The sequence below is a fragment of the Pinus tabuliformis genome, chromosome 1_1, assembly GCF_031772625.1.
Source record: "Pinus tabuliformis cultivar Carrire ecotype Pingquan chromosome 1_1, CPIR1, whole genome shotgun sequence".
Lineage (NCBI taxonomy): Eukaryota > Viridiplantae > Streptophyta > Pinopsida > Pinales > Pinaceae > Pinus > Pinus tabuliformis.
Window position 1 is genome coordinate 579,966,098 of NC_142297.1, and position 576,716 is coordinate 580,542,813.

At 38.3% G+C, this 576,716-nt stretch overlaps 1 protein-coding gene across 3 annotated transcripts; it reads right to left on the bottom strand.

Annotated features, from left to right (window-relative positions):
* Positions 1 to 44,394: 44,394 nt before the first annotated feature.
* Positions 44,395 to 460,108, bottom strand: LOC149214577 (phytyl ester synthase 1, chloroplastic-like). 3 transcript variants are annotated; one of them, XM_089392330.1, is made up of 13 exons: positions 459,510 to 460,108; positions 432,128 to 432,179; positions 431,930 to 431,985; positions 403,030 to 403,188; positions 402,831 to 402,934; positions 321,510 to 321,631; positions 224,393 to 224,501; positions 224,149 to 224,279; positions 223,462 to 223,831; positions 218,341 to 218,454; positions 168,300 to 168,385; positions 74,758 to 74,867; positions 44,395 to 44,741 (listed from the first exon to the last, which is right to left on the bottom strand). In XM_089392330.1, the coding sequence occupies exons 1-13, from the start codon at positions 459,820 to 459,822 to the stop codon at positions 44,551 to 44,553; spliced, it is 1,917 nt and encodes a 638-aa protein (XP_089248456.1). In that variant the 5' UTR covers positions 459,823 to 460,108; the 3' UTR covers positions 44,395 to 44,550. The 3 variants fall into 3 exon arrangements, with proteins under 3 accessions (XP_089248456.1, XP_089248458.1, XP_089248457.1); XM_089392332.1 differs by having other exon boundaries at positions 44,396 to 44,741; positions 459,766 to 460,107; XM_089392331.1 differs by lacking the exon at positions 459,510 to 460,108 and adding an exon at positions 432,366 to 432,781 and having other exon boundaries at positions 44,396 to 44,741.
* Positions 460,109 to 576,716: the final 116,608 nt, after the last annotated feature.

Below are 576,716 nucleotides of genomic sequence, written 5' to 3' on the forward strand. Positions count from 1 at the left end.
CAATGAACTTAAAGAAAGAACCAGTTACTGTGAAGGTCTTGAAGCTAAGATTGTCTCTCTAAAAGAAGACCTTGAAAATTCAAAAAAGCAGAATGAAGAGCTACTTCAAGCATATGAAGAACAAGAAAATGAGATTCTCAAATTAAGAAAACAAGTGGAAGAAGGAAGAAAAGTTGAAGAAATCATGAAGACTAAGAATCTGGAAAAGGAAGAGCAATATCAGGTTGAGGTAAATATCCTAAAAGGTAAATTAGAAGAAAAGGATAAACTTTTACGATTTCAAGATAGTACTAAGATTTTGGATAATATTCTTAGTAGTCAAAGGTTTCCTAACATCAAATCTGGACTTGGTTTTCATGAAACTGTTAAAGGTGAACCTAGCTCACAAACTAAGGCAAGGAATTCAAATGCAAAATCTGAAATGCTCAACAAGGAGATAAGAATTCAACCTCATCAACAACCAAGGAAAGAAAGTATTCAAAGAAAATCATTTACTCCTAATTATGGAAGTGAGAACCAGTTATTTCATCTGATGAATAATGTTTAATGTCATATCTATCATAATTTTGGACATGTTGCAACCAAGTGCAGAAGTAGAATGTTTCAAGCTAATAACTGTCACACAAAAAGATCATCAGCTTCCAGGTACTTTAAGGGATATTTTTTTTTTGCAATGTTTTTTCTCACAAAGCCATTGATTGCTATAGAAGGAATATGAAACATATAAGATGTTATGCTTGTAACAAGCTTGGGCATGTATCAAAAGAATGCAGGAATAATTTTATGGATCACCATAGACAATATGGTAAGAAATCAAATAAAAAGATTTATATTAGAAAATCAGAAAAAGATGAATCCACCAAGAATCAAGAAAAGGAAGATCAGATAAGGTGTGATCTCTCTCCCTTCTCATTCAAAGATGAAGATGACAATGGACGTGCTCATCACATGACTAGGGAGAAGAGTGAAATGGAGTCTCTAATGAAGAATCATCAATGAAATGATGTTCTAGCTCAATATACAGACAAAACAAACTCAAGGGAACCTGAAAGTGTGAAACTTCAGTATTCCAATTCTCATACGCAGTTATTATGAAGACAGATCACGTATATACGTGATTTAGAAATTGCACAGTCACGTATATGTTGGTTTGATGAAGAAGAAATGGGGTAGACTTAGGAAAAGGGGTCTAATATGGTTCAATCAATTATCAATTATATTTTCTGTTCTAATTGATGATGATTGCAGTTTGTTGATAATTTGTTGATGACTTGATGAATAACCGGTTGATGATGATTCCTTGATGATTCTTACTGACATATGCAATGATCAAATCTGATAGTGAATAGTTGGCACAAGTTCAAGGGGAGCATATGTTATGCTTCTAATAATGCATTGTTGGCAGTATGTTTTGCTTTAGAAGACCTTTGTACATAATGATGCTTATGTTGATACTATGCTACAGACATAGGTGGTCTATGATGAAATCTCAGATGATACTTATATTGCTTTGATTCACATGGCTCTTTTGATGATGGACATATACAGGTTGTTATTCTTGATGTTGCTAACAGATGCTTATGGTGCAGATCATATATGTTGTATGATAGTTGTTGATAACTATCATGGTCTTGTCTAAGTTCTTGGTATTTGATGTCATGAATATAATTTGATGTAAAGGTCATGTAAAGACCTATGATGTAATTTGTAACCCCACTATGCATGGGAAGGATGATGTAATAATTGGAATTTTTTCAGTCATGTATGAACATTTGGTATATCGTCACTTGGTTGGGTGATTGATATATGTATGAGTCATTGGTGATAGGAAGGTCATACTCACATAGATGATTAATAGAGTCATGTTATTCTTTTTAAAAATATTTTTGCAGACTCAGCAAGGGGAGAATATTTTGGTCGGCCCTTTGCCCTTGATGTCAAAGGGGGAGAGTATCTTGGTGTTGCTTGATATATCTAACAGGTTCTACAGCTTAACATGATCAACACCAATATGGTTTCCATCAAGTCCAAAGGAGAAGATTGTTGGCATTATGGTACAGGTGTTGTCCTTGATGGCAACTCACATATATGATACCCAGAAATGATTCAATGATGTATGATGGTAGTTCAAAGTGCAACAGGTCAATTCAAAGGTAACAACAAAGGATTATAGATCAGACTCCAGAAATTGAAGAAAGAGAATGTTTTAAGAAGTATACATTGTTTATCCTATTCGAAGTAGCGTATACACGTGGGTACATAGAACAAAAGAAGCATATACATATGCATGCACTTTCACAAGAGGGAAAGCGTGTATGGGATGGAAAATTAAGGTTAAAGAATACAAAGGGTCCATACCATGGTATTAGCCCACAATATTGAGTGGAATAATGGTTACTTGATCCCATCTAAGAATACCACGAGTTCTAAGTGTTGTTTTGGTTTGAGGTATTGATGAAGATCAAAGTGTGAAGGTGTGCAAGTAATGAATATCTTATGAAGAGTTAGATCAAAAGTAAATATGCATGTTATGGGTTTTTTATGCTTTGCTTGACCTGAACTAAGTATGCACCCAAGCGTCTGATGATGGATGAGATCTCATGATGGATCAAGATCATAAGACCTGAAATGACTTATCATTATGGAATGAATAGTCTAGATCTAATTGCTAGCACATGTTTAATCCTTTATATGCTAAGATCTGGGTATATGTGAAGTCTGGAATAGCTGTGAATTTATAATTTATTATCTACAAATCTATACGCTGGTTTGCCTTGGTGAAGGCGTGTATACACACTGGTTCAGCACTTCTAAGTAGCGTATATATTATGATATATGATTTTTGAAGTTGTAGTTGGTTCTGGTCATTGATGCAGAGTTTTGGGTTCATCTCTGTGTTCTGGTGGTAGTGATCTGATGGTTTAGATTGATTGATTGTGATTTGCTTCAGAGTATATGGGTTTCAGTGATTGGTTGTATTGTAGTGGTGATTGATTTTGAGCTTCAATGTTGTTGATGGGTCCAATATGAAAATTTGATGAAATGTGGCCTACATATTGTATTGTTGTGTACCAGGAGTATTTAGCCTAAAAATTTATGAACGTGGTCCCTGGAGGAAGAGTGAAGGTAGTAGCCTTTTCTAGGTCAGTGCCTACGTACTAGTAAACATATCCGCCAATACAAGAGCTAGCGGGTTAGAGCTCCCTTCCAGTAGAAGCTAGAGAACGAGTGAAGGTGGTAGCCTTCTGTAGGCTGATGCCTACGTACTGGTAAACATATCAGCCAATACAAGAGCTAGGGGGTTATAGCTCCCTTCTAGTAGAAGCTGGAGAACGAGAGAAGGTTGTAGCCTTCTGCAGGTAGATGCTTACGTACTGGTATGAGTCTGTGCCAATACAAGATTGTAAGAAGATTTTCTTTATATTAAAATAAGACAGAGACGATAGCAGTAGGTTCTTTTTCTCTCGCATTGAGTTTCCACCTTAAATATTGGTGTTCATGTATATTTCTTATGTGTGATGGTTTATTCTGTTATTGTTTTACTTCGTTATTTTTTATCTAATGGTTAATAAAGTACTAATGCACTGGTTGAAGACAAACATATGATGGATTAAATAAAGTATAAGTTCAATGAATATACACTACTTATATTAAGAACAGTTGCGTGCACACGCAGGGCTGATTCAGTAAAGTCGCATATAGAAATCGAAATATGAAATGGAAAAATTATTGATGATTTGTAAATACTGATTCACCCCCCCCCCCCAGTATTTTTCCCAACACGTAAGGGAAATTAAGGGCTATGTGGGGCCTTTTTCAAACCTACTACCCCTCAGAGGCCCATCTTGCACAAAGCAAAAATACACACGATGTCCCTTAAATAACCAAAAAAAGGGGTCTCGATGGCATAATATGAGGGCAGTGTGGGGTAACAAGAAAGGGGTTGAAGATGAAAAGGGGAATGTAGAATGAGTGTGTAAACCATGCAAGCCACTGATAACACCTACAAATCAGCAACAATCCCCTTTTTATACTCAAAGTGGTGATCAAATTGCAGCAAAATAAACTAAGCAAGAAAGGATGAGTTGAATTTTATGAAATTCAAAAATAGAGGAATTCATTTCATTAAGGAACAATTCTCCTCACAATATGCATATAACCTACATGCATGTAAACTTGGAAAGGATGATTTTAACTCCAAGATTGCAGGAACAAAGTATGCAAGAAATAATGAACTAAATCCTAGAAAACTGTAAAGGGAAACAGTTGTGAGGTTCCTATACCAATAGGTGTCATTTTTCATGATTGACTGGGAAGTGCCAAATATGTTCATCCTTTCCATGCTGCAAAGGTTCCATATTTCAAACGAGACAGAGAAAATTAAAAAATTTAAAGAGGGTATGCCTTAAAAGAATGATCAAAAGGCAAGAAAATGAATTGGTCAGAAAAAATAATAGAAATGAACCCCAAAGAAAGACCAGGAAAGTGGCCAGTCAAAATGCCACTGCTACCTTATTTGCAGGTCCACAATGTGTAAGTATTGTTGTTTTCACACTTGATGGGTGGCCCAACAGTGCAATCTGGACCATGCCATGTTTAAATTGTTGTTGTAGAATAGAGAAAAAGTGCTTGTCCAAACAGCTTAAGCTTGGCAGATGAGTAGATAGGTAGAGAAATGAAGGAGCCCAACTTCTTAATCTAGGCCCTTGGAAGAGATAAGGGTACATTTATATAGGAGGGCAGTCAAAAGAAAATAAGATAATCAGGGTCTGCAAGTCTAAGTTCACCCATTCAAAAGGAAGAAAAAATGTTAGGTGTATTAGGCTGGGTAGGTAGTTTGAGGTTGCAGAAGCAAGGTTTCGATCAGTTTTGTCTTATCAAAGGAGATCTCATCTCATCAATGACAGAAGTGTCAAATCAGTTATTTTGTTGGCAAAACTTTGGAAGAATGTCTAATTCCCCTTCTATTCCCCCATAAATCACTCGTTAACATTCTCTTGAGGACCTTGGGATCTGCCCAACCAGTCCTGTTATCACTTCATTTTTGTAAAATACTAAGTCAAGCTTTGACTTTCTTCAATGAAACGAAGCCACATTTCTTGTGTAAAAATCTTTTCTCCATATTACATTCAGTACTATGCCTAAGTTTCATTTCATAAACTTAGCTTCATGCCCCTACACTTTCACTTCACAAGGTCATATTAACTCCTAACTCTATTATCTAGCTCCCTAGATCATTTCCTTATCCCCTATTATACAAAAAATTATGTAAAAACCCAAAAATAATACATATTCCCACCCCTTGGCACTATAGCCCTATAACTTAAGTTTGGGGAAATGCTAAGTTCATTTGGGGCTTGGAATCAGCCTCTCCACGTTCAAACCTGGAATTAATTTAACATTTGGTTAAATTAATAACCATTCCCTTCCCTTTCCTTACCCATAACCCTTAATGTTTTACCTTGCGTGCTCACATTTTCGGGTTTTGTTTAAATATTTTATTAAACAGTCAAACTCTACCCCCAGCGCACAAACCATACAAAACACATATACCTCGCTTCCCAAAGGTTTGAACCCCCGCCATATAAACAAATGATATAATATTCAGCGGGCCCCGTACATTATCGTACCCGCAACTCACAGTTCCGTCTACCATCGGATCGGGCCCTCCCCATCCGACGGCTCTCACCAATTTCAAAGCCGCCCCGACATCCGACAGTTAGCTTCCGATAGCCTAACAGTTTCTCCGTCGTACAAAAGACGTGTGTCTCCATGCGATTGTATCGAAGCCCCTCTAAAAAATACCGCCCTCGTACAGGAGGCGTCCGATAAAACTGCAAACCGCCTTCTGTCCTGTGCCACATCGTCTCACTAGCGTCATTGCCACATCACCCTGCCATACTGCCATGTCATCCGCCACCTGTCCTCTGCTGACATCACTGCCACATCACCCTACCGTACCCGGGGCCCACCAATGATGTCATCATAGAAAAGGCGCAAAGGGCGAGAATCGCGTCAAAGAATGCCTGAATCAAGAAACAGAGGCAGTTTTCAATGCTAAGAAAAATTACTCAAAAAGGAGAGTTGCCTATTGCTCGGCTACCTGCAAAACCCAAAAATTCGCAAGAGGCAACGCTGGAAACAGAGAACTAAAGAAAAGACAGTAGGCAGAGGGAGTCAAGATATGACTACGACAATTTTATAAAAAGGCCAAGTATGCATACCGAGAGCAGGATAACAAAGCAGTGACTCAGCAAAGCACCAGGGCAGCAGGCCCAAAAAACGCAATTAAAAGCACAGCCTCAGCCGACTCAGTTGATCCCAAAAGTCTAAATTCTCTGACAGAACGGATAGCTAATACCCTAAATATCTACTGCATCATTTACTCTTTCATCTACTATTCCTCAAGAGTTGGTAAAGAAGTTATGAGTTATTAACTCATCAACTAGATATTTTGTAACTCATTTTTTGTATATATACCACCCCACAGAACATATTTGGGGTTGATCGTTGGTGATTTTCTCTATAAGGCACTGCACTGTAAATTCTTAGACTTTATAATAAAATGGCCGATGAAGTTCATGGTCTCTGCACTCTCTGGGTCTGAAAGTAATCAACTGTGTTATGCTACAGAATTCCTGTGTCATTTAACGGAACAATAAGTTTTCCTAAAGCATGTTTTGTCTTTTCTTTGTTTACAAAATTCACATATATGTTTCATAATCTTAGAAACAGAGAAGAAGAATAGCTCAGGACTTGTTTATATACACCCTCTGCTCGACCCCTGTTTCTAATTATGTTTTCTTCTGAATTGGTCATAAATATGAATTCTTAATTGCTCATGTTTGCACTAATTCTCTCATTATGAATGTTGTTTAGGAATTCTTAATTGCTCCTAGATAATATTCTCACACTTTCCCTCTATCAGCATAGTGAAAGATCCTTGACTACCTTTCATTCCCTGATTTCATGCCATCATATCTCAGATTTCAAGGATTGTTCCATAGATGCCTGTCTGGCTCTGTAGCATTACACTTTTCCATGAAACACTTTCAGCAGTACACCACCATTGACTCCATTGCCCAATAGTTTAGACTGTTCTGAGACTGCATCCCAGATCTGTCTGAAATCATCATCCAACCAAATTTAGAACAAAACCCTACACTTCATATCTAGCCTAACATAACAAAAACAAAGTTAAATTGTAAAGAGAGATCCCTCTCTGGTTGCAGGTAGGCTAGGACCTGCAGCTAAAAGATTGGTTAGTGGTTACCTCGGCCGTATTCCCTTTGAGGAGCTTAGGGAACAACCTGAGTGATAACATCATTGGCGACTCTACTGGGGACTTTGAATAAATGTTTGTTACTACTGTCTATTTTCTAAAACTACAGATAGAGCCTGAAGTTAGCCAGATAGCCTTTGAAACTGTTTTTGCTTTGCATTTACAAGAGTAAATAAAATCTGCTTCAGTCAATCTCCAGCCTAGTTTTAGTATTTAAACCGCTGTCCCAAAAGGCTTAATCAGTCTCCTGTTCCAAACTCATCTGAAGGAAATTCAAGCTCCTATTTTTTATTAACTTCCTCTTTCTTCAAAATGTTTTACAAGTTTAGATCTGATCTCTGATGGTGGACAGGGATCAGACATACCAAGGTTAAAATCATCCACCTGGCGACTCCACATCACTTTCACAATCAAGACTCCACTGGGGAAATGGACCTGAAAGAAATCTATAGAAAGATCAGTCTTTTGGTTTGGATTGTTATCCAAGACATTGTGTTCTTTCTCATTGACAAAATTTTTCAATGTATATTGTATTATAAAAATGATTTTAGATCAAATTTTTATTATGTTCCTTCCAAAAATGTAGATAAAAACTCTCCTTATACATTCGAACAACGGTCTTCTAATCCTCAAGATCATTTTTCAAATAAGGAGAACCCAAAATTTCAGATAAATCATCCAATCCCTGTACATATTCCACTGCCTCATAAAGTTCCTGATAGATACAAACCCCTCATTTTGCCTCCTGCACTCAATACTCTACCTAGCAATCATCCCAAGTATCTCCCTAGATTTGATGGAGAGAGTGGTGTCACTGCCCAAAAGCATGTCCAAGTTTTTGAAGATTATCTTAACTTATTTGAAGTGGATGTTGAGGATGTTAGTATTAGGCTTTTCGCTCTTTCTTTGCAAGGCAAAGTCAGGAGTTGGTTCAAAACTTTGCCTCATGCAAGCATCTCAAATCTTGAGCAATTTCTCAAACTCTTCCTTGATAGATGGATAATCAAAGTCAATCTCCTCATGATCATAGAAGAATATAATCAGTTAAAAAGACATCCAGATGAGACAGTACAACAATTTTCAAACAGATTCAATCAAATCTATCATTCAATACCATTGAATATAAAACCTCCCCTTGATTTGGCTCTACTGCATTATCCAAGAGCATTTGATTCAGAGATAGAATTTCATCTGAGAGAGAGAAACCCCTCCACTATGCAACAGATGCAGAACATGGTAGTAGATGTAAAGGTTAATCTAAAAGTTAGGGAGAGGAAGATGAAAGCAGAAAAAGAGGAAGAACTTGATATCTTGATAAAGAAAGCAGAGGATTTAAAGCAGAAAGTCACAATGAAAGTTGAATGTTTGGATCACCATGACACTTTTGCTCCACAAGAAGAAAGGGTTGACATTTCTGAACAGATTTTTACCAATTCAACCAACCATAGATCAGAAAACAGATTCACAAAACAATCTGTGGAGGAGCAATCCCCTAATTTACTATGGGCATTCGATAAAATGGATTATTTTAATAATGTACCCAAATATGATCAATATGATGATAATTATGCTTTTCAGATCCAAATTAACCTTGCAGACGAATCAGAAGATAATTTGGGCAAAAACAAAGAGATTTAGGTTCAACAGCTTCAAAGTACTAATCAGCTTGTTCACTTCAGCAATAAGAATGAGGAGGAAAGTGCAGAAAATTTTGAAATAAGTGAAGGAACTTTACCATTTTGTTTTGAGTCTTTTCAGTTTATCAGAAATAACTATCATGCTACAAAAAATCAAATATCAACAAGCCTTGGTATTGACCATCTGGAAAGCAATCAAATCTTTGTTCAAAATTTGTCATATCTAAATTTGCAGTCCTAGAATCCCATTGAACATCAGATTGCAGAAAAAGGCTTGGAAGCAGCAACATATGATCAAAAAATCCAAGTTGGTTCCTTGCCCTTTTGTTTTGAATCATCTGAATTATTCAAAGAAAAAGAAGAACAACTGGTAGGAATCTGTCAAGTTCCATTTGAACCTGTATGTAATAAATTACAGCAGTCCTTCCAAACTCTCTATGATCCAATAGCTGACAGGTTGAATGAGGAAAGAAATTAGAATTCTCCTCCATTAATAGACCATGAAGGTCCTAATCAATATGATAATGGTTGCAGCAGACATTCCCTACAGTCAGTTAAAATATCATCGCAAACAACAGTTGAAAGCATGAAGGGTGGTGAAGACAAGGATGATATTTCAGTTTCATAGCATGAAAGCTATCTAGAACATTTGCACAGTTGTTTGATTCAGCTCAAGAGTAGTGTATATATTTTACAAGATCCTTTTGTACAGTTTCTAGATTCAGCAAAGGAGAATAGGATTTTCCTTATCTTCTCAAAGTTTAACAAAGCCAGATTTGATTGTAAGATCTCAGTTTTAAACACCATCAAATACAGGCAGCAAAGGTCACTGATGTATATAATGCTTAAGTGGTTGCACTGGCTGTTTCATTTTACCTAACCAGCAGTCAGAAAGCTGATGAGGAGAAGTAGGTAGGATTTCAGTTTAGTTTAGATAGTAACTTGCTGCAGTTGAAGCTCGAAGAGAAGGCCCTAGGCTCCATAAGTGTGCTGTCATATATGCAAATAAAGCAACCTGCAACAAGAAAGTTTTAGAGAAGAGCGAAAGTTATGTAGAAGGCCATCTGACCTGCTGTTCTTCACTTTCCACAAGGGAAAGCCATCCCCAAGTGGAGCCACTGTTAGGTTCCTATACCAATAGGTGTCATTTTTCATGATTGACTGGGAAGTGCCAAATATGTTCATCCTTTCCATGCCGCAAAGGTTCCATATTTCAAAAGAGACAGAGAAAATTAAAAAATGTAAAGATGGTATGCCTTAAAAGAATGATCAAGAGGCAAGAAAATGAATTGGTCAAAAAAAATAATAGAAATGAACCCCAAAGAAAGACCAGGAAAGTGGCCAGTCAAAATGCCACTGCTACCTTATTTGCAGGTCCACAATGTGCAATTATTGTTGTTTTCACACTTGATGGGTGGCCCAACAGTGCAATCTGGACCATGCCATGTTTAAATTACTCTTGTAGAATAGAGAAAAAGTGCCTGTCCAAACAGCTTAAGCTTGGCAGATGAGTAGCTAGGTAGAGAAATGAAGGAGCCCAACTGCTTAATCTGGGCCCTTGGAAGAGATAAGGGTACATTTAGATAGGAGGGCAGTCAAAAGAAAAGAAGATAATCAGGGTCTGCAAGTCTAAGTGCACCCATTCAAAAGGAAGAAAAAATGTTAGGTGTATTAGGCTGGGTAGGTAGTTTGAGGTTGCAGAAGCAAGGTTTTGATCAGTTTTGTCTTATCAAAGGAGAGCTCATCTCATCAATGACAGAAGTGTCAAAGCAGTTATTTTGATGGCAGAACTTTGGAAGAATGTCTAATTCCCCTTCTATTCCCCCATAAATCACTCACTAACATCCCCTTGAGGACCTTGGGATCTGCCCAACCAGTCCTGTTATCACTTCATTTTTGTAAAATACTAAGTCAAGCTTTGACTTTCTTCAATGAAACGAAGCCACATTTCTTGTGTAAAAATATTTTCTCCATATTCCATTCAGTACTATGCTTAAGTTTCATTTCATAAACTTAGCTTCATGCCCCTACACTTTCACTTCACAAGGTCATATTAACTCCTAACTCTATTATCTAGCTCCCTAGATCATTTCCTTATCCCCTATTATACAAAAAATTATGTAAAAACCCAAAAATAATACATATTCCCACCCCTTGGCACTATAGCCCTATAACATAAGTTTGGGGAAATGCTAAGTTCATTTGGGGCTTGGCATTAGCCTCTCCACGTTCAAACCTGGAATTAATTTAACATTTGGTTAAATTAATAACCATTCCCTTCCCTTTCCTTACCCATAACCCTTAATGTTTTACCCTGCGCACTCACATTTTCGGGTTTTGTTTAAATATTTGATTAAATAGTCAAACTCTACCCCCAACGCACAAACCATACAAAACACATATAACCCGCTTCCCAAAGGTTTGAACCCCTTCCATATAAACAAATGATATAATATTCAGTGGGCCCCGTACATTATCATACCCGCAGGTCACAGTTCCGTCCACCGTCGGATCGGGCCCTCCCCATCTGACGGCTCTCACCAATTTCGGAGCCGCCCCGACATCCGACGATTAACTTCTGATAGCCTAGCAGTTTCTTTGCCGTACAAAAGACGCATGTCTCCATGCGATTGTAGCGGAGCCCCTCTGACAAATACCACCCCCGTACAGGAGGCGGTCCGATAAAACTGCAAACCGCCTTTTGTCCTGTGTCACGTCATCTCACTGGCATCATTGCCACATCACCCTGCCGTACTGCCATGTTATCCGCCACCTGTCCTCCGTTGACGTCACTACCACGTCACCCTACCGTACCCGGGACCCACTGATGACGTCATGCTGATGTCATCACAAAAAAGGTGCAAAGGGCGAGAATCGCGTCAAAGAATGCCTGAATCAAGAAACAGAGGCAGTTTTCGATGCTAAGAAAAATTACTCAAAAAGGAGAGCTACCTATTGCTCGGCTACCTGTAAAATCCAAAAATTTGCAAGAGGCAACGCTGGAAACAGAGAACTAAAGAAAAGACAGCAGGCAGAGGGAGTCAAGGTATGACTACGACAATTTTATAAAAAGACCAAGTATGCATACCGAGAGCAGGATAACAAAGCAGTGACTCAGCAAAGCACCAGGGCAGCAGGCCCAAAAAACGCAATTAAAAGCACAACCTCAGCCGAATCAATTGATCCCAAAAGTCTAAATTCTCTGACAGAACGAATAGATGATACCCTAAATATCTACTGCATCATTTACTCTTTCATCTACTATTCCTCAAGAGTTGGTAAAGAAGTTATGAGTTATTAACTCATCAACTAGATATTTTGTAACTCATTTTTTGTATATATACCGCCCCACAGAACATATTTGGGGTTGATCGTTGGTGATTTTCTCTATAAGGCACTGCACTGTAAATTCTCAGACTTTATAATAAAATGGCCGGTGAAGTTCATGGTCTCTGCACTGTCTAGATGTGAAAGTAATCAATTGTGTTATGCTACAAAATTCCTGTGTCGTTTAACGGAACAATAAGTTTTCCTAAACCATGTTTTGTCTTTTCTTTGTTTACAAAATTCACATATATGTTTCATAATCTAGAAACAGAGAAGAAGAATAGCTCAAGACTTGTTTAAATACACCCTCTGCTCGATCCCTATTTCTAATTATGTTTTCTTCTGAATTGGTCATAAATATGAATTCTTAATTGCTCATATTTGCACTAATTCTCTCATTATGAATGTTGTTTAGGAATTCTTAATTGCTCCTAGATAATATTCTCACACTTTCCCTCTATCAGCATAGTGAAAGATACTTGACTGCCTTTCATTCCCTGATTTCATGCCATCATATCTCAGATTTTAAGGATTGTTCCATAGATGCCTATCTGGCTTTGTAGCATTACACTTTTCCATGAAACACTTTCAGCAGTACACCACCATTGACTCCATTTCCCAATAGTTTAGACTGTTTTGAGACTGCATCCCAGATCTGCCTGAAATCATCATCCAACCAAATTTAGAACAAAACCGTACACTTCATATCTAGCCTAACATAACAAAAACAAAGTTAAATCATAAAGAGAGAGACCTCTCTGGTTGTAGGTAGGCTAGGACCTGCAGCTAAAATATTTGTTAGTGGTTACCTCGGCCATATTCCCTTTGAGGAGCTTAGGGAACAACCTGAGTGATAACAACAGTCACATATTTTTGGCTTGTTTTTTTAGACTCCTCAATCACATTTCCCACAAAGAAGGTGGTAATGAGGCTTGCAACCACAATTTTCTAGCAAATAAACTTTTATTCAAACAAGGAAAGAAATGTTGCTACTAAAATAGTGCATAGACATGATACACAAAGAGGGACCATAGCCTCTGGGTTGGGCACTAACCTAAGGGGACTCGACCATCTACAACAAAATTAGATGTGAAGCAATAGTATACTTTTAATTAACATAGAATAGAGTCCAAATACATTATAAAATGACAAGCTCAAGCTCCTAGCTCTTGATAGTACTTCATTTCTCAAAAATTAGAATCCTAATGATCCCTTAGACCTATTTATTTATACAAAGAGGATTGAGGGGTAGCCTCCTTGAAAAGCGTACTGCCTCCCTCCAAAACTTCAAAAAAAGTGGATATAGATCCCTTATACTCTCGCATTCACTTGAGTTCATTGGCTACCAACAGACCTCGAGTTGTATATGACTGTAGATGAGTGATTCTAGGGATCACTTCGAGTAAAAGGAGAGTAAATGTATGGGACAAGCCTCCTACGCTTCCTCTAGCTTCCTCCAAGGTGCCTCAATATGACAAATATACTAAAAAATGCACTTTTTCCATCACATTAGGCCACGAAGCATGACAAATATCCTTTAACCTTCCTATTAAACACATTACGACCAAAAACATGTCAATTAATGTGAGAAAATGAGAAATTATGGGCTAGAGGGTGGCAAAATGGCCTTATAATATACCTTTCTATGGTAACCATCACTTATTATTTCATTGGGGTGGAATGATCCTAACTTGTTGAGAATAGAAGAGGTTGTTCCTTCAAAGAATGATATATATACCTCTGATATAGGTTTTCTCGTTATTGATTTTCCCCTTTTTCTACTCTACCTGATTGGATTAGCATGAAGAACACTAAGTAATTCAATACCAAGTTAAGGAATATGGATTCTAGAATATATGCAAGTGTCATAGTTCTACTCAAAGCTTTCCAGATGAATGTATCGTATTTTCCATCTAGACATTACTTGACTTAAGGAATTTTTCCAAACAAATAAGGAGAACTGACAGATAACCAAGCATTGTGGTTGTCACAATCCTCATTCATTTTGCCACATAGTCTCTTTGATCCATACATACATTTACATACGAGGGCTTATTTATGTACAATGACCAAAACAACAGAAAATGTACGACATGTGATGAAAACACACAACAAAGACGAGGAAATAAATTTGTACAAAGAAATAATGTAGCCCAGGGTTGCTACTGGAAGTAGTGCTTGAGGTCTCAACCATTGATGGGAAGAGGATAAGTCGTCCCATCTAATATTTCAACTTGTAAGAATTGTGGCCAAGTTATTCAATGATGGTGTATGGTCCAATCCATAGGGGTTGAAACTTGCTTTGTACCACCTCAATACTCAGTCACCCACACTGAAATTTTTATGCCCCCCAAAGTTCTCATCAAACCAATGCTTGATTCGGTTCTGACGGATAGAAAAATTTCTTTCACTTTGAGCCTTTCTTCCTTGAGCTTAAGAATAATGTTTATCCAGATTTGAACAAGGACACAAGGTTTTCCTTGAGATTCCTGCGAAAGCTACAAGGTGGGATGTTAAATGTTCAGCAGAAGGATAACCTCTTTTCCATATACAAGGAAGTATGGAGAGGTTTTTAGATAGGGTTTAGAAGTGACACGGTCAACCCATAATGCATTCACCAAAACATTGTGACAACTATTTTGCTTAAAGAAAATGCTTTTCTTGATATTGTAGATAAGGTTCTTATTTGTGGACTCATCCAAATCGTTTCCCTATGGGTAATAGTTATATGCATGCTTCAAAATTAAAACCATATTCTAATGCAAACTCATAAAGATTTAACGAAACAAAGTTTCATTTTTGAAGACAGACGATGTAGGAATGTTGAACGTGGTTATGATGTTCTTCTTAATAAATTGGATGACTTCCTGATCATTAACTTGCCTCAATGGAACTTCTTTAGTCCATCAAGTGAATTAATCAGTTTCAGTCAGAATGTATCAGTGTCTCTTTTAAGAATGAAGAAATATTTCACCTATAACATCCAATCCCCATTGTTTGAATGGTTCTTCTACTACTATGGGTGGCAATGGGGTAGCTAACATTTTATCATGACAAGCACACCTATGACATAATAGGCACTTTTGGGCATAGGGATGATCATCCTTGAATAATGTGGGCCAATAATAGTTGGCCCTCATAACCTTTTGTGTTGTGGTACCACCTACAAAGTGTCCACCTGTTAGTTCATCATGCATATATTTTAGCACCCTTTCTGAATTTTGCGGCTCTAAGCATCAAAGTAAGACACCATTATGATGCTTTCAGAAAATGACACCATTCAATGGTTGGTATGATATAAATTTAAGGCATATTTCTCTCTTTTGTTTATTAGACAAATTTGAAGACAAGGTCTCATGCTGTAAGTATTGTCATATATCCGAGTACGAAGACATGGTTGAACTTGTGGGAGGAACTTGCTCAATATTATAGATTTCCATTTTTTGTTCCCATCCAGAAGTATCTTCTTCCGGCGAATCCATTACTTCATCTTCTAGTCGACAAAGACTATGGCCTTTGATAGTATGAACTGGCTTGAACTCAAGATCATATTCTTATAGGCATGTCATCTAGTTTTCCCTCCTTTCACCCAACTCTTGTTGTACAAACAATGCTCTAATTGCTAGATGAGGCACATAAATAATCATATGAACATTTAGGAGGTAAGGCATAAAATGTTTAACCACCTTGTAAATTGTGTATGCTTGCTTATCAATAGCGGAATAATTCTGTTGTGACCCTTATAAGACAACACATGAAATATGTAGGTCATTCATTCCCTTAATTGTATTTTTGTGTTAATATGATCATGATAGATGAATCAGAAGTGAAAGTATATAACAATAAATCCTTTCCAAAATATGGATGGTATAAAGTTCGAGCCTCAGCTATGGCCTACTTAATTCAAGAAAAAACATATTTTTCCCTCTTATCCTATTTGTATGTGGTATCTTTCTTTGTCATCTCTTGTAGTGGTTTCACAACCTGTGCATAGTCAGACATGAACTTACACAAGAAATTAATATTTCCCATGAAAAATTGCATTGCTTTCTTATTCACAGGAAAAAAAATTTGGGTAATAGCCTTGACCCTTTCTGGGTCAATCTTGATTCCACTTTTAGCAATGATGTGTCCTAAGAGATTACCTTCTGACACACAAAATATTCTCTTTTTCGAATTCAATGATATCCCATATTTGCGACATTGCTCAAAAATATGCTTAATATGACATATGATTTGATATTTTCTTTGAATACATGGCCAAATCATCGAACTAGATGACTACACTTTGTTCAGTCAATCCACAAAATGCAATTTCCATGGCCCTTTGAAAAGTAGCACCAACGTTGACAAGTCAAAATGGCATGCGCTTAAATGCAAAAGTTCCCCACTTTGTCCTGAACACGGTCTTCAAGTGATCTGGTTATGCTACTGGAACTTGATTATATCTAGAAAAAACATCTAGCAATGAGAACATTTCCAACCCCGAAATTGTCCAGAGTATCTGCTCTATTGATGGCATATGGTAATTATCATTATCTGAAGCCTTATCTTGCCGAATTTTTTTCTAAATGGAACTAGGTTAGAAACCCTTAGAGTGTCAAACTTTAAACATGATTTGATCATCCAACAATTTCCTTGATTCCTTCTGAATGAGAGGCTCAAGCATTAGATGAACTTTTCTCAATTTCTATTGGAATGGCCTTGCCCCTTCCTTAATAGGAATGATATGTTGAATGATATGTGTATCATATCCCTTTTAATCATCATACGTGTTACGGGAATAAGTACCCTAGGGTTTTGGGTTGGAACCCCAACAGAACAAGAGCAATCTACAGTAAGAAACACACATAAAACTTAGGAAACGTGCTTATATAAACAAACTATGTGATAACGATCATACCCGGGTGTCCTTCGTTTGGGTAGTTCCAGTAGGGTTCAGACCCTCTGCAACTCCTGATGATCTTCGAATCTGCAAATCAACCAATTCGAACATACATAGCAGCATATAGATAAATCATTTTAATGAAATCAACTTTATATCATATAAGAAAACGATTAGTTATACATAAAAATAACATTCATACTTGAATTACAACAACATCTGATGCATAAACAAATTCAATCTCAAGAACAAGACAACATTTCTTTTTATTGTAGAAAGCTAACAAATACGGAAAGAGTTCACCTGAGTCTTCTTCTTTCGGCTCCAAGTGGAACCGTCCTCCAGATCCGTCTAGTACCAGTCTTCAACAACCTCCTTCCATAACCAATACCATGATATCTCAAGCAAGTGGGAGAATATGAACACTCAAGGAAACAAGGGTTTCCTAAAACATGGGGAAGTGCTTGAAGCACTAGGATACTTCAGACTTGGTCAAGGATAATCTCAGTATAGTAATCCTATCTCTTCTTCCTCCCTTTAGGCCTTCCCATAGAAGTCTATTTATACTTCTACCAATTAGTTTTTTAGTTGGGAAACAGTTGGGCCACAGGCACTAGGAGGTAAACAATAAGCAAAACCCGTGAGCTCTGCCTATAATTAAGGAAATTTAATTTTTTTAAGTGTTTTAACACATATACGCGGGTTGGGTATTGACTAACCCGCGTGTACACGCTTTTATCTCAGGGAAAAGTAGTGTACAAGGAATAAAACATTGTTTTTAAAATATTTGGACCAAGTCTGGAAGGAGGGGTTGCCCTAGGCCATAAACCAAGCATCACAAATGCCAAGGATGATATTTGGAGCTATAACAATACATCCATCCAAATACATCTTGATGTTGTTTGAAGAGGTGAATAAAATCCTGTCATTCTTGAGGAGAACAACATGTACTGAGATTTACATAATTCAGATCCTCTTTGGTTCCTAGATTGAATTTTTCATGTAATAATGTTGAGCTATGAGTGTTTGTATTCACTGGTCCTCTAAATCATTTTTGCAGGTCATAAAGTTTCTCAAGAGATACCAAACCTTCCAGCATAGTATTCCCTTTTCATGCTTGACTTGGTTCATTCAAATCCTTCTCCTGCTCATCTTATTCAATAGCCACATCATTTAACACATCTGCATTGGCCATGAAGTGAAATATCTATTGGTCATCATTAGACACACAAAAAATAGTTACTTTTTTGGGCACAGATGGCCTATAAATAATTTCAATAGAAAAACCATCTTTTTATGGTGACATTCTAGCAACTGCATTCGTTAGTATATCTATGGAAACATTTCAAATTCTATAAAAATAAACAATATTAAATTCTTTAAAACAAGAAATAAGTCATCATACCTCTTGTTGGTAGTTTTTCAAAGTAGGTGAAACATAGTGAATGGTATTTCATACTTGTCAGGTGACGATCTATGAAACACCAATTACCTTAAGTACCTCTACCTATGACTTTCTTTAAACCCAAAATGAGTGCTTCGTATTTAGTAGTATGAATTGTTCACTCGAACTCCAAGCGGCATGATAGAATGTACCTTTTATTCTGAGGGTCATTAAGAATACAACTAGCTTCGATACCGTCTTGAGTCTTAGAACCATCAAAGTATAAGTTCCACATATCAGTAGTTATTGGACTCATTCCTACACTAATAGTATGTACATCTACATTAAAAAGTTCATTTGCATTAGTTGGATTGTTGCGTCACTGATTTGTCATCATTTTCACTTTCCTTTGTCATTCATTAAGCCATTACTTCCAACCATCCACTGCACCATTTCACTCACTTGCCACCATTTTCACCATATTTATTCATGATGTGTCTATATATGTCTAAGTGGTTAATTAACATCATTGTCCCTTATTTTTAATAGATTAAGAAGAATTTTGCATGGTTTTAACTAATGACAGTTTAGCAAGTTCAAGTTTCTGCAATTTTGTCAAGTTTCCGTAGCTACCTCCATTTTTGAGGTAGTATCACCACTCTATAAGGAAATATGACACATGCACATTGTTTTTAAAGGTTCCAATATGTATTTCTATTGGTCAAATGTCACCCACCTCGCACGTGTGGACCTCCAACATCAAATCAAAGGAAAATCACAATAGTTTTTAATAGTCAACTTCAAACACGTTTGATGAGAAAATTAAGGTGATTCTCGTAAAACAATAACATGGGTTTTTTTAGAATAGGCCCAATTAAGTTCTCAACGAGAAGTTTTACCGAATTCGTTACCATTTGGGATATATTCCAGGTTCTTTGGAGCCCTATTTTATAAGTTACGTTAGCATACAGTGCACCCATGTGTCAATAAACGCCTAGTTAAGAAAATAGAAGTTGGAACAGACTATGCTTCATCAAATTCGTGGAAACTATGTTTCCATTCAATTATGAGCTATAGCCATATGAATCTCCATGAAGTTACATTGTAACCCCTATATAAACACTCCATTGAAGCAAAGGAGGGGAGGTTAATTTATGTATGAGATAGTAATGTTTTAAGACTCTATTTTTACTCTATTAATGAAGAAGTCCTTTGAAGTTTTGATACGTAACTGACTGTTCGATTATAGTTTTGTGACCACCTATTTGTTAAGGGCCCCTACAAAAAATGAAGGTTCAGCATCTTTCATATCTTTCTTTTATCATTTGTTGTAGTTATTTACATGCTATAGTATTAATTTCAATTAGATAGCGGTAACAAGATTTCACTAATTGTTCTTTTTGAATTGTTAAGTTGTAATGATAATAATTGTAGTGTAATCATTTCTCATAGATTTCTTTGCAGTTTCATTTCAGTGTATGACATATTTCTTTGTAGTTTCATTTCAAAGCATTCAATTTCAGAGCATGAGTGATTTCGTTGTAGTTTCATTTCAGAGTATGAGCGATTGATAATGATAGATGTATGGTTTTCATTTTAAGTAGTAGTCAATTTCATTTTGGTTTTTATGCAAAGGATTTCTAGAACATTAGATGAATAATTCTTATTTTAGAAATTAAATTCATGTTCTAATTGATTGGTTAAGTTTTCTTAATTTCATGAGGCGGCATGAGTTTGATTTAGTTTCATTTTTCAAGTGTGAAGAACAATTTTATTTCATTAGAAAGGATTGAGGAAATTTTAGGAATTTAATTATAATTGAATATGTTAATTTCGTTTTCTTTAAAGAGTAAGATAGAAATGTAAAACATCCTTAGAAGTAATTTTCAATAACTCAATCACGCACATTAATAATATGATTTAATAAAAAAGTGCTTCTAGAATATATAGTGCACTTGCACTTCACAAGTTTACCAACTCTAGTCGATAATTTATGTAGCAATTTAAGACAATTAAATAGACAAAATATTTTGGCTCCTTTGTCAGGGAAGTGTATATAGGAGTCCTTTCCTTTTCATTAAAAAAAAAAAAGAAACCTTCAATCACCTACCACCCCCACTATATCTTGTGGTGCAGTAAGAGCCACACATCCACATCAAGAATTCTTATTTTTACAGGTAGAAGAAGAGGTAAAAAAGAGGTTGAAGAAATGGGTGAGATGATGACAGTGAGGAAGATCCTTTTGGATTTACCATTCAAGAAACTGATATGAATGTTCGTATGAAGAACATCCCTCCATATGTACTTTCTAACTTCAAAGGTATGAGATCAGAAGACCCGAAAACCTTTCTTTTTGAATTTGAAATAATTTGTAGATCTTATGGTTACTCATTACAAATTCAAAAATTGATTTTGTTTCTGACAACATTGAATGATAGAGCTCTTAGATGGTTCATGACTTTAGGAAAAAATTCTATTAAGGACATGGGATGATATGAAAAGAGTAATTTTGGAAAAATATAAAAATTATTGCATACACCATGAACTTAGAAATCAATTCTTTTAGATGAACAAAGAAGAAGATGAAATCCTAGAAGATTTAGTGGAGATATTTACTTATAATACCAAAAGATTTAAATTGCATAATTTAGGATCAGACACATTAAAAACTCTCCTACTAAATACTATAAAGAATGAATGGATTGATCTTCTTAACCTGGTGGGAGAAGGAGATGTCTCTCAATTTTCATGTCAAGAGATTTGTGAACTTTTCAAGAACATACCAACAGGAAAAGAAAAGTATGGAATATCCCCTAAAGATCTAGTTATGCAAAGAGTAAGTAAGTCGACATTAGGATTGGTAAGTCAAACTGAAGTTAACAATTTGCTAGACATTCTTGGTAATTCAAATGAACAAAGTGATATGCTAAGAATGCAAAACAAACAAAATATTGATAATGTTGCTTCATTTATATTTTTCCCTAAATGTAGAAAGAAACATGCTTTTCATGAATGTCTACTTGATAACACTAAAATTTGTAAAATTTGTGCAGGATCACATACTACTAAATATTGCCCATCATTCTCAAGGTTGAAGGCAGTTTACCAGAAGGATAATGGAGTGAATCAAGCAAAATAGAAACTCTATTATGTAGCTCCAAGAGGGCTATGACAACCTCATCAACCCAATATGATGCAATATCATTATGCACAATTTCAAGGTTATGAACAACAGTCTCAAGGTAATTGGAATACACCCTTTCCTTGGAAACCTTGGCCATCCCAACCTCAACACCAATCTTGGCAAAAAAGTTGGCAAAATCCCTACGTGGAAATCCACCATATCTTGAATTTTTTCCTCACTATCCTCAATACCAACATCAATGTTATCCATACCATTCACCTCCCCCACAACATTAATATCACCCACACAAGCACCCCAAAAATTCGTTCCCACTCCACTACGTACATGACCATTTCATATCCCCAACAATAAAACACCTCAATCCACTTACAATGTTGAGGTATTGAAAAATGATTCACCAACTACCATTGAATAACAACAACTAGAATAAGAAGGTTCAGATAAGTCCCAAGAATCATGGATGTCTGTCAATAAAGAGCAGTTGTTGGAACCTGAGATTGAAAAGTTTCATGCATGCCTATCACCAGATTTTGTGAATGGGGATCACATCTCTAAAGACTTCCATGGCACGATAGCAGGAAGCCAAGGAAGACAAGATTATATTGAATCTTGGTTCAAGACAGTCATTGGATCACAATATTCCATTCTTCAGTATCTTCTGACATCATCTCAATCAAGACAATTGTTCTCTCATATACTGGTACATATCAAAGAGTATATTTCAAACTTGCATATGAGTTTATCTATCATCTTGTTACACACATGGTTCCATTGAAAGTATTCATATACTTGAACGAGATTTATTTTTCAAGTAGAGTAGGACATATAAAATATAAAAAAATATAAAAGTAAAGAGAAAAATAAGTTCTACTATGAAAACCAACTTGTTGGCGCAGTTGGATATGAGCTTTGCTTGAAAACTAGGCAACTAGAGAGCAAAGTTCACAATAAGTTATGCAATTTTATGATGGTTTCAATCTTTTATTATGGTTCTTCAAATCATTTTTGGTTCTATGCTTGAGTTGGCTGATGTGGGATTCCTTAAGGCTCACCTTTTGATAGATCTTGTGCCATCAAACTCAACACCTTATCTGGGATCAAGATCATAGATTATTTGGAGTGCCTTAGAACTTATATACATCAATTGTAAGTCTCCTTGTTGACAACAATGGGAATACAACAACGTCTCTTGATTGTCAGATCTTGCAGGTGACTTGACTTCAACACATTCATTCGTCCCTATCAAGATGCAATTAGGTACCTTGACACTCATTTACATTATCGGTGATTTGTCTTGCATTGGTTAATGCTTTTCATTAATGATCAGTAATCCAATGATTTCTTTCCATGCTCGAATTCGGCACATTCTTTCGCATGGTAAGAATTGTATCATGATTTTTGGTTTTCGATGAAGACTAATGATTTTATGGAATCAACAACAACTTGCAGCAGTATATTTTATTGGTTTCCTGTGGCAGCATGTTCATCTTTTTTTTCAACAACACTACGATGGCACCATTACAAAGCTTTTTCATTCATTTCATTTTCAAGCAAAACAATAAAATTTAGCCTATTTCAGTCAATATGCATTATGTTTCATGGTTTCTATTTCAACATGCAGTACACAATCCAAATCAGCAGTTCAAACTCGGAGAAAAAAACTCTCTGCAAAAATTGACATTTTCTGCAACAACTACGGAAAGTTGCAGTTTCTGCAGTTATTGCTGTAACAACCTGTTTTTGTTGTAGCAGTGTGTTCTAGACGTAGTTTTGGCACAAATAATGTAGGAGATTGGAGTAGAAATAAAAAAATTTGAGCTTCTGGGTTTTCTCAGAATATGGTAAATTGAGTAAGGCGTGAGAATAATAAAAAAAGTGCAATTTTCCAGGACTTTTCAATGGGTTTTCAAGGCGTATTTTCATTTTTCACCATTGTGGACAGATTAGGCCAGATTTTGGTATTTTTTCACAACAACATCTTTTCTTCATAAAAATGGGATTCTGAAGACATGATGGGGTAAAAAATGTAAAAATACACCATTTCCCTTTTGAAGCACTCAATTTGGCCTTAAAATGAGTTCGTGGCATATGTTTTAGTGCAACACTAGATGGCATGAAAAGTCATTTTCAAAAGCCCAAAATTTAAGAATCTATTTTCTAGTAGAATGGTTTTATTTACAACCCCTACTTCATAATTTCAAGTTCTTCAAAAGGTAAAACTTGAGGTAAAAAACTTGCATAAGGATTTTTAGTTTATTAAAAATTTAGGAAAATATGATGAATAACCACTTTTCCATTAACCATTACTAGCCACCATATCTTTCATTTTGCAGACCACTCATACCATCAACCATCCCTTTCACTTTTACTCATTTTGATTAAATTTTCCTCTGTTCAAAAAGAAATATTTATGACAGCAATATAAACTCAACATACAAGGCTACAGTAGATGAATTCAAAAGTTGGGACATGAAGACAATTTCAAGAAGAAGCTTGGCAAGTTTTTCTTGCTAAAAGTTGATTATGGAATCAATAAGGAAAGTAAAATCAAGAATATGAAACCATAATACAACCTATGCTTATGGTTTTTTAAGATGCATGGAAGAGGCTTGGAAATTATTCAAGTGAATACAATTTTTTGTTCATGAGGCATTAAGGCAGGTTGTCACATCAAAAGTTAGAAGAGATGTCGACATCAAGATGCTCTTTCTAGCAATTGAAGGCAATCAAGAAACAAGTCTTGAGGACCAAGCTTTGATTACTTTGAAGACTGGAGGTATGGCATAATTAGAAGTTGAATGGGTAGTTGAATGATGTGCTTCATTAATGAGGACTACTGGATCATTTCATGGGTATTATAATTTAGTTGTACTACATATTGCTTTTACCTTTGAGAATGAAGTATTGGAATGGTTTGAGGTTTCTGGAAAGAGATACATTTATACACTTGAACATTAAGTCCAACATCATATATCAAGTATAAAAAAGCTTCAACAACATGATGATCAACGACATCAAGGCCACTTACATCAAAGACCAATTTTGTAGAGATCTTGTCAAAAGAAAAAAAATGTAACATTTTATTTGTTTCTTTGAAGTAAACTACAAAACATAGAATATATGGAAATTGAAAATATATCTCACTTATGTTGTATGGCCTTTCTAAATCAACCATAACCCATTAAAACCTATTATATCTCATGATATCCCATTTTTCAAATGATGAGCAGGCTACAAGGGTGAAGAATTCATTTGTTTTTTTTCACCTTGCTGACTTGGTTTTGATCCTTTTTCTTAACTTCATAAAGCCACTCCATCCATCCATTCATATCAATCATATTGCCATTTGTGCATACAAGTGTTACACGAGCAACAACGTTACAAGAACCAGATTTCTAAGTTAGATTTTGATAATTCTATTGTTTTCATATGTTTCTTCATTGAACAAGTTAAAATGTGTTACATTGCACAATTTGACATTTCCTAGCAGTCTCCAAATTATGAAGTAAAATCACTGGTTGATGAACTTTGAGTAGTGGCCTAGAAAAACTAGAAGATGGAGAATGTAGCAGAAAGGTTGAGAAATGATATCTACCATTCAACGCAACAAAGAAGCACTCTTGTCACTCTAATAGGTCAGTCAATGCCTTGGTCAATGGAAGAATGCGCAACAAATTTAAGTGACAAAGCATACTAGAGAACTATTCAAGTTTGCTAAGAAATGGTGTAAGAAAGTTAAGTCATTCCCAAATATACATTCTAGAACAAATATGTTGATCAAGTTTTGTTATTTGCATGAGGACATGCAAAGATCTCATTGTGGGGGAGATGTTGGGTCACTGATTTGTCATCATTTTCACTTGTCTTTGTCATTCATTAAGCCATTACTTCCAACCATCCATTGCACCATTTCACTCACTTGCCACCATTTTCACCATAATTATTCATGATGTGTCTCTATATGTCTAAGTGGTTAATTAACATCATTTTCCTTTATTTTTAGTAGATTAAGAAGAATTTTGCATGGTTTTAACTAATGACAGTTTAGCAAGTTCAAGTTTCTGCAGTTTTGTCAAGTTTCCATAGCTACCTCCATGGTTGAGGTAGTATCACCACTCTAGAAGGAAATATGGCACATGGAAATTGTTTCTAAAGGTTCCAATATGGATTTCTATTGGTCAAATACCACCCATCTCGCACGTGTGGACCTCCAGCATCAAATCAAAGGAAAATCGTAACAGCTTTGACCAGTCAACTTCAAACGTGTTTTCTGAGCAAACAAAAGTGAATATCACAAAAACAAAACATGGGTTTTGTTCAGAACGGGCCCAATTAAGTTCTCTATGAGTCATTTCCCGAATTCGTTACCATTTTGGATATATTTCAGGTTCTTTGGATCCTTATTTTGCAGATTGCGTGAGAAAACAGTGCACCCATGTGTCAATAAACTCCCAGTCAAGAAAACAGAAGTTGGAATGGATTGCGCTTCATACAATTTGTGGCAGCTAGGTTTCCATTCAGTTATTATCTTTAGCCATATAGATCTCCATGAAGTTACATTGTAACCCCAATATAAACACTCCATTGAAGCAAAGGAGGGGAGGTTAATTTATGTGTGCGACGGTAATGTTTTAAGACTCTGTTTTTACTCTATTAATGAAAAAGTCCTTTGAAGTTTTGATGTGTAGCTAACTGTTCGATTAGAGTTATGAGACCACCTGTTTGTGGAGGGCCCCTGCAAACAATGAAGGTTCTGCATCTTTCATATCTTTCTTTTATCATTTGTTGTAGTTATTTACATGTTGTAGTATTAATTTCAATTAGATAGTGATAGCAAGATTTCACTAATCATTCTTTTTGAATTGTTAAGTTGTAATGATAATAATTGTAGTGTAATCATTTCTCATATATTTCTTTGTAGTTTCATTTCAAAACATTCAATTTCAGAGCATGAGTGATTTCGTTGTAGTTTCATTTCAGAACCTTTAATTTCAGAGTATGAGTGATTGATAATGATAGATGTGTGGTTTTCATTTTAACTAGTAGTAAATTTCATTTTGGTTTTTATGCAAAGGATTGCTAGAACATTAGATGAATAATTCTTCTTTTAGAAATTAAATTCATGTTGTAATATATTGGTTAAGTTTTCTTAATTTCATGAGACAGTGTGAGTTTGCTTTAGTTTCATTTTGCAAGTGTGAAGAGCATTTTTTATTTCATTAGAAAGGAGTGAGGAAATTTTAGGAATTTAATTAGGATTGAATATGTTAATTTCGTTTTCTTTAAAGAGTAAGATAGGAATGAAAAACATCCTTAGAAGTAATTTTCAATAACTCAACCATGCACATTAATAATTTGATTTAATAAAAAAAGGGCTTCTATCATGTATAGTACACTTTCACTTCACAAAGTTTACCAACTCCAGTCGATAATTAATCTAACAATTAAAATGAAAAACATGGACTGTAAGGAAGGAGATCCAACTGTGTATCTGATGGTATGTGTGATGGTTGCACTTGATAACACCTATGGTCAACCTCTAAGAAACAATTTCCAAAAATAATGATTGCAAATGTGACTAGCTCATTATGTACCTAAAGTGATGTCACAATATAGTTCATTTAAGGCTCACTTTCCACTCGAATTTTATTGTTTTTGCCCTTATAAGGAAGCCATAAATATGTCGAGTATGTTGAGAAATATCCTTATAATTTGTTGTACCGGTCTCTACTCAAATCAAACCATAGGCTTTGGGAATGTCCACAATAAACATATTAATACATTGCTGAACTTTATGGTCTTATGAACACCGAATAATAACATTATTAAGTTCACCAATCACCTGGACTAGTGATTTGTCAAGCTGTATGATTCATCCATCTGTCTTTTTCCATTTAGTATTAATTTTATTTGCAATGGATAAGGGCATTGCATCTGCGGATGCAATCGAATCAACAAGAAAATTGTGGACATTATAATTAAGGATTTCAAACATTAAGAGGAAAGGGGTGCAAAGAGTGTTAGTGTTTAAATTTATAACATTAACTACAGATTTGAGAATACCAAGAGACTTATTGGACACATATTGAGAAGAATAAACTTCATTACCTATCAGTGGTTGTGATGAGAGTGCTAGAATTATCAATTCAAGATGTCCTGTTATCTTTGCAATCTCAAAAATTGAAATATCGGCACGAACGCTTTTCATATCCTAAAAAATATTAAAATCAATACTTTCATTCTTGACAGACTGTGCTGAAGTATCAGGCGGTGTAGCTTTATTAGAAGCCTCCAGAGTGATGGAATTATTCTTGTTATTTGTTGAAGTGTTATTAGAATGGGGAGAACTTCCATACTTGTTTTGTACATCATGCTTAAGATTGGGAGGTGGTAAAATCCTTCTCAGTAATTGTTTTTAAACTCTTTCTCAATAATAGGTCATTTTCTCCTTAAATTATATTGGATAGTTGTTTTCTTAGGAGGAGCCTCACTCACTGGGGATTCATCAACACTTTGTTTATCAATGTTATATATGACATCAAATGTATTAACTTAATGTCCAACACTTAAACTTGCCTCGACCATGGTAGGTTCATTTGCTTCTTCACTCTGCTTAGGCTTCTCATCTACTAATAAAGTATCCACGAAGTTAGTCATCATAGAATTCATGTTATGGTTCCACTGGGGACATGTTTTCCATTAATTCTTCTCCTAATGGAAAGTACAATAGTTATCCATACCCCAACTTTCAACATTGAACACTGCATTGGAACTCTGAGTAGATCTAGCCGGTTGATTATTATTTTTCTTCTTAAAGAAAGGCAACTTGAAAGACTTGTTGTTGGTGGTTCCCTCACTTGACCTTCTCTTAAGTTTAGATACTTCATTAGTGAGTGACTTTAAAGACTTGACCAAGCTTTCCATATCGAAAGGAACTTTCTCTTTGGCTTTAGAGGCTTGAGTTTTCTTACCAATGTATTTGGAGTCTTTAGAATATTCACTATCATTGATGGATCCAATGGAATGCAAGTCCCTTTCAACAATGATCGCTTCTACAAAGTTCAAATATAATGTACCCTTTGCAGCTTTTTAACAAACACATAAATATTTGTAGGTGAGGAAGTTGTATAGTAATATTTGGTTAGTGAATCATGCGGTCGAACAAATGTGGGGAACTTATTCAATAAACGATTAAACCTTTGATTAAAATCCTTTAATTTTTCCTTGTCCCCTACGTTAATATTCCTGATTTCTTTTAACAACATGATGGGAGTTTTATCATCAAAAAATTTATCCAAAAACAATTTTATGAACTCCGTCCAACTGTGGATTGAATTAGACGGTAGAACATAACACAATATTGGCGCTCTTCCCTCTAGAGTATATGGAAAAAGTCAACAAGTAACATCATGAAATTGTACCTCAAGAATTCGTAAATGCATGTAGAATTCATCAATAAGGTCTTTAGCCTTCGTCTTCTTATCAGGATCAAATTTCGAAAGCAAATTTTTGAATTCTCTTGGCATTTTATGAATATTATCCGGAAGAGCAAGTGGCCCTTGAACCATCCAAGCCAACTGTTCATCATCTATGTCTTCTCTTCCTTCCTCGTCTCCTTCTGAATCTAAGGATCCTTCTCCTTCATCATTCAAGTCTTCATTATAATCAGGTTGTTCTTCATCAAAAAACTGAAAATATTCTCTGTCAATGTTCAAATCTTCCTTAATAGGCAGAAGATTCCCTTGTTGATTTGTTGGCATTATGATTCAAGTGTTGTCCTTGATGGCAACTCACTCAGTGGATGGTACAGGTGCTCAGAGGTTAGTACAGGTGATGGCAACTTAATCAGAAGACAGATCTCAGTACAGCATGCCAAGGAAGCTCATACACGCTGTTTCGTTAAGCCCAAGTCGCGTGTACACGCTAGTTCGATTCAGAAAAAGCGCGTGTATGTGGAAAGGTTCCTTTGGTTCATGGTAGTTAGTCCTTGGAAGTTGTGCCTATGATTTCGGACCATTATGTCTCGACGGGCGTGTCGATCCCTAGTTTTAAAGTTGATGGTATTGTGTTACTATGGTTTTGGCTCTTGGTATTGAGAAAGGCCTAAGGCTATATAAGGAGAAGAAGATCATTAGGCAAAATCATCTTTTGACAAGGCATGAATATCTAAGAGAGAAAGAGATCTGATATGCAGGTTCTGAGTTGCATGATCTAAGCCAAGGAGAGATCACATCGGTTAATGGAAGACTAGATCTAAGGATAGATCGGGATCTAATGGTTTGAAATGCACTATCATGATATGGTTGATTATGCGTATTTCTAGATCTGCATATTGTCGCAATGTTACGTTCTGAGTCTAACTAATGTCTGGTACAGCTGCAAATTGAGAAAGTTTATTTTTAGATCTGTACGCAGGTTGGCTTCGGTAAAAGAGCGTGTATACGCGGGTTCTGCTCATTAAAGTAGCGTATATCTTTTGAAGCTTGATTTGGGTTTACAGTGGGGTCTGACTGTTATTGCAGAGTTCTGTAGTCTGCTCTGTGTTCTGGTAACTGGTGATTGACAGGGTTCAGTGGTTCAGTGATTCAAAGTTTGGTTGTTTTATGCTTCAATGATCTGTTGTGGAAATTGAATGAATTGTGGTCTTCAGATTGTAATGTTGTGCTTCAGGAATATCCAAGTATGAAAATGTATGAAAAGTGATACCTGGAAGAAGGAAGATTGTAGGTCAGCACCTATGTACTAGTATCTTGGCTAGTACAAGAGCAAAGGGGGTTGGAGCTCCCTTCCAAGGAAGTTTGGAGAACGAGAGAAGGTTGAAGCCTTCTGCAGGTTGTAGCCTGCGTACTGGTATAAGGCTGCACCAGTACAAAAGATTGTAAACTGAAGTTTCATATTAAGAAAGATAGAGACAACTTGCAGCAGGTGGTTTTCACCCACATTGGGTTTCCACCTTATATCTTGGTGTTCATGTGTGTGGCTTTTTATCTGTTCTGTTATACTGCACATGTTTACTGTTAATATGATGAATAATGTCCTGATGCACTTAATTGAAGAATAAGCTAACTAAATTGTGAGTTTTCTGCTTATACGCTGTTTTACTTCGTCACAGTAGCGTGTACACGCTGGTTCACTTAACTGAAGTAGCGTATATGTTTCTGGGCATTTGAAAAGTTTGATTAATCTGATAATACTGATTCACCCCCCCTCTCAGTATTATTTCCAACAATTGGTATCAGAGCAGGTCCTTCAGAGAAGCTTGATCGCTTGAAGGAAGATCATTCATCATGAGCAACTACGAGAAAGAAGCATCAATCAGGCCACCGGTTTTTGATGGAACAAATTTCAATTATTGGAAGGTAAGAGTTACTGCATATCTTCAATCTCTTGGTACAGAAGTTTGGGACATTGTAGAAACAGGCTATGCTTTTCCTTCAGCTACTCCTACAGATCCAGCTGAGAAAAAGGCATATGAAACAAATGCAAAAGCAGTCAGTACTCTATTAGGAAGTATATCTCAAACAGAATTCATGAAGGTCATGCACTTCAAATCAGCAAAAGAGATATGGGACAAAATGATCACTAGCTATGAAGGAGATGAACAGGTAAAGCAAGCTAAACTTCAAACTCTCAGGATTCAATATGAGACCCTCAAGATGTATAATGATGAAAGTGTGGCTAATTATTTTCTTCGGGTAGATGAGATTGTTAATTGTATGAAAAATTTGGGTGAAGAAATAAAAGAGACTATAGTAGTTCAAAAGATTCTAAGATCATTATCCCCCAAGTTTGAATCTAAAGTATCTGCAATAGAAGAAAAGGAAAATCTCAAAGTTCTCACTATGTCTCAGCTACATGGAATTCTAACTGCTTATGAAATGAGAAAGGGAGGTCCATCAGACAGAAGGGAAGCTGCTTTTAAGGCATCAAGAAAAGAAGATTACTATGAAGCAAGCCATGTTCCAGAAGAAGAGGAAGAAGAATCAAATTTTGTCAGAAATCTTCAAAGGGGTGCTGGAAGGTTCAGAGGTAAGCTACCTTTCAAATGCTTTGCTTGTGGAAGAGTAGGTCATTATGCTGCAAAATGTCCTAATAAGGATAAAGGAAAAGAACCTGCTAGATGGAATAAGAAACAAAGTGCAAATAAGAAAAGCTACTACACCCATGAAGATAGTGATGGCTTATCAAACAGTGATGAAGATGAACAAGGTAATAAATATAAGCTATTAATGGCATTTGAAGATGATGATTATGAGGATGCTGTAGATGTGGATAATCTCTATAATGAAATTACTAGACTCAAGAGATGCATAGAAGAAAAGAGTGTGATCATTGATACTTTGCAATTTCAAATTGATGAAAAGGAAAAACATCTTGAAAAACTAGAAGGTGAAATTGTTGGTCTCAGAAAAGAAATTGAGAAAACAAAAACTATTAATCTTAAGTTTGTCAAAGGATCTGAAACTTTGGATGAGATTATCAATGTGCAGCGGTCTCCTCTAAACAAGACAGGTTTGGGCTATAATGGAGAAACCTCTCAAGCATCCACCTCAAAAAGTTATCTTGATGCAGCAAGAAGAAATGAGCAGAAGAACAATGAAGATAATCAGGTAAAGCAGGGACGAATTACAAACAGAAACTATCAGGGACAATCCTTCTTAAGGGTGAACAAAAGCTACAACCAACCACAGGTAAAATCTTCTCAGTTTGGCACAAGAATAGATGAAAATAGAAATTACAATCAGTTGGCTGGTAGATTCAATAACCGCAGAAGCTTCTTCAATGGACAATGCTTTTCTTGCCATAACTTTGGTCACAAAGCAGCTCAATGTGTTGCATATAAAACAATCATGACTAGGGAAGCTCAAAAACAAAGAAGTATGACAGGGATTACAAAGAGGACCTATAACAACTTTTCGGTTCTTGAAAATGAAGTTGAATGTTCTATTTGCAATAATTTTGGTCATAAAGAGTCTGAATGCAGGAGCAGGTTTCAGGAGAAAAAGGAACAAGCCACGAGCACCAAAAAATGGAGAATAAAAGAACCTCAGACAGAAAGATGTGGGATAGCGTTTTATGCAGAAGGACAGGAAAATCTATGGTACATTGACAGTGGATGTTCGAAACATATGACAGGTGATAAAGAAAAACTTGAATCTTATTCTACTTTAGAAAAGGGAAAGAAAGTTTCTTTTGGAAATGATACTCCTGCAACTATAAAAGGAAAAGGTATTGCTCCTTTGAAAGAAAAGGTCAAGGCTGGAAATGTTTTGTATGTTGATGGATTGAAGCATAATCTTCTAAGTGTCAGCCAGATGTGTGATCAAAAAACCGAGGTTATTTTCAGATCGAATGGATGTCTTGTTCGTGATCTTGATACAGGTAAAACAGTTCTCAAAGGCAAAAGAACTCCAAATAATCTGTACATATTTGAAGAAGGACAACAACAATGCTATCTTAGCAAGGATGAAGAGCACTGGTTATGGCATCGAAGGTTGGGACATCTAAGCTTCTCACAAATAAGGAAAGCATGCAAATATCAGGCAGTTCGCGATCTTCCAGATATCAAAATTCCAGACAACACCATATGCAAATCTTGTCAGTTTGGAAAGCAAACCAGAACTAACTTTCCAGAGAAGGAAGGATCAGCTAGCTTGCCTCTTGAGCTAGTCCATACAGATGTATGTGGTCCATTTAGGAAAAGGACACCTCGAGGAGAAGAATATCTGATATTATTCATTGATGATTTCTCAAGGTTTGTTTGGTTAGGGCTTATGAAGCACAAAGATGAAGCATTCGAAAAATTCAAATCCTTCAAAGCATTGGCTGAAAATGAATCAGGACACAAAATTAAGTGCCTCAGATCTGACAGAGGTGGGGAGTTCACATCAAATGAATTTTTCGATTTCTGCGATGAACATGGGATAAGAAGAGAATTCTCTACAGCTAGAACTCCTCAGCAAAATGGGGTTGTGGAAAGAATGAACAGAACTATCCAACAAATGGCTCGTGCTATGCTCGATGAATCAGGTACTCCTGCAACCTTCTGGGGTGAAGCTGCACATGCTGCTGTTATCATTCTTAACAAAACAAATGTCCGAGTAAACAGCACTCAAACACCTCATGAGCTTTGGAGTGGTAAAACTCCTTCCGTGAAGCATTTCAAAATCTTTGGGAGCAAATGTTATATTAAGAACACTGATGAGCAACTTGGCAAACTTGAACCTAGAGCAGATGAGGGCATTCTTCTTGGTTATTCTCCACATAGCAAAGCATACAAGTGCTACAATAAAAGACTTGGCAGAATTGTTGACAGTATTGATATAGTGGTTGATGAGAAGGGATATATTCCTAGGCAAGTTCATCATGAAGACATTGAAGAAGATGAAGGTTACTCTCAAAGGCGAAATGATGAAGAAGAAGAACCTCAAGAAGAAGAAGAATCTCAAGAAGAACCAGAGGAGCAGACAAGAATAGAAGAGAAGACTCCATCCAGATATGTCCAAAAGAATCATCCAGAAACTCAGATTGTGGGGCAGAAAGAAGCAGGAGTACAAACAAGAAGGACACTTGCAGAAGCTTCAAGCTACTTGGCTCTACTCTCCTCCATTGAACCACAAAATGTGAAAGAAGCATGCAAAGATGAATGTTGGGTCAAAGCAATGGATGAAGAACTTGAGCAAATCGAAAGGAACAACACTTGGGAATTAGTTCCTAGACCAAAAGATAAGAATGTAATAGGAACAAAATGGGTCTTCAAGAATAAGTTAAATGAAAATGGAGAAGTAATTAGAAACAAGGCCAGACTTGTTTGTAAAGGGTATGCACAGCAAGAAGGAATAGATTTTGAAGAGACCTTTGCTCCTGTGGCAAGACTAGAGGCCATCCGAATGTTCCTTGCTCTCTCAAGCTTTCAAAACTTCAAGGTATTTCAAATGGACGTGAAATCAGCCTTCCTGAATGGAGACTTAGAAGAAGAAGTATATATTGAGCAGCCAGATGGGTTCATTCTTGGGAATGATCCAAACCTTGTATGCAGATTGAAAAAGGCTCTCTATGGGCTCAAACAAGCTCCAAGGGCTTGGTACTATCGGTTGGACAAATATCTTCACCAACAAGGCTTTTCAAAAGGATCAGCAGATAGCAATCTCTATATAAAAGTTGAAAATAACAAATTGCTAATTCTTGTTGTTTATGTAGATGATATTATTTTTGGCAGCAATGAAGAGACTATGAGTCAAAACTTTGCCTTGGTTATGCAGAAAGAATTCGAAATGTCACTTCTTGGAGAATTGACATATTTTCTTGGATTGCAAATCCAACAAAATGAAGGAGGTATCTTCTTGTCTCAAACCAAATACCTCAAGCAGATCTTGAAGAAGTATGGCATGGAAGAGTCAAAACCAGTATGTACACCCATGGTTACAGGATGCAGCCTCAGTGCAAATGATGAATCAGCAGCAGTCCACCAACCCACTTATAGATCCATGATTGGGAGTTTGCTTTATTTGACAGGTACTCGACCAGATATTACACATGCAGTAGGAATGGTTGGAAGATTTCAAGCCAACCCAAAGGAAACTCATCTTCAGGCAGTCAAAAGAATCTTCAAATATCTTCAAGGGACCCAAAACTATGGCTTATGGTATCCTAGAAATACAGATCTCACTCTTCATGCTTACACAGATGCAGATTGGGCTGGAAGTGTGGATGATAGGAAAAGCACAAGTGGAGGTGCTTTCTTCATGGGTTCCAGATTAGTATCTTGGTTCAGCAAGAAACAAAGTTCGATTGCCTTATCTACAGCTGAAGCAGAATATGTGGCTGCAGCATCTTGTTGCACACAACTTCTTTGGATGATGCAGACCTTGCAGGACTTTCAAATCACTTGCACTCCACCTGTCTCTATCTTATGTGATAATACAAGTGCAATCAGCATTTCAAAGAATCCAGTCATGCACTCAAAGACCAAGCACATACCAATCAAGTACCATTTTCTTCGGGAACAAGTGCTTGAGCAGAAGGTCAAGTTGGAGTATGTTCCTTCTAAGGAGCAAGTTGCTGATATTCTCACAAAACCACTGCCCAGGGAAACTTTTGAATATCTCAGACAAAAGCTGGGAGTAGTTAATGCTTCATCCTGTTGTTGAAATTTGTTTGTTCTACAGAAAAGTTGGTATACGCAGGTTACGGAAGGAATATGAGCGTATACACGCGGATTCATGGTGGGTAAGTCGCGTGTATGCTGGACGCTTGTTGCAGAAAGAATATCCGCGTACATACGCTGTTTTATACAGGATAAAACGCGTATATGAAGTTCTGAACAGCAAGGGAAAACTCTGAAGTTCTGAACAGCAATAGGAATGTCAGAATTATTCAGGCACAGTTTCAGGGAGTGCAACAGGCACAGGTTCAGGGGGAGCAGCTCAAAAGTCTCATAAAGCATTGTTGGCATTCAGATGTTTTGGTTGTTGGTTTCAGGAGAAGGAGCTCAGAAAGAAATTCTAGTTGCTGATCTAACAAGATGTTTATCAGATGCTGCTGATGTCTTTCCTAAGTCTTGGTCTAGATCTGTTGTCTCTATGTCATGTATCTCTCTTGTCTCTTTTATGGTGTCAAGGTCATGTAACGGCCGTTGTTGGTTTCCCCACTATGCCTGGGATGAATGCTGTAATATAATTGGTTGTTTCTGATATGTTATGGTTGTATGTATTGAGTCCTTTGGTGATAGAAAGGTCCCATATGGTGTATAAGTCTTGGTTCTTGTTGAAGAACATCTTTTGCAGATCTGGCCTACTGTCAGGGGGAGCACGAGTCAGCACAGCCAAGCAGAAGTATCAGCATGTCCTCAGGGGGAGCATAGCCCTTTGCCCTTGATGTCAAAGGGGGAGAGTAACTTGGTGTGGTGTGGTGGTTGCCATCAAGTTCAAAGGGGGAGATTGTTGGCATTATGATTCAAGTGTTGTCCTTGATGGCAACTCACTCAGTGGATGGTACAGGTGCTCAGAGGTTAGTATAGGTGATGGCAACTTAATCAGAAGACAGATCTCAGTACAGCATGCCAAGGAAGCTCCTACACGCTGTTTCGTTAAGCCCAAGTCGCGTGTACACGCTAGTTCGATTCAGAAAAAGCGCGTGTATGTGGAAAGGTTCCTTTGGTTCATGGTGGTTAGTCCTTGGAAGTTGTGCCTATGATTTCGGACCATTATGTCTCGACGGGCGTGTCGATCCCTAGTTTTAAAGTTGATGGTATTGTGTTACTATGGTTTTGGCTCTTGGTATTGAGAAAGGCCTAAGGCTATATAAGGAGAAGAAGATCATTAGGCAAAATCATCTTTTGACAAGGCATGAATATCTAAGAGAGAAAGAGATCTGATATGCAGGTTCTGAGTTGCATGATCTAAGCCAAGGAGAGATCACATCGGTTAATGGAAGACTAGATCTAAGGATAGATCGGGATCTAATGGTTTGAAATGCACTATCATGATATGGTTGATTATGCGTATTTCTAGATCTGCATATTGTCGCAATGTTACGTTCTGAGTCTAACTAATGTCTGGTACAGCTGCAAATTGAGAAAGTTTATTTTTAGATCTGTACGCAGGTTGGCTTCGGTAAAAGAGCGTGTTTACGCGGGTTCTGCTCATTAAAGTAGCGTATATCTTTTGAAGCTTGATTTGGGTTTACAGTGGGGTCTGACTGTTATTGCAGAGTTCTGTAGTCTGCTCTGTGTTCTGGTAACTGGTGATTGACAGGGTTCAGTGGTTCAGTGATTCAAAGTTTGGTTGTTTTATGCTTCAATGATCTGTTGTGGAAATTGAATGAATTGTGGTCTTCAGATTGTAATGTTGTGCTTCAGGAATATCCAAGTATGAAAATGTATGAAAAGTGATACCTGGAAGAAGGAAGATTGTAGGTCAGCACCTATGTACTAGTATCTTGGCTAGTACAAGAGCAAAGGGGGTTGGAGCTCCCTTCCAAGGAAGTTTGGAGAACGAGAGAAGGTTGAAGCCTTCTGCAGGTTGTAGCCTGCGTACTGGTATAAGGCTGCACCAGTACAAAAGATTGTAAACTGAAGTTTCATATTAAGAAAGATAGAGACAACTTGCAGCAGGTGGTTTTCACCCACATTGGGTTTCCACCTTATATCTTGGTGTTCATGTGTGTGGCTTTTTATCTGTTCTGTTATACTGCACATGTTTACTGTTAATATGATGAATAATGTCCTGATGCACTTAATTGAAGAATAAGCTAACTAAATTGTGAGTTTTCTGCTTATACGCTGTTTTACTTCGTCACAGTAGCGTGTACACGCTGGTTCACTTAACTGAAGTAGCGTATATGTTTTTGGGCATTTGAAAAGTTTGATTAATCTGATAATACTGATTCACCCCCCCTCTCAGTATTATTTCCAACATGATTTTTTCTTTTCGCAAAATCAACTAACTCTTCAAGGGTTGCAATAACCAAATATTTCATCAAAGAAATCAATACACCACTGGGGGTTATCTCTTTCTTTGTTCGCTTATGAGGAAGAATAGTGGCACCAGGAAGTAAGCCAAGAGCTCTTGAAAATTGACGAGTAATGGGTAATATTGTTCAGAGTTGACCATAAGTGACTTCAAAATCTTTTTCCAAATGAAGATGAGAAGACTCTCCTCTCTCAAGAGTGTGAGTTGGAGTAGAACTTAGAGAATTACTACCTTGCAGGGAATATTGTTTTATTTGGATGAGGTGAACTATTGCCATATAAAGGTGACCGTCCTTCTAGCACCAAAATTTTGACAATCCTGGATCCCATCAACATACAGAGGGTCTCCCCGATGTGAATTCCCAATTAGACCTCACACTGTTTGGTATAGGAGCACTATCTAGAAATGTGGCCCAACAACCATATACTTAAATGTTTTCTTTAGTTACAGTAGTTAGCATACAAGAGAAATGCACGTGTACGTTTGAATGAGAAAGTAAGTATGCCTTGTGAAATGTCCAATTGTAATATGTGTCAAGGTTCTTTCACTGGAAGAGAAACGAAAGTGAGCCTTTAGAAGAAAAGTATTAGTAGTAATATAATAAATACACATGCACATAAGTATGAAATAATCATTAGTCATCAAGTGAATTAGTTCACATAGATGCAACAATCATTAAAACAAGTACAACACATATTTAATAATATAAGCACCAAAGCCACCAACATAATTCAATTTCATTAGTACAAATGAATGCCAACATATACCAAAAACATCCAAAGAATAGTCTTAAAACATTCACGATATACACATGAAAATTTGTTGGCTCAATGAGCTTAAAATATTAAGTGAGAGTTCCAAGATACATTGATACAATGAACACCACTAGCTCCAATAGTGGAGCGTTAAGCCACTACTCACTCTCCAAACAAACTGTCTTCCTATCTAATGCTTGGTTGGAGAAGCCAATGTTCAAAGTCCCCTCTTTGAGTAATTATGCTTCTTTTATAATAAGAGGAATGACCTTTCATATCCCTATGACTCTTATACTTTTAATATGACATTTGGAATTCTATGTGACTTTTGGACTTCTCCATATGGCTCTTTTGTCCATATGTTTGTTGGGATGGGGTCTTGTGGGTCATTTTTGGGGTTAAAATAACCCAAGTTTTGATACAGTCTTGTAATTAATGTAAATTCTCCGCGATTTGTGGAGACAGAGCATGTATACGAGTATGAGTCAAAGGGGTTTAACCCCTTGTTTTATGTAAAGTTTGAGTCGGTTTTGAGATCCACCCATGGTACGAAGACCATGGCATTGTATGAAAAAGGCTATAAATAGGTGTGTCTTAGAGAGTCTAAGGCATGTTTTTTGATGATGGATAAGCAGTGATAGTGAGAATAAGTGGGTCAGATAGGAGAAGAAAGGCTCTGCAACTGAATGCATGGACTCCTGCAACTGAGTGCGCAGGGTAGTTTTGAGTCTGTAATCCCGAATTGAAGATCAATAAAGACAGTTACCGAAGAATTCTTGTGTATTTCTGTTATTTTTGTTAATGCTATATGTTTTCAATGAATGATGTGTTTTATGAAATATTTATTGAATGATGCGCGATTCTCTTGAATAAGTGTTAATGATGTATGCAATGCATGTTTAAGTAATTTCGTGAAGACTCTGATGATTTCTCTGATGTTTACTAATAAATTAAGTAAATCTGCACGAACCCTAATTTAAGACTGCTTTCTGAAGCTCGTAAGTAGATAAATTGACTATTAAAGGTCCGCAAGGACGGATCGTCAACCTTCATGAAGGCCTGAAGGTTGTTTTAACGAAGTTGCAGCAATGGCCCTAAGAGTGTATCGATCTGCGCAAAGGTAGATCTGAGGCATTGGAAGACATCACACTAATCTCTGGATACAAAACCTTGGTACTTGTATCTCCCCATATTGCTTCGGTTGAGACTGCAGCCTGTGCTACGCAAGTTGTTTTTGAAAGGGCCAGTATTATAGGGATTTGTTGGTTGGCGCAACTAACTCTAAACCTGGGTCAGGACCCCCTAAGTCAATAAATGGTTGTTATATACCTAGGGGGATAATATGGGGTACCAAGGGAGGTACCCAAGGTAATAATGTAATAATGGGATGGGCCATAGTAATAAATAAGGTGGTTAACCCATATCATGTAAGGGACCACAAGTAGTTAATAATAATGTAATGGGCCCATGGTATTAGTTGATGGTATGAGGGAACCATAGTAATGACCCATGGTATTGTATGTATGAGGCCTATATAGAGGCTAGAGACTCCACATGGAGATATAGTGAAGGATTATTGTATGAACAGGCATATGGCTTGTGGAGTGTTCTCCATTTAAGGAGTGAATGTATGGTGTTGTCCTACCTTAAGGGTTTTGATATCAATAAAGAATCATTTCTATCTATTTCTCTCTTATTTTTTCTGGATATATTTGCATTATCTTATATTTTTGGATCATATCTATAACAAGTGGTATCAGAGCTACAACGAGTGGTATCAAAGCACTTTCTTGGGCAAAAAAATTGAGATTTTATTTTATTTTATTTTTGCAGGATTTCGGGGGCGGCGAGTTTGCAGATCAGATCTGTACATTTTGGTGCAAGATCTGTAAAATCTAATTACAGATCTGTATTCTTTGTGCAAAAATAGTCGAATTAAAAAAAAATCAGTTGAATCGGAGTCCGGATGAAGGAGATATCGCTGATCTAAAAATCAGTGGGGTTGCAGACATTTTTCAAGGCAGCGAGTTTGCGGCGCAGATCTGGACGTCCTGGTGCACGATCTGAAAAATATAATTGTAGATCTGGATTATTTGTGAAAAAATACCCAATTTTAAAAAAACAATCAGTCGAATCGGAGTCCGGATGAGGGAGATATCGCTGATTTAAAATCGACTCTTTTTTCAGAAATTTTGGGTGACGGCGGGAGAGTAGTAGTGCAGATCTAAAATTCTAGTGTCTGAATCAAGATTTCTATCACATGGGCAGATGCAGAATAGTTGTTCCATTTCCAAAAACATGTTATAATAGGGATTCTGAGCAATATTGACGAACTTGTGACCATTTCAAATTTTCGCCAATTTTTTTGTGATGGTAGGCCCAAATCGGAATTTGAGGGACTTGTATAAATTTGATGGCTCTCATCCAGCTAGATGGCTAGCACAAATGGAGCAGTATTTCAATCTGAATCGCATCTTAGATGATGAGACTCAGCTTATGGTGGGGAGCATGTACTTGGACAATGAAAGACGACAATGGTGGCAAGAGCATCAATGTTCCAATAGAAGGTTTTGGACTTGGGACATATTCACAAAAACTATTATGGACCACTTTGGCTGAAAAACTAATCTTGTTGATAAGCTCACACAGACAGACACATTGCCTAGCAAAGATTTTATTTTTACAGAAAAGAAGGAAACCATGGAACCTAAAGGGTTATTTTCTACTGATGTTTCCTTATTGCAGGTTCATGGATTGATTCAGAAAGAGAAGATCATTGTTTCTATAAATCCTAGTTGCAAGCATAATTTCATCAATGCTAATTTGGCAAAAACCTTGCAAGTTCCTGCAAAACACATTGAAAACACACAGGTGGATGATGAGGATGTTCAAGTGTATAAGGATTTGAAGATTTCTATGGATAAGTATGTGTTGCATGGTGATTTTTATACTTCAGAGATGGATAACATGGATGTTGTTTTGGGATATCCTTGGATGGAATCTGTGGGTACGGTCAATATTAATGTGCAAAAGAAATTCCTGAAGCTCTGGTATAAAAAGAAGAAAATTACATTACAGGATATTTCCATCAATAAACAGGTAGAGTCCACGGAGGTTGACGCAGAAGATGTTCCAGGGACTGACATATCAGATGATGAGCATATGATGGTCGACAATCAAACACAAACAGAGGCTGAAGCTGAAAAGGTAACAGGTGCTGACACATCTGATGAGGATTCAGTGGTTGAAGTCATATTGGAAACGAAGACACCACAACAAGCACCACAGCAGGGTGAATTAAAGAAAAAGGCACTGTGGGTTAAAACTTCAACATATCATCACCCACATCACCCCGCAAGAAAACAACCAACAAGATGACAACCAATTAGTCATAAGGACAACAAACCCCGTATAACGGATAGCGAGGAGCGACGATCCACCTACTACACATCAACACAGAAGAGCTGCCATGGTCAACTTCCATCTCAAGTGAGCAAGGCACCAGTGAGATCGAGGGTTCACCTTTCTCTTGGATGGCTAGATGCACGTGCATGGTACCAGTGGACTACTCTTTTGAGTAGATCTTATTATTTGTGTTCTTCCCATGTTTCGGGGACGAAACATGCTTAGGGGGGTGGAATGTTATATACCTAGGGGGGATAATATGGGGTACCAAGAGAGGTACCCAAGGTAATAATGTAATAATGGGATGGGCCATAGTAATAAATAAGGTGGTTAACCCATATCATGTAAGGGACCACAAGTAGTTAATAATAATGTAATGGGCCCATGGTATTAGTTGATGGTATGAGGGAACCATGGTAATGACCCATGGTATTGTATGTATGAGGCCTATATAAAGGCTAGAGACTCCACATGGAGATATAATGAAGGATTATTGTATAAACAGGCATATGGCTTGTGGAGTGTTCTCCTTCCTTAAGGAGTGAATGTATGGTGTTGCCCTACCTTAAGGGTTTTGATATCAATAAAGAATCATTTCTATCTATTTCTCTCTTATTGTTTCTGGGTATATTTGCATTATCTTATATTTTTGGATCAGATCTATAACAAGTGGTATCAGAGCTACAACAGATCTATGCGCTCTGATACCACTTGTTGTAGCTCTGATACCACTTGTTATAGATCTGGTCCAAAAATATAAGATAATGCAAATATAAGAAGATAATTTAGTTTGATGGAGATTATTCCAAGTTGAAGAAGATAATGAAATTTGAGGTAGATTGATTCTAAGTCAGAGAAGATAATGTAGTTGAAGGCATATTTCTTCTAGGTCAAATAAAATAACACTTTATTTTCTATAAATGGTCCATCACCAATTGTGGAGGAAACATGGTATTTGGGATTTGGATAACAAGTCAAGGGAGCAGAAGTGGACTCTTCTCAAAATTTTAAATGGAAAACATTAAGTGAGATAGGGTAAACATAAAAATAAGGCCCCTCCACAAACCAAATAAGCAGTGAAAAAAACCTAAAAGATGAGGCTTGATTGAAAAAGGAGAAATACTATATTCTTGTATAAAGACAACCACTAGCAACAAGAAAGAAAGAAAAATATCACACTAGGTTATAAACTATATTTAAGCTCACAACACAACCTACAAGGTTTTCCATCCCTTGTCATAGAAAAAGTGGACTTGCAAAGGAAAATGGAAGAGGAATGGGGCATGTGGAAAATGTCAAAAATTTTCCGACCCATCTACGTTCTTCCCTTCAAAGCCAAAGAACAAGAAAGATTTCCCTTTTATCTTTGGACACATGATGGTGAAAGACACAATCCTTGATATGACTATAGAAAATTCATACAACATCAAAGAAATTAGCAAACCATGTATTTATTCCATCTCATGTTCTATAAAATAAACTGATATAAAATAAAAATTAGGACTTAAAACTAGAGATGGTGTTCAACCTCAAAAGCTTCACGCAATAGGGGTCAAATTAGGTCCATCAAGAGGTCGAAAAATCAAAGGGAATATAGGTATAAATGTTGTATCTATTATATTTTATTAACTCCATTTCCAAATATTCAAGAGTAATGACATAATACATTTTAGCTAAGGCTAATCTGCATCAACATTTGGGTAATGGGAAGTGGGTCATGCAAGTAACAATAATGGCATGCCAACTCCATGGCCCATCAACATATCTTATGGATGATTATTTCTAACTTAAATTATCTATCTCAATTACTATCATATGGGGTACCATAGTGAAAAGTTGTAGTTTTCTTGAGTTCATTAGTGATCTTTTTGTCAGTGACTCATAATAATGTGCATTATTTGTTTATTTTTTTTCATAATTCTTGTTATCATTTATTTTTATAAGAAAAATAGAGTACAATTTGTTATTTCTTGTATAAAACATTTAAAACACACACATTAATTTTAGTAAATATATGTCGTATACAAAGTATTAAAGTTTTACAAATGAAAGTAAAGAATAATAGAATGAATACCACAACATGGTAAGGAAATTATTCAAAATTAAAGAACTATGGATCAATTTACTCTTTCTTAAATGTTTATTATAAATATGCTTGGATCATCATCAATTTTTTGGAAATCACATGTTTACATTTAATAATAAAATGCAAAAATCATTGTAATTGTACTTGAAAAGAACAATGTTGCCAAAGATAATCATGGATCAAAAGTTGGCATCTGATGAGTAAATCCCGACGATGCCTCATAGAGAAACCTTGGAAGGAAGTGTCTATAAGGATCTTTTTCTCTCTTTTGTAATAGATATTCCATTTTTGCTTCCACTTCTCCTTTAACTTGTAAATATAAATTATGAGCATTCAATTTGTCTTGGAGCTCATCTTTCCTACCTTCAAATCAAATCAGAAATATATTAGTTTCCAATTTTCAATTCGTCGATTGAAAAATTTAAAACGTGTTTAATTTTTGGAATAGAAAATGTTACTTCACTTGATTTTCATAAGAAAATTTAGAAATTTATATACATGACATGAGTAACTTCTAAATTATTTGATCATTTGTGACTCTTTTATTAAAGAAACGACTTTAGGTTTTCCAAAGAATGCATGATTAAAAATCCATAGTCTAAAGTTTTCAAAATTTGAAGAGACTATGCATACATGTTCTTTTGCGTGTTTAAAGAAAAATGAAAATTAATGACATATATGTAATAAATTTAAATGATATGTAATATTGTTTTTATTTTTGGGAAATAAAACTTATTTAATAAAATAAATAAATAAAAACCATCTATATTGATGTGCTATGAGGATATATTTGTGTTGTTAAAGTTAGCAAGGGCTTGCATCAGGCCTCATTTGCATCGACTTAGGGGACAGGTGAGGTGTGCATTTAAACTCTAGTTCCAGTTTTAATACAAGCCTAATCACCTCATTACGTGTTACTAGACCACAATTCCATACAAAATAATATATAATATAAAGTATATAATTATTACTAACAGTGCAATATTTACATTATTGATATATTATTGGTATTTAGGTTTGTCAACAATTCAATGATACTTAATTTTTATTAAGTCACAATAATTATTTCATATTATTAATATTTATCTTAGTTGTACATAACTGAATGAACCACGAAGGGAATTAGACTTTTGAGCATGGGAATTAGGGTTTAACCATAATAACACCACCACTACACAATAACTCCTTCATCATTGATCAAAACCATCCTTTTGTCATCTTTGATACCATTTAGGCTTTAGGCCCCTAATTGGCCCTCCTCTCTAGGCTTGTCTACCCTTTTCCTTATTTTCAGTTTTTGAAACTTTCCTTGCGAAGGATCTCAATATTAACTCCATTTCCATGAAATTCACCTATTCACCCTTGCTTCGTTCCTCATAGTTGACTAACAAATATGAACAATTGGCTCCCCTTGCAGTCGTGATGACTCAAGGAATTCATCCCTTGAATTGGCCTATCATGAGCGCCTTATGCTCACCTTTGGCTCAATTAGAGTTGTCCAAATCTTCACCATCCCACTCTTCACACCCTTCAACATTGGTATCCACTCCTCCTAGTTTTTCTTCCCTTTTCATAGTATTTTCTAGACATTATTTGAAAGATGTGGTCCACATTATAAATATAGAGGCGATACATTTGTAGCTACCTAGAGTTTATATGATCATTGAATCACTTACCCCACCATAGTAGTTACTGAATATGGTGTGGGGGAACCGTTCAAATAGAATGGAATTGTTTGTAGGTTTAATGGATTCTAGCCAAAGCTAATAGACTTAAATCAATGAATCAAGTTAAGCCCTATATGAGCTTGATGTAACCCTAAAACCCTTTATTAAGCTCTATTTATTGAATGATTACAATTTTATTGTTATATTGTTATGTAAGTTAGAACCTCTCATGGTCCCATTTTATTATAATTGTACCATTTGTATATTATATATATTAAGGAGACCTAGTCTTACGATCATCAAATCTTGTCTTGTATTTGTATTCATTGTAAAATGAGGTCTACCCCTTGAAGAGTCCTATAATTATTGGTTTCTTATTATTTTTAAGACGCAAAGTTCATAACATTTGTTATCAGAGCTTATTATCCTAGGATTTCGTTGCTTCAAATAGGTCATCTTGGCATTTTCACTATAACATTATTTTGGGATGTTTTAGATGGTGAAATTTGGAGATTCGAGAAGAAACATCAAGGACATTTTGGTTCAAATTTATGATCTTGGTCTGCTATAATTTCATAGATATGCTCTAAGGAAGTCAGGGTTCCTAAATGTTCTTGAAATCAATTTCAAAGAAGTCAGTTTGGCAATTTCACAATAACTTTTTTTGTGATATTTCAAACTGTGAAACTTGGAGAATGTTGAGGAGAGATCTGAGGGAACATCTGGTTCAAATTTTAGACCTTATTTTACTATAATTTTGGAGATATTATCTAAGGAATTTAGGGTTCCTAAATGCTCCTACAATCAATTTCAAGTAGGCTATTTTGACATTTTCGCTATAACTTTTTTTGGTGATGTGTTGAATGGTAAAACTGGGACCATATTTAAGTAATATATTGGGGAGCATCTAATTCAAATTTCAGAGTTTATTTCACTATAACTTCATAGATATACTTTGTGGAAATTAGGGTTTGTGAAGGATCCTGAAATCAATTTCAAACGAGTCAACTTGATGTTTTTTCTATAACTTTTTTTCTAGGAATTTTTAGGCTATGGAATTTTCATGGATATTACATATAGAAGTATCTTAAGAAATAATTTTAAAATTATATGTGAATCATTGGACACATGGTATTTTACATAAGTTTACCTGTAGGAAGAGACCAAAAATTAGAAAGTTTTGGGAAATTTAACATGGCTTTCACTTGGCACATAAAATTCGTGTCAAAAATATGGAATTGCATAGAAGACATATCAAAGCATTACAGACCAAAGTTTCAGATTTATAAGGGATCAAATATCATATATATATGAAGAAAAAGTTCAATCATTTATATATCCTCCAAATTAAGTTTTTAAAGGTACGTAACTTACAATTATGATAACTTTTGATTAGAAGATCCATTTTTTAAGGATGACTGGAAATCATGATAAAGGATATTACTATTATTATTTTCTCACATGGCTCCAAATAAATATCCAAAAGCTACTACACCAATTAAACCTCATAATGTCTCATCTAGGATTTATGAAGAAAGCGACATTTTAGAATTTAGGTTTTCCCAGTTAGTGAAAAAAGTTAATGAAATCGATGGTTCTATGTTGAAAAAGGTGGATTTATCAGGTTTCCTTGGAAAACCTTAAAAGATAAATGATGGTTGAAATGGAAAATAATAAGGAAGAAATGGAAAATAAGAATGAGAATAAGGAAGAAATAAAAAAGTCTGTATAAGGACTGTAGATCATTCTATTAAAGGATCTCTCTAAACAAGATACTGACATCCAAGGAAATCATGAACTTAAGGAGAAACATGGTGTTGAGACTCACTCATGTATGGGAAGTATTTTATAACAATTGGAGAGCATGAATATTGAACCAAGAAACCATAATCATGAATTTTCAATCCAAGATCCATATCATTAGTGCTTCAAGCCAATACCAAGGAACTATTGTGTTCTGAAGATCGATATGAGAAATTTTATGGTAATGATCCTATAACATAGATATTTCATATGGAGCAATAATTTTATCTACACCAAGTGACACCCTTACAAAAGGTAAATATTGCATCCATGTTTTTAGAACAACACCAACATGTATGGTATCAATGGCTTTGTGAAAGGAAAAAGGATTATGCTATTTCTTGGTCCATTTTTACAATGGAAATGACAACACATTATGGGGATATTAAGAGAAATAAATCCTTTAACCAATTAGTAAATATTCAACAAAAAGGTCTAATTACAAAGTACATTCAACAATTCCAAAAGTTGAGTCTCTGAGTAAAGAAAATTTCATAGAATAATTTGTTAGACCTATTTATGAGAACCTTAAAGGAAAGCACACAACATGAGGTGTATCTCTTTGAACTTGAATCTCTAGAGCATATAAAAATATTCCACTAGAAAAATGGTCACTAATAACTATAGAGAAAATCATGCTCCCTATCCTAAACCAATAAGGTTGAATCCTCAACAAATGGATGAAAGAAGAGAAAATGAACTATGTTTGAATATTATAGAAAGTACATTAAGGGGCATAAATACAGTGAGAAGAAATATTTTACATAGACTGTGAATATGAAGAAGATCAAGAAGTGGAATCGTCACAAGATCCAGAGCTAGAAGAGACTTCTCCAAAAATACCTTGTCATGCATTGGTCATAATCAATACTCCACAAACCCTAAAGATAGAAATATATATCAAAATAAAAAGGTAACACTATTGACTGACTTAGGTAGTACCCATAAATACATCAACTAAACATTGGGAAAATGTCTTAATTTCTTTGTATATCTAGCACCGCAATTCCAAGTAATGATTGCATATGAAGATGGCATAAATTGTTTAGAGATGTGCCATAGTATTAAGTTGAACATGGGGGAGTATTTGTTGGATAGTCCCATGATTTCAATCCAAATGGGTGGTGCTGATGTTGTATTCGGTTTCCAATGGTAACAATGATTAGGAATAGTGGCACTTAATTTTAATGATCTTTTCATAAGATTTTCCTTAGAAAGAGAGAAAATTGAGCTTAGAGGTATTCAAGGGAAACCTAGTAAATTGATAAGGTCTTATATCATGATGAAGTTTATAAAGAGGGGACACAAAGTTGTAATTGCATAACTGTGTTCATTAGATGTTCAAACATATATATCCTCTACTTCAATAGATCTCCAAAAAAATTATCAACAATCATTATAAGGTATTTGGAGAGATGCCTAAGGTTCTTCCACCTCCCTGATATCATGACTATGCTATTTATTTGCATCCTGGAAGTGTGCCAGTTAGAATTATGCCTTACAGGTATCAACATGCACAAAATATTGAGATTGAGCATATGGTTCAAGAAAATTTAGAGGATAGCATCATTCAAACTAACCATAATGCTTTCTCTTCACCAATGGTGATCATTATCAAAAAATATGGTTCATGGCACGTGTCCAAATCACAAATAGATCAACAAAATAACAATTAAAGATAAGTTTCTTATTCCTATGATTGATGAAATATTAGACAAATTGCATGGAGCAGTTTTCTTTACCAAGTTGGATCTCCATTCTAGATATCATCAAAACATAATGAGGCAAGAAGGCATTTCCAAAATAGCCTTCAAAACACATGAATATCATTATGATTTTTGGTTGTGCCATTTGGACTTACAAATGCACCAACAAAATTTCAAAGCCTGATGAGTTCAATTTTCAAACCTTTCCTTGGAAAATTTGTGTTAGTATTTTTGATAACATACTAATCTACGAAAAACCTTGGGAAGAGCATGTACAACATGTTGACAGGATCTTAACACTATTAGAAGAGAAAAAACTATATGAAAAGCCTTCCAAATGTGCCTTTGGGGTTCAAGAAGTGGAATATTTTGGTCATATTGTATGACATGAGGGCGTCGACGTGGATCCTAACAAAATCAAATCTATGAGGGAATGACCAATCCATTATACCTTGTATAAAATAAGAGCTTTCTTGGGATTTATAATATATTACCACAAGTTTCTAGGGTCAAATATAAACACTTCTAAAAAAATTATTGGAGAAGGAAGCATTGTAGAAAATACTTGAAACCTTGCAATTGCTAATGAGAGAAATCTAATCTGCAAAAGACACAAGATTTATCTACCAAAATTATGCAGAAAGAAAACAATGAATAGAAGCACAATCACAAATAGAACACAATAATTTATCTAGGAAACCCAACTGGGAAAAACCCCTGCTTGCTTGTATTAAATCAACTGAGAAATTTGATCTATTACATAGAATCTGCTTCAAGCGTGAAGTTCCCTAGAATATTGATCAACACTCTACAAGACTTTCCCAACACTTAGGAAAATAAGGCCTACTAGGAGCTCTTATTTCCTAGCGTAATTTTATCCCTAAAAAATAAGAATTTCTCCTACTTCTTTGCTCAATTCCCAAGAGAATTGCTCTGCTTGCTTCTCAAGACATGCACACAAAAAACTTGTGTACCAAAATGCAATTTTTTCCTTCATTCAATTTCAATAGCCAATTCAAATTGCATGACCTATTAGGGTTAATTTTAGTAGTTGCAACTAGTTAACTAAGAGTAAGTTGAGTTAACATAAAGTCAACTACTCAACTAAACTCAAATCTATCTTTATTCTAGAACTAGATATAAGTTAACTGACAAACACTAGAGTTAACTCCACTAAATTAGTAATTTTAGCCATCAACTAGTCCACAACTCACTGCATGCCATCTAACTTGAACTAACTGAGAATAACTCATTGATAGGCCACATCACACATGTTAACCTAAAACTAACTCAAGTATCTATGAGAATGAATTCGAATTAGCATCATTGACTAAGGCACAAGTCAAAAAAGTCATTCCTTGCTACAATTTCAACACTCCCTCTTAACAAGGAAGGGCTTCTTGGAAGAACCTCGTCCACCTAGATCTGTCATCACTTCTCCCAAGTACTTTGTTGTTGCAATTTTTCTCTCTGAACTAGAAATTTCCATGTATCCTTTGTATCCGGGTGTCTATTTCTTGATGTTGGGAGACTCAACTCTCTTTTGAGCTCCCTTAACCAAATCCTCTACCCACTTGGCTCAAACTCTCCTTATACTGGAAGCTTATGACTGCTCCTCGTCATCATCATGCTGGTCATCCCAAATACCAACTAGATTAGGTTGAAGTTGAGATATTGGTTGAGGGTCCATATTGAGAGTTGTATCATGATCTTGTTCAACCACCACATCTCTATTCTAAGAATTCTCTGCCTTGCTTCTCAAGGTTTCACATGCATCAACCTCCAATTTGTAGAGGCTCTCGATCCTGACACTAATTTTCTTGACCTAACCTAAAGCAAAATGCTGGAGGTAAACCTTCCCATTGCTGAATACTACATCATACCATTTGTCTTCAATCATCAATTTGTTCATTAAAGTGAGTTTTTTTGAATCATTGTTGCTTTCAAACATATTAGTAAGGGTCTTCCACATCTAGAATGGTGTATCCTTTCCATACAACTTTGGAACAATATGGTCTCTAACTCCTAAGATCATCCACCTAGCTTTGGTAGTATCCTTCCTCCATTCAGTTAGTTTTTGTGCATCCGATGTAGGAGTTTTAGGAATATTAGTCTTGATGTATTTCAAAACCCCATTATCATATAACACAACCACCATTCTATCCTTCCATGCATAGAAATTTGAAGTCCCTGCCAGTGCATGCTTTGTCTTCAAACCACAGGATGACATGATTCCTGCACATGTAGAATTCTTACACCAACTGATATTTTCTCCAATGCGCTTTGAAAATGATCAAGGAACTGAGTTTCTATCTTGTTTTCAGCTCTAGTACCATGTATAAAAACCTTGAAACTTTGCAACTGCTAATGAGATCAAACTGATATGCAAAAGAAACAAGATTTCTCTACCAAAATTCTACAGAACGAAAACAATGAATAGAAACACATAAAACACAATAATTTATCTAGGGAACCCAACTGGGAAAAACCCTTGCATGTTTGTATTAAATCAATTCAGCAATCTAATCTATTACATATAATATGCTTCAACCTTAACGTTCTCTGCAATACTGATAAAATCTCTACAAGACTTTCCCAACACTTAAGAAAATAAGGTATGTTAGGAGCTCCTATTTCCTAGTGTAATTTTTCCCCTAAAAAATAGGAATTTCTCCTATTTCCTTGTTCAATTCTCTCCCAAGAGAATTTCTCTACTTTCTCCTCAAGCTCTGCACACAAAAACCTATGTACCATAATAAATATAATGTGTGCCTTCATTCAAGTTCAATAGGAAATTCGAATTGCATGACCTACTAGGGCTAATTTTAGTAGTTGCAACTAGTTAACGGAGAGTAATTTGAGTTAACAAAAAGTCAACTACTCAACTAAACTCAAATCTATCTATATTCTATAAGTAGAGATTAGTTAACTGACATACACTAGATTTAACTCCACTAAATAGCTAATTTTATCCATCAACTAGTCCACAACTCATTGCATGCCATCTAACTCAAATTAACTGATAATAACACGGTGATAGGCCACATCACACATGTTAACTGAAAAATAACTCAAGTATCTGTGGGACTGAAATTGAATTAGCATCTTTGACTAAGGCACAAGTCAAATAAGCCATTCCTTGCTACAATTTCAACAAGCATTTTCTTGGACTAAAGAAGAAACCAAAGCTTTTGAAGAACTTAAAGTGGCCATGTGTACAATTCCCATCTTAGCAACACACAACTTCACAAACGCCATCATTGTGGAGTGTTATGCCTCAAGCCATGGCATAGTGCAGTTTTGATGCAACAAGGAAAGCCCATTGCCTTTGAAAGTATCAAAATTAAAGGAAAAAAATTACTCATATCCATCTATGAATAAATAAATGTCCATCATACTACATGTAGTTAAGAAATGGTATGATACCTAATAAGAAGACACTTGTAAAAATATATCATGATAGTGTGAAGTACTTCTTGGAGAAACTATCTTTTAAACAAAAAATGGGTCATAGAGACACTGGGATATGAATTTGAAATTATATAGAAAAAGGAAAAAAAATATGGTTGAATATTAACTCATGAAAATATGTTGGAATCTCTCCAAAAACAGTGGTATCTCCATCCTCTCCCTTAGGCTCCTTCTATAATTTCAAATTGAGAAAATTTCCTAACCCTCAATCTCTAAAGTGATATATGGCTAGGATTAAATCCAAACCCACTTAGATCAATGGTTGAGATTAGATCTAAGTCACTTAAATAACAAAATTATTTATCCTTACAAATTTTCTCAATTATCGAGCATTAATCAAATAAATTAATTAATGTACTTTTCCTAAGTTAAACCCTAGGAAATAAATCATATTACTTGTTATCCTTGAACAAACACCTAAAGAGGACTTCTCTCCTACATACTAGACAATTATCTTATACAGAAGACCTTCCAATGTTACAAACATCAACACTCTCTCCTAGTAAGGAAGAGATTCTCCACAACCCCTAGCTTGTCCCTATAGAAAAAAATATTGCCCTTCTCCAAAGGCTTGGTGAGAATATCTGCCACTTTCTCATCTGTGGATATGTACTATAATCCCATAACACCTCTCTAGATATTGTTTATGATTAAGTGGTACTTGATCTATATATGTTTGGACTTATCATGAAACAATGTATTTTACGAAAGCTTGATTCAACTTTGAGCATTGTAGTGAATCACAATGGGCCCCATCTCAGGACCAAATAAACTTGTGAGCATTTTGTGAAGACATGTGGCTTCATAACTCACCATACTCGCAAACATGTACTCAATATCTGTTGAGTTAAGTGTTATTGTGTGCTACATCCTATTCAACCATGAGATCATAGCTAACCCTAAGCTTGAACAACAACCTAAAGTACTCTTTATATCCATTGCACTATCAATCTAATCTAAATTTGTGTAGCCCTACAACTGCAATCCACCAACTCTGGTATACCTACGTCCATACTCCATTGAACCTCTCAAGTACCTGAGCACATGTTTTTCTACCACCCAATGTATCCTCCTAGACTCCACCATAAATTGGCTCAAGTTGTTCATAGCAAAACAAATATCATACTAGTGTTGACCAAATACATCAAGGACCCTATCAACTACCTATACAATGTGGGATCCACCAACTCACTCTCAAAAGCATTAAGCTTTCTCAATTTTGTAATCATGGGTATCGACATAGACCTACAATCTTTCATCCCAAAACCATTTAGGATATCAAACACATACTTTCCTTGCCCAAGGAATATCTCTCTTGGTTGATATCATACCTTCAATCCAAAAAACTTGTGCATCATCTTGATGTCCATCTCAAAGTCCAAAGAAAGGTCCTCCTAGCACATCTCTATGATTTGATCAAATCCCACCAAAAACAAACCATCCACATAGAGAACCAAGATGTACAAATCACCATCAACAAGTACATAGTAAAAGTTTGAATCTGCCTCACTCTTCATGAAGCCCAATCCAAGGAAATACCCATCAATACTTGAGTCTCTTACTTGAGGTTCCTTATTAAGTCCACACAATTCCTTCTTCAATATGCATACATGGGACTTCCTCCCATGCACCTAAAATCCTTGAGGCTAATCAATATACACCTCTTTTTCAATTACCCCATTCAGGAAGGTTATCTTCACATCCCTTTGATGTATCATCCACTCCATCTTTGAAGAAATGAATATAACCACCCTAATAGATGCATATCTAGCTACAAGATCAAAAGTATCCACTTAGTCTAATCCCTCCTTCTAGGAGAATCCTCTTGCCATGGACCTCGCCTTATATGTCTTGATACTTCCACCTCCAACATGTTTTATCTTATATATCCATCGAGAAGCAACCACTAATTTCCTTTTATGCATTGGTACAACCTCCCATACTACATTCTTCATGATGGAGTTGTATTCCTCCACTATGGCATCCATCCAAACCTATTGGTCTACTACCTCCTCAAAAGTAAAAGGATTGGACTTATTGATGACACTCATTAAGGGAATGTAACTATAAAATGTCCTTGATGCTCTACTCTACTTTAAAGTGCTTCTATGAGCATCTACATGCTCCTTAGAATCTCACAATTTTTGCTCGATCCATTTTAGCTTCCTCCTAACAAATATTGAAGGAATACCCTACTTATCCTCTTGATTAGAAGACTATATATCTACTAATGAATTTGCTAGTCCCTCCTCAGTCTTTGGAGCCTCTATCTCATGATCCTCTACCACTAATGGATCTGATCCATGTGAATCCCTAAAGGTTCAATCCTCCTCAAATCTAATATCCCTACTGACCCTTGTTTTCCTTTGGACTAGAATGTAGACCTTGTAGGCCTTTAAAGTCTCACTGCATCCAACAAAAAATCCCTTCTCTGTTGAGGGATCTAGTTTTGTACTCTTTTCTAAAGGTATGTGGAAATAAACTAGAATATTAAATATGCGAAGGTGGCTCACCCATATTTTCACTCCTATGAGAGTCTGAGGAGTCTTTTCCTTCAAAATAATACGATAGCACCTGTTATATAATAGATAATCATGTTGCATGTCTATGCCTACAAAAACACAGGTAGATCTTGATCATGGATCATAGCCTTGGTTTCTTCGATGCTAGCCCTTGTTTTCCACTTTACCACTCCATTCTGCTACAAATTATATTAAATTTTGAATCTCCTTTTAAATTCTTAATTCCTTGAAAAAATTCTCGAACTCATTGGAGGTACACTCACCCCCATTGTCTGATCTAATAACCTTAATATTCCTCCCTATTTGGTTCTCCACAAGAGCCTTAAACTTATGAAACTAATTGAATACCTCATCCTTGACCTTTAGGAAGTATATCCATTTCCTGTTGGAGAAATTGTCTATGAATATCACATAATAGAAATACCCCATCACAAACCCCAATGGCATAGACCATACACATTTGAATTTACCCAGCCCAACACACCCTTGGACCTACTCTTGTTTCTTGGAAATGTAGCCTTGGCATACTTGCAAAGTGCACAACCCTTGCATATGTCATCCTACTCTACATTGAACTCCGGAAGACTAGTGACCATCTCTTGTAATAGTGGTAAAGCTCTATAATGCAAGTGACCCATCCTCCTGTGTGATATGGATCTTTATAATTGATTGGTTTTTCAAAATTTTAAGTGTGAATGATTAAAATCAACAAAGCATTAAGGAACCAAAATTAAGCAGTAATATGAGAAAATGCATTAATAAGACAACAAGATAATGAAAGAAACAAGAGACATCGAGATGCTAATGAAGTTCGCCCATTCACTGGGCTACATCTCCGGTTATAGCTTCCAGTTGTGGGATTACTTCTATTAATCTCGAAAATCGATGTACAATAGTAAAACCAGCCTCTAGCCTACAACAAAGTCCTCCACTACAACAATGTGAAGTGGATTTCCAAAACCACTTTAAAAACCTCCAAAATCAACTCCAAAAACAAGTTAAAACCGCAATTAAACAATATTTACAGGGTTTTTACACAACATAAAATAATTAAAAATCAAATTCTATGTGCAAATGTTCTCTATGGTGCATTATCCATTCGGTGGTATGTAAAACATTTGGTGTATCGAGGTTATTGGTTCAAATCATAGTGGTCTCAAGATTTTTGGGACCAACATAATACTTGTATCAAAATAAATATTTGCTTCCATTCCATACAAAGAATGGTTCCACGTTATTATGGCTATTAGAGCTTGTTGAAGTCATTTATTACGAGGAGTTCGTGGGCTCAAGCCCACATACCTTCCTTTCTTGGCATATCGTTGTAACAATTTCTTACCAAGCAAACATTCGATTATAGTTTTCAATGTGAGTTCATGGGCGCAACGATTCAAACTTTTTTGGTGGTTGGTGGAAGGTTGGGGTCTAAATCCCGTCGACTCCAATTTTAGGTCAGAAAAACAAATAATAGTTAAATATAATATTTCACCATTTCTTATATCAGCACCACATGTGGCTCGACGATTTGTCTGCTAGTTTGTTTTTTCTAAAGTTGTAGGTTCAAACTTTGATCTAATCATTCCGGGCAAGATATGACCATTTTGGACCACCTAGACTTGCCACGTGATAGCTTGTGATGGGGCCACATGTCAACTATTGATTGGTCCACACATCACATAGTCATCAGCCATGTCAAGTGATACACTTGATGCCACATCACCCTGCCATGTCAGCACATCCCCACATGTTTTTCTTCTGAGCTTGACACGTGTTTGTATGATTTCCATGTTACTGTTGAGTCATTTACCCGCTTAAATGCCAACCATGTGCCACATCACCTTCCAAATAGGTCCACATCAAGTGCCATTTATATGCCTTGCCAACCTATGCCACATGTCCACTTCTACGTCTACCATGTATATTCAATGTAGCCTGCCACGTCAGCATTGTACTACCATGTGTAACTCTACCAACCTTTTGTTACTCCTAGGAAAATTCAAAACATGATATCTTTCTCATACGTAGTTCATTTGAGGTCATTCAAGTTGCATTAGAAATTTGTCACCAAGCTCTACGTCATCGAAAAATATGCATCGAATTTTAATAACTTCATATTTTGAAGTATTTTGGATCCTCCTAGATCAATCCTCCCCACTAGAATCTTTTGGACCACCAAAAGACTTTCATTTAGACATCAAGTGAGGGTACTGCCTCCCCACTTTAATGATATTTGTTCACCATGATCTGTACACCTCGCTCATCACAAAAAACTGCATAATAAAGATGATAATTGAAACCATATTTCTAATCATTCCCATTTTTCCACAACTATATGTATTCATCATTCCAACTACTATCCATGCAAAACAAATAAGCAGTAATAGAAAATGCACAGATCTTAATGAAAATGAGCTAACAACATCCTTCATATTATCTATATGCTCACACAAAAAATTCCCATGTTACAACTTTGATGATTCCTGAAACACATCATAGTTAGCTATACATGTAACTATTTCATTCCCTTTCTTTAGATCACATGCTTCATCCGCCTTTATAGACATGAGATTTATTTATTTTTCTTGCATTCACAAACCTCTTCAATTGTCCTGTAGTTACCAAGGAAAAATCATTTTCCATACGATGATATCTTTCGATGTATTCAATCCCATCCTTGAAAAGGTGGTACATGTTCTCATTTCTAAAGAAAATAGCCTTCCCGTCATACAAGGGGTTCCCAATACAATACCACAAATGTCTAACAAAACAACATCTAACTCAACTTCATAAAAAAACTTGGAATTTATAGCGAATCAAGTCTATATTATTTCATAAGTTGTAACTTAGCGTTATCACACACCCAACCAAGAGGATATGACTTACTATGAGGTTTCGTTTCAAGTTCCAGTTTATTAACAACTGGTTTAGATATCAAATTAACTTGGGAGCTACTATCAAACAAAGTATAAATATTTATGTGCTTCGATCAAACCCATACATGGAAAAGCTCATTTCATTTATTCTCAGAATTAGAAGAATATAAAGCAAAGAGATAAGATGTTATACCTTTCATCCCAATAACTATGATTTGGGATTCATATCCCGAGTTAGACCCTAGATCTTGTTGAACTGTCACAACCACCTTTTGTTTTCCCTTTCGATCTTGGAACCACTTAGGCCTCAACTTTGGGTGCAATTTCCAACAGTAATATTTGTCATGACCCTCTTCTTTGCAGTGGGAACAATATGGTCAGGGAAAATTTTAAGAACCCCCCCTAAATTTACATGTATAATAAATGGGTGAATCTCCATGGTATATAGGAAAAATGGAAGGCGATTTTATCAATAATATGATATGTATATATAATTTTTTGGCGAATCTCTCACCAGGCATGGTGAATATTTTACTCAATTATGAAATCTTGTGTTTATTGAATACACAAATGAAATCATTGCATTTATTTAAAATATCTTTTGAAATCAAAATTACCGAAATTACATATCGATAACCTAGTGGGTGTAGGATAAAATTCACCCGTGCCATTCACAGAAAGCATGAGAAAAAACCTAATACTATATATAAAACCAAGAAAAATTTAAATTCAAAAAACCTAATACTATATATAAAACCAAGAAAAATTCAAATTCATCACTTCTAGGGACCTCGTAACCACCCTGCCAATACACAAGTATGTTCCTGTTTGCAATTAGAAAAAATACCCAAATTACAATCTGTTTACTCCACTTCTAGGGACCTCGTAACCACCCTCCCAATACACAAGTATGTTCTCGTTTGCAATTAAGAAAATTACCCAATTTACAATCTATTTACTCCAGCATATGTTGGAAAGTTATAGAAGGATGACTAGTGCAATCAATCCATTCCTTTTAGCCCTGGATTTGTTTCAGTTTAAAACAGAAGTATATGAATATACTTGTCCAATGTCTATGCTTTAACCATTCACCTTAAGATGTTTTTACAATATAATTTCCTAACTCTATTTAATATCTTCATTATCATAAAAACCAACCTATATCTATCTTAACTCCACATCTACCACTCTTAGGGGGATGAAATCTATTTATCTCTCTGAGCACTTGGTAGACCCAGAATTAAGATGGATCTAAGATAGAATTTCCCCTTTAAATAGTCTATGCTCACATGAATACCATGGGTCAATACCATGGGTTATCATAAACCTGGAGCTTAAAAATTACTATTAGTAATTTATAAAAATTAATAAAATTAATAGTTGATTTTTATTTTATTTTTATTTTAACCAAGTTAAAATGTTTAACATACATTAAATTACAACATCCATTTTTACTCTTGATCGAATCAAATATTTTTTCACTCTATGCTAGTTTGCATATCACGATATTTGATACCTCTCGGGGGTTAGTAGATCCAGAGTAAATAAGGATCTATGCTGGTTTAATTCCCCCATTTAAATAGGCTACATTCCAAGTGAATACCATGGGTCAATACCATGTGCCATTTTGGTGAATACCATGGGTCAATACCATGTGCCATTTTTATTTTTATTAATACTAATATTAGGGTTAATAATGTTTTTTTGCATGGTATTAATAACAATCTAGTCCATGGTATTTGTCCCATAGTATAAATATAATGTGACTTATGGAGTAAATATAAAAAAATGCTTTATTTGTTTACCATACCTCTCATTTATTTATAATTTTATTAATTTACCATACCGTTCATAAATACAAGGTGACTTATGGAGTAAATATAAAAAAATGTTTTATTTGTTTACCATACCTCTCGCTTATTTATATTTTTATTAATTTACCATATCTCTTTTTCAAATATGGCATTTGGCCCATAGGATTCACTTAAATAAAACCTCTTTCTTGAGCCTTCATAAATAGAATGAGGGTTATGGACTAAATATAAAAAGAGGTTTTATTTATTTACCATGCGTCTAGTTTATTTATATTTTTATTTATTTACCATACCTTTTGAGTAAGTATAAAAAGACGTTTTATTTATTTACCATACCTCCACTTTACTTATATTTTTATTTGTTTACACCCTTGCATGTATATAAGGTGACTTATGGAGTAAATATAAAAAATGCTTTATTTATTTAACATACCTCTCATTTATTTATATTTTTATTAATTTACCATACCTCTTTTATAAATATGGTATTTGGGCCTTTGGCCCATAGGATTCACTTAAATAAAACCTATTCTTGAAAATGGGCGAATGGAAGGTTGTAACTCCTAATTTCAAGGGCTAAATTTACCTTTTTTACCCTCTCCCTTAAAATAAGGTGGGTGATGGGACGAGAATTTGGGGGTTGCCCAAAATCCCAATTCCGAGATAAAATTCGAACCTGGGCCTGTGGGTTATGGCCCACAAGCCTAAACGGAAGCGGTTTAAACTGAAAATCTTTTAACTCATCGACGTGGACCTTTATAAAATCGTGCCATCCATACATAATCATTGCAAACATTTCAAAATTAATCCAATCCTCCCAACATTGGAGGACCCCAAAAACCACGAAATTAATCCTCCAGCTCACGTTCAGTGGTCCGGGGATCCAAACTGCCAACATACACGCGAGACATGGCTTAAAAAAGAGTTTAAATCACTGAATATACGTTGTTCTTCAGACTAGTCCTTTGAAAATGCTCGCAGAACAACAGCTGAAAAAACCCTGAAACTGCATTAACAGAATTCCAAATACCCGCACAGATTAGATGGAACTGAATTTACTCAAATCATTCGTCGACGAGGAATATATATAGAGGGAAAGACGGGATCAAGAGCGATTTTAGAGCCTTTATTCACGCAATTTTTGCACGAGCTCCATCTGAGCACGGGATTTAATTTATTTATAAAATACACAGGCATACACAATCACATAAACAGATAAAAAAATATTTTAGATCGCCATTGATCCACGGGTGATCGATAGTCGATCAGCAAACTTACGACGCAGAATTAACTTAACACACACCGGCATACACAATAATAGAACGTATTTTCATACATTAGACAGAATAATTACATACTAAGGCCTCTCAGCCTTAGAAATGAGCTCACGCTCGGCTACATCTTGCCCACCAATAAATGCCTCACTAATCAGATATATCTATTACATGCCTATCGCATTACATTTATATAAGAAGTCTTGAGAAGGATTGATCCTATCCTCTCCTGCTTTTCCTCCAACAAAAGGTGCATGCATGCTTTAAATCTGCCTTAAGTCTATTTTATCCGCTTTAACTTTATCTTTTTTGCTTTAAGGCAGACTTTCCTTTGTTCTGCTTCTGTGGCCCATGTTTGCTCGCTTTGTTGTTGGGTGCTCCCGCATCATACTCCCGAGGCACAAAAAATTATGACCTCCTGGTCATATGCTTCTGGTCTTCGTAATAACTTCAACTTGTGAGCTGCAATCTGCCTCTGCAACAGCAAGTCCTCCTTGTTGCATCTTACCTCACCAATCCTTTCCTCCGGATCTGGTCTTTTGGTAATCACTCTAGGCTATTGCAATCTTCTCACCTTCCTCTACAATCTTCCTACCTTCCTCTGCTGCTACCTGCACAAAATATAAAGACCATACATACTTTATCAAGAACTGTACCTCTTTCCGCAGAATCTTTTTTTGGCTCTGATACCAAACTGATGGGACGAGAATTTTGGGGTTGCCCAAAATCCCAATTCCGAGATAAAATTCGAACCTGGGCCTGTGGGTTATGGCCCACAAGTCTAAACGGAAGCGGTTTAAACTGAAAATCTTTTAACTCATCGACGTGGACCTTTTTAAAATCATGCCATCCATACATAATCATTGCAAACATTTCAAAATTAATCCAATCCTCCCAACATTGGAGGACCCCAAAAACCACGAAATTAATCCTCCAGCTCCCATTCAATGGTCCAGAGATCCAAACTGCCAACATACACGCGAGACATGGCTTAAAAAAGAGTTTAAATCATTGAATATACGCTGTTCTTCATACTAGTCCTTTGAAAATGCTCGCAGAACAGCAGCTGAAAAAACCCTGAAACTGCATTAACAGAATTCCAAATACTCGCACAGATTAGATGGAACTGAATTTACTCAAATCATTCATCGACGAGGAATATATATAGAGGGAAAGACGGGATCAAGAGCGATTTTAGAGCCTTTATTCACGCAATTTTTGCACGAGCTCCATCTGAGCACGGGATTTAATTTATTTATAAAATACACAGGCATACACAATCACATAAACAGATAAAAAAATATTTTAGATCGCCATCAATTCACGGGTGATCGATAGTCGATCAACAAACTTATGACGCAGAATTAACTTAACGCACACTGGCATACACAACAATAGAACGTATTTTCATACATTAGACAGAACAATTACATACTAAGGCCTCTCAGCCTTAGAAATGAGCTCACACTCGGCTACATCTTGCCCACTAATAAATGCCTCACTAATCATATATATCTATTACATGCCTATCGCATTACATTTAGATAAGAAGTGTTGAGAAGGATTGATCCTATCCTCTCCTGCTTTTCCTCCAACAAAAGATGCATGCATGCTTTAAATCTGCCTTAAGTCTATTTTAGCCGCTTTAACTTTATCTTTTTTGCTTTAAGGCAGACTTTCCTTTGTTCTGCTTCCATGGCCCATGTTTGCTCGCTTTGTTGTTGGGTGCTCCCGCATCAGTGGGCTATTTGAGGTGATTTGTAAAAATGTACTATGATACAAAATATTCGCCCACTAAAAATTTAAAACCCCTTAATTTCGCCAAAGGGCAAACATTCGCCCCTAAAATCACCCCTAAATATGGTTTGACAAATTCCTTCTTTATGGAGGTTGTTTCTTTTATCTTCTCGTTTCCTTTGCCTTCTCTCATCTGAGTGGATTCCACAGAAACACCATCACCTCTTTTACATGCCTTAATGTAATTTGCTTGCACACACACTTCATCTAGGTTTTTTTATTTAAGTGAAATAATGGTGTGACTTATATAACTACGAAAGCCACCAATATATTTTAGTGTTTCTTGTCTATATAACAAAATATTCAAAACCAAAGCTTAATTTCTAAATTCTTTTGTAGAGCTTTGTGCACGTTGTCCTCTACCCTACCTCAGATTCTGCCACTCCCTGATTTCTTTCTAAGTATATCCTAAATGTTAGAATTGTTTGTTTAATGTTGTTTTTAATTTATACCAATAGGAAAGGATCTTACCATGCTTATGGATACCTTGCCAAAGTCTACTTTCCCATCAGATTAGTGCTGTGCCTTCTAGTCTAGGAGAGGCCAATTGAATTTTCACCTCATCTTCAATGATCTATTTAATTCTATAGTAGACCTCCATTTGTCAAATCTAGATGTCTAATGTTTCAACCTTAATCTTGCCATTGTACATGGGTAAGTCAAATTTGACATTTAATTTATGTAATGGCCCTTTAGAAGCAATATTTCCATGAGGACATGGAGGTTGAAAATGAGGAGGAGAATGAGAAGAATGAGGACTTAAAGGAGGAATAGAAGGAGGATTCTTTTGCGAATCAACACCATTTCCTGTATCTCTAACTTTCCTCGATGAACCACTTGCTTTGAGATTCTTCCATTCCTGATACATTTAAGTTTTACCATGGTCTTCATTGCCATTGAAGCTTCACAAAACTTTGTTTCATAACCAAAAGTATTTTTATGTAACCAACTCACAAAATAGAAGAAAATATAGATCAACGACTTCAAAATCAGCCTCTTCGAGGAGGCAACCTCCTTCACGTTACACAAATGAACAATTCTTGGATGATACAAAAGACAAAACCTCCTTTCTATATATAGGAGTCTAAGGGCTCACAATATAATCAAAGCCGACATAACAATAATAATATAAGGGCACAACAATAACAATAATGGGCTTCTATGGGGCACAATAATAACAAGATGGGAACAACAGGGGCACAATAATAACAATAAGGGCTACAATGAAAATAGTAATGTGGAAATAATTAGTATTATAGGGACCTAACATGCTCCTCTCCTTCAAAAAAGTGTTTTCCTCAACACTTGAGTAGTTATGGATGCTTCTATATAAAATTCACATCCTCCCATGTGGAATCTTCAGCGGGTAAGTTTTTCCACTTGATTAGATTCTCTGAAATTGATCAATTTCATAGTTGTCGAGTTCTTGTTTCTGTGACTGCTTTAGGTTCCAATATGATTTTTCCTTCCTCGTCAATTTATGACAATATTTGTTGAACTGGGAGCTTGTCACCTATAACCTTCTTTAAGCATGAAACATGAAAAATTGGGTGCACTCGGGAAGCTGCAGGAATCTCCAAATTGTTTTCCATAGTACCAATCTTTTGCAACACCTTGTATGGACCATAATATTTTGGTGATAATTTATTTTCCTTCTTATCTTGCCTGAGGGACATTTGTTTATATGGTTGTAGTTGTAGGAATACCCAGTCACCTACATCAAAACTTCTTTCGCTGTGATGTTGATTTGTCGGTTGTTTCATTCTATTCTGCGCCAAAATGAGGTTATCCTTTAAGAGTTGGAGAACGTGTTGTTGATGCTCGATGTTATCTTCCATTGCTTGAACCTTATAATTTTCTCTTAAATATGATGTGATGGACGGTGGATGATATCCATGAAGTTCCATAAATGGGGTCATTTTTGCTTAAGTATGGAAGGAAGTGTTATACCACCATTCAGACAGAGGCAACCATTTTACCCATTGTGTCTATTTATCAGATACAAAGCAACGAAGATATCCTTCCAAACATTTGTTTACTATCTTAGTTTGCCCATAAGATTGAGGATGATAAGATGAGCTATGAGCTATGAGCTAACTGAGTACCAAGACAAGAAAATAATTTTGTCCAAAAATTTCCAATGAAATGGGATCTCTGTCACTTACAATAATCTTTGGGTTTCCATGTAGCTTTTGAATTGTTTCCATAAATGCAGTAGAAATTGTACTCGCTTTAAATGGATGAGATAATGTACAAAAGTGTGCATACTTGGTAAGTCTGTCAACTACCACCATGATGACACTCTTTCCTTCAGACTTGGGTAAACCTGTGATAAAATCCATTGAAACCTCCTCCCAACGTTGGCTTGGAATGGATAAAGGTTGTAATATACCTGGGGTTTTAATTGTTTCAAATTTATTTTGTTGGCAAACCAAACATTCCGCCACAAAATTTTGAATATACGATTTAAGGCCATCCCAAAAAAAAATACTTTTTAACCATGTGGTAAGTTTTTAAAAATCCTAAGTGCTCTCCTAAGGGAGAGGTGTGCAATTCCATAAGAATATTTTGTTTGAGTTGGGAATTCTTACATAGGTATAAGCAATCTTTGTACCATAACGAATCATTTTTCCAGCTAAATGTATCAAATGTACTGGGATCTTCTTGTAACTTTTGAATGAGTTCCCACAATTCTTCATCATTCTTCTATTCATCCCTTGCTTTGTTTATCCAATCTGGTTGGATAATAGAAATGGCACAAAGCAATGCTTCCACATCCTCATCCTTTCTTGTGAGTGCATCTGCCACAACATTTTGCTTCCCCTTTTTGTAGATGATTTCAAAGTAATAACTCAACATCTTTGTGACCCATTTTTGTTGCTCTTCTGAAGATAATATTTGTTCTAAAAAGCATTTAAGACTATCATGATTCCTTTTAACCTTGAAGTGTCTTCCCATTAGGTAGGGTCACCATTTCTTAAGTGCATGTAGTATTGCCAACATTTCCTTCTCATAAATAGCTTTGTGTAAATACTTTCCTTTGATTGGACAACTTTCAAAGCAATGAGTCTTTCTTCTTGAATTAAAACGACACCAATTCCATTTCTTGAGGAATCACATTCCACAATAAAGGTTTTTGTGAAGTTCGGTGTAGCTAAGACCGGTGCTTGTCACATTGCCTCTTTAAGATGTTCAAAGGCCTTCGTTGCTTCTGGAGTCCTTGAAAATGCATGTTTCTTCAATAATGTTGTTAGAGGTGCTACTATTCTCCCATATTTCTTAACAAACTTGCAATAATACCTTTTCAACCCGAGAAATCCTCGCAGATGCTTTATGGATGTGGGGATTTTCCATTCCTTAATGGCTTTAATTTTTCTAGGGTCTACCTTAACACCTTCACGAAATACAATATGACCCAAATATTCTAGGTTTGAAAATGGAATTCATCAAACCTTGAAATGTAGAAGGTGCATTGGTAAGGCCAAAAGGCATGACCAAAAATTCATAATGACCCTCATGAGTTATAAATGTTGTTTTAGGGATTTCTTCAATCTTTGTTCTGATTTGATGATATCCAGAATGAATATCCAACTTGGTGAAGTAAATTTATCCATGAAATTGATCCAATAATTCATCAATGACAAGAATGGGAAATTTATATCTTTGATAGTGAGCTTGTTGAGTTCCCTATAATTCGGACACATGCACCATGATCCATCCTTCTTGTGCACCAATACTACTAGAGCAAAGAAATAACTTTGACTAGGTTGAATTATACCAGACTCTAGCATTTCTACAACCATACGTTCAATTTCACTCTTTTTGGCATAGCGATATCTGTAAGGCCTGATGGTTGGAGGAACACTTCCTGGAATCAAATGAATAGCATGATCATGATCATGAATAGGTGGGAGGATTTTGGGAGTCTCAAATACCTTGGAATGATTGTCCAAGACTTTTTGGAGATCTGGAGAAATAGATGATTTCGATGTTGGAACCTCTAGCGAACATAATTGTGCAATTACACCTCGTTGTCATCCGTTAGAGATGATTATCTTTCCTGGTTTCCCTGTGATACCCCTTAATTCAACTTCCTTTCCTGCCGAAAAAAATTTCATGAAAAGTTCTTGAAAATTAAAATATATTGTACCAAAGTATTGTAGCCGTTGGACTCATAATACAACATCAGCACCACCCATTGGAATGGAAAGCATTGGGCTATTCAATACATATTCTCTCATGGATAGCTTGATATTATGGCACTTTCCAGAGCAATTTATTGTTCCTCCACTTGCAACCATTACTTGACACTCTGGTGTTGGATATAGGAAGCAATTCAATTCCTTGTCTATCTTACAATGAATAAAATTATGGGTACTGCCTGAATCAATCAACACTATTACCTTTTTCTTTTTGATATGTCCTTCTATCTTGATAGTTTGAGGAGTGGTAATGATGGCCAATGAATTACAAGATATGGTAAGATTCATTTCTTCTTTCTTTAGGGTTTGTTCCTGGTGTATATCCTCCTCTTTCAACGTTTTTTGTTCCTTTTCTTCCTCCTCTTCACAATCTATGTAAAATAATTTCTTCTTAGCACACTTATGACCTTTAGTGTATTTGTTATCGCAACTGTAACAAAGCCTTTTTTCTCTTTTTCCTTCCAATCGTTGTGGTGTCAACCTTGTAGTTTGTGGAAGGCTAGGGGCAACAACACTTCCATCTTTATAGTTGTGAGTGATAGGATTCCTTGTTGCCATAATTTTTCTTTCCATTTTTCTTGCCAGCCTTAATGCCTTCTCCAGTGAATCAGGTTCCCAAAGGAGAACCTCATGTTGGATGTTATCCTTTAAATTCCCTATGAACACATCAATCATATGCTCCTCTGGAATATATTTTACCCTCATATTCAATTTTTGGAAGTCCTCAATGTGCTCCATCATTGGACCCTTTTGTTTGAGATTTATCAATTGGCTAAAAAATGTGTTTCTTTTTGTATCCTCATGATGTGATATCAATTCTTCCGTAAAAATTCCCAAGTGACAATTTTTTTAGGAGAGCAAAGCCATTGATACCATACAAACTGATTTGGTTCCAAATATAAACTTGCAATGTGTACCTTTTGTGTGTTTTGCACATTATGAAGATCGAAATATTGCTCCATTTGTAGTATCCATGTTACGAGATCCTTGCCATCAAACATCCTCATATCGATCTTTGGAACATGGTGGGTCTTCAATCCAGCGTTAGAGTCTATGAAATCATGATTAACATTTCTTTTGTTCTCATCATGAGTTTCCTTTACTACCCTTTCACCATTAGTAACCATTTCTTGTAGCAACTTTGTCAAAATTGTCTTCAAATATTCCATGTTGCCTTTAAGTTTTTCTTCTATACCATCCATCTTAGCTTCCACGCATTTCTTTAAATAATCCATCTTAGCTTCCATGTCCTTCTTTAAACCATCCATATTAGCTTCTATTACTTATTTTTAGAGTGAATTTTGTTGCACTTGGTCTCGTAATTTTGATATATCATGTTGCATTTCTTCCTCTTCTTCATGAGTCATGCTAGCGATTTCAGGTTGCTTACTAGGTGTTTCCATTTTCTTTCTTCGGGGAATCAATTAATGATAATTAGGCTTCACTATGCCCTTTGAATTCCTTCAAACTAATTTTCAAACCAAACTTATGCAAAATTTAAAAAATACTACACACCTTTTTTCACTTTGTAGGAGCTTGATATTGAATCTGTTGTATCTCTGTAATTTCAGATCTCCAAGGTCTGAAATTACGTCCTGCAGTATCCCTTTGAGTCCTCTTTCCAATCTTGCAAGTCTAATCAATATTGGATTCTCCAAGGAAGAGTTATGCCAAATCTCCCACGATGACCTAATTATAGACTGGTTCCGTAGAGTGAACTTGTACGAAGTGCCACGTGTCATTATTTCGACCTTAGCACTTGAAACTAATACACAGAAAACTGCAGGCTATCCTGTAACTTTTTACGACATTTCAATATGATGCTCAGAGAGAAATTTATGACGAGTTTCCCCAGGTGACTTGTTTGAGGTATATTTCGGGAGCTTTCAAAAACCCTAACTTCCTTGGATCATATCTCCAAAAATATAGCAAAAAAAGATCTGAAATTCGGACCCAAGATGCATCGAGATTTCAGCTCAAATGGGTTTTAATTTCAGCTTCTGAAACACTGTATAAAAATGTTATAAAGAAAATGCCATGATGACCTGTTTAGAGCAGCGAAACCCTAGAATCCAAATCTCTGATACCAAATGTTATGTAACCAGCTCACAAAATAGAAGAAAAGATAGATCAACGACTTCAAAATCAGCCTCTTCGAGGGGGAAACCTTTTTTACATTACACAAATGAACAATTCTTGGATGATACAAATGAAAAAACCTCCTTTCTATATATAGGAATCTAAGGGCTCACAATATAATCAAAGCCAACATAACAATAATAATATAAGGGCACAACAATAACAATAGTGGGCTTCTATGGGGCACAATAATAAAAATATGGGGACAATAGGGGCACAATAATAACAATAAGGGCTACAATGATAATAGTAATGGGGGGATCACTATTATTATAGGGACCTAACAAGTATCCTCTCCTTGGTGTGATGACATTTTTCCTCTTCGAGTGAAGCTCCTTGAATAAATATAGGAGAGAGAGAAGAGAGGAAAACAAGAACACCCAAGTGATAACGAATTTCACCCAATGTGGGCTACGTCTAAGGGGGTGGGCCATTTTATTAAGCTCCCAAAATTGGTACTATATGAAAATCAAGCCTCCAAAGACCTACAACAAAATTGAGATCCTCTATGACAACCAAAGTTGGATTGTGCAAAAACCACCAAGATCTCAAAAGCAACTCCAATATTAGGTCTAAAATCCCTCTTTTACAATATAGACATGGTTTTTTTTTTAAGAATTAAAATACAATTCTCTACACACAGGCTCTTGTGGCACACTAGTAATGCAATAGTTATATAAAACATTTGGTTTCCAACCGACCTAAGGTCAAACCTATCAGGGTGGAATTTGTTATGATTGTTTGGATATACACGTTGAGTTTGATATCAAAATAATTGTGTATCCATGCTATTCCCGTCGGAGTATCATGGCACAATTGCAAGTTTGTTGGAATTTGATGTGGGTTAATCAGAGGCTACCATGTGGCAACCCTAAAGGCTAAGGTTCTAAAAGTTCCATCCAATAAAGGTTGTAAGGGGATTCAAACCCCCAACATCTATGAGATAGGCACAACAGTTAGTTGTTGGGGTACACAATGGTTCTCAAAATATTATATCCAAATCTTTTATTAAAGGTTTCAAATCATTCGTTTGAACTAAAAATGGAAGAAGGTGGGGTAAAATTGTTGACATCCCACCTACCAAACAACACCACCACCAACGTGCCATAAACCATTGATTTGGAAGCATCGCCAATATTATCCACTTTGTTCTATGTTTACTACAACATACCATAAGTGGAGGCCCACAAGTTTGACCCTGGGACCTCCCACATAACATAGTCAATAACTAACCTTTTTGCTATGATACACCAATGGGAATAGCATGGATACACAATCCTTTAGATTTCAAACTTGACATGTATTACCAAACAAACATAACGAATGCTAGCCCCGCGGGTTCGACCTTGGGCCAGTTGGTAACCAAATTTTTTATATAACTACTATATATTTAGCACACCAGAGGAGCCAATGTGAGGAGAATTGTATTTCTATTATTTTAAGAAGTAAATAACCCTGTGTATATTGTAAAAAGGTGGTTTCAGGCCTGATTTTGGAGTTGTTTTGGAGACCTTGGTGGTTTTGCACAATCCACTTCTTGTTGTAGAAGAAGAGCTTAATTTTGTTATAGGTTTTTGGATACTTGATGTTTATGTAATATCAATTTGAAAGATTAATAAAAAAGGCCACTCCCTTGGAGGTAGGATCCAAAGACATAACCCACACTAAGTGAACTTCGTTTTCACTTGGGTGTTCTTCTTGTTTTCCTCTCTTCTCTATCTCCTATATTTCTTCTATTGCAACTTCATTAATGTCCTTTAATCGTGATTTAAGTTCAATTCATTCACACTTAAACATTTTTGCAACCCAATCATTTTAAAAGATCTGGATCAGTGTTCCAGAAATCACATAGGTCGAAATTTTCATGCACTAGGGATCATCCTAGTTTCCCTCTCAATAAGTACACATTACTCTCCCTACCTCCAATAAATTTCCTCATGCAAGGTCATATCCCCCCACCTTGACAAGTACCTCTACATTTTTTAAAGTTGACATCATAACCCTTGTCTTCCATAGCAAATATAGAGAATACGTTTTTCTCAAGCTAAGGTACATACATCACCTCATTCACCCGCATTGGACTCCTGGAATCCAACTGAAGTTATATGATTCCCTCACCCTCTATTTCTTATTTGGAATTTTCACTAAGTTCCATAAGTAATTCTTTATGCTCCTTTGCCACACTAGTGAAGAGATCTAGAGATATTTTCAGGTGATGAGATGATCCACTATCCATGAGCCACACCCCTCATGTAATGGTACTAGAAAGACAAGACACTAATGAGAATTCATTTTCAAATTTGGCGACCAACTCATCCATCTATGCAAATGAAACCATAGGTGCCTTTTCCTTCCCTTTTTCTTGTTTGTACATTGATCCACATAGTCTCTATATTTGTGACATGCAAAGCAGTATACTTTTCCCATGTCCTTTTTCTTATCAGCTTGTGAAGTAACTCCTCCACTTGGTTCTTTTTTGCCCTCTTCTTTCCCTTATTTTCTTGATTAGAAAGAGCAAGGTTCTCCTCATTCCCCCCCACCTTATGATATCCACCAAACAATGACTCCCAACAAAATTTCTTTTGAGTGAAGTCCTCCCATAGTCTATTCCAATTAGCAAGTTTGTCTCATGCTAGGATCCCTGTCACAAACATAAACCATTGTTTGGAAAAACCACTCAAGGTTATCTTAAAAAGTTCATCCTCTGGCACACCTATCCTAAATGCTACAATATCACCTCAAACTTGTTGAATCCTAGTGAGTTATGATGCCACTGATTCTAATCTATTTGTTTTTTTGTTTCTCAATTTCTCTACCAATGTCATCTTTTGGTTATAAATATTACTTGGATACAACATTTTCAAAGTTAACCACATCTCACAGGCAGTGTTATTTTTTAATATGTGAGGGATCACATGATCATTCAAAATTTCTAGGATGATGTGTCTAGCTTTCACGTCCTTCAAATGATGAATGATATGTGTTGTAGCTTTTGAAGGAGGTTGTATATCAGTATCAACAAATTCTCATAGGTTGTTTTCCATGAGAATTAATGAAATTACCACCTTTAATGGATATAAATTAGATGCCCCTTCTAGTCCGTCTTCAAGCCTCAACCTGGTAGCCTAGTCATTCTCCTAAATCAAACCCTTAAGTGCAAAACCATTTACCTAAAAAATAAAATATGTTGGTGTAAACCCTTGTGTTCCTAATCTTCCTTCACTTTCAAAGTTTCTAGTTCTTTGATACCATATTAATTTCTAAGTACCATGTTCATATTTTTGTTTCTTATGACTCTTTTATCTCCAAAAAATGTTTATACTCAACAATTTAATTTTCTAATGTAAAATAATTCTGAAAACCATCAAATAGAAACTCTAGTACTCAACTCATAACGTTTTGTAGAAAAATTATTTGGAAGATCAGTGACAAAACAACCACAAAAAGCACATAGAAATTCTTCCCAACAAAATTATTTTTTATTAAATTATTCTTATAAAAATTAAGGGCTCCCTTACTAGGGAAAATGACACTTAAATTCATAGAAAATACAACTAATGGAACCTAGCGAAATTAGACCCTAGAAAATTCTTCCTACACTTTGCTAGTTATCTCTCACAAGTTCGACCATCCTGAAGCTACTCGGTCCCTTAACTAGTGCAACCTCAATCCTCTCAACCTCCCAACACTCACTACACCACTCCATAAACTCGGCCTCTTGAAGCTCATGGCACACCTTAGCTCATGGCCCTCCTCTTATGCACTCCACCTACAAAAATTATGCTAAATCAAACTCTCAACTACACACTATTTTTATTTCTTCAACCTTTTCACAAACCTGCAATTAGCTCATGCAAATCTACTAGAATCTCTCCAAATATGTATCTTCGCCCTCTCCCTTATACTCCTTTTCTAATTTCAAATTTAGAAAAATTCATAACCCTCAATCTCCAAAGTGATAAATGGCTAGGACTAAATCCTAACCCACTTAAATTAATGGTTGATACTAGATCTAAGTCACTTAAATAATTATATTATTATCCTTAATTTTTTTCTCAATTAGCTAACATTAATTAATTTAATTAATTAATATGCTTTTCTAACTTAACAATTAGGAAAAAAAGCATATACTTTGTCCTCTTGAACAAGCACCTAAAGAGGACTTCTCTCCTGCATGCTGGATAGATCCTATTGCTGTGAACATCAATAGAGAAGCACCCTGTGCAATGGATAAATGATGTATGGCATATCACCACATATATTGTTGTTCTAACATTTAATGGATGAAGTCCAAAGAGTGACAATTGGGAGCCTCCTTGAGCATGGAGTCTATTATTTTTCCTTGATGTTGATGTTTATCTTTATTTATAAAATTCTACCACCACCTGTTTTTATTTTCATATTGTTTTTATCCATGAAATTGTCTAGCTAGTTCTATTTTGTTAATTCCCCAAGGTATGGATTATTACTACTTTTGGTGTGACCTTTATGGCGGATGTTGAATGAGAGGTATTTTACTTGTGGTGGCTCTTGTATGCAACCTAAATTTTTTTGGCATCAAATCTAATTACACATTGTTTATTAATAAAACTTAAAGGAAGCGATATATTTAGAGATTTAAATTATACCTACACTCAGAGTATAAGTCTCACCTTTTTGTACATGTTTCTATGGAAAGTCGAGGAACAAAAATGTGGATTTAAATATTGTATTAAGTGTGCTTGAGGGTTGGGGTTGGTGTTTGGAGGGTGTGGGTGTGGGGGGAGTTGTTTGGAGGGTGTGTGTGGGGAGGGGGGGAAGGGAAGGGTTAGAGTTCGTGTTTGGGAGGGTGTCTGTGTTGGAGGGGGGGAAGGGAAGGGAAGGGTTAGAGTTCGTGTTTGGAGGGTGTGCCTTGGGGGGGAGGGTTAAGTTTTGTGTTTGAGAGGGTGTGTGCCGGGGGTTAGCGTTGGTTTTTGGGAGGGTGTGTGGGGGAGGGGGAGAGAGATTCAATTTTTTCACAATAAAATTTCATTAGTATACAAGATGAAATATTTCTAATACATGAATCTTATGATTTTTGTTTCAAACATATATGTTTACTAACAAAGATAAAATTTAGAGAAAGAGCGTACCAATGGTTGGCATTGGCTTCCCAAATAAAAAATAAAGTCGTCCCGGAGGTTTTGGAGCCATAATTGGAAAGTACATTTGTTGATTAGCAACTTCACCAGATGCTTCCTTCCTACATAAGAAGAAAAGTGAGAAAAACAACATGAGAAAATATTGATTTCTAATTACAAGAAATTTATTATTGATATAATATTTTATATATATATAGATATAGTTAACATAAATAATAGTCCAGCCTACAATTATTATTAAAATAATACATAAATACAAAAACAATAAATACATAGCTTGATCACTTCCTATCCGTCCCATAATCTCGAGGTCCTTAAATACTTACCTTAATGAAATCATGTCAAGCATTTATTTTGAAATTTAATGGAAATACATAGTGCAAATACTAGCATGTTTGGAGAATGGTGAAATGGGAAACCACGTGATACCGTTTTCCCTTGAGCTAATGAAAAGTAAATCAATCAATGATTTTTCCACACACTAATATAGCATGAAAGTTATATGAAACCCATGCATATGATTTTATGAGGGTTTAAGTTCATAATAATGGTTGGAATTGTTCTATTGCACACGGATATTGTATATAAGACTGCCATACTAACCAAGAAGTTGGAAATGATGTGTTTAAAATTCATGTTTTACAAATGGAAGTGTAGTATTTAGTTGTATTTGCCAATATTAGGGTTGCAAATGAGCCTCATGAATGTATCTACTAAATGTATAGGTTGCTGATTAGCATTGTAGTCTTGAATAAAGGCTTCCCATGATGTTATTAGATGAAGTTCATGATAATTAAAGTTTGTTGATTGATATTAGCTATTAGGGATGAATGTCTCTTTTAAATTTGATTTGCAAGATTAATGAATGGATGTTTTCTTTAAATTGATTTGCAAATATTAGAATTTGTTTGTGATTTTCCAAGAAATATCTATATTGTGAATAGACTTGCAATTTTGTTGATTAAACTCACCATATAGTTGCCAATTTTGTTCTTTTTTACTTGGAAGACCCATGTTGCAATTGCTACATGTAGTTTGATCCTTTCTAGGTTTAGATTAACAAACATTGTATTTTTGCAATATCATGGTTCCCTATCATTGTTTTAGATATTTTGAAGACACTCAAGATTCCACCATTTCTCAACTCCTAACATAGTAAATGCAAACACAATGTTAAGAAAACCAACTCTTTGGTGAGCAACTTGTTTCATGGTACTAGGAAAAGTTTTGAGTTCCATGTTCTAGTAGTTGGTGATCACACACCACACAACAATCCACTATACAATGAAAGTTGCAACAATTAAAACATCCTTATAACAATTCAATATTGTTATAAGTATCTTCATTTTCTAGTCACACTCCAAGTTGAACACAAAGGTTTTTATCTACAAATTTGATGGAGCCCATACTCGGGACATGCTAAGATCTTTTGTTTGCATTATGGAGGTATCAAGGCATCAACACCCACCTACATTTTTTTAACTTGGGAGCTCACCTTTTTAAGTATGGAGAGATAATGAATTTATCTAAAGTCATATTTCAAGTGCATTTTAAATTATGGATTAACTCATGCATAATTCTTGATTGCTTATCTCAACTACTCATTCAAGCATTATCTTTGTTTTGTGCTATGTTCTTCTTGATTATTCATTTGAAAAATAAAAAATGTTTCTTTTTTTCAATCTTGTTGGTTAAGTTAAAATTGATTTCCCAAGTCTCTCCAACACATTATGGGTGAAATCGTAAATTTGGATGTTCCAAACTCTTATGATTCTCTCGAAATCCTTTCAACACTGATATTTTGACTTCTTCTTATGTGCAATTGGGCATTTTTAAAAATGATCTTACAATTCATTCCAATGATCCATAAGAGTTCTTTTGATAATCATATTTTATCCCTTTTGACGCTATTAAAGCCTTCTAAATTATAAAACTTTTTGAACTCTCTAATGGTGTATAGGGATCCTTCAATTTCCAATCTTTTGTTTTCTTTCAATATTTGTGATGGCCTGGTAGAGTGTGACAGCAAATCAATTTTTTGTTTTGGTTCAATACCATCTGATACATTGAGCAAAATCTGTTTTTGATTTCGCTCTACTGCAAGAATGTGCAATTATTGATTTTGTTATTTTCTCCTATAGCGCGATAGGTTTTAGGAACAATTTCTCAATTTCCTCCAACACTATCGAAAATCATTCCAAACCTAATATTTATTTTTTCTCTGATACCTATTAAGCAATTTGAACATCAATTTTTAATCCTTTACTAGAGTTTGCTCACATGGTAATCGTTGTTACCCTTCAAATGGCTTAATTGTTTTGAATGAGCGGGAAATCAATGCCATCTATCATTGCACCATCGATTGGTCCTTTCTTATTTGACATAGCCAATTATCACCGATTGTTGCGCAAGCCAAATATTGACATCTTGTTTGAATTTATTATAGTTTGGAAAATCATTATAGATTGATGAACAATTTCCACACTTTTGATTACTTTCCGTCATAGTTCAATTTGAAACTAAAATCTAGGTGGTGTTGTCACATACCTGTCTCACTTGGAGTTTTGGTTCTTTTCGTTGTTCTTGTACCACTTTCCTCATTGCACTTGCTAAGAAAGTTTTATTCGTATCTTGTTTCAAATTATGTGATTTCATGCAATGCTTTTAATTTTTTCTTTGAATTTGTTGGTTTTACGAGCTAAATAAAGACTATTGAGTCATCATTGTTGATCATTAGTTCTCCATTATTCTTCCAATTCTCAATTGCACAAATTATAGTTAAGCTCTTGATTTCCTAGTTGTTAAATCCCTTTTACTAAGTGTCTTTTTCTTGATATTGAAATGTTGCATCATGTTTCAAATGATTTTAAGATAAAGTGTTAGAATAATGGGACAACAATTTTTGGCTCATCTTGTTGCTTATTATTGATATGCATTTGAAATCATGTTTTCTTTGAATAATAGCTTTAGGATGGAAGGAGTTAGGGTGGACCCAGAGAGAGTTAGAGTCATTCAACAAATTAAACCATCAAGGAAAGTGAAATAACTTTAGTCATTCTTTGGCAAGGTCAACTTCATCAAGAGGTTTATCCCCAATGTCATTGAAATCACAAAACCCCTGAATGGGTTGTTAAAAAAAGATGCCACTTTCAAGCAAGATGAGGCAAGTAGGATAGCGTTCCAACAAGATGCTCCAATTTTGGTTAGCCTCAATTACACCAAAGAGTTTATCATTTTCTCATTCACTTTAGAGGACACCATCATTGGGGTATTTCTTCAAAAGAATGGAGAAGGTCACAAACAACCCATCATGTTCAATATCAAGATGCTCAAGGATGTAGAGCCTAGTTATTCCATCATGGAAAGGAAATCTTATGATTTGGTTAATTAATTAAAGCATTTTCGTACCTATGTGGCCTATTCTAAGATAGTTGCATTTGTTCCCTATTAAGTCGTTAACAAAATCTTATCGCAGCATGATAGATTGAGAATGAGAGGAAAGTGGGTGTCAAAAATACAAGTGTGTGATTGGAGATTAGACCCACTAAAGTGATTAAAGGTCAAGTACTTGTGAAAGTCATGGAAAAAGGAAAATGAGATATCCCTTGGAATATATGACAAAATGTGTGCCATGGTTAACACAAATGCTCAAGAGTTAGACAACACTGACTAGTATAGTTATATCATTTGATTATCTGTGACACTTGAGTAGTCTTAGGAACCTCCTAGAGCATAAATGTAGATAACTAAGGCTAAATGACTCTAATTATTGTTTTATTAATCAAGGGATGGGATGGAGAAGCCCAGATGTATCAAATTTGAGGAATTGCATGTGACAATTTCAAGTTTGAAATTCTATTGCAACAACTGAAAATTATTCTTCTAATTGTTAATTAATTTAACAATTTATTTGCTACGACAAATACTAAATATATTACATTGTAACCTCCACAAAATAAAAATGTGGAAAGTAATAGCGCTAGAAACTAAGAAATATACTAGCACTCACACAAAATTAACACAATTATTTTTGGACAAATGTCCTCGAAAAAACCCAATGTGGGAAAACTAGTGCAACCGCTGAGGGTTTTTGTTGTAAGTAGCAGTGAAATTATCTTAGTACAACCTAGATGTCGAAAATTGGTAATCCTGCAAAGAAATTACTGGAAAAAAATGTTTTGAGGAATTTTCCTCACCCCCACAAGCAATTCGTGCTCTAACTGCAGCTCTAAGTGAGTCATCCAAATAACCTTTGCGTAGGCTTGCATCACCCTTGTGTAGTCCCTTTCATGTTTTTCCTGAAAAAAATACTCCTCAAGTCATCATGTCTTTCACTAACTGAGAAATTGTCTCTCTGACCTTCTGGAACACTTTCTCGGCCTCTCGAACTGATACCCAACTTCTCTCTAGCAAAATCAAATTGCCTCTAGAGGCTTCTGCGCAGTCCTTGCATCAGTCTCACTGTGGCCTTTCTGCCTCTCTGTAATGTACTTCACCGGATCTGGAAAAACTCCTCTGGCTACACTTTCCCTACCCCTCTTTGTCTCTTCTTCCCTCCTAAAGCTCTAACTCTTCCAGCAATTGACTGCTGCTCTCTGGAAAATCGAACTCTCTAAGGAAATTGACCTTCCTCAATGTCTTCTCCATCTACCCATCGACTTCTTATAATATTTTGTTGGACCTCCAACATCCAAGATTAAAACTTAATCAAGGGCCAAAATCATATCGAAGTCGATCGTGTGCGTTTATAGATGATTCACACCTTATCTCAATTAATTATGATTAATTAATCCCTTTTCCTAAGTTTAGACTAGGGAAATATTTAAAAATAGGCTAATAATCTAATTGAGACACTTCTACGTGGAATTCCTAAAAACGATTTATGGGTTATTGAGAACTCCTGTGTTTTAGCCTCTCCAAAAAGTTTCAAGACTAAAACACCTCCAATGCTATAGAAACTAACACCCTCTTAGTGAGGAAGGTGTTTTCTCTAGTGTTGCACATTCTGCCACAACACCTTATCTTTGTACCACCCTATGTCATGCTGCTAGTGTATGGACACTATGACTGCCTACCACTTCCCAACAACCACTATGCAACTCTGAGGTTGCATTCTTGCTACTACTAATACTGTCGTACTACTACCAACTCTGCATTTGCACTGAAACTCCTTCTCATATGTTGTTGCTGCAACTGCAACAACTGCAATTGAGAAGCATCCTAAATATTGAATGAGTTGTGTTTGTTGCATCTATCTCATGAGTGTTGAATGCTACTAGTATCTACTAAAGAATCTACACTACTGCCAACTCTACACTGAGCCACTTGCTCTGTTGTCAACACTGCATTGCGCTCCTTAGAATCTGATTGCTACTAATCTGCAACTGTCACTCTGGATCTAACTACATCATTGACACTGATCCATCCTGCTACTCAATACTATGGGCTGTTGTAGCAAGGTGATGATACATGAGGAGGACACCTCAATGGACCACGCCTAATCTCTGTAGCTTTGTGACTATAGCTCCATGTCGCCCACCTCACTCCTGGAGTTATAGATGTGAACATGGCAAAATATTCCTCCAGCCTGGTGGACAATTCATCCATCTCTACAGATGTTATTGCCTAGTCCTACTTCTCCTGCTTGTCTTTCTTCTTAAGACGACATTGAGTACTGTAGTGGCCGATCTCACCACATCTGAAGCACTTGACCTTTGACAGGTCCTTCTTCTTCTTCCCCCTGTCCCTAACTGGGACCCTTCGATGCAAGGGCCACATTATCCTCTTCCTTCTCACCCTTCAAGGCCTTACTCCTACTACTGTTGATGGTGCTCTCTAATAGATCTTGCCTCAACTCCTCCTGTTGTAGATCGAACCACATCCTTTCCCATCCAAGAAATGTCTCTGCCCAAGATAATTTGTACAAACACCTATCAATCCTCTGAGACACTATTCAGTGCGAAACGTACAAGCTCTGTGGGTTGGGGTGCCTCCCCAATGGCTGCAAGTTGATCTTTGATCCCCTGAATCTTAGTGAGGAATGGATCTATGTCTTCACCCTTCTGCATCTTGACGCTTACCATCTTCTTCTAAACCTGAAGAAACATCTTTCGTTGCTCGGAAGAACTCTGATGTAGCTGGGAAAGAGCATCTCGCATCTCCTTGGAAGTATTCTTTCCATATATATGTGACACTATATGATCTCAGACTCCATCCAAGATCATCTGCTTCGCCATCTCTTTTATGTACTCCTTGAGTTGATCAACATCCTGGGGTACTGCCACCACATTATCTATATAGGCTTTTAGGCCATATTCATCCAGAAGGAAAGACATCCTAGCCTTCCATATGACACAGTTGGAGGCTCCCTCCAACCTATCCTGATCTCTAAGCCTAGTTGTGGCCATCTCTAAATCTGGTAGAAATGTCCCTCTTTCCCTCTGTTCGTTTGTTGGATCTTCTATTCGCACTCCCTAAAGGAGTGAGAAAAAATGCTCATGACTACTACCAATCTGCAACTGGAAAAATTAGATCTCTAAAACTCGAGATCCCCTGAGAGAAATCTTCCCTATGTGTGTTATTTCTCTTCCACCCAACGTTGATTTTGTTGCTCAAACTGCTACAAAACTCTATGCGTCGAACCAAAGAATCTTTTTAGCGAAAATATGATCTACGGGTGCTCCCTCTACCTACTGGAATCACTATTCTGGGCAAATCAAATTTCCTACCAGCCTGCAACTGAAAATCAAACCCTTGCCGAGCAATTTGTACTGCCTGGCTGTGCACCGCGCAGAACTAGAAAATTTTAGCCTACTAAACCCTTTGAACAACGAAATTCTATTTTTCCACCTCTAAGCTTCCCGACTAATATATCATACTCTGATACCATGTGAAAATTTCAAGTTTGAAATTCTATTGCAGCAACTGGAAATTATTCTTTTAATTTCTAATTAATTTAACGATTTATTTGTTGTGGCAAATACTGAATAAATCGCAATGAAACCTTCAGAAAGTAAAACTTTGTAAAATTATAGCATTGGACACTAAGAAATATTGTAGCACACAAAAAAAAATTAACACAGTTATTTTTGGCCAAATGTCGAAAAAACACAATGTGGGAAAACTGGTGTAGTAGCTGAGGGTTTTTGTCATTAAGCAACAATGAAATTATCTGAGTACAATTTGGGCTTTGACTGTAGCTCCATGTGAGTCATCCAAACAACCTCTACACAGGCCTATGTCACCCTTGCACAATTCCTTCCATGCTTTGCTTGAAAAAAACTACTCCTCAAGTTGTCTTGTCTGCCACTAACTAAGAAATTGTATCTCTAGCCTTTTGTAACACTTTCCCTGTCTGTGGAACTAATACCTAGTGGCTCTCAAGTAAAATTGAATTTTTGTTAGTTTTTGTAGCATCAGATGTGTTCTAGCCACAAAATTTGGTGGAGAGGCTAGAACACATGAAATATCCAAGACCCAAAAAGAGTTTTTGGAAATTCCACCTAGAAGTGAGTTAATTAGATTATTAACCTATTTTTTAATGTTTCCTAAGTGTAAAATTAGGAAAACGGGTTAATTAATCAGTATTAATTAATTCAAGGTGAGAATCATCTAGAGACTCACATGGATCAATTCCAAGATTATCCTAGCTATCGATTAAGTTTTAGTCTTGGTCGTTGGTGCTCCAACAATGGATTATAAGAAGAATTCAATGGGAACTTGGAAAACACACTTGGAACACCAGAAGTTCAATTTTCTTGGCAGATCAAATTGTAGAGTAGCAGTAGTTCGTTGTTGAAGAGCCAAAAATCGAAGCAGTGAGTGAGGGGCAAGGACAGTGATCCTGAGGAAGTTTTCCAGATCTGAAGAGATAACAGCTAGTGACAAAAGTGATCCATGCAAAAGCAATGCAAAGACTGCGCAAAGGATGATGTAGAGTAGTTCAATTTATCTCAGGTGGAGGTCGATTCAGTTTCCAAAGGTCAGGAAAGTCTTCCATAGGGTCAGAGAGTCACTTCCAGCAACAGAGACAAGTTAGATGGTTTACTTAAAGGAATTATCAAGCCATACGTGTGAAAGACAACACAGAAGGGCTCACACTAGGGGTTGGAGGCCCAGTTTTCTAAGAAGCCAGTGTCGGTATTGCTTGTGGGGTGAGATAATTTTCTCTCTAATTATTTATGTCAGATACTTGCTGATTGGATTGACATTTGGGCATCCATAGATTGTACTCATATTTTCACTGTTGCATAATAAAATAAAACCCTCATCCGTTGCATAGGTTTTCCCGCATTGGTTTTTTTGGGGATTTTTGTCAAAAAACAACAATGTTATTTTTATGTGTGTGCTAGTATTTTTTGAGTTCCAGCACTATTTATTTTCCACATTTTTATTTGTGAAGGTTGTTGTGTATTTAGTTCGATATTGTTGTAGCAATAAACTAAATAATTAATTTATTAGTTAGAAGAAATAATACCAGTTGCTGCAATAGGATTTTGGTATTGGAATTTTCACATGGTATTAGAGCATAAGCAATCAATTGGAAGCTCGGAACCGAATGAAAGAATTTCTTTGCTCAGAAGGAGCAGCAGGCCGAAATTCTTGAGGTAGCACAATTCATTTCCGAGTAGGCCGAGCTGCTTGGGGAAGTTTGATTTTTCAGTGTAGGAGGCAAAAAAAGTTTAAATCTCCAAGATCAGTGATTTCAGTAGATAGAGGGAGCTACAACAACACAAATTTTCGCTAGGAAGATTCTTGGTTGGATGCAGAGGGTTTTTTTGCAAGTTGCAGAAGCAAAATCTGCATTGGGTGGAAGAGAAAAGCACACACAATAGAGGGAAATTTTTCCTTAGGGAACTTCAAGTCTCAGAAGTTTGAATTTCTAGTTGCATATTCATAGTAGCAGCTAGCAGAGCCACACATTCCATGAGGGAGTGTGAATAGTAGAGACGCAGTCGAGCACAGGGAAAGAGGGAGTTTTTGACTTGATCAAAGATGGCCACAACTGCGCTGAGAGATCAAGATAGACTGGAGGTTTCCTCCAACTATGTCATTTGGAATGCGAGGATGTCCTTCCTGTTGGATGAATATGACCTGAAATCTACATGGATAGTGTTGTGGCGGTTCCCCAGGATGTAGATCAGCTAAAGGAATATAGGAAGGAAATGGAAAACGTGAAGAAGTTAATCCTGGATGGAGTCCAATACCATATAGTCTCTCACATAGCTCGCAAGGATATAGCCAAAGAGATGTGGGATGCTTTCGCCACGCTATACAAGGCACTTCTGAGTAGCGAAAGATGTTTCTATAGAAGAAGATAAAATGCATTAGGATGCATAAATGTGAAGGCATAGATCCCTTCCTCACCGGGATTTAGGAGGTATAGGACCATGTTAGAGTTGTTGGGGAAGCGGCTCAACCAACAGAGCTAATGAGATTGGTACTGAATAGTGTCTCTAAGGAGTAGGAAGTTTTTGTCCAAAGCATATTGGACAAAGATTGTTGAGAAATCTAGGGCATTATCATTAGGGGATTTCTCTTTCATTAGTGACTGCTTGTGAATTATTTTTAATTATTTAGATTAGTAATTTATTAACATTAGATTATTTGGTGTTCTTAATCATCAAACAGTAACCAATGCATGAACATAAATAGACAAGAGACACAACATGTAGGCGCGAGCCAGGGCCAAAACCTCTCACTCTTTGAGAGGAAAACCCACACAAATTATTCTTATAGAGATTCTAATCGACGAATACCAAGACCAAGACCCTTGAGCTATTAGCCACTCCAATACCAAGACACGATTCCTTTTCTACTTTTGTCTTCTAGACTCTTATTCCACTGCTGAGGCTTCATTACTAGAGCAATCCAAAATTCATCACTGTAATATCACTGTAAGCATGTCCGAATTGCATCATTATTGAGACTGTGTTTAGCATTGGATCCTTCTTCCTATGGCAGCACCAAGGTTCCTTTGTCCATCTGAAATTACACTGAACCATAGTCTTCTAACTGTAGACTCTTTTCAACATCGAAACATTGTCACTGCAATATAGAAGTATCTGAAATCATAAAGGGATCCAAATTGTACCCATCCGAAACTTTCCAAATTTTGTTCTGTCTTCTCCACTCAGTCATGCGAAGTTTGTTCTCTATTTCCACCATCGAATAACTCAGATCAGCGAGGTCTATTCACTGTGATTTTCCATCCGAATTTTGTCACTGTAATTACCCACCAAAAGTGCAGAGGTACCTGAGTTTCCTATTCGAACTGTCTTTGAGACTCTTATCTAAATTCAGAGTATGATCGAACTTCTATGTTACTGTAATGTGGATCCTTTCATGCCTATATATAGTGGTTTGTCATACATATAATCCGACATGAGAGAGTGAACCATTGTGTCTTCATTATATGAGCCGACATGAGTTATTTAATTCATCTTGCAAGTCAACATCAAGAGGATTGTGCTTGTCTTTTGGAGGGCTATTTTGATAGTCCTATAAACTAGAATACTCATGACATATCTTAATACATGAAATTGACACTTTGACAAATCCTAAAGCTCTCAATGGGAGCCATCTAAAAATAAAAACTCTTGCTCATGAAGCCGATGAAGCAAGGCATTACAAAAGTAATTCTACTCTTTTTATTTCATAATTTACAAAGATCATAATTACATGTCATTATGAAGTCTGAACCTAGTTACATTTTACAACATAGACAAGCTACTGGAATGGGACAGGATGTGGTTAAACTTGCAACAGGAGGAGTTGAGGCGAGCTCTGCTAAAGAGCTCCGTAAGTGGCAGTAGTAATAGCAGATTGAAAGTGGTGAAGGAGGAGGAAAATGTGGCACTCGCATCAAAGAATCCCAGTCAGGGGCAGGGGTAACAGAGAAGAAAGAAGAAGGACCTGTCAAAGGTCAAGTGATTCAGGTGTGTTAAGCTTGGTCACTACAACACGTAGTGTCTTCTCAGGAAGAAAGACAAGTCAGAGAAGCAGGACTAATAGGCAGCTTCTGCAGAGATTGACAAGTTGTCCTCCAGGTTGGAGGAAGACTTCGAGATGTTTGTAGATATACCTCCAAGAGTGAGCTGGGGAGTTTTCGTATTGTAGTCCTAGAGAACTACAGAGATTGGGCAGGGTCCTTAAGGAGTCTACCTCATGGATCATTACCTTGATACGAGGCCCACAATATTTAGTAGCAGTATGGATCAGTGTTAGTGACGCAGCCAATACGAGAGTGATAGTTGTAGACTAGTAGCAGTTGGATGCTGAGGAGCACAATGCAGTGTTGACAACAGAGTAGGTGGCTGAGTGCAGAGTTGGTAGCAACACATTTTCTTTAGTGACAGTGTAGATGATAGTAGCAGTCAGAGACTTGGGAAACATATGCATCATGTTGAACACAGTTGATTCAATATTTTGGATGCTTTTCAGTTGCAGATGTTGCAGTTGCAGCAACAACAAATGAGAGGGAGTTGTAGTGCATATGCAATGATTGGTAGTAGTATGGCAGTGTCAGCAGCGTAAAAAATGCAACATCAGAGTTTTGCAATAGTTGGTGGGCAACAATATCTAGACAACAACAACGTGACAAGAGATGATATAGAAATAGAGTGTTGTGGCAAGGTGTGCAACACTAGAACACATTCCTCGCTAAGAGGGAGTGCTAGTTTTGTAGCATGGGATGTGTTCTAGCCACGAAATTTGGTGGAAACGCTAGAATACAAGAGATCTCCAAGACCCAAAAATAGTTTCTAGAAATTCCACTTAGAAGTGACTTAATTAGATTATTAACCAATTTTTTAACATTTCCTAAGTCTAAACTTAGGAAAACTGGTTAATTGATCAGTATTAATTAAGTCAATGTGAGAATCATCTAGAGATTCAGACGGATCGATTCCAAGATGATCCTAGCCATTGATTAAGTTTTAATATTAGTCATTGGTGCTCCAACAGTGGATTGTAAGAGGAAGTCAATGGTCACTTGGAGAACACACTTGACAACACCAAAAGTTCATATTTCTTGGCAGATTGAATTCCAGAGTAGCTACAGTTAGCTACTAGAGAGCGAGAGATCGAAGCAGTGAGTGAGGGGCAGGGACAGTGATTCAGATGAATTTTTTTGGATCCAAAGAGGCAGCATCAAGTGACAGAAGTGATCCATGTAGAAGCAGTGCAGAGACTGTACAAACGTTGACGTGAAGTAGTTCAATTTAGCTCAGGAGGAGGTCGATTCAATTTCCAGAGGCCATGAAAGCCTTTCAAAGGGTCGAAGATTCACTTCTAGCAGCAGAGACAGGATAAACGAAGTTTTTAGAGGCAATATTGAGCCACACGTGTGAGAGACAACACAGAAGGGCTCACGCTAGGGTTTGGACAACCATTTTTCTATAGAAACCAGTGTCAAGATTGCTTGTGGGGTGAGAGATTTTTCTCTCTAATTATTTATGTCAGATACTTGCTGATTGGATTTCTAGTTGGGCATCCATAGATTGCACTCAGATTTTCACTGTTGTATAATAAAATAAAACCCTCATCTGCTGCACCAGTTTTCGCGCATTAGGTTTTTCCAAGGACTTTTGTCCAAAACAACGATATTATTTTTATGTGTGTGTGCTAGTATTTTCTTAGTTCTAGCACTATTTATTTTCCGCATTTTTATTTGTGAAGGTTGTAGTTTGTTTATTTCGATGTTTCTGTAGCAATAAACTGAATAATTAATTTTTTAGTTAGAAGAAATAATACCAGTTGCTGCAATAGGATTCTGGTATTGGAATTTTCACAATTACCTCTGGAGGCTTTTGCGCAATCCTTCTGTCAGCCTCATTGTGGCTCTTTTTGCCTCTCTGCAATGTGCTTCATCAGATCTAGAAAATTTCCTCAAGTTACATTGTCCCTGCCCCTCTCTGTCTTTACTTCCCTGCTGAAGCTCAAACTCTTCCAGCAATTGATTGCTACTCTCTGGAAAGTTGAACTCTCCAAGGAAATCGACCTTCCTCAATCTGTTCTCCATCTACCCATCGACTTCTTCTTATAATATTTTGTTGGATCTCCAACAGCCAAGATTAAAACTTAATCAAGGGCCAAGATCATATCAGAGTCGATCCGTGTGAGTTTCTAGATGATTTGCACCTTATCTCAATTAATTTTGATTAATTAACCCATTTTCCTAAGTTTAGACTTAGGAAATATTTTAAAATAGGCTAATAATCTAATTGAGACACTTATAAGTGGAATTCCTAAAAATGGTTTTTGGGTTATGGAGAACTCTTGTGTTTTAGCCTCTCCACAAAGTTTTGAGACTAGAACACCTTTGATGCTACAAAAATAACATCGCAAACCATGATTAAGCAGTTTCACCAAGGATTCTGTGGTGGCCATCAAGCTACAAAAGCTGCCACACATAAAATGCTTAGAGGTGGCTATCATTGACCATCCATGTTTTCAGACATCCACAAATTCATCAAATAAAGTATGCTTTATGGGAAGATAAAATAACAATGAAAAAATCTATTGCTAAAATACCATTTGAATTGGTATATGGGATGGAAACTACTTTGCCTATTCATTTAAAACTTCATGTATATCAGAGTTTGCAACATGTTTCTACTGAATTTGATGCCTTGTAGGAAAAAATTCACAACTAATTGAATTGGATGAAAACAGAAGAAGAACTTACGATCATTTCGTCAAGAGCCAAGAAATGACAAATAAAAAATTTGACAGAAGAACTCGAAGACGAGATTCCAAAATTGGTAATTTGAGACTCCTTTGGAACAAAAAGGGGTAAAATCCCAATAATCATGGAAAATTTGATAGTTTATGGTTGTGGCCTTACATCATTGTTAATATTGTAGGTGATAATTCATTTTGCAATGGCCATCTAGATGGTGAGACACTGCCATTTCCCATAAATGGGCAAGCTTTGAAGATGTACTACAAAGGTATAACTTAGCGCTATTAGGGGCACATTTCTGACTTTATTTTGGCTTTCAAATTTGATTGTGTGATTTTATTTCATTGATGTGGTGTTATATCTAGATTTAGTTAGTTACACATTTTTCCTTCTTGTATTTCCATTATGTTATATATTGTGCTAGTTAGATGTTATTTCATTTCCTAGGTTGCATATCTTCTTGTTTTGGTTTTATTGTTATGTTAAGAAGGGATAGGGATTTAGCCTGATTTTCTCTTAGGTATCGATGTTGTATTTTCAAGCTCTTAGGTGACAGGTGGAAGATTCTAAGGTTCTGACATCCTCTTAAGAAGAGCATGTGTCATGTTGTTGGAGCAAATTGTTCCCCGCTTATTAGTATGGGTACATATATTTTTTTTGTGCAACATTCATCACCATTGAAAGCCCAGGTCATAAGTAAAAGCCATATAAAAAATATGTGAGGCTTTATATTAGGCATCCTAAACCTATACATATGTAATAAATTCTGTATTCATTTGTTTGATCAAACCATGCCCCATACTTTGACGTTTCACTTAAAGTCTCTTTCATCCCTAACTGAATTGGAGGGCTTTAGGTGAAGTCTCTTGAGGACTCATGGTTTTAAGGGATTCTGCATTTGTGGGGGTGATAATTGGTGTATAAGCCACTCCAACACTTGTCAAGGTACACTTATGTCATTCCAGATGGTTAGAACCTATCAAATTTATATGGGAACCTAGCCTTGGTGCAGTATCCTCATGACAACTCTCAAAGCATAACAATCTCTTTTAACAACAATCACATCTCTTGAGGTAATTCACAGTTCCTAATGTAATGTGGTCCCAATGGTCAAAAGTTAACATGGTCTTATATTTTAGAGTATGATGAGAGGATTCCATGCCAGATGGAATTTTTCAAATCAAAGCATCTAGTGGCTAGTTATAGCTTGGTCAAACTTGGTCAACAAGTCAAAAAAGTTACAGATAATTTCAAGTAAAGTGTTGCGTAGAATCACACGTACAATATGTCAAAAGTGATCAACATGAAGGGATGAAAAATACCCAAGCTTCATATTTTGGAGAGCAGTTAAGGAATTATAGATGTCGCCTACAAGAATGATGATGTGGCATTTAGGGTGATAATATGTCAACACTCTAGACGAGGTGGAAAAACTGGAATACCTAGTAAAAATCAATATTTTCAGAGCAAAAAACAATTTCCAAAATTGTCAAATTAGTAAGAACATTGTGTTAGCCCCCAAATTTGCTCCTTTTTTACCATTTTTCCCTTCCTAAATCATGACTATTTACCGTTGTTTTACTTCTCTTACACACCCTCATCCTGCACTAGTCCAAGAATGATGACATATTTCGCATGAACTTTATATTTCATATTTTTAACTTAACTTAGCATTAATTGATTATTTATTACATGATTTCTTACTTATAATCACCCTTGCAAATTATCGATATCTCCAATTTTGTTTGATAGTCAAATGCTTACCATGACCATTGATCCTAGTGCAGGATCGGATCTCGCACCAGTGCCAATGCAACAAATCTTTGCAGCAGATCCGGACCTCCTTGATCACCGCCTTGTTTTATGCCGCTTCAGCCACGAAAACAGGTTAGATCTGAAGGTAGCCGAGCTCCAACGATGACAGCGAGGCAATCCAAAGGTATCTGAGATCGAATTCATGAAGAACGAACAATTGGACATTGGCTATAGCCAGTTTTGTTAAAACTGCCTAATTTTGAAGGCCGAAAACTAATTTCTGCATATTAGTTATGTAATCGGTTAAATGATCCTTTTGGCCTTCGGCCAAGGATTTATATAATGTGAAATGTAAATAGGACGAGACAGTTTTGAGAAGTTTGTATAGAACAGAGATATAACTAGGAAGGCGGTAACAGGCTTGTATTTTTGTTGTCGCCCAAAGCTGGGTTGGACTGTGTAATCACGCATGTATTTGCCTCTATGAATTCATAAGAAAGGAGCTCCGCCTTGTGTTTTCATGAATCGTATTTTTGTTTAACAGTTGATGAATTAATAAAGAGCTAAGCAGTGTTTCCATTTAAAAAGGGAAACGCGTTGGTTGGCTAAGGCCCAACCAACCCATCATGTTTACCCTATTTTTTGTTTTTGTAATTTAAGTTTTTTTACTGCTAAGTGTGATTTAATGTACAACACGTGAATTCCTGTTTGCATGAAAGCGGATCCGCAGTGTGAAGTAGTTAGAATTTATTTTCCTGCATTTGATTTTGATTTGGCTTTCCCCACCTGGTCCAAGTAGGAGAAATCACGTTGCACCAATGCACGTTCATGTGCTATTCATTTCCTGCAATTTTGATTGATTTGGTTTTCCCCGCCTGGTCCATGTAGGATAAATCACCCTGCACCAGTGCACGTTGGTGTGCTATTAATTTATTGCAGTTTTGATTAATTTGGTTTTCCCCACCTGGTCCAAGCAGGAGAAATCACCCTGCACCAGTGCACGTTGGTTACTATTCACTTTCTGCACTATTGTTTGATTTGGTTTTCCCGCCTAGTACAATCAGGGGAAATGAACCTGCACCAGTGCACGTTGGTGTGCTATTCATTTCAGCAAGCCTTTTAGTTTACTTCTAGTAGTTTCCTTGCTTTCATTCATACTTCATGACAGGATAAATTATAAGGATTGGTTCTTTATTTTCTGCACTCTATTAAAATTAGAAACATTAATTTTTTACTTGTGCAATTTGATTTCACAACACTTGCAGTAGCTAAGCTTTTATTTCAAGAATTAAATATTAAGTGTAAGAAGCTCTGATTTGGTGCAAGAACCAGTTTCTTGCCATGGGATCTGAGTGCTCTGAACTTGAGAAAGTTCAAGCCCTTGTACGAAGGAAAACACTTTTAGCACAGACACCATTTATACCCTCTGCATAAATTTCTGTTCTTGCACTAGTGCAAGCAGATTGCACCAGTGCAAGATAGATCAGTGCAAGAAGGAAATCTCTATATAAGCAGGTTTGAAGGGCCCATCTGTTGAGACTTCTAAAGTTTCTCTACTAAGGAAAAACACACACTCATTAGTTAATCAATAGTTATCTAGAGTGATTTCTCCCTTATTTCTAAATCTCTTTTGCAAATGCATTTTTCCTTGTTCCAGTGTTGGATTATTTTGATGGTTCAAGTTGCCTTTTTCTTTCTTTAGTTTGATTCTGCAATCTTTCCTTTAAAGCAAGTAGGGATTGACATTAGAAATATTCATACCATCTCTAGCATTGCATGTGCTTCGTCTCTAAGTTTATGAATCCCCCGGGTTGACAACTAAGTGTTGAGGAGTTTCTTAAGTGCAATTCCTGCACCCAACATTTTGGCGTCGTTGCCAGGGAGGCGATTTGATTTGGTAATAATTTTCTGATTATACTATAGAGGTAATTTTTTCCTTCATTTTTGCAGTATTTTTTGAAAAGCTTCTTTGAAGGAATTTTATTGGTGTTTATTTTTTTTTGACAACATTTTTTATTAGAAATTGCTTTGCTTATCTTTCTTTCTTTTTTGAAATGAATGCCTAGAAAAGGTAGGGGTTCAAAGCCCACTAAGGATCGAAAGAATTCAGAAAACCATTCTCATATTGGGTCTCCTTCTGTGAGTAGGAAGCCCAAACCAATTCAAACCCATCATGCAAGAACAGTCCACCTGGATTTTGGTGACAACAGCTCAAGTGTGGTCAGTTTGTTGGGAGCAAAAGGGAAACAATGGAAGATCATGGGGAAAGGACTGATGAAAACTAGGTAAGTGGGGAACAATCCACTTTTGTGTTTCCAATTGTGGACCCCGATACTGTGGCACAAATGAATAACATTCCACCATCAGCTCTCCCTCATTTCCATGGTAAAGTTCATGAAGATCCTGACTCTTTTCTATTCGAGTTTGATATTTTGTGTAGAAGTTATGATTATTTAACCGATGCTCAGAAACTAAGATTATTCTTGTTACTCTCAAAGACTCAGCTTTACGCTGGTTTATGGGGTTAGGAGGAAACACTATAACCTCTTGGGATCAGATGAAGAGAGTGTTTTTATCTAAATATCAAGAATATTGCAAAACTCAGGACATGCAGGATGAGATTTTTACAATCATACAGGATGATGATGAAACTCTTGAAGATTATCTAGAAAGATTTTTGTATATTTTACAAAGGTCGAAACTTAAGCTTGATTCCAGTACTATTAGAACCTTGTTCTTAATAGGACTTACTGATAATGCTAGAAATAATTTAAATCTGTTAGGACAAGGTGATATTTCTTAGCAAACTTTCGAACAAATTTATGAATTATGCAGGAAATTTTCAAGGAATCAGTATAGACCCAGTAGAGGAACTCGAAATAGAAATAGAAAAACCAAATCTACTAATGCAATGATTATTGGACTAGAAAATAAAATGGAAAACATGAAAATTGATATAATGAATACTGTTACCAAACAGTTGGACTCTTTAAAATTTCAACAAAAACTCATGAAGGAACAAGAGCCATTAAGTATTTTCTGTCCTAAATGTATAGACAAGCATCATCCTAAAGAATGTCCTCTTAATTTGAAAGAAGCTAATAAGTGTGCTATTTGTGCAGAAGACCATATCATAGAAAAATGTCCCTCTATACTAGGACTTAAAGCTGTATTTACAGGGGGACAGATTGAAGCTGAATACTTGTATGCTATGGGAGAAAAAAGGAATTGGCCTCAGGTAGGTGCAAGTATGGCTCCCGAATTTTCTCCACACTATTTTGGTTATAATTCACATGCATATTCTTATCCTAACACTAATTAGCAGTGGCAGTATGGAAACCAATATCAGCATGGGAAACCTTCTCAACCATGGCAACAAGGTTGGAGAGGGCCAACTCATTCTCCATATTCCTACCAGCCACCCATGCAGTCATATCCATCTACACATGCACCTTATCCAATGCCTCAACCTTCGAGTCAGTCTACTCCACCATTACCCTTACCTCCACCTTTTTGACCTCCTCAGTTGCCTACTCAACCTATGCCCAATCCTAACAATAATAAAGTAGTGCAAATGATCTATGTAACAAACCCACCTTTATTCGAGTACTAGTCTATTCCAGTTGGGGTTCATGATATTCAATTAAGATCGGGAAGGACTGTGACATCAGAAAATCAGAAGCAACCTAGAGTGATTGTTGAAGAGAAAGAAGAAGAGGAAACTCTTAATCATTCTCCAAAAGCCGTCACTAAGCAGCCCTTACCCTCTGAATCCTTGCCACCTTCTTCCAACCAGCCTCCCTTCCCAGAGAGGCTAGTAATGGAAAGAAGTGAGCCTATTTCTAAGACTAGTTTAGCATCAGAGCTTCATAATCTTTTCATTAAGATATCTTTTCTCCAAGCCATCAAAGAGATCCCTATTTGCACTAAGATTATTAAGGAACTCCGTCTCAAGAAACCCAGGAGGAAGAGATTGGAACCTCAAACCATTCAATTTGTTGGTAGGGCAGCAGAGTTGATGACAGGATGTGTGTCTATGGAAAAATATACTAATCCTGGAAACCCTGTTGTCTCAGTTCAGATTGGTAATGTCATTGTCTCTAGTGTTCTTATAGACCTGGGGGCAGCCATTAATGTCATGACTAAGCAAACCATGGATCAACTTCGGTTATCTCATCTTCGCCATACTCCCACTGTGCTTGAATTAGCAAATAGATCTAAAATTAAGCCATAAGGAGTATTGGACGATGTGATCATCTCATTACATTCTTGGGAATATCCTGTTGATTTCATTGTGCTTCAGCCAAAGAACCCAGTAGGAGGACATCCTTTGATCTTGGGTCGACTATGGCTTGCTACAGCCAATGCATATATTGGATGTCACTCCGGTGATATGTATATTTCACATGGGGAAGCTAGGAAGAAAGTCACCTTATACCCCCCTGCCAAATCCATTAAGGACCTTCGAGATACTTTATGGTTAGACCAGAGCAGTAATGAGGAGACTCAACCCATTTTCTTTATCCATCAGCATATTGGGTCTTCACAAGAAGATAAGATTCAAGATTTCTTGAATAATCTAGACACTATGCCTAATTTTGAGCTATTGAGCCAGATCTTCAGCCTAGATTTTCAAGATAGCCATGATTCTCATTCTTCTGTGCAGCTGCATTCGGTCAACCCCTTGAGTACTCCTGAGCCTAATACTACTCTTGTTGAGATTAGCCATGGTAGATCCTTGTATATTAGTTTATATTTGGACTCATCTCAGCGAGAACAACGTGTAAATTTGTTGCAAAACCATCTTAGTGCCTTTGCATGGGGCTATGAAGATATGAAGGGCATCCCCCCTGAAACTTGTACCCATCACATCTATATTTAGGAAAGAGCCCGACCTGTCCAACAACCCCAAAGGCGAATGAATCCAGCTCTAAGAGATATTGTGAAGGAAGAAGTACAAAAGCTTTTGGATGTTGGGTTTATCTATCCTATTTCCGACAGTCAGTGGGTCTCTCCATTAGTGCTAGTACCTAAGAAAGATGGAAGATGGCATATTTGTATTGGTTATCGAGAATTAAACAAAGCCACTCTCAAAGATTACTTCCCTCTCCCCTTCATTGACCAGGTGCTTGATACCCTTGCAGGAAAGAAATAATTTTCCTTTTTGGATGGCTTCAGTGATTATAACCAGATACAAATTGCACTTGAAGATCAGGATAAAACTACTTTTACATGTCCATGGGGTACATTTGCTTATAGAGTTCTCCCCTTTGGTTTATGTAATGCCTTGCCTACCTTTCAAAGGGCGGTCGTGGCCATTTTTGCTAATCTAGAATTTGTAGAAATTTGTATGGATGACTTTTTTGTGTTTCGTGATTCTTTTCAGGAAGCTCTCAAAAATTTGGAAAAAGTGCTTCTTCGCTGTCAGGAAGCCCATCTCGCCTTGAGTGACAAGAAATGTATATTAATGTGCAAAGCGGGAATAATACTTGGCCATTTGATTTTTGGTAAAGGTATCTAGGTTGATCCAGCAAAGATTGAAATCATTTTGCATATTCCTGCACCCGAAACTCAAAGTGAAGTAAGAGGTTTTTTAGGACATGTTGGTTATTATAGGAGATTCATTGAAAATTTTTCTAAGGTAGTTGCTCCTATTTTTCGACTTTTAGCTAAGGATAGTGAATTTTCCTGGACTACAACTTGCCAACAGTCTTTTGAAACATTGAAGGAAAAATTAGTGCATGCACCAGTTTTAAGAGGTCCTAACTGGTCTCTGCCTTTTCATATTTCCTCTGATGCTTTAGATTTGGCTATTGGCACAGCTTTAGGACAAGAGGAAAATAAACAATCCTATGCTATTTATTATATTAGTAAGAATTTGTCTTCCGCTGAATTAAATTATACAGTTACAGAGAAAGAGTTTTTAGCTGTAATTTTTGCAATTAATAAGTTCAGGCACTATATTACAAGATATGAAGTATTTGTACATACTGATCATTCCGCGATTAAATATTTGATGAATAAACCATTAACTAGCGGTAGAGTAACTAGGTGGCTACTATTGTTGCAAGAATTTTATATTACTATTATTGATAGACCAAGAAAATCTAATGTTGTAGCAGATTTTATTTCTAGATTAGATAATCCTGGTGAAGCAACTCCTGTTAATGATGATTTTTCAGATGAGCATCTTTTTGCTATGTCAACAGATTCCCCGTGGTTTGCTGACATTGCTAATTATTTGGTTACTGGAAAAACACCACCCCACTTGTCCACTCGTGAAAAGCGGAGTATTGTTCAGAAAAGTGTTGCATATTCCTGGATTCAAGGAGATCTCTTTTACACTAGTCCAGATTTGATTATCTGTAGGTGTGTAAGAGAGGAGGAAGTGTTTGACATCTTGAGATCTGCTCATGATGAACCTTGTGGAGGCCACTTCGATGATAAGTGGATTGCATATAAAGTATTGTGCACTAGTTACTATTGGTCGTCCTTGTTTAAGGATGCCAAACAATATGTCAAGCATTGTGATAGCTGTCAGCGAATGGGCCAACCTAATCAAACTAATGAAATGCCTTTATGCCCTCAAGTTATGATTGAGCCATTTGAAAAATGGGCTATTGATTTTATAGGGCCAATAAATCCAACATCATTAAGTAAAAAGCATATTTTGGTTTGTACAAATTTTGTTACAAAATGGGTAGAAGCTAAAGTTGTTTCTTTTGCTACAGAAAAGGTTGTTGTTGATTTTATTTTTATTGAAATCTTTACTAGATTTGGTGTGCCTAGAGAAATTGTTTCTGACAATGGTCTGCGGTTTATTTCTAATCTGGTAGAGGGTGTGATGGAGCAATATAAGATCCGACATAGGAAATCCACGCCGTATCACCTGCAAGCAAATGACCAGGTGGAATCCACGAACAAAGTGATCGAGTCCATTCTCACAAAGGCAGTCAATATGCATTGGAAGGACTGGGCTAAACGATTACCATAGGCTTTGTGGGCATACAGAACCACTTGGAGAAATAGCTCGAGACATACACCATATGAGCTGGTATATGGCAAACAGGTTCTGTTACCATTTGAATTCCAGATCAAAACTTTCAGAACTGCAGTTCAATTAGGACTAGATCTCTCTGAGGCACAACAACAACGTTTTCTCCAATTAAACGAACTAGATGAATTTCGTAGGGATGTTATTCAGCAAAACATATTAATTCAGCAGCAATGTAAAAGGTGGCATGAAAAGTCTATTCAGAAAAAGTAGTTCCAACTAGGTGATTGGGTGCTCCTTTATGATTCTAGATTTAAAATCTTTAAAGGGAAATCCCATACACGTTGGATGGGACCTTATGAAGTGATCTGAGTATTTGAGAATGGAGCAGTAGAAGTTAAAACTATTGATGGACAAGATTCAGTATTCCTAGTAAATGGACACAGGTAAAAAAAGTATTTTCAGTCGCCTACCAGGAAAGACTTTACACAACAAGTCCAACAAAAAATTGGGATGGTAGTGGTGAATGGTAATACCAACCTTTTGAAAGCATGAATTCTCTTTCTTCTTAAAAATAAAAATAAAATAATAAAAAAATTAGAAAAAAGTAAAGAAAAAATATTTTCCTATAATTATGAAAATCAGTTCGCTAACATGATTGCAGAAGGATCAACCTGAAAACCAGCTTGCTGGAAGGAAGATCAAAAATCTCTAATAAAAAGAAAATGTTGCTTGATCTTTAGATATGCTAGCTACCACCAGGTAAAAGCAGGTTCATCAGAACTAATCTTGATATAGTTGGGGTAATTAGCATGGATATTTTTACTCAAGCAACGCTTAATTTTCGCTGAAATTATTTTTTCTTGCACCAATGCAGGTAGACCTTCCAAAACATTTTCTGCCTTTCTTCATATTCCACTTTCGTAATATCCGCTCAGTTTTCTTCTTCAATCCTAGATGATTATCCTTCCCACATTCTTCTAAATTTACCCTGTCCGCTTCGAAGAAATCCCACTTTACCCTTGAATTTTTTTTTTCTATCCCACTTCTATTTATTCCCTCTTTTGGTACTATTCCTGGAATCCCTGTAACAGAATTTCTTCCCATTCTAAAAATTCCCCTTTCCCACTTCTTTATTCCCTCATGAATTTATTGTAGGATCTCGCACAAAGAGCAAAAGGATATGCTCTGAAACATCAAAAAAAGGGCGAAGCAAATTTTCAATATAAGTTGAGGAAGTCATGTGAAAATCCAGCCTATGTTTTATTTAAATTCTCTGCTTTAGATATTATGCTTGTACTAGTGCAAGCATGTTGTCCTATATGATAAAATAAGCAGAAGGGTACCAGCAGAATAGTATGCTTTAAGCAAGTGGAAGAAGATCAGTGCAAGCATGCACCTCGTCAGCAACATAGTACAAGTTATTTTTACAGCATAAGAAAGTGGTCATCATGAAATCTATATGAAGTCATTTCATTTAACCGACTAAGTACTTATGCTATCATACCAACTAGGAGAAGTTATTTAAAGTACAAGGTGGTTTTTTAAGTTAGAAATCATGATCTTTTTTAAATAAATGCTAAGTTCTTTTCTTGAATTATGAAGTAATGCAGGAATATTTTAACCGTTTCTTGGACATGATTACCCCTCTCTGCCATAATCCTAAACATCCTTCACTCATAATTATTACCTCACCTAGCTGTTAAACCGCTGTCGCAAGTACCAATCCGGCCTGACCTCAAAGATGATGTGCATCTAAGGTGAATGAACCGATGATCTGATGGAAAGGATGGGGGACATTTAGATTTCTATTTATAAGGACCGATTTCCTCGATATTGCATGTAAAATTTCAGGACGCGACTGTTAGCAATGTTGCCTGTTCGGAATGAATACCTGTTTCTCAACAAAATAGAGTAGACCGCCGAGTATCACAATAGTCTTGCACTATAGCGAGACTCAGGTTTTCTCCTGTTTCTACAGAAGTTTGACGGTTATGATAGGGAAGTAGCTCTACAGTTCGCAAGGAGTTTTAGGAACGGCCAAGTGAGAATTGGGCCTCTCAAATTGACAGTCACAGAGGAATTCATAGTAGCAGCGACGGGCTTAGAGAACACTGGAGAGCAATGGTTCAAGAACCAGAAGCTAGATTCGTCATTGATAAAAAGATAGAGGTAGAGTGGAAAGTAGGAGTTCTGCGCAGCGCCCTGCTGGGTCAGTGGAAAGACCTCCTCTTCATTTTACAAAAGTTTGTGAACTGCAAAGGAAGATATACCCGCACCTTGGTATATCACTTTAGGATGCTGCAACATTTTGAATCCGGCCGGCACGTCTGGTGGAGGATGAATTTCTCTTATTTTCTGCTTAAAAGCTTGGAGAGAATGGCTAAAAGCGTAAAGGACAGTATGGCAAACCAGGCCGACACAAGGTTATATCATCACGACCTCATAGAAATATTGGTCCTGAAATAGTTAGAAGCGAAAGGTATGACATGGGAAGCGTTGTTAAAACAGATGCACAAAGGGACAACCACTGAAAAGGGGATAGAAGACCCTGCCAGCACAAGCAAGAGCCCGAGCAAAAACGAAAAGGGAAGTCCTTCTTGCACCAGTGAAAAAAGGAAGCGATCTGAACAAGCAGAGAAGGCTTCACCTTCAATGGAGAAGATGGCTAGCGCACCAACTAAAGAGGCCACTTCAACCCCCAAAAAGGATAACCTGTCAGTCCTTGCAGACGCAGCCAAGATTGCAGAGGTCAAGGATGATGCTCTGTTTGCCGATTTTATCAAGAAGCCCCGTAAAAAGAGTAGAGTCTCTGATGAAAGCAAGGAACCATAGTCCCCACAGGGCGTGGAATCCCCTCTTGCACCAGTACAGGAAGAAGCACCAGTGCAAGAACCAGAGAAAGAAGTAGAAAACAAATAAGCAGAAGAAGAAGAGACAGAGGGAGAAGAACCAGACGACGAAGAACCCATAGAAGAAGAAGAAGAAGCAGAATTCGAAGAAGAAAAGGTGGAACCTGAAAAATAAGAGGCAGACCCTATAGAAGATGAAGCAGAGAAGGAAGAAGAAGAGACGGAATCTGAAGAAGAAGCAAGAGAAGGAGAGGCAGGAGAAGAAGAATCAGAGGAGGAAGAACCGGAAGAAGAAGAATCAGAGGAGGAAGAACCGAAAGAAAAGGGACCAGAGGGCGAAGAGTTGCCTGATGTAACCATGAAGAATATGGAGGTTCCTGAGAAAGACAACTCCTGCCGAAATAAAAAAAGAGAAGGAATTGGTGACTCCTGATGCTCGGGTAATTGAGTTAGAACTTCAAGTACAGAATTTAGAACAACTTGTAGCCAAAGCACAGGAGGACAAATAACAGAGTAGAGGAGAATTGACGACATAAATCCAGAAGAAGAAAAGGGAAGTTAAAATCTGGAAGTACCGAGTTGTGCAATGTTTCAGATGGCTTAAAAAGGTGACCAAGAAGTTAAAGAGCGCCAAAAAAAAAAGTCTAAAACATTGCAGGGTGATGACAGTGTGCCAGAGCAGGATTGAGCAAGGAGTGCTTAAAGTTTTGAATTTTTTTGCAGAGGTAAAGAGTTGTATGAGGACACACAATAGTTTAGGCATGGGAGGATGTTAGCCCTCAAATTTGCTCCTTTTTTACCATTTTCCCCTTCCTAACTCATGACTATTTACCGTTGTTTTACTTCTCTTACACACTCTCATCCTGCACTAGTCCAAGAACGATGACATATTTTGCATGAACTTTATATTTCATATTTTTAACTTAACTTAGCATTAATTAATTATTTATTATGTGATTTCTTGCTTATAATCACCCTTGCAACTTATCGATATCTCCAATGTTGTTTGATAGTCAAATGCTTACCATGACTGTTGATCCTAGTGCAGGATCGGATCTCGCACCAGTGCCAGTGCAACAAATCTTTGCAGCAGATCCAAACCTCCTTGATCACCGCCTTGTTTTGTGCCGCTTCAGCCACGATAGCAGGTTAGATCTGAAGGCAGCCGAGCTCCAGCTACGACAGCGAGGCAATCCAAAGGTAGTTGAGATTGGATTCGGGAAGAACGAATAGTTTGACATTGGCTACGGCTAGTTTTGTTAAAACTGCCTAATTTTGAAGGCCGAAAGCTAATTTCTGCATATTAGTTATGTAATCGGTTAAATGATCCTTTTGGTCTTCGGCCAAGGGTCTATATAATGTGAAATGTAAATAGGACGGACAATTCTAATAAGTTTGTATAGAATAGAGATATAAACAGGAAGGCAGTAATAGGCTTTGTATTTTTGTTATCGCCCAAATATGGGTTGGACTGTGTAATCATGCACGTATTTGCCTCTATGAATTAATAAGAAATGAGCTTCGCCTTATGTTTTCATGAATCGTATTTTTGTTCTTGTAATTTATGTTTTTTTACTGCTAAGTGTGATTTAATGTACAACATATGAATCCCTGTTTGCATGAAAGCAGATCGACAGTGTGAAGTAGTTAGAATTTATTTTCTTGCATCTGATTTTGATTTGGCTTTCCCCCCTATTCCAAGCAGGAGAAATCACCCTGCACCAGTGCACGTTGGTGTGCTATTCATTTCCTGCAGTTTTGATTGATTTGGTTTTCCCCGCCTAGTCCAAGCAGGAGAAATCACCATGCACCAATGCACGTTGGTGTGCTATTAATTTCTTGCAGTTTTGATTAATTTAGGTTTCCCTGCCTGGTCCAAGTAGGAGAAATCACCTTGCACCAGTGCACGTTGGTGTGCTATTCACTTTCTGCAGTACTGTTTGATTTGGTTTTCCCGCCTGGTACAAGCAAGAGAAATGAACCTGCACCAGTGCACGTTGGTGTGTTATTCATTTCAGCAAGCCTTTTAGTTTACTTCTAGCAGTTTCCTTTCTTTCATTCATACTTCATGACAGGATAAATTATAAGGATTGGTTCTTTACTTTCTGCACTCTATTAAAATCAGAAACATTCATTTTTACTTGTGCAATTTGATTTCACAACACTTGCAGTAGTTAAGCTTTTATTTCAAGAATTAAATATTAAGTGTAAGAAGCTCTGATTTGGTGCAAGAACTAGTTTCTTGCCATGGGATCTGAGTGCTCTGAAATTGAGAAAGTTCAAGCCCTTGCACGAAGAAAAACACTTTTAGCACAGACACCATTTATACCCTCTGCATAAATTTATGTTCTTGCACTAGTGCAAGTAGATTGCACCAGTGCAAGATAGATGAGTGCAAGAAGGATTTCTCTATATAAGCAGGTTTGAAGGGCCCATCTATTGACACTGCTAAAGTGTCTCTGCTAAAGAAAACACACACTCAGTAGTTAATCAATAGCCAGCTAGAGTGATTGCTCCCTTATTTCTAAATCTCTTTTGCAAATGTATTTTTCCTTGCTCCAGTCTTAGATTATTTTGATGGTTCAAGTTGCCTTTTTCTTTCTTTAGTTTGATTCTGCAATCTTTCCTTTGAAGCAAGTAGGGATTGACATTAGAAATATTCATACCATCTCTGGCATTGCCTGTGCTTAGTCTCTAAGTTTGCAAATCCCTCGGGTTGACAATTAAGTGTTGAGGAGTTGATTAAGTTCAATTCCTGCACCCAACACATTGGGGATCCAATGGCAAAGTGACCAAATCGAACTGCAAAAGGAAAATTCAAAGAAAATTCAAGTCACACTAGTTGTTGGGGATGACTTGGCTAGTCGTTAGAGTCAAGATGAATTGGGAAGTTAGATGATGGACCAAAGAAATAGCCATTATAACAATTTTTTCTCACAGTGACCAAGTCGAGTTACCAAGAGGAAGTCGTACCACTTCCTAGAGCAAGTTGAGTTGGGTAAAGGGCCAAGGAAGAGGAAAGTTGGAGGACCAAAGCTACTATTTTTTACCTCGGTCATGAAAAAATAACTTGCAAAGGAAATTTGTGGGCCTATTTATAGAATCCAAGTCAATTCAACCCCCTAAAATAATTCAAGTCAGAAATACTAAATTATTTTTGTAATATTTTGAGAATTAAAAATGCTAAGTCTCCAACTTGTGGATGACTAGCAATATTTTATTCAAGGAGAGTCCCATTAGCCATTAGAATTTTTTCTGTTAAGGCTAGACTCTCCTCACTTGTAAATATGTTGTTGTCAATTGAGACAAGTGCCATCATAACAAAGAGCTCATATTTTGAAAGTTCTTGTGTAATTTATTTTGTATATTGGTGTAGTGGCTTTTGTTTTTATTTTATTTTTTTGATATATGATTTGTTCATAATAATTCTAACTTATTCTAGTGATTAATAAAACTATTCCATGACTAACAATTTTTTCCATTGTGGAGCTACCTAGTCACCTGGAGAAAATCAATTATGGGGGAAATCCCACTTGAGTTTCTTGGTTTTGCAAGTAGGTCAATCCAAACAATTGAACCATCTCATTGAGGGAGCTCTGTTTCCTCTTCACGATTTCATATTCTACTGCACACAAAAAATTGAGATTGGAGACACCACTTCAAGGAGAGGTTGCTTGTAGTAAACTGAGAAAGTCACCAAGAAGTGTTGAGCAACAGTGAGGGAAACTTCCATTCCAAACCAAACTCACTCCCTTTTAAAACCCATCTATATCAACTTAGAAAAGTATTGACTTCACATTCCAACAAAACGTGAGTTTGAAAATGGCACGAGCATATCACAACAACCATCTATTTCCAAAAATCCAAAACTTCTTTTATTTTTATGTATTCAGAGTAGGATATCGGGTTGCTAGTTTTCTTTGTTGCCTTTTAGCAAGCTAAAATCTTGGTGATAAATGATTCAATTGATAGACTTTACCAAGATAAGGTACAAATTTCCATTACACACTAGTTTACACTTGTATCTAGCCATTGTCATGTGCAGTTCTGAAAATTAAGTTGTTGTACTAGAGCGATCTGCATAAATTATAGAAAGTTCTACTATTATCTAACCAACCTCACTCTAAATCCTTGCTATTTGCTCTAAACTGTATTTTAAAAATTGTTTTAATTATTTATAGTAATTTTCTTTAATTTCCAGCCATAAATAATTTCTCATTTTAAATCTAGAATTTCTGGATGCCAAAACACATAAATTTTCACCCATAAATCTAAATTTTAATTTCTAGCCTTCTGAAAATTGATTTTTTCAGTCAAATTTGGATAGAGGGGAGACCCTAAAAGCCTCTATGTAACTCTCTAACCTTTCCACCGCATAGATTAACCCTCTATGAATGTTTAGACACTTGTAGGATGGCTATAACAGTTAAATCAGATTTTTGTCCTTAAATTTTTCACAGACTTTACAGTTTATCACACAAGACAACAACATGTTATAAGTCATATCTCCTAAACCACTCACCCAAAATGAAAGATAGCATCGTTTTTGGTTAATATTTTCATTGTAGATCAAAACTGATAAGTTTCATGTGATATGTTTAGTGAACTTTAGCTAATGACATTTGTTGTTTAGATTTATGTTACTATAGTGACTTTTTTACAACTAGACAATGATTATAAATTAAACACCTCCACCTCAATTGACTCCATACAAGGAACTAGTCTTATGCCAGAGTTGTTGAGTGTAATTTAGGGACTCTTTCCTTGGGTTTTAAGAGATGTTGAGCTTAAATAGAGGGAGCTTGGGTTGAGGTGACAATGGGTCCTTCTCTTGTGTGTGCCCCGTTACCCACCATTTTGTGGGTGATATCCCGAGGAGAACATTTTCTTCAATATGGTTCTCAACCGACAGCTAGCAGCTCCCGCAGCCACCAACTAGCTTGTTGTGCCATTTCTCCACCACCTAAACCAGCCATGTGGTCTCTCACCCATTTGTCATGATCGTATGGTTGAAGGTGAGCCTCGGGAACCTAAAGGTATGCCTTGTCATTTGGTAATTGAGTATTGTAGTTTGCTTATCATGGAAACTTTTGGGCATGGATTAATGGGGACATTCAGTGAAAAGAGTGGGCTAGGTCTATGCTTCTATCCCCTAGACCTCTTTTGGATGTTACCCTTGGATTTTAGTCACATGGGATCTCTTTAACTGACCATTGGGTTTTGGGGTGGTACTACGTGGGAAACCCCGATTTTGGTTGCATGGTCCCACTCCCTCATCCATATACACTACTCCCTTTTGTTCATTACAACCCCATTCATCATTTATCCCACCTTGATCCACATCCCTCCACTGGTCCACATAGGGCGAGCCTGATGAGCCCCAAAAATGGATAATTATATGGGCTCATTTAGCCTCCTAATTCGACTTAATCCACCATTCTCATTAGTTTATTGCATGTTTTTTATTATATTTATGCTAATAGAGTGAATTGGGTTAGTTATTATGCCAACAAGTCTAATGGGTGCTTTGTGCAGTTTTTTGGTCAATTTTGAGACAAAATCACAGGTTTTAATGAGCACTTGGCAGCGAAATTCGTCGAGAGGATTTTTAGGAAGGTGTCCCCTTAATTTATGGGTCCTTACCTCGAATTCTCCACCATCAGCTCGGAGTTCAAGGGCCACCAAATTTGATTATCACAAGGGTAGCCGAGCAAGGGCTAGTAAAGGTGCTATTAACTACAAGTTTTGGCAGCCGAGTTCCTAAAGTTTAGGAGGGTTGTTGGGGTCCTCAATTTGTATAAATAAGAAGGCTTAGGGCCTCATTTCATCTAGTCACTTTGTAGGCAAAAGTTAGCTAGTTTGTAGTTCGATTTTAGTCATTTTTTAGGCAGTAGATTAGCTCTGCATTTCAGCACACTTTCAAGCTTTCCCTTGTGGATAGTTTTTGATGTAACTATTATTTCTTGCTCAATAAAGATGAATCCAGCTTTGCACCAGCTCTAATCTCTTTTAGGAGGTTGTAGCTCTTGGGGTTGGGCCCAACCCAAGTGCCCAGTACCTCCTTTGTTTACTTTTATGTGTTTTTGCTGCATTCTTAGAATAAAATCTGTTATTTAGATTAAAATATTTCTTTGTTACTTAGGTCGTTTTTGATGATTAAAGTAGCTTTTCATGTTCAGATTGATTTGATAGGTTAATAACAGAGAAGATCTTCAGAAAAAGGCTATCAAGCACCTCTGATCTCACCTCTCCCTCAGTGGGACCATGAGCTGGGACCAAGGTGTCCCTGTTGCCACCAAAAACACTGTCTTTGCTTCATCATGCAATTATTAGTGTTAGATTCTCATTTGCAGAAGTTGATACCAATTGTGGTTACATGCTCAGGTTCATGATTGCTTAGTTTGCATCAGTGTTTTACGACTCCGACCAGGACTCCGACTCGGCCGAGGATCAACTCCGACTCCGACTCCGAATCGGTAATGACTCGGCCTAGTCGATTTCAATGACTCGGTCGTTGTAAAAAATACATTAAATATTTATTTTTTTTATAAAAAAACATAATTTTAAATATTTTAAACATAATTTTAAAGATTTTCATTCATGTTTCCAAACACATAGCATTATAATATAGATGGAAGACAACATATGATCAAAGTAGGCTCATGGAGCTTCAATTTCCAAGAGGTGAAATACCTTCCATCTCTTCCACGGAAGGTCACAAACTTGGTATCTAGAGATTTACCATTGATCCTCTATGCAATGATTAAAGTCATTCAAAAATTCAAACCACAGCTGGCACTCAGACACAAATGACCTAAAAACCAGGTCAAGTCAAGACATATGTGGTCTGACCCACAGACCACTGTCAACTGGACACTCTCCAGTAGAATGCCAAAGTTGTCCATTTCAGCTCTTTTTCTGTTTTTGTGAAGGGATTTTTGATTGGTGAGACCAAACTCCAACAAGCAGCTAGGACGCAACTACAACATACCTCTACTATTTTTAGGGTAAACTAAATACTGCAGATTTTCAACAGCAATAGCATCTCAGGCACATTTTGCGATTTTTGTTGAACTAATTTGGGGAGCTAGGGCACAAATTTGCACTTCTCAGGCTGTTTTCACCAGCTAGCTGTTAAGGAAAAACTTTATGATCTGATTTTCAAAGAATCAAGCTTCATCTTGTCACTTCTATGGCAGCTAGAGCACACTTTCAGACCTGATTTTTCACTAGAAAGCACAGCTATAGAACACTTTAAGCATATTTTCAGCGTTGGTTTCTTCACAACCAAGTTTTTCATTGCTAGGGCAGCATTTTTGTTAAGTTTCCGAGATCATTTTGAGTTGAAATAACTCATTTTCAGATCGTAAGATTTATAATTATCATTTTCCCATTATTGCTTCATACCATGGTTCATGGCATACTTTATGCATTGTGTACTTCATAATAAAATTACAGACATCCAAACAGATTAATTTCACACCACAAATCCTAAAAAAAGTGAATAAAATTTATTTTTTACGTTGCCCAGCCGTTTTCCAATGACTAGGCCTGGTCAATACGGACTCGGCCTGGTTGACCGAGTCATTGATGACTAGGCCGAGTCATTGGATGACTCGGCCTGGTCATCAATGACTCGGTCAACCGAGCCGGTTTGCTGGCCTGGTCACACATTTTTCTACCGGCTCGGTTTGACTCGGCCGTTTCCGAGTTGAGCCGGCCTGGTTGTAAAACAATGGTTTGTATAGCTATTTCACATGATTTCGTTGCAAATAAACTGTTGTTCATTTTCTTTGCTGTTATTTAGGTCAGATTAGGTTAAAACAGCTAGATCTTTGGTTTTCTTAGTCTTTGTTGGTTAGTTTTGAAAAATCACGTGCACAGCGTCTGTGAAACCTCATCTCCTACCCTTAACCCATTCATGTAACCTGCTTCTTCCTCCAACTTAGATTCTCGCCTCTCATTTGCTACGTTTTCTCCCTTTGCCCTAATTTCTACATTCTTGTGCATCATTTCTCCCTCCATCCTTGAACCAAATCCAATCGCTCCTTAGCCTCATGCACCAGGTCCTAGACCCCTTAACATCCTTATCCAACCTCCATGTCCACTTTCCCACCGTTTTTCCTCCATCAACCCTCCAAAATCCTCTTTTCAGAACATCCTGTAGAACCCCTGCAGACTTCCTGTAGAAGCTCACGAAAGTTGTTTCTTGAGATTCGATCACTGTGAAACTCTCTGGAAGGGTGCTCGGGACTCCTAAGGCCCTCTTCTAACCTTCCCAACCTCCTGCAAGCATTTCCTTTCGCCAATCCACCTCTGCACAGTCAAAAACAGTTAAAGCACATGCACAATAATTCTGCCAACTTACTCAAAAATACAAAAAGATGTTTCTTTTCAGATTTCACTTCAGAAGTAGCTTAGTCACATGAATTTTACCTTTCTAAGAGTCAATGGCATTCCTTTCTGTAGCTTTGATCATTTTTCTCGCACCAGTAGGGTTAGTTGATAAAACTAGGGTTTGCTAAGGTTTGCATTTCCTTTCCGCTTTCAGTTTCTTTCTGCAAGTAGATTAGACTCCTTTGAGTTAGCTTTCATCCATCAGTTAAAAAGCTTCTTCTAAGAGCTCATAGAAGTTGGCTTAAGCTCCTAGCGGACTTGTGCCAGCTGATCAAGTGACAGCCATGGCAAGAGCTAGTACTTGTGCATACAGCACCGTTGCTTCCAAGTTTGTTACGAACTACCTAGTTGATAAAATTAAAGAAGGGAGTTCCAAGAGTTGCAACATTATTGCTGCAATACTGGGGCCCACCATCTTTTTGGCGTCGTTGCCAAGGAAGCGTCAGAGTATTGATGATTGTTGCTTTCCTTCTATTTTCTACTACAACCTTCTGCTAAGTAGTTTATTTCAGCAAGCATAGAGTAGATTGTTTCATTTCCATTCCGCAATTTCATTTCCGCAAAAGTATGTTAGACATTTCCCGCTTTCATAGATTAGCATTTCAATTCCGAAATTTCAATTCTGCAAGCGTAGATTAGCATTTCAATTCCACAATTTCAATTCTGCAAGCGTAGCCTAGCATTTCATTCCTACAATTTCATTTCAGCAAAATAGATTAGTCATTTCCTGCTTTCATTTCAATTCGGCATTTTAATTTCAGCAAGATAGATTTTAGTTAGTTGCAGTTCAATCTATTTCAGTTTTGCAGGTACAAGCAGAAAAAAAAATAATAATAAATAAATAAATAAAATAAAATAAAATAAAATAAATAAATAAATAAATAAAATAAAATAAAAAATAAAAAATAAAAAAATAAAATAAAAAAATAAAAAATAAAAGTAAAAATAAAAATAAAATCAACCAAAATAATTTCCTTTCATGCCTTGTAGGAGTAGAGATAATTCAGAAAAATGATTGCACAACGCCCCCACTGCTTCACACAGTCAACCTTCTCTCTTCTTTGATGGCTGTGATTAAAGAACCCTTAGGTGGACAGCAAGACATATTTGAAGAACCTCAAGGGAAGAAGAAGAAGAAAACATTCCTCTGGAGCAAATGGCCACAAGCAGAAATGTTGGGAGCAGTACCTTATCCAAAAACGAATTTGCAAATCAGATGGAAGATTTCAAGAGCGATATGAGGCAGTTTCTTGCCATGCAACTGGATACCTTATAGATCCAAAGGAAGCAAGAGGAGTCAAGAGGGCTTTGGCCATCTTTTGTCCTAGGTGCACTAGAAAGAATCCTAGGAACGAATGTCCATTGCACTCCATGGAAGTGTGTTTTGGTTGTGAAAGAGACCATCCTACGAACCAGTGCCCTTCCTTGCCCAGAATCAAAGCTGCATATCAGAGGGCTAAAGGAGCCACCGAACCACTCTATTATATGAACCAAAGGAGGCCACATGGACCCATACCTTACCAGCAAGGAATGCAAGGGACATCCCAGGACTATTACAACCCCTATCAAGCCACTTTCATGCCTTCTTGGGGTCCCCCTGCTCATCCTTCCTGGTCCACACCTCCTCCTTGGTCCTTCATATATCCATATTATGACCAATCAGCTACTCATCCATTTCACTCCTATGCTCAGCCACAACCTCAGTGGAATGCACCTCATCTGGGGTGGAGGCCCCAATACCAGTGTTGATAATATCGGTATCGGGAAAATATCAGCGAGGGTCCAGAAAATATCTTATCGGCAATATCGGCGAAAATATTGGCAAAATATCGACAAATATCGGCAAGCATAAAAAATGCATAATATATTCATTTTTTTTCAAATTTCTAAACATATAAAGCAATAACAACATGAACTAAACACATTGGCACATAAATATGAAGAAGGCATTGATATATATGATGTCAAATAGAAATGATACATCAAACTTCAAAGGCGATACCAAATCCTACTGATCCCTGATAATTGTCCAATCAAAGACTCAAACAAAATAACATCACATATCCTGCTGATCCCTGATAGTGATAAATTGATAATTGTCCAATCAAGGACTCAAACAAAATAACATCACATATCGTGCTGATCCCTGATAGTGATAATTGTCCAATCAAGGACTCAAACAAAACAACATCACATATATAAAACTTTAAAAGTATTTCATCATCATGAGTTATAAATTTATATGTAGCAAAAGTTGCAAAACAAATAAAACTAACAGCTATCTATCTGAGACCATTGGCCTCTCCCTAGCAGCTTTCTTTCTGTCTTGTTCAGCAATTGCTTCACGAGCTTTTTGTATAACCTCTGCACTAGAAACCATACAAGGCATCACATCTACATCATATGCAGAGAGTTTAGCCAGATGGTATTTCAATCGTGTAATCCCTCCTGACATCTTGGTCCCACACAAGTTGCATGATATATATGCCTGATTTGACCCACCAACAGCCTCCCCATACTCCCAAAATGGGTCCAAGGCTTTTGGCATATTTGACATTTGTAATATGTAGTGAACTAATTCAAACCTAGGGCACAAAAAAAACAAAAAATTGGCATTAAACCCCCCAACACAAAATGAAAAAATAATAAGTAATAACAACCTCATTCAAAAAAAATTACTACATTATTTGCATTTTGCAATGTGAATGAAAAATGGCAATAAGAGGGTGCATAAGAAAGTTGAAAAAAAAAACAGTTTTAACTTTTTTTGCTACATTATTTGCAAATTTGCAATTTTGCAATGGGCATGAAAAAAAGAGCAGACTTAAAAGTTAAGAGGGCAGTGAGCTTGTATCATGCAATAATTGCCACTTTAACCAAAGATGCCAAGCAATGAAAGAGCCTAACAATGCAAATGATATGCCAAGGAAATGAGGTGACTGTATATCACTGTTACGTAATTAATAATTATAGTTATACCACTGCTGTAGGTGCATTATTAGACCTCGGTATTCAACCTCCTAGCAGTGACCTCCTAGCAGTGACCTCTTTTGTATTTGTATTACCTTGACAGTGATATGAAGTTATTTTCTATAAAATATGTGTGGTATTGCTAAATGCTAATACACCATTTCTCTTGTGCAGTTCGGTGAAGTTGCACCAGATTTATTGAAAGATTATAACGTGCCACATTTGTTTCAAGAAGACCTGTTTGATGTTTTGGATAATTCCAAACGGCCCCCATTTAGATGGTTAGTTATTAACTTATTATGAACCTGATGATGACTTGACAATGATACAGGCCTGATATAGATGTGACACATCACAGTGAGCTTGACTCTCCTGAGTCCTGACAACAATGATCCTCTAAGTAACTCGATGATGATGTATGGCCATAATAGTGGCATGGAGAGTTTCTTAACAGTGGTAATAATTTGACACTAACAGTGATCTATGATGGCAGCAATGAAAACATAGTGACAAACCTTGATGACTTGTGCAATCTTTTGAAACAGATGTAGCAATTAATGTTTGGAATATATGTTTGTTCTGAGAATCACTATGTTTTGCAAAGAGTTTCAATGCATCTCTCTCCTACACACTATGATGATAAATTTAAAACCCTTGCATTTTGAAATGGAAAACAAAAACCAAGCAAAATGATTGTAGGGAAGAATGAGATTGTCTCACTGTTCTTGGCACTTGCAGCTTAGAGAAATCTTCGTTGTTGGTGGCAAATTGGCAATAATGGCTATGGAACGTTCAAACCCTCCTTGGCAGCAACCACATTCCTTCTCCAGCGCTCAGAAAAACAAAATGACATGAAAAAAACCAAAAATCGAATTTTATAGGCCGCGCGGAAAGATTTCAGTGTCACCGGGCGATATTTTCCGTCGTCGCGCGATATTTTCCGAAATATCGGCGATATATCGGAAATCGCATGATATTTTCAAAACCTTAAAATATCGCGATATTTGGTCGACGATATTTCGGCTCACCGAAAATATCGCGATATTTCCGAATATCACCGATATCTCGGCGATATTATCAACATTGCCCAATACAACACTCCCCCCGCTCCTTTTCCTCCACCACCTGCTCAACCGCAACCATTGCCTCCTGCTCCACCAAGGCAATCCCAAATGCCTACCCAACCACAACTCCATCCACATCCATCTCAAATATACACCCCCATTCAACTACCCATACCACCATTTCCAAACCCGCACATTGGAATAGCTCAACCCAATTGCAAAGCTAAGGCACAACATGTCCAAATGACTCCTCTTCAACTCAAAGATCTTCACCATAGCTCAGGAAGAGTATTGCAAAAAAGAGATTATCCTGAAAGCATTGAAGGACCACATCCAGCAAAAGAAGATTCAAAAGAGGAGATCAAAAAACCATGGGCTGCACTTGATGAAGAGAAGACATCAGAATCAGAGATCGAGAGAATTCTCTTATGGTTACCATCAAATCCTCCATGTAGTCAAGAGAAAAATCAGCAAAAAGAGGAAGATGTGAAGGTCATGATAGAAGAAGATGTGGAGAATGATCCAGATCAGCAAAAGGACCAAGGATATCAGAGCTATATTGAGATATGGTTCCAGACGGTCACTAAGTTGCAGCAGTACTCTCTTCCTCAGCTATGTTTGATCCCTTCAAAGTCAAATCATTTGGTCTCTGAAATCCAGATAGCTGCCAAAGCATGCCTTTCAATCCTCCACATTATTTTGTCTCTAATATCGATGTGTACATGGCTCCATTGGAAGTATTCTTATACTTGAAAATGATTTTGTTTTTCAAGTAGGGTAGGGTAGGAAAAAAACAATAGAAAAAATGAAAATAAGAAGAAAATAAAAATCTATGGTGAAAACCTCCTTGGAGGCGCCTCAGATTGGCTCATTGATTGAAAACCTCCATGAGGTGGTCAATGGGTTGGAAAGAAGAGAAAATAAAAAGAAAATAAGATCCCTGGGTGAAAACCTCCCTTGGAGGCGCCCAGGGCAGGCAATTAGGGTGAAAACCTCCATGAGGTGCCCTAGTTGTTTTCAAAAAGAAAAAAGAAAAAAAAAGAAGCCTAATCTCTGTGGAATAATTGCAGGTTGCAGGGAATACATTGCAGGTAAGGAGGGTCACGCAAAACGAGGATAGGGGTCCGTACCAGGCTACAGGACATCCCTACAGACATTCCTTCCATGGCCACTCGCCTTTCCTAAGATTTGATCACATTCAGGTCGAGATTCCACCTTCTACAGGAAGTTCTGGGCTTTCTATGGGAAGTTCTGGGCTTTCTACAAGAAATTCTGTATTTCTACAAGAAACATCCTGTAGAACCTTCGGGCAAGCCAAATTCGATTTTGGAAGGGAATCTGAAGCTTGGAATCTATTTTTTAGGCCTGCAGCCACCCCTCTATTCAACCCATCACCATATGGCACCCTGTTCCATCTCTTTACACCTTCACCCACCTGGTTATGTGTTCCTGCACAGTCATACAAGAAACCCTGTTTGCCTCAGATCGACAGCAAGAATTTTTTAGTGGCAAGTCAAATAACAAAGTCTCACACACCCTACCTGTCCAAGCTCCATCTAGACTCTACATCAACAAATTCCAAGTCTGCATTACAGCTCAAGCTCATTTTTTCTTACAATGCAAAAAACTGCAGAATGCATGGAAGCAAAAATACAGTGCTGAAATTTGTTTTTTCCCTAGCTTGAAAACCGTGCATCCATTTGCAAAACTGTTACAGGGGGAGTTGTATGGGGACGATGGAAACATGCCTGAGCAATTTCAGCCAATTCCGGTGCACGGTTTCCAAGAAATTAGCCCCTATCACCTTCAGCCATTTTTGCATTTTCTCTATATCCGTGCATCCGTTTCAAAACCTGTTTCGTGAGGAGATGCACATAGGTGATAGTAACCTACCCAAGCAGTTTCAGCCGATTCCGATGCATGGTTTTCGAGAAATTGATCTCTGTAATCTTCAGCCATTTTCCATTTTTCTCGAAATCTGTGCATCCATTGATCGTAATTTTGCCTTGGGAGGTGCATAATGATGATAGGAACATGCTCAGAAAGTTTTAGATCGATCCGGTCTATCGTTCAGGAGCAATGGAGAAAACAAGTTTTTGTCCTGTGAAAATTCAGCGTCAACAGCATGAGGGTGCAGATCTGAACGTTGAAGCCAGCTCCTGCAGCGTGGATCCGGCCAGAGGATACCTGCACAAGAAAAATAACCACACATCAGACAACAAAAAGCTTATAGCATAAAGGATCCAAGCATGCAGCAAGGGAATGTGAGCATGCAGCAGCAAAAAAGGACCCAGCAGCACGTCGACTTACAGGTATGTGTCTAAACCAGTTCCTCTATTTGCATCAATATGATTCGAAAGTGCATAAACGAATGAAGTGGTGGGATTAAGCCGACAGTGCCTTGTCCAGTTCTCTAGCGCTCAGCTAGAAATCATGCAGCATACGTGTATAGACAACTCACGTGAAATTAAAAAAACAGGTAGTGTTGGCCGTTTGAACTCCAGTGCAACTGATTAACAAGAAGAGAACATACAGTTCATCATAGCACTGCAGTCTGCATGTGGCCACGTACACCTGGCCACCTCACTCCCTCACCACAAATCACGCCGAAATTAAATGGTGCTCGGCTGAAACTCTCACCACTCTTTGTTCAACTGCGGTCACAACTGAAGCACGCGTCCACCACGTCCAGATCAGTTAACCAGTGGTCCTCTGCAAGATTCCTGCCTGATTTCTCGAGATTTCTGCCATTTTTTAAAATCTCCCGCCTATCGGGCTCTACAGGAAGCGTCGTTTCATTCTACAGGAAGGCTTCTACAGGAAACACAGGAAACAGCCATGCAGAAAGAAAACCTGGGATTTTCAGTGAAGTTCAAGCTCAAAACGAGGTAGGATCGGGGAAACTTCTTTGTGCATAATTTGTTGGTGCAAAATGGTGAATTGAACACGACATTAAATTGAAAAATGAGAGTAAAAAGTCTGCCTGTGCATTGAGAACAGTGGAAGGCTGCTTGCATGATTCACTGAGTATACCCATTTTTTTCCTTCTGCATCCGAAATCTCCTCATCAGTTTTAAAAAAGAAAATAAAAAAATTCCCTTGCAAAGAAGACATGCAGCAGTAGAGACCAACCTGTGTGTGTGGAAAAACCTGAATTTACATATCTATCAATGTGTTGAAAAAAACCAATGTCCTTATGCTCTGCTCTGAAAAAAACTTTATTTCATAAACAGACAGACCAATTCTACGTGACAGCAGTTTTAACACAAGGGAATTACTGCCATTTGATGTTGTAAGGAGCACATGAAGAATTCCTTATTTGGTCTTGTTGTCGCGCGGATTGACACGACAACGCTCAGACCGGGGGCTGTCACTCTGATCTCCGATCCCTCCGTTTAAGCCTGTCTCCCGCGGCTAAGGGGGGTAGACCCTGTGAGATAATGAAGACCAACTGCCTAACAGTTGGTTGGGAGACACGAGATACGATATAAAAGCACTTGAAAGATTTAATTAATTGAGCAGACCAGTGCCTTAAGAGACTGATGTAGAAACGATTACTTTTTAAATGATATAGAAACATGGACCATGAACAGCAACCATCTATCATCAGCTAAATCACTATGCTCTTAAAACGACCAAAACGATATCCAGCAACTGAAAATTTTAAAAGATAAATGCTTTAAGCCACCACGAAAATTCTAAACCATTAACCAGATATCAATTCGTATCTCGACTCAGAATATTCAGCATGAAAGATATAGCATGATAATAACTGAATCTCGCAAAATAATTTTCCACAAAAAATTTTATTTTTTCAAAGTTTTTTTATATATATATTTTTTTTATATTTTATATTTTTAAATTTTATTATAAAAATGAAAATCTAAAAATCTAAAAAAAATTAAAATTCTAAAATCTATTCTAAAAATCTAAAAATTAACTATACAAAAAGATGAACCTAACTTTAAAAAAAAAAACTAAACAAAATCTTTTTCATTTTTTATTATTAAAAAAAAAAAAAATAAATAAATAAAATCTAAAACATAAGATAAAAAAGAACTAAATATTAAAATCTAACTAAAACAATCTTAAACTAAACATAAATTAAAATCTACGTTTAAATCTAAAAATAACATAAAACTATACAAATTTTAAGCTAAAACTAAAGCTAACATTAAAATCTAAACAAAACTATATGGAAACTTAAACCTAAGTCTAAACAACGATATTGAATTTCCTTATCAACAAATTGATTTTTAAACTAAACCAAAAAAAAAAAAAAAAATCTAACCTAACGTAACCCAAAACTGAACTAACAAGTAAATTGAAAAAATAAAATACAATACGGCCCAGACCTATGCATGAAACGGAGCAAAATTACTGTGCCAGGCAAACCCAAACGTGACCAAACGAAAAAAACTTTCGCTGCGTAAAAAATGCGTTAAGATGCAGAACCTGACCCCGTGTTGAAACGCAGCATGCCACTGCTACCGCGCGTGCTTGAAGATTTTGGCACAATGCTTGAATCAACAGCTGAGCTGGAAGACGCGGGGGCGAACATCTCGTATTTTTTCTGCTGTTTGCAGCAAGGGGTCACGAAATATGCTTCTTGATTTTCTGTTGTGGAGTACTTCTGCTACAGCCTCATAAGCTACAGGAATCTTGCTGCGGTTGGGGTGCGCTACAGGACTAGTCTCATCCTTATTTCTGCTTTGAATCTTGGCCCGTAACAAAAATTTAGCGCAAACGTGTGGGCAGCTTGGTGGTGGATGAGAGCACGTCGTTGTCAAAAATAAGGAAAGACATCAACAGCTAAAGGACTGACAGCAAATCATCAATGTTGCAGAGCTAAATAGTCCCAGTAACAGTGGGTGCACAAGCGGTTGAAAAAAAGCTGAGGATGATGACAACAGTGAAGCGTAATAATGATTGAAATCTGGCAACCTGATCACAAAACTTTCTGTTTTTATCATTCAGAAAACCTCTGGAGAAAAACCCTATACCTGCAATGGACAAAATCACCAAAAATGATATAAGCCTGAAACCAAAACTGAAAGCCCTAATGAAAAAATTGTGAAAAGCAGAAGTTTGAAAACCCTAGAAAAAAAAAAAATGAAATCCTAAGACAGCTTAATAGTTTACAGATTTTGGCCCCTACACAGCCAGATTTAACAAATAGAGCAGAAATATTTTTCAGTATATCAGAAATTTTGAACTTCACTGTGAACAGAAAGAAAATCTCTCAATGTAAAACAGAAAAGAAACTCTTAATGATTAACCCAGGGAACAATCAGCTGGGCTCTGCATAGAAAGTGCTTGCGGGAGTTGGCTGGTTCAGCCGAGAACTTCCCCGAACGCCCACAAAATTTCCTTCAAAAAAAATGTTTTCCTGCACATCTCAAGCAACCATCAGCAAAGAGAGAGAGAAAGCTGCTAGATCTCAGGAAATAATGGAGATACCTGCCATTATTTCAGAAACCCTAGCAGCCCTCAAACCCTAGCAGGTGAACAAGATCCCTGTGCTCACACTACTCTAAAAACAAGCTATAATTAATGGCTGAAAACTGAAAAATGCAGAAAATTAAAGATCTCACAGCAATTCCAGAGAGCAACACCAACACGATTTGGACCCCAAAGTCTTTTTATTAACCAGAAAATCAGCTTACAAGAGAGCTTTTTTAGTACAGACTCACAGATCAGATGACTTGAAATGACCCCCTAAGACCCTATATAAAGGAAATGATCCTAACGGCTAGTTCGAGTGATCCATGTAGAAATGATCTTGACCGTTGATGAGGATCAAGACATCTCTTGATCTCATCCATCGATTTATTAACTTAAAATATTATTATTTTATTAGTTAGGGTTTTTGCTTCATTTTTTAATTTTTTATTATTTTTTATTATTTTATTATTTTTATTCGTTTTTTAATTTTTTTAATTCATTTAAAATGGATCACTGAACTAAGCTTTCGGAAACATCACCTAGGACCTAGGACTTAGGACTCATGAGGGGATTTAAAACATTTCTCGACCCTCAGGACACATTACATCATGACTTTTACAAAATTACATCTTAAGGGACAAACCCATTTAATACAGACCCTCACAAAACACCCAGCTCTGCGACACAACGATAATCTAGCAGATCAACACACTAGGATTCTCCTAAAGTTCTAATGACAAAATCAATCCCGGCTTTGGGGTCAGGTTTGAAGGAAAACTCTGCCGATCCGTGGATCGGTGAGACAAAAAACCTTCCGGGACGTAGATTATCATCAGAAAGTTAGGTCCACCTAGGCAAATTACATACATGACTCATGTTTGCTAAGATTATTTACAATTAATACATGCAGACTAGGTTTAAAATCAAGAAGATCAAGCTGATGATGATGGCAGGATGGCACGGACATGCTGATCAGGTGCTGCTTCTTTCTGTCAAGAAAAACGGGGTGCACTGCATGGGTAGTTGACCAGTAGGGGTCAACATCTGGCTCTACTTGGGGACACGTTGCTGCTTGCAGGAATGTGAGAATCCAGAATCTGCATCCATACAACACAAAAAATAAGTAGCGTCCATCCCAAAAATCAGCATATACATTAAGCACAGGAAAGATAAAAGCTCTTCATTTATTAACTATCTAATAACATGAAAAGTAAATCTAATCCTAAAACAGAAATGAAATGCTGAAAAGACGAGGAGTAGAGTTAGAAATACAATACAAAAATGCCTCACGGCATCAGATGTGTTCAATATAGTGCATACTGAGCATTTGCCTGCTTTCAGGCAAATCTGTCGGCTGCTTGTCGGATGTGCCATGTCCAATTTTGCATATGGTAGGACTCCTTCCTATCCGAAAATCAAGCTGCTCACGGCCGTCTGATGCATCAAATCTTCGTCTAATCTTCTTCCTCTTGCGCTTCTTCTTTCTGGCAGGATGAATTATTGATGATCTGGAACTTTCTGTTTCGAAACTATCAGATGAAGTGTGTAAGTTATGCATGCTAAGTCTTTTTGTGTCTTGCATCTGATTTTTATCGTTTTTAAGCTTATCTGGATCACCTTCAATTATCCACCTAATGACCTCCTCATAGTAAGATGGAACTTGTTGCGGCAAATGAGAAGGCTCCTGATCTATTGATGTTATCTGGTTTCTTTCATTTTCCAATTGCTGAAACTTTTGAACCTGTATTCTAATGGCATCCATCTGTCTAGAGTGTTCAACCTTTATAGCACTAATTTGTCTGGCATGATGTTCTTCCATGTCTTTTATTACTTTAACATTTTCTTCCTTTATGTTCATCAAGCAATGCTGCATGGAATTTATTTCTTCTTCATGATTCGCTTGCATGTTTCCAATTTCCGTTTCATGTTTAGTTTTCATGGCCTCAATTTCCTTAGCATGCTGATTTTGCGTGTCCTCAATCTCCTTATTACGTTTTTCTAGATGGGTGCGTAAAGTTTTAACATCATTGATAAGATTAATTTGGTTGCTTTCCAGATTTTTTACCAGCATCTTTAAATCTTGTATTATTTGCTTTTGCTCCTCCTTTTCATTGTCACTTATCACTGATTTTTCACTATCCTGAACTTGATCTGACATATTCTGATCTTGAACTCTTTCTTCAACAGCTTGACCTTTAATATGATTACTTTCTTCTTTTTGCACAATTTTAGAGGTAGAAGGCAAGCTGTGTGGACTATCATATCTATCTTTAAAAGCATTGAGAATGTCTTGTAAAGAAGTGAAAAAATCATTAGGAAAGTTATTAAACCAATTCAAGGCATCACCCTCTAAAGAACGGACAAATAGACGCATCTTGAAATCTTCATTATTATATTGAGGAAATCTACAGTATAAGATCATTACACAAGTAAACATGTTTAAATGCCTTTTAACAGTGACCGAATCATCACCCGAGAACTTAAGTAATTTACCAATGGCCTCTTTCGGAAGATCATGGAGATTATCAGTAAAATGACATGGTTTAAATGAATAATCCATGATGAACAATAAGGGATCAGATGGATGATAGAACTAGCTCTTTGCTCAAGAAAATCAAAAGATAAAAGAAGTGGAGTCGCCACTTGAACAATAAAACTGATTCTAAGATCCAAGAAGTAACCAACAAACAGATATGCGGGAGGCTTCTTGTCTGGGAAAAAATAAAAAATGGAGTCGCCACCCAAACAAGAAACACACCGAAGAGATGCTGTTGATATGTGATGAAAAGATGCCAAAATATTGAATCTGCCAGCTCAAATGAGAGATGAGAAGATGAGAAGATGAATGTCGATGAAACTCCAGGAACAGAAAAACTCTGTCCCCGGCAACGGCGCCAAAAAATGTTGTCGCGCGGATTGACACGACAACGCTCAGACCGGGGGCTGTCACTCTGATCCCCGATCCCTCCGTTTAAGCCTGTCTCCCGCGGCTAAGGGGGGTAGACCCTGTGAGATAATGAAGACCAACTGCCTAACAGTTGGTTGGGAGACACGAGATACGATATAAAAGCACTTGAAAGATTTAATTAATTGAGCAGACCAGTGCCTTAAGAGACTGATGTAGAAACGATTACTTTTTAAATGATATAGAAACATGGACCATGAACAGCAACCATCTATCATCAGCTAAATCACTATGCTCTTAAAACGACCAAAACGATATCCAGCAACTGAAAATTTTAAAAGATAAATGCTTTAAGCCACCACGAAAATTCTAAACCATTAACCAGATATCAATTCGTATCTCGACTCAGAATATTCAGCATGAAAGATATAGCATGATAATAACTGAATCTCGCAAAAATAATTTTCCACAAAAATTTTTATTTTTTCAAAGTTTTTTTATATATATATTTTTTTTATATTTTATATTTTATATTTTTAAATTTTATTATAAAAATGAAAATCTAAAAATCTAAAAAAAATTAAAATTCTAAAATCTATTCTAAAAATCTAAAAATTAACTATACAAAAAGATGAACCTAACTTTAAAAAAAAAAACTAAACAAAATCTTTTTTATTTTTTATTATTTAAAAAAAAAATAAATAAATAAATAAAATCTAAAACATAAGATAAAAAAGAACTAAATATTAAAATCTAACTAAAACAATCTTAAACTAAACATAAATTAAAATCTACGTTTAAATCTAAAAATAACATAAAACTATACAAATTTTAAGCTAAAACTAAAGCTAACATTAAAATCTAAACAAAACTATATGGAAACTTAAACCTAAGTCTAAACAACGATATTGAATTTCCTTATCAACAAATTGATTTTTAAACTAAACCAAAAAAAATAAAAAAAATCTAACCTAACGTAACCCAAAACTGAACTAACAAGTAAATTGAAAAAATAAAATACAATACGGCCCAGACCTATGCATGAAACGGAGCAAAATTACTGTGCCAGGCAAACCCAAACGTGACCAAACGAAAAAACCTTTCGCTGCGTAAAAAATGCGTTAAGATGCAGAACCTGACCCCGTGTTGAAACGCAGCATGCCACTGCTACCGCGCGTGCTTGAAGATTTTGGCACAATGCTTGAATCAACAGCTGAGCTGGAAGACGCAGGGTCGAACATCTCGTATTTTTTCTGCTGTTTGCAGCAAGGGATCACGAAATATGCTTCTCGATTTTCTGCTGTGGAGTACTTCTGCTACAGCCTCATAAGCTACAGGAATCTTGCTGCGGTTGGGGTGCGCTACAGGACTAGTCTCATCCTTATTTCTGCTTTGAATCTTGGCCCGTAACAAAAATTTAGCGCAAACGTGTGGGCAGCTTGGTGGTGGATGAGAGCACGTCGTTGTCAAAAATAAGGAAAGACATCAACAGCTAAAGGACTGACAGCAAATCATCAATGTTGCAGAGCTAAATAGTCCCAGTAACAGTGGGTGCACAAGCGGTTGAAAAAAAGCTGAGGATGATGACAACAGTGAAGCGTAATAATGATTGAAATCTGGCAACCTGATCACAAAACTTTCTGTTTTTATCATTCAGAAAACCTCTGGAGAAAAACCCTATACCTGCAATGGACAAAATCACCAAAAATGATATAAGCCTGAAACCAAAACTGAAAGCCCTAATGAAAAAATTGTGAAAAGCAGAAGTTTGAAAACCCTAGAAAAAAAAAAATGAAACCCTAAGACAGCTTAATAGTTTACAGATTTTGGCCCCTACACAGCCAGATTTAACAAATAGAGCAGAAATATTTTTCAGTATATCAGAAATTTTGAACTTCACTGTGAACAGAAAGAAAATCTCTCAATGTAAAACAGAAAAGAAACTCTTAATGATTAACCCAGGGAACAATCAGCTGGGCTCTGCACAGAAAGTGCTTGCGGGAGTTGGCTGGTTCAGCCGAGAACTTCCCCGAACGCCCACAAAATTTCCTTCAAAAAAAATGTTTTCCTGCACATCTCAAGCAACCATCAGCAAAGAGAGAGAGAAAGCTGCTAGATCTCAGGAAATAATGGAGATACCTGCCATTATTTCAGAAACCCTAGCAGCCGTCAAACCCTAGCAGGTGAACAAGATACCTGTGCTCACACTACTCTAAAAACAAGCTATGATTAATGGCTGAAAACTGAAAAATGCAGAAAATTAAAGATCTCACAGCAATTCCAGAGAGCAACACCAACACGATTTGGACCCCAAAGTCTTTTTATTAACCAGAAAATCAGCTTACAAGAGAGCTTTTTTAGTACAGACTCACAGATCAGATGACTTGAAATGACCCCCTAAGACCCTATATAAAGGAAATGATCCTAACGACTAGTTCGAGTGATCCATGTAGAAATGATCTCGACCGTTGATGAGGATCAAGACATCTCTTGATCTCATCCGTCGATTTATTAACTTAAAATATTATTATTTTATTAGTTAGGGTTTTTGCTTCATTTTTTAATTTTTTATTATTTTTTATTATTTTATTATTTTTATTCGTTTTTTAATTTTTTTAATTCATTTAAAATGGATCACTGAACTAAGCTTTCGGAAACATCACCTAGGACCTAGGACTTAGGACTCATGAGGGGATTTAAAACATTTCTCGACCCTCAGGACACATTACATCATGACTTTTACAAAATTACATCTTAAGGGACAAACCCATTTAATACAGACCCTCACAAAACACCCAGCTCTGCGACACAACGATAATCTAGCAGATCAACACACTAGGATTCTCCTAAAGTTCTAATGACAAAATCAATCCCAGCTTTGGGGTCAGGTTTGAAGGAAAACTCTGCCGATCCGTGGATCGGTGAGACAAAAAACCTTCCGGGACGTAGATTATCATCAGAAAGTTAGGTCCACCTAGGCAAATTACATACATGACTCATGTCTGCTAAGATTATTTACAATTAATACATGAAGACTAGGTTTAAAATCAAGAAGATCAAGCTGATGATGATGGCAGGATGGCACGGACATGCTGATCAGGGGCTGCTTCTTTCTGTCAAGAAAAACGGGGTGCACTGCATGGGTAGTTGACCAGTAGGGGTCAACAGGTCTCAGAAAAAGAAGAAAATTCAGCTATCCTCTGTTGCGGTGAAGTGACTGTTTCCTTGAACAATTTTCTTTTTTTTTGGTTAAAACACAAACTCAACACCATGCCAACTGAAGAAATTGAGAAGAACATTGATGATGGAGCACAAGACATTCAAGCAGAGGGAAAAACAGAGGAAGAACAGAAGGAAAAAGAGGAATTTGACATGACCGCTGAGCATGAGACAGAAAAGGAGACAACAACAAAAACAAAGAGGGCGAAAAAGGAAAAAGGTTGGGAAGAAAAAGGCCAAGAAAGCCCAAATGAAAGTTATCACAACCAAGGCAACCACACAAAAGTTAAAAGGAAAGACACATCCAACAAAGCAGACCGAAACAGTTGAAAACAGTTTCTACAGGAAGCATGAGAACAGTCGACACATGACTTTCTACAGGAAGTATAAAAACAGAGCAGCAAAAGGAGAAATCACCCGAGATATTGGCTAGGGAGGTAGCAGCTGTGCTTGCTGCCTTAAGCACATCTCCCAAGAAGAAAGGGAAGAGAAAGAGGCAAACCTCCATGTACTTTAAAGCAAGGAGGAGCACACAGATCAAAGTAGGCAGACCCCAGCCACAGTCAAAGGAGAAAATTGTCATTAAGGACACAACAACTAAACAAAAGGAGGAGTCTCATTCAAAGATAACCATCACCTATGAATGAGGAAGCCAAAAACCTTCACTTGGAGAGAGAGAATTCAGATGATGGACTCAAAGACAGCTCTACAGGAAACTGAGACAGTTCTACAGGATGCTGAGGCAATTCTACAGGAAGCTGAGAATTCTCTACAGAAAACTCGGGCTAAGCTAAGAGAGACTGAGCAATTGGAGGAAAAGGCGGCCAAACAATCACAGGAAGAAGGAAAGACAAGGATATATCTAATGAACAGCAAAGAGAGGACGAGCTGCAGGCTGAGGTTGAGGCGCTAACAAAACTGCTACAAGAAAAGGAGCACAGACAGTGGGAAGAAGTAGAGAGAAAAGCATGGTTTCATGACCGAGAAGAGGACATCATTTCAGAAGCTTGGCATGACAGGGAGGCCATCAGGGCCAGCAAAGATGGAGAGATAGATTAGTTTCTCAGAGGATGAGCAACACTTTCAGTAGGGGGTGATGATGAGCCCCAAAAATGGATAATTATATGGGCTCATTCAGCCTCCTAATTCGACTTAATCCACCATTCTCATTAGTTTATTGCATGTTTTTTATTGTATTTATGCTAATAGAGTGAATTGGGTTAGTCATTATGCCAACAAATCTAATGGGTGCTTTGTGCAGTTTTTTTGGTCAATTTTGAGACAAAATCACAGGTTTTAATGAGCACTTGGCAGCGAAATTCGTGGAGAGGATTTTTAGGAAGGTGTCCCCTTAATTTATGGGTCCTTACCTCCAATTCTCCACCATCAGCTCGGAGTTCAAGGGACACCAAATCGATTATCACAAGGGCAGCCGAGCAAACGCTAGTAAAGGTGTTGTTAACTACAAGTTTGGTAGCCGATTTCCTAAAGTTTAGGAGGGTTGTTGGGGTTGTCAATTTGTATAAATAAGAAGGTTTAGGGCCTCATTTCATTTAGTCACTTTGTAGGCAGAATTTAGCTAGTTTGTAGTTCGATTTTAGCCATTTTTTAGGCAGTAGATTAGCTCTGCATTTCAGTACACTTTCAAGCTTTCCCTTGTGGACAGTTTTTGATGTAACTATTATTTCTTGCTCAATAAAGATGAATCCAGCTTTGCACTAGATCTAATCTCTTTTAGGAGGCTGTAGCTCTTGGGGTTGGGCCCAACCTAAGTGCCCAGTACCTCCTTTGTTTATTTTTATGTGTTTTTGCTGCATTCTTAGAATAAAATCTGTTATTTAGATTAAAATATTGCTTTGTTACATAGGTCGTTTTTGATGATTAAAGTAGCTTTTCATGTTCAGATTGATTTGATAGGTTAATAACAGAGAAGATCTTCAAAAAAAGGCTATCAAGCACCTCTAATCTCACCTCTCCCTCAGTGGGACCATGAGCTGGGACCAAGGTGTCCTTTCTGCCACCAAAAACACTATCTTTGCTTCATCATGCAATTATTAGTGTTAGATTCTCATTTGCAGAAGTTGATACCAGTTGTGGTTACATGCTCAGGTTCATGATTGCTTAGTTTGCATAGCTATTTCACATGATTTCATTGCAAATAAATTGTTGTTCATTTTCTTTGTTGTTATTTAGGTCAAAATAGGTTAAAACAGCTAGATCTTTGGTTTTCTTAGTCTTTGTTGGTTAGTTTTGAAAAATCACATGCAGAGCCTGTGAAACCTCCTCTCCTACCCTTACCCCATCCATGCAACCTGCTTCGTCCTCCAACTTAGATTCTCACCTCTCATTTGCTACGTTTTCTCCCTTTGCCCTAATTTCTACATTCTTGTGCATCATTGCTCCCTCCATCCTTGAACCAAATCCAATCGCTCCTTAGCCTCATGCACCAGGTCTTAGACCCCTTAACATCCTTATCCAACCTCCATGTCCACTTTCCCACCGTTTTTCCTCCATCAACCCTCCAAAATCCTCTTTTCGGAACATCCTGTAGAAATTTCAGAATATCCTGTAGAACCCCTGCAGACTTCCTGTAGAAGCTCACGAAAGCGGTTTCTTGAGATCCGATCACTGTGAAACTCTCTGGAAGGGTGCTCGGGACCCCTTAGGCCCTTTTCTAACCTTCCCAACCTCCTGCAAACATTTCCTTTCACCAATCCACCTCTGCACAGTCAAAAACAGTTAAAGCACATGCACAATAATTCTGCCAACTTACGCAAAAATACAAAAAGATGTTTCTTTTCATATTTCACTTCAGAAGTAGCTTAGTCACATGCATTTTACCTTTTTAAGAGTCAATGGCATTCATTTCTGTAGCTTTCATCATTTTTCTCACACCAGTAGGGTTAGTCAGTAAAACTAGGGTTTGCTAGGGTTTGCATTTCCTTTCTGCTTTCAGTTTCTTTCTGCAAGTAGATTAGCCTCCTTTGAGTTAGCTTTCATCCATCAGTTAAAAAGCTTCCTCTAAGAGCTCATAGAAGTTGGCTTAAGCTCCTAGCGGACTTGTGCCAGCTGATTAAGTGACAGTCGCGGCAAGAGCTAGTACTTCTGCATACAGCACCGTCGCTTCCAAGTTTGTTACGAACTACCAGGTTGATAAAATTAAAGAAGGGAGTTCCAGGAGTTGCAGCATTATTGTTGCAATACTGGGGCCCACCAAAGCCTCCCCTTCCCCTTCCCCAAACCTTGGGTTAGGCCTAAAACAATGCCCTGGAGGTTAATGCAACTGAAAAGAAAAGTAAAATCATAATTCGCCACATTCAACAAGAAAATGTACCATTGAATGCAAAATATGGCTGGGACAAACACATTTAGCACGTTGGAAAAATCCAATGCATGAGCTCTACCCCATCCCCATGGCTATCACCCTAGTTCCTATAGGTTCTAGATGAGCCTCTTTTATCATTCAATAACCCATGATTGTCCCAACCCCTGGTGTGTAGAAATTTTGAATAATTTAACACATATTCACAGAGATTATCCTAATCATACAATTATAAGTGGAACATGTATAATACATATCTCCTCTACGTTGATCATCAATTTATAGAAGCAGAAACATTCACAGGCGCACATAGAAGCATCAATCAAACTCATTAACACAGTATGTATCCTGCGGAAAGCATCTTGCTAAAAACCCCACACTATCTGTATATTATATTGATTGAATCATGTAACATTACAAAGTACAATGCTTATCACAAGCAATCCAGTACCAGCTCCACCTGTTACACACAATACAACTAAGATCTGATCTCCAAATCTATTCCACTGCTTGCCTGCCTCCACTGCTCAAGAACTGATGAGAATGGCTTCCCAAACTCGTATTTCACCTCAAAATAATCACTCACACTTTGTTGGACGTGAGCAAAGGCTACAATACTGGGCAAATACGTGAGCAAACTCATTGGCATACTCAATCCCTTGATTGTGCAAGATCTGGTGCACAACTATAGTCACAACTGATAGCAATCTGATTCTCTACCACCTGTCCCTGTTGAACTGAACATGCACTGACATGCAACTGAGTTAACTGATGTATTCTATAGTTGTATTATGAGTTAATAACTTGTGAATTAATTAATAACTAATTCACCCAACTCATCTCTAGTCTATTGATCAATTAGACTAAATACAACCAGTTTAACAAAGCTAAACTGAACACAACTCCATCAACTGCACCTCCAGTCCACTAAACTCAACTCACTTGAGTTCTAACTGAAGTCCTGCATGAAAATATTAGTCATCCCATAGGTAACCATGTATTTCCCTCTAGGATCTGCATGTACCACATCCGTAGCTCATCCTGAAGTGCTCCAAGAGAATAAGATCAAGTTTATAGTCCAAATATTATTATGAGACAATAATATTTGACTTTTCTATTTTTGACAGCCAGTCTAAAAATAGACTTTGATCACTCACACTGTGATCACTCACACTTTGATCAAAAATAGAAGTTCATTTATTTTTCCCAACTTGACCAATCATCCATAAATAGCAACCTGCAATCCATAGACATGATCCATATGTCTAAAAATAGACATAGTCTAAAAATAGACTTGCGCCAAAAATAGCCTGCGAGCCCACTTAGTGAAGGCGACTCTTTTCACTAAACTCCATCATCTTGTTGCACTCTCAACAAGCATTTCTTGTTGCACACTTTTCAACATGGTGGGCAATGAACTGCCCTACCTTAGAAGGGGTATCCATTGCTATACCTTACACATCATGCTCTTATCCTTTGAGCCCTAAACAATTAATCAAAGAAAAATCATAAAAGGAAAAAGGCATATAAAGAAGGGTGGAAAAATCAAGGCTGGGGCACCTCATGCACCATGATTGCTTCCTCCTATACATTATATACCCAAATGTGGGCTTCCCTTTACTAGTTATCCTTGTACCCTAACATGTGGCCCAGGATTACCCCTTTCATTCTCTATTATATTCATCTCTTTATCACATGCCGCAACCATTTGAAGGATGTACCTTAGACATACCATCCCCTCTAAAGTAGGAACCACCTAATAGGGTACTTAGTTAACCCCCTTTGGAGCTTGGAGACATTAGCACATGCCAAAGCCCACTACCGAACGAAATTCCATTATGAATAGCGCACCTCTTGTCCATGATTTGCAAGCTATTTAACTCGATTTCCTTAAAAGAGTTGTTTTACTGGAAGGCTGGGGGACGCATTTGATCTTATGTAGGATTGCAGATGGTCTCCATTATGGGTTTGGTTTCCTTATATAGGGTCCTAACCCTTCAGAGGGCTACATTGGCACATGTAGAGTGTGTGTAGAGAGCCATGGGCCTCCATAGCAGTAGACAACACTCCATGAATCCCTAGGGATGTTCATAGATTGCTCGAAATTAACCTATTAGATGAGGAAGATGCACCCGGTTCACTATGCCCAACCGACCCCATAGTTGTGCCATGCACTTGGCAGATGATCCAAGACTTGTATATTGATATGACATCACTTACACCATCATCTGAGCCCTTACAAATGGTCTACAGCCATATTTGATCTACTTGGAGGCCCATGAGTTTATTTGTGTGCCCCCACACCCATTGGTACCATGACAGGTTTATTATTTGAAGAACATGGGGCCAACCCCTTGTCCAATACTTTTGGGAGTTCTATTCATCATTATGGCACTTATGGACTTCATCAGGCTTCTTAGAAGGCCCAAGGACATGTATTATTGATCATTCGACCTCTTAAGAGGCTTATTCTTTCGTTTATGAGCCTGTTTGGTGAGCTTGTCACCAAAAGTTAGTTATTTTGCACATTATTTTATTGTAGGGGTTAATGTAGCTCTAATTAGCTAAATAGAACTCATTAGAAGTGTATAAATAGAAGTGATGAGGATTCATTTTAGCATCATCACTTGGATTGGACTTTTATCTCTCTTGAGAATTTTGCTATCCTTCTTGGAGGACAAATTTTGGAGCATGGCATGAATTTTGATGTTTGGATTATTTTCTCGTCTTGGAGCTTCTTGATTGGAAAATTCTTGATGGTTGGATATACTCTTAATACATGTAAGTACAATTTAATGCTATTTTATTTTCTATTCTTGTGGCATACATTGTTGATGGGATTTCGCTATACTAAGGCTACTTTACTGCATCGATTAATGTGAAGTTGTGGAAATTTAGTTTCTAGATAGTGATGTTTCATGTATGGGCCATGTATTATGGATGAATGTTCTTAGGGTTGCTTCTTCATTGAAATTCATCTTGATAATACATCAATCTTGCAAAACGAAGTATAAAGTTCTTGAAGCTGCTTTTGTTGTTGCCCTAATGCTATGCAAAAATGTCCATTATCATAATTACTCTTGACTCCAAATCTCCCCAAAGGATTAGGCACTAGTCCACCATAAGGTGATCACCTTAAACCTATTTTCCTTCTGCCCTCCCCTCTTATCTAGGTTTAGTCATCTAGGTCACCTAGGCCATCAATTATCTCACAATCTTGCCATCCAAATACTTCGATATTTGGTCCACAACTGCGTTGGTGTGTCCTCAAGGCAACCCTTCAAATTTCATGAGATTTTGACGGTTGGATCTGGAGATATCGCAAGCCTAGATCGAAGACCAATTCTTGCCCTTCGTTTCCCTTATGCTAGAAACCTCATTGGGATCCTTGCATTGAATTTCAATGGAAATTCATTCCTTGATCCCTTTCCCCTCGCTAATTAGGTCAATCACATCATTGGTTCCTAAATCTTATCCCCTTGACCTAACCTCAAGTCTACTTGGTCCCGTGTGGTCCCATGCACTATCAAGATTAATTCTTCAAATATCACCTAGAACTCAAGTTTCCACAAGAATTCTAGGGCTTAGGGATCTCCTTTATAAGACATACTCAAAACCTAACCCTTGAAATGCTCCCAAAGTCTTTCCTTGAGAGCCTTCCATCTTGTCTTCCAAGACAAAAAGGCACACATTTGAGCCTCTCTTGTGAATAGGCTTCCAGGATCACCCCTTTCCTTATCATTGGTCGATCCATTTCGTGATCCTTATCATAACGGGTCTCCTCCCATCGGTGAAAGTCTGAAAATAGTAGGGAGCCTTAGCGGAGGTGACAATAGGTTATCACTCCATTCTTGCCCTTAGTCTAGTAGTAGCCCTTCAAGGATCTCCTTTTAAGGATCCATGCTAGTTTGAGCAATAACATTTCTGGCATCGTTGTCAGGGACACGAGACATGTGTTTTGTTCCCCATATGAAATTATTGATATATCATTTGGCACGTCCATTGGAAGAACACAACCATAGTTCTTCATTGAACTTTAAGGTCGATGCTTGTAGGGTGTGTTGACCACTACTGGTCAACTGCCCATAACAGTACACCCCCTTTTCTTCGCAAAAAGAGGTAGTGCTTGATCGACATGTCCGTGCCATTCTGCAGTCATCAACAGCTTGATCAATTTATGTTGTAAACCCAGTCTGCATGTATAAATTGTAAATAATCTTAGCAGATATGAGTAATGTATGTAAATTGCCTAGGTGGACCTAATTTTCTAAGTGATAATCTACGTCCCGGAAGGTTTTTCGTCTCACCGATCCATGATCGGCAGAGTTTTCCTTCAGCCTAACCCCAAAGCCGGGATGGATTTTGTCACTAGAATCTTAGAAGAATCCTAGTGTGTTAATCTACTAGATTATAGTTGTGTCGCAGAACTGGGTGGTTTATGAGCGTCTATGTCAAATGGGTTTTCCCTCTTAAGATGTAAAGTTGTAAAAGTCTTGATGTAAAGTGTCTTGAGAGTTAGAAAATGTTTTAATTCCCTCATAAGTCCTAAGTCCTAGGTCCTAGGTGATTTTTCCAAAGGCTAAGTTCGAGGATCCATTTAAAAATAAATTTAAAATTAAAAAAATTAAAAAATAAATAAATAAATAACTGAAAATTTAAAACAAATAATAAAATAATAAAATAAATAAAAAATAAAAAGAAAATAAAAATAATAATAATAAATTTATAAAATAAAGCAAAAAACCCTAAAAATAATAAAATAATAATATTTTGAGTAAATAAATGCAGAATTTTATTTTTTAATAAATTAACAAATTCGATGGATGAGATTAAGAGATATCTTGATCCTCATCGACGGTCGAGATCATTTCAACATGGATCACTCGAACTAGCCGTTGGGATTTTTTCCTTTAAATAGGGTCCTAGGGGGTCATTTGAGATCATTGGATCTGTGAGTCTTGTGCTGAAGAAGTTCTCTTGTAGTTCATTTTTTTGTGCAATAAAGAAGATTTTGGGGTTAAAAATCTTGCTGGTGTTACTCTTTTGAAAATGTTGTAAGATTGTTCTATTTGTTCAGCATAATTTTATTTTCAGCCATTAATGATAGCTTAATGAAGATTGATCTAGGCACAGGTATCTTGTCTGATCTTTGAGGTTTGAATGATAATTTAAAATCTGAAATATATTGGCAGGTATCTCCATTTGATTGGGGTTTCACTATTATTTTCTTCTTCTACGTTGATGGTTGATTTTAAGCTGTGCAGGAAATCTTTTTTTTAGATTACCGGGCGTTAGGGGAAGTTCTCGGCTGAACCAGCCAACTCCCGGGTTGTGTTTTCTGAAAGAGCCTAGCCAATTCTTGATCTCGGGTTTATCATTCGAAATATTTTTATGAATGCATGCAGGGTTTTCTGAAGCATTTTACATTAAAATTAAATTCTGATAATATTACTGTGATTATTGATAAATCTGGCTTCTGAAGAGCTTTTAGTTTGTAAATACTGTAAATTTTGTTGGGTTTAGGGTTTTCAGTTTTTATTTTATGCACATATCATTTTCGGGTGATTTTTCATTCCAGGTTGCAGGGTTTTGAGAAATTCTTCAGGGTTTCTGGAGCGGGAAAGATTGAGAATTTTGTGATCAAGCTACTGGATTTCAAACACTATTGCCCTCTTCTGCTGCCTTCTTCCATAGCTGCTTCGACCCCCTGTGCATCCACTGCTGATGGGATAGCTAATTTCTTCAATATTGTCAATTGCTACCCATCCCTAGCGTCAATCCTTGAACCGCCGTCCGCTTTCCCATTCTCGACAGCAGCTCCACGCAACCATTTCGTGCAACCCTTCAGCCATATTACCCAACGAAATTCAAATTTTTTTCTTTTTTTTGGGGTTGGCACGCAGCTCTCAGTCATATCTGCAGGTTTCAGACATTCCACGCGGGCCATCCGCTGTCACTCATTGCTGCAGCTCGAAGCCTTATTACCCAACGCATTTCTGGTCTTCATGCGCTCATTCTCACGCTACTCTTCGGTACTGTGTGAGCTCACTGTGATTGGCAGCTTCCAAAACCTGCATCCGCATCGCCCGCAGTCTTCCCTGTTGTTACAGTGCCTCATTTCCTTGACCTTGGCTCATACGCATTTTCCACTGCGTTCTCCCGTTGCCAGCAGCCTGCCATACCCACGCATTAAAAAATAAAAATAAAAAATGGACGGCAGTGAAACAACATAACAGGCGTGCGATGATCTCAGGTATCGATTTTCATTTTTCTGATATGTGCGTGGGCATGACTGCGTGTGATCAACAACTAAGCTCTATTGCTATTGTACGTGATTCTCCCTGCGATTTTGGGTCTCAGCGTGAAGCCGCCTGCGTTCTTGGGGTCTCATCGTAAGTCTTCTTGCATTGTTGGGTCATACCACATGAAATTAGACTTTGATTTTTTTATTTTCATTTATTTAAACTATAGTTTAGAGTTTTAACGTATTTTTCTTGGTCGTTTTATTTCATAGCATAGGTTTGTATCTTTTAGGTTTTATGAAAATAAAGAAAAAAAAATTAAAGTCGACTTTTCATTCTTTATTTTAGTTTAGGTTTTGTATAGTGTTTAGATTATTTAAATTTTAGATTTAAATTTAGTCTAGATTTTGTTTTATTTATTTATTTCGAATCTTTATAAAAAAAAAAAAAAAATAAATAAATAAATAAATTAGTTAGAGCTTTAGACTTTAATTTAGTTTTGATTTTTATAGTTTTAGTTTTAATTTAGATTTTAGTTTGAAGTTTTGTGTTAAAATTATAAAAAACAAATAATAATAATAATAATAATAAATAAATAAAAAATCATAAAAAAATATATATATAAAATAGAAAATTTGATAAAAGATTTCTTTTTTGGGTTTAATTCATTATTTTGGATTTAAGGTTTCATTTTCATTTAAAAGAATAAAAATTTAAAAAAAAAAAAATTGTGGAAAATTTTTGCCAGATTCAGTTTTGGTGTCAGGAACTTATCAAGTTCTATTTTCTCCTGCTGAGATTAAAATTTTTGATACTTATCATTTTATGCGAGCCTGCACATGAATGATTATCTTGAAGATTAGCTGCATGAATATGATATCTGGTTAATGATTCATAATTGCGTGATTGTTTAAAGCATTTATCTTTCGAAAAAAAATTTCGCTGGGATATCATTATTAAACTTTAATCGCTAAATCATTATAAGAGAATTGTGGTTTTACTGGATATCTTGCATTGTTCGATGTATTTGATGATAAATGATTGTTGTTCATGGTTTGTATTTCTACAACATCTAGCAAGTAATCATTTAAACATCAATCCCACAAGGCACTGGTCTTTTAACTTAACAAAATCAATTTAGTGCTTGCTCTTTCGTGTCTCCCAACCCAACTGGTTCACAGTTGGTTTTCATCATTTCATAGGGTCTACCCCCCTTAGCCGCGGGAGACAGGCTTAAACGGAGAGATCGGGGATTAGGGTGACAGCCCCCGGTCTGAGCGTTGTCGTGACAATCTGTGCGACAACATTTTTTGGCGCCGTTGCCGGGGATACTTTATTCTCGGTGTTTCAACGACTTTTCATTATTCATCGTTCATCTTTCTATCATTTGTTTGAGCCGGCAACGCCAACATTTTTTGGAGCCGTTGCCGGGGACATTTTATTCTCGTCGTTTCAACGACAATCATCCTTCTCATTTCTTATCTTTTCATCTGGCCCGGCAACGCCAACATTTTTTGGCGCCGTTGCCGGGGATAGAGTTTTTCTGTTCCTGGCGTTTTAATGATATTCGTCTTCTCATCTTTCTCATCTCTCATTTGAGCTGGCAAATTCAACATTTTTTTGGCATCATTTGGGATCTCTTTCATCACCTCATCTTTTGTCATATCAGCAACTTCTATTTGATTTGTTTCTTGTTTGGGTGGCGACTCCATTTTCTTATTTTTCCCAGACAAGAAGCCTCTCTCATCAGCTTGTTTGTTGCTTTTTGGATCCTAGAATTAGATTCATTGTTCAAGTGGCGACTCCATTTCTTTCATCTCTTAATTTTCTTGAGCAGAAATCTTGTTCTATCATCCATTTGATCCCTTATTATTCATCATGGATTATTCATTTAAACCATGTCATTTTACTAACCGTCTCCATGACTTTCCAGAGGAGGCCATTTCTAAATTACCTGTGTTCTCGGGTGGTGATTCAATTGTTGTTAAAAGGCATCTAGGCTTGTTTACTCGTATAATGATCATATATTGTAGACCCCCTCAGTTTAATCATGAAGATATCAAAATGCGTCTTTTTGTCTTTTCTTTAGAGAGTGATGCTTTGAATTGGTTTAACAATTTTCCTAAGGATTCTTTCACTTCTTTACAAGACATTGTCAATGCTTTTAAAGATAGATATGGTGATCCAAACAGCTCGCCTTGTGCCCCTAAAATTATGCAAAAGAAAGAAAGTAATCTTATAAAAGGTCCAGCTGTTGACGAAAGATTTCAAGATCAGAATGTGTCATCCACCTGTACTATTCCAAATCAAGTCCATGATAGTGGAAAAGTAGGGACAAATGACAATGAAAAGGAAGGTCATAAGAAAATTATACAAGATCTATTGCTACTGGTAAGAAACATGGAGATAAATCAAACTAATTACGCCAATGATGTGAGAACTTTATGCACTCACCTGGAAAAGCGTAATAGGGAGATGGAGATTATGCAAAATCAGCATGCTAAAGAAATTGAGGCCATGAAGACTAATCATGAAACAGAAATTAGATTTATGCAAAGCAAGTTATCAAGCTTAGAGGAAAATCTGACGACCATGAAAGCTGATCATGATAGGGAAATTAATTCTATGCAAAACAAGTTATTAACTATGGATGAAGAAATGACTATCATGGCATTTGATCATAATAATCAGTTGGCTACCATGCAAGCAAATCATAAAGAAGAAGTAAACTCCATGCAGTATTGCTTGATGAATATAAAGGAAAAGAACGATAAAGTAATAAAAGATATGGAAGAAGACCATGCCAGGCAAATCAGTGAACACTCTAGTCAGATGGATGCCATTAAAATACAGTTTCAAAAGTTTCAACAATGGTCAAAGGATGAGAGAAACCAGGGGACATCAACAGATCAAGAGCCTTCTCATTTGTTGCAACAAGTTCCATCTTATTATGAGGAGGTCATTGGTTCGATTAAAAGGTGGTTGATTGAAGGTGATCCAGATAGAATTAAAAATGATAAAGATCAGATGCAGGATAAAGAAAGACATGTCACGCATATCTTACATACTTCATCTGATAGCTTTAAAACAAAAAGTTCCATGTCATCAATAATACAACCTGCCACAAAGAAAAAGCGCAAGAGAAAGAAAATGAGAAGAAGATTTGATGCATAAGACGGCCGCGAGAAGCTTGATTTTCGGATAGCAAAAAGTCCTACCATATGCAGAATTGGACATGGCACATCCGACAAGCAGCCGACAGATTTGCCTGAAAGCATGCAAATGCTCAGTATACACTATATTGAACACATCTGATGCCAGGGGCATCCGCTGTATTTCTAACCCTACTTGTTTTTTTCAGCATTTTCATTTATGTTTTAGGATTAGATTTATTTTTCATGTTACTAGATAGTTAATAAATGAAGAGCTTTTATCTTTCCTGTGCTTAATGTATATGATGATTTTTGGATGGACGCTACTTATATTTTGTTGTGTGTTGCATGGGTGCAGATTCTGGATTCTCACATTCCTACAGTGCAGCAACGTGTCCCCAAGTAGAGCCAGATGTTGACCACTACCGGTCAACTGCCCATAGCAGTACACCCCCTTTTCTTCGCAAAAAGGGGTAGTGCTTGATCGACATGTCCGTGCCATTCTGCAGTCATCGACAGCTTGATCAATTTATGTTGTAAACCCAGTCTGCATGTATAAATTGTAAATAATCTTAGCAGATATGAGTAATGTATGTAAATTGCCTAGGTGGACCTAATTTTCTAAGTGATAATCTACGTCCCGGAAGGCTTTTCGTCTCACCGATCCATGATCGGCAGAGTTTTCCTTCACCCTAACCCCAAAGCCGGGATGGATTTTGTCACTAGAATCTTAGGAGAATCCTAGTGTGTTAATCTGCTAGATTATAGTTGTGTCGCAGAATTGGGTGGTTTATGAGGGTCTATGTCAAATGGGTTTTCCCTCTTAAGATGTAAAGTTGTAAAAGTCTTGATGTAAAGTGTCTTGAGGGTTAGAAAATGTTTTAATTCCCTCATAAGTCCTAAGTCCTAGGTCCTAGGTGATTTTTCTAAAGGCTAAGTTCGAGGATCCATTTAAAAATAAATTAAAAATTAAAAAAATTAAAAAAATTAAAAATAAAAAATAAATAAATAAATAAAATAATAAAATAAATAAAAAATAAAAAGAAAATAAAAATAATAATAAAAAATTTATAAAATAAAGCAAAAAACCCTAAAAATAATAAAATAATAATATTTTTTGAGTAAATAAATGCAGAATTTCATTTTTTAATAAATTAACTAATTCGACGGATGAGATTAAGAGATATCTTGATTCTCATCGACGGTCGAGATCATTTCAACATGGATCACTCGAACTAGCCGTTGGGATTTTTTCCTTTAAATAGGGTCCTAGGGGGTCATTTGAGATCATTGGATCTGTTAGTCTTGTGCTGAAGAAGCTCTCTTGTAGTTCATTTTTTTGTGCAATAAAGAAGACTTTGGGGTTAAAAATCTTGCTGGTGTTACTCTTCTGAAAATGCTGTAAGATTGTTCTATTTGTTCAGCGTAATTTTATTTTCAGCCATTAATGATAGCTTAATGAAGATTGATCTAGGCACAGGTATCTTGTATGATCTTTGAGGTTTGAATGATAGTTTAAAATCTGAAATATATTGGCATGTATCTCCATTTGATCGGGGTTTCACTATTGTTTTCTCCTTCTACGTTGATGGTTGATTTTAAGCTGTGCAGGAAACCTTTTTTTAAATTACCGGGCGTTAGGGGAGGTTCTCGGCTGAACCAGCCAACTCCCGGGTTGTGTTTTCTGAAAGAGCCCAGCCAATTCTTGATCCCGGGTTTATCATTCGAAATATTTTTATGAATGCATGCAGGGTTTTCTGAAGCATTTTACATTAAAATTAAATTCTGATAATATTACTGTGATTATTGATAATTCTGGCTTCTGAAGAGCTTTCAGTTTGTAAATACTGTAAATTTTGCTGGGTTTAGGGTTTTCAGTTTTTATTTTATGCACATATCATTTTCGGGTGATTTTTCATTCCAGGTTGCAGGGTTTTGAGAAATTCTTCAGGGTTCCTGGAGCGGGAAAGATTGAGAATTTTGTGATCAAGCTACTGGATTTGAAACACTATTGCCCTCTTCTGCTGCCTTCTTCCATAGCTGCTTCGACCCCCTGTGCATCCACTATTGCTGGGATAGCTAATTTCTGCAATATTGTCAATTGCTACCCATCCTCAACGTCAATCCTTGAGCCGCCATCCGCTTTCCCATTCTCGACAGCAGCGCCACGCAGCCTTTTCGTGCAACCCTTCAGCCATATTACCCAACGAAATTCAATTTTTTTCTTTTTTTTGGGGTTGGCACGCAGCTCTCAGTCATATGTGCAAGTTTCAGACATTCCACGCGGGCCAAGTTTTACCTTCCGCTGTCACTCATTGTTGCAGCTCGAAGCCTTATTACCCAACGCATTTCTGGTCTTCACGCGCTCATTCTCACGTTGCTCTTCGGTATTGTGTGAGCTCACTGTGATTGGCATCTTCCAAAACCTGCATCCGCATCGCCCGCAGTCTTCCCTGTTGTTACAATGCCTCATTTCCTCGACCTTGGCTCATACGCATTTCCCACTGCGTTCTCCCGTTGCCAGCAGCCTGCCATACCCACGCTTAAAAATAAATAAAAAATGGACGGCAGTGAAACAAGATAACAGGCGTGCGATGATCTCAGGTATCGATTTTCATTTTTCTGATATGTGTGTGGGCATGACTGCGTGTGATCAACAAGTAAGCTCTATTGCTATTGTACGTGATTCTCCCTGCGATTTTGGGTCTCAGCGTGAAGCTGCCTGCGTTCTTGGGGTCTCATCGTAAGTCTTCTTGCGTTGTTGGGTCATACCACATGAAATTAGACTTTGATTTTTTTATTTTCATTTATTTAAACTATAGTTTAGAGTTTTAGCGTATTTTTCTTGGTCGTTTTATTTCATAGCATAGGTTTGTATCTTTTAGGTTTTATAAAAATAAAGAAAAAAAATTTAAAGTCGATTTTTCATTCTTTATTTTAGTTTAGGTTTTGTATAGTGTTTAGATTACTTAAATTTTAGATTTAAATTTAGTCTAGATTTTGTTTTGTTTTTTTTTTTCGAATCTTTATAAAAAATAAAATAAAAAAAATTTAGGTTTTAGTTAGAGCTTTAGACTTTAATTTAGTTTTGATTTTTATAGTTTTAGTTTTAATTTAGATTTTAGTTTGAAGTTTTGTGTTAAAATTAAATAATAATAATAATAATAAAATATATATATATATATATATATATATAATAGAAAATTTGATAAAAGATTTCTTTTTTTGGGTTTAATTCATTATTTTGGATTTAAGGTTTCATTTTCATTTAAAAAAAAAAATTGTGGAAAATTTTTGCCAGATTCAATTTTTGGTCTCGGGAACTTATCACGTTCTATTTTCTCCTGCTGAGATTAAAATTTTTTATACTTATCATTTTATGCAAGCCTACACATGAATGATTATCTTGAAGATTAGCTGCACGAATATGATATCTGGTTAATGATTCATAATTGCGTGATTGTTTAAGGCATTTATCTTTCGAAAAAATAATTTGTTGGGATATCATTATTAAACTTTAATCGCTGAATCATTATAAGAGCATTGTGGTTTTACTGGATATCGTGCATTGTTCGATTTATTTGATGATAAATGATTGTTGTTCATGGTTTGTATTTCTACAACATCTAGCAAGTAATCATTTAAACATCAATCCCACAAGGCACTGGTCTTTTAACTTAACAAAATCAATTTAGTGCTTTCTCTTTCGTGTCTCCCAACCCAACTGGTTCACAGTTGGTTTTCATCATTTCATAGGGTCTACCCCCCTTAGCCGCGGGAGATAGGCTTAAACGGAGAGATCGGGGATCAGGGTGACAGCCCCCGATCTGAGCGTTGTCGTGACAATCTGTGCGACAACAGGGTGAAGCAAGCATTTTTCTAGGCATCTTTAAATTTCAACCTAGCGATTCCTACATATTTTTCATGTATATCTCAAATAGGTTGTCTTTCTTTGATAAATTTCCCGCTTTAGACATTGTTGGCATCCCTGGGCAAACTAATCATGTCACAGGAAGGATGGTATGTGGGGTACCCGTGTTTGATGGTGATCCACTCTCCACAATTGACCACGTAGAAAGATTTAATGCACCTGCTTCAAAAGAGGAGGTTTTTCACCAAGATGTCCTTATGTTTTTTTTCATGGGATCTCTCGGTGGTCATAACTCATGGCTGCATGATCATGAACCTAAGAGCCTCTCAACTATTGAGGAGTTCGTTGATGGCTTTCTTAGACATTTTCAAGTATGCCCACATTAAACATCCAAGAGAAAACCTTCACTAACCATCATCAAGGCATTGAGAATCTAAGTAATGAGCAGGAAGACGAGTCCTCCTTGGGTCCACATGACGAAAAGGATGATTTTTATAACACATGGGATGCGAAGGATGAATTTGAGACTAAAATTACCTTTCTCGAGGATATTACTCCTAATGACTCTCCTTTTGAGAACACTTAGGAAGAAGATGACATTGGAGATTACTTCCATGTTGAAATGGAGAAATGGGAAATCGTTGGTCCTCAATTTGATTGTGCTCTCATTTACAACACCAACAAGGAGGATGAGGCTTAAATTGGTCCTCCCTTTCTCTCAAATATTATTTATAATGACATATCCATTGATGCCCTTGGGAAGAAGAAATTTTATTTTCCCTTGCGAAAGGAGGGGCAGTTGGAAGTGATCAATTTTCCTGTTAGGAGAGGCCCAATTTGCGATACTAAGGAAATCGATAAGGCTCCTCCTTATGATCCTATATTCAAATCACTTGAGCATTTAGATTATGATTTTGGGGAAGAGAAGCCTATTGGATATAACACTCCACCGTCCCCTTTGCCTTCTTCACTTGTTCATCATTTTGAGAGTAATTCCCGTGCTTATTTTCATATGATCTAAAGTGACCCTGATCCCTTTCCCCTTTTTGAGTATAGTGTCAAGGAAGAACCCCTCATTGAATATTTTTTATCTCCTTGGGCTCGCCCTCAGGATCATGATATAACCTCCCCTTTCCAGTGTCATCATCATGGGAAACCTACTTCTGTTTCTCCATCTCACCAGTCTCTCGTTCCTACTAATCATAATCCTGTAGAGGCCATAAAATATGACATAAATGATATGGACCATCATATGCTCGAGGTTGCCATCCATCAAAATTTTATAGGCCTAATCATTGACATCTCTATATTTTGGTTAGAAGAGAGGATCTCAAGGACTAGATTACATCCTTTTCTTACCTCTTCTCACATGATTATCCATGTGTGGACATTCTATTTCCTAACTCCCACCGGCCTTATCATCTATGTGATTTTGTCCATGTTCTTTTTGGCATTTGCTGCATGAGTAATCATATAGGCTAGCATATTTATATTGATTTGTTGATATGTCAGTTGAACTAGCTTGATTACACTTAGTATTAGTTTTGTACCATATGCATGTTAGGGTAGGATGCATTGCATGCTGATTTTGGCATTAGAATTAATGTCATATGATATTTCTCATGGTAGATTAGTTGCATTTAGATTCAATTTTGTACATTATTTTATTGTAGGGGCTAATGTAGGCCTAATTAGCTAAATTGAACTCATTAGAAGTGTATAAACATAAGTGATGAGGATACATTTTAGCATCATCACTTGGATTGGAATTGTATCTCTCTTGATAATTTCGCTATCCTTCTTGGAGGACGAATTTTGGAGCATGGAATGAATTTTGATGTTTGGATTATTTTCTCTTATCTTGGAGCTTCTTGATTGGAAAATTCTTGATGGTTGGATATACTCTTAATACATGTAAGTACAATTTAATGCTATTTATTTTCTATTCTTGTCACATACATTGTTGCTGGGATTTCACTATAATAGGGCTAATTTATTGCATCCATTTATGTGAAGTTGTGGAAATTCAGTTTCTAGATAGTGATGCATCATGTATGGGCCATGTATTATGAATGAATGTTCCTAGAGATGCTTCTCCATTTAAATTTGTCTTGATAAGCCATCAAGTTTGTAATACTAAGTATAAAGTTCTTGAAGTTTCTTTTGTTTCTTCCCTAATGATATGGGAAGTTGTCCTTGAGGCCTCCTTGACATAGAAAATTCAATTTCCAGTCATAATTACTCTTGACTCCAAATCTCCCCAAAGGATTAAGCACTGGTCCACCATAAGCTGATGACCTGAAACCTATTTTTCTTCTTGCCTCCCCTCTTCTTTAGGTCTAGTCCTCTAGGTCACCTAGGGCATCAATTATCTCACAATCTATCCATCCAAATACCTTGATATTTGGTCCACAATTGCATTGGTGTGTCCTCAAGGCACCCTTCAAATTTCATGAGATTTCGACGGTGGGATCTTGAGATATCGCAAGCCCTAGATCGAAGACCAATTCTTGCCCTTCGTTTCCCTTAGGCTAGAAACCTCATTAGGATCATTGCATTTCCTTTCAATGAAAATTCATTCTTTGATCCCTTTCCCCTCCCTAATTAGGTCAAGCATATCATTGGTTGCTGAATCTTATCCCCTGACCTAACCTCGAGTCCACTTGGTCCCGTGTGGTCCCATGCACTATCAAGATTAATTCTTCAAAGATCACTGGAATCCAAGTCTCCATAAGAATTCTAGGGCTTAGGGATCTCCTTTATAATACATACTCAAAACCTTACCCTTGAAATTATCCCCAAGTCCTTCCTTGAGAGCCTTCCATCTTGTCTTCCAAGACAAACAAGACACATATTTGAGCCTCTCTTGTGAATAGTCTTCTAGGATCACCCCTTGCCCTATCATTGGTCCATCCATTTCGTGATCCTTATCATAATGGTTCTCCTCCCGTCGATGAAATTCCATAAAAAGTATGGAACCTTAGCGGAGGTGACAGTGGGTTATCACTCATTTGTTGCCCTTAGCCTAGTAGTAGCCCTTCAAGGATCCCTGCTAGTTTGAGGGGTAACATTTCTAGTGCAGTTGCCGGGGACACGAGACATGTGTTTTGTTCTATATACAACATTATTGATATATCATTTGGCACCTCCATTGGAAGAACGCAACCCTAGTTCTTCATTGAACTTTAGGGTCGATGCTTGTAGGGTGAAGCAAGCATTTTTCTACACATATTTAAATTTCAGCCTGTTGAATCCTACATATTTTTCATGTATATCGCAAATAGGTTGTCTTTCTTTGATAAATTTCTCGCTTTGAACATTGATAGCATGCCTGGGCACCTTAATCATGTAATGGGAAGGATGGTATGTGGGGTGCCCGCGTTTCATGGTGATCCACTCTCTACAATTGACCACGTAGAAATATTTAATGCACATGCTTCCAAAGAGGAGGTTGTTCACCCAAATTTCCTTATGTTGTTGTTCATGGGATCTCTCGAGTGATCGTAAATACTGGTTGCATGATCATGAATTGAAAAGCATCTCATCTATTGAGGAGTTCGTCGATGGCTTTCTTAGATATTTTCAAGTATGCCCCACATTAAGCATCCAAGAGGAAGCCTTCACTGACCATCATCAACATATTGAGAATCTAAGTAATATGCAGGAAGATGAGTCCTCCTCGGGTCCACATGACAAAAAGGATGATTTTGAGAACACATGTAATGTGAATGATGAATTTGAGACTAACCTTACCTTTCTCGAGCATATTACTCCCGATGACACTCCTTTTGAGAAAACTTAGGAAGGTGATCCCATTTTCCCCTTAGAAGATGACATTCGAGATTACTTCCATATCGAAATGGAGAAATGGGAAATTGTTGGTCCTCAATTTGATTGTGCTCCCATTTACGACACCGAAAAGGAGGATAAGGCTGAAATTGGTCCTCCCTTTTTCTCGAGTATTATTTATAATGATAGATACATCGATGCCCTTGGGAAGAAGAAATTTTATTTTCCCTTGCATAAGGAAGGGCAGTTGGAAGTGATCAATTTTCTTGTTAGGAGAGGTCCAATCTATGATACTAAGGAAATCGATAAGGCTCCTCCTTATGCTTCTATATTCAAATCACTTGAGTATTTAGATTACGATTTTGGGGAAGAGAAACCTACTGGATATAACACTCCACCCTCCCCTTTGCCTTCTTCTCTTGTTCATTATTTTGTGAGTGATTCCCGCACTCGATCTCATTTGATCTAAAGTGACCTTGATCCCTGTTGTCGCGCGGATTGACACGACAACGCTCAGACCGGGGGCTGTCACTCTGATCCCCGATCCCTCCGTTTAAGCCTGTCTCCCGCAGCTAAGGGGGGTAGTCCCTGTGAGATGATGAGACCAACTGTCGACTAGTTGGTTGGGAGACACGAGATACGCTACAAAAAGGACGCGATGGATTTGATTAATTGAGCAGACCAGTGCCTTAAGAGATTGATGGTTAAGATGATCACTTGTTGGATGATATAGAGAAATAAACCGTGAACGGCAATCATTTGTCATCAGCTAAATCACAATGCTCTTAAAATGACCAAAACGATATCCAACAATTGAAAATTTTCAAAAAAATGAATCATAACCATTAACCAGATATCAATTTCGCATCTCGACTTGAAAATTTAGATCTCAGAACTCGTCCAAAGCTTGGCAGTTTTGATGAGGAGCCTGCGATTTTAAGGAAACAAAACCCTATACCTGTAAACACAGAGAAAACAAAACCTTAATCTGAAATCTGTATACAAGCAAAATTTTGGAAACCCTAGATCAGCTAATTTAATGTACAGATTTGGCCCCTTAACAGCCAGATTCAGCAATAAGCACGGAAAACATTTTAAAGAACAGAAATTTCAGATCGTCACTGTGAAGAACTTCAGAAAATCTCTCATGCAAACTTAGAAAAATAAACCGAATGATAGACCCAGGATCAAGTCCAACTGGGCTCAGCAAAAAAAATGCTTGCGGGAGTTGGCTGGTTCAGCCGAGAACTTCCCCGAACGCCCACAAATTTCCTTCAGAAAATGTTTTCTGCACAGCTCAAAACAACCGTCAACAAAGAGGGCAAAAATGCTGCTAGATCTCAAACAGTAATGGAGATACCTGCCATTACTTCAGAAACCCTAACAGCACCCAAACCCCAACAAGTGAACAAGATACCTGTGCTCACAATACTCTACGAAAAGCTATTATTAATGGCTGAAAATAACATATGCAGAAAATGAAATGATCTCACAGCATTCCAAGAGAGTAACACCAGCAAGATATGGACCCCAAAGTCTTCCTTTATTAACCAGAAACAGATTTACAAGAGAGCTTCTTCAGTATCTGACTCACAGATCGAATGAATTTGAAATGACCACCTAAGACCCTATATAAAGGAAATGATCCCAACGGCTAGTTCGAATGATCCATGTAGAAATGATCTCGACCGTTGATGAAGATCAAGACATCTCTTGATCTCATCCGTCGATTTATTCAATTAATTTTTTATTATTATTTTTTAAATTTAAAATTTCTTATTATTTTTTAAATTTTTAAATTTTTTTTATTATTTTTTATTTATTTCATTTTTTTTAATTTTTTAAATTTTTTATTATTTATTATTTTATTATTATTTTTAAATTTTTAAATTTTTTTTTTTTATTTTTTATTTATTTCATTTTTTTAAATTTTTTTATTATTTATTATTTTATTATTATTTTTTAAATTTTTAAAATTTTTTTTATTTATTTCATTTTTTTTAAATTTTTTTATTATTTATTATTTTTTTATTATTTTTTTAAATTTTTAATTTTTTTAAATTTTTTTATTTATTTATTTCATTTTTTTAAATTTTTAAATTTTTTATTTATTTTATTATTTTATTTCATTTTTTAAATGGATCATCGAACTAAACCTTTGGAAACATCACCCAGGACCTAGGACTTAGGACTCACGAGGGGATTTAAAACATTTTTCGACCCTCAAGACACATTACATCATGACTTTTACAACTTACATCTCAAGGGGACAAGCCCACTTAACACAGACCCTCATAAATCACCCAGTTCTGCGACACAACCATAATCTAGCATATTAACACACTAGGATTCTCCTAAAGTTCTAATGACAAAATCCATCCCGGCTTTGGGGTCAGGTTTGAAGGAAAACTCTGTCGATCCATGGATCGGTGAGACGAAAAACCTTCCGGGACATAGATTATCATAGAAAGTTAGGTCCACCTAGGCAATTTTACATACATGACTCTGATCTGCTTAGATTATTTACAATTCATACATGCAGACTGGGCTTACAATTGAAATGATCAAGCTGCTGATGACTGTAGGCTGGCACGGACACGTCGTTCAGGTGCTACCCCTTTCTGCCAAGAAAAGAGGGTGTACTGCATGGGAAATTGACCAGTAGAGGTCAACATCTGGCTCTACTTGGGGACACGTTGCTGCTTGCAGGAATGTGAGAATCCAGAATCTGCATCCATACAACACAAAAATAAGTAGCGTCCATCCAAAATCATCATATACATTAAGCACAATAAAGATACAAGCTCTTCATTTATTAACTATCTAAAGCAGAAACGAAAATGCGGAAAAAACAAGGAGTAGGGTTAGAAATACGATACAAAGGATGCCCTACGGCATCAGATGTGTTCAATATAGTGCATACTGAGCATTTGCCTGCTTTCAGGCAAATCTGTCGGCTGCTTGTCGAATGTGCCATGTCCCATTTTGCATATGGTAGGACTCTTTCCTATCCGAAAATCAAGCTGCTTGCGGCCGTCTGATGCGTCAAATCTTCTTCTCATTTTCTTTCTCTTACGTTTTTTCTTTCTGGCAGGTTGAATTACTGATGACCTAGAACTTTCTGTTTCAAAACTATCAGATGAAGTATGCGTGATATGTCTTTCTTTATCCTGCATCTGATCTTTATCATTCTTAAGTCTGTCTGGATCACCCTCAATCAACCATCTTTCAATCGAATCAACAACCTCCCAATAATAAGATGAATCTTGTTGCAGCAAATGAGAAGACTCCTGATCTGTTGATGTTTGCTGGTTTCTCTTATCTTCCAATTGTTGAAACCTTTGAACCTGTATTCTAATGGCATTCATCTGTCTAGAGCATTCATCCCTTATAGCACTGATTTGTATGGCACGGTGCTCTTGCATGTGTTTTATTACTTTATCATTCTTTTCTTTTATGTCCATCAAGCAATGTTGCATGAAATTTATTTCTTCTTCATGATTCGCTTGCATGTCAGCCAACTGATTGTTATGATTGAACGTCATGATAATAATTTCCTCATCCATAGTTAATAACTTGTTTTGCATAGAGTCAATTTCCCTATCATGATCAACTTTCATGGTCACCATATTTTCCTCTAAGATTGACATCTGGCTTTGCATGTTTCCAATTTCTGTTTCATATTTAGTTTTCATGGCCTCAATTTCTTTAGCATGCTGATTTTGCGTGACCTCAATCTCCCTATTACATCTTTCCAGGTGGGTGCATAAAGTTTTCACATCATTGACATAATTAGTTTGATTGCTTTCCATATTTCTTACCATCATCATTAGATCTTGTAAAATTTGCTTTTGCTCTTCCCTTTCATTGTCATTTGTCCCTGATTTTTCACTATCATGAACTTGACCTGCAATATTTCCAGTGGATGACACATTCTGACATGATGAATCGTCTTGGGATCTTTCAGCTGGACCGCTTATCAAATTACTTTCATTCTGTTGCACAATTTTAGAGGTAGAAGGCAAGCTGTTTGGACTATCATATCTATCTTTAAAAGCATTGAGAATGTCTTGTAAAGAAGTGAAAAAATCATTAGGAAAATTATTAAACCAATTCAAGGCATCACCCTCTAATGAATGGACAAATAGACGCATCTTGAAATCTTCATGATTATATTGAGGAAATCTACAATATAAGATCATTACACAAGTAAACCTGTTTAAATGCTGTCCAACAGTGACCGAATCACCACCCGAGAACTTAAATAATTTACCAACGGCCTCTTTCGGAAGATCATGGAGACGTTCAGTAAAACGACATGGCTTAAATGAATAATCCATGATGAATGATAAGGGATTAGATGAATGATAGAACTAGATCTCTGCTCATGAAAATCAAGAGATGAAAGAAGTGGAGTCGCCACTTGAACAATGAATCTGATTCTAAGATCCAAAAAGGAATCACAAGCAGATATGAGGAAAGCTTCTTGTCTGGGAAAAATGAGAAAATGGAGTCGCCACCCAAACAAGAAACAAACCCAAGAGATGCTGCTGATATGGGATGAAAAGATGCCCAAAATATTGAATCTGCCAGCTCAACTGAGAGATGAGAGATGAGAGGATGATGGTCGATGAAACTCCAGGAACAGAAAAACTCTATCCCCGGCAACGGCGCCAAAAAATGTTGGCGTTGCCGGCTCAAATGAATGATAAAAAGATGAACGATGAATGATGAAAAGTCGTTGAAACACCAAGGACAGAAAAACTCTATCCCCGGCAACGGCGCCAAAAAATGTTGGCGTTGCCGGCTCAAATGAATGATAAAAAGATGAACGATGAATGATGAAAAGTCGTTGAAACACCAAGGACAGAAAAACTCTATCCCCGGCAACGGCGCCAAAAAATGTTGTCGCGCGGATTGACACGACAACGCTCAGACCGGGGGCTGTCATTCTGATCCCTGATCCCTCCGTTTAAGCCTGTCTCCCGCAGCTAAGGGGGGTAGTCCCTGTGAGATGATGAGACCAACTGTCGACCAGTTGGTTGGGAGACACGAGATACGCTATAAAAAGGACGCGATGGATTTGATTAATTGAGCAGACCAGTGCCTTAAGAGATTATGGTTAAGATGATCACTTGTTGGATGATATAGAGAAATAAACCGTGAACAGCAATCATTTGTCATCAGCTAAATCACAATGCTCTTAAAATGACCAAAACGATATCCAGCAATTGAGAATTTTCAAAAAAATGAATCATAACCATTAACCAGATATCAATTTCGCATCTCGACTTGAAAATTTAGATCTCAGAACTCGTCCAAAGCTTGGCAGTTTTGATGAGGAGCCTGCGATTTTAAGGAAACAAAACCCTATACCTGTAAACACAAAGAAAACAAAACCTTAATCTGAAATCTGTATATAAGCAAAATTTTGGAAACCCTAGATCAGCTAATTTAATGTACAGATTTGGCCCCTTAACAGCCAGATTTCAGCAGTAAGCACGGAAAACATTTTAAAGAACAGAAATTTCAGATCGTCACTGTGAAGAACTTCAGAAAATCTCTCATGCAAACTTAGAAAAATAAACCGAATGATAGACCCAGGATCAAGTCCAACTGGGCTCAGCAAAAAAAATGCTTGCGGGAGTTGGCTGGTTCAGCCGAGAACTTCCCCGAACGCCCACAAATTTCCTTCAGAAAATGTTTTCTGCACAGCTCAAAACAACCGTCAACAAAGAAGGAAAAAATGCTGCTAGATCTCAAACAGTAATGGAGATACCTGCCATTACTTCAGAAACCCTAACAGCACCCAAACCCCAGCAAGTGAACAAGATACCTGTGCTCACAATACTCTACGAAAAGCTATTATTAATGGCTGAAAATAACATATGCAGAAAATGAAATGATCTCACAGCATTCCAAGAGAGTAACACCAGCAAGATATGGACCCCAAAGTCTTCCTTTATTAACCAGAAACAGATTTACAAGAGAGCTTCTTCAGTATCTGACTCACAGATCGAATGAATTTGAAATGACCACCTAAGACCCTATATAAAGGAAATGATCCCAACGGCTAGTTCGAATGATCCATGTAGAAATGATCTCGACCGTTGATGAAGATCAAGACATCTCTTGATCTCATCCGTCGATTTATTCAATTAATTTTTTATTATTATTTTTTAAATTTAAAATTTCTTATTATTTATTATTTTATTATTATTTTTTAAATTTTTAAATTTTTTTTTATTATTTTTTATTTATTTCATTTTTTTTAATTTTTTTAATTTTTTATTATTTATTATTTTTTTAATTTTTTTTTATTATTTTTTTTTTAATTTTTTATTTATTTCATTTTTTTAAATTTTTTTATTATTTTATTATTTTATTTCATTTTTTAAATGGATCATCGAACTAAACCTTTGGAAACATCACCCAGGACCTAGGACTTAGGACTCACGAGGGGATTTAAAACATTTTTCGACCCTCAAGACACATTACATCATGACTTTTACAACTTACATCTCAAGGGGACAAGCCCACTTAACACAGACCCTCATAAATCACCCAGTTCTGCGACACAACCATAATCTAGCATATTAACACACTAGGATTCTCCTAAAGTTCTAATGACAAAATCCATCCCGGCTTTGGGGTCAGGTTTGAAGGAAAACTCTGCCGATCCATGGATCGGTGAGACGAAAAACCTTCCGGGACATAGATTATCATAGAAAGTTAGGTCCACCTAGGCAATTTTACATACATGACTCTGATCTGCTTAGATTATTTACAATTCATACATGCAGACTGGGCTTACAATTGAAATGATCAAGCTGCTGATGACTGTAGGCTGGCGCGGACACGTCGTTCAGGTGCTACCCCTTTCTGCCAAGAAAAGAGGGTGTACTGCATGGGAAATTGACCAGTAGAGGTCAACAATCCCTTTCCCCTTTCTGAGTATAGTGTCGAGGAAGAACCCCTCATTGAATATTCTTTATCTTCTTGGGCTCCCCCTCAAGATCCTGATTAGTTTATAACCTCCCCTTTGCAGTTTCATCATCATGGGAAACCTACTTATGTTTCTCCATCTCACTAGTGTCTTGTTCCTACTAATCATAATCCTATAGAGGCCATAAAATATGACATAAATGATATGGACCACCATCTGCCCGAGGTTGCAATCCATGAAAAGTTTGTGGATCTAATCATTGACATCTCTATATTTTGGTTAGAAGAGAGGATCTCAAGGACTAGATTACATCCTTTTCTTACCTCTTTTCACATGATCATCCATGTGTAGACTTTCTATTTTCCTAACTCCCACCGGGCTTATCATCCATGTGATTTTGTCCACATTCTCTTTGGCATTTTTTGCATGAGTAATCATATAGGCTGGCAAATTTATATTGATTTGATGATATGTCGGTTGAACTCGCTTTATGATTACACTTACTATTAGTTATGTACCATTTGCATGTTAGGGTAGGATGCATAGAATGCTTATTTTCACATTAGAATTAATGTCATATGATATTTATCATGGTATATTGGCTTCATTTAGATTAAAATTTGCATCTTTTACTCACTGGTAGATTAAATGCATTTAGGTGGTTTCCATATGGGTTTGGTCTCCCTATACGGGGTCCTAACCCCAAAGGGCTACATTGGCACAAGTAGGGTGTTTGTAGAGAGCCATGGGCCTCCACAACAACAAACAACACTATATGGACCCCCAAAACCATTCAGATATTCTTCGTGGTTCACTTATTGGACGAGGAAGATGCACCTGATCCATCATGCCCAACTATCCCAAGAGTTGCACCATACGCTTGGCATATGATCCAGGACTTGCACAATGATGTGGCATCACCTACACCATCATCCTAGCCCTTTCAGGTGATCTACAGGCATCTTTGATTTGTTTGGAGACCCACGAGGGCACTTGTATGCCCCCACATGTCATTTGGAGCACCACAGGTTATTACAAGGGGCCAACCCCTTGTCCACTGTTTTTGGGAGTTCAACTACACATTATGGCACATATGGATTCCATTAGGCCTCCTCCAAGGACCAACGACATGCACTATTCATTATTCAACCTCTTAAGAGGCTTATTCTTTTGTTTATGATCTAGTTTGGTGGACTTGTCACCAAAATTTAGTTATTTTGCACATTATTTTATTGTATGGGATAATGTAGGCCTAAATAGCTAAATCAAACTCATTAGAAGGGTATAAATACAAGTGACGTGAATTAATTTTAGCATCATCACTTGGATTGGACTTGTATCTCTCTTGATAATTTTTCTATCCTTCTTGGAGGATGAATTTTGGAGCATGGAATGAATTTTGATGTTTGGATTATTTTCTCTTGTCTTGGAGCTTCTTGATTGACAATTTTTTTATGGTTGGATATCCTCTAATACATGTAAGTGCAATTTTAATGTTATTCTTTTCTCTATTTCTGTCACATGCATTGTTGCGAGGATTTCACTATTCTAGGGTTAATTTGTTGCATCTATTATTGCGAAGTTGTGGAAATTTTGTTTCTAGATAGTGATGCTTCATGTATGGGCCATGTATGATGAGTGAATGTTCCTAGTGATATTTCATCGTTGAAATTTATCTTGATAAGCCATCTATTTTTCAAAACAAAGTATAAAGTCCTTGAAGCTACTCTCCTTTGCCCTAGTGCTAAGGGAAGTTGCCTTTAAAGCCTCCTTGACCAAGAAAATCAAATCCGAATTCATAATCATTCTTGACTCCAATCTCCCCAAAGGATTAGGCACTCGTCTGCCATATGTGATCACCCTAACACTTATTTTTCTTCACCTTCTCCTCGTCTTTCTAGGTCTAGCCCCATCGGTCACCTAGGGCATTGAATATCTCATAATCTAGCCATCCAAATACTTCGATTTTTGATCCACAACAATGATGGTGTGTCCTCAAGAAGCCCTCCAATTTTCATGAGATTACGACGAAGGGATCTTGAGATATCGCAATCCCTAGCTCAAAGACCAATTATTTCCGTTGGTTTTCCTTAAGCTAGTTACCTCATAGGGATCATTGTGCCACCTTTCGTTGAAAAAAAATTGTTTGATCCCCTTCTCTTCCCTAATTAGGTCAAGCTCATCATTGGTTGCTAAACCCTCCCCCCTTGACCTAACCTGGGGTCCATTTGTTCATGTGCAGTCCCATACCTTGTCAAACACTTGGGAAACCAAGTTCAACAAGGACTTTAGGGTTTTGGAATCTCCTTTACAATTCACACTCCTTAAACCTAACCCTTAAATACTCATCCCCTTCTCTTAGAAAGCCTTTTACCTTGCTTAAGAAGCAAGCAAGTCCCATTCTTGAGTCTCCCCTAGGAAAGGGTCTCCGAGATGACTTCACATCCATCTTAGTTGATCTATCCTTCATAAGTGATTCTCTATACATCAGGTCTCCTCCCATCGGTGAAAGTCCATAAAGAGTAGGAAGCTTTAGCTGTGGTGACAGTGGGCTTTAGCTTCATTGTTTCTCTTGAACTAGCAAGTGCCCCTCTAGTACCCTCTGCTAGTTTGAGCGGTAACATTTTGGTGTCATTGTCGGGGAAACGAAATGTGTGATTTGTTCCCCATACGACACATTGACATATCATTATTGGCGACTCCATTGGAAGAACAAAGCCCTAGTTCTTCATTAAACTTTAAGGTTGATGCTTGTAGGGTGAAGCAAGCATTTTTCTAGGCATCTTTAAAATCACCCTGGTGACTCCTACAAAATTTACATGTATACCCGAAGTAGGGTGTCTTTCTTTGATGATTTTCCCGCTTTGGACATCGCTAGCATCCCTGGGCACCCCAATCATGTCACAGGAAGGATGGTACGTGGGGTACCCGTGTTTGATGGTGACCCAAGCTCCGCAATTGACCATGTGGAAAGATTTAATGCACATACTTCAAAGGAGAAAGTGGTCCACCAGGATGTCCTTATGTTGTTATTCTTTAGTTCTCTCTATGGTCATAACTCATGGTTGAAAAATCACGAACCTAGGAGCATCTCATCTATTGAGGATTTCATTTATGGCTTTCTTAGGCATTTTCAAGTATGCCCTGCATTGAGCATTCAAGAGGAAGGCTTCATCAAGCATCATCAAGACCTTGAGAATCTAAGTGATGAATGGGAAGATGAGTCCTCCTTGGGTCCACATGTTGAAAAGAATGATTTTGAGAATGCGTGTGTTTGGAAGGATGAATTCATGGAAAGTTAAGTTGAGACTAACCTTACTTTTCTCAAGGATATTGCTCTCGATGAATCTCCTTTTGAGAACCTTGAAGAAGGTGACCCCATTATCCCCTTGGAAGATGACAATAAATACTACTTCCACATTGAAAAGGAGAAATGGGAAATTTTTGGTCCTCAATTTGATTGTGCTCCCATTTATGACACCAACAAGGAAGATGACGTTGAGAGTGGTCTCCCCTTTCTCCTAGGCATTATTTATGATGACATATCCATCGATACCCTGGAGAAGAAGGGTCATTATTATTTTCCCTTACATGAAAAGGATGATTTTTAGGAGGAGAACCTCGTTGAATATAATACTTCACCCTCCCCTTTGTCTTATCCTTTTGTTCATCACTTCAAGTCTTCCACAAGTGATTCCCTTGCCCCTTTTCAAATGATCTTGAGTGACCATGAGCCCTTTCCCCCTTGTGAGTATGGTGTCAAGGAAGAACCCCTTGTTGACTATACTTTATCTCCTTTGAAACACCCTCAAGATTGTGATCAATTTATAATCCCCCCTTTTCGATATGATCATCATGGGAAACCTACTTTTGTTTTTCCATCTCATCAATCTCCCTTGCCTACTAATCATAATCCTATAGAGGCCCTAAAATGACATAAATGATAAGGACCATAAAGGAAATAATATGCCCGAGGTTGCCATCTATCAAAAGTTTATGAGCCTAATCAATGAAATCTCTATATTTTGGCTAGAAAAGAGGATCTCATGAACTAGATTACATCCTTTTCTTTCCTCTTCTCACCTGATCATCCATGTGTGGGCATTCCATTTTCCTACCTGCCACCAACCTTATCATCCATTTGATTTTGTTCACAGTCACTTTGGCATTTGCTACATGAGTAATCATATAGGTTGGCATATTTATATTGATTTGACGATATGTTTGGTTGCACTGGCTTTATGATTACACTTAGTATTAGTTTTGTGCCATATGCATGTTAGGGTAAATGCACTGCATGCTGATTTTTGCATTATAACTAATTACATATGATATTTCTCATGGTAGATTAGCTACATTTAGATTAAAATTTCCATATTTTTATTTTTTTGTTGATTTTACGACCTAACACGAAGCAAAGGTAATCATAAGACACCGTAAAAACATGCTGCCCTGCGGATTTAGTCTTTGATATGTGCAGGTAATAGGTCTATGGTAACCAAGATATTGTTGGTGTTCTCATGACCTCTCGTTTGAGTAGCTTTACCCACTTTTCTAAGAGTTCATGTCTCGGTTGGAGCGAGATGTTAACCACCATTTTGTGGGTGAAATCCCTAGGAGAAAAAATTTCTCCATGATGGTACTTAGCCAACAGCCAACAACCCCTGGCAGCCACCAACTAGCTCGATGTTCCATTTATCCATCACCTAAGCCAGCCATATGGTCCCTCACCCATCTTTCATGATCTTATGTTTGAAGGTGGGCCTTCCAAACCTAAAGGTATGCCTTGTTATTTGGTAATTGAGTATTCTAGTTTATTTATCATGGAAGCTTTGGGCATGGATTAATGGGAGGATTCGGTGGAAAGAGTGGTCTAGGTATATGCTCGTGTCCCCTAGGTCTCTTTTGGGATGTTAACTTTGCACCCTAATCCCATGGGATCGCTTTTACTAACCTATTGGTTTTAGGGATGGCACTACATGGGAAATCCTAATTTTGGTTGTGTGGTCCCGCTCCCCGATTCGCATATATTACTCCCCTTCCACTCATTACATGCCCAATCATCTCTCCTCCCATCTAGGTCCACATTCCTCCACTGGGTCAACATAGGGCCAGCCACCCCCCCCTTGCCCCACATCTTGGGTTGGGCCTGGAATGATGCAGCTAAAAGAAAAAGAAAAAGCATAATTGTCCACATTCAATAGGAAATTGTACCACAAAATGAAAATGATGGTCGAGAAAAAAACATTTTGTACGTGGGCAAAAGCCATGACATGAGCTCTACCCCATTCCATGGCCATCACCCTGGTTCCTTCATGGCCTTTGATGAGCCTCCTTTATCATTCAAGAACCCATGATTGTCCAAACGCCCAATGAGCGATGGACTGCCCCACCTTATAAGGGGGTACCCACAACTATATTTCACGCATCATGCTCTCATTACTTAGAGCCTCGAGAAATTAACCAAATAAAATCATAAAGAGGCAAAGGGCATATGAAGAAGGGTGGAAAAATGCAGGTCAGGGTAACTCATGCACCATGATTGCTCCCTCCTACACATTATTTACCCAAGTGTGGGCTTCCCTTTTATTAGCTACCCTTGTACCATGGCATGTAATCCAGGTTGCGCCCTTTCATTCCCCACTCCATTCCATCATTATGCCACATGCCACCACCATTTGAAGGATGTACCACAGACATACCACCACCTTTAGAGGTAGAAATCACCTAATAGGATGCCTGGTTAACCCTATTTCGTGCTGGGAGACATTAGCACATGCCAAAGCCCACTATGGAAGGGCATCTCATTATGAAGCTCTCACTTGTTATCCAAGGTTTATAAACTCTTTTACTTGATTTCTTTAATGACTTGGTGTGTTGGAAGACACGGGGATGCATTGGATCGTACGAAGGATTGCAGGTGGTTTCCATTTGGGTTTGGTCTCCCTATACAGGGTCCTGACCCCAGAGGGCTACATTGGCACACGTAGGGTGTGTGTAGAGAGCCATGGGCCTCCACAGCAAAAAAAAAACACTCTGTGGATCCCCAAAACCATTCAAAGATTGCTCGTGGTTCACTTATTGGACGAGGAAAATGCACCTGATCCATCATGCCTAGCTGGCCCAAGAGTTGCACCATACACTTGGCATATGATCCAAAACTTGCAAAATGATGTGGCATCACCTACACCATCATCCTAACCCTTGCAGACGATCTACAAGCATATTTGATTTTTTTGAAGACCCACGAGGGCACCTGTGTGCCCCCACATGTCATTTGGAGCACCACTGGTTATTACAAGGGGCCAACTCCTTGTCCACTGCTTTTGGGAGTTCATCTACACATTATGGCACATATGGACTCCATTAAGCCTCCTCCAATGCCCAACGACATGCACTAGTCATTATTCGACCTCTTGAGAGGCTTATTCCTTTTTTATGAGCTAGTTTGGTGGGCTTGTCAACAAAAGTTAGTTATTTTGCACATTAGTTTATTGTAGAGGCTAATGTAGGCCTAATTATCTAAATCAAACTCATTAGAAGTGTATAAATACAAGTTACTCGTATTCATTTTAGCACCATCACTTGGATTAGACTTATATCTTTCTCCAGAATTTTGCTATCCTTCTTGGAGGACGAAATTTGGAGTATGGACATTTGAATTTTGATGTTTGGATTATTTTCTCTTGCCTTGGAGCTTCTTAATTAAAAAAATTTTGATGGTTGGATATACTCCAATAGATTTAAGTTCAATTTTAATTTTATTCTTTACTCTATTTCGGTCACATACATTGTTGCTAGGATTTTGCTATTCTAGGGCTAATTTGTTGCATCTATTATTGCAAAGTTGTGGAAATTTTGCTTCTAGATAGTGATGCTTCATGTATGAGCCATCTATGATGAGTGAATGTTCATAGGGATAATTCATGAGTGAAATTTATCTTTATAAGCCATATATTTTGCAAAACGAATTATAAAGTCTTTGAAGTTGCTCTCCTTTGCCCTCGTGTTAAGTGAAGGTGCCTTTAAAGCCTCCTTGACCACGAAAATCAAATCCAAATTCATAATCATTATTGACTCCAATATCCCCAAAGGATTATTCACTAGTATACAATAGGTGACCACCCTAAAAACTTATTTTTCTTCATCTTCTCCTCCTCTTTCTAGGTCTAGCCCCATAGGTCACCTAGGGCATCGAATATATCACAATCTAGCCATCCAAATACTTTGATTTTTGGTCCACAACAGTGTTAATGTGTCCTCAAGAAGCCCTCCAAATTTCATGAGATGCTGATAGTGGGATCTTGAGATATCACAAGCCCTAGCTCAAAGACAAATTCTTTCCGTTGGTTTTCCTTAAGCTAGTTACCTCATAGGGATCATTGTGCCACCTTTCATTGAAAAAAAATCTTTGATCCCCTTCTCTTCCCTAATTAGGTCAATCCCATCATTGGTTGCTAAACCCTCCCCCTTGACCTAAAATGGAATCCATTTGGTTCCATGTGGTCCCATACCTTGTCAAAGTCAACTCTTCAAAAACCACTTGGGACACCAAGTTCAGCAAGGATTTTAGGGTTTTGGAAGCTCCTTTACAATTCACACTCCCTAAACCTAGCCCTTAAATCCTCATCCCCTTCTCCTAGGAAGCCTTGTACGTTGCTTAAGAAGCAAGAAAGTCCCTTTCTTGAGCCTCCCCTAGGAAAGGGTCCTCAAGATCACTTCACATCCATCTTAGTTGATTTATCCTTCATAAGTGATTCTCTATATATCGGGTCTCTCCCATCGCTAAAATTCGTAAGGAGTAGGAAGCTTTAATTGTGGTGACAACGGACTTTAGCTTCATTTTTGCTCTTGACCTAGCAAGTGCCCCTCTAAGACCCCTTGCGAGTTTGAGTGGTAACAGGGTCCACATGATGAAAAGGATGATTTTGAGAACACATGTGTTGGGAAGTATGAAGTTGAGATTAACCTTACCTTTCTCGAGGATATTTATCTTGATGAATCTCCTTTTGAGAACCTTGATGAAGGTGATCCCATTTACCCCCTAAAAGATGGCCTTAGAGATTACTTCCATATTGAAAAGGAGAAATGGGAAATTGTTGGTCCTTAATTTGATTGTGCTCCCATTTATGACATCGACAAGGAGAATAAGGCTGAAATTGGTCCTCCCTTTCTCTTGAGTATTATTTATAATGACATATCCATTGATGCCCTTGGGAACGAGAAATTTTATTTTCCCTTCCATACGGAGAGGCAGTTGGAAGTGATCAATTTTCCTGTTAGGAGAGGCCCAATTTGTGATACTAAGGAAATCGATAAGGCTCCTCCTTATGATTCTATATTCAAATCCCCTGAGCCTTTAGATTATGATTTTGGGGAAGAGAAACCTATTGGATATAACACTCCACCCTCCCCTTTGCCTTCTTCTCTTGTTCATCATTTTGAGAGTAATTCCTACAATTTTTATCATATGATCTCAAGCGACCTTGATCCCTTTCCCCTTTCTGAGTAAAGTGTCAAGGAAGAACCCCTCATTGAATATTCTTTATCTCCTTGGGCGCCCCCTTAGGGTCATGATCAGTCTATAACCTCCCCTTTCTAGTGTTATCATCATGGACAACCTACTTGTGTTTCTTCATCTCATCAGTCTCTCGTTCCTACTAATAATAACCCTTTAGAGACCATAAGATATGACATAAATGATAAGGACCATCATATGCTCAAGGTTTCCATCCATCAAAATTTTATGGGTCTAATCATTGACATCTCTATATTTTGGTTAGAAGAAAGGATCTCATGGACTAGATTACATCCTTTTCTTACCTCTTCTCACATGATCATCCACGTGTGGACATTCTGTTTTCCTACCTCTCACTGGTCTTATCATCCATGTGATTCTGTCCACATTCACTTTGGCATTTGTTGCATGAGTAATCATATAGGTTGGCATATTTATATTGATTTGATGATATGTTGGTTGAACTCGCTTTATCATTATGCTTAGTATTAGTTTTGTACCATAAGCATGTTAGGGTAGGATGCATTGCACGCTGATTTTTGCATTAGAATTAATGTCATATGATATTTCTCATGGTAGATTAGCTCTATTTAGGTTAAAATTTGCATTTTTTATTATTTGTTGATTTCATGGCCTAACATTAAGCATGGGTGATCATAAGACGATGTACAAACATGTTTCCCTGTGGGTTTAGTATTTGATATGTGTAGGTAACAAGTCTACAGTGACCAATAGATTGTTGGTGTTCTGGTGACCTCCCGTCAAGTAGCTTCACCCATTGTTTTGAGGAAACACATCCCAGTTGGAGCCAGATGTTACCCACCATTTTGTGGGTGATATCCTTAGGAGAAAATTTTCTTCAAGATGGTGCTCAGTCGGTAGCCTACAACCGCTTGCAGCCAACAACTAGCTCGTTGTGCCATTTCTCCGCCACTTGAGCCAGCCATGTGGTCCCTCACCCATCTGTCATGATCGTATGTTTGAAGGTGGGCCTCTAAAACCTAAAGGCATGCCTTGTCATTTGGTAATGGATTATTGTAGTTTGCTTATCGTTGACACTTTTGGACATGGATTAATGGGGGGATTTAGCAGAAACAGTGGGATAGGTCTATGCTTTTGTCCCCTATACCTCTTTTGGATGTTACCCTTGGATCTTAGTCCCGTGGGATCTCCTTTATTGACCTTTGGGTTTTAGGGTGGTACTACGTGGCAAACCCCAATTTTAGTTGCGTTGTCCCGTTCTGTCATCCACATACATTACTCCCTTTCTAGTCATTACAACCCCATTCATCATTTATCCCACCTGAGTCCACATCCCTCCACTAGGTCCACATAAGGTGAGCCTCCTCTTCTCCTTGCCCACAACTTGGGTCGAGCCTGAAATGATGCCCCAGAGATTGATGCAACTGAAAAAAAGAAAAAGCACAATTGGTCACATTCAACAGGAAAATGTACTACAAAATGCAAAAGATGGTCGGGACAAACACATTTAGCATGTGGGAAAAAGCCAATGCATAAGCTCTACCCCATCCACATGGCCATCACCCTGGTTCCTATAGGCCCTAGATGACCCTCTTTTATCATCAGAAACCCATGATTGTCCCAACCCCTGGTGGGCCATGAACTGCCCTACCTTAAAAGGGATATCCACTACTATACCTTACACATCATGCTCTTATTCTCTGAACCCCAAGCAATTAATCAAAGAAGAAACACAAAAGGAAAAATGCATATAAAGGAGGGTGGAAAAATCAAGGTCCGGACACCTCATGCACCACGATTTCTCCCTCCTATACATTATATACCCAAGTGTGGGCTTCCCTTTACTAGCTACCCTTGTACCCTGACATGTAGCCTAGGATTGTCCCTTTCATTCCCTAATCCATTCATCACTTTATCACATGCCACCACCATTTGAAGGATGCACCTTGGAAATACCATCCCCTCTAAAGTAGAAACCACCTAATAGGTTACTTGGTTAACCCCCTTTGGAGCTTGGAGACATTAGCACATGCCAAAGCCCATTATGGAAGGGCATGCCATTATGAAGTGCCTGATACCCACCATTTTGTGGGTAATACCCCTAGGAGATTGTTTTCTCCAAGATGGTGCTCAACAGGCAGTGAACAACCCCTTGCAACCACCAACTAGCTCATTGTGCCATCTTCTCCGCCACTTGAGCCAGCCATGTGGTCTCTTGCCCATCTGCCATGATCGTATGTTTGAAGGTTGACCTCCTGAATCTAAAGGTATGCCTTGTCATTTGGAAATTGACTATTGTAGTTTTCTTATCATGGACACTTCTGGGCATGGATTAATGGGGGGATTTGGCAGAAAGAATGAGCTAGTTCTGTGCTTATGTCCCCTAGACTCCTCTTAGGAATTAACCCTGGTTTCTAGTCCTGTGGGATCTCTTTTACGGACCAGGTTCCAGGGATGGTATTTCACAGGAAACATTGATTTTGGTCGCGTGGTCCCGCTCCCTTATCCACTTATATTTCCCTCTTTCCATTCATTACTACCTCATTCACTATTTCTCTTGCTTGGGTCCACATTCCTCCATTAGGTCCACATAGGGTTAGCTTACCCCTTCCCCTTGACCACACATTGGGTCATGGCCTTGAATGTGTTGAAATTTCTAAGTCTAACCCGTTAGAAATTCTTCCTGCACTATCTGGGTTACTTCACCTACTTGTTTAATTTCTTAACAAGTTATTTAACCATATAAATACTAAAAATAAACACAAATGCAGTCTCAACCATCTACAAATCATCAACTGAAAGAATGGACAAACACACAAGGGACACCGTTATTTTTGGACAATTGTCCCCAGAAAAACCCAAGTTGGGAAAACCAGTGCAGCAGTTCTGAGGGTTTTATTATTAAGCAACTTTCTTGAGTACAACTAGGTGCCAAACTGGCTCACCCAACAAAGAAATCAATCTGGCAATAGTACCTCTCTTCGGAAGCAGATATTCAGCAAGCTTGCTCCACAAAAATCTCTCTGACGCTTCTCTAAAGCTTTGCGTCAACCCTCCTAGCCTCTGCATCACTCAGAAGCCCCCTGCGTCAGCCTTCTGCTTCTCTGGCCCTCTGTGTCACCCACGCAGGCCCTGCTAGCCTCTGCGCAGTCACCTAGCCCTTTGTGTGTCTCTTGCTGGCTCTGTGTAGCCTCCTCTGCCTCTACGTTGGTCCTTCAACACTATATCTACCTCTCTGTTGTGCACTCACTTCCCCTCGCTGCAACTTTGATTACTTGTTCAATCTCTCTCAGCAAACCCCGCTCCAGAGAATTGAACTAAGTGATCAATCTTGGTGTATCTCCAAATGACCCTCAAGCCTCCTCTTATACTTTTTCTGTTGAGTCTTCAACGATGGAGATTAAATCTCTAATCAATGGCTAAGATTAGATTTGGCTTGATCCATGTCTTTTAGAACATTGTCACCCAGTTTTATATTAATACCCATTAATATTTTTATTTTTCTAAGTTTAGACTTAGGAACCCATCAAAAATATTAATTATTTTAATATATCTCTAACCTTGTTGAATTTCCCCAAACCATTTATGGGTCTTGGAGATCTCATGTGCTTTAGCCTCTCCACCAATTTTCATGGCTAGAGCACATCTGATGCTACCCGAAATCAACAGAATGAAGCCTGGAGGTTAATGTCGCTGAAAAGAAAGATAAAAGCATATATGACCACATTCAACAGGAAAATGTACCGCAAAATGCAAAATATGGTTGGGACAAATACAATAAGCACGTGGGCAAAAGCCAATACATGAGCTCTACCCCATCATCATGGCCATCACCCTAGTTCCTACAGGTTTTATGAGCCTTATTCATCATATAAGAGCCCGTGATTGTCCCAACCCCTGGCGGGCGATGAACCACCCCACATTAAGAGGGGAAATTCACTGCTATATCTTATATATCATGCTCCAACCCCTTGAGCCCCGAGCAACTAATCAAAGAAAATCATAAAAAGGAAAAAGGCATAAAAGAAGGGTGGAAAAATCAAGGTTGAGGCACCTTATGTATCACGATTTCTCCCTCCTATACATTATAAACCCAAGTGTGGGCTTCCCTCTTATTAGCTACCCTTGTACCCCAGCATGTGACCCAGGGTTTCCCCTTCTCATCCCCCACTTCATTCACCTATTTTTCACATGCCACCACTTTTGAAGGATGTACCTTGAACATATTATCCCCTTTAGAAGTAGAAACTACCTAATAGACTTATTGGTTAACCCCATTTGTAGTTTAGGAGACATTGGGACATCCCGAAGTCCATTATGGAAGGGCAAGCCATTATGAAGTCCCCGCCTGTGGTCCATGATTAGGTAAGCTCATTCACTCGATTTCTCTAATGGATTGTTGTATTGGAAGGCTAGGGGATGCATTGGATCTTGTGCAGGATTGCAAATGGTTCCATCTTGGGTTTGGTCTCCCTATACGGGGTCCTAATTCTCCAGAGGGCGATATTGGTGCATGTAGGGTGAGCGTTGAGAGCCATGGGCCTCCACAGTAGCAGATTTCACTCCAGGTTTCCCTTAGGCTAGAAACCTCACTGAGATCCTTGCATTGTCTTTCATTGAAAATTCATTCCTGGATCTCTTTCCCCTCCCTAATTAGGTCAAGCATATCATTGGTTGCTAAATCCTATCCCCTTGACCTATCCTCGGGTCCACTTGGTCTCGTGTGGTCCCATGCACTATCAAGGCTAATTCTTCAAAGCTCACCTAGAACCAAAGCTTCCATAAGAATTCTAGGGATTAGGGATCTCCTTTATAAGACATGTACTCAAAACCTAACCCTTGAAATTCTCCCCAAGCCCTTCCTTGACCATCTTGTCTTCCAAGACAAGAAAGCCACATATTTGAGCCTCTCTTGTGAATAGGCTTCCAGGATCACCCTTCGCCATATCATTGGTCCATCCATTTCGTGATTCTAATCATAGTGGGTTTCCTCCCATCGGTGAAAGTCCGTAAAGAGTAGGGAGCCTTAGCCAAGGTGGTAATGGGCTATCGCTCCATTGTTGCCCTTAGCCTAGTAATAGCCCTTCAAGAATCCCCTTTTAAGGACCCCTGCTAGTTTGAGTGTGTTGTGTAGGTAAATCCTCTCTGCAGACAGAGACAAGACCTCTAGCCCAATGAGTGTCTTCTAGCAACAAATGAGACAATCTACAAGACACATTCCTAGATTACAATCGAAATAAGAGAAGAGAAAGGAGACCTATCTCGCTCTGATGCTATAATGCACTCCTTTGTTGAAGATCTTGATCGCTTGCTCCCTCAGGTTCAATCTTCGCTACTCCCAGCGTTTGAATACCTGCACAAGAGAACAAAAACACAACAAAGCATAAAAGTGCAACAAACATAATCAAATGTAATCCACTTAACATATCAAGGTCCAAGGAGCATTAAGATAAATGAAGCATTGACACAAGCATTTATGGAAAGTGAACCAACGGTTGTATATATTAATAAAAAAGGAGGTAGCATAGAACCCAAGCCTTGATGTTGGTAGCCCTCCTTGGGTGAATGTCCAAGTCCAAGCTCAAGCTCTCCAAGCACTCCTCCGAGCCAAAATGAATAGCATGTAGGCAATGTCTTAGCATAAGGGTGCAAATAATCAAAGACCAACCATTTGGGAATGGAGGGGAATGAATATATAGGAAAGGAGAGGGAGTTAGAATCTCACCAAAGATAGGGGAAGGTCCTCATCTCAAGGAGGAAGCTCATAGGGATAAGATCAAAGGGTAATATTGGGAGAATTCGACCACATCTACAACGAACATCATCTAGCTTGTCATTTTGGAAGCCTCTAGATCATGAAGCTTCTCTTCCTCTTTGGGAAAAAGTTCCTTTTAGGGATCAACGCAAGTATCTAGGCCAAATCCGCACTGGTAGCACGAGGTTCAGATGGTGCAACTTGCCATCAGCACGAGGGGGCAGTGTCACAGTCACTTTGACTCAAAAATTAGGGTTTTGGAGCTCACTTTCTTAGGAAAAGCTCAAGGCAATTCTTCATTAGCTCTTCAGGGAGAATATGGACTGCATATGAGGATGGGTACACTATACACTTGTTGTCAAGTTTTGGGCACTCCGGTGTATGACATAGAGAAGTGCAAGAAGTGTGACAAAACACTGTGTAACAGAGAAGTAACATGCCCAACTGGCAAGTTGCTAGGACAGAGCAACACTAAAAATTTCATTGGTAGCAAATAGCCTTTGAAATATTATTGATAGAACTGTGGATGAAACTCCCTCTTGGATGAACCTACCTTGATTGTGATTTCAAAGATGATTTCTATGTGAAGACCAAATTATATGAGAATTGAGATTGTTTGGCATATAAGAAGATTATTGCTTTGTTTAAAGCTAGGTTTATTAGTGGACTTTCTATAATAGCATCTTTCGAAAATTAATTATTCTGAGTTTTTTAATTCACTTTATCTTTTACAATTTGTCATTTTTATTATATATTCATTTATTTTATTAATGAATAATACTTTATTAGAAATAATGCTTGAAATTTTATCTTCCGATAAAAATTGTTAATTATTGTGCTTAGAATATTGATCAAGTGTTTTTTCAATCTTAATTATTCTTAATTATTTTGATTCACTTTATGTTTTGTTTTTTCTCATCTTTATCATACACTCATATTATTCCATTGAAAGATAATATTTCATTAAAAATGAGGCTTGGAATTTTGTTTTAAATTTAATTTGTGGAGGTTTTTTTGGCTTCACTTAGCTGTAGGTGTACCTTATTATGCAAAGCTGGTGGATGTTTTTGTGGACAGGCAAGTGTGGGATCCTAGGAATCATTTATTCTTGAATATTGAAGTGATATTTCTTCTATAACTTTTTTAAAGACTATATTTTAGGTAGAGACTGCTAAGTGTTAGGTAGAGAACTTATTTCAAGGTATATAAAGTTTAAGCATCTATTGATTAGTGTGTTGATTGTTATACTGACCTGGAATTTAATTATTTTAACAATCCTAGAGTGCATAAAGTTCAAGCATTGACTGATTAATTAATGTGCTGGTGGTTATACTGACATGGAGTTTAATTATTTTGATTCTTTTAGTTTTAAAGCTGTTGGATTATACTTATAGTTGGTTATGATGGTTCATGTAGCATTTTTTCCTGACAAGATGGTTACTTTAGGTGAACAAGTGTGTTGGGTTTGGATATTTTGATGGATTTTTATTTTTTTTGTATGTTAGGCATTGGTGAGACAACATCATGGTCATGTCCAAGAATAACACTAGAATAAGGCAGAGAATTGAATCAGCTACTTCACATCTATGAGTGTCTTAACAGCACACCCTATCACGGTCTATCCAAGACCCCCTGGATGACAGAGTTTGGTAAAGATGATGTTTTCATGATTTATGATGCTTACAACATTTGATTGAGGAAACACTTTTTCAATACATGATACCATGGGAATTTTATTGGAAGTTTAACTTGGATGGGGAGGATAAAAACTATTTCTCCCAGACAAAGAGGAAAACACTTCTAGATGGGAATACAAATACAGAAGAAGATATGGGCAAAAATATTGACAGTTATATACAGTGAATTTGGGAAAAGCTTAGGGACTAAATTGTGATTATAAACTTATTTTTCATATTAAAAAAAATGATTCATTTTAAAAATAATTTCCAAAAATCTATTTTATTACAAAAAAAAGTCTTTTAAATTATATAAAATCTTCTTTATTGAATATTTTCATAAAAATATAACCCATTTTAAAAATGAGTAAGATTAAGCCTTCTACACCTTTGGTTAAATATAGATACTTCAAATTTTCAATGTCAATAGATATGTTGGGGTACTGGAAACTGTGAGATTGATAGAGGACACAGGCATATTAAAATACGACCTGGAATTAATGTAAGTGAGAAATTGTAAGGGTAGACAATCTTAATTTTAGTGTAGAATATGATGAAAATTGCTTAACAGCATAAGCTTGGATAAATATTAGAATTCCCTTTTATTGTACTTCGATGAAAACTTATAAGAGAGCATTTTTGACACTACATTTAGAATTTCCTATTAGATTTTAAAAATATATGATATTAATTTTATGTTAAAAAACTATTAAGAGAAGCCTTCAACCTTCTTACTTATATAAAAATGATAGACTCTTACATCCCAATTTACATAAGCAAAGTAAAACTATTCATTCAATCTCATGCTAGAGCCATGTGTAAGGAAACTGAAGTAATTGAAAAGCAAACCTATGTAAGGGAAGTGCTAGGATATCATAGTTGGATCAACCATTGCAATGGGGCGTTTGTTGTTTGAACATCAAGACTTCATATATACAGAATTTGGAAATAATCACAGTTACGAACCATAAAATGTTTTACTATCGAATTCATACCTTACATTTGGAATATCCTTATTAGACCGTTCAATATATTCAGTGTAGAATGGTATCTTCTTTAAATCATTGAAATCAAGAAGAACCTGACAAGTAACAACCAAACAAGAATTAGGTTTGTTCTGTTCTTAACATTTTATGAGTTTTCTACTATCTCTTCGTCAATATGCATACTTTCAATATATTTTCGTACAAATATGATTGGTTTTACAAAACTAATGAGCTATCAAATACGCCATTAAGCTTCCAGTGTTATTTTAAACGAAAGTACATAAAATGAACCTCACAGGAGAAATTATATTCCCTAAAACAGGTGATTTTGATGTGCATCATTTAAATATAAAAGGTAAGATTTGAATATACACATTGAATTGATTTATAATGTTTATCCAACTAAGTAATTGAAAACCAAAAAAATTAGGATCGGTAGTCTCTATTTTCTCACAATAATATGGATGCCCAACAAATAATGGCTTGTTTTGGGATAGTTTTTTTGGAATATAGGAAAATTAGACTAAAGAGGAGGATGGCACGTCTTGAGTGGAAAAACAACTAAGGGAATTATGTAGAAGTTTTATATATATATATATATATATATATTCTGAAAAAAAAATGATAGAAAAAGGTCGAGCAATATTAAATTTTGAATAAGTTGTAAATTATGAATTAACAAAAGATTAATGTTTATGATTACAGAAAATATACCACAATAAGATTAATAAATATGGTTTGTCATACACAAATGTTATAAGGAATTTTACAACATTTCGTCGAAATAAATGCAATGAAAACATATTCATTAATGCTAAATAATTAATGGAACTTGGAATCACAAATACTAAGAATAACAAACATAATGAGTGACCAGTCATCTTTTTAATAGGATCTCAGTTAAATTAAATATAAAATGAGCAAATTCTCAATAATATAGCTAGGTACTACTTTGAAGAGGAATAAAAGGAGAGAAGGAGAGCATTGAAGATGAAGAATAGGAAAGTAAGTAATGGTACAATGGAAATTGTACCACTGCAGCCAAATTATGAATGGAGAGCTAAATGTTGAACACAAAATGGTCCTTGTTCAGAGTTTAGAACATGAACTCATCCTAATCATTGAGGTAAAAAGCTTCTATCCAAAACAATAATTAAGTAGCGTATCAAATAATCTAAAGAAGATACATTATCAGAGCATGATGTTTTTGGACAAGAACATCCATCCTTACTAATGATTTGAGAAAAAACATCTTTAAAGGGGGCATGTAACAAGCATACATATGTATGAAGTATAATAATAATAATAATAACCAAACATCGAGGGTTATTAACTTATTACCCTTCACACTGGTGACTACTCAATGAATATATATGTTATCACCAGGGTTATTGAAAACCCATCATTCATTATTCAATATATTTTACACGCGTCATGTTATTTGTATAATATCAATCTGTGGTTCTTACTCTAGGATTCACAATTGAATTTCCTCTTACGTTCCAACCAATCAATCTTGTGTTCTAAATTTGATCTTTTATAGCTTGTGGGTTTCCACATCAAGAAGAATAATGAAGTAGAGGAAGAGAAGAGTGTTGTTGTTAGAAGGAATTTTATTTTATCATACTTTGTATTTTCTCTAGTTGAAGTTATGTTTGGAAGGGACTGGATTTTTGAATCAATGTGATCAAAATTATCAAAACAAACCAAAACTAGTTTATTTAGAGTGATTCATAATGGAAGGAAGCCAAACTAGTTGCTGAATTAGTGAATTCAATCAATTTTCATCTTTACATGACCTCGATGAGCTTGGGCCCACCTAAATGCTAGTATGACTAAGAAAAGGTAAAAAATGGTGCCCTCTCTCCCAAACCCTTATGTGTTAAATACATGAACAAACCTTGCATATAAGCTTTCCAATGGTTTTGATGTGTGTTTGTGTTAAAATATGCATATTTTATTTATCTTTGGTTGATTGGTACTTCAACCCAATTTTCCAACCTATTATTGTTCATTTCAATTTAATATCAATCTAACCCTTGGTTGTTGCTAGTTCTAAGCACATTGGTTTGAATATTAAAGGTAGTGAGTGCTTTAGAGAGGTGTGTGTGTGTATACTGACATATCATGTGGATATGTGTGTGTGTGTTATATTACTACCTAAGTGTATAAATGAAAAGGAGGGAATAATCATGGAGGCATGAATTACCCTGGTCAGTTTTGTTTCTCCACCCCTCTAATGCACCTTTTACATTTTCATAATAATGTTTTTTAGTTTGGGTGCATAGCTCAAGGGCTAGAGCTTGCTTTTTATGATTTTGCATTTTATTCTATCCCTTAAGATGAGCCATTTTATCACTCGTTAGGTTCGGGACATGCAAGGGTCCCTTTTGATGAAATGGAGCATCAAGTGCTAAGGGACCAGGTGATGGCTAATAAGAAGGGTAGTGCTCATGCTAGGATTTTTCCCATGCTATGTCTCGACCATCTTTAACATTTTGATTTTCCATTCTTTTAGTTGCATCAATCTCTAGAGCAATGTTTCATGGCCCTACTCAAGGAGTGTGGACATGAAAGAGTGCCAAATTTCAATGAACCAATCACAAGTCAAACCCAAACAACGGGGGTTGCATAAGGGTCTTATAATGTGAAATGGAAAGTGTCAAGTATGGTATAGAGGAAAAGTGACCACGCTATATCAATCATGGTTTTCCAAGTAGTCTCCCTCCTATGACCCTAGGGGCTTAAGGGAGGTCCCACTAGACTAGGGCTAAATATTAACCCCCATTGTAAGGTGAAAAAATAGATTTACAATCAAGATTGGTCAATCTTCTAGATCACCCCTTTATCCATATTAATTTCCCAAAACAAACAAGTATAAGCACCCAATTTCAAAATGATCAAAGTAACTTTTGAATAGAAGCCCACCTTCATCCAAGAGGTAATGCTTGGTGGTGAGAGGTATCTGGCTAATGTAGATGGTGGAGGCACATGGCATATCATCATCAAGAAGTGAATGTCAGGGGGCTAGTTGGATGGTTGTCAAAATGTAAGAGAAAAGTTTTCTCCTATGGGGTTACCCATTTTGGTGGGTAACAGGGCCCATTCATAGGACATCTAGAGAACCTTTTGTATTTCAGGTCATTCATATTTTTTTGTAGTTGTTTCATTTCTTAACATTTCATTTTGCATAAACTAGTCAATATTGTAGTTGTTGTTTCATGTAGAAGAAAATTTTAATGGTTCAAAGTTCAAACATCTTTCCTTATGGTAAATATGTTTTCTTCATATGTATTTCAGGTCATTTGAAGAGTATCCATGATCAAAAAGGATTTTCGCCCACTTTATTGTTAGAAATCCATGCACCCTAGGTATGGTCTATGCCTTGGCTAGGAAACATAAACACGATAGCAGTTCCTAAATTTAAACAATTTTGTACAACACAGTATACAAGTAATCAGATCAATGATAGTACATAAGATTTTGTTGTCCAAATAAGTTTCTTATGAGTCCATTAATAAGAATACACACGGGGCTCTCGTACCAAGTATCGTGGCCTTTTACAATCCGTGTAGAATGCCAATATCAGGTCAAATCCTCTTGACCAAAACTCTTAGGGTTGAGGCCAAGTCCCTTAAGCTCTCATCTACCCAATATACAACAACCACATCTGTCAAATAATATTGTTGTAGCAAACTAGGTTAACCAACAAACCAATTTACTCAGTTGGGCATGTTCCTTTATCCCACTATCCTCCACTATTGTTGTTGTCCCTTGAAACCAATTATTTTCATCCTTCTATTAGCCCCGAACTTCTTCAAAAACCCTCTATCTGCCTATTCTTCCCACGACTAGGCCTACCAGAACTGGTAGGCCTCGATCTACCCTCTTTGGCACATAACATAGCTTGGCCCTAACTCAATATGTTGTTGTAGTCCTAAGTCTTGGCTTGTTCTCCTTAAGTCTACAATAGGCCTTATGGCCCTACAACTTGTAGGTTAAGTGAAAGCAATCTTGCAACTTTTATACTTCGAATGCAAAAGAGGAATGGCTTATAAAGGTCATATTTTATCCCTAGGAGATTTTTATCACACTGAATGGCCCATACATGGACATAACCTTTATAATAGAGACAATCCCACAATATTAAGCAATAAGTGGCATGCAACAATTAACCTTAAAACAATGAAAATCCCAATCGAGCATATATTATAAAAGTAACAAGAATAACATCAAAATTTTGTACTTACATGCAATAGATTATATCCAACCATTCACAAATGAAAATAGAGAAGCTCCAAGAGAAGATAGACCAATAACCATACATCAAATTTCATCCATAAATGCTCCAATTCATGCTCTAGTAAAAGTGCAAAATTATCTAAAGAAGAGAGAAATCCAATCCAAAGTGATGATGAGAAATGATCTCATCTCACTTGTATTTATACAAATATTAGGAGTTTGAATTAGCCTCCTTGGTCTACATAAGCCCCAAAAATAAAATAATGTGCTAATAATACGACTTTTGGTGACAAGCCCACCAAGCTAGATCATAAATGAAAAGGTAAGCCTGTCAAGAAGTCAAATAAGAATCCATGCATATCATGGGGTCCTCTAAGAAGCCTAATGAGGTCCATGGGTGCCACAATGAAGAATAGGACCCTCAAAAGAAGTGGACAAGGGGTTGGCCCCTTGTAATAACCTCTAGTGCTCCAAAAGACATGTGGGGGCACACAAGTGTCCTCATGGGTCTCCATACAAATCGAAAATGCCTGTAGGCTGCTCGCAAGGGCTAGGATGATAATGTAGGTGATGCCACATCATTGTATAGTCCTGGATCATCTGCCAAGTGTATGGTGTAGATTTGGGGTCAGCTCGGCATGATGGATCAGGTGCATCCTCCTCGTCCAATAAGTGAACCACGAGCAATCTCTGAATGGATGTGGGGATCCATGAAATGTATTTGTTTTTGTGGAAGCCCGTAGCTCTCAACACTCACCCCATATGCGCCAATATACCCCTCTGGAGGATTAGGACCCTGTATAGGGAGACCAAATCCAAATGGAAACCATCTGCAATCCTGCAATGCATCCCTTGGCCTTCCAGTACAAGTGATAAGAGAACTCAAGTAAATTAACTTACCTAATCATGGACCATAGGTGGGGACTTCATAATGGCCTTCCCTTCCATAATGGGCTTCAGGATGTGCCAATGTCTCCTTAACCCCTAATGGGGTTAACCAAGTATCCGATTAGGTGGTTTCTACCTCTAAAGGGGATAATATATGTTGGAAAATACTGAGAGGGGGGATGAATCATTGTTCCTTAGCAAAAAATTAGCACTTTTAAATATGTTCAGAGCATTAGTTAATCTTCAATTATCATTAATGTTTATGCAGTAACAACATTGAATAAAAGAACACGGGAGGCACAAAAATTTTAGGTGGAAAATGCCCTCCCGGTCAAAAACCACCGAACGTTTTTCTAATAATTCTTTAATCTTCAACTCAAATTGAAAAGAAAGCTCCAACTTCCTAGAATCTAGAAAAGCATTCTTCTCCAGCTCCCACTGGATGGATGCTCCAATGCCCAAGATTCTTCAGTAGTCAACTGAACGGATGCCCCAACACCCAATGAGCTACAACTCACCCTAGCACCACCCTACCACCCTGAAGTTTTCACAGGATTGAACCTGTTGGTGACTTCATGCACCAGCCTAGCACCACCCTACCACCCTGAAGTTTTCACAGGCTTGAACCTGTTGGTGACTTCATGCACCAGCCTAGCACCACCCTACCACCCTATAGAAGAATAAAAGAAGAATGGACTCTCGTACCAGGGAAAATGGTCCACTTTACAATGATATAGAATGATGTAGAAGAAGACGACACACTAGACCATAACCCCAACTATGACACAACCACCTAATGATGATCCTAGACCTCCCGACACTACCTCTTCAACTCTTGGCAAACAGACACTTGTACAAATTTTACAAAGATGCTTTTACAATGACTCTGTACAATGATACTTATACAATGTCTGTATGCAGTGCTGCCCACTTGAAGACTTCATGTGTTGAACTTCTTGCTATTGTTCTGCACCTTGATTTCTGCTCTTGTCATGCTACCCTTTCTCATTCTTCAAAACATTAGATTATGCATTGAGTCTTCCCTTGATGAATATATAATACCTGCAAAAAGTCTTCAAGGGAATACCCATGACATAATAACAACAAAACTTACCTCATCGTGCAGAGCATATGTCAGTGATAAACAAAAACAAAAAATTAGAATACAAAGAACCTAATGCAATTAAGAGATGAACATGCATATACATAATATACTTACCTGTAGCTTACCTCTGATGCACCTTGCTCTTTTCTGCCCTAGAAAGTATGGTCCTTTGCACCCCTTGACAGCACTTGATCTAGTTTTTCTTTCCTTCTAGGAGCACGATATTTAATCTGATGTATCTCTGCAATTTCAGATCCCCAACATGTGATCTCTGGTCCTGTAGAATCCCTTTGAGTCTTCTTTCCAATGCCACAGGTCTGACCTAATTTGGACTCTTCAAGACAAAGTTATGCCCAATCTCTCACAATGACCTAATTATGGATTAGTTCAGTGGAGCAAACTCGTACGACGTGCCACCTGTAATTGTTTCCTCCTTCGTCTCTAAAATTGATACATAGAAATCTACAATCTGTGCACTATCTTCCACTTTTTACATAATTCAAATCCGCTTCTCAGAGAGAGAGTTATGACGATTTTCCCACAATCACTTCTTTGAAATGAAATTTGGGAGCCTGCAAAAACCATAACTTCCACAGATCATATCTCCTAAAATATAGCAAACCAAGATTTGAATTTCGGTCACGACATTCATCAAGCTTTCAAATCAAATGTGTTTTAATTTCAGAATCTAAGACTTCGTAGAAATGAAGTTATAGCAAAAATTCTACGATCACACCTTTTGGAGGATATATGAGATTTCTTTTTATAGAGTTGAGAAGGGCTTCTATAGAGAATGTTGTAGGGATTTTAGGAGCTTAAAAAATGATTAATTATTGACTATTCAATGACCAAAACCAATTATGACTACCATGCCACAACCCCATAGGGTTTTAGCCCACTAATTGGGGTTACTAACTTCAAACATGAATATCTCTCAAACTGTGAAGAATTACTTGGCGTGCCATATATCAACAGAAACATCTCGACAAGTAGAATCCATATAGAAGATCCTTGACTCAAAATAGAGTAAGTTGTCAAGCCAAAATTCCCTTGCAAGATCAGGCTTTCCCCTGGTGCTTCTTGGGTTGACATCAATAACAACCTCAGATCATCTTTAGATCAACAATCTCCCCCTTTGGCATTGATGGCAACACAAGTACTCCCCCTGCCATCAAGGAACCTCTTCCTATTGTCTTCTCTCCCCCTTTGACATCAATGGAAAAGGGTAACTCCCCCTAACACACAACCATCCTACGACCTGTACACACTTCCACTTCCCCTTTATTTTCTGAATAAGGAAAATATAATGAGAACTTGGGAGAACCCCAAGCTTCTGGCGAATATATTCAAATGCTTCACGAGGTAAAGGTTTAGTGAAGATTTTAGCGATTTGTTCTTTTGTACCAACATATTCAAGTTTGATATTATTTTCAGCGACTTGTTGTCTAAAAAATGATATTTTATCGAAATGTTTTTTGTTTTTGAATGCATGACAAGATTCTTGAAGATGTTGATGGCACTGGTGTTATCACAGAAGATGGGAATAGGCTCACTGAATTGTACTTGAAGATCTTGCAAAGTTTTTTTCATCCAAAGGACTTGAGTACAACAAGGTGTCGCTGCAATGTATTTTGCTTTCACTGTAGATAACGAGATTGAAGTTTGCTTTTTGCTCAACCATGATACGAGACAACCACCTAGATAGAATGTTGCTCCACTAGTACTCTTACTATCATCAATGATTCCTGCCTAATTTGCATCTGTAAAAGCTTGAATAATGAGATTGTTTCCCTTGGGATACCACAAGCCATATTTTGTTGTGCCCTTTAGATATTGAAGAATTCTTTTGACGGCAATAATATGTGATTCTTTTGGTGTTGCTTGGAATCTTGCTACTTGTCCAACTGCTTGCATAACATCTGGTCAGGAGGCTGTTACATATAGAAAACTACCAATCATAGATCTGTACAACCTTTGATCCACATCCTTAGATGAGTCGTCTATGCTCAATTTGCAACCTATTACCATCAGAGTAAGGACAGGTTTGCAATCTTCCATTTTGAATTTCTTGAGCATTTCCTTGATGTACTTGGCTTGACATATAAATATTCCTTTCTCTTACTGAGATATTTGAAGCCCTAAGAAGTATCTCAACTCAACAAGTAAAGACATCTCAAACTAGCTTTGAATCTTTGTAGCAAAGTTCTTACTTAGTCAATCATCATTGTTACCAAATATTATATCATCCACATATACCTCAACGATTGTTAAATTATCTTTATCTATTTTTACGTAAAGATTGCTATCAACAGCACCTTTCTTGAACCCTTGTTGACGTAGATATCCATTAAGACGAGCATACCATGCTCTGGGAGCTTGCTTGAGACCATACAGAGCCTTCTTTAACCTGCAAATATAGTCTTCTTTTTCTGATAGTATAAAACCTTCAGGTTGTTCGATGTAAAATTCTTCTTCTAATTCGCCATTTAGAAATGTTGGCTTAACATCCATTTGGTAAACTTTTATTTTTCTTCAACATGCATAGGCGAGAAAAATCTTGATAGCTTCCATTCTGGCAACGAGAGAAAATGTTTCTTCAAAATTGATTCCTTCAACCTGTGCATATCCTTTGTAGACTAATATTGCCTTGTTCTTGGTAACATGTAATCCTTCAACTGTTTTGCTCCACCTAAACCTTTAATGAAACTACCATCTTATTCGAACTACCTTCCTGTCAAAAGTAGACTTGTGCCATCTACTGTTGCATAGACTCCTCCTGTACAAACATTAAGGAGTCAACAAGCCAGATTGTTCAAAATAGTGAGTCACCTAATGGGCCATCTTGAATTGAGTCATTATCTAAAGCAACTGCTAATTCCTCGTGACCTTTTGCTTTTACAAATCCTAAAAGAATAACTACTGAAACCTTGTTATCTGCTTTGTCTTCCTATAACTATTTCCCTTTCCACACATTCTTATTCCTGCAATCTTGAGCCATGTGCCCACATTTATGACAACACTTGAAGCATTCAATGTTGTCCATAGGCAATTCCATCTAATATCTGCAATCGCAAGCACTATGACCATAGTTATGGCATTTGAAACATTCAACATTATTTCTTAAATGTTCAAATCTATTGATGTTTCGTTGAGCCTTGGGAGGTTCATATTTGACAGATCTCCCGGAATTGTATTGGTTCCTAGGGTACGTGCGACATTCTATAACTTAATGACCAAATTTTCCACATGAATAACAATAGCCATGAAAAATATGTTGGTACTTGGATGGAAATCTTCGTCGAGGAATTGTCTTCCAAGGCTGTTCTTGCCAATCTTGTCCAATGAAGTCTACATTCCTATTAGATCTCATAGGTTCATTGTATTTGTTTCTAGAAGGTCCTGCTTCTTCTTCTTTGTAACCAAGGCTAGTTATATCATTGTAAGATCGTTGATTGTTGATGAGTTCTTCCAACGACCTTGAGTTGTTGGCATAGTTTTGGACAATGTTTCCCTTATTCACTTCCTTACGCAGCGAGACTACTTAGGCTTCTAATGCTTCCCTTTCTCGGTTGATTTCTTCTAATTTCTTTTGAAGTGACTCTTCAATACATTTGTGTTCTTCAACTTCAATATTGAGACCTTGAACTTGTTCTTCAAGAGTATTGGAATGGATCTTCTCAGCCTTGAGATATTTTATAAGCTTGATTGCTTCCTTAGAAAATTCTTCTATGGTCAACCCTTCTTCTTTGTTGTTTGATACCTCTTGTTTATTGTGCTTGGCCATAAAAAATACTCTCTCATTGGCTTCTTCTTCACTGTCACTATCTTCGTCGGATGATGAACTATCTTCTTTAGAGAGAAAGTTCCTTTTGAATCCTTTTTTCTTGCCAATTTTTAGTTTTCTCGTAAAGTAAGAATATTCTCCATCTGAAAAACCTTCTTCATCATCTTCCTTTTCTTCTCACTTGCAGGGGCAGGTCTTTGCCTTTGAAGGTTGTTTGTCCTTGTTGGTTTTCTTAGATTCAGCGAACGCATTATTTAGATGCGAAGTACCCTCTTCTTCATCAGGTCTCATTTCATATGCTATGAGAACTCCATGTAATTCCTCTTTGCTGAGTTTGTCCAAATTTGCATTGTATTCTAAGACTGATACCTTTGGGTTGAATTTTTCTAGTAACGTTCTAAGAATCTTTTGTATAATAGTCTTCTCATCAACAGGCTCTCCCAATCCTTCCAGAGTGTTGGTTATTTCATCAACGTGTTGGAAGTATGCAACAATGTTGTCATCTTCTTTCATTCCGAGTTGCTCAAATTTTGCTCTGTAGATTTGAAGCTTTGCTTCTTTGACATTTGAGTCACCTACTTATATATTCTCAAACTTGTCAAATACATTTGTGGCAGTTTTACAACCCAACACCTTATGATAAGTAGATTCAATAAGTCCATTGATTATAATATTCTTTTCTTTTGCATCATTTACCAAATTCTTCTTACCTTGTTCATCCGCGGCTGGTGTAAAGCCAGTTTGAACAGTGTCCCATACTTCGTAACCTTGCACCAAGAGATAGACCTCCATTCTTCCTTTCCAGAGTGCATAATTATTTTCATTGAATAGGGGTACACCATTCTTGGTATGCTCCATGATCTCCTTCCAATTGTTAAACTGCTATTGAAGGAACCAAGCTCTGATACCAATTGTTGAAAAATACTAGGGGGGTGAATCAGTATTCCTTAGCAATTAGGACTTTTAAATCTTTTCATAGCATTAGTTAATCTTCAATTATCATTAATGTTTATGTAGTAACAATAGTGAATAAAAGAACACATGAGGCACACAAATTTTAGGTGGAAAACCTCCTCCGAGTCAAAAACCACCGAAAGCTTTTCTAATAATTCTTTAATCTTCAACTCCAATTGAAATGAAAGCTCCAACTTCCTAGAATCTAGAAAAGCATTCTTCTCCAGCTCCCATTGAATGGATGCTCCAATGCCCGAGATCCTTTAGTAGTCAACTAAACGAATGCCCCAACACCCAATGAGCTACAACTCACCCTAGCACCACCCTACCACACTGAAGTTTTCACAGACTTGAACCTATTGGTGACTTCATGCACTAGCCTAGCACCACACTACCACTCTATAGAAGAATAAAAGTAGAATGGATTCCCTTACCAGGGAAAATGGTCCACTTTACAATGATATATAATGATGTAGAAGAAGACGACACACTAGACCATAACCCCAACTATGACACAAACATTTAATGACGATCCTAGACCTCTCGACACTGCCTCTTCAACACTTGGTAGATAGACACTTGTACAACTTTTACAAAGATGCTTTTACAATGACTTTGTACAATGATACTTATACAATGTCTGTATGCAGTGCTGCCCACTTGAAGACTTCATGTGTTGAACTTCTTAATGTTGTTCTGCACCTTGATTGCTGATTTTGTCATGCTACCCTTTCGCATTCTTCAAAACATTAGATTATGCATTGAGTCTTCCCTTGATAAATATATAATACCTGCAAAACGTCTTCAAGAAAATACCCATGACATGATAATAGCAAAACTTACCTCATCCTACAGAGCATATGTCAGTGCTAAACAAAAACAACAAATTAGAATACAAAGAACCTAATGCAATTAAGAGATGAACATGCATATACAGAATATACTTACCTATAGCTTACTTTTTTTGCACCTTGCTCTTTGCTGCCCTAGAAAGTCTGGTCCTTTGCACCCCTTGACAACACTTGATCTAGTTTTTCTTGCCTTCTAGGAGCACGATATTTAATCTGATGTATCTCTATGATTTCAGATCCCCAATATGTGATCTTCAGTCTTATAGAAGCCCTCTGAATCTTTTTTCCAATTCCATAGGTCTGATCCGATTTGGACTCTTCAAGACAAAGTTATGCCCAATCTCTCATAGTGACCTAATTATGGACTAGTTCAGTAGAGCGAACTTGTATGACGTGCCATGTGTGACTGTTTCCTCCTTCAGCTCTGAAATTGATACCCAAAAAAATAAAGTCCGTGCAATATCCGCCACTTTTTATAGAAGTCCAATCCTCTTTTCGGAGAGAGAGTTATGACGATTTTCCCACGGTCACTTCTTTGAAATGAAATTTGGGAGCCTACAAAAACCCTAACTTCCACAGATCATATCTCTAAAAATATAGTGAACCAAGATCTAAATTTCGGTCACGACGTTCATCAGGATTTCAAATCAAATGGGTTTTAATTTCAGAATCTAAGACTTCACATAAATGAAGTTATAGCGAAAATTTCACGATCACACCTTTTGGAGGATATATGAGATTTCTTTTTATAGAGTTGAGAAGGGCTTCTATAGAGAATGTTGGAGGGATTTTAGGAGCTTAAAAAATTATTAATTATTGACTATTCAATAACCAAAACCAATTATGAGTGCCATGCCACAACCCCATAGGGTTTTAGCCCACTAACTGGGGTTACTAACTTCAAACATGAATATCTCTCAAACCGTGAAGAATTACTTGGCGTGCCATATATCAACAGAAACATCTCGACGCGTAGAATCCATCTAGAAGACCCTTGAATCAAAATAGAGTAAGTTGTCAAGTCAAAATTCCCTTGCAAGATCAATGTATCCCCTGGTGCTCCCTGGGTTGACATCGATGTCAACCTCAGATCATCTTTAGATCAACAATATAGTCAAGGTACATCTATCAAAAGGTGGTGGAATGTGATAGATAATTGGATGAAGTAGGGGATGAGAAGGGGCAGCCCTAGGTCACATGTTGGTGTACAAGGGTAGCTAATAAGAGGGAAGCCCACACTTGGGTTTGTAATGTGTACGAGGGAGCAGTCGTGGTACATGAGGTGCCCTGACCTTGATTTTTCCACCCTTATTTATATGTCTTTTTCCTTTTTATGATTTTCTTTGATTAACTACTCAGGGCTCAAGGGGTTAGAGCAAGATGTGTAAGATATGGTAGTGGAATCCCCTTTTTAAGGTGGGGCGGTTGATCGCCCACCAGGGGTTGGGACAATCATGGGTTCCTATATGATGAAGAAGGAGAATAGAGCCTGTAGGAACCAGGGTGATGGCCATGATGATGAGGTAGAGCTCATGTATTAGCTTTTGCCCACGTGCTAAATGTTTTTGTCCCAGCCATCTTTTGCATTTTGTGGTACTTTTCATACATTAAAGGAAAAGAGAATGTAGTGGCAGATGCTTTAAACAGAAGACCTCGAATATTTTCCCTTATACCTATCAAAGTAGACTTAAGGCAATGAGTACTAGAACATCTCATAAGATATAGCTGGTATTTAAAGGTAAGATCTAATCTTGATAGTAAAAAGACAAAAGAACCTAAGTTTGAGGGATATGAACTAGAAGATGATGGAATCTTGCAATTTCATGAAAGGATGTATATTTCTGATAATAAAGATCTCCGAGACACCATCCTTAAGGAAGCCCACAGAGCAGTATATTGTGCACATACCAGAGTAAAGAAAATGTATTCTGATACCAAGAAACTCTTCTTTTGGTCGGGCATGAAGCGCGATATCATTCAATTTGTTGCAAAATGTTTGGAATGTCAACAAGTAAAAGCTGATCATTGTCATCCAGCAGGTCTCCTACAACCCCGTGACATTCCTATTACCAAATGGTAGATCATTTCTATGGATTTTATCATTGGGATACCTCTTACTTCTCAAAGACACAATGCTATTCTGGTGGTAGTGGATAAATTAACGAAAAACACTTATTTCATTCCCGTAAGAGATACTTACGAAGTTGTTGACGTAGCTCAAGTATTCATAAATGAAATTATTAGATTTCATGGAGTACCTAAGAAGATCGTATCAGATAAAAACTCACGATTCACTTCAAGATTCTGGACTTGCATGCAGTCAGCCTTAGGAACTCAACTAAATTTGAGTACATCTTATCATCCTGAGACTGATGGGCAAACACAAAGGGTAAATCAAGTACTAGAAGATATGTTGAGGATGTATATTGTAGATCAACAATCGCACTAGGAAAATTACTTATCCTTGGTCGAATTTGCATACAATAACAGTTACCACAGTTCAATCGAAATGCCTCCATTTGAATCATTATACGGCAGACCTTGCAGAACACCGTTAAGTTGGGACAGGTTAGAAGATCAGGTGATAGTAGGGCCAGAATTAATCCAAGAGATGGAGGAACAGGTAAAACAAATTAGACAAATGTTAAAAGAAGTGCAGGATAGACAAAAGAGTTATACTGATGCTCACAGAACTAGAAAGTATGAAGTAGGGGATCAGGTTTTCGTTTGCATCAAACCAAATAAAAGCACTATCTGATTCGGAAAAAGGGACAAAGTTATCACCCCAATTTATCGGACCATTTAAAGTCATGGAAAGAGTTGGACCTATCGTCTATCATCTTGCACTACCACCTGACTTACATAAAGTTCATAAATGTATTTCATGTATATGTATTAAGGCATTACATAACTGACAAATCTCATAACCTTCAATGGAAGGAACTGCAAGTATTGGACGAAGAAATCATATCGGTCCAACCATTACATATACTGGAACGTAGGGTTTGACAACTCAAGATTCGTCTAATAGACCAAGTTAAGGTCCAGTGGGACAAGTATAGTCCTCGATCGGCTACTTGGGAGGATATGGAAATCATATATCAAAAACACCTCAATTTGTGTCAATTTTGAAGAACTTTAAGCCATATTTTGTATATATTTACTTTGCTTTAAATCAGATACTCAAAACCATTTTTGGAAGAAATTTTTATGTTACTAAAATATGATTTATGTTACCTGCTTAATTCTACTGGTACGTGGATACCAAGATAAAATATGTTATTTAAATTTACCTTACTGAGTTATGGACACTAAGATGAAGTTCAATATTTGATTAACTTTGTTATAAAATCTAAATCCTGAATTGTGCTATGAATTAAGATATTATAAAATTTTGCTTCATTTATGCATATTGATATGATTAATGAGATAGAAATGAAAGAATGATTACAATTTCAATATGAAAACCAATAACATGAGCAAAACATGACCAAGTATGTTATACTGTAGATAACAATATGTATGAGCTATACATAAATTGTTTATTTTAAAAATAATGATGCATATGTTATAATATATGGACAAGTGTTTACATTACAGATTACCAAAATGGCTACATGATGACAAAAACTTCAGTACAATTAAAGCTCAATGAAGTTCCATGAAAGAGTATTGACTCAAGTCCCGCTAGGAGGGGTGGAGGTATTTCCCACCATTTATCCTCCAAAACCTGGAGTCATGGAAGGACTGTGCGAATCACGCTCCCCTAGATGTGTGATGATGACTGCTAGATGCCTACTGGGCAATCAAGTTGATATAATCGACGCTGATACCCTTGAGAGCCTATGAATGGTTAGTTAGTATAGCTGATGCCATGGCACATTCTAGTAGAGGACAGATAGGATGGAAGCGGAAGAGATTAAGAAAGATAGGATGATTCTAGAGTAGCCAGGGAACCAACTGGGGCAGAACATGAATATTATAGTTGTAAAATCTTAAAATAAAAAAAAATTAAGTACACATAAAATGAATTCAATCTTGAAATATAAATACTTATATACTCACATTAATCACTAATATATTTTAGAAACCCTAACTTCGGGACAAAGTTTCTGGAAGGAGGGATGTATGTAATGACCCACCCAAGGTTGCAGGAATCGCCCCCCCCCCCCCCCGGATCCTAACCCGGAACCGCGACCCGTGCGGAATCGTTTCGGAATCTCGAGGCGAAGCGCGATTCCAAATTGCAGGTGGCGCGATTCCGTTTTTTAAACACGCTTCCTGGTTTTAGGTGGCGGTGGCCCGGATCCGCGCTTCGGAGGGCGATTCTGGCATCCGGTTGCGCCACGCAACCCGCCCGGAAGCGCACGCAACCCGCACGCAACCCGGACACAACCCCGACGCAACCCGGACGCAACCCGCGGTATGTTTGATACTGATGTATGTTTGTAATAGCTAGAATATAGATGATTGTTGTACATACTAGTAACTACAATGGAATCATGGATGCAGTATCAATTTGATACTGCTTTATGCCTATAAAATTTCATAGGACGGTTTAGCTAAGGAGTTCAAACTGTGTATCTATATATGTGCTGACACTGTTGAAGGAATACGATTGTGAACAAAATCAATACTGCGCATTCACTACAGTGATCAATAATAGCAAAAGCATTGATATCTTAGATGGAGGATATTACAGCTACACCACTATGACATCATTCTCATATAGGATTCCTAATACCATATAACTTGAGCATTGTAGCCTGAATATACGGTCTTACTGCTCTGAATACAATGTCAACTCAATGAATATACATTGAAAAAGGGTAGAGGGGTCTTACTGCTCTGAATACAATGCCAACTCAATGAATATACATTGAAAAAGGGTAGAGGTACCATACGTACAAAGCAGAGAGCCATATATATATCTACTGAACTGATGGATGCACTTCTATATATTCATATACTGTACCATCTTACATAGGGATGCCATACATATTTGTGAGATTGATACACACACACACACATAAATATATACAACTGTTGAAGTTGAGGTCATGCATATACTGCTGTAATTAGAACATAGCAATACCATACTCAAGCTATTTGAGCAGTGATATCCATACATAATGCTAAGTGCATATAAGAATGAAGAAGTCTCTGCTTATAGGTTTATACCCATCATTGCCAATATTGGGAAGCCATACCAATATTGATCTATATGAGAAACGATAACATATATATGACTGAAGCAAGTGACATGTCCATATTGAATTGATGTCATGAACAAATGTCATAATGCAAAGAATCATACTGAAGCATATGCCAATGATCATATGACACTATTGGTAAATCATACCAGGAGCAAGAGCATAGCCATATAACGAACGTCCAATTATTCCAGAGGTGCAATATCAAATTATCAATACACTGTGAGAGTAGATCTGAGAGACTTCCTTGTAAAGTCTGCAATTTTTGCTAATGTAGTTTGTTGCCCTTACCTTGCTTCAAATCACTGTGATCTTATGTCCAACTATGCTTCCACCTATGCTGATCTACTAGGTATTCAATGTACTGCTGGTGGGGCTTAAGGTTCCTCCTCAAGCCTCCTACAATTCACGGTTTTGCTACAGCAAGTTCTAGGTCTTCATATACATGAAAATATACTTGGTTATAACTGCACTGATCCTCAGGATGACTGTGGCCTGGGTAGAGGACCTTAACTAGGCCTTCACCCCCTCAAAACAGACCCCCCAAGCTGCTGTAGAAACAACCCTTCTTTGTGGCCTAGAGAAGAATGAGAATCTCCTTCGATGACAAGGAACCACCCCCCTTTACCTGTGCTGTTGCTTGAGATGACTGCAGCTAGGGCAGTAGGTCCCTTCTAGGCCTCTTGGCGCTCTCAAATCCTCCTCCTCATACAGCTGTAGCAGCACCTTCCTGCAGCCTTGTAAACAGAGACAAACCCTCCACAAAATAGCACAGAAAAAGCATCAATACTTCTTGACTTGTGGCCTGATCTAGCAAGTGAGATGCTGCCCTAAATAGTCTTGAATTAGCTCTCCAAGCCTCCTTGCTGGCTGCTTCCATTAAATGCTGAAGGAGGACTTTGCAATCATGGTTTGCATTTTCAAATTTGATTTGTGGCCTTCATGAGCAATTGAGCCCAGCTCTGACATATTCCCAAACTTGAATTCTAACAGTCTCTTGCTTGATAGAAACTTGATAACTTTCCTTGTGATTGCATTCCTTCTCTTGCTTGAGCTTGTCCTATGAAATTTTATAGGCATCAAGCAGTATCAAATTGATACTGATGTATGTTTGTAATAGCTAGAATATAGATGATTGTTGTACATACTAGTAACTACAATGGAATCATGGATGCCATATCTATCTTGATTTATGCAAAAATATGCATGTTTTCATGTCTTCTACAATTAATTTGGTATTTGGGATGTTTGTTTTGAGCATAAATGCAAAAAAATATAAAAATATATATATATATATAGCAGACGCTTCCGCGCTCCGCGCTTCCGCTTCGCGCTTCCGCTTCGCTCCCGCTTCGTGCAACATTGGACACACCTATAACTATAAATAAAATACAAGTATTAACATACATACGAAACCTCCATACGATAGCTACGTATGCATGGAACCGCATGTATCACACTATATATAAGCTAGTTACTACAGGAGGAGATACAAATGAAGGTAGTGAATTAATACCTCACCAAAATATCATATATATATATATGATAAATCCTTAAACTAATAGAAAATGTTAATTTTAATTTACAAATTAAAATTTAAAATTTAAAATTTAAAAGTAATAAAATAATAAAATTAATTAATTAAAATTATAAAGTAAATAAATCAAATTAATTCATTAAAATGATAAATAAACATTATTAAATCAAATCTTCATATTCGAATAAAATCGACAAAAATCAAATAAGATTTGGTTTTATAAAAATTACACATATCAAAATAATGACATGGAGATAGGAGGAAGGCGGTGGACGGGGAATTAAAAGGAGGGAGGAAATTTTGAGGAGGGGGAGGAGGAAAAACAGGGAACAATTTCAATTTTAACAGAGAGATACAGACACTCTGGAGTTTTGTGTTTTGATTGTATGAGATTTTTTGGGCACGACGGATCAGATTGCTTCAACTGGAAAGCATTCTGAAACTGTGTACCCAGGTTGTACTCAGTTCAGCAGGGTGGTTTTTGGTTGTTTTGGTAACGCAGACGGACTAGAATTACAGCAGAGCAGACAGATTTGCAGCAAAGTAGACAGGTTGGTATTCATTGGATTAATTATTTAAATTCTGTATTTAAATTTCAAGTTCTGTTATTTTGAAATTAGTAGAGATTAGGGTTCTTACATCGATCTAGAACACTAAGACTCCCCTAAGATCCTAGTGACAAAGTCCATTCTGGCTTTGGGGTAAGGCAGAAGGAAAACTCTGTCGACCATCTGAGAATGGATCGGTGAGACAAAAAACCTCCCGGAATGTAGATCGTCACTAGAAAAATAAGTTTACCTAGGTAATTACATACTCGACACGGATTTGCTGAGATTATTTACATTATACACATGCAGAATGGGTTTACATTATAAGATGACGATCAAGCTGATCATGATGGCTGAACGGCACGAACAAGTTGATCAGGCACTATTCCTTTTGCGAAAAAAGGGGGTGTATTGCTATGGGTCGTTGACACGTAGTGGTTAACAAAATCCATACCCAAGGATGATCCAGAGGACACTTGTACCATCAGATATCATCAGTGAATAGGGTTTTTTAACTCTACTTCTATCTTCTCACTATCTTTCTTGTACCCAGTTTTCATACCCTGCGGGGAATTGTAATAAGTGATACTAGTAATGATGAGTTTTTGTTGAAATTTGGTACCAGAGGATAGGTGGTTCCCTAAGGCTTTGATCTTTGGCCTAGGGAAAAGTGGCCAAAAGAATTTAATTTTTCTCCTCAAGTGACTTTATAATTTTTATAAAGTCAAATCTAATTTAAAAGTGACTTTAAGTGATAAAGTTACTAAAGTCTAATTTTAAAGTGACTTAAATAAAGTCAATGAAAAATTAGAAAGGAAAAGTGATTTTCGAAATAAATGACTAAGTGGGTCTTTATTAAAGTGGGGTGAATTAAAAATAGAAAGTGAGATTTAAATGAGCATTTAATCTCATCCCTAGATCTCAATCTATTTCAGCCATTGGATTTAGGGATTCCCCAAAAGTCACTTAGGGTTTGATTAAGGGAGGAAAAGGAGGAAAAGGTCATTCATTTTTCTTTCATGAGCAGATTGAGAGAGAGAGAGCAAGGGAGCAAGGGAGATTTCTGGACAGTGAGGATAAGGAAGAAGTAGCTTGGCACACATTCCAAGGCAATTTACAGTAGTTTGTAGCAGGCCGTATAGCAGGAGGAGGTTGTACAACAGGAGAAGGTCGTACAGCAGGAGAAGGCCGTACAGCAGGCCGTACAATAGCACAGCAGTCCGTGCAGCGTCCATACAGCAGGCGTACAACAAGGAAAGGCCATACAGCAATACAACAGGCCATACAACAATTTTACAATAGTTTCTAGTTGGTTGTGAGGCATGGAAAGCGAGATAAGTTGTAAAATTTTCTTGCTGATTTTTACTGAATATTTTCTCTCACTGTAAAAAGCATTTTTCAGAAATAAGAAAGAGCTCTCGAACTGGTTTTCCCCAAGAGTTGTAGAGGGTTTTTCCAGGGTCACCTTGACAAAAAATCACTGTGTTTAAATGAGTTAAATGACTGTTTGTATGTGCTGATTTTTATATTTCTGCATTTTCCAGCATTCTGTAAAATTTCCAGAATTTGTGTTTTCAGCAAAATTTATTTTCCAGTTGTTGAATGTATGGATATGGGAAAGGGCATTTAACTATTTTGGAGAAATAAGGTGAAACTGAAAACCGGGGTGGGAAATGAGAAATTTTAACATGGTATCAGAGCTTGAGTGCTGAAGTGCAGCTTGGGACAGCAAGGAGGAAAATAACAGCCTACTAATTTTTTCACTCTGAAAATTCCAGCAAGCTGATTTTTCACAAACAGCAGTTTTACCTTTACTACAACAGTGCTATTTTTTAGTTTTAGGACAACAGGATGTCATTGGGATTGAGGGTGGAGGATAGGTTGGGTGGGCATAGCAATTACAACGTTTGGAAGGAGAGAATGTAGAGTATCTTTGAGGAGGCAGAAGTCTGGGATATCATGGTGCATACCACACAGAACCTTGTTGTTGTGCCTACTAATGCCACTCAATTGGCTGTGTATAATAAAAAGAACAACAAGGGTAAGAGACTAATTCTAGATGGAGTCAAAGACCATTGCATTCCTCATGTGAGAGGAAAGAGAAATGCCCATGAGATGTGGACAGCATTGTCCAATCTCTACCAGAGTACCAATGAGAACCGGAAAATGGTCCTGAAGGAGAAGCTGAAGACTATTAAGATGGGTAATGATAGTGCAGCTGGATATCTCACCAAGATTACTAATGTGAGAGATGAGTTGGCAGAAGTTGGAGAGGTCATTTCATCCACTGAGTTGGTGCGGATTGCAGTGAATGGCCTCCCCCGTTCATGGATGAACTTTGCTGATGGAGTTTGTGCACGTGAGACCCTTCCCACATGGGAGAGGTTTTGGGATGATTGAATTCAGACAGAGATCAGGAAATGTCAACTTGGGGCAGCTAAGCCAGTTGAGCAGGATGAGGATGTAGCACTGTTGGCAGGAAGCAAGAAAGGCAAAGGGAAGAAGCAGGCTTCCACAAGCAATGGTGGGAGCAAAGGCAAAGGTAAAGGTAAACAGGATAACACACAGAAAGACTATTCCAAGGTGAAGCGTTGCAATTGTCAAAAGATGGGACACTATGCAGTTGTGTGTCCAGAGAAGAAGAGAAGAAAAAGAAGGGGAAGAACCAGAGCATGGCAGCTTCAGCAGAGGTTGAGGACTTTGCATATCGTTTTGACCGGGAGTTTGCATTCACTGCGTGTAAGTCCTCTAGTGCAGGATCACCTTCCACACAGGTTTAGAGGGAGCATGCTTTTCCTTTGATTAGCGGAGCATCTTCGGGTATCTGGTATGTAGACAGTGGGGCTTCACGTCACATGACAGGAGTCCGTGAGCACTTCTCAGAACTTTCAGAGAGTGGCACTGATATAGAGATAGTACTCGGTGATGACAGAGTTGTTAGAGCAGTCGGTGTGGGGACACTGACATTTTAGAGGGAGTCCAAACCTCCCTTGAAGGTGTCAGATGTTCTTTATGTGCCAGGGATGAGGAAGAAGCTCATATCCGTTTCAGCTTTGGAAGACAGAGGATATGAGGTATTGTTCAGGGGAGGACAGGTGTTGATGTATCCCAGGGGCACTCCAGCTGATTCAGCTAGAGTGACAGGTGTACGCCATGCAAAGGTGTTAAGTTATGGTATGTTCTATGCTTATAACAGTTTACTTATTTTTCTTATTATATTCCACCGATTAGCAATCACATGTACATAAAGTAAAGTGCAGATAGAATATTAAACGATCGACAGAAAACAAGCCAAGACAAGAGACACAAGATGTGGCGGCTAGCCAGGGACAAACCCCATAATGTGTGGGGAAACCCTTTGATCAAATCTTCTTTTATCTTCAATAATTCAGAAGAGAGAAATAGTACAATAAATCTGATTCATATCAGCAGTAGCAAACCCTAGATCAGTAGCATTAGCATTAGCGGCTTCATTATCAAACTAGGGCAGACCATATCTCACAAACCGACAGTCACACTGACTTCATTCCACCACCAAAAGTTTCGGCTTCCAGAGGAGGTTCAGATGAACCTACAGCGCAGTTCAGATGAGGAGATCTTCTAGGCCACGCAAGTCAATCTTTGCTTCTGCAGTTGCAGCTTCAGTTTCAGCAGTTTCCGGCTTCAAACTAGGGCAATCGATATCTTGCAAACCGTTCGTCGGATTGACTTCATTCCACCACCAAAAGTTGCGTCTTTCAGAGGAGGTTCAGATGAACCTACAACGCAGTTCCAAAGAGGAGATCTTCTAGGCAACGCAAGTCAATCTTTACTTCTGCAGTTGCAGCTTCAAATCCAACAGCTTCCGGCTTCACATGTGTGAGAGAGAGAGACCCATTTCAGCGCAGTAGAGAAGAGACTCATATCTGCGCAGTAGAGAGAGAGAGAGAGATGTGATGAGATGAGTGAGTATAAATGAGGAAAAGTCCTCTTATATTTATACACAACGTTGGTGGGTGAATAGATGCGACTGTTGGGCTTCTGAGCCTACATGAGTTGTAGGTCGGCTTGATAATAATTCCATAATCAAAATAAATTCATATCTCCATGAATACTTATCGGAATTGGATGATCTTTATATCAATCCTACACCTCTCGATGGGAGGAATCTAATAAAAATATTATTAGCCATGAATAAGATGACCCACATGAAGTTTTGCCCTGGTTGCCAATTTTAACACTCCCTCTCAACCATGGAGAACTTCATCTGCAATCTATCTATCGGTCGTTACTATTCAGCCATCAAATGCACTGCCTTGTACAGCCTGACCCTTGCCCTACTCTGCTCTATTTTGCCTGTTTTGCTTTGTCTTGTTCTGCCCTGCACTGATCTGTACTGTTTTGTTTTGTTCTGCTCTGCTCTTGCATTGTTCTATTCTACTTTGCTTTTGTCCGAATGATGAAGAAGAAGAAATGATCGAGGATGTATCATACTGACTCAAAGTCAGTCTCAGAGTATGTACCATTGGTCCCAGACCAGTCTCAACCAACCCAAAGTCAACGTCATAGTGAGTACAACTTCAATGGTCCCAGACCAATATCATCCTCCACTGACTCAAAGTCAGTCTCAGAGTATGTACCACTGATCCCAGACCAGTCTCAACTGTTAAAATTGATAACCAGGGCAAAACTTCATGTGGTTCATCTTATTCATGGCTAATAATGTTTTTTATTAGATTCCTCTCATCGAGAGGTGTAGGATTGATATAAAGATGATCCAATTCCGATAAGTATTCATGGAGATATGAATTTATTTTGATTAAGGAATTATTATCAAGCCGACCTACAACTCATGTAGGCTCAGAAGCCCAACAGTCGCATCTATTCACCCACCAACGTTGTGTATAAATATAAGAGGACTTTTCCTCATTTGGACTCACTCATCTCATCACATCTCTCTCTCTCTACTGCGCAGATATGAGTCTCTTCTCTACTGCGCTGAAATGGGTCTCTCTCTCACACACATGTGAAGCCAAAAACTGCTAAAACTGAAGCTGCAACTGCAGAAGTAAAGATTGACTTGCGTGGCCTAGAAGATCTCCTCTTTGGAACTGCGTTGTAGGTTCATCTGAATCTCCTTTGAAAGCCGCAACTTTTGGTGGTGGAATGAAGTCAATTCGACGAACGGTTTGCAAGATATCGACTGCCCTAGTTTGAAGCCGAAAACTGCTCAAACTGAAGCTGCAACTGCAGAAGTAAAGATTGACTTGCGTGGCCTAGAATATCTCCTCTTTGGAACTGCGCTGTAGGTTCATCTGAATCTCCTTTGAAAGCCGCAACTTTTGGTGGTGGAATGAAGTCAATTCGACGAACGGTTTGCAAGATATCGACTGCCCTAGTTTGACGCTGCAAACTGCTGAAACTGAAGCTGCAACTGCAGAAGTAAAGATTGACTTGCGTGGCCTAGAAGATCTCCTCATCTGAACTGCACTGTAGGTTCACCTGAACCTCCTCTAGAAGCCGAAACTTTTGGTCGTGGAATGAAGTCAATCCGACGGTCGATTTGTGAGATATCGTCTGCCCTAGTTTGATAATGAAGCCGCTAATGCTGATGCTGCTGATCTAGGGTTTTCTACTGCTGATATGAATCAGATTTATTGTACTATTTCTCTCTGCTAAATTATTGAAGATAAAAGAAGATTTGATCAAAGGGTTTCCCCACACATTGTGGGGTTTGTCCCTGGCTAGCCGCCACATCTTGTGTCTCTTGTCTTGGCTTATTTTCTGTTGATCGTTTAATGTTCTATCTACACTTTACTTTATGTACATGTGATTGCTAATCGGTGGAATATAATAAGAAAAAGAAATAAATTGTTATAAGCATAGAACATACCATAACTTAACATGGTATCGGAGCTAAGGTGAAGACAAAGCCCGAGCAAGAGCAAGAGCAATCATTGAAGAGAAGATTGGCAAGGCTATCCTAAAAGAACTATGGGGTCCTCAACACTCTTTCCTGCCGAAGACAATCTCCATGAGAAAGCTGACTATCACGGATGGAAGATGTCTATCGATCTAACCCTTGAAGATCAAGGAGTGCTGGACCATGTAAGAGGCAATATTGTTGAGCCTTCATCAAATGCATCTGCTGCTGCCTGGAACAAATGGAAAAATGGAGAAGTCAAAACAAAGAAGATCATCCGGGACTCTATCGACAAGCGCTTGGTGGCCTACATCTCTGATCTAGACACCTCCAAGGAAATCTACGACAGACTGGTGAGTTTATTTAAAGTTAATGATGCAAATCAAGTTTTGTTTCTTAGAAATAAGTTGAGGGAAATCAAGAAGGCTAAAGATGAAAGTATGCAAGCATACTTCTTAAGAATCACCGAGATCAAGAACGATCTCCTATCTATTGGGGAAACCATTACTGATAGAGAAATGGCACTCACAACTCTCGGAGGATTATCATCTGAATGGTATGTGTTCAGGACTACTCTTCTGAACTATAATGTAATTCCTGGTTTCGAGGAATTTATGATAAGTCCCCTCTGTTGCACCATGCCCAACTCATGCAACTTTGTCTAGTCAATCAACAATATCCATCAAGAAAACCCTACGTCTCTCCCTATAATGGGTACAAGTGGCCAAACTGTGTTGCATGCCTTTTCTGTGTACTCCTGGAGAGGGTTGTTGCCTAGATACTGGCACCAATATCATTCCACTTGGTTGTCTACCCAAATTGAGAGGTCCTAAATAACTTGACACTAGAATTTAACTATTACGATCCAGAGGGAACCGCATGGATCAAGGCGCACCATGAATTCCTAGGGTGTGCGGCACCAATGTTCTTCCACCCGACAATCTACCCAAATCGAGTGGAACGAAGTTGGTTTTGCACATTCTAGGAGTCCACAATGCACCTTGATCTGTGGGATTCTCCCTAGGGCCATGACAAGTGGTATAAGAGCAAAATTGTAGGTAGTAGCATATGATACCGATACCATTGCAGTGAAATTAACATTATAATTTTACTCTACAATTTTATAACTTAAATTCTTCAAATAAACATTACCATATCTAACAAACCCCTTTAATTCATTTTGTTCTGCATAATTCCCAACAACTCTCTGAACATCTCAAATTTCTCTATGTTGAATTCCTTGGTGAAAATTTCTACCATTTGACCTTGTTACCCACCAAAAAGTGGGTAACCCATATGAGAATTTTTTTTCTTCCTTTTGTGAAAAATCGATAAAAATATCACTTTTCACAATTAACCGGTAATTATGCAATGTATTTAATTTCGAGAAAAATTATTTTACTACAAACACTAAATAAAAACATGCAATATTCACCAAAATAAACTGCAGAAACTCTAAGAAATCTAATTACAAAAAGGACACCAACATTTTTGGACAAAATGTCCTTGGAAAAACCATGAAGTGAAAACCAGTTCTTTAGATCTAATGGTTTTATTATTATCTTCAACAAGTTCTACAATTGATGAATATTACAATATTGCTTGCCAAACACCGACAAAGCTCTGAAAAAATATTTCTTCACCTCCACAAGTCGATATATCCCTTGGAAGTCTCATGGCCTCCCTCTGTAACCTAACGCAACCTCACACTATAAAGTACAATCTATATGACCTCACACATATGACTCATGGACCCTTTGATGCTCATAACCTGGATGGAATCAACCTCTTGGCTCTTTTGGCAACTCATACGACCCTCTTGGCAATCTTGTATGGCATCGTCTTGGAAAATATGACCTCCATAAGAAATCTTGACCTCTCTCAGAGAAAACATGGCCCTCCTGGAATGTAATATCCCCACTAATTAATTTTGCTAAGTTCGTTCCAATTTTTTGCCATTTTGGTGATGGGGGGAATTTTTGGCATAAAAACTTTTGAAAAAGTGGGTGAGGAGACACCACTTGATTTTTTGAGAGAAAGGAGGCTCCAAACATTAGGAAAAAGGGGAAAATGAATTGGAAGGTTATCATGTCCCCATTTTATTTTCCTCTATAGTACAACTAGCATCTATTTCCAGGGCATAGGATTTCCAAGTCAAGGGAGCAGGATTATGTCACCAGTGGTCTCAGAGGGGTTTTAATGGGATCTAATGGCATTCGCTTGGTATATACCATCATCCACACAGTTTGACTTTTGTTCGTTGTATTCCGACAGCTTTCAAAAAATAAAGTTATGAATGGGCCTAGCTTAATTAATTATGCTTGAGGTGGCATTCTGGGAGAAATATTTGATGGAATATCTCAATGTAATTGCTTGTTGGAACCACAACAAAACGATATACAAGATGGGATGCTTAGAAGTGACTTCCAATGGCCGGAGAGAGGATGGTGGGCAGTTGACTTTAATTAGTCACTTAATTAATTTAAAAGAGAGGGAAATAATTAACTGAAGGAAAAATGGACAAAAGTGACTTAGTGAAATAAAATAAAGTTAGAAGTCACTTAGATGGAGTCAAAAAAGAGTTTCTAGAATAATATTAAAATAATAAAAATAAGTTGCTTCTAGAAACTTGGAGATCTATCTATGGAGTCTTTAAAATGAGGAGGAGGAGAGCATTTGTGACATCTTGGATTTGTGTATTGTTTTTGTGGTGAGGTTTTGAGAACCCAGTAGCCCCTGGACGGAAACCCTCGGGTGATTCAGTGAGAGTGGGCAAGCACCCATCTCTTCCCTTGGTGGATCCATTTAGGATCCATAGGTTGCAGTTTATTAATTTTTAGTTTGTGTTGGAGCTAGTTGCAACATTATTCTAGATCTACTTGGGGCCATCATCTCAGCCATATTCCTGCTCTTGTACCAGCTTATTTACATATTAATAAAATAATGATGAAATCTTCCGCATGTTTATATTGGCTATTATTTAGTTGCAGATTTTATTTCCCGTTTTTGTCGTAAATTTTTTGTGGTTTAATTTGTGCAAATTGTTTATGGTGTTGATGACTTAAGTTTCTAAAGTTATTTTTTGAAAATTTTATATTTGGGATATTACAATGTTATCAGAGCATGATTTTGGCCAACTATGGGTTAAAATCAAAGTTGATGTATTGTTCATGAAGAATAAGGGGGCCAATTTTGTGGATTAAAATTTTTAATCGATTTGTTAGAGAATAATTGTTGCAGGTGTGTCCAAAAAAATAAAAATTGTTTGACCAGATTTATTGCAGGGCTGAAATTATTTTGGTGGGGCGAATTCATTTTTTTGGGCCAAAATTATTTTGTTGGGTTAAATTTATCTTCTAGACTGAGATTATTTTGTTGGGACAAATTTATCTTGTGGGGCCAACATTATTCTATTGTCATCAATTTCTCTTGATGGACTGAAATTATTTGTCGAGCTAAGTTTATTTGTTGGAGCCCAATTTATTTTCTAGAGCATAGTTTATTTTCCTAAGCCAGATTTATCTATTGGGACTGAGTTTATTTGTTAGGCCCAATTTATCTATCATAGCCCAGTTTACATGTCGGGTCCCTATAATACTAGTGATTACCCCATTACTATTGTAGTTGTATCCCTTATTAATATTGTTGTGCCCCTATTGTCCCCATATTGTTATTACTGTTCCCCATAAAATCCCTCTATTGTTATTTTTGTGGCTTTGTATTATTATTGTTAGGTCGGCTAGGTTATATTGTGACTCGGACTCCTATATATAGAAACGAGGTTTTGTCATTTGAATCATCCAAGAATTGTTAATTTATGTAATGTAAAGGAGGTTGCCCCTTTGAAGAGGCTAAATTCTAAGGTGTTGATCTATCTTTTCTATCTTTTTCTTGAGTTGGTTTCATAACATTTGGTATCATAGCTTTGGATTCTAGGGTTTCGCTGCTACAAACAGGTCATCATGGCATTTTCGTTATAACTTTTTTCTGCAATATTTCAGAAGCTAAAAAAACAACCCATTTGAGAAGAAATTGCACTGAATCTCGGGTCCGAATTTCAGAGCTTTTCACGCTATATTTGCGGAGATATGATCTGAGGAAGTTGGTCTTTTTGAAGACTCCTGAATTACATTCCAAACAGGTGAGCTAGGGAAAATCGTCATAACTTTCTCTCTGAGCATCGGATTGAAATTTCGTAAGAAGGTACAGAAAGAGGACGGAATATAGTTTCTTGTATATATTTTTCAGATCCAAAAGTCGAAACAGTGACTCGTGGCATGTCGTACAAGTTCGCTCTACTAAACTAGTCTATAATCAGGTCACTGTGGGAGATTTCGCATAACTCTTCCTTGGAGAATCCAATTTGGATCACACTGGTGGCATTGGAAAGAGAACATAGAGGGCTACTATAGATTACAATTTCAGAACTGGATGATCCAAAAGTATAGAGATACATCAGAGGCAATATTGAGCTCCTACAAAGTGAAAAAAGGTGTGTAGAATTTTTTTTAATTTTTGCTTAAGCTTGGATTGAAAATTTATTTTGAAGGAATTCAAAGGGCATAGTAGAGCATTATTATTGGTAACTGATGCCCCAAGGAAAGAAAATGCAAACACCTAATAAGCAACCTGAAAGCTCTAGCATGACTCATGAAGAAGAGGAAGAAATGCTACATGATATATCAAAATTACAAGACCAAGTGCAACAAATGTCACTCTCACAAAAGCTAATAGAAGCTAAGATAAAGGGCGTGGAAGCTAAAATGGACAATTTGAAGATAGATTTGAAGACTTATTTGAAGAGATACATGGCAAATTTGAAGACAGATTTGACAAATTTTTTACAAGAAATACTTACTAATGATGAAAAGGTAGTAAAGGAAACTCATCATGCGAACAAAAGAAATGTTAATCATGATTTCATAGACTCTAATGTGGGATCGAAGAACCACCATATTCCAAAAATCGATATGAGAAAGTTTGATGGCAAGGATCCTGCAACATGGATATTACAGATGGAGCAATTTTTCGATCTCAATAATGTGCAAAACACACAAAAGGTACGTATTGCAACTTTATATTTGGAACCAAATCAGTTTGTATGGTATCAATGGCTTTGCTCTCGTAAACAAATTATCACTTGGGCAATTTTTACGGAAGAAGTGATAGCACATTATAAGGATACAAAAAGCAACACTTTTTTTAGCCAATTGATAAGTCTCAAACAAAAGGGTTCAATAATGGAGCACATTGAGGAGTTCCAAAAATTTAACATAAGGGTAAAAAGTATTCCAAAGGAGCATAGGATTGATGTGTTCATAAGGACTTTAAAGGATAATATCCAACATGATGTTCGCCTTTGGGAATCTGATTCATTAGAGAAGGCATTCAGGTTAGCAAGAAAAATGGAAAGCAAAATTATGGCAACCAGGAAGCATACCACTCACAACTATAAAGATGGAAGTGTTGTTGCCCCTAGTCTTCCACAAACTAAAAAGTTGACACCACAACAATTGGAAGAAAAAAGAGCAAAAGGGCTTTGTTACAGTTGTGATAGCAAATACACTAAAGGTCATAAGTGCGCTGAAAAGAAATTATTCTACATAGAATGTGAAGAGCAAGAAGAAAAGGAGCAAGAAAGGTCAAAAGAAGAGGATATACTCCAGGAACAAAACCTAGATAAAGAAGAAATGAATCTGACCATATTTTGTAATGCATTGGCGGGAATTACAAACCATCAAGATAGAAGGACAAATCAAGAAGAAAAAAGTAATAGTGTTGATCGATTCAGGAAGTACCCACAATTTTATTCATTGTAAGGTAGCGAAAGAATTGAATTGCTTCTTATATCCAGCACCAGAGTGTCAAGTGATGGTTGCAAATAGAGGAACAATAAATTGCTCTGGAAAGTGCCATAATATCAAGCTATCCATGGGAGAATATGTATTTACTAGCCCAACGCTTTCCATTCCAATGAGAGGTGCTGATGTTGTACAAGGAGTCCAATGGCTACAATGCTTAGGTACAATAACTTTTAATTTTTAAGAACTTTTCATGAAATTTTCTGTGGAAGGAAAGGAAGTTGAATTAAGGGGTATTGTAGGGAAACTGGGAAAGATAATCAGCTCTAATGGTATGACAAAGTTTCTAAAAAAGGAACAAAGAGGTGTAATTGCACAATTATGTTCGCTAGATGTTTCCACATTGGAATCATCTATTTCTCTAGATCTCCAAAAAGTCTTGGACAATCATCCCAAGGTATTTGAGACTCCCAAGGGTCTCCCACCTATTCGTGATCATGATCATGCTATTCATATGATTCCAGGAAGTGTTCCTCCAAACATCAGGCCATACGGATATCCCTATGCCCAAAAGAGTGAAATTGAACGTATGGTTGCAGAAATGCTAGAGGCTGGTATAATTCAACTGAGTCAAAGCTTTTTCTCTGCTCCAGTAGTATTGGTGCACAAGAAGGATGGATCATGGCGCATGTGTCCAGATTATAGGGAGCTCAACAAGCTCACTATTAAAGATAAGTTTCCCATTCCTGTCATTGATGAATTACTGGATGAATTGTATGGATCAATTTACTTCACCAAGTTGGATCTTCGTTCAGGATATCATCAAATCAGAATGAAGACTGAAGACATTCCAAAAACAACTTTTGGAACTCATGAGGGTCATTATGAATTTTTGGTCATGCCTTTTGGCCTTACCAATGCACCTTCAACATTTCAAGGTTTGATGAATTCCATTTTCAAAACTATCCTTAGAAAATTTGTGTTAGTATTTTTGATGATATACTAATTTATAGCAAGTCTTGGAAGGATCATGTTGAACATGTTGACAGGGTGCTACAACTATTGGAGGAGAAACAATTATATGCAAAAAGATCCAAATGTTTCTTTGGAGTACAAGAGGTGGAATATCTGGATCATATTGTATCTCATGAAGGAGTTAAGGTAGACCCTAGCAAAATTAAAGCCATTAAGGAATGGGAAATCCCCACATCCATAAAGCATCTGCGAGGATTTCTCAGGTTGACAGGGTATTATCGCAAGTTTGTTAAGAATTATGGGAGAATAGGAGCACCTCTAACAACATTCGTGTTGGCACAGAATAGAATGAAACAGCAGGCAGATCAACATCGCAACGAAAGAAGTTTTGATGTAGGTGATTGGGTATTCCTATGGCTACAACCATATAAGCAAATGTCCCTCAAGCAAGCTTAGTAGGATAATAAATTATCACCAAAGTATTATGGTCTGTACAAGGTGTTGCAAAAGATTGGTACTATGGCATACAAATTGGAGCTTCCTGCAGCTTCTTGATTGCACCCAGTTTTCCATGTTTCATGTTTAAAGAAGGTTATAGGTGACAAGCTCCCAGTTCAAACAATATTGCCAGAACTTGATGAGGAAAGAAAAATTATATTGGAACCAGAAGCAGTCACAGAAACAAGAACTCGACAGTTACAAAATCGATCAATTTCGGAGTATCTTATCAAGTGGAAGAACTTATTCGTTGAAGATTCCACATGGGAGGATGAAAATTTTATACAGAAGTATCCAAAACTACTCAAGCGTTGAGGACAACACTTTTTTGAAGGAGAGGGGCATGTTGGGTCCCTATAATACTAGTGATTACCCCATTACTATTGTAGTTGTATCCCTTATTAATATTGTTGTGCCCCTATTGTCCACATATTGTTATTACTGTACCCCATAAAATCCATCTATTGTTATTTTTATGGCTTTATATTATTATTGTTAGGTCGGCTAGGTTATATTGTGACTCCTTACACTCCTATATATAGAAAGGAGGTTTGTCATTTGAATCATCCAAGAATTGTTCATTTATGTAATGTAAAGGAGGTTGCCCCCTCAAAGAGGTTGAATTCTAAGGCATTGATCTATCTTTTCTATCTTTTTCTTGAGCTGGTTTCATAACAATGGAGTCTTTAAAATGAGGAGGAGGAGATCATTTGTGACATCTTGGATTTGTGTATTGTTTTTGTGGTGAGGTTTTGAGAACCCAGTAGCCCCAGGATGAAAACCCTCAGGTGATTCAGTGAGAGTGGGCGAGCACCCATCTCTTCCTTTGGTGGATCCATTCAGGATCCATAGGTTGTAGTTTATTAATTTTCAGTTTGTGTTGGAGGCCAGTTGCAACATTATAGTAGATCTATCTGGGGCCATCATCTCAGCCATATTCCTGCTCTTATACCAGCTTATTTACATATCAATAAAATAATGATAAGATATTCCGCATGTTTATATTCGCTACTATTCAGTTGCAGATTCTATTTCCCGTTTTTGTCGTAAATTTTGTGGTTTAATTTGTGCAAATTGTTTATGGTGTTGACGACTTAAATTTCTAAAGTTATTTTTTGCAAATTTTATATTTGGGATATTACAATGCTATCAGAGCATGATTTTGGCCAACTATGGGTTAAAATCAAAGTTGATGTATTGTTGTATTGTTCATGAAGAATAAGGGGGGCAAGTTTGTGGATTAAAATTTTTAAACGATTTGCTGGAGAATAATTGTTGCAGGTGTATCCAAAAAAATAAAAATTGTTTGACCAGATTTATTGTAGGGCTGAAATTAGTTTGCTAGGCTGAAATTATTTTGCTGGGGCGAATTCATTTTTTTGGGCCAAATTATTTTGTTGGGTTAAATTGATCTTCTAGACTGAGATTATTTTGTTGGGCCAAATTTATCTTGTGGGGCCAACATTATTCTATTTTCGTGAATTTCTCTTGATGGACTGAAATTATTTGTTGGGCTAAGTTTATTTGTTGGAGCCCAATTTATTTCCTAGAGCATAGTTTATTTTCCTAAGCCAGATTTATCTATTGGGGCTGAGTTTATTTGTCGGGCCCAATTTATCTGTCGTAGCCCAGTTTATGTTTTGGAGGTTTTGTAGGAGATTTCTCTCATTTGAGCCGATGATTTTGCAGTGAATTTGCAAGACTGGAGTGTAGGAGCAGTGTGGTACAAATTTATCTTATTTGGAGCAGCGTGCAGAGCTGGGCATAGTAGGAAACTCACACTAAATTGGGCTTTCCGTATCTTTAGGAATTTGTTGTCGCACAGATTGTCTAGGCAGCGCGACAACGCTCAGACCGGGGGGGTTGTCACCCTGATCCCCGATCTCTCCGTTTAAGCCGTCTCCCAATAGCAGGCTAAGGGGGGTAGACCCTATGGGATAAATGAAGACCAACTGGGAATCAGCTAGCTTGGGAGACACTGCAGGGGAAAACCAGCACTTGATTGATTTTAGAATTAGATCTTTAAATGCTTAAGACCAGTGCCTTATGGAGTCAATGAAAACCAAGTAATTAATTCGCTATTGCTGCTTATGAAGTAATTTAATGATTGCTTGAAAATATTTACAAAATATCCAACATGTAACGCGCATTATATAATCCAAGCAATGATTAATTTCACCAGATTGAGAATATTCAATAGATGCGCAATGCTCTAACAATTAAACTTTAAAGGATCAAAATTCATTACTCAACCATGAAATTCAAATGCTGACCAGTTCATAAAAGGATTCACCACTTTCAAATAGCTAATCTTCAAATAAAATTTAGGCACATTTAACTATATAAAAATGACAAATCCCACATCAAAAATTTTTAGCCTTAGCGAAAAGGATACACCCAAAATTGTAAATGCGGCAAATCCTTAAGTGAATATGCCAAGACTAAATGTGACAAAATATTTCAATTTATTTTTTTAATAAAATAAAAACTAAATTCTAAAATAAGACCAAACCAAAACCAAAAAAACTTTTTATGATTTTTTATATTTTTTTAATATTTTGTTATTATTTTTTATGCTATAAAATTCTAAATTTAAAATTAAAATATAACAAAACTAAAATTAAAATCTAATCTAAAACTAAGCCTAATCAAAAATCTAAAAGGGACTCCTTTATGCCTTTTTTATATTATATTATATATATATATATATATATATATATATATATGATTTTTGAAATTTAAAATCAAAATCAAATAAAATTTAAAATCAAGATCAAAATAGAACAAAGCTAAATGAAATCTAAACTAAACTAAATGAAATAGAAAAGAAAATATAATATAATTAAACCTAAACTAAATTTAATTTTAATGAAACAAAAAATATATACACCCTAGCTAAACCAACACATATAATGAGAATACATATTAACATAACCCTAACCATGAAACAAAAGAAGAAAAAATCGAATGTTAAAATGCGGTGACCCCAAATCTTACCCACGCATGTCGTTTCACTATTTCTTTTTTTGTGTTGTGCGTACGCAGGTGATGGCCAACGGAGGAACAGCCTGCGGATGAGGAGAATTGAGAGCGACGGGTTGATTGTTAATGCAGATGATAAATGCAGGTCGAAATTTGAAGCTTGCTGCGTGGAGAGAATAGCTGAGGCAGCAAATGGAGAACTGAGTGCTAGAGGGACGCGGAATAGGTATAGCAAAAGCATGGAGGTGATATGGACTGAGGGAAGGCGTGGATAAGAACTGGAGGAGATTGAAGGTTGCGACTGCTGCATGAGGGATCCTGGCACTAAGTGAGGGATCAAGGGCAGCAGTGGATGCAGGTGGAAGGTGATGGATAGGAGAAACTCGAGCAAGGGGATTGCGCGTAACTGGAAGCAGCTCGATGGAAAAAGAAAACGCGTGTGCAGTTTGGAGCACGCAGAATATAGAGGGGAAGGGTTTGAAACCGAATGGAGCAGTTGAAAGCTTGAGGAGAAGGATGCGGATATGACTGTGTGGATGGAAAGGGTAGCCCCTTGTTTGCAGGTTTTGAAAATGAGCAATGACAGAGCGATGCAGCCGCGTGGAGAATGCTACAAAGTAATGCAAGACCAAGGGCAGCATGCACAACACATCTTGCTTTAAAAAAAATCAAATTTTCCTTTAACACAATGAAGCCCTAGGAAATAGCAGATAGCCCGAAAAACCCCTGAAATTTTTTTCAGAAACCCCTGCAAACAACTGGCTTGGAAAACCTCGAATTTCTTCAAAAACCTTTGCAAGAGCTGACTCTGAGGCCAGATCTTACCCTCCAGGGCCTAGATCTGGCTTCAATCAAAAACGTTTCCTTAGGCTTGCAATTTGCAAAAAAAACACCCAGGAACAATATATGCAAAACAAAACTAAAAACCCTAAAACCAGCTAAGTAATTACAATATTCACAGTTTAAAGGCTCTAAAAACCCAGATTTGTCAATATGCCACAGAAATATTTTTTAAGATTTTGAATTTGAGATGAGGTGCTTCAGAAAACCCTTCATGCCTTCGCAGCAGAAATTCTAATGATAAGCCCAGGATCAAAACCAACTGGGCTCTTCAGAAAATGCAATCCGGGTGTTCGCTGGTTCAGCCAAGAACTTCCCCGAATGCCTGGTAAACTCAAAATCAAAGATATCCTGCACAACTTAATTCAACCATTAAAAAAGACAGAGAAAACGATATTAAAATCCAGATCTAATGGAGATACCTGCCACCATATTCAGAAATTTAACTACCATTCAAACCCTAGCGACTAAAAAAGATACCTGTGTTTAAAATCACTCTTCATAAAGCTATCATCAATGGTTGAAATTAAAATCATACACAACAATAAAACATCTTACAACATTTCTGAAAGAGTAACACCAGCCAGATTTCAATGCCAAAGTCTTTCTTTATTGCACAAAAAATGACTACAAGAGAGTTTTCTTTAGCACACGACTCTCAAATCGAATGATTTCAAATGACCTCTAACACCCTATTTAAAGGAAAATTTCCCAACAGCTAGTTCAAGTGATCCATGTCAAAGTGATCTCAACTGTCGATGAGGATCAAAATATCTTTTAATCTCATCCGTCGAAATTTTAAATATATTAAAAAATTAAAATCTTGCATTTATTTCCTCAAAACTTTGACTTATTATTATTTTATTTTATTTTCCAATTTTTTTATTTATTATTCTTTTAATTTATTTTATTTTATTTTTTATCTTTAATTTTTAATTTTTTAATTTTTTTATTATTTATGTTTTTTTATTTTTTTTATTGGACCCTCGAACTTAGCCTTAGGAAAAAATACCTAGGGCCTAGGACTTATGAGGGGATTAATTATTTTCTAACCCTCAAGACACTTTACATCATGACTTTTACAATTTTACATCTCAAGGGGGAAAACCCATTTGACATAGACCCTCATAGACCACCCAGTTCTGCGACACAAATATAATCTAGCAGATCAAGCAATTTGTAATAACCTAACCAAATAATTAGGATTATTTCCAAATTACTTTTACATAGACTCGAAGCACACTAGGATTCCCCTAAGATTCTAATGATAAAATCCATTCCAGCTTTGGGGTCGGGCTGAAGGAAAACTCTGCCGACCATGGGTTAGTGAGACAAAAAACCTTCCAGAATGTAGATCATCACTAGAAAATTAGGTTTACCTAGGCAAATATATACATAACACAGATCTGCTAAGATTATTTACAACTTACACATGCAGACTAGGTTTACAACATAACATGATCGGGCTGATGATGACAGTCGAATGGCACGAACATATTGATCAAGCGCTATCCCTTTTGCGAAAAAGGGGGTGTACTGCTATGGGTAGTTGACACGTAGTGGTCAACAAAATCTACACAAGGTTTTTCTGGGTTTTTCTAGGTTCTGTGAGAGGGGTCCATGGTTAAAATTTTACAACTTTCCGAGAAGTATTCAGGTTGTAAATTAACATTCCTTCAACAGTGCGTTTATTGGTAAACTGGATAATTCACACCACTTGGTGGTATTGATCTTGGCTTTGACATAAGCCAAACCATTTCTGGGTTTGGTGTAAGGAGACTCAAATTAAATTCTCACAATTGTTGGAGTAGTATTGAGGGAAGAAATACTAGTTCATCTTCAACAGTGGTAACGTAATTTTTTGGGCAGTGCAAATTAATTATTTGGGCTATTTTGTTGGGCCAAATTTATCTTGCGCTGAATTTATCTTGTAGGGCCTGCTACCACTCAAACCATCAGGGGACAGAAAGGGTTCGTAAGAGGGAAAGTGCTAGGTCAAGGGCAACGGTGGGGGCTTAGCCCACTGTCCCCACAGTTAATTCTCCTTGTTCTTTACGGACTCTCACTGATGGGAGCAGTCATAGTAGTGTAGGGATCACTTTGTAAATTAGATGTCAATGGATAGGCGAGAAGTGACCCTGAAAACTCTTTCCCAAGGATGGAATTAAAAATGGAACTTGCTTGCTCTATAAGAAAGGGAATTGGTCCACCAGGGGTAAGGGGTGAGGATTGAAGGGTTGAGGGAGAAATAATTAGCTTATAAAGGAGTTTCTCAATCCCTACAATCCTTGGGAACTTGGACTTCCAAATTATCTTTGACAAATAGTCTTAGTTGAGAAGTGGGACCACACAAGGCCAAGTGGACCCAACCCAAGTTCGGGGATGGAACGTAGCAACCAATGATGTTCCTATCTTGGAAAAGGTGAGGGGAAAAGACCAAACAAGAATATTTACTTCAAAAGGTTGAATTGATCCTATTAGTATCTAGCCATAGGGATCCCTAGGCAAAATTTGGTCCTAGAGCTAGAGCTTGTGATTCCCGAAGATTCCACCATCAGAATGGCGTCAAATTTTGAGGAGAGGAAGGGGACCCATGAGTGCAATAGCCTAGAGAAGATCAAAATTTTTCCTTGGGCCAACTATCGAGAAATTGATGCCCTACATGACCCACGACAAAACAAATGGAAACCACTTGCAATCCTGCATAAGATCCAATGCGTCCCCTTGGCTTCCAGTATAATCAGTCGTTAGAATAATCGGGTTAAGGAGCTTACATACCATGGATAACAAAGTGGGAACTTCATAATCACATGCCCTTCCGTAATGGGCTTTGGCATGTGTTAGTGTCTCCAAACTCCAAAGGGGGTTAGCCAAGTACCTCATTAGCTGGTTTCAGCCCTTAGAGGGTATAATATATCCAAGCTACACCCTTCTAATGGGGGTGGCGAGTGACAAATAGGTGAGATGGAATAGGGAACGAGGGGGGCAATCTTGGGCCACATAATGGGGAATAGGGGTAGCTAGTTAAAGGGAAGCCCACACTTGGGTATATAAAGCATAGGAGGGAGCAATAGTGGTACATGAGGTGCCCCGACCTTGATTTTCTGCCCTTCTTTATATGCCTTTTTCCATTTATGATTTGTTTTTAGTTAACTGCTCAGGGCTCAAAGGACAAGAGCATGACGTGTATAATATACGGTGATTACCCCCTTTGAGGTAGGGTGGTTCATTGCCCTCCAAGGGTTTGGGACAATCATGGGTTCCTGAGTGATAGAGGAGGCTCATCTAGGGTCTATGGAACCAGGGGGATGGCCATGGATGGGGTAGAGCTCATGTGTCGGCTTTTTCCCACGTGCTAATTACTTTTGTCCTGACCATCTTTTGCATCTTGTGGTGCAATTTCCTATTAAATGTGGCCATTTATGCTTTTCACTTTTTCTTTTAATTGCTTCAACCTCTGGGGCATCATTCTAGCCCTGACCCAAGGTGGGGGCAAGGGGGTAGGGAGGCTAGCCCTATGTGGACCCAGATGGGAGAAAAGATGAACGTGGGCATAGTGAGTCGAAAGGGAGTAATATGTGCAGAAAAAGGAGTGGGACCACGCACCCAAAATCATGGTTTCCCAAGTAGTACCACCCTAGAACCAAATGGTCAATAAAGGAGATCCCACAGGACTAAGATCCAAGGGTAACAACCCAAAAGAGATCAAGGGGACAAGACCACAAACTAAGCCCAATCTTTCCGCAAAGTCCCCCCATCAATCCATACCCATAAGTATCCATGATAAGTAAACCCAATAATCAATTACCAAATGACAAGACATACCTTTAAATTTGGGAGGCTCACCTTCAAACATGCGATCAATACAGGTGGGTGAGGGACCGCATGGCTGACTTAGGTGGCAGAGAAATGGCACAACAAACTAGTATGGGGCATTAACAGGTTACTCATCATGGAGAAAAAATTCTCTTGGGGATATCACCCACAAGGTGGTGGGTAACATCTGGCTCAACTGGGACGTGATATCTCGTAGAAGTGGCCGAGGCTGCTCGAACGGGAGGTCACTAGAACTCCAACAATTTCTTGGTCACTATAGACCTATTATCTACACATGTCAAAGATCAAAGCCACGAGATAGCATGTTTTTCAGGGTGTCTGATGATCACCCATACTTAATGTTAGCCCATAAACTAATAAAATATGAAAATCATATATATATATATATATATATATATATATATATATATATATACATATACATATACATATACATATACATATACATATACATTTTCTCTTTTTTTTATATGCAGTCTAATATATCATGAAAAACATCATATGCAGTTAGTTTTAATGCAAAAATCATCATGCAATGCATCCTACTCTAACATGCATATGATATAACATCAAGAATCAAGGAAAGGAGTGATACGACTTATTTTTATCGGTTGAGGCCAAAGTTCGTCATTGAGTTTGGCAATGTAGTAATAGTCATCCCAAACTTTCCCATGAATCCTAACAAGAACTAACTCTTTGTCCACCAAGACCAAGTCCCCTACTTTGTATTCTTTCTTGGTTTTCCACTTTTTGCTTGGCTTGTGGTTTGGTCTTTTAAGGATACAGACCTCTTGTGAAGGGAGAATGGGGGAGGGCTTCGTGGTGTTATGTGCTTCATAGTAAGGACCAAGTTCAATCACATGTGATAGGTAGGTAGGTTCTCTATGAAGGATGAAAGGGGTCCCATCAGACTGAGGGATGGTAGCATATGATAGATCCATTTGAACATGCCCCCCAATAGTGGCTCCCCATTTCCTAGATAGCAACATCCCCCATACATCAGGAATATCGATGACAACAATGTCCATGAGAAGGGATATGTCGGGGTTTCTAGATAAAGAAACCTTAAGATCCTTAATGAGACCCTCCACTTCCACAAGTTTGGAGTTAAACCCACACACCTTGTATGGTCGAGTAATGTTGAGACCCAATTGCTTCATAACAGTGAAAGCCATGATGTTTGCGGAAGCTCCTGAGTCAAGCATACAAACATGGAGATAAAGGTCATTGATGGCCAAAGTGAGCATGAAAGGTTCATGCCCAAGGTTTCGATCGGGAATGTGAATGTTTTGCAAGTCTTCTGGTAATTCTTCCTCTTCAAAACCCAAGGACTTCTTAATTTGTTGTCCTTGCTCAAGAACTTTAGCAATCTCTTTTAGAGGGACAGATACGATCATCTTTCCAATAGCAACATCCATATCAATGTTAAGCCGAACATGTTTTCCCTTCTCTTTCCTCTTGGTGTTTTATTCCCTTTGAGGGCCCTATTTTGGTTTAGCTTTTGTTTGGGAATCTGGAGGGTTCCTTGAAAGGTCTTTCTCTTTGGGGGTCTCTTTATAGGGTACTTTTTTTGGGACGATCTTGCCTGGGAAGAGATTCCACTTTGTTAGGCTCTTTGGAGTTTGCAGGGTCTTTGCCATGGTCTCTTCAGGAGTATTGGACCCCTTTGAATCTTCCCCTATGCTCATCATTGTTTAGGACAAGCTCTTGTTTTTTAACTTTGGTCATGACCTCATTAACGGGGGGTGAGTGTATGAGCCTCCAAGTAAACTTTTGAATCTATCATCTTCTACAAGGTTAGTTTGTTCATCTGTTTCATCATCATCACTCTCATCACTCTCATAAGGCTCATCTTCAGAAGAAGAGTCTTGGTCCACTATATTGGTTGGGGCCAAGGTGTTTGGGACTTGACATGAGCTAGTTTATCTTCATCACTTTGCTTTCTTGGAAAAGGCTTCCCCTTTGGGACAAAATTTGACTATTGGGCCTTCTCCAAAGCGGTGATTTTGTTCATAACAATTCGATCCTGTGAATGAAATTCCTCATTAAGTGTGTGCATCTTCTTAACGATAACCCAGATGGTTTCTTCATGTTGATCCTTTGTTTTCTCCTTCCAGATCTCAGTTTTGGTTTTAGGGATGTCATCAACATTCATTTTTGAGATGCGAAGGTGTTCCTCATCCTCAATCACTTTTTATTTAGCTTCAACTAATGTGGAAGGCGTCTTGTCCCTTAAGGCATATGTTAGGTGACCCCCCACAAATTTGACAAATTTATCAAGGATGTTGGCATCAGAAGGCCTTAGGTCATCAAGGATATCTCGTACAACCTTATCAAACTTTTGAATTAATTCCTGAAGGCTTTCCCTTCCCTTAGATATCTGATAAAAAATTTCGATATTGAAGGTTCCCTGGGCATTGCAAGACTACCTTTTCATGAATAGGCCTTCAAATTCATCGGAATCAAAGATACAGCCAAGAGGGAGACTAAGGTACCATTCTCTAGCTTGCCCTTCAAGTGATAAGGAAAACAACATCATGATCCTATCTTCATCGAAGATCAACCTAGGCGACAATTTCCAATAAAACTCTTCAACAAAATCACGGGCACTTATAGTGGCATCTCCCTTGAACCTGGGTAACCATCGGTCATATTTTTTAGGTCATATTGCTATTGCCAGCAACATCTATCTTTTGCAGAGTTGAGTCACTAACTTTTTTGAATTCAGGAAGGAGAGCAGTGCCAAAAGGTGATGGTTCACGGTTCCTTTTTGCAGCAACCCTAGTTAAAAGAGGAATGGTGTCACCTTCAAGAAAACTACAGGTTTTGACAATGAGTGGAGTCGCCAGAGGAATAATAAGAATGTCGTTAGTGAAGCAGACATGCTTCCACCCCAGAAACGGCGCTAGAAATGTTACCACTCAAACTAGTAGGGGACCTAAATGGGGTTCCTAAGAGGGCAACTGCTAGGTCAAGGGAAACGGTGCTTAGCCCACTATCACCACAACTAAGTCTCCCTTCTCTTTACAAACTTTCACTGATGGGAGGAGTCCTGGAAGTTAGGGATCACTTTGTAAAGTAGATGTCAATGGATAGGTGAGAAGTGGCCATGAAAACCCTTTCCCAAGGATGGAATGAAAAATGGAACTTTCTTGCTCTTTAAGCAAGGGACTTGGTCCACTAGGGGTAAGGGGTGAGGATTCGAGGGTTGAGGGAGAAATAATAAGCTTATAAAGGAGTTTTTCAATCCCTATAGTCCTTGGAAACATGGACTCCCAAATGGTCTTTGACAAATAGTCTTAGTTGAGAAGTGGGACTACACGGGGCCAAGTGGACCCAGACCAAGTTCGGGGATGGAATGTGGCAACCAATGATGTTCCTATCCTAGACAAGGTGAGGGGAAAGGACCAAACAAGAATATTTACTTCAAAAGGTTGAATTGATCCTATTAGTGTCTAGACTTGGGGATGCCTAGGTAAGTCCTAGAGCTAGGGCTTGTGATTACCGGAGATTCCACCGTCAGAATGGCCTCAAATTTGGAGAGGGAGGGGACCCACCAGTGAAGTAGCCTAGAGAAGATCAAAATTTTTCCTTTGGCCAATTGCTGGGAAATTGATGCCCTAGGTGACCCACTAGGGATAGACTCGAGAAAGTGGAAAATGGTGAAAAGAAGGTTGATGTGATCACCCTTTTTATGGAAATAGTGCCTAATTCACTTGGGGATATGGAGTCAAGGATGGTAATGAGTAAGAACTTGGACTCTTGATCAAGGAGGCCCAGAAAGTCAACTTCATCCAATGTAGATAGTAAGAAAAGAAAAATGACTTTCAAGCATTTACACTTTAAAGAAAATGATGCAATCTTCTCAAGATAAATAATCTCTAGGACATTTCATTCATATAACATTAGACCATACATTTAATAACTAAAACATTGCTCAATTCCACATTACAATAATGCAACAACTAGCGGTAGTTTAAGCCGTATGCAGCAGCAAGAATAACAACGATAAAAAGAACTTACAATTTTATAGTGTATATCCAAACAACAATTTGTTTGCATAACAAAGCTCCAAGATAAGAGAAATAGCCCAAATCCATACATCAAAATTCATCCATCTCCAAAAATATCCTCCAAGGAAAAAAGTGCGAAAATTTTCTAAGACAAGAGAGATCCCAATTCAAGTGATGATACAAATGAATGTATCTAACATCAATATATAGCCTCCTAAGGAGTTCAAATTAGCCTATGGGCCCCTAAAGATAAAATAATGTGCAAATAATAACTCCTAATGGTGACAAGCCCACCAGGCTAGCTCATAATGTAAAAACAAGCCTCATAAGGGGCCAAATAATAATGTATGCATGTCGTATGGCCCTCCAAAGTCTAAATAACATCTTGAAGTGCCATATTGAAGAATAAATTCCTCAGAATATGATGGACAAGGGGGTGGCCCCTTGTTCTCCAAGTAGTAGACTTGTGGTGCTCTCATCTGGGTCTGAGGGCACATCAATGATCCAATGGGTCTCCATATGAATTGGAGATGTATTTAGATCCTTTGCATTGGTCATGGTGATGGAATGAATGCTGCCATTACATCATACAAGTGTTGGGATACCTGCCAAGAGTGTGGGGCACTTGTGGGGCCTGTTGGGCATAGTGTGCCAATCATGTCACCATCGTCCCAAAAGTGGATCGCTAGTAGTATTTGAACATCCACGAAGATATGCGGAGTTCTCTCTATTGTTCTGGAGGCTGATGGCTCTCTATGCGCACCCTACATCTGCCAATGTGGACCTCTGGGGGTTAGGATCCCACACAGAGAAGCCAAACCCAAATGGAAACCACCTACAATCCTGCATAAGATCCAATGCATACCCTAGGCTTCCAGTACAACCAATCATTAGAATAATCGAGTAAAGGAGCTTACAGACCATGGACAACGAAGTGGGCACTTCATAATGGCATGCCCTTCTACAGTGGGCTTTGGCACGTGCTAGTGTCTCCAAACTCCAAAGGGGGTTAGATAAGTACCTCATTAGGTGGTTTAAGCCCTTAGAGGAGATAGTATGTTCAAGGTACACCCTTCTAATGGGGGTGGCGAGTGACAAATAAGTGAGATGGAATAGGGAATGAGGGGGGCAGCCCTAGGCCACATAAGAAACAAGGGTAGCTAGATAGGGGGAAGCCCACACCTTGGTATATAATGTATAGGAGGGAGTACTAGTGGTACATGAGGTGCCCCAACCTTTATTTTTCCACCCTTATCTATATGCATTTTATGAATTTTCTTTAGTTAACTGCTCGGGGCTCAAAGGACAAGAGCATGATGTGTATAATATAGTAGTGATTACCCACTTTGAGGTAGGGCGGTTCATTGCCCTCCAGGCGTTTAGGACAATCATGGGTTCCTGAATGATAGATGAGGCTCGTCTAGGGCCTATGTATCCAGGGTGGTAGGCATGGTTGGGGTAGAGCTCATGTGTCGGTTTTTGCCCACGTGTTAATTATTTTTTTCCTGGCCATCTTTTGCATTTTGTGGTACAATTTCCTGTTAAATGTGGCCATTTATGATTTTCACTTTTTATTTTAATTGCTTCAACCTCCGAGGCATCCTTCTAGGCCTGACCACAGTTAGGGGCAAGGGGGCAGGGAGACTAGCCCTATGTGGACCTAGATGGGCAAAAAGATGAACGGGGTTATAATGAGTGCAAAGGGAGTGATATGTGCAAATAAAGGAATGGACCACGCACCCAAAATCGAGTATTCCCAAGTAGTGCCACCCTAGAACCAAATGGTCAATAAAGGAGATCCCACAGGACTAAGATCCAAGGGTAACAACCCAACAGAGATCAAGGGGACATGACCACAAACTAAGCCCACTCTTTCCACCAAATCCCCCCATCAATCCATACCCATAAGTATCCATGATAACCAAACCAAATAATCAATTACCAAATGAAAAGACATACCTTTAGTTTCAGGAGGCCCACCTTCAAACATACGATCAATATAGGTGGGTGAGGGTCCACATGGTTGGTTCGAGTGGTGGAGAAAAGGCACAACAAGCTAGTATGAGGCATCAAGGGGTTGTTGGCTACCGGTTGAGGCACATCATGGAGAAAAATTTCTCCTAGGGATATCACCCACAAGGTGGTGGGTAACAAGGCCAAAAGTATTTTTCCGAGACAAATGCATCTTGTTGTGCTGAAACTAATTTGCTGAAGCCCAATTTATTTGTTGGAGCTTAGTTTATTTACTAGGGCCCAATTTATTTATAGGAGCCTAATTTATTTGTCGGAGCCAAATTTATCTATTGGGGAAGAGTATTATGAGGTTGCATGTGCTAACTAAATGATTATATTGTTATGTTGTTACATAGTCATAGTTTGGGTATGTTGATTATTGATGCCATGTAAAGTTGAGTAGAGGTTGAGTCAAATTCTGTACAACATTGTCACCCTTGCTGCAAAATGATGGGATTTGAGGAGACTTTTGAAAATATTAGAAAAACCTTTAATGACTTTGAAATAAATTTGTACCAGCAACATTTCGAGAAATCACTTACAGTTGATGTTTAGGACTATAATGCATCCTTGCATCAAAGAGAAAATACGAGATTCGCAAAGGAGGTAGGGGATTGGCTCTTTTCACTTGGATCTAATTTGAAGAACATAAAGATGACTGCAAAAACTTTCCTTAATCTGGAGAATCTAGATTCACACCTTTCTAAAGTAAGCCAATTAGATTTGAGGGTCCTAAATTGGTCACTCAAGCCAACAATGCTTGCTTTGATTCAGTCTATATTCTTAGAGCACCCTTGTGAAGGGGTCAAACTTATAGTAGCCTCCTGTTCTAGTGAGATTATTAGAATAACTTCACCTATGCTTCCCTATAATGCTGACATTATGAGAAAAAATTTCCAACTAATAGAAGATAATCTTCAGGATCTACGTAACATCTTGGGTTTGGCCATTGAGAAGAGGCTCAAGATCTTGGAAACCACGGCTAGATTCATGGGTAACCATGATGACATTTGCAAGATGCTACAATTGAGGTTGTTGGCCATTTGGAGAAAGGAACAATTTGCCTCACTGGTTGCTTATGAACTAGCTAAAAGGTTGGTTAAGCAAAATTTGAAATTGTTCAGAAAGTAGCTGACCAAGGAGGAATTGGGGAGGATGTGAATTGATAGAGAAGAACAAGGTGCCAAAGCTCAAACATGCAGCAAAAATGAATTGAGAAGGAAGGGTCTTTGCTTCAACTACAAGGAACCTTGGGGACCTGATCACTCATGCTTGAGTGACACCGAGGATATGATAGGGGTAGAGTTGGGGGAGATTCCTCCAGACTTTCAAAATGAGGTTTCTTCTTTGGATGAGTCCACTGGGTCATACGAGGATGCCTATGGGGAGCATGAGCAGTCATGTGGAGTTGTTGATAGTAGGCCAAATTTATATTCCGGTGTGTATGATGAGAAATCAGTGGGGCCTATGGGAGACATTCAGGGTGATGAGTCGCCAATGACAATTGAGCATGAGCAGCATATGGTGGAGCATGAAATAACTAAAGAGGATCATATGCACAGTATGCATGATGAGCCTTTTGTGGAGAGCCAGTTGGAGGTTCATGTTGAGCCCATGATAGAGGAGGATGAGCAACCATCTTATGGACCAACCATTGATGAGGAGTATGAAAATGCACATATAGCCAGCAAGGTTGTAGTACTAGCAGACACTTGTCGTCACAGGGTGCTGGAGTCTGACAAGATAATTTTTCAAGATGTTCGTAGACCGGAGGAGCATGGAGTTTCTGGACAGATGAGAGAGGGTCTTCTGGAGATGGTGGTGCATCTATCTTTGGGCCTACCCACTGATGAGGTGCAGATAGGTGGAGTGACAACGAGCAGAGCTACAATGTTTCTAGGCAACAACCCTCTCTAGGAGCAACACAGTTTGGCCACTTGTACCCATTATAGGGAGAGAGGTAGAGTTTTCTTGATGGATATTGTTGATTGACTACACACCCTAGGAATCCATGATGCGCCTTTATCTATGCGGGTCTCCCCGGGGCCATGATAATTAATTTCTAGTGTTATGTTAACTTATTTAGAACATGTACAACTTAAAGACATGTTATTAAGTTGTAATAAGAAGGAAATGCATCATGAAAATAATTAGAAAATGCCATATATATACAACACTTTTGTATTCTATTGACACAATGAAGGAATATGGTATCTATTTGGTTAATTCACATATTCCACCCATGTGCATGTCATATTATGTTTAGCAAAACTTCATATTTCACATAATTTTTCTGAGGTTTACAGCCACAAATTTATGTTTATTGAGTTAGTTTAATATTATCTAGCCATTCTCCTACCCAACCTAACTATTTTAGCCAAATTACCCTACTATTGGCCAATAGACATGGAGTGTGGCCACTGGACACTCTTCATTGGAATAGTCAACTCTGTTTTTATAGCCAAAGGCTTTGATGTATAGATGAGGGACGGTGTCTTTCCTTATCTCTTTTTCTCATATTGTAATAAGCACAAGTTTTAAACTATTATTTACCAATTTATTACTTCTTACGCAGCAAGTTTTTTTGGGGGAGGGTAATTCTGTTTACAGTCATCTATGATTGTCCTTCAACTAAGTTGTTTAGTTATGAGGATTGATTCTATATCATCAAAATCACCTACGACTTGTACTTAGCCTCCTCTACACCCATTTGGAGGTATTGAACCTGGGTTTTTGCATTAATACCAGCCCAATCACATTGTTACTTGCTGCTAGGCTACACACATAGGCATCATGTAGCAAGTTTTGGGCTCTAGCAGAGATTTCTCTACCAATGTGTGTCCCTATATAATTTTGGTTGCCATAAGGCAGCTCTAGGGAAAACAAACCAGGGGAAGGTTTTTAGTTTTTACAATTACTCACAGACCAATTTGAATGTCGAGTTCCTGCACAAATTGTAAGTAGCTAGATGTCCCTGAGATTATATAGAACCCCCGTATTTTGTTCAAAACATTATGCTCTACAAGGTGATGCTAGAGAAAGATGGCCATCCTAATCAAGTTTAGGTTGACAGCTTGCTGTGTTGAGTTTGTGTAAATATAAAGCTTTGTAACCATAATCACAGAAAGATTTGTAGACAATGTGAAGATATGGTATCATTCTGTTGTTGATTGAATCATGAATGTATGTTTATTTGCTGGTTCTTTGAGAAATGGGTCAGCCACAGATTTCTTATTCTGGATAAGTTGTTAATTTACTATTATTTTTGTATTAAAATTCAGCTAAGATTAATCTTGGCCTTGTGTTTATGTTAATAAAACACGTGACATAACACAACCAGGAGACAATATTTTGGTATGTTCACCTAAATAACCAACTAAAGGAGATCCTCCTCTGTAACTAGTGTCTTTAATCTCCATGAATCATAACAACAATCTTTCAGAAGGGAACGCAAATAATAGATTAGAATAGGTTTCCAAGATGGTATCCATTAACAATCTCTCCTTTCCAGCACTCCATTTCTTTCATAATCCTATTGCCAAAGATTTGTCATTAAGCCAACACAATAATTATAACTTGGTAGTAAGGTTTAAGTTTTAACTAGTCATAATAGCATTTATTTGCATCTTGTTTTGGAGTAAATTAGTGAGAATTTCTTTGAATCTAAATGAAAATTTTCATTTATAAAAATAATATCCAATTCAACTATGCTAAACAGCTTCTTGCAATACGGCCTTACAAGTTTTTCTCTAGAATTGTAAATGCAGCTTTTGCTATAGGCATTGCACTGTTTTCTTTGGATTGAACATTTAGGTGTGTCCATGTCTGTTATTGTTACGGACCATTAAACAAGATTTATCCACTATCAAACATAAATATCTCATTATCATACTGAACCTTCTGGAGAGAACCAAAGAAACTCATTCGTAAAATTTAGACAATCAATAATTAAATAAGATAAAAAGGAGAAGAAACAAGAACAGATTACAGAATGGAGGAAGATGAACAATAACATTCCAAAAATTCAGCCTTAGTACTGATTCCAATGCACTTGTAAGCAAACAAACCTCAACAATATCATCTTCCCCCACGATGCCGAATGGAATAATAGTGGCCTCAAATCGAGCTGCCATTCGAACAAACTCTGCCTTCTCAGGCCAAAAGAGCTTGTATTGCTCACCCTAAATAATCAAGGAGGAAGACGGTTATACACGTATTTTATCAAGACTCCAAGCACTAAAAGAAGAAAAATTAAAAAGATCAATAGTCTGAATTACTTCTTAGAACAATGATTCTTCTCAGATGTGCAACAAAAAATGTGTTAGAAAGATGCCAGGTTATGGCTTTGAAATTATCTAAAAAAGGAAAAGAAAATGGGATGGCTGATATAATTTCAAGGAAAGAAAAAGAATGTAGGGTGGCTTATTCAACAACAACAAGAAGATTAATGCTTTAAATAAATGTGTAGAAGAATGATTCACTTTGGGATAATAATTGCTTGTATTTAGGTCAGAATTCCCAACTCAAAGAAAAGGTCCATTTGGAACCACAATTCTCCTATAGGGGAAAACTCGGAATTGAAAACTAATTATAGAATAAGAAAGAATTTTTCTGAAAGGGTCTTAAAACTTATGTTCAAAATTTGATGGCAGAGAGTTTGATTTTCCAACAAAGCAATGGAAAGATGATCAAGACTATATCTTCTAGAGCCGTTAGCTATACATAGGCAACATTGGGAAGAGGTCTTAATTAATTTTATCATAGGTTTACCAAAGGTGGAAGGGAAGAATGTCATCATGGTGGTGGTGGTGGATCAATTCATAAGGAATGTACCATTTTTATCAATTTGTCATCCTTTTAAAGGAAGTCTAGTACTGCTAGCCTTCATGGAAATAGTTTAGAATCTACATGGAAACAAAAAGATTATTGTGAGCGACGGAGATCCAATTTTCACTAGTATTTTTGGATTGACTTGTTGTAGGTACTCAACTAACTCATAGCTGGAATCTTACCATCCCCAATTTGAATGGAAAACTGAGATTTTCAATAAATTTCTAGAATGTTTTCTCCACTGCTTTGGACATGATAAATAGTGACAATGGGTCAAATGGTTATTGTTACCCATCAAAAGTGGGTAACCCTATAGGAGAAAACCTTTATCCTATCTTAGACAACCAGCCAACCAGCATCCCTACATATTGTTCAGTGACGATGATATGCCACATTTCTCTCCCATTTGCATGGGTCATACTCCTTTCACCATCCAACATTCTTCTTGAATGTGTTAGTTTTTGGATATTGTAATCGTTCGGATAGGTGTTCTAGTCTCTAAGGTGTCAGAGAGACTAAGGAACATGAGATTTCCAATACCGAGAAATGGTTTTGTGAGATATGACTCCAAAACACCTTAATTAAATTAATTGACCAGATAACTAAAATTTCATAAGTTTAACTTAGGAAAATTGGTTAATTAAAGTGTATTAATTATGGAATTCAACTTTTGCTCTAGAGACTTCTCAAAGTAATTTGACTGAGTCTAAGATGATCTGAGCCATCGATCATGATCAGATATTGGCCATTGATGCTCCTACAAGAGAATATAAGAGCAATTTGATGGGATGGAAAGAGACATAATTGACATCGAAGGAGCAAGAGAGCAAGGCAGTGCGAATTTCCCAGTGCGCAACATTCATCGAGGGAAGAGATCAAGGCAGTAGAGCATCATTGAGAGGATCAGCGAAAATTGGAGAAAGGGTTTCCAGAGGAGATTTCCACATAAATTTGTAGAGGCTGAGTTTACCAGCAAGAAGGTCATGCGAGTTTCTCCAATATGCTAATCTAGGTAGTAGATCGCTTTTCCAGTTGTTGGGAATCAATTCTGGAGGATAGAGCAAGTTTTCTGGTATGAGTGTAGGATCACCAAAGAAGCGAAGGATCAACAAATCTCAGTTTTCCAGCTAGTGCGTATTCCCCACAACAAGCGTCTTTTGTGTGCATTAACTAGAGGAGGCAAAGTCTGATTTTGCAAGGGAAACAAAGGGTTTCCAGGTCAATCTGCTAGTTGGAGTGATGGAGTAAATTTTCTGGAGCTTTTCCAGTGTTTGGCAAGCAGATCTATGTACTCACTAATTTGCTGAAGATAATAAAATAAACCCTCAACTGTTGCACTAGCTTTTCCTTCGGGGTTTTTCCAAGGATGTTAGTCCAGAAACTTTGGTGTTGTTTTTGTGCATGAATATATATCTCAGTTCCTGATTTATTTTCCGCAATGTTTATTTAATTGTGACAATTGTAGTAGTGAGCTATTCGTTATTTGTTGTTAATTAAATAACATAAGACAAATAAACTATATCAGTTATAAGAATAGTTTCTAGTTTATTACAATTGTCAAATTTTCACATGGTATAAGAGCGGTGTTGATCAAATCTAAAGCTTAGAGGTGAAAGGATAAGAAGTCATGCAGGTTCAGAGGGAGATCTTAAGGAATTTCTTCAGATCTGCAAATCTGACCTAGGCAGTGCATATAGCCGAGAGGCAAAGTTCGGTTTCTAGATCCAGCTTGGTGGAAAAGTGTGAACTACCTCAAATCTATAGCAATAGGAAGTGGATTTACCAGAGAGAGGGTTATGGTGAGCAGATTGTGATTTTGCAGAGGAGATCTATCAGATTTGGGCGTAGAAGATTTGAATCAAGGGTTACAGTTACAGATCTGCACAGGGAAGGAAGAGAAAAGCACATAGAGGGAATTTCCAGAAATTTTCAAATAGTTTCTAGTTTTCCAATCCGGCAAAGGAGATCGAATTTTCTAGCAACAGAAGGTCATACAAACTTGCCAATCTAGCCAGCGAAAATTTCAAGAGCAAAAACACATGTGCCAGGTCTGAAGAAGGACATTTAGAAGGTAGAGTGAGTTTCCCAAAGGGATAGTAGCAGGCAATACTAGTTCTGGGAAGGACACCAAAGGCAAGTGCAAGTTCAAATCTATAAGTACAGGAACAGATCGACCAATGCAAGATCAAGGCCGAATTAGATTGCCAGAAGGAGAAGGATATTTCCATTAATTATTTCTCCATATTTTGAGTTTCGCATCTTTTTGTAGCTTTCCAGAGATGGACGTGGTGAGCCCTGTTATTGCACCAAGAGTGTTGCAACTCCCAAGGGATCCTCAACTCAAATTATCAACCCGAGGTTCATAAAAACTTAGAGGTGACAGTGTTATATGCACAATAGGTTAGGTTCTACTCATGTCACCCTCAGTCATGAAATCAGATCAAGGTGTACAAAGACCATTCCTCCAACTAACTATAGTGAAAACTTCTTATGAAAGCATAATTGAACCTGATTCTAACTATGAAAGTGAAAATGCCATTCATTCAATTGTAGATGCTAATTGACATTGCATGAAAGAGAAAGGGCTAATATACTTGCACATTTAATCAAATCAGTAACCTACTTGCATGTATCATTGATCTACTTTACATTTGCTTGAAAATAAGGAATCTAACTTTTAACATGCTTATGAAAAATAAATACTAATTCTAACTATGTTTTGCAGTGAGGAAAGGAGGTTGGAGTGGTCTAAGAGCCTTCTTTAATCATCAAATCACAAGTTGGGGTCATTATTCAATTTAACTAGGCTAGGATCGAAGTAGGGAGAAAAACTGGTTGAAAAGAACACTGTTACAGGGCTGCTACAGGAGGTCTTGTATTGCTACAGGAGGCCAAATGGACCTTTTCTTTGAGGTTGTTTTCCTTTGGCTTTGAGAGAGGTTATTTCTTTAGTTCATTTCTTATTTTTCTCCAATTCTCTCTCCTGGTGGCTAGCTGACCCCTCAATGGTGATGGGGGTTGTTGAGGAAGGTTGAGGCTTTCCTTGATTAAGTCTATTTCTTCTCCTCTTCTTGAAATATAGAGGGCCTTGCCTTGGCTTCCTCCCCTTGGGCTTGACTAGTGTACCTAAGGCTGCTAGGGTGGCATCCACTTCTTCCTCAGTATTTCCTTCTGAAACATTTTCTTGTTTCTTTTTTCTTCTTCTTTTCTGAGGTCTGGAAGGTTCCCCATGACCTTTGGGGTTCCTTGTTCTCCTTCTTGTTCCACAGCAGGCTTGGTTGAGTCCTTATTGGGCATAGTTGTTTCAGTAGGTGCCTTTGTTTCTTCTTCTTCTTCTTCTTCTTTTATCTTCTTCTCTGATATTTCTTCTTCCTCATCTTCACCAACATGTTGTCCTTCCTTTGCTTATTCTTCTCCAACCTCTCTTTCTGCAGAACCAGTCTTTGTTATCTCTCCAAGTTCTAATAAGGCTTGGGCTTGTGTTTCAAGGAAAGCCTCCCTGTCCATATCCATAAAATCTATCCATGACACAAGGTTTTGAATCATCCATGATAATATGTTCCAGAGCATCCATGATAATGAGTCTTATGATTCCATGGTGAGTTATATACTGATGCTTTCCTCCTCTTACTCTTTGGCTGATCTCTATTATAGACTGAAAAAGAAAATGAGGAATGTTTAATCTGCTTGGGATAGGCAAATCCATCTGAAACCTTAGCTAATAGAGCAGCCTAAACTGATAGGCATAGACAACACTGAGTCTCCCCTCACAGGATATGTATTTCAGAATGTGATAGGCCACCTCATCCCATGGACAGGGTAGACCCTCTCTCCTTAGTTTTTGTTTTCAATCTCTTGCTAAACTATGTTTTGTAATTTCATATTAGTTTTAGGAGTTTTTTTGGAGACTTTACAAGGATAGTGTGTTCAAAATAGTGGAATGTAGACAAAGGAGAATGAGGGTTATCTATTTTTGCTTAATTTGAATGCAGATACTGAAAATAGAGTCCATTATGTAAAAGGTTCTGGCATTCAAACCAGACTGCATTAATATAAAACTTATAGCCATTTCTTTAAAAAAAGGTTTTTTTTCAGAAGATAAAACATGATTAACATAGAAGTTGGCTCTTGACTTCTGACCCTATTTCAAACATTTGGATACACTTCCTCCTTTATTCACAAATAATTCATTTCATAGATTAATTATCTAAGATTTTCTTGTGTCTACTTTTAAAACTAAAACAAACTTTCTAAACATATTGCTACTCACAAATCTTATTCTTTAATGTTAAACTCTCAACAAAGTAATCAAAAATTATAGTTTCCAACAAGTATTTGAATTTAAGATCTTCATCTACCTTCTGATGTAGGACTTCACGAGCACCTCCAGGGTACAAAAGAATAAATGAGTTGGAGGATAAAAGCTTCAGTAAATTCTTTCCTGAAACAGGCACTGCACCATGTAATCTGAATCTATCAAATTCATGTGGTTCTTGCAAATCTTCTTCCAAAATGTCACCCATCAACACTGGGTGTGCTATTCCACGAAGTAAAATATTCCGTTGCTTAAACATCTCTGTAACAAAGACACCAATTTCAAGTCCCATCAACAAGTGTATTCCTACAAATAAAACAGGTCCTTCTTGGGGAAGTCCTGAAAGTCCTTTAACAATTTTCCCATGTTGATTTGTAGAAAACATAACTGGGCTGGTTAGCTTTCTCATTACCCTGTACGCAAAAGGAATAGATATAATATTAATCAAGACATTCACAACATTATTTTTCTCAATGAGAAAGGCTAATACCTAAACAACTCCAAATTGGCATGTTCTGCCAATGTACCTTGCTAACTTCTTGCTTATGACATATCATAGGAGGTCATCCATAATTTTCGAATAGGCAGTTTGAGAAACCCACATAAGACATGGAACCATGTATTCTAGACAAGTAAAACAAAGCATAATCTAGAAAAACCTGAACAAATTAGAGTCTACAAGAGGAATGCATTTCTGAAATCCTTCAAGAGTATGTGCTAGGAAGTTTACCCCTGTCCTTCATAGCTTATTTCCCATTCTTCTCGAGTTGGTGGTACAAAATCAGAAACAAAACAATGTGCTCGCGAGTGACGGTAAAAAGAAACACTCTTAATTATTGTTGATAAAGAAATGTCTTCTTCCTACATTCAAACATTGGCGCAAGCTTAAAAAATGCATCAAGTCATTCAAGAATGGAACCTTTGTTAAAAGTGCATGCTACAGTACTATGGATAATTGAGAAAATTTATCTTACCAATAAAAGAGTATGACCTTTGTCTTTGAAATACCGGATCTTGCAGTTTTTCAAAACACTTTTGAGTCGAAGTGCCTCCTCCCTGCTTGGAAGAAACTCATCCTTCCCACTAAATGGCATTGCAGGAGAAACATGAATAAGTAGTAGAGATATACTTTCTAAAACACAATGATCACAAAGAGGAAAGTGTAAATCTGAAATAATATGTAAGAAAATATTATAAAACTATGCATTTTACAATCAAATAATAAAAGTGAAGAAATGCACTAAGAATAAATCGTCTTTAAAAGTAAATCTCCAAAATGGTTCTACTGGTACTTACTAACAAAACCAAACTGTAGCATATCAAGTTGAAGAAAATTCATTTCTACATGCCTTCTCTCTTATTTTCCTATTTAATCATAATATAAAAGGTGCTAGGGTACTTGTTTACTTTTGCTAAACACTTTGATGAGGAAATGTGGAATATTGGGAATGTAGAGATAGGCCTATTTTTGGACAATTGTCCCTGGAAAACCCCAATGTGGGAAAATTGTTGCAACAGATGAGGGATTTATTATTATTCTTTAGCAACAATTCTGAGTACAATAATTTAGATGCCTAACTGGCAATCTAATCTGAGGAAAATACTGGAAAAATTATTGTGAGAATTTTCTCTCACCCCACAGCCAATTTTTGCCCCTAAAATTACCTCCCTAGCCTCTGCGTTGAGCCTCCTATGTCACCCTCTGTGCAGTGCTTATGCAAATCCTGTGGGGATTCGGCCTTCATTCCTTTGCCTCTTCCTGGAAGTTGAAAACTTCCTCCCATAATACTACTACCCTCCTCTTCCACCTACTACTCACCCTTTGCCTCTATCTTCTCTGCCGAATTACTGCCACTGAGAAAATCAAACTGTCTAGGCAACTAAGTGTTTGCACTGGTGTATCCTCCATCACCACATCGATCTCCTCTTATAATATACTGATGGAGCACCAACAACCAAGATTGAAACTTAATCAATGGTTAAGATCATCTCTAGATCGTCCCTATAAGTTTCTAGATGATTCTCACCTTATCTAAATTAATATTGATTAATTAACCATATTCCCTAAGTTTAGACTTAGGAAATATTTTAAAAACTTTAATAATCTAATTGAGACACTTCTAGGCAGAATTTATTGAAACAATTTCTTGGTTTTGGAGATCTCATGTATTCTAGCCTCTCCACCCAATTTTGTGGCTAGAACATATCGATGCTACAAAAAACTAGCACTCCCTCTCAGCGAGGAATGTGTTCTAGTGCTGCACTCCCTGCCACAACACCCTATCTCTGCATCATATCTCGTCACACTGCTAATCTCTGGCCATACTGCCCACCAACCACTAAACAACTCTGATATATGCTGCATATGTGTTGTTGTTGACGTTGCCATATTGCTGCGAACACTACATTTGCACTGCAACTCCCTCTCATCTGTCATTGCTACAACTTCAAGGTTGCAGGAAATGGGGAAACAGGTACGAGTTTCTGAAACGGGAAGCGATACGAAACGTGACCTTCCTAAATTTTGGAAACGGGGAAACACGAATATATATATATATATATATATATATATATATATATATATATATTAGGACATTTAAGAAATATGTGCAATCATAAAGCATATATGATACATTCTAATTTATTACATTATGATAAAATTGTCAATTGTCAATGCATAAACTATAAGTCTCTAAATTTACATCACATTTACTCATGAATGATCACACAATGACAATAGAAATATCCAAAGTCAGCCACAAGAAATTTCTAATTTCTTGTCTCGTGCTTGATTGGGAGTCTCTTCCTACATAGTCGAACAACATTAGTGCTCTTGATTAAATACAAGTTTCATACCCTAGTACCCTACATGCTCTTGATTATTGGGAGTCTCCCCTACATAGAGGGCTTGGTTCTCTTGATTAAATACAAGTTCCATACCCTAGTACATGATAAAATCCAATGGAAACATTGCAATCCCCCCAATCCTGAAGTCCTGAAAAACAGATAAGTCTGCTGGATTTTGAGTGAGATTTAAAATTCTACTTTCTCCATATGAAATCCAATGAGGGCGAAACCACTCTCAAACATCCTGATTCATTTCATGGTAATGTTAAAAATTTAAGTAGAACTGCATATGCCTCAAACTTCCTGATGAACTGCATATCAACACTAGGGCAAAAGTTCACTTTTATAACTTTAGGCAGGCATCTAGAAGCAACTAGAATTCACTAGGATAATATAAAAATAAATTAGAAAACAAATAAAAAAAAAATTAAAAACAAAAACACAAGTAAAAAGCTAAAACGTGAATCGTACAGCCGTGAAACGCGTTTCTGGCCATACTAGCTACGTTTCAGTTTCGTGAAACGTGGTAGTACGGCCTGAAATGCTTTTCACGGCCGTACCACACGCATTTCAGCGTTTTGTACTCATTTCCATACGGAAACGGCCTCCTGCCCTACGTTTCTTGCAACTTAGTGTAGCTAAGAATCATCCAAGGTAATCTGCCTCTGCTACTGAAACATGTTCTCCACCATACCCATTTGTTCTATGAAATAGATGAACTTAGCTCTTCCTAGAGCTTTTGTGGGTATATCTGCAACTTGCACTTCTGTGGGAACACTCTGTAGTTGGACTACTCCACGTTGTACACAATCTCTAATGAAATGACATCAAATGTCTAGGTGTTTTGACCTGTCATGAAACACTGGTCACCTCCATCCTCTGCTAGAACAAGCTCATTAGCAACTTCCAAAACCATATAGATTTGCACGTGGTTGTGCTTGCTGCCATATACTCTGCTCCTGCAAAGCTCAATGCTACTGACTTATGCTTCCTAGTACATCAAGAAACCATCCCTAACCCAACATTGAAGCCTTATCCAAAGGCACTTTTCCTGTCCACTGAACTGCCTGCCCAATTTTCAACAACGAATCCACATAATCTGACATCATCTTCTCAAGTATATCTCAACCCATACTCAACTATGCCACGCACATACCCCATACTGTGTCTCGCTGCTGCCCAATGTACCCTGTTCAGATCTACCATGAACTGACTAAGGGTATTGACTGCGAACCTAATATTTGGCCTAGTATTGACTAGATACATGACCCAACAAGCTATCTATACAAGGTGAGGTCGACATCCTTGTCATCTGATGCATATATCTTCTTCCAGTTGATGATCATAGGTGTAGACATGGGTCTGCAATCCTACATTCTGAACCTCTTCAGAATATCTATAGTGTATCTTCCTTGCCCAAGGAAGATCTCCCCATCCTTTTTCCACAGTTCCAGTCCTAGGAAATAGTGCATCAACCCCAAATCCTTCATGTCAAACTCTATTGCCAGATTCCTCTTGCAGTCCTCTGTAAGCCTTGATGATCCTGTCAGAAAGTGATCATCCACATACAACACTAGGATGAGTGGCTCACCCTGTACCATCAAATAGTAAAGGTTGGGATCTCTGTCACTCTTGACGAATCCCATCTGTTGCAAGTAGGTATCAATCCTACCATACCATGCCCTGGGAACCTGCTTGATTCCGTATAGAGATTTCTTCAGTCTGCACACATGAGTTCGCCTCTCATGAGTCTCGCAACCCTCTAGTTGTTCTATGTACACTTCTTCCTCTATCACCCCGTTGAAGAAGGATGCCTTGACGTCCATCTTGTGAATCTGCCATCCCATCTGAGCTGCTAGGAATATAACTGACCAGATAGAAGAGTATCTAGCAACTAGGGCGAAGATCCCCTCATAATCTATCCCTTCTTTCTATGCATACCCCTATGACATGAACCTAACCTTGTATTTTTCTACACTGTCATCTAAATCATATTTGATCTTGTAGATCCATCTAGAAACCACAACTGATCTGTCTTTCGGCCTTGGCACTACCTCCCAAACATCATTTGTGATGAAAAATCTAGACTCTTCTACTATGGCATCTAATCGTACTTGATGTTGTGCAGCCTCCTAAAAGCTGGAAGATTCTCCTGAAATCTGGAAGATTCTGGAGAATATCCTTGGCAGTAGTACCTCTCTCTGAAGACAGATATTCCGGCAAATCAACAACCGAATGATCAACCCCACAGTGACTCTGACTGTTCTTTGTGATGGACAGCGAAAGATGCTCCAAGCACTGCTCTGGAACTGCGTCACCCTCTCCCGGCTCAGGACCTTCTAATCAGCGCCCAGTCTGCTCCACAAAATCTCCCAGCGCTACCTTTGAGGCCCTCTGCATCCTTTGTGTCAGCCTCTACGTCCCTTTGCATCCTCTACGCTAGCTCCTCAGACCTCTGGGTCAGCCCTTCTTGGGCCTGCGTTGTCTCTCCTGGCACTTCACTAGCTCTCTATTATGTATTCTTTAGCCTTGGATGGAAATCCCTTGCTAAACTGCCCCTCACTGCAACTGATCACTAACTCAATTTCCCCGACACACCTAGCCCCAGAAAATCGAATTCTTGATCTCTCGCAATGTGTCTCCAACTGAACATCAAGTCTCCTCCTATACTTTTCATGTTGATGAATCAATGGCCGAGATAAAGTCCCTAATCAACGACTAAGATTAGAACTGCATTGGTCCCCGTCTCTTAGAACTTTCTCACCCATTTTATATTAATATACATTAATATTTTTATTTTCCTAAGTTTAGACTTAGAGACCCATTAAAAATATTAATTATTTTAATATCTCTTCATCCGGGTGGAATTTCCCCAACCGATTTCTGGGTCTTGGAGATCTCATGTGCCTTAACCTCTCCACTAATTTTCATGGCTAGAGCACATCCAATGCTACCCAAAATCAACCCTGCCCCTATTGTTGGATCAAAGGAGCTTCTGCTAACTGATTTTGATCACCTGCAGGCATCTCACGAAATCTCCTGAAATCTCGATCCTCCATGAACTTCACGTCTCGCCTTACTACGATCTTTCTATTGCTAGAAATGTAGATCATGTATGCCTTTGATGTTTCATTGTACCCAATGAAGAACCCCTTCTCTACAGTATGATCCAGTTTGGTATGTTTCTAATTTGGCACATGGCAATCAGCAATGCTGGAAAAAATTCTGAAGTGACTAACTTCTGGCTTCTTCGTTGTGAAGACTCCTTTTGGCGTTTTCTTCCCCAATGCTCTATGAGGAGTCTTGTTTGAATATAATGTCGTGTTACATGCCTTTGCTCATATAAATTTGGGTAATTCCTGGTCATATAATATAGCCTTTGCAACTCCAACAATGGTTATGTTTTTCTGCTCCACTACACCACTCTATTGTGGGTTATATGGAGTTTTCCATTCTCTCTTGATGCCTTTCTTCGCACAGAAATTTTTGAAGTCTTTATCAATATATTCTCCAGCATTGTTGAAGCAAAGCGCCTTGATCTTCTTCCCTATTGCATTCTCCACGAGAGCTTTAAACTCTCTGAAATGATCGAAGGCCTCATATTTGGTCTTCAAGAAGTAGATCTAGGTTTTCCTAGAATGGTCATCAATGAAGATGATGAAATATTCAGCACCACTAAGGGATCTAGTGGACATCAGGCAACAAATCACTGAACATATGAGTCCTAACACGCCATTAGCTCTGTTGTCACTTTCTGGAAATGGTTCCTTAGCATACTTCACAAGTACGCATCCCCTGCACACATCATCGTGTTCTATGCCAAGTTCTGGAACCCCTGTTACTGTTCCTCTAAGCATCCTGAGTGCTCCATGGTGTATATGTCCCACTCTCCTATTCCATAACTCATTTAAATCCTTCCTACTGCTATTGTCACTGCCTATTAGTGCCATTGGGGAGTCAGTGTGTAACTAGTACAATCTATTACTTCGAACTCCAATCTGTCTTTACCTTTTTCTAGCTTAGATGTTTGACATACACTTTCTTCCCTACGAAGTGAATATCATACCCCTTATCCTGTAATTGGGATATTGAAATCAAGATCATACCCAATCCTGGCACATGCAATACATCTATAGCGCTGGTGCTTGCTCCTGACTCCCTCTGAAAATCTATGGTACCTCCCCCACTGGAGTGCATTTCGTCCTATTTCCCATAGTAATCTGGAAGTCCATCTGCTCTTTGTAGATAGAGAAATATTCTCTAACCCCTGTATGCGAGCAAATGCTCCACTGTCTATATACCAAACACCCTGTGAAGCTGATCCTAATAAGCAAGCAAATTCGTCCTCCAACCTGGAAGACAAATCTGAAATCTCCTGAATGTAACTTTTGTCCATGGTTATGCTGAAGAATTTATAGTGTGCTATCCTGCTTTCACCCAACACTGGTTCTGCACTAGCAATTTGCTGTAAAACCTTCTACGTCTGGTTAGAGATCTTCCCAACTAAATAACTGAGCTGCTCCCTCTGCCTCTGGAATCACTCGAATTGGAAAAAACGAATTTCCTCAAGCAACTCGGCCTCCTGGAAAAAGGGTTACGTTGCCCTTGGGAATTTTGGCCTGCTACACTTGCTGAGCAGCAAAATGCCTTTCCTTCGTTTCTGAGCTCTCCAACTAATCAACTATGATTTGATACCATGTGAAAGTTTTAACTATTGTGGTAACTAGAAATTATTCTTCTAATTGTAAATTTAATTATGTAGTTTATTTGCTACAACAAACAACGAAAAATATCACAACTACAATTTTTACCATAAAAATATTGTGGAAAATAAAATACTGAAAACTGAGAAATTCTAGCACACAAAAGAATTTTGACAGTTATTTTTGGACAATTGTCCCTGGAAAAACCCAATGCAAGAAAACTGGTACAAATGAGGGTTTTATTATTATTCTTCAGTAGCAATTCCGAGTACAATAATTTAAATCCCCAACTGGAAATCTAGTGTTGATTTTGGGTAGCATCAGATGTGCTCTAGCTCCAAAATTTTTTGGAGGGGCTAGAACGCATGAGATATCCAAGACCCAAAAATCATTTGGAGAAATTCCACCTAGATGAGGACTTATTAAAATAATTAATATTTTTAATGGGTTCCTAAGTCTAAACTTAGGAAAATAAAAATATTAATGTGTATTGATAAGAATATGGGGGAGAAAATTCTAAGTGACGAGGATCAACTCTGTTTTAATCTTAGTCATTGATTAGGGACTTAATATCGATCATTGATTCATCAATAGGAAAAGTATAAGAGGAGACTTGAGGATCAGTTGGAGACACACACTTGAGAGATCAGTTAGTTCAATTTTTCTCGGGTGAGATTTGTGAGAAAATCGAACAAGTGATCTGTTGCAGCAGAGGGGCAAGGATAGTTGAGATTGGAGGATCTCCTCCACGACCTTGAATACACAGCAGAGAGAGGTAGAGAGACGCCAGAGGAGGTAGCGCAGACCTAGGGAGATTGACGCTGGGCCAGCGAGGGCCCACACATTTCCAGCGCTGGGGTAGAGCCACCCTCCAACAGAAATATGGATTCAGCCAAGGAGAAGTAGGATCAACCGAGAAGACTAACATCAAAGATCCAGGAGGCAGAGGAGGCAGCACAGTGTTGACGCAATGTCCTAGCGTGCTCCACGCAGGCCCAGGTAGCTACTGCGAAGGGGCAACGTAGTTGTAGCCGGGGACAACCAGTCCAGTTGCCAGAACGAAGAGATTTTGCAGAGTGAAGTGAGGTAATCTCACTTAGCTTTCTTCCAGTATATTTTTATATCTATAACTGGATTGTTGAGAGGGCATCCAGAGTTGTATTCAGAACTGCTGCTTAATAATAGAAAACCCTCAGAGCTACTGCACTGGTTTTCCTACATTGGGTTTTTCGGGGACGTGTTGTCCAAAAATAATAGTGTCCCCTGTGTATTTGTGTCGTTCTATTTTCAGTTCATGATCTGTATGTATGTGTAGTCTGCAATAGTTTTTTCATCTCTATTTAATAATTAAATAACTTTGAATGTAAAAACTAGTAGGAGATGATAAACCAGTTATTGTAGTAGGATTTCTTATGTGTAGATTCAGAATTTTTCACATGGTATCAAAGCATTGCAGATCATAGGAGACTGAAGACACCAACCGAGGGATCCAGGGGATTTGCTATAGAGAGGTAGTTGTCCCGAGTGACAGCATTGTTCCAGAGATAGAGACACAGAGGGAAAGTGACAGTGAAGAAGAGGTGACGCAAAGGCTCACGCAGTGCCTGCGTCATCATTCAAAGCCAAGTGAGGGTGACACAGTAGCTGGGAGGAACCCACACAGTAACTGCGTCAGCATTCAGAGCCAAGTGAGGGTGATGTAGTAGTTGGGAGGATCCCACGCAGTAACTACGTCAGCTGTCTAGGCCAACGCAGAAGCAGAGAGGGGAAAATCAAGCTCACACAGAGCCACATCATCTTTTCAGACTAGGAAGGAGTGACGCAATGGCTAGAGGGAGCTAATCTAGCTCACACAGTGATTGTGCAGAGACAGAGGAGCTCAGATTCTTAAGTTGTCGGGGCTGGGGGAGCAGAGCAGATTCGATCTGAGGAGCTGGTGGGATGTTGTTGTTGTTGGTGCAGAACATTGTCTGTGGAGATAGAGTAGAGGTAGAGGGAATCACTGCCTTAACAAATTTCTAGCCAAATAAATCTAGATCGGAGTTGCAACAGCAAAGGAGGATTGGTGAGGAGTGATTCGAAATTTGGCCGGAGGATTTCCATGAAGGAAATCAGGACTCAGAGGGAGTCTAGAGGAGCTTGTTCCTTACAAGGTTTCTTACACCAAGAGATCCAGATCCAAGTCTTGTTGGATTAGTAGCAGGAGAAGGAGAAGAGAACCTGTCCTATATTTGTTGAGCAGAGATGGTAGTCAATGGATTGAGGAATCAGGACAAATTGGCTGGAGCTTCCAATTTTTTCATCTGGAAGGCCAGGATCCTAGCAATCCTGGACAAAAATCTCATCAAGGACTATGCCTTGAAGGTAGTTGATGTTCTGGTAAATGTTATTCGTTAAAGTACGAGGAGGCCCAAGCGAAGGCTAAGTGCATGATCCTAGATGAGGTCAAAGATCATGTAGTACCACACATTGCTGAGAAAGAAACAACAAGGGAGATGTGGGAGACGCTAACCACCTTGTACTAGGGAAGTTCTATCCAATGGAAGATGCCATTAGATAATCAGATGAGACAATACTAGATGCAAAAGGGAGAAGAGATTGATCCCTTCCTCCTCAGGTTGCAAGGGATTAGAGCCCAGTGGACTTCTGTGGGGTTTACACCAAATCCTGAATTCACGGTCAGGACTACCTTGAATGGAGTCACTGAGGACTGGGAGACATTTGTCCAAAGTATTTTGGGCAGAGCGACTCTCCCTAGTTGGGAAGAAACATGGGAAGCTCTTCGACAAGAAGAGATGAGGAGGTTGACCAAGGCGGCAGGTAGCAACAAAGGAGCCCGGGTCAAAAAGGAGGAAGAAGAGGATGCAACTCTCGCATCATCGGCACAACAAGGGTAGCAAGAGCAGAAGAAGAAGGATATTTCCAAGGTCAAATGCTTCAAGTGTGGGGAAATTGGACATTATGCCACTCAATGCTCCTGGAAGAAGGGCAAGGAGGAAGCTTCTAAATCAAAGGCTGCTACAGGGAAAGCTCACAGGGAAGGCCAGGATGATGATTGTGCCATGAGTACTCATGTGCCTCTAGAGAAGAGGTGGGGCAACATGGACTTGTAGTCGAGAAGGCTACATGAACCGGGAAGGATCCTTAAGGTGCCCAAACTCTTGAATCACATACGGCTACGGGAGCCCTTAACGGCAGTAGAAAAATGACAAGTGTTGGTTGGAGCGAGGTGTGATGGAGCGACAATGGCACAGCTAGAGTGCCAAAGTCTGAGGCAGTGCAGTGGATATTGTAGCAGTGCAAGACGCACAGAGCAATTTGTAGCAGTGCAGTAGCAGCAGAGGGTGAGCACAAATTAGCAGCAGAGGTAGCTTCAACATCACGAGGCATCCAGACTAACGAGCATGTCAATTTTTGGGTGTTTTTCAGTTGCTTATTTCTCAACAACTGAGTTGCAGTGCAGCAGTTAGCAGTGGTAATGTTATGGGGAGCATGAGGCAACATTTTGAGAGGGAGTTGTAGTACAAATGTAGCAGTGGCAGTGGCAGAGTCATGGGTAGCAACGGTGCAATAGATGAAGCACATTAGGATGAGCATCAACAACACAGAGGACCGATGCAATGGATTGGTGTAATACTTCTATTTGAATGTATTACTGAAGCACATTCCTCGCTAAGAGGGAGTGTTGATTTTGGGTAGCGTCGAATGTTATCTAGCTCCGAAATTTTATGGAGGGGCTAGAAGACATGAGATTTCCAAGACCCATATAAATCGTTTGGAGAAATTCCACTTGGATGAGGAGTTATTAAAATAATTAATATTTTTAATGGGTTTCTAAGTCTAAACATAGGAAAATAAAAATATTAATGGGTAGTAATAAGAATATGGGTGAGAAAATTCTAAGTGAGGAGGATCAAGTCTGTTTTAATCTTAGTTGTTAATTAAGGACTTAATCTAAGCCACTGATTCATCAACAGGAAAAGTATAAGAGGAGACTTGAGGGTTAGTTGGAGACACACACTTGAGAGATCAGTCAACTTGATTTTTCTGGGGTGAGGTTTGCTGAGAAAATCGAACAAGTGATCTGTTGTAGCAGAGGGGCAGGGATAGTTGAGGTTGGAGGATCTTCTCCAGGATGTCAAATATACAGCAGAGAGAGGCAGAGAGACGCCAGAGGAGGCAGCAGGGAAAATTTTAAGGATGGAAAATTATTTTAATGCTTAGAAACATTGGCGAATCTCACTAGTATATAATATGAAATTGTAAAATGTTTGGCAATGTCTTTGTAAAGTATTCAAATTTCTAATAATTTTATATAGTCTCTATATAAAAATTTGGCGATTTCTAAGGTAAAAGAATTTTATGATATAAAGTTTGGGCGAATAATTTAAAGAAAAAAGGAAATCAACGAATATTTTTTGGGAAAAGACATGGAAAATTAACCCACTTGTGAATATTAGCCCGTGAAACTTTCCTTGGGAGGCAGCGCAAACCCAGGGAAACTAACGATGGGCCAAAAAGGGCCCATGCATTTCTAGCGCTGGGGTAGAGCCACACTCTAGCAGAAATCCGAATTCAGGGAGCGAGCAGCAGGATTAGCCGAGAAGGCTAACATCAGAGCTCCAAGAGATAGAGGAGGCAGCTGAGTGCTGACGCAGTGTCCCAGTGTGCTCCATGCAGGCCCACGCAACTACTGCGAAGGGACAACCAATCTATTTTTCGAAACATAGATATTTTTCTAGGTGAAGTGAGGTAATCTCACTTAGGTTTTTGCCAGTATATTTTTATCTTTGTAACTGGATTGATGAGAGGGCATCCAGAGTTGTATTTAGAACTACTTCTTAATAATAGAAAACCGTCAGAGTTGTTGCACAGGTTTTCCCGCATTGGGTTTTTTCGGGGATGTGTTGTCCAAAAATAACGGTGTTTGTTGTGTATTTGTCTCGTTTTATTTTTAGTTCATGATCTGTATGTATGTGTAGTCTCCAATAGTATTTTCATCGCTATTTAATAATTAAATAACTTGTTGAATGTAAAAATAAGTAGGAGATGATAAACCAGTGATTGTAGTAGGATTTCTGATGTGTAGATTCAGAAATTTTCATATCTAGTCTGAGGAAAATATTGGCAAAGATATTGTGAGAATTTTCTCTCACCCCACAACTAATTTCTGCCCCCAAAATTACCTCCCTAGCCTCTGTGTTGAGCCTCTCGTGTCACCCTCTGCGTAGTGCTTACGTAGATCCTATTGGGATTTCAGACTTCCTTCGTTTGTCTCTTCCTGGAATTGGAAAACTTCCACTTGGAAGACTGCTACCCTCCTCTTCCCCCTTCTACTCACCCTCTAGCTCTATCTTCTTTGTTGAATTATTGCCACTGAGAAAATCGAACTGTCTGGGCAACTGAGTATCTGCACTGGTGTATCCTCCATCACCACATCAATCGCCTCTTATAATCCACTGTTGGAGCACCAACGACCAAGATTAAAACTTAATCAATGGCTAGGATTATCTTTGGATCTATCTGTGTGAGTTTCTAGATGATTCTCAGCTTATCTCACTTAATACCGATTAATTAACCATGTTCCCTAAGTTTAGACTTAGGAGATATTTTAAAAATGGTTAATAATCTAAATGAGACATTTCTAGGTGAAATTTCTAGAAACGATTTTTCAATTTTGGAGATTTCATGTATTTTAGCCTTCCCACCAAATTTTGTGGCTAGAACACATCCGATGCTACAAAATAATAATAGATGAGAAGTGACTTCCATCGGTGAGATAAAGTATGGTGAACAATATACCATTTTCCAAGATTAAAAGTGACTTTAATTAGCCACTTAATTAAATAAAAGAAGGGAAAAATGATTAATTGAAGGAAAAAGGGCCAAAAGCAACTTAAGTGAAATAAAATAAAATTAAAAATAGCTCTTCGCCAAGAAGAGATCAAACGGTTGACCAAGGCGGGGAGTAGTGGCAAGGGAAGTTGAATCAAGAAAGAGGAGGAGGAGGATGTGGCTCTAGCATCTGCGAGACAACAGGGGAAGAGGAAGAAGAAGGACATATCCAAGGTGAAGTGCTTCCATTGTGGGGAACTGGGAGATTATGCATCCCATTGTCCCAAGAAGAAGAACAAAGGAGAGGCTTCTGATTCCAAGGCAGCTCCAGCTAAGGTGGAGAAAGAGGTCAAGACTGATGATGACTGTGCCATGAGTGCTCATGCACTTCTAGAGAAGATGTGGGGAGACATCAAGTTGTAGTCAGGAGGACTACATAATAGGGGTAGGATCCTTGAGGTTCCCAAACTCTTGGATCATATTCAGCGGCGGGAGTCCTTAACGACAGTAGCAAGATGAAAGGGGCCGGGTGGAGCAAAGAGTAGTGGAGTAGTAAGGAAGTGCTTGGGTGTAGAAATATGAGGTAGCACAGTGGTGGTTACAGCAATGCGAGAGGCACATAGGTGTATGCAACAACACAATGGCAGTAGAGGGAGCAAAGCATAACAGTAGAGGCACCTTTAGTTTCACGAGGCCTCTATATTGATCGAGATGTCAGTATTTGGGAGAAGTCAATTACCTACTTCTCAGTAACTGAGTTGCAATGCAGCAGTACATGAAGCAGTAGTGGAGATGATGTGAGGCAGCAGGCCAAGCATCAACATAGGTACTGGTGCGGAGGATCAGTGTGATGTTTCAGTGATGGAGCATTATAAGAGCACATTTCTCGCTAAGAGGGAGTGTTGATTTGTAGTAGCATCAGATGTGCTCTAGCCATGAAAATTGGTGGAGAGGCTAAGACACATAAGATATCCATGACCTAGAAATGGTTTTGGGAAATTCCACTCGGTTGGAGAGATATTAAAATAATTAATATGTTTAATGGGGTTCCTAAGTCTAAACTTAGGAAAATTAAAATATTAATGGGTATTAATATAAAACTGGGTGAGAATGTTCTAAATGACATGGATCAAGCCAAATATAATCTTAGCTATTTATTAGGGACTTAATCTCAGCCGTTGAAGACTCAACAGGAAAAGTATAAGAGGAGGCTTGAGGGTCAGTTGGAGATACACCAAATTGATCAGTCAGTTCGATTTTCTGGAGCGGGGTTTGTTGAGAGAATCGAACAAGTGATCTATTGCAGCGAGGTGCAGTTCGACATGAGGCCAATAATACATAGCAGAGACGCAAAGATAGTGCCAAAGAGACAACCTAGAGCTTGGAGAGGCTGACGTAGAGGCAGCTGGGAGCTACATAGAGGCTGAACAGGCTAGCATGGGTGACACAAAGGGTCTGAGAGTTGATGCAAAGGCTTCAGTAGCTGCGCAGAGGCTAGAAGACAAAACACAGGACCAAGAGGTAGCGCTAGAAGAATTTTTGTGGGGTAGATTGAGTGTTGGTGAGCTGGCAAGGGTGACACATTCCCTGCAGAGCGACGTAGAGCAGTGGAAGATGCCATATTTTTTGTGGGATTAGCCAAAATATATGTCTCAAAGGAGAGGTAATACTGCCGAGGGCATTCTCTGTTGGGTGAGCCATTTCTGGCACCCTAGTTGTATTCAAAAACTGCATAATGATAAAACCCTCAAATCTGCTGCATCGGTTTACCTGCATTAGGTTTTTCTAAGGACGATTTTCCAAAAATAATGGTGTTCCATGTGTGTTTGTCTCAGTTATTTCAGTTGTTGATCTGTATATGAGTTAAGGTTGCATTTGTGTTTATTTTAGTATTTATATTTATAAATAACTTGTTAATGGAATGAACAAGTAGGAGAAATTAAACCAGATAATGCAGTAGGGTTTTCTAACGTGTTAGACTTAGAAATTTCAATATCGCACTTCCCCCCAACAGTCAATAAATTCCCAATCCATTGCCCACTCTTGGTTCACTCTCACATTGCCCTCCAACAAACAACGAGTGACCAATCCTTGTTGTAGTATCTTCTTCTAGTTAGGGTGTCCAACCACCTAGGAAACCCTTCCTCTTGGCTGCTAACAGGCTTCCAAACTGTCCTCTCCTAGGACACCATCCACTAGCAACAATTCAAACTTAACACATCAATACAATACATACCTAGCCTTGCGCAGCTTCTGTGTCACCTAGATGCAGTCTGCTACATGTTCAACCCTCACTTGTGCTTTCTGCACTCTCGTTCTTGCACTTACACATTCCTGCACTCATGTCTTCTTGCACTCGCATTCTTGCACTCGAGCATTCATGCACTTGCGTGTTCCTGCACTCACACATTCCATCACTTGCATGTTCTTACACTCACATTCCTACACTTTCAAGTTCCTTCACTCGCATGTTCCTGCACTCGAGCGTTCCCGCACTCATGATGCTCGTACTCCCGCTGCCTTCTTGATGTGTAGACTATGAAAGTTGCTTCTTGGATGTGTTAAATGACTCTCCTCCACCTTATATTTATGCTCAATACAAATTCTCCATAAAATAACATCTGTGGGCTTGACAACTTGTCACAAGGTCTCTAAATGCCATACCAACCTTGACCGAACCAACATATTAACTTCAAAAATTAATATCTTCACAAGGACAACTCGGAATTTGATGATTTTCATTGCATTGGATTCGTCTCAATGTCCTCTATCATCTCCATCCATCACATGTACAATTCTCTCCATGGTTTTGGACCCAACATTGATGGTTACAAAACCCCAAGCTTGGGTTTCAATACCACAAAAGGCTTTTTTGTGCCAACTCCTCCACAACCGTTAAGCCTAGGGTTTGGAGTACCTCCCAAGATACAATTCACAAAAATTTCGACCTAGGTGAGAAAGAGGAATTCAATTTACAAACAATAATGTAATCCCCTAAAATTTTCCACCTTTTTGAATGCTACAATACCTAGCTTCTTATGACGTGAATCTCACCCCCTTGTTGATGAAAGACTTGGGCAGCAAAGTGAAAATAAACTTGTCCTGAGAGAAAGAAGAGAGGGACTCGACCCACAATTATCTCTGATATATCTTTACCTAGCTAGAAAATGAACCATGAGCTCAGGTTCTTCAATGCAAGAATTTGACTTGGTATTAGGAGTAGAGATTGGCTTTAATAAATAGATTCAGCTGCTCAAAAAATGCTCATCAAACCTCTGACAAAATGATGAGTCTCGTCTGTTATGAAAAATGATATGATTTACCAAAGAGGAGAAGGGAACTGGTGCTTGAGTTTGACCCTCTCTTCAAGTCAAGAAATTCGACCTCTAGGGCACAGGGATTCAACTTCTCGGAAAGGGAAATTTGACTTCGACCCTCCAACAATATTGGAACTCATCTCTAAAATAAAAATAATACTCATCCTCCTAATAAGTTTGATCTTGAAGGTAATTCGACCCCTAAGAAATAGTTTGGCCCTTTGAGATTTAAATTTAATATGACCTCCTTCTAATATTATTTTGCTCTTAGTGTTATAAAAGAAAAATAATTTGGGCCTTGAAATAATATTTACCCCTTAATCAAAATTTGGCTGAATAAATTTTTTTGGCCTAGCAATAATCTTCGAATAAATAATTTGTCCAAAATATTTTCTCCTTCTATAATAATTTAGCCCAACAATTTGACCTCCTTATAAAATCTTCTCTTGACCTCCTTATAAAATCTTCTCCTGCAATATAAAATGGTTATCACAAGGGCTTCTTCAAAGATCAACTTCTGAACATTAAACTCTGGAAAAATTAACCATAATGAGTCAACTAGCATGGCTATGTAGAATCACTGAAATTGATGAGATTCTAGCTTTGGTGATTACGAAAGATCATCAAAACTAGTTTCTCCTGAAACTCTTGATTTAATTCCATGAACTTTTTCCGAAGTTGATCTGCAATAAACCCTCAGGATGGAAAGATACATAGTTGTGATACCACCGTAATATCCAGAATACAAATTTCACGGAATATTTCCTCAGAAATTTATGTCGTCAACTCGATAAACAATTTGCACAGATTGAACCATAAAATTAACGACAAAAACTAGAACTATAATATGCAACTCAGGAATAAACAAGATAAACATGCAAAAGAACTCAACCTTATTTTATTAATATGAAATAAACACATACAATACTAAAAATGGTTGAGAGGATGGCCTCCAAAAACTATTGGCTACAAACTATTCGAGGCCTCCAAAATAACTGAACTGATGAGTAAAACCTATGAATTCTGAATGAATTCACTAAGGGAAGAGATGGGTTCTCGCCCACTTTCATTAAATCAACCAAGGGTTTTTGTCCTAGGGCTACAGAAGAAGAGAACTAGGTTCTCCAAACTACAACAAAGACAAATGCTCCAATCCAAGATATCTCCAAATGATGTCCTCCTCCTTTTAAAGACTCAATAGATAGATCTCCATCTTCTAGAAGTATTTTATTTTGATTATTTTAATATTATTCTAGAAGCTTCCCCCTTGACTTCATCTAACTCCTCCCATCTTGGCAAAGTAGCTCTGCCCAAAATACTTTGGACAAATGTCTCCCACTCCACGGAGACTACATTCAGGGTTGTCCTCACCATGAACTCTGGATCCAGTCTAGACCCCACGGAAGTAAGTTCGTCATGAATCTCCTACAATCTGAGGAGGAATGGATCTATATGCTCTCCCTTCTGCATCTAATACGACCACCGCTGATTCTCCAATAGCATCTTCTACTGCACAGAAATGCCCTGATACAAGGTCTTCAAAGTATCCCACATTTCCTTTGTTGCGTTCTTTTCAGCAATATGTGGTATGACATGATCTTTGACCCCGTCTAGGATCATGCACTTCGCCTTCACCATTGCATCCTCATAATTCTCATTCTTAGCTGGGTCGATCGAGATAGTCATGGTTCTCAATGCAAAGCTCTTGATGCGATGTCGATCCAAGACTGCCAGGATCCTAGCCTTCCAAATGATAAAGATGGAAGCCCTGTCAAACCTGTCCTGATCCCTCAGTCCGTTCACTGCCATTTCAGCTCCTCTTCTGGACTCCCTTTGAGATTCGACTTCCCTCCTCGAAATCTCCCTCTAAGTCTTGATTTCCCTCTTGGAAATCCTCTAGCCAGCTATCGAACCGCTTATCTCCAATCCTCCTTGCAACTGCAATTCGAATCTAGATTTCTTGGCTAGAAATCCGTCAAGGTAGAGACTCCCTCTACCTTGGTTATGTCCCGTGAGGTATTGTTCTGCTCCAACAAAATCAACGCCCACCAGCTTCTCAATCACAATCTTCTCACAGCTCCCCAAGCTCCGACAACTAAAGAAATTGAGCCTTTCAGGCTCTGCACAATCCCAGTAATAGCATAATCTGCTCCTTCTGGCCATAGCGTCAATCCTTCCTAGTTGAGAAGATGACTGGGCATTGCGTAGTTCTGTTCTGCCCCTCTCTGCCTCTGTGCTGACCTCCTCCTAGCTCGAAATGATGACACAGGCCCTCTACGTCACTTCTTCTCTGCTGCTTCTGCTCTAGAACAACGTTGTCTCTCGACATAGCTACTACTGCTGCAATTCTATACTATTGGTGCCTTTAGTCCTCCTGTGATCTGCAATAATCTGATACCATGTTGAAATTTCTAAGTCTAAAACGTTAGAAATCCTTACTGCATTATCTAGTTTAATTTCTCCTACTTGTTCATTCCATTAACAAGTTATTTATAAATATAAAGACTCATATAAACACAAATGCAACCTTAACTCATATACAGATTAGCAACTAAAATAACTGAGACAAGCACACAAGGGACACCATTATTTTTGGAAAATCATCCCTTGAAAAACCCAATGCGGGAAAACTGGTGCAGTAGATATGAGGGTTTTATTATTATGCAGTTTCTGAATACAACTAGGGTTCCAGAAATGGCTCAACCAATAGAGAATGCCCTCGGCAGTAGTACCTCTCCTCGGAGACAGATATTATGGCTGATCAATCACCAGATGAATGATCCCACGGCAACTATGGCAACTTCCACTACTCTGCGTCACTCTGTAGGGACTGCATCACCCTTGCCGACTCACCAGCACTCAATTTGCCCCATGAAAATTCTTTTGGCGCTGCCTCTTGGCCCTGCATTAGCTCTTCTAGCCTCTGCGTCAGCTCTCAGACCCTCTGCGTCACCCACGCTAGCCTCTTCAACCTCTTCATAGCTCCCTACTGCCTCTGTGTAGCACCCAATTGCCTTTGTGTTAGCCTCTCTAGGCTCTGCGTAGTCTCTCTGGCACTATCTCTGCCTCTCTACTATGTATTCTCGGCCTCGTGCCGAACTGCCCCTTGCTACAACAAATCACTTGTTTGATTCTCTCAACAAACCCCACTCCAGAAAATTGAATTGACTGATCAATTTGGTGTATCTCCAAGTGACCCTCAAGACTCCTCTTATACTTTTCTTGTTGAGTCTTCAACGGCCGAGATTAAGTCTCTAATCAACCCCTAAGGTTAGATTTGGCTTGATCTATGTCATTTAAAACATTCTCACCCAATTTTATATTAATACCCATTAATATTTTAATTTTCCTAAGTTTAGACTTAGGAAACCCATTAAAAATATTAATTATTTTAATATCTCTCCAACTGAGTGGAATTTCCCCAAACCATTTCTAGGTCTTGGAGATCTTATGTGCCTTATCCTCTCCACTAATTTTCATGGCTAGTGCACATCCGATGCTACCACAAATCAACATATGATAGTGCCCAAATTGGAGCCCAGTGTGCACCATTTTCATGGACTTAGGTGGTTGCTAGAGTGGCAAAAGATGAGCTCAAAGGTTTGATCAGCCGGAGCAGTTTGAGCAGCCCTAGACTTGTGTGTGGAGAAGTACATCTACAATAGAAGAAGGGCAGTCCTCCTAGCTTGTGTTCATTGTGGGAGATGGACATCTTGCAGTGATAGGTGGCAGATCTTCATGCCCTATATTAGTCCTCATTGGAATAGTGCAGGGAGACTATAGTGGGTTGACGTCCCTGAGTAGTTGAGGAGCAGTAGTGGGAAGTTGAGAGTTGTTCACAAGTGGAGTTGTGAACAACTCAACAAGAGTCTCGATGTGTTGTGCCCTTGATGGAATAAGGCACAACTAGTGAGCAGATTGGACAGTCGAGGTTCAGTGGCCAGATGCACTTGGATCACTAATAGAGGCATATTGATTGGAGTTGCTGCAAATAGGGATCAGACAAACCAGGCAGGTAGAGGGTATGACCGAGAGGAATTGAAAGAGCACGCTACAGCCATATGGTCAGAGTATCTTGTTGAGGTTAGATTGATTGTCAATGGATTGACAAACCACAATTTTGTATGTCTTTTATCAGTGGATGTATGAGGTCCATTAGCCTTAGAACGAGAGCCCTAGATTGTTGTATTATTTAATTGGATTAATATAAAGAAGTTGGGTTATTGTACAAAATTGTGTAAAAAGTTGTCTATATTTTGTGCACTAGTAGATATACTATTGTTTATATTCCACTTTGCAAAGTAGCTTTGTTATGATTCTTGGTTTGGTAGTGTCAGTGATTTAAGATTCTATCCTAGACACCAAGGTCGTGGAAAAACAATAGAGATTCCCTGTACCATCTTTATTAAGGAAGTCAAATTCAAAGCTATTTGATCAATTTTGAAGGTTGAATACAATTGTGTTTGGGAGATCAAATATATTTCTTATTGACTGCGATGTTTCAGTTGTCAAAATTTATTTCAAGAAGGCGAGTTATATTGTATTCCAAAAGGCTGCATTTCCTTGCTTCTTGGAGGCCGAAACTTTCCTTACCTACAAGTTGAGTCAATCCAATAGGGGAGGTCGAATTAATCCATCCATGGAGGAAGAGATCCATTTACTAGGCCAGTTGAACCTATCCCATTGAAGGCTAGAATTACACTATCTCATAAGACCTAAATTCCTAGAGGTCAAATCATTTCTCTTGTTGAATGCAATGCACATCATTTAACAACTGAGAAAATTATCTTGGGTATCTGATTTCCTTGTTTTCCTAAGGTTATTTCCTAAGTTGGAGATGTTGAAATTTCTAAGTCTGACACGTCAGAAATTCCTACTGCATTATTGGGTTTATTATCTCCTACTTTTTCTTTCCATTAACAAGTTATTTATAAATATAAATACCGAAATAAACGTAAATGCAACCTCAACACATATACAAATCAACAACTGAAATAACCGAGACAATCATACAAGGGACACCGTTATTTTTGGACAATTGTCCCCGAAAAAACCCAATGCGGGAAAACAAGTGCAGCACATATGAGGGTTTTATTATTATGCAGTTTCTAAATACAACTAGGGTGCCAGAAATGGCTCACCCAACAGAGAATTTCCCTAGTAGAAGTACCTCTCCTCGGAGACAGATATTCCGGCTAGTCACCAAATGATCGATCCCATAGCAACTACGACAACTCCTTAGTTGGACAACGAAAGCTGATCCAATCTTCTCCATTGCTCTGCGTCACTTAGCTAGGGACTGTGTCACCCTTCCCAGTTCCAATCTGCCTCACGAAAATCTCTAGCGCTACCTCTTGGCCCTGCGTAAGCTTTGCTAGTCTATATGTAGCCATTGATGCCTCTGTGCCAACCTCTTGGCTCTCTACGTTAGCCTCCTGGCCCTGGGCGTCTTCTGCGCTGGCCTCCTCACCCTTTGCGTTAGCCTTCCCAGGCTCTGTGATGTCTCTTTGGCACTATCTCTGCCTCTCTGCTATGTATTCTCTAACTTCTGCTAAACTGCCCCTCGCTGCAACAGATCACTAGTTTGATTCTCTCAGCAAACCCTGCTCCAAAAAATCGAACTGATTGATCAATTTGGTGTATCTCTAACTGAACCTCAACCCTCCTCTTATACTTTTCCTATTGAGTCTTCAATGGCCGAGATTAAGTCCCTAATAAACAACTAAGATTAGATTTGGCTTGATCCTCATCTCTTGGAACCTTCTAACCCAAAATTAATTAATACACATTAATATTTTAATTTTCCTAAGTTTATACTTAGGACCCCATTAAAAATATTAATTATTTTCATATCTCCTGATCCGGGTAGAATTTCTCCAAACTATTTCTGGGTTTTCGATATCTCATGTGCTTTAGCCTCTGCGTCAATTTTCATTGCTAGAGCACATCCGATGCTACCACAAATCGACACTCCCTCTTAGTGAGGAATGTGCTTTAATAATGCTTCACCATGAAAACATCACACTGATCCTCCGCACCGGTACCTGTGCTAATGTTTGGCTTGCCGCCTCACATCATCTGCACTGCTGCTTCCTATATTGCTCCCCATGACACTGTCATTTCCAATGCTACATCTGTAATACAGGTCCCTCTCAATATGTTGCCCATGCTGCCCCTAGCACTGCCACTGATAACTGCTGCACGACAACTCAGTTACCGAGAAGTAGGTAACTGACTTATCCCAAATACTGACATCCCAGTCAGTCTAGAAGCCTCGTGATGTTGAAGCTACCTCTACTGCTATCATGTGCTCCCTCTGCTTCCACTACGTTGTTACATACACCTCTGTGCCTCTCGCACTACTGCAACCTCCACTGCAGTGCCTCAGAATTCTACACCCAAGCACTGCCTTGCTACTCCACTACACTTTGCTCCAACCTACATCTCTCATCATGCTACTGTCTTTAAGGGTTTCCATAGCCGAATGTGGTCCAAGAGTTTGGGTACCTCAAGGATCTTGCCCCCTCTGTAGCTCTTTCAAACTACAACTCTAAATCACCCCACCTCTCTCCTAGAGATGTGGTTGCCATCTCTACCGAATGAATGTCGAACTGGTTCTATTCTCCCTCTTTCGCTGCTACCCCAGCAAAACTTGGATCTGGATTTCTTCGGCGCAAGAAATCCTCTAAGGAACAAGCTCCTCTAGACTCCCTCTAAGTCCTGATTTCCTTCACGGAAATCCTTTGGCCAAATGTTGAACTACTCCTGTCCAATCCTCCTTTGCCACCGCAACATGGATCTGGATTCCCTGGCTAGGAATCCGTCGAGCTAGTGATTCCCTCTACCTTGGTTCTATCACCTTAGACACTGTTTTGCTTCGACAGAAACAACATCCCACCATCTCCTCAAATCACAATCTGCCCACAGCTCCCCAAGCTCTGATGACCGAAGAAACTGAGCCTTCCAGGCTCTACGCAATCCTAGCAAAGGCTGAATCTGCTCCTCCTGGCCACAGTGTCGATCCTTCCAGGCTGAGAAAGAAGATCGGGCACTGCGTAGGTCTGATCTGCCCCTCTTTGCCTTTCCGCTGACCATCCTCGTGGCTTGAAATGATGATGTAGGCTCTGCGTCACTTACTCTCTTCTTGCTTCTGCTCTGGAACAACGCTGTCTTTCGGGACATCTGCTCTACTGCAAATTCTTCAGATTTCTTCTGCTGACGTCTTCAATTCTCCTACGATCTGTAATGCTCTGATACCATGTTGAAATTTCTAAGTCTAACACGTCAGAAATTCCTACTGCATTATTTGGTTTATTATTTCTTACTTGTTCTTTCCATTAACAACTTATTTATAAATATAAATACCGAAATAAACACAAATGCAGCCTCAACACATACAAATCAACAATTGAAATAACTGAGATAATCACACAAGGGACAACGTTATATTTTGAGAGGTCCCCTGAAAAACCCAATGCGGGAAAACTAGTGCAACACATATGAGGGTTTTATTATTATGCAGTTTCTGAATACAACTAGGGTGCCAAAAATGGCTCACCCAACAGAGAATTTCCCTGGCAGAAGTACCTCGCCTCGGAGACAGATATTCCAGTGAGTCATCGGATGATCAATCCCACAACAACTATGACATCTCCTTAGCTGGACAGCGAAAGCTGATCCAAGCTTCTCCATTGCTGTGCGTTACTCAGCTAGGGGATGCGTCGCCCTTCCTAGCTCCAGTCAGCCCCATGAAAATATCTAGCACTACCTCTTTGCCCTGCGTCAACTTTACTAGTCTCTACGCAGCCATTGGTGCCTCTATGTGAGCCTCTTGGATCTATGCGTCAGCCTCCTGGTCCTCAGCTTCTTTTGCGTTGGCCTCCTCACCCTTTGCGTCAGCCTTCTGAGGCTCTGCGCTGTCTCTTTGGCACTATCTCTGCCTCTCTACTATGTATTCTCAACCTTCTGCCGAACTACCCCTCGCTACAACAGATCACTGGTTCGATTCTCTCAGCAAATGCCGCTCCAAACAATCGAATTGACTGATCAATTTGGTGTATCTCCAACTAACCCTCAAGCCTCCTCTTATACTTTTCTTGTTGAATCTTCAACGACCGAGATTAAATCCCTAATCAACGACTAAGATTAGATTTGGCTTGATCCTCGTCTCTTGGAACCTTCTAACCCAAAATTATATTAATACACATTAATATTTTAATTTTCCTAAGTTTATACTTAGGACATTATTTTAATATCTCCTCATCCACGTAGAATTTCTCCAAACAATTTCTGGGTTTTGGATATCTCATGTGCATTAGCCTCTCCACCAATTGTCATTGCTAAAGCACATCCGATGCTACCACAAATCAACAGGAAAAGACTAAGAATGGGGTTGAATTTTATAATCTACAGCCCTGAGTATTTTTGCAATTTCGAAGCAATATCCCTATTCATTGCACTTAAATGATGAATTTGATCTCTATGAGTCAAGAACCATATCTCCAAAAGGGTCGAGTCTCTTAGGTAAGGAGGGACGAAATTCAGTGAATAACATTTATTTTCAAAGGGTTGAATTGAGTTTCCAGAATAAGGAGTGAAGGCCAAATTTTTGCAAACTAGATCATTACATGGAAGCTGAGCCTGAGCAATATTTAAGGTTGAATCCTTGTGCATTAGAAGTCGAATTCTTAAGAAGGGGCAAAATTCAAGCAACAAGTTCTTTAATTTATTTGGTAGCTAGTTTCCTGTAGATCTTCTTCAGTGGTGGTCCAAATCTCTGATATCTAGAGATCTGAATCAATTGAAATATCAGTACCAAGTCAAAGAAAATGTAATATTCTTAATGGAAATATTCAGTAACTAATAGAGATATGAACTAAGCTATAGCAATAGAAATTTAACACATGCATGTACAATCAGTGAACCATTAATTATGACCAGGAAATATGAGTCATTTTATTAATAATGTTAGAAATTGGGTACAAATAGAGTAGAACAATAGAACTTGGGATAGCCATTGCAAGAATGTAAAAACCCGGGTGAAATGATGTAGACCCAAGTGCTGGAAAATGGCCCAATAGATAACTCGCACTACCCAAAATTTTGTTGTTTCTGTTGAAGGAGAATGGGTGTTTCTACCCTCAAAACTACTCCAAAAATTCTTCAAAAATAACTCGGAGCTCCTCACACCAAATCCACCAAAAGCCAAAAATACCTTGGGCTAATTCCAGCTAACCCAGAAAGCCCCAAAAAGTGTGAGTTTCCTAGTCTAGTTAGAACTACGCAATACTGAAAATGCTTTGCTCAAATTTGTTGTTGATTTGGGGTAGCATCAGATGTGCTCTAGCCACGAAAATTGGTGGAGAGGCTAAGACACATGAGATCTCCAATATCCAGAAAGGGTTTGGGTAGATTCTAAACACTTTGGGAGATATTAAAATAATTAATATTATTAATGGAGTCCCTAAGTCTAAACTTAGGGAAATTAAAATATTAATGTGAATTAATATAAAACTGTGTTAGAATGGTCCAAAATTCATGGATCAAGCCAGATCTAATCTTCTCCATTGATTAGGGACTTAATCTTGGTCGGTGATGTGTCAACGAGAAAAGTATAAGAGGAGGCTTGACGGTCACTTGGATAACACACCAAGAAATCAAGATTTCGACTTTCTGGGACTGGCTTTGCTAAGAAAGTTGAGAGAGTGATCAAAGTTACAACTGATGGGTAGTGAATACAGAAGTAGAGAGACAGAAATAGAACCGGGAGGATCAACACAGTAGCCCGAGAGAGGGACGCAAAAGCAACCAAGGGTTCACGTAGAGCCAGCCAGGGCTCATGCAGAGGTATCTAGGAACTACGTAGTGCCTCAGAGGGCTAGCGTGGTAGACGCAGAGGGAAAAAGGGCTGACGCAGTGCCTCCAGAGGCTAGCGCAGGCCAAGCCAGAGTGGCGTTGGGCTATGTTGTCGCGCAGATTGACACGACAACGCTCAGACCAGGGGCTGTCACTCTGATCCCCGATCTCTCCGTTTAAGCCTGTCTCCCGCGGCTAAGGGGGGTAGACCCTAAGAGGTGAAAGAGACCAACTGTCGACCAGTTGGTTTGGGAGACATGAAACACTAAAATGATTTTGTGAAGTTAAATGACGAGTGCCTGTTATGCTTAAATGATTACTTGCTAGATGATATAGAAATACAAACCATGAACAACAATCATTTATCATCAAATGACTAGAACGACGCAAGATATCAGTTAAAACAACAACGTACCACAGCTCAATAACGATATCCAGTAACTGAGAATTTTGAAAAGATGAATGCTTTTAACAACCACGCAAATCATGAATCATTAACCCAATATTACATTCAGACTTGAAAAATTAAATCTCAGCATAAAAATATAACATGATAATTTCCTGAATCTGGCAAAAATAAAATTTCCACAATATTTTTTTTTTGATTTTTCTTTTTTTTAAAAAACAAAATTTTAGAATCTAATCTAAATCTAAGACTAAAGCTTTAAATTTAAAAGTTAAACAAAATATAAACCTAAACCCTAAATTTTTTTTTCTATTATTTCTTTAAAAAAAAAAAAAAACAAAAATTAAAAAAAAAAAAAAATCTAAACTAAAACTAAAACTATAAAAATCAAAACTAAGCTAAAATCTAAAACCTAAACTTAATTTTTTTTTTTTTTAAAGATTTTTTATATTTTTTTATTTTTTGTAAAACTAATATAACTATTTAGCCCAAATTAATCAAATTAAACTAAATCTAAACCTAAATCGAAAGTAACTCCTAAATTAAATCTACTTTAAAGTCTATCAAAATAAATCTAAAATGAATGGAAATAATGCTAAACTTAAGCCTAAATAAAATAAATGCATAACAATTAAGATCTATGCTAATATAAAAATTAAATAACCTAACCAAAAGAATTCGATTTTTTTAAATATTTATTCATAAATCAAAAACTAAAACGCTTATGGTATGAAACAATTAAATCTAAGAAAAGAATTAATACCCTAACGACGCTTTACCTACGCATACACTCTAAAACACACAAAAGAAAGGGAAATACGATTACTTGCAGGCAGAGAAGATCTTCACGAGTGACGGCGTGACCCAGGCTCAGACAAAAAAATGAACGCGTCAACCAGAAACCTTCGACCATGGCACAGCTGATGGCGGCGGAATGGAAATCGTGACCCTGATCTGAGGGTTTTCGACGGCAGAATAAGGAAGAACGCAACGATTTCTGAATCTTGCTGATGCCTGTGCTGAATGCTTTTAACTCTCAACCCGCGATTAACCTAGCGTGAAACACCTGGTGCCTTCTCCGTATCTGAGAGAGTGTTGAACACTTTTCCCTTTGATACAGTCGATGCACAGCACGTAACCTGACCCAGTTGATGATTTTCTGCAAGTGATAGCGGCAGTAAACACTTGAACCGATTTTGAAACTTACCTGGGCGATTTTGATTTATCCTGGCTAGGAAGGGCTACGTCTTTATACGTTATACACCCGTTGTGCAGCTTCGATACCTGAGCACTGTATTAAACAAATTTTTTACCCATCGATCTAATGCAGTCACGCCATATGCTATTACGCCTTTTGCTTGCGGCTTCCAGGAAATCAGATGACAGAGGAGGGTAATAACATAAATCGGTTTGATACTTCCCCAGCCGACAGCGAATTATCTCTTTACGGCTTCGATACCTTACTAAATCGGCAGGCAGGTTCCGGAATTCGATCAACCCCTTTATGATTTCGAAAATCTCTTTCTGAAAATTTGATCTTGATGAAAACCCTGTACAAGAAAACAAAACCCTAATGAAAACTGTATAAAGCAAAAAATTTGAAACCCTAGATCAGCTTGATTAATTTACTGATTTTGACCCCTTAATAACCAGATTCAGCAATAAGAACAGAAGTATTTTAAAGAACAAAAATTTTAGATTTTCACTATGAAGAACTTCAGAAAATCTCTCATGCAAATTATGAAAAAATAAACTGAATGATAGACCTAGGATCAAATCCAACTGGGCTCAGCAAAAAATGCTTGTGGGAGTTGGCTGGTTCAGCCGAGAACTTCCCCAAACGCCCACCAATCTTCTTCAGTAAAGGTTTTCTGCACAGCTCAAAACAACCATCAGTAAAGAGGGAAAAAATGCGGCTAGACCCCAAAAGTAGTGGAGATACCTGCCATTACTTCAGAAACCCTAACACCATTCAAACCCTAGCAAGTGAACAAGATACCTGTGCTCACAATACTCTACAATAAGCTATTATTAATGGCTGAAAAATAAAATATACAGAAACTAAATTAGCTCACAGCACTTCCAGAGAGTAACACCAGCCAGATTTGGACCCCAAAGTCTTCTTTTATTAACCAGAAAATATATTACAAGAGAGCTTCTTCAGTACAAGACTCACAGATCCAATGATCTGAAATGACCCCTAGCACCCTATTTAAAGGAAATAATCCCAACGGCTAGTTCGAGTGATCCATGTCGAAATGATCTCGACCGTCGATGAGGATCAAGACATCTCTTAATCTCATCCGTCGAAATTGTTAACTTATTATTAAAAATAATATTTTGCATGCATTCACTCAAAATATTATTATTTTATTATTTAAGGTTTTTGCTTTATTTTATAATTTTTATATTTTTTATTTATTATTACTTTTTAATTATTTTTTATTTTTTAATTCATTTTAAAATGGATCCTCAAACTTAGCCTTTGGAAAAATCACCTAGGACCTAGGACTTAGGACTCATGAGGGGATTTAAAACATTTTCCATCCCTCAAGACACATTACATCATGACTTTTACAATTTACATCTTAAGGGGGAAAACCCCTTTATCATAGACCCTCATAAACCACCCAGTTCTGCGACACAATTATAATCTAGCATATTAATACACTAGGATTCTCCTAAAGTTCTAATGACAAAATGCATCCCGGCTTTGGGGTCAGGCTAAAGGAAAACTCTGCCGATCATGGATCGGTGAGACGAAAAACCTTCCGGGACATAGATTACCATTAGAAAGTTAGGTCCACCTAGGCAATTTACATACACGACTCATATCTGCTAAGATTATTTACAATTCATACATGCAGACTGGGTTTACAATTAAAATGATCAAGCTGCCGATGAATGCAGGATGGCACAGACATGTCGATCGGGTGCTACCCCTTTCTGCCAAGAAAAGGGGGGGTACTACATGGGTAGTTGACCGATAGTGGTCAACATCTGGCTCTACTTGGGGACACGTTGCTGCACTGTAGGAATGTGAGAATCCAGAATCTGCATCCACGCAACACACAATAAAATATAAGTAGCGTCCATCCAAAAATCGTCATATAACGTTAAGTACAAGAAAGCTATAAGCTCTTCATTTATTAACTATATAGTAACATGAAAAGTAAATCTAATCCTAAAACAGAAATGAAAATGCTGAAATGACAAGGAGTAGGGTTAGAAATACAATACAAAGGATGCCCCATGGCATCAGATGTGTTCAATATAGTGTATACTGAGCATTTGCCTGCTTTCAGGCAAATCTGTCGGCTGCTTGTCGGATGTGCCATGTCCAATTCTGCATATGGTAGGACTTTTTCCTATCCGAAAATCAAGCTGCTCACGGCCGTCTAATGCATCAAATCTTCTTCTCATTTTCTTTCTCTTGCGCTTTTTCTTTGTGGCAGGCTGTATCACTGATGACATGTAACTTTCTGTTTCAAAGCTATTAGATGAAGTATGTGAGATATGCGTGACATGTCTTTCTCTATCTTACATCTGATCTTTATCATTTTTAAGTCTATCTGGATCACCTTCAATTAACCATCTTTCAATCGAACCAATGACCTCCTCATAATAAGATGGAACTTGTTGCGACAAATGAGAAGGGCCTGTTGATGTCCCTTGGTTTCTCTCATCCTCTGACCATTGTTGAAACTTTTGAACCTGTATTTTAATGGCATCCATCTGACTAGAGTGTTCAACCTTTATATCACTGATTTGTCTGGCATGGTGTTCTTCCATACATTTTATTACTTTATCGTTCTTTTCCTTTATGTCCATCAAGCAATGCTGCATGGAGTTTATTTCTTCTTTATGATTTACTTGCATGGTAGCCAACTGATTATTATGATTGAATGCCATGATAGTCATTTCTTCATCCATAGTTAATAACTTGTTTTGCATAGAATTAATTTCCCTATCATGATCCGCTTTCATGGTCACCATATTTTCCTCTAAGTTTGACATTTTGCTTTGCATGAAACTAAATTCTGTGTCATGATTAGTCTTCATGGCTTCAATTTCTTTAGCATGCTGATTTTGCATAATCTCCATCTCCCTATTACGTTTTTCCAGGAGGGTGCATAAAGTTTTCACATCATTGACATAATTATTTTGATTGTTCTCCATATTTTTCACCAGCAGCATTAGTTCTTGTATAATTTGCTTTTGCTCTTCCTTTTCATTGTCATTTGTCCCTGATTTTCCACTATCATGGACTTGATCTACAATAGTACTGGTGGATGACACATTCTGATCTTGAAATATTTCTTCAACCGCTGGAGCTTTAATAGGATTACTTTCTTTCTTTTGCACAATTTTAGAGGCAGAAGGCAAGCTGTTTGGATAACCATATCTATCTTTAAAAGCATTGACAATGTCTTGTAAAGAAGTGAAAGAATCCTTAGGAAAATTGTTAAACCAATTCAAAGCATCACCCTCTAAAGAAAAGACAAAAAGACGCATCTTGATATCTTCATGATTAAACTGAGGGGGTCTACAATATATGATCATTATGCGAGTAAACAAGCCTAGATGTCTTCTAACAGCGATTGAATCACCACCCGAGAAAATAGGTAATTTAGAAATGGCCTCCTCAGGAAAATCATGGCGACGGTCAGTAAAACGACATGGTTTAAATGAATAATCCATGATGAATAATAAGGGATTAAATGGATGATAGAATGAGACCTCTGCTCAAGAAAGTCAACAGATGAAAGCAGTGGAGTCGCCACTTGAACAATGAATCTGATTCTAGGATCCAAAAAGTAACCACAAGCAGATATGAGGAAAGCTTCTTGTCTGGGAAAATGAGAAAATGGAGTCGCCACCCAAACAAGAAACAAACCGAAGAGATGCTACTGATATGGCGAAAAATAAGGCAATAAAAGATCCAAATGATAACCCCAAAGGTTGAATCTTCCAGCTCAAAATGAGAGATGAGAAAGATGAGAAAATGAATGTCGATGAAACTCCAGGAACAGAAGAACTCTGTCCCCGGCAACGGCGCCAAAAAATGTTGGCGTTGCCGGGCCAGATGAAAAGATAAGAAATGAGAAGGATGATTGTCGTTGAAACACCGAGAAAACAAAGTCCTCGGCAACGGCCCCAAAAAATGTTGTCGCGTAGATTGACACGACAACGCTCAGACCAGGGGCTATCACTCTGATCCCCGATCTCTTCGTTTAAGCCTGTCTCCCGCGACTAAGGGGGGTAGACCCTAAGAGGTGAAAGAGACCAATTGTCGACCAGTTGGTTTGGGAGACACGAAACACTAAAATGATTTTATGAAGTTAAATGACCAGTGCCTTTTATGATTAAATGATTACTTGCTAGACGATATAGAAATACAAACCATGAACAACAATCATTTATCATCAAATGACTAGAACGACGCAAGATATCAGTTAAAACAACAACGTCTCACAGCTCAATAACGATATCCAGTAACTGAGAATTTTGAAAAGATGAATGCTTTTAACAACCACGCAAAATCATGAATCATTAACCCGATATTACATTCAGACTTGAAAAATTAAATCTCAGCATAAAAATATAACATGATAATTTCCTGAATCTAGCAAAAATAAAATTTCCACAATATCTATATATATATATATATATATATATTTAAAAAACAAAATTTTAAAATCTAATCTAAATCTAAGACTAAAGCTTTAAATTTAAAATTTAAACAAAATATAAACCTAAACCCTAATTTTTATTTTTATTTTTTTTTTAAAAACAAAAATTAAAAAAAAAAATCTAAACTAAATCTAAAACTATAAAAATCAAAACTAAGATAAAATCTAAAACCTAAACTTAATTTTTTTTTTTTAAAGATTTTTTATATTTTTTTATTTTTTGTAAAACTAATATAACTATTTAGCCCAAATTAATCAAATTAAACTAAATCTAAACCTAAATCAAAAGTAACTCCTAAATTAAATCTACTTTAAAGTCTATCAAAATAAATCTAAAATGAATGGAAATAATGCTAAACTTAAGCCTAAATAAAATAAATGCATAACAATTAAGATCTATGCTAATATAAAAATTAAATAACCTAACCAAAAGAATTCGATTTTTTCAAATATTTATTCATAAATCAAAAACTAAACGCATATGGTGTGAAACAATTAAATCTAAGAAAAGAATTAATACCCTAACGACGCTTTACCTACGCATACACTCTAAAACACACAAAAGAAAGGGAAATACGATTACTTGCAGGCGGAGAAGATCTTCACGAGTGACGGCGTGACCCAGGCTCAGACAAAAAAATGAACGCGTCAACCAGAAACCTTCGACCATGGCACAGCTGATGGCGGCGGAATGGAAATCGTGACCCTGATCTGAGGGTTTTCGACGACAGAATAAGGAAGAACGCAACGATTTCTGAATCTTGCTAATGCCTGTGCTGAATGCTTTTAACTCTCAACCCGCAGATTAACCTAGCGTGAAACACCTGGTGCCTTCTCCGTATCTGAGAGAGTGTTGAACGCTTTTCCCTTTGATACAGTTGATGCACAGCACGTAACCTGACCCAGTTGATGATTTTCTGCAAGTGACAGCGGCAGTAAACACTTGAACCGATTTTGAAACTTACCTAGGCGATTTTGATTTATCCTGGCTAGGAAGGGCTACGTCTTTATACGTTATACACCCGCTGTGCAGCTTCGATACCTGAGCACTGTATTAAACAAATTTTTTACCCATCGATCTAATGCAGTCACGCCATATGCTATTACGCCTTTTGCTTGCGGCTTCCAGGAAATCAGATGACGAAGGAGGGTAATAACATAAATCGGTTTGATACTTCCCCAGCCGACAGCGAATTATCTCTTTACGGCTTCGATACCTTACAGAATCGGCTGGCAGGTTCCGGAATTCGATCAACCCCTTTATGATTTCGAAAATCTCTTTCTGAAAATTTGATCTTGATGAAAACCCTGTACAAGAAAACAAAACCCTAATGAAAACTGTATAAAGCAAAAAATTTGAAACCCTAGATTAGCTTGATTAATTTACAGATTTTGGCCCCTTAACAGCCAGATTCAGCAATAAGAACAGAAGTATTTTAAAGAACAAAAATTTTAGATTTTCACTATGAAGAACTTCAGAAAATCTCTCATGCAAATTATGAAAAAATAAACTGAATGATAGACCTAGGATCAAATCCAACTGGGCTCAGCAAAAAATGCTTGCGGGAGTTGGCTGGTTCAGTCGAGAACTTCCCCAAACGCCCACCAATCTTCTTCAGTAAGGGTTTTCTGCACAGCTCAAAACAACCATCAGTAAAGAGGGCAAAAATGCTGCTAGATCCCAAAAGTAATGGAGATACCTGCCATTACTTCGGAAACCCTAATACCATTCAAACCCTAGCAAGTGAACAAGATACCTATGCTCACAATACTCTACAATAAGCTATTATTAATGGCTGAAAAATAAAATATGCAGAAACTAAATTAGCTCACAGCACTTCCAGAGAGTAACACCAACTAGATTTGGACCCCAAAGTCTTCTTTTATTAACCAGAAAACAGATTACAAGAGAGCTTCTTCAGTACAAGACTCACAGATCCAATGATCTGAAATGACCCCTAGCACCCTATTTAAAGGAAATAATCCCAACGGCTAGTTCGAATGATCCATGTCAAAATGATCTCGACCGTCGATGAGGATCAAGACATCTCTTAATCTCATCCGTCGAAATTGTTAACTTATTATTAAAAATAATATTTTGCATGCATTCACTCAAAATATTATTATTTTATTATTTAGGGTTTTTGCTCTATTTTATAATTTTATATTTTATTTTATTTTTTTATTTATTATTACTTTTTAATTATTTTTTAATTTTTAATTCATTTTAAAATGGATCCTCGAACTTGGCGATCCGGAGGAAGGTTTGATGCGGGCGCGTGCAGGCTAGGGTTAGCAGACGGCGCAGCAATCTGGAGCTGCAGGCGGAAATCGCGGGGCAGAAGGCGAAGAAAGGCACGGCAGGCGGATTGAGCAAGGTAATCTCGAAACATTTGCGAATTAAGTAAGAAGTTTTCATCAGAAAAGCGAGGTTAAACATTAAAAGATAGAGCTGAGGAGGAAATGGAAAATCAACAGGGGAGGGGAGAGATCCCCTCCTATAAAAATGTTGTAGCAGGTGAAACCAGTGCAAGCGGAATGCAGCGAAATCAGAAGGAAAACTATGCACCTGTGATGGGTAACCTATGGCGAAAGAGGATGGGAGGGAAATGCCTTCCAAGGGCACAAAAACAACCCAGATACGTCATTCCCTGCAATAAACTTGAGGAATATAACTGCTATATGAAGGACCATGCACTGATATGTAAGTTCGTAGGGTATTGGCCAACTGAGAAGGAATTATATAGGTGGATTTATCAAAGGTGGAGACCAAAAGGCCATATAGATCTGAAATTGGGAGCAAAAGGGTTTTTTACAGCCATCTTCGCGAATCTGGAGGACAAGGATAGGGTTTTCGAAGAAGGACCGTATTTCATGAACAATGCGGGCCTGTTTATGAAATACTGGGAAGAAAGATATAACCCAGAAAAAGAAAAAATGCTAGCCGCCCCAATCTGGGTTAGATTGTTTGGGTTACCAGTGGAATTTTGGGATCCTGAAATACTAGAGGGGATTGGGAAAACAATTGGGGGCTTTGTCAAAATAGCAGAAGCTACAAAACGAGGCAAATATACGTCATATGCAAGACTCTGTGTTTACATGAATTTAGCAGAACCCCTCCCGGAGCATATCGAGCTGGAATATCATGATGAAATCTAGCAACAGCCAATAGACTATGAACATATTCCGTTCAGGTGCTGGAAGTGCCATGAGTACGGCCATCTATATAGACAATGCCCTTTGAATAAGGAGGAGGAGTTAAGTAGAAATCAAGAGGAATATCAAAGAAATTCAGAAAAAATGGAAGAGGCAGATAGGGGCTTTCAACAGGTTACAAGAAGGAAGAAACAAGGCAAAGAGGGCTCCAAAACCCAGACACAAGAAAAGCCCCTTCATACAGAAAGTCAAAACAAGTTTCAAATCCTCCAGAACGAGAACGAGGATTACGAAGTTAACCTGGAGGATGATGAAGATCCTGGAAATACACCAATGGAAATTGTAAATGAAACTAAAGGAAAGGACGCAAATATGGGGAAAACAGTTGAAGAACGGGCTGAGGGAAAGTCAGAAACAGTAACAATCCAATCCCAGATGGAAGTGGAGAGCCAGATAGAAAACGAGGTGGAGGAGGAAAAAATCATGAAACAGTTAATTCAGGAATGGAAAAACTTGGATAGCAGATTCATACCCGAGAAGCAGAAACAACTGTACAAAGAAGCATTTCAGAAGTACAAGGAAAAAAAAGGGGAGAACATGGATAAACAGTTAACCATAGGAAACGAACAAGGGAATGGTCAGATGGGAATGGACGGCTCTGGCAAAAGCAGTAGGAAAAGAGGTTGGAAAACGTTGAGTGAAACCATTCAGACTGTGGGAGAAACGTTGATAAACTCAGGCAAAGTGATACCTCTGTCAGAGGTATTCTTCCCCTCCTATCAAAAGTTTTAAATGATTGTCATCAGCTGGAATATTAGGGGTTTGAATAGTAAGGGAAAACAGAGGTATATGAAGGAGAAATTGAAAAAGGAGAAGCCCAGTATTATGATTCTACAGGAAACGAAAATTACAGTGCAGCAGTTGGAAGGAATAATCGACAAAAATAAACTTCAATACGAAGTTATGGGGCAAGATGCTATTGGCTCTGCGGGAGGAATTGCAATTTTGTGGAACCCGAATGATATCATCCTAGAAGGCTGGACCAGTATGAATAGAATCCTTACAGGCATTGGTAGAATAGTAGGAACAAAAGAAAAGGTAGTCATCTCAGGGGTTTATGGCCCACATTCCCCAGGAGAAAAAGAAAGCTTTATAAATAACATGAAAATAATCCGTAGAATTTATCCAGAGGTTGCTTGGGTTATAGGAGGTGATTTTAACTTAATCCGATCCCTAGAGGAGAAAAAAGGAGGGATAAGAAAGTCAAATCAATTCATGGATATGTTTAATGATATGATAGATGATTTAAGATTAGTAGACATTCAAACTATCAATGGGATATGCACCTGGAACAATAGGAGGGGAGGTAAGAATCAGATAGCATCGAGACTTGATTGCTTCCTAGTATCAGAAGCTATTATGAACAAGGAAGTTTTCGTTGAAGCGAAGATCATGCCATCTCTTGGATCCGATCATTGGCCTATCAGACTAGAGGTGGATATTAAAAGAAATCGTGGAAGGAGACCGTTCAGATTTGAAGCTTTCTGGCTAAGGGACCCGGGATTCTTAAAGAAAATGGAAGAATGGTGGACGCAAAGTACAGTTCAGGGAAAAGGAAAGATGCATACTTTCCAACTGAAACTTAAGGAGTTGAAAGGGAGAATCAAGAAATGGAATAAGGAGGAATTCGGTAACGTTATGGAAGACAAACAAAAACTGGAGGGAGAAATGGAATCACTGCAACAAAAGATAATAAATGAAGGTAGATCAGAGGAGAGCATCAGAGAAGAAGGGGTAATTCTTGGGAAACTAGAGGAAAGGCGAAAGCAAGAAGAAGTTCTATGGAGGCAGAAATCAAGAATAAAATGGTTAAGGGAGGGGGAAAGGAACACAAAATTCTTTCATCAGGCTATGATTCAACACAGACAAAGAAACAGGATATTATCCATCAAAGATCAGAATGGTGATAGAGTAGTGGAGCAAGAAGGGATCGAGCAAGTGCTGGTGGATCATCATAAAGATATCCTAGCAGAACCTCAAGTTGACAGATCGGAAGCAATAAGGGAAATATGTTCGGCCATTCCTTGTTTAGTTACAGAAGACCAAAATAAGGCTCTGATGAGAGCTGTTAACTTAGAGGAGATAGAAGAAGTTGTAAAATCCATGAAAAAAGGTACTGCTCCAGGTCCTGATGGCTTCACGGTTGAATTCTACCAAGTGGGATGGCATTTTCTGGGAAGAGAAATCCTAGAATTGATAGAAGAATCTCAGATGAACCAGAAGGTATGGCCTGCCATTAACTCTACTTTCTATGCTCTGATTCCTAAGAGTGATAATTTAGAAGATGCCAATGGTTTTAGACCCATAGCATTGTGTAATGTTATTTACAAGATAATAACATCCTTGATCGCCAGAAGATTGAAACCCCTGCTAGACAAGTTAATATCTACTGAACAAACGGGCTTTGTAGAAGGTAGACAAATCCTGGATGGCCTTGTAGTAACCCAAGAACTTATCCACTCTTTAAAAATGAAAAAACAAAAGGGCATGATGATTAAATTAGATCTGTCGAAAGCTTATGACAGACTGAATTGGAAATATTTGGAAGAAGTCCTGGAAAGTTTTGGCTTCAGCAGGCGATGGGTTAAGTGGATTCACAGTCTGATTTCTACTCCGAACTTTTCCATCCTTGTTAATGGAACCCCCTCGAAAACCTTTAATGCATCTAGAGGAATTAGACAGGGAGACCCATTATCTCCGTTTCTTTTTATATTGGCAGCAGAAGGCCTTGGCAGATTTATTAAAAAAGAACGAGCAGCGAACAAAATCAAAGGTTTACAGCTTTGGGGTAATAATTTGCCCTTAACTCATCAACAATTCGTTGATGATATCATGCTATTTGGGGAACCAACTGTTAAGGAAGTGAGACAGCTGAAGAGAATTTTGGACCTATTTGTTGAAGCTTCTGGACTGGAAATTAATAGAGACAAGTCCTGTGTTTTTATATTTAATACTATGGAACGGGTTAAAACTCATCTTATAAGACTGATGGGTTTTAAGAGAAGAGAGTTGCCTACGAAATACCTGGGGAACTTATTGGACTTCACATCCAAAAAGATGAAAAACTGGCAAGGAGTCTTGGACAAGCTGAGAAACAAAGTGGCGAATTGGGCTTTTAGAATGCTAAACATGGCAGGAAGGGTGGTTTTGGCGAAATCAGTCCTCCAAGCTATTCCCATATATCCTCTGTCGATAATGGCGGCCCCTTTAGGAGTCTGTTCAAAGATTAGAGAGATCATAAGAAAGTTCATCTGGGGGGGGGGGGGCAAATCAACAGAAAAAATGGGCCCTAGTTTCTTGGAATCACCTAACAGAGAGGAAGGAAAAAGGGGGATTGGGTTTACGTGACCCGGAAAAACTCAACAAAGTGTTAGGAGCGAAGCTCTGGTGGCAATGGTTAAGAGAGGGTAATGACCTGTGGAAAGCCATTTGGAAAATTAAATACAATATGCCTGACACAATAGTTGATATTTTAAGGCAGAAAGAAACCCCCAAGGGTTCAGCAATCTGGGATCTAGCTCGTCAGAACAGAGATTTAGTTGAGAACTATACATTCTGGGAGATTCGAGGCGGAGAGGAAGCTAATTTCTGGGATGACAAATGGCAGCAGAAGGAAAAGATGAATAAAATTCAGATGGTCCATCAGCTTCAGGAAAGAATAGAAGGGAATCGAAAATGTGTCAAAGACTATTGGAAAGATAATGAACTGGATGGAATTTGGAGAAAATGGATAGAACCGGTTGAGTGGGACGGGGAGCTAAATCAAGAACAACAAGAAGCTTATATGAAAGAGGTGGATTCCAGGAAAATTAGAGCTCGTACTGGAAGGGACCTTCTTAGATGGGGGAACTCCATGAAAGGATCTTTCACCATCAAAGAGGCATACTACTTAGCGGACACGCAGGCCATACATGAGGAGAACCTAGATTGGAAGATTATATGGAGAAGCAACTGGTGGCCGAAAGTATCCCTATTCATATGGCTTGCAACTAAGAACAAGATTTTAACTTGGGACAGAATTCAAAAAAAAGGCTTCAGTGGTCCGTCGAGATGCTGTCTCTGTAATACTGAAGAGGAGACCCGAAATCACCTCCTGATTAATTGCTCGTTCGCTAAGAAACTTTGGATGGATACAAGAAGGATATTCGGCAAATCTGAGATAGGTCCCAGAGACTTCAATGAAATAATTTTCCAATGGAATAAAGAGAAATTCCAATGTAAAGTTGTTAGCAGAGCTTGGAATCTTATTGCAGGTTTCGTGCTATGGATGATATGGAAAGAAAGGAACCGCCGATTGTTCCAGAACAAAATAAAGGATTCGGAAATGATATGGAGACGAGCGATCAATCTAATGAGGGAAACAATCCTGGTTGAGAAATGGGACGTGGAGGACTGGAAGGCAAATCAACCTGAGGAGATGATCCTGAACAATTTAAACTTAAAATATGAGATGGTCTATCACAAGCAGAACATCAGACATAATGTGCGAATCCAAAATTCAGATAAATTTAGTTATCCCAGAGATAACTTCATCAAATTAAACTTCGATGGAGCATCGAAAGGGAATCCTGGCAATGTTCGTTTCGGAGGCATATTCCGTGACAGTCAGAAGCAGGTAAGGTGGATTTTTGCTGATTGGGGCGGAGAAATGACGAACAACGAGGCTGAATTTTGGGCGATTCACCAGGGGCTGCGAATTGCATTACGAAATGGTTACACAAACTTGGAAATTGTTGGTGACTCCCAGATCGCGGTTGAAATGTTGAAGAAGCTTAGCAATGGGAGAGATTGGGAACGAATTACAAGCAGCTGGAGAACTGCTGGAATTGTCCAAGAGATAGCGGATCTATTAAAAAGGATAGAATACAAACTAATTAATCACGTTAGGAGGAATGGGAACCGCGCGGCCGACTTCATGGCGAACTGGGGATGTAAAGGACGAGGCAGCATTGTAGACAGCCAATGGAAAGCGGTGTGTGGCAGCAGAGAATGGGCAGACTTGGCAAAGATCATAAATGAAGATCATGATCAAGCTACGAGCGAGAATGCGGGGATTAATGAGCTGGATGGATGAGCGGGTGTGGAGATCTCGCTTAATGAATACAGGTCAGTATGGACAGAGGATTGACATGATGACAGGGTACAGTGCAGTACATTGGCGGCGTGCGTGGAAAACGTCTCAGGATCACCCCCAGTGTGAAATAATAAATGCCCGCGATCGGAGAGGATGGTGGAGCGGCATGTCAGATCCTCAGACAGCAAATGTTAATCATGGAATGATGGCCAGAAGAGGCATCATCCCGGAAAATAAACGGCGGCAATGCAACGCCAATTCAGTGGCATACATCGAGGGCGGAAAGTTGATAAATACCCAAACGGGCAAGGAAAAGCAGCTGATTAGTCTTCCCCCAACTCGGCGAGCAGCGGTCAGCACAGCCGTGAGACAGCGAGACAGGAGAGTTCTTACACGGCATCAGAGTATACCCCGCGGCATAATCGGAGTTAGTATGGAAACCAGGGTGGCAGAGGAGCAGTATAGTGCAGTTGACAAGAGCAGGGACTGGAAAGGAAAGGCAATTGCGACCGAGGAGCACCCAACCGAGATTTTGGAGATTGTGGACGAGTCTGAGGAAGAGGAACCCCGTTGCGAGGCAAACAGGAGGTCTAACATTCAGGGCGGATTAGCAGACGGTGGGAACCAGCAGCCGAAAGAGGACCACCCAGCACCGCAGGTGGAGAGAGTAAGGCGATACGGCATGAGAAGAAGAGATAGGGGTACTGGAAGCAGGATGGATACGGGCGGTAAGAGGGGTCGGGGGCAGAGCAGGAAGGAAGACGAGAAAGGCGAGAACTCCAAGCAGGAAGCGGGACCAGCCAAAAAAACGAGGAGGACGATGAACCAGAGAATTCATCGGGCGGAGAGAGCTTACCAGCAGAATACAAATCCAGAAGTTAGAAGAATCATGCAACATTTGGAGGAAGAATCTCTTCAAGGCCAATCTGATGAAGAAATGGAGGACTGGGAATTCTTGCTGCATGACCCAGGCAACACCAGGGGCAGAATGTCTCTGTTCAAACAATCTCTTCATATTTACTGGGTAATGAAAAGGTTACTGGCAAAAGCATTAGAGCAAGTTGCTACTGAGATGGTGGAGATTGCGCAGGGTGGCCCTGATTTGCGTAGGGAACTGAGTTTCATCCGCATTGCTTTGGAGAGGCAAGAGGAGAAATTAGATGAAATACACCAGCTGCTGAAGGGAGCACACCAGGGTGCAGATGGAGGAGCAAACCAGCAACCTGCAATGGAAGATGTCTGACAAAAGATATGTATAGGAAAGCTCATAGTCTTGTTAACTATAGTTTTTTGCATGCTCTAGATAAGGAAATATATTTTATGCAGACCAGTAGGATTAGAAGATCTCAGGACTGTTTAGTCTATCTTGCTAGGATAATCAGACTTTGGGCATTTTATTTTTGGTCGGCCATTAAAAACTATAGATGGCTTAATTACTCGGTTTCCCCATGGGGGCGAGTTAATATGGTTTTGATACTATGTTATGTTTTATTTTCTATCCAGTAATAGAAAGAGTACCACCTCAGCTTACAAAAAAATAAAAATGGATCCTCGAACTTAGCCTTTGGAAAAATCACTTAGGACCTAGGACTTAGGACTCATGAGGGGATTTAAAACATTTTCCATCCCTCAAGACACATTACATCATGACTTTTACAATTTACATCTTAAGGTGGAAAACCCCTTTATCATAGACCCTCATAAACCACCCAGTTCTGCGACACAATTATAATCTAGCAGATTAACACACTAGGATTCTCCTAAAGTTCTAACGACAAAATGCATCCCGGCTTTGGGGTCAGGCTGAAGGAAAACTCTGCCGATCATGGATCGGTGAGACGAAAAACCTTCCGGGACATAGATTACCATTAGAAAGTTAGGTCCACCTAGGCAATTTACATACACGACTCATATCTGCTAAGATTATTTACAATTCATACATGCAGACTGGGTTTACAATTGAAATGATCAAGCTGCCGATGACTGCAGGATGGCACGGACATGTCGATCGGGTGCTACCCCTTTCTGCCAAGAAAAGGGGGGGTACTGCATGGGTAGTTGACCGATAGTGGTCAACAGGCTAATAATGGGCCAGAAAGAGGCTGACGCAGTCCCTAGAGGCTAATGTTGGGGTTTTGTGGGGGAAGATTGGAGTTGTGGAGTTGCAGAGTGTTTATCCGGGGTTTCAGTCAAAATATCTCCTTTCGAGTAGAGAGGTACTACTGCCAAGATTTTTCTCTGTTGGGTATGTCGGATTTGGCACCCAAATTGTATTCTGAAACTGCTTAATAAATCAAACCCTCAGATAGTTGCACTGGTTTTCCCGCATTGGGTTTTTCCGGGGACATTAGTCCAAAAACAATGGTGTCACTTGTGTGCTTGTTTCTATTTCCTTCAGTTGATGATTTGTAATGTGTTGAGCATGTACTTGTATTTATTTCCAGTATTTACATGGTAAATAACTTGTTAATTAACAGAACAAGTAGGTAGGAATAAATCAGTAAAGTACATGAAGGGTTTCTAATGTGTCAAACTTAGAAATTCCAACATGGTATCAGAGTGTGGTTGCAGATCATAGGAGAACTAAGGACATCAGCCAAACAGAGCAGCAACAACAAAAAACAACTGTCCCGAGTGACAAAAGTTGTTCCTAGCAGAGTAGCAGAAATAAAGGGGTGATGCAGTGCGTGTGTCATCAAGATTGAGCCAGAAAGATGCAGTGTAGAGGTTGAGGGAGGCAAGGAAGGCTCACGCAGATCCACACAGAGTCTAGGAGGGCTGACGCAGTTGGTTGAGTAGGCTGATTTGCCAGTGTCGGGATTGCGCAGAGCCTAGGAGGTCTAAACTTCAATTTGTTGGGGTTTAGGAGGCTGTGGGTAAGTTGTAGAGTGGAGATGGCGGGGTACTGTAGTTAGAACAGTACCTAACAGGGCAAGGCCAAGGTAGAGGGAGTTGGTGCCGAGATGGATTTCTAGCCAAGGAGTCCAAATCAATGTTGCAGTTGCACAGACGATTGGAGAGGGGCATCTCGACATTGGCAGAAGGGTTTCCAAGAGGGAAATCGAGGCTCAAAGGAGTCATACCGAGAACTTCCAGGAGGGAAGTAGATGAACAGCAAAATGGCACTACACAGAGTAGGAGACCACAATGAACTGGACGAAGCCTCAAACTCCATAGTTTGGAAGGCCAGAATCTTATCTGTACTAGACAGGAATCGTGTCAAACACTTCGCCTTGAGGATGATAGCTATCCCAGTTGACCCGGCTAATAACAATAGGTACGAGGATGCAATGGCGACGGCTAAGAGTATCATCCTTGACAAGGTCAAGGATCATATAGTACCACATATTGCCGAGAAGAACACGACACAGGAGATGCGGGAGGCCCTGACCAAGTTGTATCAGCATACTTCCGTGCAGAGGAAGATGCTACTAGAAAATCAGTTGATACCAAATGCAGAAGGGAGAACAGATCGACCCGTTCCTCGGTCGATTGAAGGAGATCCGGGATCAGTGAACTTCCATAGCGGCAATGTCGAATCTAGAATTGATGGTGAGAACAACCCTGAATGCAGTCTCAGAAGACTGGGAGGTGTTTGTCCAGAGCATACTGGGCAGGGCGACCCTTCTATATTAGGAGGAAATGTGGGTTGCTCTTCACCAAGAAGAGATCATGAGGCTGAGAAAGGTGGGAAGCAACGACAAGGGGATCAAAATCAAGAAGGAGGAGGAAGAGTATGGTTTCTTAGCATCTGAGGGAAAGCAGGAGAAACGAAAGAAGAAGGAGCTCTCTAAGGTCAAATGCTTCCATTGTGGGGAGCTGGGTCATTATGCGACCTAGTGTCCAAGGAAGAAGTGTAAGGGAGAGACCTCCGAGACCAAGGCAACGCCAGCAAGGGAAGAGAAGGAAGTGGAGACAAACGATGATTGTGCCATGAGTGCTCATGTGCACTTTAGAAGAAGTGGGGAGATATTGAGCTGTAGTCAAGAGGACTACAGGCGATGAGGGGTAGGATCCTCGAAGTACCCAGCCTCTTCGATTAGACCTTGCTATGAGAGCCCCGAAGAGGAGTAGCAATACTGGTGATGTCAGTAAAGACGGATGCGGATGGGGCGACAGAGGGAGATACAATGCAAGATTCTCAGGACAATGCGAGGCTAGAAGGCTGCAACAATGCGAGAGGCACGGGAGTGTTGCATGAGTGCAAGATGGCATAGAGAGGTGTGCAATGGTGCGAGATGCATGGATTTGTTGCAGCAGTGCAGAGGTCAGATACGGAGCACTTGTCAGCGACAAAGGGAGCTTCAACATCAGGAGTGTTTCTATCTTAATGGAGATGTCAGAGTTGGGAGATCAATTACTTACTTCTCAATAACTGAGTTGCAGTGCAGCAGTGGTAGTGGCGGGGCCATGGGCAGTAGCGCGATGTAGAGGGAGTTGCAGTACGGATACCGCAGTGGCGATGGAAGGGCCATGGGTAGCAGTACAGGATGCAACAATGTAGATGATGGGCAGCAGGCCTAGCATCAGCACAGGGACCAATGCCGGATGATCAGGGTGATACTCAGTGAGGAGTATTACTAGAGCACAGTCCTTGCTAAGAGGGAGTGTTGATTTTGGGTAGCATCGAATGTGCTCTAGCCACGAAAATTGGTGGAGAGGCTAAGGGACATGAGATATTGAACACCCATAAAGGGTTTGGGCAGATTCTAAACAGTTTGGGAGATATTAAAATAACTAATATTTTTAATGGAGTCCCTAAGTCTAAACTTAGGGAAATTAAAATATTAATGTGGATTAATATAAAACTATGTTAGAATGGTCAAAAATTCATGGATCAAGCTAGATCTAATCTTAGCCATTGATTAGGGACTTAATCTCGGTGGTTGATGTGTCAACGAGAAAAGTATAAGAGGAGGCTTGAGGGTCACTTGGAGAACACACCAAGAGATCAAGATTTCGACTTTCTAGGGTTGGGTTTGCTGAGAAAGTTGAGAGAGTGATTAGAGTTGTAGCTGAGGGGCAGTGAATATAGAAGAATAGAGGCAAAGATAGCAATGGGAGGATCAACACAGTAGCCAGAGAGAGGGATGCGAAGCAACCAACGGTTCAGGCGGAGCCAGCCAGGGCTGACGCAAAGGCAACCAGGAGCTTGCGTGGGCAACGCAGAGGGCCAGAGGGTTGACGTAGTGCCTCCATAGGCTAACGCAGGCCAAGCCAAAGTGATGCTGGGCTAACGCTGGGTGAGAGAGTGGCTGACACAGTCCCTAGAGGCTGATGTTGGGGTTTCGTGGGGCAAATTGGAGTTGTGGAGCTGCTAGAGTGCTTATCTGGGGTTTCAGCCAAAATATCTGCTTCCAAGTAGAGAGGTACTACTGCCGAGATTTTTCTCTGTTGGGTATGCCAGATTTGGCATCCAAATTGTATTCTGAAACTGCTTAATAAATCAAACCCTCAGATAGTTGCACCAGTTTTCCCACATTGGGTTTTTCTAGGGACATTAGTACAAAAACAATGGTGTCACTTGTGTGCTTGTTTCTATTTCCTTCAGTTGATGATTTGTAATGGTTGAGCATGTACTTGTATTTATTTCCAATATTTACATGCTAAATAACTTGTTAATTAACAGAACAAGTAGGTAGGAATAAATCAATGAAGTACATGAAGGGTTTCTAACGTGTCAGACTTAGAAATTCCAACATTTGCTCCAAATAACTAATGGAAATCCACCCAAACTCCATTGAAATTCTCCTCTGAAATTTGGCTTTCTCTTCAGCCCAAATCCCCTGCAAAGGTAGCTACTTCTCACTCCTACACAAGCCTCTACCAGTGAGCTCTACACACTACAAAAATGAAGGAAATTCAACCCTAGTAATAGCCTCAATTTCAACCCTGCAAAATACCTCAAAACTTTAGTCTCAAATAGGAATAACACCTCTGCAAAATCCTGGAACCAAAAACCACCTATAGCTTCTCCAAAAGGGAAGTGAAAATTGCCTTTTGCACCCTCACCACACAAAAAACTAGATGAAAATCATTGCAATAGAATCTCTAGAAGCCCAAAAGTAGACTCCCTGAATTCCTCACTAGGGAGACACTCAAATTTCTTCGAAATCAAGGTGATTTCAGTTGAAACCCTTGTTCTAATCAACACTACTCTTGTGCTCAATAGCCTCTAAGAGAGAGTTCGATCTCATCAAATAGATGGAAAAAAATGAAAAAATGGAGCTCCCTTGTGATATTTATAGATGATGGTCCCTTCTCCCTTGTTGGGTCCCCCAACTCGACTAGTTTGAACCACCTTCTTTCTTCTCTCTTTCCTCTAGTGCGAATTCCTCAAGGAAGTCAAATTTCCCTTTTTGTGGCCCCCACCTTCCACTAGAAAAATAATTATTGATTTTTCTCTAATGTGTATAGCCTCCTTTTCTCCAAAATTAAGTGGGGGTTTCCTCAACCTACTTTTCCTAAGTTTTAAGACACCAAAATATGTTCCTAATATTAAAATTGCAGAAATAGGAATTTCTTTAGCAAAATTATTTAGTGGGGAATATCACAATCCTCCTCGCCCAAAGCTTGCTTGTCCTCAAGCAACTATAATGTCAAATGCTGCAATACCTGTTCACCCTCTCATGTGGCATCCTCCTCTAATAAATCCCTCCATCAGACTAGGAACTCACTAACCACCCTATTCCTAGGCTTCCTCTCTCTAACCTCCAAAATAGGCTCCAATACCAAAACCAAGTGCCCCTCATCATCCAAGGGTGGTAACTCTGTGGATGTTGTAACTTGTTGTCCCAAGGCCTTTTCCATTCAAGAAACATGGAACATGTTGTGCACCTTGCTTCCAGGTGGAAGCTCCAACTCATATGTTACTTCTCCAACACGCCTGGACAACATGTATGGCCCATAAAAGGGAGGCTTAAGCTTCTCATCCCCCTTTTGTTTGAGCATAGACTGCCTGTATAGTTGGAGGCACAAGAAGACTAAGTCCCCAACCTCAAAATGCCTCTTAACTCAGTGTCTATTTGCATACATTTTATGCGAGTTCTTTGTTGTCTACAGGTTGTCCTTGAGGGCTCTAAGGACCTTCTAGCTCTCCTGTATTGAATATTTGCCCCCTGGGGCCCAACTATCTCCAAAAACCATGTCAACAAAATATAATCCATCATAACCATAAAGTGCACGAAAAGGTGACATACTAATGGACATATGGTGGGTGGTGTTGTAACAGTACTCCCCCAGATGAAGCCGCTTCATCCATGCGCACTACTTCCCAATGACATAGTTCCTCAAGTAGTCCTCCAGCCACTTGTTCACTATCTCTGTCTAGCCGTCAGTCTGCAGATGATAGATGGCTCCGGGTGTCCCACATCTCCTTGATCGTTCCCTGGCTCACTATGTGTGATACAATGTGATACTGAACACCGTCAAGAATCAACCTCTTTGCCCTCACCATCTCCTTTCAGTAATCCTTTAGCTGATCTGCATTCGTGGGGATAGATACCACTACATCTATGAATGGCTTCAGGCCATATTCATCCAAAAGAAAGGACATCCTTGCCTTCCAAATGACATAGTTGGAAGCACCGCCCAACCTGTCTTGATCTTGTAGTCTAGTAGTGGCCATCTTAGCAAAATAAGTCAAAATACTCCTCTTCTCTTACTCTCAACTGTTGCTAGGCTCCACGCAATCCCTGCTGGAGTGAGTAAATATGCTCACAACGACTACTGATATGCAAGAGAAAATTGAACTTCTGAAGCTAGAAGTCCCTTGAGGAAAATTTCCCTCAGTGTGTGCTATTTCTTCCTCCTAGCACTATTTTTCACTAGCAACTGCTGCAAAATACTGCGTCCAACGAGAGATCTGCTCTGCAAGGAAAATACTGGTTGCTCCTTCTACCTCTAGTAATCCTTGAATTGGGGAAATCCAATTTCTCTGCCGCTCTTTCAGAGAAATCGACTTTTCCTCAAGAAACTGACCCTCCTGGCCAAGAAATTGTGCCTCCTCTGAGGGTTTTGAACTACTGCTTATGCAGAGTTACGAAATTCCTCTTCCCTTCTGCTACTGAGATCTTTGGCTTACAATATGCGCTTTGATACCATGTGAAAATTCGGATAACCCCGAATCCTATTCCAACAACTGATGTTATTTCTTCCTTTTTTTAATTTAATTAAACAAATTATTTATTGTGTGCTACAAAAAATATCAAAACAAATACACTGAAACATTCACAAAACAAATACTGCAAGAAATAAAAATGGTGGAAGAAATAGATGCACACACACAATATGACACTGTTATTTTTGGACTAAGTCCTCGAAAAAACCCAACTTGGGAAAATTGGTGCAGTAGTTGAGGGTTTTATTATTATGCAATAGTGAAAATCTAAGTACAAGCTATGGATGCTTAAACTATCAATCCAAACAAAGAAATAACTGGCAATAACGACTAGTGAGAAAACTTTCTCACTCCACAGGAAATCCAACACTAACCTCAGCTCGAATTGAGCTGCTCCTTCCTCCCTCTGCGCAGTCACTGCATCAGCCTACGCAGTTACTACATCCCACAAGCTTGGAACTGCATCTCCTCTCACTATCTCGTTAGCTGTTGTTCAAGAAACTAATACTCTTTTCCTCCGGACCCTCTACCTAGCTTATGGCTTAGAATTTCTCCTATTCCCCAGCAAAACAGAAATCTCCCCAAGAGGGCTTTGGGCTGCCTCTCTATGACAATCCCTTCCTCTCTACTCTAATGTACTCGCCAGAACTGGAAAAGCTTCCTCCAACCTCAGTAATCTCTGCCCCTTTCTCACTGAATCACCTCCAGCAACTGAATGTTGCTACTCTAGAGATAGATTCCCCAGCAAAATCGAATGCTCCACTGATTTGGTCTATCTTCTCCAAGCCCCATCGACTTCTTCTTATAATCCTCCGTTCAGACTCCAACGACCATGATTAAATTTTAATCAATGGCTAGGATTAACCATAAATCGGTCCATATACTTTTCTAGAACATTCTCACCATGACTTAGGAAATATTAAAAGCTGACTAATAACTCTAAATAAGTCCTCTCTAGGTGGAATTTTCAGAAACGGTTTATGGGTATTGGAGAATACATATATTCTAGCCTCTCCATAAAATTTCGTGGCTAGAACACATCCGATGCTACAAAAACTAACAATTTACTCGATTTCTCTAATGACTTATTGTACTAGAAGGCTAGGGGATGCATTGGATCTTATGCAAGATTGCGGATGCTTTCCATCTTGGGTTTGGTCTCCTTATACAGGGTCCTAATCCTCCAAAGGGCTACATTGGCACATGTAGGGTGAAGGTTGAGATCCATGGGCCTCCACAACATCATATTGCACTCCATGGATCCCCCCAGCCATTTAGAGATTTCTCATGGTTCACTTATTGGACGAGGAGGATGCACCTGATCCATCATGCCCAACTGGCCGCAGATCTACACCATACACTTGGCAGATGATCCAGGACTTTCAAGATGATGTGGCACCACCTACACCACCATTCTAACCCTTGCAGACAATCTACATGCATCTTCGATTTATTTGGAGACCCATGAGAACACTTGTGTGCCCCCACATGTCATTTGGAGCACCATAGGTTATTACAAAGGGCCAATCCCTTGTCCACTGCTTTTCAAGTTCCTAATCTTCATTGTGGCACCCATGGACCTCATTAGGCCTCTTAGAGGACCCTTTGCATGCATATATTATTATTTGACCTCTTAAGAGGCTTACTTTTTCATTTATGAGCTAGTTTGGTGGTCGTGTCACCAAAGGTTGAATTATTAGAACATTATTTTATTTTTGGGGCTTATGTAGGCCAAGGAGGCTAATTTGAACTCCTAAGTTGTGTATAAATACAAGTGATATGAGCTCATTTAGTCATCATCACTTTGGGTTGGATCTCTTCTCTCTCTTGAGAATTTCGCCCTTTTTCTTAGTGGATGAATTGGAGCTTTATCGATGAATTTTGATGTGTGGATATTGGTCTATCTTCTCTTGGGGCTTCTCTCTTTTCAATTTTGAATGGTTGGGTATACTCTATTACATGTAAGTACATGCATTTGATGTTATTCTTGTTTACTTTTGCCATATACATTGGACTGGGATTTTCGTTGTTCAAGGGCTAATTGCTGCGTGCATTTCCTGCTTAAAATTGTGGAATTTGTCTCTATTATAACATCTCTCAATGTATGGGCCATGCAATATAAGCGAAATATCCTAGGGGTAACTATACTAATGAATTTGACCTTGATAAGCCATTCCTTTTGCACATCGAAGTATAAAAGCTGCAAGGTTGCTTCTTCTTAACCTAGAAAGGATAGCGAAGTGATCTGAGGCCTCCTTGACTGGGAACCAAGAAATCCTACTCATATTCACCATAAATCCTATTGGCCACTATGTGTCAACTACCCATTGCAGTACACCCCCTTTTTTGACAAAAGGGATAGCACTTGATCGATATGTCCATGCCATTTGACTGTCATCATCAGCTCGATCATGTTATGTTGTAAACCCAGTCTGCATCTGTAAATTATAAATAATCTTAGCAGATCTATGTCATGTATGTATTTGCCTAGCTAAACCTAATCCTCTAGTGATGATCTACGTTCCAGAAGGTTTTTTGTCTCACCGACCCATGGTCGACAAAGTTTTCCTTCAGCCTAACCCCAAAGCCGGAATGGATTTTGTCACTAGAATCTTAGGGGAATCCTAGTGTGCTAGGCTGTGTCTATGTAAAGGTAATTTAGAAATAATTCTAACTATTTGGTTAGGTTATTGCAAATTGTTGATCTGTTGGATTATGTTTGTGTTGCAGATTGGGTAGTCCATGAGGGTCTTTGTCAAATAGGTTCTCCCCCTTGAGATGTAAAATTGTTGAAGTCATGATGTAAGTGTCTTGAGGGTTAGAAAGTAATTAATCCCCTCATGGGTCCTAGGTCCTAGGTTTTTTTTTCCAAAGGCTAAGTTTAAGGGTCCAAAAATTAAAAAATTAATAAAATTAATAAAATAATAACAAGTCAAAGTTTTGAGAAAATAAATGCAAAGTTTTATTTTTTTAATATATTAAAATGCATTTAAAATTTCGACGGATGAGATTAAAAGGGATTTTGATCCACATCGATGGTCGAGATTAGTTTGACATGGATCACTCAAACTAGCCATTGGGAATTTTTCCTTTAAATAGGGTATTAGGGGTCATTAGAGATCATTCGATCTGTGAGTCTTGTGTTAAAGAAAGCTCTCTTATAGTCATTTTTCATATGCAATAACGAAAGACTTTGGGGTTGAAATCTTGTTGGTGTTACTCTTATGAAAACGCTGTAAGATGTTTCAGTTTTCTGCATGATCTTAATTTTCATCCATTAATAATAGCTTTATCAAGAGTGATTTTAAACACAGGTATCTTGTTTAGTCACTAGGGTTTGAAAGGTAGTAGAATTTCTGAATGTGATGGCAGGTATCTCCATTAGATTTGGATTTTAGTATAGTTTTTCCCTCTTTGTTCATGGTTGAAATAAGTTGTGCAGGAAAATTTAGATTGTGAAGATCAACGGGCGTTTAGGGAAGTTCTCGGGTGAACCAGCCAACTCCCGAGAAGCATTTTTTTTAAGAGCCCAGCGAGTTTTGATCTCGGGCTTATCATTAGAGTTTTTCTTCTGAATGCATGAGGGTCTTTTGAAGCATCTCATAGTAAATCTAAAATTCTGAAAATATTTCTATGGATTATTGACAAATTTGGCTGCTTAGAGTCGTTAATCTGTAAATATTGTAATTGTTTGATTGGTTTGTAGGGTATTAGTTTTAATTCTTGCATATATTATTTCTAGGTGTTTTGCTTTTGCTATTACAGGTTTTGGAGCTGAGGATATAATCTTGTCCTAAAGCCAGATCTAAGTCCTGGAGGGTAAGCTCTGGCCTCAGCATCAATTTTGCAGGAATAATCTTCAAAGGATCTTCGAATTTTCTGAAGAAATTTGAGTGTTTATCAAAGTTGTTTTGTTGCTCGGGGTTTATTTTTATTTGCAGGAAAAAAATTTTGAAATTTTTTAGGCAAGCTAGATTGTTGCCAAACATCTGTGCACGCATCTCCAAAGGCTGCTCAGTTCCTGTGGCCTGCCCAGCCTTTCACACACTGCTGAAATGGTGTAGTCCTTTATCCCTCTCCACGCTATCCCTTGCCAGCGCTGCTCATCCTTTCTCGCTGCCACATTCGCTTTCACACAGCCAACGTTGCAACCTCCACACGCTACTGTCAACATTTCTTCGAATCTACGTATGCATTTCTTCCTTCGTCCCTACTCATCAAGCTCCTTAGCCCTCAGCAAAACCTTAAACGCAGTATTTAACTGCATATCCCTGCGTCCTCCCAACGCATCTCCATCCTTCTGTGTTTTACTCCTTCACAGCCTTTAAATGTTGCCCAAGCTGCTCATTCCTTTGCTTCACGCTACCTATCTTTGCTCCTCCAAAAAAACCCACAGTTGTATCTCTTTTCACTCTTTTGCTATCACATCCTTGTCCACGCGAATCCCTTGCTTTCAAATGCAATTTTGCTGCCCCTCCTTCCTCTGCGGTTTCAGCTCTCGCACCTGCAAAAAACACACGAACCCCTCCTCATGCCTCCTGTGTAAAGTGTTTCCTGCCCTCACTGCCGTTCTCTTCACGCTCCGCCAAACCTGCAAAAAAAAATAAAAAAAGAAAAAAGAAAATATTCTTTTCCTTCCTTTATTTACTTATGATCGTTGGTAAGTTTAGATTTTAAGTTTGATTTTTATTTTATTTTTTATTAGAGTTCATTTAGATTAAATTTAGGTTTGATTTCTTTTAAATAAAAAATATAATAAAAAAATTCGAATTTCCTTTTCGTTTGTTTTATTTAGATTTTCATTTAATTTATTAAGTTAGCATTCATATTTTGTTTCATATAGATTAGGTGTTAGTTTAGTTTTAGATTAGATTTTATTTAGATTTTAGTTTTGTTTCATTTTAAGTTTAGAATTTTATTAAAAAAATAAATAAAAAGTCATAAAAGGTTTAAATTTTAGATTTTGTTTTTATTTTTAGATTTATTTAATTTTAGATTTAGCTTTTCTTATTTCAAGTTTTGTTAGATTTTGGTACTAGTTTAATTTAGGATTTGATTTTAGAGTATAGAAAGTTTATTTCTTAGGTTTTTATTTAGTCTTGTTTTATTTTTTAGTTTATATTTTAAAATAAATCAAAAATCTCATTAAAAAAAATTTAACTTTTTTGAAAAAGACTAATTAAAAATTGAAGATTCCCTTTAAAGTCTTTTTACTATTGTGTTATAGTTAAATGTGCTTAAATGTTTATATTTGAAGATTAACTATTTGAATCTGGTTAGCATTTAAATTTTATGGTTGTTTAATTGTTGAATCATTATTAAAGCATTGTGAGTTTATTGAATAGCTTGTATTGCTTGGGATATTTAATGATAAATGATTGTTTTACAAGGTTCATATTTTAGCAACATTTAATAAATAATCATTTAATCATTAACTCAATAAGGCACTGGTACATTAATTTCTAAAATCAATCAGGTGCTAAATTGCCTTGCTGTGTCTCCCAACCCAACTAGTCCACAGTTGGTCTTCCTTTATCCCATAGGGTCTACCCCCCTTAGCCTCGGGAGACCGCTTAAATGGAGAGATCAGGGATCAGGGTGACAACCGCTGCTCTGAGTGTTGTCGCGCTGCCCAGAAAATTTGTGCGACAACATTTTTTGGCGTCGTTGTCGGGGATAGAGTTTTTTCTATCCTTGGTTTATGTGACATTTAGCTTTCACCTTTCTATCATTCATTTGAACGGGCAAAGTCAACATTTTTTGGCATCATCTCATCTTTTCCGCCATTCATTAGCCTGTCAAACAACGAACATTCTTTGGCGTCATTTGATCTTTTCATCGCCTTATTTTTCATCATATCGTTTAGTCGTACCTTCAACACCTACTCTTCAGTTCATTTCTTGTTTGGGTGGTGACTCCATTTCTTTTATTTGTCCCAGACAAGAAGCCTGCCTCATATCTACTTGTTTGTTGCTTTTTGGATCCTAGAATTAGATTCATTGTTCAAGTGACGACTCCACTTCTTTCATCTCTTGATTTTCTTGAGCAGAGATCTCTTTCTATCATCCATCTGGTCCCTCATTATTCATCATGGATTATTCGTTTACCCCATGTCATTTTACTGATGTTTTCCATGATGTTCCGGAAGTGGCCATTTCTAAATTACCTTTGTTCTAAGGTGGTGATTCAGCCGTTGTTAGAAAGCATCTAGGCAAGTTTACTCGTATAATGATCATATATTGTAGATCTCCTCAGTATGATCATGAAGATGTCAAAATGCATGTATTTGTCCTTTCTTTAGAGAGTGATGCTTTGAATTGGTTTAATAATTGTCCTGAAGATTCTTTCATTTCTCTACAAGACATTGTCAATGCTTTTAAAGATAGATATGGTTATCAAGATAGCTCGCCTTGTGCCCCTAAAATTGTGCAACAGAATGAAAGTAATCTTATGAAGCGTCCAACTGTCGATCAAATATTTCAAGACAATTCTTCATATCAGAATGTGCCATCCATCTATACCGTTGCAGATCAAATCCATGATAGTGGAAAAGCAGGGACAAATTGTAAAATCAGTGTAGACAATGAAAGGGAAAATCAGAAGCAAATTATAAAAGAACTAATGCGGCTAGTAAAAATTGTAGGAATTTACAGGGTAAGTTCCTCAGAAAGAATACCAAAAGGACACCGCTCACAACCAGATCTCAAATCAATACACCAGTATTTTTGACGTGGTTAAAACCCTCAGAGTGCAAGGAGGGAAACAGTCCACGGCCTGTCCCAACGTGGGTACAGACAATTTATTAATCAAAGAATGAAAATTTACATAAGCTTCTCTCATGCACGGATTACCCGAACAATGACCCTCCATGCGCTTTAAATAGAACTCATGGACCAATCGGGTGTCAAGCCACGGATCAAGTGTCGGTAATACCGAGGTGAGAGTGAACCGTCGGATCACTACATATCGTGACCGTCGGATTGTAAGTTACAAAATGTACAACGGTAAAGAAACACACTTTACCTAACTCTAACCTAACTCTATGCTAGACCAAGTTGAACTTAACTATATCCTATGTGTCGGAATATCCTAACATCCCCCCTTAAGAACAACTTGGGATAGGATTGAAGGATTTACAAATATGACACAATAGGAGAAGGAAGGAGGCACTAGAGCCTATCCCCCCTTAGTGACAACTTCCTGAACTCCAAGCATATATCGAAGTTTAGTGAACTTCGCCTCTGTGAGAGCCTTTGTGAAGATGTCTGCAACCTGATCATCTGTTGGACAATATTGCACTTCAAGAACATGGTCATGAATGAGCTTTCTGATGAAGTGCATGTGTAGTTCAATGTGTTTGCTGCGCTGATGCTGGACTGGATCTTTGCATAGCTGAATGGCACTTTGATTATCACACCAAAGTGTGGTTGGATGCTGCTGCTCAAAGCCAAACTCTGATAGGATCTGACGAAGCCACAAGGCTTCCTTACTAGCTTCCACGGCACCACGATACTCTGCTTCTGCTGACGAAAGAGAAATGGCAGCCTGTTTCTTACAAGCCCATGTAATAGGTCCTGAACCAAGAGTGAAGACATAACCGGCAGTAGACTTCCGATCATCAAGGTCACCAGCCCAATCAGAATCAGTGAAACCAACTAACAGAGGAGCTGCTTTGGCACTGTAATGAATCCCAAACTGTACTGTACCTCGAACATAACGAAGTATTCTTTTAGCTGCTTTCCAATGACTTTCACGGGGGTTTTGCATAAAACGAGCAACAAGGCCAACAGCAAAGGAAAGATCAGGACGAGTATGGGTTAAATACAAGAGTTTTCCGACAAGTTGACGGTATAAGGTAGCATCAACTTCAGGAGAAGTACAAGAGACTGAAAGTTTGACTCCAGACTGAAAGGGAGAAGGGGCTGGCTTACAGTCTTCCATGTGAAAATGACGAAGAATATCACAAGCATACTTGGACTGGGAAAGGAAAATACCTTCTTGGGATTGCAAGACTTGAAGACCGAGAAAATAGTGTAAGTGTCCTAAGTCTGTCATTTCAAATTTCTTTTTAAGGCTGGACTTCACATGGTTTATAAGGTTGGGATCACTACCAGTAAGAATAAGATCATCAACATAAAGAACAAGGATGATAAGAGAGTTGCCCACTTTCTTGGTGTAGACAGTATTGTCAGAATGACACCTAGAAAAGCCAGATTCTAAAAGAAAGCTATCCATTTTGGCATACCAAGCCCGAGGAGCTTGCTTGAGGCCATAAAGGGATTTCTTAAGTCGACAAACGAGGCTGGAGTCTGTTTGTATGAAGCCAATGGGTTGTTCCATATAGATTTCTTCCTGCAAGTCCCCATGCAAGAAGGCAGATTTAACATCCATTTGATGGACTTCCCATTTTAAAGAGGCAGCAAGGGAAAGAACAAGGCGGATAGAGTTCATTTTGGCAACTGGAGAGAAGGTTTCAGTGTAGTCAATGCCTTCAACCTGTGAAAAGCCCTTAGCAACTAGACGAGCTTTATGTTTATCAACTTTCCCATCTGGTCCATACTTGGTTCTGTAAACCCATTTGCATCTAACAAGTTTGCGTCCCTTTGGTAGAGGAACAAGATCCCATGTATCATTTGTCATCAATGAATGATATTCTTCATTCATAGCTGCTTCCCAATGTGGATGGCCTGAAGCTTCTGCAAAAGTGTCAGGATCATGATTTACTGGAGCTTGAGCCAGTAAAGAAGAGGCTCTTTCAAACTGAGAACGTGTACGTCGCTGATCTGTAGGATCACCGGCAAGATCACCTGCTGCATCCCGAGTAGCACGGACCCATCTTGGAAGTTGAGGATCCTGAGAAGGTGGGGGAGGATTATCATCCTCGCTTTCATCATCAGAAGAAGAAATGTTTTCAAAGATAGAAGAGATAGGAAGAGGTGGCACATCCGCCGGACTAGGCTCGCAGGCCGATTTATTTTCATCAAATTTTACATCTCTTCTAATGATAACATTTTTGGACTTAAATGGAATAAGTCTATAACCTTTTACATCTTCAGAATATCCAACAAAAGTACATTTCTCACTCTTAGGTTCTAAAGCTTTATGCTTTTCATCTGGAATATGGGCCCATGCTTCACTTCCAAACACACGAAAGTGACTTACATCTGGTTTAATGGAACTCCAAGCTTCTTCTGGAGTGATATTCTCTAGAACCTTAGTAGGAGTGCGATTGATTATATAATTTGCACAATTAATTGCTTCGGCCCAAAAACTAAGACTGAGTCCTTTAGATTGCAGCATACAATTAGCCATTTCCTTTAAGGTGCGATTTTTCCTTTCAGCTACACCATTTTGTTGTGGAGTGTATGGAACAGTATGTTGCATTTGAATTCCATTTTCGGTGCAAAAGTTGATGAATGCGTTTTTAACATATTCTCCACCATTATCAGTTCTTAGCTTAAGAATTTGATGTCCAGATTGTTTTTCAACAAATGCTTTGAAGGCCAAAAAAGTGTTAAATACTTCGCTCTTGAGTTTTAAGAAGTATACCCAAGTGCGTCTAGAGAAATCATCAATGAAAGTTAAGAAGTACTTGCAGCCAGAGAATGAAGCAACAGGAAGAGGACCACATAAATCACTGTGCACAAGCTGTAAAGGGGCTGAGGCGTGCCAAGAGGCACGTTTGTCAAAACTGTCCCGATGATGTTTTCCGAGTACACATCCGGAACAAACACCATCTTTGCAAGATACCATAGGAAGACCTGTCACCATATTTTCTTTACATAGATGCTGAAGGGAGCGATAGTTTAAGTGACCAAACCGCTCATGCCAAAGTTTGCTCACTTCATCATTATGAGCAACAAATACTGAGGGAAGATGGGATGACCCAAAGTTGTGAAACTTATACAACCTTTTGGAATCATCAGCAAGACCAGTAGCTAGAATCTGTTTAGGATCTTTTAGATCCTTGATTACAACATCATGAGGTGAAAATTCAACAATTTTACCTTCACCTGAATGAGTTATCTGATAGACAGATAGAAGGTTGCAGGATAAGTTTGGAACACATAATACATCATTGAACTGACCATTGTCTAGATGAACAGTTCCAGTCCCTACAACATTAAGAGATCTATCATCACCAACATATATATTTTTGGTGTTACAATCATTTAAAGAAGAAAACATGGCTTGGTTTTTGGCCATGTGACAAGAGGCTCCAGAATCAATGAGCCACTCATGAGAATGAGAAGAAGAAGAAGATACATTTAATGCATAACCAGACTGAGATGATTGACGATGACATGCAGAAAGTGCCGTTCCGGAAGTTGAAGTTGAAGTAGGCTCCAGATGGATGTTATGTTTCTTCATTGCGGCTTCCAAGGCTTCCATCTTCTTAAAGCATTTAGATTCTAAGTGGCCATCTCGATTACAAAAGTTACAATGTCTGTCAGTCTTCTTCCATTTGTTTTTATTGGTCTTGTCATTTTGCTGAAATGATCTTTCATCTTGAGGCTGAGTTGGTTTAGGACCATTCCTTTGAGGATAAGACTTCTTAGGATTCTTTGAATTTGGTTGCTGCTGGGCGGCTAACGCTTTCGAGGAAGAGTTTCCAAGATTAAGAAGACCAAGGTGTAAGAGTTTTTCTTGTTCTCTTATTAAGGAATCACAAAAGGAGTCAAAGGAAGGGGGTTTGTAGTCTTTGCCTTGACAAATGAAAGCTTCCCTTGTAGAATGGAAAGTGGAAACAAATACAGAGTAGGCTGGTCCCAACTTAGTAAGGATGGAATAAATAAGGTTACCATCTTCTTTCTTAACTTTAACACCTTCCAAGAGATATCTAAGGGTCTTGAATTTGGACAAGAAATCTTCAATGCAAGAAAAATTATTAGGATCCAAAGTAAGCAACTCATTCTCAAGTTGATGGGCTCTAATTTCATTTTTAATCCCAAAAACTTTAGCAAGTTTTTCTAATGCTTCATGAGGAGTTTCAATTTCTGCAATGTGGAATCTAAGATCAGGAGAAACAGACATTCCTATCAAACCACGTGCTTGATCTTGTCTATTTTCCCATTTTTCGGCCTTGTCTTCATCTTTGGGTTTCTTCTCTTGGTCTGTGGCTATTCTGAAGAGACCTTTACTTCTAAGTAAATCTCCCATGTAGGCTACCCATTGGAAGTAGTTAGTGCTGTCAAGAATGACTTGGCATGGACTTTCCATTTTTTGAAAAAAACTGAAGCTGAAGATGCTGAAAGTAAGTGGTCCAATGGATAGATCTCGAAAAAATAGGCGGTTTTAAAAAAAACGGCTCTGAAAAAGGCTTCCGGATGAAGAAGTTATGGCTTTTTGAAAAAAAATTGTTGACGTTGCCGGCAAAGTGCGCGAATGTGCGGGAATGAAAAAATCCGCCCCCACAAAATGGAGACTTGAACCCAAGACCTCTACTCTCTTAAAAGGTCTTTGAACCAATTGATCTATACAAAATATTTGAGAGAGAGAGAGAGAGAGAGAGAGAGAGAGGGGGGGGGGGGCTCGATTTGCGTGCTTGCCTTGGGAAGGCTCTTTTCCCTACAAAACACAAAACACAAAACCCAACACGAATATGCAAAGAAAAACGAACCTTACGGCTCAAAGTTAGCTTTAGCCAAAAAACTAGAATTTTTAAAAAAAATCTCAAAGTTAGCTTTTAACCGAAAAACTAAATATTTTTCTCAATGTTTCTGATTTTCCAAGATCACACTAAGGTGCAGGGAAAAGAGCATACGCATGAGAAAAATCCTTTCTTTCTGTTTCTGATTTGCCCAGATCGCACAGAGTCGCAGGGCAAAGAGCATACGCAGAAATGAAAGGTATAGATCCGGGAAAAAAAAAGGCTAAATAAACCGAAACCGAAATAAGCAGAGAGAAAATGACAGTAAACTGCAAAAAAAAACACTGTATACCTCCCGATCTGAAAAATGACGCAGCTAGGGCTACCGGAAACCTTTTCGCGTGAAACGAAAGGGGTTCCTCACTGAAACAGATGCTCCGAACGCAACAGAGCAGTCCTCTCGGCCCGAAAGCAGTCAGAAACAGCAGATCTAGGAAACGACAGCCGCATGCAGTTCTACCGGCTTCAGATTTGGATCACCAACGGACGCGGCCCTCAAATAGCTCCGATACCATGTAGGAATTTACAGGGTAAGTTCCTCAGAAAGAATACCAAAAGGACACCGCTCACAACCAGATCTCAAATCAATACACCAGTATTTTTGACGGGGTTAAAACCCTCAGAGTGCAAGGAGGGAAACAGTCCACGGCCTGTCCCAACGTGGGTACAGACAATTTATTAATCAAAGAATGAAAATTTACATAAGCTTCTCTCATGCACGGATTACCCGAACAATGACCCTCCATGCGCTTTAAATAGAACTCATGGACCAATCGGGTGTCAAGCCACGGATCAAGTGTCGGTAATACCGAGGTGAGAGTGAACCGTCGGATCACTACATATCGTGACCGTCGGATTGTAAGTTACAAAATGTACAACGGTAAAGAAACACACTTTACCTAACTCTAACCTAACTCTATGCTAGACCAAGTTGAACTTAACTATATCCTATGTGTCGGAATATCCTAACAAAATAATTATGCCAATGATATGAGAACTTTATGCACCCACCTCGAAAAATGTGATAAGGAGACGGAAATCATGAAAATTAAATACTCTGATCACGTAGCCGACATGCAAAGTCAGCATGCTAAGGAAATTGAGACCATGAAAGCTAATCATGACAAGGAAATTAATTTTATGCAAAGCAAGTTATCAGGCTTAGAGGAAAATATGACGATCATGGAATTCGATTATAATAATTAGTTAGCTACCATACAAGAAAGTCATAAGAAAGAGATAAACTTTATGCAACATTGCTTGATGAACATAAAGGAAAAGAACGATAAAGTAATAAAAGGTATCGAAGCCAGTCAAATATGTCTTCAGAATAAGTTACCGACCATGGAAAAAGACCATGCCCAGAAAATCACTGCTATGAAGGTTAAACACTCTAGTCAGATGGATGCCATTAAAATACAGGTTCAGAAATAACAGCGGTCAGAGGATGAAAGGAACCAGGGAACATCAATAGATCAAAAGCCTCTTTATCTGCTACAACAAGCTCCATCTTATTATGAGGTCCTTTGTTCCATTGAAAAGTGGCTAATTGAAGGTGACCTGGATCAAAGGGAAATTAATAATCAAGCTGATGCTCACATGGTTAATCCATGAGTCATAGAAGAACGAGTTATAACTCATGACACCTGTGAGACTAATCCATCATCCTTGACAAAGTAGATGCAGAATGAAGAAAGACATGTCATGCATATCTTACATACTTCATATGAGAGTTTTGAAGCAGAATGTTCCACATCATCAGTGACATAGCCTGCCATGAAGAAAAAACGCAAGATAAAGAGAACAAGAAGGTGATTTGATGCATCAGACGCCCGCAAGAAACTTGATTTTCGGATAGGAAAAAGTCCTACTGTATGCAGAACTAGACATGGCACATTCGAGAAGCAGCCGGCAGATTTGCCTGAAAGTAGGCAAATGCTCAGTATACACTATATTGAATGCATCTGATGCCATGGGACATCTTCTGTATCTCTAAACATACTCCTTGTCTTTTCATCATTTTTATCTCTGTTTTAGGATTAGATTTACTTTTCATGTTACTAGATAGTTAATAAATGAAGAGCTTATATCTTTCCTGTGCTTAATGTTATATGATGATTTTTGGATGGACGCTACTTATGCTTTATTGTGTGTTGCGTGGATGCAGATTCTGGATTCTCACATTCCTACAATGCAGCAACGTGTCCCCAAGTAGAGCCAGATGTTGACCACTACATGTCAACTATCCATAGCAGTACACCCCCTTTTCAACAAAAGGGATAGCGCTTGATCGATATGTCCATGCCATTCAACTGTCATCATCAGCCCGATCATGTTATGTTGTAAACCCAGTCTGCATGTGTAAATTATAAATAATCTTAGCAGATCTATGTCATGTATGTATTTGCCTAGGTAAACCTAATCTTCTAGTGATGATCTATGTTCTGGAAGGTTTTTTGTCTCACCGACCCATGGTCGTAGAGTTTTCCTTCAGCCTAACCCTAAAGCCGGAATGGATTTTGTCACTAGAATCTTAGGGGAATCCTAGTGTGCTAGGTCGCGTCTATGTAAAAGTAATTTGGAAATAATTCTAACTGTTTGGTTAGGTTATTGCAAATTGCTTGATCTGCTGGAGTATGTTTGTGTCGCAGAACTGGGTAGTCCATGAGGGTCTTTGTCAAATAGGTTCTCCCCCTTGAGATGTAAAATTGTTGAAGTCGTGATGTTAAGTGTCTTGAGGGTTAGAAAGTAATTAATCCCCTCATGGGTCCTAGGTCCTAGGTGTTTCTTTCTAAAGGCTAAGTTTGAGGGTCCAAAAATTAAAAAATTTAAAAATTTAAAATTTTAAAAAACTAAAAAATTAATAAAATAATAATAAGTCAAAGTTTTGAGAAAAATAAATGCAAAGTTTTAATTTTTTAATATATTAAAATGCATTTAAAATTTCGACAGATGAAATTAAAAGGGATTTTGATCCTCATCGATGGTCGAGATTAGTTTGACATGGATCACTCGAACTAGCCATTGGAAATTTTTCCTTTAAATAGGGTATTAGGGGTCATTTGAGATCATTTGATCTGTGAGTCTTGTGCTAAAAAAAGCTCTCTTGTACTCATTTTTCATATGAAATAAAGAAAGACTTTGGGGTTGAAATCTTGCTGGTGTTACTCTTCTGAAAATGTTGTAAGATGTTTCAGTTTTCTGCATGATTTTAATTTCAGCCATTAATAATAGCTTTATCAAGAGTGATTTTAAACGCAGGTACCTTGTTTAGTCACTAGGGTTTGAATGGTAGTAGAATTTCTGAATGTGATGGCAAGTATCTCCATTAGATTTGGATTTTAGTATTGTTTTTCCCTATTTATTCATGGTTGAAATAAGTTGTGCAGGAAAATTTAGATTGTGAAGATCAACGGGCGTTTGGGGAAGTTCTCGGCTGAACCAGCCAACTCCTGAGAAGCATCTTTTTAAGAGCCCAACCAGTTTTGATCCCGGGCTTATCATTCGAGTTTTTCTTCTGAATGCATGAGAGTTTTTTGAAGCATCTCATAGTAAATCTAAAATTCTGAAAATATTTCTGTGGATTATTGACGAATGTGGTTGCTTAGAGTTGTTAATCTGTAAATATTGTAATTGTTTGACAGGTTTGCAGGGTTTTAGTTTTAATTCTTTCATATATTATTTCTGGGTGTTTTGCTTTCGCTATTACAGGTTTTGGAGCTGAGGATATAATCTTGTTCTGAAGCCAGATCTAGGCCCTGGAGGGTAAGATCTGGCCTCAACATCATTTTTGCAGGAATAATCTTCAAAGGATCTTCGAATTTTCTAAAGAGATTTGAGTGTTTATCAAAGTTGTTTTGCTGCTCAAGGTTTATTTTTATTTGTAGGAAAAAAATATCGAAATTTTTTAGGCAGGCTAGATTGCTGCCAAACCTCCGTGCAAGCATCTCCAAAGGCTGCTCAGCTCCTGTGGCCTGCCCAGCCTTTCACACACTGCTGAAACGATGCAGTCATCTATCCCTCTCCACGCTATCCCTTGCCAGTGCTGCTCGTTGCCACATTCGCTTTCATGCAGCCAACGTTGCAACCTCCACATGCTGCCGTCAACATCTCTTCGAATCTGCGTATGCATTTCTTCCTTCGTCCCTGCTCATCGATCTCCTCAGCCCCCAGCAAAGCCTCAAAAGCAGCATTTAACTGCATATCCCTGCATCCTCCCTACGCGACTCCATCCTTCTGTGTTTTACTTCTTCGTAGCCTTTAAACGCTGCCCAAGCTGCTCATTCCTCTACTTCACGCTACCTATCTCTGCTCCTCCAACGAATCCCGCAGCTGTATCTCCTTTCACTCTTTTGCTATCACATCCCTGTCCACGCGAATCCCTTGCTTCCAAACGCAGTTCCACTGCCCCTCCTCCCTCTGCGGTTTCAACTCTCGCACCTGCAAAAAACACACGAACCTCTCCTCATGCCTCCTACGTAAAGCGTTCCTGCCCTCACTGCCATTCCCTTCACGCTCCGCCAAACCTGCAAAATATATATATATATACTTTTCCTTCTTTTATTTACTTATGATCGTTTGTAAGTTCAGATTTTAGGTTTGATTTTTATTTTATTTTTTTATTAGAGTTCATTTAGATTAAATTTAGGTTTGATTTCTTTTAAATAAAAAATATAATAAAAAGATTCAAATTTCCTTTTCATTTGTTTTATTTAGATTTCAAGTTAGCATTCATATTTTATTTCATATAGATTAGGTGTTAGTTTAGTTTTAGATTAGATTTTATTTAGATTTTAGTTTTGTTTCATTTTAAGCTTAGAATTTTATTTAAAAAAAAAAGTCATAAAAGGTTTAAATTTTAGATTTTGTTTTGATTTTTAGATTTATTTAATTTTAAATTTAGCTTTGTTTATTTCAAGTTTTGATAGATTTTGGTACTAGTTTAATTTAGGATTTGATTTTAGAGTATAGAAAGTTTAATTCTTAGGTTTTTATTTAGTCTTGTTTTATTTTTTAGTTTATATTTTAAAATAAATCAAAAATCTCATTATATATATATATATAGATATATATATTAAAAAATAAAAATTAAAAAATTAAATTTTTTGAAAAAGACTAATTAAAAATTGAAGATTCCCTTTAAAGTCTTTTTTTTATTTGTTATAGTTAAATGTGCTTAAATGTTTATATTTGAAGATTAACTATTTGAATCTGGTTAGCATTTAAATTTTATGGTTGTTTAAAGCATTCAATCTTTAGAAATTTAATTGTTGGATCATTATTAAAGCATTGTGAGTTTATTGAATAGCTTGTATTGCTTGGGATATTTGATGATAAATGATTGTTTTACAAGGTTCATATTTCTACAACATTTAATAAATAATCATTTAGTCATTAACTCCATAAGGCACTGGTACATTAATTTCTAAAATCAATCAAGTGCTTAATTGCCTTGCAGTGTCTCCCAACCCAACTGGTCCACAGTTGGTCTTCCTTTATCCCATAGGGTCTACCCCCCTTAGCTTCGGGAGACAGCTTAAACGGAGAGATCCGGGATCAGGGTGACAGCCCCCAGTCTGAGCGTTTTCGCACTGCCCAAACAATCTGTGCAACAACAGATCCATTCTATGAAAGATTAAGGTACTAATCTACCAAGGGCGGTCACTATAAATCATATTCTTTCACCTCCTTCCGAGTCTAGCCAAGTTGGGGTACCTAGGGCATCAATTTATGATAAGCTATCCACCAAAAAAGTTCGATCTCCTAGAGTCTCATGCACTGGCATTTCCTCAAGGTTTCCTCCAATTTTGAAGCCATTCTGATGTTGGAATTAGGAGAAAATCAAAGCCCTATCTCTGGGATCAAAACTTTCCCTGCCATTCCTAAGGCTAGTACTTCATAGGGTCAAAACATCTTCAAGTGAAATTCTTACTTTGATCCTTTCCCACCACCTTGTATAGGGTAAGAATATCATTGGTTCCTACATACTTTCCTCATATCCTAGACCGAGTCCACTTGGCCCCGTGTGGTCCCACTCCTTTGAAAGATCATTCTCCCAGAACCATCTGGGATACCAATTCTAATAGGGATTTAGGGGATTGGGGAACTCTTTCACAAGTTTTATCCCGTAAACCTAACCCTCAAATCCTCTCTTCCTTTCCTTAGAATACATAGTACCTTGCTTAGAACGCAAGCAAGCTCCATCCTTCAAACTCTTCTAGGAAAGGGTTTATTTGGGTCACCCATATCCATTGACTTATCCTTCATCGATGACTCCATACATATCGGGTCTCCTCCCATCGGTGAAAGTTCATAAATAGAAGGGAGCCTTAGCTGAGGTGACAATGGGCTAAGTCTCCATTTGTTTCCCTTGGCCTAGCATTTTCCCTATAGGGATCCCCTTTAGGTCCCTTGCTAGTTTGAGTGGTAACACTCCTTACAATGATGACATCATGAAGAGAGTCTTTCAATTGATTGTAGAGTGCTATTCAGGGTTGCATGACACGCAAAGCTCCAACTTTGATAGAAGGCATGTAATCTTAGACACCATGGCCAAAATCGGATCCTAGGTAATCATGCTTGATCTAGAGAAGGATGATTTGATCCTTCAGATGTGCCAAATCTTCTTCACCAACATCAAAGAGCATCACCTTGAGGAGGTAAAAGCCAACATGAGAGATATCTTATCCTCATTCCTATTTGAAGGTTACATCATTCGCAAATAGTTGCAAGAAAAATTGTTAGCCATTTGAAGGAAGACACAGGTTGTCTCACCAACTGCCTGTGAGCTAGCCAAAAGGGTGGTTGAGAAAAACATGAGATCCTTCAGAAGAAAAATAACCGAGGAGGAGGTACGGAGGATTTGTAGTTACCAACCATGCAACAAGAATGAGCTAAGGAGAAAAGGTCTTTGGTTCATCTGCAAAAACCTTGGGGACCTAACCACTTGTGCATGAGTGACATTGAGGAGATGACAGGGGTATATGAGGAGGAGATTCCTTTTGACTTTTAGGATCAGGATTCTTCTTTTATAGTTGAGTCTATGGGTTCTTACGAGGACACCTCTGAGGAGCATGAGCAGTCATGTGGGGTTGTTGACAACAACTCAAAGATGTAACCATGTTTGGTAAAGAAGATTGTTGAGCAGTAGCTTGTTCCCATTTAGCACGAGCAACACATAGTGGAGCGTAGTACGCATGATGGGCCATATTTAAAGAGTCATCTAGTGGCTTATGTTGATCCCATGATGCAGGAGGATGAGAAGACATCCTTGGGGCCAACCATTGATGGGGAGCAGGCAGATCCCACCAGTGTGATATTCCTAATTAGCCATGGCTAATTGGAATATTCAATTTTGCCCAATTTTTTCCTTCTATAGTTATTTATATATAAAAAGGTGAGGACGGTGGACATAACTCACTTTAAGAATAAAAAGTCACTTCCTAGTAGCACAACATTGTGACTTAAGGAGGAGCCAAGGGGGCCAAAGGGGGACGCAGAAATGGGGCCCACGTAGACACATGGAGGGACTACGCAGGAGGGAAGAACACATGGCAAGAGGGGAATCACGCAGGAGGAGGTGAGCCTAGGGATTGTGAGAGGCAGAAGCTATAAAATAGAGAGGAGCCCCCTCATTTTGGATCATTCAGTTATGTGCATTTTGAGCTAGTCATTTCGACTTTTGAGCACGCTTGCTGTTTAGCTAGTCTGCAGCACTGTTTAGTGCATTGAGTGTCTCCGTTCGGAGATCTCACCCTTAGCCCCGGGGGACTTCGAGTGACTGCTCGGGCAAGGTATTTCCATCGGTCTTTCAGCAGTAGTTTTATCAGCATTTCAGCAGTAGTTTCATCAGCGTTTTGGAGGACTGCGTAACACTTGGAGAGGGACGCAGTGCTTTTTGGTTGTAGTGCTGGATTGGGGTTTTGCAAGTGGATTTATGCTGGGTGATTGAGCAGGGGTCCAGCTCTTGTCTCATTGGAGGATTTTTGGCAGGGTTTCAGACAGAGTTTAGAGGGGTTTTCTTCAGTGGTAGCGCAGGGCATTAAGGAACTACGCAGAACCCCAAGGGGGTGTTTTTCGGGGGTCGGCCATTCCAGGAAAGCTTTCTGGGTTCTTCTGGGTTTCTTGAGTAGAGCCCAAATCCAGAGTTTCAGCTTTTTCCGAGGAGAGGAGTAACCACAAATCATTATTTGTTTTCTAGCAGCAGCATCCATGCAGAGCGACCATTCTTGTCATTCTGGGAGTATTTCTTCACTTTCCTTATGCAAGTCAAGGTGCCATCTGTCTGATCACCTCTTGTACTGATTTTATTGCTCAGTATAATAAAATGGCTTAGCATTTCTCGCTGCATTTCTTGTGTATTTGCTTAAATTTTCGGTTTACATTATTATATGCTATTCCACTGTTATTTTATCACCTCTGGGTTATTATATCATTTGCACATATTTGGTTGGAGTTTTTGTTGGGGTTTGAGGAATATTCCGAGTTAGGGATATTACAGTGGTATCAGAGCATAGATCTGGCTCAGCCTGTGGAGCTAGCAATCTATGACACTAGGGGAAAAACCCTACATTTGTTACAGAGGTAGGAAGTACAAAGACACTGAACGTAAGTTGGAGAATACCTACGGGGAGGGAGACTGTGTTCCTGTGGTGGACGCAGAACAGGAGGAGCCTGTGGTAGACGTAGAATAGAGAGAGTCAGTAGTGGACGCAGAACAGATGGCCGACGAGGACGGGAAGAGATTTGCGTATATGCTCCTCAAATCAGTGCAGGATCTATCGAGGCAGATTAAGGTGATGGGGTAGAGATTCACGGCAGTAGAGGCCAAACAGCGTGAGAGCCCATGAGTTTTTCAGATTAGTGAGGGATCAGGTGCAACCGTGCATCCCATCACTTGCCAGAGCAGCATGATACTGCACAGTAGGTGGCTTCACATGTCCTTACACGCTCTACCATGCCCACTTTCTTAGGAGCAGACACGGGGGCCGTAGCCCAGCAAGAGGTAGAGCCCGGACATATGGGCGATTATTTTGCAGAGTACCAGGCCTATGGGTAGGAGTTCAGGGAAGCCCTCTCATTCAGAGATTTTGTTCAGCTCCAAAGGGATAACAAACCCCACGACCATCACAGAGGGTACCGACATTACCATGATGGCGACACCCACCGTGCAACGAGTAGATTCCACTTGCCTACGTTTGATGGTTCATCAAACAGTTCAGCAAAGTCTTGGGTGGAGAAGCTGGACATTTATTTCCAGCTTAACCAGATGTCAGAGGCAAAGGCCATCAAGGTGGCAACATTGCATTTGGATGGCGAGGCCCAGGATTGGTGGTTTCATGGGATGGTTACACTGGGGCACTCCACAGTGACGACATATGCCGAGTTTACCAGGAGATTGATGGAGCGATTTGATCAGAGGGATCCAAAGCAGCATTTCGTTGAGCTGACGAGGCTCAAATAGACAGGGAGCCCAGAGACCTACATTGTAGATTTCTTGAGGGTGTCCGTGATGGTGCCAGACCTATCCACAGCACGGAGGGTCTATATGTATGTTGAGCAGTTAGCAGAGCCACTTCAGGGTTTAGTCCGATCCACTAAACCAGCCACACTCCAGGACGCTATCAGCAGGACCCGGGACTTACAGGATGTGTGACCTAGGACCCGGACACCTTACCCCCAAAGACAGACTTTTCGGTCTAAGGGGAAGGATGTGAGGATTCCTCCTCCAAAGGGGAATCCAGGACGAGTACAACTTAACGACGATGCCACAAGGGAGCTGAAGAAGAAGCAGTTGTGCTTCACCTGTCAGGAGCGATGGGCTCCAGAACATAGATGTGCTGCTGGCAAAGCAAATTTTATTGAGGTCTTCTCCGAGAGAAGTGGAGAAGAAGATGACGAGGAGGATGTGGAGACAGGAGATAGCCATGCCATACAGGGACCTTTGCCACCTCCACCACCAACAGCAGGTGGTGCATCTTTTGCACCCACTGGAGGGGCCCTTGCAGCATTGGAAGGAGTTCCCAAGTATCTGGCGCTACGCGTACGAGGGATAGTAAGTGGCCAGCGCGTATCAGTTTTGGGTTGACAGTGGGGCAACCCACAACTTCATCGATGCACAGATAGTTGAGCAGAGAGGTATTCAAACAGAGAACTTCGATGGGTTTTCAGTATTGGTCCCAGGAGATCAGACCTTGATGTGTGCTCATTATGTTCCGGAGCTTTCAGTGACGATGGGAACCTACACATTGACTGACCACTTTTTCTTGGTCAATATTCCAGACACCAACATGATACTGGGTGTTCAGTGGCTTATTATTCTAGGGAAGGTCGCGATGGATTGGAAGACCCTAGAGATGAAGTGGGATGATGAGAAGACAGGGAGGCATGAGAAGATACGGGGACAACACACATATCCACCTTAGATTGTGTCGGCTCATCGGATGGAGGCAGTCTTCTGGAAGGGAGACATAGAGTGGGTAGTGGAGTTGCGTGCATCTAAGGCAGGGACTACAAGGCAAACGGTACATCCGGAGATCCAGTCCATCCTTGATCGGTATGCCATAGTGTTTGGAGAGATTCCACTGGGACAGCCACCAGATCGGGCGTTTGAGCACACAATCGAGCTTGAGCAGGGCATCTAGGCAGTGATCACCACCCCCTATAGGCACCCCAAGGCCTATCGGGACGAGATCGAGCAGGCTACCAGGAGTTGCTAGCTCTTGGGCACATTCGACCGAGCACGAGTCCTTTTGCTTCTTCTGTGGTGTTGGTGAAGAAGAAGGACAGTACATTAAGGATGTGCATTGACTACAGGACCCTGAACAAGAAGACCCTGAAGAACAGGTACCCCATACCTAGGATCGATGAGTTGATGGACGAGTTGAGGGGAGCACGATTCTTCTCAAAGATTGATTTGAGATCTGGGTACCATCAGATTCGCGTGACGGAGCAGGACATTCCCAAGACCGTCTTCAGGTGTCACTATGGGCACTTTGAGTTCTTGGTGATGCCTTTTGGGCTAACCAATGCCCTTGCTACATTTCAGTCATGCATGAATCACATCTTCCGTAGTCACATGAGGAAGTTTGTGTTGGTATTCTTTAATGACATTCTCATTTACAGCAGGACTTGGGAGGAGCATCTCCGGCACATTGAGACGATATTGCATATCTTACAGGAGCAGCAGTTCTATGCAAAACTCTCCAAGTGTGAGTTTGGGTTGACGGAGATGTTGTATTTGGGACACATCATAGGAGTGGATGGAGTGAGAGTCCACAGGGAGAAGATCAGGGCCATCAGAGAATGGCCGGAGCCGAGAAATGTGACGGAACTTCGAGGATTCATTGGAATTTTTATTTACTACCGGAAGTTTGTCAAAGGTTTCTCACAGCTTGCTGCACCCCTGACAGATTTGACGAGGAAGGGGGCTTTCAGTTGGTCAGATTCAGCGGACCAAAAAAAGTCAATGACATGAGTTTCTGATTTAACTTCCAATCAATTCAATGATCAGGTTCTATCTTTTCTCCTACCCTCAAAAAGATGAAGTATATCTCTTTCTATACTTCAGATTGATTGTCCAAATCAAAGTCTTTTTGCAAGCTAACTATCTCAGTTCAGCGAGCCTTTGATAGGCTCAAGGAGGTTATGAGAAGCTGCCCAATGCTCGCGTTGCCAGATTTTACACAACCTTTTGTTTTGGAGTGTGATGTGTCGAGAGAGGGGATCGGCGCAGTGTTTATGCAGGGAGGTCACCCTATAGCCTTTGAGAGCCGGAAGCTCCTTCCGCACGAGAGTTTGTAATCTATATATGACAAGGAGATGCTGGCCATCATGCATGCATTAACTGAGTACCAACAGTATCTAGTAGGTAACAGGTTCAAGGTGAGGACTGATCACAACAGCCTCAAGTTATTTTTGGAGCAGAAGCAGCTACAGGAGAGGCAACAGAAGTGGATAAGCAAGATCCAACCATATCACTTTGACATTGAATATGTCAAGGGTAAGAACAATGTGGTAGCAGATTCCCTTTCACGTAGACCAACCATTGTCTCTTATGAGCTTGGATATAGACTGGAGGGCTTGACTCTTAGTAGAGTACTCCAAGGATAGGTTTGCATGTGAGGTTTTGGATGGGCAGGTGGCAGATGACATGTACAAGGTGGTCGATGAGATCATATATCACAGGGACCGGATCTTCTTGACTGAGGGGTCTCAGCTCAAGAAGAAGATACTCGAGGCATCACATGATTCACCGTTGCTAGGACATCAAGGGTTTACCAAAACCTACAGGGCCATTAGGGAGAGGTTCTCATGGAAGGGCCTCAAGGAGGGCGTACTCTGGCATATATGGAAGTGCGATGTTTGCCAGAGGAACAAGGGAGAGATGAGCCATCCCGCGGGATTATTGCAGCCTCTTCCCATTCCGGAGGGAAAATGGGAGAGTATTTCGATGGACTTCATCACAGGGTTGCCCATGGTACAGGGAAAGGATTTCATCTTTGTCGTCGTTGACCGACTGACAAAGTACGCACACTTTTTTGCCATATCTGCACACTATACAGCAACACAGGTGGCCGAGCTGTTCTTTAGAGAGATCTTCAAGCTACATGGTCTTCCTAAGACCGTCGTCAGTGATAGGGACAGTCGTTTCATGGGCAGGTTTTGGCAGGAGCTTTTCCGGTTGGTGGGGACGGAGTTGACACCAAGTACCAATTATCACCCATAGACGAATGGGCAGACAGAGATAGTTAACAAGAGGCTAGAGGGCTACCTGCGTAACTATGTCAGTGGGCAGTAGCGAGCATGGTTGAGGTGGCTGCATCTAGGGGAGTACTGCTACAATACTTCACATCATATGTCCATTGGTATGTCACCATTCTATGCTTTATATGGGTATCATCCTTTATCTTTTGTTGATGTGATGTTTGGTGATAGCAAGGCTCCTAGAGCCAAGATATGGATCCAAGAGAGTCGGATATTCTCCGAGCTCTCAAGGATAACATGGCTACAGCAAAGAACCAGCAGAAGTTGTATGCCGACAGGGGTCAGGTGGAGAGATAGTTCGAGGTAGGGGACATGGTCTACCTACGGTTACTGCCATACCGACAGTAGTCACTAAAGTAGAAGGGGGCTGAGAATCTTAAGCCCCACTTTTATGGGTCGTACAAGGTGATACGCAAGGTTGGACAGGTTGCATATGAGTTGGAGCTACCCCAAGGCAGCAAGATTCATAATGTTTTCCATGTATCATGCCTTAAAAAGGCATTGGGGAAGCAGGTGACAGTGACAAATGAGCTACCACCCATGGATGATGAGGGGCATTTGGTATCGCAGCCGAAGGCTATCATTGATACCAGGGAGAGGCAGCTACGAAGTAGGACGGTTCGGGAATTCTTGGTGAGGTGGAAGAATTTGTCGGATGAGGATGCCACTTGGGAGAGTGAGAAGATCTTGCAACATCCATCACTTTAGTTGCTTGAGGACAACCAACATTTTGCCGGGGGAGACTGTGATATTCCTAATTAGCCATGGCTAATTGGAATATTTGATTTTGCCCAATTTTTGCCTTCTATAGTTATTTATAAATAAAAAGGTGAGGACGGGGGACATAACTCGCTTTAAGAATAAAAAGTCACTTCCTAGTAGCACAATGTTGTGACTTAAGGAGGAGCCAAGGGGGCCACAGGGGGACGCAGAAATGGGCCCACGTAGACACATGGAGGGACTGCGCAGGAGGGAAAAACACATGGCAAGAGGGGAATCACGCAGGAGGAGGTCAGCCTAGGGATTGTGAGATGCAGAGGCTATAAAATAGAGAGGAGCCTCTTCATTTTGGATCATTCAGTTATGTTCATTTTTAGCTAGTCGTTTCAACTTCTGAGCACGCTGGCTGTTTAGCTAGTCTGCAGCACTGTTTAGTGCATTGAGTGTCTCCGTTCGGAGATCTCACCCTTAGCCCCAGGGGACTTCGAGTGCCTGCTCGGGAAAGGTATTTCCATCGGTCTTTCAGCAGTAGTTTTATCAGCATTTCAGCAGCAGTTTCATCAGCGTTTGGAGGACTGCGCAACACTTGGAGAGGGACGCAGTTCTTTTTGGTTGTAGTGCTGGATTGGGGTTTTGCAGGTGGATTTATGATGGGTAATTGAGCAGGGTTCCAACTCTTGTCTCATTGGAGGATTTTTGGCAGGGTTTCAGACAATGTTTTAGACAGAGTTTAGAGGGGTTTCCTTCAGTGGCAGTACAGGGCATTGAGGAACTGCGCAGAACCCCAAGGGGGTGTTTTTCGGGGGTCAGCCATTCCAGGAAAGCTTTCTGGGTTTTTCTGGGTTTCTTAAGTAGAGCCCGAATCCAAAGTTTTACCTTTTTTCGAGGAGAGGAGAAGCCCCAAATCATCATTTTCTTTCTAGCAGCAGCAGTAGCATCCACGCAGAGAGGCCATTCTTGTCATTCTGGGAGTATTTCTTCACTTGCTTTGTGCAAGTCGAGGTGCCATCTATCTGATCACCTCTTGTACTCATTTTATTGCTCAGTATAATAAAATGGCTTAGAATTTCTCGCTACATTTCTTGTGTATTTGGTTATATTTCCGGTTTACATTATTATATGCTATTCAACTGTTATTTTATCACCTTTGGGTTATTATATCATTTGCACATATTTGGTTGGATTTTTTGCTGGGGTTTGAGGAATATTCTGGGTTAGGGATATTACAACTAGGGAGGTAGTATTTGCAGATATTGGTCATCAAGAGGCATTGGAACCTGACAGGACAATTTTGCAGGTGAAAAGTGGACTAGTGGAGTGTGGAGTTTTCAATCAAAGGTGGGAGGAGTTGTTGGAGAGGATGGTGCATCCATCTTTGGGCCAACCCACTGATGAGGTGCGCGTAGATGCACAGGCAGCTGGCAGAGCTGTAGTACTTTTAGGGAGCAACCCTCTCTAGGAGTACATAGATAGGGCTTGCAACACAGTTTGGCCACTTGTACCCATTACAGGGAGAGAGGCAGGGTTTTCTCGATGGATATTGTTGACTGACCAGGCAGGGTTGCGTGAGTGGGGCACGGTGCAACATAGGGGACTTATCACATATATAGGTGCCTATGCATCCAATCCTTCCCACAGGATGGATTGGCGAGAGATCATGAGTTGGTATCCTTTTGATGGAGTATCATCCTTAGTCTAGGGCACAGTACAGTAGGAGCCCTTAGATGAGAGGGTTACTACATGTTTCAGTGGGCAGTGGGATGTGGACCGACAATTCATCAGTATTTTAGTAGCACTAGCCCAACATCAGCAGAGTGGGGTTGACCTCGGCCTATGCCAGAGGTTGGATTGGAGAGAGGTGATGAGTTGGTATTCGCTTGATGGAGCAGCAACTATAGCCGGAGACAAAGCACAGTCTGAGCCATGGGACTTGGGCAATGATTGGCCACGGTGGCATTGGGATATTGGTAGGTCTACTAGTAGCAGGTTGAGGTAGATATAGGCATGGGATCCAGGTATTAAGGGATCCAATCATGTTTGGATTGCTTAGAAGCATTACGTGGACCAATGGTTCATATGCGATCTTGTTATCAGTTTGCAAATGCCTCTACAGTGGAAAGGTGCGGATTGTTTGAACAATATTAGGGCAGGAGGGTTTGTCATATCCCCTTTTTATTTTCCTCCATAGTACAGCCAAGGTGGATTTTTAGGGCACGGGATGGCCAGATCATGGGAAAAGGTTTACGTCATCAGGGGTTCCAAGGGAATTTTGAGGAGTTTTTATGGGATTCGATGGCATTCACTTGTCATATTCCATCACCCTCAAAGTTTTCCTTTCATTCTGTTGCATTCTAACGACTTTCAAAAATTGCATTACTATGGGGCCTAAATTAATTATGCTTGAGGTGGCATTTAGGGAGGATTAATTGATGGAACACCTCAGTGTAATAGATTGTTGGAACCAAAACGATAATATCCATAGGATGGGATGCTGAGAAGTGGATTTGAGTGGTCGGAGAGAGTATGGTGGCCAATTTACCATTTTCCCACGTTAAAAAGAATATTTTAATTGAAATAAAAAGAGAGAAAAGTGCTCGATGATTAAAATAATAATAAAATAGGGGGTTCTAGAGGGGTCCATCAAATTTATAAAAAGAGGAGGCCATTAGGGGACATCTTGGATTGTGATATTTTCTATTGGTGAGGCTTGGAGAACCTAGTTCCCAACTTCTCTAGCCCCAGGACGGAAACCCTCGGGTATGTTGTTGAGTGTTGGATGAAAACCCAACTCTCTTTGACGAGACTTCATCCAGGAGTTTCCTAGAGCTTCAGGGTTATCGGAGTGAGGATCATTCAAGTCCTCAATTGGTGCTTCACCGTCTTTCAGTTGATTCAGTGGCAGCTGTTGTTGGAGGGGGAGTGCATCCGTTGTGGAGTTTGATAGATCAAGATCAACATATCAACAGAATATTTGGAGGTCCACTCAGCAATCATCTTTTCTATTTTGTCTAAAATATTTCCATTTGTACTCTGCATGCTATATTATAATAAATGAAGTCGGGTCATTTCTTCTGTTGCATTTCTAATGATATTTCAATTTCTGGACTTGCTTCTGCAAATTGTCAATGTATTTTCCATGCTTGTGTAAATTCTGAGTAGCTATTTATTGGTGCATTTTGATGCAATTTCATAGGTTTTTGGCGAAAATGCTGGCATAAAATTTTATCAAGAAATTCTCAAAAAAATACCACAAAATTCCCGAAAGGGATATTACATTCCCTTAGATAATTTTGGCTAGTAATTCTCTTGGATAGATTTTCCAGTTTGGCGATATTTATTGTACTCAAAATTTCTCATTGCTACATAATAATAAAAACCCTTAGCTGCTACATCGATTTTCCCAAGTTGGGTTTTTCCAGGGATATTTGTCCAAAAATAAGTGTGTCAATTTTTATGTGTGTGTGATAGCATATTTCTTAGTGTCCAATGCTTTTATTTTCCACAGTATTTTTGTTAATATTGTATTGTAATTATTTCGTTGTTTCCGTAGCAATAAACTGTTAAATTAATTTATAGTTAGAAGAAATAATTCCAATTGTTGCAATATGATTTCAGTGGTGAAATTTTTACTTGGTATTATAGCGATTCTGATCAAATGGGGAAGCTCAGAAGCGGAAGCAGAAATTTGTTGTCCATGTTGATTTGGAGTAGCATCAGATGTGCTCTAGCCACAAAATTTGGTGGAGAGGTTGGGGCACATGAGATCTCCAATACCCAGAAAGGGTTTCGACAGATTCTAAACAGATCACGAGATATTAAAATAATTATTATATTTAATGGAATTCCTAAGTCTAAACTTAGGGAAAATAAAATATTAATGTGTATTAATATGAATTTGTGTTAGAGTGGTCCAAAAGACATGGATCAAGTCAGATCTAAACTTAGCCACTGATTAGGGACTTAATCTCGGTCATTGAGATGTCAACAGGAAAAGTATAAGAGGAGGCTTGAGGGTCACTTGGAGAGTACACCGGATGATCAGTCATTCTATTCTCTCGAGCAGGGTTTGCTAAGAGAGGTAGAATCAGTGATCGGGAGAGCAGCTTAAGGGCATTGAGTACAGAGAAACAGAGAAGGTAGAGATTTTGCCGAGAGAGCAATGCAACAGCCCAGGAGGGTGACACAAAACCAGCAAGGGCTCATGCAGGGCTACGCAGAGGTAGCCAAGTGCTGCGCAGAGCACCAAAGGGGCCAGTACAGCTGACGCAGAGGCTCCTAGAGTTGACGCAAGGCCTCTGGGGGCTGACGCAAAGGCTCCTAGAGCTGATGCAGGGCCTCCTGGGGATGACGCAAGCCTATAAAGGCTGACACAGGGCCAGCGTGAGACAGAGAGGGGCTGACGCAGTCCAAATTGGGCAAATGCTAGGGTTGCAAGAGCAGTTTTGTGTTGCGGAGCTGCCAGAAGGGTTTTCCAGGGTTTCAGCCAGGAGATTTCTCTCAAACTGTGAGGTATAGCTTCTAAGGAAATTCTCTATTGGGTAGGCCAGTTTCGGCACCTAGATTGTACTCTGATATTGCTTAATAAGAAAACCCTCAGATAGTTGCACTGATTTTACCACATTGGGTTTTTCTGGGGACATTGGTCAAAAAATAATGGTGTCATGTGTTGTGTCTGTTCTTGTTTCTTTTAGTTGTTGATCTGTAATATGTTGAGCATGCACTGGTATTTATTTTCAGTATTTACTTTGTAAATAACTTGTTAAAGAAAAATAACAAGTAAGTAGGAATAAATAAGAAAAAGTGCATGAAGGGTTTCTAAGCTAAGTAAACTAAGAAACTTCAACAGTTCAAAGGGAGGAGTAGGACAAATTTTTGGGGGTTGCACAGAGCCTAAGCCATACAGTGCGAATTGTTGGGCAGTTCAATTTTTCAGTGCAAGTTGGTAGAAAAATTTGGCTTGCCAGTTCGAGTGATTCCAACAGGAAGAGAGGAAGTTGTAGCTTAGATTTTTATTGAGAAGATTCCTTTTTTGGGCGCATAAGGGTGTTGCAATAGCAGAATCAACGTCGGATGGAAGAGAAATTGTACACAGAAAGAGAATTTCTTTCAGAGAGTTTCTAGCCTAGAAATCTGATTTTCCAATTGTAGGTGGAAGTAGCTAAAACCATATTTTCTCACTTTAGAAGGGAGTGTGAAATTTTAATAGAAGATTCAGCAATCAAGTAAAGGCAAGAGGGATATTTTCATCCCAGATTCAGATATGGCCACAACTGTGCTTAGAGATCAGGATAGGTTGGTGGGAGCCTCCAACTATGTTATTTGGAAGGTTAGGATGTCCTTCTTGCTAGATGAATTTGGCCTGAAGACCTTTGCAGACATTGTTGTGGAAGTACCTCAAGATGCAGACCAACTGAAGGAATATAGGAAAGAGATGGCGAAGGCAAAGAAGATGATCTTGGATGGAGTTTGAGACCATATAGTCTCACATATAGCGGACAAAGGAATGGCCAAAGAGATGTGGGATGCTCTCGCTCAGCTATATCAGAATCCTTCTGAGCAGCGGAAGATGTTCCTGCAGGAGAAGCTGAGAAACATCAGGATGCAGAAGGGTAAAGGCATAGATTCCTTCCTTACTAGGATTCAAGAGATCCGAGATCAACTTGTAGTCGTTGGGGAAGCACCTTAACCTATAGAGCTTGTTTTTTTAGCACTGAACAATGTCTCAGAGTGGCAAGTCTTTTTCCAAAGTATTTTGGGTCGAGACACTTTTCCTAGGTGGGACAGGGTGTGATCAGACCTGAAGCAAGAGGATATGAGGCGAGCTCTAGTAAAGAGTTCCATCAGTGGAAACAACAGTAATGGCCTGAAGGGTGAGAAGGAAGAGGAGAATGTTGCCCTAGCATCAAAGGGTCCCAATCAGGGACAAGGGGAGAAGAAGAAGAAAAAGGACCTATCTAAGGCCAAGTGCTTCAAGTGTGGCGATTTTAGTTGTTATAGTACCCAATGTCTGTTGAAAGTTCTAAGTTTACTTAGTTTAGGAACCCTTCATGCACTTTTTCTGATTTATTCCTACCTACTTGTTAATTTTCCTTTAACAAGTTATTTACAAAGTAAACGCTAAAAATAAACACCAGGGCATGCTCAACATATTATAGATCAACAACTAAAAGAAACAAGAACAAACACACTACATGACCCCATTATTTTTGGACCAATGTCCCCGGAAAAACCCGATGCAGGACAACCGGTGCAGATATCTAAGGGTTTTCTTATTAAGCAATATCAGAGTACAATCTGGGTGCCAAAACTAGACTACCCAACTGAGAATTTCGTTAGCAGCTATACCTCACAGTTTGAGAGAAATCTCTTGGCTGAAACCTAAGAAAATCCTTCTGGCATCTCCTCAGCACAAAACTGCCCCTGCCACCCTAGCATCTGCCCAATCTGGACTGTGTCAGCCAATCTCTGTCTCACACTGGCCCTGTGTCAGCCTTTCTAGGCCTGCGTCAGCCTTAGGAGGCCTAGCATCAGCTCTAGGAGCCTCTGCGTCAGCTGTGCTGGCCCCTCTAGTGCGTTGCGCAGCACTTGGCTGCCTCTGAGTGGCCCTGCATGAGCCCTTGCTGGCTCTGCGTCACTCTCCTTGGCTACTGCACTACTCTCCTGACACACTCTCTACCTTCTCTGTTTCTCTGTACTCAATGCCCCTCAGCTGCTCTCCCGACACACTCTCTACCTTCTCTCTTTCTCTGTACTCAATGCCCCTCAGCTGCTCTCCTGATCGCTGATTCTACCTCTCTTCAAAAACCCGTTCTAGAGAATAGAATGACTGATCACTCTGGTGTATCCTCTAAGTGACCCTCAAGCCTCCTCTTATACTTTTCCTGTTGACATCTCAACGGCTGAGATTAAGTCCCTAATCAACGGCTAAGATTAGATCTGGCTTGATCCATGTCTTTTGGACCACTCTAACACAAACTCATATTAACACACATTAATATTTTATTTTCCCTAAGTTTAGACTTAGGGACTCCATTAAAAATATTGATTATTTTAATATTTCTTTATCTGTTTAGAATCTACCCAAACCCTTTCTGGGTATTGGAGATCTCATGTGCCCCAATCTCTCCACCAAATTTCATGGCTAGAGTATTACTCTAATCATCCGGCATCGGTACCTGTGTTGATGCTAGGCCTTCCTGCCCACCATCCTCTGCATTGTTGCCTCATGTACTGCTGCCCATGGTTCTGCAACTGCCATTGTTGCATCTGTACGATAGCTCCCTCTATATCCGTGTTGCTGCTGGTCCTTTCTCCCAGCACTGCATCCACATTGCACCTCCTCTCATCATGTTGCATCGTGCTGCCCACTGCTGCACCGTAACTCAGTTACTAAGAAGTAAGAAACTGATCTCCCAACTGACCTCCCTATTGGGCTAGAGACACCCTCTGATGCTGAAGCTCCCTCTGCCGCTGACAAGCACTCCCTCTCTGACCTCTGCGTTGCTGCAACAACTCCCTGCATCTCACACTATTGCACACCTCTCTATGCCTTCCTGCACTAGTGCAACACTCCTGTGCCTCCTGCACTACTGCAGCCTGCTAGACCTATGCTGTCTCAAGACTCCTACACTATATCTCTCTCTGTTGCTCCATCCACATCCGTCTCTACCCACTCACCCAGTCCTGCTACTCCTCGTCGGGGCTCCCATAGCAAAGTCTAATCCAAGAGGCTGGGTACCTCAACAATCCTGCCCTTCATCGCCTGTAATCCACCTGACTACAGCTCGATGTCTCCCCACTTCCGCTCAAGTGGTGCATGTGCACTCATGGCACAGTCATCGTCTGTCAAAACTTCCTTCTCTGTCTGTGCTGGCACTGCCTTAGTCTTGAAAGACTCTCCCTTACTCTTCTTCCTTGGGCACTGGGTCGTATAATGACCCATCTCCCCACAGTGGAAGCACTTGATCTTGGAGAGATCTTTCTTCTTCCGCTTCTCCTGCTTTCCCTTAAATGCGAGGGCCACATCCTCCTCCTCCTACTTGACCTTGATCCCTTTGCTGCTGCTACCTATCTTCGACTGTCGTCTAATCTCTTCCTGGCAAAGAGTTGTCCACATCTCGTCCCAAGGTGGGAGAGCCCCTTTGCCCAGGATACTCTAGAAAAACACTTCCCAATCTTCTAAGACAGCATTGAGGGTTGTCCTCACCATAAGCTCTTGATCCAGTGTTTCTCCTATAGCAGTCAACTGGTCTCAGATCTCATTCAGTCCTCCGAGGAAGGTGTCAATTGACCCTTCTTCATCTGATACAACCTTATCTATTTCTCGAGCAACATTATTCTCTAAACAGAAGTATGCTGGTACAGGTTCTTAAGAGCCTTCCACATCTCAACTGCCATTTCCTTCTCGGCTATATGTGGTACCACATGATCCTTGACCCCGTTAAGGATAATGCACTTGGCCCTCACCATCACCTCTTCGTACTTTTCATTATCATTTGGGTCGACTAGGATAGCTATTGTCTTCAAGGTGAAGTTCTTGACATGATCCTTGTCAAGCACTGAGAAGATTTTGGCCTTCCAGAGTGCAAAGTTCGATACTCCATCCAGTCTATCCTGGTCTCTTACCCCGTGTAGTGCCATGATGCTCCTCTACTTCCCTCCTGGAAGTTATCTGTTCGACTTCTCTGAGTCTCTACTTCTCATCTGGAAGTTCTCTTCTGGACTCCCTCTGAGTCCTGATTTCCCTCGTGGAAATCCTCCTGCTGCTTGTCGAGATGCCCCCTACTCTGATTGCCTTGTGCAACTGCACTGTTGATCCAAGTTCCTCGGCTAGAAATCCTGGGTAACAACTCCTCTGCCCTACTCTGTCAGGTACTGTTCTGACTACAATACCTCACCAGCTCCACTCTGCAATATTTCTGCATCCTTCTAGACTCCAGCTGCCTCTCTGTGAACTGCGTCAGCCCCTCACCGCCTCATGCTGGGTCTGCGTCACCCTAGATGTGTATGCGTCAGCCCTCTAGCCCTCTACGTCAACAACGCTGGCCTCTCTGAGGCTCTGCGCAGCTCCCGGCTTCTTCTGCGTGGCTCTGCCTGGCTTTGTGTCACACTTCTTAGCTTCTGCGCTGCTAGAAACAACTTCTGTCACCTCGGGACAACTGTTTTCTGCTGCTATTGCTCTACTCGATTGATGTTTTTTTGTCCTCCTGTGATCTGAAATCACGCTCTGATACCATGTTGAAGTTTCTAAGTTTACTTAGTTTAGAAACCTTTCATGCACTTTTTCTAATTTATTCCTACCTTCTTGTTAATTTTCCTTCAACAAGTTATTTACAAAGTAAATACTGAAAATAAACACCAGTGCATGCTCAACATATTACAGATCAACAACTAAAAGAAACAAGAACAAACACACCACATGACACCATTATTTTTGAACCAATGTCCCCGGAAAAACCCAATGCGGGAAAACCGATGCAGCTATCTAAGGGTTTTCTTAATAAGCAATATCAGAGTACAATCTGGGTGTCGAAACTGACCTACCCAATAGAGAATTTCCTTAGCAGCCATACCTCACAGTTTGAGAGAAATCTCCTGGCTGAAACCCCAGAAAATCCGTCTGGTAGCTCCTCAACACAAAACTTCTGCAACCCCAGCGTCTACCCAATCTGGACTGTGTCAGCCCCTCTTTGTCTCACGTTGGCCCTGCGTCAGCTTTTTTAGGCCTACATCAGCCCCCAGAGACCCTGTGTCAGCTCTAGGAGCCTCTGTGTCAACTGTGCTGACCCCTCTGGTGCTCTGCGCAGCACTTGGCTACCTCTGCGTGGCCCTGCGTGAGCCCTTGGCTGGCTCTGCGTCACTCTCCTTGGCTGCTGCACTGCTCTCCCGGCACACTCTCTGCCTTATCTATTTCTTTGTACTCAATGCCCCTCATCTGCTCTCCCGATCACTGATTCTACTTCTCTTAGCAAACCCCGCTCTAGAGAATAGAATGACTGATCAATCTAGTGTATCTTCCAAGTGAATCTCAAGCCTCTTATACTTTTCCTATTGACATCTCAATGGCCGAGATTAAGTCACCAATCAATGGCTAAGATTAGATCTAGCTTGATCCATTTTTTTTCGACTACTCTAACACAAATTCATATTAATACACATTAATATTTTATTTTCCCTAAGTTTAGACTTAGGGACTCCATTAAAAATATTAATTACTTTAATATCTCCTTATCTATTTAGAATCTTACCAAATCCTTTCTGTGTATTGGAGATCTCATGTGCCCCAACCTCTCCACCAAATTTCATGGCTAGAGCATATCCGATGCTACCCCAAATCAACAGTGTCCTCTCAAAAAGAAAGACAAGCAGGAAAAGCAAGACCAGGAGACAACATCTACGGAAATAGACAAGTGTCCTCCAGGCTAGAAGAAGACTTCACCATGGTTGCATCTATACCTTAAGGAGTGACGTTGGGCAATATGGAGTTATAGTTGCAGAGTTGCAGAGTTTGGGCAAGATCCATTGAGCTGTCCTCCTCATGGATCAATACCTTGCTACCGGGGCCCACAAGATTCAGTAGCACGATGGATCAGTATCAGTGATGCAATCAAATTTCAAAGTGTAGTTGCAATCGAGTGTTGAGGAACATAGTGGAGTAATGACAATAAAGCAAGAGGCTCAGTAGCAGACTCAGTAGCAGTGCAGATTCCCTAGTGGACAGTGCAAAGGCTAGTAGGAGTCAGATGCTCAGGAGGCAGATGCAGCACAAAGACACAGTTGATTCAGTATTTCAGACACTTCTTAGTTGCAGTGGTTACAGTTGCAGCAACAACAGATGAGAGGGAGTTGCAGTGCAGATGCAGAGTTAGCAGCAGTATAGTAGTGTCAATAACAACACAGATGCAACATCAAAGTTGCGTAGTGGTTGGTGGGAAGTGAAAGTCAACCATAGTGGCCAGATATTAGTAGCGTATAGAGGATGATATAGAGACAGGGTGTTGTAGCAGTATTGCAGCACTAGAACACCTTCCATGCTAAGAGGGAGTGTTAGTTTTTGTAGGATTGGAGGTGTTCTACTCCCAAAACTTTGTACAAAAGCTAAAACACAGGAGTTCACCATAACCCAGAAATCGTTAATGGAAATTCCACTTAGAAGTGTCTCAATTAGATTATTAGCCTATTTTTAAATATTTCCTAAGTCTAAACTTAGGAAAAGGGGTTAATCAATCAGTATTAATTGAGAAAGGTGTGAATCATCTAAAAACTCACACAGATTGACAAGGAAATAATCTTATCCCTTAATTTAGTTTTAATCTTGGTCTTTGGAGTCTAAACTAGAGATTATAAGAGGAGGCTGATGGGTAGATGAAGGAAATACAAACAAGAGATCGATTTCCTTAGGCAGTTTGATTTTCCAGAGAGTAACAACAATTTTTGGAAGAGTTCGAGCTAGAGAAGTGAAGCAGAGACAGAGAGGGGCAGGGATAGTGATTTTGGAGGAATTTTCCCAGTTCCGGAGAGTCAGAAAGAGGAGGTTGAGATTTTCTTCAAGAGGTTGTGTAGAGGCAGCACGGAGCCTCAAGAAAGCAATTTGATCCAGCTAAAGAGGAAGATGTTTTCATTTCCAGAGGCCAGGAAAGTTTTCCTTAAGGTGGGAGAAGCGTTTTCCTGAGGGCAGGGGAAGCGTTTTCCTAGTCAATAGCATGCAAGATGACTAGATTGGCAACTGATTTAGGTAGTTTGAGGGACTATGCTAAGGTGACGTTGGGCCTATGCAAAGAAGGTTAGACAAATAGCTTTTTAGAGACAGTCAAGTGTTGGGATTGCTCGAAGAGAGGGCAATTTCCCTCAAATAATTTTGGCTAGTATTTCTCTCGAATAGATTTGCGAGTTTGGCGATATTTATTGTACTTATAATTTCCCACTGTTGCATAATAATAAAAACCCTCAGTTGCTGCACCGATTTTCCCAAGTTGGATTTTTCCGGGGACATTTGTCCAAAAATAAGTGTGTCAATTTTTATGTGTGTACGCTAGCATATTTCTCAATTTCCATCGCTTTTATTTTCCACAGTATTTTGGCGAAGATTGCAGTGTGACTATTCCGTTGTTTCGGTAGCAATAAACTATTAAATTAATTTACAGTTAGAAGAAATAATACTAGTTGTTGCATTAGGATTTCAGTTGTGAAATTTTCAAAATAATTAATTTAAAGGTAACACGTGTTTAGGATCTATTTGAGCCTCTCCGAGACTATCTTATCCCTCTAGCCACAGGTATTTTGAACTCATTACCTCATCTCACACGAAGCCTTTTTATTGAACATTATCCTTGGGTGTTTTATTTAGCTGGATCCGTGGAGGGTATTTAACCTAGGAATTCTTGGGCTACTTAGTCTCCGAGATCCACAAGGGAAACCTTCCTTGTGAGGATGCTAACCATACATAAAACAACAGAGAAATAGTTACTAAGACGATAATGGTGGCTAATCCCATTGTTTCACAGTTCTTAGCTTTGCACTAAAGTGCATACTTTCAAGGTGTGTGTTGATCATCAAACATTGAATAAGGTTACCATTAAAGATGAGTAGTCTTTCTCTCACATGGATGATTTATGGGACACAGCTTAAGAGGAGCCACAGGATTGTCTAGAATCGATTTAAGAAGAATATACCATCAAGTTAGAATTGCAGAGAAAATATGTTTTGAAAAATTCCTTTTGGTTTAACAAGTGGACCAGCTATGATGATGATGATGTAACGACCCATCCTTAAATACACATATTATATGCCCCTGTATAAAATATATATATATATATATATAATAAAAATAAATATATATATATATATATAATAATAAATAAATAAAAATGATATTTATAAAATAGAATAAAAAAATCAAGTATTAATATCAAAAATTAATTAACCTAAAAATTCTAAAGTTTATATTAAAAGAAAACAAACATAAATAAAGTGATAAGGTACATACTCAATATTATAAAGTTATAAAAAGGGTAAAAGTTATAAGGTGAAATGCTAAAGTTTATAAATCTGAATACTCCCTATAAACACCTGTACGAGAGGATGACTCACGCTGGAGGAAGCTGTCACCACGGGAGGAAGCGGTGGAGTCGCTAGTGTACAGGGCGGCCACCGCTTAGCCCAGGCTATAAAACTGCAGAGATGAGGCTGAGATCAGGGGAAAAAAACAGAGAGTGGAGGGCAGGAGAACACTAGGAGTAGAAAATCAGGAGTACAAACCAGAGGAATAAGATTGACCAGTGGAAGAGCTTTAATCGGTCTGAGGTTCTGGGCACGGGGGCAGTGAGCTTCTGCGAGAACCTTACTGGATTGAGCAGCCATCTGCTCAGTTTGGCTGGGAGGAATTGGTTTCCTGGTAATTGGATCAGAGAAATCGTGACATCATCAACTACACCGGAGCAGACAGCAATTCATGTAGGTGTTCAAAATCCCTTACGGTTACTGTATTTAAGTTTATGTATTTCTGTTCTGGTTATTACCGTATTTAAGTTTATGGTCATTACACATGGTATCAGAGGTTGTCGTTCAATCCCTTCGGGACCTCATAGGCCCTACACAACCGAAAATATATATATATTTGCTCTGTTAAAATTCTGCTATATTATTATTTGACATTAAACAACCAAGGCAGTGTTGCTCTGTCGTTGCCACTATGGAGCCAGTTTACCAAGGTCATTACAGGTAGAGAAAGTGGTGCTCTTCTGGGTGCTGTGGTCCTTCAGGCAAATTTTTCCCTTTATTTTCATTTTAATCGAGCTCAAAATGCTGACTAAATTCCAGCTTAAATTGCCTTTTCCCGCATTCTTTTCTTCCCTATCAGTTGTATCACCTGTAGCTGCAATAAAGCAAGCGAAAGGATTATGTTCCGGTGCTTTGGATTCTAGCCATAGGGCATCATTCCGACAATACAGCAGCATGCGTCCTTAAAATTTCGTCAATAGGTGCGTCTGTCGAGATTTAGCGCTCTCTGTCTCTTTGTCTCTTTGTGGAACGACCTCCCCTGAACAATCCTGAGACTCTGGGTGAATTACCAATCAAAATCCACGCTGTTCTCCGGCACGGTCTTCGTCTTCCATATAGGATGGTCAATTTTTTTTTTACTTGCAACAACCACCATATTTAAACATAAAAGCGCGTAGCTAAAATTCGTTGGACAAAGCAAAGATGTTGCAAAGTGAGCGTATGAACTTTTGTCTAACGGCTATAAGTTCATAATCTCTAGTATGTAGTGAGCGTGGATGGAACACGTGACCCTGAGATCTTGGTATGAAAGTCACTCTCCCAGCGGAGCTAACCCCGCACACATCTAACCATCAGAGGTGTCCGTCAAACTGAAATAAAGCCCAGGCCCCGGTTATGTATATTTCCGCCTTAATATTTTCAGCCCACACGTGTTGCTTTCATAGCGTAGTGGTATTTCCTGCCCAAACGTGTTGCTTTCATAGCGTAGCGGAGGTCAATTTTCTGAGAATTATTTTCTGAAGCCCCTCTTTTCTCGATATTCATATTTCTGTTAGCTCGATATATATGTGTATTTATATTTTGGTTAGCTCGATATATATACACGTATATTTATATTTCTGTTAGCTCGATATATAGGTATCTTTCTATTATCTTAACTGTGCCTTTACTGTGCGCTATTAGATAAGTGTAACTTTGTTTTTAATTGTGCTCTACTGTATGATCAATTAGGCGAAAACTTTTTATAATGTTTTCAAAAATATTGCTCAGCCATCCGTGATGAAAAATATAAGGAATTCGGTAACAAATAGGGTAATCATGCACCAAACTGATGGTCTCTTTCCAGGTGCTTTTCTGTCAGAAATTTTGGAATTGTCGGTTTGAAATGCGGAAATTATAAGCATTGAGTTGTCCAGTGGCAAATAGATTGGGATATGGAAAATCAACCGCAAAAAGTTTTTACCATCCAAAGTGCAATTTCTAAAGGACAAATTTTTATTATATTGAATCTCGAGGGATTACGCCACATTTTCCTTCTTATTTTTTGAGAACAATTAATTCTGTTTTAATATTTTTAATTTTAATATTAAAAAGAGAAAAAAAAAAGGAAGAGGGAAGGTGAAATCGAAGATTTCTGGAAAGTTAAAAGAAAGTCCAATTACCGGGGGAAAGTTAAAAGAGAGTCCTCATATCTCACGGTAAATAGGTAAATAGATACTATGGGTGTAGTAGGAAAATATCTCACGGTAATGAAGACTTGGAAACATCGTTGTAGTGAATGGGAGATAGGGAATCTAGGCGTCAATAAAATAAACGTATTGACTTGAGACCTGACTTGACATCTCCTTTGGCGATGGTTCATTAGCGTAATAATGGTAGAAGTTACTCAATTAAAATAGAGTAAGTTTGTATTAGTTTTGAGGTTTATTATTGTGGATGATATTATATATATGGGTTGGAATTTTATTACTGTTATTATTATTATTTAATCTGGATTTTGTGATGTGGAAAGGCCTTAATTCGTGAAGGTGTTCGGTACGTAATTTCAGTGTAATTTATATTGTTTTGCTGTAACCTCATATAGCTTGCAGTGTAAAGGCTTATGCAAGCTTCAATTTGATTGAATCATGATTTTACGTACTTTAGACAGCTGTTAATTTAGCAAGCATATGCAATAGAATTAGTATTCTCCTTTTTGAGTACGAAACTTTTAATTAGACTATGATTTCATTGTAGGTAAACCAAGTTGGACTTTTAATCAGTTGAGTTTCAAAAATTTTTAGAGCTCATCAGAAATTATCTTTATAAACTTTGATTTTTCAAGGCTCTAGTAAGCTACTCCTGTCATGATTATAACTACTGGGAGTTATGCTGACTTTGGCATCGACTGATTACAATTTTCTTATAATAATCGTTTGGTCAATTGCTATTTGAACTGCATATAGAAAAATTGCATGATCTATATGAAATATAGAATACTCAACAATCTACTATTTTGACGAAAGGAGCGTGATGCTATGAGAACCTTGCTCTACAAAAAGCCATTGCTTATAGAACCTTGCATCCAAGTCTGGACAGAGTCTACATCTTCTCTATACTGATATATTATGGTTGTTATCTGTTTTTCCAGATCAACTTTAAATGTAGTCAAGTGTCCAAGACAAGCATTAGCCTAGTCACCATTGCAAGTTGTTAGGCATTGATAGGTTCCCTGATATGTTGTTTGATCATTCATAGCCTCCTAGGATTGCCAGTTTCTAGTTGAAAGGAACAGCGAAAATTCTCAGATAAAATCTATGCTAGTTTTCTGCCCAATATTGTGAAATCTGAACTTATGATAGCACAAATTTTCTATGAATCCTATTGCAGTCAATTTGCATTTGCATCAACCATTAAAGTAGTATGTACAATTTATAAAAACTACTTTCCAAAGCATCCTTTAGAGAACAAAATTGTACTAATTATATCCTTTGACGGAGCCATTTTTAAAACAGAACTGGTTCTAAGAAATCATAATCACATTTTATCTTAATTTATTTCCTCCGTTTAAACCCAATCTACTTTTATGATATAACTGTATCTCTTCTAGATTTTAATCATGACATATCTATGGTAAATTTTACGGCTAAAGGTCAAACTAATATGGAACCAAAACAACCCTTCTTTTATAGATTTAATCCATACCCAAGTAATATATTCAGAATATAAATATGTATGACCTTCCTTAACAGTAATAGCTAGATTGAGGTACGGAGGGTATTCTTTTTCTTTTTCTTTTTCAATCATGGATGTTATTTGGTAAATAAACTTTAGATGTTTTACCTTAGGAGCTAATAAACATACACTTCTGCATTATTCATATTAGGATAGAATACCCTGCATTAGGACAAGGAGGTTGCGAGACCACCCTCCTTGACCTTGGTACCAGTAAGATCCGCCTAGCGGATAAAAATAGCAAAACTATACCCGTTTATGAATGTGAAGTTGCAAAAGAAAATTGTGTTAAATTCGGTTGTCTACCTCAAAATTTTTATAGAATTTTATTATGTGTTCAGGAACCATTACAATGGTAAGGACGTATGAACGACGACAACGTGATCAGGCAACATCACCACCATTAATGTCGCCACCGTCGCCATCATCATCCCCATCACCATCGTCACCACCAAGACCATCATCAACATCAATCGCCCCAGCGCCAGAGCTGACTGTGATAATGAATTCTTTGGAAGCCTTATTGGAACATTAAAAGAATCAACTAAGGCCAAAACCAAAGGGGAATTTCAACATGTAGTAACTAGTTCAGTGGACCCAAATAATTATGAGCCCAGAAGACCGAAAGAAGACATTTCTCGGGAGCTTCAGAAAATTAGACTCCCAGAATTCTCAGGAGGTCGAGCAGGTGAGCGTGCTGAAGCATGGTTAGAAGGAATGAACAGATGCTTTAGGTTAAGGGAATATTCTTCTTCGGCAAAAACAAAAATTGCCGTGTTTCAACTGAAGGAAAGTGCCTTGATTTGGTGGGGAAATCTGGAAAAGCAGCTGCACCTTACATCGGATAATGTCCCTTGGGAACTATTTGAGGAAAGGTTCCGCGCAAAGTATTTACCTCCATACTTTCAACAACAGCAAGCCAAAGTGTTTCATACATTAATTAAGGGAAATAAAACGGTGGAAGAGTACGAGATAAGGTTTATGGAGCTTGTAAAATACATTCACTACTTACACTCTGATGAACGTCAAGCTGAACGCTTCATATTTGGGTTAAATCCTCGCATCAGAGCCTTGGTAAGCATGTGGAAACCATCATCAGTAGCCGAGGCAGTCGAATGCGGTCGTTATGCAGAAGAGCACCTTGGAATCAAAAAAGATATGGGGCCAGTAGGGCCTTTACAATCAGGATTTCAAGGAAAGACTCCCCGAAACTTCTTCAGAGGAGATAGCTCGAGGCCACCTTATGGTAACAGGTTTACCCCAAGAAATATAGGGACAAGAGCTCCCATGGCAGTAAACTCTATAGCCGCGGAATCATCAAACACCAGTCCATGGACATCTCGAGGGACTGCCAGTAGAGGAAGGAATTCGAGAGGAATCAACTTGAGAGGACGAAGCTCGTTCTCTAGAAATTCACGTCCTGATTCAAGAGGATCAACGCAGCTTAATTGTTGGGGCTGTGGGGGACCGCATTTTCAGCGTGACTGCCCAGAAGCTTCATCGAATATATTGCATAGGACTGGAAAGGAACCGATATCAAACAATCGAGGTAATCATAGAATTCATGCAGTAGTCAACCACGACCAAGCAGCCCATCAATCCACTGTAGTGGAATCTTCAGGTATTATCAATGGTATAAAGCTCAAAATCTTATTTGATACTGGTGCCACAGATAGTTTCATTTCTTCATATGCATTAAACAAATGTGGGTTAGTAGCTCATAGACAAAATGATTTCCATCAAGTGGAAATGGCCTCAGGAGAACTCCAAACCGTGGGCTTGAGTGTGGATCAATGCAAAATTGACCTAGGGGTCTGTTCGACTAAACTGAAAGTTTATGTCACAGCCTTAGGAACGTATGATCTTATCATAGGTATGGATTGGCTAGAAGCTCACCAAGCTTGGGTAGACTGTTATGGGAAAAGGATTCTAGGCATAAATGATGAAGGAGAAGTAATCCAAATTCATGGAATCAAGAGGGAAGTTTCTTTACGCTACATTTCAGCAATGCAGATGAAGCGTTGTTTAAGGAAAGGTTGTCAGGCTTATGCAATTCAAGAAGTAAGCCAAGAAAAAGGGCCATCCTTAGAACAATATCTGGTGTTAGCCGAATTCCCGGATGTATTTCCAAAAGAACTACCTGGATTACCCCCGGTAAGAGAGTTGGATCTCACTATTGAATTAAAACTAGGTACCCAACCGATCTCTAAAACGCCTTATAGAATGATAGCTCCAGAACTTCAAGAATTGCAAATTCAATTAAAGGAACTACTGAATATAGGGCATATTCGGCCCAACACATCACCTTGGGGCACTCCTGTAATTTTTGTGAAGAAGAAAGATGGATCTTTAAGATTATGCATAGATTATCGAGACTTGAATCGAGCTACAGTAAAGAATCAATACCCTATGCCTCGAATCGACGATCTTTTCGATCAAATGAAAGGAGTTGCTGTCTTTTCAAAAATTGATCTTCGATCAGGCTATCACCAGCTAAGGATTTCTAAAAATGATATTTCTAAGACTGCATTCCAGACACGTTTTGGACATTATGAATTTACTGTGGTGCCATTTGGGTTAACAAATGCGCCAGCCGTATTCATGAATCTTATGAACAGTGTTTTCCGTGAATATCTTGATCAATTTGTGCAAGTCTTTTTAGATGATATTCTCATCTATTCCAAGAATGAGAAAGAGCATGAAGATCATTTGCGGATAGTATTGTCCTGCCTTAGAGAACGTCAGTTGTATGGAAAACTATCCAAGTGTTCATTCTTTCAGGAAAGGATTCATTATTTGGGTCACATCATATCAGGTGAAGGGATTTCCGTAGATCCTGAGAAGGTAAAAGCGATCATGGATTGGCCAATACCGAAAAATGCACATGAGATACGAAGCTTTATGGGTTTAGCCGGTTATTACCGAAGATTTGTGGAGGGATTCTCCAAAATCGCAAAGCCAATTACAACCCTTCAGCGTAAAGGTGTTAAGTATGAATGGACTGAGGAATGTAATAAAGCATTCTCTGAACTCAAAAGACTACTCGCAAGTGCACCAATCCTAAAAGTCCCAAACATGGACAAATATTTTATGGTATCTATTGATGCATCCAAACAAGGGCTAGGTGCAGTGTTGATGCAGGATAGAGGAGTGATAGCATATGCTTCCAGAAAGTTAAAATCTCATGAAGAACTCTATGCTACTCACGATTTAGAATTAGCCGCTGTAGTGCTAGCTTTAAAGATTTGGAGACACTATCTAGTGGGACGAAGTTTTACACTTAGAAGCGACCATCAAAGTCTACAATATTTGTTCACCCAAAGAGACTTAAATGCCAGGCAAAGGCGATGGAGTGGATTCCTAAGTGAATATGACTTCGGAATATCATACATTAAGGGAAAAGAAAATATAGTAGCCGATGCTTTAAGCAGGAGACCTCGGATATTTTCTCTCATACCCATTAGAGTGGACTTAAGACAACGAGTACTGGATCATCTTATAAAAGACAGCTGGTATTTAAAAGTGAGAGCGAGTCTCGAGGGTAAAAGGGCAAAAGAATCTAAATTTGAGGGATATGAATTAGAAAACGATGGAATCTTACGCTTCCATGGTAGGATGTATATTCCTGATGATAAAAATCTTCGAGATACCATCCTTGGGGAAGCCCACATAGCAGTATATTGTGCTCATCCTGGAGTAGGGAAAATGTATGCAGACACCAAGAAACTCTTCTTTTGGTCAAGTATGAAGCGCGATATCACTCAATTTGTTGCAAAATGTTTGGAATGTCAGCAAGTAAAGGCAGATCATTGTCACCCAGTGGGCCTCTTACAACCCCACGACATTCTGATGTCTAAATGGGAGACCATTTCTATGGATTTTATCATTGGACTAACTCTTACTTCTCAAAGACACAATGCCATTCTGGTAGTGGTGGATAAATTAACAAAAAGCACCGATTTCATTCCGGTAAGAGATACTTACGATGTCACTGACGTAGCTCGAGTATTCATAAATGAAATTATCAGATTTCATGGAGTACCTAAGAAGATTATATCCGATAGAGATTCGCGATTCACTTCCAGATTCTGGACTTGCATGCAAACAACCTTAGGTACTCAGCTAAATTTAAGCACTGCTTACCATCCTGAGACTGATGGGAAAACTGAAAGAGTAAATCAAGTACTTGAAGACATGTTGCGAATGTATGTGATGGATCAGCAATCACACTGGGAAAAGTATTTACCCTTAGTCGAATTCGCATACAACAACAGTTACCACAGTTCGATTGGGATGCCTCCATTTGAAGCTTTATATGGCAGACCTTGCAGAACACCGTTAAGTTGGGACAGGTTAGAAGATCGAGTGTTAATAGGACCAGAATTAATCCATGAAATGGAAGCGCAGGTAAGACAAATTAGACAACGATTAAAGGAAGCACAGGATAGACAATAGAGTTATGCTGATTCTCACCGAATTGATAGGTGGTATGAAGTAGGGGATCAGGTCTTCATCCGCATCAGACCAAATAAAAGTACTATTCGATTCGAAAAAGGGACAAAGTTGTCACCCCAGTTTATTGGACCGTTTAAAGTCGTGAAAAGAGTTGGACCTGTTGCCTATCGTCTTGCCCTGCCACCTCACCTGCATAGAATTCATAATGTATTTCATGTTTTCGTATTAAGGCATTATATAGCTGATCTATCTCATAACCTTCAATGGAAGGAATTGCAGGTATCGGACGAGGGAGTCGTAACGGTCGAACCATTACGTATACTGGAACGTAGGGTTCGACAGCTGAGGAACCGCCTGGTGGACCAAGTTAAGGTCCAATGGGACAAGTATAGTCCTGGATCAGCAAATTGGGAAAATACAGAGGACATATGTCAAAGATACCCTAATCTATGTCAATTTTGAAGAACTTTAAACTATGTTTAGTATATATTTACTTCACTGCAATCAGAGACTCAGAAACATTTTGAATGATTATAGATAAACGTGAAATTTTGTGACTTAATATATGTTTAATTTCTGCTGGTACATGGATACCAAAACGATCTATGTGGTTCGTTTTACTAAATTATAGTTGTCAAGGTAAAGTTAAAGACCGTTAAATGATTTTACTTCTGATAGAAATTAAGATATTATAAATCTGTTTTATTTATGCATGTCAACATGAACAATGGAATAGAAGTCAGGAAGTGAATACATTCTAGATGAAAGTCAAAAGACATGCATGGAATATGGCAAAATATGTTATGTTGTAGTGTCATATGTGAATAATACATGAGTTATTTTGAATATGCTGATGCACATTTTACAAATGCATGGGTAAGTGTATGATTGCAGATAATAAATCCAATTACCGGGATGACCACGTGATGACAGAACCTCAGAACAGTTAAAGCTCAAAGTGATTCTATGATAAGGTATTAGCCCTAATTCTACTGGGAGGGGTGGAGGTGTTACCCACCGTTTATCCTCTGAATCCTGGAGTCATGGGAGCACTGTGCGAGTCACGCTCCCCTAGACGCGTGATGATGATTGCCGGATTCCTACTGGGAATCCGGTCGGTATAGTCGACGCTGTCACCTTAGAGTTTATGAATGGTTAGGTCAGTAAAACTGACGCCATGGAATACTCCTGTAGAGCACGGATAGGATGGGAGCAGAAGAGATTAGGAAGGATAGGATGATTTTAGAATAGCTTGGGAACCTGGATAGGGAAAGTCATACCCATTAAAACCTTAAACCTAAACTCTAACTTTGGGACGAAGTTTTTTGAAGGGGGAGTGTATGTAACGACCCATCCTTAAATACAAATATTATATGCCCCTGTATATATATATATATATATATATATATAATAAAAATAAATATATATATATAATAATAAATAAATAAAAATGATATTTATAAAATAGAATAAAAAAATCAAGTATTAATATCAAAAATTAATTAACCTAAAAATTCTAAAGTTTATATTAAAAGAAAACAAACATAAATAAAGTGATAAGGTACATACTCAATATTATAAAGTTATAAAAAGGGTAAAATTTATAAGGTGAAATGCTAAAGTTTATAAATCTGAATACTCCCTATAAACAACTGTACGAGAGGATGACTCACGCTGGAGGAAGCTGTCACCACGGAAGGAAGTGGTGGAGTCGCTGGTGTCCAGGTCGGCCACCGCTTAGACCAGGCTATAAAACCGCAGAGATGAGGCTGAGATTAGGGGAAAAAAACTGAGAGTGGAGGGCAGGAGAACACCAGGAGCAGAAAATCAGGAGTACAAACCAGAGGAATAAGATTGACCAGTGGAAGAGCTTTAATCGGTCTGAGGTTCTGGGCACGGGGGCAGTGAGCTTCTGCGAGAAGCTTACTGGATTGAGCAGCCATCTGCTCAGTCTGGCTAGGAGGAATTGGTTTCCCGGTAATTGGATCAGAGAAACCGCGTCGTCATCAACTACACCGAAGCAGGCAGCAGTTCAGGTAGGTGTTCAAAATCCCTTACGGTTACTGTATTTAAGTTTATGTATTTCTGTTCTGGTTATTACCGTATTTAAGTTTATGGTCATTACAGATGACTAGTATTTTTAGAGCATAATTATGAAATTGTGATGGATTACATTTGAATTCTTAGAAAAATTGATGACTACCATGCTGCACACTTAACCACCTCTCATACGAAAAGCTATGTCAAAATTTTCAAATGGCTTCTTCAAAAATGGTGTACAATAATTACTTCTAAAAAAACTACTTCACCATGTACATATTAAATATATTTTCTAGGCTTGAACACCCTAAATTTGACCAAATTCTAATTCTAAGACTTCATCATTATTTATGAAAGGTTCTCCTTTGTTAACCAAATATGCAGCACTACTTCGATTTGTAAAATTGAAATAAATAAAATTCAAATTTTACCTTTTAGTACTTCAAATTCAGTGACTTCAGAAGTTATGGGTGAAATTTCTTATAGCTTGAAAGGCAAGAACTGTGATCTTATGTATAAATTTCTGTACTTTTTATTTTATATGGAATGGGAGTCCATTTTTTGTGTAAAAAGAGGAAATTCTCTTCAATTACTTACTCTAATCTTTAAATCAGTTCAAAAGGCTTCTAGTGAGCATATACCCAAGCTTTAATTCGTAATTGGTATAGATCATTTGATTTTACCTCACCATCAATAGCACATTATGCTTTACTGTATGCAATCTAGGATTTATATAGATCTCTGCTGATTGAAGCATTCTGAACTTCCATAGTAAGGATTCTCGTGGAATTGTTTTTGCCAATGTCTGCAAATAATAGAACTGTTAAGTATAAAGAACTAACATTCATGGAAAAGTAACCAAGGTCACAAGAAACAAAAATTAGGAAAATGAAAACAAGGTATAATAAAATTTGGTGGAATTGTTTTTGCCAATGTCTGCAAATAATAGAACTACTAATTACAAAGAAATAACATTCATGGCATGATAACCAAACTGACAGGAAAGAGAAATTATAGAGATGAAAACAAGGTAATATACAATTTGATCGAAAGGAGAAAAGATAAAATACATAAAATATAGTTATATATTAGAATGTTGAAGGAGATCAGAAGGATGAGATAACCTAGCATTACGGTACACTTGCCTTGGAGCACCTTCTGGATCATAAATCTGATAAAGAAATGTTAAACTTTCAAGTGTTAAGTACAAACTATATAGAGATTTGGTGGGGGAGGAAAAAATAGAGAAATATGCAAGTATTCAACAAAAATGAACTAAACCAACAAGCCTGTGAAACTCAAAGCCTAAGGTTAAGAACCTAAAATTACTTCTAAACTATCTTTGCAAAAGTCTAAGAGGAAAATAACAATGATTGCTAGCATCTGCCTCAGTCCAGGGCATTCTCTAAGGTATATTTTTCGACATGTTCTTAGGGTGGACATTTGAATTCCTTGCATGCAAGAGATAGCCACTGACTAGCCTCCCCTTCTTACATACAGACTAATTCTCTACTACTATGAGATTGTATTTATAGTTCTCTCCCTATGTTATATAGAGATTTCTTCTTGTTTTTCTAATTGTTTTTTGGCAGATGACTTTTGCACTCCCCCTATCACCCATTTTGGTAGGTTTTGCTTTCTAATCGAAGTAACCTATTTTGGACATCAATGGGCATTAACATAATTTCATTTATACATAGGATAAACACAATTAGAACAATACCTACTGGGCTGCAAAAAAGTAAAACACGGCAAAGTTATAGGGTCTTACAAACACATTACATGGAAACCTAGAATTATAAGATGACATGGACGTATGTACCGAGACATATTGAAAAGAAGGGAATAGCATACACTACCAATGAATAGTTTTATTCTAAAACAACCTAGATTACAAAAGTAGATTAACAAAGCCCTCTAGGATCAGCCATAATATTATGGCTCTGTTACCCACCAAAAGTGGGGGACCCCCAGGAGAAACTTTTCTCATATTCATCTCTTCCAGCTGGAAGCCAACATCCCCTAAGAGCCACCTTGTAGCCGATGTGACGGGTCATTCATATCTCCACGACATGCATCAATCATATGTTTCCTCGCCCATTTGTCAAGAGCACATGTTGGAAGGTGGATTTTTTATCAAAAGGTACTTTTCATTTTGCAATCGGGTGCTTATGATTGTTTGAGACATGGATGAAAGAATGGTCTTGAACATGATCTTGTTCCCTCACCTTAAATGGGGGGTTAATTATCAATCCTAGTTTAGTGGAACCTCCCTTAATGGCCCATGGCTTTAGGAAGGGGCACTACTTGGGAAACCATGATTGAGATAGTGTAGCCCTATCTTTCCCTATTTCATACTTATCACTTTCCATCTTACATTAAAAACCCCTATTGAACCTCCCTTTTTCGGGTTCAATTAACCATTGGTTTTGTGAGATTAAGCACTGACACATCCTCATACTTGTTGGTTTTTGGTAGCATCGGATGTGCTCTAGCCATGACAATTGGTGGAGACGCTAAGGCACATGAGTTATAAATAACCTAGAAACCGTTTGGCAAAATTCCACCAAGATTGTATTTTATTAAAATAATTAATATTTTTAATGGGATTCCTAAGTCTAAACTTGAAATATTAAAATATTAATGGGTATTAATAAAAATATGGGTGAGAATAATTTAGAAGACGGAATAAGTCAAGTTTTAATCTTAGCCGTTGATTAGAGACTTAATTTCGGTCGTTGAAGACTCAACGAGAAAAGTATAAGAAGGAGGCTTAGGGTTCATTTAAAAACATACACAAGAGAGAATGAATTGATTTGGAGTTCGATTTCTGGGGCTAGGAAGATGAGAATTCACACTGAGTGATCAGTTGCAACAGAGGAGCAGGGATAGTTCGGGAGTACTGACAGAGAGGCGGAGAGAAGCCAGTGGAGGCAGCGCAACAGCCAGAAGGACTGACTCTGGGCCAATCTAGGCCCACTCAGGCTTAACGCAAAGCCAGAAGGGCCAGCGCAGAAGCAGAAGCTGCCCTCCACGCAAAAAGTCAGAACTACCAGGGAACTGTCGGAACAGTCAGGAAGGTTGACGCAGTAGGCAGAAGAGACAACAGAGCTGACGCAAAGCCTGTAAGGTTGATGCAGGGACTATGCAAGGTCAGCACATAGGTAGTCGAGGTTAGCTAGTTTTGCTGCTGGATCAGCCGGAATCTGCCAAGTGCCAAGTGAAGTGAGGTAAACTCATTCAATTTTCCCACCATTATATTTTCTCTGTCACTGGATTGTCGGGAGGGCATCCAAAATTTGTATTCATAATTACTACTTAATAACAGAAAGCCCTCAGAGCTATTGCACCGGTTTTCCCGGATTGGGTTTTTCTGAGGACTATTTTGTCCAAAAATAATTCTCTCCTATGTATCTTGTTCTTTGCTCAGTTTTATGTTTCATGTAATCAAATTTAAAGTAGTGTAGGTTGCAAAAGTAAATTGCTTTAGTATTCAAAGAATAACTTGATAATATATATGAAAATCAAGTAGGAGAAGTAAATTCAGTTCTGCTGCAGTAGGGGTTCCTTGAGGATTAGGAATTTTCACATGGTTTTAGAGCATTGATTTTGAAATAGGAAAAACAGATCCAACGCTAAGCAGAGAGGCCAAAATTTGCACTTGGCAGTAATTTGAATCCCCTTGAAGGGATTGTGCAGTCCTTGTCAGGAAGCAGAGGTTCCGAGGAAATCTCTCTTTGAGAGAGTCAACAGAGAGGTACGATTTCCAGTTCGTGAGTTTGTAGAGGTAAAGGGAGTGACATAGACCCTCAACATAGTGCCTGAAGGACGCAATTTCTATCGGGGTAAAAATCTGTAGGAAAGCGAGTGAAGACACATAGAAGGGGAATTCTCTCCTCATATGACTTTTCTCGCCAAAAGTTCAAATTTCTCTCTTGCCGGACAACAGTGCTAAGCAGTGACTAGAGGAGTTAATTCGATAGTTCAGGTGAGATGACATCACATGGGCTCAAAGATCAGGATAGGTTGGAAGGAGCTTCCAACTCTGTCATATGGAAGATCAAAATCTTAGCTGTTCTGGAGGTGTACGATCTCGAAGCCAACGTCAAGAGTGTTTTGGTTGTTCCTACTAAAAATGATGAAAGAAGAAGTACAAGGCCAATATGGGGAAGGCGAAGAGGTTCATACTTGATGGAGTTCGAGATCATGTGGTCTCACACTTGTAGGGCAAAGATACAACCTGAGAGATGTGGGAAGCTTTGTCTTCACTGTATGAAGGCTCTTTCGAACAACGGAAGATGTACTTAGAAAAATGTTGTAGTGGACATTGATGCAGAAGGGAGAAGGGGTTAACTCCTATCATCAATGTCTTCAGGACACCAGAGACCAGCTTGTTGCAGTGGGGTCTACTGCGATGACAAGAATGTTAGTTTTTTGTAGCATCGGATGTGCTCTAGCCTTGAAATTTTTTGGAGATGCTAAAGGAACCCGGAAACCATTTGGTGAAATTCTACCTGGATTGTATTTTATCAAAATAATTAATATTTTTAATCTGGTTCCTAAGTCTAAACTTAGGAAAATTAAAATATTAATGGGCATTAATCAAAATATGGGTGAGAATGATCTAGAAGTCGGATCAAGTCATCTTTTAATCTTAGTTGTTGATTAGAGACTTAATCTCGACCGTTGAAGCCTCAACAAGTATAGTGTAAGAAGGAAGCTTGGGGTTCATTTGGGAACACATAGAGAGATTGAGGAAATCGATTTTCTGAGGTGAGAAGTTCTCAGAAGGAAAATCGATTGGGGATATCTTCTAGCTGAGGGGCAATGAGAATCCAGAAGAAGGAATTTCCAGAGAGTACAAGGCAGAGAGAGGACAGAAAGATATTCAAAGGAGGGTTGATGCAGGCCGACGCAGAGGCAGCATAGCCAGAGAGGGGAAGTCGAGTTTCTACAGAGGGAATTCGAAGTTTAGTTGCCGGAAGCCAGGGTGTGAGTCTGGGAGGCAAGAAAGTCAATTTCTCAGCCAACAAAGAATCCAGAGTAGAGAGGCAGAGTAATACCCAGGATGGGTGACGCAGAAGCTGCCCAGGGTGACTCAGTTTGACACAGAGGGTGATGCAGAGCCTCCAGAGTTGAACAACTAGCCATTGATTCTCCAGTCACATGGTGAGATCATTTCACCAGTATTTTGTCCAGTATTTTCTCTATAAAGGATTTCTAGTTAAGCATCCTAGATTTGTATTCAGAATTTTCTCCTACATAATAAAAAAACCTCAGAGCTGTTGCACCAGTTTTCCCGCATTGGGTTTTTCTGAGGACTATTTTGTCCAAAAATAATTGTGTCCCATGTATCTTGTTCTTTGCTCAGTTTCCTTGTTTCATGTAATCGAATTTAAAGTACTGTAGGCTACAGAAGTAATTTGCTTCAGTATTCAAAGAATAACTTGATAATCTATATTAAAATCAAGTAGGAGAAGTAAATTCAATTTTTCTACAGTAGCGGTTCCTTGAGGATTAAGAATTTTCACAATACCTAGGTAGGGTCGGTAAATGCACCCTGGGAGATTGATGCAGCTAAAAGAAAAAAAAAGAGCATTAATAGCCACACGAAAAACAAGATAAAAATCAAAATGAAAAGATGGTCAGGACTTACAAATTAGCATGTGGGCAAAAGCCAAGCATGAGCTCTACCTCTCTCATATGGCCATCACCTGATTCCTGGGCCAATGTTGCCCTATCTCATAGAAGACAAGGAACCCTTGGACATCCCAACCGTTGATGGATGATGAACTACCCCATCCCCAAGGGGGTAATAATTGCTATACAACATACAAAGAAAGCACTAATTCCTTGAGTTACAAGTAGTACTACAAAAAAGAATCAAGAAAAAGTAAAAGGCATTTAGAGGGGTGGAAAAGCAAAGTCTGAGGTAACTCATGCATCCACGATTGCTCTCTTTTTACATCTATAAACCTAGGATGAGATTTTCCATCATAGTCAGTCCCTTTTACCATGGCACTTGGCCATGAAGTCTTTTCCCCTTCGTTCCATCATTATTCACATGGCACCTATCAATTGAAAGGTGGACCAAGGACATGTCACTTCCCTTGGGGCTAGAGAACACCTAATATAATCATCTATTAACCACTCCTACCTATAGAGGTAACACCATTATGTGACTACGACCCCCAATTTTGGAAGAGAAGCCTTATATGAAGTGTTAATTTTCCCATTTCTTTCAAGCTTGGTGCATTTAGATGCAATAATGATTAATGTACCTGATGGTGAAAGCTGCAGCACTAAATAGTGTGTAATTGGCAGGTGGTTCCATCTATAAGTTTGGGCAACTTAACTGGGGTCTACGCCCTCCAGAGGGACATATTGACACCCACAGGTGATGCGTTGAGAGCCATGGGACTCCAAATAATTGTAGAGCGTCATTTGTATCCATGCGCACCCTTAACACCCACAACGTTCCTCCATTTTTCCTTATATTCATGCGATGATGCACTCAAACCAGCATGCCCCTAGCTAGCTTAACAATGATCACATGGTTTGGTAGTTGACCAGGGGCCCAAATTAGGTTTGTCTCACCTTGAGACATGAGGCTAGCACCATCCTTGAGGCCCTCAACGTTGGAGTAGAATCAAGCATTCACACCACTAGGAAACCCATGAGATGCAGTTTTGTGCCCCAAACCCACATTTGGGGTCCACAAGATGATTTTCATAGAGATATAGGGGTCAAACCCTAGATTATGATTTTAGAGGCCCTCTACACTTGTCACGACACCTAAGGAGGTCAATGCAAGCCATATAAGGGAAATCCGCAAGCATGATATCATCATCTTGGCTCACTTCAGCTCACATGTGTGGAGATATTTATGTCTTAATGAAAGCTACATGGTCAACTCATGACCTTGCTTGTAGTTTGCCCATTATTTTATTGTTTGAGGGGCTTGTAGGTTTAAGAAGACTCTAGTCACATATAAATTAGAGGCCACTTCATTGTGATCTCTCATCATCACACACTGGAATTTCAGCCTCCTTAGAGGAACTCACACTTGATAATTTGTGGATGTTTGGAGATCTTTGAATACATTTTGATGTTTGGAGCTGATTTTGGATATTCTTTGGAGCTATTATTTGGTCTAATAAATGGAAATCATACATGTTATATTTTGAGTCTAATTTATTTTTGAATATCTATTTCTTGAATGTCTAATGCATGTAATTATTGATTCTAGGTTATGCTACATTGTGCCCTAAATTGTTGAAGATCAATGTACTATATTGTTGAATATCTATTCCTTGAATGTCTAATGTACGGAATTATTGATTCTACGTTATGCTACGTTGTGCCCTAATTTGTTAAAGATCAATTTTGAAACACTATCTAGATGGGCGTTGCATGCATTACTCATATATAATATGTTATGAATTTTCCTAGTGGTGAACTCCTAGAAGCTCTCCCATAAAACTTCATTTTTCCATTAAGTGGGTAAGTTCAAGAAATTTTATTGCTAGGGAATCAAATTCCAGCCTCCTTAGGAATAACCTTGGCAAATATTTATCATATTGGACTCCATATTCCCAAGGGACAAGGCACTAGTCCAATTTTTTGGGATCATTCTCAAATTTTGTCCATATTTTCACTCTCCCAATTCAGCCATTTCATTGCTAAGTTAGGAAACTAGGGTTGGTTCGAATCCCTAAGCAAGACTAACTTTGGTGGTTGGAGAGCCTAAACCTCAAGAGGTTAGTATTTCCACAAAATCTATCCTTTTGGTGGGCATCCACTTTGGATTTTTCGATAAATTTCCTTGCCCTAAGAAGGAAACCTCAGTTTTCCTTCCTTAATCTTAAGGGATTTCTTGAAGGTTTCATGAGCCAATACTAATTTTGGTGGTTGGAGAACCTAAGCATCAAGAGGTTAGTATTTGCCACAAAATCTATCCTTTTGGTGGGCATCCACTTCAACTTTGTCCGTAAATTCCCTTGCCCTAAGAGGGAAACCCCAGTTTTCCTTCCTTAAACTTAAGGGATTTCTTGAAGGTTTCATGAGCCTTGGCATAGTTGATATACATTTTAAGAAACCTTTCCTCCTAGCCTTGAACTTTGATTACTCCAACACTCGTCAAATTTATCAAACCCTAGGTCTTGTGCCGCTATTTCTAGGTCCCTTCATAGAAATCGAATTGCTTACTTGGGAAGCCTTGAACCCAAATTATGTCTTTATTGAAGAGTTCCTAATGAGATCATTTCACACATTAACCCTATAATACCTATTATAAGTGATCCCTCTCCCACTGGGACTCCTCCCATTGGTGAAAGTTTGTAAAGAGTAGGGGGTTTTCACCATGCTGATAGTGGGTCATTGCCCCATTGTTGCTTCTTGGTCTAGTTTATACCTTGTAGGGTTTCCCTTTCTAAGGCCCGCTAAATTTTGCGGCAACAGGATCTAAACAAGAAACACTTCAATAAACACAAACTTGGCTTCATGGATCTTCAATTTTTAAATGATAGTCAAAAATCATTGACAAGAAGAAACATTTAGTTAAGAAATGCAAGTGGACTCAAAAACTTTGAAGTGTGACATAAACACTAGGGGTTTGACTAATTGGTCAAGTGGGGGTGATGATATTCTGTTCACCATGGTTCAATTCCAGAAGCATGGTGACATGTACATCCACCATATTAAGGAGTGTCATTATGACTAGCATAAGTAGGTTGAGTGTAGTGATGGACAAATCTCCTAGCCCTTAGTATCCTCACTTATCAAGATGTTGATTAAGAAACAATAGGAATCATATTGAAAGTTTCCTATAATTGTGACATAGAACTATATGCAAATGTCTTTCCATTGGAAAAAAATCTACACGAGGCGGGCTATAATAGAAAAATGGGTTGATTCAACAAAGACTATTTGACTAGTATAAAATAGGAGCCATGTAGGCATTGTTTTCAGCAATTACTATGTTGATTTATGGTAGCATCGGATGTGCTCTAAGTCTCAAAATTTGCAAGGAGGCTTGGACTCATGTATTCCACAATACCCAGAAATCGTTTTGATAAATTCCAAGCAGAGACAGTTTTATTAAAATAATTAATTATTTTTAATGGAGGCCTAAGTCTAAACTTAGGAAATTAAAATAATTAAAGGGTATTAATCAAACTATAGGTGAAAAATCTAGAAGAAGACGAGGATCAAACCAAAATCATCTGAGCCATTGATTAGCATCTAATCTAGGTCGTTGGTTCTCAATTGAAGGATTATAAGAGGAGGCTTGATGGACTTTTGGAAATCACATCAAGAGATCAAAGATCGAATTTTTGAAGAGAGTAGTGCAGCAATTTCTAGAGAGAGATTTGAAGTGATTTCTTGCAGTGAGGGGCAAAGATAGTATCCGGAGGAAAGTTTTCCTGGACCGGAAAGTACAAGGCAGAGAGGGAAGAGAGACGTCTAGAGAGGTTGGCGCAGGGCCATGCAGAGTTATGTTGTGGCAGTGCAAAGCTTCAGAGGGAGATTGAAATTTTGATAAGGAAGTTTAGTTTCAAAACCAGAAGCCGAGGTGTGAGACCAGGAAGCCTGAGAGCTGAATTTTCCAGCTAGCAGAAATGTTGGAAATGACTCTACTACCAAATCTGCGTCCACCCAGAAAAATTGTTGTTACCACTAGAAAGGAACTATTGATTTATCCGTCAAAACTTCTCCAAAAAATTTGCAAAACTAACCACAGGCACTACTCCACCAACTCGACAAAACCTAGAAATATCTTGCAAGCCCAAGTGGTGGAAATGGTTGCGAGGTAAACCGCACCCTCGTCTAATGATTTCTGTTGTTGGTTATTGAATGGAACTAGGAATTAAACCCTCATAAGTACTCAGAAAATTCTGTAAATTTAATACTAGCCTCCTCTCACCAAACCCACAAAAACCCATAAAGGGTTTGGGATGAATCCACCTACCCCCGATGACCCCAACAAGTCAAATTGCTCGATTTGGCCAGAAAATGCCCCACAGTTTAGATATTGCTGAATTAGGCCCAAATCTCCCTCCAAGAAACCGTCCCTAACTCCTGTGAATTTATCCCCTCAATCACCAAGCAAATCCTACCTCGAATGCTCCCCAAATCTCCCTGTCAAAATGTCTGCTTAGTAGTTGTCCAGAAACCACTGCACATGCCCTAAAATAGATAAATTCGGCCCTATAGTTCACAACACTTTCAGCCCTCTCAATTCATAAAGGAAAGCTCATCCTCCTTGTGGGAAAATTCTTTGCAAAATTCCATCCCAAACTCCTTTTTTTGCTAGCTCTTCTCACCCACACAAATTCCTTCTGCGTCCTAGGAGAAGCACCCACCAACTGAAGAATTACTTGCAATTTTGGCTCCTTTAGAAGTCCTGGGATGGACTTCTCTCTACTCTGCTAGGGTGACACTCAAAGTTCACCAAAGGTAGAGGTGGAATTCCCGCTTGAGAATTCCTTGTGCTAAACAACATTGGTTTGCTTGGCTAAACAACTCAAGGAAACTTGTTTCAAAGCTAGATTGTCAAAAGATACAAATGAAGGCCTCTTCTCCTTATTTATATTTGTTGTCCTCCTTTTCTCCCTTGGTGGGCCCCACTCTTTCTCTCTCCTCATTCGTACCCCCTCCTCTCTTGTCCAAGAGTGTGAGTTCCCTTCTTGGCCAAATTTTTCTCTCTTGTGGGCACCACTTTCCACTAGAGCTGTGATTTCCCTTTTCCCCTATATCCCAATGCTAGAGTTGCCTTCGCTTCCAAAATCATCTCTAACGCGGAAAATAAAAATTAGGGATATTACAGCAAATGACCCGTGGTGCTCCCAAGTGGTTGTGAGGGCATTAAGAATGTCCTCATGGGCCTCCATCTGAATCAAGAAAGCATGTGCTCCATCTGTAAGGGCTGGAATGATGATGCAAGCCCTCCCTTGTCTCCCTAGGTGAGACAAAACCTCATCTGAGCCTTGGATCAACTGCCAAGTGTGTGGTGCAAGTGTGCAGTGGATTGGGCAATGTGGTCCAAGTGCATCATCATCATCAAATAACTCGGACACGAGCAAACAATAGGTGGTGTTGAACGATCCCACGGTATGGCTATCTACTTTCTACTATGGTGGAGGTCCATGGCTCTCAGCACCCACCCTACAAGTGCCATCATGACCCTCTGGGGGCTTGGATCCCATATAGGGAGGCCAAACCCCAAGATGAAGACCCACCTACAATCATGTATAAGATCCAATGCGTCTCCTCACCTTCCTGTACAACAATTCATTAGTGCAATTGAGCAATTGGTCTTACAAATCATGTAACCAAGTGGGCACTTCATAGTGGCAAGCCCTTCCATAATGGGCTTTAGAATGTACAGGTGTCTCCATGCTCAATAGGGAGGTTAATCAAGGACAATATTAGGTGGTTTCAACCTCTAAAGAAGTAACAAGTCCATGGTACATCCATTAGATGGCAGGTGCCATATGAAATAAAAATTAAAAAGAAGGGCAAGAGGTAAGGGTAAAATTAAAAAAAGGGTGATAACAAAAGTTATTTCATAGACACATCCTCCTCTCCCTTTGATAGTGCACATGGTACTCAAGCTAATAGAGGTAAAATCCAACCTACTTTAGATGACCATTGGAAGATATAAATGAGAGAAAATGCCTGTGATTACTGTTGAGTCTCCAAAATGTCATCCACTTTCACCTTCATTTCCATCATTTTACCCTCATTTCGTAACTCTATAGCCCATAAACTTACATTAAGTAACCATTTTAATCATCACATGGGTTTATTATTATTATTTTTCAAGTCATTTATTCTAAGTATTATAAGTGAATTTATGATTAAATATTAGAAAATTAACATGTTTTCTTATATATCTAAAAGTGTTATGAGTTTTGTGATATTGTAGGCCTACTTGGAGATTCTAGAAGGGTCCTATGTGTCCACGCAACCACAAATTCGAATTTCAAATTCCAACTAATAAAGATTTGTGGAATAATTGTAGAAGATGTGGATCATTAACTATGCACATTCAAAGGAGAAGGATCATGGATGAGAGAATTTGTATCTTACATTTTTAGGAGATTGGTTGTAATCACAAGAAATAAATGTGGATTTAGGAGAGATCTAAGGATCTATATTTATTGTATAGTTATCCTCAATTTTTGTATAAATAGGATTGCACCCTTCATACAAAGGGTTGTCAGTTGTTAACTTATTAGTCATTAGTAGCTAGTCACTAGTTGTTAGTTGGAGGTTCCAAGTTCCATCCAAGATGTGATTTGTAAAGTGAGGATAGAGAATTTTTGTAATGTCTTGTAACTCATTTTATGAAATACACACTGCCACTTTGATCTCCAAGATGTGATAGTTTTTTTAGTGTGCTTGCTGAGGAATGGGGGACCCCCATCAACAACAACACACCTTTGTACATATTGGTTACATAGTGTAGCTGTTTTATTTCATTTATTTTCAGCGTGTGTTTTCATTTTATGCAATTGTGTTTTCCATTTCAGCGAGTGTGATTTGATTTATGCAAGTTTGGTGTGATTTCATTTATGCAAGTGTGGTGTGATTTCAATTCTACATGTGTGATTTCATTTATGCAAGTGTGGTGTGATTTCAATTATGCAAGTGTGATTTTCTTTATGCAAGTGTCATTTCAATTTCTTATGTTTGGCTTGATTTGGATTAGATTGATTTAATTAACTTTGTAATTAGTTTTAATTGCATTAGAACTAATCTATTCTGATAAATAACTACCTAGTACATATAGTACAACTATACCTTATCAGTTCTACGAACCCCAGGTTGAAAATTAATGACGGGGATTTAACTTGCAATTAAATCAACCAACATTTTGGCGCCGTTGTCGGGGAGGTATACATAGGTGTTTATTTTGAATTTTTAGAAAACTCATTATAGTTGCATTCATTTTTAAATGCATGGTTAAAATCATATTAAAATCATTTTTCATATTAAATTTCAATAATTTTTCAAAACTTTGTACTAATCTGTGTGCATGATAGGAATTATCAACCAGTTGGAGTAATTCACAGACAATCAAGAGTTTGAAGAATGTCCTTCCAAGAACTTTCTCAAATCTTAGCAATAGCTGGGATATCTACCTCTCAAGAAGAGTTTATTTTAACTGCATACAAAAACTTGTCTATCTCTCCACCTCCACAAGAGGATCTTCAAGTCTCTTTTGATTCCTCTTGTCAATCTGTTGAAGATATTAAACAATCATGCAATACTTTTGATGGGAAGAAACCACTAGAATCTAAGATTGAAGAATGCATAATAAAGGAGGATATTCAATGTGATCTAAACTAAGAAAGGAATCAGGAATATCATGGCCTTATTGAAAGATGGTTCCAATCTAGGATCAAGTCACGCCACTCTTCCATTCTTCTTTACTTCTTGATTGTGTTATCAAAACAACTGGTTTTTCATGCTTTTATTTGTTTTAATGCATATTTTTCAAAAATAAGCATGAATATATTTTTACTCCCGTTGTGCACATGGTTACACTGGAAATATGCATACACTTGAAACAATTTTTCTATTTCTAATAGAGTAGAGTAGGATAGAATCAATGAATAAAAACCAAGTTTTGTGATTTTTTTTAAGTTTTTAAATTAAATTTTATTTTATTTGCAATTTTATTTATTGGTGGTGCACTAAGAGCCACCCAACTCACTAATCAATTGCAGGAAGATGTAAAAAGAAAAGGAATATTTGAAATGAAGGAGAAAAATAGAGTTTTGAGAGACACAATTTGAAGTTAGAGATCAAATCCTTTCACTTTGTCTTTTAAATTTTGCATTCCAAATGAATAAAGAGTTTCAATATTTTTGATTATGCTCTCTCTGCGATCTGGAAGATAAGAAAAGAAAATTGAACAAAGTTATTTTAAAATTTTGCAATAAAAATTGGATAAGGGATCTAAATTCATACTCAAAAGTATAATTACAGGCTTTTACAAAGCTCAAAAAGCAAAACTAATGTCTCCAATGGATCCAACACTGCCAAAAACCCATGTTTTGACTCTTTTTTCATCTCATTTGTGTGAGAATTTCTAAATCTACACATTAGAAACCCCTATTGCAATCACTAGTTTATCATATCCTACTTGTTCTTTGCATTTAACAAGTTATTTAATTACATAAACATTGATGAAAAACACTATTGTAGCCTACACATACATACAAATCATGAACTGAAATAAATTGAGACAATCACACAAGGGACGCTGTTATTTTTGGACAATCGTCCCCAAAAAAACCCAATCTGGGAAAACTGGTGTAGCATATAGGAGATGCATCACCCTCTCAGTGACACTGCCTTGCTCAAAAAGTCGATATGTTGAACTGCTCTCTCTCTGCCCCACAGAAAAACCCTAGCGCTGACTCTAAGGACCTACGTCAACCCCTTCAGCTTCTACGCCAGCCCCTACAACTTCTACGTCAGCCTTCTCTGGAGCTGCGTTGTTTCTCCTGGTGCTGCTCTGCCTCTCTTCTATGTATTCTTCGGCCTTGGATTGAAATCCATCTACCAAACTGCCCCTCATTGCAACTCAGATCACTTAGCTCAACTTTCTAAAAAAACCACGCCCCAAAAAAATCAAACTCTTTGATCTCTATATTGTATCTCCAACTAACCCTCAAGCCTCCTCTTATACTTTTCATGTTGATTAATCAAAGGTTGTGATCTAACCTTTAATCAATGGCTAAGATTAAAATAGGCTTGATCATTGTCACTTAGAACCTTCTCACCCATATTCTTATTAATACACATTAATAATTTATTTTGCCTAACTTTAGACTTAGGAACTCATTAAAAATATTAATTATTTTAATAACTCTTCATCCGAGTGGAATTTCTACAAACGGTTTCTGGGTTCTGGAGATCTCATGTGTTCTAGCCCTCCACCAAATTTCGGAGCTAGAGCACATCTGATACTACCCAAAATAAACAAATTTGACCAAAAATTGAGTAAAATATCATTGTTTCAAGTTTTTGCCCAATTCTACTGTTAATAATCCTACAATTCGACCCAAACCTAGCCTGTGCTCCCTGAACGCGGAAACTGCACACAAACCTGGTCTATATTCCCGATCAATGGTCAAATTTGTAGGATGGATAAAATCGACATTAAGCCGCATTTCTGAATATTATGGTCACGTGGCACCATGCAACCACGTTAGGTGCCTAAGATTCTGGGTCGAGGGCCAACAGATTTTTGGCCCTATTTCTTTGTCGTGCTCGTGATCATATGGCACCATGTGCCTTGGGGCTAGCCCCTTTCGTTTTTGTGCTGGCAACTACAGTCCTTAGTACTAGTTATATAGCAGATGCATGGGACCGTGGGCCGGGCTAAGGCCTAGCCCTTGGCCCCCGCCTATGGTTCTATTGTGTTGGAGGCCAGGAGCTAGGGCTTAGCCCCGGCCCCTTTCCCCAAAAGCGCACCTATTAAAACTTAAATAGAAATTTGGAATGGTTTATTAACAAGGAATAAACTTAGCCAAGTTGGTAAAGGTGATTTGTTGTAAGGTATGAGGTCTTGAGTTTGAACCTTGTGGAGGTTGTTCGCCTCACACAAAAATTTTAGCCCACCACGAGGAAGCCACATGGCACTCCCTTGTTGTACCACCACAGTAACCCATTGACCAATAAAATAAAAACAAACACTTGTCAACCAAATAAACAGCACCAACTGTCAAACACTCACCGGCCAATCAAGGACCAATAAAAATTTGCCAAGTCAGCGTACGAACTGCTGACTAGCCATTCCTGCAACCCAAAATTCATTTGTTTTAGTTGTTTTCCAAAATGAATAGAACGTGATTCCGAGAGCATCTGAAGTCAGATTTTAGTGAAACGAGTTGCATTGGATTCAGGGCAATGAGATCTATGCTTTGGCATTGGTTTCAAGCTGATCCAAGGATTTTGAATTTTGAGCACTTTCTTGATTCAGGAGATCATGGACAAGGGTGGAGCGCTAGGGAAAAAGAAAAAATGCAGTTACGGACTTAACATTGTCATATAAGCCTGCAAAAAATTAAAAACCCAACTGCGATAATTAACAAACCACCGTCCAAGTCTAAATGCAAGTTGTAAAGCAGCAAGACAATGCAACAATCAAGATTTTTGGTAGTTGCAGAATCGACCCAATTCAGTAGCTTATGCAAATTTGGTTTATGATCCGCTGATGAAGCATTAAAGTGTGTGGAGAAGAGGTCTCAAGATCAAAATTGGTTAGAGACACAATGAAGAACTCACCAACAAAACAATAATAGGTGATCCATGGTACTGATCAGGTAAAAGAGCATTTAATTTTTCGTCCTTGAATTTGTTTTATTAGTATTATTTATATGTTTTTTGTGTATATATCAAATGAAGAGGGACTAATAATCTCTCCCTTTTGATAGTCTTACATTTTATTGCAGAAATTGCTAAGTTTTTGCAGATTCCAGGACGATGAAAGAAGAGCACTATATCCACAAGTACCTTTTTAAAGACCAAGTTTCTTTTAGAAAGGCATGATCATTGAATGTAAAATCAGATCCACTACACCATTGCTACTAAACACATATCAATTTTACCATTGCTATTCATTCTAAGCCTGTAGTCGATCGATAAATTTCCATCTCCCTACTACCAAAAACTCATTTCCCTTTGCAATCTTCATATTTTCCTGCCTCATTTACACTTACCCTTAACCCAAAAATAAAGTCTTTCAGTTCCCTTACAAATATGAGTCGCTCCATTTTATTTTTCCTTTCTGTCAAATAAACCTTGCTTCAATGTGAATTTTCCATCTATAGTTCTTCAAATTATTATTTCATACTCGCGTTAGATGATGGAGGATTCATTAAGGCCTCCCTTCTAACAAGTTTTGACCCATCGAATCCGACACATCATCTGGGATCAAGACTAGAGATCTTTCAAGTACCTTGAGGCTTGCATGCCTTAATGCCAAGTTCTCTCACCAATAAACAATCGGAATACATCAATGTCCTATGTTTGTTGAATCTTCTAGATGACTCGACTACAACACATCTATTCATACCTAGTGAGATGTACTTAGGCATCTTGGTTCTCATTGACATCAACGGTGAGTAGTCTCATGTTGGTTAATGGAATTCATTAATGGCCAATAATCCAACAATTTATTTCCAGTGTTCGACATCGACACATTTATTCACATAGATAAGAAGTATGCCACTGGGTGGAACAAATGAAGACTACATGATTGCAGCACTTTGCAGCAAGACTCAATTCAGAATTCAGCAGCCATAGCAATAAAGATTCCAATCTCATCCTCAATTCATACAACCAAGAGAAAGAAGAAGCAAGATCATATTCTTTTACTTCATATTCCTTGATCCAACAACAACAACCACACTCTTCTCTATATACATAACTTGTCCACTTCTTAGGTAAGTAAAGGTATGTTATTTTCTAATCTTTAATCATGCAATTCTTTAAATGCTAAAATTGTGATTTTGGAAAATCCTTGACCTCATTCATATTCCCTTTATCATTTTCCAAAATCTAAAAACACCTTAAGTTGGGGGGAGGGATGTTCACATTTCATGCCACATGTTACATTTCATTTCATCCTAGCCAACATATTTTTCCCAATCAACTATTACTGCATTTTGATTCCACAAGTTTATATTTTTTGCAATGATCAATTGATAAGCACATTAAGTGGTTGATAGTCACTATGGGATTTAAAAAGGATTTCTCAATGTTTTCAAGTATTTTGATGCAACAAAAATAACAAAAGTATTGTTACACAAGAACCAATGCTCATAAAATTTTGGTTGTCACACAAGAACCAACCATAAAAATATATGTTGTAATCAAATGTATTTCAAAGTACACTTTGCAAAACGAATAAAATTGTCAAATGATATGAATATGCAAAGTTAAAAGAGAATCAATAAAAAACCAAAGCTCATATAGAAGCAAAAAATATCAAGAAGATCAACTTATGATTAAGTGAATCAATGCAATAGTTGCATGAGGACATGCAGGGTATGTTGAGTCTTCAAAATGTCATCCACTTTCACTTTCATTTCCATCATTTTACCCTCAATCTGTAACTCTATATCCCCATAACCTTATATTAAGTAACCATTTTCATCATCACATGGGTTTATTATTATTATTTTTCAAATCATTTATTTCAAGTATTATAAGTGAATTGATGATTAAATATTAGGAAATTAACATGTTTTCATATATATCTAAAAGTGTTATGAGTTTTGTGATATTGTAGGCCTACTTGGAGATTCTAGAGGGGTCCTATTTGGCCACTCAACCACAAGTTCGAATTTCAAATTCCAACTCATGAAGATTTGTGGAATAATTGTAGAAGATGTGGATCATTAACTATGCACATTCAAAGAAGAAAAATCATGTATGAGAGGATTTGTATCTTATATTTTTAGGAGATTGGTTGTAACCACAAAAGATAAATGTGGATTTAGGAGAGATCTAAGGATCTAAATTTATTGTATAGTTATCCTCAAATTTTGTATACATAGGAGTGCGACCTTCATATGAAGGGTTGTCAATTGTTAACTAATTAGTCATTAGTAGCTAGTTTCTAGTTCCTAGTTGGAGGTTCCAAGTTCCATCCAAGATGTGATTTGCAAAGTGTGGATAGAGAATTCTTGTAATATCTTGTAACTCATTTTATGAAATACACACTGCCACTATGATCTCCAAGATATGATAGTTTGTTTAGTGTGATTGCCGAAGAATGGAGGGCCCCCATACACCACAGTTTGCACACCTTTGTACATATTGCTAGCATAGTGTAGTTGTTTTATTTCATTTATTTTCAGCAAGTGTGTTTTCATTTTATGCGAGTGTGCTTTTCCTTTCAGCAAGTGTGATTTCAATTCAGCAAATTTAATTTCATTTATGCAAGTGTGGTGTGATTTCAATTCTGCAAGTGTGATTTCATTTATGAAAATGTGGTGTTTCAATTCTGCAAGTGCGATTTCATTTATGCAAGTGTGGTGTGATTTCAATTATGCAAGTGTGATTTCACTTTCAAGCAAATGTGACTTCCTTTATGCAAGTGTTAGTTCAATTTCTTTATGTTTGGTTTGATTTGGATTAGATTGATTTAATTAACTTTGTAATTAGTTTTAATTGCATTAGAACTAATCTATTCTGATAAATAACTACCTAGTACATATAGTACAGGTATACCTCGTTAGTTCTACGAACCCCGTGTTGACAACTAATGAAAGGGATTTAACTCGCAATTAAATCACCCAACAATTAAATAGCTAGACAATGGTATGATGCTGATATCCCCTTCAATGTTGCTCATTCACTATATTATGAACCTATGTTTTATGCCATATTTGTTGCTGGTAAGGGCTTCAAAGGCCATACTATGAATGAATTAAGGGGATCTCTTTTGCAAAAAGAGGTTATTTCCATTGACAAATATTTGAAAGATTTCAAATTCTCATGGGTGAAAACAAGATATACCATCATGTTAGATGGATGGACTAATCAAACAAACCGTACCATTATAAATTTTCTTATCTTTTGCTCACAAGGAACCATGTTTCTAAAATCAGTTGATGCATCTAATAAGGTGAAATATGCCCACTTGTTGTTTCAGCTTTTGAATGAGGTTGTTAAAGAGGTGAGGGTGGCTAATTTTGTTCATATCATCACAGCTAATGCCTCTAACTATGTTCTTGTTGGTAAAATGTTAGAGGAAAAACACAAAACCATCTTTTCGACCCCATGTGTTGCACATTGCATAGAACTCATGCTAGAGGATATTGGTAAAATAGATTGGATCAAGAACACTATAGAACATGCCAAATGCATAACAAAGTATATCTACAATCATTCATCAATGTTCCACCAAGATTTCGGGACGGGGAGACGTGGGTGTGGGGAGACGCACAAGGGGGACGTGTGGGAGTACCCTCAAATTTTAGGGAAATTTAGGGAGGATGGGGGGACGTCGAGGTATATAATTTTTTTTTATATATATATATATATATACATAGATATATTTCAAATTCATATTTAATAATGAAAGCATAAATACAATGATACATACACAATTGAATTAAGTAATGAAATACATTGATCCATACTCATCATGCTTACTAATACATACATGATTCATCCATAGACCATGAGATTCAATAATGAAATACTCTGATACATATTCATCATTCATTATTCACCATTCCAGAATCTACATTGATTTAAAAATTAAATTCATCATTCATCACTCTAGATCCTAAATTGATTTAAAATTAAAATTGATCATTCATCATTCTAGAATCTAATTAGTACTAAGCAAAATAGACTATAATAGATACTGAAATATAAACACTGGAATAGTAAATTGATATAACTAGACTCAAAAACAGTGGAGTGATGAGTCTAAAATTCACTCTAAAGTACACAAAGGGCTTGGTGCTCTTGATAAAATACTAATTCCATACCCTTGTACATGATAAAATGCAGTGGAAACATTGCAATCCATCAAATCCTGAATTCCTGAAAAATTGTTAAGTCTGCTAGATTTTGAGTGAGATCTAAAATTCTACTTTCTCCATATGAAATCCAATGAGGTCGGAACCACTCTCAAACATCCTGAGTCATTTCATGGTAATGTTAAAAATTTAAGTAAAATGATGAAAATGAAAGATAAAGGAGAATGTCACTTTTACTTTAAGAATTTAACATTACCATGAATTGCATAGCATTAGTAGGCAATATGATCAAATACTAGGTTTCCCTTGTCATTAATCATTGTTTACAAGCAAATTTAAGTGGGAATGCGTAGCCCATTTTGAGGGGGGATGCCCAAGCATCCCCCTTTTGGGGAGTCGCGTCCCCCACACTGGGGAAACGTCCCCCCTTGCGTCTCCCCATGTCTCCCCAAAAGGGGGACGTGGGGAAACGTTTCCCCAAACGTCCCCCTGTCCCGGGTGCATGGGGTGCGAGGGGTGCGCGCACCCAATCCTAGGGAACGCATTCCCATGGAACACTATCATTCATGGATTTTGAGCCTTATGAGGAAAAATACAGGGGACAAGGATCTTGTTAGGTCTGCCATCACTAGATTTGCAACTCATTTTTTAACATTGCAATCTATAATTTCCCAACATAGAAACTTGCATAGGATTTTTTCTAGCAATGAATGGAATGGATGTCAATGGGCTCGCAAATAGGATGGCAAAGATGTAAGAAATAAAGTTAATGAAGACATATTTTGGAAAAAGGCAGTAGATTGTGAAAGTTGTTGAGCCACTAGTTAAGGTGTTGCGGTTGGTGGATTTGGAAAGATTGGCTATGGGTTCCATTTATAAGGCTATGGATCAAGAAAAGGAGAAAATAAAGGCAGCATACAAGGATATACTAGCTAAGTATGGGCCCATTTGGGAAATCATTAATCAAAGAAGGAACAATCAACTCCATTGCCGTATACATGCAGTTGGGTTTTTTCTAAACCCAAGGTATCATTATAAATCTCTGGTAGGAGAAGCTTTGACTGGGAAGGTGAGAGATGGATTGATTGAGTACCTTGAGCTCATGGTCCCTGATGAGTGTGAGCAGTTGGAGATACACCAACAGATCACTTGTCTTAGTAGAGCCACAGGTACCTTCGGCAAGAACCTAGCAAAGATTGTGTTGTCGCACAGATTGTCACGACAACGCTCAGAACAAGGGCTGTCGCTCTGATCCCCAATCTCTCCGTTTAAGCCCTGTCTCCCGCGGCTAAGGGGGGTGGTCCCTATGGGAAAATGATTGACCAACTGTGAATCAGTTGGTTTGGGAGACACGAAAGGAAATCAACACTCAATTTATTTTATTAATTTAATGGACCAGTGCTTTATGGGTTTGATGTTTAAACGATTACTTACTAGACGTTGCAGAAATGTAAACCATGTACAACAATCATTTATCATCAAATAACTTGAACGATGCAAGATATCCAGTAAATTCACAATGTTTTAACGATGATCTAGCAATTTTAAAACTTCGAAAGATAAAGCTTGATACACAACCACGTAAATTTGAACATTAACCAGATATCATATTCATGTAGCTAATTTTCAAAATGATCATTCATGCATGCCAACTCACATAAGATGATAAACATTCATTCCACGTCAAAAAATTTAGCCTTAGCAAAGATAATAAAGCGTGATAAACCCCTGAGCTAATACTAAATCTGGCAAAAAATTTCCACAATATTTTTATGACAAAATGAAACTTTAATTTCAAAAAATTTGAACTAAACCTAAAAGGAAACCCAAATTTTATTTATTTACTTCCAACCAAGTTAAATCTAAAAAATTTAAAACCTAAACTATATAAAAAAAAAATGTCTTTTATAATTTTATAATTTTTATGATTTTTATTTTTTGTATATTTTTTTTATGATTTTTCTAAACTTTAAACTCAAAACAAAACTAGAGAAATAAAATCTAATATAATTTAATCTAAAATGTAATAATAAGGAACTTTTCTTTCTTTTTTTATTTTTATTTTTTATTTTTTATATTTATTTTTTATATTTTTTTGTTTTTATAATTATTTTTTTTTAATAAAATTTAACTAAAATAAAAATTAAATCTAAATCCTAAAATAAAACTTAACTCCCTTTAATATTTTTTGCCTTTATGAAATTTTTATTTTTTATTGATTTATTGATTATTGAAATTCTAAATGAAAAGCTAAAATCTAAGTTAAGAAAAACAACTGGAAATCGATTTTTTTTTTTTTTTTTTTTTTTTTATCTAAACCTAAACAAAATTAAATAAACCTAAAATTAAAATTAAAGATTAAAATCTCAATATCAAAAATCAAAATCCTGAATTTTTAAAATATGATAAAGCTAACATTTAAATGATCTAAGCCTAAAACTAAGCTTCATATCTAAGACTAATCGATAATCTATGAAACTAAAACAAAACTGCCCAAAACTAAAACGAAAAATAAAAAAAATCAAAACGTCTAACCCACACATATATCAGAGAAAACACTTACGCAAAACAATTTTTGTTTTGGCTGTAGCGTGTGCAGATTGGAGGTCGACGTCGAAAGGAAGAGACTGCTGGGAAATGGTAGCAAAGAAAGGTGTGGGTTTGCAGGTATGCATGAGCAAGGGAATGGCAACGAAAGGCAGTTTGACGGCAGCCAAAAGAAATGGGAAATGCGCAGCGAGGAGCACGCAAGGGTTATGGCAGCTCCACGAGTTTGCAGCAGATAATAGACGGAGAGGAGGATATACGTGGAATGAGGGCCAAGGAATGCGCACTAGCAGATGAGCAGATAAGGAGAGAGCCTTACAGCTGTTTGGTTTGCAGCTGGAAAACAAGGACAACGCAGGGAGGAAAGGGAGCTGGACGTGCGGTGAGGAGAGATGCATATCCAAGGATTTCTGGATTTGAAGAAATTAACACTTCTGATGGTGGAAAAAACGTAAACGCAGTAGCTGGACAGGGAAACGCGATAATGGCAGCGTGAAGGGGGTTTCAGCTGGTTTTCAACTGGAAAACAAGGACAATGTAGGGAGGAAAGGGAGCTGGACGTGCGGTGAGGAGAGATGCAGATCCAAGGATTTCTGGATTTGAAGAAATTAACACTTCTGATGGTGGAAAAAATGTAAACGCAGTAGCTGGACAGGGAAACACGATAATGGCAGCATGAAGGGGGTTTCAAACGTTGCTTGGAGATGAGGGCACTGAAGTGAAAACGTGGATAAACCGTTTTGATAAGGAGGGATTGCAAACAACAATGGAGGAAGGGCAGATCTGGGGAACAAAAAGTTGTAACAGAAAAATGGAAAACGCCAGTTGAAGATAGTAGATTTAATTTTTGTCGTATTGTATGGAGGAGTTTGCAGCCAGTTCATAAAAAAAATCTTCGAGAACTTTCTTCCTGCAAATAAAACCCTCCAGATCTGAAAACAACTGAGATTGAAACCCCTGGACAGCAAAACAGCTTTGATAAACCCTCGGAAATCTTCAGAAACCTTGCAACCTGGAATGAAAAATCACCCAAAAATGATATGTGCATAAAACAAAACTGAAAACCCTAAACCCAGCAAAAAATTTACAGTATTTACAAACTGAAAGCTCTTAAGCAGCCAGATTTATCAATAATCACAGTAATATTATCAGAATTTAATTTTAATGTAAAACACTTCAGAAAACCCTGCATGCAAAATATTTCGAATGATAAGCCCGGGATCAAGAACTGGCTGGGCTCTTTCAGAAAACACAACCCGGGAGTTGGCTGATTCAGCCGAGAACTTCCCCTAACGCCCGGTAAACTCGAAACTAAGATTTCCTGCACAGCTTACAATCAACTATTAACATAGAGGGAAAAAACGATAGTGAAATCTAGATCAAATGGAGATACCTGCCATTATATTTCAGAATCTAAACTATCATTCAAACCCTAGAGATCAGACAAGATACCTGTGCCTGAATCAATCTTCATCAAGCTAAATCAATGACTGAAAATAAAACTATGCAAAAAATATAAAACAATCTTACAACATTTCCAGAAGAGTAACACCAGCAAGATTTTCAACCCCAAAGTCTTTCTTTATTGCACAAAAAATGACTACAAGAGAGCTTTCCTTAGCACGAGACTCTCAGATCCAATCTGATCTCAAATGACCCCTAGCGTCCTATTTAAAGGAAAAATTCCCAACAACTAGTTGGAGTGATCCACATTAAATGATCTCGACCGTCGATGAGGATCAAGACATCTCTTAATCTCATCTGTCGAATTTTTTAATGCATTAAAAATTGAAATTCTGCATTTATTTACTCAAAAATATTATTATTTTATTATTTTTATGTTTTTTACTTTTTATTATTATTATTTTTTTTAATTTAAATTTTAATTTATTTTTTTTAATTTATTTTATAAATTTTATTATTTTATTATTTTTTAATTTTTTTAATTTTTAATTTATTTTTAAATGGATCCTCGAACTTAGCCTTTGGAAAAATCACCTAGGACCTAGGACTTAGGACTTATGAGGGGATTAAAACATTTTCTAACCCTCAAGACACTTTACATCATGACTTTTACAACTTTACATCTCAAGGGGGAGAACCCATTTGACTTAGACCCTCATAAACCACCCAGTTCTGCGACAAAACTATAATCTAGCAAATTAACACACTAGGATTCTCCTAAGATTCTAATGACAAAATCCATTCCGGCTTTGGGGTTAGGCTGAAGGAAAACTCTGCCGATCATAGATCGGTGAGACAAAAAACCTTCCGGAACGTAGATTATCACTAGGAAATTAGGTCCACCTAGGCAATTTACATACATGACTCATATCTGCTAAGATTATTTACAATTCACACATGCAGACTGGGTTTACAACATAGTATGATCAAGTCGATGATGACTGTCGAATGGTACGGACATGTCGATCAAGCGATATCCCTTTTTTGCGAAGAAAAGGGGGTGTACTGCTATGGGTAGTTGGCCGGTAGTGGTTAACAGATTGCAAGGGAAGTAGATGAGCGAGGGAACCAATTTCAATTTTTAAATTATTATTATGATAAAATGTTTATAATTTGAAAAGTGGATATAATTTGTTGAACTAACTCATTACATAACTATGTTTTTTATAGCACAATGGTGGGAATCATTTGGTAGCCAATGTCCTCAATTGCAGAAGTTTTCAATCCGTATTTTGAGTCAAACTTGCAGTGCTTTTGGGTGTGAGCGCAAATGGTCTATCTTTGAGAGGATTCACAGGAAGAAGAGAAATCGTTTAGAACAAAAACGGTTAAATGATCAAGTCTTTGTGCAATACAACCTCTAGCTAAGATGCAACCAATTGTTGAACAAAAGACCTAATATAGATCCCATTGTGTTGGCAGACATTGATCAATTCTCAGATTGGGTAGTGGAGACTCAACCAGCAAAGCTTGACCCTCATGAGGATGGTGGTGTTGATTTTGATTTAGAGATGGATGCAATACAAACTGTTCATTTAAATGCAAGTCCATTAGTACTAGCCTCAACTCCTCCTGTTGCAGGCACTTCCTCTACTCAATCACGACGCATGCGTATAACTCGTATATCTCAGTGTGCAGCTACTGTGTTGATTTGGGGTAGCATCGGATGTGCTCTAGCCACTAAAATTGGTGGAGATGCTAAGACACATGAGATATCCAATACCCAAAAAGGGTTTGGGCAAATTCTAATTAGTTTGGGAGATATTAAAATAATTAGTATTTTTAATGGAGTTCCTAAGTCTAAACTTAGGGAAATTAAAATATTAATGTGAATTAATATAAAACTGTGTTAGAATGGTCCAAAAGTCATGGGTCAAGCCAAATATAATCTTAGCCATTGATTAGGGACTTAATATTGGCCATTGATTTGTTAACAAGAAAAATATAAGAGGAGGCTTGAGGGTCACTTGGAGGACACACCAAGAGATCAAGATTTCAACTTTCTAGAGCTGGGTTTGCTGAGAAAATTGAGAGAGTGATCATAGTTGTAGCTAAGGGGCAGTGAATATAGAAGCAGAGAGGCAGAGATAGCACCGGGAGGATCAGCGCAATAGCTGGAGAGAGGGACGCAGGAGCATCCAAGGGTTCACACAGAGCTAGCTAGGGCTCACTCAGAGGCAACCAGGAGTTGCGCAGTGCCTCAGAGGGCCAGCATGGGTGACGCAAAGGCCAGAGGGCTGACGCAATTCCTCCAAAGGCTGAAGCAAGCCAAGCCAGAGTGATGTTGGGATAACGCTGGGCCAGAGAGAGGCTGATGCAGTCCCTAAAGGCTGACGTTGGGGTTTCATGGGCTAGATTGGTGCTGTGGAGCTGTCGGAGTGTTTATCCGAGGTTTCAGCCGGAATATCTGCTTCTGAGTAGAGAGGTATTACTACCGAGATTTTTCTCTGTTGGCTGAACCAGATTTGGCACCCAGATTGTATTCTGAAACTGCTTAATAAATCAAACCCTCGGATAGCTGCACTGATTTTCCTATATTGGGTTTTCCGGGGGACATTAGTCCAAAAACAATGGTGTCACTTGTGTGCTTGTTTCTATTTCCTTCAGTTGATGATCAATAATGTGTTGAGCATGCATTTGTATTTATTTCCAGTATTTACATGGTAAATAACTTGTTAATTAACAGAACAAGTAGATAGGAATAAATTAGTAAAGTGCATTAAGGGTTTCTAACGTGTTAGACTTAGAAATTCCAACATGGTATCAAAGTGTGGTTGCGATCACAGGAGAACTAAGGACATCCGTCGAACAAAGCAGCCGCAGCAGAAAACAGTTGTCTCGAGTGATAGAAGTTGTTCCTAGCAGAGTAGCAGCAAGGAAGGGGTGACACAATGACTGCATCATCAAGATTGAGCCAGAAAGAGGCAGTGCAGAGGCTAAGGGAGGCAAAGACAGGCTCGCGCAGAGCCATGCAGAGGTGAGGAGGGCTGACGCAATTGGCTGAGGATGTTGATTTGCCAGTGCCGGGATTGCGCAGAGCCTAGGAGCTATAACCTTCAGTTTGCTGGGGTTTAAGAGGATGTGAGTAATTTGCAGAGTGGAGCTGGTGGGGTATTGTAGTAAGAATAGTACCTAACAGGGCAAGGCCAAGGTAGAGGGAGTTGCTGCCGAGGTGGATTTCTAGCCAAGGAATGTAGATCAATGTTGCAGTTGCATAGACGATTAGAGAGGGGCATCTCGACATTGGTAGAAGGGTTTCCAGGAGGAAAATTGAGGCTTTAGAGGAGTCATACCGAGAAGTTCCAGGAGGGAAGTAGAGGAGCAGTGAAATGGCACTACACGGACTAAGAGGCCAGGATAGACTGGACGGAGCCTTAAACTTCGTAGTCTGGAAGGCCAAAATCTTATACGTACTAGACAAGAATCGTGTCAAGCACTTCGCCTTGAGGACGATAGCTATCCCAGTTGACCTGGTTGATAACAACGGGTACGAAGATGCAATGGCGAGGGCTAAGAATATCATCCTTGACGGGGTCAAGGATCATATAGTACCACATATTACCGAGAAGAAAACGACAAAGGAGATGTGGGAGGCCCTGACCAAGTTGTATCAGCATACTTCCGTGCAAAGGAAGATGCTACTAGAAAATCAATTGCGATCATACTAGATGAAGAAGGTAGAACAGATCGACCCATTCCTTGGTCGATTAAAGGAGATCCAGGATCATATGACTTCCATAGGGGCAACGCTGGATCTAGAATTGATGGTGAGAACAGCCCTAAATGTAGTCTCAAAAGACTAAGAGGTGTTTGTCCAAAGCATACTAGGAAGGGTGACCCTTCCAGATTGGGAGGAAATGTAGGCTTCTCTTCGCCAAGAAGAGATCAGAAAATTGTGCAAGGCTGGAAGCAGCAGCAAGAGGATCAGAATCGAGAAGGAGGAGGAGGAAGATGTTGCCCTAGCATTTGAGGGAAAGCAGGAGAAATAGAAGAAGAGGACCTCTCCAAGGTCAAATGCTTCACTGTGGGGAGCTGGGTCATTATGCGACCCAGTGTATAATGAAGAAGAGTAAGGGAGAGGCCTCCGAGACCAAGGCAGCGCCATCTTGGGCAGAGAAGGAAGTGGAGACAAACGATGATTGTGCCATGAGTACTCATGTGTCACTTCAGAAGAAGTGGGGAGACATCGAGTTGTAGTCAGGAGGACTATAGGTGATGAGACGCAGGACCCTCGAGGTACCCAACCTCTTGGATTAGACCTTGCTATGGGAGCCCCAAAGAGGAGTAACAGTACTGGTGATGTCAATAGAGATGAATGCGGATGGAGCGACAAGGGAGCTACAGTGTAGGATTCCTAGGATAGTGCAAGGCTAACCGGTTGCAACAATGTGAGAGGCACGTGAGTGTTGCACCAGTGCGGGATGGAACAAAGAGGTGTGCAATGGTGCAAGATGCATGGAGTTATTGTAGCAACGCAAAGGTCAGAGAGGGAGCACTTGTTAGTGACAGAGGGAGCTTCAGCATCATGAGTGTTTCTATCCTGACGGAGATGTTAGATTTGGGAGATCAGTTACTTACTTCTTAGTAATTGAGTTGTAGTGCAACAGTTAGCAGTGGTAGTGCTATGAGTAGCACGAGCATAATGAGAGGGGTTGCAGTGCAGATCGAGAAGTGGCAGTGGCAGGGCCATGGGTAGCAGCACAAATGCAAAGGGAGTTGCAGTGTGAATACAACAGTGGCAGTGGTAGGGCCATGGGTAGCGGTACAAGATGTAGCAATGCAGAGGATGTTGGTCAGCAAGCCTAGCATCAACACAGAGACCGATGCCGGATGATCAGAGTGATGCTGAGGAGTATTACTAAAGCACAATCCTCGCTAAGAGGGAGTGTTGATTTGGGTAGCATTGGATGTGCTCTAGCCACGAAAATTGGTGGAGAGGCTAAGGCACATGAGATATCCAATACCCATAAAGGGTTTGGCATATTCTAAATTGTTGGGATATATTAAAATAATTAATATTTTTAATGAAGTCCCTAAGTCTAAACTTAGGGAAATTAAAATATTAATGTGAATTAATATAAAACTGTGCTAGAATGGTCCAAAAGTCATGGATCAAGCCATATCTAATCTTAGTTGTTGATTAGGGACTTAATCTTGGTCATTTATTTGTCAACGAGAAAAGTATAAGAGGAGGATTGAAAGTCACTTGGAGAACACACCAAGAGATCAAGATTTTGACTTTCTGGGGCTAGGTTTGCTGAGAAAGTTGAGAGAGTGATCAAAGTTGCAACTGAGGGGCAGTGAATACAGAAGCAGAGAGGCATAGATAGCATTGGGAGGATCAGTGTAGTAACCTGAGAGAGGGACCCAGAAGCAGCCAAGGGTTCATGCAGAGCCAGCTAGAGCTCAAGCAGAGGCAGCCAGGAGCTGCGCAGTGCCTCAAAATGCCAGCGTGGGTGACGCAAAGGCCCAGAGGGTTGACGCAGTGCCTCCAGTTGCTGATGTAGGCCAAGCCAGATTGACGTTGGGCTAACGCTAGGCCAGAGAGAGGTTGGCATAGTCTCTAGAGGCTGACGTTGGGGTTTTGTGGGGCAGATTGGAGCTGTGGAGCTGCCAGAGTGTTTATCCAAGGTTTCAGCCGGAATATCTGCTTCCAATTAGAGAGGTACTATTGCTGATATTTTTCTTTGTTGGGTGAGCTGGATTTGGAACCCAGATTGTATTCTGAAACTGCTTGATAAATCAAGCCCTCAGATAGCTGCACCGGTTTTCCTGCACTGGGTTTTTTCGGGGACATTAGTCCAAAAACAATGTTGTCACTTGTGTGCTTGTTTCTATTTCCTTCAGTTGATGATCTATAATGTGTTGAGCATGCATTTGTATTTATTTCCAGTATTTACATGTTAAATAACTTGTTAATTAACAGAACATGTAGGTAGGAATAAATCAGTAAAGTGCATCAAGGGTTTCTAACACATCAGACTTAGAAATTCCAACATACTTCTAGTGCTAAAACTTCTACAGTTGTAGTTGGAGATCTTGATGAAAAGGAGGAGCCATAGGTTTCCCCATATGACTCTTATTCAGAGTCTGAGCCAAATGTCTTGCCTTGTCTAGCAGTAGTGACTTGTGATATTTTGTTGTAGAGGCCATTTAGAGCCTCCTCGCTTATGTGTTTTTGTTTAGATCTCTATATATTACATGTATTAAACAGTGCACTTAGGCCATTTTGATATAATAGATATATTCATGAGCATACTTTTATCATATGTTGTCTTATCTATATATTCTGATGCTTTGAGTTTGGAAACATGAGCGAAAATCTTTAAAAATATGATTTTTCATAATAAAAATGAATATTTAATGTATTTTTTACAACGAACGAGTCACTAAAATTAACTAGGCCGAGTCGATACCGAGTCAAAGTCAACTATCATCTGGTTTTGAATCTGAGTCTGAGTTTTAAAATTACGTGCATGATAACGATAACGATGGAAGTGTAACAATAAGATTATTGCTGAAGATCTCCTTGTTGACCTTGGCTTAGTAAATATGACATATGGTAAAATTGGATTCCCTGATTTGATGATTGAATAAATTTAAAAGTGATGAAGTGATTATGATCCTTCAAGTATGATGAAGCACTTGACAGTTTCCTTAATCATATGACTCTAACCCTTGATGAAAATTCGATGTCATGTTCATATGTGATGATGAAGTAGTTGATGCTGACATGTTGTGTCCATGATGAATATATGTATTAGAACCTGATATAATTTGATTTCATGATCTAACAATTCTATTGATGCCTGAAAGTATTATGATAGATAGGTTGATGTTTTGAATGATGATGATTGAAGTAGCTTCCCATTCATAGCGAGAAACTCTCCATAAAATCTCTACATGTATTATCATGTGCATTAAATGTATAGAAGATTCCTTATTGTTGAATTTTTTAACATAAATAGCCAAATTTATGATGGTATTAGTCTACGGCAAGTTCTGGTTGTAGAAGAGAGGGTTTCTTTTAGTCTAAGCCCCAACCGCACAGAAGAAGGCTTAAGAGTGCGGTTATAGCTTTCCAACTGCACAAAAGAAAGCCTATGGGTGCGGTTATGCCTATAGGTCACAAAATATGAAGCCTCATGCATGAAATCAGTAGTGCACCTGGAGTATGATAGCCCTACAGATATGGTGCAGACATCAAAAAAATCTATGAGCAAGGAAGTTTGAATGTTTGACTTACCATAGAAAATGTAAACAAATTGACTAAACTTGTGTTTGCAGGGGACCGTAATATGCATATTAGTATGATGTTTTTAATTTGATCATTGAAGTTAGTATATGACAACATTTGATAACAATTGCAAGGGTTTAACAAGATTTGTCTGTGAAAATTTCAATCTATCACAACAACTGGAAGTTATTTTTCTAATTGTTAATTTATTTAACAATTTATCTGTTGTCTACTACAGAAAATATAAAATAATTCGCACTATGATTTTCACAAATAAATACTGTAGAAGAAAAATAGGATTAGAAACTGAGAAAATCTAGTACACACACACATAAAATTTACACAATTATTTATGGACAAATGTCCCCGGAAAAACCCAACTTGGGAAAACTGGTGCAGAAGCTGAGGGTTTTATTATTAAGCAACATTGAAATTATGAGTATAATCTGAATGTCGAAAACTGCCGATTTACACCAAGAAAATCTAGTCGAAATTATCTCAGGGAATTTCCCTTGCTCCACAAGCAACCCTGGCAACTCGCGTTGCCTGCTCTCGCGCGACTGCCTCTACTCACGCTTCTGCTAATACTGGTGTTTTTGCCTGTACTCGGGCTTCTACCTGTACTTGTGTGGCTACCCATACTCAAGCTTTTTCTTGTAATCGCGCGGCTGCCCATACTTGGGCCTTTGCCTATACGTTGTCTGCACCTGCGCTGCCTTTACTGGGAACTATGTTACTTGGGAGGGGGGAGCGGGAGCGAAAACGGGAGCAGGAGCGACCATTTTCAAAAGCTCCCGTTTGGGAGCGAATCCCGAAGCGATTTTTTAATAATATATATATATATATATATATATATATAGATATATATATATATATTATATTTTTAAATTTTTGATACATATATGTCAACAAAAACATGTAGAATGATGAATTAGATATAAAAAACATAAAAAAACATAGATTGAACCATATAACAACAATCATCTAGAAGTTATAATCTTCATCAACCACGTTCGCAAGTTAGTAACATAGTAACATACAACATATTGAGTCTCATGATTCATCAATCTTAAAGTTTCAAGCTTTCAAAATTCAATATATAACATTTATCATCATTGATCACCAAAGTTGTACTTGTAAGCTAAGTGTAACCATTACAAAAAATAATATCTAACATGAAATGAAATGTTATAAAATGAAATGAAATGAAACAACTTTCAACTTTCATGAAGCATCATATTCATAATTCATTACTAATGAGTTATAATTGCCAACTTCAAATGTAAATTGTCATATATTGTTTAAATAAATATCATAATAAATATGAAAGAGTGAATAATCATAAAAGCTACTAGAAACTAGAAAAGAGAAGTAAATCTATTATCTATTTCTTATGCTTGGGCCTCTTGCCACCATGAGAAATGTCTAATTTTTTAGTCTTGTTGCAAAATTAGGATCTTTTTCATTAATATCACCCTCCAAGAATTAATATCTAGAGGTATCTTTGTCATTACCTTTGTATCTGTATAGGGATCTTTGTCATTAATATCACCCTCTAAACATTAACATAAGATAGAAAAAGCATAGCATGTCAAGTCAAGATTTTGTTTGAGTGATGCGTACATTTTTAGGAGGGTCATGATAGAGGAGTTTGACAACCAATGTCACTAACATCAAGGTACATAGAGGGATTGGTGCTCTTGATTAAATACGAGTTCCATACCCTAATACATGACAAAATTCAATGGAAACATTGCAATCCCCCAATCTTGAAATCCTGAAAAACTGATAAGTCTGCTGGATTTTGAATGAAATCTAAAATTCTACTTTCTCCATATGAAATCCAATGAGGACGAAACCACTCTCAAACATCCTGAGTCATTTCATGGTAATGTTAAAAATTTAAGTAAAAGGATGAAAATCAAGATTAAGGAGAATGTCACTTTTATTTTAAGAATTTAACAATTCTTAACATTACCATGAATAGCATATCAATACTAGGGCCTAGACTTGATCATTAAGCTGCCTCACTCAAAAACTATTTGTTTCTTTAAAAAAAAAATTGCATTTCGAACATTACTACAAAAAAAAAAATGCAAAAAAGGAAAAACACTCCCGAAAAGGTAGGGAGTGAATTTTTTTAGGGAGCGCGCTCCCAAGTTGCTCCCTCTCGAAGCGCAAATTGGGAGCGGGAGCGGGGGGGGGTGCTCCCCCGCAACATAGACTGGGAATAACCCGTCCTCTTGCTATTGCCTCCCAGATTTAGATATCTTCCTACAGATCACTGTCCCTACCCCTCACTAACATTGTGTCCATCTCTGGCTCGAACTGGACAAGGAATTGTTGCTAGCTCAATCTGCACAAGGAATTGTTGCTCAATTGTCTCTGGTGTCTTCTCTAAGTGCCCATCAAACTTTTCTTATAATCCTCTATTGGAGTACCAATGGCTAAGATTAAAACTTAATCAAAGGCTAGGATCATCTTGAAGTCGATCTATGGGTTTTTAGACTATTCTCGTCTTGACTTAGTTAATTCTGATTAATTAACCAATTTTCCTAAGTTTAGACTTAGGAAACATTAAAAAATAGGTTAATAATATAATTAAGTCATCTCTAGGTGAAATTTTCAGAAACAATTTGTGGGTTTTTGATACCTCATGCATTCTAGCCTCTCCACCAAATTTCGTGGCTATAACATATCCGATGCTATAAAAACTAAAACTCCCTATTAGCAAGGATTATGTTCTAGCATTGCACATCCTGCCACAACACCGTATCTTTGTACCATCTCCTGTTACGTTGTTGATGTCTGGCTACTACTATCCACCAGCCATTGCGTAACTCTGATGTTGCATATTTGTTGTTGTTGACCATGCCATACGACTGCCGACCTTACATCTACACTGCAACTCCCTCTCAACTGTTGTTGTTGTTGTTGCAACATTTGCAACTGAGAAGCATCCTAAATGCTAAATCAATTGTGTTTAGTATGATGCATCTGTCTCTTGAGTCTCTCCTAGGAAAGGGTCACCGAGATCACTTCACATCCATCCTAGTTGATCTATCCTTCATAAGTGATTCTCTATATATATCAGGTCTCCTCCCATTGGTGAAAGTATGTAAAGAGTAGCAAGCTTTAGTTGTGGTGACAGTTGGATTTAGCTTCATTGTTGCTTTTGACCTAGCAAGTGCCCCTCTAAGACCCCCTGCTAGTTTGAGTGGTAACAGAGCCTAGTCCCTGCCTGGGACCCTTCTTCAATTTGCAACTCACACTAGACAACTCGCACTTCCTCTGACACCTTTCTCCCACAACTAGAAGTTGAATTGCTGCACAGATCTACATTCTAGCTAGCTCACATGGCCTCTTCTGGCAACCTCGTACAACCATCTCTAGAAAGCTACAAAATCTGGAAACTCAAAACTGGAGAATAAACCTCGAAAATCTCCCTCTTTCCATCTACTCGGCTGATAAATCTGCTACTCGCACTACCTCTTGGAACAAGAAAATCTGCTCACAGCAACCACCAATCTACAATGGAAAATTGAACTTCTGAAACTCGAAGTTCCCTAAGAGAAATTTTCCCTCTGTTGTGTGTGCTTTTTTCTTCCAGCCAATGTTGATTTTGTAGCTGCAAACTGTTGCAAAACCTTTTGCATCCAACTAGAAATCTGCTCAGCGAAAATCTAAGTTGTTGTTGCTCCCTCTACCTGCTAGAATCACTATCCTGGGCAACTCAACTTTTCTATCAACCTACTAATGAAAATCAAACCTGTTCCCCAATTATTCAGCTTGCTTGTCTAGGTACTGCGTAACTTCTGAAATTTGTCCTACTGCTCCCTCTGAAAAATTTATTTCTTCCTTCACTTCTAAGCTTCCCCGTCTAATCAATCACACTCTAATACCATGAAAAAATATTAATCTATCACAGAAACTGGAAATTATTTCTCTAATTGTTAATTTATTTAACAATTTATCTATTGTTTGCTACGACAAATATCAAATAATTCATAGTATGATTTTCACAAATAAATACCACAGAAGAAAATAGTGTTGGAAACTGAGAAAATCTAGCACACACACGTATAAAATTTACACTGTTACTTTTCAAAAAATGTCCCCGAAAAAACCCAACTTGGGAAAACCAGTGCAGAAACTAAGGTTTTTATTATTAAGAAGCAGTGAAATTTTGAGTACAATCTAGATGTCGAAAACTAGCAATCCATAGCAAGAAAATTTGGCCGAAATTCTCTCAAGGAATTTCCCTTGCTCCACAAGCAAACCCGACAACTCACGTTGTCTGCAATCACGCGGTTCCCTGTATTCACCCTTCTGCCCATACTTGCACTGTCGCCTTTACTCGGGATTTTTCCTGTACTCGCGTGGCTACCCGTACTCAGGCTTCTGCTCGTACTCGCGTGCCTGCACTCGAGCTGTCTACACTGGGAATAACTCGGCCTCTTTCTGCTACCTCTCTAGATCTAGAAAATCTTCCTCCGGATCACTGTCCCCGCCCCTCACTAACACTGCATCCCTCTCTAGTTTGAAATCTTTCTGCTAGCTCGATCTGCACAAGGAACTGCTACTCAAGTGTCTCTGGTGTCTTCTCCAAGTGCCCATTGATTTCTTCTTATAATCCTTTGTTGGAGTACCAACGACCAAGATTAAAACTTAATCAAGGGTTAGGATCACTTGAAGTCGATTCATGTGAGTTTCTAGACTATTTTCACCTTGACTTAATTAATTCTGATTAATTAACCAATTTTCCTAAGTTTAGACTTAGGAAACATTAAAAATAGGTTAATAATCTAATTAAGTCATCTCTAGGTATAATTTCCAGGAATGATTTCGGGGTTTTGGAGATCTCATGCATTCTACCCTCTCTACCAAATTTTGTGGCTAGAACACATCTGATGCTACAAAACTAACATTGTCTTGTTGGCTTGACTTTGTGAGTATATTGGCTTGGATGATTGGTGATGCTTTAGAACTTTGACATGGTGCTTGAGGGTCCATATATATGTTTTGGCTTATGGATTGTTTGAATTCACAATGATGACAACTTAGGGTTTTGATCTGATTTGGCACTTGATGACTGATGATTTTCCTTGATAACAATGCTATATGAGCAGTGACTTTCAATGATTGATATTAGCATTGATTTTGCATTGAGTTCATTGGCTTTGGCACATTGATTGAAGTATAAACAATTGTGACTTATCCTTGGCATAAGCATTTGCATCTAGTGGCAATTCATGTTATGATGGCATGATGGAATTCGATATTTCTTAATAACAATTTGTTGACATAACAATAGATGAAATCATGACTTGGTATTTGGATGTGAGCTCCACCTAACATTTGGTCCAAAGAAGTTTGTCACAATGATATTGGCAGAAACTTTTATGATTTTGATATTAGTTTTGATCTGACATCTAAGGCTTAATAAGATGACTTAGTTGATTTGATTGCACAGTATTGATTTGTGTAAGGCTGAGCATATTGGTTTGGTCAAATGTTATGTTTGCAGAAAACATTATATAAAACAAGTTTCCCGAGCATGGCATGTCCGCACTGACAGTTACCTAGTGAAGCCAGGAAGATGTGCAAATACAAACCTATACTTCAAAAGTAGTCCAAGGTATGGCTTTGATTTTGGTTTTATATATTGATGGCCTATTCTTGATAGGTAATGAGCCTCCGATGATCAAAGTAAGAGGGAGTTGGCCCCAAAGTTCGAAATGACAAATCATGACATGATGAAGTTGTGTTGCGAACATCTTGATAACATCTCGATTTTATCTCAAAATCACGATTTTTTTGGCCGAGCCGATGTTTTCCGATTTTTACCAATATTTGGTGGTATCTTGATTTTGCCGATGTTTGCCGATTTTTATGATTTTTTGGTTTTCCAGACCCTTGTCAATTTTATCCCGATGCCGATGTTTGCAACATTGTGATAAACTACTTTCTGAAGTTTGGAAAAGAAAAATCTATTGAAGAGTTTTTGGAAAGTGGAAATGTTAATCCTTGGACACTTCGATTGAATTTCAAGAAGTTATGAAGAGATATCGTTGAACCTAACTTGGCAACTGGTAGTTGATTGAAGCATTGATGTTACGAGTGAACAACCGCCCGTATATCTATATGTTTAGAAGCCAAGTCAATTCATGATTGAGTTGCTTCATACACATTGAGTTGTCGTTGAACACCCTTTGAGATATTTCCATGGGATGATCAATTTTTGGTCTGAGATATCATTCCTATGATATATGACAGCATGGATAACTGATGTTGTTTGGGATCGTTATTGATAAAATGAGCACATATGAGTGTTTACTGAGTATGAGACCTACCATGATATTTTGATGAAAAGTTTGTAGCATTAAGAATGACCGAAGTTGAATACGATGTTGGCATGACTAGCTGTGAGACAGGTTGAAGAAGCTCGTTGGAGATTTGTTTGAGAAAGTTTTGGATATGATAGTGATACATTGAGACAATAATGAGAGGGATTCGATTGGAAGAGAATCTCGTATATAGATAGGACCAAGATATCTTCAGGCGATGCTACTGAGAAAAGCTTAGGCTTGTGGTTGTTGTCTCCATGAGAGGGAGGATGAATAAGGTATCCTTTTTGTGATATATATATTTGTTCTAATATAATATTTGATTTGATGTTCTGTATGAACAAGAGATTGTTGCTATTAAGACATGATGATTACCAGATATGAGCACGATAATATGTTTCTAACCTACAAAGAGAAGGACTGATCAAGGACAATGAGCCAGCTCTTCCCCCCCATCTAAGCTCCCAGGGTGTGGAATTGAGATTGAGAGCTCCTGGGGCTGAGGGAACTCTGGAAAATAGGTGTCCGTGATCCCTATTCTTGCAGTAGGTCAGGTATCTCCCCTATCTGTCACCCATAGGGTGTGTGTGATCCTTGTCTATTTTGACAAGTCGGGTATCTCACCCTATATTAGTCTATGTCAGTGTTGCGGGGGAGCACCCCCCCCCTTCGCACCCGCTTCCGAAGCGCGTTCCGGGCGGGAGCGGGTCGGGAGCGCGCTCCCAAAATCGCTCCTGGACGGGAGCGATTTTCGGGAGCGCGCTCCCTTAAAAAAATTTACGCTCCCTGCTCTGATAGGGATCGTTTCAGGGAGCGATCGCTCCCGAGCTCCCGGAGCGCTTTTTAATGCCCGGGAGCGATCGGGGAGCGATCGCTCTCTGATCGCTCCCGGGCATTAAAAAACGCTCCAGGAGCGATTTTTAACCGGCCGGGAGCGGTTCGGCGGAAAAAAATTCCGCTGGACCCGAAAAATTAAAAAAATTTAACTAATTTTTTTTTGTTTATAAGCCCAATGGGCCAAAAAAAAATCATTTCAACTTAATTGAGCTTGAGATTGAGAGCTGAGCAAGAGCAAAGGAGCAAGGAGCAAGAGCTGAGGAGCAAGGAGCCAGAGCTGAGGAGCGAGGAGCAAGTGCCAAGGAGCGAGGAGCAAGCTTGCAGAGGTAAGTAACTTAATCATTTAGTTAGTTTAGCTGGTTAGGTAGTTAATTTGGTTAGTTTAATTTACCTGTTTGAGTTTAAAGATCATTAATTTAAATTAAATTAATAAATTAAATGAATTAATCCCAATAAACTAAATTAATTTGCAGATTCAAGACTCAAACCCTACAAACATCAAACACGATGGACCTGGGGATTTTTATTGGCATTTTCCTCTTCCTGGTCCCCTTTCTGGTTATTATGGTGGTGGAGAGTAGGAAACGGAGGGGGCCTGAAACTGAAGAGGTGGATGAAGAAGCCGGAGGAAGTCAAATGGGTGAAAACCCCAGTGAGGAGGATGTGGAGGAGGGTGAACATGAGGGTCAAAAAACTAAACAAGACCAAACTCCATTGTGGAAATATGTTCACAGGGCTGAAACAGGGAGAGGGGGTGGAACCACTAAATTTCATTGCCCCCATTGCAACACTGATTACACAGGCTCATACACCCGTGCTAGAAGACACCTCTGCGGGAAAAGGCCATGGGATGGAGAGAAACAAATAGGAATCAAAACTTGTAACGCGGTGTCAACAGCAGATAGAGCCAAATACATAAAGGAAGAGGAGGACGCCCAATACAGAGCAAAAAGATCAAGGGGTTTCTTTGAACCAAGCTCACAAAGAACTCCTTCAGCATCCTCCCAAGGCAGTGGATATGCACATGGAGGCACAGGGTCATCATCTTTACGCCGTAGAACCATATCAGATTTCCTTGATGAGGGGTGTAGGAATGATGTGGATTCAAAAGTTTACAGGTTCCTCTATGCATGTGGGATACCATTCAATGTTCTACGCTCACCTTATTGGCACGAAATGGTTTCTGCCATAAATGATGCCCCTAAAGGATACAAGAGCCCTGGGTATGACAAGGCAAGAAATGTTGGCCTTGATCATGAAAAAGCAAAAATATCACATTCTTTGAATAAAATGACAAGTTCTTGGACTGACAATGGGGTGTCCATTGTATCTGATGGATGGACAAATGTAAAAGGCAAGCCATTGATAAGTGTTCTTGCTGTGTCCCGAAGTGGTCCCATCTTTCTAGCTGCACATGATTACTCAGACAAGTTCAAGACCGCTATCAACATTGCAGAAGCATTGCTTGAAACAATTGAGCGTATTGGCCCATACAATGTCATCCAAGTCATCACTGATAATGCTCCTAATTTTAAGGCAGCGGGAGCAATTATTGAGGATAAATACCCGAACATATTTTGGTCTGGATGTTTGGTTCACACATTGAACCTTCTGTTGCATGATATTGTCAAAAACAAAAATGAACAATACCAATGGATTGGTGATTTGTACAAGAAAGGAAAAAAATGATAAAATTTATTACAAATCATAGCAATACCCGTGGCCTTTTCCGCAGTCACTCGAGATTGGAGTTGCTGAAGATTGCGAGGACTAGATTTGGTAGCTATTACCTCACCTTCAGGCACCTTTTGAAGGTAAGAGAGGCATTAGCTAGCATGGTATCAAGTCCACATTGGCAGGTGTTAAAGGAAAGGGCTACAAATGTAGCTGACATTGCAGGTTTTGAAACGGTGGAGGAGGTCGCTCTTGATGGGCAGTTTTGGACAACTGTGAGACAGGTATTGGATTTCACCAAGCCAATTTATAACATGATTCGGTTTGCAGATACAGACAAACCAGTGATTGGCGAGGTGTATGAGCAAATGGATACCATGTTGGGGGAAATAAAAGACATTGTTCATAACAGAGATCCCGACTTGTACAAACTGATTCACGATTGTGTGTGTGAACGGTGGAATAGGCTTAACCTTCCACTACATTGCTTGGCGTATATCCTTACGCCAAAATACTACTCAGATTCTTGGTTGGGCAAACCTGCAGCAGGGGGTGGTGTTAGGACCAAACCCCATTTAGATCGAGAGGTAACTAGAGGATATCTGGAAGCATTAGAAAAGTTGGTGCCTGACAGGGAGGAATGTGCAGCTGTGCGCCTTGAAATAGGCAGATACTTCACTGGCAGTGGTTTGTATGGTAACTTCCATGCAATGGACGACAAAGATAAATTTGATTCTCTCACATGGTGGGAAACATATGGCGGCGACGGACATTTGCCAAAATTGGCAAAAAAAGTTCTTGCACAGGTTGTAAATTCTTCTTCTGCAGAGAGGTGTTGGAGCACCTACAGTTATATACATAATGTGAAAAGAAACAGGCTCAACGAAAACCGAGCAGAAAGCTTGGTTTATGTGCACTACAATTTGAGGTTGTTGAGCCATTACTGTGATCGGGCTAATGAAGATCCCACATATAAAATTTGGGACAATCACCCTGAGGACGACAATTTGGAGGGTGGCATTGTACATATGGAAGAACTAGAAGAGGAGCTTGTACGGGATGAAGCTGAAGCAGCTGCAGCAGCCATGCCACCTCCACCTCCACCATCCAGTAGCAGTTCTCGGGGCCCGAGTCTTGTTCCATTGCTGTCGCCACCTCCATCGACACCCTCGCGTGGAGGCTCTAGTTCTGGTCGTCGGTCTGGGCGGGAGACTCCTAGAAGACCACCACGACCTACTTATACTCCTGGAGACTCTCGTGGCAAGGGCCACTTGTAGATTTATAGTTTACTTGTCTTTTTTAGTTTCTATTAGACTTGTCACTTTAGTTTTCATAACTGTTCAGTGTTGAGTTTTGAGTCCTTGACTCTTGACTCTTGACTCTTTCATATCATTATGACATTATGATATTTTTTGTAAACATTATATCACTGTGACAATGAAAATTTGAAGTTTGAAGTTGGGCCTTGGCAATTATAACTCATTGGTAATGATTGTGAATTATGAATATGATGCTTTGTGAAAGACTAAAGTTGTTTCATTTCATCTCATTATTCATGTTTCATTTTATAAATTTTTAACATTTCATATCATGTTAACAGTTAGAAGTTAGGACTTAGAAATATCTTCGATATTACTTCTTGTAATGGTTAAACTTGGCTTACAAGTACAACTTGTTACTTTGGTGATCAATGATGATAAATGTTATTGAATTTTCAATTCTGAAAGCTTGAAGTTGAAACTTTAATATTGAATTTGATGAATCATGATTTATAAGACTCAATATGTTGCAGTTGTAATATGTATTTTAATTTTACTAAGGTTGATGACGATTATAATTTCTAGATGATTGATGTGATATGGTTCAATGATCAATTTATGTTTTTTTATGTTTTTTATGTCTATTTCATCATTCTACATTTTTTTGTTGACATATATGTATCAAAAATTAAAAAATATAAAAAACATATATATTTTTAAAAAATCGCTCCGGGATTCGCTCCCAAACCGAGAGCTTCTGAAAATGGTCGCTCCCGCTCCCGCTTCCGCTCCCGCTCCCCGCTTCCGCTCCCGCTCCCAAGTAACATTGGTCTATGTAGAGTATACTTCAGTTGGCATCATACTCACAAGTTGGGCTTGTTGGGATTGTCCCTCCCCATCTTGCCAGCGGGTTGAGGAGGCTTCGAGGTGTGTGATCCTTACCTTTGGTAAGTCAAGTATCTCCCCCCATCTTGGTCTATGTAGAGTATACCCCAGTTGGAATCATACCCACAAGCTAGGCTTGTTGGGATTGCCCCTCTCGTCTAGCCAATGGGTTGAGGAGGCTTGCGGGTATGTGATCCCTACCTTTGGTAAGTCAGGTATCTCACCCATGCTCGGATTATGATGACAGTATTCTACCACGAATCTTGAGGGTCATTTTTGGGAAGATCAGTGGGTAATAGGATGGGTTGAGATATGCTCCCCTATATCACCTATTGCTCGATTTAGGGTTGAAGATGTTTTTCTCCCCCATGAGATTTTGGGTTGCGACTAAGCTTCCTAATGTAGTTCCAGCCTCCAGGTTTAGATGTGCTCCCTGATGATAATCTCTCTTATGTTTCCCAGAAGAGAGCATTTGGATCCCTGCTGGTAGTAATTTCAGGTGGTAGTAGTGGCTCTCTAATGCGTAGAGGGTGGTAGCTTAGGCTCCCCTCCGATGTCAATTTTTTCTTTCTTTTAGATTCAAGAATATTCAACATTGAGCAGAGACAATCAAGAGATAACAAGGAATAAGTAGAGATGAATCAAGATGAGCAACAATGTATTTGATGATGAGATACTTGAGACAAGATATGATTTGATGACAGGATACTTGCGATGATTGCATGATGGGGTTGGAATTTCTCCCTAGTTGAGAGGAAGTGTTAATTTGGCAACTTAGTGAAACATTCCGACCATAGGACAAGATTCCTCTTTTGAGAGGACCAATTTTGGCTATTGAAGCGCACAATTTGAACAAGGGAAAGTGTAATTTTGAATTAAGCCTCACATGTGCATATTTGATCAGGTTCGTCTTAAAGAAAATTGGGTCCCCATGGATGGCTAAAAATATAATTCAAGTGAACCTCATTTGGAAAATCATCTTGGATCATTCTTCTATTTTGTTCCTTGGTTTTGGCTCCCATAGGTCTGAGGCAAGTCCACAGAGAATGGGTTTACACGAAGGTGAAATTGCAGGGTTCGAAGATCGCATCTATATTTTTAGGGTTTTGGGTCATTATTATTGTTCAAACTAGCAGGGGTCCTATGAGGGGATCCTGATGAACCTTGGTATTGCAACAAGAATGTTGCAACTCCCAAGATTATGATGTAATGGAGTGAATGTAATAAAATCAAATCCTAAACTAATTGCAGAAAATGAAATGCTCGAAATGAAAACCTTAACCTATTGCAAAAAAGAAAATACAAAGAAATAAACCTATTCTAATTGCATAAAGTAAATCTGATGAAGTAACTATCAATCATTACATTTCAAAGAGTTTAGGCTCATTAATAGAGCTCATTGGATGTGGTAATCATCATTGTATTATCCATTTCATAAATTTGTCCATTAGCCCAAATCATTGAAATGTTTTGCTGCTTGCATGGGTAAAGAGGCAAGTCTTAAGTGGTCTTTATTCTTCTCTAATCATTTATTTAGAGCCTAAGGGTCTTGATTCAACCCTAAGGGAAAATAACCAAACTTCTTGAGCAAATCTGAGCAAGTATATACATGCTGGAAGGCTGCTACTGGAGATCCTGTAGTTACTACAGGAAACTATAATTTATCAAATGCTCAAGCAAATCAAATCCAAATTGGATGGGACAAATTGTTTTATTGAGTAGGATCTCTTAGGTCTCCATTCCAATTGGAATCACTCAAAAATACCTCTGTTAACCCATGCTAAAAAATAGCATAAAATTACTAGTCTAAAATCTAGAAATTCAAGAACTAGTGAGCTAGTAAATCTATCAAATGCCTTACCTAATCAAGTGCAAATGCGATGGGTTAATTTTTGTTATTAACTAGAATGTTTTTTTGACCTAATGGAAGTGGAATCAACTCGATTGAAGCTCGTTAGAATGCTCTAAAAAATAGTAGAAATTTACTATTATTTGTCACAAAGGACTTCCAAAAATCTAGATTTGGGAATAAACAAACTAATCCAATTACTCAATGATTAGAATGACCTTCCAAAGTTGTTCCAAGGATGAAATAATGGTTGTGATCCTAAAAAATAACTTAATTCAACAATTTAACCCAGTCCTACAACAAGAAATCATCAATACGAAATGCAAAAATAGAAAAAAACAAGAACAAAAGATGCATGTGAATAAAAAGTGTAAGGAAGAAAAATAAATGATACAAAAGGGCTCTAAGGCTCCTAGGATGGCTAAGTCCAAGGAAACTCAGAGTTCTACGGAAGAGACCAAGATTTAGATGCTGAACATGGCACCAATCTTTATTATTTCCATCAATACAATTACATCCCTACAAGAAATGAAACTAGAGCTACAAAAATATGAGTTCTCTCCACAAGAAGACTAAGAAAAATCAATTACTAGAGGAAAATTTGACTTGGTACTTATACAAAATGATTAGAAAGCATTCCCCATGAATGGAGGAAGCTTTCCCCACTAAATCCCTTAATTAGTGGATCTAGTTCCCAATACTAGGAATCTGCATTAAATGACAAGGAACACATTCCTAGATTTTCTCAATCATTGGAGCTCCAGAATCTATGCAATTATTTTAAAATATCTTCTTGATTTATTATTTAATATTGATCCTCCTGTAGTACGGAGCAAGTCCCTAAACTATCTCCTCCTCCAAATCTTCATAATCTGCCCAATATTCTCACAATATTCCACAAAAATAAATAATATTAGGCACAGATATGCAATTATCCATAAACCTTCTTAATGATCATATTAAAGTTAAAAATACATTATCTAATCCAAAATGAGAGGTTTAATGTGCTGAAAGATGGTCAGATGGGCCTTAATTTATGTCTAATTTAGAGACCCATCATACCCCTCTGCTAAAAGTGTTGCTCATCCTCTGAGCAACTTAGTGATCACATTGTGCCTCATTCATGGCCTTGGTGGCCTCTCTCTTGTGCATTCCTCAGTCCTTTCTCTTAAGACTCTTGGTTGTAAGTTCTACAAGGATAAGCAAAAAAAATGTAGTTGTTCTTTTCATGATTGTTTAACAATTTTTCAAGCAAAAAAACATAACTTTTCTCTTTACAAGTGAACTCTGTTGGCTTGTAGATGCATTTCATTCACATCCTCTCCCTTCTCTCCCTTGAAACCTTCATTCCATTTTCACTCATTTTTCCAAAACTATTTGTGCATAGAAAATCACAGTGTTTCTTGAGACCATTATCCTGCCTTCTTCCCCTTATTCAAGATGGGTTCTTGAATATTTTTCCATTTGGAAAGGTCTTCCACATTATGCTACCTTTTTCCACCATTTGGACACCTCTGAATCCTTGAAAACGCCTTTAGATGAGAACTAGGACATCCTACAGTAATTCGTGTAGTAACTATAGGAAACCCTGTAGTAATTCCTGTAATAACTACAAGAAACCCTATAATAGCCTGTTTAAACCTAATTTGATAAGAAATGATAGTGTGAGCCTAGGGTAGGCTCTCAACTGGACTTCCATTCCTTTCTCCCCTTTCTATAACATCTTTTAGGCCTTCGGCAAAAGCTAGAAAGAGATTAGAGACCTCTTGGAAAGCCTATTTTCATCACTGCAGTTTGAATTCTATTTTGATGGTGAATGCCTTCTTGCCTTTTGTTGCTTTCTTCTTCTCTTTTGTGGCCTAGATGATTGCCTAATGGCCTTGGAGTTCTCTGTTTTTATTAGGTCTCTCTCAGGTACTGCCATTTTGGGTTTTAGCACAATTTGTTCATTTCTTCCTTCTTGTAGCAACATTCTACCTTCTTGTAGCAGTCATTCCTTCTCTTGTAGGGTCTTCTAACTGTATGGAAGTGATGAGAAATGATGTATATGGTTTGGAGGATGATTCTAGGGCTCAGGGGGAGTAGTGTAGGTTTGTGAAAATGGAGAGGATGTGCTCTGTGTAATTTTTTTCAAGAAATTTTCATGGTGAGACAGAGTGTAGGGTTTGTTCTTGAAAAATATTAATTTTTTACTTATGAAAGGGGATGGATGAGTGATGGATAGATAGTGGATATGAAGTGGATGGAGGGCTTGGAGTGTTGTGGTGACTTGGCCTTTGCACAAATTTCCTCTTTTAATTATTGTCCCCATTCCTCAAAATCATCACGCTTCCTAATTTGGTTTTTCCACATTGCATCAGTGAAGGAGTTAGCTATACTAACTAGTTGAAGGTGGCCGAGACTACTGACCCATCTTTAGCTTATAAAACTTCATCTCTCATGCATTGACAACAAATTTCTAACTATAATATGCTCAAGAGAAAAGGTCAAGAATATTGCATACTTGTACCTACCTAATGGTTGTTGGAGAGGCATGCATGTTGCTGCTGAGTTGATGATTGATTCATGGTCCTCTAGAGGTGATAATTTCCTTTGTTTGCTTCTGCATAGGTCTTCATAGCTTGGTGATTCTAAACCTTTGTCTTCCAATTATTGTGAGCAACTATCTTAGTCAAATCCTGCCTTCTTGGAGTGCTAGGTTGGGCCATGGGTGATGTTCACTTTCCCCACACTTTTCACAACTAGCATACCCCTTCAACACTTCATTTCACCTTCCCTAACTTCCTATAGCCTTCAGCTAGTTTCCTATAGAAAACCAGGACATCCTGTAGTAACTACAGGAAACCCTATAGGAGGTTGTTTAAACCCATATCTCTCAAATGGTATACTAGATTGACCTGAAAGTTTTTTATCATGTTGCCACCATCCTTATGCACCTCCCCATAAAACAAATTGGCCAATAGATGCATGAATCTTGAAAAAAAATAAAAATGGTTGTAGGTGATGGAGGTCGATTTCTCAAAAATTGTGCACTAGAATTGCTGAAATTACTTGGGCATGTTAGCATCATCTATATGCATCTCCCCCTGAAACGTCTTGGCAAACAGATGCATGGTTTTCAAGATATGACAAAAATAATTTTCTGCTTTATTTATTTTTGTTTCCTGTAGTATTTCAAGACAACAAGGAAAATGAGTGGTAAAAACTTGGGAATGATGAGTGGATGGTGGAAATAGATGAGGGTGATAGATTTACATGGCCTTTAAACCCATATCTCCCAAATGTTATACTGGATTGACCTGAAATTTCTTGATGACGTTGCCATCATCCTTATGCGTCTTCCCATAAAAACAATTGGCCAATGGATGCACGAATCTCGAGAAAAACTAAAAATGGTTGTAGGTGATGGAGGTAGATTTCTCAACAATTGTGTGCTGGAATTTTCTAAAATTTCTTGGGCACGTTACCATCATCCATATGCATCTTTCCATGAAACAACTCTTCAAATGGATGCATAAATATCGCAAAAATTAAAAAATAGTTGTAGGTGATGGAAGTCGATTTCTTGAAAACTGTGCACTGGAAATTTCTGAAATTTCTTGGGCATGTTACTATCATCTATATGCATCTCCCCCTGAAACATCTTGGCAAACAGATTCATGGTTTTCAATATATGACAAAAATAATTTTATGCTCTATTTATTTTTGTTTCTTGTAGTAACTACAGGATCTTCCTGTAGTATTTCAGGACAACAAGGAAAATGAGTGGTAAAAGCTTGGGAATGATGAGTGGATGGTGGAAATAGATGATGGTGATGGATTGGCATGGCCTTGGTCCTATTGGAGCGTTTGAGCAAAGGAGGAGAAAGTCAAAATTTGACTTCTTTTGACTAGGCTTGCGCTCAACTTTTCTTTTGGTGGCTAACTTGTTTTTGTTGCTTGCAGAGGTTGGAGAGCACCTGCATTCATGAAAGAGAGATACATGGAGCAAAGATTTGTATGTTTTGTTCATTTTTCTTCTAGGCCTACTAGCCGCCTCAATGAGGTTTTCAACTAGTAGGTTTCCCTAGGCTCCCTAAAGGAGGTTTTCACCTAGGATCTTTTATTTTTTCTTTTTTTTTTTTACCAACCCATTGACTTCCTCATGGAGGTTTTCGATCAATAAGCCAATCTCAAGCGCCTCAAAGGAGGTTTTCACCTGATATTTTATTTTTTCCTCTTATTTTTCATTTTTTATTTCTTTTCCTATCCTACTCTACTTGAAAAAACAAAATCATTTTCAAAAGTAAGATTATTTCCAATGAAGCCCAGTGCACAACAAGATGACAGATAAACTGATGTGTAGGCTTGAAATATATGTTTTCACAGGTACCTGAATATGAGGAGACCAACTTCTTTGATAGAGATGAGATCAAGACTTGTTGAAGAAGAGTGGGTCGTTGCAACTTGACACTTTGCTGGAACAATATTTCAATATAGTTGTGATGCTCCTGATCCACTTGCTGATTTGGATAATATTAGATGTCTTCTTCTTCCATGAAATTCATATCTTCTTCTTTTTGCTGATTATTCTCTTGAACACATAGAGGATCTGATGGTAAACATGAGGGAACTTTCCTAATCTCTAATTTTGACGTTTTCTCTTTGTCAAGTGCAACCTATGATTCTTTGGTCTTCTCATTTGAATCTTCTTTTTCTACATGCTGTCCTTCAATGGTATCGAGAGAATCTCTTTTTTGTGATACTCTTCTTGAACTAAGATGAATACCATTTAGATCAAGAGGAGATGTTTGGAAGTGTTGTACCTCAGCATTGTAAGTGGGTTGAGCTACTTCATTGTGTGGGTTCAGAAATGGTGGTATAGGTAGTTGAGTGGAAGTGGATATTTGAGATGGATGTGTTTGGGATTGTAGTTGGGTTTGTGGTGGATGGTAGGGATAACATGGAGTTGAGTATGGAGGATATTGAGGAAAATATTGAGGATATTGTGGATGGATCTCATAAGTTCCTTTCCAACCTTGTTGCCAAGATTGGTTTTGGGGTTGAGATGACCAAGGTTGCCAAGGAAAGGGTGTGTTCCAATGACTTTGAGATGGATGTGCATAACCTTGAAATTGTGAATTAGACTCTTGCATCATATTAGGTTGAGTAGTATGCCATGGTCCTCTTGGAGCTCCATAACATAGCTACATTGGCAATGGACTTGCTCCATTGTCCTCTTGGTAAACTTCCTTCAACCTTGGTAATAAGGGGCAATATTTAACATCATGTGATTCTGCATGGACAACACAAATATCAACATCTTCATTTTTCTCATTTTGTATTCTTAACATTTTTACTTGTTCACTTAGATTGCTAATAATTTTTTTTTTTAAGTTATGAAGCAAATTTCCAAGTTTAGTTTGACGTATCGATCTTGAGATTGATTGACTTACTCCTGCCCTTCCTCTTGATATGTGTTTGCATGTTTCACAAATTTCTTCAAATGATAATTGGTATACATCACCTCCACTCATGAGATCAAGGAGATGAATCCAGTCATCCCTAATTGTTCCAAGTAAGAGAGTTTTTAGTGTGTCGGACCCTGAATGATGTAGTTTTCCCCTCTTAACATTATACACGAACCTCTCTATTAGATCCCCTAGACTCTCATCTTCTTTTTTATTCATTCTAAACATTTATTCTTTAAGATCACGATCTTTATATTTTTCTAGAAATATCTTTTGCATCTCACTCCACGATCTTATTGAATTAGTCCCTAAACTCATGAACCATTTAAGAGTTGTATCCTTCAATGTTGCCGGAAACAATATCAATTTTTGAGTGTTTAGTAAGTAACCATAAGATCTACAAAGGATTTCGAATTCAAATAGAAAGGTTTCCGGATCCTCTGACCTTAGCCCAAGAAATTTTGGAAGAAAAAATGGAGGGATTTTCTTCATGTGCGCACTACCATCAGTATCTTGAATAGAAAATCCAAGAGGATCTTCCTCATTGTCATAATATTCATCCATCTTTTCTACCTGCAAAAGTGGATGGTGATGTTGCTCTTATTACACCACGTTATCATATGGGGGGTGGGTTGGTGTTGGAGATTTTTTTTTGTTTTTATGCTTGAATGAAAACACTAATGCAATGCACTTTTGTGTTTTTGAAATGAACTATGCCTAATGCAAATATTTTTTCTTTTTGCAAAAAGTAAAAAAAAATGAATCAACTAGGGAAGAAAACAATGCATACTTTGACACCTACCCAACAACGGCGCCAAAAAGTGATGAGCCTCTGTATTGCAACAAGAATGCTGCAACTCTCAAGGCTACCAACTTTAATTATCAACCTGGGTTTCGTACAAACTTAGGAGGTATCGACACTATATGTGCAGCATACAATGTATCATTTCTTTGATGTCATGATGTAATGGAGTGAATGTAATAAAATCAGATCATAAACTAATTGCAGAAAATGAAATACTCGAAATGGAAACTTTAACCTATCGCAAGAAAGAAAATACAAGAAAAGAAACTTATACTAATTGCATAAAGTAAATCTCATGAAGTAAATGTCAATCATTACATTTCAAAAAGTTGATGATCCAGGTGGATCTTGGTGTCCACCTACCAAGTCCACTTGGACCCCCACCATTGTTTCTCTCAACATTTTCAGTTTCCTTAATTGTATCACAACTTACTATTTTTAGCATTTTTTCAGGTCCTAAACTTCTGGAGCCGTTTTGAGGCCCTAAACGACGTTTTTTGAGAAATATGAGGGCAACATGGGTTGATGGACCGATGTTGCCCTTCCTAAAGTGGTAGTGCTTGGATAGATTTTTCTAATGAGCTATTGTACGCATCAAACAGAGATTGTATGCCAAAGTTATGACCCTGGGAAGTTGATGTACCAATTTACCCAAACAGGGCCCACAGTTTGGCGTTTCATCTTCTAGGGTTAGGTTTTGGAATGGTAAGGGTTTTCCATTGTTCTCAACAATAAATAGGCCTTCGAGCTTCATTGTAACATAGTTCAGAGGCATGTAGTCACCACATCTCTTCTCAGAGATAAGCTACCATCGCCCTAGCTGGTTTATTTCCATCACTGTTTATAAGCATATTTCAGTATTTTACATTAATGAAATGAAGTATTATTTCCGCTGCATATCTGTGTTTATGGTTATCTTTGTAATTTGCTGCATTCCTGTTTAAGTCCGGATTAGTTAAGGTCCATTAATAGAGTTCACTGGATGTGACAATCATTATTAGATTATCCATTTAATAAATTTGTCCATTAGCCCAAATCGCTGAAATGTTTTGCATGGATAAAGAGGCAAAATCTAAGTGGTCTTTGGTCTTCCATAATCATTGATTTAGAGCCTAGGGTCTTGATTCAACCCTAAGGAGCAATAACCAAGCTTCTTGAACGAATCTGGGCAAGTTTATACATGTTTGAAGGTTGCTACAAGAGATCCTATAGTTACTACAGGAAACTGCAGATTTACTACAGGAAACTATAATTCACCGAATGACCAAACAAATCAAATCCAAATTGGATGGGACAAATTTGATTATTTACTAGGATGTCTTAGGTCCCCATTCCAAGTGGAATCACTCAAAAAGACCTCTGTTAACCCATGCTAACAAATGAAAGAAAATTACTTGTCTAAAATCAGAAATTCGAGAACTAGTGAGCTAGTAAATCTATCAAATGTCTAACCTGATCAAGTGAAAATGCAATGGGCTAATTTTTGTTAGTAACTAGAATTTTTTTCTGATCTAATGAAAGTGGAATCAACTCGATTGAAGCTTGTTAGAATGCTTTAAAAAATAGTGGAAATTTACTGTTATTTGTCGCAAAGGACTTTCAAAAATCTAAATTTGGGAATAAGCAAACTAATCCAATTACTCAATGATTACTATGACCTTCCAAGTTCCAAAGTTGTTCCAAAGATGAAATAATGTTTTTGATCCTGATAAAAAACTTACTTCAACCATTTAACCCAATCCTAGAACAAGAAATCATCAATACTAAATGCAGAAATAGAAAAAACAAGAACAAGAGATGCATGTGAATAAAAAGTAAAAGGAAGAAAAGTAAATGATACAAAAGGACTATGAGGCTCCTGGGATGGTCAAGCCCAAGGAATTTTAGAGTCCTAAGGAGGACAACAAGATTTAGAATTTGAAAATGACACCAATCTTCATTATTTCTATCAATACAATTACCTCCCTACAAGAAATGAAAGTGGAGTTGCAAAAATATGATTTCTATCCACAAGAAGACTAAAAATGATCAACCCCTAGAGGAAAATTCGACTAGATACTTATACAATATGATTAGGAAAAATTCCCCATGAAAAGAGGAATCTTTCCCCACCAAAATCCCTTGATTAGTGGATCTGGTTCCCAATACTAGGAATCTGCATTAAATAACAGGGAATAGATTTCTATATTTTCTCAATCATTGGAGCTGTAGAATCTATGCAATTATTTCAGAATATCTTCTTGATTTATTATTTAATATTGATCCTTCTGGAGTAGGAAGCAAGTCCCTAAATTATCTCCTCCAAATCTTCATAATCTACCGAATATTCTCACAATATTCCACAAAAATAAATAATATTAGGCACAAATATGCAATTATCCATAAATTTTTCTAATGATCATATTAAAGTTATAAATAAATTATATAATGCAAAAAGAGAGGTTTAATGTGTTGAAGGATGGTTACATGGGCCTTAATTTATGTCTAATTTAGAGGCCCATCAAATCCTATAGAACACCTGCTAGGTCAAGGGAAACAATGGAGCGATAGCCCATTGTCATCTCAGCTAAGGCTCCCTACTCTTTACAGAATTTCGTTGATGGGAGGAGACCCGTTATAAGGGGAATCACAAGAATGAATATATCAATGGAAGGATAAAGAGTGATTCCCAAGGCCCATTTAAAAGAGAGACTCAATGATATGGCTTTCTTGCTTAAAAGCAAGGTGGAAGTCTCTCTAGGAAAGGCTAAGAGGATCCTCGAGGCTAGATTTTGGGAATATATCTTGTAAAGATGATTCCTAGGTCTATAAATCCTTATGGAGAATTGGTCTTTATGTAATATTTGTGGAGTTAGAGTTGTAAGGTTACAGGACCAAGTAGACCCAGAATTAGGTCAAGGAAGTGAAGTGATCAACCAAGGAGGGGCTTGACCTAATTATGGCAGGGAAGAGGGTCAAAGGACAAATCTTCTTAGAATTGAATGCAATGATTCCAATGAGGACACTAGCCAAGGGAAACCTAGGGCAAGAAACGATTCTTGAGCTAGGGCTTGCTATATCTCAATATCTCACTATCGCAATTTCTTGAAATTTAGAGTGACTCTAGAGAAAACCCTAATGAATTTATGTACAAGAGATTGAACTTTTTTTATGATTACAATGAGAGAAAAATGATGCTCTAGGTGACCTATGGAGGCTAGGCCTAGAAGGAGGAAAGAAGAGAAAAATATTTGTTAAAGGTGACCACCTATGGAAGGATTAGCGCCTTATCCTTAGGGAGAGATGGAGTCACGGAGAATTTATTGTTTGGAAGAGACTTACCCAATCAAGGAGGCCTTCAAGCAACTTCACATGGCATTAGGGCATGAGAGAAACTACTCAAGGACTTTATACTTCGATATGCAATAATTGATGACTTATCAAGATGTATTTGAAAACAACAATCTCTAGGAACATTCACCCATTCATGCATGGCCCATTCAATGATGCAATTATATAAAAGATCAAAATTTCCACAATTTCCCATTAAAAAACAGTAAATTTCAGACTTATATAGTGAAAATCCAACAACATTTGATGTGACAAAGTAAATAACAAGAGTAAACATGAAAATTTTACTTAATATACAAATGATTATATCCAATCATCAAATTATGCCAATAATGAAGCTCCAAGACAAGAGAAAGAGATCCAAACATCAAAATTTATCAATGTAATCCAAACTCGTCCTCCAAAAGAGAATGTGAAATTCTCAAGTAGCTACTAAAATCCCAATCCAAGTGATGATGATCAAAATGAATCATCTCACTTCACATTTATATTTATACAATCACTAATGAGTTTGATTTTCCTAATTTGGACAAACTGAACCCCAAATAATAAAAGAATGTGCAAAAATAACATCCTTTGATGACAAGCCCACCAAGATAGCTAAATAACATAATAATAATCCTCTCAAGAGGATCGAAAGATCAATAAAGTGAGTTGTTGGGACTTTTAGGAGGCCCAATGAAGTCCTGAGAGTGTCGTGATGGGAGAATGGACCTCAAAACATAGTGGACAAGGGGTTGGCCCCTTTTTTTCTAAGAAAATCCCTGTGGTGCCCCCAAGTGGGTGTGAAGGACACAAGGTCATCCTCATGGGTTTCCAAGTAGATCGAAAATCCCTGTAAACCATCTGAGAGGGCTAGGATGATGACATAAGCTCTCATCTAGACCTTGGAACATATGCCAAGTGTATGTTGCAAGTGTGGAGCAGGTTGGGCATGGTGAACTAGGTGCATCATCCTCATCCAAAAGGTAGAACACGACAAATCAATGAGTGGTGTTGGGGATTCATGAAGTACTCTTTGTTATGGTGGAAGCCCATGGTTCTCAACAGTCACCCTACAAGTGCCAATGTGGCCCTTTGGAGGGCTAGAACCCCATATAGGGAGACCAAGCCCCAAATGGAGACCCACCTGCAATCCTGGATAATATCCAATGCGTCCCTTTGCCTTCCAATAAAACAAATCATTAGAATAATCAAGTAAAAGAGCTTACAAGTCATGTCACCAATGGGGTACTTCATGGTGGCATTCCCTTCCATAGCGGGCTTTGGCATGTACAAGTGTCTCTAAGCTCAATGAGGGATTAATCAAGGACCATATTAGGTGGTTTCAACCTTTAAAAGGGGTGACATGTCCATGGTACATTCCTCAAGTGGCAAGTGGCAAATGATATAGTAATGGAATGGAATGGGATCAGGCGAATCATCTAGACCGCATGTCATGGTACAAGGGCAACTATAATAAGGGAAGCCCACACCTAGGTATATGAGTGTAGGAGGAAAACTTTTGTGGTGAATGAATTACCTCAGCCTTTTTTTTCCACCCTTCTTCACATGTCTTTTGCCTTTGATTGGTTTTTCTTCATAACTGCTCGAAGCTCCGGGAGATGAGAGCATGTTGTGTAACATATAGCAATGGATACCTCCTTAAGGTGGGGTAGTTCATCGCCTACTAGGGGTTGGGACAATCATAGGTTCCTTAATGATGGAGGGGGCTCATCTAGGGACCATAGGAACCAAGGTGATGGCCATGTATAAGGGGTACAACTCATGTTTGGTTTTTTCCCACATGCTAAATTTGTATGTCCCAACCATATTTTGCATTTTGTGTTACCTTTCCTATTGAGATTGGCCAAATTATGTTTTTTATTTTCTTTTTAGCTGCATCAATCTTCAGGCATCATTCTAGGCCTGACCCAAGATGTGGACAAAGGGAGGGGGAGGCTAACCCTATATGGACCCAACGAACACATGTGGACCCAGATGGAAAAAGAAATGAATGGGGCTAAAATAAGTGGAAAGGAGTGATGTATATGGTGTAGGAAAGCGGAACCATGCAACAGAAATCAAGATTTCCCATGTGGTGCCAACCCTAAAGCTAATGGCTAGTAAAGGAGATCCCACGGGACTAGGATACAAGGTTAACCATAAAATCAGGTAATGGAGATGTTGCACTAGATTTGTCAAAATTCCAAGGAAGCAGAAGTACCGTTTTTTCAACAAAAATCGGATCACATATCAGTAGTTGCTGTGTCATGGTCATCCCATTCTACAAGTTATATGTTCTAAATGATCTTTGTAAAACTATGAGTCTATGTAACAACCTAGGCAAGCCTATGATTTGATAATGAATTCCATCCTAGGAGGTTTTTTGACCTCACTCATTATTTGTGCTTTTTGATATGGCTAATCAGAAGAATTTTTTTCCTCCAGTTTAAACCCCCAAAGCTAGGGTGAAATTTATTGTCAATCGTTAGGTGATTTCTCGTGTTTTAGTCAAGTCTGATTTAAAAGTGGTTTGGGAATAATTTAAGCTAATTGGCTAAATTATTTTATTACAAATCACTTGGTTTACTAGATCATATTGAGTTGCAGATAGGTTATGTGTATTGAGGGTCTAAGACAAATGTGCATTCCTTCTTAGAGCCTTTAAATGATAAATCATATGTATTAGAGGGTTGGAAAAATAATTAATCCCCTCATGTGTAAATTAATTAATTTTTCTTGCAAACTAGAATTAAATCCGAAGCTAGAAAATTAATTAATTAGAGTCAAAATTAAATTGTCTACGAAAATAACTTCTCCAAATGAAATAATTTGTGGGTCTTGAAAGAATCAATTTTTAAAGGTCCTCCAGCAAGAGAATATTGACTTTTTCAAGAAAATTTGGACCCTTGGACTTTGGTGGTCAAGTCAAAGTCAAATTTTCGAGGAAATTAGCTCTAAATAATTAACTTTGAGCTAATTAAAATGGAACTAAATGATAAATTCGAAAATTCCTCAAAAATAAGAAATCAAGGGCCAATATTAAAAAACCTTGAAGTATTTATTAATGGCCAAGATTATTTTGACAAGTATCAAAGAAACTAGCCATTATTTTCCATTTAGAGGATTTATCTATAAATTAGATAGTCATTTGAGTCTCTAGCCATATTGATCTCTGGCTAGAATTGTTGTTGAAACAATGTGTAAACTATTGTCCCATTGACAACTAATTTTCCTATCATAATAAAAGACTTTGGAGTGCACTTCAAGGTGTTCTTGCTTATTGATTTGTGGTATGTGCTGACTACGGACATCTCTATGTTGTGTTAAATATTGGTAAGATTTGTTTTTTCATTAGATGGAAATAAAATCATGTTATTGATAGTTTTGGGCTAATATTTGGTGGTTTTATTCCCCATGTAATCTAACAAATTATTTTTTGAGATAAATACATTGTGTTTGTAGGTACTTCAGTCCTTGAACTCCAAGTTCACAAATTTGGGCAAGAATCATTGTTTCTTGGATCACTAGTTTTTATATAGTAGATTAAATCTTCGTTGGGGCTATAGTGAATCATTAATTTTTTTGAAGTATTGTAGTCTTTCTTTCGAGTAACAATAAAAAATATTGAAAATTTTATTTTCTCAAAATCCATTTAAAAACCCACCTATATTTTGTACATTTAAATTGTAATTTATTTTTCTAACTTGGGTTGGGGTTTTAGATCTATTTTGTATATATTTTGGGTTTGGGTGCTTCTGTTGTTATTTTTGTAGGCTAGATCAAAGAGTTAAGCGGAAAAAGAGCTAGACCTAGGCACCTGAGGGTAAGATCTAGTCTCTTGAATTTTTTTGCAGGTTTTCCATGGAAGAATTTTCGGAAAATCAAAGAGATAAAGCATAAAAAATTACAGAGCAAGGGTTTTCAGTTTTTTTTGGCTGTCTCGGGACCAGATCTACCTCCTCTAGGCCTAACTTCTCCCTCTCTTAACCTCTGCGCCATCCATTCCTCCCTCTGCATCACCTTTCCGACCCTCTTAGGCCTTAGCCGTAGCCCCATAACCCTATTTTCCTAAACGCTAGCCTTTCTAGGCAAAGCGTTGGTCCTTCTTAGACATTTCCAACCTCCGTGTTTCCCGATATATCATCCTAGCCCATTTATCCCTACAAATTTGCTTCCCTTGTCCTATTTCTCCAAATTTTGGTTTCTTTTGCCCCAAAATTGACCTGAAACCCTAATTTGAATATTTAAGGCTAAATACTTGACAATTTTGCATGATTAAGTCTTAAAATTCATATCTGGCAAATGACAAGGTAATCTCAAAGTTTCAATGATTTTCAATGGTGGTATCTTCAAGGCCTTGTGTTAGGTCCCTATAATACTAGTGATTCCTCCATTACTATTGTTTTTGTAGCCCTTATTGTTATTGTTGTACCCGTGTTGTCCCCATATTGTTATTATTGTGCCCCATAGAAGCCCACTATTGTTACTGTTGTGCCCTTATATTATTATTGTTATGTCAGCTTTGATTATATTGTGACCCCTTAAACTCCTATATATAGAAAGAAGGCTTTCTGATTTGTATCATCGAATAATTGTTCAATTGTGTAATGTAAAGGAGGTTGCCCCCTCAAAGAGGCTGATTTTGAAAGAGTTGATCTCTTTTTCTTCTATTTTACAATATGGTTGCATAACACTTTGGCCCTAGGGTTTGATCTCTAAACCGTTGTTTTTCTGCAATTTTATAACAACAAGCAAAACAAAAATAATTGGGCCCTAAAATCAAATTATATACGGTCAAAATTGTTTAGAATTGCAAAATCTTCGTTTTCACAAATTTTTGTCATTTGAGCATCTCTAATTTGACCTAGATTTGACATTTTAGTTTGTTAGAAATTTCTGCATAACTGTAAAAATCAAATCTGAATCACATCCTAATTAAAGTTTAAGAAATATGAATTTTCAATTTTTTTGGCAAACTTGGTATTTTTAGACATCATGGGGATTATCTGTAGTGTTTTCAGTTTGCTTCTCTACCATTAATATATTGTTGTCATAAACTTATCGGTTCTGAAAATTTCTTAATCAAACTCTCCTAAGCGCTCAAATTGGAATTTTTCAAGTTTTAGTGTATTTTGCCATTTCTATAAATGTTGGTAATCTATTTTTGGTAATTTTAGCTTACTGATCTATCACTGTTTCACTACTGAAATAAGTATATTAGATCTGAAATTTTCTTAGTCCAGCCCTAAAAAATCTTAAAAATTGATTTTTCTCAAGTTTTGCAATTTTTACTATTTTAGGCATTTTTGGGCATTGATGCTGAGATCACTATTTGTTGACCTGTGGGTTAACTTACTGCTGCAATTTATACTTTAGATCTAAATTTTTCTGAAAGATACATCTTAAGAAGGCTAACATACATAAATTTTTAAGTTGGCATATTTTTGTGATCTTGGGCAAGCATAAGCATTGTTGGTTTAGCATTTTCTTATTGTTGTTATAACATTGATCAAGTCTGAATTTTCTGAATATTTATTGTTGAGATACATTTGAAATTGACTAATCTCATTAATCTCATAGTTTGGCATAACATCTTGTGTTAATTTGTGAATTCGTTACTTGAAGTTTACACGTGTATCTCTTGAAGCTCATCTTGTGTAAGATTGCATCATAACATTGTTAAGTGCTCTTAAGATAAATCTCACATAAGTAATTCAGTAATCTAACCAATCTTAATCCAAGATTGCAGTCACTTATAATCTCTTGCATAAGCATCTCACATAGGTTAGTCAATCATTTGAGCAGCAGGTGTCCATCAGGTTATTTGGTTCCAATTCATAAGAACCAAGAATTTTTTACTCCATTAAGGCTCTGGTTTCATAATAGAAAATCTAATTTAATCATAATCTTGTTTGATTTCAACCAAGTGGCTAGGCCACTCATCCATGTCTCCCAAGTAAGTTTATTCTCACCTTGTTTTCCTTCACTTCATTCCATAGGGACTACCCCCCATAGCTTGTTGTTGGGAGATAGCTAGAAAGGAGTGGGCGGCGATCAAAGTGACAGCCCCCGTCCTGAGCGTTGTCACAGTGCTTATACAATCTAGGCGATAACATTGTTTGCCACTATTGTCAGGGACCAATTTACTAGACCTTGGCTTTACGACAATTTCTCATAATCTTCGAAATCATATTCCATCTTTTCATTTATCCCGCCAACACCACATTTTTGGCACCTATATCTCATCGTTTTTCATCTTCTCATCACTTTATCAATTTTTTTCTTTCACTAATCTTCTCATCTTGTTCATTCACACTTTTAGCACCAGGACGTTTAGGTTGGTTTCCTGTTTGCGTGACGAGTCCACTTGTTCATCCATTTTCTCAAGCAGAAAGATCTCCTTGATATCCATCTGTTTGATCCTTGACTAATTTTTCAATTTTTTGCCTTTTGGATCTTGGAGCTAGATTCATGTTCAAGTGGCGACTCCATTTCTTTCATTTCTTACAAGAATTTCTGCTAGAAGTTCACTTCTTGTGGATCTCTTGTTTTTCTTGAACAAGGATTTCTCTCTGACATCCATTAGCCCCCTTTCCCCTAAAGCAGATCATCATGGATGACTTGTTTGCCCCGTGTCATTTTACTAACATTCTTCATGATATTCCAGAAAATGCCATTAATAAATTGCCTTTGTTCACAGGTAATGATGAAATCACTGCTGCAAAACATATCTTAAGGTTTACTCGTTGTATGATCATGTGTTGTAGATCTTCATGTTATGATCATGAAGACATCAAGATGCGACTTTTTGTCCTATCTTTGGAAGATGATGCTAGAGATTGGTTTTGCAAGTTTCCTGATGACTCCTTTGATTCTTTACAAGACATCATCAATGCTTTTAAAGATAAATATGAAAGTCAAAGGGGCTCACCTTGTGCCTCTAGTGCTGAGCAAAAAGATGAAAGTGGTCATGTGAAGGATCCAAATATCGTAGAAAGGTATCAAGAGAATGAGTTGCAACATAATAATGATCAAGAAGTCCCATATTGTAGACCTTGTGACCACTTTCATGATGAATCCACATGTGCCTTTGCGATCAGAATCTAAGATAGTGGAAAGGCAGGAACAAGTGATCAAGGGGATCTTATCAGGGAATTAACTCAAAGGCTTAGAGACATGCAATTCAATCAAGCTCAATTGATGAAAACTATGGAACTTAATCAAGAGAGATTAGTGGCAGATCACTCCAAGGAAATGAAATCCTTACACATTAGGTGGATGGCTATGGAGAAAAAGCATGTTGAAGAGCTTAACTCCATAAAGGAAAATCATAAGAACGAAATAAGCTCTATTCAGGACACAGAGGCTAGTCTTCAAGACTGATTATTAGCCATAGAAAGGCAACATGTTGAAGATCTGAAAACCATGGAAATTACTCATTCTAATCAGATGGCCACCATGCAAAGTTGCCTAGTCACCATGGAAATAAATCATAAAGAAGAAATTGATTCTATTCAAGTAAATCATGATAAAGTGATAAAGGACATGGAAATCAGTTTTCGAATCAGGTTGTCAGCTATAGAAGAAAAGTGTGCTTAAGAGACGGAAGCTATGATGTCCAATATGCAAGATCATTTGATTACCATAAAAGCGGATAATGACAAAGTAATTAAGGATATGGAAGCCAGTCATATATGCCTTCAGAATAAGTTGTTGATCATGGAGGAAAGACATGCCAAAGAAATCAATGCTCTAAAGGTTGAACACACTAAACAGATGGATGCCATCAGAATTGAAAAGACCATTCTTCAGAATAAGATGCAAATGATGGAAAATACAGATTCCGGGACTTAAGCTCAAGCCGAAGGATTTAGAGGGGAAGCACAAAGGATTTTTCATGACTCGCAGGTTTCCTAGCCTGCCAGCGCAGTTCTCATCTCATTGCTAGGAAGTTACTTGCCCCACTCAATACAAGTCAACTGGAAGTAACAAAATTGAAAAAGAAGCTAAGAATGGTCAAGCTTATGTGTCACCTTTGACCGAGTACATACAAAATAAGATTGGGCATATTTCATATTCTTCAGATCCTTCATCCAGGCATTCTCATAATCATGAAAAGAAATCTACAATGGTCTCATTATTGACATCACAACCCACTGGGAAGAAAATTAAAAGGAAGAAGAAAAGAAAAAGGAAGAATTTTGATACATCTGATGGTCGAGAGCAACTTGATGTTTGTATGAGTCACAGTCCTAGCATTTTCAAAATTCAGCATGGCACATCCAAGACACAACCCACAAACTTGCCTAAGAGTCAACAGATGCTCAGTATGCACCATGTTGATGATATTTGATGCCATGGGCATCATTTTGTATAGTATCTCTAACCCTATTCCCCTCTTATTTCATATCGTTAGATAGTTTATTTCACGCATTTATATTATGTCTTTTATATTCCATTTTATTAGAATAGATTTTCTATTCCGGCGGTATTTTCTATATATACATGATGATTTCGATGTTAAATGGATATCTATTTGATGGACTTTTGTTTCTTTGGATGTAGGATTCTGGGATTCTCATGTTCCTTCTTGGAAGCAACATGTCCCCATATGGAGCCAGATGTTGCACTGGATTTGTCAAAATTCCAAAAAAGCGGAAGTACCCATTTTTCAACAAAGATCGGATCACATATTAGCAATTCATGTATCATGGTCATCCCATTCTGCAAGTTATATGTTGTAAATGATCTTAGTAAAACCATGATTCTATGTAGCAACCTAGAAAAGCCTATAATTTGATGACGAATTCCACCTTAAGAGGTTTTTAAACCCCACTGATTGTTGGAAATAATACTGAGAGGGGGGGGGTGAATCAGTATTATCACATCAATAAAACTTTTTCATTTCCATATTCAGATTCATATATGCTACTTCCACAACTTCTTATGATTCAGTTAGTTGATCCTTAATGAGTGCATTAGAACATTATCAACCATATTAACAGTAAACAGGTGCAGTAAAATAGAACAGATCATCACACATAAGTCACACACATGAACACCATGATATAAGGTGGAAACCCAATGTGGGAGAAAACCACCTGCTGCAAGTCATCTCAATCTTCTTCTTAATAAGAAAATCCTTTTACAATATTTATGTACTGGTGCAGTCTTATACCAGTACGCAGGCTTCTACCTGCAGAGAGCTACAACTCTCTCTCGTTCTTCAGTCTCTCCTGGAAGGGAGCTACAACCGCCATAGTTCTTGTACTAGCCGATCCATTTACTAGTACGCAGGCTGCTACCTGCTACAATGCTCCAAAGTTTTCAACTGCTACTGGAAGGGAGCTACCACCCCCTTAGCTCTTATACTAGCTAAGATACTAGTACGTAGGCGCCGGCCTACAATCTTCTCTCCTACAGGTACCACGTTTCATGCATTTTCAGACTGGATACTCCTGAAGCACAACACATAATCTGAAAGGCCACGTTTCATCCAATTTTCATACTGGTCCCATTAATATCATTGAAGCACATAATCAATCAATCTTCTGAATCACCCAAACACCAGATCAATACATATACAAGGATAATATATGTGTTATCACCCAAATCTAGTCCATCAGATCACATAAATATGAGTCATTATGATCCTGATCCAATATTAGTTCTCATCCATCAATACTGAAGCTAAACACAATCAACCAAACAGGATATGTAGAATACTGACACCTTTAAACTGTCATCAGAACCCATCAACAACCAGAATCACCTGTGACTTCAAATATCATAGCTCAAATTGTATACGCTACTACAATGAACCAAACCTGCATATATATGCGCTTACACCAAAGCCAACCCACGTACAGATCTATAAATATTCAAACATGACTTGCAGCGATTTCAAACTTAAGTTATACCCAATTAGAATAAGCATAATCAAATATATAGAGATAGTTCATTTCAAACCATTTGATCCCGATCTATCCTTAGATCTTGTTCTCCATCAACCAGTGAGATCCCTCTTTAGCTCAGATCCAGATCTGCACCATAACCCAATCACAGTATTCCAGATCTAGCACTTTATCAGATATTCAGATAATTCAGATGATACTTTGCCAAATGATCTCCTTCCTCTTTTATAACCTTAGTCCTTTCTCAATACCACGGTCCAAAACCATAGGATCAAAAAAACTGTTGGACTAATACCATGAACCAACCATGAAAGTGCGTGAGATCAATACTTTTGGATGCAATACCACGGACCAAAACCCTAGGATCAAAAATTGTCAGACTAATACCATGAACCAACCATGAAAGTGCGTGAGACCAACACTTTTGGATGCAATACCACGGACCAAAACCATAATAAACCAATACCACGAACCCAATACTTGGGATCAACACTTCTGACGAGGTACCATGGTCCAGAACTATAGGTTCAAATACCAAGGACTAACTACCATGGACCAAAGGTAAGTTCTCCAACATATACGCGCTTTTCCTTGCATGAAAGTGCGTGAACTTTTTCTCTACATGAAATAAACTTTTCTCTGCATAAAAGTGCATGTACCACGAACCCAATACTTGGGATCAACACTTCTGACGAGGTACCATGGTCCAAAACCATAGGTTCAAATACCAAGGACTAACTACCATGAACCAAAGGTAAGTTCTCCAACATATAAGCGCTTTTCCTTGCGTGAAAGTGCGTGAACTTTTTCTCTACATGAAATAAACTTTTCTCTGCATAAAAGTGCGTGAACTTTTCTCTACATGAAATAAACGTTTTTCTGCATAAAAGTGCGTGAACTTTTCTGTATATGAAAAAAACTTTTCTCTGCATAAAAGTGCGTGAACTTTGCTGCACTATAATTTATCATCTGAGATGAGTGGGTTGCCATCAAGTACAACATATGTATCATAATGCCAACAATCTCCCCCTTTTGACTTGTCATACTAAGAATTGTCATCTGATATCTCTTCCGTAGATTCATCTAGATATATATAAGTGAGTTGATCTTCTATGAGTTGTTTGCCATCAAGTACAACACATGCATCATAATGCCAACAATCTCCCCCTTCGGACTTGATGGAAACAATACCAAATCACTCTCCCCCTTTGACATCAAGGGCAAAGGGCGAACCAAGATATTCTCTTTCCTAGAAAGGCATTCCGCTGTTCATACTCCCCCTGAGTACCTGTTGAAATCTCTGAATGAGTTCCCCCTTTGTATATGCCAAGGTGTACCAATCTGTTCATGCTACATGCTGAAAGCTCTGCTCTTTCTGAATTGTGATGTTCATGCTCCCCCTAACTGTAGGAAAGATTTGCAAAAGATGTTATTCAAGAAGAACCAAAACTTATACATCATGAAAGACCTTCCTATCACCAAAAGACTCAATACATACATCCATCACCCAACCAAGTGAGGATACATCAGAAATATGACAACCAAATACATTACATCTTCATCCCAGGCATAGTGGGGAAACCAAACATAGGCCGTTACATGACCTTGATATGATTGAAATATTTCATCAAATGACTACAATAGATGGAGACACACTATTGCATCATGAGTCTTGATATGACCTTTACATCGAATGATATACATGACATTTATAACAGAGACCAAACACCTAAATAAGATCATGATAAACATCAGCAACGACACTGAATGATCTGCTCCATAGCATCTGTCACCAACAACTTGCATGAATCATCAAGGTATGACCGTATCAACTCATCCTTTTGAACAGAATTCTGTATATACAAAATCATCCTATCATATGTGAGAAACACCATAGCCATCCAGATCTACATGGACCAAGTATCATCAATTGGGAATATCAATCAACATATGTACGAAACAACCTATCATCATATAGGCAAGAACTCATCATCATCAAGTCTCCAACAATGCAACTTTGAATAATCATCCATGTATCCAGCCAACAATCCTCATCCATATATGTGCCAAGAACAATGGGAATCCTGCATCATAACTGTAATATATGATCTTTATGCATATGACGACAACAGCATATGAGTGACTCATCATCAAGTTAAGAAGATGTGAATTCAAGCTATGTACTTCTCCTTATCCTTATGAAGATCACCATGTAAGCACCATCAGAGAATCAACCACAAATCTGATCTAAATATCAACTATGTAACCCCAAGAATCATCTGAACAACTCATAACCATATCATAGCAAGATGAATCATTTATCCATATAAGCATCATATCCAAGGACTATTAACCATAATGCCAACAATGCATTAAGAGCATATGCTCCCCCTAAACTTGTGCCATCTGTCAGATCTGATCATGCATATTAATAAGAAGTATCAAGACATCAGCAATATCAAGTTAGAACCAAAATACTTCTAACCATCATATCCACACATCATTAGCAAAATGCAACCATTATCAATTAGAGCAAAACTGATCCTTTTCTTGAATCTGTCCCTACTGCCTTTCTTCAAACAATCATATACGCGACTGTGCAGTAACAAATTCGCATATATATGCAACTTCCCTTTATCAAGCTTGCGTAGGAGATTGAAGTTTTACACTTCCGGCTCCCTCTGTTATGTCTGTATAATGTGTTGTGCCGCCAATTTCTGATTGAACTTCCTTTTTCTTCCATATCTTCAAGTGTGATGATGTTTTCTCCTTTTGGTGTGATGTCTGTGCTTTGTTCCTGCATTCCTTTGCTATATGTCCAAGCTTGTTACATGCATAACATCTTACATGTTTCATATTCCTTTTGTAGCAATCAGCAGCTTTGTGACCAAACATATTGCAAGCAAAGCAATATCCATTAAAGTACCTTGACTGAGATGATCTGTTTTATTGATGATCTTGAACCCTTATTCTTCTACATCTGGCTGCAACATGTCCAAGGTTATGACATACATAACATTCAACATTATTCATAGGAGGAGTAAAAGATTTTCTTTGAAGACTTTCTTTCCTTGGTTGATGATGAGATTGACCTTTCATCTCTCTTATCTCCTTGTTGATCATTTTAGATTTCTCTTTAGAGTTCCTTGCCTCACCTTGTGAACTAGATTCACCTTCAACAGATTCATGAAAGCCAAGACCAGTTTTGATAGCAGGAGATCTTTGACTATTAAGAATATCATCCAAGACTTTAGTACTATCTTGAAAGCGTAAGAGCTTATCCTTTTCTTCTAATTTACTTTTCAAGATATTTACCTCAACCTGAAGTTGTTCTTCCTTTTCTAGATATTGCTTCTTCATGTCTTCTTCAGCTTTCTTTTCTTCTTCCAACTGATGCTTTAGCTTGAGAATCTCCTTTTCTTGTTCTTCATTCAAATCCTGTTGCATTTGACGAATTCTGAAGGCACATTCTAGCTGAGATTTTAAGCTGATAACTTCGTTTCCCTGTTTTTCAATATCTTGGACTAGATCTTTATTCTGCTTCTTTGATTCTTCAAGATCTTCCTTTAGAGAGCGGATCGTGGCTTCAAAACTTTCATAGTAACTGGATCTATCTCTGAGTTTCTTGATCGTTGCGTTCTTTTCATTGACTTCATTTCTTAGAGATGTTGCTTCAACCTGCAACTTTTGATATTTCTCCTCGAATAACTCTCGTTGAGCCTTTTGTCTAGTAACAGCTTCTTTGAGGGCACCACTCTTTATGTTCAGAAGTCTTTCTTGTTCACTAATTTTGTTTGTCAGCCTGTTAAATTCTGCTTCTATTTGATATCCTTCTTCCTCACCCATAAGAGCACATTTAGTTGTTTCGTTATCACTTCCATCTTTTCCAAATGGATAGATAGTTGGAACATCAGAGGATAGCAAATTCATACCTGATAGTTCATCTTCATTCTGAAATGATTCTGAATCTGAATCTAAATTTGAAGAGCTTCTTATACCTAATCCCCAATCGATTCTCCCACTGTCATAGTTCTTTTGAGATGTCTTCTTCTTCTTATGAGCTTTCTTCTTAAGCTTCTTTCCCATTGTTCCACGGATCTCCTTCAAGCGATCAAGCTTCTACCAAAGGACCTGCTCTAATACCAATTGTTGGAAATAATACTGAGAGGGGGGGGGGTGAATCAGTATTATCACATCAATAAAACTTTTTCATTTCCATATTCAGATTCATATATGCTACTTCCACAACTTCTTATGATAGAGGGATCTCCCGCCTGGAGTCCACGGAGGGTATGTGTGGAGTTGTTTTGCTTAAAGCTCATATATAACTCCTGGAAATCCATTGTGATTGGCCCAAGAGTGCGAAGCCATTCAGCACCGAGGACAATGTCACACCCTCCCATGTGTATGGAAAACATGTGGGTCTTCAACTGATAATCCCCCATTTGAAGTTTGACATTTTCACAGCGGTCTTCACATTTCATTGTTCTCCCATCCGCAATTTGGACTTGGAAGTTAGAAACTGCTCGTACAAAACAATGCACTGCTTCCACGACTTTTTGATGGATGAAATTATGTGTACTTCTACTATGAATCAAGACTACTACTGGGCGATGTTTAATAAAACCTATGATTTTGAGAGTTTGAGGTGAAGAAATCCGTGCCAAAGCATGCAGCGAAATAACTGGTTCATCAGGGACATTGTCCTTCTGGTTGTCCTCTTCTACCTCCTCCGGTTCCTCAAGTGGTGGGGCTTCCTCCGATGAGCTGTAATCAGTGGCATCATTTTGAAAAAATTTAGGCTCCTTGCATTTATGACCTGAGTATTTTTCATCACAGTAGTAACATAATCCCTAGTTTCTTCTTTCGGCCATTTCTACAGGTGACACCTTTTGAACCTTAAGTGTTTGAGTCGTGCTATGAGCCTATGGGAGGCAACCCTTGGCGGTGAAATTTGGGCGAATGGACTGGGCTGCTAATGCACGTTCCACGTTATGAGCTACCTTGCAAGCCTCTGACCATGTGGGAGGGTGGTGTAGTTGGATGTTGGCTTGTATGGCCTCTTTAAGACTGCTGATAAAACATTCTATGTAGAACGCATCTGAGAGATCCCTAGTGCGGAAAGCTAAGGCTTCAAAGGCTGTAACATATTCATCCACTATGCCAGTCTGTCGGAGCTTAGTGAGACGACCCAAAAAAGAAGATTCCTGGTCAAAGCGCTCTGTTAGAGCTTTTTTGAAGGTGGCCCAAGTCAGAAAACTTCCATTGCAGCGTTGATGCCATTCCCACCATTGCCATCTTGCATTGTCCAAGTACATGCTCCCCACCATAAGCTGAGTCTCATTATCTAAGATGTTATTCATATTGAAATACTGCTCCATTTGTGCTATCCATGCGGCTGGGTGAGAACCATCAAATTTATGCATATCCAGCTTCGGAGGTCGTGGACGGGATTGTTGGTGGGTGCCCCAGCGGTGAAGAGAGCGGCTCAACTCACCCTCACTGTGTCCATTGCCAATATACGCCTCCTCGCGGGCTTCCTCCTTGCCCTTAAAGAGTGTGTCAGTTAGTCTGTCAAGCTGAGCTTGGATGGTTTGCAAGGATTGTTCAAGTTTGTCGATCTTCTCATTGGCCATAGCTTGCGTTCTAGTTTCTACCATGCACCGATCTAATGTTCTTGAAATTTGGGACCGCCTGAATTTTTTTCACTAACAATTGAATGGTACCACCTTGCTCAACTCGTCGTCCTGATTCTTATGGGCTAGATCACCAATAAGCGCCCCGGGGGGTCTTAGACTTTTTTTTTTTGAAAACTCCTAACAGAGTTTTACTCCTTGCTAAGGAATACTGCAGTAGCCAAATCCCCAAAATGTCAATGCTGCCAAAAGTCCTACGAAAATCACGCCCTGGTATAGGAACCCCACACAAGTACTCAGATCTGGTGGATCTGAGAGATCTGAATGGCTGATCGGATATCTCTGAGCGGCGGCACATATTGCTGTTGTGGATCTGATGGATCAAAAAGGCTGGTCTACTAACTCGAAACTGCGGGACTGATGTCTGCTGCTGCTGCAACCCCACTTGCGAGATCTGATCTGGCAGAGATTATGCGTGATCCCAAGATAGAAAAGGGAACTATGGTCTCGAGGAGTGTCAGGTGCTACAGATCGCAATATACATAAGGGTCTGACAGTAGTACTCGGCCCAATGTTTCAGGGCTCTAACTAAGGAGGATCAACCGTACCCTTAGCCGTACAACCTGACTACCCTATCATACGGGCGAGTAATCTCTCTGAGTGTTGTTCTTGCTGTATTGTAGTAGCAAGACGACCGATGGTTTATCTATGGCGAGGTTTCAAAGGAGCTAGGAGGCTTCCGATATACCCAGAGGGTACTTGGAAGGCAATCCGTGCGCGGTTCTGTCTAATGCGCTACTACTCGAAGGGGTACCCACAGGGGTTACAAGGGAGTCCAACAAGCGTGACCACCTCTTGTATTTCCTGCGTGCATGCCTCCCCAAATCCACAGGTTTATGCGCTCAACGATAAATCCCGTGGTTTAAAGACGCCGGAACACGTCTCTAGCCAAAAAAAATTTGGCTAAGAAATGGAGATCCCACCGGCCCTGGAAAGAGCTCTGATACCACTTGTTATGCTCTTAACCTGCAAGACGATACCAGAATATAGAATATGCGAAGAAATATACCCAGAACATAGAATAGTGAGAAACAACAGCAAGTATTTTATTATTTAGAAAGCAGTGTTCACTTGCCTCTTCGAGGGGGCAACCTCCAATAGAGCAGAGCTCGATTACAAAATAAGACACGATGCTCCTCGCAGGGAGTCTTTATCCTTTATATATGAATCATACATGCAATACCATGGATCAATACCATGGTTCTTATTAATACCATCTATCTAATACCATGGCCCATTTGCAACTAACTATGGTCCTGTCATTAATTGCGGGTTAACTACTTACAATTGTTGATATGGGCTTTATTGACTCCTTACTTAACTATAACTATGACTCGATCCTACTACATAAATAAGGGGGTTAGGGTGGGACCCTAACAGAAATTTCCAGGAAGCATCCATAACAGTCCAAAACACGTTTCGGAATTTTGGAATCGCGCTTCCGGGGACGCTTCCTGGACGAATCCGTATGGCACGCGCTTCGGGCATTAGATTCGGGGGCGGGGACATTTCCTGCAACACTGCTTGGAACTAGTCCCAATGATGACTACCTTAAGGACAAACCCAAGGACAAGCTTAAGGACAAGTCTGATTATCATGCATGGAAGATGACTTTGGATTTGACTTTGGAAGAGAATGATGCCATGGACTATGACAAATGAAGAATAGTCGAATCTCCTTCAAATGCATCTGCTGTTGCACAACCAAGTACAAGAAAGGTGAGGTAAAATCTAAGAAGATTATTGTTAATTCCATTCATAAGCCTTTGGTTGCCTATATTTCTGATTTGGAAACATCTAAGGAGATGTATGAAAAACTGGTTGGGATGTACAAAGTGAACAATGCAAATCAAATTCTTTTTCTCAAGAACAAGCTCAAAGATATCAAGATGGATAGAGGAGAATCCATCCAATCCTACTTCATGAGGATCATCGAGATCAAGAATGATCTCCTATCTATTGGTGAAATTACTGGTGACCGAGAACTGTCTCTTATTGCACTTGGGGGGCTTACAAGAGATTGGGATGTGTTTAACACTAACATTCAAGATTTGATGAACTATTGGCCAAATGCACTCAAGAAGAAATAAGGATGATGGAAAGAGACAAGCCCTCAAATAAAAGCAATCCTACCAACCTTCTCCGCTCATTCTAAGAGAAGCAACAATGTTGGTCCAAGGAATTAAGGACAAGGGTTCAACCCAGGACACAAAGAAGGAAGAAAAGGAAGGTGCTTCAATTGTAATAGGTTTGGACACTTTGCTAGAGAGTGTCCTCACAAGAAGGATACTCCAAGAGATGATGACAACAATAACAACAACAACTTCAAGGGAAATGGTAATCAAAGGAACAACAGATTCAATAACAAAGAAAAGAGGAATGCTCCTGTTGCTCGAAACGGAGGTAGTTTTCCTCCAAAGAAGTCGAGAAACTCTAGGTATGATGAAGTTAATATTGTAAAGCAAAAGGAATTTTATCTTATTTCTACCCTCTCCACCGCCTCTCCTCTCCGGATACATTGGACCATTGGTTGATTGATAGTGGTGCCTCGAGGCACTTCACTGGTACAAGGAGACCCTCTCTAACTTGGTTGAAAAGAAGACAAATATGGAGATTATACTTGGGGATAATGCCACTTATTCCATGACAGGAATTGGTACCATTACTCTTCACTTAAATCAATTTCAAACCCTCCACTTACAAGAAGTGCTATATGTACCTGATTTGAAAAAGAACTTGGTTTCTATTTCTGCGATAGAAGATAAGGGTTTCAAGGTGTCATTCATTAATGGGAAGGTTCGTATTTGGAAAAGAAATCCAAGAAATGCATTCACTCTAGGATTCAGGGTTGAAGGTCTTTATCAGGTTGGAGGAAGTCCGTTGGGAGAAATGACTTGTGATACTTTTCTTCAATCCGAATTATGGCACCGGAGATTTTCTCACCTTCATTTTAAAGCCTTACCGATTTAAGGAAGATGGTCACAGAGATGCCTGAGTTCAACTTAAATCATTAAGGTGTTTGTCAGGGATGTTAAGCTAGAAAACATACAAGCGGACCATTCCCCTCAAGTGAGACTCAAACCACTGATATTCTTCAATTGGTCCATTTTGATCTATCAGGTATGTTGCCCGTGACATCTTTGGGTGGATATTTGTATTATGCTATTTTTTTCGATGACTTCTCTCGCAAGACATGGATCTATTTCTTAAAGAAAAAGAATGAAGTATTCAAATGGTTCCTCTCCTTCAAAGCCTTGGTCAAGAATCAAACAAGGAAGAAAATCAAAACTATGAGGACCGATAATGGGACCGAATATGAATCTAATGAATTCAAAGACTATTGCAGAGAAGCTAACATTAAGAGGGAGACTACAACCGCTTATACTCCTAAACAAAATGGTGTTGCCGAAAGGAAAAATCATACTATCATTGAAGCCACCCAGGCTATGCTTAATGATCAAGGTCTTCCGAAGTTCTTATGGGGAAAATGCCAACACCACTGTGTATGTCCAAAATCGATGCCCACATCAAGCTTTGGACTTCAAGACACCCAAAGAATTATTCACTAGTAAGAAACCTAATGTTTCTCATTTTAGAATTTTTTGTTGTCTCGTATACCTTCATGTACCGAAAGAGAAAATAAATAAATTAGATGTATCTGGAAAGAAAGGAACATTTGTGGGCTACAATGAAACTTCGAAGGCATTTAGAATCTATATGCCTAGTCAAAGGGAAGTAAGCCACGATGTCACTTTTGATGAAGATTCTGCTATTAGAAAGATTTGAGATCTTCCTATTCCTAGGAAGGCCAATGATGATGTTGATGTAGAAAATCAGGATGAACCTCTGTCCGATGAACCAATGCCCAATGTTGAAGGTCTGATGGATCCCATTGATCCACCTCCTAGTGAGCCCTCTACTTCAAGGAAAAGGCCTTTAAGGCTCAAAGATACTCTTGAAGATGCAGAGAAACACAATGCATTCAGGGGGACATTTCGTGATAGCAAGAAGCCAAATAGGTACCAAGGGTACTTAGCATCCATGAGTACCATTGTACAATCTGAGCCTTGTACATTCGAATAAGTCGTGAAGCAACAAGTTTGGAAGGATGCGATGAACGAGGAGTATGAGTCGATCATGGAAAATGATGTCTGGGATGTGGTTCCTAGACTCAAGGGAAAATTAGTGGTCACTTAAAATGGGTCTACAAGATCAAACATGGAGCTGATGGGAGTGTTAAGAAATTCAATGCCAGATTTGTAGCTTGAGGCTTCTCACAAAAAGAAGGAGTAGACTACGATGAGATATTTGCACCAGTTGCCCGATATACCACCATTCATTCGATCATAGCCCTTGCTGCCTCGCAAGGATGGAACCTTCACCAGATGGATGTCAAAATTGCCTTCTTGCATGGTTCCCTTAAGGAGGAAGTGTATGTGGAACAACTCGAGGGGTTCAAGGTTCAAGATCGTGAGACACGTGTATGTAGGTTGAAGAGATCCCTCTATGGTTTGAAGCAAGCTCCTAGGGCTTAGTATGAGAGGATCGATAGCTATCTTATGAAGCTGGGATTTACAAGAAGTGATGCTGACCTGAACCTATAATTCAAGGTTCAAAAGGACAGACCTCTCATTCTGGTCCTTTATGTGGATGATCTCTTTCTAACAGGGAATGTTCATCAATGCAGGAGGGAGTTGCCTTTGAAGTTTGAGATGAAAGACTAGGACTAATGCATTGTTTCCTAGGGTTGGAGGTCTGGTAAAAGGCAGGTGAGATTTTCCTTTCTCAAGGAAAATATATTGTGAAGCTACTTGAGAAATGTGGGATGGTGGACTGCAAATCTGTGACTACTTCGATGGAACTCAACTTCAAGAAGCTATGTGGAGTGTTGCTGGGCCCGAATTGGCGAACACTTCCGAGTATCTTCAACTTGTAAGGGCACTGATGTTCTTGGTCAACTCCCGTCCTAACATACGCTTTGTTGTAAACACGTTGAGTCAATATATGGTGGAGCCTCATCACATTCATTGGATTGCTGCCAAGAATCTATTGAGATATCTCCGGGGCACAATCCACTATGGACTGAGATACACTGTCGAGGATTTGAGACTACATGGATATACAGATGTTGACTGGACTGATAGTGTGGTGGATCGTAAGAGCATGTCCGGGTGTTGCTTCTCCTTGGGATTTGCCTCTATATCTTGGATGAGCAGGAAGCAGAAATCGATTGCACTAAGCACCACCAAGGCCGAATACATTGCAGCGAGTATGGCCTGTTGTGAAGCAATTTGGGTGAGGAAGCTCTTCATTGAACTATTTGAGCATGTGCTAGATACCACCGTGATCTTCTACGACAAATAGAGTGGGATTAATCTATTAGAGAATCCGGTGTTCCATGACCGCTCCAAGCACATTGATATCAGGCACCACTTTATCCAAGATATGGTACAACAGGGATTAGTTAGGCTCCAACACATCAGGACAGAGAAGCAGATTGCAGACATTCTCACGAAGCCTCCCGGGAAGGACAAATTCTTAACCTTTTGAGAGAGACTTGGAGTCGTGGAACGAACCTCTTATGAGGGTTCCATATGAGTTGGACATAGAGCTCTGGGAACTCCTGGGGGCATGGGGTACTTCTTGGAGCTACCTATGAGCAACCATAGGGTGAGTGGTTCACCTTCCCCTAGTGGTGTGCTAGATGTAGGGTGAGTGGTTCACCTTCCCCTACCCAGACAAATGTATGTAGGGTGAGTGGTTCACCTTCCCCTACAATTGACATATGCATAGGATGAGTGGTTCACCTTATCCTATGGCATATGAGCAGGATAAGTGGTTCACCTTCTCCTGCTAATGCCCCGACACACATCCTACCCATAGAGTCTGGGAATCATGGAAAGTACCTCTCATCTAGCCAATGAGTTTGGAAAAGTTGGTTAGGGACCATAGCACTACCGATGGACACATCGTGTATTGTCATACTCCCTATGACTAGGATGCATGATGTTCAACAACTTGATCTAAGATCAAGGACTAACTTTAGTCAGTGGAGAGTGGTATGATACACTCTCGATCGCTTCTTCATTATTACTTCATGGTTCAACAGAGCAGTGTAGTGATGGAATGATGGTTCAGGATGACAGGTTGGCATGATAATGGATTGGTAGGTGGAATTCTCCCTAGTTGAGAGGGAGTGTTAAAATTGGAAAATAGGGCCAACTTCCACCTTAGGATAGCTCATATGATGGAGATGATTATTTCATTGGATTCCTCTTTTGGAGAGGTACAATTTTGATATAAAGATCATCTCATTCTGATAAGCAGAAATGGAATTATCAGTTTATTCTTCTTATGGACAAATTGTCAAGGTCGGCCTCAATCAAATGTAGGCTCATGATGCCCAATGGATGGGTCTCCTCACCCTCAACAAACTGTATAAATAGGAGTGACCCTTCCCTCATTTGGACACTAACTCATCACATATCACATCATCTCTCTCTTCTCTTATTTGGTTCGTACTTCTGGGAGGAAGCCTCTCTTCTTCGCATGTGTGGCAGGAGGCTGAGTTTTTCTAAGGCAAAACAAGTCAAAGTTTCAGAGCATTGACCAAGGGGAATTTGACCAATGTTGACCTTAGCTTTTGGGCAAAATTCCAGTTTCTCTAGGCTGCATTTATTGGCACAAAAATCAAGGACTTTGGGATAGGTTGACCAATGTTGACTTCATATTTGACTACATAAAATTACATCAGTGTTTCTCTCTCCTTTGAGTGGGTTTGACCGAATTGTTTTGGGCTGACTTTGACTCTCCTAGAAGGCCAAATTGGACTGCAGTTTGGAGAACGTTTTGGGACAGCTTTGACCACTATTGTCTTTTTGGTTAGGGCTTCATTGACTACTAGTTTGTCTGTTGATTTGGAAGATTTGTTTTGGGCTTGTACTTATGATATTTGTAATCTCTCCCTGCTGAACTATTGAAGAAGAATAAGAAGATTTGATCAAAGTGTTCCCCACATTGGGGTTTGTCCTTGGCATCTGCCACATCTTGTGTCCTCTTGTCTTGGCTTGTTTTCAGCATATGATTTTATGTTCTATTTGCATTTACTATCAATGTTTATAAGTTAATGTGATTGCTATTGGATATAGTTGGAAATTGTCATTGGAATGCTAAAGGAACATTGAAGTAAATTGCGCTTAAGCATAGAACATACCATTGTTATAAAAAATTAACATTATCTTGTTTAAGTACTCTTAAGATAAATCTCACATAAGTAATTAAATAATCTAACCAATATTAATCCAACATAGCAGTCACTCATAATGTCTTACATAAGCATCTCACATAGGTTAGTCAATCATTTGAGTGGTGGACGTCCATCTGGTTATTTGGTTTCAATTCACAAGAAGCAAGAATTTGTGACTCCATTAAGGCACTAGTCTCATAATAGAAAATATAATTTAATCATAATCTTGCTTGATTTCAACCAAGTGGCTAGGCCACTCATCCATGTCTCCCATGTAAGTTGATTCTCACCTTGCTTTCCTTCACTCCATTCCATAGGGGCTACCCCCAATAGCCTGTTGTTGGGAAACAACTAGAACAAAGTGGGAGGGGATTAGAGTGACAACCCCCATCTTGAGCGTTGTCGCAGTGCCTGTACAATCCGAGCGAGAACAAGAGACAAGTTTTCAAACCTAGAACACTCTTTCCGCCAAATCCCCCCACCAATCCATGCCTAAAAGTGCCCATGGAAAGTAAGAAAAATTACTCAATTGTACCAATGAAAAGCCATACCTTCGGGGTCGGTTGGACCACCTTCAAACATGCAATCATAACAAGTGGGAAAGGAACCACATGGCTAGCTCAGGTGGTGGAGATAATGGCACATTGAGCTATCTAGTGGCTGCAAGGGGCTACTGGCAGCCCGCTGAGGAGCATCTAGGAGAAAAATTTTCTCCTATATACGCTACCCACAGGTGGTGGGTAACACTCACAACTGTAGGCTTGTAACTAGAAATTCTTGGCTACAACCACACACAGGCCGACTCATCTGTGTCGTTGAAGCCTCTCAGCTGCACACACATCACATCATCTATGTGGTTGGGACCTAGGGTTTGTTTTTATCATTTGACCGCAAATTTCACTCATTAACCGCAAGGTTCAATAGTTGGCCGCAGACAGTGACAATTGATTGCAAACTTCTGAATTGGGATTTTGATCATTATCATTATGGAGTTCATCTCATGATTTGTTAGAATGATTTTGCTAGGATCATCATCATGGATATTGTTTAGTTGTATGGATGAAGATATGGATCATTGTACTCCCTTTTGCTGAAACATTCAATGACAATCTAATAAGAAGAAAAATTTGAAAGGGTTTTCCCCATAATGGGTTTTACCCTAGTCTCCAACCAATCGTGGTGTCTCTATGTGTGAATGTATTTCTTCTATTGTTCCTTTATGTTCCACTATAATGATGATGATGTTGTTCTTTCTATATAATTGCATATGTTGTTGAATAATGTTGTAAATCTGAATAATGTTAAGTTGATATGGGGTGAATTTAACATGCAAATGTTGAAATGCAATTATCAAAACAAAGAAAAATGTAGCCCTGAAAAAAATTAACAGATTTCCCATGTAGTGCCACTCCTAAATCTAGTAGCTAATAAAGGAGATCCCACGGGACTAGGATACAAGATTAACCTCCAGGTTGGACAAGGGGACAAGAGTACAAACCAAGCCCATTATTTCCACCAAATCCCCCCACTAATTCATGCCCAGAACTGTCCATGATAAGTAAGCAAAAATACCTAACTATATAATGAAATCCATATCTTCAAGGTTGGAAGGCCCGCCTTCAAACATATGATCAAAACATATAGGCGAGGGCACATAATGGATGGCTAAGGTGGTGGAGATGGTGGCACATCAAGCTACCAGGGCTGCAAGGGGCTACTGGCTGTCAGCTGAAGACAATCTAGGATAAAAATTTCTCCTATGGGTGTCACCCACTGGTGGTAGATAACAGGATGGAAACCAGTTAATTTTTTAAATATTAATGCAATCAATGGTTATTATTCACCTACCTGAAAATTTATACGTGGAAAATACTGAATAAAACATTACTGCAACTTCACAGAAAATTAAATCAACCATAGGAACTAAGAAAATATTGCACACACACACACAAATAATGAACACTAGTATTTAAGGATAAATGTCCCTGGAAACACCTTGAAGGGAAAACCAGTGCAGTAGATAAGGATTTTTATTATTATTCTTCAACAAAATCTATAATTGGAATTTTATAACTGCTTGTCGTAAACTAGCAAAGATTTGATAATTAATTTTCTCTAGATAACAACACATAAAAATCACTAGAAGGGACTCGACCCTCCTCAGATAATTTGGCCTTCCTCTACAAGTGTGTATGGCCTCACAGATGCAACCCTGGCTGAAGGAAATTTGGCTTCATGACCTTTGGAAAACTCGACCTCTAACAAATAAACTCGGCTTGACCTCTCGGCATCCCATGGAAGAAATCGTGCTCAGAAACTACCTCTTTCTCCCACACGTGCAAAAAATAACTCAGCCTCCAGAAACCCTTGCGCACCAGAAAAATCTCAGCCTCCTACAGACAAATCGAATTGGAAAATTTTCTCCCTTTGGATCTTCAAAACTGGAGGAAACTGATGAAGAAATTATCTCCAAAAATATTCTACTCAACGACTAATGATTCCTCTTTTCTTGATGTCCACACTATCACTGCACTCTTTCTATCACTACAAATGTGTCTCTTTGTTGTGATCTGCAAATTCCCATTGATTTCCTCTTATAATCTCTTATGGATCAATCAATGACCATGATCTAATCTCAACTGGAAGAAACTGATGAAGAAATTATCTCAAAAAATATTCTACTCAACCACTAATGATTCGTCTTTGCTTGATGTCCACACTATCACTACACTCTTTCTATCACTACAAATGTGTCTCTTTGTTGTGATCTGCAAATTCCCATTGATTTCCTCTTATAATCTCTTATGGATCAATCAATGACCATGATCTAATCTCAATTGATGGCTCAGATCATATTGACCCCATCACATGACTTTTGTAGCAATCACTAGAGGAAAATCGATTTACCTCAATTAATCCAAATTAATTAAGCCAGTTTCTTAAGTTAGACTTAGGAAAATTAATAAACTGGTTAATTAATTCTAATCAAGGCAATTTTCCTTAGAAATGTTTTCTGGGTATTGGAGAAAATTTATCCACTGTGTTCCTTAGCCTCATGGAAACCATCTGAGACTAAAACACATATCCAATAAACTAACAAAACCCAGCCCACCAATGAGGATATTTGACCCAAAAATCACACATAGCTTCAATGGTATTATTGGAGATTAGGTCTGCAACATATCTGAAGATTGGAGTGAGGATCATTCAGATTCTCAATTTGGGCGTCAGTTTCAGTTGCAGTTTATTGTGGGAGGCCAACATCAATATTGCAATAGCTATTTGGAGGTCCCTAGCTTAGTTATGTCCATGTAATCTTATAGCTATATAAATAAAATAAAAACTAATATTTCTACTATTCTCCTGTGTACCTTTGAGTTGCAGCATTTAATTGAAAATGTGTTGGGATGTTTAATAAGAATGTTTTGTGGATTTTCATTAATATTTCTAGAAAATTTTTGTTGAAATATTTTCTGGGTATTTTTAGCTAAATATTCCAAAAAGGATATTACAAAAATGCAAATGGAACCGTCTAGAAGGATGCACCATCTAATGCCCTAGAAAATTGTGAGCATGTGTGAATGGGAGATTTGATGAAGAGGATGGGTGAATAGATAGTCAAAACCCCAGGATGCGTGCTCAGATAATCCCCTGGTCAACTCTACATTTAACAACTTCCTCAAGCTGCGTGATAGCATATAAGAATGGTTAAAATGACAATTTAGCATGCGTGAACAACACTAATGTTTGGAAAAAACGAATTGGCTATTTTGAGGGAGTTTCCTCAACATGTGTGCCAAAGGAGAGTGCTAGCTTCACGTTATGTACCAAATGGACATAAATATGTGCTTCCTAGTGATAAATCAGCAATAAAACTAGGAAATAATATTTTATTAAGAATTAAAATATTAGCACATTAATAGGCTAATAATTAAGCACACAAACCAATATTTAGGATTTAATTACAATATCCCAACCTAGTTGCCATATTCCCATTGGAAAAATTGGAAAAATGAGAAATGATACGCTAATATGGTATAAAACTTTGGGAATTATAATAAATAAATGTCAGGTGCCTCCTAGGGGATGGAAAGTGGTAAAAGTGTAAATGAAATGAAGATTTTACCTAGATAAAAGGTAAAAATGTGACGCAATACATTAACTACCTAGGCAAATAATGAAGTGTGATGAAATTATAAGGGTGAAGTGGATTCCACATGGGTAAAAAGCGAAAATATTATTGCAACAAACAAATTATGTAGGTGAAATTATGTAAACCTTATGAAACATGAATAATACTAGGAAAACACTAAGCAACTACACCACCATGCTAGAATGTATTCACAACTAAGGCATGAACTAACCATATGACACAAAATGAAAGTGACTTGAACATGACTAGGTGACTATCACAAAATTGGCCCAAGAAGAGCATGATGCACAACTGAAGCAACTTCTACCAACATTTCAACCTTTGAAAGGCCCTAAAAAAATCTGAATCAATGTGATCAAAATCATATGTGAAACCCTCATATATGATAAGTGGTAACAGGGACTAGGTGGAACACCCCTCCTAATAACAATTCAATACATCAAGTTTGTAAACACAACATTAATACCATACAAAAAGTGCTATAATATCAACCACAGTGCATCAATTGCTAGGAACAATGATGTACTCTAGCGGCAGGACCCTCATATATGATAAGTGGTAACAGGGACTAGGTGGAACACCCCTCCTAATAACAATTCAATACATCAAGTTTGTAAACACAACATTAATACCATACAAAAAGTGCTATAATATCAACCACAGTGCATCAATTGCTAGGAACAATGATGTACTCTAGCGGCAGGATCAAATAATGTGCAAGAAATTAATGCTAATTTATCTACAAGAAGTTAATATTAATCTAATTACAAGGTTCAATTTCTATTGTAAAAGGTTTATATGACCATACCCATAATGTTTCTTGTGTAAAAGGGATAATTGAGTAGAACTCCTCAGTCAGAATTTCCATCAAAGAAAACCAAGGGCGAAGAGGTGATTTGCTGAAGCAAGTTGCTGTCTCGACCATGAAAGAAAACTACACATTAAATCTTGATTATATCAATATATATTAGTGATAATCATAAGAATCATTTGAGTTGAAGGAATACCAGGATTCACCAAAACTGGTACAAGATCTATATCAGGATTATTTGCTGCAAGAGCCAAACCCAAGGATCCACCCAAAGATTCTCCAACTAAATAAATTGGCCTTGAGGGTGCACATCTAAACTCCCTTTTCAATGTTTCCTCAACGAAAGTCAAAATTCCTGTCAAAATCCACCCAAATTGGGAGAAAATAATTGAGAAAAACAGTTGAAATAAAGGTACACACTGATTATAGCATATTTCGACATGCAAGATAGAATTCATTCATGGATGTGAAAAATTGTGTTTTTATTACAGGAAAAATAATTTATAATAATCAACTGCATTTTCTTCAATAGTAATAGATAGTTCCAAAAGCACATATATACCCATCTGTTAACTTCATTAGTTTGAGCAGCTAATAAATACTTTTGAGAACATTCAAAGCAACAAATAACTATTTCCCAAAAATATTTCAAAATTATCAAATTCTTCACGGTTCTATACCAAGACAAAGTTTACATTTTGAGTCATTACCTTATTTGTTCACTAAATTTGCAAAATATCAAACACAAGTTACAACTACATGACTCGGCATACCCTTTCATTTGTTCATATTTATAATACGGTGAAATAAATCAAGTAGCAATTTCAGTTGAAAGAAACATTTCTAACATCCACAACACTTATTATCTTTGTTACCATTTGTGTTGTGATCTATGATATAAATAAGAATCACCCTTGCTACATCACAGTGTCTTTATTCACGTTGTGTTGATTTGGGGTAGCATTGGATGTGCTCTAGCCACGAAATTTGGTAGAGAGGTTGGGGCACATGAGATATCCAATACCCAGAAAGGGTTTGGACAAATTCTAAACAAATCAGGGGATATTAAAATAATTAATATTTTTAATGGAGTCCCTAAGTCTAAACTTAGGGAAAATAAAATATTAATGGGTATTAATATGAATTTGTGTTAGAATGGTCCAAAAAACATGGATCAAGCCAGATCTAATCTTAGCCGTTGATTAGGGACTTAATCTCGGCCGTTGAAATGTCAATAGGGAAAGTATAAGAGGAGGCTTGAGGGTCACTTGGAAAATACACCAGATGATCAGTCATTCTATTCTCTAGAGCGGGGTTTTCTATGAGAGATAGAATCAGTGATCGGGAGAGCAACTGAGGGGCATTGAGAACAGAAAAACAGAGAAGGCAGAGATTGTGTTGGGAGAGCAACACAACAGCCAAGGAGGGTGACGCAGAGCCAACAAGGGCTCATGCAAGGCCACGCAGAGGCAGCCAAGTGTTGCGCAGGGCAACAGAGGTGTAATATCCCTTTCCAGGAATATCCCTCAAGCACAAGCAAATTCCAACCAGAAAAACACACAAGTGGTATAGTAGCCGGGAAGCTCACAGAGATAAAAATAACAATAGTGCAATATACAATAACGAATACACAGAATATAGCAAATACTCAATAAATGCATAGAGAAATGCTAAGCCATTTTATTATGTTGAGTAATGGACAGAGTACAAAGGTGATCAAAAAGATAGCACCTCGAATTGCACAAGGCAAGTGAAGAAATACACTCAGAACAGAAGAAAATGGCCTCTCTCTGAACTGCATCCAAGCTGCTGTTGAACTGTTGTGCTGCTGCTACTGCTAGAATCAAGTGAAGATTTGGGGCTGTTCCCCTTGACATAAAATGCTGAAACTCTAGAATCGGCCTCTACTCAATAAACCCAGAAAAACTCAAAAAACTTTTCTGAAATAGCTAACCCCCTAAAATCACCCCTTGAGGATCTACGCTGTCCCTCAAGGCTCTGCGCTGACACTGAAGTAAACCCTTCAAGACTCTGCCCGAATCTCTGCCAAAATCCTCCAATATGCAAGGACTGATCCCTTGCTCAATCTCCCAGCTCAAATCCTCCACATAATCCCAGAAGGAACTGCGTCCTCCTCTCTCAAGACTGCGTAGTCATCATAATGCCTAGTTCCTCCTCAACTCCAAAATCGATCCTCCTAGAAAAGACTGATGAAACTACCTTGCCCGAGCATGCACTCAAAGTCCCCCGGGGCTAAGGGTGAGATCTCCGAACGGAGACACTCAATGCACTAAACAGTGTTGCAGACAGGCTAAACAGCCAGCATGCTCTAAGTCGAAGTGACTAGCTCAAATGCACATAATCGAATGCCAAAATGAGGAGGCTCCTCTCTCCTTTATAGCATTAGCCTTTCTCAAAACCCTAAGGCCCACCTCCTCCAACGTAGCCATCTCTTGCCATGTGCTCCTCTCCATCTGCGCAGTCCCTCCAAGTGTCTGCATGGGCCCCTTCTCTACGTGGTCCTATGGCCCCCTTGGCTCCCCTTTAAGTCACAACATTGTGCTACTATGGAGTGAATTTATTCTAAAAGTGAGTTATGTCCCCCTTTCCTCACCTTTTTATTTATAAATAACTATAAAAGGCAAAATTGAGAAAAATCGAATATTCTAATTAGCCATGGCTAATTAGGAATATTACAGTCTCCCCCAACAAAATGTTGCTTGCCCTCAAGCAACTGAAGTGATGGATGCTGCAAAATTTTCTCACTCTCCCAAGTGGCATCCTCATCCGGTAAATTCTTCCACCTCACCAAGAATTCCCGAACTGTCCTGCTCTGCAGCTGCCTCTCCCTGGTGTCAATAATAGCTTCAGGCTGCAACACCAAATGCCCCTCATCATCCATGGGTGGTAGCTCGTCTGTCACTGTCACCTGCTGCCCCAATGCCTTCTTCAGGCATGATACATGAAAAACGTTATGAATCTTGCTGCCTTGGGGCAGCGACAACACATACGCAACCTGTCCAATCTTGCGTATCACCCTGTATAGCCCATAAAAGCGGAGCTTGAGCTTCTCAGCCCCCTTCTACTTTAGTGACAACTGCCGGTATGGCTGTAATCGTAGGTAGACCAAGTCCCCTACCTCAAACTGTCTCTCCACCCGACCGCTCTCAACATATAACTTCTGTTGGTTCTGTGCTATAGCCATATTGTCCTTGAGAGCTCGGAGAATATCCTGACTCTCTTGGATCCAAATCTTGGCTCTCGGATCCTTGCTATCACCAAACATCACGTTAGCAAAAGATAAAGGATGATATCCATTCAAATCATAGAATGGCGACATAACAATGGACATGTGATGTGTAGTGTTGTAACAATACTCCCCCAGATGCAACCACTTCAGCCATGCTCGCTGCTGCCCACTGACATAGTTACGCAAGTAGCCCTCCAGCCACTTGTTAACTATCTCTGTCTACCCGTCTGTCTGTGGGTGATAACTGGTACTCGATGTCAACTCCGTCCCCACCAACTAGAAAAGCTCCTACCAAAACCCGCCCATGAAACGGCTGTCCCTGTCATTGGTGATGGTCTTAGGAAGACCATGTAGCCTGAAGAATAGATCGGCCACCTACGTTGCTGTGTAGTGTGCCGATATGGCGAAAAAATGTGTGTACTTTGTCAATCGATCAACGACAACAAAGATACAATCCTTGCCCTATACCATGGGCAACCCTGTGATAAAGTCCACCGAAATACACTCCCATTTCCCCTCCGGAATGGGAAGAAGCTGCAATAACCTTGCGGGATGGTTCATCTCCCCCTTGTTCCTCTGGCAAACATCGCACTCCAAGATATGCTGGAATACATCCTCCTTGAGGCCCTTCATGAGAACCTCTCTCTAATGGCACTGTAGGTTTTGGTAAACCCCTGATGGTCGGCCAATGGTGAATCATGTGATGCCCGAAGTATCTTCTTCTTGAGCTGAGATCCCTCAGTCAAGAAGATCCAGTCCCAATAGTAGATGAACCCATCAACCACCCTATACCACCCTGTACCTGTCATCCGCCACCTACCCATCTAGAACCTCACATGCAAATATGTCCTTGGAGTACTCTACTAAGAGTTGAGCCCTCCAGTTTTTGTCCAAGCTCATAAGAGACAACGTGGCTAGTCTACGTGAAAGGGCATCTGCTACCACGTTGTTCTTACCCTTGACATACTCAATGTCAAAGTCATATGCTTGGATCTTACTGATCCACTTCTGTTGTCTCTCATGTAGCTGTTTCTGCTCCAAAAATAACTTGAGGCTGTTGTGATCAGTCCTCACCCTGAACCTGTTACCCACTAAATACTGTCAGAACTTGGCCAATGCATGCATAATGGCCAGGATCTCCTTGTCGTATATAGAATACAACCTCTCGTGCGGAAGGAGCTTCCGGCTCTCAAAGGCTATACGGTGACCTCCCTGCATAACACTGTGCCGATCCCCTCTCCTGACGCATCACACTCCAAAATGAATGGTTGCGAAAAATCTAGCAATGCAAGCACTGGGCAGCTGCTCATAACCTCCTTGAGCCTGTCAAAGGCTCGTTGCGCTGTATCCAACCAACTGAATGCCCCCTTCCTCGTCAGATCTGTCAGGGGTGCAACAAGCTGTGAGAAACCCTTGACAAACTTTCGGTAGTAAGTACAAATGCCAATGAACCCCCAAAGTTCCGTCACATTCCTCGGCTCTGGCCAATCTCTGATGGCCCTGATCTTCTCCTCGTGAACTCTCACCCCGTCCACCCCTATGATGTGTCCTAAGTACAACATCTCCGTCAACCCAAACTCACACTTGGAGAGTTTGGCATAGAACTGCTGCTCCTCCAAGATGCGCAACACTGTCTCAATGTGTTGGAGATGCTCCTCCCAAGTCTTGCTGTAGATGAGGATATCATCAAAGAACACCAACACAAACTTCCTTAAGTGACTGCGGAAGATGTGATTCATGTAGGACTGGAATGTAGCTAGGGCGTTGGTTAGCCCGAAGGGCATCACCAAAAACTCAAAGTGCCCATAGTGACACCTGAAGGCGGTCTTGGGAATGTCCTGCTCCCTCACGCGAATCTGATGGTACCCATATCTCAAATCAATCTTTGAGAAGAACCGTGCTCCTCTCAACTCATCCATCAACTCATCGATCTTGGTTATGGGGTACCTGTTCTTCAGTGTCTTCTTGTTTAGGGCCCTGTAGTCAATGCACATCCTCAATGTGCCATCCTTCTTCTTCACCAACACCACGGAAGAAGCAAAAGGACTCGTGCTTGGCCGAATGTGCCCAAGAGCCAGCAGCTCATGAATGGCCCGCTCAATCTCATCTCGATAGGCCTTGGGATGCCTATCGGGGGTAGTAATCACTGCCTGTATGCCTTGCTCAAGCTCAATGGTGTGCTCAAACCCCCAGTCTGGTAGTTGTCCCGGCAAAATCTCCCCAAACACTGTGGCATATTGGTCAAGGATGGACTGTATCTCTGGATGTACCGTCTGCCATGTAGTCCCTGCCTCTAATGCACGCAGCTCCACTGCCCACTCTACGTCTCCCTTCCAGAAGACTGCCTCCATCCGATGAGCCGAAACAGTCTGAGGTGGATATGTGTGTTGTCCCCGTATCTTGTCATGCCTCCCTGTCTTCTCATCATCCCACTCCATCTCTAGGGTCTTGCAATTTGTCGTGACTTTCCCTAGAGTGATAAGCCACTGAACACCAAGTATCATGTTGGTGTCCAGAATACCAACCACAAAAAAGTGGTCAGTCAGTGTGTAGGTGCCCATCATCACTGATAACTCTGGGACATAACGAGCACACACCATGGTCTGATCTCCTGGGACCAAAATTGAAAATCCATCGAAGCTCTCTGTCTGTATACCTCTCCACTCAACCATCTGTGCATCGATGAAGTTGTGGGTTGCCCCACTGTCAACCAAAACTAATACTCGTTAGCCACGTACTGTCCGCCGTACGCGTAGCGTCAAATACTTGGGAACTCCTCGTAATGCTCCAAGAGCCCCTTCGGTAGGTGCAAAAGCTGCTCCACCTGCTGCTGGCAGTGGAGGTGGCAAAGGACCCTGCATGGCATGACTATCTCCTATCCCCACATCATCCTCCTCATCCTCTTCCCCGCTGCTCTCAAAGAAGACCTCAATAAAATGTGCTTTGCCAGTAGCACATCTATGTCCCGGTGCCCAGGCTCCTGACAGGTAAAGCACAACCACTTCTTCTTCAACTCCCTCCTGGCATCATCGTCAATTCGTGCTCGTCCTGGATTCCCCATCGGAGGCGGAATCCTCACATCCTTCCCCTTAGGCTGGAAAGTTTGTCTTTGGGGGTAAGGTGTCCGAGTTCTGGGTAAGACATCCTATAAGTCCCAGGTCCTACTAATAGCATCCTGGAGTGTGGTTGGTCTAATGGATCGGACTAAACCCCGAAGTGGCTCTGCTAACCCCTCAACATACATGTAGATCCTCCGTGCCGCGGATAGATCTGGCACCATCACTGAAACCCTCAAGAAATCTGCAATGTAGGTCTCTGGGCTCCCTGTATGTTTGAGCCTCGCCAGCTCAACAAAGTGCTGCTCTGGATCCCTCCGGTTAAACCTCTCTATCAATCTCCTGGTGAACTCGGAATATGTCATCACTGTGGAGTGCCCGAGTGTAACCATCACATGGAACCACCAATCCTGGGCCTCACCATCCAAATGAAATGTCGCCACCTTGATGGTCTCTGTCTCCGACATCTGGTTAAGCTAGAAATAGATGTCCAGCTTCTCCACCCAAGACTTTGCCAAACTGTTTGATGAACCATCAAACGTAGGCAAGTGGAATCTATTAGCTGCGTGGTGGGTGTCACCATCATGATAATGCCGGTATCCTCTGTGATGGTCGCGGGGTCTACTATCTCGCTGGAGCTAAACAAAGTCTCTGAATGAGAGAGCATCCCTGAACTCCTGCCCATAAGCCTGGTACTCTACAAAATAATCGCCCATATGATCGGGCTCTGCCTCCTGCTAGGCTTCGGCTCCCATGTCTGCTCCTAAGAAAGTGGGCATGGTAGAGCATGTGAGGGCATGTGAGGCCATCTGCGGAGTAGTATCACGCTGAGTGGCACCCTGCTCTGGCAAATGGTGGGATGTACCCGATCCCTCACCAACCTAGAAAACCCGTGGGTTCTCACGCTGTCTAGCCTCCACTGCCGTGAATCTCTGCCCCATAACCTCGATTTGCCTCGACAGATCCTGCACTGATTTGAGGAGCATGTCCGCAAATCTCTTCCCATCCTCATCTGCCATCGGATCCTCCTACTCTGCGTCCACCACAGGCTCCTCCTGTTCTATGTCCACCACCCGAACACAGTCTCCCTCTCCATAGGTGTTCTCTAACCTACGCTCAATATCTTTGTATTTCCTACCTTTGTAACATATGTAGGGCTTCTCCCTCAGTGTCATAGACTGCTAGCTCCACAAGCTGGGCCAGATCTATGCTCTGATACCACTATAATATCCCTTTCCAGGAATATCCCTCGAGCACAAGAAAATTCCAACCAGAAAACACACAAGTGTTATAGTAGCCGGGAAGCTCACAGAGATAAAAATAACAGTAGTGCAATATACAATAATGCATACACGGAATATAGCAGATACTCAAGAAATGCAGAGAGAAATGCTAAGCCATTTTATTATGCTGAGTAATGGATAGAGTACAAAGGTGATCAGAAAGATAGCACCTCGACTTGCACAAGGCAAGTGAAGAAATACACTCAGAACGGAAGAAAATGGCCTCTCTTTGAACTGCATCCAAGCTGCTGGTGAACTGTTGTGTTGCTGCTACTGCTAAAATCAAGTGAGGATTTGGGGTTGTTCCCCTTCACATAAAATGTTGAAACTCTAGAATCGACCTCTACTCAATAAACCCAGAAAAACCCAGAAAGCTTTTCTGAAATAGCTGACCCCCGAAAATCACCCCCTTGAGGATCTACGCTGTCCCTCAAGGCTTTGCGCTGCCACTAAAGTAAACCCTTCAAGACCCTACCCAAATCTCTACCAAAATCCTCCAATATGCAAGGGCTAATCCCTTGCTCAATCTCCCAGCTCAAATCCTCCACATAATCCCAAAAGGAACTGCATCTTCCTCTCTCAAGACTGCACAGTCATCACAATGCCCAGTTCCTCCTCAACTCCAAAATCGATCCTCCTGGAAAAGACTGATGAAACTACCTTGCCCGAGCAGGCACTCGAAGTCCCCCGGGGCTAAGGGTGAAATCTCCGAACAGAGACACTCCATGCACTAAACGGTGTTGCAGACAGGCTAAACAGCCAGCATGCTCTAAGTCGAAGTGACTAGCTCAAATGCACATAATCGAATGCCAAAATGAGGAGGCTCCTCTCTCCTTTATAGCATTGGCCTTTCTCAAAACCCTAAGGCCCACCTCCTCCAACGTAGCCATCTCTTGCCACGTGCTCCTCTCCATCTGCGCAGTCCCTCCAAGTGTCTGCGTGGGCCCCTTCTCTACGTGGTCCTATGGCCCCCTTGGCTCCCCTTTAAGTCACAACATTGTGCTACTATGGAGTGAATTTATTCTAAAAGTGAGTTATGTCCCCCCTTCCTCACCTTTTTATTTATAAATAACTATAAAAGGCAAAATTGAGCAAAATCGAATATTCTAATTAGCCATGGCTAATTAGGAATATTACAAGAGGGGCCAGAGGCTCCCAGAGCTGACGCAGGGCCTCCTGGGGCTGACACAGGCCTAGAAAGTCTAACGTAGGGCCAGCGTGAGACAGAGAGGGGCTGACGCAGTCCATTTTGGGCAGACATTGGGGTTGTAGAGAAGTTTTGTGCTGAGGAGCTGCCGAAAGGATTTTCGAGGTTTCAGCCAGGACATTTCTCTCACACTGTGAGGTATAGCTGCTAAGGAAATTCTCTGTTGGGTAGGCCAATTTTGGCACCCAGATTGTATTCTGATATTGCTTAGTAACAAAACCCTCAGATAGCTGCACCTGTTTTCCTGCATTGGGTTTTTCTGAGGACACTGGTCCAAAAATAATGGTGTCATGTGGTGTGTTTGTTCTTGTTTCTTTTAGTTGTTGATCTGTAATATGTTGAGCATGCACTGGTGTTTATTTTCAATATTTACTTTGTAAATAACTTGTTAAAGGAAAAATAACAAGTAGGTAGGAATAAATCAGAAAAAGTGCATGAAGGGTTTCTAAACTCAGTAAATTTAGAAACTTCAACAATGCATGCCTCAAAGAGAGAGAAATGGTTAATAAGAGAGAAACTATCTTAATATCTTTCAGAAGGCAAGAAACAATATGTAAGAAAAACATAGGTAATTTTTTTATTCAAAAAATAGGATGAATTTCAAAACTAAGCACTATAATAATTTGTCCATATTAGAAAGTGTTACAACAAAGGTTGGAACCTAAGGTGAAAAAGGACCAACCATCAAGGTGCAAGCTCAAATTGAACTAAGGAATATTTCCCATTGTCATTACTATCAATTTCTGGTAGCATCAGATGTGCTCTTAGCCTCAAAAATTGCAGGGAGGCTAGGACACATGTATTCCACAATACCCAAAAATTGTTTTGGGAAATTCCACTCGGAAATATTTTTATTAAAATAATTAATTATTTTTAATGAGTGCCTAAGTCTAAACTTAGGAAATTAAAATAATTAAAGGGTATTAATCAAACTGGGGTGAAACTTCTAGAAGAAGACGAAGATCAAGTCAATATGATCTGAACCATTAATTAGAATCTAATATGGGTCATTGATTATTCAACTGGAGGATTATAAGGAGGACTTCGATGGGCATTTGAAAGGCACACCAGGGAGATACTTAGTTACCCAAGTAATCGATTTTCTATCTGGTTGAAGTTCGGCAAGAGGAAATCGAATGAGAAGGAGAGTTGCAAGTGAGAAGGAGAGAGGGCATCAGCATCAGTCGGGAGTGTAGGATCAAAAAGAAGACCCAAACAGAGGACGGACAATGCAAAAGAAGTGACAGTGGGACTACGCAGAAGCTGACGCAATGAGACGCAAATAGGGCAACAGGTCCTCTCCAAAGTCATAATTTCGGTGAGAAGCGTGACAATATTGTCTATAAAATTTCTCACAGAAATTCCTCTTCTATTCTACTGGTTGTATCTTGTACATGAGATTTTTCCTAAAGGTCAATAAAGAAACCCTCATATTTTGCACCGGTTTTCCCGCATTGGGTTTTTCCAGGGACAATTGTCCAAAAATAACTATGTCATTGTGATTTTTCTTTGTATTTACTTTCCGCAGTAGTTTAATTGTGAAGGTTTCAGTAGAATTATTTTGATATTTGTTGTAGAAACACTGTGAATAATTTATTTATGAATTAATAAGTAGAAGAAATAATATCAGTCACTCAGTTTGACTTCTATTCAGAAATTTTCATATGGTATCAGAGCTTAAGGGAAGCAAGAGAAAGGAGCTAGAAGAGCCAACATTGAAGAGAAGGAGGGAGTTCGAAAGTGCTGCGTAGGCAGCAAATCGAAATCCCAGGAGGGATTGCACAGTCTAGGCTAGGAGGGAAAAAATTTCATGAGAAAATCTCTCCCTAAGTGAGTCGACAGAGAGAAAGATTTCCAGATCGAAGTTTTCCAGTGACAGAGGGAGCAACACAACGATTTCAGCGCAGAGAAGTCTTTAGGTGGGATGCAGTTTCGTTGGGCAGACAAGCATCAAAAATTGATAAGAAAAATAGCACAAAGAAGGATGGAAAATCAAGATGCCTCTGAATTATCTTCCAGATTGGAAGAAGAATTCGCATTTTGTCAAGTTCAGTGTTAGTAGATGTCTAGTATATTGATACCGAGGCTTCGGCCCACATGACTGGAGTACGAGAATATCTCTCGAGCTATCAAGAAGAACAAATGGACTTCTAAATTACTATGGGAAACAGGACGAAGTGTACTCCAGTAGGGAGAGGCACCATAGCATTTTAAACAGAAGCAAGAACCAGCGTCCGAGCCACTAATGTTCTGCATGTGCCTATCTATCTGGGGTAGCATCGGATGTTCTCTAGCCATGAAAATGGGTGGAGAGTCTAAAGCAAATGAGATCTCCAAGACCCATAAATGGTTTGAGGAAATTTTTCCCAGTGAAGGAGATATTAAAATAATTAATATTTTTAATGGGTGCCTAAGTCTAAACTTAGGAAAATAAAAATATTAATGGGTATTAATATAAAACTAGGTTAGAAGGTTCTAAATGATATGGATCAAGCCAAATCTAATCTTAGCCATCGATTAGAGATGTAATCTCGACCATTGAAGACTCAACAGGAAAAGTATAAGAGGAGGCTTGAGGGTCAGTTGGAGAAACAACAAATTGATTAGTCAATTTGATTTTCTAGAGCGGAGTTTGCTAAGAGAAATCGAACCAATGACCAAAGTTGCAGCGAGGGGCAGTGAGTACATAGAAGAGAGGCAAAGATAGTGCCAAAATCCAGCGCAGAGGCAGAGCCAGCATGAGCCACGCAGAGGTCAGAGTGACTACGTAGAGGACCAAAGGGCCTGCGTGAGTGACGCAGAGGCTGCAGAAGTGATGCAGAGGGCCAGAAAGGCTACACAATGCATCAGGACTAGGAGGCTCATGCAAAGGGTTCTAGGCTAATGCAGAGGCCAGGAGGGCTGACGGTGAGCCTCAAAGAGGTGCTAGAGAGAGTTTCGTGGAGCAGTCTTTCAGAATATCTACTTCCAAAGAGAGGTATCACTGCTAGATAAATTTCTCTGTAGGGTGAGCCAGTTTGGCACCCAGTTGTACTCCAGAAAAGTTGCTCAATAATAAAACCCTCATAATTGTTGCACTGGTTTTCCCAAGTTGGGTTTTTCCAGGGACAATTGTCCAAAAATAACGGTGTCCCTTGTGTGTATGTCTATTTCTTTTAGTTGATGATTTGTAGATGGTTGAGACTGCATTGTGTTTATTTCAGTATTTATATGGTTGTTCAGTAATTAAACAAGTAGGAGAAATAAACTAGATAATGCAGGAAAATTTCTAATGGGTTAGACTTAAAAATTTCAACATGGTTCAGAGCATTGCAGATCATAGACAAGCTCAAGGCACTAGCTGAATTAGAGAATTTGCAGTAGAAATAGTTGTCCCGAGAGACAGAATTTGTTCCTAAGCAAAAAGCAACAAAGAAGGGGTGATGCAGAGGGCCTGCATCATCAGTTTGAGCCAAAGAAGGGGCTAGCGCAAATGTAGTGTGAGGCAGAAGAGGCTCACAAAGAGCCACGTCATCCTACTCAACTAAGTAGGAGTGAAATAGTTAGCTAGTGGAGCGATTCAGGCACCGCTGGGATTGCGCAAAGCCTAGAGGCTCAATCCTTCAGTTTCTGGGGCATAGGATGTTGTGGGAAGATTGTGGAGTGTGACGCTGGTGGGGTGTTATTGCTATCGAGGCAGAACAGTACCTAACGGGACAGAACCAAGGTAGAGGGAGTTGCTACATAGGCGGATTTCTAGCCAAGAAATTCAGATCAGTGTTGCAAGAGAAAAGGGGATCAGAGAAGTACGATTCGACTGTTGGCAAAAGGATTTCCAGGAGGGAAATCGAGATTTAGAGGGAGTCGAAGAGAGAACTTCTAGGAGGGAAGTAGAGACTCAGAGGAGTCGAAAAGAAGAGCAGAGATGTCCATGAACGGACTGAGGGATCAGAAGAGGCTGGACAGGGAGTCTAACTTAGTCATCTGCAAGGAAACGATCCTGTATGTTCTAGATAGACATCACATCAAGGCCTTTGCCTTGAGAATGTGGCTATCCTAGTCGACCCAGCTAATAACGAAAAGTATGAGGATGCAATGGCCAAGTGAAAGTGCATAATCCTTGATGGGGTCAAGGATCATGTAGTTCAGCATATTGTCTAGAAGAATACAGCAAAGGAGATGTGGGACACCTTTACGACATTGTATCAGGGTACTTCTGTGTAGAGGAAGATGCTACTAGAATATCAGTTGTGGTCGTATCAGATGCAGAAGGGGGAGCAAATAGATCACTTCCTCAATAGGTTGAAGGAGATTTGGGACCAACTTAATTCCATAGGGGCCATGCTGAATCAAGAGTTAGTGGTGAGGATTGCCCTGAAAGCAGTCTCCGAGGAGTGGGAGACATTCATCCAAATCATTTTGGGTAGAGAAAATCTTCCATATTGGGAAGAATTGTGGGCAGCTCTTCACCAAGAAGAGATCAAACAGTTGACCAAGATGGGAAGTAGCAACAAAGGAGGTTGAATCAAGAAAGAGGAGGAAGAGGATGCGGCTCTGACATCTGCAGGACAGTAAGGGAAGAGGAAGAAAAAGGACCTTCAGCAAGATTAAGTGCTTCAACTGTGGGGAGTTAGGCCATTATGCAACCCAGTGTCCTAGGAAGAAAAATAAGGGAGAGGCGTCTGACTCCAACGCAGCGCTAGCTAAGGTGGAAAAGGAGGTAGAAGATGATGACGATTGTGCCATGAGTACTCATACACCTCTAGAGAAGAGGTGGGGAGACATCGAATTATAGTTAGGAGGACTATAAGAGATGAGGGGCAGGATCCTTGAGGTACCCAAACTCTTGGATCATATCCGGCTACGGGAGCCCTGAAGTGACAGTAGCAGGATGGCGGATGTCGATAGAAGCAGATGTGGATGGAGCAGCAGAGAGTGCTAGAGTGTAGTAGTCCCTGGCAGCGCAGAGAGGGTTGCAGCAATGCGAGAGGCACAGAGGAGGTTGCAGCAGTGCAAGAAGGCACAAGAGTGTTTGCAGTGGTTCGAGAGGCACATAGTTTGTTGCAGCAGTGCAAAGGTAGCAGAGGGAGCACAGGATAGCAACAGAGAGAGCTTCAGCATCAGGAGGAATTCTAGCCTAACAAGGATGTCAATCGTTGGGTAGATCAGTTATCATCGTCTCAGTAACTGAGTTGTAGTGCAGCAGTAGCAGCGGTAGTGCTATGGGTAGCAAGATGCAGCGTGAGGAGAGAGGGCTGCAGTGCAGATGCAGTGTTGGGAGAAAGGACCAGCAGCAGTATGAATGCAGAGGGAGCTGTCGTATAAATGTAGCAATGGCAATGGTAGAGCCATGGGAAGCAGTACAGGATGCAGCAGTGTAGAGGATGTTGGGCAGCAAGGCCAAATATCAGCACAGCCACCTGTGCCAGATGATCAAGGTGATGCTCAGTGGTGGAGTATTACTAGAGCACATTCCTCGCTAAGAGGGAGTGTTGATTTTGGGTAGCATCAGAAGTTTTCTAGCCCTGAAAATTGGTGGAGAAGGTAAAGCACATGAGATCTCCAAGACCCAGAAATGGTTTGAGGAAATTTGGCCCAGTGAAGGAGATATTAAAATAATTAATATTTTTAATGGGTTCCTAAGTCTAAACTTAGGAAAATAAAAATAATGGGTATTAATATAAAACTGGGTTAGAAGGCTCTAAATGACATGGATCAAGCCAAATCTAATCTTAATTGTTGATTAGAGATGTAATCTTAGCTGTTGAAGACTCAATAGAAAAAGTATAAGAGGAGGCTTGAAGGTCAGTTGGAGAAACCCCAGATTGATCAGTCAATTTGATTTTCTAGAGCGGGGTTCGCTAAGAGAAATCAAACCAGTGATCAGAGTTGCAGCGAGGGGCAGCGAGTGCATAGCAGAGAGTTAGAGATAGTGCCTGAAGACCAGTGCAGAGGCAGAGAAGCAAACACAGAGCTAGGAGTAGTCACGCAAAGGCCAGAGTGACTACATAGAGGGCCAGAGGGCCTGCGTGAGTGATGCAGAGGCTGCGGAAGTGACGCGGATGGCCATAAAGGCTGCACAGTGCATTAGGAGTTTCACGCAGAGGGTTCTAGGCTGACGCTGAGCCTCAGAGAGGTGCTGGAGAGAGTTTCGTGGAGCAGAATTTCAAAATATCTTCTTTCGAAGAGAGGTATTATTTCCAGATAGATTTCTCTGTAGGGTGAGCCAGTTTGGCACCCACTTGTAGTCAAGAAAAGCTTCTTAATAATAAAACCCTCAGAACTGCTGCATCGGTTTTCCCAAGTTGGGATTTTCCGAGGACAATTGTCCAAAAATAATAGTGTCCCTTGTGTGTTTGTCTATTTCTTTCAGTTGATGATCTGTATATGGTTGACACTGCATTGTGTTTATTTCAGTATTTATATGGTTAAATAACTTGTTCAATAATTAAGCAAGTAGGAGAAATAAACCAGAGATTGCAAGAAAATTTCTAACGGGTTAGACTTAGAAATTTCAACAATGCCCAGGTTAGGAATAAATCTGATTTCAGTGTCCTAGTTACAGGACAAGGGATAAGATGTATACTTTATGGGAAGGAAAGTATATGTCAAACATCCAAGTTGGAAGAAGAAGAGACAAATTGGAGCTTGAAGCAATAAACTGTATAGATTGCAGCTCGAATCTCCAATGGCACTGATAGATAAAAATCATAATGGTGAAAAGGAACTAAATGAACTATGGCACAGGAGAATGGGACACTTACACCGTGGAGCACTGAGGATGCTTAGAGAGATTGTTACATGAGTTCAGTCCTCAGTACTGAGCATGATGATGTATGAAGAGGATGCGTATTAGGGAAGTACACTAAAGCAACCTTTTCCAGAAGTAACAAAGATCGAAAGGCATATTGGGATTGATACACTTAGATATTTGTGGCCCAATGTCCATGAGAGGTCTTAGTGGTGGTGAATACTTCGTCACATTTATTGATGATCACTCTAAGAAAACCTAGACCTATTTCTTAAAGACCAAGGATGAGGTCTTTGATCGGTTCAAAGAGTTTAAGGCTCTCATAGAGAACATGACAGGGAAAAAGATAAAGGTGTTGCGTTCAAATAATGGTGGAGAGTGTTACCCACCACTTTGTGGTTGATATCCCCAGGGGAAAGTTTTCTCCATGATGAGCCTCAACCTGTAGCCAGTAGCTCCTTGATGCCTCCTACTAGCTCATTGTACCTTTTCTCTGCCACCTGAGCCAGCCATGTGGTTCCTCACTCACCTATATTGATCATATGTTTGAAGTTGGGCCTCCCGAATCTAAAGGTATGTCTTATCATTTGATAATTGAGTCTTAAGTTTACTTAACATGGATACGTCTCAGTATGGATTGATGGGGGGATTTGGCAAAAAGAGTGGGCTTAGTTTGCACTATTGTCTCCTTGATCTCTTTTGGTTGTTACCCTTGCATCTTAGTCCCATGGGATCTCCTTTATTGACCATTTGGTTCTAGGGTGGTACTACTTGGGAAACCCCGACTTTGGGTGTGTGGTCCCACTACTTTATCCCAACATATTACTCCCTATCCACTCACTATAACCCCATTCTTGTTTTCTCCCACCTAGGTCCACATAGGGCTAGCCTCCCAATCCCCTTGCCCCCACCTTGGATCAGGCCTAAAATGATGGCTCGGAGGTTGAAGCAATTAAAAGAAAAATTGAAAACCATAAATGGCCACATTCAACATGAAATTGTACGATGAAATGCAAAAGATGGTCGGGACAAAAATAATTAGCATGTGGGCAAAAAGCCATCATATAATACCTACCCCATCCATGGCCATCACCTTGGTTCCATAGGCCCTAAGTGAGCCTCCTCTATCATTCAAGAACCCATGATTGTCCCAACCGCCCTACCTCAAAAAAGGTAATCACTGCTATATTATACACAACATACTCTTGTGTTTTGAGCCCCGCGCAGTTAATTAAAGAAAGCCCAGAAAGCGTTTTGGGAAATTCCACCCAGAGACAATTTTATTAATATAATTATTTATTTTTCATGGGTCCCTAAGTGTAAACTTAGGAAATTAAAATAATTAATGGGTATTAATCTAACTGTGGGTGTAACTTCTAGAAGAAGACGAGGATCAAGCAGAAATTATCTTAGCCATTGATTAACTTCTAATTTGGGCTATTGAATGTAAACGAGAATATTATTTAAGGAAGCCTGAGCGTCATTTGGAAAAAACACGAAGATTTGATCAATCAAATCGAATTACTGAAGCTAGAGGCAATGCAGTGATTTGTAGTGATCACGCAAAGAGGGGTAGAGGGAGTTTTGGCTGGAGGATCTTCTCCAAAGCCAAGAATAGTCAACAGAGAGGCAAAGAGACACATTGAGGAGACAGTGCAGAGGCCAGAGAGGGTGACACAGAGCCAAGAAGGGCTCACATTGGCCCCACGTAGAGCAATGTAAAGGCCTCCAGCGCAGAAGTCCGATTTTGCTGAGAAAGCTGACGTTTCTGAACCGAGAGGGATGGAAAAGGCTTCTGAAGGCAAATCGATTCTCAGTTGATTTGATGCAAGGCTTAGAGGCTGACAAAGGGCCCACACAAGGGCAGCACAGAAGTAGTCAAGGAACTCATGGTTCAACTGTCAGATTAGCCGAGACTTGCAACATAAAGTGAGGTAACCTCACCAGTTTCTTTTGCTAAGTGATTTTCTTTGTAATTGGATTGTCGGGAAGGCATCCAGTAGTTTTATTCATAAATACTTTAGATTAATAATAGAAACCCTCAAATCTGCTGCAACGGTTTTCCCACATTGGGTTTTTCCAGGTACATTTGTCCAAAAATAACTATTTCATTTGTGTGTATCTTTCTCTATTGTTTAGTTTCTTATTTCGGCATATTATTTAATTGGTGTAGGCTGTACTGTATGTATTTCGATGTTTGGTGGAGGAAACTACAAATAACTTGTTCATGTAAATATAACAAGTAGAAGAAATATCATCAGTGCTATAGTAGGAATTCTCGGGTTTAAGGAATTTTTGTTGATTTTTGGTAGCATCAGATGTGCTCTAGCCCTAAGGCACATGAGATATCTAAGACCCAAAAATCGTTTGGGGAAATTCCACCTCGATCGAGAGATAGTTTAATAATTAATATTTTTAATGGGGTTCCTAAGTCTAAACTTAGGAAAATTAAAATATTAATGTGTATTTATATAATATGGGTGAGAAAGTTTGAAATAATGAGGATCAAGCCCGATCTAATATTAGCTGTTGATTAGGGACTTAATCTCGGTCGTTGAATCGTCAACAGGAAAAGTATAAGAGGAGGCTTGAGGGTCAATTGGAAAGACACCAAGATACCAAGAGAGATCAGTCAGTTTGATTTTTTGGGGCGAGGTTTGCTGAGAAAATCGAACAAGTGATTAGTTGTAGTGAGGGGAAGCTCGGAAGGAGGCCGAGGAATACATATCAAAGAGGCAGCAGAGTGTCGGAAGAGGCAGCGCAGAGCCTACGAAGTCTCACGCAGAGGCAACAAGGGTTGACGCAGAGGCTAGGGAGGCTAGGGCAAAGGACGCAGAGGGCCAAGAGGTTGACACAGAAGCTGTAGAGGCTGACGCAGTGGATGCAAGGAGATTCAGAGGCTGCGCTGAGGTGCTCCAGTGGAACAAACTGAGAGCAGATTAGCCAGGAGAGGGTCACACAATTCCAAAGGAGTGCTTGGAGCAGCTTTCGCTGTCCAGTACAAGGAACAGTCAAAGTCACTATGGGGTTGTTCATCCGGCTGCTGATTTGCCGGAATATCTATCTCTGGAGAGAGGTACTGCTGCCAAGGAAATTCTATAAAGGGTGACCCATATCTGGAACCCTAGTTGTATTCAGAATCTTCGAAATAATAAAACCCTCTATATGCTGCACCGGTTTTCCCACATTGGGTTTCTCTGGGAACAATTGTCCAAAAATAACAGTTTCCCTTGTGTTGTCTCAGTTTATTTCAGTTTTTGATCTGTATATTTGTGAAGGTTGCATTTGTGTTTACTTCGATGCTTATTTTATTAAATAACTTGTTAACAGAAAGAACAAGTAGGAGATAGTAAACCAAATATTGCAGTAGGGGTTTCTGATGTGTTAGATTCAGCAATTTTCACACGGTATCAGAGCGATTACAGATCACAGGAGGACTGAAGACACCAGAGGAAGAGATCTGAAAAACTTGTAGCAGAAGCAGTTGTCGTGAAAGACAGCGTTGTTCCAGAGCTGAAGCAGCAAGAGAAGAGGTGACACAGTGCTTAGAGGATGATGCAGAGGCTCACGTGTTGAAGTTTCTAAGTTTACTTAGTTAGAAACCCTTCATGCACTTTATCTGATTTATTCCTACCTACTTGTTATTTTTCTTAACAAATTATTTACAATGTAAATACTGAAAATAAACACTAGTGCATGCTCAACATATTACAGATCAGCAACTAAAGGAAACAGAAATAATCACACCATATGACACCATTATTTTTGGACTAATGTCCCCAGAAAAATCCAATGCAAGAAAACCGGTGCAGCGATTTGTGGGTTTTCTTATTAAGCAATATCAGAGTACAATCTGGATATCGAAACTGACCTACCCAACAGAGAATTTACTTGGCAGTAATACCTCTCAGTTTCTGACAAATCCCCTGGCTGGAACCCCGAATAATCCTTCTGGCAGCTACTCAGCACAAATTTGCCCCAAAAACCCCAGCACTAGCCTTTCTCTGGACTGCATCAGCCCCTCTCTGCCCAGCGTTGGCCCTGCATCACACCGGATGGGTCTGCATTAGCCTTAGGAGGCCCTGCGTCAGCCCTCTAGCCCTCTGCATAAACAACGCTAGCCTCTCTAAGGCTCTACGCACCTCCCGACTGCCTCTGTGTGGCCCTGCGTGAGCCCTGGCTGGCTCTGCGTCACTCTCCCCGGCTACTGTGCTGCTCTCCCGACACTATCTCTACCTCTCTATTTCTCTGTACTCAAATGCCCCTCAATTGTATCTCCCGATCACTAATTCTATCTCTCTTAGCAAACCCCGCTCTAGAGAATAGAATGATTGATCACTCTGGTGTATTCTCCAAGTGACCCTCAAGCCTCCTCTTATACTTTTCCTATTGACATATCAATGGCCGAGATTAAGTCCCTAATCAACGGCTAAGATTAGATCTGGCTTGATCCATGTCTTTTGGACCATTCTAACACAGTTTCATATTAATACACATTAATATTTTATTTTCCCTAAGTTTAGACTTAGGGACTCCATTAAAAATATTAATTACTTTAATATCTCCTAAACTGTTTAGAATCTACCCAAACCCTTTCTGGATATTGGAGATCTCATGTGCCTTAACCTCTCCACCAAATTTCGTGGCTAGAGCACATCCAATACTCCCCCAAATCAACACTCCCTCTTAGCGAGGACTATGCTATAGCAATACTCCTCACTGAGTATTACTCTGATCATCTGGCATTGGTAGTTGTCCTAATGCTAAGCCTTTTTGTCCAACATCCTCTGCACTACTGCATCCTATACTGCTGCCCATGGTTCTGCCACTCCACCGTTGCATCTGTACGACAGCTCCCTCTGCATCCATGTTGCTATTGGTCCTTTCTCCCAACACTGCATCCGCACTGCACCTCCTCTCATCATGTTGCATCGTGCTGCCCCTGCTACACTACAACTCAGTTACTGAGAAGTAAGTAATTGATCTCCCAATCTGACCTACCTATTGGGCTAGAGACACCCACTAATGTTGAAGCTCCCTCTGCCACTGACAAGTGCTCCCTCTCTGACCTCTGCGCTGCTGCAACAACTTCCTGCATCTCACACCGTTGCACACCTCTCTGTGCCATCCTGCACTGGTGCAACACTCTTGTGCCTCCCACACTACTGTAGCCTGCTAGCCTTGCGTTGTCTCAAGACTCCTTCACAGTAGCTCTCTCTGCCGCTCCATCCTCATCCATCTCTACCCGAATCAGCGAGTCCTGCTACTCCTCTTTGGGGCTCCCGTAGCAAGGTCTAATCGAAGAGGTTGGGTACCTCAAGGATCCTGCCCCTCATCGCCTGTAGTCCACCTAACTACAGCTCAATGTCTCCCCACTTCCGCTCAAGTGGTGCGTGTGCACTTGTAGCACAATCATCGTTTGTCAAAACTTCCTTCTCTGCTTGTGTTGGCACTGCCTTAGTCTCGGAAGACTCTCCCTTCCTCTTCTTCCTCAAACACTGGGTCACATAATGAACGAGCTCCCCACAGTGGAAGCACTTGATCTTGGAGAGATATTTCTTCTTCCGCTTTTCCTGCTTTCTCTCAGATGCTAGAGAAACATCTTCCTCCTCCTGCTTGAATTTGATCCCCTTGCTGCTGCTACCCGTCTTTAACTACCATCTGATCTCTTCTTGGCGAAGAGCTGCCCACATATCATCCCAAGGTGGAAGTGTCCCTCTACCAGTATACTCTAGAAAAATACCTCACAGTCTTTTGAAACTGCATTCAGGGTCGTCCTCACCATCAACTCTTGATCTGGTGTCGCTTCTATAGCAGTCAACTAATCTCAGATGTCATTCAGTCCTCCGAGGAAGGTGTCAATTGATTTTCCTTCTTCATTTGATACAACCTCAACTAATTCTCAAGCAGCGTTCTTCTCTGCACAAAAGTATGCTAGTACAACTTCTTGAGAGCCTCCCACATCTCAAATTTCGTTTCCTTCTCGACTCTGTGTGGTACTACATGATCCTTGACCTTGTCAAGGATGATGCTCTTGGTCCTGACCATTGCCACCTCGTACCTGTCATTATCATTGGGGTCGACTGGGATAGCTATTACCTTCAAGGTGAAGTTCTTGACACGATTTCTGTCAAGTACCGATAAGATTCTGCCCTTCCAGACTGCGAAGTTTGACACTCCATCCAGTCTATCCTGGTCTCTTACTCTGTGTAGTGCCATGATGCTCCTCTACTTCCCTCCTGGAAGTTCTCTATTCGACTCCTTTGAGTCTCTACTTCCCGTCTGGAAGTTCTCTTCTGGACTCCCTCTAAGTCATGATTTCCCTCCTGGAAATCCTTCTACCGCTGTCGAGATGCCCCCTACTCTGATCATCTTGTTCAACCGCAGCACTGATCTGGGTTACTCGGCTAGAAACCCTCGATAGCAACTCCTCTTGGCCTTGCTCTATCAGGTACTGTTCTGACTACAGTATCTCACCAGCTCCACTCTGCAATATTCCTGCAACCTTCTAAACCCCAGCAACTTGAAGGTGAAATCTCCCAGGCTCTGCGCAATCCCGACACTAGCAACCCGGCCTCCTTAGCCAATTGCGTCAGCCCTCCCAGCTATTGCGTGGCTCTACGTGAGGCTCCCTTAGCTTCTGCGCTACCTTTTCCCGGCTCATTTTTTATGACAGAGGCACTGCGTCACCCTTCCCTTGTTGCTCTACTAGAAACGACTTCTGTCACCTTGGGAGAGCTATTTTTTGCTGCTATCGCTCCACTCAGATGATGTCCTTAGTCCTAATGTGATATGCAATCATGCTCTGATACCATGTTGAATTTTCTAAGTTTACTTAGTTAGAAACCCTTCATGCACTTTATCTGATTTATTCCTACCCACTTGTCATTTTTCTTAACAAGTTATTTACAATATAAATACTGAAAATAAACACTAGTGCATGCTCAACATATTACAGATTAGCAACTAAAGGAAACAGAAACCATCACACCATATGACACCATTATTTTTGGAGTAATGTCCCCAGAAAACTGGTGCAGCTATCTAAGGATTTTCTTATTAAGCAATATCAGAGTAAAATTTGGGTGCCGAAACTGGCCTGCCCAACAGATAATTTCCTTGGCAGTAACACCTCTCAATTTCTGATAAATCTCCTGGTTGAAACCCCGGATAATCCTTTCGACAACTACTCAGCACAAATCTGCCCCAGAAACCCCAGCTTCAGCCCCTCTCTGCCTAGCGCCAGCCCTGCGTCACCCCGGATTGGTCTGCGTCAGCCTTAGGAGGCCCTGCGTCAACCCTCTAGCCCTCTACGTCAGCAACGCTAGCCTCTCTGAGGCTCTGTGCACCCCCCGGCTGCCTCTGTGTGGCCCTTCGTGAGCCCTAGCTGGCTCTGTGTCACTCTCCCCGACTACTATGCTGCTCTCCCGACACTATCTCTGCCTCTCTGTTTCTCTGTACTCAAATGCCCCTAAGCTACATCTCTCGATCACTAATTCTATCTCTCTTAGCAAACCCCACTCTATGGAATAGAATGACTGATCACTCTGGTGTATTCTCCAAGTGACCCTCAAGCCTCCTCTTATACTTTTCCTGTTGACATATCAACGGCCGAGCATAAGTCCCTAATCAATGGCTAAGATTAAATCTAGCTTGATCCATGTCTTTTGGACCATTCTAACACAGTTTCATATTAATACACATTAATATTTTATTTTCCCTAAGTTTAGACTTAGGGACTCCATTAAAAATATTAATTATCCTAATATCTCCTGAACTATTTAGAATCTGCGCAAACCCTTTTAGTATGATGCATCTGTTGCTGGACTTCTGGCTGTTGCTAGTGTCTATACTGACCCTTTGAAGCCTTTGCATTGCTGTTGACTTTGCACTGTGCCAACTACACTACTGCCAATTTTGCTTTGTGTTGCTCAGTCTCTAGCACTCCTAGCCACTGCAACTATCACTCTGACACTCCTCTGTATCAACTGACCTAGTCCATCCTTCTAATTCTGATATGGATATCATAGCAAGGTATTGATTCATGAGGTGGACTCCTCAATGGATCTTTCCCATCTACAGTTCTTTCGAACTACGGTTCTATATCAACCCACATCTGGGAAATCATGGAAAACTCCTCCTTCTTGATTTGTGCGGATGCAGCCTTCGGATCATGCTTCTTGTCCATGTCCTTCTTCTTGAGAGGACACTACGTAGCGTAGTGACCAAGTTCACCACACCGAAAGCACTTGATCTTCGAAACATCTTTCTTCTTCTTCAGTTGCTCCTGCTGCCCCTTAGATGCAAGGGTTGCATTCTCATCCTCCTCCTTTGGCTTCGTCCCACTGCTGTTGTTGCTACTGTCAAGTTTGCATTTGACTAAGCCTTTCCTCATCTCTTCCTGCTGAAGAGCAGCCCACATCCCTTCCCAATCTAGCAATCTCTCTCTGCCCAGGATGCTCTGGACAAAGACTTGCCATTCTTCTGAGACTAAATTTCGGTAGGCTAAGTTGTTTACCCCACAACTACCAACGAGTCTCGGATCTCCTGAAACTTCATAATGAACGGATCAATGTGTTCCCCCTTCTGCATCTGCGTGGATCTCATCTTCTGCTCTAAGTACATCTTTCGCTCCGCGGAAGATCCTTTGTATAGCGTGGCCAAATCTTCCCACATCTGTCGAGCAGTATCCTTGTTGACAATGTGACACATTACATGATCCCTCACTCTGTCGAGGATCATCCTCTTGGCCTTCGCCATCTCGCCCTTGTACTTCTTGAGCAAATCTGGATCTACGGGTACATCTACCACACTGTCGATGGAATTTTTCAGATTGTGCTCATCCAAAAGGCATGGGATACTTGCCTTCGAGACCACATAGTTGGATGCTCGCTCCAACCGATCCTGATCTCACAACCCATTTGCTTCCATCTCTGCCAACGAGCTATCGAACTACCTCCTCTCTCCTATGTGCAACACTGGGCTGGCCTACACACTCCCTGCTAGAGTTAGTAGATTTGCTCCTCTCTGATGTTGCTCAACAATAGAAAAAACGAATTCCCTAGCTAGGAATTCTCTGAGGAAGAAATTTCGTCAACAATGTCTCCCTTCTTCCTTCTAACAATTTTTTGCCCCCAACAACTGCCGCAGAAAAATGCCTCTTCGCTGAAGTCACTGTGTTGCTCCCTTTCACACTGGCAAACTTCAATCTGGAAGTCTTACCTCTCTGTCGACTCACTCAATGAGAGACCTTCCTCAAAAAGCTTTGCTCTCCTGGCTTGGGCTGCGCAATCCCTTTGGGGATTCAACTTTCTGCCTACGCAGCACTTCGACCTTCCTTCTCTTTAGCACTAGGTGTGAAAAATTCCGAATCTAACACATTAGAAGTCCCTACTGCTATTTTTGGTTTATTATCTCCTACTTGTTCTTTACATTAACAAGTTATTTAGTCATATAAGCATCGAAATAAACGCAATAGCATCCTTCACAAATATACAGATTAGCAACTGAAATAAACTAAGACAACACAAGGGACACTGTTATTTTTGGACAATCATCCCCAGAAAAACCCAATGCAGGAAAATCGGTGCAGTAGATATGAGAGTTTTATTATTATGCAATTTTTTGAACACAACTAGGGTGCCAGAAATGGATTACCCTTTAGAGATTTTCCTCGGCAGTAGTACCTCTCTTCGGAGACAGATATTCTGGCTAATCAGCAACCGGATGATTGGTCCCACTGCAACTTTGACGGTTCCTTAGATGGACAACGAAAGCTTCTCCAAGCTATCTTCTGGAACTGCATCACCCTCTACGGCTCTGCGTCAGCTCACCAGCTTTCAGTCTACCCCACGAAAATTCCTCAGCACAGTCTCTTCAGCTCAGTGTTAGCTCTACAACCTTCTGCATTGCCTGCGTTAGCCTCTTAGCCCTCTACATCCTCTGTGCTAGCCTCCTCAGCCTCTGCGTCAACCCTTTTTGCCTTTGCATCGGCCTTCCTAGGCTTTGCGCTGTCTCTTTGGCACTTTCTTTGCCTCTTTGATATGCATTCCCGGCCTCCTACCGAACTGTCCCTCGCTGCAACAAATCGCTATTTAGATTTCTTAGCAAACCTTGCCCAAGAAAATTGATTTGACTAATCAATTTGGTGAGTCTCCAACTGACCCTCAAGCCTCCTCTTATACTTTTCCTGTTGACGATTCAATGGCAGAGATTAAGTCCCTAATTGACGACTAAGATGAGATCTGGCTTGATCCTCATTATTTAAAACTTTCTCACCTATATTATATTAATACACATTAATATTTTAATTTTCCTAAGTTTATACTTAGGAACCCCATTAAAAATATTAATTTTTTAATATCTCTCCATCCGGGTGGAATTTCCCCAAACGATTTTTGAGTCTTGGATATCTCATGTGCCTTAGCCTCTCCACCAATTTTCATGGCTAGAGCACATCCGATGCTAAACCGACAATGGGCTCTTCCATCTCTGCTCTCTTGCTTCACCTGCAGCTCTAATACCATGTGAAAATTCGACTACTCGAATCAACACTGCAACAACTGCTTAGGTTTCTTATATTTGTTAATTACAGAACAAATTATTTACTGTTTCCTACAGTAAACACTGAAAATAATACACTGTAGTCTTCTCCAATTAAATTATAAGAGGAAACAAGAAATTGAGTAAGAAAGAAATACACCACACATGACACTGTTGTTTTTGGACAAAAGTCCTCGGAAAAACCCAATGCAAGAAAACCGGTGCAGAAGCTGAGGGTTTTATTATCAAGCAGTAGTAATTCTGAGTACAATTCGTTGGATGCCCAACTGGCTATCCGATACAGAGAGAAAGTAAGCAAAACAAATAGTGAGATGATCTCACCCTATCACTGGAAGAATCGGCTCTGCTCTCGCTGGAAATGAGCCTCGCATCCCTTCTGTGTCAGCCTCGGCGTAGAACTACGTCAACCCCACGCAGTCTCTTCATCCTTTGTTAGGACTGCCTTGCCCATCCTTTTGATCCTCTGCTAGTTGGAAACTTCAGCTCTCAGCCTCCCAGTCTCACACCCCGGCTCCTGGCTTCTAAAACTTTATTTCCTCAACAGGAATTCGATCTCCCTTTCAGGCTCTGTGCTGCCACAACGTAGCTCTGTGTGGCCCAGCGTCAGCCTCTCTAGACATCGTTCTGCCCTCTCTGCCTTGTACTCTCCGGCCCAGGAAAACTTCCCTCCGGATACTATCCTTTCCCCTCACTACAAAACATCATTTCGAATTCCTCTTCTGGAAACCGCTGTGCTTCAGAAATTCGATCTTCTTATCTCTACTCGATGTATTTTCCAAATGCCCATCAAGCCTGCTCTTATAAGCCTTTTGTTGAGAACCAGTGGTCCAGATTAGATCCTAATCAATGGCTCAGATCATTTTGGCGTGATCCTCGTCTTCTTCTAGAAGTTTCACCCACAGTTAGATAATACCTTTTAATTATTTTAAGTTCCCAAGTTTAGACTTAGGCACCCATTAAAAATAATTAATTATTTTAATAAAATTGATTCCGGGTGAAATTTCCCAAAACGATTTCTGGGTATTGTTGAATACGTCTGTCCAAGCCTCCCTGCAAATTTTGAGGCTTAGAGCACATCCGATGCTACCAAAAATCAACACTGTCACAATCTTACGTTGGAGAGAGACCACAACTTATTCAAATACTTGTTCTCTTTTATCCTCTATAATCAGTTTCTCTCTTATTCTGTGTGCTCCAATTTTTTAATCCGGTCTTAACATTTGGATCCTAAATCATGTATTCAAGGCCCAAACTATTGATTTAAATCAGATTCCATGTGTTTGGGGTGGAATCCATGACTTTGAGACAAAATCCATACCCTTGGGGCATAAAAATATGCATTTGAGAAAAAAAGCATGCGTTTTCAAGGCATATATATGCATATATTGTCAAAACCATACATCTGGACCTTAATCCATGGGGTTGGGACACAGCATGATTTTAAGGAAAAACTTAATATGTTGGTGGCCTAATCCATGTATTTGGTCGTAATTATGTATTTGAATCCAAACTTCATAGGTAGGAACAAATTCACATGTTTAGAGCCAAAGGCATGGGATTTTTTTAAAGTAATGACTGATATCGAAATCCTAGCAGATCGTGCCAAAATCAAGGGTCTGAGAATAAAATCATGTATCTAGGACAAATCTCTGCACTTGTGAAGTAATAGTTTGGGATCTGATCCATAGAATTTAGGGCTTAAAGCCTTATATTTGGCATCAAATACATGCATTTGGACTACATCCATGTATTTTGCGCCAAAATGCTCTTCCTGAAACCAAAATAATGTATTTGAGGCCAAACCCACACATCTAGAACCAAACTATGGCATTTCAAGTTTAATCCATGCATTTGGAGCCAAGAAGGTGCACTTCAAGCCTGAATGAAATATTTTGAGGCCTTTAAATAGAGAAACATGACAGTCTAATTAAATCATTATGTATCAAATTCATCAATTAAGGGTCAAATTAATCAATTAGAATCAAAGTTAACATATCATTAAGGCCAAAACCATCCATTTGAGGGACAGACCTAACCCGCGCATATGAGGGACATAGCATTCATTTTTATCCTAAACTATACAATTTTTTCTCAAAGCGAGAACCATTAGCTTGCTTTCACCCTACTGTCAAAAATGACAGAATAAGTATTACACTCCCTTGTAATAAGGTCCATTGTAAAAGAACTGCGAAAAAAATTCAGCATCTATCCCTTTATAAATTTAATAAAAGGAATTGGTTGGACCCATTGTTTTTTTGCATGCAGCAATCATTTGCAAATGTTTTTCTCACCTTCCCACTACAATGCACAGGGCAAAGGCAGCAATGACAATGTTTTGGATGTAATTTCTAAGACAATGATCTGTAAAGACCCCAGATATTCCATAGAATTATTGAGGACAGAAGTGATTTCACATATGTATATCATTCTGTACATGAAATTGTTCCATCATGCAATGCATACACTTTTAACTTATAAGTGATACTTTACAATTTCCTTTTTAATTGTTATGTTGAGTTAGTGTTTTACCAGAAGTTCTTTGGCAATCAATTCGTAACATGAATGATAGCACATAAATTCTATACAGCTAAACATAAAATCTTAGATATAGATGCTCAATACTAATGGACAATCATAAGAATGTGTGGAAAAGTATGAATATAACGATTGAGCCTAGATTCTTATGTTTTAGATTCTGATGAATGGATCTTATCAAGTAAATTAACCAGGTCCAGACTTTTAATATAACTCCCACCTCCCATCAAAAAAAAATTGTATCTCATTGTGCAGTAATGTAAATACAAAATGTATTTTTCCATAAAAGAGGAGAAACGACTAATTTTCTGAATTCTCTTCTGCTTCTATTTCCCATCATGCTTCTTATCGCCCATTTCAATTCCATAAACCTAATTTCGTTCCTCTCACATATCCATCCTCTGCTTCACATTGCATATATGCTCATCAACATTGGTATTTAGTAGACAAAAAATGTATAGAGGGATAATACCTTCAAAGGATGTGCGATCCATTGATGGAATATGCAGGCATCGAACCTCAAACAATCTGCATACGAAAAAAGGTAACGGTGTTTAGAAAAAGAAAATCTCATAGACTGACATTAATTATTCTTAGAAAGAACCCAATTGTCAGATTTCATTCAGATATTCATTAGATGCTGGGCATATTACACTTGAAAGAAACTTACTCTCCAAGAGACTGATGATGTGATGCCATTCCCAAACCGGTTCCATCTATACCTGCATATTTACATAAGATTTGAGAAATTTGCTGCAAACAGATCTTTAAAAGATTTAATCCTAATTTACAACCTTATAGTTCTGAAGTATTCATTTATAACATTTTGTCAGTGATACCTTGGCTCACAAGTGAGGTTGATGGACTATTAATCCATCCACCAGGGTTACATTTTTTATGATACGAACCTGAATGACATGTTAGAAAGGGATGAAGGGATGAGATCAGTTGCAATTCCCAACCAATTTTGGCGGAATACATGCCCCTGAGACCCACCACCTCAGCAGAAGGGAATATGTGTTATCTGATGCAGCCTCAAATCTTTGGGCATGTTTCTCAAAGAAACTTCCAAAATCAATATTTATCAAATTTTCATACAAGTACTGTCCGTTTATTAAATATGGGGAAGAATGATCCCAGCCCCTGTGGCCGGAAAATATTGAGAACAGGTAAGGATCTCATTTAAGCCCACAAGACCCTTTGCTTAAAAGATTGAACACAACATTGTAATATTTTTATGGATCTCCAACGGTGAATAGTGTCTGCAAAATCTGTTTAAATAAGTGGTTTTGTCGTTCTCTTTTCTGGCCACAAGTCTGTCCAAGAACAAACAATAATTTCTAAAGACAAAAGTATGAGCATTTATTGCATTCCCTTGAGCCATTCTCGGCAGATGTATAAGTTCAAGCCTCAAAGTATAGTTTTTGGATAGGTTATTGATTAAAAAGAATGATTTTTCCAAATAAGAATAGTTGTTTTTGTGATATTTTCACTATTACAGCAACTGGAAATTATTCTTCCAACTGAATATTATTATGTGCAGTTTATTTGTTATTCTAGCAAACAACGAATAAAATCACTACTGCAATTTTCACCAAAAATAAAATGCACGGCGAAAAATAACTAGAACTGAGAAAATAGAGCACACACAGTAAAAACGACACCACTATTTTTGGACGAAAGTCTCCGGAAAACCCAATATGGGGAAACTGGTGTAGCGAATGAGGATTTTATTTTATTATGCAGCAGCAAAAATTCTGAGTACAATATCTAGATGCCAATCTAGCTATTCCCCAGCAAAATAATTGTGAAAAATCCAATATGGAATCATATTGCAGCGACTAGTATTATTTCTCCTAATTGTTAATTAATTGAACAATTTATCTGCGATGGCAAATATTGAAATAAACACACTACAACCTTCCCAAATAAAATACTGCAGAAAAATAATGCGCTAGAAACTGATAAATGCTAACACACACACATAAAATATGAGACAACTATTTTTGGACAAATATCCCTGGAAAAACCCAACTTGGGAAAACAGGTGTAGCAATGAGGGCTTTTATTATTATGCAGTAGTGAAAATCTGAGTACAATTTGGATGCCTGAACTGATAATCCACAACAAGAAAATCTAGGCAAAATTATTTAAGGGAATTTATCCTTCCTCCACAAGCAATCATGGCACAACTTTCCTACAAAGAAATCGGCCTCCTGAAACTTCTATGTCACCCTCTGCACTGGACTGTGTAGTCACTATGATGTCTAGCCTCTGATTGGTCTCTAATGAAATCGTTCCGCCTTCTCCTACTGAGAAATTAGTCTCTCCGGCCCTCTGGAACCTCTGCCCAACCTCTAAATTTGAGAACGATTTTCTCTCTAGCAAATCAAACTTCCCTCTCTGAAGCTACTGCACAAATCTTCACGTTGCTTCACTAGGATAACTTGGCCCTCTTGCTGCTGCCTCTCCAAATCTAGAAAGCTTCCTCCTAATCACTTTCCCTACCCCTCACTCACTACTTCGACCTCTAGCTCTCTCCAACAACTGACTGTTGCTACTCTGGAAACCAATCTGCCAAAAAATCGAACTTCTCAAGTGTTATCTCCATCACCACATCGACCTCCTCTTATAATCCACTGTTGGAGCACCAACGGTTAGGATTAAAACATAATCGATGGCTAGAATCATCTCTAGATTGATCCATGTGAGTTTCTAGACTATTCTCTCCTTATCTCAATTAATAACAATTAATTAACCATATTCCCTAAGTTTAGATTTAGGATATATTTAAAAAAACGGTTAATAATCTAATTGAGACACTTCTACGCAAAAGTTCCAAAAATGATTTCTGGGTTTTGGAGATCTCATGTATTCTAGCCTCTCCACCAAATATCGTGGCTATAACACATATGATGCTACAAAAATTAACAATAATCCGAGAAAAATAATTTGGAGAAATTTCTTCCTTTTGCAAATAATCTCGGCCTCCCTCTGCCTGCTCGAACCCTACTGAGAAAACTCGGTCTCCAGGAATTCACACTGCTTGGGCTGGGAAAAATTGTACGACATCTTATAATCCACTGTTGGAGCACACAGCTAAGATTAAAACATAATCGATGGCTAGGATCATCTCTAGATCGATCCGTGTGAGTTTCTAGACTAATCTCTCCTTATCTCAATTAATATTGATTAATTAACCATATTCTCTAAGTTTAGACTTAGGGTATATTTAAAAAAATGGTTCATAATATAATTGAGACACTTCTATGCAGAATTTCCATAAATTCTTTCTATGTTTTGGAGATCTCATGTATTCTAGCCTCTCCACCAAATTTTGTGGCTAGAACACATATGATGCTACAAATGTTAAAAACTAACAATAATCTAAGAAAAATAATTTGGAGAAATTTTCTCCCTTCTGCAAATAATCTCGGCCTCCCTCTGCCTGCTCGAACCCTACTGAGAAAACTTGGTCTCTAGGAATTCACACTTCTTGGCCTAGGAAAAATCATACGATCTACTAGCTAGCTCTAGATGAGTCGTCCTGCCTCCCTCTACCTATGGAAATAAGTCGCCCTGCCTTTCGGAGGATCTCCCGGCCTATAACTATTGAATCAACCTCACTTGAACTGGGGTTTTTCTGCTCGACCTCCCTGCATAAATATTTCGGGCTCCCTCTACTGGCTCTTCGACATTGGAAAAATTCATCTGAAACTCTCTGTTGTTGCTCCCTCAATCATTGATGCTTCCTTTCTCAGGCTCAAACTCTTTTTCCTACAAATGGATAGCTTGATCTGCCCAAGGAACTTGCTCTCCCTTCTCTTCAATGTGTCTATCTCCATCTCCATCGACCTAGCCTTGTAATCTCTCATTAGTGAACCAACGACCATGATTAGATCTCCATCAATGACTAAGATCATCTCAAGCTCAATCCGTGTTTGTTTCTAGAGCATTCTCACATTTCCTTAATACCTATTGATTAACTAGTTTTCCTAAGTTAGACTTAGGAAAAATCTAATTGATGGTTAATTAATTTAATTAAGGCATCTCACAAGCTTATCTCGTGAAACATTTTCTAAGTTTTGAAGATCTTGTGTTCTTATCCTCTCTAACACAAATCGAGACTAGAACACATGTCCGATGCTACAAAAACTAACACTTCCTCTTAGCGAGGAAAGGTTCGACTATCTTCACCTATAACATCTTCCCTCACGTTGTTGACGTCTAACATCTGTAACAATCTATCATTGTCCATCAAGCCACTGCGCATACTCTAATTCATTTGCTAACTGTATAACTAAACCATATTGCATCTGCACTGCTGTTGACATTGCATTGTGCCACCCTGCACTGCTACCAAATCTGCTATGAGCTGCAACTGATCTCATGTTGTTGTTGTTGCAACTACTACAAATGAGAACCAAACTTTGAATATATTGTGTCCCTGTACTGGCTCTGCGACTATCTCCTGGATATCTGACTGCAACTAGCATCTGCGCTCTCTACTAAGTAACTGTCTGCGCCCTGACTAGTTTTGCACCCCTCAAGTAACTAACTGCAACTAATTTTGAAATTGTCCCTCAAGATCTGACTGCGCCATGTTGAGCACTAATCCAACTGCTACTGAAATGGTGTGGGCCTCGGCAACTAAGATAATGATCCATGAGGAAACATTTATCTAATGTTGTCCTCAATGGATCCTGCCCAAGTCTCTGCAACTATGGGAACTAGAGCTCAAGATATCCCCATCTCTTTCCTAGAGGTATAGTTGCATACAAAGCGAATTCATACTCCAAACTATTGGACAAATTATTGATTTCTGCTAGAGTAGTTGCCTACTTCTACTTCTCCTTCTTGTCCTTTTTCTTCTTGGGACATTGGGTAATGTAGTGACCAAAGTCACCACACCTAAAGTACTTGATCTTCGACAAAACTTGATCTTCAACAAATCTTTCTTCTTCTTTTCTTCACCCTTTGAACCTTGTCCCTGACTGGAATCTTTCTTTGCCTTCCCTTTAGATGCAAGGGCTACTTTCTCCTTGTTGACCACTAGGTGTCAACTACCCATAGCAGTACACCCCCTTTTTCGCAAAACGGATAGCGCTTGATCGATGTGTCCGTGCCATTCGACTGTCATCATCAACCCGATCATGTTATGTTGTAAACCCAATCTGCATGTGTAAATTGTAAATAACTTTGGCAGATTTGAGTCATGTATGTAAATTGCCTAGGCAAACCTAATTTTCTAGTGATGATCTACGTTCCGGAAAGTTTTTTGTCTCACCGATCCATGATCGACAGAGTTTTCCTTCAGCCTAACCCGAAAGCCGGAATGAATTTTGTCACTAAGAATCTTAGGGGAATCCTAGTGTGCTTCGAGTCTATGTAAAAGTAATATGGAAATAATTCTAACTATTGGGTCAGGTTATTACAAATTGCTTGATCTGCTAGATTATGTTTGTGTCACAGAACTGGGTGGTCTATGAGGGTCTATGTCAAATGGTTTTTCCCCCTTCAGAAGTAAAATTGTAAAAGTCATGATGTAAAGTGTCTTGAGGGTTAGAAAATGTTTTATCCCCTCTTAAGTCCTAAGTCCTAGGTCCTAGGTGAATTTTCCAAAGGCTAAGTTCGAGGATCCAAAAATAAAAAATAAAAATAATAAAATTAACTAAAAAATTAAAAATTAAAAAATTATAACATAATAAAATAAAATAAAATTTAAAAAAGATAAATAAAAGTTTGAAAGATAAAATAAAATAATAAAATAATAATAAGTCAAAATTTTGAGGAAATGAATGCAAGATTTTAATTTTTTAATATATTAAAATGCATTTAAAAATTTCGATGGATGCCCACGAGGCTTTGAATTGACGGTGAATGGGTGCACTGTTAAGGCACTCCTTGCAATAGGTCACCGGTTCAAATTTCCCGTGGGTACTTAGGTTAGTCTTAACTAGAAAAAAAAAAAAAAATCGATGGATGAGATTAAAAGGGATTTTGATCCTCATCGATGGTCGAGATCATTTTGACATGGATCACTCGAACCAGCCATTGGGAAATTTTCCTTTAAATAGGGCATCAGGGGTCATTTGAGATCATTCGATCTTAGAGTCTAGTGCTAAAGAAAGCTCTCTTGTAGTCATTTTTTTGTGCAATAAAGAAAGACTTTGGGTTGGAAATCTTGCTGGTGTTATTCTTCTGGAAATGTTGTAAGATGTTTTATTTTTCTGCATAATTTTATTTTCAACCATTGATAATAGCTTGATGAAGATTGATCTAGGCACATGTATCTTGTCTGATCTCTGGGGTTTGAATGATAGTTTAATTTCTGAAATATAATGGCAGGTATCTCCATTTTATCTGAATTTCACTGTTGTTTTCTCCCTCTATGTTAATGGTTGATTTAAGCTGTGCAGGATATCGTTAATTTTAAGATTACCGGGCGTTAGGAGAAGTTCTCGGCTGAACTAACCAACTCCCGGATTGCGTTTTCTGAAAGAGCCCAACCGGTTTTTGATCCCGGGCATATCATTTGATTTTTTTTTATGAATACGTGAAGGTTTTGCTGAAGCACCTCACATTAAGTTTAAAATTCTGAAAATATTTCTGTGGCATAACAATAAATTTGGCTACCTAGAGCCTTTAGTTTGTAAATATTGTAATTATTTAGCTACTTCTTAGGGGTTTTAGGGTTTCATTTATCTTTTGCATTTTATCTCTGAGTGCTCGGTTTTTTGTTATTGCAGGTTGAGGGTCGAAAGAAAACATTTTATCCGAAGCCAGATCTAGGCCCTGGAGGGTACAATCTGGCCTCAAGATCAGCTCTGGCAAGGGTATTTGTTTCAAATCTGCAAAATTTTGTGGGGTTTTCATCAAGGAAGTCTGAAGCGAAAAGATTCAAATTTTTTAAGGTTTCTGAAGAATCGTGGGGGTTTTCCAGGCTATCTGTTTGTTGCATGGGATTTCAATTTGACAAAAATTTTCGAAATTCTTTTATACAGATTGTGGGATTGTTGTTTCACCTCCCCACATTTTCTATCCTCCTCTGTTTTCATTCATCGCTTTCCCTCCTCGCTACGGCCTCTGCCATCAACCTCCTTCATTCCGTTGCTACCTCAGCTCCTCTCTGCGCAGCCTTTTCTCTTCTCATCCACATACTTGCAAACAAAAGCATAACCAAACATTTGACTTTTTTTGCTCTCCCCCACGCCCTCCTCTCTGTCTGCCCATTGAGCTGCCTTCTCCTCGCTCATTTCTGACACGTTGTTTGCCTGATTTCTATCCATTCCCTTCAACTTGCACGCAGTCCTTTTCCTCAACCATGCATTTTCCTTCTACGCATTACGTAGCTATATTTCTCCTGCGTGAAGCCCTCTCCTATCCATAGCAATCTCTCATACAGGCTTCATTCCATCCGTTGTCCAAATCCACGCAGCTCCCTTCAAGCGAATCCGTATCTGTCCAAATGCAGTTTCGTTGCCTCCATTCTGCCATCGAACCTGTACGTGTCGAATTTTTTCTCTTTCCTCTGCCATCGCAGCCTCCTCTAATGCTTGCTAACCCATCGCTCAACGTTTTTTGGGCTTTGTTGTTGTTGCCAAATTCCTTCACGCAGCACCTGCAAAGATCTCTCCTACATTTCCTCCCTCCTCACCATTATACTTGAAAGGCATCATTGCATTAGCTCTCCTCCGTAGCCTGTTTCCTCCATCGGCCATCACCTGCACATACACACAGTAAAATAATAAAATTTATTTGTGTATCCATGGGCTACGATTAGGTTTTTTTTTTCTTTCTTTTTTTCATTTTTATTGTATATACTATACGTTAGTTTAGTTCACATATTTTAACTTTTTTAACTTTTATTTGATTGGCCTTTATTTAGGATTCGTTAGGTTACATAGGAATTTTCGATTTTTTCTATTTTCGTTTAGATTTTGATTTAGTTTTGCCTCGTGAAATAAAATAAAAATCCTTTAAAAAAATAATAATAATATAAAATTTAAAAAAAACTAAAAAATCATTTTTGTTTTCATTTTATTTTTGGGTTTGATTTTGATTTTGCTTATTTTTTATTTTATTAAAACCTAAAAAAAAAAAAATCCCAAAAACATAAAAAAGTAATCCTTAGCCTTTTTATTTTGTTTTATAATTTAGATTTTATTTATTTAGACTTTAGTATAAATTAGATTTAGTTTTGGTTTTGTTTAAAAAAATCTAAAAATAAAAAATTTGAAAAAGACTAATTGAAAATTCATTTGTGGTGTCTTTCGTGGTTCCACTTTTTTATAGTTAAATGCACTTAAATGTTTATTCACAAGTTAGCTATATGAAAGTGGTAATTGGTTAGCATTCAAATTGTATGGTTGTTTAAAGCATTCAATCTTTAGAAATTTAATTGATGGATCATTATTAAGGCGTTGTGCGTTTGTTAAATATCTTGCATTTTGCTTGGGTTATTTGATAATAAATGATTGTTAATCATGGAATTATAAAGTTCATATTTCTGCAGCTTTTTGATAAACAATTATTTAATCATTAACTCCACAAGGCACTGGTACATTAATTTCTAAATCAATCAAGTGCTAAATTGCCTTGCTGTGTCTCCCAACCCAACTGGTCCATAGTTGGTCTTCATTCATCCCATAGGGTCTACCCCCCTTAGCCTCGGGAGGCGGCTTAAACGGAGGGATCAAGGATCAGGGTGACAGCCCCCGGTCTGAGCGTTGTCGCGCTGCCCAGACAATCTGTGCGACAACATTTTTTGGGGCCGTTGCAGGGGATAGAGTTTTTCTGTCCCTGGCATTTCAACAACATTCGTCTTCTCATTTCTCATCATTATTTCATCTTTCTCATCTCTCATTTGAGCTGGCAGATTCAACATTTTTTGGCATCATTTGGATCTTTTCATCACCTTATCTTTCATCATATTAGCAACTGCTCTTCAGTTCGTTTCTTGTTTGGGTGGCGACTCCATTTTATTTCTTTTATTTTTCCCAGACAAGAAGCCTCCCTCATATCTATTTGTTGGTTGCTTTTTGGATCCTAGAATTAGATTCATTGTTCAAGAGGCGACTCCACTTCTTTCATCTCTTGATTTTCTTGAGTAGAGATCTCTTTCTATCGTCCATTTGGTCCCTCGTTATCCATCATGGATTATTCGTTTAAACCATGTCATTTTACTGATGATCTCCATGATTTACCAAAAGTGGCCATTTCTAAATTACCTTTGTTCTCGGGTGGTGGTTCAGTCGTTGTTAGAAGGCATTTATGGAGTTTTTATCGTATAACGTTCATGTATTGTAGACTTCCTCAATATGATCATGAAGATGTCAAAATGCGTCTATTTGTCCTTTCTTTAGAGGGTGATGCTTTGAATTGGTTTAATAATTGTCCTGAAGACTCTTTCACTTCTTTACAAGACATTTACAATGCTTTTAAAGATAGATATGGTGATCTAGATAGCTCGCCTTGTGCCCCTAAAATTGTGCAACAGAATGAAAGTAATCTTATAAAAGGTCCAGCTGTCGATGAAAGATTTCAAGACAATTCTTCATATCAGAATGTGCCATCCACCTGTACCATTGCAGATCAAATCCATGATAGTGGAAAAGCAGGGACAAATTATAAAATCAGTGTCGACAATGAAAGGGAAAATCAGAAGCAAGTTATAGAAGAACTAATGCGGCTGGTAAAAAATATGGAGATCAATCAAACTAATTACACCAATGATGTAAGAACTTTATGCACCCACTTGGAAAAATGTAATAAGGAGATGGAGATCATGCAAAATTAGCATGCTAAGGAAATTGAGGCCATGAAAACTAATCATGACACAGAAATTAGTTTTATACAAAGCATGTTATTAGGCTTAGAGGAAAATATGATGACCATGAAAGCTAATCATGATAAGGATATTTATTCTATGCAAAACAAGTTATTAACTATGGATGAAGAAATGAATATCATGACATTCGATCATAATAATCATTTGGCTACCATGCCAACAAATCATAAGGAAGAGGTAAACTCTATGCAGCATTGCTTGATGACCATAAAGGAAAAGAACGATAAAGTAATAAAAGATATGGAAGAAGACCATGCTAGGGAAATCAGTGCTATGAAGGTTGAACACTCTAGCCAGATGGATGCCATTACAATTCAGGTTCAGAAATTTCAACAATGGTCAGAGGATGAAAAAAACCAGGGAACATCAATAGATCAGGAGCCTCCTTATTTGCTGCAACAAGCTCCATCTTATTATGAGGAGGTCATTGGTTCGATTGAAAGGTGGTTAATTGAAAGTGATCCAGATAAAATTAAAAACGATAAATATCATATGCAAGATGAAGAAAGACATGTCACGCATATCTTACATACTTCATCTGAGAGCTTTGAAGCAGAATGTTCCACATCATCAGTGATACAACCTGCCACAAAGAAAAAATGCAAAAGAAAGAGAACGAGAAGAAGATTTAATGCATCAGATGGCAGCGAGCAACTTGATTTTCGGATAGGAAAAAGTCCTACTGTATGCAGAATTGGACATGGCACATCCGACAAGCAACCAACAGATTTTCCTGAAAGCAGGCAAATGCTCAGTATACACTATATTGAACACATCTGATGCCATGGGGCATCCTCTGTATTTCTAACCTACTTCTTGTTTTTTCAGCATTTTCATTTCTATTTTCGGATTAGATTTACTTTTCCAGATAGTTAATAAATGAAGAGCTTATATCTTTTCTGTGCTTAACGTTATATGATGATTTTTGGATGGACGCTACTTATGTTTTGTTGTGTGTTGCGTGGATGCAGATTCTGGATTCTCACATTCCTACAATGCAGCAATGTGTCCCCAAGTAGAGTCAGATGTTGACCACTACGTGTCAACTACCCATAGCAGTACACCCCCTCTTTCGCAAAAGGGATAGCGCTTGATCAACGTGTCTGTGCCATTCAACTGTCATCATCAGCCCGATCATGTTATGTTGTAAACCCAGTCTGCATGTGTAGATTGTAAATAATCTTGGCAGATCTGAGTCATGTATGAAAATTGCCTAGGAAAACCTAATTTTCTAGTGATGATCTACATTCCGGAAGGTTTTTTGTCTCACCAATCCATGATCAGCAAAGTTTTCCTTCAGCCTAACCCCAAAGCCGGAATGAATTTTGTCATTAGAATCTTAGGGGAATCCTAGTGTGCTTCGAGTCTATGTAAAAGTAATTTGGAAATAATTCTAACTATTGGGTTAGGTTATTACAAATTGCTTGATCTGCTAGATTATGTTTGTGTTGCAGAACTCGATGGTCTATGAGGGTCTATGTCAAATGGGTTTTCCCCCTTGAGATGTAAAATTCATGATGTAAAGTGGCTTGAGGGTTAGAAAATGTTGTATCCCCTCTTAAGTCCTAAGTCCTAGGTCCTAGGTGATTTTTCCAAAGGCTAAGTTCGAGGATCCAAAAATAAAAAAATAAAAATAATAAAATTAAAAAATAACTAAATAATTAAAAAACTAAAAAATAATAAAATAAAATTTAAAAAAGATAAATAAAAATTTGAAAGATGAAATAAAATAATAAAATAATAATAAGTCAAAATTTTGAGGAAATAAATGCAAGATTTTAATTTTTTAAAATATTAAAATGCATTTAAAAATTTCGATGGATGAGATTAAAAGGGATTTTGATCCTCATCAACGGTCGAGATCATTTTGACATGGATAACTCGAACTAGCCATTGGGAAATTTTCCTTTAACAGGGCTGAAACAGGGAGAGGGGGTGGAACCACTAAATTTCATTGCCCCCATTGCAACACTGATTACACAGGTTCATACCCCAGTGCTAGAAGACACCTCTGCGGGAAAAGACCATGGGATGGAGACAAACAAATAGGAATCAAAACTTGTATAGCGGTGTCAGCGGCGGATAGAGCCAAATACATAAGGGAAGAGGAGGAAGCCCAACACAGATCAAAAAAATCAAGGGGTTTCTTTGAACCAAGCTCACAATCACAAAGAACGCCTTCAGCATCCTCCCAAGGCAGTGGATATGGAGGCACAGGGTCATCATCTTTAAGGTGTAGAACCATATCAGATTTTCTTGATGAGGGGTGTAGGAATGATGTGGATTCAAAGGTTTACAAGTTTCTCTATGCATGTGGAATACCATTCAATGTTCTTCACTCACCTTATTGGCACAAAATGGTTTCTGTCATAAATGATGCCCCTAAAGGATACAAGAGCCCTGGGTATGACAAGGCAAGAACCGTTGGCCTTGATCATGAAAAAGAAAAAATATCACATTCTTTGAATAGAATGACAAGTTCTTGGACTGACCATGGGGTGTCCATTGTATCTGATGGATGGACAAATGTAAAAGGCAAGCCATTGATAAGTGTTCTTGCTGTGTCTGTTAGTGGTCGCATCTTTCTAGCTGCACATGATTACTCAGACAAGTTCAAGACTGCCATCAACATTGCAGAAGCATTACTTGAAACAATTGAGCGTATTGGCCCATACAATGTCATCCAAGTCATCACTGATAATGCTCCTAATTGTAAGGCAGCGAGAGCAATTATTGAGGGTAAATACCCCAACATATTTTGGTCTGGATGTTTGGTTCACACATTGAACCTTCTGTTGCATGATATTGTCAAGAACAAAAATGAACAATACCAATGGATTGGTGATTTGTACAAGAAAGGCAAACAAATGATAAAATTTATTACAAATCATAGTAATACCCATGGCCTTTTCCATAGTCACTCGAGATTGGAGTTGTTGAAGATTGCGAAGACCAGATTTGGTAGCCATTACCTCACCTCCAGGCGCCTTTTGAAGGTAAGAGAGGCATTAGCTAGCATGGTATCAAGTCCACATTGGCAGGTATTAAAGGAAAGGGCTACAAATGTAGCTGACATGGCAGGTTTTGAAATGGTGGAGGAGGCCGCTCTTGATGGGCAGTTTTGGACAACTGTGAGGCAGGTATTGGATTTCACCAAGCCAATTTATCACATGATTAGGTTTGCAGATATAGACAAACCAGTGATTGGCAAGGTGTATGAGCAAATGGATACCATGTTGGGGGAAATAAAAGACATTGTTCATAATAGAGATCCCAACTTGTACAAACTGATTCATGATTGTGTGTGTGAACGATGGAATAGGCTTAATCTTCCACTACATTGCTTGGCGTATATCCTTACGCCAAAATACTACTCTACATCTTGGTTGGGCCAACCTGCAGCAGGGGGTGGGGTTAGGACCAAACCCCATTTAGATCCAGAGGTAACTAAAGGATATTTGGAAGCATTAGAAAAGTTGGTACCTGACAGGGAGGAATGTGCAGCTGTGCGCCTTGAAATAGGTTGATACTTCAGTGGCACTGGTTTGTATGGTAACTTCCATGCAATGGACGACAGAGATAGATTTGATACTATCACATGGTGGGAAACATATGGCGGGCATGGACTTTTGCCAAAATTGGCAAAAAAAGTTCTTTCACAGGTTGTAAATACTTCTTCTGCAGAGAGGTGTTGGAGCACCTATAGCTACATACATAATGTGAAAAGAAACAGACTCAACGAAAACCGAGCAGAAATCCTGGTTTATGTGCACTACAACTTGAGGTTGTTGAGTCATTACTGTGATCGGGTTTATGAAGATCCCACATATAAAATTTGGGACAATCACCTAGAGGATGACAATTTGGAGGATGGCATTGTACATATTGAAGAACTGGAAGAGGAACTTGTAAGGGATGAAGATGAAGCAGCTGCAACAGCCATGCCACCTCCACCTCCACCTCCACCATCCAGTAGCAGTGCTCGAGGTCTGAGTCTTGTTCCTTTGTTGTCGCCACCTCCATCTACACCATCATGTGGAGGTTCTAGTTCTGGTCGTCGGTCTGTGCGGGAGACTCCTAGAAGACCACCACGACCTGCTTATACTCCTGGAGACTCTCGTGGCAAGGGCCACATGTAGATTCTGATTTACAGTTTACTTGTCTTTTTTAGTTTCTATTAGACTTTAGCTTTCATAACTATTGAGTTTTGAGTCCTTGACTCTTGACTCTTGACTCTTTCATATAATAATGATATTTTTTGTAAACAATATATCACTGTGACAATGAAAATTTGAAGTTTGAAGTTGGGCCTTGGCAATTATAACTCATTGGTAATGATGTGAATTATGAATATGATGCTTCGTGAAAGACTAAAGTTGTTTCATTTCATTTCATTATTCATGTTTCATTTTATAAATTTATAACATTTCATATCATGTTAACAGTTAGAAGTTAGGATTTAGAAATATCTTAGATATTACTTCTTGTAATGGTTAAACTTAGCTTACAAGTACAACTTTGGTGATCAATGATGATAAATGTTATTGAATTTTCAATTTTGAAAGCTTGAAGTTGAAACTTTAAGATTGAATTTGATGAATCATGATTCATGAGACTCAATATGTCGCAGTTGTAATATGTATTTTACTAACTTGTGGACATGGTTGATGACGATTATAATTTCTAGATGATTGATGTGATATGGTTCAATGATCAATCTATGTTTTTTTATGTTTTTTTATGTCTAATTCATCATTCTACATGTTTTTGTTGACATATATGTATCAAAAATTAAAAAATATAAAAAATATATATATATTTTAAAAATCGCTCCTGGATTCGCTCCCAAACCGGGAGCTTCTGAAAATGGTCGCTCCCGCTCCCGCTCCCAAGCAACATGGGTTCTAACTACAATACCTCACCAACCCCACTCTGCAATATTTCTGCATCCTTCTAGACTCCAGCAACTGCCTCTCTGTGAACTGCGTTAGCCCCTCTCTGCCTCATGTTGGCTCTGCGTTACCTCAGATGGGTCTACGTCAGCCCTGGGATGCCCTACGTCAGCCCTCTGGCCCTCTGCGTCAGCGACGCTGGCCTCTTAGAGCCTCTGCACAGCTCCCGACTTCTTTTGCATGGCTCTGACTGGCTCTGTGTCACACTTCTTGGCTTTTGCGCTGCTAGAAACAGCTTCTGTCACCTCAGGATAGCTGTTTTCTGCTGCTATTGTTCCGCTCAGCTGATGTCTTTTAGTCCTCCTACGATGTGCAATCATCCTCCGATACCATGTTGGAGTTTCTAAATTTACTTAGTTTAGAAACCCTTCATGCACTCTTTCTGATTTATTCCTACCTACTTGTTATTTTTCCATTACAAGTTATTTACAAAGTAAATACTGAAAATAAACACTAGTGCATGCTCAACATATTATAGATCAGCAACTAAAAGAAACAAGAACAAACACACCACATGACACCATTATTTTTGGACCAATGCCCCCAAAAAAACCCAATGCGGGAAAACCAGTGCAACTATCTGAGGATTTTCTTATTAAGCAATATCAGAGTACAACCTGGGTGTCGAAACTAGCCTACCCAACAGAGAATTTCCTTAGCAGCTATACCTCACATTTTGAGGGAAATCTCCTAGCTGAAACCCCAGAAAATCCTTTCGACAGCTCCTCAACACAAAACTGCTCTGCAACCCCAGCATCTGCCCAAACTAGGCTGCGTCAACCCCTCTGTGTTTCATGCTGGCCCTGCGTCAGCCTTTCTAGGCCTGCGTCAGCCCCAGGAGGTCCTACATCAGCTTTGGGAGCCTCTACAGCAGTTGTGCTGGCCCCTCTGGTGCTCTCCGCAACACTTGGCTGCCTCTGCATGGCCCTGTGTGAGTCCTTGCTGCCTCTATGTCACCCTCCTTGGCTGCTGCACTGCTCTCCCGGCATAATCTCTGCCTTCTCTATTTCTCTGTACTCAATGCCCCTCAACTGCTCTATGATCATTGATTCTATCTCTCTTAGCAAACCCCGCTCTAGAGAATAGAATGACTGATCATCTGGTGTATTCTCCAAGTAACCCTCAAGCCTCCTCTTATATTTTTCCTGTTGACATCTCAACGGCCGAGATTAAGTCCCTAATCAACGGCTAAGATTAGATCTGGCTTAATCCATGTCTTTTGGACCATTCTAACACAGATTCATATTAATAGACATTGATATTTTATTTTCCCTAAGTTTAGACTTAGGGACTCCATTAAAAATATTAATTATTTTAATATTGTAGGAATTTACAGGGTAAGTTCCTCAGAAAGAATACCAAAAGGACACCGCTCACAACCAGATCTCAAATCAATACACCAGTATTTTTGACGTGGTTAAAACCCTCAGAGTGCAAGGAGGGAAACAGTCCACGGCCTGTCCCAACGTGGGTACAGACAATTTATTAATCAAAGAATGAAAATTTACATAAGCTTCTCTCATGCACGGATTACCCGAACAATGACCCTCCATGCGCTTTAAATAGAACTCATGGACCAATCGGGTGTCAAGCCACGGATCAAGTGTCGATAATACCGAGGTGAGAGTGAACCGTCGGATCACTACATATCGTGACCGTCGGATTGTAAGTTACAATATGTACAACGGTAAAGAAAGACACTTTACCTAACTCTATACCTAACTCTAAACTAGACCAAGTTGATCTTAACTATATCCTATGTGTCGGAATATCCTAACATCCCCCCTTAAGAACAACTTGGGATAGGATTGAAGGATTTACAAATATGACACAATAGGAGAAGGAAGGAGGCACTAGAGCCTATCCCCCCTTAGTGACAACTTCCTGAACTCTAAGCATATATCGAAGTTTAGTGAACTTCGCCTCTGTGAGAGGCTTTGTGAAGATGTCTGCAATCTGATCATCTGTTGGACAATATTGTACTTCAAGAGCATGGTCATGAATGAGTTTTCTGATGAAGTGCATGTGTAGTTCGATGTGTTTGCTGCGCTGATGCTGGACTGGATCTTTGCATAGCTGAATGGCACTTTGATTATCACACCAAAGGAGGTTGGATGCTGCTGCTCAAAGCCAAACTCTGATAGGATCTGACGAAGCCACAAGGCTTCCTTACTAGCTTCCACGGCACCACGATACTCTGCTTCTGCTGACGAAAGAGAAATGGCAGCCTGTTTCTTACAAGCCCATGTAATAGGTCCTGAACCAAGAGTGAAGACATAACCGGCAGTAGACTTCCGATCATCAGGGTCACCAGCCCAATCAGAATCAGTGAAACCAACTAACAGAGGAGCTGCTTTGGCACTGTAATGAATCCCAAACTGTACTGTACCTCGAACATAACGAAGTATTCTTTTGGCTTCTTTCCAGTGACTTTCACGGGGGTTTTGCATAAAACGAGCAACAAGGCCAACAGCAAAGGAAAGATCAAGACGAGTATGGGTTAAGTACAAGAGTTTTCTTACAAGTTGACGGTATAAGGTAGCATCAACTTCAGGAGAAGAACAAGAGACTGAAAGTTTGACTCCAGACTGAAAGGGAGAAGGGGCTGGCTTACAGTCTTCCATGTGAAAATGACGAAGAATATCACAAGCATACTTGGACTGGGAAAGGGAAATACCCTCCTTGGATTGCAAGACTTGAAGACCGAGAAAATAGTGTAAGTGTCCTAAGTCTGTCATTTCAAATTTCTTTTTAAGGATAGACTTCACATGGTTTATAAGGTTGGGATCACTACCAGTAAGGATAAGATCATCAACATAAAGAACAAGGATGATAAGAGAGTCACCCACTTTCTTGGTGTAGACAGTATTGTCAGAATGACACCTAGAAAAGCCATATTCTAAAAGAAAGCTATCCATTTTGGCATACCAAGCCCGAGGAGCTTGCTTGAGACCATAAAGGGATTTCTTAAGTCGACACACAAGGCTTGAGTCTGTTTGTATGAAGCCAATGGGTTGTTCCATATAGATTTCTTCCTGCAAGTCCCCATGCAAGAAGGCAGATTTAACATCCATTTGATGGACTTCCCATTTTAAAGAGGCAGCAAGGGAAAGAACAAGGCGGATAGAGTTCATTTTGGCAACAGGGGCGAAGGTTTCAGTGTAGTCAATGCCTTCAACCTGTGAAAAGCCCTTAGCAACAAGACGAGCTTTATGTTTATCAATTTTGCCATCTGGTCCATACTTGGTTCTGTAAACCCATTTACATCTTACAAGTTTTCGTCCCGTTGGTAGAGGAACAAGATCCCATGTATCATTTGTCATCAATGAATGATATTCTTCATTCATAGCTGCTTCCCAATGTGGATGGCCTGAAGCTTCTGCAAAAGTGTCAGGATCATGATTTACTGGAGCTTGAGCCAGTAAAGAAGAGGCTCTTTCAAACTGAGAACGTGTACGTCGCTGATCTGTAGGATCACCGGCAAGATCACCTGCTGCATCTCGAGTAGCACGGACCCATCTTGGAAGTTGAGGATCCTGAGAAGGTGGGGGAGGATTGTCATCCTCACTTTCATCATCTGAAGAAGAAATGTTTTCAAAAGTAGAAGAGATAGGAAGAGGTGGCACATCCGCCGGACTAGGCTCGCAGGCCGATTTATTTTCATCAAATTTTACATCTCTTCTAATGATAACATTTTTGGACTTAAATGGAATAAGTCTGTAACCTTTTACATCTTCAGAATATCCAACAAAAGTGCATTTCTCACTCTTAGGTTCTAAAGCTTTATGCTTTTCATCTGGAATATGGGCCCATGCTTCACTTCCAAACACACGAAAGTGACTTACATCTGGTTTAATGGAACTCCAAGCTTCTTCTGGAGTGATATTCTCTAGAACCTTAGTAGGAGTGCGATTGATTATATAATTTGCACAATTAATTGCTTCGGCCCAAAAACTAAGACTGAGTCCTTTAGATTGCAGCATACAATTAGCCATTTCCTTTAAGGTGCGATTTTTCCTTTCAGCTACACCATTTTGTTGTGGAGTGTATGGAACAGTATGTTGCATTTGAATTCCATTTTCAGTGCAAAAGTTGATGAATGTGTTTTTAACATATTCTCCACCATTATCAGTTCTTAGCTTAAGAATTTGATGTCCAGATTGTTTTTCAACAAAGGCTTTGAAGGCCAAAAAAGTGTTAAATACTTCGCTCTTGAGTTTTAAGAAGTATACCCAAGTGCGTCTGGAGAAATCATCAATGAAGGTTAAGAAGTACTTGCAACCAGAGAATGAAGCAACAGGAAGAGGACCACATAAATCACTGTGCACAAGCTGTAAAGGGGCTGAGGCGTGCCAAGAGGCACGTTTGTCAAAACTGTCCCGATGATGTTTTCCGAGTACACATCCGGAACAAACACCATCTCTGCAAGATATCATAGGAAGACCTGTCACCATATTTTCTTTACATAGATGCTGAAGGGAGCGATAGTTTAAGTGACCAAATCGCTCATGCCAAAGTTTGCTCACTTCATCATTATGAGCAACAAATACTGAGGGAAGATTTGATGACCCAAAGTTGTGAAACTTATACAACCTTGTGGAATCATCAGCAAGACCAGTAGCTAGAATCTGTTTAGGATCTTTTAGATCCTTGATTACAACATCATGAGGTGAAAATTCAACAATTTTGCCTTCACCTGAATGAGTTATCTGATAGACAGATAGAAGGTTGCAGGATAAGGTTGGAACACATAATACATCATTAAACTGACCATTGTCTAGATGAACAGTTCCAGTCCCTACAACACTAAGAGATCTATCATCACCAACATATATATTTTTGGTGTTACAATCTTTAAAGAAGAAAACATGGCTTGGTTTTTGGCCATGTGATAAGAGGCTCCAGAATCAATGAGCCACTCATGAGAATGAGAAGAAGAAGAAGATACATTTAAAGCATAACCAGACTGAGATGATTGACAACGACATGCAGAAAGTGCCATTCCGGAAGTTGAAGTTGAAGTAGGCTCCACATGGATGTTATGTTTCTTCATTGCGGCTTCCAAGGCTTCCATCTTCTTAAAGCATTTAGATTCTAAGTGGCCATCTCGATTACAAAAGTTACAATGTCTGTCAGTCCTCTTCCATTTGTTTTTATTGGTCTTGTCATTTTGCTGAAATGATCTTTCATCTTGAGGCTGAGTTGGTTTAGGACCATTCCTTTGAGGATAAGACTTCTTAGGATTCTTTGAATTTGGTTGCTGCTGGGCGGCTAACGCTTTCGAGGAAGAGTTTCCAAGATTAAGAAGACCAAGGTGTAAGAGTTTTTCTTGTTCTCTTATTAAGGAATCACAAAAGGAGTCAAAGGAAGGGGGTTTGTAGTCTTTGCTTTGACAAATGAAAGCTTCCCTTGTAGAATGGAAAGTGGAAACAAATACAGAGTAGGCTGGTCCCAACTTAGTAAGGATGGAATAAATAAGGTTACCATCTTCTTTCTTAACTTTAACACCTTCCAAGAGATATCTAAGGGTCTTGAATTTGGACAAGAAATCTTCAATGCAAGAAAAATTATTAGGATCCAAAGTAAGCAACTCATTCTCAAGTTGATGGGCTCTAATTTCATTTTTAATCCCAAAAACTTTAGCAAGTTTTTCTAATGCTTCATGAGGAGTTTCAATTTCTGCAATGTGGAATCTAAGATCAGGAGAAACAGACATTCCTATCAAACCACGTGCTTGATCTTGTCTATTTTCCCATTTTTCGGCCTTGTCTTCATCTTTGGGTTTCTTCTCTTGGTCTGTGGCTATTCTGAAGAGACCTTTACTTCTAAGTAAATCTCCCATGTAGGCTACCCATTGGAAGTAGTTAGTGCTGTCAAGAATGACTTGGCATGGACTTTCCATTTTTTGAAAAAAAAACTGAAGCTGAAGATGCTGAAAGTAAGTGGTCCAATGGATAGATCTCGAAAAAATAGGCGGTTTTAAAAAAAACGGCTCTGAAAAAGGCTTCCGGATGAAGAAGTTATGGCTTTTTGAAAAAAAATTGTTGACGTTGCCGGCAAAGTGCGCGAATGTGCGGGAATGAAAAAATCCGCCCCCACAAAATGGAGACTTGAACCCAAGACCTCTACTCTCTTAAAAAGCCTTTGAACCAATTGATCTATACAAAATATTTGAGAGAGAGAGAGAGAGAGAGAGGGGGGAGGGGGGGGGCCTCGATTTGCGTGCTTGCCTTGGGAAGGCTCTTTTCCCCTACAAAACACAAAACACAAAACCCAACACGAATATGCAAAGAAAAACGAACCTTACGGCTCGAAGTTAGCTTTAGCCAAAAAACTAGAATTTTAAAAAAAATCTCAAAGTTAGCTTTTAACCGAAAAACTAAATATTTTTCTCAATGTTTCTGATTTTCCAAGATCACACTAAGGTGCAGGGAAAAGAGCATACGCATGAGAAAAAATCCTTTCTTTCTGTTTCTGATTTGCCCAGATCGCACAGAGTCGCAGGGCAAAGAGCATACGCAGAAATGAAAGGTATAGATCCGGGAAAAAAAAGGCTAAATAAACCGAAACCGAAATAAGCAGAGAGAAAATGACAGTAAACTGCAAAAAACACTGTATACCTCCCGATCTGAAAAATGACGCAGCTAGGGCTACCGGAAACCTTTTCGCGTGAAACGAAAGGGGTTCCTCACTGAAACAGATGCTCCGAACGCAACAGAGCAGTCCTCTCGGGCCGAAAGCAGTCAGAAACAGCAGATCTAGGAAACGACAGCCGCATGCAGTTCTACCGGCTTCAGATTTGGATCACCAACGGACGCGGCCCTCAAATAGCTCTGATACCATGTAGGAATTTACAGGGTAAGTTCCTCAGAAAGAATACCAAAAGGACACCGCTCACAACCAGATCTCAAATCAATACACCAGTATTTTTGACGTGGTTAAAACCCTCAGAGTGCAAGGAGGGAAACAGTCCACGGCCTGTCCCAACGTGGGTACAAACAATTTATTGATCAAAGAATGAAAATTTACATAAGCTTCTCTCATGCACGGATTACCCGAACAATGACCCTCCATGCGCTTTAAATAGAACTCATGGACCAATCGGGTGTCAAGCCACGGATCAAGTGTCGATAATACCGAGGTGAGAGTGAACCGTCGGATCACTACATATCGTGACCGTCGGATTGTAAGTTACAATATGTACAACGGTAAAGAAAGACACTTTACCTAACTCTATACCTAACTCTAAACTAGACCAAGTTGATCTTAACTATATCCTATGTGTCGGAATATCCTAACAAATATCCCCTAATCTATTTAGAATTTTCCCAAACCCTTTCTAGGTATTGGAGATGTCATGTGCCCCAATCTCTCCACCAAATTTCGTGGCTAGAGCACATCTGATGCTACCCCAAATAAACAAAATGAATTCTGCATCCAACAACTTCTGCAATTCTTCTTTGACTATATCCTTGAGAGTTGGATTCATTCTCCTTTGGGGTTGTTGGACTGGTTTGCAACCTTCCTTGATGTAAATGTGGTGAGTACACACCAAGGGGTGCACTCCCTTCATTTCTTTGTAATTCCAAGCAAAGACATCCAAATGCTCTCTTAGCATATTACATAACTCTTCTTCTTGGTGTATTGAGAGAGGGGTTGATTTTCAATACTCTTTCAGGGCCGAGTTCTATTGTCTTGACACGAGTAGGGTTTGATTCAGCTAAGCATAGATCAATCCGACAGTTGTCCTTGGTTTCCTTCACTACTTCCTCCAAGGACATGGTGTTCGGAGTTTGATTTTGGAGGATGTGTTCAATTAAATCATCTTCATCAAGCTGCCCTCCTCCTATGACAGTTTCTAGGGTATATATTTGGAGGGAGTAGACTTCATATTCTTCCTCCTCTTCTAGCCATAAAGGTAAGTCATTTTCTAGAGATGGCTAAGCAGGAGGGTACAAGACCAACTGCTTGGATAGAAGCCCACTTTTGATAGTCATATTTCCAACCTTGCAACGTATGTAGGCATCAGCAGTGGCTAACTAAGGCCTCCCAAGGATGAGAGGATAACCATTAAATTTGGTTTTAGGCTGGAGGACTTAGAAATCCACAAGGTATTCCCAGGAATCAATGGAAATCATCACATCTTCAACAATACCCTTAGGGGCTGCTGTGGATCGGTCTGCAAGTTGCAAGACTGTCGTGGTCTTTGTTAATGATCCCTGGAGATTCAACTTGAGCATAGTGTCCTTAGTCATTACATTGATGGAAACCCCAAAATCAATCAAGCTATGGAAGACAATGGTGCATCGATGTGTACATCTACTACAGGGCTCCCAAGGTCTAAATACTTTAGGCAAATTACCTGCCCCACCATTAAGTCAGACAGCCTCCAATGCCATTAATGGTAGGGGTGTCTCTTTTTCGCCTTCCTAGATGTTTGAAACACTTCTCTTTAATCAGCTTGTTGTAAATGGGTACATCTTTAATATCTTGGAGAAGTGGGATTTTGACACATAGATTTTTCAACTCACCCAGAAGTTCATTCTCTTCTGAGGCATGCTAGACTGGATGGGTTAATCTTTCAAGAAAGGGTGGTAGATTTACTTTAAGCATACTTTCCTCTATTTCCTCCTCACTCTCCCTAGGTGGAGATGGAGGTTGGTTATCTGGGAGCACTCTCTCAGACCTAAGGTTGATTTCATGAATTTCCATAACATAAGCAGGGTAGGATGTCTCTCCACTGTAGACCTGTTGTGCCTATCTGTTGTTCAGGTTCGGGTTTGGTTGGGCAGGCATCTGAGATTGTTTGGGTGGAGCAGGGTGTAGAAGTTGTGGTTGAAATGGAGGTGAAGAAAATAAAGCTAGAGCATTGTTGTATGGGGGTCTCCAACCCTAGGGTAGTGCATTCCACTCAGGTTGTGGAGGAATATATGGTTGAAATGGCTGGTTGGTCGGCTGGGAATGGTATGGAGCCTATACTACTGGCAACACTGCAACTTCCTCTCATCTGTTGATGCTACAACTGCAACTACTACAACCAAGAAGCATCCAAAATACTAAATCGACTGTGTTTAGTGTGATGCATCTGTCTCCCGAGTCCTGACTACTACTAGCATCTATATTGTCTTTGAAGAATCTGCATTACTGTCAGCTTTGCATTGAGCCACTTGCTTTTCTGTCAACACTGCTCTGCACTCCTCAACAACTATCTACTACAAGTCTGTGTTGGACATTGGATAACCAACGATCCCCGTGTGTTTCAAGACATGGAGTAACCGCCCCTCATGGATACTTATCTCTGGCGATGCGATCATTGACTAACACATGTGGGTTTTGGTCTAACGACAATCGTGATTCCCAACAAGTGGTATCAGAGCGTAGGTCACAAGTTTGATACACACCCAACTCGCGTTGGGGGCGAGATTGTTGGATGTTGGATAAACTAACACTCCCCATATGTTTCACAACATAGACTAACCGCCTCTCGTGGATCCTTATCTCTGCCGATGGGATCGTTGACAGACACCTGTGGATTTTGGTCTAACGGAAATCGTGATTCCCAAAAGTGTGCAACTATCACTCTAGTACAGACTGCATCAATTTCCATTGATCCATCTTGCTACCAAACAATGAATATTGTGGGCCCCCATAGCAAGGTATTGATCCATGAGGAGGATACCTCAAGAATCCTGCCCAGTATCTGTATCTCTCTAGGGCTACAACACCAAACCACCCACCTCACTCCTGGAGGTATATCTACAAAAATAGCAAACTTTTCCTCTAGCCTAGAGGAAAGCTTGTCTACTTTCATGGATTCTGCCTGTTGATCCTGCTTGTCCTGCTTGTCCTTCTTCCTGAGAGGACACTGAGTACTGTAGTGGCCAAACTCGCCACACCTAAAGCACTTGACCTTTAACACATCCTTCTTCTTCTTCTTTTGATCCCCTTTCCCCTGGTTGGGACCCTTCGATGCCAGGGCCACATTATCCTCCTCCTTCACACCCTTCTATCTACTATTACTACTGCCACTGATGGAGCTCTTAAGCAAAGATCACCTTATTTCCTCCTGCTGCAAATCAGACCACATCCTGTCCCATCTAGGTAGCGTGTCTCTGCCCAATATACTTTGGATGAAGACGTCCCAATCCTCTAAGACATTGTTTAGTGCCAACTGTACTAACTTTGATGATTGAGGCGTTGCCCCAACAGCTGCAAGTTGATCTCAGACCTCCTGAATCCTGGTGCGGAAGGTATCTATGCCTTCTCCCTTCTAGATCCTGATGCATTGATTTTTTCTTCTAGGAACATCTTCCGTTGCTCAGAAGTACCCTGATATAGCTGAGTGAGAGCATCCCACATTTGTTTGGCAATATCCTTGCTAGATATATGTGAGACTATATGGTCCCAGACTCCATCTAGGATCAACCGCTTTGCCTTTGCCATCTCCTTCCTGTATTCTTTCAGCTGATCTGCATCCTAGGGAACTGTCACAACATTATCTATGTAGAGCTTCAGGTCATATTCATCTAACAGGAAGGACATCTTGGCCTTCCATATGACATAGTTAGAAGCTCCCCCCAACCTATCCTAATCAATAAGCCCAGTCGTGGCCATATCGATTATGTCGAAAACTCCCTCTTTCCCTCTACTCAACTTCTGGTTCTACTATACGCACTCCCTTCTCAAGTGAGAAAATATGCACCCAACTACTACCAATCTACTATTGGAAAAATCAAACTTCTAAGAATCGAAGTCCCTTGAGATAAATTTTCCTTCTGTGTATGCTTTTCTCTTCCACCTTTTGTTGTTGCAAAACCCTCTGCGTCCAACCAGAAATCTTCTCAACGAAAATCTAAGCTGTTGTTGCTCCCTCTGACTGGTGGAATCACTATCCTAGGCAACTGGACTTTTCTGCCAACCTTCTACTGAAAATCAAACCCTATCCCCAGTAATTTGGCCTACCTGTATAGGTAATGCGCAACTTCTGATAATTTTGGCCTGCTGCTTCATCTGAACAACGAAATTATCTCCTTCGCTTCTGAGCTTCCCGATTGATCACTTACGCTTTGATACCATGTGAAAATTTCAAGTCTAAAACCCTATTGCAGCAACTGGTATTAATTCTTCTAATTGATAAATTAATTATTCAATTTATTACTACAACAACATCGAATTAAACACACTCCAAACTTCACAAATAAAATTTTGCGGAAAATAAATAGCGTTGGCACTGAGAAAATATGCGCACACATAAAAATATGATAGTTATTTTTGGACAAATATCCCCGGAAAAACCCAACTTGGGAAAACCCATGCAGCATATGAGGGTTTTATTATTATGCAGCAATGAAATTATGAGTACAATCTAGATGCCTAAACTAGCAATCCACAACAAGAAAATATGGCTGAAATTATCTAAGGGAAATTCCCTTCCTCCACAAGAAACCCACGAAACTTGCAATGCCTACACTCGGGTGGCTTCTTGTACTCACCCTTCAACCCATACTCGAGTTGTCACCAGTACTTGATACTTGAGCTTCTACCTACACTCACACTAACTGCACTCGAGTTGTAAATAACTTGGCCTCTTGCCACTACGTCTCCAGATCTAGAAATCTTTGTCATGGTGTCCCTCTCTAACTCAAGCTCTTTCAGCTATGCACAAGGAAATGTTTCTTAAGTGTCTTTGGTGTGTTCCCCAAGTACGATCACCTCTTCTTATAATACTCTCTTGGAGCACTAATGACCAAGATTAAAACTTAATCAAGGGATACTATCATCTTGAAGTCGATCAGAGTTTTACTAAGTTTAGACTTAGTAAACATTAAAAAATAGGTTAATAATCTACTTAAGTCTCATCTTTAGGTGGAATTTCCATAAACGATTTCTCACTTTTGGAGATCTCATGCATTCTACCCTCTCCAACAAATTTCGTGGCTAGAACACATATGCTACAAAAACTAACACTTTACTCCGCCAATAGTTTTGGGACTGTAATGCATTCATTGCACAAGTAACACTTTATAATAATGAGTTAGACCATATCAAACAAAGTATTAGATTGAGTCAAACATGTAGTTTTATATACTCTCTATGTAACCGGTTTTGGGTATGGTGTGGCAAAGTGGTATCTTAATGTGATAAGAGCTATGAAGCTGCATTGAATTTTCAATCTGGGTAACTTTGTGTTTCACTGTGTTTTTTCACTCCTCTTAAATTTGGACACACAAAGTGTGCCAAAGTGATTATCCAAGCTAACTACCATTGAGATTCTTGTGCATGGTTGCCTAGAATAATTTGCTTAAATATTGACACTCAACCTAGTTGGGAAGAATTGATGCATACTCCTCCCACTTGTTCAAATTCAGGCATGGCCAGGATGGTGGACAAGAGCCAACACTTTTTCAGATTCAGTCGGTTAGATGCCACTCAAACCACCATCTGAAAACATGGTTAGACTTTTAAACGAGCTGAGTTTACTAATTTTGGTCCAATTTGATTACCTTGTCAAGCATGCCAAGACTCACACAGTTTCAACAAGGCTTGGTGAATTTAATCAAACTTCACTAAGACTTCGTAGATTTGATCAAGAACCAGTGACTTTGATCAAGAGCTCAATTACTCTGCCAGTTTGACCATTTTGACAGACTTTGGTAGAACTATAGATTTGTGCTTAACTAACATTGGCCTAGGCCTATCAGTTTTTCTACTATATTACCCCAAGTCTGAGACATATTCTTACTCTTTGCCTTTTCTTCCCCAAGTCTAGGTTATCTGACAATGCTGATGGCAGCAGCATACAGCAGTGTTGCAAAACTCAGCCCACAGTATACAGCACTGTTGCAGAACTCTCCAATTTCTCGTGCCTTCTCTGAGTTTGTCAGATTACTAACTTTTCTACGTTCTTCTGAGTTTTCATGTCCAAGTTTATAATGACCGACTTTTGAAGTTTTTTCCCATACTTTTCCGGTTTTCCGATTTCCCAAGTTGATAACCCCACTGATTTTTTGCTGATGCTAAGTTTGCAACATTGGTAAAGGGTCAGAAAGCCCTGGCCTATTGTCTGGTCAAAGCAATTTGAGGACTAAAAACATTTTGGATGCTGCCTATATCAGGCAACATTATTTCAAAATAAACAAAACATGGTTAACAGAACATAATAATGGTCAATGAGAAACAACCCATATTTTCAATCCTATATGTGAGATCATTCCTTACAGGTGTTTTGAATATTGAAAAAGTAAAAGAACCTGGAAGATAGAGAAGCAAAGGAGCATTTGGCGGAGGCTCTCCACAGTCAAGAGGAGTGAACCAGCGAGGAGGGTCGCACTGACCAGATTTCCTCATCATCTCCTTCGCCTGTTTTACAATCTCCTCCACTCTCTTTCCACCAGATATACTTCTTTGACTCCAACAAGAATTTATTCTAGGTTTGAAGGCTTTTCTGTGCTGTAACTTCTTTGAGTTCGGGTATTCAGTGAATGGTCTTCTGTAATGCAACTGTACCTGTTTTGGGTGCTCTCTAAAAGCACAGAGAGACATATCATCGACGACTGTTGCCATCTCTATTGCTAATCCTGCTCGCTATTGCTTCGATCTGGAGTGTATCTTCAATCTTTTTGATGGTGTCGGTGTCTCTGGGAAAATAGAAATGTAAAATATCAAGAGCTACCCACATACGTTAGTTGGACAGTCGAAGATGCCGATCTCTAATTTCGTGGACCAACTACCTTCCAGATCCACCTCAAAGATAAAAGGACACTGAGACTTTGAAGTTTGTGTCCTTAATTGATACTCAAACGGCGTACTTTATTTTCATCCCATTGTTCTGCATTGTACTCCAACCCAACAACGTGCAACGTGCAGAACACCACGCTTTTCATTACATTTTTGGACATGTTCAACTTTGATAGCACGCAAAATATAATTGGCAGAAGTACATTTTGGGACATGTTCAACTTTGATAGCACGCAAAATATAATTGGCAGAAGTCCATTTTTGGACATATTCAACTTTCATAGCACGCAAAATATAATTGGCAGAAGTACATTTTTGGACATATTCAACTTTCATAGCACGCAAAATATAATTGGCAGAAAAAGACAATTTACTATCATGCAATTTACTAAAAAATGTAATCACACCAAGCCAAATTATGATCATGCGGCTGCAAAATCACGAATCTTTCAAATTAAAAAAATAGAACACCCTCCAGATTTAAATATCTGAAATCATCGTAAAAACAATAATATTATTTTAAAAATTTTAATTCGGAAGTCATATCATATATCCATAATTTATAATTATTTAATGATGACATCGATGTAAATTATTGTGCTAAGAGTGATTTCAATATATATACATATATGTATGATTTAGTGGGTTGAAAGTTCCTTTACAGGGAGATCTCACATAAAAATGTAAATGTAAAGGTAAACATAAATATAAACAACTTAGTATAGGAGAGTATGGAGATAGATTTCACATAAAAACCTAAACATATAAATGTAAACTTAATGTTTAAAATTTAACATTTTAATTTAATGTCGGCCTTATTTAAAAATCAATCTAATTATTAGCATGTATAAACACAATATAAATTTAAAATATAAGAGTTTTTTGAAATGGTAAATAAATAAAAATATAATAAACTAGAGATATGGTAAATAAATGAAACTTTTTTTATATTTACTCAAAGGCATGGTAAATAAATAAAAATATAAATAAACTAGAAGTAGTGTAAATAAATAAAACCACCTTTTATATTTATTCCATAAACTTCTTTAGATTTAAAAACTCACAAAATATGTTTCATTTAGGTGAAGCCTATAGGGCAAATACCATGGAACAAATAATTATTAATACCATGGGCCAAATACCATATTTATAAAAGAGGTATGGCAAATAAATAAATATAAAAGAGGTATAAAGAGGTATAATAAATAAACAAAAATATATCAAATAGGATTAGAAATCAACATCTAATTATATACCAAGTCTATGGGCCAAATACCATGGTAAATAAAAGAGATATGATAAATAAATATAAATATAAATAAACCAGAGACATGGAAAAATAATTAATTTCTTTACCTACTAACTAATCCACCAACAGATACACCATCAACACTGCAACTGAAGTACTTGAGAACCTGGATGAATGTACCCGAAGAGATGGAGTCGGGGGTTTCATATCGGGATCTGTCGCAGTTTTGGGTTTATTCACGTTCTTGAAGCACAAAATTATTTTCAGCTATAGTAATGGTACCTCGTGACATCTGCTAGCCCGTACGCCTTTGATGTTACCTTTTTCGCAGTCGACAAACTGTTGCGGTTAATACCTCCTCTTCGTCGTCTTAGCCTTCACTTCCCCTCCCTCATCACTACCATTCCAGTTTATACAACGATAGGCTCCCCAACACTCTGAAGGCAGCTGACGCGGTTTTTTAGTGACAGTTATGGAGGACTTAGTTGATTATCAATGGACCCTTTGGAGGGGGTCTCTATTTGGACACATCCTCATTCAAACCCGACAGGCATCTTCTCCTTTGGTTGTGAACTTTTTGCGACCGTTGCAGCACTGCCATCAATCTCGGGATCCAAGAGCTTGGTTATTACCCTCCTGGAGGTCAGCCCTACCCTACCAGACCTCACGACACAGCCTCTGTCGCCTTCTACTCTCCAATTTGTGGAACATCCTCTAAACCCCAGCAGTGAAACCCTATCAGTGGGCCTCGCCCCTTTTCCTCCCTCGGTTGGCTCTCATGTCCCCTCGACTACTCAATCCTGCGAACAAGAGGCTCATGTTGCCAACCATCAACCCTCGTTGCTGCTTGCTGCTCCCCAATCTGGTAACCTCAACGAGATTTCTCCCTTAACTAGCATCTCCACCTCAGTGCCTATCTTAGATTCTCCTATCACTGGGACACTTCTCCCTTCGACTAGCCCACAAAAACCCTCATCTGATGATAGGACCAGGGCATCTAAAAAAAATAAGTGTTTGAAACCTAAGGCCTGTGAGGTTTTACTTAAGTTAACCGAGGACACACAATTGTGCGACTCCATGGACACAGCAGGTCGGGTCTTGGTGGGTCGTGTCAGGGCACACAACTACAACGCGTCAATGTTGAAGCAATGGGCAACTGAGGTATGGGGTCATCACCTGGCTGATTCTCCATCTGTGCAAACTTCTGTTAAGGGATGGTTTGCCCTATGCTTTGTCAAGGTCGAACATACAAATTGGGTGCTCTCAATTGTCTGGCATATATAACAGGCGTTGGTTCTCCTCCGCAAATGGACTCCCCTTTTTTACCCTAAACGAGAGCGGCTTGAAGCTGGCCCCCTCTGGGTCTGTCTTCCTGGGTTACCATTATAGTTCTGGTCTGAGGATGTCTTTAGATGCATTGGGAATGCACTTGGCACTTATTTAGAACATGACAAATCCTACCTCACTACAGGGAAAATGGCCTACGCTAGGGTCTTGGTATGTTTGGATACCATTGATGGATTATATGAGTTTATCATTATACAATGAGGAATTCCTCTCGGCGGCAGATGTTGGATTATGAAGGAGTTCCCTTCAGATGTAGAAGATGCCATAAGGTTGGGCACCTATATCGCGATTGCCCTCTTAATTTCAAGGCTAGTACAGGGGATTCAGGAAGGGTGATCCCACCAAAGTCACCGCAGAAGCAGGAGGAACAGCCCCCTAGATATGACTCATAGGTACAAGCGGATCATTTTTCAGTAAAGAAGATCCCCATGCAAGTGACCCTAAAGAAGCACAAAAAACCACCTATTCGACCACCCTCTCCTCCTCTCACAAGGGCTAGGGCGGTTGCTGGGGCTACAGATGCTTCGGGTAAGAACTCTCCCTCCACTAATCTTTCTCATTTCTCTCTACTGCCAATTTTAATGTTTTTTCTACTTTTGGCATTGTTCATGGCTCGGTTGGACTCTCTCTACTCCCCATCTCTTTGACCTGCCCCCTTAGCCCCCCCTCATCTACTCTCTCTACCATTCCCCCTTCGTTCCTAGACCCCCCCCTCAATCACTCCTGCACCTGAATCTGGGACTCCCTCCCTGAGATATCAGACCTGATCCAAGGCAAAAAAGACAGGCTTTGGACCACATTGGATTAGACCTGATTACCTTCCCTTTCCCCCCTAAACTCCCTCGGGGTCGACCCTCGTCTCTCTCCAAAGCACAGAGCCTAGCTGAAGACGAGATTGCTACTGGCAAATAAGCAACCATTCATGGGGCACTTAGAGCACAGATCCCCCTAAAGGAGGCCCCCCCCCAATGAAGATAGTCTCCTTCAATTATTGAGGGCTAGCTAAGCCCAAAAAAAATTAACACTTCAAAGAATGATTGTCGTAGAACCGATAGATGTCATTTTTGTACATGAAACAATAGGAACAACTGAAGCCATCTCTCTTCTACTTGAATCGATGCTCCCCGGTTGGATATTTCTTAGCCTTGATGCTAATGGAAGATCTGGTGGAATTTCCTTGGGCTACAATTCGTGCACCATAAACCTCCGCAACAGTTGGGGTGGATCTGGGCATATTGGGGAAAATTTGTTCATAGTTGATCTGGGAATGGAGATTTGGTTTTATAATGTCTATGGGTTGTGCCATCATCGACCTGAATACTGGGATCACTTCTTGAGCTCTGAGCTACTTCAAAAGGAATACCTTATCATGGGAGGTGATTTAAATTTCTCCATAAGCCGTTCCGAATCATGGGGTCACCGAGCACATAGGGACCTCCTATCTGACTATTTTTAGAATTCCTTAGAATCACAAAACTTGATTGATATCCCCTCTACAAAGCTGTAGCCCACCTCGAGGAATAATAGGATTGGGGATGACAGTCTTGCTCGAAGACTTGATCGATTCCTGATCAAGGAAAGATTACTTGACCATGGTCTTAATCATAGACAATGGGTGGGATCAGGAGGCATCTCTGATCATTTCCCAATATATATGGAAATCTGCGGAGGGCAGGGAAAACCCAAGGGTCCTTTAAAGTTTTTGTCTGCATGGTTAAAGGATGCATCCTATATATGCATGGTCACAGATTTTTGGAAGACAAATCCCCCAGTTACTGGAGGGAACATAGCTAAAGGTTTTGCTCACAATCTTACCGAGCTGAAGAGGGTTTCCAAAATATGGGCACATAACAAAAGGATCAAGGATGATTAAACCCTAAGAAAGGGATAAAGTGAAATAGCAGAATTTGAAAATGATATGGGTGGGGTATATAGCTCCATAGAACACAAGGAAAGAATCTTATCTTGCTATGCATCTAGAGGGAAAATCTTAAAAGACCATGAAGAAGCTTGAAGGCTGAGGAGTAGGGCGATCTGGCTGCAAGAGGGTGATGATAAAACAAAATTTTATCACAAATATGCAAATGGGAGGAAAGCAATAAATACCATCTGGCAGCTCTCAGATGATCAAGGCCTCACTGTAAACAATTTCCCTCAGTTGGCATCATTGGCATCCTCTCATTTCAAAAAGATTTACAGAGCTCCCCCGATGTCAACCTTGCTGAAATAACACAAGTGGCTCAGCTCTTTCCATGCTTTATGGAGCAGGAGGATACTAGGGAATTGACTATGGAAGTCACTCTAGGAGAAATGGAAGCCACTCTCAAGTGGTTCAAGAAAGATAAGAGCCCTGGGCCGCATGGTTGGTCAATAGAGTTCTATTTAGCTTTCTTTGATATTATTGGTGCAAACCTCCTCAAAGTCATTGAGGATTCCAGAAATAATGGCAAAATGCATGTTCCTTTCATATCAACCTTCATTGCGCTCATCCCCAAGACCGATAATCCGACAACCTTTGACGACTACAGACCAATTTCTTTGTGCAACTGCATTTATAAGATCATGGCTAAAATTATAGGCAATCGACTGAGGCCCATCTTATCCAAACACATATCTCTGGAGCAATTTGCCTTCCTACAAGATCGCCAGATACATGAGGCCGTGGGAACAACTCAGGAAGTATTGCACTCTCTGCATGTCAAGATCTCACTAAGGCTTTTGACAGAGTTTGATGGTTGTACTTAAGAATGTTGTTAACCCACCTAGGGTTTCCTTTTGTTTTCATTATATGGATTATGGGCTGCATCACTAACATACCATTCAGTGTTTTGGTTAACGGAAGCACTTCTCCTTTATTTCATTCTGAAATAGGTCTCCGCTAGGGCTGTCCTCTGTCACCATTACTTTTTCTCCTCATTATGGAAGGGCTCAGTAGACTAGTCAAAGAAGAATTTAGAAGGGGCAGACTGTAAGGCATAAAAATCACAAATGAAAGCATCTTGACACATTTGTTATTTGTGCACGATGTCTTGATATTCCTCAATGGTGGCATTGGGGACTTGACGAACATGAAGAATAATTTCTGTTTATTCACATCGGCTACTGGAATGACTATAAACTGGACCAAGTCTACTTTGACAGCGGTCAGATGCTCCCAGCATGAGATTCATTATGCTCTTCAAAGATTTCGGTTCTCCCTCCTGAGACTGGAGGAGGGTCTCAAATATCTGGGATATAAGCTGAAGCCCTTGGGATACAAAATAGCTGACTGGACTTGGCTTATTGCAAATATGGAAAAGCGACTCAACATCTGGTATTATAAATATCTATCGAGGGCTGGTAGACTTATTCTCATTAAAAGTGTACTGGAGGCTACTCCGGTCTATTGGATGTCCCTAGCATGGATTCCCAGGGGCATCCTCTCCAGGATACAGGCCTTATTCTGCAAATTCCTTTGGAAGGGTAGACATACGGGAAATTTTTTTGCATGGGTCAAGTGGGAAGCTCTAAGGTTTCCAAAGAAATGGGGTGGTTGGGGCATTAAGAAGCTGGAGGATTTCTCCTCGGCACTCGCAGCAAAACTTGGTTGGCAACTCATTACAACAAGCAATATTTGGACAAAGGTGGATGTCTCTAAATATATCGCCCTGCTGCAAGTGATGGACTGGCTAAGACCGCCTCAAAGGCTCTCCACTGGGATATCGATCATATAGAATGTTGTAATCAAGTCTCTGGACTCCATCAAAGCAAGCATTACCTGGAAATAAAATTTGGATCGACTTTGAGGATTGTGCTGGATCCATGGATTGGTTGTGGGAATGCTCACAGGCTGCCAATTGAGCTCACAAACCATCTCAATGCAGTGAACATCACTCACATTTGTCACATTGCAGACTCTGAGCATACCACTTTATTTCAGCAATAATGGAAATCGACCCATAGTCTGAACATCCCTCATTGGTGGTCTCAAATCTGGAATGATTATATCGAGGCCCTTACAGAAGCACACATTCGAATAAGTGAAGGCGAAGATGAGGTAATGGCACTTTCGAAGACCGAGATATACTCACCTAAGGAAGGCTGCCTTGCATGGAAAATTTTAGGGGCCAATTTTCGCCCTTAGGCGAAATTAAGGGGTTTTAAATTTTTAGTGGGTGAATATTTTGTATCATAGTACATTTTTACAAATTGACTCAAATAGCCCACCTTATTTTAAGGGAGAGGGTAAAAAAAGGTAAATTTAGCCCTTGAAATTAGGAGTTACAACCTTCCATTCGCCCTAATTTTCAAGAATAGGTTTTATTTAAGTGAATCCTATGGGCCAATACCATATTTATAAAAGAGGTATGGTAAATAAATAAAACATTTTTTTATATTTACTCCATAAGTCAACTTATATACATGCAAGGGTGTAAACAAATAAAAATATAAATAAAGTGGAGATATGGTAAATAAATAAAACCTCTTTTTATATTTACTCAAAATGTATGGTAAATAAATAAAAATATAAATAAACTAGACGTATGGTAAATAAATAAAACATCTTTTCATATTTAGTCCATAACCCTCTTTCTATTTATGAAGGCTCAAAAAAGAGGTTTTATTTCAGTGAATCCTATGGGCCAAATACCATATTTGTAAAAGATGTATGGTAAATTAATAAAAATATAAATAAACTAGAGGTATGGTAAACAAATAAAACATTTTTTTATATTTACTCCATAAGTCACCTTATATTTACGAACACTCAAAAAATGCGTTATATTTAGGTGAAACTTATGGGCAAAATACTATGGGCCAAATACCATGGGCTAGATTATTATTAATATCATGCAAAAAAACATTATTAACCCTAATATTAGTATTAATGAAAATAAAAATGGCACATGGTATTGACCCAGCACATGGTATTGACCCATGGTATTCACGTGGAATCTAGCCTATTTAAATGGGGGAATTAAACCAACATAGATCCATCTTTACTCTGGATCTACTAAGCCCCGAGAAGGATCAAATATCGTGATATGAAAACTAGCATAGAGTGAAAAAATATTTGATCCCTCTCCGGGCTTGGTGGATCAAGAGTCTAAGCCCCGAGAGGGATCAAATATCGTGATATGAAAACTAGCATAGAGTGAAAAAATATTTGATCCCTCTCCGGGCTTGGTGGATCAAGAGTAAAAATGGATGTTGTAATTTAATGTATGTTAAACATTTTAAATTGGTTAAAATAAAAATCAATTATTAATTTTATTAATTTTTATAAATTACTAATAGTAATTTTTAACCTTCAGGTTTATGATAACCCATGGTATTGAGCCATGGTAATACCATGGTATTCATGTGAGCATAGACTATTTAAGGGGAAATTCTATCATCTTAGATCCATCTTAATTCTGGGTCTACCAAGTTCAGAGGGATAAATAGATTTCATCCCCCTAAGAGTGGTAGATGTGGAGTTAAGATGGATATAGGTTGGTTTTTATGATAATGAAGATATTAAATAGGCTTAGGAAATTATATTGTAAAAACATCTTAAGGTGAATGGTTAAAGCTACATTTAGTCACTTCACAAAATTTAGTAAAAAATACCAATATCTCCATTAATATTGGTTTTTAACTTTTTATGATTTAACAAAAAAAATTCAAAACAATGAAACCTTATTACTCTTTCCGCATCACCCTGGCAGAAGATTTCTCACCATTTTTCAAACATTCTCAATATGATATCTTCATGAAAAAGTTTAGGTATTGATGTTGGATTAGTTGTTTGAAAAATAAGTTGGTTTGTACAACCTTTCATATTATGTGTTGTTCTTAGTTTGTCCTAATGATCTGTAGGGGCTGGAGCCACTGCACCATATTTTCCTAAAAGGTGGAGATTGTTCACCTAAAAGGAAATTAGTCTACATGTTACAACACTGTTAAAAAATGCGAGACCTATGAGGGTAGTGAATTATGCTAATAAGAAATTTAGATTGGGAGAGACGTAATTAAATTTTATTATTTAATTGAAGATTTCCAATTAAAATAATAATAAATCTACATTTATATATTCATATATTGATTGGAAGGATTCTCACAATGGTCACTTCTTTCAATCAGATCCATTTCAAGCCTTTGGGATACCTAATACTTTCTTATATAATATAGTTGGGGCTTGCTACTTGTTGGCCTGTTGGGGTAAACAAACTTGATGTGTTTTATTTTATCTCGCAGTTGGAGTCTATGGAATAAGAAAGAAATTTGATAACTTGAAAAAAGTAGTAGCTTGACAAAAGTTGTAGAGAAAAAATTAATCTCTCCTACCTTGACAAAACTCATTGTCAATTTGAACACCTACAAGAACTTTGTCGTGGAATATTATCAAAACTAATAGAAGGATATGAAAGAGTGTATTGTAAGAACCTTGACAAACACGACCACTGAAACTTGGAACAATGTTTGTAGGAAGAGAAAATTATGTTTCTTTTGTCCAAACATGTATGTTAGTATATTAGAGTTTAATGAATACATTTTCTTATTATCATATATGGTTTCATACTTTAACAAAACATTTGCCAAGACTTCAAAATGTTTTATTATTCAGTAAAAGATTTTCCAAGATTTTATAATTTAGTGAAAGATTCTCCATCAATGTACAACATAATATAATCTGGTGAGAGATTCGCCAAAAAAATTATATATACATATTATATTATTGATAAAATCGCCTCCCATTTTTCCTATGTATCATGGGTATTAGCCCATTTATTATACATATAAATTTAGGGTGGTTCTTAAAATTTTCCCTGCTACCTTGTGTTGGCCGAAGCTGGCCGACCTCAAGCCATCGAGTCATGGTGGAAGAACCTTTCGAAGCTCAAAGAACCTCCCAGATGTAGACTCCTTATGTGGACAATATTAAAAAATAAAATCCCCACAGGAGACAACCTTCTTAAGCGTTCTCAATATGGTCCATATTGGTGTTGTCTCTGTAAATGCTGCAATGAATCCGTCCCTCACCTTTTTATAGAGTGTACAACTGCACAAGAACTGTGGCACTCTATTCGAACATTGGTGGCACCATAGTGCAGGTGGACGAGAGCATCTATCACAGAGGCATGGTCTGATTGGTGGAACATCGCTATACCAACCAAGCTTAAGAATCTACCACTCCTCGTTAGTTGGGCACTCTAGATCGCAAGGAACAAGCTCACATTCCATAATTTCGTCCCACATTGGCCCTCCATTGCTGCCAGTGTTTTTGCCCTCATTCCGAATGACATTGAACCGTATTGACCTCGCATTATAGTACCAATGACCATTAATCACCGGATACCTTGGGCCTATTTTGACGGCTCCACCTAGGAGGGAGGACGTGGCGGAGGCGCCATACTATATATTTATGTTTCCCACCTATATAACATACAAATGGGATTAGGGAGGGGAACAAACGACTTTGTTGAATTAACCACTACAAAATTTATCATTCAATTCGCTTTCGATAAACATTGTAGAGATCTACAATTATTTGGGGCTTCTAAAGTTGTATATGACTGGATAAACAAAACTACAAGATGCTCTGCATTTTCATTGAGACATATTTTGGATGAGGCTCTGTGACTTATCTCTTTTTTTTACTCTTTTACATGCTATCATATTTACAGGGAACGGAATGCAACTGCTGACAGATTATCCAAAGAGGTTGTGGACAAGCCTCCAAGCACTTGGTTAATACAAGAACAGAGGAATGACGCTCACTATCAGTACTACCATCGGCCATATATGGATATCGTTGTGTAGTTTCGGCTTATTGGGATCTAGGACATTTTTACATTTTTTTTTGTTAGTTACTCCATATGTAAATATACATATTTTTAATTAGAGTTGATCAGCAATCTCAAAGTGCTGGACTATTATCTCGTAAATTATTATGCAGTATATCACCTGATATTGATGCCTCCCTACATGGACATAAGGCATCAAATTTTGAACAGTTATATTCCTAAACCTTTATTTTTGGACAGGCAGCGCCTCTCTTACAACATATGCATCGTACATTTACAACATGTAGTTTTCTTACTTAATGAAAATTAGGATTTTTCCAAGGGGAAAAAACCAGAGACATGGTAAATAAATAAAACCTCTTTTTATATTTACTCCATGAACCTCTTTATACTTACTAACACTCAAAAAATCGGTTTTATTTAGGTGATGCTTATGCGCCAAATACCATGGGCCAAATTATTATTAATACCACACAAAAAAAACATTATTAGCCCTACTATTAATATTAATACTAATAAATTTAATAAATTTGGATTAATACAATATTAAATTTGGTATATTATAATATATTAATATATCATGATGTATATTAACTAGCCCCAAGGGTTACCTCAACTGGTCGAGTCCTTGTTGTTAAGTGCCTCGCCGATCGAGATGTCACATGCTCAATTCTCATCGATGCCCTTAGGGTTAGGCCCTAATAGTCTAGCCGACACTGTTTGATTCCCTTCGGGGTTGATCTACCCATATTTTTCTATGTGAAAAAATCATGATATATATTAATGCTAGATATATATGGGAGGAAGAACAAAGACATAGAGTGATAGAGGTGGAGATATATGGGGAGTGACAAGGGAGAGATGGAGATAAACTTAAGGATAGGGGAGAGGAAGAATGAAGAGAAAGAGAGGGAGATGGGTGAGAGATGTAGAGAAGGGTAAGAGAGGGAGACACAAAGATGGAGGGGGGGAGAGAGAAGTAGAGAGGGAGGGAGATAGTGAGAGGATTAGAGAGAGAGAGAGAGAGATGGGGGAAGAGAGAGGAAGGTAGGAGAAAAAGGGAGAGAGAGTAAGGATGAGAGAGAGGAATTGCAAGAGAGGAGGAGAGAGGGAGGGAAGAAGAAATACATAGAGAGTGAGAAGTGGAGATAGAGGGAGTGACAAGGGAGAGATGGAGAAAGAGAGTATGTTTAGGGGTGAGATAAAGAGACAAATAAAGAGAGATAGAGAGATGGGGGGAGAGGAGGAGAGAGGGAGGGATATAGTAACATAGTTTGAGAGAGAGAGAGAGAAAGAGATGGGGGAAGAGGAAGGATAGGAGAGAGAGAGAGAGAGTGATCAGGGAGATGGAGAGAGGGGAGGGGAGAGAGACAAGGAGAGAGGGAGAGAGAGATAGATGGAGTTGGAGGGGGAGAGAGAGGGAGGAAAGAACAAAGACATATAGAGATATAGGTGGAGAGAGAGGGAGTGACAAGGGAGAGATGGAGAGGAGAGGAGAGAAGCAAGAGAAGAGGAGGGGAGAGAGATAGGGAGAGAAGGGCAAGAGAGAGAGAGAGGGAGCCACATATATGGAGGGGAGAGAGAGAAGGGGAGAGGGAGGGAGATAGTGAGTGAGAGGGGGAGAGAGAGAGAGTGATGGCGAGGAGAGACAAAGGGAGGTGGGAGAGGAAGGGAGAGATAGGACTAAGAGAGAGAAGGAGAGAGAGAGAGATGAATTTGGAAGGGGAGAAAGAGGGAAGGAAGAAGAAAGACATAGAGGGAGAAATGTAGAGAGAGAGAGTAACAAGGGAGTGATGGAGAGAGAGTGAGGGAGAAAGGAGAGTGGGGGGAAAGAGAGAGAAAGATATACAAGGAAGGAGAGAAGGGGAAGAGAAAGAGGTAGAGAGGAAGAGGGAGGGAGAGAGAGATATATAGATATGGAGAGAGAGTGTACGTTTGGGGTGTGAGATAGAGAGAGGGCATAAGAAAGAGAAACATAGATATGAATATAGATATTATATAGTAATATATAACCAGCCTAGGTCCATCTTAACCTGGATCTATCAAGCACCGAGAGGGATAAAATATTCAAGGTGCAAACCTTTCCTCAAGTTTTGCACTCAAAAAAGAGGTTTTCACTTCGTGAGATTGGATCCCTCTCGATGCTTGATAGATCCGGGTTAAGATGGATCTAGCCTACAGGGAACATTTTAAGGATAGAAATTTATCTTAAAGTTTAGAAACTTTGGCGAATCTCACTAGTCCATAATATGAAATCTATAAAATGTTTGGAGATATTTTTGTAAAAATATTCAAATTTATAATATTTTTATATGGTCTATATATAATTTTTTGGCAATTTTTAGGGTAAAATAATTTCATTCTATAAAGTTTGGGCGAATCATTTTTACAAAAAATGGAAATTAGCGAATTTTTTTTTTGGAAAAAGTATAGAAAATTAGCCCATGGGCTAATATTAGCCTCTAAAATTTTCCTTGGATCTAGGGTGGTAATTACTTAATGATTATTTGAAGTTAACTATTGTGTTAAAAAGTGTTTTTTTAATCTAGTATGTTATCATGTCTTTTTAAGTCAAATATTTTCACTCAATAAAATTTATATTTATAATTAATAATTAAACTATCATAAATTTATTCTATCTTTGGGTCTACCAAGCATTGAGAGAAATCAAATCTCTTCAGGTGCAAACTAGTCTTGGCCTTTGGCAGATCCTAAGTTAAGATAGATCTAGACTAGGTAAATAAGCACTTCCATTACTAAATAAAATACTAGATAAATAAGCACTTCCATTATTAAATAAACATTGATGTAAACTATAATTAAGATCTACATTTTTTATTATTAATCATGTTTGACATTTAGTTAGCTAATAATTAACTAAGATCATTTTGGTTGTAATTTTTTATTTTGTTATTTAATAGTAATAAGCATTAAGAAGAGTCAGAGAAAATTTTGCCTGGGCGTTTTCGAATCAGCTAGTGTGGTTCATCATCAGGACTAAATGAAGATGCAAATCATGACACAGGGTTAAATATGGTTAAATAGAGAGCGATGTAGAGACCAAAAGATCATATAACAGCTAGTTTATGAAAAATAATATTTTAATAATAATTATTAAGATCAAATAATATGGTATAACGGTTAGTTTAAGAATAATAATATTATATTTTGTAATAATAATAATAATAATAATAATAACAATAATGGTAATAATAATAATAATAATAATTAAAAAAGATCGAAAAAGGTAAACAAATAAATAAAATAAATAGGAGTCAAGACTATTAATGAGTCAGCCCCACCGGGTAGGCCAGTTGGTAATCGCGCTGTGGTGTAGTTAGTCTGTAAAGCGGACTCCGTATTTGAGGTCACTAGTTCAAATCCCTGGACTTACCTGGAGCTGTCTGTAAAGCGGACTCCGTATTTGAGGTCATGCGTTCAAATCCCCGGACTTACCTGGAGCTGTGTTATAGCGGGCAATTCCCAGGGGTTATAGTGGCGGCGGCCAGAATCCTCGTGTTAAGCGAGTTGCGAGGCTATCCCAGTTGCCGATTCCCTATCATAAAAAAGAAGAAGACTATTAATGAACCAAAATCTTATAAAAAAATAATAATTAAAAGAGACACCAAATAAAACAAAGCAATCAAAAGGAAGGGTAAAATTATTATCATTATAATGCTAGTTTGTGAAAAATAATATTTTAATAATGATTATTATTGGATGCTTCTGTGGTTCATGATATAATGATTCAGATCTTCCAAAAAATCACATGAAGGATTATTGGTGGACGCGTTTAGAACCTCAATCTAGGTTCATCATCAAGACCAGGCTGAGGAGCAAGATCAACAGATTCCTAAAATATATCTCAGAGATGCAACATTCAAAAGAATAATTAATGATAAGGAGTGTTTAAGGGATAAAAATTGATTTAGTCAATAGTTATATTTGACTTTTGGAAATTAATTAATTTATTATTATGATTATTATTTATTTTATTTAATAAAAATATACAATAATATCTTAATATTAATAATAATATCACTATTTTCTTAAGCGTGATATAAAGAATTTATATAAATAAACTATATTTGTTTTAAATTGAATTTAAAATTAATCTTAAGAAATTACGACATTATATGTGTGTGTGTGTGATGATGGTGGTGGCGGTGGTTATCCACTCAAACCAAACTTTGGTCTATTGGACCTAAAGAAACGAATTATTTAGTTTGATTTAAGATTTTATTCCTATGCTCAAAAAGCTTGGAGAGGGTCTATCGGACCTAAAGAAATGAATTATTTAGTTTGATTTAAGATTTTATTCCTATGCTCAAAAAGCTTGGAGAGAAGCCTGGTGGCGGTGGTTATCCACTCAAACCAAATTTTGGTCTATCGGACCTAAAGAAACGAATTATTTAGTTTGATTTAAGATTTTATTCCTATGCTCAAAAAGCTTGGAGAGAAGCCTACGGGGCTTATTGTGATTTTGACAACGTAAAAGGCTAGGAATGTCAATATTGCAATAAAGATTTTGAAATTGAGATCTAATGTGGTTGTACGCGGGGCACTTTAAGAGGAAGTGATTTTCATTCTCGATGTTCATATTCTCACATAGATGACAGAACCTTTCCATCCATGGTGTTTTAGGAACTGTCCAACTACCCATTTCACTATGGAGCTAGAAGTGATTTTGATGTTCTTATTCTCACATAGAGGACAAAACCTTTCCATCCATGCTGTTTTAGGAAATGCCCAACTACCCATTTCATTATGGAGCTAGAGGAAGTGATTTTCATTCTCGATGTTCGTATTCTCACATAGATGGCAGAACCTTTCCATCCATGGTGTTTTAGGAACTGCCCAACTACCCATTTCACTATGAAGCTCATGAGAGTTCGTTCTAATCTTGGCTATATTAATTTTATTCTTTGAGCTAGATAAAACAGAGAGATACTTTTGATCTTCTAGGGTGGGATTGATGACCTCCTTATAATATCTTAATTTTCTTTTAGCTGCTAAATCCTTCTCACACCACATTTTTTCTTTGAACTTAGAAGTAACAATATTTTTAATGTTATTAATGTTTTGCAATGCAACATTCTAGTGGATCTTCCAATGGTTTAACCAGGTGTCTTTATACCAACCTCGTTTGAGCCTTAAGTGGTTTTGGTTGGAATTCAAAGCTAGTTTAGGAAATCTATGGTCTCCTATGTTATTGAGTTTATGCTTGTACAACAGAAGCCCAGTCATTGCTAGACTCTCAATATCACCATTTACTTAAATGTAATATGAATTAATCACAAGCTTTTTATTATTTTATTAATGATTATTATACAATACATTTATTAATGAGTATTATAAAAATCAAATAAAATAAATTAAAAATAAAACAAAACAATTAAAAGCCAAAGAACCGAACAAATAACCAACATATTATTATTATAATTTATAAAATAATAATATTATTAAAATATTAATTAAGATAAAAATAAATAATAATTATAATAATTATGAAAGATTGAAAAACCCAGTCAAGACTCAAGATCCTATAACAAAAATAATGATTAAAAGAGACTAAAATGCATTCATTGCACAAATAACACTTTGCAATAATGAGTTAGATGGTATCAAACATTGCACAAGTAACACTTTGCAATAATGAGTTAGATGGTATCAAACAAAGTATTAGATTGAGTCAAACATGTAATTTTATATATTTTCTTTATAATCTGTTTTGAGTATGATGTGGCAAAATGGTATTTTAATGTGAGAAGAGTTATGAAATTGCAATGATTTTTCAATCTGGGTAACTTTGTGTTTTACTGTATTTTTCACTCTTCCTCTTAAATTTGGACACACAAAATGTGACAAAGTGATTATCCAACCTAACTACCATTGACATTCTTGTGCATGGGTGCCTAGAATAATTTGCTTAAATATTGCCACTCAATCTAGTTGGGAAGAATTGATGCATACCCCTCCCACTTGTTCAAATTCAAGGATGGCCAGGATGGTAGACACGAGCCAATACTTTTTCAGATCCAATAGGTTAGATGCCACTTAAACCACCAGCTGAAAACATGGTTTGACTTTTAAACGAGTTAAGTTTACTAATTTTGGTCGAATTTGATCGCCTTGGCAAGACTCACACAGTTTGAACAAGGCTTGGTGAATTTAATCAAACTTCACTAAGACTTGGTGGATTTGATCAAGGACCAGTGAGTTTGATCAAGACCTCAATTACTCTGCCAGTTTGACCATTTTGACAGACTTTGGTAGAACGATAAATTTGTGTTTAACTAACATTGGCCTAGGCCTATCAGTTTTTCTACTATATTCCCCAAGTCTGAGACATATTCTTACTCTTTAGCTTTTCTTCCCCCAGTCTAGCTTATGTGACCATGCTGATGGCAGCAGTATACAGCAGTGTTGCAAAACTCAGCCCACAGTATACAGCAGTGTTGCAAAACTCAGCCCACAGTATACAGCACTGTTGCAGAACTCTCCAATTCCTCGTGCCTTCTGTGAGTTTGTCAGATTACTAATTTTTCTACGTTCTTCTGAGTTTTCCCATACTTTTCCGGTTTTCCCATTTCCCAAGTCGATAACCCCACCGATTTTTTTCTAATGCTAAGTTTTGCAACATTGGTAAAGGGTCAGAAAGCCCTGGGCTATTGTCTGGTCAAAGCAATTTGACGATTAAAAACATTTTGGATGCTGCCTATGGTTAACATAACATAATAATGGTCAATGAGAAACACCCATATTTTCAATCCTATATGTGTTTTGAATATTGATCATTCCTTAACAGGTGTTTTGAATATTGAAAAAGAAAAAGAACCTGGAAGATAGAGAAGCAAAGGAGCATTTGGCAGGAGGCTCTCCACAGTCGAGAGGGGTGAATCAGCGAGGAGGGCCGCACTGACCAGATTTCCTCATCATCTCCTTCGCCTCCTTTACAATCTCCTCACTTTGAAGTTTGTGTCTGTTTATTTCCACCACGCTTTTTTTTCAGCACCCAGAACACCACGCCTTCCATTACATTTTTGGACATATTCAATTTTGATAGCTCGCAAAGACAATTTACAAAGACCATTTAAAGACAATTTACTATCATGCAATTAAATTATGATCATGCGACTGCAAAATCACGAATCTTTCAAATTTAAAAAATAGAACACCCTCCAAATTTAAATGTCTGAAATCATTGTAAAAACAATAATATTATTTTAAATTTTTTAATTCGGAAGGCATGACTTCTATATATATCATATATCCACAATATATAATTACTTAATGGTTACATCGATGTACGCTATTGTGCTAAGAGGCCACTTCAATATATGTATACAATTTATTGCGTTTTATTATGTTGGGAGATGCTCTACAGTTCTAGATCTCATATAAAAATATAAAAGTAAATATAAATAATTCAATATAGGAAAGTATGAGTAAATTTCACATAAAAATATAAACATGTAAATGTAATCCTAAAATTATGTTTAAAATTTAACATTTTTAATTTAATGTCAGCTTTATTTAAAAAATAATTTAATTATTAATCTATAAACACAATATAAATTTAAAATATAATAGATTTATGAAATGGTAAATAAATAAAAATATCAATAAACTAGAGGTATGGTATATATATATATATATATATATATATATATATATACTCAGAGGCATGGTAAATAAATAAACTATAAATAGTGTAAATAAATAAAACTTCCTTCTATATTTATTCCATAAACTTCTTTATATTTAAAAATCTCACAAAATATGTTTTATTTAGGTGAAGCCTATGGGCCAAATACCATGAGACAAATAATTATTAATACCATGGGTCAAATATCATATTTATAAAAGAGGTATGGTAAATAAATAAATATAAAAGAGGTATAAGGAGGTATGATAAATAAATAAAAATATATCAAATAGGATTAACAATCAACATCTAATTATATACCAAGCCTATGGGCCAAATACCATGGTAAATAAAAGAGATATGATAAATAAATATAAATATAAATAAACGAGACATGGTAAATAAATAAAACCTCTTTTTATATTTACTCCATAAACCTCTTTATACTTACTAACACTCAAAAAATAAGTTTTATTTAGGTGAAGCTCTTTTTATATTTACTCCATAAACCTCTTTATACTTACTAACACTCAAAAAATAAGTTTTATTTAGGTGAAGCCTATGCGTCAAATACCACGGGCCAAATTATTATTAATACCACACAAAAAAACATTGTTAGCCCTAATATTAATATTAAAATATTATTATTATTATTAAAACTAATATTAATAAAAATGAATTTAATAATTTTGGATTAATATAATATCAAATTTGTTATATTATAATATATCATGATATATATTAACTAGCCCCAAGGGTTACCTCAATCGGTCGAGTCCATGTTGTTAAGTGCCTCGCCGGGAGAGACCTGTTGTTAAATGCCTCGCCGGAGACACCTGTTGTTAAATGCCTCGCCGATCAGGAGGTCACATGGTCAATTCTCGTCGACGCCCTTAGGGTTAGGCCCTGATAGTGTGGATGATAGGATTTGATTCCCTTCGAGGTTGATCTGCCCATTTTTTTCTATGTGAAAAAATCATGATATATATTATCTCTAGCTATATATGGGAGGGAAGAACAAAGCCATAGAGTGATAGAGGTGGAGAGATATGGAGAGTGACAAGGGAGAGATGGAGATAAACTTAAGGATAGGGGAGAGGAGGAATGAAGAGAAAGAGAGGGAGATGGGTGAGAAATGTAGAGAAGGGTAAGAGAGGGAGACACAAAGATGGAGGGGGGAGAGAGAAGTAGAGAGGGAGGGAAGAAGAAATACACAGAGAGTGAGAAGTGGAGAGAGAGGGAGTGACAAGGGAGAGATGGAGAGAGAGAGTATGTTTAGGGGTGATATAAAGAGACAAATAAAGAGAGATAGAGAGATGGGGGGAGAGGAGGAGAGAGGGAGGGATATAGTAACATAGTTTGAGAGAGAGAGAGAGAGAGAGAGAGAGAGAGAGAGATGGGGAAAGAGAAAGGATTGGAGGGAAGAGAGAGAGAGAAAGAGTGATGGGGAAGGGGAAGAGGAAGGGGGGGGGGGGCGAAGAGAAAGGATTGGAGGGAAGACGGAGAGAGAGTGATGGGGAAGAGGAAGGATAGGGGGATAAGAGAGAGAGAGAGGAGATGGAGAGAGTGAGGTGAGAGAGAGAGAGGAAGGAAGAGAGAGGGGAGGGGAGAGAGAGAAAAAGAGAGGGAGAGAGAGGGAGAGAGAGGGAGGAGAGAACAAAGATATAGAGAGATAGAGGTCAAGAGAGAGAGGGAGTGACAAGGGAGAGATGGAGAGAGAGGAGAGGAGGGAAGCGAGAGAAGAGGAGGGGAGAGAGATAGGGAGAGAAGGGAAAGAGAAAGAGGGAGCCACATATATGGAGGGGAGAGAGAGAAAGGGAGAGGGAGGGAGATAGTGAGTGAGAGGGAGAGGAGATAGAGAGTGATGGCACGGAGAGACAAAGGGAGGTGGGAGAGGAAGGGAAAGATAGGGAGAGATAGGACTAAGAGAGAGAAGGTGAGAGAGATGGATTTGAGGGGGAGAGAGAGTGAAGGAAGAAGAAAGACATAGAGGGAGAAATGTAGAGAGAGAGAGAATGACAAGGGAGTGATGGAGAGAGAGTGAGGAAGAGAGGAGAGTGGGGGGAAGAGAGAGAGGTAGAGAGGAAGAGAAGGGGAGAGAGATACATATTGATATGGAGAGAGAGTGTGTACGTTTGGGGTGTGAGATAGAGAGAGAGCATAAGAAAGAGAAACATAGATATGAATATAGATATTATATAGTAATATATAACCAGCCTAGATCCATCTTAACTCGGATCTATCAAGAACCGAGAGGGATCAAATATCTCGAGGTGCAAACCTTTCCTCAATTTTTGCACTCAAAAAAGAGGTTTGCACCTCGTGAGATTGGATCCCTCTCCATACTTGATAGATCCGGGTTAAGATGGATCTAGGTGAATAATTACTTAATGATTATTTGAAGTTAACTATTGTGTTAAGACCTGTTTTTTTAATCTAGCATGTTATCATGTCTTTTTAAATTAAATATTTTCACTCAATTAAATTACATAAAATTAATAAAATAAATAAAATTTATATTTATAATTAATAATTAAACTATCATAAATCTATTTTATCTTTGGGTCTACCAAGCATCGAGAGAAATCAAATCTCTTCAGGTGCAAACTAGTCTTGGCCCTTGGCAGATCCTAAGTTAAGATAGACCTAGACTAGGTAAATAAGCACTTCCATTATTAAATAAACATACTAGGTAAACAAGCACTTCGAGTATTAAAGATGTAAATTATAATTAGGATTTATATTTTTTATTATTAATCATGTTTGACATTTAGTTAGCTAATAATTAACTAAGATCCTGTTGGTTATACTTTTTTATTTTATTATTTAATAGTAATAAGCATTAAGAAGAGTCGGAGAAAATTTTGCCTAGGCGTTTCTAATCAGCTAGTGTGGTTTATCATCATGACCAGATGAGGATGCAGATCATGAAACATGGTTAAATAGAGGGCGATGTAGAGACCAAAAGATCATATAACGACTAGTTTATGAAAATTAATATTTTAATAATAATTATTAAGATCAAATAATATGCCTACAAGAGTTAGTTTAAGAATAATAATATTTTATTTAATAATAATAATAATTAAAAAAATGGAAAAAGTAAATAAATAAACTAAATAGGAGTCAAGACGATTAATGAGTCAAGATCCTATAACAAAAATAATAATTAAAATAGACTAAAATTAAAACAAAGCAATCAAAAGGAAGGGTAAAATTATTATTATTATAATGCTAGTTTATGAAAAATAATATTTTAATAATGATTATTATCTCAAATTGGATGCTTCTATGATTCATGATATAATGATTAAGATCTTCCAGAAAATCACATGAAAGATTATTGGTCCACGCCTTTCAAACCTTAATCTAGGTTCATCATTAGAACCAAGCTGAGGAGCAAGATCAACAAATTCCTAAAATATATCTCACAGATGCAACGGTCAGTCCAAAGTTCAAAAGAATAACTAATGAAAAATAATATTTTAATAATGATTATTATTATTTGAGCTATGTAGAGACCAAAAGATGGTCATATAACGATTAGTTTATGAAAATTAATATTTTAATAATAATTATTAAGGTCAAATAATATTCCAATAACGGATTATATAACGACTAGTTTATAAAAATTAATATTTTAATAATAATTATTAATATCAAATAATATTCCTATAATGGTTCATATAAAGACTAGTTTATGAAAATTAATATTTTAATAATAATTATTAAGATCAAATAATATTCCAATAACGATTAGTTTAAGACTAATAATATTATAATTTGATGATGATGATGATAGTTAACGTCCACTGAGACCAAACTTTGGTCTATCGGACCTAAAGAAACAAATTATTTAGTTTGATTTAAGGTTTTATTCCTATGCTCAAAAAGCTTGGAGAGAAGCCTTCTGAGCTTACTATAATTTTGACATCGTAAAGGGCTAGGAAGGTCAGTATTGTGACAAAGATTATGACACTGAGATCTAATGTGGTTGTACACAGGGCACTCTAAGAGGAAGTGGTTTTCATCCTTGATGTTCCTATTCTCACAGAGATGGCAGATCCTTTCCATCCATGGTGTTTTAGGAACTGCCCAACGACCTGTTTCACTATGGAGCTCATGAGAGTTCGTTCTAATCTTCGCTATATTAATTTTCTTCTTTGAGCTAGTTAAAATAGAGATATACTTTTGATCTTCTAGGTTGAGGTTGATGACCTTCTTATAATAACTTAATTTTATTTTACCTACTAAATCTTTCTCACACCACATTTTTCTTTGAACTTAGAAGTAACAATACTTTTAATGTTATTAATGTTTTGCAATGCATCATTCTCGTTGATTTCCCAATGGTTTAACCAGGCCCTCGTGTCTTTATACCACCCCTGTTTGAGCCTTACGTGGTTTTGGCTAGAATTTAAAGCTAACTTAGGAAGTTTATGATCTCCTATGTTATTGAGTTTGTGCTTGTACAACAGAAGCCTAATCATAGCTAGGCTCTTGATAGGAGAAAGACCTACTTCTATAAGGAGAATAGGATAGGGTGTATTGCTTTTAATTTTCAGGTTATACGTTATAAAACACTTCTGGATTTGCTCAATGTTTCTCCAGGATTCTCTAGAGATACTGCAACCCCAAATCTCACATCCATATAAGATAACAGGAGTGACTAAAGTTTCAAAGAGGAACTTATTTTTATCCCACATTACGAGGTTTGTCGTTTTGCAATTATTTTCAAGACCAAATTAAGCTTTCCACCCCCCATTAATCCTTTTCTCAATGCTATAGTTCCAGTTGAGCTTGTGATGAATATCAATTCCTAGGTACTTGTAAGAATACACTTCCTCCAAGTTATTATTGTCATACATAAAATTAGCGTAAGTGTCCTTCTTGGATTTGATAATCATAACTTTTGTTTTGTCAATGTTAACAGTCATACCCATGGTAGAGCAAAAATCCTTAAGAAACCTAAGTTGCTTATCAAGATCAGATGGGCACCTTGCGAGAAGAACAATATCATCAGCATAGAGAAGAAGGATGATGACTATCCTAGCTAAGATCGTGCCAGCACATCCCGCTTCTTCTAAATAACCTTCGAGCTTGTTGACGTAAATGCCAAATAGGGTAGGGGAGAGGGGGCAACCTTGTTTAACTCTGATATTACACTTAATATCTTTCTACCACCCCTCATTGCTCTTTAGCTTGGCAATTACATTCTCGTATAACCTTATAGCGACAACTTTCAACTCGAAAGGAACCTTTAGCTCTTCTAATCTATTCTAAAGGTTGTTTCTAGGAACCGTATTGAAAGCTTGTCTAAAGTCCACAAAGAAACAAAAGAGATTGGATTTATCATTACGACATTCCTCCACAATGATTCTAAGTGTAATGAGTTGTTTTGTTTTTGAGTGATGCCTTCTAAAACTCGCTTGGCCTTTAGCCCGCTTACCTTCACTTTCAAGCCATATGCTCAACTTCTTTTCCAAAATACTACCATATAACTTGGCTATGAGAGGGTTGATCATAATTGTCCGATAATTAGAGGGGTTATTTGTATCCCCACTTTTAAAAACAGGGATAATGAGGCTCTCAGTCCATGGTTTAGGGAACCCTTGCTTGACTGCTTGATTGAAAAGCTTGTGGATATGGGGGATGAGGACATGACCTCCAATTTTTTAGATTTCCATCTGGTAACCTTCAATGTCCTTAGCTTTCCCATTAGCCAGGTGTTTAACCCCAAACTCAATGTCTTCTAAGGAGAAAACTTCTTTCGTTGTGAGTAGGGTTTCAAAGTTATCCATGAAATTTGGAGATTCATAAAGCTTTTTAAGACAAGAATTCCAATCATGTAGAGCAATTTTATTATTATCTTTAGTTTTCCTAGTCAGAATCTGCCTCCAAAATTTCTTAGGAGCTACCTTAGAGAGGTGTAAGAGATTCTCTTGTATTTTACGAATGTACTGCCTCTTTTTCCTTTTAGTTAGGGCTTTGTATATTTTTATCTTGCCCATTTTAAGAGATTCATCAACAACTTCCTTAATTTCTCTCCTCGCACTTTTACAATCTTTGTCATACCATGGGTTGGTTTTGCTATTTCTTTTATTATTTAAAACTTCAATTGAGAACTTGTTAATAGAATATGAGAGGGTTGTAGTAAAATTATGATAGAGGTCTTCTATGTTGTCTATACTAGATAAAGGAAGAAAATGTCAGACCAGGAGTAACTCCAGACTTGGTAGAAAAACTGATTCATTTATTTCATTAGGTAGCTATTGTTATATACATGAATGTGACTGATCAGTTCATCTTCTTGATGATTGTTCACATTCCAAATTCACCCAATCGCGAGGATTAGGTGTCAGCATTCCCCCCCTTAATCTGAAGGGATGTTGGTGAGTCCAAGCATCGTTTTGAATCTTTCAAGCTTTTCTCTTCCAAGAGCTTTGGTGAAGATGTCTGCAATTTGCTCATTTGTGGAACAATGACGGAGATTGATTGTTTTGACCTCAACATGATGTCGGATCAGATGATATTTAGTATTGATGTGATTTGTATGATCATGGAACTTTGGGTTCTTTGCCAACTTTATTGCAGAGGTGTTGTCAATCATGAGTGGAGTTGATTGTACTTGTTTTACCTGCAAATCTTCAAGAATTTTCCTGAGCCACACAATTTCTTTCGTTGCTTCAGCTGCTGCCACATATTCTGCTTCTATTGTGGAATCTGCTGGAACTGATTGTTTGCGTGATCTCCAAGAGACAGCTCCTGATCCAAGACTCATAGCATATCCTGAAGTAGATACTCCAGTTTCTTTGTCTCCATCGAAGTCTGAATCAGAGTATCCAATCAAGCTGAAGTCGTCCACCTGTGTATACTTGATTCCAAGGTCTTTAGTTCCCTTCAAGTACCTTAGAACTCTTTTTGCAGCAGACCAATGTCCCTCACAAGGCTTTTGCATGAACCTGGAGAGAATTCCAACAGTAAATGAAATGTCTGGTCTGGTAGTAGTGAGGTAGATTAGACTTCCTACAAGCTGTCTATACCTTGTTGCATCCTCAAATTCCTTTCCTTCAATAGATGTGAGATTTAAGTTTTGTTCCATTGGAGTAGAAAGAGGATTGCACTCTGTCATGCCAAATCTGTTTAACAAATCTCCAATGTATTTCTTTTGAGAAAGAAATATGGATTTTGGATGTTGGGTTACTTCAATGCCAAGATAGTAATGAACATAGCCCAAATCAGTCATTTCAAAACTTTTTCCTAATTCTTTCTTTATGGATGCAATATAGCTTTCATTGTTCCCTGTCATTAAAAGATCATATACATATACCACAAGATATACAACTGTTTTGCCAACTTTCTTGACAAATAAAGTTGCATCATCAAGATCAAAATGATTGAAGTTGAGTTTCAGAAGATGCTTAATTAGTTTTTCATACCAGGCTCATGGTGCTTGTTTGAGGCCATACAAGGACTTCACAAGTTTGCATACTTTATGTTCATGTCCTTTCACAACAAATCCTTCAGGCTGGGACATAAAAACATTCTCTTTTAGATCTCCATTCAAGAATGTAGTTTTTACATCCATTTGATGGACTTTCCAACCGTTCTGAGTAGCTAGTGCAAAGAGTGTCCGGATGGTGGCCCATTTTGCTGTGGGAGCAAAAGTTTCCTCATAATCGACCCCTTCCTTCTGTGCAAAGCCTTTTGCCACAAGCCTAGCTTTGTGCTTGTCAAGTGAGCCATCAGCTTTGTATTTGTTCTTATAGACCCACTTGCAGCCAATTGGTTTGGTTCCAAATGGAGGATCAACCAGCTTCCAAGTGCCATTCTTTATGAGGGCATCATACTCCTTTTTCATCGCTTCTTTCCATTCATCATGAGAAGCAACTTCTTTGAAGGAAGTTGGTTCAAAATCTGTAGACAAGTTCAATTCACAATCATAAGTAACATCCATATCAACAGGTGAATTAGAGTCATCTACATCACCTCCATTTTGTCGGTTTGAATTTCTGGTTCCTATTTTTCCAATTTCATCAGGATGAACACTTTCAAGTGTCTTTGTCAGCCACTTTGGGGGACCTTTCTGAGATGGTCCAGGCTGCTTTGTTGATTGAGATGGGACTGAATCAAGATTGAGTCTCCCAATTCTATCAATTACATCACTTAAAGCATCATCCGTTGTTGGAGTTTCATGCAGGGGAGATTGTTCTTCAGAAGAATATTCCACATGTTGATCTAGTATAGGAATCCCCCCTTCAAGATGTGGAATCTGATTATCAAATTCTTGAAATGATTTTGTTTTTGCGAATCTATCCAAGCGATCAAGTTGCCGCTCAACAACATTTTCAGATTTGGATGATTCCAGAAAAATGACATCTCTAGATACAACAAACTTTTTATTTACTTCATCATAGAGGCGATATGCTTTAGAGGTGTTTGAATACCCCAGGAAGATACACTTACGACTTCTAGCACCAAGTTTGTTTCTATGTACCTTTGGTATCAAAGCATAACAGGTGGAACCAAAGATCCTGAGATGTTTTACCGAAGGAACATGTCCATACCACAATTCATAAGGAGTCTTGTTTCTTAGAGCATTAGATGGACATCTATTCTTTATATATGCAGCACATAGAACAGCATCAGCCCAAAACATTATCTTTACATTTTTGAAAAATAGCATGAATCGTACCATATTCAAGATTGTTCTATTCATTCTTTCAGCTACACCATTCTGTTGGGGATTATAAGGCACAGTTGTTTGATGTTTAATCCCATGTTGGCGAAGATAGTGTTCATATTCATTTGATGTATATTCTTTTCCATTATCAGTGCGAATAGACCCAATATGAGATTGTGCATCATTTTCAATCCATTTATGAAAATTTTTGAATGTTTGAAAAGCATCAGATTTGTTCTTCAATAAATAAACCCAACACATTCTAGTGTAATCATCAATAAATGTCATGATATATTTATTTCCATTTGCAGAAGGAACAGGCATTGGACCACATAAATTTGAATGAATGAGTTCAAGCTTCCTATGTGCTCTTGAATGTGAATCATGAAAAGACTGTTTGTTATGCTTTCCTAGAATGCAAGCATCACATTGCTTATGTTTCCTAGGAATTGTAGGCAAACCAACAACACCATTTTTCTTCAATAAGCGGAGACTGTCATAGTTTAAATGTCCAAATCTAGCATGCCATAATAAACTTGATGGAGGTGTACCTTCTTCATGATGAGAAATATATGAGAAATGTTGTGCATGAGCAAAGGTTCCTTGCAGTTTGAGAAGCCTTTCTTCTTCTATTCCCCTCATGACAAGTGACTGGTCAGATGCTTTTCTTACCTCAAGCTTGCCATCAAACATATGAATGGAGTGACCTTACTGGCGGATGTGGACCAAGGACAACAAGTTTTTCTTGAGCTGTGGGAGATATAGAACATGATCCAGAAGAAAGTTTGGAAGACCAGGCAGTTTAAGCCTGATTGTGCCAAGCCCTGATGGCTTGGTTTTTGACTAATCTGCAAAGTATACTGCTCCATCAACATTGTCAGTGAAATCTTCAAAAAAATCTTTTCTATGAGTCATATGAAAAGTTGCTCCTGAATCAAGCAACCAATCATTTTTCGAAGAAGCAAGTGAAGCATTAAACAAATCTTCATTTACTCCAATGTTACATTGTGCCTCAATATAGTGAGCGGATTCAGGTGCTTTACCTTTGTCTGTATCATCAGTTTTACCTTTTTGCTGGTTTCTTTTCTGCTCAATTTTGTCCCATGGTAGCTTGCATGTAGAAGCATCATGTGATCCATTTCGTTTGCAGCGAATGCAATGTAAGTCTGACTTTTCTCCTTGAGAATGTCTGCCCTCCCTGCCTCTGAAGTATCTTCCTCTTCCTCTTCGTCCACCTCTTCCTCTTGTAGAATCTTGAGCATGATGCTTTTCTTTATGAGCAAGGCAAACAATCTCTTCAAAGATTCAGGGACTGTCTTCTTTCCAAAGGCTTTCTCTCTTTCAGCAAACTTTTTCACAAGAGAATCAAAGGTTATATCTTTAAGATTTCCATTTGCTTGTAGAGACTAAAGATAATTGGAGTAAGTAGGATAGAGTGCCTTGAGAAAAGCAATGAGGGATATCCAGCTCAACCTTAGTGGATTTAATATCATGCATTATAGACTTTACTTCAGATGCAAGAGCAAGAGGATCATTATTTTTCAGTTCAAGAGTGAAGAGTTTAATCATGAGCTGAACAACTTCAAGTGCAAAATGTGAGTCATAGAGTTCTTTTAGCTTTTGTAAAGCTTCAAAGGCAGTTGAATATGATGAAACATGGCGACTCACTTCTTCATTTACAGATGTTGCGATTAATGCATAGGCTTTGTTGTTCTTGTTTTCCCAAATGACGAGCTCTTTGTCTGATGTAGGCTTCAATGGGTCATTTTCTCCTTCTCTGACACACACTCCCTTCCACAACTCATTGAAGATGAGGGTGTGTTTTATCATCCGGGACCATTCAGGATAGTTCTCCTTGCCAGTGAGAACTATTCCTACCATAGAGATGATTGAATGCACTATGTAAAAAAATACTTCTACTGATATACAATGAAATTGTACTCAAAAGGGCAAAAAAATTTTCAAACACTTGTATGTACTGTTTCTTCAAATCCCTCCAAGGATCCTCATATAATATATCCACCATATTCCATATCTACAAACTATTCAAACAACGTCCAAAATTTTTCTCAAGCAAGATGGTGAATATATATATATATATATATATATATATATATATATATATATATATATATATATATATATATATATATATATATATATATATATATATATATGCTGGTCAACATCATTCAAGCCACAGTTCAATGGGACAGCACATTCAAAACATATATAAACCACGCATTAATTCAGCACCGCTATAATATAAGCCACACCAAATTAATTCAGCACCGCTATCTCAAATAAAAAGAACACCGCATACAGCTATTCAGGTCTTTGTCAGCACCATTATCTCAAAAAAAAGGAGCACTGCATGATAGCCTCGTTCTGAAACACCGCTATCTCAAAAAAAATAACAACGCATACAGCATTCAGGTCTTTGTTAGCACCATTATCATTGAGAAAATTCATGTTAAAAATTATCTCCCGCCAGCTTTAAGCGTATTGCTTAACCAATCCAATCCTTCACAACGGGCCTTCACCCTTTATTGCTGAAGTAATATTCATGTTAAAAATTATCTCCCGCCAGAAACTATATAACAATGATTACATAAAGGACTATGAAGGAAATTTGTAAGCATAAATATACACTTTAACCCTCCAATCCTAGGGCTAGCAAGTCCACATATCGAGGCATCCTTCTAACCGTAAGGACCTCAAACCCGAAGGACCTCAAATAGAGAAGCAGGGGTGGCGTTGTTCAGAGAATAATCAGGTCGGAAATTCCCATAACATGGATGGTCACCAAGAACCTGAGTTGCTATTCAGGAGAAGCTCAATCCTCGTAACCCTGCGAACGAAATTAGGCAGGGAGAGCTTCAGAAAAACTCATTGTTCGTTAATTTGGAATTCCTATGTAATTCCTTACCAGGAACAAGGGACTGTGTGTTCACCTTCTTTGTCATCTCTCGGCTGAGCAAAAACGTACAGATGCATGGAAAACCTACTGGGTTCCATGTTGAAGAACATTGGTCGCAGAGCTACAACCTCTAGAACGCTATGGTTTCGAATGATTCCAGTCGGCGTGAGGGAAGAGGGAAGGTCGTTACCATCGTAACTTCCACCCTAATTGACCACCCAGATTCACCTTAACACAATGTCTCAACACAGAATACGACCCCTTCAGCACAGCATGCAGTGACACGCTTCAACGGATGTATTCAGGAATGAATGAGATTTGCAGAGTTTCGTAGAGATTTTAACATAGAAGCAAAATGAGCTCGGACAGGCCATCATCAGGACAGAAGGGAATATGGCAGTGGCAAATCATTTCTAGACATAGGCAGAGGCAGTGGACAGAATGACAGAGGCGTTTGAGGACAGATCTCAGGCCAGCATACAGCCCACAGTAGAAAAACTGAAGGGAGTTACAACTATTTTTAAACCTGGCTCTGACACCATGTCAGACCAGGAGTAACTCCAGACTTGGCAGAAAAACTGTTCATTTATTTCATTAGGTAACTATTGTTATATACATGAATGTGAATGATCAGTTCATCTTCTTGATGACTGTTCACATTCCAAATTCACACAAACGCAGAGGATTAGGTGTCAACAGAAAATTAGTTTTTAATTCATTTAGAAAGAGATCGTTTTTATTTCTATCAAATATTAAGTTCTTTTGGCTATAAGGATTATTTTCTATGGGATCTCTATGCATGACAAAATTGAGAGTTATAAGTAAAGGCCTATGATCAGAGTCAGGCTCGTGGTCATTTAAGATGTCAAAATTTATTATTTCGTTGTATAAAGAGAGATTGGAAATAACAAAGTCTACCACGCTGCTACCAAGCCCATGGATGTAGGTCATCTGGCTAGAATTGGGTCACTTCTTTAGACCGTTGTAAATTACGATATCCTGAGCACTACACAACTTTACTAGCTCCGACCCAAACAAATTCTCCCCAAGGTCTTCAGAGCTCCTTTTGTACCTACTAGCCAGAGTAGGATCTTCGTATAACCAAAGAGGATTAGGGTTGGAATGATTGCTTAGAATAATAGCTTGGTTGCTTGAAGTTCGAGCATTAAAGGCAACTATTAAAAGGATATTACCTTCATTCCTTAGGCTAGAAATGTCATTCTCTAAACCATTGTAAGGACTATTTTTATCTAGATTCTTCTTCTTATAGAAGTTAGAATTGATGGGGGGAAATAACATATTGCTATGTAGATCTTTTTATTATTAATGTCACTGATCTCTATCCAACTATATTGGTTGTAAGGGTCGTTTTTATAAATCCTAGCATGGGGGGAGATGTTCTTCTTAATGTCACAAGCTATTCCCCTAATGCCTCTATGGGAGGATCGCTTTTTCTGGGTATACCATAGCATAAATCCATCTATGTTAGGGACCTTATATTGTTCGTGCTCCCATGTTTCAACAAGCAAAATAATATCAACATCATTTGAGATCCAACTTAGCTTGGGGCCTTTGTTCCATGGAAAACCCTAACAGTTCCAAGAAATAATCTAGAGCATGTTGAATATTACTATATTTTTGGTTTCTATCTCGAATAAAGGCTTTTCTATTTTTTATTATTGCCCATTTTCCTTCCTTTCTAGATTCTTTTACATTTTGAACCTCCTTTCTTAAGTCTGCTTGATCTTCTGGAATGAGATCTTCATTTATAAATATTCTCGTTCCTTTTAGACTTGAGGTTTTACTAAGTATGTCGTACTTATGATGAATAGAACTCACCTTTATTCGGATCAATCTTCCTTTATTCTCAGTTAATTTCCCCAACCTTGTTGCTTCTGTGAGACACATTGTTTCAATTTTTATCTTAATTTTATAATAATTAATTAAGATAATAATAATAATAATAATAATTAATAAAGATAATAAACAAGTAAAATAAATAGGAGTCACGACAATGAGTCAAGATCCTATAAAAAAAATAATAATTAAAAGAGACTAAAATTAAAACAAAGCAATCAAAAGGAAGGGTAAAATTATTATTATTATTTATTGCAAATCCAGAAGCGTTTTATAATGTATAACCTGAAATTAAAAGCAACACACCCTATCTTATTCTCGTTATAGAAGTGGGTCTTTCCCCTATCGAGAGCCTAGCTATGACTAGGTTTCTGTTGTAGAAGCACAAACTCAATAACATATGAGACCATAGACTTCCTAAGCTAGCTTTAAATTCCAGCCAAAACCACCTAAGGCTCAAACGAGGTTGGTACAAAGACACCAGGGCCTAGTTAAACCATTGGGAGATCGACGAGAATGTTGCATTGCAAAACATTAATAACACTAAAAATATTGTTACTTCTAAGTTCAAAGAAAAAATGTGGTGTGAGAAAGATTTAGTAGCTAAAAGAAAATTAAGATATTATAAGGAGGTCATCAACCCCACCTTAGAAGATGAAAAGTATCTCTCTATTTTAACTAGCTCAAAGAAGAAAAGTAATATAGCCAAGATTAGAACGAACTCTCATGAGCTCCATAGTGAAACTGGTCGTTGGGCAATTCCTAAAACACCATGGATGAAAAGGTTCTACCATCTTTGTGAGAATACAAATATCGAGGATGAAAATCACTTTCTCTTAGAGTGTCCCGCGCACAACCACATTAGATCTCAGTTTCAAAATCTTTGTTGCAATATTGACCTTCCTAGCCTTCTATGTTGTCAAAATTATAGTGAGCTCGGGAGGCTTCTCTCCAAGCTTTTTGAGCATAGGAATAAAATCTTAAATCAAACTAAATAATTCGTTTCTTTAGGTCCGATAGACCAAAGTTTTGTCTCAGTGGACGTTAACCACCACCATCATCATCATTATAATGCTAGTTTATGAAATCATCATCATTATAACGCTAGTTTATGAAAAACAATATTTTAATAATGATTATTATTATTTTATTTTTATATTAATTATTATTATTCTTAAGCTAGCCATTATAGGAAAATTATTTGGCTATAGCCTAACGATTATGTGTTTTAAGTTTGTTGGCATTTTGACACAGGTGTGGCGCTATGGTACAGGTTTTGTCCTTGATGGCAACTCTCTTTGGTGACAGATCTCAGTTCAGGTGCTCAGAATGAAGGAAATCTTTTATACGCAGGTACACCTTAAAGAAGTCGCGTATACACGTGGGTTATACGTTTTGAAGTCGCGTATGCGTATACACACACTTTTATGCACATAAAAGCGCGTACATGGTGGGAAACTTACCTTTGGTCCGTGGTTGTTAGTCCTTGGAATTTGAACCCATGGTTGTGGACCATTGTATCTCGTCAGAAGAGTTGACCCCAGGTTTTGGGCCCCTGGTATTGTTTATTATGGTTTTGGCCCGTGGTATTGTGTAAGGCCTATAACTATAAAAGAGGAAGGAGATCATGTGGCAAGGCATCATCTGAATTATTGAATATCTGATATTGTGCTAGATCTGGAACAAGGGTGATCGGGTTATGGTGCAGATCTAGATCTGAAAAGGAGGAACCTAAGCGCAAGAAGGATAACGACTATTGATGGATCAAAATCTCAAGGCTTGAACATTGGCATCTCTGTATAATTTTGATTTATTTGGCGCTCTCTTGATATATAAATCTGGGTTAACTAATGTGTGAATGCTTAAAAGAATAAATTATCCCTTATAGATCTGTACGCAGGTTCAGTAAATTGCAAGTGCGTATACACGCTTTTTCTGTGAATGATAGAAGCGTATACGCAGGTTGGTTGTGGTACAGAAGCGTATACTTGCAGGTTGCTGAACAGTGAAGTAGCGTATACATATTGATTTATGTTCTAACTGCTTCTGTTTTATTGATGCAGTGTTCTGGGTTCAGAATTGGTGTTTGATTACAGTTACTGTGTTCTGGGTACAGTGGTCAGAGAAGTGCTTATTTGTTTCAGCTTTTGATTGGTGAAAAGGAGTTTGGGTTATGCAAAAATTCTTGATTGATATTACTTGTGGATCTAGTCTGAAAATTAATGAAACGAGGTCCCTGAAAGCAAAGAGAAGGTTGCAGCCTTTTGCAGGTAGGAGCCTGCGTACTAGTATCTCAAGCTAGTACAAGAACTAAGGGGGTTGGAGCTCCCTTCCAGGAAAGCTGGAAAACAAGAGAGAGTTGTAGCTCTCTACAGGTTACAGCCTGCGTACTGATAAAGTCTGCTCCAGTACAAGACATTGTAAAGAGAAGTTTCTAATTAATAAGAAGATAGAAACGAATTGCAGCAGGAGGTTTTCACCCACATTGGGTTTCCTCCTTATATCTTGTGTTCTTGTGTGTGACTGTCTTCTGCTCTGTTTCACTGTTTCTGGTACTGTTTATGTGCATCTGAATCACAGATTAATAACTGACATCTGAAAGATAATTCAAATTATAAGTCTGCTTGATATATGCGGGTTTCTTTATCTGTAGTTGCGTATATACGCGGTTTTTATTAACTGAAGTAGCATATATTATCTGGAATTTAAAGAGGAAATATTTGGCTTGATAATACTGATTCACCCCCCCTCTCAGTATTATTTCCAACAATTGGTATCAGAGCCAGGTCCTTCTGAAATAGCTTGATCGCTTGACGGAAGATCTTTCATCGTGAGCAACTACGAGAGGGAAGCATCAATCAGGCCATCGGTTTTTGATGGGACAAACTTCGTATATTGGAAGGTAAGAGTTACTGCCTATCTTCAATCTTTGGGTACAGAAGTCTGGGATATCATAGATACAGGATATACTTTTCCTACTGCAACTCCTACAGATTCGACTGAGAAGAAGAAATATGAAACAAATGCAAAGGCGGTCAATACTCTATTAGGATGTCTGTCGCAATCTGAATTTGTCAAAGTTATGCAGTATAAATCCGCAAAAGAAATATGGGACAAGATTGTTCTGAGCTATGAAGGAGATGATCAGGTAAAAAGAGCAAAACTTCAAACCCTCAGGATTCAGTATGAAAATTTCAAGATGTATAATGATGAAATTGTGGCTAACTATTTTCTTCGTGTGGATGAGATTGTTAATTGCATGAAAAAATTGGGTGAAGAAATAAAAGAGGTTGTTGTGGTTGAAAAAGTTCTAAGATCTTTGTCACCTAGACTTGAGGTTTTACTAAGTATGTCGTACTTATGATCAATAGAACTCACCTTTATTCGGATCAATCTTCCTTTATTCTAAGTTAATTTCCCCAACCTTGTTGCTTCTGTGAAACACATTGTTTCAATTTTTATCTTAATTTATAATAATAATAATAATAATAATAATTAATAAAGATAATAAATAAGTAAAATAAATAGGAGTCACGACAATGAGTCAAGATCCTATAACAAAAATAATAATTAAAAGAGACTAAAATTAAAACAAAGCAATCAAAAGGAAGGGTAAAATTATTATTATTATTATTATTATTATTTATTGCAAATCCAGAAGCGTTTTATAATGTATAACCTGAAATTAAAAGCAACACACCCTATCTTATTCTCGTTATAGAAGTGGGTCTTTCCCCTATTGAGAGCCTAGCTATGACTAGGTTTCTGTTGTACAAGCACAAACTCAATAACATATGAGACCATAGACTTTCTAAGCTAGCTTTAAATTCCAGCCAAAATCACCTAAGGCTCAAACGAGGTTGGTACAAAGACACTAGGGCCTAGTTAAACCATTGGGAGATCGACGAGAATGTTGCATTGCAAAACATTAATAACATTAAAAATATTGTTACTTCTAAGTTCAAAGAAAAAATGTGGTCTGAGAAATATTTAGTAGCTAAAAGAAAATTAAGATATTATAAGGAGGTCATCAACCCCACCCTAGAAGATCAAAAGTATCTCTCTGTTTTAGCTAGCTCAAAGAAGAAAAGTAATATAGCCAAGATTAGAACGAACTCTCATGAGCTCCATAGTGAAACTGGTCGTTGGGCAGTTCCTAAAACACCATGGATGGAAAGGTTCTACCATCTTTGTGAGAATACAAATATCGAGGATGAAAATCACTTTTTCTTATAGTGTCCCGCGTACAACCACATCAGATCTCAGTTTCAAAATCTTTGTTGCAATATTGACCTTCCTAGCCTTCTACGTTGTCAAAATTACAGTGAGCTCGGGAGGCTTCTCTCCAAGCTTTTTGAGCATAGGAATAAAATCGTAAATCAAACTAAATAATTCGTTTCTTTAGGTCCGATAGACCAAAGTTTTGTCTTAGTGGACGTTAACCACCATCATCATCATCATTATAATGCTAGTTTATGAAATCATCATCATTATAACGCTAGTTTATGAAAAATAATATTTTAATAATGATTATTATTATTTTATTTTTATCTTAATTATTATTATTCTTAAACTAGCCATTATAGGAAAATTATGTGGCTGTAGCCTAACGATTATGTGTTTTAAGTTATGTTCCGACCATATTTTGAAAAAATCCAACAGGGATCTTTGTGAATCCAAGTAAAAGTTGTCAAACTTCATAATTTTAGGTGCCCTAGAGGTTTTTGATGGTGCTGAATCCATTTCCACCATCAAAAACATGATTCAAACACTGCCTCTATAAGATTTTTTGAATTTTTTTTGCCAAGATTCCAGTCACTTTTGGCTGTGTAGGCAATTCCTTCGCCTCCGTAGACGACTCCTATTATTTGATCTTAATAATCATTATTAAAATATTAATGTTCATAAACTAACCGTTAAATGATCTTTTGGTCTCTACATCACCCTCTATTTAAGTCTGTGCCATGATCTACATCTTCATCTCGTCCTGATGATGAATCACAATATTTGGTTTGAAAGGGGTCACAAAATTTTCTCCTATGTGATGTAATATGGATCACATAAGCCTGAATTCATAAAGTAATAAGCATCTTGGTTTCTTGAAATTCATTTATTTATTATTATTATTTTAATTTGTTTCTTTTTTAATCTATATTTATGTTGTTTTGTTTTCCTCTAATTTTCATTGAATGTTCTTTTCCAATGGTTACATTGTTTGACTTTTTTTACTTTCAAGCCCTTACCTATTTAATCTTTGGACATGTTCAATTTTTCTTCACCATTTCATCCTAAAAATGAACCACACTTAATGGTTCGATTCAAAAAAAATATTTTAATATAATGAATCTAGAAAATATATTACAAATTTATTTTCTTTAATATGTTATTTTTTCCCTTGTTTATGTTTGGCATTTAAAAATAAATTTATTTTAATTTTTTCTTCTTATTTATCTATTTATTTAATGTCTTATTAGCAATGTTAATTGTTTTTAATTGAATGGTTTGTATGTAATTTATTATTTATATTTAATGTGTTTAGCTACCATGTATGAAATATTGAGTAACTTTTTCTCCTTTAGATTTTATTAATTATTTATTTACAATAAAATTTTATAAAATTATCCATGATGAGGGTGTCAGGTTACGGAAACCACTCGTCACATGAAAAATGACAATTGGCTCTTGGTTAAAGTGGAGGAGGGCATGCCAACAACTCCTCCACCACGCAATAGTTAATGTCTCTGGGCTCTTTTGTGTGAAAAGTTCTCCCTCGTCTGTGTGCAACGGATTTGCACTGGTTTGGGTTTCAATGGCACCATTGCATCTTCGATTAAATCACATGGTTCATAAATTTTTATGGTTGTTCTCTGGCTCTCCGAATGACACACTCTTTTGTGCTCTTATTTCTCCTGGTCACTAGGCTCAGGTGGTGATCATCTGCTTTTTGCTCCTTTTGCAGGCCTAATCCAGTAATTTCTCTTTCTTTCCTGCAAATTGTGAAACTTTCCCTCTCCTTCCTAAGCGGGAGGGAGTGTTGTTTGCGGTTTTGGCTAGTTCCAGGTTTAGTCATTCTAAGTTCTCTTGGTTTCTCGCCTTGGCCTCATGGTTGGCGCCTCTTGGATCATTTGTATTTGGTGTTTGCTGCTTGTTTAATTGGCCCTAGGTCTTTTGGTGGTGTTTTCCTCCTTGGGGTGGTGGTTTTGGTGCTAGGGTGGTGTTGGTCTTTAGGCATTGTCATCACTTAGTTCTTCCCATTCGGGGCACTAGTTTTACACTTCCTTTTGGCGTTGCCTTGTGGATTTTACGTTGGTCTAGATTTTTGGAGCATGCTTTCTAGTTTCTCTACTGTGTTGTTTACTAGTCTCCTTCTGGCCTTCTTTGCTGATGATTCATGCGCTTGTTCTACTTTCGTTCAGTATTCATTTAGTGGTGAATTCTCGCGGCGGTGAATTGTTGTGACCGATTCCCTTTCCCTCTCAGTCTATAGTGTGGTCTGCTTGGCCTCTGGTGAAGGGTGGTTGTTCGTTTTGGGTGCTAATTTTTTATTTTTTATTTTTTTATTATTTATTATTATTATTATCATTATTTTTTAATTTATTTTTATTTTATTTTATTTATTTATTTTTCTTCTGTATGTTGCCTCATTTATTTCAATGGTCATCGGTTCGGTTTGGGTATTTCCTTTGGGGCCTCATATTCTTCGTGGACTTCAATATGAAGTCTAGTTTGCACTCCTCATGTGCCCTGGCCTAGGCAAAGATAGAAGGTTCATCTACTCTTGAAGGTGTTTGGGGTTGAGCGGCAAACGCGGGAGGTGGAAGCTCCAGGCAGGGCATTGGTTCAATGTGTGGTGTTGGGTGTGGGGGTCAAGAAACTCATGGGGGCTGTAGGTCTTCGATCGACTCCATGATGGGCATAAACAACAAAATGATAATTCAGAGTGCTCATGGTGTTGGCGTAGGTGGTAGAGGATTGGGTCACAGGCGTGATATGGCCTCTCAAGAACGATGCAACATTCAGGGTCATGTAGGGTTATCAGGTCATTCTCCTTCCAAGCTTCCCGAGATTTCCATGACAATTCAGGAGCTAGTTCAATTTGTCATTGATCGGTTGGAATCTCTTGATAGAGAACGAAGGGAGGAGCGTGAGGTCGTTATGGCCAAAATTGAACAACTCCACTACTTCCAATGCCATGTTCGTGAAATAATTGTGGTTTCCTTGCGTGGGAAAAATCTATTAACAGAGAAAGTTGAAAAGTTGGAAGCTTGGCTTGCTCACTTTGAGCATCATGTCAGCTACCCGTATCGCCCCCATCCTCCTCCAAGAATAGGGTTAGATAATCCTGCTTCAATTTTCTTTGATGAATTATTATGATCACTCGTGTCTTTCTTGTTATTTTTGTTTTCTGGTATGTTAGGACTCTAAGGCTATGGACCTCTTAGTTGGGCATTTTGATTTTTGTATGTTGTAAGGTTATAGCATTGGTCAACAAAAATAAAGTGGTTGAGGTGAGACCATATGCATTTTTTCATCTTTGTATATGCTTTTTGATTAATATAAACTTTTCGACTTACAAGATATATATATATACATATATATATATATATATATATATACATATATATATATATACATATATATATATATATATATATATATATAATTTAGTAGAAAATTAATAATGTTTTATAAATTTAAATTATATTGGCATATAAACATTTCAATATTTTTTATAAGTATTTCATTTTATGAAAGTCTCAATCTAATTAAAAAATAAATAGTCTTTTTCATAAGTAGTACAGTTTTGAGAAAGATTATAATTTATGAAGGAGGCGGAAACCGAGATACACAGGTGAGGAGAATTACAACATTACTCATCCTTCAGAAATGAATAGGTCAGCCTAAGCAAGCGATTTTCCAATTTTTCATTGTTCGATTGCTGGTCCTTCTTAAGATTCATCAAGTGGTGCTTTGTCACAATCTTCTCAATGGAATCTTCCTCATTGTTTGGTCTCGTTGGCAATTCCTCTTGCTCTGTTCTTAATGGTATGGGTGTTTCTTCAAAATTCGGCTTATCGAACTTTCTTTCCTCTTGTTCAACCTCATCCTATGGCGTTCATGCAAGTCATTGCTCCTTATTTAATTCCCATATCTCTTACCCTTCTTCAAATCCTTCTGTTGTGATTATGTCCCCTCCCTCCCCATCGTTCCAGGGTGATGAGGTCCCTCCTCATCAAACGAATTAAGTAGATCGCCTAACATTGATATTGATTTCTCATCCATCCTGCATCCTCCTATCTCGACCCTTGTTTGTGTCCCTCAGGTTCCCGCAAATTCTTCCTCTTCCAATCCTGGTCTACCCTCGTCTAATGACAATAAATTGTTGAATGGTTTGGCTGACTCAAATCTAGGGTTATTTAACTCTGTTAAACCCCATCTGGTTTTGGATTTTTCTTCTAGGCTCCTTCACAATAATATTAATTTAATAATATTAATAACCATTTTTTTGGTGTGGTTCACAGACACCCTAGTCATTGGGTGGCCAATACGTCAACGGAAATATCTGGGCTGATCAACCCCAAAGGGAATCAAGCCCCGCGGCTAATAACTAGGCCTAACCCCAAGGGCTTGGGGGAGAATTGACCCTGTGACCTATCGATTGGTGAGGCAATGAATTGACCGGTTGAGCTAACCATTGGGGCTAATAATATTAATAACTATTATTGTAATAATAGTAAAATTAAATTTAATAATAATCTTTCTGATATAAATAATAACAATCCTTTTTCTAATCATATAAATAACATCAATTTATTTTCTTTGGATAATGTAGCTAAGGAAAATAAGGCTTCTTCGTCCTCTTCTAGCAATAAGGTGGTTAATCTGTCCAAATTTTCTTTTGATCCTCAAGATTTTAGTCTTCTAGAGAAGGGTTTAAACTTTATTGTAGCTCCAAGAAAAATCCCTGTACATGATATGATCTGTGACATTGAATTCGGGATAAGGGATTTACCAGATGCTACTAAAGATATTGTTAGGTAGGATTGTGTTGTTATCCTGAGAAAGGCTAAACCCCTTAAGAACAACCTTAACACACCTGAGTTTGAAGCTCTCAAAGCCTTGAACAATAACAACGACATAGTTATTCTAAAAGATGAGAAAGGGGTGCAACTGTTATCCTTAACAAGGAGGATTACCGAGAAAATACATTAGATCACCTATGTAATAGTGGGAGCTACAGAAAGCTTGCTAAGGATACTTTAAAAAAAATTCAAAATCAGTTTCTCTAGCTATAAAATCTAGTAGCACTGTTAGCTCCCTTAGTAAGAAGCTTATTGGGAGCAACCCTCTTACTCCTAGGATTTAAGGTCTCCCCAAGATCCATAAAGAAGGGGCCCCCCTACACCCCATAGTCAACACTATAGGAGGGCCGACTTATCTTCTCGCGAAATATCTTGCTAATAAGCTCAAACCTCTCGTTGGTTGAACTGAGTCCTTTGTTAAAGATTCGTCCTCGTTTGTTAACAAGTTAAAGGGTATTAGAATTGATCCAAATGATAAGTTGGTGAGTTTCGATGTGGTCTCTTTATTCACTAATATCCCTATTAATGAGGCCATTGATGTCATCAATCACATTACAGATCCTGATACTGCTTTTTTAGTTAAAATTTGTCTCACCTCTACTTTCTTTAGTTTCAAGGGTGAATTTTATGAACAAACCTGTGGTGTTGCTATGGGTTCACCCCTTTCCCCCATTGTGGCCAATCTCTTCATGGAGGACTTTGAATCCAAGGCCTTGTCATCTGCTCTATTCCAACCCAAGCTTTGGAAAAGGTTTGTGGATGACACTTGTGTCGTCTGGTCTCATGGTAAAGAAAAGTTGGAGTTGTTTTACCATCATCTTAATAATCAATCGAGTTCCATAAAGTTCACCATGGAATTTGAAGTTGATGGCAGCTTGCCTTTTCTTGATGTTCTTATTTCAAAAAAGGATGGCGGTTCTTTCTCTCATCAGGTTTTTTCTAATGAAAACTCACATAGAGCAATATCTTCATGCTAGTTCCCATCATTTCCCTGCTCAAAAACTAGGTGTTCTCAACACCTTAGCCACTCAGGCGTTGCGAGTTTCTGATGAAAATCACCTCGAAGATGAAAAAACCCACCTCCTTAAGGTTTTTAATAGGAATGGTTATAGCAGGTCCCAGGGTCTTAGAGCTTTCCTTAATGTTGAAAAAGGTCCTAAGAATAAGATTGATCCCAAGGATCGGTTTTCCGGAGTTCATCTTCCTTTTATTCAGGGGACCACAGATAAAATCGCAAGGATCTTGAAAAAACATAAGATTCCTTCTACTTTTAGGCCCCTTAGCACTATTCGGAGTTCTCTTTGTTCTGTTAAGGACCCGGTTAACCCCAAGGATGGGAAGGGTGTTTACATCATTCCTTGTTCTTGTGGGACTCCTTATATTGGTGAGACTAGTCGATCAATAAATCAAAGGATTTGTGAGCATGCTGCAGACATCAAGCATGGAAGGTCTCGCTCCTCCGCTTTGGAAGAACATGCAGAAAAGACCAATCATCACATTTGCATAGAAGAGGCTAGGGTCATTGCTAGGATTGACCATTTTCATCATCGTAAATTTAGAGAGGCCTTAAAATTGAAAAGAGGCATGTTAATCTGAATAGAGATGATGGTTGGAGTATCAACACGTGTTGGATCCCTGCTTTATTTTCCTAAAGTTTTTTTTAAAAAATAAAATTTATTAATTCTAATTTAACAATAATGTTTTTAATATTATTATTATTATTTTTATTGATATTTCTTAGTAATAATATTACTAATTATTTGGAGTAATAAAATTTGTTAATACCTTCTTAACAATATTGTTTATAATATTATTAATTATTAGAATACTAATTCTTAATAATAGTATTACCTATAATAGTATATTTTTAATAGATTTTATTAAAAAATTGAATTTATTTGTAATATTAATAGAATTTAATTTAATAATATTATTTGTTAATTAAAATTCATTTAATTTGGTATTTTTTTTCTTGGTCAAATCTAATTATTAATATTGGCTATTAAGTCAAACTAGCTATTATATTCTAACTACTAGTTAGCTATTCTTTTCATTATTTATTTCATTGCCTAGATCTAGTTCCTTATTTTATTCTGAAAATAAATCATCCAACCCCATAGACTAAATTATCTCCTATATAATTTTTACCAAAAAATATTGTTATAATTATTATAGACCACAAAAATCTAAATTCAAAAATTAATAAAATCTTTTTTATTTATAATATTATTTTTCTAAATTAATTAAAACAATATAAAATTGAAATAAACCAAATAACTGAATCTGTATCTTGACCAAAATATTGAACCCTTCTTAAAAGCAAGGAAAGTCCATATATCCTTTCATATGCAAATTATTAATAAATAAAATAATAAATATCCAAATCAATAATGCTTAAAATAACAAAGGATCACAAAATGTTAACGTCTTTTTCGAGAGTGTTTTAATTAAGAGGACAAAAAAAGTCAATGGAGTTATAAAACTCCACCTCCTGAGCACATTAAAATTTGATTTATGATAATTAAATAATAATTTTCCATGCGATGGAATAGTGTTTTGGATTTTGGTTTGTTTGTTTGTTTGTTTTTTTTTTTTTTAATTTTAATTTTAATTTATGATAATTAAAATAAATTAAATTGTGAAAAGTTTTGTGTATGGTAAGGATCGCAGTGGGTAATTATGTAGCCAGTTAGGGAAGGGGTTGAGGCGTAACTATATAAAGGGTTCAATTTAAGGATCGTTAGTGGTGGAAAGTCATTAAGGAGAATTACTAGGGAATAGTGTCGGGAACATTAGATTTAAGACTGTAAATTGCATTGTGAAGGGCTCATGAATTCTGAGAATTTTTGGGGATTAGGGTTGGGAACATTAGGTTTAAGATTGTAAACTGTATTGTGAGCTCGAGAATTATTAAGACTGTTGTGGATAATTATGTAACTTGTTTATTAGGGAATGTACTGAGTGTAATTATATAAGGGGTTTGGATTATTTTGAAATTGACGTGGACATCAATCTGGGATTTTTGGTGAGTTTTAAGGCAAGAAATAACTCTTAGAGAGGTTTGTAGGGGTTGTTCAGTTTTCTTAAATGTATATGGGGTTTGCGACTAGGGTGGATGTTATTGTCGCTAAGGACTATTGTCGTGGAAAGTTATCAAGAGATAATTATTAGGGATTGGGGTGGGTAGGGGTTTGTCATTTCTAAAGAATATGTATCTTTAAAAGGTGAAAGTTGAAGTTGTTGAGGAAGAAGAAGAAGCCAACATAAAACATGTTAGTTGAATTTCTTTAAGCTCCAAAATTGGTACATCAGTTTGATGTAGCTCCAAAAAGTTACTAGCTCAACAACCTGCCACAACTTTTAGATAATTAAAATCAACAATTTTTAGATAATTAAAATTAATAAAAGTATCTTTCCTACCTTTAGTCTAATATTCTGAAAAAGGATAGAGACTTAGTTTTCTCTAAGAATGGAGAACATACCTCAACAAAAAATCCTTAGGGTTGGATTGGAGTAAGAGCATATCTAGTGAACGTCAGACCTTGGAGAAGAAGATTATTGACATAGCATCACTTTAAAGAAGCTCCAAAATATTAATAGTTCGACAACCTCCCACAATTTTTAGATAATTGGAACATGACCTCTTTGAAAAAAGGAAAATTATTTGGAATTTTATGCCTTTAAATAGGTTACATTAGAAAAGAATACCCATGGGAAAATAATACCAAAATATTAATAGTTCGACAACCTCCCACGATTTTTAGATAATTGGAACATGACCTCTTTGAAAAAAGGAAAATTATTTGGAATTTTATGCCTTTAAATAGGCTACATTAGAAAAGAATACCCATGGGAAAATAATAGGTTGTCAAAACCTGAAGTCTAAAAACCTCTAGTAATTTGACCGAGCTAAAACGTGTAGTCTAACGAGGCGGAGGAGTTGCCCTGAAAGGTATGGAAATTCCGGTCATATTTAGAGAAAATCCGGCCAAGATTTTTGTAAATTCAAGTTATAGATGTTAAATTTCAAAATTTTAGGTGTCCTAAACATTTTTGATGGTGCTAAATCCATTTCCAGCATCAAAAACATGATTCAAACACTGCCTCTACAAGATTTTTTGATTTTTTTTGCTTGGATTCCAGCCACTTTTGACCGTCCAGGCAATTCCTCCACCTCTTTGGACGACTTTGAGTTAAAATGTTTACAAAACATGACAAGACAGGATAGGACATTACAACAACTCTTCCAAATTGGGCTAGAGAGCGACTAATAAGTATATATTAACACAATTATAAAAATTAAATGGATGGTAAACGCTCATAGGCATTAAGATGTGCTAACCTCAAAACAATTAATGATACATATCACACATTACAACAACTCTTCCAGATTGGGCTAGAGAATGAATAATAAGTTTATATTAGCACAATTATAAAAATTAAATGGATCGTAAACACTCATAGGCATTAATATGTGCTAACCATCAAAACACTTGATGATACATATCACATTGCTAAGATTAAAATAATCATAAAATTTAACTAAATTATGAATTTATTTTAAATTATTATTATTATTAGTTATAAAAATAATTAATATGTGAGTTAAACATATATACATCCTCCACTTTTCCATGGAGGATGTATATACAACCTCAATGGGGTGCTTTACCGGAATTGTATCATTGGAAAAACTAATTTTATAGTTCTCCTGCAACAAGACTCTACTCTTGGTAATGAGTGGCATGCATATGGTTTGTATGGCCAAGATGGAGGATGCACTTGGAGAGAAAGCAATGGCCTCCATTTGGCTTAAACTAGCATACTTGTGGCTTGGAGTTGGTTCACATAATTCCTCTATATGGTGGAGGCATTTTCAACTTAAATACATGAGGGTGGGAGAGCACGCATTTGGGATTGCTAACGAAATTTGACATTCTAATTGTTCAATCGACGCGGGTATGGAAGTGCAAACATATGGTGGATTGGATGTGGCTTTGATTTTCTCTTACAGCTCGTCATGATTCATTAATTACCTCACTACCATGCAAATTCTTGGGATGGCGGAACCGTGGGAGAAGCAATACACTTGGCATTCGTTTGGCGTATTGTATCAACCTTGTTTCATGTCTGGTAAATGTTGCATCTTGTCTGTAGTTGTATATAAAAATTTGTCTAATGTTTCAGGGTGGCGAACATCATTGGTGTGTCTAGGGTGGCGAATACTAGTTGCATTTCATACATGGTATGCTCTAGAGTTATGTTTCCTCTTACGCAACATTTTCTCACTTAATAGTTTCAGTATCAAGAGAAGATTATTCTCACTTGTGTTTTCTTGCCCAAACTATTGAGGTTCAAGCCAGTTCAAGAGAATATTATTCTCACTTGTGTTTTCTTGCCCAAACTACTGAGGTTCAAGCCAGTTCAAGTATCATTGTTGGTCCTCGCTCTATACCTTCCAAGGTTCAGGTCATCTCAAGTATCATTGTTGGTCATTGAAACTGTTGTGTTCTTGCCAAAACTTTTGAGGTTTAGGGCAACTCGGGTATTAGAGTCGTCTAGCCCCACGTCAATGTTTGCTCAGTCACAGGGGAGGCACACCAGGGGCATCTTCCTCTAGACATCGTCGTTATGAATTTCTTTGATGCTCTTCTTATGGAAGTGCGAAAGGAAATTCGCACCCTAGAAGCAAAGGAATTTGGAGATCAGATGTATTAATCAGATTCTGAAGTTTGTAGTGGTAAAACCAAATGGGTGCTAAATCCAAGAAAACTAAGGAAGAGAAGGTTATATTTTTTGCACTCTATATCAACACACAAACATATGGAGACTCTTCTTCACATGGTGCTCCAAGACAAATAGGTAGATAAATACAAACTCTTTGTTGGCCACGAGGACTTGAAGAGGATACTGAGTGATATACGTTATGATATGGACAAAATTGTGGTTCGATTGAACAAAATGGAACGTTATATAATCTTAGGTTCGGACAATGAGTCAAATGCACCTCAGAATGGGGAAGCGATTATAAATGCTTCATCAATCAATATGGTTGGTGCAAACTCCTATGTAGATTGCTCGGTGATAATTTTTGACGAATGAATCCATCTATGATTTCGTTTTTGTCTTATGGTTTCATAGTGAGTGGTTGTTCTATATCCTCATTTTGTCATCTTTATCCTTGTATGGTATTTGCTGCTAGTGGTTAAAACGCTCTATGTTATCATATTTGGTTTTTTGTATGGTTGGAAATCAAGCACTTCAAACTATCAAATGTATTTTGTTTTATTTTGGTTATTAATAGAAATCAATGATCGCGTATTACAAAAAACAAGGATAAAACTCTGTATGTTAGCATATTTGGTTTTTGTATGGTTGGAAATCAACCACGTCAAACTGTCTAATGTATTTTGTTTTATTTTGGTTTTTTGTATGGTTGGAAATCAACCACGTTTTATTTTGGTTATCAATAAAAATCAATGGTCGAATATTACAACAACAACAAAAAAAGGATTTGTTATAATACCAACTACCAATACCATGGCTTATCAATACTACCAGAAAAACATAATTCATTTCATATGACACTTGTTCATATGACATTCTTTAAATAGTCAATTAAATTAAAAGGGTAGAAATAACATACTTATTTTTAAGATAAATTTCAACCTTTTATTTGTGAAAGTTACTAAGAATATTCTAGAATATTCCCTCGAGATTAATTCCCTACCATACCCAATAATTATTGATATGTAAATTTAAAATCTCTAAGGTCTATTCCAAAATAGACATGTCTCTTAAATTTATATTATATGCATTGATGTATATAATGTCTCTTCAAGAGATTGGAGTTTTGAGAAAAAAACAATCAAACAACTTTTAACTTTTTCTATTCATCATAGGTTTTCTCTTGTTTTTTCTATCTTATTTTATTACCTTTTAACGTTTGGTTTTTCAAAAAAACAAATTGTCCATTTTTATTGTTTTTCCTATTTTCAATTCAATTTTACAATAAAATTCCAATTTTATTCATCAATAAAATGACACAAAAATAAAATTTTAACATATCATAAAAATAAAAATAAACTATTTACCTAATGTTTCATATTAGCAAATAAGTAAATATTTATAATCAAACCGACATACTTATATTTAAAAAACTTGAAATATTTTTAGACTTGTACAACCACATTATAAATATTAACCTGGTTGATATAGCCTAAGGTTTAAAAAAAAAAAACTATTGCAACAGGAACAATACCTTACCAATGCACACATTTACTTGATTAACCATGTATAAAAAGGTTATGGGTCAACTTTAACTTGAGAAAAAAAGGAATTACACATCTTATTGTAAAATGAACCATTTTGCTAAATGAAATTTGCTTATATATTAATTCCACCATCTAATTAGAATATGAACTTATTAAAATTGGAATAATCTCAAATCCCTAGGAAATTGGTGGGTGGGGAACCATGTGGCACGAAGTTAATTTAATTTTAGAAAAAAAATTACACATCTTATTGTAAAATTGACCATTTTGCTAAATAAAATTTGCTTATTTCCAATTTTTTTTTGGGTAATAATTATATTTTGATGTGATTATTACATGTTTTTTTTCTTGGAATCTAGATATGGATCACAGAAGCCTAAACTCGAAAATTTGCTTATATATTAATTTCCCCATCTAATTAAAATATGAACTCATTAGAATAAGAATAATCTCAAATCCCTTGGAAATTGGTGGGCACAAATCTAATTTTAAATTTATTAAAAGTCAATGCAACCTAACAAACTTTGTAACACAATACCACTCTTGATAAGCATTAAGACTAAGCATATGCTGAGCATATTTACTTGAGAATTAATCTAGGCTAAAAAAGTTAAAAAAAAAAGTCAATATATCCTCATCCACCTTAAGTTGGAAATAAGAAGTCTTCCACAATAAATATTTTCAGAAAAATAGATGATGCTAAAGAAGATGAATTAAAATGAAAATGTTAATAAAATAGATAGTACATAATTTAATTTTCAATATGATTAAAGTATTATGAAATTGCCTTTTTTAATTGGTCAAAATAATGATGAAAGGATATTCATTATTAATTCCTATCAAAGCAAAACTATAGCAATAGATTTTCTTTTTGAGTATTATTGGTTTTCCCTTTAAATTATACCATGTTTAATGTTTAACATTAGAGTGAGTATATATATATATATATATATATATATATAGAGAGAGAGAGAGAGAGAGATTTCCCACTTAAGTATAAATTCATGTCTTATTTTTAATATATTAAAATAAAACCCCTAATTTATTCACATTTAGACTTCTAATATATTTTACAATCATAGAGAGAGAATTTACAAATCATATGTATATTAAAATAAGACTTCTAATTCATTCACCATTCAGACGTCTAATATATTCACCAATTAATATATATATATATATATATATATATATAATCCGATTACTGAATAATTAGAAATCTTATTGAAATGGGAGAGTGAATAAATTAAAAGTCTTATTGACATGGGAAAGTGATAGTACATTTCAATACACATGGCATTATCTAGTGAGAATGTCACAATAAGGCTTCAAGTCATTCACCAATAGATGACACTAGAGAAGATGGATTGAAAGGAAAATGCTAATAAGATAGAGGGTACATGATTTAACTTGATATAGGGTAAAAAAAAATTAATCGACTTTTTTTTAGTCAATCAAAATAACCTAAAGGGAAAATTGTTCCCTCCGGCGTTGTGCTCTCCCTCTAAGGACACGCTCTTTCCTCCAGCCTGTTTGCTTCCCCCATGGCCCCTTCGGAGTCTAATTCGAAGGGGGCTCACTCAACTGCTGCACCCCCTCCTGACACTACTACTATGGCCTTTTCCAATCTGGTTTCCTCACTTGGACTCCCTTGATATAAACCTGTAATCTCCAAGTTTGTCAAAAAAAATGAGGACATTCCTGAAATTATTTTACCTCCTGCATTTGCACGAAGATTTGCTCTCTCATTGTCTGAGAAGGGTCTGGTTGGGCAGTTCACGGGCCTATGGCCCTCTCCAAAAACAATTCAAAAATGGGTTGAAATAAACTGGTCTCCTTCAACTCAAGGCAAAATATCGATTCGCTTTTGTGGTAGAGGCTATTTTACCTTCTATTTTGAATCCAGAGAAGATAGAGATCTCATCTTCAGAAATGGGCCATACTTCACGGACACTAGAGGCATATACTTGAACAGATGGACTCTAGACTTTGACCTCGAGATTGATGTTCCTAATTCTGATCTAGTTTGGGTCTGCCTCCCCCACCTTCCTCTTCATTGCTAGGAAGATGAATTTTTCAAAGCAATAGGCAACACATTTGGAAAATATATAGATCGAAGTGAACCAAAAGAAAATATGCATTCCTACACTCAAATATTTGCGGAAGTTAACTTAGGAAAGGGACTACTAGAAGCAGTGAAGATCAAGGTAGATAACTGGGCTTACATACAAAAACTGGACTACGAGCAACTTCCTTTCAAATGTAAGGTATGTCATGAATACGGTCATTTTGTAAATCGATGTTCGAAGAAAGAAGTAGAAGAAATAACTGAAACTCAAGACCGTTAATGGGAACTTTTTAAATGAAAAAAATCTGGAACTAAGCCTTCAAAGTCATCAATACCTTCCTCGTCAGCTCCCCCTCCTTGGGATGTCCTTCCACCCTCCTCCTCTCTCTCCCTTCCTCCAGACTCCAATCCCTTTGCCTCTCTAGCCCCCCCTCTTGATCCCACCCCCACTAGAGAGGATGCTACCCCTCTCCTCCTTGAATCCTTGGTCTCCCCTCCTCCCTCACCTCTTGCCGCACCCCCTCTTTCCCCCACTTATCCCTCACCCTATTTCCCCCCATCCCCACTTAAGCCCCCTTCTTCCTCCCTCTTAAAGGATTCTAACAAGAAATCAACCCAAGGAATCTATCTTTCCTTTAGATAATCATAAGAAGCCAATAAGGAAATAAGAGACGAAGAAACAATAAAATAAATGGCCATGGGGACCCAACAACCAATGGAAACATACATAGAAAAATGTATTGTAAACAAGGAAAAACCATATCAAATAGTTTGAGGGAAAGGTCCCTTTGTTCCACCCCAAAGAAAATAATGTATCTGGTCTCCTAGAACTGTAGAGGCCTCGAACATCCCTCGAAAATCAATATAGAAAAAGATATTGTTAAATATGAACGTCTAGAATTATTCCTAAATATTTAGGAGACCAAGTCATCCTAACAAGAAATGAATTAGATAATCTAAAAAATAAAATATTATGAAGGAACAACAATAAAAGGGATAGGTGCTTCTAGTGGTATTTTCACATTGTGGAAACAGTCCTCTTGGGAACTTATTTGTCAATTCAAAGAGAAGCATTGGATAAAGACTAAACTCAAAGATAAGATCTTTGGATATCAAATTAGTATCTTCAAAATCTACACTCCCACTCATTTTAGAGACAAGGACCAATGTTGGCAATCCTTGGTTGATTTCTTAGACTCTGAAACCAATAAAAAACTTATAGTTGGAGGAGATCTAAATTTGATATTGAACACATATGAAAAACAAGGAGGAAAATTTCAAGCAAACCCTTTCAGAAATAAGCTCAAGAACGTCATAGAAGATCACAGTGTAATGAACATAGTGTCTAAGAATGGTAAATTCACTTGGAGCAACAAAAGACTAGGTCCGGGCAACATCAAAGAGAGTCTAGATAGGTTTTTAATCCAAGACAACGTTATTTTAGATTATAAATCCGGGATCTCAAAAATCATTCCATCAACAACATCGGACAATAAGCCCATTTCCATTAAATTTGGGGAAGGCGAAAATCTGGGTCCTCTCCCCTTTCAATACAATCCCCTTTGGGCCAACTTCGAAGAAGTTATAACTTTGGTCTCCTCAGCATGGAATCGAAGCATTAATGGATCCCCAAGCTTCATTTGCGAATCGAAGTTTAAAAATGTCAGAAAAATCTAAAGGATTGGGCTCGATTTCACTATAAAGACCCACACAAAAAGAAAGTTGAGTTGCAAATGGAGTTAGAACATGTCTAGAAGAGCATGGAGGAAGGAGAAGTTACAAAAGAGAAACAATTGAAAGAAAAATAAATATATTAGGAAATATATAAGAATAACATAAATGAGGAAGAGACTTGGAGGTTAAATTCTAGAAACTTATGGATACAGGCTCGTGATAAGTACACAACCTTTTTCCAAAATACCACCAAAAGTAGAATGGTCAAAAACCACATAGAGTTAATCAAAGGAGAAGGGGATGTTAAAATAAAGGGGTGGGAAGAAATAAAAAATGAAGCACATCAACACTTAAAATTTTTTCTTTCAGCCGATCTTGGGACTTCAAATTATGAATATTTCATAAGACATATCCTAAATTAATTTCGGAGGAGACAAACTCAATTATCACCAAACAAGTGGAAGAAGAGGAACTTCAGTGTGCCATTTGGAAACTACAACTAGATAAATCACCTGAGCCTAATGGATTCTCCATTGCATTATATCGTTCTTTCTGGTTGCTCATTAAAAAGGACCTTCTAAAGATGAATTGATGGGTTTAAAAAAAAAAGTGGCAATACCAACTCCACCTATCTGGCCCTTTAAATTTAAACCCTCCTCCTTTCATTGCTTTAGACCTATATCTCTGTGCAACTCTTCCTACAAAATTATCTCCAAGGTTTTCCCAAAATGATTTCTGAAAATCAAGGAGGCTATGTCCCAAATAGGCAAAATGTTGATAACATTATGCTTGTCCAAGAAGTTATTCATTCCATCTTGTCTAGAAATGAACAAGCCTTCATATTGAAACTCGATATGGTTAATGATTTTGATAGATGTATCCTCTCCTTTCTAACTGTTGTCCTACAAAAGTTTGGCTTCACCTAAGATTTTGTTGATCTCATAAAATCTTGCATTCTAGGCCCTTGGATTTCCCCCCTTATTAATGGAAGACCAAGAAGTTTCTTTCAAATCTCAAGATGTTTAAGACAAGGTTGTTCGCTATCTCCTTTCCTCTACGTCATCATGGTTGAATCTCTTAGTAGGAATTTAGACCACAACAAGTAGAATGGCACCATCACCGGTCTCTATTTCAGTAGAGGAGTCCAAAGAATAAACCATTCCCAATTTGCTGATGAAACCTAATTATTGGGGGGAGCCTCGTGTATTGTTTCAAAAAGATTAAAAAAAAAATGGACAAATTCTTGGAGGCCTCTGGATGCCTCCTAAATAATGCAAAAAACAATATTTATGGATGTAATACACCCGCAAAAACTCTACAATGCATTTCTCAAATTTTTGGACTTCCTTTCAAAACAAATTAGCCGTATCATTTCAAACACTTGGGCCTGCTTATCTCAAAATATGTTTTGAAGTCATAGACACAATGAAAAAGAAAATTCAAAATTGGAGAAAATTGCATTGATTAAGTCTATCTTATCAGCTCTTCCTCTTTATCAATTTGTTGTCATACAAGCACTTGCAGGAATACAATAACAAATAGATCTAATTATAATAAAATTCTTATGGCAAGGGGAAAAAATAAAGACCAATAAATTTAGTTTGGTAAATTGGAAACAAATCGCTGTCTCTTATGAGAATGGAGGCATTTCTATTCGATTTCCTAGTTTAATGAACAACGCCTTTGGAGAAAAGATCATATGGAAATTCATAACAGGTGAGACCACTTTGTGGAAGAAATTTATGGAGGTGAAGTATCTTAATTCCTCTCAAAAGTATCTTCTCAAAACAAAAATTCCCATCATACCTTGCACAAAAATATAGAAATTACTCAAAAAAGCTCTGACTCTAGTTCAAGAAAACACATCCAAAATTCTAGGTGGTGGACAAGACATAATTTTTTGGAGAGATAACATCCTGGGTAAATCCCCTATCTCTGACCTTCAAGGCATTCTTCCTCTCAAGACTTGGATGGTAAATAAAGGAATCTATTCTCTTGCTCAAATCTCAAATTGGAATCAACAAGACAGCTCTTGGAAGGCCCCTCACCCCCAACATTTCCACCTAATCTCAACAATCAATGGAATTTTCTCCTTACTCACCTCAAAGGAGCATCACCAATTAGCCTTAGTCAGCAAGATAAATTCAAATGGAACCCATCAGGCGAAGAATTTTATATAAAATCAGGTTATGTGAAGCTTCAAGAATATTATGTCTATCCTGAATGGCCTCTCTGGAAATCAGTTTGGAAGACTGAGAGCCTTCTGAAAATAAATTTTTTTATTTAGACTATGCTAAAAGGCAATATCAGAACTATAGAAAATCTTAAGAAAAAAGGCATTTATGGTCCCTCAAGATGCACCCTGTGTCAAAGAGAGGAAGAAACAATCCAACACCTAGTCATAAGTTGCAATTTCACTGAAAAATGTTGGCTCTTTTTAGTCAACCCAATCAAGGTCATCATCAATTTTAATCTCACCCTCTCATAATTATATGCTAAATTGAAAACATGTTATCCCTTCTCTTTAAAAAACAAGTATTTGATAAAGATATTTTGGAGAAGTCTTCCATCATTCTTATGTTGGAAGATTTGGCTTGCTAGAAATAAACAAATATTTCAAAATATAAAGTTGGAAGTTAGGAAAATTTTGGCCAAAAGATGGAGTTTGGCATCTGAATTCTTTTTTGCAAAAGGAGAAAATAATCTCGATGATTGTCACCTTCAACATGAAGAGAAAATATGGCCTACTTGTATAGGTAATGCGTAACTTCTGATAATTTTGGCCTGCTGCTTCATCTGAACAACGAAATTATCTCCTCCGCTTCTGAGCTTCCCGGTTGATCACTTACGCTCTGATACCATGTGAAAATTTCAAGTCTAAAATCCTATTGCAGCAACTGGTATTAATTCTTCTAATTGATAAATTAATTATTCAATTTATTACTACAACAACATCGAATTAAACACACTCCAAACTTCACAAATAAAATTTTACGGAAAATAAATAGCGTTGGCACTGAGAAAATATGCACACACATAAAAATATGATAGTTATTTTTGGACAAATATCCCCGGAAAAACCCAAATTGGAAAAACCGATGCAGCATATGAGGGTTTTATTATTATGCAGCAATGAAATTATGAGTACAATCTAGATGCCTAAACTAGCAATCCACAACAAGAAAATATGGCTGAAATTATCTAAGGGAAATTCCCTTCCTCCACAAGAAATCCAAGAAACTTGCACTGCCTACACTCGCGCGACTTTTTGTACTCACCCTTCAACCCATACTCGAGTTGTCACCAGTACTTGATACTTGAGCTTCTACCTACACTCACACTACCTGCACTCGAGTTGTAAATAACTTGGCCTCTTGCCACTACATCTCCAAATCTAGAAATCTTAGTCATGGTGTCCCTCTCTAACTCAAGCTCTTTCAGCTAGCTCATCTGCACAAGGAACTGTTGCTTAAGTGTCTTTGGTGTGTTCCCCAAGTACCATCGACTTCTTCTTAAAATACTCTCTTGGAGCACCAATGACCAAGATTAAAACTTAATCAAGGGCTACGATCATCTTGAAGTCGATCAGTGAGTTTCTAGAAAATAGTTAATTCTCATTAATTAACCAGTTTTACTAAGTTTAGACTTAGTAAACATTAAAAAATAGGTTAATAATCTACTTAAGTCATCTTTAGGTGGAATTTCCATAAATGATTTCTGACTTTTGGAGATCTCATGCATTCTACCCTCTCCAACAAATTTCGTGGCTAGAACACATCTGATGCTACAAAAACTAACACTTTACTCCGCCAACTTTACTCCGCCAATAGTTTTGGGACTGTAATGCATTCATTGCACAAGTAACACTTTGCAATAATGAGTTAGACAGTATCAAACAAAGTATTAGATTGAGTCAAACATGTAGTTTTATATACTCTCTATGTAACCGGTTTTGGGTATGGTGTGACAAAGTGGTATCTTAATGTGATAAGAGCTATGAAGCTGCATTGATTTTTCAATCTGGGTAACTTTGTGTTTCACTGTGTTTTTTCACTCCTCTTAAATTTAGACACACAAAGTGTGCCAAAGTGATTATCCAAGCTAACTACCATTGAGATTCTTGTGCATAGGTGCCTAGAATAATTTGCTTAAATATTGACACTCAACCTAGTTGGGAAGAATTGATGCATACTCCTCCCACTTGTTCAAATTGCATGGCCAGGATGGTGGACAAGAGCCAACACTTTTTCAGATTCAGTCGGTTAGATGCCACTCAAACCACCAGCTGAAAACATGGTTTGACTTTTAAACGAGTGAGTTTACTAATTTTGGTCCAATTTGATTACCTTGTCAAGCATGCCAAGACTCACACAGTTTCAACAAGGCTTGGTGAATTTAATCAAACTTCACTAAGACTTGGTAGATTTGATCAAGGACCAGTGAGTTTGATCAAGAGCTCAATTACTCTGCCAGTTTGACCATTTTGACAGACTTTGGTAGAACTATAGATTTGTGTTTAACTGACATTGGCCTAGGCCTATCAGTTTTTCTACTATATTCCCCCAAGTCTGAGACATATTCTTACTCTTTGCCTTTTCTTCCCCAAGTCTAGGTTATCTGACAATGCTGATGGCAGCAGCATACAGCAGTGTTGCAAAACTCAGCCCACAGTATACAACACTGTTGCAGAACTCTCCAATTTCTCGTGCTTCTCTGAGTTTGTCAGATTACTAACTTTTCTACGTTCTTCTGAGTTTTCATGTCCAAGTTTATAATGACCGACTTTTGAAGTTTTTTCCCATACTTTTCCGGTTTTCCGATTTCCCAAGTTGATAACCCCACTGATTTTTTGCTAATGCTAAGTTTGCAACATTGGTAAAGGGTCAGAAAGCCCTGGCCTATTGTCTGGTCAAAGCAATTTGAGGACTAAAAACATTTTGGATGCTGCCTATGCATATGAGGCAACATTATTTCAAAATAAACAAAACATGGTTAACAGAACATAATAATGGTCAATGAGAAACAACCCATATTTTCAATCCTATATGTGAGATCATTCCTTACAGGTGTTTTGAATATTGAAAAAGTAAAAGAATCTGGAAGACAGAGAAGCAAAGGAGCATTTGGCGGAGGCTCTCCACAGTCAAGAGGAGTGAACCAGCGAGGAGGGCCGCACTGACCAGATTTCCTCATCATCTCCTTCGCCTGTTTTACAATCTCCTCCACTCCCTTTCCACCAGATATACTTCTTTGACTCCAACAAGAATTTATTCTAAGTTTGAAGGCTTTTCTGTACTGTAACTTCTTTGAGTTCGGGTATTCAGTGAATGGTCTTCTGTAATGCAACTGTACCTGTTTTGGGTGCTCTCTAAAAGCACAGAGAGACATATCATTGACGACTGTTGCCATCTCTATTGCTAATCCTGCTCGCTATTGCTTCGATCTGGAGTGTATCTTCAATCTTTTTGATGGTGTCAGTATCAAGAGCTACCTACATACGTTAGTTGGACAGACGAAGATGCCGATCTCTAATTTCGTGGACACTGAGACTTTGAAGTTTGTGTCCGTAATTGATACTCAGACAGCGTACTTTATTTTCATCCCATTGTTCTGCATTGTACTCCAACCCAACAACGTGCAACGTGCAGAACACCACGCTTTTCATTACATTTTTGGACATATTCAACTTTGATAGCACGCAAAATATAATGGGCAGAAGTACATTTTGGGACATGTTCAACTTTGATAGGACGCAAAATATAATTGGCAGAAGTCCATTTTTAGACATATTCAACTTTGATAGCACGCAAAATATAATTGGCAGAAGTAATTTTTGGACATATTCAACTTTCATAGGACGCAAAATAGAGTGGAGGCATATAAAGACAATTTACTATGGAGTTGTCTATAATGTGATTTTTTGGAGATTCTGGTGACGGAATCTAGTGGAAGAAATTGAGGTTAAATTTTGATTTGTTGCAGTTAAAATGGTTTTTTAACTGTATATTTGGATTCAGAACCCTGAAAAACCCCTGGGATGCTTTCATTGTGCAAAAACTAGCTATCAAACTTGCGATTCCAATAAATTCCTGCCGGATTTCAACCAGAAAAACCCGCCAGAAAAGCTTTCAAAAAATCGCTTTATAGACAACTGCTTTACTATCATGCAATTGACTAAAAAAATGTAATCACACCAAGACAAATTATGATCATGCGACTGCAAAATCACGAATCTTTCAAATTAAAAAAATAGAACACCCTCCAGATTTAAATATCTGAAATCATCGTAAAAACAATAATATTATTTTAAAAATTTTAATTCGGAAGTCATATCATATATCCACAATCATATCGATGTAAATTATTGTGCTAAGAGTGATTTCAATTATATACATATATGTATGATTTAGTGGGTTGAAAGCTCCTTTACAGGGAGATCTCACATAAAAATGTAAATGTAAACAACTTAGTATAGGAGAGTATGGAGATAGATTTCACATAAAAACTTAAACATGTAAATGTAAACTTAATGTTTAAAATTTAACATTTTTTAAAAATCAATCTAATTATTAGCATGTATAAACACAATATAAATTTAAAATATAAGAGTTTTTTGAAATGGTAAATAAATAAAAATATAATAAACTAGAGGTACCGTAAATAAATGAAACTTTTTTTTATATTTACTCAAAGACATGGTAAATAAATAAAAATATAAATAAACTAGAAGTAGTGTAAATAAATAAAACCACCTTTTATATTTATTCCATAAACTTCTTTAGATTTAAAAACTCACAAAATATTCATTTAGGTGAAGCCTATAGGCCAAATACCATGGAACAAATAATTATTAATACCATGGGCCAAATACCATATTTATAAAAGAGGTATGGCAAATAAATAAATATAAAAGAGGTATAATAAATAAATAAAAATATATCAAATAGGATTAGAAATCAACATCTAATTATATACCAAGTCTATGGGCCAAATACCATGGTAAATAAAAGAGATATGGTAAATAAATATAAATATAAATAAACCAGAGACATGGAAAAATAATTAATTTCTTTACCTACTAACTAATCCACCAACAGATACACCATCAACTCTGCAACTGAAGTACTTGAGAACCTGGATGAATGTATCTGAAGAGATGGAGTCGGGGGTTTCATATCGGGATCTGTCGCAGTTTTGGGTTTATTCACGTTCCTGAAGCACAAAATTATTTTCAGCTATAGTAATGGTACCTCGTGACATCTACTAGCCCATACGCCTTTGATGTTACCTTTTTCGCAGTCGACAAATTGTTGCGGTTAATACCTCCTCTTCGTTGTCTTAGCCTTCACTTCCCCTCCCTCATCGCTACCATTCCGGTTTATACAGCGATAGGCTCCCCAACACTCTGAAGGCAGCTGACGCGGTTTTTTAGTGACAGTTATGGAGGACTTAGTTAATTATCAATGGACCCTTTGGAGGGGGTCTCTATTTGGACACATCCTCATTCAAACCCGGCAGGCATCTTCTCCTTTGGTTGTGAACTTTTCGCGACCGTTGCAGCACTGCCATCAATCTCGGGATCCAAGAGCTTGGTTATTACCCTCCTGGAGGTCAGCCCTACCCTACCAGACCTCACGACACAGCCTTTGTCGCCTTCTACTCTCCAATTTGTGGAACATCCTCTAAATCCCAGCAGTGAAACCCTATCGCTGGGCCTTGCCCCTTTTCCTCCCTCGGTTGGCTCTCATGTCCCCTCGACTACTCAATCCTGCGAACAAGAGGCTCATGTTGCCAACCATCAACCCTCGTTGCCGCTTGCTGCTCCCCAATCTGGTAACCTCAATGGGATTTCTCCCTTAACTAGCATCTCCACCTCATTGCCTATCTTAGATTCTCCTATCACTGGGACACTTCTCCCTTCGACTGGCCCACAACAACCCTCATCTGATGATAGGACCAAGGCATCTAAAAAAAATAAGTGTTTGAAACCTAAGGCCTGTGAGGTTTTCCTTAAGTTAACCAAGGACACACAATTGTGCGACTCCATGGACACCGCAGGTCGGGTCTTGGTGGGTCGTGTCAGGGCACACAACTACAGCGCGTCAATGCTGAAGCAATGGGTAACTGAGGTATGGGGTCATCACCTCGCTGATTCTCCATCTGTGCAAACTTCTGTTAAGGGATGGTTTTCCCTACGCTTTATCAAGGTCAAATATACAAATTGGGTGCCCTCAATTGTCTGGCATATATAACAGGCGTTGGTGCTCCTCCGCAAATGGACTCCCCTTTTTGACCCTAAACGAGAGCGGCTTGAAGCTAGCCCCCTCTGGGTCTGTCTTCCTGGGTTACCATTATAGTTCTGGTCTGAGGATGTCTTTAGACGCATTGGGAATGCACTTGGCACTTATTTAGAACATGACAAATCCTACCTCACTACAGGGAAAATGGCCTACGCTAGGGTCCTGGTATGTTTGGATACCACTGATGGATTACAGGAGTTTATCACTATACAATGGAGGAATTCCTCTCGGCAGCAGATGTTGGATTATGAAGGAGTTCCCTTCAGATGTAGAAGATGCCATAAGGTTGGGCACCTATATCGCGATTGCCCTCTTGATGTCAAGGCTAGTACAAGGGATTCAGGAAGGGCGATCCCACCAAAGTCACCGCAGAAGCAGGAGGAATAGCCCCCTAGATCTGACTCATAGGTACAAGCGGATCATGTTTCAGTAAAGAAGATCCCCATGCAAGTGACCCTAAAGAAGCACGACAAACCACCTATTCGGCCACCCTCTCCTCCTCTCACAAGGGCTAGGGCGGTTGTTGGGGCTACAGATGCTTCGGGTAAGAACTCTCCCTCCACTAATCTTTCTCATTTGCTCTCTACTGCCAATTTTAATGTTTTTTCTGCTTTTGGCATTGTTCATGGCTCGGTTGGACTCTCTCTACTCCCCATCTCTTTGACCTGCCCCCTTAGCCCCCGCTCATATACTCTCTCTACCATTCCCCCTTCGTTCCCAGACCCCCCCCTCAATCACTCCTGCACCTGAGTCTGGGACTCCCTCCCTGAGATATCAGACCTGATCCAAGGCAAAAAGATAGGCTTTGGACCACATTGGATTAGACCTGATTACCTCCCCTTCCCCCACCTAAACTCCCTCAGGGTTGACCCTTGTCTCTCTCCAAAGCACAGAGCCTAGTTGAAGACGAGATTGCTACTGGAAAACAAGCAACCATTCATGGGGCACTTAGAGCACAGATCCCCCTGAAGGAGCCCCCCCAATGAAGATAGTCTCCTTCAATTGCCGAGGGCTAGCTAAGCCCAAAAGAAATTAACACTTCGAAGAATGATTGTCGTAGAACCGGTAGATGTCATTTTTGTACATGAAACATTAGGAACAATTGAAGCCATCTCTCTTCTACTTGAATCGATGCTCCCCGGTTGGATATTTCTTGGCCTTGATGCTAATGGAAGATCTGGTGGAATTTCCTTGGGCTACAATTCGCGCACCATAAACCTCCGCAACAGTTGGGGTGGATCTGGGCATATTGGGGCAAATTTGTTCATAGTTGATCTGGGAATGGAGATTCGGTTTTATAATGTCTATGGGTTGTGCCATCATCGACCTGAATACTGGGATCACTTCTTGAGCTCTGAGCTACTTCAAAAGGAATACCTTATCATGGGAGGTGATTTAAATTTCTCCATAGGCCGTTCTGAATCATGGGGTCACCGAGCACAGAGGGACCCCCTATCTGACTATTTTGAGAATGCCTTGGAATCACACAACTTGATTGATATCCCCTCTGCAAAGCTGTAGCCCACCTGGAGGAATAATAGGATTGGGGATGACAGTCTAGCTCGAAGACTTGATCGATTCCTGATCAAGGAAAGACTACTTGACCATGGTCTTAATCATAGACAATGGGTGGGATCGGGAGGCATCTCTGATCATTTCCCAATATATATGGAAATCTGCGGAGGGCAGGGAAAACCCAAGGGTCCTTTTAAGTTTTTCTCTGCATGGTTAAAGGATGCTTCCTATATATGCATGGTCACATATTTTTGGAAGACAAATCCCCCAGCTACTGGAGGGAACATAGCTAAAGGTTTTGCTCACAATCTTACCGAGCTGAAGAGGCTTTCCAAAATATGGGCACATAACAAAAGGATCAAGGATGATTAAACCCTAAGAAAGGCATAAAATGAAATAACAGAATTTGAAAATGATATGGGTGGGGTATATAGCTCCATAGAACACAAGGAAAGAATCTTATCTTGCTATGCATCTAGAGGGAAAATCTTAAAAGACCATGAAGAAGCTTGGAGGCTGAGGAGTAGGGCGATCTGGCTGCAAGAGGGTGATGATAACACAAAATTTTATCACAAATATGCAAATGGGAGGAAAGCAATAAATACCATCTGGCAGCTCTCAGATGATCAAGGCCTCACTGTAAACACTTTCCCTCAGTTCGCATCATTGGCATCCTCTCATTCAAAAAGATTTACAGAGCTCCCCCGATGTCAACCTTGCTGAAATAACACAAGTGGCTCAGCTCTTTCCATGCTTTATGGAGCAGGAGGATACCATGGAATTGACTATGGAAGTCACTCTAGGAGAAATGGAAGCCACTCTCAAGTGGTTCAAAAAAGATAAGAGCCCTAGGTCGCATGGTTGGTCAATAGAGTTCTATTTAGCTTTCTTTGATATTATTGGTGCAGACCTCCTCAAAGTCATCGAGGATTCCAAAAATAATGGCAAAATGCATGCTCCTTTCATATCAACCTTCATTGCGCTCATCCCCAAGACCGATAATCCGACCACCTTTGACAACTACAGACCAATTTCTTTGTGCAACTGCATTTATAAGATCATGGCTAAAATTATAGCCAATCGACTGAGGCCCATCTTATCCAAACACATATCTCCGGAGAAATTTTCCTTCCTACAAGATCGCCAGATACATGAGGCCGTGGGAGCAACTCAGGAGGTATTGCACTCTCTGCATGTCAAGAAAATCAAAGGTATGATTCTTAAGGTTGATCTCACTAAGGCTTTTGACAGAGTTTGCTGGTTGTACTTAAGAATGTTGTTAACCCACCTAGGGTTTCCTTTTGTTTTCATTATATGGATTATGGGCTGCATCACTAACATACCATTTAGTGTTTTGGTTAACGGAAGCACTTCTCCTTTATTTCATTCTGAAATAGGTCTCCGCTAGGGCTATCCTCTGTCATCATTACTTTTTCTCCTCATTATGGAAGGGCTCAGTAGACTAGTCAAAGAAGAATTTAGAAGGGGCAGACTGTAAGGCATAAAAATCACAGATGAATGCATCTTGACACACTTGTTATTTGTGCACGATGTCTTGATATTCCTCAATGGTGGCATTGGGGACTTGACGAACATGAAGAATACTTTTTGTTTATTCGCATCGGCTACTGGAATGACTATAAACTGGACCAAGTCTACTTTGACAGGGGTCGGATGCTCCCAACATGAGATTCATTATGCTCTTCAAAGATTTTGGTTCTCCCTCCTGAGACTGGAGGAGGGTCTCAAATATCTGGGATATAAGCTGAAGCCCTTGGGATACAAAATAGCTGACTGGACTTGGCTTATTGCAAATATGGAAAAGCAACTCAACATCTGGTATTATAAATATCTATTGAGGGCTGGTAGACTTATTCTCATTAAAAGTGTATTGGAGGCTACTCTAGTCTATTGGATGTCCCTAGCATGGATTCCCAGGGGCATCCTCTCCAGGATACAGGCCTTATTCTGAAAATTCCTTTGGAAGGGTAGACATACGGGAATTTTTTTTGCATGGGTCAAGTGGGAAGCTCTAAGGTTGCCAAAGAAATGGGGTGGTTGGGGCATTAAGAAGCTGGAGGATTTCTCCTCGGCAATGGCAGCAAAACTTGGTTGGTAACTCATTACAACAAGCAGTCTTTGGACAAAGGTGGCTGTCTCTAAATATATCGCCCCACTGCAAGTGATGGACTGGCCAAGACCACCTCAAAGGCTCTCCACTGGGATATCGATCATATGGAATGTTGTAATCAAGTCTTTGGACTCCATCAGAGCAAGCTTTACCTGGAAAATAAAATTTGGATCGGCTTTGAGGATTGTGCTGGATCCATGGATTGGTTATGGGAATGCTCACAGGCTGCCAATTGAGCTCACAAACCATCTCAATGCAGTGAACATCACTCACATTTGTCACATTGCAGACTCTGAGCATACCACTTTATTTCAGCAAGAATGGAAATCAACCCATAGTCTGAACATCCCTCATTAGTGGTCTCAGATCTGGAATGATTATATCGAGGCCCTTACAGAAGCACACATTTGAATAAGTGAAGGCGAAGATGAGGTAATGGCACTTTCGAAGACCGAGAGATACTCACCTAAGGAACGCTACCTTGCATGGAAAATTTTAGGGGCGAATTTTCGCCCTTAGGCGAAATTAAGGGGTTCTAAATTTTTAGTGGGCGAATATTTTGTATCATAGTACATTTTTACAAATTTCCTCAAATAGCCCACCTTATTTTAAGGGAGAGGGTAAAAAAAGGTAAATTAAGCCCTTGAAATTAGCAGTTACAACCTTCCATTCACCTAATTTTCAAGAAAAGGTTTTATTTAAGTGAATCCTATGGGCCAATACCATATTTATAAAAGAGGTATGGTAAATAAATAAAACATTTTTTATATTTACTCCATAAGTCAACTTATATACATGCAAGGGTGTAAACAAATAAAAATATAAATAAAGTGGAGGTATGATAAATAAATAAAACCTCTTTTTATACTTACTCAAAATGTATGGTAAATAAAAAAAAAAATAAACTAGACGTATGGTAAATAAATAAAACATCTTTTTATATTTAGTCCATAACCCTCTTTCTATTTATGAAGGCTCAAAACAAAGGTTTTATTTCAGTGAATCCTATGGGCCAAATACCATATTTGTAAAAGATGTATGGTAAATTAATAAAAATATAAATAAACTAGAGGTATGGTAAACAAATAAAACATTTTTTTATATTTACTCCATAAGTCACCTTATATTTACGAACACTCAAAAGAGCGTTATATTTAGGTGAAACTTATGGGCAAAATACTATGGGCCAAATACCATGGGCTAGATTATTATTAATATCATGCAAAAAAAAAAAGGGTCATTTTGAGTTCTAGTTGGGAAATCAGGACGGAGCGAGCGAAGCCATGGAGAGTCAAATGAGGGTTTTCTTGTTCGTCTTTGCCAGGTCTGAACCCATCGATGCGCATGAGACCTCCTCCTTTGAGGCCTATGTCTCTGCATGTGGATCCTCAGAGTTTTCACAGGCTCGGACTGCAGGATCCGCAAGATTTTTGACACATTTGGGGGTTTTTCACCTGCAGCGCCTTGGGGAGGACCGCGCAGAGAATGGACAATGCAGGGTCAAAGAAATGGGTTCCCCAAGATCTGCAGATACACCTTGGTTATTTCGATGCCTCTTTTTCTTATCAAGATACCCTTCTACCTTAACCCTCCGAAAGCAGAGCCCGAAGATGGTATCGAACCCTTGCTGCGATGCTTCAGCCGCCGTTGCAGCCATGTCCTCGGCCGCCGCTTGGCCTCTGCGAATACATGATGCCGAAAAGGAAACTCGTTTCAGGGTTTTTCGGAGGTGCGTCTCAGAGAGGATGCTCCAGGCGGAGGTGGCGAAGGAAGAGGCGATCCTCCATGAGTTTTGCACAAGCGCGCGCAGCATTGGTAGCTCTGGCCCCGCCACTGAACAGTGGCCTCTCCACAGATCTGCCGCCATTCCCTTTGCAGCGAATCCGAGTTGGAGCGAACGATACAGTATGCTGAAGAGTTTTTCTCCACTGCTGCCTCCTTCGCGTCATGAGATGGGCGATTCAAAAGATTCTGGCCCTGTGCTGCTCCAGAATTCTTCTGCAATTTCCTCTGCCCCCTTTCAAGTCCAAATAGCACAGATCTCTGGCAAGACCATACTGCATTGGGTAAAACCCACAGATCTGGTGCAGAACCTCAAAGCAAATCTGGAGAACCGGCTTGGGATCCCCTCAGCCCTTCAGAGACTTATTTTCCAAGGTAAACAGCTCGATGATCCTCTTCCTCTCTCTTTCTACAGCATAAAAAACAATAGCTCCGTAGTGTTTTCTTTTCGCTTGAGAGGTGGAGCTGCAGGTCAATCATCTTCTGCTCCTCCATTCTCCTACAAAGCTGCAGTCTGCTCTGAGATTCCCTCACCCCCTGAACCTCCCAAACCCAAGCCTTTTTTGGTTGACAAATTGGAGGAGGTTCCCTCTGTTGAGATCTCCTTCCCTAACCTTGCAGACGACACCCAAAAATTTGCTGAAAGGGCCATCATCTGCAGATTCAATGGGCTCTGGCCTCGTTCAAAGGATCTTTATGAATGGATCAATCACAACTGGACTCACCGTTGCAAGGTTTATTTCTGTGCAAAGGGATATTTTATAGTGTTGTTCGATAATCCCGAGCACTATGAAACGGCTTTAGAAGAAGGCCCTTGGTTCATGGGTTCAGCTGGCCTCTTCTTAACTCCATGGTTCCCAGACTTTGACCCAGCCTCTGCAGTCTTCACTAAAGCCCCTGTCTGGATCAGACTTCCAAATCTTCCAATTCACCTGTGGCACACATTAGTATACAAGCAAATAGGCAACGCCTTGGGCAGCTTTTTAATGGGAGATTACGAGAGGGAACAGCAATGTCTCTATACATATGCCAGAATATGTGTGGAGCTGGATTTAAGCAAGGGACTGCCAGAGCAAATCAATCTCAAGATCAATGACACTGTTTGGACCCAGGTACTAGATTACGAAAACACAGCTTTCAGATGCCGCCATTGTCACCTAACAGGGCACCTGCAGAACTCATGCCCATCGCTGTCCGCAAGAACGAAAAAGGGCAACTTCGCAAAAACCAAACCTAAGCGTTGGACCCCTTGTCCTCCGCCGCCAGATAGGAGCTCTGGCTCAACAGGTTCGGAGGATGAGGAAAGTGATTCAGAACCGGACCAGGCGCCTCAGCCGATGGATCAGCCCACAGATACTAAAGAGCATACCCATGTTACAGTGATCTCCCAGAAACGTGCCCATGAGACATCCTCCTCTGAATCAGAAAAGGAGAGCCCGAAGATAGAGAATTCCAGTCTTCAAGTTATTTTAGCTCATACTCCCCATGATGGCTGGACAAAAGTCAACAAAAAAAAAGGGAAAAAACATTGTGTTGTAGTTTCTGCCCCTGAGGGGTAAAAGTCAGTTTGTCAGTCATTGCTCTCAAGTCATTTGATGTAGCTCCGAGATTGATTCTTCTCTCCGGAACCGAGGTTGATGGTTTCATCATTTCCGGTCTGCCGGTCTCTTGTATCTCTTGATTGTACTATATTTTACTTTAAATAGAATTAGTCTTTACTCAGAAAAAAAAAAATATCATGCAAAAAAACATTATTAACCCTAATATTAGTATTAATAAAAATAAAAATGGCACATGGTATTGACCGAGCACATGGTATTGACCCATGGTATTCACGTGGAATCTAGCCTATTTAAATGGGGGAATTAAACCAACATAGATCCATCTTTACTCTGGATCTACTAAGCGAGGGATCAAATATCGTGATATGAAAACTAGCATAGAGTGAAAAAATATTTGATCCCTCTCCGGGCTTGGTGGATCAAGAGTCTAAGCCCCGAGAGGGATCAAATATCGTGACATGAAAACTAGCATAGAGTGAAAAAATATTTGATCCCTCTCCGCGCTTGGTGGATCAAGAGTAAAAATGGATGTTGTAATTTAATGTATGTTAAACATTTTAAATTGGTTAAAATAAAAAATAAAATAAAAATAAATTATTAATTTTATTAATTTTTATAAATTACTAATAGTAATTTTTAACCTTCAGGTTTATGATAACCCATGGTATTGAGCCATGGTAATACCATGGTATTCATGTGAACATAGACTATTTAAGGGGAAATTCTATCATCTTAGATCCATCTTAATTCTGGGTCTACCAAGTTCAAAGGGATAAATAGATTTCATCCCCCTAAGAGTGGTAGATGTGGAGTTAAGATGGATATAGGTTGGTTTTTATGATAATGAAGATATTAAATAGGCTTAGGAAATTATATTGTAAAAACATCTTAAGGTGAATGGTTAAAGCTACATTTAGTCACTTCACAAAATTTAGTAAAAAATACCAATATCTCCATTAATATTGGTTTTTAACTTTTTCTGATTTAACAAAAAAAATTCAAAACAATGAAACCTTATTACTCTTTCCGCATCACCCTGGCAGAAGATTTATCACCATTTTTCAAACATTCTCAATATGATATCTTCATGAAAAAGTTTAGTTATTGATGTTGGATTAGTTGTTTGAAAAATAAGTTGGTTTGTACAACCTTTCATATTATGTGTTGTTCTTAGTTTGTCCTAATGATCTGTAGGGGCTGGAGCCACTGCACCATATTTTCCTAAAAGGTGGAGATTGTTCACCAAAAAGGAAATTAGTCTACATGTTACAACACTGTTAAAAAATGCGAGACCTATGAGGGTAGTGAATTATGCTAATAAGAAATTTAGATTGGGAGAGACGTAATTAAATTTTATTATTTAATTTAATATTTCCAATTAAAATAATAATAAATCTACATTTATATATTCATATATTGATTGGAAGGATTCTCACAATGGTCACTTCTTTCAATCAGATCCATTTCAAGCCTTTGGGATACCTAATACTTTCTTATATAATATAGTTGGGGCTTGCTACTTGTTGGCCTGTTGGGGTAAACAAACTTGATGTGTTTTGTTTTATCTCGCAGTTGGAGTCTATGGAATAAGAAAGAAATTTGATAACTTGAAAAACGTAGTAGCTTGACAAAAGTTGTAGAGAAAAAATTAATCTCTCCTACCTTGACAAAACTCATTGTCGATTTGAACACCTACAAGAAATTTGTCGTGGAATATTATCGAAAATAGAAGGATATGAAAGAGTGTATTGTAAGAACCTTGACAAATACGACCACTGAAACTTGGAACAATGTTTGTAGGAAGAGAAAATTATGTTTCTTTTGTCCAAACATGTATGTTAGTATATTAGAGTTTAATGAATATGTTTCTTATTATCATATATGGTTTCATACTTTAACAAAACATTCGCCAAGACTTCACAATGTTTTATTATTCAGTAAGAGATTTTCCAAGATCTTACAAGATTTTATAATTTAGTGAAAGATTCTCCATCAATGTACAACATAATATAATCTGGTGAGAGATTCGCCAAAAAAATTATATATACATATTATATTATTGATAAAATCGCCTCCCATTTTTCCTATGTATCATGGGTATTAGCCCATTTATTATACATATAAATTTAGGGTGGTTCTTAAAATTTTCCCTGCTACCTTGTGTTGGTCGAAGCTGGCCGACCTCAAGCCATCGAGTCATGGTGGAAGAACCTTTCGAAGCTCAAAGAACCTCCCAGATGTAGACTCCTTATGTGGACAATATTAAAAAATAAAATCCCCACCGGAGACAACCTTCTTAAGCGTTCTCAATATGGTCCATATTGGTGTTGGCTCTGTAAATGCTGCAATGAATCCGTCCCTCACCTTTTTATAGAGTGTACAACCGCACAAGAACTGTGGCACTTTATTCGAACATTGGTGGCACCATAGTGCAGGTGGACGGGAGCATCTATCACAGAGGCATGGTCTGATTGGTGGAACATCGCTATTCCAACCAAGCTTAAGAATCTACCACTCCTCGTTAGTTGGGCACTCTAGATCGCAAGGAACAAGCTCACATTCCATAATGTTGTCCCACATTGGCCCTCCATTGTTGCCAGTGTTTTTGCCCTCATTCCGAATGACATTGAACCGTATTGACCTCGCATTATAGTACCAATGACCATTAATCACCGGATACCTTGGGCCTATTTTGACAGCTCCACCTAGGAGGGAGGACGTGGCGGAGGCGCCATACTATATATTTATGTTTCCCACCTATATAACATACAAATGGGATTAGGGAGGGGAACAAACGACTTTGTTGAATTAACCACTACAAAATTTATCATTCAATTCGCTTTGGATAAACATTGTAGAGATCTACAATTATTTGGGGCTTCTAAAGTTGTATATGACTGGATAAACAAAACTACAAGATGCTCTGCATTTTCATTGAGACATATTTTGGATGAGGCTCTGCGACTTATCTCTTTTTTTTACTCTTTTACATGCTATCATATTTACAGGGAACGAAACGCAACTGCTGACAGATTATCCAAAGAGGTTGTGGACAAGCCTCCAAGCACTTGGTTAATACAAGAACAGAGGAATGACGCTCACTATTAGTACTACCATCGGCCATATATGGATATCGTTGTGTAGTTTCGGCTTATTGGGATCTAGGACATATTTACATTTTTTTTGTTAGTTACTCCATATGTAAATATACATATTTTTAATTAGAGCTGATCAGCAATCTCAAAGTGCTGGACTATTATCTCGTAAATTATTATGCAGTATATCACCTGATATTGATGCCTCCCTGCATGGACATAAGGCATCAAATTTTGAACACTTATATTCCTAAACCTTTATTTTTGGACAGGCAGCGCCTCTCTTACAACATATGCATCGTACATTTACAACATGTAGTTTTCTTACTTAATTAAAATTAGGATTTTTCCAAGGGGAAAAAACCAGAGACATGGTAAATAAATAAAACCTCTTTTTATATTTACTCCATAAACCTCTTTATACTTACTAACACTCAAAAAATCGGTTTTATTTAGGTGATGCTTATGCGCCAAATACCATGGGCCAAATTATTATTAATACCACACAAAAAAAAAACATTATTAGCCCTACTATTAATATTAATACTAATAAATTTAATAAATTTGGATTAATACAATATTAAATTTGTTATATTATAATATATTAATATATATGATATATATTAACTAGCCCCAAGGGTTACCTCAACCGGTCGAGTCCTTGTTGTTAAGTGCCTCACCGATCGAGATGTCACATGGTCAATTCTCATAGATGCCCTTAGGGTTAGGCCCTAATAGTCTAGCTGACAGTGTTTGATTCCCTTCGGGGTTGATCTGCCCATATTTTTCTATGTGAAAAAATCATGATATATATTAATGATGGATATATATGGGAGGAAGAACAAAGACATAGAGTGATAGAGGTGGAGATATATGGGGAGTGACAAGGGAGAGATGGAGATAAACTTAAGGATAGGGGAGAGGAAGAATGAAGAGAAAGAGAGGGAGATGGGTGAGAGATGTAGAGAAGGGTAAGAGAGGGAGACACAAAGATGGAGGGGGGGAGAGAGAAGTAGAGAGGGAGGGAGATAGTGAGAGGATTAGAGAGAGAGAGAGAGATGGGGGAAGAGAGAGGAAGGTAGGAGAAAAAGGGAGAGAGAGGAATTGCAAGAGAGGAGGAGAGAGGGAGGGAAGAAGAAATACATAGAGAGTGAGAAGTGGAGATAGAGGGAGTGACAAGGGAGAGATGGAGAAAGAGAGTATGTTTAGGGGTGAGATAAAGAGACAAATAGAGAGAGATAGAGAGATGGGGGGAGAGGAGGAGAGAGGGAGGGATATAGTAACATAGTTTGAGAGAGAGAGAGAGAAAGAGATGGGGGAAGAGGAAGGATAGGTGAGAGAGGGAGAGTGATCAGGGAGATGGAGAGAGGGGAGGGGAGAGAGACACGAAGAGAGGGAGAGAGAGATAGATGGAGTTGGAGGGGGAGAGAGAGGGAGGAAAGAACAAAGACATATAGAGATATAGGTGGAGAGAGAGGGAGTGACAAGGGAGAGATGGAGAGGAGAGGAGAGAAGCAAGAGAAGAGGAGGGGAGAGAGATAGGGAGAGAAGGGCAAGAGAGAGAGAGGGAGCCACATTTATGGAGGGGAGAGAGAGAAGGGGAGAGGGAGGGAGATAGTGAGTGAGAGGGGGAGAGAGAGAGAGTGATGGTGAGGAGAGACAAAGAGAGGTGGGAGAGGAAGGGAGAGATAGGACTAAGAGAGAGAAGGAGAGAGGGAGATGAATTTGGAATGGGAGAAAGAGGGAAGGAAGAAGAAAGACATAGAGGGAGAAATGTAGAGAGAGAGAGAGTGACAAGGGAGTGATGGAGAGAGAGTGAGGGAGAGAGGAGAGTGGGGGGAAAGAGAGAGAAATATATACAAGGAAGGAGAGAAGGGGAACAGAAAGAGGTAGAGAGGAAGAGGGAGGGAGAGAGAGATATATAGATATGGAGAGAGAGTGTACGTTTAGAGTGTGAGATAGAGAGAGGGCATAAGAAAGAGAAACATAGATATGAATATAGATATTATATAGTAATATATAACTAGCCTAGGTCCATCTTAACCTGGATCTATCAAGCACTGAGAGGGATCAAATATCTCAAGGTGCAAACCTTTCCTCAAGTTTTGCACTCAAAAAAGAGGTTTGCACTTCGTGAAATTGGATCCCTCTCGATGCTTGATAGATCCGGGTTAAGATGGATCTAGCCTACAGGGAAAATTTTAAAGATAGAAATTTATCTTAAAGTTTAGAAACCTTGGCGAATCCCACTAGTCCATAATATGAAATCTATAAAATGTTTGGAGATATTTTTGTAAAAATATTCAAATTTATAATATTTTTATATGGTCTATATATAATTTTTTGGTAATTTTTAGGGTAAAATAATTTCATTCTATAAAGTTTGGGCGAATCATTTTTACAAAAAAATGGAAATTAGCGAATCTTTTTTTTTGGAAAAAGTATAGAAAATTAGCCCATGGGCTAATATTATCCTCTAAAATTTTCCTTTGATCTAGGGTGGTAATTACTTAATGATTATTTGAAGTTAACTATTGTGTTAAGAAGAGTTTTTTTAATCTAGTATGTTATCATGTCTTTTTAAGTCAAATATTTTCACTCAATAAAATTTATATTTATAATTAATAATTAAACTATCATAAATTTATTCTATCTTTGGGTCTACCAAGCATTGAGAGAAATCAAATCTCTTCAGGTGCAAACTAGTCTTGGCCTTTGGCAGATCCTAAGTTAAGATAGATCTAGACTAGGTAAATAAGCACTTCCATTACTAAATAAAATACTAGATAAATAAGCACTTCCATAATTAAATAAACATTGATGTAAACTATAATTAAGATCTACATTTTTTATTATTAATCATGTTTGACATTTAGTTAGCTAATAATTAACTAAGATCATTTTGGTTGTAATTTTTTATTTTGTTATTTAATAGTAATAAGCATTAAGAAGAGTCGGAGAAAATTTTGCCCGGGTGTTTTCGAATCAGCTAGTGTGGTTCATCATCAGGACTAAATGAAGATGCAAATCATGACACAGGGTTAAATATGGTTAAATAGAGGGCGATGTAGAGATCAAAAGATCATATAACAGCTAGTTTATGAAAAATAATATTTTAATAATAATTATTAAGATCAAATAATATGGTATAACAGTTAGTTTAAGAATAATAATATTATATTTTGTAATAATAATAATAATAATAATAATTAAAAAAGATCGAAAAAGGTAAATAAATAAATAAAATAAATAGGAGTCAAGACTATTAATGAGTCAGCCCCACCGGGTAGGCCAGTTGGTAATCGCGCTAGTCTGTAAAGCAGACTCTGTATTTGAGGTCACGAGTTCAAATCCCTGGACTTACCTGGAGTTGTCTGTAAAGTGGACTCTGTATTTGAGGTCACGCGTTCAAATCGCCGGACTTACCTGGAGCTATGTTATAGCGGGCAATTCCCAGGGGTTATAGTGGCGGCGGCCAGAATCCTCGTGTTAAGCGAGTTGCGAGGCTATCCCAATTGCCGATTCCCCTGTCATAAAAAAAAAGAAGACTATTAATGAACCAAAATCTTATAAAAAAATAATAATTAAAAGAGACACCAAATAAAACAAAGCAATCAAAAGGAAGGGTAAAATTATTATCATTATAATGCTAGTTTGTGAAAAATAATATTTTAATAATGATTATTATTTCAGATTGGATGTTTCTGTAGTTCATGATATAATGATTTAGATCTTCCAAAAAATCACATGAAGGATTATTGGTGGACGAGTTTCGAACCTCAATCTAGGTTCATCATCAAGACCAGGCTGAGGAGCAAGATCAACATATTCCTAAAATATATCTCAGAGATGCAATATTCAAAAGAATAATTAATGATAAAGAGTGATTAAGGGATAAAAATTGATTTAGTCAATAGTTATATTTGACTTTTGGAAATTAATTAATTAGTTAATTTATTATTATGATTATTATTTATTTTATTTAATAAAAATATACAATAATATCTTAATATTAATAATAATATCACTATTTTCTTAAGCGTGATATAAAGAATTTCTATAAATAAACTATATTTGTTTTAAATTGAATTTAAAATTAATCTTAAGAAATTACGACATTATATGTGTGTGTGTGTGATGATGGTGGTGGCGGTGGTTATCCACTCAAACCAAACTTTGGTCTATCGGACCTAAAGAAACGAATTATTTAGTTTGATTTAAGATTTTATTCCTATGCTCAAAAAGCTTGGAGAGGGTCTATCGGACCTAAAGAAACGAATTATTTAGTTTGATTTAAGATTTTATTCTGATGCTCAAAAACCTTGGAGAGAAGCCTTGGCGGTGGTTATCCACTCAAACCAAACTTTGGTCTATCGGACCTAAAGAAACGAATTATTTAGTTTGATTTAAGATTTTATTCCTATGCTCAAAAAGCTTGGAGAGAAGCCTACGGGGCTCACTATAATTTTCACAACGTAAAAGGCTAGGAAGGTCAATATTGCAATAAATATTTTGAAATTGAGATCTAATTGTACGCGAGACACTTTAAGAGGAAGTGATTTTCATTCTCGATGTTCATATTCTCACATAGATGACAGAACCTTCCAATCCATGGTGTTTTAAGAACTGTCCAACTACCCATTTCACTATGGAGCTAGAAGTGATTTTGATGTTCGTATTCTCACATAGAGGACAAAACCTTTCCATCCATGGTGTTATAGGAACTGCCCAACTACCCATTTCATTATGGAGCTAGAGGAAGTGATTTTCATTCTCTCACATAGATGGCAGAACCTTTCCATCCATGGTGTTTTAGGAATTGCCCAACTACCCATTTCACTATGAAGCTCATGAGAGTTCGTTCTAATCTTGGCTATATTAATTTTATTCTTTGAGCTAGATAAAAGAGAGATATACTTTTGATCTTCTAGGGTGTGGTTGATGACCTCCTTATAATATCTTAATTTTCTTTTAGCTGCTAAATCCTTCTCACACCACATTTTTTCTTTGAACTTAGAAGTAACAATATTTTAATGTTATTAATGTTTTACAATGCAACATTCTAGTGGATCTTCCAATGGTTTAACCAGGTGTCTTTATACCAACCTCGTTTGAGCCTTAAGTGGTTTTGGTTGGAATTCAAAGCTAGTTTAGGAAATCTATGGTCTCCTATGTTATTGAGTTTATGCTTGTACAACAGAAGCAGTCATAGCTAGACTCTCAATATCACCATTTACTTAAATGTAATATGAATTAATCACAAGCTTTTTATTATTTTATTAATGATTATTATACAATACTTTTGTTAATGAGTATTATTAAAAAATCAAATAAAATAAATTAAAAATAAAACAAAACAATTAAAAGCCAAAGAACGGAACAAATAACCAACATATTATTATTGTAGTTTATAAAATAATAATATTTTAAACGGAACAAATAACCAACATATTATTATTATAATTTATAAAATAATAATATTATTAAAATATTAATTAAGATAAAAATAAATAATAATTATAATAATTAAGAAAGATTGAAAAACCTATATAAATAGGAGTCAAGACTCAAGATCCTATAACAAAAATAATGATTAAAAGAGACTAAAATGCATTCATTGCACAAGTAACACTTTGCAATAATGAGTTAGATGGTATCAAACAAAGTATTAGATTGAGTCAAACATGTAATTTTATATATTTTCTTTATAACCTGTTTTGGGTATGATGTGGCAAAATGGTATCTTAATGTGAGAAGAGCTATGAAGTTGCAATGATTTTTCAATCTAGGTGACTTTGTGTTTTACTGTATTTTTTCACTCTTCCTCTTAAATTTGGACACACAAAATGTGACAAAGTGACTATCCAACCTAACTACCATTGACATTCTTGTGCATGGGTGCCTAGAATAATTTGCTTAAATATTGCCACTCAACCTAGTTGGGAAGAATTGATGCATACCCCTGCCACTTGTTCAAATTCAGGGATGGCTAGGATGGTAGACACGAGCCAACACCTTTTCAGATCCAATAGGTTAGATGCCACTTAAACCACCAGCTGAAAACATGGTTTGACTTTTAAACGAGTTGAGTTTACTAATTTTGGTCGAATTTAATCGCCTTGCCAAGACTCACACAGTTTGAACAAGGCTTGGTGAATTTAATCAAACTTCACTAAGACTTGGTGGATTTGATCAAGGACCAGTGAGTTTGATCAAGAGCTCAATTACTCTGCCAGTTTGACCATTTTGACAGACTTTGGTAGAACGATAATTTTGTGTTTAACTAACATTGGCCTAGGCCTATCCGATTTTCTACTATATTCCCCAAAGTCTGAGACATATTCTTACTCTTTAGCTTTTCTTCCCCAAGTCTAGTTTATGTGACCATACTGATGGCAGCAGAATACAGCAGTGTTGCAAAACTCAGCCCACGGTATACAAAACTGTTGCAGAACTCTCCAATTCCTCGTGCCTTCTGTGAGTTTGTCAGATTACTAATTTTTCTACGTTCTTCTGAGTTTTCATGTCCAAGTTTATAATGACCGACTTTTGAAGTTTTTTTCCCCTACTTTTCCGGTTTTCCCATTTCCCAAGTCGATAACCCCACCGATTTTTTGCTAATGCTAAGTTTTGCAACATTGGTAAAGGGTCGGAAAGCCCTAGGTTATTGTCTGGTCAAAGCAATTTGACGATTAAAAAGATTTTGGATACTGCCTATGAATATCAGGCCAACATTATGATTAACATAGCATAATAATGGTCAATGAGAAACACCCACATTTTCAATCATATATGTGAGATCATTCCTTAACAGGTGTTTTGAATATTGAAAAAGAAAAAGAACCTGGAAGATAGAGAAGCAAAGGAGCATTTGGCAGGAGGCTCTCCACAGTCGAGAGGGGTGAACCAGCGAGGAGGGTCGCACTGACCAGATTTCCTCATCATCTCCTTCGCCTGCTTTACAATCTCCTCCACTCTCTTCCCACCAGATATACTTTTTGACTGCAACAAGAATTTATTCTAAGTTTGAAGGCTTTTCTGTATTGTAACTTCTTTGAGTTCGGGTATTCAGTGAATGGTCTTTTGTAATGCAATTATAACTGTTTTGGGTGCTCTCTAAAAGCACAGAGAGACATATATTTGACGACTGTTGCCATCTCTATTGCTAAGTGTATCTTCAATCTTTTTGATGGTGTCACTGTCTCTGCCTTCTTGTGGGAAAATAGAAATGTAAAATATCAAGAGCCACCCACATACGTGTAATGACCCCAGATTATGTAAATATGAAAATTTACTGTGGTAAAAGACATTAATACAGTTGTTGTTTATGTTTAAAAACAAAACTATGACAAATTATTTTTGATGAAAGTAATTTAAATATTTTCTTGAAATGCTGGCAGCCTCTAAGAGGTGGATTTAAAAGAAAGAGTTCAGTTATAATAACTGATGGAAACTACCCTCCCAGAACATGAAAAGTCCTGGCTGTGGGGAGGAGGTTCTGTGCTGGGGGACAGACAGAAGAAAAGACTTTTCCAAGAAAAGGAAAAGAGAAAACAGTGGTTAAGTCTGGTTAGGACCAGATAACCAGGCACATAGTGCACACATCTTGTTGAGGACTTGAGGTCTGCAAGATGGCTTGGGGGGAGAATTCTGTCTGAGGGATGGATCTCATGGCTGGGTGGAAGAGCAGAAACAAGCACAGGTGACTTGCTTGAGAAACCATTCCTGATACTGGTGAACCAGGTACGGCTTCTAGATGCAGAGTCCCTGAATGATTATAGATATACAGTGAAATTTACAGTTTGTAAATAAGGATTATGTTTATTTTCCTAAATACTGTTGTTGTATACAGTGATTCTACAGTAAGGATTTATTCTCCTAAACACTGTTATGTTGTTAAGTAACTGCATAGGTGTAGTTGTAAATGAAAGGTCAGTTACAAATCAAGAGACATAAACCAAACTAGCCGTGTAGTAAACAAAGCTACAACCTTTGTGGTAAATAAAGCTGCAACAGATGTAGTTAAACTAAAGACTGGTTATAGAATAAGAAGGGAGAAACCGGCTATTGAACAATAATCATCATGTCATAACCTCGTCGGAGAGACAGAGGCACTGTGCTGACATCAGAACAGTGAATAACAGAAACAACAATGCAGGGCTCATGCATATAGGCAAACACTACCTTAATGTGTCAACAGAAACAAGCTGGAACGCTCTGAGTCTGAGTGAGAGCGCCGACAGTGGTCGGATTTCAACACATCGACGGAAGGAAACAAACTCACTGCTATCATATTAAAGACTGGTAATATGTAAAGAAAAACAGTGCGTTAAGAGAAGCAAGGGAAAGACGAAAACCCCTTTATAGAACCCTGTACATGTTACAAACTTAACTCTGAATATATATATATACTACGGCATTTTCCAAGGAAAAGAAGATGCATGATACGGCTAACCTTTCTAATCAAAGGCATCCTGTACGAGTTCATCAAGACAAGAGTTTACATAGTAAATGACAGACGGATGAATCGAAATTATAAGCAAAACCTGTGGTAATAAAACAACCCTCATACATTGTCCTGAGAACTGTTAAATATATAGAACACATTCATAGAATATAAAAGCCTTGTTACCACGGAAATATAGACAGCGTACAGTTCTGTTTATAAATTACAAAAGAATATAATACCCGAAGCAGAACCGTAGTGGGTAATGTCTGCTCATACATTAACAACGAGAAAACCCCAAAACAGAACCTGGACCCAGTTGTCAGATTTGCGTGTTACATCCAGATCCGAAGTCACATGTCCAGGAACGGATATGGCAAACCAATAAGCTGAGTATGCCGCAAGGGGCTGCATTATAAACAAAAATAAGTTCTTAAATACATACAACAGAACTCAAAAGGGTTCCGCCGTGGATAACCACTCCATAGGACGGGTCATGGACTTGACCAGAAGACAAAGAATACCTAGATACAAACTGTGAGGGTTCTCGGTGGAGAATACCTCAGCAATCGATGCAAAGAGACCCTCGTTCGCACAGCGGTCTGCATATCCATCATTTAAACAACTCAACCGAAGGTCCACGAGCTCTTGTGAGCAAGAGAAAAGTAATAAATCTGAGGGCATACCTGTGACCGCCGAGAGGGTGGGATCATCTTGTAAAACTGCCTTGGCACCGCCAGAGGGGTTCAGATAGCCCAGATGTGCGCCCTGTAAGCAAATTGAGAACCAGTCATAAGAAAACGTTACCGATAATGAGCACTGTAAATATATATAAGCTGTAGACTTAAGAGACGAGTCCCATATACCTGTGCAGGAGTTATGCCGGGCACTTTCCAGTCTTCGGAGCAACTGCAGGTGAAGAATGTAGCGCTGGTGGGATTGAACCAGAGGATGAACGCCGAGACGGAGCCGGAGAGGGCCGAACAAATGAATAAACCCCGAGAACATTCAGATGAGTTTTGTAATGACTTAAACCCTTGCGCGCATCTCAGCCTTTGGATCCAAAGGGGAGATCCTGACCGTCTATGCAAGGCGGGAACCCAAAGCGTAAAGGCCGAGATCACTGTGACCGAGATGTCACATGGCCAAAGTAGCCAAGCCTTGCCACCTGCCTCGACAAGGACTGTAGTCATTAAGGCAAGAGTGAGCTGGCACCTGCAAGGGCTGCGGTAGAACCGCCAAAGCCCGAGCCACATTAAGTTACACTGTAGAACTGGCAGTCTAATAGCTGGCTCGTACATGAAGTCAAAGCATATACAAACACCCGTATGACAAAGCAATATGACAGCGCAGTGTATGGCCACGTAGCTTATAACCGGGATTATAACAGTAATCAAACCATAGGCTAAACAGCTGTGAGTACGTGGCATATGTATAGTAATATTTAAACATACGTGCATACATAAAGGTTGGGAAATCATGTATGGTATAACAAATGCTTTTATAAGGTATACAGTAATTTTTTTTTTATGTAAATGAACGGTGGTGTGACAAATTGGTATCAGAGCCCAGTTTCAACACTGTGGCCTCAAGCAAAACATGTTTCACTGTGCAGAAGCATACACCATGCATATGTATGTAAGATAATAATTTACTTGACTGTTGTTCTGTCTATTTAGGGGTGAACTACAGGATTACAACAGCTAACAGTCAAGCCAGAAAGGAGACGAAATGCAAGGAACCGGCAGTAACCCTCGGGAGAACCCGGAGCTGTGGGTACAGTTGGGTGAGGAAACACGAAGTACCAATCTGGCAATACTGGAAACTGTTCAAGAATTGAAAAATGAGATGGCACGTTTGCGAGAAGACAACGCGCGTTTGACAGTTGAACAAGAAAGGATTCTGAAGAGTTTGTCGGACAGGCAAAATCCACCTCTATCTAACCCCAGCGCGGAACAGCAGAGGGTGACAGAAGAACAGAATTATCAGATTGAACCTGAAAATTCAGAAGGCAAAGAGGATCATTCTGACAATGTACCAGAGCAGCAAACTTCAAAACGTCAGAGAATGGAGCTGCAGGGAGAATTTCGAAAAATTAAACCCCCACATTTTGACGGCGAACAGGAGGAAGCAGCTGAAGCTTGGTTAATAAATATGAATAAATATTTTCAGTTGTACGAGTATGATCATAACTTGAAGGCGAGATTAGCTATCTTTCAGTTACAAGGTAAGGCAACCTTGTGGTGGGAGGAAATCAAGATTGTCAAGGGGGTAAGCGAACGAACCATTACCTGGGAGAAGTTCCAGAAATACTTCAAAGAAAGGTACCTGACTGAACGCTTCTACGATGAAAAGGCAAGAGAATTCCATGATTTAAGATTGGGACAGCAGACAATGGACGAGTTCATTAATCGCTTTACCTCTCTGTTACGTTATGTACCTTATATCAAGGAGGAAAAGGCCAAGGTACAAAGGTTTGTGAGTAGCTTACCTTCATATATAAGAGAGAGGATTGAATTTGACAATCCTAGAACCATGGATGAGGCTATTCGTAAGGCGAGGATCTGCTACCAGCAGAATAAACAGAAGGGGGATACTTCAAACAAAAGATGGAATGAAAAAAAGAGTAGTCGGATGGTTGGAATCAGCAAGGGAGGTCGCAGCAGTGGAAGTAAGGGAGCTGGTAAAGGATTAAACAGCAGATCTGCTGCAAAGAATGCGCCCCGATCTAGGCCAATGAGTGAATCTAGAGTAAGTGAGCAGCCTGTTAGACCAGAAGGTGAGGGGATGACCAGACCCCCAGTTCAATGCTGGGGCTGTGGAGGACCTCACTATGTTAAAAACTGCCCACAGCGAAAAGGGACAGACCAGATATCCCAAATTCATGAAGCTTCGACCGTTGGGGACGTGGCGCGTAATGTACCCAGAATTAATGCAGCTTTGGAGGACCGCCAAGCGGAGTACCAGCCGACCATGGTTGAATTTGAAGGTAAAATTTCGAACCTTTCTATAGCTGTTCTTATAGATCCAGGAGCTACTTTAAGTTATGTTAGCCCAAGGATAGTAGAACAGTGTAAGTTACAATCTGAAAAATTCAGAAATCCATGGTTGGTACAGTTAGCTACAGGAGCCAAGAGACGGGTCTTGGCCAAAATAAATAACTGCTCTCTAACCATAGCAGGGCAGCCAATAGTGGCAGACTTAAACATACTACCTTTGGGTTCATATGACATCCTGATCGGGATGGATTGGCTGGAGAAACACTGGTCCTTAGTGAATTGCAAGACAAAAACCATTTACTATAAGGATGACCGTGGAGAGCAGCAGGAATTACAAGGAATTAAGCATCCTGTGCAGATTCGACCCATTACAGCATCTCAGTTAGCTAAATGCATCAGAAAGAAATGTCAAATTTACGCTATTCAGGTGGGATACGCAAATCAGAAAGAAAAGACTGCTACGCTGGGTAACATTCCGTTGGTACAAGAATTTGCAGATGTTTTTCCTGAGGAAGTACCGGGATTGCCACCTAAAAGAGATGTGGACTTCACTATTGAATTGATTCCGGGGGCAGCACTCGTGTCACGGGCACCATACCGAATGAGTGTACCAGAATTAACAGAATTAAAAATGCAACTGCAGGAGCTGCTAGATAAAAATTACATCCGTCCCAGTGTATCACCCTGGGGAGCCCCAGTGTTATTTGTCAAAAAGAAAGATGGAACTTTTCGGATGTGCATTGATTATCGTCAGCTGAATAAGCTCACGATTAAAAATAAATATCCTTTGCCTAGGATAGATGAACTTTTTGACCAAGTGAAGGGGGAAACGGTATTCTCTAATATTGATCTGCGATCTGGTTATCATCAGATCAGAATTAAAGAAGGGGATATCGCTAAGACAGCTTTCAGAACGCGGTATGGGCATTATGAATTCGTGGTGCTACCTTTTGGGCTGACCAACGCACCTGCTACCTTCATGTGTTTGATGAACAGTGTGTTTCACAGGTTCTTAGATAAATTTGTGTTGATATTCATAGATGACATTCTGATTTACTCCCGATCAAGGAAGGAGCATGAAGAACACCTCAGATTGGTGTTGCAAACTTTGCGAGAACATCAATTATATGCAAAGTTTAGTAAGTGTGATTTCTTTAAGGAGGAAATACAATACTTAGGCCATGTAATCACAAAGGAAGGCATTGCAATTGACCCTGAGAAAATCAAAATTATAATGGAGTGGCCAATACCAAAGGACGTGGCAGATATTAGGTCCTTTATGGGGCTAGCAGGTTATTACAGATGATTTGTGGAAGGCTTTTCAAGGGTAGCATACCTTATCACCTCCTTACAAAAGAAGGGAAAGGTATTTAAGTGGACCTCAGAATGTCAGCAGAGCTTTGAACAGCTCAAGCACTTACTCACCACCGCGCCCATATTAAGTATAGCTGATCCTAATAAGGATTACGTGGTCTGTACTGATGCAAGAGGGAAACGTAATTGCATACGAATCAAGGAAATTGAAGGAACATGAGCAGAAATATTCTGCTTACGACTTGGAGCTGGCAGCTGTTATTCATGCACTGAAAATGTGGCGACACTACCTCTTGGGGAGAAAATTTTTGCTGTTAACAGACCACCACAGCTTAACAAATTATTTCAGCCAACCCACTTTGAATGCGAGGCAAGCTCGTTGGGCTGACTTTTTAAGTGGGTTTGATTTTGAAATTAAACATTTAAAGGGGAAGGAGAACCGAGTAGCTGATGCATTGAGTCGAAAGGTACAATGCGTGTGCAAGATTTCGGTCAGTAAGTGGCAGAGTACTCTACTTGAAAGGATAAAAACAGCGGCTGATCAAGATGCTGTTTATCAGCAAATTAAACAGCAAGTACAACAACTTTCTGGTAAGGAAATACAACAGGGGTATGAGCTAGATGATGCCGGAATGCTGTATTTTAATAAAAAGCTGTATGTACCCAATGAAAATAGTCTTAGAAGACTGATTCTGGACGAATTTCATACCAGCCATTATACCGGGCATCCAGGGTACCAGAAAATGGTTACCGCTCTTCGAAAGGAATATTATTGGCCAAAAATGAAGAAGGAAGTGGCCGAGTATCTAGCGCGATGTCTAGAATGTCAACAGATTAAGGCGGAGCATATGCATCCAGCAGGGCTGTTACAACCCTTACCCATTCCGGAATGGAAATGGGAGACTATTTCCATGGACTTTATAACCGGATTGCCTCGAACGAAGAAAAATAATGATTCCATTATGGTGGTAGTGGATAAGTTAAGTAAGGCAGCACACTTCATACCTGTACAATCAACGTATAAGGCTGTGCAAATTGCTCATATTTTCATGCAAAATGTGTTCAAATTGCATGGACTTCCGAAGGTGATTATCTCTGATCATGATGTTAAGTTCACATCAACCTTTTGGAGGACATTGTTTGCTGAACTGGGAACACAGCTGAACTTTAGCACAGCTTATCATCCCTAGACCGATGGCCAAACGGAACGAGTAAATCAGGTAGTGGAGGACATGCTGAGAGCATGTGTTATGATGAAACCAACTCAATGGGAGGAATACCTCCACCTGGTCGAGTTTGCTTACAACAATGGGTATCATTCCTCAACACAGTTGAGTCCTTTTGAGGTTCTGTACGGGCGGAAGTGCCGCACACCCTCAAGTTGGGGTGGACCTGAGGATAAGTTACAAATTGGTCCTGAGATGCTCAAGGAAATGGAAGACACGGTAAAAAGGGTGCGTGCTAACTTAAAAGCCGCTCAGGACAGACAGAAAAGTTTTGCTGATCGAAAGAGAAGGTTCAAAGAATTCCAAGTTGGGGATCATGTGTTTGTTAGAATCCAACCCAGAAGAAGTACCTTGCAGTGGAGCGGGTGTGCCAAACTTGCACCTCGCTATTTTGGACCTTTTCAAATCTTGGCAAGGGTGGGGCCGGTAGCCTATCAACTCGCTCTACCAGGCCATATTAGGATCCATAATGTTTTTCACGTATCCGTATTAAAACAATACGTCTACGATCCTAAACATGTGATTCAATGGCAGAATGTTCGGGTAAGAATTAATCTGGTCATCCTAGATAAGCTTTGTTCCTAAACAAGAAAATAACTAAATCTGTTGCTGATTGCAGGTCGAGCCGGAAGGCGAGGTTCTGGTCGAACCACTGACCATTCTCGACCGGAGAGAAGTGCAGCTGCGGAAACAGGTTATTTTCCAAGCTAAGGTGCAGTGGCAACATTATGGGCCTGAAGAGGCCACTTGGGAGGATGAGGAACTCCTTAGAGAAGCTTACCCGAATTTGTTTAAGGGAGACGGACATCGGGACGATGTCCAATCACAGGAGGGGGAGATGTAATGACCCCAGATTATGTAAATATGAAAATTTACTGTGGTAAAAGACATTAATACAGTTGTTGTTTATGTTTAAAAACAAAACTGTGACAAACTATTTTTGATGAAAGTAATTTAAATATTTTCTTGAAATGCTGGCAGCCTCTAAGAGGTGGATTTAAAAGAAAGAGTTCAGTTATAATAACTGATGGAAACTACCCTCCCAGAACAGGAAAAGTCCTGGCTGTGGGGAGGAGGTTCTGTGCTGTGGGGACAGACAGAAGAAAAAAGACTTTTCCAAGAAAAGGAAAAGAGAAAACAGTGGTTAAGTCTGGTTAGGACCAGATAACCAGGCACAGAGTGCACAAATCTTGTTGAGGACTTGAGGTCTGCAAGATGGCTCGGGGGGAGAATTCCGTCTGAGGGATGGATCTCATGGCTGGGTGGAAGAGCAGAAACAAGCACAGGTGACTTGCTTGAGAAACCATTCCTGATACTGGTGAACCAGGTACGGCTTCTAGATGCAGAGTCCCTGAATGATTATAGATATACAGTGAAATTTACAGTTTGTAAATAAGGATTATGTTTATTTTCCTAAATACTGTTGTTGTATACAGTGATTCTACAGTAGGGATTTATTCTCCTAAACACTGTTATGTTGTTAAGTAACTGCATAGGTGTAGTTGTAAATGAAAGGTCAGTTACAAATCAAGAGACATAAACCAAACTAGCCGTGTAGTAAACAAAGCTACAACCCTTGTGGTAAATAAAGCTGCAACAAATGTAGTTAAACTAAAGACTGGTTATAGAATAAGAAGGGAGAAACCGGCTATTGAACAATAATCATCATGTCATAACCTCGTCGGAGAGACAGAGGCACTGTGCTGACATCATAACTGTGAATAACAGAAACAACAATGCAGGGCTCATGCATATAGGCAAACACTACCTTAATGTGTCAACAGAAACAAGCTGGAACGCTCTGAGTCTGAGTGAGAGCGCTGGCAGTGGTCGGATTTCAACACATCGACGGAAGGAAACAAACTCACTGCTATCATATTAAAGACTGGTAATATGTAAAGAAAAACAGTGCGTTAAGAGAAGTAAAAACCCCTTTATAGAACCCTGTACATGTTACAAACTTAACTCTGAATATATATATATACTACGACATTTTCCAAGGAAAAGAAGATGCATGATACGGCTAACCTTTCTAATCAAAGGCATCCTGTACGAGTTCATCAAGACAAGAGTTTACATAGTAAATGACAGACGGATGAATCGAAATTATAAGCAAAACCTGTGGTAATAAAACAACCCTCATACATTGTCCTGAGAACTGTTAATATACAGAACACATTCATAGAATATAAAAGCCTTGTTACCACGGAAATATAGACAGCGTACAGTTCTGTTTATAAATTACAAAAGAATATAATACCCGAAGCAGAACCGTAGTGGGTAATGTCTGTTCATACATTAACAACGGGAAAACCCCCAAAACAGAACCTGGACCCGGTTGTCAGACTTGCGTGTTACAGCCAGATCCGAAGTCACATGTCCAGGAACGGATATGGTAAACCAATAAGCTGAGTATGCCGCAAGGGGCTGCATTATAAACAAAAATAAGTTCTTAAATACATACAACAGAACTCAGAAGGGTTCCGCCGTGGATAACCACTCCATAGGACGGGTCATGGACTTGACCAGAAGACAAAGAAAACCTAGATACAAACTGTGAGGGTTCTCTGTGGAGAATACCTCAGCAATCGATGCAAAGAGACCCTCGTTCGCACGGCGGTCTGCATATCCATCATTTAAACAACTCAATCGAAGGTCCACGAGCTCTTGTGAGCAGGAGCAAAGTAATAAATCTGAGGGCATACCTGTGACCGCCGAGAGGGTGGGATCATCTTGTAAAACCGCCTTGGCACCGCCAGAGGGGTTCAGATAGCCCAGATGTGCGCCCTGTAAGCAAATTGAGAACCAGTCATAAGAAAACGTTACCGATAATGAGCACTGTAAATATATATAAGCTGTAGACTTAAGAGACGAGTCCCATATACCTGTGCAGGAGTTATGCCGGGCACTTTCCAGTCTTCGGAGCAACTGCAGGTGAAGAATGTAGCGCTGGTGGGATTGAACCAGAGGATGAACGCCGAGACGGAGCCGGAGAGGGCCGAACAAATGAATAAACCCCGAGAACATTCAGATGAGTTTTGTAATGACTTAAACCCTTGCGCGCATCTCAGCCTTTGGATCCAAAGGGGAGATCATGACCGTCTATGCAAGGCGGGAACCCAAAGCGTAAAGGCCGAGATCACTGTGACCAAGATGTCACATGGCCAAAGTAGCCAAGCCTTGCCACCTGCCTCGACAAGGAGTGTAGTCATTAAGGCAAGAGTGAGCTGGCACCTACAAGGGCTGCGGTAGAACCGCCAAAGCCCGAGCCACATTAAGTTACACTGTAGAACTGGCAGTCGGCTCGTACATGAAGTCAAAGCATATACAAACACCCGTATGACAAAGCAATATGACACCGCAGTGTATGGCCACGTAGCTTATAATCCGGAATTATAACAGTAATCAAACCATAGGCTAAACAGCTGTGAGTACGTGGCATATGTATAGTAATATTTAAACATACGTGCATACATAAAGGTTGGGAAATCATATATGGTATAACAAATGATTTCATAAGGTATACAGTAATTTTTTTTTATGTAAATGAACGGTGGTGTGACAATACGCTAGTTGGACAGTCGAAGATGCCGACCTCTAATTTCGTGAGCAACTACTTTCCAGATCCACCTCACTTTGAAGTTTGTGTCTGTAATTGATACTCAAACAGCGTAGTTTATTTCCCAACAACGTGCAGAACACCACGCTCTTTTTTTCAGCACCCAGAACACCACGCCTTCAGAACACCACTTCCGACATGCAGTGGAGACAAATTGAGAAAATTCAGAAGCGTTTGATTACAAACAAATTTAAGATCAAAAGTGCAGTGCCTTATGATATCTTGTTAAGTGAAACAGGGGCTGCTCCTATTGAAGCAATTGCTATGGTGCGAGTCATAAGTTATTTAAAAAAAATTGAGCAAATGGAAGATGGTAGATGGCCTAAGGTTGTCTTTAATGATAGATTGTGCAAGAGCAAAAAAACTTGGATGCAACAAAATAACAAATGGTTTAGTAAATGGGATATTTGCTTGAACGCGTGCCCCATAAACAACAAAGAGATAAAAGCTTTTGTTATGGAAAAGTTCCACAAACGTACTTGGGAGAAGGAGCTAGGAAGAAAGAAAAATTACTATATTGAAGTGTTTAATCCCACTCATAATCATCAACCAAAAGCATACATAGAGGCCAATATCTCTTGGAAAGCCAAAATTCTTATTGCTCAGTTAAGGACTAATTCTCATCAACTCCGTTGTGAAACAGGGCGCTGGAAAAGGCCAAAGGAAGTGTGGGAGGAAAGGGTATGCATTTTTTGTTCTTCCGGAAAAGTGGAAACAGAAAAACATTTTATTTTAGAATGTGAGGCCTTCAAAGACAACAGGGAAAGTTACGCAGATACGCTGGCAGCTAACTCTTGGGATAATCTATTTAACGAGGGGTTTGTCGAGAAGACGGGAGCATTTATTGTGAAGCTTCACAAAAAAAGGGCCGAATACATCAAGCAGATGAAAAAGCAATCTGTCCCATAGGCTATCTTTAGCCTCGTGGACGTTAAAATAATTTCTTTTCTTTCTTTCTTCTTTCCATTACATTTTTGGACATATTCAATTTTGATGGCACGCAAAGACAATTTACAAAGACCATTTAAAGACAATTTACTATCCTGCAATTAACTAAAAAATGTAATCACACCAATACAAATTATGATCATGCGATTGCAAAATCACGAATCTTTCAAATTTAAAAAATAGAACACCCTCCAAATTTAAATGTCTGAAATCATTGTAAAAACAATAATATTATTTTAAAATTTATAATTCCGAAGGCATGACTTCTATGTATATCATATATCCACAATATATAATTACTTAATGGTTACATCGATGTACGCTATTGTGCTAAGAGGCCACTTCAATATATGTATGCACTTTATTGCGTTTATTATGTTGGGAGATGCTCTATACTTCTAGATTTCATATAAAAATGTAAAAGTAAATATAAATAATTTAGTAAAAGAAAGTATGGGTAGATTTCACATAAAAAATATAAACATGTAAATGTAAAAGTAAATGTAATTGTAAAATTAATGTTTAAAATTTAACATTTTTAATTTAATGTCAGTCCTATTTAAAAATCAATTTAATTATTAGTATATATAAACACAATATAAATTTAAAATATAATAGATTTACGAAATAGTAAACAAACAAAAATATCAATAAACTAGAAGTATGGTAAATAATATATATATATATATATATATATATATATATATATATACTCACAGGCATGGTAAATAAATAAAAATATAAATAAACTAGAGATATGGTAAATAAATAAAACCTCCTTTTATATTTATTCCATAACTCAAAAAATATGTTTTATTTAGGTGAAGCCTATGGGCCAAATACCATGGGACAAATAATTATTAATACCATGGGTCAAATACCATATTTATAAAAGAGGTATGGTAAATAAATAAATATAAAAGAGGTATAAAGAGGTATGATAAATAAATAAAAATATATCAAATAGGATTAGAAATCAACATCTAATTATATACCAAGCCTATGGGCCAAATACCATGGTAAATAAAAGAGATATGATAAATAAACTAGACATGGTAAATAAATAAAACCTTTTTTTATATTTACTCCATAAACCTCTTTATACTTACTAACACTCAAAAAAAGTTTTATTTAGGTGAAGCCTATGAGTCAAATACCATGGGCCAAATTATTATTAATACCACACAAAAAACATTGTTAGCCCTAATATTAATATTAAAAGATTATTATTATTATTAAAAATAATATTAATATTAATATTAATAAAAATAAATTTAATAATTTTGGATTAATATAATATCAAATTTGTTATATGATAATATATATTAATATATCATGATATATATTAACTAGCCCCAAGGGTTACCTCAATCGGTCGAGTCCCTATTGTTAAGTGCCTCGCCGGGAGAGACCTGTTGTTAAATGCCTCGCCGATCGGGAGGTCACATGGTCAATTCTCTTCGACGCCCTTAGGGTTAGGCCCTGATAGTCTGGATGATAGGATTCGATTCCCTTCGAAGTTGATCTGCCCATTTTTTTCTATGTGAAAAAATCATGATATATATTATCTCTAGATATATATGGGAGGGAAGAACAAAGCCATAGAGTGATACAGGTGGAGAGATATGGAGAGTGACAAGGGAGAGATGGAGATAAAATTAAGGATAGGGGAGAGGAGGAATGAAGAGAAAGAGAGGGAGATGGGTGAGAGATGTAGAGAAGGGTAATAGAGGGAGACACAAAGATGGAGGGGAAGAGAGAGAAGTAGAGAGGGAGGGAAGAAGAAATACACAGAGAGTGAGAAGTGGAGAGAGAGGGAGTGACAAGGGAGAGATGGAGAGAGAGAGTATGTTTAGGGGTGAGAGAAAGAGACAAATAAAGGGAGATAGAGAGATGGGGGAGATGAGGAGAGAGGGAGGGATATAATAACATAGTTTGAGAGAGAGAGAGAGAGAGAGAGAGAGAGAGAGATGGGGAAAGAGAAAGGATTGGAGGGAAGAGAGAGAGAGAGAGAGTGATGGGGAAGAGGAAGGATAGGAGAGAGGGGGGGGGGGGGGGGGGCGAAGAGAAAGGATTGGAGGGAAGACAGAGAGAGAGTGATGGGGAAGAGGAAGGATAGGGGGACAGAGAGAGAGAGAGAGGAGATGGAGAGAGTGAGGTGAGAGAGAGAGGAAGGAAGAGAGAGGGGAGGGGAGAGAGAGAAAAAGAGAGGGAGAGAGAGGGAGGAGAGAACAAAGATATAGAGAGAGAGAGGGAGTGACAAGGGAGAGATGGAGAGAGAGGAGAGGAGGGAAGCGAGAGAAGAGGAGGGGAGAAAGATAGGGAGAGAAGGGAAAGAGAGAGAGGGAGCCACATATATGGAGGGGAGAGAGAGAAAGGGAGAGGGAGGGAGATAGTGAGTGAGAGGGAGAGAGATAGAGAGTGATGACAGGGAGAGACAAAGGGAGGTGGGAGAGGAAGGGAGAGATAGGACTAAGAGAGAGAAGGTGAGAGAGATGGATTTGAGGGGGAGTGAGAGTGAAGGAAGAAGAAAGACATAGAGGGAGAAACGTAGAGAGAGAGAGAATGACAAGGGAGTGATGGAGAGAGAGTGAGGGAGAGAGGAGAGTGGGGGGAAGAGAGAGAGGTAGAGAGGAAGAGGGGGGGAGAGAGATATATATTGATATGGAGAGAGAGTGTGTACGTTTGGGGTGTGAGATAGAGAGAGGGCATAAGAAAGAGAAACATAGATATGAATATATATTATATAGTAATATATAACCAGCCTAGATCCATCTTAACTCGGATTTATCAAGAACCGAGAGGGATCAAATATCTCGAGGTGCAAACCTTTCCTCAATTTTTGCACTCAAAAAAGAGGTTTGCACCTCGTGAGATTGGATCCCTCTCCATGCTTGATAGATCCGGGTTAAGATGGATCTTGGTGAATAATTACTTAATGATTATTTGAAGTTAACTATTGTGTTAAGATGTGTTTTTTTAATCTAGCATGTTATCATGTCTTTTTAAATTAAATATTTTCACTCAATTAAATTACATAAAATTAATAAAATAAATAAAATTTATATTTATAATTAATAATTAAACTATCATAAATCTATTTTATCTTTGGGTCTACCAAGCACCCAGAGAAATCAAATCTCTTCAAGGGCAAACTAGTCTTGGCCCTTGGCAGATCCTAAGTTAAGATAGATCTAGACTAGGTAAATAAGCACTTCCATTATTAAATAAACATACTAGGTAAACAAGAACTTCGAGTATTAAAGATGTAAATTATAATTAAGATTTATATTTTTTATTATTAATTATGTTTGACATTTAGTTAGCTAATAATTAACTAAGATCATTTTGGTTATACTTTTTTATTTTATTATTTAATAGTAATAAGCATTAAGAAGAGTCGGAGAAAATTTTGCATAGGCCTTTCTAATCAGCTAGTGTGGTTTATCATCATGACCAGATGAGGATGCACATCATGACACAGGGTTAAATAGAGTTAAATAGAGGGCGATGTAGAGACCAAAAGATCATATAACAACTAGTTTATGAAAATTAATATTTTAATAATAATTATTAAGATCAAATAATATGCCTATAAGAGTTAGTTTAAGAATAATAATATTATATTTAATAATAATAATATTAAAAAAATGGAAAAAGTAAATAAATAAACTAAATAGGAGTCAAGATCCTATAACAAAAACAATAATTAAAATAGACTAAAATTAACACAAAGCAATCAAAAGGAAGGGTAAAATTCTTATTATTATAATGCTAGTTTATGAAAAATAATATTTTAATAATGATTATTATCTCAAATTAGATGCTTCTATGATTCATGATATAATGATTAAGATCTTCCAGAAAATCACATGAAAGATTATTGGTCGACGCCTTTCGAACCTTAATCTAAAGATTATTGGTCGACGCCTTTCGAACCTTAATCTAGGTTCATCATCAGAACCAAGCTGAGGAGCAAGATCAACAAATTCCTAAAATATATCTCACAGATGCAATGGTCAGTCCAACTTTCAAAAGAATAATTAATGAAAAATAATATTTTAATAATGATTATTATTATTTTAGCTATGTAGAGACCAAAACATGGTCATATAACGACTAGTTTATGGAAATTAATATTTTAATAATAATTATTAAGGTCAAATAATATTCCAGTAATGGATTATATAACGACTAGTTTATGAAAATTAATATTTTAATAATTATTATTAATATCAAATAATATTCCTATAATGGTTCATATAAAGGCCAGCTTATGAAAATTAATATTTGAATAATAATTATTAAGATCAAATAATATTCCAATAACGATTAGTTTAAGACTAATAATATTATAATTTGATGATGATGATGATAGTTAACCTCCACTGAGACCAAACTTTGGTCTATCGGACCTAAAGAAACAAATTATTTAGTTTGATTTAAGGTTTTATTCCTATGCTCAAAAAGCTTGGAGAGAAGCCTCCTGAGCTCACTATAATTTTGACATCGTAAAGGGCTAGGAAGGTCAGTATTGTGACAAAGATTATGACACTGAGATCTAATGTGGTTGTACACAGGGCACTCTAAGAGGAATTGGTTTTCATCCTTGATGTTCCTATTCTCACAGAGATGGCAGATCCTTTCCATCCATGGTGTTTTAGGAACTGCCCAACGACCTGTTTCACTATGGAGCTCATGAGAGTTCGTTCTAATCTTCGCTATATTAATTTTCTTCTTTGAGCTAGTTAAAATACAGATATACTTTTGATCTTCTAGGGTGAGGTTGATGACCTTCTTATAATAACTTAATTTTATTTTAGCTACTAAATCTTTCTCACACCACATTTTTTCTTTGAACTTAGAAGTAACAATACTTTTAATGTTATTAATGTTTTGCAATGCATCATTCTCGTTGATTTCCCAATGGTTTAACCAGGCCCTCGTGTCTTTATACCACCCCTGTTTGAGCCTTACATGGTTTTGGCTAGAATTTAAAGCTAACTTAGGAAGTTTATGATCTCCTATGTTATTGAGTTTGTGCTTGTACAACAGAAGCCTAATCATAGCTAGGCTCTTGATAGGAGAAAGACCTACTTCTATAAGGAGAATAGGATAGGGTGTATTGCTTTTAATTTTCAGGTTATACGTTATAAAACACTTCTGGATTTGCTCAATCTTTCTCCAGGATACTCTAGAGATACTGCAACCCCAAACCTCACATCCATATAAGATAATAGGAGTGAATAAAGTTTCAAAGAGGAACTTATTTTTATCCCACATTACGAGGTTTGTCGTTTTACAATTATTTTCAAGACCAAAATAAGCTTTCCACCCCCATTAATCATTTTCTCAATGCTATAGTTCCAGTTGAGCTTGTGATGAATATCAATTCCTAGGTACTTGTAAGAATACACTTCCTCCAAGTTATTATTGTCATACATAAAATTAGCGTAAGTGTCCTTCTTGGATTTGATAATCATAACTTTTGTTTTGTCAATGTTAACAGTCATACCCATGGTAGAGCAAAAATCCTTAAGAAACCTAAGTTGCTTATCAAGATCAGATGGGCACCTTGCAAGAAGAACAATATCATCAGCATAGAGAAGAAGGATGATGACTATCCCAGCTAAGATCGTGCCAGCACATCCTGCTTCTTCTAAATAACCTTCGAGCTTGTTGACGTAAATGCCAAATAGGGTAGGGGAGAGGGGCAACCTTGTTTAACTCTGATAGTACACTTAATATCTTTCGACCACCCCTCATTGCTCTTTAGCTTGGCAATTACATTCTCGTATAACCTTATAACAACAACTTTCAACTTGAAAGGAACCTTTAGCTCTTCTAATCTATTCCAAAGGTTGTTTCTAGGAACCATATCGAAAGCCTGTCTAAAGTCCACACAGAAACAAAAGAGATTGGATTTATCATTACGACATTCCTCCACAATGATCCTAAGTGTAATGATTTGATTTGTTTTTGAGTGATGCCTTCTAAAACTCTCTTGGCCTTTAGCCCGCTTACCTTCACTTTCAAGCCATATGCTCAACTTTTTTTCCAAAATACTACCATATAACTTGGCTATGAGAGGGTTGATCATAATTGTCTGATAATTAGAGGGGTTATTTGTATCCCCACTTTTAAAAATAGGGATAATGAGGCTCTCAGTCCATGGTTTAGGGAACCCTTGCTTGACTGCTTGATTGAAAAGCTTGTGGATATGGGGGATGAGGACATGACCTCCAATTTTTTAGATTTCCATCTGGTAACCTTCAATGTCCTTAGCTTTCCCATTAGCCAGGCGTTTAACCCCAAACTCAATGTCTTCTAACGAGAAAAATTCTTTCGTTGTGAGTAGGGTTTCAAAGTTATCCATGACATTTGGAGATTTATAAAGCTTTTTAAGACAGGAATTCCAATCATGTAGAGCAATTTTATTATTATCTTTAGTTTTCCTAGTCATAATCTGCCTCCAAAATTTCTTAGGAGCTACCTTAGAGAGGTGTAAGAGATTCTCTTGTCTTTTACGAATGTATTGCCTCTTTTTCCTTTTAGTTAGGGTTTTGTATATTTTTATCTTGCCCATTTTAAGAGATTCATCAACAACTTCCTTAATTGCTCTCCTCGCACTTTTATAATCTTTGTCATACCATGGGTTGGTTTTGCTATTTCTTTTATTATTTAAAACTTCAATTGAGAAATTGTTAATAGAATATGAGAGGGTTGTAGTAAAATTATGATAGAGGTCTTCTATGTTGTCTATACTAGATAAAGGAAGAAAATTAGTTTTTAATTCATTTAGAAAGAGATCGTTTTTATTTCTATCAAATATTAAGTTCTTTTGGCTATAAGGATTATTTTCTATGGGATCTCTATGCCTGACAAAATTGAGAGTTATAAGTAAAGGCCTATGATCAGAGTCAGGCTCGTGGTCATTTAAGATGTCAAAATTTATTATTTCGTTGTATAAAGAGAGATTGGAAATAACATAGTCTACCACGCTGCTACCAAGCCCATGGATGTAGGTCATTTGGCTAGAATTGGGCCACTTCTTTAGACCGTTGCAAATTATGAGATCCTGAGCACTACACAACTTTACTAGCTCCAACCCAAACAAATTCTCCCCAAGGTCTTCAGAGCTCCTTTTGTACCTACTAGCCAGAGTAGGATCTTCGTCTAACCAAAGAGGATTAGGTTTGGAATGATTGCTTAGAATAATAGCTTGGTTGCTTGAAGTTCGAGCATTAAAGGCAACTATTAAAAGGATATTACCTTCATTCCTTAGGCTAGAAATGTCATTCTCTAAACCATTGTAAGGACTATTTTTATCTAGATTCTTCTTCTTATAGAAGTTAGAATTGATGGGGGGAAATAACATATTGCTATGTAGATCTTTTTATTATTAATGTCACTGATCTCTATCCAACTATATTGGTTGTAAGGGTCGTTTTTATAAATCCTAGCATGGGGGGAGATGTTCTTCTTAATGTCACAAGCTATTCCCCTAATGCCTCTATGGGAGGATCGCTTGTTCTGGGTATACCATAGCGTAAATCCATCTATGTTAGGGACCTTATATTGTTCGTGCTCCCATGTTTCAACAAGCAAAATAATATCAACATCATTTGAGATCCAACTTAGCTTGGGGCCTTTGTTCCATGGAAAACCCTAACAGTTCCAAGAAATAATCTGGAGCATGTTGAATATTACTATATTTTTGGTTTCTATCTCGAATAAAGGCTTTTCTATTTCTGATTATTGCCCATTTTCCTTCCTTTCTAGATTCTTTTACATTTTGAACCTCCTTTCTTAAGTCTGCTTGATCTTCTGGAATGAGATCTTCATTTATAAATATTCTCGTTCCTTTTAGACTTGAGGTTTTACTAAGTATGTCGTACTTATGATGAATAGAACTCACCTTTATTCGGATCAATGTTCCTTTATTCTCAGTTAATTTCCCCAACCTTGCTGCTTCTGTGAGACACATTGTTTCAACTTTTATCTTAATTTATAATAATAATTAAGATAATAATAATAATAATAATAATAATAATAATAATTAATAAAGATAATAAACAAGTAAAATAAATAGGAGTCACGACAATGAGTCAAGATCCTATAACAAAAATAATAATTAAAAGAGACTAAAATTAAAACAAAGCAATCAAAAGGAAGGGTAAAATTATTATTATTATTATTATTATTATTATTTATTGCAAATCCAGAAGCGTTTTATAATGTATAACCTGAAATTAAAAGCAACACACCCTATCTTATTCTCGTTATAGAAGTGGGTCTTTCCCCTATCGAGAGCCTAGCTATGACTAGGTTTCTGTTGTACAAGCACAAACTCAATAACATATGAGACCATAGACTTCCTAAGCTAGCTTTAAATTCCAGCCAAAACCACCTAAGGCTCAAACGAGGTTGGCACAAAGACACCAGGGCCTAGTTAAACCATTGGGAGATCGACGAGAATGTTGCATTGCAAAAAATTAATAACATTAAAAATATTGTTACTTCTAAGTTCAAAGAAAAAATGTGGTGTGAGAAAGATTTAGTAGCTAAAAGAAAATTAAGATATTATAAGGAGGTCATCAACCCCACCTTAGAAGATCAAAAGTATCTCTCTGCTTTAACTAGCTCAAAGAAGAAAAGTAATATAGCCAAGATTAGAACGAACTCTCATGAGCTCCATAGTGAAACTGGTCGTTGGGCAGTTCCTAAAACACCATGGATGAAAAGGTTCTACCATCTTTGTGAGAATACAAATATCGAGGATGAAAATCACTTTCTCTTAGAGTGTCCCGTGCACAACCACATTAGATCTCAGTTTCAAAATCTTTGTTGCAATATTGACCTTCCTAGCCTTCTATGTTGTCAAAATTACAGTGAGCTCGGGAGGCTTCTCTCCAAGCTTTTTGAGCATAGGAATAAAATCTTAAATCAAACTAAATAATTCGTTTCTTTAGGTCCGATAGACCAAAGTTTTGTCTCAGTGGACGTTAACCACCATCATCATCATCATTATAATGCTAGTTTATGAAATCATTATCATTATAACGCTAGTTTATGAAAAATAATATTTTAATAATGATTATTATTATTTTATTTTTATCTTAATTATTATTATTCTTAAACTAGCCATTATAGGAAAATTATTTGGCTATAGCCTAACGATTATGTGTTTTAAGTTTGTTGGCATTTTGACACAGGTGTGGCGCTATGGTACAGGTGTTGTCCTTGATGGCAACTCTCTTTGGTGACAGATCTCAGTTCAGGTGCTCAGAATGAAGGAAATATTTTATACGCAGGTACACCTTGAAGAAGTCGCGTATATACGCGGGTTATACGCTCCGAAGTTGCGTATGCGTATACACGCACTTTTATGCACATAAAAGCGCGTACATGGTGGGAAACTTACCTTTGGTCCGTGGTTGTTAGTCCTTGGAATTTGAACCCATGGTTGTGGACCATTTTATCTCGTCAGAAGAGTTGACCCTAGGTTTTGGGCCCCTGGTATTGTTTATTATGGTTTTGGCCCGTGGTATTGTGTAAGGCCTATAACTATAAAAGAGGAAGGAGATCATGTGGCAAGGCATCATCTGAATTATTGAATATTTGATATTGTGCTAGATCTGGAACAAGGGTGATCGGGTTATGGTGCAGATCTAGATCTGAAAAGGAGGAACCTAAGCGCAAGAAGGATAAGGGCTATTGATGGATCAAAATCTCAAGGCTTGAACATTGGTATCTCTGTATAATTTTGATTTATTTGGCGCTCTCTTGATATATAAATCTGGGTTAACTAATGTGTGAATGCTTAAAAGAATAAATTATCCCTTATAGATCTGTACGCAGGTTCAGTAAATTGCAAGTGCGTATACACGCTTTTTCTGTGAATGAAAGAAGCGTATACGCAGGTTGGTTGTGGTACAGAAGCGTATACTCGCAGGTTGCTGAACAGTGAAGTAGCGTATACATATTGATTTATGTTCTAGCTGCTTCTGTTTTATTGCTGCAATGTTCTGGGTTCAGAATTGGTGTTTGATTACAGTTACTGTGTTCTGGGTACAGTGGTCAGAGAAGTGCTTATTTGTTTCAGCTTTTGATTGGTGAAAAGGAGTTTGGGTTATGCAGAAATTCTTGATTGATGTTACTTGTGGATCCAGTCTGAAAATTAATGAAACGAGGTCCCTGAAAGCAAAGAGAAGGTTGCAGCCTTCTGCAGGTAGGAGCCTGCGTACTAGTATCTCAAGCTAGTACAAGAACTAAGGGGGTTGGAGCTCCCTTCCAGGAAAGCTGGAAAACAAGAGAGAATTGTAGCTCTCTGTAGGTTGCAGCCTGCGTACTGGTAAAGTCTGCTCCAGTACAAGACATTGTAAGGAGAAGTTTCTAATTAATAAGAAGATATAAACGAATTGCAGCAGGAGGTTTTCACCCACATTGGGTTTCCTCCTTATATCTTGTGTTCTTGTGTGTGACTGTCTTCTGCTCTGTTTCACTGTTTCTGGTATTGTTTATGTGCATCTGAATCATAGATTAATAACTGACATCTGAAAGATAATTCAAATTATAAGTCTGCTTGATATACGCGGGTTTCTTTATCTGTAGTTGCGTATATACGCGATTTTTATTAACTGAAGTAGCGTATATTATCTGGAATTTAAAGAGGAAATATTTGGCTTGATAATACTGATTCACCCCCCCTCTCAGTATTATTTCCAACAATTGGTATCAGAGCCAGGTCCTTCTGAAATAACTTGATCGCTTGACGGAAGATCTTTCATCGTGAGCAACTACGAGAGGGAAGCATTAATCAGGCCATCGGTTTTTGATGGGACAAACTTCGTATATTGGAAGGTAAGAGTTACTGCCTATATTCAATCTTTGGGTACAGAAGTCTGGGATATCATAGATACAGGATATACTTTTCCTACTGCAACTCCTACAGATTCGACTGAGAAGAAGAAATATGAAACAAATGCAAAGGCAGTCAATACTCTATTGGGATGTCTGTCGCAATCTGAATTTGTCAAAGTTATGCAGTATAAATCCGCAAAAGAAATATGGGACAGGACTGTTCTGAGCTATGAAGGAGATGATCAGGTAAAAAGAGCAAAACTTCAAACCCTCAGGATTCAGTATGAAAATCTCAAGATGTATAATGATGAAAGTGTGGCTAACTATTTTCTTCGTGTGGATGAGATTGTTAATTGCATGAAAAAATTGGGTGAAGAAATAAAAGAGGTTGTTGTGGTTGAAAAAGTTCTAAGATCTTTGTCACCTAGGTTTGAATCTAAAGTTTCTGCTATAGAAAAAAAGGAGAATCTACAACATCTTAAAATGTCACAACTACATGGAATTCTAACTGCTTATGAAATGAGGAAAGGAGGTCCATCTGACAGGAGAGAAGCTGCCTTCAAGGCTTCAGGCAAAGGAGAGTACTATGAATCAGGACATGGGTCAGAAGAAGAAGAAGAATCAAATTTTGTCAAAAATCTTCAAAGGGGTGCTGGACGATTCCGAGATAAGTTACCTTTCAAGTGCTTTGCTTGTGGAAGAGTAGGTCACTATGCTGCCAAGTGTCCTCATAAAGATAAGATTGAGAAAGGAAAGGAACCTGTTAGATGGAACAAGAAACGGAATCCAAATAAGAAAAGCTATTACACTCATGAAGATAGTGATGGACTCTCAAATAGTGACGAAGATGAACGAGGTAATGAGTATAAACTTTTAATGGCTTTTGAAGATGATGAGTACATGGATGCTATAGATGTAGAGGGTTTTTATAATGAAATGTCTGATCTCAAAGTTTGCTTAGAAGAGAAAAGTGCAATTATTGATTTTCTACAATGCCAACTGGCTGAAAGGGAAAAACATCTTGAAAAATTGGAATGTGAAATTGTTTGTCTTAGAAAGGAGATTGATAAAACAAAAGCTATTAATCTTAAATTTGTTAAAGGATCTGAAACTCTGGATGAGATTATCAATGTGCGTTCTCCACTAATCAAGACAGGTCTGGGATATAATGGAGTAACATCTCAAGCTTCCACATCCAAAAGTTATCTTGATGCAGCAAGGAGGAGCGAGCAAAGGCCTAATAGAAATCATCAGGTAAATCAGGGACAATTTACCTCAAGAACAAACAAAGAATATCAAGAAAATCGGGGGCAAGCTACCTTAAGGACAAATAGAAGCTACAATCAGTCACAGGTAAAATCTTCTCAATTTGCCTCAAGAATGGATGTTAGTAGAAACTACAATCGGTTGGATGATAGATTTTATAATCGCGGGAGTTTCTTCAATGGCCAATGTTTCTCTTGCCATAATTTTGGTCACAAAGCAACTCAATGTGTTGCCTATAAAAAAATCATGACTAGAGAAGTCCAAAAACAAAGGAATATGATTGGGATCACGAAAAGGACCTATAACAACTTTTCGGCCCTTGAAAATGAAGTTGAATGTTCTATTTGTAATAACTTTGGTCATGAAGATTCTGAATGCAGGAGCAGGTTTTGGAAGACAACTAAGAAGAAACAAACCTCAAGTGTCAGAACATGGATAATGAAGGAACCACAACCAGAAAGATGTGGGATAGCCTTTTATGCAGAAGGACAGGAAAATCTATGGTATATCGACAGCGGATGTTCGAAGCATATGACAGGGGATAAAGAAAAACTTGAATCATATACTACATTAGAAAAAGGGAAGAAGGTTTCTTTTGGAAATGATTCCCCTGCAGCCATAAAAGGAAAAGGTACTGCTCAATTGAAAGAAAAGGTCAAAGCTGGAAATGTGTTGTATGTTGATGGATTGAAGCATAATCGTCTGAGTGTCAGTCAGATGTGCGATCAAGGAACCGAGGTAATATTTAGATCAAATGGATGTCGTGTTCACGATCTTGATACAGGTGAAACAATGATCAAAGGTAGAAGAACTCCAAATAATCTATACATATTTGAAGAAGGACAACAACAATGCTATTTGAGCAAGGATGATGAACATTGGTTATGGCACCGGAGGTTGGGGCACCTAAGCTTTTCACAAATAAGGAAAGCATGCAAATACCAGGCAGTTCGTGGTCTTCCAGATATCAAAAGTCCAGACAACACCATATGCAAATCATGTCAGTTTGGTAAGCAAACCAGAACTAACTTTCCTGAGAAGGAAGGATCAGCTAGTAGGCCTCTTGAGCTAGTTCATACAGATGTATGTGGTCCATCTAAGAAAAGGTCACCTCGAGGAGAAGAATACTTTATATTATTCATTGATGACTTTTCCGGGATGGTTTGGATAGGACTGATGAAGCACAAAGATGAAGCGTTCGAAAAATTCAAATATTTCAAAGCATTGGTTGAAAATGAATCAGATTGCAAAATTAAATGTCTCAGGTCTAATAGAGGAGGGGAGTTTACCTCAAATGAGTTTTTCGATTTCTGTGAAGAACATGGAATAATAAGGGAATTCTCTACAGCTAGGACTCCTCAACAAAATGGGGTAGTGGAAAGAATGAACAGAACGGTTCAACAAATGGCTCGTGCTATGCTTGATGAGTCTGGAACTCTCGCAACCTTCTGGGGTGAAGCGGCTTATGCTGCGGTGGTTATTCTCAACAAAACAAATGTCCAGGTAAATAGCACTCAAACTCCTCATGAGCTTTGGTATGGTGAGACTCCCTCGGTAAAACATTTCAAAATTTTTGGAAACAAATGCTACATTAAGAATAATGATGAACATCTTGGCAAGTTTGAACCTAGAGTTGATGAAGGAATTCTTCTTGGTTATTCTCCCCACAGCAAAGCATATATATGTTACAATAAAAGACTTGGAAGAATTGTTGACATCATTGATGTTGTGGTTGATGAAAAAGGAAACATTCCTAGGCAAGTAAATTATGAAAATATAGAAGAAAATGAAGACTACCCTCCAAATCAAACTGATGATGAAGAAGAACCTCAAGAGGCACCAGCGGAACAGATAAGGATAGAAGAGAAGATTCCATCTAGGTATGTGCAGAAGAATCATCCAGAATATCAGATTTTGGGGCAGAAAGAAGCAGGTGTACAAACTAGAAGAACAATTGCAGAAGCCTCAAGCTATTTGGCATTGCTCTCCTCCACTGAACCACAAAATGTAAAAGAAGCGTGCAAAGATGAATGCTGGGTCAAGGAAATGGATGAAGAACTTGAGCAGATCAAAAAGAACAACACTTGGGAGTTGGTCCCTAGACCAAAAGATAAGAATGTCATAGGAACAAAATGGATCTTCAAGAACAAGTTGAATGAAAACGGGGAAGTTATTAGAAACAAGGCCAGGCTTGTTTGCAAAGGGTATGCTCAACAGGAAGGAATAGACTTTGAAGAAACTTTTGCTCCCATAGCTAGACTTGAGGCCATCAGAATGTTCCTTGCCCTCTCTAGCTTTCAAAAATTCAAGGTATTTCAAATGGACGTGAAATCAGCCTTTTTGAATGGAGACTTAGAAGAAGAAGTGTACATTAAGCAACCAGATGGCTTTATCCTTGGAAATGATCCAAATCTTGTATGCAGACTTAAAAAGGCGCTCTATGGGCTTAAACAAGCTCCAAGGGCTTGGTACTATCGGTTGGACAAATACCTTCATCGACAAGGTTTTTCAAAAGGATCAGCAGATAGCAATCTCTATATAAAAATTGAAAATAACAAATTGCTAATACTTGTTGTGTATGTAGATGATATTATCTTTGGAAGCAATGAAGAAGCTATGAGTCAAAGCTTTGCCTTGGTAATGCCGAAAGAATTCGAAATGTCCTTACTTGGAGAACTGACATGCTTTCTTGGATTGCAAATCCAACAAAATGAAGGCAGTATCTTCTTGTCTCAAACCAAGTACCTCAAGCAGATTCTGAAGAAGTATGGCATGGAAGATTCAAAACCTGTATGTACCCCCATGATTACAGGATGCAGCCTCAGTGCAAATGATGAATCAGCAACAGTGCATCAACCAACCTATAGATCCATGATTGGGAGTTTGCTTTATTTGACAGGTACCCGACCAGATATTATGCATGCAATGGGAATAGTTGGAAGATTTCAAGCCAACCCAAAGGAAACTCATCTTCAGGCAGTCAAAAGAATCTTCAAGTACCTTCAAGGAACTGAAAACCATGGCTTATGGTATCCTAGAGATACAGATCTCACTCTTCATGCTTACACAGATGCAGATTGGGCCGGAAGCGTTGATGACAGGAAGAGCACAAGTGGCGGTGCATTCTTTATGGGTTCCAGATTAGTATCTTGGTTCAGCAAGAAACAGAGTTCGATTGCTTTATCTACAGCTGAAGCGGAATATGTGGCTGCTGCATCTTGTTGCACTCAACTCCTTTGGATGATGCAAACCTTGTAGGATTTTCAAATCACTTGTACTCCACCTATCTCTATCTTATGTGATAATACAAGTGCAATAAGCATTTCAAAGAACCCAGTCATGCATTCAAAAAACAAGCACATACCGATCAAGTATCACTTTCTGCGGGAACAAGTGTTGGAACAAAAGGTCAAATTGGAGTATGTTCCTTCTAAGGAACAAGTTGCTGATATTCTCACCAAACCATTACCCAGGGAAACTTTTGAATATCTCAGACAGAAGCTGGGAGTCCTTGACGCTTCATCCTACTGTTGAAGCTTGTCTGTTCCAAAGAAAAGTTGGTGTACGCGAGTTGGATGAGGGGTATCCACGTACATATGCCGATTTATGCAGGTTCAGTCGCGTATATGGAGTTCTGAAGAAAATCAGCAAGGGCAGACTCTGGTTGGAGAGAGTCTGAGATGGATCTGTCAGAGACCATCAGGCACAGGTTCAGGGGGAGCAGTTAACCTTCTAATAGTGCATTGTTGGCATTACCTTAGAAGTTCTTGGTTCTCGTACTCAAGCTGTTTTGGTTCAGGTGGATCAGCTGCAGAAAGGAGATCAGAAGGAGAACATGATTGCTGATATCTACAGTGATTGTCAGATGCTGCTGATAGTTGTTATTGGTGATTTGCATAGTCTTGATATTTCGTCTCTATGTCATGTATTTTTTTTATCAAGGTCATGTAACGACCTATTTTGGTTTCCCCACTATGCCTGGGATGATTGATGCAATTGGTTTTCATATGTGAATTTCTGATGTATCCGCACTTGGTTGGGTGATGGTTGTATGTATTGAGTCTTTTTCTGATAGGAAGGTCTTTTATGATGTTTAAGTCATGATTCCTCTTGAAGAACATCTTTTTGCAGATCTTGCCTACAGTCAGGGGGAGCATGTTCAGCACAACAGAGCAGAGATATCATTATGTACTCAGGGGGAGCACAACCCTTTGCCCTTGATGACAAAGGGGGAGAATGACTTTGAGGATCTTGGGGTTGCCATCAAGTCCAAAGGGAGAGATTGTTGGCATTTTGACACAGGTGTGGCGCTATGGTACAAGTGTTGTCCTTGATGGCAACTCTCTTTGGTGACAGATCTCAGTTCAGGTGCTCAGAATGAAGGAAATCTTTTATACGCAGGTACACCTTGAAGAAGTCGCGTATGCATATGCACGCACTTTTATGCACATAAAAGCGCGTACATGGTGGGAAACTTACCTTTGGTCCGTGGTTGTTAGTCCTTGGAATTTGAACCCATGGTTATGGACCATTGTATCTCGTCAGAAGAGTTGACCCCAGGTTTTGGGCCCTTGGTATTGTTTATTATGGTTTTGGCCCGTGGTATTGTGCAAGGCCTATAACTATAAAAGAGGAAGGAGATCATGTGGCAAGGCATCATCTGAATTATTGAATATCTGATATTGTGCTAGATCTGGAACATGGGTGATCAGGTTATGGTGCAGATCTAGATCTGAAAAGGAGGAACCTAAGCGCAAGAAGGATAAGGGCTATTGATGGATCAAAATCTCAAGGCTTGAACATTGGTATCTCTGTATAATTTTGATTTATTTGGCGCTCTCTTGATCTATAAATTTGGGTTAACTAATGTCTGAATGCTTAAAAGAATAAATTACCCCTTATAGATCTATACACAGGTTCAGTAAATTTCAAGTGCGTATACACGCTTTTTCTGTGAATGAAAGAAGCGTATACGCAGGTTGGTTGTGGTACAGAAGCGTATACTCGCAGGTTGCTGAACAGTGAAATAGCGTATACATATTGATTTATGTTCTAGCTGCTTCTGTTTTATTGCTGCAGTGTTCTGGGTTCAGAATTGGTGTTTGATTATAGTTACTGTGTTCTAGGTACAGTGGTCAGAGAAGTGCTTATTTGTTTTAGCTTTTGATTGGTGAAAAGGAGTTTGGCTTATGCCGAAATTCTTGATTGATGTTACTTGTGAATTCAGTCTGAAAATTAATGAAACGAGGTCCCTGAAAGCAAAGAGAAGGTTGTAGCCTTCTGCAGGTAGGATCCTACGTACTAGTATCTCAAGCTAGTATAAGAACTAAGGGGGTTGGAGCTCCCTTCCAGGAAAGCTGGAAAACGAGAGAGAGTTGTAGCTCTCTGCAGGTTGCAGCCTACGTACTGGTAAAGTCTGCTCCAGTACAAGACATTGTAAAGAGAAGTTTCTAATTAATAAGAAGATAGAAACGAATTGCAGCAGGAGGTTTTCACCCACATTGGGTTTCCTCCTTATATCTTGTGTTCTTGTGTGTGACTGTCTTTTGCTCTGTTTCACTGTTTCTGGTACTGTTTATGTGCATCTGAATCACATATTAATAACCGACATCTGAAAGATAATTCAAATTATAAGTCTGCTTGATATACGTGGGTTTCTTTATCTGTAGTTGCGTATATATGCGGTTTTTATTAACTGAAGTAGCATATATCATCTAGAATTTAAAGAGGAAATATTTGGCTTGATAATACTGATTCACCCCCCTCTCAGTATTATTTCCAACAAAGTTATGTTCCGACCATATTTTGAAAAAATACAACAGGGATCTTTGTGAATCCAAGTAAAAGTTGTCAAACTTCATAATTTTAGGTGCCCCAGAGGTTTTTGATGGTGCTGAATCCATTTCCACCATCAAAAACATGATTCAAACATTGCCTCTATAAGATTTTTTGAAATTTTTTTGCCAAGATTCCAGTGACTTTTGGCTGTGCAAGCAATTCCTTCGCCTCCGTAGACGACTCCTATTATTTGATCTTAATAATCATTATTAAAATATTAATTTTCATAAACTAACCGTTAAATGATATTTTGGTCTCTACATCACCCTCTATTTAAGTCCGTGCCATGATCTACATCTTCATCTCGTCCTGATGATGAATCACACTATTTGGTTTGAAAGGGGTCACAAAATGTTCTCCTATGTGATGTAATATGGATCACATAAGCCTGAATTCATAAGGTAATAAGCATCTTGGTTTCTTGAAATTCATTTATTTATTATTATTATTTTAATTTGTTTCCTTTTTAATCTATATTTATGTTGTTTTGTTTTCCTCTAATTTTCATTGAATGTTCTTTTCCAATGGTTACATTGTTTGACTTTTTTTTACTTTCAAGCCCTTACCTATTTAATCTTTGGACATGTTCAATTTTTCTTCACCATTTCATCCTAAAAATGAACCACACTTAATGGTTCGATTAAAAAAAATATATTTTAATATAATGAATCTAGAAAATATATTACAAATTTATTTTCTTTAATATGTTATTTTTTCCCTTGTTTATGTTTGGCATTTAAAAATAAATTTATTTTAATTTTTTCTTCTTATTTATCTATTTATTTAATGTCTTATTAGCAATGTTAATTGTTTTTAATTGAATGATTTGTATGTAATTTATTATTTATATTTAATGTGTTTAGCTACCATGTATGAAATATTGAGTAACTTTTTCTCCTTTAGATTTTATTAATTATTTATTTACAATAAAATTTTATAAAATTATCCATGATGAGGGTGTCAGGTTACGGAAACCACTCGTCACGTGAAAATTGACAGTTGGCTCTTGGTTAAAGCGGAGGAGGGCATGCCAACAACTCCTCCACCACGCGATAGTTAATGTCTCTGGGCTCTTTTGTGTGAAAAGTTCTCCCTCGTCTGTGTGCAACGGATTTGCACTGGTTTGGGTTTCAATGGCACCATTGCATCTTCGATTAAATCACATGGTTCATAAATTTTTATGGTTGTTCTCTGGCTCTCCGAATGACACACTCTTTTGTGCTCTTATTTCTCCTGGTCACTAGGCTCAGGTGGTGATCATCTGCTTTTTGCTCCTTCTGCAGGCCTAATCCAGTAATTTCTCTTTCTTTCCTGCAAATTGTGAAACTTTCCCTCTCCTTCCTAAGTGGGAGGGAGTGTCGTTTGCAGTTTTGGCTAGTTCCAGGTTTAGTCATTCTAAGTTCTCTTGGTTTCTCGCCTTGGCCTCATGGTTGGCGCCTCTTGGATCGTTTGTATTTGGTGTTTGCTGTTTGTTTAATTGGCCCCAGGTCTTTTGGTGGTGTTTTCCTCCTTGGGGTGGTGGTTTTGGTGCTAGGGTGGTGTTGGTCTTTAGGCATTGTCATCACTTAGTTCTTCCCATTCGGGGCTACTAGTTTTACACTTCCTTTTGGTGTTACCTTGTGGATTTTACATCGGTCTAGATTTTTGGAGCCTGCTTTTCTAGTTTCTCTACTGTGCTGTTTACTAGTCTCCTTCTGGCCTTCTTTGTAGATGATTCATGTGCTTGTTCTAATTTCGTTCAGTATTCATTTAGTGGTGAATTCTCGCGGCGGTGAATTGTTGTGACCGATTCCCTTTCCCTCTCAGTCTGCAGTGTGGTCTGCTTGGCCTCTGGTGAAGGGTGGTTGTTCGTTTTGGGTGCTAATTTTTTATTTTTTATTTTTTATTGTATTATTATTATTATTTTATTTCTTTTTATTTTATTTTTTTTCTTCTGTATGTTGCCTCATTTATTTCAATGGTCATTGGTTCGGTTTGGGTATTTCCTTTGGGGCCTCATATTCTTCGTGGACTTCAATATGAAGTCTAGTTTGCACTCATGTGCCCTCACCCAGGCAAAGATAGAAGGTTCATCTACTCTTGAAGGTGTTTGGGGTTGAGCGGCAAACGCGGGAGGTGGAAGCTCCAGGCAGGGCATTGGTTCAATGTGTGGTGTTGGGTGTGGGGGTCAAGAAACTCATGGGGGGCGTAGATCTTCGGTCGACTCCATGATGGGCATAAACAACAAAATGATAATTCAGAGTGCTCATGGTGTTGGCGTAGGTGGTAGAGGATTGGGTCACAGGCGTGATATGGCCTCTCAAGAACGATGCAACATTCAGGGTCATGTAGGATTATCAGGTCATTCTCCTTCCAAGCTTCCCGAGATTTCCATGACAATTCAGGAGCTAGTTCAATTTGTCATTGATCGGTTGGAATCTCTTGATAGAGAACGAAGGGAGGAGCGTGAGGTCGTTATGGCCAAACTTGAACAACTCCACTACTTCCAATGCCATGTTCGTGAAATAATTGTGGTTTCCTTGCGTGGGAAAAATCTATTAAAAGAGAAAGTTGAAAAGTTGGAAACTTGGCTTGCTCACTTTGAGCATCATGTCAGCTACCCATATCGCCCCCATCCTCCTCCAAGAATAGGGTTAGATAATCCTGCTTCAATTTTCTTTGAAGACTTATTATGATCACTGGTGTCTTTCTTGTTATTTTTGTTTTCTGGTATGTTAGGACTCTAAGGCTATGGACCTCTTAGTTGGGCATTTTGATTTTTGTATATTGTAAGGTTATAGCATTGGTCAACAAAAATAAAGTGGTTGAGGTGAGACCATATGCATTTTTTCATCTCTGTATATGCTTTTTGATTAATATAAACTTTTTGACTTACAAGATATATATATATATATATAGAGAGAGAGAGAGAGAGAGATATATATAATTTAGTAAAAAATTAATAATGTTTTATAAATTTAAATTATGTTGGCATATAAACATTTCGATATTTTTTATAAGTATTTCATTTTATGAAAGTCTCAATCTAATTAAAAAACAAATAGTCTTTTTCATAAGTAGTACAATTTTGAGAAAGATTATAATTTATGAAGGAGGCGGAAACCGAGATACACAGGTGAGGAGAATTACAACACTACTCATCCTTCAGAAATGAATAGGTTAGCCTAAGCAAGCGATTTTCCAAATTTTCATTGTTCGATTGCTGGTCCTTGTGAAGATTCATCAGGTGGTGCTTTGTCACAATCTTCTCAACGGAATCTTCCTCATTGTTTGGTCTCTGTTGGCAATTCCTCTTGCTCTGTTCTTAATGGTATGGGTGTTTCTTCAAAATTCGGCCTGTCGAACTTTCTTTCCTCCCGCTCAACCTCATCCTATGGCGTTCATGCAAGTCATTGCTCCTTATTTAATTCCCATATCTCTTACCCTTCTTCAAATCCTTCTGTTGTGATTATGTCCCCTCCCTCCCCATCGTTTCAGGGTGATGAGGTCCCTCCTCATCAAACGAATTAAGTAGATCGCCTAACATTGATATTGATTTCTCATCCGTCTTGCATCCTCCTATCTCGACCCTTGTTTGTGTCCCTCAGGTTCCCGCAAATTCTTCCTGTTCCAATCCTGGTCTACCCTCGTCTAATGACAATAAATTGTTGAATGGTTTGGCTGACTCAAATCTAGGGTTATTTAACTCTGTTAAACCCCATTTGGTTTTGGATTTTTCTTTTAGGATCCTTCACAATAATATTAATAACCATTTTTTTTTGGTGTGGTTCATGGACACCCTAGTCATTGGGTGGCCAATACGTCAACGGAAATATCTGGGCCGATCAACCCCAAAGGGAATCAAGCCCCGCGGCCAATAACTAGGCCTAACCCCAAGGGCTTGGGGGAGAACCCTGTGACCTATCGATTGGTGAGGCAATGAATTGACCGGTTGAGCTAACCATTGGGGCTAATAATATTAATAACTATTATTGTAATAATAGTAAAATTAAATTTAATAATAATAATAATAATCTTTCTGATATGAAGAATAACTATCCTTTTTCTAATCATATAAATAACATCAATTTATTTTCTTTGGATAATGTAGCTAAGGAAAATAAGGCTTCTTCGTCCTCTTCTAGCAATAAGGTGGTTAATCTGTCCAAATTTTCTTTTGATCCTCAAGTTTTTAGTCTTCTAGAGAAGGGTTTAAACTTTATTGTAGCTCCAAGAAAAATCCCTGTACATGATATTATCTGTGACATTGAATTCAAGATAAGGGATTTACCAGATGCTACTAAAGATATTATTAGGCAGGATTGTGTTGTTATCCTGAGAAAGGCTAAACCCCCTAAGAACAACCTTAACACACCTAAGTTTGAAGCTCTCAAAGCCTTGAACATTAACAACGACATAGTTATTCTAAAAGATGAGAAAGGGGGTGCAGCTGTTATCCTTAACAAGGAGGATTACCGAGAAAATACATTAGATCACCTATGTAATAGTGGGAGCTACAGAAAGCTTGCTAAGGATCCCTTAAACAAAATTCAAAATCAGTTTCTCTAGCTATAAAATCTAGTAGCACTGTTAGCTCCCTTAGTAAGAAGCTTATTGGGAGCAACCCTCTTACTCCTAGGATTTAAGGTCTCCCCAAGATCCATAAAGAAGGGGCCCCCCTACACCCCATAGTCAACACTATAGGAGGGCCAACTTATCTTCTCATGAAATATCTTGCTAATAAAGCTCAAACCTCTCGTTGGTTGAACTGAGTCCTTTGTTAAAGATTCGTCCTCGTTTGTTAACAAGTTAAAGGGTATTAGAATTGATCCAAATGATATGTTGGTGAGTTTCGATGTGGTCTCTTTATTCACTAATATCCCTATTAATGAGGCCATTGATGTCATCAATCACATTACAGATCCTGATACTGCTTTTTTGGTTAAAATTTGTCTCACCTCTACTTTCTTTAGTTTAAAGGGTGAAATTTATGAACAAACCTTTGGTGTTGCTATGGTTCACCCCTTTCCCCCATTGTGGCCAATCTCTTGATGGAGGACTTTGAATCCAAGGCCTTGTCATCCACTCTATTCCAACCCAAGCTTTGGAAAAGGTTTGTGGATGACACTTGTGTTGTCTGGTCTCATGGTAAAGAAAAGTTGGAGTTGTTTTACCATAATCTTAATAATCAATCGAGTTCCATAAATTTCACCATGGAATTTGAAGGTAATGGCAGCTTGCCTTTTCTTGATGTTCTTATTTCAAAAAGGGATGACGGTTCTTTCTCTCATCAGGTTTTTCTAAAGAAAACTCACATAGAGTAATATCTTCATGCTAGTTCCCATCATTTCCATGCTCTAAAACTAGGTGTTCTCAACACCTTAGTCACTCGAGCGTTTCAAGTTTCTAATGAAAATCACCTCGAAGTTGAAAAAACCCACCTCCTTAAGGTTTTCAATAGGAATGGTTATAGCAGGTCCCAGGGTCTTAGAGCTTTCCTTAATGCTGAAAAAGGTCCGAAGAATAAGATTGATCCCAAGGATCGGTTTTCCAGAGTTCATCTTCCTTTTCTTCAGGGGACCACATATAAAATCGCAAGGATCTTGAAAAAACATAGGATTCCTTCTACTTTTAGGCCCCTTAGCACTATTCGGAGTTCTTTTTGTTCTATTAAGGACCCGATTAACCCAAAGGATGGGAAGGGTGTTTACATCATTCCTTGTTTATGTAGGACTCCTTATATTGGTGAGACTAGTCGATCAATAAATCAAAGGATTTGTGAGCATGCTGCAGACATCAAGCATGGAAGGTCTCGCTCCTCCCCTTTGGAAGAACATGTAGAAAAGACCAATCATCACATTTGCATAGAAGATGCTAGGGTCATTGCTAGGATTGACCGTTTTCATCATCGTAAATTTAGAGAGGCCTTAGAAATTAAAAATAGGCATGTTAATCTGAATTGAGATGATGGTTGGAGTATGAGCACGTGTTGGATCCCTACTTTATTTTCCTAAAGTTTTTTTTTTAAATATTATTTTTAAAAATAAAATTTATTAATTCTAATTTAACAATAATGTTTTTAATATTATTATTATTTTTATTGATATTTCTTAGTAATAATATTACTAATTATTTGGAGTAATAAAATTTGTTAATACCTTCTTAACAATATTGTTTATAATATTATTATTTATTAGAATACTAATTCTTAAGAATTATATTTTTAATAGATTTTATTAAAAAAATTGAATTTATTTGTAATATTAATAGAATTTAATTTAATAATATTATTTATTAATTAAAATTCATTTAATTTGGTATTTTTTTTCTTGATCAAATCTAATTATTAATATTGGCTATTAAGTCAAACTAGCTATTATAGTCTAACTACTAGTTAGCTATTCTTTTCATCTATTTATTTCATTTCCTAGATCTAGTTCCTCATCTTATTCTGAAAATAAATCATCCAACTCCGTAGACTAAATTATCTCCTATATAATTTTTACCAAAAAAATATTGTTATAATTATTATAGGTCACAAAAATCTAAATTCAAAAATTAATAAACTCTTTTTTATTTATAATATTAATTTTTTAAATTAATTAAAAACCATATAAAATTGAAATAAACCAAATAACTATGAGATGAATCTGTATCTTGACCAAAATATTGAACCCTTCTTAAGGAAAGTCCATATATCCTTTCATATGCAAATTATTAATAAATAAAATAATAAATATCCAAATCAATAATGCTTAAAATAACAAAGGATCACAAAATGTTAACGTCTTTTTCTCGAGTGTTATAATTAAGCGGACAGAAAAGGTCAATGGAGTTATAAAACTCCACCTCATGAGCACATTAAAATTTGATTTATGATAATTAAATAATAATTTTCCATGCGATGGAATAGTGTTTTGGATTTTGTTTTTTTTTTTCAAATTTTAATTTATGATAATTAAAATAAATTAAATTGGGAAAAGTTTGTGGATGGTAAGGATCGCGGTGGGTAATTATGTAGCCTGTTAGGGAAGGGGTTGAGGCGTAACTACATAAAGGGTTCAATTTAAGGATCGTTGTGGTGGAAAGTCATTAAGGAGAATTACTAGGGAATAGGGTCGGGAACATTAGATTTAAGACTGTAAATTGCATTGCGAAGGGCCCATGAATTATGAGAATTTTTAGGGATTAGGGTTGGGAACATTAGGTTTAAGATTGTAAATTGTATTGTGAGCTCGAGAATTATTAAGACTATTGTGGATAATTATGCAACTTGTTTATTAGGGAAGGTACTGAGTGTAATTATATAAGGGGTTTGGATTATTTTGAAATTGACGTGGACATCAATCTGGGATTTTTGGTGAGTTTTAAGGCAAGAAATAACTCTTAGAGAGGTTTGTAGGGGTTGTTCAGTTTTCTTAAATATATATGGGGTTTGCGACTAAGGTGGATGTTATTGTCGCTAAGGACTATTGCCCTGGAAAGTTATCAAGAGATAATTATTAGGGATTGGGGTGGGTAGGGGTTTGTCATTTCTAAAGAATATGTATCTTTAAAAGGTGAAAGTTGAAGTTGTTGAGGAAGAAGAAGAAGCCAACATAAAACACGTTAGTTGAATTTCTTTAAGCTCCAAAATTGGTACATCAGTTTGATGTAGCTCCAAAAAGTTACTAGCTCAACAACCTGCCACAACTTTTAGATAATTAAAATCAACAATTTTTAGATAATTAAAATTAATAAAAGTATCTTTCCTACCTTTAGTCTAATATTCTGAAAAAGGATAGAGACTTAGTTTTCTCTAAGAATGCAGAACATACCTCAACAAAAAATCCTTAGGGTTGGATTGGAGTAAGAGCATATCTAGTGAACGTCAGACCTTGGAGAAGAAGATTATTGACATAGCATCAGTTTAAAGAAGCTCCAAAATATTAATAGTTCGACAACCTCCCACAATTTTTAGATAATTGGAACATAAACTCTTTGAAAAAAGGAAAATTATTTGGAATTTTATGACTTTAAATAGGCTACATTAGAAAAGAATACCCATGGGAAAATAATACCAAAATATTAATAGTTCGACAACCTCCCACGATTTTTAGATAATTGGAACATGACCTCTTTGAGAAAAGGAAAATTATTTGGAATTTTATGCCTTTAAATAGGCTACATTAGAAAAGAATACCCATGGGAAAATAATAGGTTGTCAAAACCTGAAGTCTAAAAACCTCTAGTAATTTGACCGAGCTAAAACGTGTAGTCTAACGAGGCGGAGGAGTTCCCCTGAAAGGTATGGAAATTTTGGTCATATTTAGAGAAAATCCGGCCAAGATTTTTGTAAATTCAAGTTATAGATGTTAAATTTCAAAATTTTAGGTGTCCTAAACATTTTTGATGGTGCTAAATCCATTTCCAACATCAAAAACATGATTCAAACACTGCCTCTACAAGATTTTTTGATTTTTTTTGCTTGGATTCCAGCCACTTTTGATCGTCCAGGCAATTCCTCCACCTCTTTGGACGACTTTGAGTTAAAATGTTTACATAACATGACAAGACAGGATAGGACATTACAACAACTCTTCCAAATTGGTCTAGAGAGCGACTAATAAGTATATATTAACACAATTATAAAAATTAAATGGATGGTAAACGCTCATAGGCATTAAGATGTGCTAACCATCAAAACAATTAATGATACATATCACACATTACAACAACTCTTCCAGATTGGGCTAGAGAATGAATAATAAGTTTATATTAGCACAATTATAAAAATTAAATGGATGGTAAACACTCATAGGCATTAATATGTGCTAACCATCAAAATACTTGATGATACATATCACATTGCTAAGAATAAAATAATCATAAAATTTAACTAAATTATGAATTTATTTTAAATTATTATTATTATTATTAATTATAAAAATAATTAATATGTGAGTTAAACATATATACATCCTCCACTTTTCCATGGAGGATGTATATACAACCTCAATGGGGTGCTTTACCGGAATTGTATCATTGGAAAAACTAATTTTATAGTTCTCCTGCAGCAAGACTCTCCTCTTGGTAATGAGTGGCATGCATATGGTTTGTATGGCCAAGATGGAGGATGCACTTGGAGAGAAAGCCATGGCCTCCATTTGGCTTAAACTAGCATACTTGTGGCTTGGAGTTGGTTCACATAATTCCTCTATATGGTGGAGGCATTTTCAACTTAAATACACGAGGGTGGGAGAGCACGCATTTGGGATTGCTAACGACATTTGACATTCTAATTGTTCAATCGACGCGGGTATGGAAGTGCAAACATATGGTGGATTGGATGTGGCTTTGATTTTCTCTTACAGCTCGTCATGATTCATTAATGACCTCACTACCATGCAAATTCTTGGGATGGCGGAACCGTGGGAGAAGCAATACACTTGGCATTCGTTTGGCGTATTGTATCAACCTTGTTTCATGTCTGGTAAATGTTGCATCTTGTCTGTAGTTGTATACAAAAAATTGTCTAATGTTTCAGGGTGGTGAACATCAGTGGTGTGTCTAGGGTGGCGAATACTAGTTGCATTTCATACATGGTATGCTCTAGAGTTATGTTTCCTCTTACGCAACATTTTCTCACTTAATAGTTTCAGTATCAAGAGAAGATTATTCTCACTTGTGTTTTCTTGCCCAAACTATTGAGGTTCAAGCTAGTTCAAGAGAAGATTATTCTCACTCGTGTTTTCTTGCCCAAACTACTAAGGTTCAAGCCAGTTCAAGTATCATTGTTGGTCCTCGCTCTATACCTTCCAAGGTTCAGGTCATCTCAAGTATCATTGTTGATCATTGATACTGCTGTGTTCTTGCCAAAACTTTTGAGGTTTAGGGCAACTCGGGTATTAGAGTCGTCTGGCCCCACGTCAATGTTTGCTCAGTCACAGGGGAGGCACACCAGGGGCATCTTCCTCTAGACATCGTCGTTATGAATTTCTTTGATGCTCTTCTTATGGAAGTGTGAAAGGAAATTCGCACCCTAGAAGCAAAGGAATTTGGAGATCAGATGTATTAATCAGATTTTGAAGTTTGTAGTGGTAAAACCAAATGGGTGCTAAATCCAAGAAAACTAAGGAAGATAAGGTTATATTTTTTTCACTCTATATCAACACACAAACATATGGAGACTCTTCTTCACATGGTGCTCCAAGACAAATAGGTAGATAACTACATACTCTTTGTTGGCCACGAGGACTTGAAGAGGATACTGAGTGATATACGTT

What these genes read in the sequence shown, in the direction of transcription:
- LOC149214577 (XM_089392330.1), bottom strand. Translation starts at nt 459,822, where the DNA reads ATGGCAACAGTCGTCGATGATATGTCTCTCTGTGCTTTTAGAGAGCAC. An exon ending in GTGAAGTCCTACATCAGAAG is followed by an intron (nt 218,455 to 223,461) that starts GTAGATGAAGAT and finishes TTGATTATTTAG; the next exon opens with GGTGAGCAATACAAGCTCTT. An exon ending in AAGGATATTCCAAATGTAAG is followed by an intron (nt 74,868 to 168,299) that starts GTATGAATTCGA and finishes CTTCTTATGTAG; the next exon opens with GAAGGAAGCATCTGGTGAAG.